Below are 576,716 nucleotides of genomic sequence, written 5' to 3'. Positions count from 1 at the left end.
AATTCTATTGCAAATCTACTTTTTTGAATGTGTTGGTGTCTGGAGCCAGGCTTTTATGAGGGGTTTATCTTCTTCTTTCCTCTGAAGGTCCTTTCTCCGAAGGACAGTTCTATGCTTTACTTTTATGGACCATTCCTTGCTTCAAGAACTTGAGTAATAGCAGTGTTCCTGTTACCTTAGTTTGTTAGATTATTCCCTCGCATGAGCTTCCTGTTACTGTAGTATTGCCAGGGGTCATGATATATGAGGTTCATAATGAAATTTAGAAATCCTTAAGAATGCTTTCTTTTCCATCCCAAAGTATGCTTTTTCCCTGAGAGCTCCTTCTTTGTTTGGAAGCAAGGCACCAAAAATGTAAAATGATTTGTCTTCACTTTGTCAGCAGCCTACAATAAAACTGCCTGTAAGATATTTACCATGCTGGCCACAGATTTTTAATGTGCATTGGAATAAGAACTGACTTTCATGGGACTGTGATGGAGTAAAGTCAACTGTAGCCCCTCAGATGCTATTCATAACACAACCTCAGTCCTTGTCTCGTGCAATATGTTACACAAATAAATGATCTTTGAGGTTTGAGAGCTTGGCAGGGGCTGATGGAGCGCCCTTGGACTGCAACAGTTCTGAAACTGGTGACTCCTTGATGTGTTTGGCAACTTGAGTTTGACTGTTTCCAGAGGTGACTTGTTTCCATCAGCTAGTCCATCTCCCCGCCCTGCTCTGTTCCATACATGAGGTTGCTAATGTTACGGAATCATAGAATCATAGAATACTTAGGGTTGGAAAGGACCTTAAGGTCATCAAGTTCCAACCCCCTGCCATGGGCAGGGACACCCCACACTAGATCATGTCACCCAAGACCCCATCCAGCCTGGCTTTGAACACTGCCAGCGATGGAGCATTCACAACTTCCTTGGGCAACCCATTCCAGTGCCTCACCACCCTTACAGGGAAGAACTTCCTCCTTAGATCCAACCTAAACTTCCCCTGTTTAAGTTTCAACCTGTTACCCTTGTCCTATCCCTACAGTCCCTAAAGAAGAATCCCTCCCCAGCATCCTTGTAGCCCCCTTCAGACACTGGAAGCTGCTCTGAGGTCTCTACGCAGCCTTCTCTTCTCCAGGCTGAACAGCCCCAACTTCCTCAGCCTGTCTTCATACGGGAGGTGCTCCAGTCCCCTGATCATTCTCGTGGCCTCCTGTGGACTTGTTCCAACAGTTCCATGTCCTTTTTATGTTGAGGACACCAGAACTATACACAGTACTCCAAGTGATCTTGGGCTTCAACTCTTAGTATCTCTGTCCTTGAAAGAGAAAAGAGACATGAACATCCTAATCATGCAGCAGTACCTTAAAAATATTGACTTAATGGAGCTGTGATACTGTGAGGCTGCAAAGACTGTGTGGCTTTACGTATGTGTAAACCCATCCCAGCTGGATTCCTTCTTTTCAGGGCTGCTGTTGAGTTACCAGTTCTGAACCCTCTCCTAAGAATCTGCTGTACGAGAAAGTAGCTACAAAGGGATAAGGAGTCTCAGTGCTGCAGCACATTGGTTGGTAGGAAGATAATTCCATTCAATATACCATTACCAGAAAGCGGTTTCTTGTGGGGACTGGATAGTCCTTGATAGATTTAGGTCCAGACCACATGGAATTCCATGATTGGGCAACTTTCATCTTCATGCTTTAAAATAGATGTTCTCTGTCTCTAAGACAAGGGGAAATAACTTGTTTGCAAGAGGAGAATTATGAGACATGGTGAAGAAATTACTTTCTTAACGTTCAGGCATAGCAGGTGACTGATTTCGATATGGTTGGGGTGAATCCCATCTTGTGCATTCTTCTGCCAGGTGGCACAAGTAAAAACCTTATTTTTAGCTTTACTATTTCTGGCTTCAGGTTTTGAGACAGTGCCAATGTACCTCTGTCATTTGAATATAAGGTTGTGTATGGGCGATTGCACAGATCAGCACTGTTCCAGGATAGGGCAATTTCATGTACACAGTTTGAGCCTTGTATTTGCAGGGCAGATGTGAAGAATTCTGTTGAATACAAATTGGTGTAAATTCCCCAGAAGGAAGAACCTCAAAATGTGTAGAACTAGTCACATTTGCAATAGGAGAACTGTAAAAATGGAGTTGCGGCTCTTTTTGTACCCGTCTCCTCCCTATCAATTTAATTCACCTCTTCAGCGAGGATTGTCAGTAACCTTGGCAACTCCGTGTTTGTTTTCTCTTTTCTCCCCTGCTCCTGTGACAACTGGAAATGCCCCTTTTTTCCTTATTTTTCTTGGTGGCGGTGTGAAGCTGGAGTCCAAACCATGTTGTGGTAAAGGAGCAAGAGGAAAAGGCTTTTCTAATGCATATTTTATATACCTGTACAGGAAAGCTTTGGAGTAGCTGAGACAGGTTAGGTTTGACTGTAATGTTTGAAACAGGTTTATTTTGTCGATGTTGATGCATGGGAAGTTTTTAATTCCATCTAAAATGGTATTGAAATAAATTCCTGTGCTAAAAGGCTGAATGAACGTTGAGGAATTCCTTATGTGCATATACATTTTCCAGGGTTTAGGTGTCCCACAGGGTGGCCAAGCGCGCCACGCTCAGTGTTTGATCTGGTTAGTCCAGATGCGTTATGAGCACCTAATCCTTGCCTTTTAAACTGGGATGCTGTACCTTGAAACTGAAAACCCTCTGGTGTGCTGCTCTACAGTTATGATATATTATGTAACATTAAAAGCTGTCCACTACTGAAGGACTCTGATGGAAGGTCAGGTTTGTTGATTACAAAAAAGTAATTGAAATTTGTTTTATTGGGGGCAGGGGAAGGAAAGGAAAATGATTTCTCTGAATCTGATAATAGAAAACATTATGGTCATTTATTTTAGTTTCTGTAATTGAATTTCAAAGCCTTCAAGTTCAGGTGTGTGCACTGCAGATACATCCAATTCAGAAACTTTCTGCAATTCCCTTGTCCACTCTTGATCAATTGTGGTGATTGGATAGATTTGTCTTTCCAAAAGTTGGTTCTCAGACTGTAAAGAGCGATCTCTAAACTAGTTACAGTATTGACAAAGACCTGACGTAGGTCATGCTTCTAATTGATGTTGACAGCGTCTGTAGAGCAGAACTGCTTTGAAAGGCAAATAGAACATCATTTCTTCCTTCCTGCATGTGCTGGGTACGGCAACAGGCATGCTCTTGGATTTGTAATTTATCGTTTTCTCTTTAACCTCTTCCTAATCTGGGTAGAGTTAATGAAGCTCAGGAAACTGAAACTGAAGCCACAGGACTGAATTTTAAACATGAAAGGTGTGTCAGCCAGAGTTATAATTGGATGCAATCTGCAGCGCTTCATTTTGTGCTTCATTTTTCATCAGCCTGGACATGTAATGTACAACTGCTTTTTGGGTGACATTGCAGGGATGTAATAAGGAAAGGAAAAGCAAACTTGAGTCCTGATCTTGCAAACACATCACTGTGTTTGTTTTATAAATTTGTCCATGACCCAGACAGAAGAAAGGTAATGGCAGGAACCACATTGATGAAGACATCTGCTGAGGACCTGAATCTGCTTGCACGTAAGTTCAGGGCACTGATTAGAACGCTTGTCCTTCAATCTGGCAGAGCTGCTTTTGCACTGATAACCTTTAAGCGGTTAGAAGTGTTGAGACTGGCAATGACTTGTTTTCCCTCTCCTAAAACAACAATTATCCAGCCATGACAAGAATAGAAACAGAAGGTGGTAATTTCTTGCACTCTTTAATTGCCTCCCAAAGAGAGTAAAGCAGTTACTTAAAAAGACCATGTCTTCATCTGCAGTGTTGAAATAAAGTCATTTGAGGATAACTTAAAAGGACAGATGAAGACTCTTGGTTTGTTAAGGAAAGCCAGATCTAAATTAGCTATTGGCTCAACAAACTTGCCTATCATTAGGCTTTCTCTGTGTTATATGAAATAGTGCAAATTGCATTGGGAATTAATGCATGGGTTCCATAAAAAGAAGAAACAGATTAAGGTAGCTGGTATTTCAGAAGCATTTGGAAGATTTTGTGATGGAAAAGAATGGTTCAGTAGTGAGGGAGCAGGTCTAAGGCATGGATTACTCTATAGATACCCTACAATCTTCCTGTGGGATATCAGGTCAAGTGTTTTGGATGTCCAGGGGTTCAGTTCTCAACTTTCTCCTTGTGAGTGTGTGTTGTTGTCAGGGACTTAACACTGGAGACTGAAATCTTTATGTAATCTCTGTAGTCAAGAATGTCTCCATGCATCTTTCCAGCAGGCAGCACATGACAGAGGTGTAACTTAACTACACTGGGTAAGTTCCTCCTATTCCACTGACATTAGAGGGGTCAAGGGGAGATGTTCCCATTTAGGGTTGTTCAGACTGAGTGTTGCCTCACTGATCTTCCCTGCGGGAAGCAGATAAGTGGCTGTCAAACTGCGTGTCATGTATGCTACAGTATTGCTCTCCACATGAAAAATAGTCCAGGTACAACTGTAAACAGAGATAAGCAAGTGATACTATAGATAATGTCACATCCAGTAGACTTGTAATGGGAGCACAGACACAAGCTGAAGACTGCTGCATTGTTGTGCCGGTGAGGAGCTTGGAGCTGAGTATCTCACATACCCACCCAGCCATGGGCTTAAGTTAAAGACGCTCCAGCTCCTGGTGTCCTTCCCCACAAGAGTTCAGTGCCTAAATGTGGCAATAGTGTTCTGTGGTTGTTATTTCCAAAAGCTGTCAGGAGCTGCGGTGGTGTTCCGGAAATACTTACGGTTTAATACAGTTTCTACATGCATCTGGAACTTAGAAACCTTAATTGTGCAGGTGGGATGTCTTAAAAATGTACAGCAGAAAAGTGTTATGCTGAAAGTTCTTATGTTGGCTCTAAACAATCACTGTAATTAATTTCCCAGTTGTGGCCCTGTTTTCCTCTGGCTGAAGGGATGAAGATACTATTTTTCTGTGAACAAGTCTTGATCTTCTGGGGGGCTGGCCTTTCTCTTGATTCCATCTTTGTTAATTCTCCTTCCTGCTCGTGTACTTTCTCCATTCTTTGTCACATCTGCCTTTACTCCTGTGGTACTGTGTGTGTTTGCTTTCTCTGGGTGTGTACCTTCAAAAATGGGATGCTCTGAAGGTTTTCAGAAATCTATTTCATATATTGGCCAGGTGTTTTAAAACTTAAAAATTCCTTTTAACCAAAATGAAAAACAAAGTTGAAGGCAGCTCTAATGAGAATCTGCAAAGAATAGTTCCTGGGGGCTGTTTCTTGCCTGATTATTTTAGTAATGCCTCCTTTTAATAATGAGTAACATACACCAGAAAAAATCCAGTGTTGGAAATGCTTCTGCTGCAGACGGAGCACACACACTAGAAGGGGAGTTCAGGGAAGCAGCATAAAGTAGACCAGTGAAAACATATTTTGCTGGTGTAATTGCATTCCTGCAAGGAATTTTTCCAGCATAGAAGCACCTAAAAAAAGCATTACCGCATTGAGCCAATATTACTCAAGGCAACCTGCTGCAGCTGCCAGTGATTCTGATTGCATTTCTCAATGAATAGGATGTGCATTTACCTAAGAGCTGTGTAGACCCCACAACTTCACTCATATAAATCACTCAGTGTAGGTAATTTGTGTTTCACATCAAGAAAATCCCTATGCTATTTCTTTACTATTAGATTTATCATATTTAGCACCTGATGTAGTAGGATTTATTCTATTTTCCATCATCTTCTGAGCAAGTCGCATGCAGTTTGTTTAAGAAGTAGGGTTAGCAGGGACCGCGAAGCCAGGCTGTTGGGTGACTTAACTGCAGGTTCTGTTTTCTTGCTGCTGGGGAGCATTTAGCAGAACCTTTGTGCTTTTATCTTTCTTTTCCTGGTGCACCTGATGGATACATCAGTGGTGAGGCAGCCAAATCAGGAGAATCATCCAGAAATGCAGAAACACAAAGAGCATTGTCTACCTTCAGCCTTTGTATGGGATCATTTTAGTGCCGAATTGTATTTATAAGTTGTGTTTGATCCGTGTGGGAAACAGAGGGAGCGTTTGCCTTTTTGTGACTCTTTGGGGTTTCTCTTTTGATTTTGTGTGTTTTGGTTAACTTCTCTGTTATGTGAAACAGGACTGAAAGTTTTCCTCAGCACTTGTCAAAACAAAGCATTTCCATTTCATTATTCTCTCTGGCAACAACTAGCACAGAGTGGTTTTGGGAATGCAGTAGTATAAAAAAGCTTGTTATTTATGACTTGTCAGGCATGTCATTGAAGAATCCACCCTTCCATTGCTGGATGGCCAGATAATGGCACCTGGTGGCACTGAGCATTGAGAAGGTCTGTGCACCTGCATAGAAATCACAGTCCTTTTAAAATAGTTCTGATCTCTGAGAATTGCTTTGCCCTTTTTCCTTGTATCTGGGTTCTTTATATTTGACCTCATCACTCTTTTCTACCTGCAGAAGCAGGTTGAATTCTGATAGTGGTGAGGTTGAATTGTTCCCCTCAAAAGCTTTCAGCCAAGATATGCTTGTTATAGATTGCTGCTGTAAGAGTACACATCTTGCAGTTAGTCTGTGTGATGAGTGCTCTGCAATTGTTCTTGACCCTATGGAAATGACTTCATTTACTGAAGTCAGGTGCCATGGAAAAGGTTTCAGTGTTGTAAGCCTCTTGTGCTGCTGTGAAGGTACTGATGCAGGCTGCTGAACTGAATTGAGAGCAAAGCCAGTGTTTTAGATCAGCATGGCCTAAGAGTGGTCGTTGATACGACCCAACCATCATACCTGGAGAATGGCAAACCCTGGTCTGTGCTGGTACATGCCAAACTGGCCCCAGCTCAGGTACTATTCAGTGCATCCAGTTCTTGGTACACAGGGATACCTTGTGAGTATTGATGTCCACTGCTGAGAGCCATGAGCAGGGAAAATCCTAAAAGTTTGCATGTATGGCTTGAACCTGCCAGAGGGGAGACTGAGATGAGCTCTTAGGCAGAAGCTCTTCCCTGTGAGGGTGCTGAGGCGCTGGCACAGGGTGCCCAGAGAAGCTGTGGCTGCCCCATCCCTGGCAGTGCTCAAGGCCAGGTTGGACACAGGGGCTTGGAGCAAGCTGCTCCAGTGGAAGGGGTCCCTGCCCGTGGCAGGAGCTTGGGACTGGATGAGCTTTAAAGGCCTTTCCAACCCATTCTGTGATTCCATGACTATGAATTTTCTTTTCATTAACCTTGAAATTCAGCTCCAGTTCGATCATCGTGCATAGCCTGTACTTGTATTACTACTGATGAAAAGACTGTGTAAATGTCAGCTTTGGGATGTCTTCATTTACAAGCTTCAATGGTCTGATCCTTGGAAAGGTGTATATGACATCTCCTTTCTACTTTAAATATGCCTGATCTGGGGAGGGGCTACAGAGTGCAGTTCATATCTCTGGCTCATTAAATCCTGTGAGGACTGTGCATTACTTTGAGAGCAGGTTTTGCATACAGAAAGTTGAACTGGGGTACTCTGCAGCAGCAAACTCAAGGGCAGGATGGGGATGGAAGGACCCAGGTGTTTGGAGTTTCATACGGGAGGCATGGTCTTGTGTAGCACTCACTGAAGTCACCCAAGAGGGACACAGGTGTAGGGACTGCAGGGCTCAGTGCTGGGAGGTTTGTGCTCCAAATCTGTTTACTGTGGACAACTGGAGGGACAATTCAGCTGAAAGCTGTGGGCTAGGAGGAGCCTTTTGTAACCTGAAGGATGAAAAGGGAGCAGAAGTTGGTGTTAAAGGAGGAAGAAACCACTGATACTTAGGGACTGGAAGAGTTTCTGAGGTACTCTGCAAGCAGCTTTTTAAGGAGCTAAACTGTGCCAGTAAATACTTACATTGTAATATGGGTAAGATACCCATATTACAAAAAGCTTGTGTTAGTTTCTTTTTTGTGGATCTACTCTTTAATTTATCTCTGTCTTCCCTCTAACCTGAGCATCAAGTGAAGCTCAGGGTATCTGTTCCGTTGGAGGCTGGTGGTTTGAAGTATCTCTCGGCCCAGATGATAGTGAATAATCAGAATTATTTGTAAAGTAGCAAAGGAAAAATGGAATTATGGCACTGAAACAGTTTCAGTAGCACTAAAGAACTTGAAAAGCCATTCATTGAACTGATGGAAAAGTTGATACGTTGAATGAAAAGGTTCCATTTTGCACCTGTTTTAGCATTTTATGGCAGATTGTGATGGAACAGGGGTTATTTTTTGTTGTTAAGTCCCTTACTTACTGAGACCCAATTCCACATGGTTCCTGTGAACCACACACTAAGATTCCCACATATTAGACCCTTCTCCTAGTGTAATTTTGATAGAAATAAGCATCATCAAACCCGCAGTTTCAAAACCTGAAGATATGTCTGATTTAGATCATCTTTAAAGAATATGCCTCAGTATCGAGTCAGCATCCTAAATTGTGTTTCATAAGGAAAGGTGAAACGGCTCAAGCACGTCTCTGTTTAAGGTACAATCAGCAGGGAGGATATATTTCACAGTACTCTTTTAGGGAGCTCTGAGCAGGATGGACAACAGCCTCTGCTTATAATCAAGTTGTTAGATATGAGAAATCCTGTTTCAATAAATTTGTCATATAATACAGAAAAAGTTCTTGTTAACAAGTTTTACCCAGGAGGAGAAAACCTGTAATGACAAGTTAGAAGTAACAAGCTCTGTTTAGCCAGCTAAGACAGTGACTTTCAAACAAAAAGAAGGTGGCAGTTGTCATAGCCCACCAGGAAAAGGATTATAAAATAAGTTTGCTGAGAGCTGCCATGCCACCAGCCCTTGAAATGCACCTGAATGAAAAAGCCACATGACCAAAGGGCTTCATCATTTCTGTCTTGGGTCCCCAATTCATCCAGTGGTCTTTAGTTTAAGCAAATTTGTAAGTTGTAGTTTGAACAGTTATTTTCTTTCTGACAAAGACAAATCTGTTTATTTAGGCAACTGCTTAATTGTAAAATTATTGCATTAGAAAGTTCATTCCCTTCTCAAGTGAGAAGCTAAGAACAACTGACTCGATTAACTGCAGAATAAATCTAAATGAACGGAATGAATGAATTTGTCATAAACAGCATGAGTCCACGATCATTTCCACTGTATATTACCCAAGTTTTATGTGATCTGCAGGTACTGCGCCGGTAGGAAGGTTATGCGAGATAATCTAATGGCCCTCTTTGGGAAGTTTCTATTTTGGGGAGATATTTTTAAATGAAGCAAGTCCAAGAAAGATCAGATGAGCAGCGTGAAATTCGATGCATTTATCATTATGGAGCTTGAGCCTCTTTTCTGACAGCTTGGTATAAAAAGCGTACATAAAATAGCTAAACATTCATAAAAGACTAACACCCATTTGCTAATCCCATTTCCCCCAAGTCAAGGTTCAAAGATGACTTTTCGACAACTGAGAATCAAAAATAAAGGGGGTGCACTTTGACTAGAGGCATAGATAGCCAACAGAGCTGTAAGCACACAAGAAGCAGAAAACACATAATGTGACACTCCATCACTAAACATCTTGCAACAGTTATGTAAGATATGAGCACAGAACAGTCTAAATGCCAGTTTCATTCCTCCATACACCCTAGTGAATGGGAAGCAGGCCGAGACACCCAAACCACTTCAGTTATTGACAGGAGCATGACCTGTTACTGGGACATCTGGTGGCATCTCAACTTTACATACAGCAAGTTCCAATCTGGTAACCATCTACTCAGTTCACCCCAACTGGGCTATTTTCTATATATTGACCTGGGCAGCTCAGGTAAAACATAGCAGCAACACTATTTTATATTAATAGAATGCTTTTCATTATGATTTCCATGCACTTAATTACAATTATACACTGCTTTTATATACTGCTGTCAGACTGGGGGTTTAGCGTATAAATGTTAGAGTAAGAAGCCCTTGCAGTGTTCAAGGCCAGGTTGGATGGGGCTTGGAGCAAGCTGCTCTAGTGGAAGGTGTCCCTGCCTGTGGCAGGGGGTTAGAACTGGATGAGCTTTAAGGTCCTTTCCAACCCAAACCAGTCTGGGATTCTAGGAACTCCACATGACTACACACATACCACACTTCTTTAATAAAGATGCTTGTGTGCCACCTCTGAATGATACTGCTTGTTCAGTAAAGAAAACTAAAATCCAGTTTAGCCAAGGCAGTAGCAGTCTCATCATCTCAGTAGTTAGGACTCTGCCAGAACACAGAGATGCTGTGCAGCTTAGGCCGAAACATTTGCCTAAAGAAAGTGTTATTATGGTAAAACACAGATGTTGCTTTGAGAAACTGTTAATTGTGAAGGACGGGGGGATTTTTGCTGCTGGGAAAAAGATGTGAAGTTAAAAGCTGTGATTTTGCATTAGTATGGTTAAATGCTGTTCCAGGAGATGCTGATGGGAGATTTGGGAAATGCAGGATTAGGTGTTTAGTTCTAGATCCAGTGGTCCTCTCCACAGCCTGCAGGTGTCTGTTTAATGATTGAGACCTGTTTCAGGATGGGGACAGAGGGCTGCACATCCTTCAGTTGAAGGTATCATCAACTCTGAGGATATCAAGCATGCAAGAAACTTTTCTGTTCTACTCTTCATGTATTTAACTAAGAAGCAGATGATTTCTGCATATATATATATATCTATATCCATCATGTCATATAGAAACATTTAACATTTGATTCATTTCATACCTGTTTGAAGTTTCCCTAGTGAAACTAATGTGATTTTGAGTAATGGTTTACTGCTGAAAAAGTGTACCCCAAGAAAGGAAACCTCTCCCATTAATCTTGGGAGCATAAGATGTATTATTACTATTAATTACAGTAATTAGGAGGAAAACATAACAAATGACTTTTAATAGGCCTTTCAGGCAGGATTTTCTTTTAATCTGCAGGCTCATTTATACCTATTGGTTGTTGTTTTTTCACCAAATGAAGTGAGATTCTCTGCACACTCTGAAATGACCTTTATTTGTTGGCTGACAGATACAATACACAGCCTAAAATCAAAGTGATTTTTAACAGAGAGAGCAAGATACAGGGTATCTTTATGTTTTCATTAAGTGGAAGGACTTCTGCTTTCTCCATCATTTTCTTCCCTAATTCTCTTAATGTGGGGGTACCCATGATAAAAGACAAAGATCTTTCTTTGGGGATCATATTCCCAGTAGTCCAGAAAAATGTGGTCTGTTTTCCTCTTGCCTTCAACCTAAGCAAAATGCTTCATATTCTCTCACTGGTTTCAGTATTTTGGCTTGCATGAGTTCATCTGTTTATTCAGGTGATAGAAAAACAAGGTCTGATTTTGTCAAGTCCTGTTTGGTAGGAAAATTGGGCAGACCTGTATTGTTTCAGTGTTTATGAGCTTTTCTAGGTTTCCAAGCTATGTGTTTTCATATGCAGTTGCACAAACCACAGTAGAAGATGCAATACTGCGGCAGGACTTTCTCTCGTAGTTGTTACCCTTTCTCTTCCCTATTGAAGTCAGTAGCTATTATGTCAGTGACTGCAGAGATATTTGTACTTTATTCACACAGTATACAGCCAAAACCAGTAACCAGGACTTGGAACACAGCTGTGTTTTTACTTCTGAAACATCATAATCCTTGAATTAAGGGACAGAGCAGTGGAATTGTTCCTTAAGCCTCTGAAGCACTGAAAATTTCAACAATAAGCTAACTCTCTGCAAGTTTACAGAACTATCAATCACATAAAATGAGCTTTTCTTCTTCCAATCTCATTTCATTCAAATAGATGAACCTTCATTTTTCTCCTGGTCAAACTTTTAAGCCATTTTCCAGTTTTTATACTTTTTAAGTTAACCTTCAGACTAATGTATTTGTGTAATAGATACACAATGGTTTTATTTTAGTCTTGCAAGGAACAAATCTGATGCAAATAAGGTTTGCATAATGCTTTGAACTAGCTTTTTTTACCACGTTAGTCAACCTCATGATTTGAATGATACCACTTTTTTAAAGCATTCTATTTATGTCATAGGCTATCCAGAAAAACAGCTTCAGACCTGAAGAATCTTGTATCTAATTTCTGGTGAGGCAGAAGCTGAGCAGTAAGCCTGTAATCTTCTACCAATTTATTCACATTCAACAAAATACTGCCTGAAGTGAGTAGCTGGTACAACTGCCAGTAATTTTAACTTTTAAGTCTGTTACTTCTCAGGCTACTTTCTCCTCATCATTAATGCAGAGCACAAAGTAAATTTTTCTTCAGCTTTCCTGTTCTCTGCTTCTCCTCTATTGGAATAGATGATAAGGTGAGGAATTTACTTTACTGGAAACCTGTTATTTTGGGGACCTGGATGTCTGTTCAAAAGGAACTGGGGGATGGGGTGTTTTTAGTTTCTGTTTTCAGGAGGTCACTCTTTACTAGTCCTGTTTAGTAACCTGGTCATCTCAACTCGGTGCTCTTTCGAAGCTGCTGCTCAAGTCTTTGAGGGATCTCCTCCTGTTTATTGTTCCAGAAGCATTTAGGATGATGGAGATTCCTGAAGCAGTCAGTTCAGACATTGTCTGAACACAAGTGAAGTACACGACTTGCTTAATTCTGTCTGGGACCTGTAGCTATTGCTAACCATGTAATCTGCCTCCCTAAGAGGATTTTCATGTATAAATCTTTGTTTATCGAAGCTGTGCTGGTATTTAATTTGGGTTTTGAGAGGGCGAGAGGGAAAACTTTGTAGAAGACCTTCAGAAGAGGAAAATGTGTTTTGAAGCACATTTTTCAGAGAGTGGAATTTCCACAAGCACTGTAGATTTGTTTCATGCCACTCAAGTTTACAATACAACTGTTGAGAATGGCTGTGATCTCCTCCATTGTTTCGGAGCTCTTTTAGCGGTTTCCATTTAGTCTTTAAGGCTTCAGAGTAGAAGCATAACAACCAGATGTTTCCTTCTTTGGATTTAGACACTGGTGTAAGTTGTCTGGAAGTCTTTTCTGGAAGTTAGTACAAGTGTACCCACAGCAGGGAAAAGGACCTAGATCTCCTGGTTTCCATTCGTGCTTTAATCAAAAACTACTTCTTTAACCCCTTTCCTCAAACTTAGTATTTATCAAGGTTTTTTTAGCATGCATAGCACAAAGGTTTCTTGCACTGGCCATGTTTGTCTTCATAACCTAGTATTAAACATAGCTGCTGCTGATCATTTAGATTTTCCATGGGTTAAACTCTTTTCCTTTTGGTAGGTTTTTTCTGTGGTTATTAGTATTAGGGCAAGATGTAACCGTGAGTTTTTGCTGTGCATTGTAGAAGAAAAGGGAACATTTTCATCCCAGTTCTACTAATCAGGTTGTTCAAGAGTTGTAAAAGCTAAACTTTGCCTTGAACTCCAGCACTGTGAGCTGGGTAGCCTGTTTCTGACAGACATGGATGTTGTCTCTCAGTGTCTTTGTGTTTTTCCCTGTGTTGTTCATTTATCAGGCAGAATTTAACATTATGTATTCTTCCACTTGCTTAGTCTCTTCATTTTCTTCCTTGAGTTCCACTAAAACTCTTCTAAACTAAGAGGAATCTCTGCAGCTGCCTCATTACTTCATTCCATATGGATTACCAGAACATCTCATATTCGTTTTCTCTCACTAGCATGTGAGAGGACTAGTTCTGCATTGTGGCTAGAGAACATCTGAGTGTTTAAAGAACATCTGAGGTGTTTAGAGTGGTGAGAAACTTGGAAAGAGTTAATCTGTGCCCACAGATGACAGAGCTACTGGCCATCTGTCTGAACCAGAATTGATAAGCATTGCTGCTTTTAATAAGTACTGTGTTAGAAGAGTAATTGGAAGTTGCATAAAACATGAATTTGGGGCTTTGGGTATAAATAACAGCATATAGTTGATAAGAGCTTTAAAATATTTCTATAAAAGGTTCCACTTTTGTGATTACAGCAGTACTAAAACATGTAATGTTTGTCATATAATCCCATCTGATGAGGAGGATTAGTAGAATAGGGTTATTTTCTAAACTGCCACGTCAAAGTTTCACCATTATTAAAAACTATATTAGAGATTTGTCCTGTAGATGTAGAGTTCAAATCCCTGTGAAATGCAGGCTACCTTGTATTTGTTTGCCTGTTGTCCACAGCTTTAGAAAGGATTGCCCTAATTCCATCAGTACAATAGAAAATGAATGGTCTGTGAAGAAAAAGGTGCAACCAGAGATGTAAATGAGGCCAGAGGTGTAACTGCTATACCTTAGCTTGGTTGAAATTAAACATGGTCACGAATATTTAAGTTAGCTGCTACTTATCCCTGTCAATATACTGAAACAGAACTATTTTACAGGAATGCTGCATAAAGCTTCTAAATGCAAATGTTTTGAGTTCAAGTTATGCTTATCAGTGCCACGGAAGCTCAGGTGTTAAGGTTATCGCTGGGGGCATGGGGAAAACTAGATTCATATTCCTGTTGTGCCTGGGTCAGATCAGGCTTGAACATTTGTTTCACCATCTATAATTCTTCTTTCTAATTGCATCCTAGTACTTCTCTGAGGCTCTTTTCATGCAAAGCATCTGCTACCTCTTTTATGTGCAAGGTGGAGGTGAAGAGTGCCACTGTTGTAACTGAGGAAAGCCTCTCCTGCACCATTCCCTCATGCAGATATAGGGCAGGTCACTCACCAGCTCTTTGTGCAATCCTGACAGAAGAAGTGTCTCCAGTGGTGAGAGGGGGATGTGAAGAACTATTATTCCAGTAAATTAATTTCCATGTAATTGCTCTTCTCACTTTTGAAGTGGCCCAACCATCCATCTTGAGCGTGATATATCAGCGCTACCTTAAACTGATGCAGTTTGTGTTCTCCCTTTGTATTCATCCTCAGTACATATTAAACCTTGTTACCATGTGTTTAATCATAGCTATTGTGATTTAAGCATACTTGGTTTTCCAGTAAAACGAGATATAAAACAAAAGGGAGGGGGAGGAAAAGGAAAGCTCAGTTTACAAAGGGAACTGATGCAACCTCCCCTCAGCTGTGTTAACTACTGAGAAACTCCAAGAGGGGGTTGACACAGCATTACTATTCCTTTACTACTCTGTTTTTTCTGTTAAACGCTATGAGAGAGTTAAATAAAAAGCATTTTTTACTATATGTGAGTTAATAGAAAAGTCTAATTCCCTATAAATTAATATCTCCTCTGGAAATCTGAGCTTGTGAAAATCACATTCTCTGATCAGGGGCCTGTGATAACCATGCTCACAGGCTCTCAAGCCCTTGGCTGTTAAAGGTGAATTGACAGTTCATGAAAGATAGCTTGTGGTAACTGCGAATATGCTTCTCTGTATTTAGAAGACTTCATACTGCAGCATGCAATACCCAGCATGTTTGATAGCATGTGATCATTTTGCACAAGTCTGCTGAGGTGGCTTCACAGGATGGTCTACAGCTGGTTTGCAAATATTGGTGTGCCCTTAAAAGGCAGCTGGCAGCAAAAGCTGAAAGAAAAAAATAGCAGAGAATAGAAAAGAATCCAGTCAGGTAACAGCTATAAATTGTCTTTATGAAAGTATTCTCTTTTTCCATTCTGCTGGCTGTAATTCAGAATACATTCAGTCAAACAGTTGCCTTTCGGGCATTGAAATATACATTCCCCTTTAAGCAAATCACTTAAAGACATGTTTAAGACTACTGTAATCTGTACTAGCATCCAGAGCTTTTGAGATCTCTAACATTAAATGCTTTCTTGGTCATGTTCCTTCATCAGTTATGAGAGGACATCGGCTCTCATTCTGCCCCTTGCAGTTTCTTAGCCATGGATGGAAGCTATGCTAGTGTATGTGGCCCTTAGACAACAGTGTTAGCACTACAGGAGAATAAGCTGGAGGTCTGATGCCATTTGGGATTAATATGCGGCACGGTCCTTTTAGGCTCCCTACTAAATAAAGCACTCTAATACCTTTTTTTTTCCAGGCAAACTCTCCCAGGGCAAAATACAGTAGAATTAGGGATAAATTGTGTTGTTACATTCAGCAGAAGTGGCAAGGAATGAAATGATCACATTTAGGACTTTTTGCCCTTCTTTTGTTCTAATAGTTTTTAATTAGATGGAGCAGCATTCACGTTGGCTTTTCTCCTTTGTGCACCATTATTTGGGGGTTGGAGAGATGGGTTTTGTTGTTTCAATTTTTGGCTTTTTAGGAGGAATGTGATACGTGCAGGAAGTGGATGGGTGCTTGAGTTTCAAGTGAAAAGTCCGTTTGTCATGGGGGTGAATTTATGTTACATAAACAAGGTTTTGTTCTGTTTATCTCTGAATGGCACTGCTGTGAGCTTCAGAGTAGCTCCACATCCAGGCAATACCTTTAATCACAGCATATTGTGCTGTGGGTTACTCGGTTTAGGATGCATCACAGTTGGTGTGTGTGGTACACTGCAGAGCTTTAAAGAAACCAGTTTCAAGTCTTTGCAAGTTCTTCATGCCTCATGATCAGAGGTTTCTACTTCTTAGTAACATGTCACAGTATTTATGGATAGGAATAGAGTGAACATACATAACCATGTTGTTAATTCCTTTTTAGCTGTTTAAGTGAACACACAGAGAAATTACCAGTCTGTGTTAATTGAGGTTGAAATTTGATCTAAGTAAATTTGCTTGGAATTTAAGATGAAATGAAATAAGTTTTGACAGAATCCTCTTTTGAAAGGCTTTCCCTTGTAAGCTCCCCACCAAAATAAATCACTTTCATTGAATTATTTACGAGACAATATCATAGGGAGAGCTTCAAAAACCCTGCAGGCAATAATAAAATGATCTTCACTGTTACAGTCACAATTTGTTCTGGATAATTGGCTGCCTTTTCCCATCGGGAACAGTGTGGTTTTACGTACTAGAGAGGTGCCTCTTCTTGCCAAGAGGACAAAGTGGTGCCAATCATATGGACTAAATCTGTATCTCAGTTTTTATTTAATAAAACAGTTGATATCACGTACTTGCCATTCAGATTCGCAGTGCATCAGGAACAAACGTTCCTGCTTTGTTTGCTTGTTTATTTTTAATTATTTTGCCTCCCAAATGGGTAACTTACTGATAAAGGAATAGCACTGGACCATTCTGTGCTGTCATGTAGGTGTTTAAATGTAGACTATGTTGGCAACTGGTTGTTTACAAGGCTTAGTGGAAAACAAGTTTCTTTCTGTGGAATTGGGGGAAGTTAAATATACATAATTCCATTGCAGTACCTCAGCTTGTGCTCGTCCTTTTCACGTTCAGTGGTCATCTATTGCAAGGCATTGAGGGAGACCCAACACTGAGTGAAGGGGAGACTGTTGGTTTCTATGCATTCTTAACTCTAAGGGTGGTGAGGCACAGGGTGCCCAGAGAAGTGGTAAATTTTCTACCCCTGGCAGCATTCTAGGCCAGGTTGGACAGAGCCTTGGGTGACCTGGTCTAGTGTGAATTGTCCCTGCCCATGGCAGGGGTTGGAACTGGAATATCTTAAGGTCCTTTCCAACCCAAACCATTCTGTGATTCATATTGGTGCTTTGATCATGTCTGCTCCCTCCTCCTTGTCCTCCTCTACTCTTGTGAGTAGAGCTTGGTTGGTGAGACTTGTGTGTTATTGTGGTGTGCCATAACAGTTGTGTTAACCTGCTGCAGTGAAGCAGACTGAAGAACACTTGCACCTTAGAGAAGGGAAAAAAGTTGAATGCACAGTCAAAATCTCTGGATTTTTAGCTTAAGTATTATGCCTTTAAACCCCCTAGTGAAAAATGAGGGATTTGTAGAGCAAGCAGACTTGTCCTGTCCAAAAGTCAACAGAAAGCTTGTAGAAAAGCATTTCTAGTTAACATACATAACTCTGTAAGAGATATGTCTAGCGGAGTTCAAAGTGTAACAGAAGGTCACATCCCTGTTCCACGTGTTATGTTCAGAACCATTCTGTGCATTACAAGAAATAAAGAATAATACAAAACTTCTTTTGTTTTGAAAGACACTTAAAAAATGAGTGTATTGCTAGAAAGCAGTGAGAGGGAGGATGGAAAATGAGCACGCAGTCATTCCGTTACTGTTGTATGGTGTGGCCAGTGCCATAATTCTGTCATCTTCTACTTCTGTAAGAACCCTTCTATTCTTTTCAGCCCTGCTTATGCTAATGCAGCAGTATTAACTTAGCCTTTCTTTCCTGACAGCCACAATGTTTCATCAAAGACCATAACGAAGGACAAAATGAATAAAATACCCTTTCTCTGATAGCTTATGAAAAATCCTCCAGGAGATGATGTCTTTAGCCTGGGATTTTCCAGATCCCTGAGTACTGGGTGCCCAATTCTCCTCAACTACTTGAGTGAATCCTCCCTTTCTTTCCATAATTCAACATAAACATTTGCTCAAAACTGCCGAAATCCTACATATGTCATATACATGTAAATATTAGAGCTAATATTTCCAATGATATTTTCCATTAACATGATTATACTCTTTGGCAATGCTTGTAACGGGTATGAGAATCCGTCTTCCATCCAGATTTCTCATTGTAATTTCTCATTATTTAATGAGATCTTAAAGTGTCCAAACTTATGTCACAGCCCCTCCAGTGCTCTGAATAGTTCATCGTTCCTGAATGAGCTGCATAGCAGTTGGAGCACACCCTTCAGACAGATTTCCCAATGGGGGGTTTTCTGCCAGTGTTCATTACCTGCTTTCTGCCTCTGAGCACTTGTGATAAAATTACAGAGAGGATTTTAGCGTTTCTTTCTATGCAGTGTCAGGATGGAAAACATAAGCCGTGTCTGCTTCTGAGCAGCACTTACAGAATCATAGCATCACAGACTGGTTTGAGTTGGAAGGGTCCTTAAGATCATCCAGTTCCAACCACTTGCCACAGGCAGGGATGCCTCACACTAGACCAGGTCACCCAAGGCTCTGTCCAACCTGACCTTGAACGCTGCCAGGGATGGAGCATTTACCACTTCTCTGGGCAGCCTGTGCCCGTGCCTCACCACCCTCACAGTAAAGGACATCATCAAGGACAGCTTTGAGTATTGAGGCTTGTTTGAGCAACAGTTCCCAGTCGTCGGATGTTATTAGTGGATGTGTTTATTTTCCTCTCAATGTTTAGTTGATATTTCTACTTTGCTGGGAGGTAGGGGTTTACATGGGAGACCAAAGATCACCTAGATGGTGCTTTCCCTATAACTTGGGGTGGATAATCTCTTCTGTTGTGTAAATATGAATGGTTCTGAAGGGGTTTCTGTTGTTACTGATTAATGCCTGATAGGAAGTTTGCCATTTATGATGCAGAGGGTAACAAAGCCATTTCTCAGAATGTGTAACATACTGAATCAGAGGTAGAATACAGTGACTTTGTGTCTGTTTCTGGTGGCAGCCAAAGCCATCGGCTTTCTGTGAGCTCTGAAGTCAAGAGGATGGCATTTTAGTATACTTCTGTGACTTTATGCATTGACATAGATAAAATGCTTGATTTAATTCTCAGGTTTAGGTGCATATTTGTGTGTGTGCATGTACATACTTCTGTGCAGAGGTCTGTATTCCTGGTGGATAAATACACTGGGAGCTGGCCTTGGCAGCTGAGATTCTACATGCTGCAAAGTTGAAGCCTGAAACTCCAAGCTCTGTAAGAAACATTTGCTACAGTTTCTAGCAAATTGGCCATTCTTTGTTCATTTTAACATCTAAGTTACCTTGAATAGATGTAATTTCTGTTCCTTGTGTTACTGGTTCTCAGAGGGCGTCTTGAAAATGCCTAAATGTATATGTTCATTTCCTAACACCCACTGGAATTCTAGGCTTGCATGGAGAAATGTGGAAATGATGTTCTGCGTATATTGACTCCTTTAGGAAAATACCCATGTTTTTCTTTAGTAACAGGAAAGTACATGGGAATAAGAAGAAAGTCTGAACAAAGAATGGAAGTTCTTCTGGATTTGTATCATTCTGAGTGAGTGGAGAATCAGGCCAGATGTGTCCTGGGAGAGCACTCAGCTTTGCTTTAAACAAGCTCCTCTGCCTCTGTTGAAGTGCTCAGGAGACAGCTCTGCAGCAGAAGAGAAAGCTTTGCATCAGATACACTAAAAATATCCCATGTAAGATGATGCAGGTTGAAAAGTAAGAGTTATATTGCTGTTTACAAAGATCTTTACAGTTAGCCAAAGAAGAAAAAGAATTCTGCAGAGCTTTGCTGTGTGTCAGCTGGTAACTTTTGCCATTTTTAAACCTGTAATATATTCATGGACATATATATTCATATACAGAAAGAGGATTGAAAAAACTATATTTTGAGCTGGAGCAAACAAAGTGTTTTGAAAGGAGGCAGTGGCGTTGAGAGGTATCCCAGCTAAATAATAGGTGTGAAATCTAGTTGCTCTGGGAAATTTATTACTTTTTTGGGAATCTATTATGTAATTCGGCGTATAATACTTTTTAACTAAGGATGGTTGAGTGTGGATTCTTCTCTCTTGTTATAAGCTGAAAGGTATTCTGAATTTCTGGGTGGGCTGAGATGGGGAAAGGCATAAGCAGAGACTCTTTGCTCTTCTGGGATCTCTTTCCTTCTGAGAAATTTGATGGAGACTGGTTATCAGTTGCTCCCTGTCTTGGAGAGAGATAAGATACAAGTGTGCACCCACAAATCATGATTACTTCAGCTTCTTTAGTCTAAAACCAATTTGAAAACTTCTTGTTGATAAGACTGAACAGAAGGGGAAGTGTAGCTGCTTTTTCAGCTTTGTTCAAGACAACTAGTTCCTACTGACATCAGCCAGCCTTGGAAGTGTCACTGTCTCTGCTTGGTTTGACGTTAGACTGTATCTGCTGAGAAGCAGCATCTTTCTGCCCATCCTGGACATCAGTCACACACCCTGGCCGTGTTCTAGAGGCATCAGCAGCCGCATGTTATCTTTCAGCCATTTAAAACTGTTTTCAAAGTACTGGTCAGCCCAGTATGTTACTGGCAAAGGATTGTTAATACCCTTAAAGCCAAGCTTGGTTCCATGCTTTGAACATATTTGTCTGATAGAATGGAAATAGTTTATAATAATAGCTCCATTTCCTTTTTCTTCTGTTTAAGACATAAATTGATAGCTTCTCATTCCCCTATTGTGACAAGATAGGTTCCAAATGCATTCATCTCGCCGTCAACAGGCCGGGAAAAATGCTCTGCTGGAATTGAATCTGAGAGTCCTGAATCTAAATGTAAACCCTCACCACTACAGTTTTAAAGATTCAGTTACAGTAGGGTAAAGGCATTAATACATTCCCACCCCTGGAGGGGAAAATGATGCTACGTGAGGCCAGGCTGTGTTACATCCTGTTCCACAGACATAATCCTTCAAAGCCGTTTCTCTTCTGCTGTGTGGCTTGAGCATCGCTGCATACGTGATTCTTCACTGCGTTGCTTGCTGTGCAGTTCACATCTGCTGGAGTGGCCTTAATTTACTGTGCACTGAAGGTATTCTTTCTCTGTCAGAAAAGAGGAAAAAATCCTCTTTTTCAGTCATTTGCTGCTGTCGAACCTTCTTAGGGTCTACTGGATGGGGAAAAAAATCAACCCTTTTGTTCCTAGTTTGCTGCTCTTGTGCTGTAATTGTAGCACAAGTCAGTTGTTCCCTCAGCTTTTAGTCTTTATAGTTAGATGCTGGTTCCAGTCAAATGTTTGGATTGTTACAACATAAGAAGCATCTTTACCTGTGAGGTTTCGGATGCTCCCCTGATACAAGCAATGACATAATATTTAAGAAATGAATGTTTCCAGAAATCCCTCTTCCCTCAGTGGAAAATGCTGTGTATGGCAGGGTGTTTTACTAAGGCTGCAATATGTTGATGTGGGAATATTTTTAGGGATGTAATTTGAGAGAGAGATTTTGCCCAATCTGAATAACAAACAGAAGGTACGCTTAGGGCAGGAGGCAGACATCTGAGACCTGGTTCATTCTCCATGCAAGTGTATTGAGTGATCGCTGATCAGGGGTTCTCTTACTCATCCAATACAGCTCATCCAGTAATGCTCCGTCACACTGGAGGATGTCACCTCTTAACATGGTGTTGCATGACAGCATTGGTCAAATGTTTTGTAACTTAATCCAATTAACATACAGCTAATTTAGCATGACATGATCTGTAGCACTTCAACTCTACTCCAGCTTTGTTCCTTAAACTCAGTGCTAAGTTGTCCTGACACCTAAAAGCCCTGTAATCAGTCACCGATTAATTAACATCAATACGTCTGATACTTCTCATTGACTAAAGTCTGTCTTGTTGCTTTTTGCTTTATTTTATGCACTTAGTGGAAGATAAAGTCATAAAAGCCATAGACAGATTTCAGAGGTCTTCTGCATAATTTGTTTGCAAAATTACTTGAGGCCCATCCTTGCGTGCTTTCTGCACCTCAGCTGATGTATCTCAGGCAGGAAGCATAAGCTTTTCTTCCAGAAAACATATTCTGTGTGTCGTTAGATTACCGTAAGTACAAGTTGCCTGTTAACTCTTGACTAACCTGACGTAACAGTTCAGTTAGCCAGCTTCAGAGGGAGGAACATGTTAGGAGAGTGTCCAAGTCCTGCTTGGCCCGTCTCTTGACAACTGCTTTTGAGACAGGGTTTTGCAGACATCCTTCTGTGTTTGTTGCTTTCATCTTCCTTCACTAACAGAGATGCTTGCTGTGACTGTGAAGCTGAACTGGAGACATACGCTATGTGTACAAGCATGGATAAAAGGTGTAAGGTGCAGTAGCTGCATGTGTGACAGATGGGGCAGCTGAACTCAGTACTCTGTATTATTTCTATAGTATCTAAGTGCACAGATACCTAAATTGCTGTATTTGTATGAAGGAATTTTCAAGAGACTTCTTTGCTTGAGTGTCAAGCCGTATAAGGTGATGAGATCTGTGTGGTTCTGCACTGACTGATGGTTATCTTGCGTCCAGTTATCAGAGGAGTCTTTGCATTGCCTTTGGCTGCTGGGAGCTAGTAGCTACATCAAATATAGGAGCTTGTGCCTTTTCTCCTGTACTGCTGTGCTCTGTTAGGTGTCTTTGTCTCTTCTGCATTCCTGTTAACCTCAAATGGTTTCACCAAGCATTGTTATCCAGGTCAGATGTCTCCAGCTGGCTCGTCACATCTGCAGTGAGAAGGGAAAACTATGGGAAGTTTGCTGAGCGCAGATGGGCTGGTGGCTGCCTCTGCTCATCACTCCACAGCACACACTGGGTCTGACTGTGGGCAGCGAGGAAGCCGCAGTGTTCGCCTGTTGTCATCCCCTCTGGTCACAGGCGCTGCCAGGGCTGTGCAGCTCAGTTCTGAGCACTGCTGGAATGCAGCAGATGTGTCACAGCAATGTGCCCAGCAGCATGGGCTGCAAGTGATCTCATTCTTATTTTAATACTTCAGGGGCCTCTCTCTGAAACAAACAGTGTGTGCATGTGTTGTGTTTCTTTTTGGCTGGCAACATGCTGTCAGCTTTAGTTTTAATCTCTGTTAGAAGAATTAGCATTTGGTTTGTTGGTTTAACTCATTTCAGAAATGACTTCTGTAGTTTTGCTCTAGTTCAAGCAGCATCCATCACTGAAGATGATTTTCTCCAACACTGAGATACAATAGAATCGTGCTCATTTCTATAACCATCCACAGGGATGCATGTTTTCAAGGTCCACTTATGCAAACCCTCGTGTTTCTTTTTCCTGAATTCCCCTCAAGAAAGATGGAGAATTGTCTGACAGAATCAGATGGACCCCTATTAAGAATATTAATACCACCTTATTTTCATTCACAGACCTCAAAAAACCTTTTCAGAAGTAGTTAGGAGCATTTTATATACAGCATGCATACAGTAAATAAATAAAACAGTGAGAGAGAAGGAAAAAATGACCTTCCCTGAGGCCATCCAATAAATAACTTTGCAGCCTGGGAGAAGAGCTCCTGTCACTGGAGCATCTTTGCCAGAGATAGAGGATTGGAAATGGCAGAATTTGGAATAAAAAGCTCAGTTTGTGCTTTATCCAGCAAGCAACATGGGTCTCATTTCCCAGAGTGGAATTAGAAACATGCTCTGAGAGATAATCTAAATATGAGCTCTCAGTTTTCCCAAACTCTGCATTAATGAGTGTGAAAAAGAGTCATTGAAAGCTGAGTTGAGGTGATGGACTCTCAGTGTGTGTTTGAAGCATCCTGCACTGCCTCACAGACGATTCCTTTAGAAATAAGGGTAAACAAATTCCCAGTTGACCAGGAAGTGAATCTGAAGAGGTAGTAGGTGTCAGGCAAGGCTGGAAAAAGGAGATGTCCCACCAGCCAAGGGAGGATATTGAACTGACCTTTTCTTACTCTGGGTTCCTTTGTTAATGAAGGCAAAGTCTCTTTAAAGGGCGCCAAGTCTGAACTTGTGTGGATGGAGTTTTCCAGTCTGGAAGTTTGTCTGTATCTTCTGTTACATGAGCCTCTCTATCCATTGCAATCTTTAAATATTAAATACCCTTCAGGTCATGATAGTTTAGAGGTGGTTGGTGCGTGCAGTGGGAGAATTTTTTGCATTTTAGGAGTGTAATTTCAATCCAAATTCTGAGTTTGTTTCCCTTGCTGAAGATGTCCATAAGATCACTGTAACAATCAGAACATGGACCAAGGCTCATAAAGCAAACTGTTATTAATGAAGTCACTTTCAAGGGTTTGATGCCACTGGTAAATCAGCATCACCATGTTCTTACTAACCTAGAGGAGAGACTCCTGGAACCAGGAGCTGTTGCTAGCTTTAGTTCTGCAAGGTGAATCACTGCAACTCTGGAAGCCACTTGAGCTGTGATTCAACAGGTGCTGCTTAGTGTTCTTGTGCTTAACAAAAAAGTTTAATGGCTCTCTTGGAAAGAATACCACTGTAGATTTGCTTTATTGAAAATCATTTAGGTAATGCTGCTTTTTCACAGCTTAAAGTGTGTGGGGAAATTTAGGGTTTCTGTGTATATAAAATAACTCAAACTGAAGGAGCACAAAAGTGATTGTGGTTTTTAACATGTCTTCTTCACTACAGTGTAAGTTCCAGGTTGTCGCACTGTGTTCACATCCTTCTTACCTGTGTGGCTGATGGAAATGCTGTATTTCAGGCTGGTAACAAAGCTTGGTGCCACCACTGTGTTACCACCGTTGTACTTACACGCTTGCTTTGGTGTTTTGCACTCTGCCATGTAGAGGGATCTAAAGTGTCTTCTGGGGCTGCTGAAGGGCTCAGGTTTTTGAAACTGATGACTTGAGGATGTTAGTGCAAGGGAAAGAGATCATTTGATACTTGCTCTGCGGCTAAGCAGGGATTAGAGGCATTTAACTGTGAATCTTGTGTCCTTCAGGTTTTATGAGCAGATCCTTTTATTCTTTTTAATCTTCACAGAATAAAAGGGTAGAGGGGAGGGAAGAGGAGAGGAAATGATCTTATTACAACTTTAGAAACTGTCTTTGTCACTGAGAATAAGAAACTCCCATGAAATGGGAATGAGGCAGTAAATTGTCTCCGCTTCCATGTTACCAACACCATTATTTTCATTAAACATTCACAGGCACAATTTCAGTTACTTAAATCAACAGGATGGCCTACTTTAAAAAAAATCAGTTGGAAGAAATTATACCTTTAATTATATTCAGTGATGGCTTTATAAACTTTACAGAGTGCATAAATGTATTAATGTGCATGTAAGGTTCCCACATCAGCAAAAAGGCCAGCAGAGCGGTGACGGGTGTTTGTTCTCTGTGTATCCCTTTTGTGTAGTTAGCTCAAAATACCTTTGCATTAAAGTTGCAGCTTAGGGAAAACAAGAGAAGTCCCTACATGAAGTGTACTTGGGCACACAATACACTCTGGGGAAATCATGTTGAAGCTGGTGTTACTATTCTTTTTAGTGGGGCAAAAACTTCATTGTTCTGACCCTTTGAGTCTCTCACTCCAAGAGAGACATTGAGGTGCTGGAGGAGGTCCAGAGAAGGGCAACGGAGCTGGTGCAGGGCCTGGAGCACAGGGGTGATGGGGAAGGGCTGAGGGACCTGGGGGGTTCAGTCTGGAGAAGAGAAGGCTCAGGGGGGACCTGATCGCTGCCTGCAACTGCCTGACAGGAGGATGGAGCCAGGAGGGGCTGGGCTCTGCTCCCAAGGAACAAGGGATGGGACAAGAGGAAACGGCCTCAAGCTGCACCAGGTTTAGGTGGAGCTGAGGAACAATTCCTTCCCCAGAGGGTGCTCAGGCATTGGAACAGGCTGCCCAGGGCAGGGCTGCAGTCACCGTCCATGCAAGTGTTCACACAGCCTGGAGACGAGGCCTCAGTGCAATGGGTTAGTGGTGGCCTTGGCAGTGCTGGGGAACGGTTGGCCTTGATGAGTTTAAAGGTCTTTTCCAACGTGGTTCATTCTGTGAAAATTCCAGATAAAAGTTCAGTACCTTCTCCAGTCATTGAGAATAATCCATGTAGTGTTTTTTCTTGCAAAAGACTGAGCAGTTTAGATCTAATCCAGAAAACAATCAGAACTTCAGCTGTGTGAGTACTGTAATTGATTCAGAGAATCCAAGTATTGCTTTATTGCATTCTTTCCCTGAGAATGTAGAATAGGAATGAGTGTCCTCAGTTCTCATTCCTGGTGATATTGAACCAGCTGCCTCGCTGAAGACAAGAAACGCAAGCAAACAACTAACCCCTAATCCAGGTCTGGTAATGAGTAAATTCAAGGCTCTAACACCTTGGACCTATGCTGGAGTTCAGAAACTCCAGCACAGGTACAAGTCTAGAGCACAATCTCACTTCCATTTCAGTTTACAGGCAGGCTGGTTGCATTATGACAACTGCTGCTCTATAGAAGTATTAATAATCTGTGTTTCCTGTGTGACAACATCAATTTTATCAGTCACAAACAAGCAGCATAAAACTAATTTGCATTAGTTTTTTCTTGGCAGCTGGATAATCCATACGGCAGGAATAAGACACTCTCTGGGGCTCCTTTTCATCACTGCTGTAGTGCATGAATGCAGAGCTTTTATTTTTAGTGTATCTTAGCATCGGGCAAAGATATTATTTGGCATTATCACAGTGCAAGTGCTCTGTGTGCAGGTCTGCTCCCATTCCTGGGAAATACTAAATCTCACCTTCCTAATGTGTGATCATACCCTGCTGTAATAACTGTTAAAAAGAAATGAAAAGAAAAATTAAAGTACCCCATAGCTGAACTCCAGAGATGTATCGCAGTAGCACTTTAACGTGCGCTCCAATCCTGCGCAAATAGCTTTCTGGTTTAGGTGCTTTGCATTTAGGGAGAGAACACCCCAAAGTTCCATTTATATTGCAGATGCAAGACTACCAATATGCAGGCAGATTAGCTACTGTCATCTCTTTTATCAAGGCCTGTTACCAATCCACGTCGGGTACAAATTAAGTTGCATGGAGGTATAGTTCTCAATAGAAATCAATTTTCAGTACAGAATGCCTTATTTGCAGTTTTATGGCTTAAAAGTACTTACATGAACTGATTTATTGTTTGCAGTTAGGAGGGAAGGCTATTGAGGGGATGACTGTCTGCTTTTGACTTAGTCTTTATTGGTGGTGTTTGCTTTCAGGTATTAAATGTAAAATATGACACCATTAAATATAAAATTAGTCTCATCCATTACAGTGGACTAATGTGTTGTCACATGGGAATTCACATGATAGGCAAGATTCTGCCCAGTGAATAATCTTCTATTATACAAGTTATATTTCAAGCTGCCAAAGAGTGCAAAGGTGAGGACCAGGGGTTGCTGAAGGTAATGCAGACTGAATCTGAATTACTGTGTTTATTTATCAATAATGATGGCAGGTGGTGCCATTGAAATAGAACAACAGGGTACTGGGATCATGGCATAGGCCATGTCCTCCATAGCCATAAACTTGTTTCAGTGCAGGGGTACCATTTGGCTTCAAGTTAAATTGTCTCCTGTGCCTGATACTCGGTTGTAATAGAACTGTGTTTGGAGCCTTAAGTAAGAATATGATAAGGGGAGACCTTAGAGCAGCTCCAGTGCCTAAAGGAGCTGCAGGAAACCTGGAGACGTGCTTTGGATAAGGACCTGTAGGGACAGGCCAAGGGGAATGGCTTTAACCTGCCCGAGGGGAGGCTGAGATGAGCTCTTAGGCAGAAGCTCTTCCCTGTGAGGGTGCTGAGGCGCTGGCACAGGGTGCCCAGAGAAGCTGTGGCTGCCCCATCCCTGGCAGTGTTCAAGGCCAGGTTGGACACAGGGGCTTGGAGCAAGCTGCTCCAGTGGGAAGTGTCTCTGCCGGTGGCAGGGGTTGGAGCTGGATGAGCTTTAAGGTCCCTTCCAACCCTCCATCCCAAACCAGTCTGGGATTCTGTGATTCTGTATATCTTAACAGAATGATGAAATGAAAATCCCATTTCTGCACTTTGCACTTGCATTTAACCTCTTCTTCATGTTACAGTTGGGGGTTTAATCTGAATTTGATTTGCAGAAACAGAAGTTCTCTCTCTTAGCGATCTGTTTCTTGTACACAAATAGAACATCAGCAACAGGGAGATAGGGCTTCACAGAGCTGGAATGCGGGTATAAGGTGCATTTTGCAGTGTTGGACATCCTCATTTGGAAAGGTTTAACGGCACTTCAGCTACAGCTTCTGAAATTTGACCTCGTGGTGATAATACTGGTGAGTCTGGGGCTACAGCCCAAGCTTTTGCATTTCGTGCTTGCCTCCTCTGCTCTGTGCTTGGGTTCAAATCAGAGGCAAAATCAGGATTTTCTGCCCTGACACAAAGCGTGTTAAACTCAAGCTTAATGTTACGTGTAGTAGTAGTGCATGTTGTAACAAGTGATGTTATGTAGGGAAAATTTAAGGCATTAAACACAAGGCAACTCAGTATAATAGACTGTTGTCAAGCTTGTGTGATTGTGATTGTTGCAGCCTGCATATCTCTGTGGGAGGGAAGGAAGCTTGAGGGGGGAGATGAGGATTTTAAGAGCATTTTAGGACAAGCATAGGAAGTTTCTTGCTGTCGGTGTGTGCACTATCTGCCTCTCCTGTGCTTTATGGTGGAGGCGTGTGAGTGCCTGTGTTGGGAGGAATGCCGAGCCCCGTGGTAGTACACAGAGCTGGCAGGCACTCAGCTTCCCCTTACACTTTAGTTAAGTTTGTCAGCCTGTGAGATTTGCTTTTTGTTGTTTACGGGCTCTGTTTTTCTCTCTTTCATTGCTTTTATTTTCTGCAGAAGAATGTGCCTCAGAGTCAAACACAAAAGGAGGCTGGTGATAGACAAGCTGCTTTTCCTCATCTTCAGGGAGTTACTGTCATTTGCTAAATATGTGACCTGCTCTATTTTGCTCTCTTTGCATCTCAGAGATGAATAGTGCAGCTGGGAATGAAAACCAAATTGCCTTGATGAAAACAAGCTGGTACAGGAGCTGCAAGCTCAGTGATTGCCCAGCTATTCCTCCTTCCACACAGCCGCAACTCGTGCCTTGGTGCTCATCAGGAATGTGTGGCATTTGTGCACTTGGTGTGCTGGATCCTCATTTAAAAGCATCTTGGAATATGCTGTGCTCTGCTGATCAGGTGGGAATCTGGCATCTGTGGTTTCTTTCTTCTCCATGTATTTTTCTCCCTGGAGTCAGGAAATATTTCTTGAAGGAAACTATGTGTTGTCTTAAAGCATGGATGATACAATGCACCTGCAGCTCTGCTCTGAGTTCCTGCAAAATGCAGGCTACTTGGATCCTCTTTCTCTCTTTATGGTATTTATTGCTGGCAAAACATTCATAAAGGTGTTGCTGAGGTTGGTACAGACCATGTCAACATACCCTGTAACACTGCAGGCAGAGAGCTGAACCAGCACAACCTGTGTAAGGCAGACTGAAGGTAGTCAGCGAGGGACAAGAGGTTTATTGAAATACTGAGTATCAAAGTACTGTGTATCCCCTGGTGTGATAGTCTGAATAGGAACCAGAAGGAAGCAGGTGGGTATAGACAGATGGAGTTAAAGGAAACTGTGGAACAAAAAGTAAAGTGTTAAAACAGAGTTTGAGGGAAATAGTAGGATAACTTCTAACAAGGGCTGAGGTACCGTGTCTCATTAAGGCTTTTCATTAAGGCTTTTTGTCTCAAGTACTTGATGCTTTCATGATTCTCTCCCGTATCCCTGGATGAACAGATGAGCTGAACTTCATGAGAAAGGAAACATGCCATTTGCCCTCCGCATACACAGAAGTGACTGGGGCATTGAATTTGCTGCAGTCTCTGTTGAGCCCAGTGCAAAGGGTAGAGGACACCAATAAGACATTGCTATTTTCTCCTCCAGACTTGTCCCTTTAAATCTATTTAATTTGATATGTCCTCAGATTGCTTCTGGGAATTATAGGAGGTGGAAGGAGGGTTTTAAATCATTTTATGCTCCAGGGTGAATTCTCTGGGACTTTGAAGCATAGAAAACCCCTCCAGAACCTGAAGGAACAAGTGAACCTGAGGTGTTGGATCTTGAGCTGGACTCCTTAATAATTAAATGCTGTGTGTGGGCTGATGGAGGGGATCATTTAAACCCTGCCTTTAAAATTCGGTTTTATTTTACTTTCAACATGCTGAACTTTGTTTCTTGTCGGTACACTGATGTTTCTTTCTGGCCATGAAGTTAAGTTTGATGATGGTGGAGTTCTTTCTGATGGTGATGTCCCTTATGCTTCTCAGCTTTCACTCACTAAGCAGGAAAGGCACCCAAACCTGCTTTCCCAGCCTCCCTCGATGAAGGAAGTGAGGTGGGTTTATTGTTGAAATTCATTCTCCTTTCACAGGTCAGGTGCTAAAATTACTGTGCTTCAGACCTCTTACCCTGATGATTAATTAACTTTATTCTCTTGCCTAAGTAGCAAACTGAATGTCATTTTTCTCAGCCTTATTTACAGTAAGCTCACTTTATTCACCACAGAGGCAGGAAGGGATTCTTAAAGTGGACATAGATCACATTTATGTTCACTTAATTCCCCTTTACACTGCCAGAATGATCTAAATCAACCTTAGAGTAGACCACAATCAGATACTCTCTATCAATGGTCTTGCAGTGGGAACCACAGGACAGCTAATTCATTTAGCCTGCCTTAACAGTGGCTCACTCATTATTTACACAGTTTACAAGTCTTTGCGGTTATGTTTCATAAGCATCACAGCTGGAAAGTTGATGCCAGGAGGAACATCTCCATCTATTTAGCTGTTCTCCAGCTTATTCAAGGCAATGGTTACAGTCTTCATTTTCAGTATCCATGCCTGCCATAGTTGAGCTGAATTCTGTGGGTAGGAGAGAACTTACGAAATTATTGGGGCATTCCAGTTGACCTTGGAAACAGCGTTGAGACATCTCTGTCAACTGTGCCTTTCCAGAGAATCTGCCTCGGTACCATCATGCATTCAGGTGTCATTTAATCCTTCTCAAGCAGTGCCATTGGTGTCCCCCATTTGGTCCCTATGGTCCCTCTTTGCTTTTTTTCTTTCTCCCTCCTGTGGAGTATGTGAAGGTGAAACTATCAAAAGCTGCCTGATACAGGGGGGATATGTAAGACACATGCCTGGCTACTGGGAAAGGATCTTTCCAACTAAACCAGACGTTCTGGCTGAGGTAGCTGAAAATTCCACAGGAAATTGGCTCTCCAGTGTATTTACTGTAGTACAGTGTATTTATGGTTTCACAATGTGAAAATTCACTGCAATCTATTCACAAATCTATTTACTGACCCACTGGCACAACCCTGTAGCATTAAGCAGCATGAGTACATAGTCTAGAAGGAACAGTTAAGAAGCATCACTGACAGGGACTTCTGATACTGCCTTCCTCTGCATTGTGTACAGCATGTCCCCTCTATCCCAGCTTCTCTGGCATCCTGTGAATCAAAGAGGATTATTTTCTTTCCTATTAGTTAATAACATTTCAAGCTCCTGAATAGCTCATCCAGGTGCAAATGATCTTACTGTCCAATTACAGAGCATGCAAGTGCTAAGGTAGGAGAACAGAAGAAGGGCAGGAGATAGAAGCTCTGAGCAGGATTGTGCAATGTGCCTTCTTCTGTATGTCAGTTCTGAAAGTAAGACATCATTAACTAGAGTTTTTGTCCCCCAAACCATGTACTGTTAGCAATTCTATTCATAATAAGTACTCTTAAGCAAACTACGCAATTACTAATCCATTAGCAATTCTATTGCATGAAACTTCATTACAGTGTCTGTTCAGAAGGTACATTCTTGACAGACCTTTTTGGGGGGTGGGCAGAGGGGGAGAGTATTGTTTAATTGTGATTTTAAAGCTTGGCTTCCTAAACTTAATGAAGAAGTAATGAGTTATTCCATAGTAGTGTAGCAAAATCTGCTCACAAATTAACTGTACCTCCTATTCTCTGCCTTGAAAGCTTCGTATGCGTGCTCAAGCTTCCTACCACTGCTCTCCTTTTCTGTTAGGAGTAAGAAGATTATGTAAGAAAATGGCAGCAATTATGATATTAACATAATGGGAACAATTAGTGCAGCAAAATCCAAGTTTTAATTGGATGCAGTGTCTTTTCAGAAGGTCGTTGTCATATCTTGATTTATCTGCTGGTTGTTATCTTGTTCCTTTCCATTAGCGGGGGTGAAAGCCAGGTGAAGACAAGACAGCAGACAAGATGAAGGGAAAGCTGTGGGAAAGCAGCCTTGGAGCTTTGATAGCTGCCAGGGGCTCAGTTACAGTGCTCATTGATAGATTCCCCTTGAATCCTTTTGGAACAAAGGATGGAGCCTGTATTTTGTCCTGGGAAGAAAGAAACCCTTAGAAACCCAAAAGCTTGATTGTTGAAACTTGGGTGTGTGGAAAGTGTCAGAGTCAAAAATAAACCCAGAGCTGTTTTCACACCAGCTCAGCCGAGAGAAACACAGATCATGTTCCCCTCTCTCTCCCAGTTTGCTTTTCCTATCTTCAGACAAGGCAATTTATGTCTTAGTAACACTGTTTTCCACACTGAAAGGGATTATAAATATTTCTGTACATCTTGGGGTGTTGTGAAGTGTAAACAGTGTGTGGTGCAGGAGGCTGGTAGTGGGATATAAGCTTTCTGTCCAACTTTATTAAAGCTTGTGTTTAATTTGGTTTGAGCAAATAGCTATGTTTGATTTGAAACCTTTCCTCAGGTGAAAAAGGAACTGGAGAATGTTTCTTTTTTTTTCCCCGTTTTTTTCTTTCTTTAATCTAGTTTTGCCCTTTCTCAGGTCTTTCCCAGAAAAGATCCATTTCTCGTAACTGATTATAATATTCTCCTTTTCAGTCACTTGGCTCTTCACACTGCATTTCCTACTCACTGCCATGCATACCTAATCCCAAGTGAGAATTGGAGGAGCCCCATCTGCAGCACTGAGCACTGTGTGACAGAATTGGAGGCACATGGCTGTCTGTCTGAAGCTGTCTGTTTATCCATATAAATCTTTCTTCCCTTGGGCACCTGAGTGAGGCCAGTGCTCCCTCCCTGCTCCATCCTTCTGTCTGTTATAGCACTAAATGTCATGAGCTCTGACAAACACCTGATTTATGATGGACACTATAAAACTCCCTAGGAAAGGCAGGAGCTGCTTTGAAGAAAAAGCGGAGTATTAACTTGAAGATGTTAAACTAACAGAGTCAAACAGTGTGTTTTGAAATTGTCCTAGTTAAAGGATGCTGAAAGGGATGGCTTTGGTCCAGACATGTTTAGTCTGCACTGAGGTAAACCAGTCATGACTGATTTGCCTTCTGTCCTACATTACAGATATTTAGGTTTCTTTACAGATAGAGCTAGGAGTACAGTTTTCAGAGGAGTAGCATTCCTATTTTTATACTTGCTTGAAGAACTTAGCATTCCGTGCAAGTTGGTAACACTTCTGGAGAATGAATATGACTTAGGTATGTACTTACTGTACTTGTTTGTTTTGGAAAACACGCATTTTCACCTGTGAATCCATGCCTTACGGAGCAGAGCAGTGTTTGGAAATCCATGGCAAGCTGCTTATAAGCCATCCCACAGGTTAGTTGCTCCTTCTTGCTTCTAGTTTTTCTACTGGATCATTCTGGGAGTCTTGGGGGTATTCTGCACCACAAGCATTGGCCTGACTTCAGTAGTGTTCAGTGTATGAAAAACACTGATACACACAGGTTAAGATGATCAGATGCATGTTCTACAATTACAGTTTACCTATAAGTTCTCAGAAAAACTGCAGGAGCAGGTGACAAGTATTTTCTCTGCAGCTCTAGATTTTTATTAACCAAGCAAGCAGGTTTGGCATTATTTCTTACACTTAAGAGTTAAGATTAATAGGTTGTTCTGCACTTAAATGACACCCTGACTCATTTAGGAGGTGAAGTGCTTTGTTTTGCTGTCTACAGTTTGGTTTTTTTTAAGAGTTATAATTATTTCCAAGGGATTTCATTTCCCAGGTTTCTTAGTCACACATAACTGGAATTAACACCCAGATCATCCTTACTGTGCAAAGGACAACTGCACTGAAGTATTTTCACCAGCTAAAAGAACATCCCAGTTTCCTTCTCTTGTCTTCTCAGTTGACCTTTCTTGCTAGGCAGATTAGCTCTTATTTTGCAGCTAAGCTGCTGCTGCTGTGGTTTATATGAAGCCAGAGGTTACCAGATACATATATCTGTGATTAAAACCCTGATGTGGTGGTCGCTGAGCAGACAGCGTGTGCTAAGCTGTTGATGGTTTTGCAGTAGAAGACTCCAAATGCCCCACAATAAAAAGCCCACGAAAAGAACAGTGGAAGAGAAGATTGTCCTATGCAAATTAACCCATCGTCTACGTGTGCAGCAAAGCGGAAAGAAGACAGTGACATGTTGAGGTATTTGTCACTGCTTATCCAGTGTAAAGGAATTAATCCTTTCATGTGGTTTCTCTCCCCACTGAATATTTAATTTGTCAAAGTGACTTTTCCTGTCTTTCCTTCCCTTCTTTTCCTGCAGCCTTTCTAATAGTGGCTTGGTATTCCCATGGGATTTCCTAAAGAAGAGTTGGAAGAAGAAACTCTATTTTCCTTATTTGTATGCTAAAATTTCTATATACCTTACACCATTCCTTTTATGCTTGTGTTACCTTATCTCAGAAAGTTAGACTAGCTTGGGCAGCGCCTATGGAATCTCTGTATTTTCTTTCCCTGAGAAGTTAATGGGAGGTAGCTGTGTACTTGCTGTTTGTGCCTACGAGATGTTTATGCAGGCATCATCTTTAACCATCTTGAACATGTCTAACCAGAAACTGAAGTCACTGAAATGCTGCAGTGTAGGTCTAGACAAGAATAATACCTCACTGGTGTACCGTATTCTGCTCCCAGGGAGGTTGGCACTGAACCACTGGGTCTGTTTTACATTGACATGATATGGTTTTAGCACCTTTCAGGTTGTTAGCCCTTTAGTGGAGGCTGCTCTCCCTGACCTCAGATGTTGTTGTAGACCCTTGTGTTCTGTAAGCTAATCATGCAATGCATCAAGTGCTAAAGGGAATGACTCCTCACTGGGAGAATCAGAGCCTGAAATTCAGCATCTCTAAGGTCTGTGGCTTTGCATGAGGACAAGAATTACCTGGTCACCTGCTCCCAGCAAGAGAGCTGCAGCACAAAACGAGATTGATGGTGAGAAGTTGCCATCACTGAGCAGACTGGCATCATTTTACTGCAGTGTGAAGCACAGTCTCCCACAGCCGATGTGACCCACAGTCCCAGTGGGACCTTGGAGAGCATGAGCTTTGCCATCAAGCCCCATAGGCTATATTGGATTCTCTCTGTTGTCTCACTGGCACTCAAGTGTGTGCTGTCATTGCAGATGGAGTTTCTTTGCCTAAAAAAAACCTCCTGAGGATGTGTGAAGCTGTTAAAAATGGCACCACAGCAAACTTCTGCTGCGGTTTCCTTTGATTAATGAATAGCTGAAGGAAAGTATTTTGCAGAAAATTTACAAATTGAAAAGTGTTTGTTTGGGAATATCAGCCACGTTTCAAAAATGCATTACAGTGTTGTCATGAATTGATGCGTTCCATTGATCATCCCCTTCTGGACAGAAAACGAAATAAAAAAGCCATTTCTTCAATCACAAGTAGGCATAATAATGAACGTGTTTCATTTTCAGGCTGTTTGGCTTCTCACATTGGGAGAGATAGAATGTCACGTACAGAACTCATGACTTGGAGCTGGTGTGGGTGTCGTGATTCAACAGCTGCTGACTCCAAATATTTAGTTAAAAGTCAAGGAGGAAAAGTAATAATTTATCATGATTATAAAAGAATTTGCCTTCTAGTTAGAGGCATTTGTGGGTCAAAGATCCCAACCTTGCTGAATAAAAAGGGGCTTGGTTTAGTGATCACTGATTCAACATCATTTAAATGTTCAGCTCAAACAAAAATATAATGGAATGTAATGGCACATAAATTCTCCAAGGAGAAAATCAAGTCTATATGTATGTCTGCATTTTATATATCCTGAATATATATATATATGCAGTTTGACAAGGACATGGATGAAGTTATCTTTTGCTGTTGGCAGTAGTGCATTGATGAAGAGCCCAGTAGCAATTAGGAATTGGCTGGTGCCAGCAAAATGTTCCAGCCCACTGGTCTCACGTGGATGCAGCACCTACATCTGTAACGAACTGGGTGGCTTCCAGAGAGGATGTTCTGCTCCTCGACCTACCTGCACATCCTGCTGTTGACTGCTTGCCAAAGGAGCGGCTCATTCAGGAGGGGGGTGTGGGGTGTGTGTGTTCTGCTTTTATGTTACGGATATATAGACTGAAAACATTTTCTTTCTTTAAAACGCCATTCAGTACTGTCATCTCAGTTTAATGAAGCAGTTGTTTGAGAGAACCGGGGAGGGATGGCTGGCAGGAGGAGGACTCTTGGCTGTTGGCACGGTCTTGCCAAGAATTTCTTACTGACTTTGCAAAGCTGTTGGTCCTATTTTAACCCAAGGTACATGCTGAAGAGTCTTCACCTCTTCTGTTTGAAATAAACTTAATTAGGCCTTAATTCTGTAGTGCCTACACTTAAACCTTTTCTCATGGTTTTGGGAGGTGGGGGTGATGGCGGCATGTTACACTAGAAAAATAACACCTTCTGCATTAATTGGAGCATCTCCAAAACTGGATCTGCTTTTAAAGAGAGTTTTCAGAATGGTTATTCCTCACTTGGAACTTTTGACCTTACCAATTTTGTTTTAAGATGAAATGAGTGCCCTTTGACTTGACTGTTCTGATGCTTTGAATGATTTAAAGTACTAATTTTCCTCTGAATTAATTTCTTGCATGCTTTCCATGAAAGAAAGTGTATTTGCTTTGGCTTTTATTGCTGCTCTGTAGAAGAAAGCTCTTCTGACAGAATACTGGCCAGCTCCATTGAGCACAGGGATACTACAGGCCAGAATCCTGCTTGATGTATTCATCCTGGAAGTGGTTGTGTGAAGGGAACCTCCACTGAGGTGTTCATGTTACAAAAGGTTTCTTCATCTTAAGGAATTACTTCCAGTCTTGCTCAGTTTTCTTCTGTTCCCTGATTCGGTTGCAAGAGCACAACTAAGGCAACAAATTGCACATTGCCACTGCTAAAAGGAATGATGGCAGTGCATAATGATGAGCAATCGGTCATCAGAGATACCTGTAATAAATCATGTTGAGCAGTTTTGAATCACAGAAAATGCTTAACAATGGAATCTTCACACGAAAAATGTATGAATAGAGAAAAACAGAATTGGGAAAATGGGGCTGGAATTTGAGGATGCCTGAATTGGTATTTAGACCTCACTGAAATTCAGGATCAACACCTTTTCCCTCCCCACCCTTTCCCTTTAAGAAGATCCAATTGCTTAGGTGTGTGCTATTTATGATTTGTCTGCCTGCTTTTAGTGCTGGTCCCATGTATAAATTGTTGGCTCCAAGAAATTACACTCCAAAATGCTTAAATTCTCAGAAACCATCAGTCATGCATTAAAACAGACACAGGGAGACAGTGGCACACTCAGAATTTACTGAATGAATTATGAAGCTTAACTTGGAACACTTTATCTTCAGCAAAAGTGCACACATGCAAAGCCAGAGCACTGTTTTTAATACCACACATCTCTCTCTTGTTTAAGAGTCACTTTACTGCTCTAGAAGTGCCCTCTGTCATTTAGAAACACTTTTTCTTGCAGTTACTGTAGTCATTTGATCTGCTGCTGTGGTCAGGAATTTTCTATTGATTCCTCTTACGGGTGAGGGATTTAGAGGCTAAACTGTAACACAACTTTGCGACTCTTCTGACAATCTTTCTTTACTGTAAATCTGGGAATTGTCTCTTGTGTGACCAGTGCAGAGAACTTTCCTTTGCTGGGGATTTTGCTGTTTGTTTAAAATGGTGCAGACTCAGGCCTGGGAGGAGGAGTTATCTCTAAAGTTAAGCACGTGCTTAAGTGCTTTGCTGGGTCACTGCCTTGATCTATTGATGTTCTCAGTCTAATCTGCAGGAGCTGTAATTGCCTCCCCACGTTTTCAGTGGCTGCACAGCATTAAATCTCTGTGCTCTGTCCTGGAGTTGGTGCCTCACCACCACCTCTCGGAAATGCTCCCTGATGCTTTGAAGGTTACTGCAGAATACGATGTTGTCTTTGAGTGAGGAATCGAATGCCTTGGAAATCTTTCTGTGGCTGCTAATATTTCAGGTGGCAAAGGTGGAAAGTTGAGTGGATCAGTCTTGCCATCCTTCTTGGGATGAATTAGCACAGCCTTTTCGTAGAGAAGCTGGAGAGAGTGCAGGTGAAGAAGGCGGCTCTCTTTAACTTGGACTCAACACTGGTTCTGCCCATTTAGCAGGTTGGACACAGGGACTTGGAGCAAGCTGCTCTAGTGGAAGGTGTCCCTGCCCATGGCAGGAGCTTGGAACTGGATGAGCTATAAGGTCCCTTCCAAGCTAAAATTCGGATTGCTCCAAGCCCTGTCCAGCCCGGCCTTGAACATTTCCAGGGGCAGCCACAGCTTCTCTGGGCAATCTGTGCCAGCTCCCCCACCCTCACAGGGAAGAAATAATGACAACATTAAAGCTTTAAATAATCTTACGCTTCATCCAGTGTGAATAGTGGCTGAAGCAATGACACTGGAGTCAGTTGAATCCATCTCCTGTAAAATACAGGGAGAAACAGTTTCTCTGTAACTTTGGTGTTTCTTTCAGTGCTGCAGTGTCGTCTTAGCATCTCCTTGTGAGGGGTGGTGCAATGCTGGGTAAATAACCCGGGTGCTATGTCCTGGTAGCAGATAAATAGCACGCTAACCAAACTTCTTGGCATTTTCTGAAGGAAACTTACTTAAAATATGACTGGTTGTAAGGCTATTGCAGGCAGCAGTGTGATAAATTAAACAGATGTTAGCCTCCTCTCTGCTGCTTCCTCCGTATTCTGAATAGGAACTGGCCTTTCAGAAGAGAAACTGCGCACTCCTTGGCAAAACAGAGGTATTAGAAGAATTTTCATTACCAAATGAAATTGTAATCAATCATCCTGGCAGGCTGATATTTTTCTTTAATATGTACCCAGAGTGAGAGCTCTGAGAGAATTGAGTATTTCTATCCAGCTTTAATCATTCTTCTCATTGCAGTGTTTGAATGCATTTAAATGCTGTATTAATTAGGATCACTGACAGCTCTGTTGTGCAGTTACTTGTCCCAGTGTTCAAGGCCACGTTGGATGGGTCTTGGAGCAACCTGCTCAACTGAAAGGTGTCCCTGCGCATGGCAGAGGCTGGAACTGGATGAGCTTTAAGGTCCCTTCCAACACAAACCATTCTAGGGTTCTGTGTACATAGCAAAGTGTTTTCTGTTCATGTTTTTGTCATTGCTTTGGGGTGTTTGTCTTTTACTGTCTTTGTCAAGCAAGGTCAAAAAAGCATACCTTTTATTTGGAGTAACAGATGCCGAGAGCATTGCAGTCCTCTTCCCGTGGGATTTTGTAAACAGAGTGTTTGGAATTCACTCCCAAATCAGCCCCAGTGAAGCGCTCCATGCTGTGCAGAGGAGCTGCAGGCTGCATTGGGACACCAGAGCAGGAAAAGCTACCTGCAGCTTGCAGTGAGAGATGTACAGACTGTAATGTACATGGGGATATTTTTCTTTGTACATTGAGATTTTCTTGCACTAAGGAAACCTATCAGAACTGTGAAGGAGGAAGGAAAGTAAAAGAATCTGTTGTTTATAGCAGTGCAATCTCTAACTACAGCAATCTAATAAATCGGGAGCCATTATTTTCTGTTTCATATAGACTGCTCTTAGGTTTAATTTCAGAATTCACTGTACTTTTTAAATACCAGGTGTGTTTCAGTATTGCATGTTAAAGACAGGTTTCAAAACCCCAACAAACCAAAGCACTCCTAAAGAAGTGGAGGAGGTGAAGTCAGGAGAAGAAATGGAGTGGGCTTGATGTTCCCTGTGGTGAAAAGGCAATGCAGCAGGAACTGGATGAAGCAATTTTAGCTTTGGATTTGAGATTAAGGAGCCTGTATGGGTGACCCATTACATTGACTGTGGCTGCTGTGTCAGCCAGTTCTCTGCTTGCTGTGCCTGAGTATAGGTTTCCCATTCACAGAAATATGCTTCCAGCTTTCCTTGTGATTTCTTGACATTAATAGCCAGCTTGGTGTGTGCAGCTGTGCTGCAGGTGATCCCTCCCCCTGCTGTCATTTATGTTTGCTTGAGTTTTTTGTTTTGAACGGAGAGAAGGAAGTCCTTAATTTTAGAAAGAGGAATTAATACTTATTTGTGGGTGGCAGCTTCCTTGGAAATGAATATTTATAACATACTTTAGGCATGGAAACTGGGAAGTTGGAGAATCTTATTTATGAAGCCTTCCCGATACCACTTGGTATAGAAAAGAGGAGTTGGACTGTTTTGACTTTTGGTGCTTGAACCCTAATTGGGAAGCATGGAAATTAATTGGCTATCACCTTGAATCCACCGTGTTTGCTGCGTGCAGAAGATGTTTTGCTCTGCGGCTGGAGTCCCAAATCAGGGAGGCAGGTGTTAGTGCTGGGCTGTGGGTTAGCAGTCAGGAGACTTAGATATATCCCTGCTTCTGTCAGCTGCTTTGTGTGACCATGGCCTCTTAATTCATCTCTGTTTCTGTGGCCTGTCTGTTAAAATATCAGTGTATATATTAGATCAGTAACAGCTGCTTGTGTTGGTGTGTAGGATGTTTGCTGAACCCGAGCTTGGATTTTGCATGGGACCTCTGGCCCCCATTGTTAGGAAATAGTGGTGCTGCAAGGGCTGGAGCAGCTCTGCTCTGGAGCCAGGCTGAAAGAGCTGGGCTGGGTCAGCCTGGAGAAGAGAAGGCTCCTGAAGGGGAGACCTGAGAGCAGCTCCAGTGCCTAAAGGGGCTGCAGGAAAGCTGGAGAGGGGCTTGGGACAAGTGCCTGTAGGGAGAAGACAAAGTAAAATAGGAAAAATTATAAAATAAGACCAAAAAAAAGAAAATAATTACAAGTCCTCTTTTCAGTCCCATCTAATGCACAGCAATAATGCCAGGAAATCCATTTCCCTTGCAGGCCTATTTGCAGAGGAGTTGTCTGTGTTGTGTCCCTTCAGCAGCCCCTCTGTGGCATCCCCTGCACTCAGCATGTACCTTGGCAGAGCTCTACCGATTCCAGTGCAGAAGGTGCCTGCCTTGGGAAGCCACTAGGCATATTTTACAGCCCATAAACTGAGGGGATTGTATGGCTCCAAGGACTGATAATAGGATGCAGCCCCATTCATTCTTCCATCACTGGCTGGAATTTAGCCCAGACATGGATTAGGTACAATACATTGGCAGGCGCAGCATGAGGAAGTTGGGACCGGTGATGCTCCTGCTGTACCTTCTTTGCAAATAAACAACACGTATATTTCCTGCTCTGCCAGCTCAACACCTTCAGCAGCTGCACACGGGAAATTGTCTGCATTTTATAGGCATTAGGCTTACAATAGGAGCAAAAGTTTTGGATAGAGCCCTGAGTTTGGAGCAAACCAGCTCATGGTTTGGGGAGAGGATGCTGCCTGTCTGCAAGGTCTTTATTTGTACATAGGGAAGAGCTGACTTAGTCACAAGTTTCCCTGTGACATACAAAATTGCACAGTTAAACTGATGCTTGTGAGAGGATTCTGCAGGAGGGGACTCATGGAAATTTCTTAGCAGAGGAAGGAAACGGGAGTGAGTGAGAGTACCTGTTAGGTTTATTCACACTGCTTTCTCTAGCTGCAGATGTGTTGGCTGAAGAGATTAAGGCCTCTTATCCAGGATCTCCTACCTGAGATGTTTGGTTGAGAGCTTGTTGTTTAACTGTTTGTTCTTTAAACCCATTCCAGTCTATACGAGCTGGATTAGATTTAAATACCAGCTACTTGACTGGAAAAGGTTTGTTAGTCCAGATACTTGACTGAAAAAGACTTCACGTGTTACACACATGCACCACATCCGAGTTGGATGCGGTAAGTGGGGAGGAAGGAATGGCTGGCTGGAGGAAGCCAGGATCAATAACCACAGAGTCATCGTTTCACCCCAAGCGAGGCAAAGGCTCAGGTGGTATCTAGATGGCCAACACGCTTCTGTGTCCACCTGAGAAGCAAGGTGGCAGTAGCAGCTAAATGTTCATTTGTTGGCAGATAAAGGTTGGAATGTTTTTCTCTCCTGTGCTTGCAGAACTTCCAACCAACCATAAAAGTTGAGGGGTGTCAGGGTAAAGATCTATGCTCTAATCAAGAGGGATGTCTCCTCAGAGCGCTGTTAGTTGCCGAGAAACTACTTTTGCAAAAGTGGAAATCTCTAACCACTCCTAAAATAATTGCCTGGCTGGACACAGTGTGACCTAGCTGTGAGCAGGAAGATTTCCTGGAACAGATGCGGAGATACCACACTAAGAAGCGTGCTGTAAATACACAGACATTGCCAACTAAATGGGCAGTCTAATTGGATTTAAATCCTTCTTGTATAGGAAAAGTAGCAGAGATTCCTGGCTAACTGAATAGCTGTTGAGGAGTGCGGGTCCAGCACTTGGGCTTTTCTGCCCTGGCTCTGGGCTGTAATATCAGCAATTAGCTCTCCTCGCTTTTCGAGAGGGGAATCTCGCACTGTATCGATCTTTTGTGCTTGGGCTATAAATCCTTCAGTGCCTGTCTTTTATTAGGCATTTACAAGGCAGAAGGGACCTATCTCACTTCAGGTTGTACAAATCACACTGACAGGTATCAGAACTGATCCTTGCTGTTTCAAGAAACTGTTGTTCACACTTTGCTTCCTTTCCTAAAAGCAGGTGGTTCACCTGCTCTCCTCCTATGTGCTCAGGTGTCTACAGTAGTTGGATTGATGGGTGGCACTTGAGTCTCACTTTCTGGGTGTACAAGAACTGTGTGTGCACATAATCAAAGGTTTAGTTCATGTTTTGCAAAATACCCTATGTGGAGATGCTATATAGAGCAGTTCTCAGTTGAACAGATGGTAAAAGAAAGTAGCACTAGTAGCAGTAGTATTTGGGTGTTTCTGTGTGAATTTATGTAGTATGGCAGAGCAGCTCAGGTCTTTCAAGCTCACTTGTTTGAAACTCCGTGGAATTACATCACTTTGTAGAATCCCATGCTGGTTTGGGTTGGAAGGGACCTTAAAGCTCATCCAGCTCCAGCCCCCCCTGTATTGTGTACAGTTCTGGTGTCCTCAACATAAGAAGGTCTTGAAGCTGTTGGAGCAAATCCAGAGGAGGCCATGCGGATGCTCAGGAGCTGGAGCACCTCCTGTATGGAGCCAGGCTGAGAATGCTGGGGCTGTTCAGCCTGGAGAAGAGAGGCTGTGAGGAGACCTCAAAGCAGCTTCCAGTGTCTGAAGGGGGCTACAAGGATGCTGGGGAGGGGCTCTTCATCAGGGACTGTAGCGATAACTAGCTCAGGAGATAACCTCCTAGTTAGGACAAGGGGTGACGGATTCAAACTGAAACAGGGGAAGTTCAGGTTAGATGTAAGGCAGAAGCTCTTCCCTGTGAGGGTGGTGAGGCACTGGCACAGGGTGCCCAGGGAAGTGGTGAATGCTGCATCCCTGGCAGTGTTCAAGGCCAGGTTGAATGGGGTCTTGGGTGACCTGGTCTAGTGTGTGGTGTCCTTGCCCGTGGCAGAGGGGCTGGAACTGGATGATCTTAAGGTCTTTTCCAACCAAAACCGTTGTATGATTCTATAGAGAATTTTCTCACAAATGCTGTTCTGGTAGAAGTTTTGATCTTAGTCTTGAGTAAAGTAATTGCACTTTCCAGGTAGCTGGCATTCAAAATGAGCGAAGGATTTGTTTGTTTCTGAATTATATAGCTGCACCTGAGAGAGTCTGGTAGTTCTGTGCTGAGTTTATAAACCTAGATCCTGAAAGCAGACACACCAGTGGTTAATACTTTTTGTCTTTTCACTGCGTAACTACTTTATTATTTGTATATACAAAAGCTTAAAATAGAACAGATCTCTATCAAAACAGGCTAACCATTGAAAATCCCTCCTGTCCTGTGTTTTTGGGGCATCTGGAGCTTGGAGAGTTAATAGTGTTGATGTGAGTGTCTCTACCCATCCCTCAGCTGCCGTTGCTGCTTTGCTGATCTCTTGCCCTCGACTTTGTGGTGTATGAGGCCCCATTTTTTAAAAAGCAAAAGCAATTTTACTGTAGTCTCCGTGATTTAAAGCTTTGTTCCATGCTAAAACACAAAAAAACTCGGGAAGATTTAGGTCTGTACCAGCTTTTACAACAAGGAGGATTTAGACTCGTACTTCCAGGAGACTTTTTGTGGTTCAGAAGTTGTGTGAGAAGTTTTCTTCAGTGGAAAACTTGCTTGGCTGGAGGTAGCCAGAGCTATGGAAGGACAAAGGGTCTACCCAGCCCCTGGAAGGTCTTGTCCAGCGTTGTGTGTACATAGCTGCTGAGCTGGGAACAGCACATAACATAATACAAAGCCTCAGTCAAGGTCTTTAGCATCTGGACAAGGCATCTGCTTAGAATCAAATCCACTTTTGTGATATGTTTTAGTGCCATAAAGCACTAAAGGCAGAGACAAAGCAGGAGAAAGCAGTCAGAAATCATCTAAACCTTGAGCAATCTAAATGTGAACACAGATAACCTGCCCCTGTACTACTGAAAGTTTTGCATGGTAGTAAAAATTAGGAGAATTACTAAGTAATTTCAAGTACCATAAAGTAGCTGTTGGGAATAAAGTGCAAAGCATCAGCCCAGTTTCTGCAAGAATGAGTTATTATCATTAATTATCACTCCATTTTATAGTTATTGCCTGTAATTTCAGACTTTAAATACTCCAAAGCATAAACAATACTAATTTAATTACGGTGTGTGAGTTGCTGCAATTTGCATGCAGAGGAAGAAACCATTAATAAGGTTTATTCAGAGAGAAACTTGAAATAATAATTAGCATTTTAGGCTTTTCTAGTGCATTGGAATGAGCCATCTTTCCTTAGCTTGGGCCCCAGTTACAGCAGATAGGCAGCACAAGCTGCTCGAACCATTTAAAGATAGGGAAGGCTGGAGAGAGCCACTTGCTGAGCAGCCCAAGCCCCAGTCCCCTGGTATCAGCTCCTTACATCAGGTTCACTCACCTGTGTGTGACAAGTGCAGTGGTGGAAGAACTGTTTGAGCTTTGGGGAATCCACATCTTGATCCCGTTGTTGAGAGTGTTTTCTCATAAATGTGAAACATCCCTCCAAGGCACAAGCAGGAAACTAAAATTGCATTTCCTTTGGTTTATTCTACTGCTTTTCTTAATTTCATACTCTTCGTCTGTCAGGAACCATTCCTGTACTCGTGTTCCATCTCATCAGTGTCATGGTCCTGTGTGTCTGTTGTATGTCATTAATAGAGAAGTTAACTCATACCGGACAGTGAGCAAATCACCCCCATATTCTGCTGGAATTGTACTGTAAGTTCTTTGCACAGCTCTGTTACAGTGTGAGGCCTGCTTATATACAAGCAAGTCTATTTAATGTTTGTCTTTCTGATTTCACATTACTCTGATTTCTGAAGTGGTCACCCAGTGCCAAATTTATTACCAATGTCTCTGTAGATTATACCAACATTTTGCAACTGTCTTCCATTCATATAATCCTGTAAAACCAGCAAATTGATTGATGAGGCCTTTACAGATATATAGTCCATAAGTGAATATGATTGATGTTTAGAATATTACGCTTTTGTAATCAAATCCCTTCTTAGCTATTTTAATAGCTATTGTCCAGACTGACAAGATCATCCCACTGAACCATTTTAAGATAATCCAGCCATACTATTTCTTTATTTTCTCTGTACTTCTTTGACTTCACTGGCTATGCTAAAAGCTGCTATTATGCATCTAGTAAGATTCTGGGCCACCTCTCAACTCTTACATGCCCATTATCTACGTCTCTTGGTCTTAAAATGATTAACAGCTTCCAAACAGCCGTGTCCCTGGAATGGAAGAGAGGAATGTGCTGCAACATTTTGATAACTCAGCTTGTGTGTAGGAGCTGGTTCCTTAGGTCATAAATTGTCTTACACATGTAGGTGTATCTCAGACAGTAAAGGGCTTATCATGAATACGACACAGGTAGAATCTCTGTAAGGTTAAACACAGAAGGGACAGGAACCATAGCAGTTTGGGGGAGCTCATAGGTTTTGTGTAGCTTTCACATCCTTATTTTTTTCTTTCACCTGGTTCTCCACATACATCATGGAACAATAATTACCCACAGGCAAGTACAACTGCCAGGATTAGAATCCCCAAATCTGAAATCTGCCCCTCTTTACATTAGCACCTCAATGTCTCTCTTGTAGTGAGGGGCCCAGAACTGAGCACAGGATTCGAGGTGTGGCCTCACCAGTGCCCAGTGCAGGGGCACAATCCCTGCCCTGGCCCTGCTGCTGCACTGGTGCTGTTCCAGGCCAGGATGCTGGGGCTGCCTGGGCACAAGCTGCTCGTGCTCAGCTCCATCAATCAGCACCTCAGTTCCTTTTCCATGAGCAGTTTCCAGCCACTCTTCCCCATGCCTGGAGAGTTGCAGGGGGTTGTTGTGGCCAAGGTCAGGACCAGGCACTTTGCCTTATTGTACCTCATCCCATTGGCCCCAGCCCATGGAACCAGCCTGTCCAGATCCATTTGTAGGATCCATCCTGCCCTTCAGCAAGCAGGTCAACACTCCCACCCAACTTGGTGGCATTTAAATTAATAATGTTTATATTTTTCATATACACGGTGTTTAGTAGGGCAATCCTTGGTACTTTTCATTTATTTTCATCTCCATAGCATGGAAAGGATCTCGTTACACAGCACTGTTTATCCAGAAAATGATACAGTTGGGCCATAGCTTGAATTACCTACTTACGAACAATGTATTGTCAGTCTTTTTCTTGTAGATATTTCCATGATGATTTTCACCTCTGCAACTAATTTTGTGTCAAAGCCTGTACATTCATATGATGCCTAATGGCTTTTGAATGGAAATGAACTTTAAGTGGCTATTAACAGAAATTGGCTTTAAATTTATAATCTGGAGATAAAAGACCTCTTGGGCTGTCTCGGTCTTACAAGCATACTTTCTTCTGAATACAGAGGTAGGCATTATAAACTTTCAAGTACAATTATTAGCCTTATTTTTCTTTCAATCTTGTTTGTACCTCCTGTTTCCAGGCTTATGTGGCTGATCTCACTTCATATCAAAGGGAGTTTGGTGGGAATGTATTCAGGAGACCTGTCTGACTACGGATGGTTAGTTTGATGCTTAGGTTTCTATTTGGGAACCGCACAGAGGTTTTCCATGAGGACTCCTACCTCGCTGGGAACAGCCAGTGTTGAAAACAATCATTTCTATGTTTTATCAGTGTCTGGTTGGGAAGGCATGGATTGCCTTTTTGTGTCTCTTACAAGAGCCTCTTCCCAGCCTTGTTCTGAGAAGGATCTGTTTGTGCCATGGGGCCTTGGCTGTAACTTCTACAGCATTTCAGCTGGAAGCTGCCTCTGGGCATGTTTCTGTTGTTCCCTTTCTGTCCAGTTTCACATGGGGTCAGCCAGAGCTTGGCACTGCATGTGCCATTGTGGCAGTTCAGGCTCAAGACTGCAAAGAGCACAGTGATTCAATTCAGCAAAGCAGATGTAAATGCTTAACTTGAAGATGCATTTATAGACTCATATAGAATGGTTTGTGTTGGAAGAGACCTTAAAGCTCACCCAGTTCCAACCCTCTGCTGCAGGCAGGGACCCCTTCCACTGGAGCAGCTTGCTCCAAGCCCCTGTGTCCAACCTGGCCTTGAGCACTGCCAGGGATGGGGCAGCCACAGCTTCTCTGGGCACCCTGTGCCAGCGCCTCAGCACCCTCACAGGGAAGAATCCTTAAATCTACATCAGGAAGTTTCTCTGGTTCAGGTTGCTTTTGTATTGCAAGACAGGGAGCCTGAGGATGTTATTCTGTTTATGCTGACAACAAACTTCCATTGATTTTTGTTGGTGCCCAGCTAGATTCTCACTGTGGAAATCACCCTTGTGCAGAACTGCTTTGCTTTAATCTGAGAGATGAATTGCTGCAGAGGCACTTATGTCCTGACCCCTCTGCCCAGGGTAGGAGTCACACGCCCTACCAGAACATTTATTCTTAGAAAAACATATTGAGTGTCTGTTTATTAATATGCTGCAGGGCTGAATTTGGAGACAAAAGGATGTCTGTGTACTCGTGAGCTTTTAGCTGCTATGGATCTGATGGGAAGCAGCATCACTGCATGGCTCAGCCTCACTGTGCCCGGGTGCGCTGGGGCAGGCAGTTGGGTCTGGTGCTGGATCCAGTGGTTGTCTGAGCAGGGCTTTCTGTTCTTCCCTCTGTGAAAATGCACATTCCTTAAACCCGCTTGGCTGGAGGGGACCTGGAGGTGGCTTTGTTATAAAATAATATTGATCTTTACTAATCACGTGTGGCTACATCATCTTTCTCAGCAGAGCACAGCGGCCTGTGCTGCTGACGTGCATTACTTGCAGACCTGAGAGCCTGCCAGATGAGGGAAGGTTACTGCTGTTTCTCACTGACAAGATCAAGTGGGGTTTTTTGATTCTATTTCTTTGGGGGAGGCAGGATAATTGTAAAGACGGAGCAAGCAGCCCGTGTTTATTAGTATTCGCTGCTGTAGTAAAAATCGGGCTGCCAAATTCAAGTGAGGGACAGAATTGCCTTGGAAATTAATACAGAATTGGGTTTTGGGTGTCAGGGCTGTCTGGTTTCCTGTCATACTTTTTCCATTATTCATATGGTGTTTCATGTTTAGTTAGTGTTTGGCAGGCAGGCAGTGTTATATATTAGTGTTCTGTATAATCTGTAGTCACAACAGCCATTAATGTGATGGACCAATATCTGTGTTTCAGTGTTCAGTTTAGTTTAAGAATAAATGCATACCTCCTGGTTTTGCTGCTGTGGTTTTATACCTGGCATCCTTTATTGATACTTCAGGTCCTCTCTTAATCTGGTTTTATTTCCCTTCCTTTTAACATAAGGAGAGCTACTGCCTTGTTTACAAGGTGATGGCTTCCCATCGTGATGTGTGCATTGCTGTTATCTACTGCTCCAATGGAGAGTATTCCAAACTCCTTGTGCCCTTTCAGGCTTTGCTGACATAACAGAAATGAGTTTTATTCAGTCCATTACTACCAGTAGTAGCCAGGTCAAGTAGTATTAGACTTGTCATGAGGAAAAGCATCTGCAGTTCGTGAATACTTTATCCTGAGGGGGGGAGAGGAGGTGTGTGTGGGTATGATCCTGTGTAATTTTCAGTACTACTTACTAGTAGTACTTACTTTGTTTATTCTTCCTGCTTTCTTTTAGTATGGTATTATAAGTGATTAGAAGTCAGGTTTTAGCATGTTCGCTTTTTGTTATGGTTAATAGGGGGTGTAGCCTCTTGGATGCACTTAAGAACAAACAAGATAGTAAATGGAATATAGCTGGTTTTAGGCCTTGTAATAGTCTATGGCCAAATCCAATATGGGATTTAGTTACCCTATAGTTCCTTTTAAGGAAAAATAAGCATTTCAGAAAGGAAAAGCTGTGTACAGCTATGGGAAAGAATGAAAACAAGGTATCTGTGCTTTTCAAGCACTTTGGAGCATGAGTTGAGACTGAAAGAGAGGTCTGTGTGTGTATGGGTTGTAGAGCCTGACAGGAAAGGGTAGGGAGAAAAGGAGAGAGAATGGGAACTTCTTAAGGTGACTTGGCTGATGAAGGCAACCCACTAGGTAATCCTATGGTAATTTGCACAAGGTTAACTAGCCAGGCTAAAATACACTGAGGGAACTGAACTTCTACCTTCGTTTCAACGTCTCAAGCAGGCTTTAAGCACAAAACGTTATTTTTAGTCTACTACAGTATGAAAAATCAAGCGAGTTCTTTTAATCACTGGGATGAATACACAGAAATTCTGTACTTAGGCATTAATCAAAAGTTACTATTGCTAGCAGAAAGTGAGCTTGACAGACAGGGACAGGTCTCTAGCTTATTCTGTCTGTCATCCATCATTTCACCGGGTCCTTCACACCCAATGCAATGTCAGTGTAACCATTACAATGTAAATGTGGCTATGCAAATTCCCAGGACCCTGATTATCAAACTCATTAGAGCTGTCCAGCCACTGTGTAAACGGTCCTCTTTGATCTTCAGATACTCTTAGATAATTGCATGAATTTTTCTACTTGGAAGTAGTGCAGAAATCCCCCCTTGTCCCCAGAATGTGGCAGGAGTTTATCTGCTTTATGCTTCATGCTGGCTTCCCCAAATTAAGGGGTTTTATCCTTACCAAAACCGAAAGAAAAATCAATGCAGGAGCACAACCACTGGCAATAAAAAAGAATGCACACGTTTTGGAGAGAGAAAACTGTCAATAAGAAAATTGATTTTTGTTTCACATTTGCAACAACCACAACAAATCACAAAATCATGAGGAGCCCCTCAGTTATCTTTTTTCTCCTTTATTTCTCACGACATCTTCTCTTGGCTCTGTCTCTTGCACTGATTGTGTGAAGTATGTCAAAGGAGCACTGAAACTGGTGGGTATCAAGTGTGATGCATTATTTCCCACCCTCTAAGCTGCTAGAAACAAGGTTTCCTAAGTAGTGGAACTAGTCAGTATAATTCAGCTTTTCCCTCCCATCTTTTTCTGATCCAGTGTTAACTCTGGGTTTGTGGTGTTGCAGCTGTGGGTGGTGAATCCCACTGATAGGAAACCTTGGGAGTGAATACTGTATGATGTGTCATTACGCAGACAGGAGAACTTCTGGAGATGGGTGTTGAAGAGATGTCCCAAGAGCTCACAGAGCTCTTTGGTCTGTGTGTGTCAAGGGGAGCTGAAGCAGTCTGGTTTATTCACATTTTACAGAATACTGCTGGTTAACTTTAATCCCAAATTGATTAAAGGCAATGAAAAAGGTGCTTTTCTTCTACAGGAAAAATCCCTTTCCCTGTAAAATTTTGGAATTGTTTCTTCAGAGCCTTCTTAATTATAGAAAAAACCCTTTGGTTTTGTTTTTTGAGTTTTTGATTTCACTTAAATCCCATAGAACCCATGCACCTAGGACAGAACACACTGTGATGGACACAGAGAGCTCTCACAGAACAGCTGCTGTCCTAACACTAATTCCCCTGATCAATAAGGACAATAAAAACAAGAAACAGAGAGTTAATATCCTCCATTGCCTTTTATTTTTTTTCCAATTGCAACGAGCCTGGATACTTGGAACATAAATACCTGCTCTTTGGTTTTAGGAGACACTTTAAGCCTGGGTAGCAAGTCATTGCACGTGCCCAAAAGCTGTGACAGTGGCAGGAAGTTCCCTCTCCAAAGCAGACTTTGGAGACTTTAATGTGGAGCAGCAAGGAAACAAAGCTCAGGATAATGCCACCTTCTAACACAGTGATGTACTTCCCTGCATCCACTCTCTTCCAGGAGAAATCATCCTTTTTTCAGTGCTGTTTTTATCCAAAAAGTGAAAAGTACTTGCTCAGAGCCATTTCCTCCTTGTATCCCTGTTGTATTCTTCCTGTACTTGCAGTTATGCAGAAAGGCTTATCATAGAATCATAGAACAGTTAGGGTTGGAAAGGACCTTAAGATCATCCAGTTCCAACCCCCCTGCCGTGGGCAGGGACACCTTACACTAAATCATATCACCCACGGCCTCGTCCAACCTGGCCTTGAACACTGCCAGGGATGGAGCATTCACAACCTCCCTGGGCAATCCATTCCAGTGCCTCAGCACCCTAACAGGAAAGAATTTCCTTCTTATCTCCAATCTAAACTTCCCCTGTTTAAGTTTTAACCTGTTACCCCTTGTCCTGTCACTTCAGTGCACATGCAGAGGGCAGATTAGACCCCTGCACAAAGTACCACCCCAAAAACCTACACAAAAAGTTGTAAAGTTAAATGCACTTGACATAAAGAATTATTCATGTCTGTGGCTACATCTGCATATTTAAGAGTTTATAAACACTTCCCATATGGAGCCAGGCTGAGAACACTGGGGCTGTTCAGTCTGGAGAAGAGAAGCTGCGTGGAGACCTCAGAGCAGCTTCCAGTGTCTGAAGGGGGCTACAAGGATGCTGGAGAGGGACTCTTCTTCAGGGACTGTAGGGATAGGACAAAGGGTGATGGGTTCAAACATATCTCAGGACAGATCTTTTCATGCCACTGAATCTATGCTCGCTCTGCTTCAGCTGCAGTTTTCTATGGATGCTCTCCACGGGATCTGTGCTCAAACTCGGATGCGCTTCCCGTCAGCCATGGCAAACTAACAGGACTTTCAGAAAGCCATGAGCTCTAAAATCCAGCTAATTGCCAGGAGCACTGGATCCCTTTGAGCTCCTTCTCCTCTACCTCCTTCCCTCTACATCCTGTTTTCTGTATAGGCTATAATAGATTATCAGAAACATATGCTGGAGGCATGGTTGAGCAGTCATGCACATAAAATGGATTACAGCAACAGAGAACTACAAGAGGTGTGAGCAGAGGTCAGGGGTACTCAGACGAGAATAGAAAGGCTTTCCCAAGGGGGTAGCTTCCCTGAAAGTGGCATTGCTTTGTTACTAATGTGGTTACTCAAGACTCTAACAAGGAAATAAGTAAGAATCATGATGGAATAAAAAAGTTCAAGGGAGGTTTTCTATTCTGTGGGACCATAGTAGCTTGTTTCCCCAGCCTCAGGAGCAGTTCTGACCTGCATGAGCTCACCAAAGTGTGTTTACACTATTCCTGAGACGAGGCCGCAGCTTGTTTTACAGGGGGAGAAAGGTATGCAAAAAGCATCTGAATGTTCTGAGCAGCTTTAATGTAGGCAGTTTTACACAGAATTAGGTATCTCATTAGTGGAGGAAGTGGCATACGCACTCAAATAAAGGAACAGACTATGACTTTGAATTAAATCCTGATTAACAGGGATCATGGATTCCAGCTAAGACAGAGTTTACTGGGGAAGCTGCCAACCATGGACCCTGTCAGGGTCCACAGCTCTCCTCCTCACCAGTGACCATGGAGGAAACCCCAACTGTCTCCATATTCTGCTTTGTTCCCAGAAAGGAAGGTTTAATCCTGGCTCTTTGTCATTTAAACATTGCTTCTTCCTCACATTAGCGAGCCCACACACTGTTGTCCTCTCAAGAAATGCCTCAGCTTGCTCAAGGATCAACAAGGGACACGTTTTAATGTGAGGCACTGGCACAAGTTCCCCAGAGAAGCTGTGGCTGCCCCATCATTTTAGTACCTGGTTATCCTTTCCCTACTGGAAGGTAAGCGAGATTTTAAGCAGAAGAACGTAGTGAACAGGAAGAATAAACAACGTAATGGATCAGAATAGTACAGAAAAACTACTACTGCAGCTGGCAAAATGTAGGGTACATCCAACTACTTGCTATTTTCCTTTATGAGTTTCCCAACAAGAATAGAAACGAAGAAGGAACAGACTGCTCTGGAAGGACAGGAAAAATGATGAAAACGGAGGGTTTGATTTATAAGGAGAGATTAAAGTGACAAAGTAGGAATGGCTTGACTAAACAATTTTTAAAATGGGACTATAAAAGTTACCCGAGAGCTGTTGAAAGGTACGTGCACCCCCAGGGAAGGGGTTTAGGGTCCTCTAAGGGAATATAACTTTCAGTAGGGGATAAAACAGCACAAAGAAAAATTGAAGAGGAATAATTCAGACCGAATGTGAGAGGTTAGACTGTGCTGTTGACACCCTGTCCCTTCCTTGGAGTGAAAGAGTTGTTAAGATCCTCCGGTATGGCTCTTGATGAGATATTGCGCCCTAAGTCTTGGCTTACAAGCTGCTGGTATGAGCTGCCTGCCTGCAGGAAACAAGCAGGTGGGGAATGGGGAACTCGAGCTGGTTTGTCTCGCTCTCTTACAGTTTAGTGTTGTCAATGGAAGCCATAAACTATTGCTTCTCTCCAGAACAAGGAGGGTTTTTCCTTTTGGGGAAAACAGTGTAGAAAATGTGGCGTGTAAAATCACGGGCCAAGAAAACAGGCTTAGCATGAAATATTCCCTGTGCTGGGCTTTGTAGATCTACTTTGAAGTTACAAGATACTGCTACATAGCTTGCTGCCTTTTAACACAGCACCTTCACCGCTTTGGTACCCACGAGCTTGGGGTCAGTAATGAAGCACAGCTGCAGACCAGGACAAGGGATGTGGTGGCATGAGAATCCACTGCATTGTGCAGTAATAGGAATTACAGTTGTTCCTTCCTCCCAGACAGCTGTGAATACAGGTAACAGAAGATGTGACCTGGGCAGTTACCACAGGGGCAGGTTTCTACCTCCTTTACACCCATTACACCTGAGTCTAGGGGTGATGCAGGCAGAGGACTAAGCCCACTTGCTGTAACCTTGAATCAAGAGAAGCTGAATGCTGATATAAGCAGCAGGTTTCTGCTTTGCAGCTGCACATTCTGTATCTAGCCTTTCTTAGCTCCATTCAATGCAAAAAGGTGGGTAATTATATTCAGACATACTCAGAATAATGTATAGGGGATAAATAAGCTATTTGTTGTACTCTACAATCCTGTAATTTATGTATGGAAAATTGTGTTGGATTTGCTGGATTTACCAGTGGTTGATCCTGATGCAGGTGGTTGGGAGAATCAAGCTCTAAAGTACATCAGTTTGCTGAACATTAGGTCTTTTGCTTTCACTCTAAGTAAACAAGCCCCCAAAGAATACATGAGAGAGACTTTCAGGTTGTTATCCCTTGGGATGCCTGCTTATTAGCTATTGTCCTTAGGAAAAAAAGCAAATTGGAAAGCAGTAATATAAAATAGCTTCCTGTGTAATGCAGCATGTTGAAGTCAGTGATTTAGAGATGTAGAAACTCTATGTACCGACCATCCACAGCATGAAGTGGGTCCTCGGGGATGTAAAATGTTAGAGGTCTGAAGACATTGAGGCAGCATCACTTTACACTGCAGATGGACTGGTTCTCAGTATCCTTTTTGTTGTTTATTTTTTCTTCCTTTATTTAAAGCAGTTCTGTTTGCTTTAGTCTCTCATGCTAAGACTGAGCTGACAGAACAGAAAAGCTCAAAGGCACCTTCCATATATTCATCCTTAAAAGGATCATCTTCATCTTTCCTTTTGCTTCAAGTTAATTCCTGGCTGTCTTTCAGACTAGGAGGAATACTGTTACCTGCAGCACAGGATTTGCAGCTCTGAAAACATAAATACCTCCTGGAGTTGTGCACGTCTCACTCTGCAGTAGGCGAAATGGGTTTGGCTTAAGGTTTGTGGTTTGGGTTGTATGGGTTGCGTTTGGGGTTGTTTTTTCTTCCCTTGGCTGAGAATCAAAAGTCTGTAATTCAGCCCAGTACATTTGTGTGAACTTATTCTTTTGGTTTGGTTAAGCAATGAGAAAGTGAGACCTTGGTGTGGAGCTGAGTGGGTGGTGTGAGGCTTACCCGAGGGAGAAAACCACAGTACCTGCTTGGAAAGCTCTGAGCTTGCAGGAGATCCTCCATCTGGTAACTACCTGAGGGTTGTTGCTTTTTCACAACAGCAGCTGTAAGTCCCTGTGGGAAAGCAGGGAGAAAGGCAGGAATGATGGAGGCTGAAAATCTGCGTGTTGCTTATTTAACATGCTATGGATTTAGCTTTTGTGGTTTGCACCTGAGAAAAGAGTTTCCTGAGGTTCTGTGTGCAAAATGAGTCAATTGGGCTGAATGGGACACCTGAAAACCAGCAGCATGCTTCTCCTGCAAGTATCTGCTGCTTCTTCAGGGCATGTTTTTCCACCATCAGTATAGACACACTGTCTTGTCCCATTGCTGTAGAGCGTAGTGCTTTGAGGTTGCCTGCTTTTCCAGTAAAGAAAAGCTCACTTATGTACCAGACTGCATTTTCCTCTTTGCAAAAGATTTTCACAGGCATGCATTGCAAACCCAGTTTTCCTGCCTATTTAATTCAGTTCTGCTGAAGTTCTCAGCCTGTGCGTGTCACTGTAAGAATATTTTGCAGTACTCATTAATCCACATCATTCATATGCCACTCTTTAACATTGTTAGAAGTCAGAAATAGAAGATACCTGGTGATGTGATTCAAAGTTTTGTGATCATTGTTTGTTTGTTCACTTTTGATGGAGTACAGCACAGCTCCAAGTAGTATGGAATTACCTTCCTGTCTATATGTCTTCAGTAAGACTGTTGGAAGCCAAGGATGCCTACAACAACTGGAAGCGTAGGAAAGCTGCTGCTGGAATTCAGGTCTTGGATGTTGATGTGTGTCCTGGGTTCAGCAGTAGCAGTCATTTTTCTCCTTCTTGGTAGCTCGTGCAGTGCTGTGTTTTGACTTTTGGCCTGGGAACAGAGCTGATAACAGTGATGTTTTGGTTTGGCCAAGGACTTTGTGAGCCTCATGCTCTGCCAGGGAGGAGGGGAAGCCGGGAGGAAGCAGAGACAGGACACCTGACCCAAACTGACCAAAGAGGTATTCTGTACCACAGCACGTCATGCCCAGGAGGTAATGGAGAGTTACCCAAAAGGGCTAGGGACTGCAGGGTTGAAGGAGGTATGGGTCAGTGCTTGGTTGGGCTGGGGGGGGGCGAGTGGTGAGGTGTTGTATTCTCTTCCCTTGTTATTTCCCTTATCATTATTATTATTGGTGGTAGCAGTAGTGATCTGTGTTATACCTTAGTTACTAACCTGTTCTTATCTCAACCCGTGGGAGTTGCATCCTCTTGATTCTCCTCTCCGTCCCTCTGGGAGTAGGGAGAGGGAAAGAAGGGGGGGGAAGTGAGTGAACGAGTTGCCTGGCTGTGTTTAAACCACCACAATGTGTTTCTTTAAACATCCTTTAAAAAAGTACAGTTTTTTCCTGTTTGGGAAGATGTCCCCAGAAACTGGCAGGGAGGAAGGGAATTCTCTTCTGTGTATTTACGGTCACTGAATGCTCTGTGGTGAAAGAACTACATGAAATGAAGAGGTTTGCTTTATGTAGAGTTGGGGCATGAGCCTGACAGCATTTTGTCATGGGAGTAAAACACGGGAATGTACTTGCAGCTGAGGGAAGTCTTAAAATATGTATTTTATTTGTTTCTCCCCTTGAAAACACCTTTCTAAAGCAAGGCACAATTTATACGACTGCTTTTGGGATGCTGGCTGAAAGCAGCTCGGCTCTATTTATGTCTGGACCTCAGGGGGCAAGGCACTTTGTTCAGTTAGAATAAATCACTTCATGCCAGCACCTGATCTCAGACCCGCAGATTGACTGTCCCCACGATGGGGCTGACACACAGCTACTGGGGGTCTCGACCTTTGTATTTCATCTGCTCACCCCTCGCTGTGTGCTTGGCCTCGCTCCGTTTATTCCTCTGTTTTCTTCTCCAGCTCATGGACCGGCAGCTTGAGGCGACTACGATTTGTGTTCCCGTGTCTTGGGGGCTTTTGGTGTCTTTCAAAGGTGCCAGTAACTCTTACTGTGTTCGGATAACAACATGAGCTCTTGTGGCATTGAAAGCATGAATGATAAATTCAGAGCTCTCGTGGCTGCTTTTCATGGACATCTTTGTATGACGCAGTTTACTTTGAGGTTTTGTCTGTAGTTTTTATATGTAGCCTTAATATTTAATAGGAACTGTGCTACACTGTACAATGACCTCTTTGATTTGTGTAATGTACACACTCATTTCACCTACTGATTGTACTTTCTTTTTAAAGCAAGCTGTCCAGTAAGTTGATGGAGGAAATCACTGTGAAGTAATGCATGAGACAGATACATGCTTTAGTTGGCTGAGTAGTTACTTCTCCAGGCAGAAAAGTCCTAAAGCAACAACTGTTAAAGGGTATCCTAGTCTTATAGAGCTTTTATTTCTGTCGATGGGCTCTTGTAGTATTTTCATGCCACTGTAATGCTTTCAGTTAACATGTTGTCCGCTGCAAGGGTCAGTTCTGTGAGGTCTCTGATTCCTTCTCTGCCTTATTTGTGTGTTGGTTCTTTAGGACTTACCTGTTCTGGGCAAAAAGCCTCATTTGCATTGCCTGGGTGGGATTTACAGCACTTGATAGCATTAGGGCATGATTTTATTACTGGTTTTGTATACCTTTGCTTGTAGTAGAGATGTATTCTGGCTGCTGAAGAAGGGACAGTACATGGAGGGAAATCAAGGAATGGGGCTTGAAAAACATCATGTTTCTGTGATAGTTACTAACCAGTGTTCCATCTGTGGTATGTAGAGGCAAATAACACACTTAAATTGTCTATTCACAGAAAGGACTGTTTAGCAGATCAGCAAAACTATTTATTAATTGTGTTGAGATAACATTTAAATTCAAAATGTTTGGGAGAAATCAAAATGTATCAGCTTAATTTCCTCAGAATCTAATCAGTGTTTGTATGGTACTGAGAAAGGAGAGGTGAAGTTGACACAGGCTATTTACTCAGCAAATAAATAGGTATTCATTGCTACAGTCTTCAATGACAGCCACTTCTGAACTTTGCCTCCACTACATTCCATGGCAGTGAGTTACACAGCGTTTGCCTGCTCTCATTTTCCTACGTCTGAAATTCATCAGCTCCCTCTTAGCCGTAGGACTGTGAGAAACGCTGAACAATCCCTCCACTATCCCTGACACCGGTTCCCGTGTTGGCCTGCAGGGGTCACATCCTTCCCACCCTGAAGAACGCTGGTCTGCATGATCAAACCTGTTATTTCAACTCTTTCAGTCTTCCCAGGCTGGGTAAAATGTGTTTGAGCAAGCAGATAGGTTTTATAGGGCTGTGAACTGGAGAACTCCTCTAATTACAAAGGAGAATCAAGCCAAGACTCCACTTAGGAGAGCGCTGTTTGTTCAGTGGCATCTAATGGGAAAATAAGGAGTGTAATGGGCTTTCCTTCCTATTAGCCACTCCAGCAGTGCCCCACTGGGGACCTTTGCCATTTATTGCCTTGTGTGAGAAACAAGTTTGAAACATGAAGAGGATAAAAAGTCACTAGGAGTTGGAGGGCAAATCTCGAGAGGACTTTATTTTAGAGACTAACACTTCCCTTTGCCCCCAAGAACAGAAATAATGGAAATAGAAGTACAGCTGAACTCAAATCAGTGAGCATCAAATAGAATGGTATTAATGGGAGGGAAAGCAACTTTTTCCAAGCCCTATGAACAATAAAAACATGGCGGAAGCTTTTGATCCAGTTATAATTCAGATGACTGTGATGCTTGTTTTCTGAATTAAGTGGTGGAAAAAAAACATGTCTGAAAAAAGAACAAACCTGCAATTTATGCATCAGAGCTGGTCAGGAACTGTTCTGTGGGAATCGGATATCTGAAAATGAAGTAAAGCGCTTGGGAAAATGTGATTGACAGTCAAAGGTTCATGTAAAATTAAAGCTTGTCTGGATTTCTGTTAGAATGAAATTAATCTCTGTCAATATGAGCTGGGTAGGCAAGTTTTAAGACTTACTCTTTGAGTGCTCTTATGGCTCCTTCCATACTAAGGCATAAAAGCAAATTCTAATCTCTTTTACAGTGGGTTGAATCAACCTGTGAGGTGCCTCTTGCTTTCTTTCCCCCTCTTATTAAAGTAATTCTATAGCCCAATAAGTAACCTGGATGAAATTCCTCCTTCTTTTATGTATATAGAGGGAAATTGGTATTTTGTATTTTCATCTTAATTTAGCAAGAAAATACTTTGTTTGTTGAATGTTCTGCAGTATGATAAAACAGGTTGTGGTTTGTTCCTATCCTGTGCTCCCCCCATTCAAATCCCCAAGTCCTGTAGATAGATACAGACAGTATGGCTTGGCACTGAGCTTTAAGCAATCATCACTTCACTGGTGGGGAACTGAAGCAACTTGTCCTAAACTGCACAGTGAATCCACATTCCAAGCTAAGATTGGATCTTCCCTAAAGATTGTTTATGGGATGCAGATCCTCAAATTGAAGATGCATTCATTGAATCCCAGCCTGGTTTGGGTTGGAAGGCACCTTAAAGCTCATCCAGTTCCAACTCCCTGCCACGGGCAGGGACCCCTTCCACTGGAGCAGCTTGCTCCAAGCCCCTGTGTCCAACCTGGCCTTGAGCGCTGCCAGGGATGGGTGCAGCCAAGCTGCTCTGGGCACCCTGTGCCAGCGCCTCAGCACCCTCACAGGGAAGAGCTTCTGCCTAAGAGCTCATCTCGGTCTCTCCTCGGGCAGGTTAACGCTATCCTAAGGACTGTTCCCCTCTCTGGTTCCTTACTATTCCACACCACAGAACCCAGCCAGCCGACCTAAATCAGCACCAGTAGTCTCAGCTTCAGGTCAGACGTTTCTTGGCACCTTCCGTGAGCACTACTGCAGAATAGAGGCGCAGGCAGCTGACCTGTGCTGGGAGAGCAGCGTTCCTGGATTCCTTTTTTCTCCCTTCTGCATCTCTGCCAAGATGCCGAGTCCTCTCGAGGGGTGCCCAGAACACAGGCACTGACCGGATCTGCGGCGGTTCCTGCAGTGTTGCTTCCCAGGGGCACCTGCATTCATCAATGCACTGTGTGAGCAACCTAGGGCAAATTAACCCTGTGTCTTCTGAGGTGTGGACAGCAATCCCAGCGGCACTTCACCTCCTGTGCTTTCTCTAAGGCAAAGATTTCTCAAGACTGGAAAGGGTGGGAAACAGAGAGAGAAGGGGAAAAGGGAAACGGGAGGGAGAAAACTGAAACCAGTGTGCTGTAACTGGAGGAAAATAGCAGAGTCTTCTCCCAAAAGCTGGTTCCTCTCTAGATTTGTATTAGGATATTCAAAAGAGACAAAAAGATGACGTTATCATGGTCTGTGTTTGCCTTTGGTGCTTCTTTTTATTTAAGTCACTTTTCCTTTCCCTTCTCAGATAACAGCTCATTAATAACTTCATTGCAGAAATCATGTTTAAATAAGGGTGGAAACACACACAATAAATTTCTAGATAAGTAACTTGCAAAGATACAATCAAAATCCTGGGTGGCAATAATGTTACCATATTAAATTTATGGCATCTGTTTAAACAAAGCTTTGCTTCCTCCACTGTGTTAAATGTTGCTTCAGGAGGTCTTTTTATAGACTATATTTTTTCTTTTATGGTGGGACTGGAAACAGGCAGTTCCACTAATACTTTGGTACGTTCAGCGTGCTGGGCTCCGTTCTACTGAGTCTTGAAATAAAAGCTTATTGCAAGTTCAAATGTCCTCTTATAGCCTGAAAACTGGAACTCCAGAAACTTCCCTTCTCTTACACTGAGGCTCAGTGTGCCATAAAGACAGGTCACAGTGCTTCCTATGGGATGTGTTAGCAGAATATAGGGAGAAAGAGGAAAAACTCATCACCTGTGGGAACACCCTGGTTTAGGGAGAGTGAAGCAGCAGCAAAGCCACCCTGCAGGGTAGGGCAGAAGGGTCTCCCGTTAGTCCATTTCCATTGCTAATTTGGCATACAAGAAGTTCAGTGTTGTACACAACACAAGGAGCATGCGTGGGGGCCATATAAGCAAACTGTTCTGTCACCTGAACTGTTTACTTCATATTCATGTCCCTTGTCCCAAGCCTCTCTCCAGGTTTCCTGCAGCCCCTTTAGGCACTGGAGCTGCTCTCAGGTCTCCCCTTCAGGAGCCTTCTCTTCTCCAGGCTGCCCCAGCCCAGCTCTCTCAGCCTGGCTCCAGAGCAGAGCTGCTCCAGCCCTCGCAGCATCTCCATGGCCTCCTCTGGCCTTGCTCCAACACCTCCATGTTCTTCTTAATTTGGAGACTAATGACACAACCCTAAAAGTGGTCAGCTAATGCAGCCTGAATAAACCTCTACAGAAAGCTTTCAGCTTTTTAAAGCCACTCTTTGCTTGAATTTATTTAGCTAAAGAAATTCAGATGATTTCTTAAGCAGGTGTTAGTTTGTCTACCATCCTCCTTTACCCTATGAAAAGAGATTTCAGTAGGAAGGTCTCTGTTCATGCAGTGGGTTTAGTTTTGTGCTTTCAGTAGAACTGGTGTTTTGTGAAGGCATTTGTCTTTTTTGAAATGCTGATTTATGTAGGAATATTTGCATGGATAAGAAGGCCTCAAGTGTTTCTTGCACACTTTCTGCAGTTTCCTCGAGGAAACAGTGACCACATACTCATTTGTACTTGAAGTAATCCATACTGGGTATGTGCATCCTCTGAAAACTTCAAACCCAGTATTATTGTAGAGGTTAATAGCATGTCTCGCTCTGTGTATGTATTTTAAAAGCCAGTTGATAAACCAGGTTCCATCATCTCCAAGTGACAGTAGATCTTGTTGGAGACAAATTTATAGCTACTACATTTTGTGCTGGTGTCAGCTAACCTTGGCAAAGAGAATCCTGCTTGCTGTCGGGATGAAACGTATAAATCTTTCCTTTTCCACTTTCTCTTCCTCCTGGTTTTGAAACCTTGTCTTGGACCTTGTCACCTCCTTTATTCATGGCAGCAAGAGGATCCTGTGGGCTGAAATTTCTTCAAGGATGGGGGGTAATATTTTATCCCTTTTTTAATCCTCTTTTTTAATAATTTATTTCTCTTTCTGTCACTCTGATGCATAAAGAAGTGTGGACACCTTTGGGATGCTGCCGAGATCGTTGTTGAAGATATTAGTACTCAAGAGCTTTCAGAAACTGAAAGTAATCTTGTAATGCTTTCCATTTAGGGTGAGGCATCCCTGCCCATGGCAGGGCGTTGGAACTGAATGATCTTAAGGTCCTTTCCAACCCAAGCCATTCTGTGATTCTATGATTAGAGTTTGATTAGGAAGAGTCCTTGCTTCATTTTGTTTTTTTTCCATAATCCCTTTGTTCAGCATCTCTGAGTAACGCAGTTTTGCTCAGTGGATTCCTTGCAATAACTACGTCGTCACAAGCTGAGGAATGTTCTGTGTCAGGACCCCTTTTGCTTGCTTCGCCCCATATCTCCAAACTGTAGAGCAGATGTTTTCAGACACCTGAAATTGTATTGCATTTATTGAATGATCTGTAATAAAGTGGCAGCTCATTGTGGAGCCGAGGGAAAGCTTCCTGCCGAACATCCCTTAGGGAAAGCTTCCTGTCCAAACATCTCTGAGCAAGGTATAAGGAAAAATAAATCAGAACTATTGAATGCGTTTTTTTTATTTTAATATTTCCTATTATTTCTTAAAAATAAAAATATGTCATTTTTGAAATAACAATTTCCATAAGATCAACTGAAGGAGTTACTGACTTTCATTTAGAAACAGGTCAAAGTTTCTCTGTTTAATGGACCTATAATATTCATGGCTTTGCTTTTGGAAAAGCAATGCCAGTTGCATTCCCAACCATGTGTTCTACAGCTCCACTTAATAACTGCAAACCAGCTGAGGCCTTTGGGGCATGCTGCAGCTTTGACAAGAATGACGTGCGGGAGGTGATTTTTTTATGTACTTATTCTTTAAAACAAGAGCTAACTTGTGTTTTAAATCATTTAATTTTAATTGCAATAGCACTGGAGTCCTCTGTCTTAACCATTAGGGATTTAGTGCTCTCAGCTCTGAAAAATACCACCTGCTCCAGCAGCCCCAGCCTCTACCTGCTCATCCCAAAATACCTGTGCTGTTGGGTCTCATTAATTCCCAAAGTTTTCCATGAGATCTGACCTGCTTAGACCACAACTCCTAAGAGTCATAGAGTCAAAAGGCAGATTTATACAAGCAGGCATCTGTTTGCATGCAGAGGTACGGCGGACGGAAGAAATATGCAGATGTCAGACACAACCATGCAGTTGGCAAATCGACTTCGGGTATTTACATATAATAATTACCAGTGTAGGGAATTTGAGCATAATCCTATTCAGAGAGGGCATGCAATGCATATGGAGCAGCCCAAACACAGGCTGTTAACTCTTTCTCTGGTAACAAGGCTGTGTTTCTCCCAATAATTTGGTGTTATTTGCTGTATTTCGCTGATAGGATTGCAGGACTTTTTACAGGATAGAGCTGTTTATCTCCCCCTGAGTTATTTTGGGTCCAAGAATGTAGAATTTGCATAAACTTCTTGAGTGCTGGAGAAGGAACTTATTGCAGCCAGTGGTAGCTATGAAATTACATTCTTAATAGCCAAAAAGAGCAGAAAACACAAAGATACGTGGATGCATCTGTATATATGGTATTCACATTATGGCAGAGGTTTTAGCTTGGATATTTAAATAACAAGTTCATAGAATCCCAGACTGGTTTGAGTTGGAAGGGACCTTAAATCTCACCCAGCTCCAAGCCCCATCCAGCCTTTCCCCCTTGTCCTGTCCTTACAAAAGTCTCTCTGTTGGCCCTTTTAGCTATTGGAAGCTGTTCTAAGGTGTTTCAGAACTGAGCTGTGCTCGTATCCACCCACCCAGACTGGGTCAGGCAGCTGGGACGTGCTGACGTTTTTAGCAATGAGCAGTTACAGTGTGTGAAATGGATGGGTCTGGAGGAAGCAGGTTCAGATCCCTGGGCTGACTTGGGAGATGAACACGTGCCAAAATCAGTGCGCGGAGCTGCGTGTCTTACGTCTGCTGCATTGCAGGAGGACACTCGACTTCTGCCATTCCTTGCTCACTCACAACCTAGCAGTGTTATCACCTTTTTTTACTGTGATCATATCACTTCTACTTATGGCATGAAACTTCTTCACTTGGCGCACATTTGTCTTAGAAGTGGTAAACGTGTTCTGTGTTTGAACTAAAGCTCTCAGAGTCACTGCTTTACATCCTAGGCTGGATGCTGTGACACAAGGAGACAAAGCTGCTCTGGTTCGTGACTGATCTGAAGTCTGCAGTTTATTGTCCTAAGTGGGGTGTTTTCACCCTAATATTTTCCTAGAAAATGAGCACATAAAGATCCCTTCTTTGACTCATTTCCCCATCTTAGACTATGAATGCTTTTTCAATGTACACCCCTAAAGACCATTTTGTTTCCTTCCTCTCATAACGCATTTCCATGGGCAGGGACACCTTCCACTAGAGCAGGTTGTTTTGTTCTAAAGGTTGTTTGGTTGTTTTTTTTTGTCTCAAATTTTGCTGACAACCAGCATTTGAAGTTGCTTTCAAGTTGAGTTGGAACAGTGCTGGACATCTCGATACAGAATATAGAACCCAATAAGCATAAAATCATTGCCAGAGGCTCTTATTAATGGGTAATGCAGGTCCAACAAACCTGCTGGGATAAAGATAGGTCTGTTCTTGAAGTAATTAGAAACTTTCTAAAGGTTCATAGTCTGTGTTAACCTCCCTTGGCTCAGACTCATGTATTTCTACTGAGGTCAGTGCAACTATATGCAGCCTACACTCACTTGAAGGTGTGGCCACCCTGAGTAGTCTGATCTACCTGCCTGTTTTATGCGCTCTGTTGCCATAGAAGAGAACTATTTAGAGATGTAAACACTCTTCCCTCCCTATCCCCCCAGTAAGAGTTGATGACTTTTCTCCTTGCCCAGCATGGGGCAGAAGGTTTGTACTGGAGCAGAATGTGGTTCTCAGAGTCTTGAGCTATCACGCCAACTGCTTGAGGCACTTAGTGCTGGCCTGAAACCCAGTGAAGAACATGGAACAAGTCTTAATTATCTCTCAGCTCAACATGGATTTATTCTTTGCCTGTTAATCTTTCCCCTTCAGGGCCCACAAATCTGTTTTCCATCACTATGTAAATTCACCTTAAAAAGCTACAGACGCACAGGGAGAACATGAGGCAGGTTCTTACGTGGCACTGCTTTTAGCCATCCAACCCGAAGCATGTTCATTGTGTTGCTCATGTAATGAACAAAGAGCACGGTGATGATTTGTGCAGATGAAAAACACATTAAAAGTTACTTGTTGTATTATCATTGCTGGAGAATTGTTTTTATCTTCTGGGAATTGAACACCAGGAAGCTGGGTTATCAAATAATCTCTCTATATGCTGAGGAAATCTCTAGGGGCTTTGTGGCAAGATAAGCACACAAATAGCAATTGCAGAGCAGGGATGAAAAATAAAATGTAGATACAATTTTTTTTTTGCTAGATTTAGGTTTTTTTTCCAACTTAGTTATGCAATATGCTGAAGTTAACGGTGCATTCAGTGACAGCAATAGTAACAGTTGTAAATCTGACCATTAAGTCCTTGGTTTTGTTCCATTCACTTGTGCTTAGAGAATATATATCTTCTAACAGAAGTGTACACTCATTCTTGACCCTCTGCCCACTACATGTATTTTAATTCTATTGTAAAATGTCAAACAGCCTTTGTTTTAGTGGAGATGTAATACTTACTTGGGTGAAAAATCATCACCTCCCAGGGAATTAAAATGCTTAGGATACAGCAGGTTTTTTTATTGAAACTCATTTTTGTATATGAGTTAGCTTAATTTTTATCACCAAATGCAGGCTGTGCAGAATTCCAACCAGACAAAGCCCAATTCTCTGTCATTTCTGCATGGGTGCAGGACTGGCTATTCTAATCATAGCAAGCATTTAGAAACATTAGGTAGTAAATTCCTGGATGAAAGAGAGAGTTTGGCTTGTTATTGTCAGCCCAAATTCCAGCCGTTCTGCTCAGCAGTTAATAATAAATCAAGGCCAAGGGGCATGTATCACATCATGGGTTTGATCCTGCAGTTGCTCCCTGGAGGTCTTTGCTTGTCTGAGGATGACAGGAGCAGAATCTTTGAATATAAAGTATTCAAAGTATCAGCAGGTTGAGAAGACAAGGCAGGATTGGGTATACATGTGCCTGATGCTTGATTCCATGTACAGATTCCATAGATCCCCCACTACTGGGATAACACCAGCCAAAAGGGGCTGGAGTGAAGACTGGATTCAAGTAAATACAGGAGCACATAAACATGGATACAAATACATAAACACGTGTGCAATGTGGCAACTTCTAAAGGGCCTAATGAATTCCTGAGACCGTCTGCACAGGCTTGAGAGGCAAGAGGAAACTGTTCTTCCCTTTAAGCTTCCATACATGCAGGAGGTGAAGAGTGGCAAAAGGAAGGACTGAGAAGCAGTAACGCTCTAGCACTGGTATTCATGCTGCTGCTTTTCCTTACATGCACCGTCCTGGTTTTAATCTCATTGCCTCCATTAGGTACGTGATTGAGCTTTCAGGGCAGGGACTGTTCCCCAACGGCTGTATGCAGAGCGCAGCACAACATACCCTCTTTGCTTTCAGAAGATGTCCTGAGGCCCCTTGTCTGATAAATTAAGATGCTTCTGCTGAATAAAACGCTATTCCAACCTGCTTAAATCCTGGAACACTGAATGGGGTAGCCTGCGTGTGATGAAGAATATACTGCTGCAGCACAGAGCTTGGTGCAGGATGTGGTGTGTCCTCAGACCCTGGGTACACTGGGTGATGAAGTGTTGGCAATCTAACAACACGTATTGCTGTCATTGCTCTAACTGCACTCACTGCAGTCACACCTTGGACTTAATTGTACACGCACCCAGACAAAGTGTTCCTAGAGTGGTTGTAATCTATAAATAAAATAGCTAAAAAATGGGAAAAGGGAAGTTTTTAGTGAGGATTTGGTTGTCTGAGTCTTCTGGTTGATAGAACTGAGGAAAATAGCAAGCCACACTTCCAGTTGTAATCATTTGGGGCATACATAGTCCATAAGCAGCATCACATCCCAGAACCACTGCACAGGCAGCTTTTTCACTCCCAGGTGATTAACACTGAGGAGACACTGTCTAACACATGCCTCTTCACCCAGAACAAAACCCCACAGATGATTATTTCATCACAAGAAAATATTAATGCTGCCCTGTTTTACAGCCTGGAGTGTAACAGAGCCTGACATCCTGCTCTTGTATCTCTGCTCAGTACACATCTAGTTACTGCTGGTCTGTCCCCAGTGCAACCTGCTGACAAGAGCAAGCACATTCACAGGGAACTGGGGTAGGAGTTGAGATGTGGCTTTTGGAGTGAGTCTGTTTAGATACATTGTGATGGTTTATCAGGCCTTTTACCCCAGATTGAGTTCTGGGGCTTTGAATTTTTAGCTTCTTTTGCCGTGTCAGAAAGGTGGGATGCAGACCAGATCTCACTGCAAAGTAATGCTCAAAAAAATCTCTCAGATCCCAACCTTCAGAAACCTTCAGATTTCTGGTAAGAAAATGGAGGTTTAATAAAGTATATTTTTAACTTTTTAAAGCTTCACTTCCATCTCTGTTTAGTGGACCTCCAGTGTAATTCAGTGTTTGCTGATTGATAATGGCTCTCCACAACCTCATACTTTAGTGGAGGCCCTTCTGCATGGGAGTGCATGGCCCAGGAGGAGTCCTTCTCCAGTGGCAGGATAATCTCATCTTTCACTACTGCTGCCATCACTGGGTTCCCCTTAGTATTGATCTTCCTGCAGCCTCTTCTGTGGTGACCTTTCCATGTTAGGGCTGATGCAATCTTATTCCTGGCAAGGACATGTGCAACAAAGAGAAAGGCTGTTGCAATGCCATGTTATGTTTAAGAAGCCATAAATGCTGAGATAGGATTTAGAGTTCTGCATGGTCGTGCAGTTGCATACACACGATGCCCAGTACTGCTTAGTTTTGCTTTTTAATCTGATCAAAACTGGCCAGAGACTGCTCAGAAACAGCAAAGCTGCTGATCTGAGCTGCAGAGTGAACAAGTGCATCTCCACAAACTGCAGCATGAGTGTATTTTTCATTTAAGTTTGTGATTATTGATGCAACTCTTCATTCCTTCTGCTGTCATGTTATCTTCACTCTGAATAACTTCCTATATAGCGTGTAATCTTTTAGGGCTCATAAAGAAAGCTGCTTTCTCTTCAGCAGCCGATGCTGTGTATTTTCTTCCTATCAGCATTTCCAAAGCGGACCTGGAGCCTTGGGCAGAGAAGGTCAGGCTTCCAGCCTGTGCTGAAGCTTCAGTCCCTCGGGGTACCTCCGCAGTGCCGGCTCCGGAGCAAAGCCAAGCCCTGGACTGGTTCAGCTGGTGCTCTTCAAGGCAGACATGCTGCAGGGGAAGGCTGGTGTGAGGAGGGAGGTGTGAGCCTGCCCTCGCCATGTGGCTCAAAGGCAGGGCTTGCTCCCTGGCTTGTTTTTAATGATCCAGCAGACTCTGAGCTCCTGAGGAACATTTGTAAAGTCTGCAAGCATTTGCTAGTGTATAACTCGTGAGTATTTCACTGTTTGTTTTGAGCTGTGTCTTCTGCATTCAGTGCAGAGCAGACTCTGAACCTGCCTTCTGCACTGCCTGAGAACACTGCTTCAAGTGCAGCAGCCTGTCTCTAGCCAGTACAGCTGAAAGATGTGTCAAAACATAGACTTCTCTCACATAGGTGAGATAAAACATCATCTTAGCGGATCGTGTAGGAAAAGAGTAACTGAAGAAAAGCTTCAAGTAACAGTTTGACTTATTTTAGACAAAGGTGCTGTTTTTGTGCATGCTCTAAGTGTTAAATACCAGCATTACCAGACAAGGGGGAATGGCTTTAACCTGCCAGAGGGGAGGCTGAGATGAGCTCTTAGGCAGAAGCTCTTCCCTGTGGAGGTGCTGAGGCGCTGGCACAGGGTGCCCAGAGAAGCTGTGGCTGCCCCATCCCTGGCAGTGTTCAAGGCCAGGTTGGACACAGGGGCTTGGAGCAAGCTGCTCTAGTGGAAGGTGTCCCTGCCCGTGGCAGGGGTTGGAACTGGATGAGCCTTAAGGTGCCTTCCAACCCAAACCAGTCTGGGATTCTGTTTCATTCTAACCTTAAATGAGTTAAAATGGATTTATGTGAATCAGGCCCCACTGTATTTGTTTAGAGAGAGTTGGTTGTTAAAAGTGAATCTGTCTTAGCTGATTCTTTGAACTAGTTAAGGAAGGAGGGGATAATGTAGTGAGTAGAAATGGGAAGTGGAAATGAATTTCAAAGTACCAGGGGCTGCTTTGTTTATACAGCACAGTCGTTATCACAGAGTAATAAATGATACCACACTGTCTGTATTCTCTCTGTGGAATGGACAAGGCTTTCTCATTTCATGCTTCATTCACAGCCAGCTACAATGATTTCACAGAGTCAGCACCTGCGTTCACAACAATATATTTATGGCCTGTAGGAGATGCATCACAAATACTCCATTTCCACTACACAGCAGAACGTAAGGAGCAGGATCACATTGTCTTGGAAGAGGAAAACAGTAGAGAGGAGCAGCTTTGTGGCTGTGCCCAAATGTTGAAAACCTTTACAGAAACACCAAGGTCAGGACATGCTTTGCCTTTTGCAGACTCAATGGAAGCGGCTCTAGTGGCTTCAGTAGGGGCTTTATGATTTTGGAGGAAAAGAAGATGATAATTTGGAGAAGGAAGCCAGTTCCTGCCCAAATGCAGGAGGCTGAGTAGTCTTGTGAAATGTTGTTGTGATGGACTAAGCATCCATCTTTTTGCCGCTAAGGAGGTGTTTTCTAAGTGAACCCATCTTAGTCCTCCTGTTTCCTTATTTTACAGCCTGAAATTATTTAGTATCTCCAGTTTGAGTTTCTTTTTACACAGCATCAATAATATTCAAAGAGTTTAATTAAATCTGAATATCTCAAAGATGAGGCATTTATATTTTTCTTATCATTGCAACCCATCCCACTGAATTAGGCAGCCAAATTCAAGCTGAAACCCCAGGTAACTTTTTCTTCCTTTATCAGAAGTGTTTTTCAGGGTAAGGTGCTTTCTTTTACAGGAAAGTGAATAGCTTTTGGTGGAATATGAACAATTATCTAGACAGATCTGTTAGTGAATTAACCGAGGAGAGGCAAAGGACTGAGTGTCTTCTGTCTCATACAAATAAATGAGCTACATCTGAAGATTTAAGCAATCAGATTTACATAATGAACACGTTTATGCCACATTAGAGTCACCTGGTTTACAAATTCAGGCAGCATTTTACCACTATTGTCTGCTGTCATAGGAGAAAAATGAAATATTTGGGTGAAAATAGTTGTAAAGCAACGTGACTGCATTTTACTGTGTGCTTGTAACAGCAGAGCTTCAAGGAGTTGTTCTTACTTGGAACTCCCATAGCCGTATGAGTGGGTGAAAATGTTGGATTAGCACATCCCACTTTTAATGTGTTCGTCAGGGGTGTTTGCTTGTCTGAATTCCCTTCCAGGTTACTTAAACTGGGCAACTGGCTGCCTTTCCCAGCTTCTAATATTCCCATTTCATTTTCTGTTTTCTGTCACAAGCTTTTCCACACAGTTAATACAGCAGCGTTGTCTAGTGCAGTAGTGGGTTGATTTCAGCACAGTCCTTTTGGCCTCATTTTGGGCAGATTTTTAAGAGCACAAAGAAGAGTTTATACACTTGCATATCTCAAAATCCTGCCAGTGCTGTTGGCTTTTTGGGCAACCTGTCCAATGTGGTGTTTTCATTAATTACTCTGTGGATGCTTTTCCCTTATAGGCCTATTTAATTTCTTTCTGACCTCTAAAAAATCAGTTCACAAAATGTGAGCTACAACTCTCAGCATCTTCCCATACTTTGTTCACTGACTGAGTGTGAGGTTTAGTGTTGCCTTTCCATCCATTTTGCTTGAATAATCCATAGGTTCTCACAAAGCTGTGTCCTCTTCACTCTGAGGTTTGTTCTGCAGTTTTTTATCCATTGTATTTATTTCTCCAGTTCATGTTTTTCCCTCTCTCAGCCTTCAAACTGGGATATCTGTAGAAACCAAGGGTATAACTGGCAAGGTAAAAGTGTTTTGGATGTTTGAATTTGCAAACAGTGCATTTGTTTTACTTGGGATTGGAGCACGAAAGTCAGATCCTTGCCCAGGAATGCTTTCACATTGCCTGGAGAGGAGTATTTCTGGATGATTTACTTAAGATGCCTCGCACTAGAGCAGGTTGCTCCAGGCCCTGTCCAACCTGGCCTTGAACACTGCCAGGGATGAGGCAGCCACAGCTTCTCTGGGCACCCTGTGCCAGCGCCTCAGCACCCTCACAGGGATGAGCTTCTGCCTAATGTCTGTTCTAGATCTCCTCCATCAGTTTAAAGCCATTGCCCCCCATTATGCTGTTCCTACAGGCCCCTGTAAAAAGTCCTTGTAAGAAGTCTGTCTCTATCTGTGCAGCAGACCTTGCTGTTTGGGCTGCCTTCCTTTTGTCTTCTACAAAATCCTGCATCGCAGGCACAACTTCTTATGTGAAACTGTCTTTGCTGATAGCACAGGTTGTGAGAACCTGCATGGCAGAAGTGCAGGAGAGCCCATTGACCTGCCCTGGGCCAGCCCTACTCTGCCCTTGCTTTAGCTTTGTTCTCAAAGTACCATGAAATGGGTTGTTTATAGTATTTCTTGTTTCCCTTTGTGAGCCAGGATTTAGCTTGCAATGAATGCAGTGAATTTGGTTTTAATTAAGGCAGCTGGATATGACATACAGTTACTCCTCCACAGCTTGAAGATTTTAAGCACAGCCTCTGTTGTTCACACTCCCTTAGAGCAGCAGTCTGGGAGATGGACCAAGCTGCGTGCTCAGAGGTGTTAGTGGTGCTGGGGAAGGAGCATGGTCTGGTAGCTATGTGGCAGGTGCAGCTGGGTAGAGGGGTTTGTGCTTACACAGAATATTTGGTGAAAGATTCAGAATGGATCTTGAAGAAACTCCTTGCACATTCAGGTCACGTTTATAAGTATTGGCTCCAGAATGTGTATTTCTCAACACAGAAAGAGGAGAATGTTACTCTCTTTATGCAGTAAGTGAAGGGCCTGTTACCTCCAAAGCATGAGGCTTAGGTTCAAGTCCATCCTCACTATGGGAGTTCTGAACACAGGAGCTCTTGAAGCAGGCTCCAGTTTCACACGTACCTCTGCCTGAAGATGTTCCATCATTGCTTTTAAAATACATGTTTTAACAGCATGGCTCAGCTATGTCCAGTTGCATCAGAGGACACAGTGCCAAGATGCTGTTTGTTATGCTGTTGCTGACCTCCAGCCTTGCAAACAGAGGTTATGTACTTACAAGAAGCGGTCTTAGGCAGGTATGGGATTCACCAGCCTAAACATTTCCCTGCTAAAGGTGTCTGGGTTTCAATTACAAGACTGCACACACACGTTTTTATGACCAGGTTCTCAACAAGGTCATGCATCTTTAATTAATTGGAACTTAATGAAGCTGGAGGAGCAACTGTGAGTAAATAGCCACTTCTGAGAGTTAATGCCTGAGATGAAAAGTGAAGTAACTTCACTTGTCCGGGTGTTGGAACCTCTTTGGTTTCCAGTATTTAACTTTTTATCCCTTTGGGTTTTTCTTAAAGAAACCCAAACACACAAACCAACCACCACCCCCTTCCCTCAAGAAGCAGAAAAAGGAGCCAACACCTCGAACAGGCCCTGCCATCACTTAGTTATATGCAGATGGTTGAATTTTCCCCTGTAGATATTTGCCTTTGCTTTCAGTCACATTTGAACCAGGTTTTGGTGAATATTTTTTCTTCCTCCTTAATGCTTTCTGCACCGTGCCTTTCAGAGGAGTTGCTAAAAATATTGTTCCATTCAAGTCCCTCAGGGTCAGGGCACTTTAGTTTTTCTCTTCCTTGTTGTTGCTCTGGCTGGAAGTAGAAATAGGAGTGACAAAGGCAGTCCTGCTGCCTTTTCCCAGCTCCTTGCCTAATTGTGCAGAATAATGAAGACTGCACAAAAAGCCTTATCCTGGAGGAATATCTGACTGTTAAGACTTGGTATCTAACGTGCAATCTGTAATACAGAATGCCTGTAGTGCAAGGGCCCAGAACTCTCTGATTTATTCCTCATCCATTAGGTTATAATTTTTAGGCTCTAACTGAAGGACTAATTTAGCTTCCAAATTCTTTAGTATCTAATGGACAATCTATAATAGAGAATGCCTGTGGTGGAAGGGACTGAAGTTGACTGATTTATTCTAAATTGATGTTATTTCCAGACTCTAAATAAAGGGCAAATTTAGCATCCACATTCTCTTTTGCTATCTCCTTTTTGGAGACTCCTGACAGCGTCAGGTTTTATGAAGTGCAGCACTCTTCCAGACTAGCATAAAGGTTCCTGGTTTTGTAGTGATTTATTTAGTGGGTTTATTTGCTTTCACTGAGCTCTGGATGTGTCTCCCCCTTTTATTCTTTTCTCCAGTTTTTACACTAATGATATATTTTCTTGTACAGTGTTTTATAGTATGATGTTGTTAAAAAGCATGGATATAACTAAGAGTAAGTAGTGTGCACGGAGGTGTTGGTATGATTTGGTTCTTATCCAGTGGCAAGGTAACAAACATCATGATGCAGATTGTAATTTATCAGAGTGACTTCCTGTGGTAGACAAGCCCTTGAATCAGAAAACAAAGAATCCTGCTTCTATAGAATAACTTTTCCAGGTCTTCAAGGATGATTCTGGCCCTGCTGAAGGGAAGGTGGAAGTTTACGCATTGGTTCATGGCCACCAGTATTGAGAAGGCATAATTTGTTAAAAAGTGCGTTCTCTATGTGAGGGAAGATGTCTTTCTGAATTCACACCCCTGCATCTACCAAGTGTGTACCCACTTTACAACATACGCTGTATGGATCATGGCTTGGTGTTCTGCTGGCTGGCTGGCGGCGGAAGGAAGGGTAAATCCATGAAACAGGCAACCCAGCAATAGCATTCCCCCTTTTCTACCCCCCTTCTAAAGCACAGATTTCCTGTCCTGGATTTGGACTGGCACCGATTCAGATGCAGAAAGGATTTTTAATTTAGATGTGTCCTTGAAGTGTCAGAGCGAGGCTTCTGCCATACGCTTCCGAATGAGCGTTGTCATCACGCCTGCTGCAGCCGCTCCTGCCTTAGAGCTCCATGTGGGATGTTCTTGGGAAGTGACTGTGCTTCCCTATGGTTGGAGAATGTCTGATGCTGGAGCCTGACCTGCGTTTGGGTGTGCATTCTGTTACTGATACTAAACAATATTGTAGCTATAGATGCCATAGAATCAGAATCCCAGGATGGTTTATGTTGGAAGGGACCTTAAAGCTCCTCCAGCTCCAACCCCTGCCACGGGCAGGGACCCCTTCCAACCTGGCCTTGAGCACTGCCAGGGATGGGGCAGCCACAGCTTCTCTGGGCACCCTGTGCCAGCGCCTCAGCACCCTCACAGGGAAGAGCTTCTGCCTAAGAGCTCAGCTCAGTCTCCCCTCGGGCAGGTTCAAGCCATTCCCCTTGGCCTGTCCCTACAGGCCCTTGTCCAAAACCCCTCTCCAGGTTTCTTGTAGCTGCTTTAGGTATTGGAAGACCACTGTGTCACATATTGTTTCCCAAATGTTGACCTTATCAGGCTTAAGAAGGTTTCTTGGACAACTTTTCACACCAGCTCTCCAAGCTCTTCATTTGTCCCACCCTTTTGACTCTCCAGGAATTGGATAGGTAGTTCCTTTTTGTGAAACTTTTGAGGTTAAACCCCTCAGTTGAACTCAGAGAAGCTTAGGCATGGCTAGCAGCCAGAAAGCTCTTGAAGGAAAGCATCCCAGGAGGATGATGTTTCCAGCCTTTCAAAGCTCCAGTGGCTCACTGCAGTTGTAATTACAGTCTCCCATCGGAACAACCTCCCATAGCAAGAAGTGAAAAAACCCACTAAAAGCACAGTTTCTCTCTATAAAGATAAGGCAAGTGATTGCAGCCTCTAAACTACTGATTATACCAGATTTGCTTGTTGGGTGTTCTGTTATCATAGGATGGAATTCAGGTTTTCAGGCATTATCATAGTCATCCAGTGTGACTGAACAAATGGGATGCTTTAAAAACATACAGTAAGTCACTGAGCCTCCGAGAGCTGCAACTGGAAGCATTTAATTCCATTGACAGTTCTGGGCAATTAAGTCTCTGCAATAATGATCACATCAGCCAGAATTACTGGATCTTTTATGTCCAGATAACCACAGTTCCTAATTGGAATATGGTTTCAATGAAATTTTTTCTCCCCATTACCAAAAGTTCTGTTAGGGATCGGAGGGATCGGTGGGTGATGAGCTCTGCTAGGGGTGAGGACAGCAATCAGAGTTAGTGCAGAGCAGTGAAAACGTCAGTGTAGTTTAAAGAGGAGAAAATATTGTTGCTCCTCTCCTGTTCCCTTCTGCTGTTCTCCTATTGTATTCGTGCTGTGTAGTGTGGATTTAATGAGACAGAGCCAAGCCAAAGCCACTGTCCTCCTCCTTTCAAAGGGAATCATGAGCCTGATGTTCCCCTGGTGTGGTGTACGGTTTCTGGTCAGGGAGAGATTCTCTCTTTGCAGCATAAACTGTGCTAATGCTATATTATGGAGAGAAACCTCCTGTTAGTATCTTCATGCTTCAGTGCATTTACATATAGATTCATATTTGTGCAAAGATATGACAATTAGATTATTATTCTTACTTCTTTAACCCATGTAAGGAAATCAGAGCAATATGGTACTCAAAATAAGGCATCTTTTACATGGCAGTACTTAACAGAAACTCCTACTTGACCCAGCCTTAGGTTCTACCTTTATTACCTTGTAGTAACAAGGATTTCTCAAGTGTTAGATAGAGAAAGGCCTTGTTGACAGTATTAGCTCAACCCACCAACCTGCCCACTCCTCCTCACAGTTAGTATGATTTGGAATGTCCAATAAGTCTTTCCATATTTCATCCATTAAAGTGTGGGATGGGAGGGACTGATCTTCTAAATCAGCTGCTGCAAGAAGCAGGACAACCCAGGAAAACAAGCTGGAATATTGCAGTGACGCTGTGAATTGTCAGGATGAGCTGAATGCAACCTCAGTGGGTCAGAGCACGGGCCTGAGGACTCATTCCCCAACCTGGAAGGACTGATACATACTCTTGTATTCTGGGATTACAGAAATGTTTCTTGGTATGGGCAGTGTTGTGGGTTTTCACCTTTATGCATCTTTCTTAGGTTTTTATTCTTTGAATTTGAATTTTAAGCTCTTTTTCTTTAGCATTCATCTCTCATTCTGTTTAAAGCGATACCAGCTAATTTAATCAGCACGTCTCTAAAGTAATAGGGAAGTGAGGCTAATTTTTGGAGATTAAATTTTATTTCTATTTTTGCTCATGAAATAATATGCTCTTACTTTGTGAGCAGCTTGCTCTCCTTTTTATGGAGTTGGAATTGTTTCTTTAATACATTACAAGCTCCACAGGAAAGTATCCTACTGAATGAATCCTGTGAGCAAAGGTCATCGATGCTGAGCCAGCGTTGGCATTGCAGCCTCTTGTGCCTTGCAGGAAGAGCCAGTGTGGGAATGTGCTGTAGTAGAAAGAGCTAAGGCAAGCTTAATATTGCCCCATCCCTGGCAGTGCTCAAGGCCAGGCTGGACACAAGGGCTTGGAACAAGCTGCTCTAGTGGAAGATGTCCCTGCCCGTGGCAGGGGTTGGAGCTGGAGGAGCTTTAAGGTCCCTTCCAGCACAAACCAGTCTGGGATTCTATGATTGATACCTGGATTCAGTGGAAGGAAATATTTCATGGCTGTTGAATATTGCTCATTATTTAAAGATCCCAAAGTTGTTGCTGGTAACACTACAGATGTTTTTATTGGTAGCCTATTGATAGCCTATTGAGCTTATTGATAGCCTGTTGAGCTTATTGATAGGCTGCAGCACCAGCCTGAAACCTGTGGGTCCCATGTTTGCTGTTGCTTTCTGAATGGTCTTTGTCCACTTCACTGCTTTTATCCCCAGCTATAAAATGAGGAAGATGAGACTGGTCTATGTTTAAGTGCTTTGAAATCATTTGTTACAAAAAGAAATAACACAAATCTATTGGTGTGGTACTGCTGCGATTTGCCAAGATCACAGCATTCCTCAGAGACTCGTGTATGCTTTTTTCCCCCCATGTAGGACTTCTCTTTGCATAAGGAGGTTTTCCTAGCGAGGTTTCAAACCCTAGCAAGGCACCAGTTGCAAAACAGTGCTCCATGGCATTTTCTGCAGTGCATACTGATTTTGTATGGTAAAAATGACTGTGTAAGGGCAAGTCCCTGGAGAATAGCACCTACCGACAGGACCTTACAATAACTTGCTGCTCTTTGGCCCTGCAGGCACTGTGGTTTTATCTTTATTTTGCTATACAACATTTAGACTACATCCCTAATTGCATCATGTAGAGCCACAGTCTCCTGTTGAGCAAGGGGGTGTCTGTGGTTCTCTGTTCTCTGTTATTTATTCTGTAACTGTAAGGAAAGAGCTTGTCACTGCGATGTTCATAGGCCTGTAGTAACACTTGTACCTTTTAATAACCAAACATTCACAGGAGTGCTCAGGAAGGCATCAAGTTAGATTTGTGTGATAAACAAAATGAAGAAGCCCTTAACACTTGCAGCAGAATTCGTTATAAAAGCCAAATGGTTTCTGTGCCTGGGGTGGAACACGGGGAGAAAATTACAAGAACAAGGACACCAATTTCTATGGTTTCCAAAGCACCTTTTTTCTGTGAACTGCTTTTTAGGTCTGTGGTAAGAATTGAAGATGAGACTGGCCCAGATTTGCTGAACAGATGCAAAGTTTGAGCACATGTTTGGAGTCAGAACTCAGACCTAAATGTGGGAGCATCCGGTGTGTGGAGCGCTGAGCTGGGGAATGGGACTATTGATCTGTGCATTATGTGTTCAAAGGCAGTTCTCTCCCAGTATCTCTTTTTCATCCCAGTTTGTTTGTCTGCAGGGAAATCCATAGGGATAGAAATCCTTTCATTGACCAAGTGTCTCTCCTTATGGTGTCAATGATCTGTAAGCAATATGACAGTGTAAACGACAGGTGTTAGTTCAAGTCCTGATTTCATTGCTGCAGATTTGCATTGCTCGTGGATACTTTTAAATAAGCACCTGTAACTGAGGAGCCCCATACACAGGAGATTGACCAACATCTGGGGCTGTTTTACCTGGCAGAGGCTGGAGACTAGTGAGAGAAAAAGGTACTATTTGTGGCCATCTAATCTGGTTTTAGACTAAAAATAGAACAGTTGCAAAATTGAAAGTACTGTGAAGTTTAGGACTCACTCGAATGCAAAGAGATCACTTTAAAGCCTTTTATAATGAGTAACCACATCAGCAACCACAAGTAGTTGAAATCAGGTGCCTCCCAGAGGGGCAGCTCACACTGCTGGTTGTATCTCTTGGCACTGTCACAGTGGTGTAAAAGGGCCCAGTGTAACTGGAAGTGATCTTCACGATATGATGAATTTTGGGCATTCCAAAGTGCCTCCTCTAGTAGTGAGTTTTCATTTGGGGCAAGCTAAACACTCAATCTATAAACCTGTCAAGATGCTTTGGGCCACTGACTTTCCTGTTTTCTTTCTGAGAGTAGCATTAACTAATTTTAAATGAAACACAGTAATTTCATGTCATGGGAAGGGGAGTTACTGATGGCAGTTTGTGGATGACTCTGACAACTTGAACTCCAGTTTTGCCTGGAACCATTTGCCAGTACAAATCCAGCTTCAAGTTCCTGTACGGCTCTTATAAAACTGACTTAGAGACCTCAGTATATCAGTGTTAAGCTAAGGTTTTTGGATATAATAAGTAGTCCCTTACCCTTATATATGTCTTACTGTTCTCAGTGGAAGGCTCATCTATTTTTCCATCCAGTTGCTCATGAATAAATAATATGACATGCTCTCACCTTAGCAGCTGCTTTTCTTCCCTTCCTTCTGCCAGCAATGCAGAAAGTCACCACACATTTGCATATGAAATACTAACTCCAAATCCCATTTGTGTGCCCTGGACCAGTGCACAGGAGAATAATGAACCCCCAAGCAGTGCTCTTAGATCTCCCTGAGCCGGTAACTTATCTCAGTGTGGCTCAGGTGGTGGCCTATGGAAACTGTTGTTCTCTTATTCAGACTTAGCATACCCCTGCCCTTTGGAACCATCCATCTGAGCAGTGATTTCCAGCTTGCCTGTCATCATGGAAGCAGTTTGGGTCTAAAGTTCTGCAAGATCATCACACTTAAAACTGAGCACATCTTGTGAATCGGAGGCATTGTACGGAGCAGTGAATGTGTATATTGTATTAGTCTGTGTTACAGAAAGAATGCCTTCCAAATATGGCTTTTCCAAATTCCTCTTCTTGTTGTTTCTTCAGGGCATAAAGGTCGTTGATGAAAGGAAGAAGAAAAAATAACAGCAAAATTATTTCTTTGTAATGGTAGGAAATAGTTACATAAAATATGGGGGTCTGAGAAATGTAATAAACCCCTCAAAACAGAGACTCAATTGTAATGATGATATAATTATTAATTATCTGTTAATATTAATAATGTTATCATCATCATCTTCAGCCTACCAGGGCATATGCACATCCTTATCCTTCTGAACTCTGACTGCTGTGTGTGTCTGGTGGTTGTGTCCTACACCATGGTGTCTCCAAAGCTGTGCTGTGTGTGCCGCATCCCTGTGTTCATTCTAGTGGCCATTCCTCCCCTTCCCTGTGTTGGGAATGCCAAAGCCTGCCAGCCACAAAGGCTCTGGATTTCTCTTCTGGACCTGGGAAGCAGGGAAAGGGCTTCTGTGTCTTGTGGGACCAAGCATGAATCCCATCTGCTGTGCAGTGAAGATATTGAGTAACTTATCTGGCAGTGCAGTTGTAATACACATAGTTGTGCAAGGTTGTTCATATTCTAAAACATTAGGGCTTTAAATACCAGAGATGTTCATAATGAATCAATCCATTAAAAACTGTAGGGAGGACTGTGGTAAGTTTAAGAAACAAGCAAAAAAAAGTAGTCCTTTGAGCAACTGTGGTACCAACAAGGCAGAACTATCGTTAAGTGGCAAGAACTCTTGCAAGAGCATTTAGTGTGTAAATATGCACCAAGTGGTGTGTATATTGAAGTGCTTATATGTAGTGGTTTTGATGTAGATACTAGAGTTTGGGGAGATTTCTTCCCATTATAAGTTTATGAGTCAGAAAAGTGAAATCTGAGCCTCCATTTATTTTTTCTTTTAGCAGCCCTTAAAAATATAAAGTCTTCTGCTTTAATAACCTCTTTTATAGTTAAAATGCTGCCTCTGTGTTTGCCTCTCGGTTCCTTCCTTTCTGCCACTCTCTTTTATTTTCTTCATCTTTCCCTATAGGGTTCCTTTTGCCTTGCTCATGTGGAATTTGGGATGAGACCCCGGTGCTTTCTGGAACTAATTTGGGCAACTTTATAAGCAAGTTGCTGTTGAATGATGCGATTTACGAGATCAGTTTCTATCCAGACAATAGCAGGCTATAAAGTGCATATTTTGCTTCAGTTGCTAATTCATCCTTTGCTAATTAAAGGCAGGACCAGATCAAATACTTCTTTTGCTTTCAAACTATGAAACACCTCTTGGTAAGAGCAATTAAACTTCTAATTCAATCAAATACACTCCGTTTTATTCATGCAGAGATTTGATTCTTACGTATTAGTGTGAGTCCATCCAGCTGAATGAAGCCCAACTGGTAAGGGGGTATCCAATTACTTTTGTCTCAGCCAACAAACATGCTTCTCTAATTAAAAGTCTGCATGGAATATTTATAACCAGGGAGAAGAAGAAGAACTCCCAACAGTGAGTCTGCCAACAATGAGTGCAGAGTGGAAATGCTCCGAGTAAGGGAATCATAAACTTTCTGTAATGTTTGTCTTGGTTTTCCCAGCCCTGAGGGACTGAATGACAGATTGGATAAAATATATATGTAGTGTTATGAGAACATAAATTATTGACTTCACTGCTGAAGTTACTGGATGAAGTTGTTCTCCTTGCGTTATGTAGAAGATCTGAATCATAGGATCCCAGACTGGTTTGGGTTGGAAGAGACGTTAAAGCTCATCCAGTTCCAACCCCTGCCACAGGCAGAGACACCTTCCACTAGAGCAGCTTGCTCCAAGCCCCTGTGTCCAACCTGGCCTTGAGCACTGCCAGGGATGGGGCAGCCACAGCTGCTCTGGGCACCCTGTGCCAGTGCCTCAGCACCCTCCCAGGGAAGAGCTTCTGCCTAAGAGCTCATCTCAGTCTCCCCTCGGGCAGGTTCAAGCCATTCCCCTTGGCCTGTCCCTACAGGCCCTTGTCCCAAGCCCCTCTCCAGGTTTCCTGCAGCCCCTTCAGGCACTGGAGCTGCTCTGAGGTCTCCCCTTCAGGAGCCTTCTCTTCTCCAGGCTGCCCCAGCCCAGCTCTCTCAGCCTGGCTCCAGAGAAGAGCTGCTCCAGCCCTTGCAGCATCTCCATGGCTTCCTCTGGCCTTGCTCCAGCAGCTCCATCTTCCTCTTGCGGTACTGTTCCCAGAGCTGGACTCCGTGTGTGTTTGTGTGGTGTCTCCGTGCTCTGGTGCAGCCCAGGACACACTTGGCTTTCTGAGATGAAAAGATGGTTGTAACGTTGCTTACTGGTCTTATAGGCATAGGCGTTAGTCCGTTCAGAGAGCCTAGTGGTGCCAGGGCTGACCACAGATGAGCAGCTGATCCCAGGCCTAGAGTAAAGCTTCCTTTTCCTCGCTAATCTCAAATTGCCTCTTGCAGTACTTTTCATCAGTGGGTTTTCATGGACTTGGCATCATTGCTCCCATGCTGCAGATTTGTGGGGACGTGGAAAAATGAACTGCCTTACATCAGGGTCACCTCCAGCAAGTGCTGGAGCCAGAAACAGGAGTCTCTGCATCACTGCTCTTCTCTTCCCTGCCCTGTGCTATGATTTCTATGTGGACTGTGCCTGCGGTGTGTTTTTTAGAGTAAAATTTTTCACTGATGCTGCTGTGAGTGCTCCATTTTCTGATGTTTCCAGCATCCCTCTTTGAGGTTCTTTCTCTCCTGTCAGAGACCTGCTGCAACAAAATGCAGAAATGCTTTTCCTTTTCACATAGACTTAAAGAAACCTCAACCACCCTCCTCCCCAAAAGGGCATGAGGGAAACAGTCTTACTCTTCGGTGTAATGATGGGTTTATTACTGAGGAGGATGGCTTGACAGAAGCAGAAGAAATCATTTCACACTGGCAAAAACTAAAGGAAAGCCTTTACGTTATTTTTTTCCATAGTAAGTTTAGGAGCCAACTTTTCTGAATTGGATACAGGAAGTCATTAAGCTGGAATTTGGATTTGCATCATGAAATGCCCATAATAGAATCTGTCCGTGTGACAGAACTTTCTCTATCGCTAATGGAAGTTCATTATGGATCTTTGCATATTCTCCTCAATAAGGCCAACTCGTTCTGCCCCTGTAGATCAATTAACTTTCTCTGCCATCTGTTCAGCCAGCCATTACTTCTGTCAACATTGCATCTTCCAATGGCTTTCACCATCAGGGCTTTAGGAAGCTGGAGAGGAGGCAGGAGTCGGTGTTGCTGCACACTGCAGGCTGAAAGACCTTGAAACGAGGCTCAAAAAGAGGACTTGCTGATGAGGAGCAGGGATACTGGTGAGAGCTTATTCTTCACTGAACTGAAGAAATGTTGGATTTGGTGCTCCTTATGGTTTCCAGAATCATGTAAGCCAATCTATCGCTTCATTTGTAGCCCTAGCAAAAAAAGCCTGGCTCTAGTTTTGTAAAGAGATGTAATCTCTTCCTGACATTGATCGAGGTTCAGATCAGGCCACAGGAGACCAAGGGGTATGGACTACCAAATCCTGGAGGGACTTTGAACAGCGTATGGTGCTATGTGCTCATGTAGCTATGAAGGTATGTCTCATCTCCTGATACTTCTGCAGAGCGGAGCATAGAGATGCAGCTACAAAGGGCTTACTGTAGATTATACATGCCAGCATTAAAAGATACTTGCAAATCCTTGGGTAGAAAAATGGAGTTTCAACAAATGGGATGGTTTTTGGTACAGCATCGCTGTAGAACATCACCTCTTTGGGGCTGTGCGAGGCATGAGGTTTCTTTTGCTTTTTGAAGAGTAGCAGTGTTGCTTTTTTACCACTGAAACACGTTCTTAGTGGCTATCCTGGATTTCAAATAGGATTGTTCAGTGCTCCTGGTCATCGGAGCAGTAACAAAGTGGCCTGAGCACAAAGAGGAGAATACAAAGAAACTTTAGGGAAGAAATCCATTTACTGTTTGAGAGGCTTCTGCCACACAGCAAAGCAAAGAGGTGAGTTTTATTTTTAAATCATGAAAAAACCTGGCAGGTGTCTCTTAACACATGAATCATGCTTGCCACAGTACCTGCCAGGCCAGGCTGTTGAGATTAACTGTAAGCACCCTGCAGGTGTTCCACCTTCTATCATTCCACCTGAAATACAAATACTAAAGCTATGGTTTGTAGCGTCTCTTCCTTATTTGCTGCATAAGTTGGAAGGCAGGTACAGGGGTGAAGCAGGGGATTACGCACAGGCAAAGTGCTGCCTTCTGATTCCAGTATCCAAAGGCCACGCTGGAAGAGGAGATGACCTGGTGCTGACACAGGGTTCCCACTCTGTCACTCAGTAATTCTGTGCTGAAGGAGCTGAGTGCTGAGCTGCTCAAGGCCCCTCTAGGCTTCTATCATAATGCCATTAATAAAGAATGAATAACAACAGAAAATCAAGAGCCTACAGCAGATACCTTCCTTGAAGAACAACTTGAACAAACAAAATGGCAAAATCTACGTTTTTAAGGTGCCTGTGTTACCTGACTTGTTAGGCTCAGTTGTAGCACAGTATTAGATACCTCTGGCTGGCAGAGGTTTTCTTTCATCTCTGCAGAAACGAATCAATCCTAACAACATTATGGTTTAAAATAGTAAGAATCTCTACAAGTCCCTTTGAGGTAGGTTGTTTTTCTACACAGATAAGTTACTGTGAGCCCTTCTCACTTGCCATTTCACTCTCCACACCTGGGTACTTCAGTAAATCCTTCAAGAGATCAGATTTTACCTTTCTTGTCAAGGTTGTAGCCAGCTGTTTGGGTGAATGGCTTGTTGATGCTTCCCTCCCAATTCTCCACTTTCTAAAACTTAGAAATTAGCTTTAAGAAAGGAAAAAGCAAACAAACCAACTCCCTTCCAGCTGAAAATCCACACTCCTCAGAAATGAAAATGTTTAAAGATCTGATAAGCTGTGTGATAAACTCTCAAGGGGAACTTTTTTAGTGGGTATCTTTAAATGTGGCTCAGAACAAGTCCTGCGTTATGTACTTCACAGAAGAACGCCCTCATTGGCAGCAAGATTGCTTTGAATTGGATTTATATAGTAACAGGAGCAAGACAACAAGAAATGGCTAGAAGTGAACAAGCATTTATTGTGAGTGCAAAGCAAGTGTTTGCTATGGTGAGGTGACAATGAATTAGTAATAATGGAATTGGGTGACCTAGGTAGAGCTTGTCACCTCTGTCTTCCAGGATGTAAAAGTTAAAGATAGCCATGTAAAAGGATAGAATAGAATATAATGTGTTTGAGGACAAGGACATAAGACGTACCTGTAACTTTGGGTTCTCTGTCAAGAAGAGGGATCCAGTGCCGTCATCCACTTACACAAGTGATTGTAAGCAAGTCACTCCTGTACTATGCTCCAGGAGCTCTTCCATGGCATCCTGTCCCATAGGGAATGATGTGCAGACCTCTTACAAAATAACTTGAGGTGTGTGGATGCAAAGAATTAGCTAGAGGCTTTTGATGTTGTGATAAATGTTTAATGGTTGGGTAAATGCCCATCTGATAAGGTAATTTAGTGAGTTTAAATTCTATTGTTGACATTAATCCTTGGAGGAGGATTAAACTGCAGTGAACAGAAGATACTTTGCTTCTGAATGGCAGTGCTCACGTTTGGTTTATGTTGGTTAACTTGACCATCTTAATTAATGAGTGTCCATCTCTGGCTGAGTGCAGGATCTCAGTGGAGGGGCTCTGGATGCTTCTCTGAATTGAGCCTTTGTTTTCCAGAGCTTTCTTCAGTGAATGTAAAGACAATGCACAACAGAAACCCAGGCTCTTGTAAAAGCAAAGTTAACACCAGAAAGATACTTCTGCTTCTCGTTCCCTCAGTTTGATCAGGGGAATGAATAGATTATTAAGACTCAATATCCTTATATCATCTCCTGCCATGGGTACAGGGAGGAAATAAGTACCCAAATCACTAAATTGCTTCAGAGCTGCTTGGCAACTGCAAATGACAGAATTGATCATCTGACTCATTTGTGATTTCTTTCAAGGAAGAGAAGCAGAAGAAGAAAACCAGCTCAGGATTATCACAGGGAGTAAATCCCCTTGCAGGCTCTTCTATAATAGCATCAGGGCTGCAGGAGAAAAATGACAAAATGCAAACCATACAATAGTGGTATGAATGAAGCCCAGCTGTACTGCCCTTTGACTTTGTCCTTTCCACTCCCTTTCATCCCCAGAGCAAGCTAAGTATGACTATAACTTGAACTTGGTTGGTTTTATCCATAAGAACTTCTACATGCAAACACATTGTGTTGGTTGTGCTTTTTTGGATCTGTTTTCTTCCTCCTCCTGTTTTTTGTAACCTGAAACTGCAGTAGAGGAGAACAAGGCACAAACAAGGGAGAGTTTATGTGGCATGCATATCAAACACTCAAGGATTGCAGCAGAGAACCTTCTGTGGATAATTAAAAGTAGCTTAAAAAAAATAACCTTTTCATTCTGTATCCATCAGATGTCTTATCCTGGGCAGAGATAATCTGGTAAGTTTTAACAAGCTCTTTTTCCACTGCTGTATTCTTATAGCAGGTTAGCAACAGCGAAGTGAGGCTGGTCTTTTCAAGCAGCAGTCAGAATAGGCATTACTGTGTCTGAGTAGTATAGAATACTATATATACTCAAAGTTCCCTATGGAGTGTGTGCTCTGCATACACACAGCCAGTACTGCTGTTGGGTAAGTCCGGGGACCTCTGCATGCAGTTATGTTTAGAGGGTTTAAGTGCTGAGGAGGGCTGAGGTTGTGCAGCTTCACATCTGGGAGGTGCAGTGTGCAGCTTCGAGTAGGAATTCTCTAGTAACTAAAGGACTGAACCTGGCAACTGTGCAACACTTGATCGGTATGTTCTTCATGTGTGGTTTTGGAAGTGGATTTGAAAGAGTTAAACACTGCAGTCTCTTTTCTAACAATCAGTTGGGTTTGTAGAAATGGGAATGCCATTGCATTCGCTGGTTTCCTGAAGAGGGATCCCAAGAAAATTTTGTCCCTATTTCAATATCTAGTAAATCTTAAAAGTAAGAGGGGAAAACAGAGAAAAAAAAAAGGCAATTTTGAGTCAGCTCAGGCTGGTAGTTTCATAGGACTGTCTTAGGCTGTATTTTTATTTGGCTAAAGGAGAAGTTGGTGCTGTGGCTTGTCTTGAGTAGCAGCACTGATAACAAATGGTGTTTGCAGTGGCTTTCTGTTGATAAATGATGTCTTGGCACACTCTTACTACCTTTCTTTGCTATGTTTTATTTTAGTTTTGCAAAAATATGTTTTCTTTTCAGTGATGTTCTTTCCCCCTCTTGTGCTGGAGGAAAAGGAGAAGGGAATTTTAAGGAACTTCTCTAACCCTGTTTCCATTGGGAGATGCTGGCTGATGGCTGGTGCAGGCTTCCTTTGGGTGCCTGTAGTTCCTCTGTGGTGCAGCCTTCTTCCCCCTGTGGAACAGATGAGATCAATTCCTTCTGGATTTATTGCCCAACCTGAGACTACACAGAAGACAGTAAGAAATCCCTTGAGTACACCTGCAGCAGGCTTTGTGTCAGGAGTTCCAGAGAGAACTTGTCTTCCCCTTGGAAAGCAAAGCAGTTTTCCATTGTCTGACCAACTTCTGTCATCACCTGCATTATTTCTGAATGTATTTGGTTTCCTGATCAGCTTGGTGTTTGAATCCCAGAGCTGTCTCTGTTTTGCTCCTTATCTATCTTGATGTCTGTGTCTCTTGCCTTTGAAGATGGTTTCCATTAAGCATTCTTTTCCTGTTAGTATTAGCTCTAATTTAACGTCTGTTTCATTTTAGTTCCTATCTTTTTTCTGCCTTGACTCTTAAAATCAAAGCAATGGTCCGTTGTTGGACTCCTGCTCCAGTGGAGAGACAGGATGAAGGTCTGTGCAGTGGTGTGGGTGACTCAGGCTGTGTGGAGGCAATTAGATGTGTGATGTCCCATAAAAGCTCCACAAGAATAGGCTTGTAGCTCCCAGCAAGTAAGTTGTGTCTTTGCTCCTTCTGAAGTTACTCCTCCATCTTTATAAGGGGATTGAGAGACTTCTGACATCAACACAGATAACTCAAAAGTGCATTTGGAAGTTCCTTAGATGAGAAACTAAACCAGGGTCAGAACAGAGATAGGTTTTTATAAGTGATTATCCTGCATTGTGTTGACAAATTCTGATGAAAGATTACAGTGCCCAAACTGCCAATATAACACAGTGCTACAGAGAATATTCTCAAGTGATTTATTATATTTGCAGTTACTGTTAGCAACAACAACTTTTTCTGTACATTTCTTATTGCTTGTATGGTAACACTGGATCATTCTGAATGGTTGTTGTTGTTGTGAATGTTAGAATGCTGAACTAAGATCAGCAAATAGTAGATTAGGTCCTAATCGACTACTTTGCTTAAGATTGTGCTTCAGTTTCCTGAATTAGATATGTGGAATTGCTTCTTGGTGCTCTCTATGGAAGAACTTTGTACATGGTTCCATGGGGATGCTGAGATTTAGGAGTGCCTCATATATGCCCTCTCTCTGCCGCAGACTTTGTGAGGATCCTTTGGTGAATCATTTATCCTCAGAGGATTCCCGTTCTCCAAAATCTCCTTGCAAGGATGGAAAAAGGAGGGAAAAGCTCAGGATGTGGCACTGTTTGTTTTCTACGGGAAGCCAAGTGGCACGTGGAGAGACTGGCTTTTTCTAGACAGCAGAAATGGGAGATGAGCTTCTGCTTCTCATTTCCTGTGAGCAGAAATGAGCTGCCCTGTCTAGAACGTACCAAATGTTTTATTCATTATGTAGGTGTCTCACGTCTTAGCGTGGTGCTACCTTCCCATTTGTAAGAGCTCTTCTTTGAGGTGTATGAGATTCCTCAGGGTATTTTGTCCTCTCCATTCAACACTGCAGCCCATGGGAGGAGCAGCCTCCTCACCTGCCTTGCTGCTGCTTGTCCCACATAACTCTTGCTCTGGTGAAGTCAGCGTTCTGCATGTATAGAGACCTGTCCTGATGCAGCAGGTAGGCACCATCTACAGGCTACTAATGGGTTTTCAAGCTTTCCTAGAGCTTGTTTCAGGTTGGGTTTTTTTAATCCCTGTTTTTCCCACTTTCTTCTTTATTGAGAAACGTTTTTGCTTCTTACTCATGAACAAGGGATAACGGAACCACCAGTGTTTTCTTCAAACAGTAAATAACAGAGCTCAGAGAGAGGAAATAGAAAGCTGTTGAGTGAAATAAATGAAAATGGAATTACTTTGATTTACAAGTTGCAGATATGCTGAAAGCTGTTTTAGGCATAGGTGGCAATACATTCTGTCATTTGTATTTAGGACTTGGGATGCGTTGATGATATTTGCTTTGTTTCGGTATATTAAGATCTCTGACTGTCTTGGATTGCACTGTCTCCTATGTTTCCTTAACATATCTGTACAATTCAAAGAGCTTTTTATCAGAGTTTTCAAAATAAGCTTTCACAGTGCTGAGAAGAGGCAGAATACGAAAAGGATGAGTCCAGAAGAAGGCAACAAAGATGCTGCGAGGGCTGGAGCAGCTCTGCTCTGGAGCCAGGCTGAGAGAGCTGGGCTGGGGCAGCCTGGAGAAGAGAAGGCTCCTGAAGGGGAGACCTGAGAGCAGCTCCAGTGCCTGAAGGGGCTGCAGGAAACCTGGAGAGGGGCTTGGGACAAGGGCCTGCAGGGACAGGCCAAGGGGAATGGCTTTAACCTGCCTGAGGGGAGACTGAGATGAGCTCTTAGGCAGAAGCTCTTCCCTGTGAGGGTGCTGAGGCGCTGGCACAGGGTGCCCAGAGAAGCTGTGGCTGCCCCATCCCTGGCAGTGTTCAAGGCCAGGTTGGACACAGGGGCTTGGAGCAAGCTGCTCCAGTGGAAGGGGTCCCTGCCCGTGGCAGGGGTTGGAGCTAGATGAGCTTTAAGGTCCCTTTCAACCCAAACCAATCTGGGATTCAATGAAAATGCATCCTCAGAACTGTATTAAGGAGCCCTGTGCTGCCTGACTTCAGGTGAGGAGTAGAATGTAAAGATTTTTCACAGCTTTATTTTAGGTGCTTATCTAGTCTCTTTCACTGGCAGTGAGTGATTCCTCCGTGTGGGCTTTGGTCATCCACAAACCACTCAGGGAAAAATGTGTCATTGCCCATTTTTCAGAGATGGAAAAATGAGGCACAAATCAATGATGGGGCTTGCTTGGAAATGCATTGGGAATGAGCAACAGAGGTAGTATCCTGAGTGTCCAAATAAAGATGTCTGTGCGACGTGCAGGTTAAGCGGTTGGTTGGTTTGTAGTGTAGAAGCATGAAACAATCACCTGGAAGACCTATTCCTTTCCCTCAGAACTTGCATTTTCTTGTTTGAAGACCCAAAGATCACCTCATGTCTTGGGAGAAGAAAATTGGCCTTCAGAGAAGTGTCAGCAGAAGAAAGCTCCTAAACCTTGGCTGTGCTTACCCGTCTGCTGTAGCTGCCAAGAGCACAGCAAAGAGCCAGAATTTGCCACTTCCTGAGAGGTTTAAGCAATAAGTGGCCAATTTTGGTCACAGCTCCTGTTTGTGTTTTCTCAGAAACAGCTCTGAGCAGAAACACTACGAGGGAAATGGAATTTGCTCTGGGCTTATCTTTTTATTGTGACTTTTAGGGACTCTGCCAGGTAAATGTTTGGGAACTCACAGCTCTCGATTGCTGCTATCAGCTTGATGACAAAAATATGGGACTTTTATTCCTGCCTTCTGGGAGCCACGAGCTTCAGCAAATGACTGCCACTTTTTTCTTCATTTCTCGGAGTGTCTTTTGAAGTGAGAAATACACTCAGTGTTTCAGACCTAGAAACACTGGTCAGAGGCTACCCCATCTCACCCCTCCACATCTAACAACTGGAGAATTGACAGCTGAGCCAAAGGGGAAGGAAGAAAAGCTCATGGAATGAGAGAAGGACACTTTTAGCTCCTCAATTTCAACCCATGCTGCAGGAATAGTTAGGGACTCAGTTGTCTGATACCCAGTTCTGCTCCTTGCCCACCAGATCACTGCATGGTCCTGAACCTCTTGGATGTGTTTGACCATAGTTCCCATTACACTGTAGAGGTTGAGAACCCACCCAGCTGTAGCAGCCCAGCTCTGAGTTAGTTACAAGGAGTCAAACTGCTTTCTGGTGGGTACATGTTTAATCGTTCACTGCTACTGAAGATGGTTCCAGTTTGGGCCCCATCTGGGTCATGCAGGAGAGCATCAGTCATGGCAAAAGTCACCACCTCTGTTGGTGCAAGTGCAGTATGGATTCCCCATCCTAAATACCTGCTAAATGTTGTATTTTTTGTCTTGTATGTGAATCTCAGATTGGTTCTTGGGGTTTTGAAGGTCACGTAATAACATTCCAGCATCCATACACTATTGTATATATCCAGCCTGACATTTCTTACTTGTGTTGGCTGTGTTTTTCATTTCTTAATCTTGCTTCAGAATAATTTACAAAATCAGTCGGGATAATCCTCCATGTATTATCAATACTTGTCACTAGTTGGCAGTGACAATTCACTTTGAGCTCCCAGTGATTGGGAGAAAGGACATGGTTCCGACACATAACAAATGATCATTGAAGGGGGAGAGAGGAATAAAAGAACCTTTCTTTTGCCTCTGTGTTGAAACTAAATGAACTACCAAGAGCACTTAAGGGACTTAAGGTCCAGAAGGAAGGAATGCAGTACCTTGGCAGTGGAGGGAGAAGGCTTCACTCTTTAGCAGATGTTTGCTGAACATCGTAGCATCACAGAACAGTTTGGATTGCAAAGAACCTTCAAAGGTCTCTAGTCCAACCCCCTACAATGAGCAGGGACATCTTCAACTAGATCAGTTTGCACAGAACCGCATCCAGCCTGGCCTTGGATATTTCCAGGGGTGCACATCCACCGCCTCTGGTCAACAAGATGTGCTCGTCCTCAGCACACAGTTAGAAAGAAGATGGCCTACTCCACATGGGTCATAGCACAGGTCATTTATTCAGCATTCTTCCCTTTTTCCCTTTTGGAACTGCAGACATTTCTTCACCAGAAATGAACACCTTAATTTACTTGTGCTTTTCTGTATGACAGAAGTAACAACCAGCAAGACACAATTCTGGGTACAGAGCTGAGAATGCAGCCAAGGGTCCAGGGGCCCTCAGAGGAGGAGCTCTAGTGAGATCTGTAGATGTTCCTTGCCTTGCAGTTGTCAGCATTGACAAAGCATTTAGCTGAGCAAGAAGGTATCATTGGTTTGTGTTCTACACACATCTGGAGCTAATGGCTGGGAGGGTCCAGGTGTCTTAACTGATGCCGGTAACAGCAGTAAGAACATGGGGACATTTAGTGTTCTTAGAGGATGTGTTTATGTACCTTACTGAAGACTTACATTGTCCTGTGAATTGCTGTCATGGAGTCTGATCATTTGGGAATTCTTAACTTTTTAAGATAGAGCAGTGAAAACTCACAGAACCGTGGAAGTGCACCCCAGCCTCTCAAATTGTTTAAAGTTTTGGATGCAAAAAAGACCCTAAAATGCTCATTTTAATGAAAGTGGTTTTGGCTTTGTTTTCTTTGGGCCTTTATGAGGTTGAAGTTTATCTTGGAGCTGGAGACAGAGGTGTCATGTAGTACAAAATGAACACTTGGGAAGAGGTAATTGCGGCTGTTAAGCAGCTGACCAGTGTTTGCACTTCTACTGGGAAGCTTCTGTCTTTGCAGTGTCTACCTGTCTCACTGTGAGTCGTTTAAGGGCTGAACCCAGCTCTCCCATTTGAAATCAGTGGAAGTACTGGAGCGTGGCTGTAAATATTTGATCCTCTGATAGCCTTTGATTTATGGAGCTGCTGCTGGTTTCAGTGAGCGTTCTGCAGCTGTAGAGCTTACAAGACAAGGCTCAAGCTGTGGCAGAAAGCTCGTGTGTCAATTCAGGGGTGTGTGGTTTGGGTTTAATCTATTTTCTTTAGTGAGGAGTTGGAGTGTTTCTGTGCTTGTATTAAAGGTAAGTAGTGGAGTTCAAACACAAAGCAAGACATTATCTTCAGAGCAACTTACCACTCCTGCTTGATCAGTTTTGCAGTATATTTGAAGAAACAGGTATTTCAATAGAATAACACATTGCAACAATGCAAGAAGCTTTAGATTCCCAGCTTGGGGCTTACAGACTGCTTCAGCTTCATGAACTGGGTATTCTGGTTGAGTCATGTCTGTAAGAATGGTAACAAGGGCTGTGTTCTTCACATGAACTAGCTTGGATAGGGCTTGGAGCAAGCTGCTCTAGTGGGAGGTGTCTCTGCCCACGGCAGGGGGTTGCAACTGGATGAGCTTTAAAGTTCCCTTCCAACATAAACCGGTCTGGGATTCTCTGATTCTGTGAATGTTATGAGAAATTTTGCCCTTGTTCTTCACAAATCCTCACTAGGAGAGCAGCAAACACCAGAACTTGGGCTGTTCAGAAAACACATAAACATTACATAGGGTCAGAAACAGGATTTTCAAATAGGTTAAATAGGAATTTCACTGGAGCCCTGTTTTCCAAGGCAGGTTCCTGTTGAATCATTGAAAACCAGTTTCATTGAGGGGTCTTATTTTTCAGCTAATGGTTTCAGAAATCTGTAGTGTTCACTGTTGCAGCTTTCCCAGACGTGGCCCACGTGTCTCTCGCATTCCAGACAGCAGAGATTTTTCCTGGAATATGGAAATATTAAAAAGTTCTTTGCAGTCATTCAGTGTTTCCTCCCGTAATGGGTTCTGTGGCACTTAGCATGCACTTACCTCAGGTTTTATCTCGCTGCCCATCGCTTTAGCGTCTGAGGTCTTCCCATCAAAAGTAAAATCTCTTTCCCTGAAATACTGAAGATGAGAATGAGCAGGTTGTTTGCTTTAGAAAAGCAATAGAAAGAAATCCAGAATGTCAAAGCTTAATGAAGAGAAGCAGTTGCATGTAAGACAATTAGTGCTCAGGTCAAGAAGATAGGGTTTGTATTTTAGATCTGAAAGAGATAAGGACTTCTTCATTCCCTCATTTTCCAGTGTCAGAGGGTTTAAAGGGGAGAGGCTGGTTTTCCATTGGTTTTCCAACATAAACCAGTCTGGGATTCTTTGATTCTGTGAACGTTATGAGAAATTTGCCCTTGTTCTTCACAAATCCTCACTAGGAGAGCAGCAAACACCAGAACTTGGGCTGTTCAGAAAACAAGCCCGTGAATATAAACATTACAGCTGGTAGGATTTCTTCCAGGCACACTGGTTGTGGTGATCTCTTTGAGGTTTTAAAGACCTCTGTTTTCATTGCCTTTGGATCATGTTCTCTCACACCTGAGGAACGCCTCTATGGTGTTTATGCTCACGGTTTAAAAGAGAGGTGCCAGATCCTGCTTTGAAGGCCCCTATCAATCTTTTTGCTTGTCCAATGTTTCCAGTATCTGTGTATTTCTCCTGATAATTTGTGAGCTTGTCCTTTCAGCAGGTCCTGGGAGCTAAACCTGCCCTAAAATCCATCCTTTTCAGTGGAAGACTGAGGCACAGAGGTAGCGCGTTCCTTCTCTGAGGAGAGCACCTGTGGTAACAGTGGCACTTGCACTCGTGTCTCCTGTTCCTCAGTCCTTTGATTCTAACCAGAGCTGCTGCTTTAAACCAAGCCCTGTCTGACCTTTCCAAGAGATCTCAAAAAGTTTACTTACCCCTGGGGGTGTTGTGAAGCTTAATTAATGTTTGTCAAGTGCCTCGAGTTCTTTGGATGAAAGCGCTCTGGATTATTAATATTAATAATAACAGATGAGCCCCTGCAACATTCTACTACAGTAGAATGAATTAGCAGGAAGCAAGCAATCAACAACAACAAATCAAACCAGGAATGCCGCCGTAGCCATGGGCAATGCATGCAGCTGGTGGTCTGATAGATGTGACAGATGAATCCGCTGATAGTCCCTTCCGTCATTTCCATTGTAAATTAAACTGTCTCCCATGTCCTCATAACAGCAGCGGTTTAGCAAGAAGTCACCTGCAGCATTAACTTGCTTTTTCCAGCTGAGGCTTTCTTTTTCCCTAAATCATCTTCTCCAGGTCCTATTCAGACATGAATGACATCAGCTGATACATAACTTTTTGGGATACCACCATGTGAGGGTGCTGAGGCGCTGGCACAGGATGCCCAGAGGAGCTGTGGCTGCCCCATCGCTGGCAGTGTTCAAGGCCAGGTTGGACACAGGGGCTTGGAGCAAGCTGCTCCAGTGGAAGGTGTCCCTGCCCGAGGCAGGGGCTGGAGCTGGATGACTTTGCAGTCCCTTCCAAGCCAAACCAGTCTGGGATTCTGTGTTTTTTTCAGGGGTAAATTTGGCACCATTCCCATAGTCACATTGGCCCATGTACACCAAGAGAGTCTTGCTGCAGTGCTTTCACCAGTTACCTGCGGCAAGGTAAAGTGGATGAAAAAATAGCAAGAGAAACTAAAGGCACAGAGACTGGATAACTCTGCCGATGCTTTTCAGTATATGAGAAGAAACATAAGCTATCGGGTCCCTGGTCCATGTGGAGTTTAGGCACTAAACTACAGTATTTCAGGTGTTGTGACCTCCTTTCCTTGCACAGGGGTGTAAAAGAGTCCAACCATAACTGCGAGTGCCATCCACAGTGCCCTTCTGATATGAGTAGGTATCACACAAGCAGAAAACAGCTGCTTCATACTTGCATAGCCTTCGTTTTCTTTCACTCCTCTCCTCCTCCTCTCATCAGAACGCAATGAGACAATTTCATTTCTTGTCTATAAATTACAACCAGAAAAGCTGCTGTAGCTGCAGCAGATCATCATAAAAATCTGTTAGATAGAAAAATAAACGAGGAAGCCTCAGGGCAAGTTCCCTCAGATAAAGTGTGGTAAGGAATATGTATCTTCTTGGCCTATTGGACAAATAGTTGGACTAGTGAGGAAAGTGTATTAATGATAAGGGTTTTGGGAGGGGGTCTGCTGCTGTGTGTTTTGCGTGGTTCCTGTATCAAAGGTCCTACTGTAACTGCTGTTGGCCATAATAGAGTGACCCATTCCATGGAAAATGCTGGAATTGCAGAAGACTTTGTTGTTGCAACAAATTTGAGGTTTATAATTGAATGTGAACACCAGAATGTTCTTACATTGGATTTGTATGGGTGTGTGAAAGAAAAGTGGGACAGGGAAGGGAGGGCAATGTAGGTATTCACTTTAACGAAGGTAATTTCAGTATTCTCCCTGAATACTTTATTTATGAGTGGGTGTGTTTATAGCTGTACTTTTCTTGTTGCTGAAGGATTGTTGCCCATCTTCCCTGCAGCCAGCCCCTCATTTCTTGGTGTGTGGAATGTAGCCCCCTCTCCTTCCCTGGCCATCACTCAAGTTGTCAGATACTCTGGAAGCCGGGATAGTGTCCTACAGCTGAACACCACCTATTCCTGTGCTTTGCAAATTCCTTGTTTCAGCTCCTCTGCACAGCTCTTAAGGGCAGGACTTCACACCACGAGGCATAAATCCTTCCTTAACAGCGTTTTCCATTGTGGAACAATCTCCTTGTTGACACGTTGGGTCATGAGGCAGGGCAAGGCCTCTGCTGATGCATTGCACTACAAACTGATAGGAAAGAAAGTCACTTAAAGTGGTGTGGCATGGTATTAAACCTCTAATGATGGCAGTGGCCAGCTTTTCACAGAAGGCACCACTGGCATCCTTCGCTCAGTATCATTTTCAGCTTTTTCTGTAGTCCAGCTTTGATATAATGCACTGTTGTGGATTCTCTGATCCCACAGATTGATTTCCTCTTATCTCTCAATTCACCACAATATGCATGGTGTTTGTTTTCTGTTTATTTGGCAGCAAGCAGCCCAGTTACTTGGTTATCTTCTTGTTTTCATTGGTTCTAATTCCTACTGATAACATTAAATCTGGAGATCTTGGATACCCCCCAAGTGAAAATTACACTATCTAGAGAATTCTTCTTTTCCTTCAGCTGTTCTGTTAGAAACCAGCCCCTATCTTTCTGCCTTTTAATTCCTAAAAAATAATAAATTTAATAAGGATATCAAAAGTTCGGATACTTTTAACTCATATTACAGATTTCTTTGCTGTTTGGTTGACTTTGGCATGTGTTTTTGAATTTTAATTTAGTCAAACATATGCCTGTTGATTAAATTGCAGATATGGAGCATGTCTTATTTGAAGATAGCAATGCCACTTTTTGCTTCTTTTTACAATACCCTTTTATGTCTGTTTTGATTAAAATATAAAGAGTGCAGCATGGAGAGACTAAATGGGCTCCTTGAAGTCAAATATCATGTCTAAAAGGGAAGATGAACAGAGAGAAGGCCTCAATCTGTAGGCACAAACACTGTGCTGCACAGAATCCCAGCCTGGTTTGTGTTGGAAGGGACCTTAAAGCTCATCCAGTCCCAATCCCTGCCACGGGCAGGGACCCCTTCCAATGGAGCAGCTTGCTCCAAGCCCCTGTGTCCACCCTGGCCTTGAACACTGCCAGGGATGGGGCAGCCACAGCTTCTCTGGGCACCCTGTGCCAGCGCCTCAGCACCCTCACAGGGAAGAGCTTCTGCCTAAGAGCTCAGCTCAGTCTCCCCTCTGGCAGGTTCAAGCCATTCCCCTTGGCCTGTCCGTACAGGCCCTTGTCCAAGGCCCCTCTCCCAATTTCTTGTTGGCCCCTTTAGGCTCTGGAAGACTGGTGTAGTGTCTCCCTTCAGCTGTATTTCATCCATTAGAGAATGTCCCCTGTCCCGCTCCTCCTCCTCTGACTTACCCTGCCTGTCTTTGAACAGCTTTCTGCTCTTCCCATTATCTCAACAGTCAAAGTGCCGCCAGTTCCTTATGCCTACAGTTCCCCTTCCATAGATGCAATCAAAACACTGCTCAGTTTGCTAGGAGTTTGCTCAGTCTTTTTTTTCTCTTACATTAGCTAACATTCTCTTACATTAGCTCATGTCAGCTATTGTTTTTTCATTGTATTTATAATGCTTGTGATTCAAGGGTCATTTTCCAAGTGAACCTAAGTTAATGTATATCAATGGTTAGTGTTCCTCTTTGCTGCTGCTGCTGTAGGAGTTGCTGGGTTAGAGCCACTGTGAGTCCCTATAGTGTGATTTTTATTCTGTCACAGTGTGCAAATCAGTTTCCTCCTTTGAGGTTCTGCCAGTCCGTCCTTTCTGGATTTCTTTCCTTAATATAAAGCAGTAAATAAATTGAGGACATGCTAGAACAAATGGTGGAAGTCATTCCAGGTATTAGCCAGCATATAATGAACTGAGGTATGCAAAGATGCTGAAGATACAGGTATCTTTTCTACTGATTTATAAGAGGTATTTAATATGTATTCATTGAGTTTCTAGCTGTGGAGTTGAATAAAAGCTGGTTCTTGAGTTCAGCGTTGTCTGAAGATGAAATCCAGCCATTTTTGGTCTTGAAGCAGTTCTGAAGTCACAATCTAAATAAACCCAGAACTCAGGTTCCTTTTAGACCTCCTCCCACAGCAGTCCTGACTTAGGGCACTCAACTATTTACTGGTTTAATAAATAATACTTGTGGTTTGGAAAGACGTTTCTGTGATTTGAAACAGGTCTGGCCAACACAGCTCAGCTTCTAGCAACATCATCTTCAGGATAATCAGGGTGTTGACATGAATAGCCAGTGGTTTCTAGTTGATTATTAAATAGCCTCAACTTCAGCAAAGGCTCTTCCATCACTTTATTGGTAAAGTGGTTCTTTTTCTTCATTTCTTACTGTTTGAAGTGCAGTAGAAAAGGGAAGTGGGTTTGGAAGTGTCTGAAGTCAGAAACTTATCCCTGTCCTTCAAGTCTGTGGCAAATAATTGGGCCCTGAAGGAATTGGCTGTTGGTTGTTCTCTCTCTGGCTGCAGTGTGTGTGTGTTGGCTCTGTTTTGCATAGCTGCCTCACAGCAATACATTTGGCAGGAGCCCTGAGGACTGACACCTCAAAGGAGCAGGGGAAGAGCGCTTGAAGTTGAGGACTCAGGTTGATACGATCCAAAGCCCCGTTCAGTGGAGATACCCTCAAGGGAAAAAAACTCCCCACACTGTAGTAAATTGGGTTTACTCTCAGAGGGTAAATTCACTGTCAGGTTTTTATTGTTCACCCTGTTCAGCCATGGCTTCATGTCACTTATTAGCCTTTAAACCTCTTAGAAAAGCTATTTTGGTCTACCAGCGTGTGTATAATAATGTGTTCATGTAAGCAGTATGCATATGGTTTGTTAGAGGTTTGTTCAGGTTTACTAAGGTGTCGCTGTTCCTTGTACTTAAACTGTGCTAACTCTTGAGCTCAGTTTCCCCATTTGTAAACTGGTAGTACTCATTTTAGTAGTGATTGATCATAGTAATTGTGCACCTCAGGTGTTGGTCCTGGTGGAGAGCCTGCGGATACTTGGTGCAAATGGATCCCAGTTTCTTGGAACCTTGGGCAAGTTCTGTTTTCTTCTCAAGTTGTGGTTTGAAACTGAAATGCGACTGCAGACAAACATCTGGAGTCAAAAGCAGAAAATCCTTCACCCGATAGAGGTATCTATTTTCTTCAGTGGGTCTTAGCCCAGCGTGAGGATCCACTAGACAGATTCCAACTGTTTAATGCTGAGCACTACAAGAAGAGGCGAATGTTATTATCCATTCAGGTACTTTCACAACCCTCTTTTTGTGCAGCTCTTTCACAGTTTCTGATAACAACACCCAGTTAAGCACTTGAATCAGTGCTGCCCTCAGCACTGATGTAATTAAGCAGGTGTTTAAATCCCTTGTTAAATTAATGTCTTATATTTTTCTTTCTTAATCTACCATTACTATTCCTGTCCAGAAAAATAATGGCAAAACAAATGAATCCTGAAACCCCCGCTTTGGGCTTGTAAGGCTCAGGCTGCATCAGCCATGCGGAGGAGATGTATGGAAACTAATCCAATTTTTAGTGAAACAAAGCAGGTTTAAATAAAAGCTGCTGGATAACAGCAGTGAATGGCAAAACATCACTTTTGCAGGAAGCAAAAAAGTTAAATGGAATAAAACTCTGCTTCCAAAAGGGCATTATGTGGCACTTTCCCCAACTAATGGCTTGACTGCTGTAATTCAGAATGCTCACAGAATGCACACATGCCCTGGCCATAAAGAGAATAGGGAAACAAAGAGGTTGCTAATTTAATTAGAAATGTGATAGATCAAGCTCTTTACTATTCATCCAAATGGAAATTTACACTAAATAACATTATCATGAATTGGCTCAGCAACTTAATGGACTAAGACTCTCGTATCTAACAGATTGCCTGGTCTCCTCCAGGTCTTGAAAACTGTCTCTCTTGTGGCTACCTTTAACCAAGCCTCAATATACTCTTGTTATGGAATAAACGAAATGAAGTCACATCATCGTTTTCATTATATTCACATAGTTAATAGATGCATTAAATAGTTTCTCTGTGAAGTTTGCTCCTATAATGCTTATGACCAGGGCAAGAGAGACAGGGTCTTTCAGAGAGCTGTAATTTTGGTAAGTCAAACATGCAGATTGGAGCCCAATCTTGATTTTGTTTTATATTTACTTTATATGGAAGAAGCTCTTCCCTGTGAGGGTGCTGAGGCGCTGGCACAGGGTGCCCAGAGAAGCTGTGGCTGCCCCATCCCTGGCAGTGTTCAAGGCCAGGTTGGACACAGGGGCTTGGAGCAAGCTGCTCTAGTGGAAGGTGTCCCTGCCCATGGCAGGGGTTGGAGCTGGAGGAGCTTTAAGGTCCCTTCCAACCCAAACCAGTCTGGGATTCTGTGATCCTGAAAGACAAGGAAAAGAAGTGTCCCAGAGTTTCAAATGGCTTTTGAAGTTGAGGGTCAAGCTCCTCAGTCAGTTACAATGCTGAGTTGGAGGAGTAAGGGGTGACGCTCTGAAAAGAGTAGTGTCCAAGTTCTGTGCACCCTCCACATAACTGTATAGTGCTGGTGCTTGATATGAAACACCTCCAAACGTTTCTAGTATGCTTTTAAATCTTTTAAATCAAAATTCTTTTCAGTTTTTTAAATCAAAATAATTCCCATTTATACAACTATTACTTAACACTTGAAATAACCCTAATTCTTGCTGTTGAATTTTGAATCCTCAATGAAGTGGCAAAATAACACATTTCTGCTTAGTTCCATGATTATTAAATACAGACTGTGCAATACTATTGATGAAGAGTTCATTGCTGAAAAGGTTACTTTCCTAAAAATAAAAAGGAATGAGCTCTGTTGCTGTGCCAAGGCTCATTCCTGCTGCTGCAAGGGACACTGAGCATCCATTGGAAAGGTCAGTGAATCTTTTGTATGCTAATACACAATTAGTGTGGCTGGGGAGGGGTGGTACATGTGGCGTCAGCATCCCTAGCATGTATTTCTGAGCAAATCAGCCATTCCTGACAAGTGGAGGATACCCAGCTACCATCTCCTGGATGCTTCCTTTCAGTCTCTTAAAATACTGCTGTTTAATCAGCTCCGGCTCACAGTTACTTTTCCCCTCGAGAAGCACCTTCTGGGACTTCAGTTCACCCCAATGTGATGATGATTATTATATTTTTATTGTAACATTTTATAGCTGATAAGGAAAAGGGATTTAGAAAGAGAAAATAACTGACTTTTCCTTCCAGGCAGTTATGCTGCTGTCTGCATATGAAATACATGCACGCGGAATCTGAATTTGATGTTTCTCCAGGCATTGTATTGCAGTGGTAGCTGTGGAGTTTAACACAATCTTGTCATTCCAGTCCTCTCCCCTCACACACAACTCCCTTCCCCTCTTGTTGCCACACAAAACTGACCATCTGGTCAACATTTAGAGAGCAAAATAACGGTGACTGTGAATGGAAGCACCTGACTTACTGAATGCCAAGCACCGCAGTTCAAATAGTAGTCACAATAGACTTGCTCTCCCCGTTCCTGCATTGCTCAGGAACATCTGCAGGCTAGCAATCAATTTCCTTTTTCCCCTAATCATTGGAAAACACATTTTAGAGTTTCTGGAATGACTTTCACCTGTCCTATTTTTTAACTTGGGTTTCATATTGCTTGTGCCTGCCCCTTTGTGGATGCCAAGGGATGTTCTCTTACTGAGTTTCCACATTACAGGAATATTGACTCACAGGTTTTTTTCCTTCAAATGGCAGAAAAGCTGCTGCTGCACAGAGAAGTGGAAGTATGGGGGCACTGGAGGAGCAGAGTCTGCAAGCATACGGGCTCCAAGTGGGCTTTGGCTTCCTGCCTGCAGTCAGGTTTCCCGTTAGAGTTATGTTGCGGTAGGGGGAGGTTTGAACCCCACTTAAGTGCACAACTCCTCCTGCTCCCAAGAGCATGTACCTGACGTTGTCCTTGCTTTGTCCTCAGCATGCAGCAAAGGCCAAAGCTTTCAGCTCCAGAGGGTTTTCCAGAGCATAACGGTTCTCCAGGGTTAGGAAACATGCAGTTCTGAATGTGGGGGGAACAGGATATGTAGGCAGTGCATTTTTCCACTACAGGCGAGGTAAGCCTTGTACATCCTCATCCCAAGCAGAGAAACAAGCTGTGCATGCACTAAAGCTGGACAGAGTGGGATAACTGCCACTCTGCCTGAGAAATCCCAAAGGGGGCTTACAAGAAACCTGGAGAGGGGCTTGGGACAAGGGCCTGTAGGGACAGGCCAAGGGGAATGGCTTTAAGCTGCCAGAGGGGAGACTGAGATGAGCTCTTAGGCAGAAGCTCTTCCCTGTGAGGGTGCTGAGGCGCTGGCACAGGGTGCCCAGAGAAGCTGTGGCTGCCCCATCCCTGGCAGTGCTCAAGGCCAGGTTGGACACAGGGGCTTGGAGCAAGCTGCTCCAGTGGAAAGGGTCCCTGCCCGTGGCAGGGGTCGGAGCTGGAGGAGCTTTAAGGTCCCTTCCAGCACAACCCAGTCTGTGGTTCTGTGATTCTAAGATAAACCTGCTTGGTGAAGCAATAGGGCAGGTAATGTGCACATACTCAGATGAATGTGCACAGAGGCATTTTCCAGTTGCATTGTGGTAGAAATAGAACGTCCTCAGCTAACAATAGCTTTGTTGAAAATACAGCAGTTGACTGGGGTCAAGGAGAGAACTACTGCCCGTCTAGCACATTATCTCTTGCAATTACTACAGCTACAAATACTGCAGAAGACAACCACTGGAAATTACGATCATTATCTTTTGACTAGTTTTGCATCTCCTTCTTTATGCAGCTGCCTTGCTCAACAGAAATATTTAGGCACTTAACTGAAGTATGCAGCACCTTTTGTTTGTGAGTGATGCTTGTATAGCATCAAAACAGCATCTAAAATCTCTCTAGCTGCTTGGGTTCCATCGAAGCTTTCAGTTTACAACTGTGTGTGGATGGTACACGGGTCTAACTCCTCTTGCTTTTCTGTGTTTATTTTTAATTAACTTTTTATTGTTTTCAGCACACAAGGCAATCAAATTATAGCAGTTAAAGAACATTAACGAAGAGATACACAATTCTCCATAAACAGTAAACAAGGGCACGCTTCTTAGCCAAGGTTTGCACAACTCGCTACCATACATGAAGGCATTACGTTGCACATAGGGCATGATTGTTGGCATATAACCCACCAAAAGAGAGAAGTGATTGAGGGAAGAGTGGAAGACTCCCTCATTAAGCAGCATTTTGTAAATGAATTTACTTTGTAAATGTGATGTGCAAGAGGAACAAAGAAATCGTTCTAAATGCCAAAAGAACTTTTCCAAATCCTTGTAATAAAATTTGAATTTAGGTGTCAGTTATAAACAGCGTTTAAAGGATTAATGCCAAAGTGAACAGGCTTTGGTTTTCCATCCCAGGGATGGTTTTGGGGTTTCTAAAACACGAAGAGAAAGCAGATTTTCACACTTCCTGTAAAGCTGGAGGGTGTGGGAGGACAGAGGCTTGACCCAGTTCCATCCCCTAAGCAATGGCAGTGGAAGGCTGATCTTCAGGGCTGGGTTTCTGCACTCCATCTAGCTACGCCTGCTTATCAACTACCTTAATAAATTGTTATTTATAGGTTTGATGACTAGAAGGAACCATTCAATCACTTTATCTGACCCCTTTACAAAGTGGGTCACAGAATTGCCATATTAATGTTAATTGACTGCTGTAATTACAAGATTGAATCAGTGAAAATGTTGCTTAGAACCATGTGTTATACTCATATGCAATAACTTGTCTAAATGGGCTACTACTGGTGCTGCCATTATGCTAATAACATCTGTATATCATTGATAAACTAGTCCTAGGGCCTCTTTTACATGAATAATAATTCTTCAAAGTAATTCAGATATGTTCAAAGGTGGCCTTTAGTTTTGAATCCTGTATGTGCAGCTTAACATAGTCAGGCCTTATTTCAAACATTATTAGTCCCAAATCTAACTCAAATCAGTAAGTGCTGATTACCTGCACAGGCTTTAAAGGCTGGGCACAAGGTGCTTTGGGCTGTACATAAAGAGTGAAATCTAGAAGCAGAGATGGAACAAGTCCAGATGAGGGCCACGAGGATGATCAGGGAACTGGAGCACCTCCCGTATGAAGACAGGCTGAGGAAGTTGGGGCTGTTCAGCCTGGAGAAGAGAAGCTGTGTGGAGACCTCAGAGCAGCTTCCAGTGTCTGAAGGGGGCCTGTAGGGATGCTGGGGAGGGACTCTTCATTAGGGACTGTAGAGATAGGAGAAGGGGTAACAGGTTCAACCTTAAACAGGGGAAGTTTAGATTGGATCTAAGGAAGAAGTTCTTTACTGTTAGGGTGGTGAGGCACTGGAATGGGTTGCCCAGGGAAGTTGTGAATGCTCCATCCCTGGCAGTGTTCAAGGCCAGTTTGGACGAGGCCTTGGGTGAGATGGTTTAGTGTGAGGTGTCCCTGCCCATGGCAGGGATGATCTTAAGGTCCTTTCCAACCCGAACTATTCTATGATTCTGTGATAAAATAGAAGGAATTTTCATCCTGATCTCGAAGTTTTATTTCTTCCTCAAACAGAAGAGCCAAGGAAGAAATGCGAGAATTTTCAGGGGCAGAATAGTTAGGGTCTTGATTTGTTCTTTCTTGTGTTTTTGAATGTAAGCTTGAAACATAGGGTGAGAGATTTGAATTAACCAAAAGCAAGGTGATTCTTGCACAGGTCTTCCTATTGCTAAGTCAGGATAAAAACCTCCTTCTGCTCTGGCGTGAAGCAGTGTGTGAAAATGAATTTACAATGGTTCTCTCATCTGTTTCTTCAGCATTTGTGATACTGGTGAGGGTCAAGTGTGAATGTGAATGCTGTGCTGGACAATGCATTTCAACCTTGGACATCTGAGGGAGAATTTTTGGTGTTGAGGTCAGTTCTAGCTTGGTGCTTGTTTTAATTCTGGGTGAGAATGACAAGAGTTCCCTAAATGCATGAGATGTTCTGGTGCTTTCTTTATATATCTCTGTGTGTGTATATATATATATATATGGACATTGCCCAAAAGTAATGTATTGGATAGAGTGTATCTAAGAGCTTTCTTCTCTCTGACTTTCTGCCTGACCCAGATTTGAACTGATGAGCTAGTATTTAAAATGTCGTAATAAGGCTCAGCCTCCACATTATCCAGGGATTGTAACTGGAAGACAGCTATTGTGGGTGCTTACTCACAAGCCTTTTGTAATGGGGTTTTGTCCCCTGATCATGTGTCTGTAGAAATAAGTTGAAAACCAAACGCTGTGGAAAATTTACATGACACCCCTGAGTTTTATTGAGCAGAGAGCACTTTTCAATTCGAGAGCGAGCTGCAAAGCGTAAACCAGGCAAAGAATTCATTATTTTAATGATAATAATTTACACTTGCATGGCAGCTTTCATCCAGGCAAATACCATGGTAGAATTTTGCATTCATAGTCTCTCTAAGGTAGGGTAATTTCACCTTGGTAAGTACGTGTATTATAGTTGCCTTTGCTATTTGGGAAGGAAAAACTGAAGATTGTTCTCCTTTGTACGGGTGAGTGTTTACTAGAGATATCTTTTGCATTTATATTGTAGTTCCTTTAAAATCTGAATGTGGTTTTGAAACACTCGCATGAACCTATCAATACCCCCCCATTATGTAAAATTAGCTCAGTGCTGCACACTTGGAAAATCTGAGGTAAGAATTTCCTGGGTCTCTTCTTTTCTTGGATGGGTTTTTTTATCTCTTTGAAGTAAATCAAAGCAGTAAGAGGTAAATCAGGCAGTAAAAGGGCCTGGAAATCAGGCCCTGAGATCAGATCTCCTTGTCCAGCTCAGCTGTGTCCTCACATGTATAATCTTTCCTCTTAAAAGGGATTTCAGATCTACTTAAAACAAAGCGTTTCCTTAAGCGATCTGTTGAATGCTGAGGGTGTGCCTTATGTTCTGTTGACCTGGAGGGCAAGGAACTGGGGATGTAGGGAGCTGTGCGGAGGATGAATGGATCTGTGCAGCTCTTGGGGCCTGATCCAACACACTCCACGGTGGAGATTTTCCCTGTTGTTTCAGTCAAGCTGTTAATATCTTCAAATACCCGCAACACAACCCATCTTTCTCTTCTCACACATAAATAAAGCCAGTTTTGCCTCTTTTGTTGTATATTAATTGCCTCATACAGGAGCTCTGTTTTCTTTCACCTGTTGTCTTTTGGAGCCTCAGCATAAATATACAAAAGCTTATTTCTGATTTGATCTGTTTTTTCCTTTTGCAGTTCTCCATGTGCTATTTACTTGTTTCAAACTGAAATTGCCTCCTTTTTCTCGTCTTTTCCCCAAAAGCTGTGGGGAGCCTTTCATTTAAACATGTGCAAGCAGCAGAAGGGAGACCAATAACACAAAGTCAAAGCCATTGCATAGAAAGTGTTTCAGAAATGCTAATTGATCGGAATGAGCTTAGAAAGCATTTTACAGAGAAAGTGCAGGGTGGGTTGCAAGATCCATTCCCATAGTAATATATTACTGCAGTGTTTCGTTGCTGGATTTATATGTCACTTTTTACTACAAGTCTTGATTATGTCATAAAGATTTCATAGATTATTATTGGGGTTTTTTTTTGCTCTGCCAGTAATCTACTTTATTAACTGGTGGTGGGAGTGACAAATTTAGATCAAAATGAAACTTGTAGTGTATTGCAGTTGGTGGATGGATGTGACATTTATTCAGTCTTTGTTCATCATTATCACAAGCATTCCACTGAATTAAAAAACCTCAGCACTTTGGTTCTGCAGAACTTAGAAAACACTCTAATGTCATCACTAACGACAAAGCTGTTAAAGCAATTCATCATTTCAGTGACATTGTACTTGGCAAAGAAAGAAATGATATGTTTTCATTTTTTATTTTTCCAGGCACATTGAGTAACTATAGTAAAATAAGACCCCCAAATGATAATTTTGGACCACCTCCAGGAATTCGGTACAATAATGTTTAATGGCTTGGCTTTAATTGCTACATCAGGATAAACTGGAGTAGGTTTTGCACATATTTTCATGAGTGACTGAGGTACAACGGTGAATAAAGGCAGTGTTGATGTATTTATTAAGGAAAGTGGTCACCATGCAGCAGTCTGTAGATGCAGGGAACAAGCGATGCCTTTGGATTGTCTAATGCAGTGGGATCCTGTTCCTTGACCAGAAGTACAGCTAGGCCACAGGTTGTCCAAAGGGATCCAAAATGCATTTCAGTTGGGAAATCCCAGTTCTGCTGGGGCAGAATTTGGAAGAGCCATTTTACATCTGCATATTGAAACCACTGTCGCAGGAAGATGGCTAGTTGCCACCTCTGGCTTTCCCTGCCAGCTACTTGGGAGGAGAGTCTGAACAGTTCAAGGGTTATATTGTATGTCTTTGTCAGCAAGCAGCATCTGATGGAGAATGCAGTCTGCTGAATTCCAGCAGATATCCCCAGCAATGTTAATCCAGAGACCAAGGTTCAAGAAGGACTTAACGCAAACATGGGAGGGTAACATTAACTAAAGCTCTTTGTTACGTACAGGAGTATTATTTATTTCTCCCTACCCCCACTTCTTTCCTTGCTTGCTTTCCACCGAGTGCCCTTATTAATGAACTGTGAAAGCTGACATTTCCAATAAGGAACAATTAAATCTGCAACTAAATTAAATGAAGTCATTCATTTACAAAATAATAGCTAACTAGCATGAGGATGGTGAAAAATTATTGCAAGTTATGGGGGGGGGGGGGAGAGTAAATTAAGTCTGACTGCATGAATGTTCTTTAAATACTTCTACTGCTCAGAAAATTAAATGGGAAGCATCTTATTAGTTATTTTGCATATGAGGCAGTACCGTGTACATTCAGCCTGACAAGTATTACAGGACAGAAATCCTTCATCGGTGTCACTGTAAGTAAGGACCTTAAATTAACTTTGAGCACGCTTTTCTTGCAAAGGTACTATAGCAGGTCTGGAGCAAGGAATGTGCATTTAACCTTAGAGTGCTAGTGAAAGGCAGTAACGATGATCCTTCCAGCCTTCAGGATGTTTCCATAAGGCTCTAAGGCTTTGTACTCCAGGCAGCAAAGTTGGGGCTGTTCAGCCTGGAGAAGAGAAGCTGCGTGGAGACCCCATAGCAGCTTCCAGTATCTGAAGGGGGCCTATAGGGATGCTGGGGAGGGACTCTTCATTAGGGACTGTAGTGACAGGACAAGGGGTAACGGGTTAAAACTGAAACAGGGGAAGTTTAGATTGGATCTAAGGAGGAAATTCTTTCCTGTTAAGGTGGTGAGGCACTGGAATGGGTTGCCCAGGGAGGCTGTGAATGCTCCATCCCTGGCGGTGTTCAAGGCCAGGTTGGACGAGGCCTTGGGTGAGATGGTTTAGTGTGAGGTGTCCCTGCCCATGGCAGGGGGGTTGGAACTTGATGATCTTAAGGTCCTTTCCAACCCTGACTATTCTATGATTCTATAATATACAATATCTTTAGATGTTCCAGTTTCAAATAGTTCACTGCATCCCAGTATTTTTTCAGCCCCAATGGTAGGAGTTCGCTGGGTCATTTTCTGTTTCAGCAGTGTGGAAAGTGCTCACAGAGTAAGGACAGAAGCAAGATCTCCTCTTAGAGGAGTTGATTCAGCAAATCTGCGAACAGTCCTCCAGACAATTTACCTTTTCAACCTTTTTTTTCTGCTCTAATCTATAAAGATAGAGTTCACTTGAACCATCAGTGATTCAAGGCTTAGGTGTGTCTGCCTCAATGCCAGTGCTCTGATGGCTTTACATGGGTGTAGATTTTTTTCCTGTGTGAGAAACTTCAGTCAGTGAGAGAGAGTTTGGAGAGCTCGTGATCCACAGCTGGAACTCAGGTATTCTACGTCAAACCCAGACTCTCACGCTTGCTCTTGTAGTTGGAGTTTTCAGGCTGTCCCCCCTTTAAGCCCAAACCCAAAACAGATAGGCAAACACTGCAGGAATATAACAGGAAAGGACACGCATTGCTTGATTTTAAGGGAATGCTGATTTGCTGTGATCAGTGCCAGCTTAAGGTTTACCATGCTCCTTAATGCGTTTTCATTTAAAAATGCACTTTAAGTTTATCCAGGAATCTCTGAGGGCTCAATTTAGTATTTTGGAATCAGTTATTCTCATGGGGATTTGTCAAATTCACGGCTCTTCCCCTAAGAATTTGAGTTTTATTTGAATTAATCTAAACCCATCTAACCTTCTTGCATGCACTCTCCAGAACCGTCACTGCTTTTTTTGCCCCCTCCCTAGGCTGAGGAATATTTGAAAAGGAGAATTGGAAAGAGATTTGGACCCAGGTTGAAGAAAAACATCGATTTCCTCAGTTGTACTTAAAGTCCTTTCCTTTTGTAAAACAAATAACCTGAATAAACGTGTCAGGGAAGATTAAAACCTCATTAAAAAGTGTAAACAGAGTGCAAAGAAGAAGGGGGGGGGGAGCTTGGCTGAATTGAATAATGGTAATAATAAAATCACTAAACAATATTGCTAGTTAAAAGTCCTGTTAAAGAGAATGTACTGCTGAGATGGGAAGCAGAGCTGCTGTTATCTAACACTCAGGATGGAGATTTCTTTGCAATAATTTGATAACGTTTTAATGAATAAATTAATAACATTATCCAGGAAATGGAGTTCATGGATAAAGTCAATTCCTCGCCGGTTCCCAAATCTAATCAGAGAAGTTCTGTTCGAGGACGGTCAGCAATGATGTATGTATTCAGCAGTATTTTTCCCTGCCCATCTAGAAGGAGGCACAAGTGCTGAGGCTGCCATTACAGCACTGCATGCATAACAGGTTGACTTCACAATCTTAATGCAAATTATGGTTTTAAGGCTGGTGATTATGCATTTTTATGTTACTGACGTGAGCAGGATTGTTGCATATCTGCTTTAAAAGCACTTGGGCAAACAACTCTATCTTCTTTTCAAGTGACGGACTTGTAGAGACAAATTCACTGAAAAGGAGAAATATTGCTCAGTGTGGAGGAAGAGCTGTAGCAGATTTTGAGACCAGGGTGAAGTTGTGTTAATGTATTGCCAATGCAAAAGATCTATTCACAAGGTTTTTACTTCAAATGGGTAAGGGAGGGGAAAAGAGTAAAGGGAAGAAGTTAATGAGGGACAGGGCAAAATGAGTGCAGAGAAGTAGCATTTCCATAGCAAATGACCAGATCAGGAGAAGGAATTACATGTTTGATGTTAAGGTAAAATCTAATACAAGAGGAGGACTGGAATCTGACTTAGCACAAATACCTTTTCATTATCCCCTTTGTTTCACTCTGAGAGAAGTCTGCAACAGTAAATACTGTAGTTTTCTGCCTGGTCTTTCAGTCAGGATCAAGCCCTGGAATTTTAATAACGAGACCTTTATTCAAGGCTCCAGAGGTACCTGAGAGAGTGATGGATGAGCTTGCATTCCTTCACAGCAGAGTTCTGTGTGTGCAAGGGTGTTCGCTCCAGTGCTGGGAAGAGTGTAGCTGTTAATAGTTCATTGAGCTAATTAGCCCTGGTTCCTTCATTTAGCTCATGAAGGCATTGTGTGATGCAGACAATCTCTCGATGCCCCAATACAATTTTTAACACACTACCCCAACAGCACTCATCATTTCAACAGCCCACCTGACATCTGGAGCAAACCCCTCTGGGTCCTTTCATAATAGCAGGATGTAATCCTTATCCTCTCCAAAATATCTGTCAGATAGCTGCTCCTTCTCTAGTATCATCCATGTGCTGTCATACTGCTTCCTATTTTTTCCCCTTCACCAGCTTTCCTAATAATACTTTGCAAACCAAACCCAGGCAGTGCATCCAACCATGTTAGTGAAGCAGCAGTACAGAAAAGACAAGTTTTGATGGACAAGGGCAGCAAGAAACCTGTTCCAGAGCAGGAGCAAACTGTCGCTGCAGATGCAGTCTTAAGTGACTGCAGCTCTTGCACTGACAGATATTACATGGTCTGCTCTTCACGAGTGCTTTTCCTCATGCGATTCTCTTAATTCCTTTACACACAGTTGTGATTCTGAAGCTGTAATGCTAAATATAGAACATTATTCAGTCAGTGTTGAAATTTGGTTAATATTCTGTCCTGATTGAGGCCAGTGTTTTCCACTTACTTTAGTGCCTGAGAAAGGTACCTGGAGCCTGCCCGTTTAAAACACCTCACAAGGATGGGGAGCTCCATTTCATATAGAGACCAATGAGCATTCCTGCAGAACTTGCCCAGGGTCACAAAGAAATCAAACCCATGTTTAGGCATTCATCTTCCAGAGCTTCATCTATTCAGTCATGTTTCCCAGACCTTTCACATAGGATGCCCACAATGCTCCTGATGAAGCAGTCCACTTAAAACCTGCAATAATCTGATATAAATAGCCCTTCACTATGAGTATTGTGGTCTTATTCCAGAGCTTAACACTTAGGTTTTTGCTCCTTCAGATGTATTTAGTGTAAAAGGATGTCGGAAGCCAGGAGAACTGTACTTGCCTGATCATACTGTCAAACACAGCAAGTTCCCTGCCTGGGGGTGAGGGTTCTGTATAGAAATAAAAGATACTTATTTTCCAGCCCCAGTTAAGTATATTAACATGAACGCTGCTGTTGTACTTGTGCCCTGTAGACATGACTAGTTCTCTAGGGAGAGCGAGAGAGAGAAAGGCACATGCAATAATTTGTTTTTCTCTAACGACAGCAATAGCTTCCCCTTCATCTGCTTAACGGTATTCATTTCCTGCTAATAAGTCACTATATTTAAGATCATTCCAGGAGTTTCTATAGATTGCAAGCTGCTCAGGTTTGATGAGTGAGATGTCTCACATGTGATCCTGCAAACGGCTCAGTTTGTATTTGAATGATTTTCAGCCCTCATCTAGGTTAAATATTGTTAAAATGCTTGCTCTGTGGGAAGGGCATTTCAGCAAGAGCTCGAGGTCTTGCCTGCACAGGAAGAGGTTTTGCAAAAGTCCTGATCCAGCTCTGGGGCAGCAGCACCAGAGGGACCTGGAGCTGCAGGAGTGAGTCCAGAGGAGGCCATGGAGATGCTGCGAGGGCTGGAGCAGCTCTGCTCTGGAGCCAGGCTGAGAGAGCTGGGCTGGGGCAGCCTGGAGAAGAGAAGGCTCCTGAAGGGGAGACCTGAGAGCAGCTCCAGTGCCTGAAGGGGCTGCAGGAAAGCTGGAGAGGGGCTTGGGACAAGGGCCTGAAGGGACAGGCCAAGGGGAATGGCTTTAACCTGCCTGAGGGGAGACTGAGATGAGCTCTTAGGCAGAAGCTCTTCCCTGTGAGGGTGCTGAGGCGCTGGCACAGGGTGCCCAGAGAAGCTGTGGCTGCCCCATCCCTGGCAGTGCTCAAGGCCAGGTTGGACACAGGGGCTTGGAGCCCTGCACATGGCAGGGGTTGAAACCGGGTGAGCTTTAAGGTGCCTTCACACACAAACCAGGCTGTGGTTCTTTGGTAACTGCTGGGGCCTGCCCTGACAGGGCCTGCATGGGCACTCGGGGGGCCTCTCCCTCCATTGCTCTCAGTCTGCACCTTCAGGCTGAAGAACTAAACTTGATTCTGCTGCTCTGCATTTGCAAGGTTGAACCTGGAGATATAAAATGAGGCCAGTTCAGTTCAGCGTGGGGTGGGGGGGCAGGATGTGTGGGGAAGGGGTTTCAGGGCGGTTGTGAAAGAGGAGCAGGAGCTGAGCTGCCATTCTGTGTGTGGGGCCAAGCAGAGCCCATCCTGAGGAGGAGGCCGTGGTTGGGAAGTGTCACCTCCTGATGGAGTTATCCGGGAGAGGAAGGAAAACTTCAGTGTGGTACTAAAACACTGCCACAGAGAGGGAGGAAAGCCCTTTCTGAGTGGAAAATCCTCGTCTCAGTGTGGAGACTTGGGCTCAGAAATGCTTTGAGTGGTAACCTTCTCCACGCAATAGAGGAAACGTGTGTTTGGGGAGCGCTGGGAAATGGCTGCTCGGAGAAGGGGCTGAAGGGTTCCTCGCTGCCCGGTTTGATCCCCCCGTTTTGGAGCTCAAAGGGTGAGGAGTTTTGTGTTCTCATTTCATGAGGGGTCAGCCTGCTTCATCGTGTTCCTGTCTGAGAGCAGTAAATAAAGCGCTGTGAAAGTTACGGAAAGGGGCTGCTTTCCTCGGAGGGCCTCTGCTGCAAACCAGCAGCAGCTCTTCTCTGTCCTGCTGCTATTTATTGCCTCCCTTGGACTTCCTTGTCTTTCTATTAAATGTCTGTGTAACGCTGGAAATCCTGGTCAGTGTTACTGGTTTCCTAGGGCTCTTGCCATCATATTGCATGCTTTTTATGTTGAAGATTTCTATAGTTGTGTGATCGTGAGGCAGTTTATTTTCGTTTTAAAATACGCCCTTAGTGCTGATGGCTGCCAAGGCCGGCGCAGATGCGTGGCTGAAATTGTTTCCTAGAACAAGGCAAAGCAATACCTAACCCTTCATGTGTAGAAATTAATACTTCAGAAAGTAGAAACGAGCCTGAAGCCTCTGGGAAGGTGCAGGATGTAGTGCTGGTGGATAGGATGCTGTGCTATCAGCATGATTTCGGAGGAAGTCATTCCGTGTCTTGCTGTCACTGTGTATGTACAGTGGCAGTGTAACACTGGGTGGGGAGACTCATCCCGCTTACCAAAACCTCATAAAATACTTGGAAGAAGAACAGAAACCTGCTCTAATCTTTCATAAGGAGATACCAGGGCTGATTAGGAAGGAAAGGGAATGGACAAATTAGAGACGGTTCACAAACTGAGTAATTTGTGTTACTGAAGTTATGTGATGTTCTGGTGTTTAGTGGGGATATGTGATGGGTAACAGTAAAAATCCTACAGAAAGAAGCAATTCACTGATTTTTTTGCTTCATTTTTTTTTCCAGTTCATCTTTGCAGTGAGGAGAATCAAGATGGGTTTGAGCCTGAGAGGACATAGGATCATGCTACTTGATAAGGTAGGATTCTGTTTCTGCAGAAGAAAACAAATGAGTTTATGCCTTCCAGAGCTTAGAAATTAGATGGCTTTTTTAAAGCTTTCATAAAATAGCCGTAGCCTGCAGTACCCAAGGAGGAATACTTTACTTGGTTTTAATTAAGAGAGCTTACTCTGTTTTGTGAAGGACTGAGATACCAGGTTTTGTGGTTGAGATTTGTTTCCGCACACCTGAAATAATGTTTGCGTGTTAATGCTGTTTCAAGGTGTTTGTGAACATGTCCTCAGCCAGAGAAGTGCTACCTAATGTCTGAAGAACAGATCTGCTCTTAATTATAGTGAAGTGCATCTGAAGTAGTTCAAACGTGAGAATGGTCTGCTGGAAAGGCTTTGTGTTTTCATGGATGTTGGCAAGATTTGGCTTTCAGACTTTGTTTGAATTGATAAGCATAGCAAGTCTTCCATGTCTCAAAAGAATAGCCTTACCTAATGTGTAAGCTGTGATAGAGAGTCCTTATGGGCTGGAAATTGAATCTGTGTTAGAAGTTGGGGGTTTTTGGAGTTTACAGTCTAGTAGCATGGCTTGCACTTTGAAAGGGAATCCTATTTACTGGCTGAGAAAACAGGTTGATAATGATGCACAAACGGCAGCAATGCAACATCCAAATGAAAATAATTAGTGTATTTGCTTTGCTACTTAAGTAATTTATTCCCTTGTCCGCTGCCATGGAACCTCCTTTTCCCATAGATGTATAAATTTACCCAAGGATTTCAGGTATTTATTAGTATTTTTAGCATTAGTATTGTTGATTACACTTGATGGGATTAATGAACTAGAAACTGAAAGTATGGCACGGAAAGATCACAGATGGGGAAAATACTGGGAAAAAATGCAATATAAAGGAATGTTGCTGGCGATTTGGATGCATTTTGAAACATGTGAATGTCAACCTTTTGTTTGCTTTGTTTTCTCTTGAAAAAAAAAATGTAGTGTTGCAATAATTAGTTATTAAAAGCTTCTTGTGTTTTTTTTTTAAAGTGCCTATTAACCTAAGGGCAATGAAAAACTCCTAACCAGAAGCCTGGAGTTAATCTTTCTGGCCTGTAGGAGTATAAAATAGTTTTGGTCAGGACTAGATACAAAATGCCAAGGAATCCACGTTTGGGAACAAATTTTAATGAGCAGCTGGTAGTGTTGTTGGGACATCTGTGGGTAGATGTGCTGACATGGGAATTGAGTTAGATGGGTCTGAGGTTTGGTCTTGTTAGTGTTAATTCTGACACACATTGGAAGGACAAACCCTTTGCTTCTCTACCTCTGTGGGAGTCTGAAAGCTTACATTTGATGTTTGTATTAATTTCTGTTTATTAACATCAGTCTCTATCACAAGCACTGATAATTCGTGACAAGACAAAAAATCAGCATTCTCTGCTAAGTATTTCAGAACAACTTTTATTAGTCACTTAAGGCTCCTTTAGTTCTTTCTTTTTTTTTGTTCTGAATAATTAAATCTATGTTCATTAAAAACCCAACCCCCTCAAAACCTGTGGAGGTTCTTAGTGCGTTCTGTCCTTTGCAGTTGCCTGTTCTCAGAGTTTCTCTTTGCCTTCTGGCCTCAAGAAAAAAATATCCCATACTGCTTCCCTGAAGTTTTTAGGCCTTGCAAGAACTGGTATCCCCCAGTGCTCCTTCTTCTGTAGGTATTTCACACTTCAAACCAGGGAGACAGGGATGCTATTATTTCGCCATTAGACTTTAGTCTCTGCATAGTGGAGTTTCTCTGATTCCAGACAAGCCCAGGGTTCCTGAATTAGGTTTAAGTGCTCATCCTCCAATGCATGCTTGGTTTGTATAATATGGGGGGGGGGGGGAAGCTTGTGTTTCTGTAATACAGAGAGTAACCTTGGTGTTGGTATAAATGGATAATAGCAGCTCAGTGTTTAGTTCAGTGACTCAGTTCTTCAGCAGATAAATCTCAATTTGATGCCTGGTAGCTATGAGAGATTCTGGCTGCAAAAACATCCATTTCCACTGTACTCTGAACAGGTCACGACACTAAACCAGCCTTTCAAATGTAATTAAGGATTTTCTCATTTTTATATGCATGTGATTGCTTGCAACTGTTTGACTCCATTTGTCCCTGTCTGTTTATACCACAGTGAGCTGCTAAACATTTTGTCATGTGTTCTGTAAACACAGATAATCCGTGGCTGTAGTTTTTAACATTCTTTGTATGAAATTACATCACGTGTTCAGTTATGGGGAATTTCCTTGTTTCTTTTCTGTTGTTGTTTGGGGAGCCAGAAGTTCTTCCACACATGCAAATACAATTTAATGCATGTCAACTACATAGCAAATACTGTGTTACTGAGTCCTAGTTCAGATGCCATCCAAGATTAGAAATACCCAGAGGTGGATCAACACTGTATAATGCCGTACTTCTGGGACAACAATAATTAAATTACTTCAGTTATTCTTATTTTATTATGAAAACAATATTACACAGCTTATTTTTTCAGCTGTGTTGGGTAGCTTGGACCCTCTTGACATAAAATTGTTTCCTACCGATTGAGGAAAGGATTTCACTTAAGCAATGTTTCTTTATGATGTGGATTCCCTTCCCCTTCTTCCCCTCCTACTTTAGCTCCTTTCTTGACTTCATTCTTGTGGCTGCGAGCTTGGAGTAAAATCTTGGTGCTGTTCAAGTCAATGAGAGTTTTGTCATGTGCTGAAGAGATAGATGGTCTAATCTCTATTAGAACATCAGAGTCAATTCCTGGTGAGAAAAATGCTTCTTGCCCCAGCTGGTTCCAGTGTCGGTGACCTTCCTTCCTGTCCTCAAAACCCCATCATCCACTAAAATAAGTAGATAAATACATTAGTTGAGGGAAGTTGGGAAATGAATGCATCCTCTAGTGGATCTCGAAGTATTTGTCTTCCCTTATCAGCCCTATAATGATAGTGCAGTGATGGCAGCTTAATGATAGCAGCCCCAATGATGCCATTCAGTGCCAGAGAGGTGAAGACTGCACATTTTATTTTGGAAAATAATTATGCAGCTAATTACAGCACTTGACTTTCGTCCTTCCCTTCCCTGTGTTCTTGGGGAGGCTGGTTTGCTCAGCCTGCAAAAGACTGCGTCAGTTATGCTAAAGGTCAAAAGACCCTTGTGTCACGATTTGGAATTGCTAGTAATAGTGAATAAAATAAATACAGAATCCTTTTGGAGCATTTAAGTTGTTGCTTAACTTCTGTGTTCCTACTTCTACTGTATGACTTAGTGCATACGCATACAAATGGTTGGAAGAGGAGAAATAAACCAGAAGCTGAGATCTGAACTCTTCTGAAATTCCTCTGCAACATTTGGAATATGAATTCCAGCTGCAGTGATAAGAAGAAGCAATGCAGAATGATCTGCCTCAGGAGGACCTTTTGCTCAGAAGGTATACAACTGCCTGCTGACGACAGGGAATTTTGGACAAAGCACCTGCAATGCCATTTCAAACATACTGAAACTGAAGAATCTTGGTAGATGTTTACTCTGTGTGGCTTTGAGATCTCAGCTGGCTTGCCAAGAATTAAGAGCATGATTGTATTAAAGTAAGCAAACAGTAATACACGTTTTGGACAGCTTTCCTCTTCCTTTTTTCTGCCCTTCATGCAGCTGCCTGCATGGCAGCTATGGAGATGGACCCCCCTTTCCTTCTCTTTATAATTTCCATCCTTTACTTTCTGGTCAACTATTCAATCTCAGGTTGTATAGTTGCTCTGGTTTCACAATGCAGCATGTTCCTCACGCTTCAGGTCAGCTCTAAGTCTTGATTCAGCCTGATTCATTTTGATTTGCATAATCTCCTCAGCCCTCTATATTTCATTTAGACACCAAAGATTTAGTTTAGTTACAGTCTCATGTCATTTATCATTTCCTTGTCTTCTTTCAGAGTTTGATTTAATCCCTTTGGTTTACTTTGAAAGACTGATCTCTTATCTGCACAGTGCTTTGTTCCATTGTGATTTTCAAGCCTTTGTATTTTCTATCTGGTTCTTTCTTAGTGTGATATTTATTTTACACCTAGAGATAAACCGCCTTCATCTGTGATCTTAAAGAAAGTAATGAATTTAACAAGCACCGTCTTGGCCAGGAAGCTCTACAGGGGCATTTGTGTACTGATGATGTTCATAAATAAAAGTCCATCTTTGTAAGCAGTCCCACTTTTGACAGCATTTAATACTTGATGCTAAGGAAAAATAAAATGAGACCAGGGCAAATACAGAACAACAAGCAATCCTTTTCCTGAAGCTTCTCCCCAGCCTCTTTGAGATAGCAGTTAGAAACTTCAGGAGGGGAAGGTGGCACCTAGACAATTGTGTTCTTATTATCTCGCAGTTGATGCACTGAGTGAATGTGTCCTTTAGGAATTGTTCCAATCTCTTTTTAAATACCATAATGTGTTCTATTTATTTTAAAATTGCTGTTTAGTAACTTCTCTGCATGGCTCAAATATTTGCAAGGCTGCATTAAAAATCATGGAAACTATCTGCTTTATGGTCTTCGGGGGTTTGTGATTCAAATCCTTGCTTTGCAGTGAGGAGGACTGAAAGTGTCCTCATACCTACCTCTTGTTCAAAGAACTCTGGAGCTTGGTCTTTAATAATATATTAAGTCACATGGCAATGGGATCACAAGAGATTCAGTGACACTGAAGAAGAAAAAAATGCTACCTTTATAGCTCTCCTGTATAAGTGTGTTGTAAATCACAGTGCCAAAAATGCCTTCCATATTCTCAAAATGGCTAGTAGAATGCTGCTCCGTGTGACGGCTCAATCTCATGCTCTCTCTCATGTATCCATGGTAAATATTTGTACTGTAAAGCAGAATTCTGTTGGAGGAGCAGCAGCCTGGCTGGCTTGGCATGGGGAATTGAGGGGAAGCTTATTGAAGTCTTCAAAAAAGTAGAAAGCTTCTGCAGCAAAGGAGGGAATACTCTGTTTTCCATGCCTGTGAGAAATCAGAGCAGCAGTATTGGATCTGAGCTGCCTCAAGCGGGGCTTGGCTCTGTATATGTGTATCTTTGCAGGTGCCAGGCTGAGCATGGTGGGGCTGCACAAACACACCCCATGTACATGTGCTTTTTTGCATATGATTTTTAGTAGAAAACACTCTGCAGGCCACAGAAGGGAGGAAGGGAAGGTATTGTCTCTTCCACATCAGTAGTCAAGCAGGCGAGTTTAAAACATTTTGTTACTAATAATTCAGCATTTCCTAGTGTAGGTAAGGCCTGGATGCTTTCCATTTTGAACTGTCAAAGGAACTTGTTTTTGCAGGATGTCTTAGGCTGGTGAGCATTTATACGTGTGGAGGTTTCAGAAGCAGACCTGTTTTTTGTCTTTGTCAGCAGACACAAATGCCCTGCAAGAAGCTGACATTGTAGTTAGAATTTCTCTGGGATAATTGCTATAGCACACTCAGCTTGTCAGATACCAGCCTGCTTTATCTTTGACAGTGTTTTTCAGTTTCTGCTGTCAACAAGTCAGTTGCATTCCTTGATATGGATGGATTGAGCAATTTAGTAGGCATAGAATGCTGAGGTCTCCAGTGCCTGTTGATACTGTGTCGTCTCTGTCTACCTCATATCATGGGGTTGGGATGCAGGTGGAAAGCTGTTGGTAATGATTGATCCATTTCAAATTGCCAATGTGTCTGTAGACAATGATGCTGGTGTGGGCATCACCAAAGGTAAATAGCTGGGGGAAGTGTTCTTAGTCATTGAGGTAATGGTGTCGTGTTCCTGACTTCTCTATGTGAGTTACTCATTAAAATCACTACGTTAGCAAGGTTTTACACATAGGAACAAAGGTGGTGATGCATACTACACTCTACAGCATCTACGCTACTGAAGAGTAGGATGCTGTTTGTGTTGCAGAGGCTACTCAAGAGACCTCTGTTCCTGTAACTGATGACAACTTCTCACAGTCCTAACCAGAGTAATGAGCTAAATCCTTGTGAAAATGAGAGGAAACTGAAATCCTCCCTGTTGTGGAGGAAGAGTACAAAGCCTGTTCAATTCCAAATACTCTGTTTTATCAAAAAACTAGTTTCTTCATCACCAGAGTAATGTTGTGCTGGTTGTTTGCTGAAGATGAATTTCAGAATGATTAACTGCAAAGCAAATGTGTGCATCAGAACACTCTGCAATTCAAACCTTTTTCATGATTATTTTGGACAGCCACACTGGGTATTTTTTTGAAGCCTGTTCTTTAGTTTATCTAATTCCAGTAGGAGGAAGATGAATGTTGGGTAGTGTTGGAAAGATCAGTTCGTACTTCCCAGTAAACTCAGGTTAAAGCACCTTGCTTAAGAGAATAAATGTGGTGTCATAACGTGAACCCACACAGAATGTGGGCAGAATGTTAATGGTCCACTTGTTTATCACTTGTTTGGTATGAACATAAAGTACTTCTTATCTTCAGTTTCCACTGGCTGTACCATAACAATGAAATCAAACACTGCAGTCTTACTCCCAGTGCTATAACCCTCTTACCTGGCCTGGTGTTCTTCCTGCCACCAAGGCAGAGATGCAGATGAAGGGGATAAACTCTTCCTTTTGCTGTGTGTCAGAGAGAGGTGTCGGAGCCCACTACTGCCCAGCACAGGTACGTGTTTCTCTGACCTGTGCCTGTAGAAGACAGGCTCTTAAATAATTTATAACACACGAGTGCCCTTTCTCACTTGGTCTGGCTAAAGCCAAAACTCTGCTCATCATTTAGAAACTTTTCTTTTTGTTACAAGTAAAGAAACTTAAGAGTTTAAATGGCAGTAGTTGTTATTCCTGAAACTCCTGCAAATAAAACAAAGTTGTCAGTATTGCTCAAATGCACCACGTTTAATGGGTTAAACCTGCTATTAACAGCTTCAGCCAGGCTCAAATTTTGTCCACCTCAAGCTTTGGTGTTTTATTGCATTTACAATCATCCAGTGAAAGTGTGCACTAGCATTCCAGCTAGACTCTATTTAATATGCACCAGAATTATTGTATTTGATATATATCAATTTTAAATCTGTTTCAACACAACCTTGAATGCCTTTCTGGCAGTATATCACTTCATCAGTCTAGCTTAACTAGAGCTGCTTTTTCATTTTTTACTGCCTCCATAAAACCTAGGAATGGAACACTTCGATTTTTCTAGCAGTAATTTTTATTACTTTTAGCCTTTTTTTTTTAAGTACTTGTCACTGAGATACAGTACTTTGTACAGAGTATATTTTTCAGCTATGCATTATATTTTTATTTCAATTTATTTTAGACAGAATGTATAGCATAGATCTAAATAATACCTACGGTAGTTCAAATGAGTGTATTATGAATGTAATTAGAATGGATATAAACTCAGTTCACCCACCAGGATTGTGTATTTCAATTGCCTGCCTCTAGTCATAGTCACTTCGAAGTAAAGGATAACTCATGTTGTAGGTTTAATGCTGCACATAAAATCATATTGCAACACAGGAGGGCAAAATGAATTTATTGCAATTTTTATGTTTTTGTTTTAATTTTTAGATTTTTCTGGATTTTTCCCTGGAGTGTGTTATTGCACTGCTTTTTATTTTTTCCCCTAAGAACATAGAAATTGCCATATTCGATCAGACTAGTGATCTGTCTAGCCAGATAGCTGTCTGAAGAGGAATGTGTGCCAAGCACATTAAAGCAGAATGTAAAGACCAGCAATAGGCCTCTCAAAACAGTTGTTGTAGAAAAATCTCCCTGATGGAAAAGTCTCTTCTAATCACTGTTAATTCAACATTAATTTGAGCTCCAAAGTATTAAAGTTCATCTCTTTTTGTCTCAAAAGTATGGGTTTGTTTGTTGCTCCCTTGGGCACTGTGTCTGGTTATAGTAGCTACAGGGGTTGGAGCTGGATGAGCTTAAAGTCCCTTCCAACCCAAACCAGGCTGGCGTTCTATGATATAGACTATCTTTCTGTAAGAAGATTTTGAGACTTATAAATGAAAAGTGCTTCAGAAGCTCTAGTAGTGCTGTTAGATTTAAGATACATTCTTAACCCAATTCAGACACTCCTCTCTTCATCTGTGTATTTGTGTTTCTATGAGGTTGTCTTTGCCTGATCGTGTCATGACATGTTCCACAGCCAACTGGAGTGTGCTTAGGGAAATTTTTTTCAGTGGTGGGAGTTCATGCTTCCTGAAAGTTTAGAAGGGAGAATTACAAAGGAAAGAAGAAAAGGATATTGCTCTTCAGTCAGCTGAAATTATATATGTAGCAGTTAAATGAACATTGCTTTTGTGCTGTTTCCATTAGTAATGACAAGCAAGAACCTATGTAACATGGGTTTAATGTTTCTGTAAGAAAAGGAAACTGTGACCAGGAATGTCTAAACAGCATTCCTCAACTATATAGTAAGTGTCCCCTTGTTATTCTCATTCTGCTTAATGAATATGAATAATACATTTTGAATAATACCTATAATAATAGAACGTGAGGGGAGAACAGGAGCACTTTTCTAATTAGGGCTTTGAATGACATTGGAAAAGGTTTCTGGGTTAAATCATCTTTCCTTGCTATGGGTTGAATTAGCATAGATTTAATGCCAGTGATAATTTTATGCAATTGTGAGATCAGTAGTTTAATGCATCTGGCAGCGAGACAGGGATTTTCTGTCTCTGACAGCACTGAATAAAGCCCTGTAATCCTTTTCCTTTAGGTCTCATGCCCATCTAGACTTCAACTTAATGGAAGGCCAAAGAAATCAGGAGTCTATTGAGCATCTATGACTCGAGCACAGGCAGGATGAGCAGAATGAGATGCTTATTAGAATCTTAGCATATTTTGTGGTTCAGAATCATTAAAAAGGCTAATGGCTGGGTTGGAGTGCTCAGGTTGCATTTCCCCCTCTGTACTGCGGAAGGCTGCCATCATAGTAGAGTGTCTGTATTGACTTAGTACTCCAACAGCCTACTACAGCAAAATTGAGAGTAAAACAAGATAATGTGGAATAGTTGTGATTTTGGTGGTTTACTTTAAATATATTCACACCACTACATTATAGTTGGGCCACAACCTCTAGACTCCAATGGAGATGATGTTTAATTTTAAGGAGAATGGGGTAGGATGAGTTGAACCAGTCTTTGAAGGGAAGCTGTTTACAGTGTAAGTGCCCAGGCTTTAGGGTTGTGCAAGGTCTAAGAGCTGTGCAATGTAATTTTTGGGTACAGCTTTACTGGAACAACATTTCTTAGCTCTCTCTATGCCTATAAAGGTAGATGTACCTATGTTGAGTGTCATAGAATCCATGTGTATCACGAAATCTGTATCAGCCAGTTTGTGTGAAGGTCCAGATGAAGTGTTACTGCTGGTTCAGGTCCTGATCTAATAGCAAGAGAGTAGAACCCATTATCTCTGGTCAAGTCTGAATTGGGCTTTGAACCTAATGAGTGTTGGCCTAGGTTCTAAATGAAGAGATGACCCAAAAGGATTTGCAGTCTCATGGAGTTCAGGCTTTGTTTTAAACCAGAGCGTGTTGGTTCTGCCGTTCCTACCAGCCCAAATGAGTTCAGCATTGTCTTCACTTTGCTAAGGTGAATGTGGACGTATGGTGACCTTTCCAGTTAGTTTTTCCTGCAGTAATTGGCAGGTAGGAGTGGATTTTTGCTTCTGTTCCTTCAGAACAGAAGGTGTCCCCTGGTGTTCTTCACCAGCCTGGTGCTTGGACTGTTGTAAAAAGTTTGGACTGTGTGTTCCCATTAGGGGACTCCTCAAGCCAAGCAGTGATACATACTCGTCTTTGATTTTAGACCCCTTTGAGGCAGATTTGCTCTGAAGGTCTGGTCTCAGCTGAGTTATTATTCTAATAAAAATTCTCTATAAGTGTCATTTTTACACGATTGTCCAATATTCCCCCCAAATTATTGTCATTGCTAATTGTATCAGTTTCTTTGCTAACCTTAAATTCTTGTCCTCGGCAGAGTCTCATGACAGCACATTTCACAGCTCGCTTCTGTTTGATGAAAACATGTTACTTTTTATCTGAGAAGTCTTAATAGAGATTTAATCTCATGCCTGTTGTCTTAGTGCCTAAACTGTTATCTTTTTTCCTCAAATTTAGCACCTGAATAACAGGAAAGCACTGCATGTGGTACGTGTATTAGGGCATGTGCAGTATGTGCGCTTTTGTAGTCTCAGTAGGAACTGTGCACGTGGTCCTACAGAAAAGTTTAGACCTTTAACATCTGTGATTTTACATTTCACTTTTGATATTTAGATTATCTTGGCCATTCAGACAAGTTAAATGCTACTGTCTTGATCTCTTAACAGTTAGTCAGTTAATGTGATTTCACTGTATTCCTGATAAGTTTTAACCTAATGATAGCGCTGACCAAAAGCAGGAAAAAATATGTCAGCAATGAGTCAGGTTTATAGACATTAATTATAGAACTGTTTGTTGTTAGTAAGTTTTGAATCTGAAGCAGAGTGAGTGGAGGGGGTAGTTTGAATGGGGATAGCTATGAAGGTTTGTATGCAGATGGGGTCAAATGGTTTATGTAGCGTTTGATAGAAAATGTGCTGTGGTGCATGGCAAGAACAAACAGCTGCTGCTGCAAGTTCACATAATGAAATCTAATGTTCAGCAGGCGTTAAGACTTGTAAAGCACAGTGAGCACGGAGCTAAGGCCAGGAGTACCAAAATTAGGTAGCGAAAGCTCAGCTTGAGGTGGTACGCTGTGAAGTAATAGTTAAACCACTGAGGCTTGATTCTAATTCTTTTCAGACTCATAGAATGGTTTGGGTTGGAAAGGACCTTTAGATCATCCAGTTCCAACCCCTGTCATGGGCTGGGACACCACACACTACACCATGTCACCTAAGGCTCCGTCCAGCCTGGCCTTGAACACTGCCAGGGACAGAACATTCACAACTTCCTTGGGCAACCTGTGCCAGTGCCTCACCACCATCACAGTAAAGAATTTCCTCCTTATCTCCAGTCTAAACTTCCCCTGTTTAAGTTTGAACCCGTTACCCCTTGTCCTGTCACTGCAGGCCCTAGTGAAGAGTCCCTCTCCAGCCTCCTTATACGCCCCATTCAGATACTGGAAAGCTGCTATGAGGTCTCCACAGAGTTTCTCTTCTCCAGGCTGAACAGCCCCAACTTTCTCAGCCTGTCTTTGCATGGGAGGTGCTTGAGCCCCCTTACCTTCGTGAACCTTTTCTGGACTTGCTCCAGCAGCTTCATGTCCTTATGTTGGGGACATCAGGACTACACACAATGCTCCAAGTGAGGTCTCATGAGAGCAGAGTAGAGGGGCAGGATCACGTCCTTCGCCCTGCTGATCACGCTCCTTTTGATGCAGCCCAGGACACGGTTGGTTTCTGGGCTGCGAGTGCACACTGAAGCCAGCTCGTGTTCAGTTTCTCATCAACCAGCACCACCAAGTCCTTCTCTGCAGGGCTGCTCTGAATCTGAATAAGAATGAGGTAGAGTAAGGGGAGCTCTCCAATACTCAGAGCAAAGTTGTGAATGCATTCCTTTGTGAAGAGGCGTAGACAGAGACTTCAGAGATGCAAAATAAAGCTTGGTCCCCCCAAGTTTAAATAAAATACTGTATTTTAATGAAGTATTGAAGAATGAAGGCCGTTTGGGAGGTGCATTGAAGCTGCTGTTAGCTCCCAGCTCAGAAGCAGCATAGAAGACATGCTTTGATTAATACATCAGACTTCAAATGTGTCTCATTGCTTGTTTAGCCTTATTCTTAAGCATCAAAAGAGTCTGTTCACACAAGGGTTTGTTTATTTACAAGGTTTACACTTGTTAACTGACAGTTTAAAAGGGATTAAATAGGCCTCCAGAATTGATAGTCCGGCATTAAAGAGTATTAAATGCTGACCTTGGATTCAGTTAAAGGCCGCCTTTTCCTTTCCCTCCTATCCACCAGTCTGGAGAAGGGATGGAAGTTGCCAGAGTTGAAATATGCCAGAGTTGATGAGCATTATGCATTAAGCTCTTGTACAAAAGTTGTTCGTGTGAATCTCTTCTGGCCTTTCTATTCAGCACCCAAAAGCGTTTATAAAAGCTCATCCATTCACCTAAAAAGAATTGGAATGAGGGAGAGCTTTAGCAGGAAGGGTCTTTAAAGTAGTTGTCATAGAAAAACTTTCATGTGAAAAGAAGGAAAAAAGAATATCATAGTGGATGTGATTGAGGTCACAGTATAACAAGAGGTACCCCTTGAGCAAGGCAAACTTGTGGAAGAGCATTGTACCCAGGGTTGTGAAGGGCAACAAAGACAGCTCCTGTGAGCTGAGTATCTCTGAGGATTTGGCCTTGACAAGAGCAGCACAGGTCACGGGGAAGCAGCTAAGATGGAAACCCCCTTGGTAAATACAAGAAACCAGTAAAAATTGTGCTGGCTCCTCTTATTCTCAGTATTTTCACTTTCTTTTTTTATGGAATAGATTTACAGGGCAAAAGCTTTTGATACTAAAGTACCTCAGAATATGTTAGTGTTACTTTTCAGTGCAGAAGTTATGGAAATTCAGACCCTTCTATTTCAAATATTGCATAGCGTACCAGATCTTAATATAATAGGATTTATCGGGATAAAGCAACTGGAATGTTTCCACAGGATTTCTTTCATGTGAGTCAAATACTCACATTTTTTTTCCAGCATTTTTTCAAGGTTAACATGTCATCCTGATGAAGATGAAAATACGCTTTGATGTGACTGTAAATGAAAATCATATTTGACCATTACTTGAAACTGTCTTCTCATAGTACCTTCTTACTGCAGGACAGCTGAATGAAAAGGTCACATTGGAACCGTCTTCGATGATGAAACAATATGTGAAGGAGAACTCCTCAGGGGAGCCAGAGACATTAACGGGGAATGTAAAATGCTGCATTAATATGCTGGAGTTTGGGGGTTGTGGGTGTTTTTTGTTTGTTTTTTTTAGGTATAAAGGACAGCAAACTAACCTGTAAATCATGTCCTTCAATAAATAGGTTTTTAGCCAACAAAAAACAGGGGAAAGGAAATGTTAGCTGAGGATTAATAAGATTTTTTCACAACTTTAGTTAATACCAAGCAAGACACATTTGTAAATCAGGGGGAGGACATTTGGAAATCTCAGCTTCTGGTCTGTGTTCATCTTGGCTACTGAGTATTCTCGCAGTTCCACTAAGTTTTCTGTTCAGACAGGCCCTGCTTGCACATGAGTCATATTTGAGGAAGATCTTTATGGAATTCCATGGTGTATTTTCAGATCTTAAGTTTACTTCCACGTAGCGAAAGGCTTCCCCCCAACCCTGCTGCCCAGTCTAAGACTTGCATTTTTCAAGAATAAGTGTTTATATTAAAAAGTAATGGGGTTCTGTTAGTAGAAGATATTAAGATGTAGTCAAGAAAAATTTGTATGAGGAGCATTGTGTTGCATCATCACTGTTGTCATCTCCTTACGTGACTGCTTTCTGTACTGCGTTAGATGCCTTGAAGTTCCAGTTAGGAAAGAAAAATGCGTTGTGCTTGGCACTGTACCTGTGTGGAGTCTGATGCAAGGGCAGTCCCCCTGGAAAGGATGCCTGCGTTTGCACAGGCGAACAAGAGAATGATCAGGCACTAACTGGGGGGCCTTGAGATGGCCCCAGTCTGGTAGTGACTGACTTGCCACTTGCCTGTTCTGGGTTTCACAGGGGTGTAACTCCATTGATACAGAAGAATGTATTTCCAACAATAGAATGACAGAACTGGATCAGCTCTCTTCCCTGCTAGTTCTTGTTTACTCTGTCCTGGAACCAGTCAAACTCTCATGGTATGTGTCTTTGAATTAGCAAGATAAACTCAGTGATTGCTCAGTGTCAGCCCTGGATTTCGACGCACATGCATGGGGTTCTCATCCCTGTGAGGAGTTATATGGGAGGACATATCATTAGTTGAAAATTTAGATGCATTACTGTCGTGGTTTAAACCCAGTCAGGTAACTCGTTCGCTCACTTCCCCCCCCCCCCCCCCTTGCCCTCCCCCTGCTCCTGGAGGGACAGAGAGGAGAATCGAAAAGAATGCAACTCCCACGGGTTGAGATAAGAACAGTTTAGTAACTAAGGTATAACACAGATCACTACTGCTACCACCAATGATAATAATGATAAAGGAAATAACAAGGGAAGAGAATACAACACCTCAGCACCAGCCGACCGATAACTTGTCCCCCCTCAGCCCGACCAAGCACCGACCGATACCTCCTCCAACCCTGCAGTCTCCCAGCCCTTCCGGCTAACTCCCAGTTACATCCTGGGCATGACGTGCTGTGGTACAGAATACCTCTTTGGTCAGTTTGGGTCAGGTGTCCTGTCTCTGCTTCCTCCTGGCTTCCCCTCCTCCCTGGCAGAGCATGAGGCTCACAAAGTCCTTGGCCAAACCAAAACATCCTTGTTATCAGCTCTGTTCCCGAGCTGAAAGTCAAAACACAGCACTGCACCAGCTACCAAGAAGGAGAAAAATGACTGCTACTGCTGAACCCAGGACAATTACTATTCCAGTTGTCTAGAAATGAAACCCAGTAGTATTTGCCAACCCTAGTATTTCCAGCATTTCTTCCTTTGTGTGCCTTTTCTCCTCCCCACATTTGCAGTGCTAGGCTCTGTGTGACCTTGGCAAGTCTGTAACTGTTCCTCCATGCTTGCAGCATTTCTGGGTAGAGAAGAAAGTAGTGTATATTGCAACAGCCTAAAAATTCAGAAACATTCTTAAAGGCTTTAAAAAAAGTAATAATTTCTCTTTTTTTACCTAAATTATGATGACATCTTTTCGAATTTTTATGTGGGCTTGGTGATGATATTTGGATGTGCAGTGCTTGCTTTTCTGTTCCTCGGTATTCCAATGGTATTAATGTTTATATGAGAAGGACCTCAATTGTATTCCTGGTTCAGCTGTTGTCCTGCTGTGTGGCAGCACTCAGAATAAGAGTCCTGTAAATGAGATGATCACAATGTTGGTTTAAAATTGCTCTATTGGTTTCCACTGCAGTATTGCTACAACTGCCTGCAGGGATTAGTGAACTCTGGAATAGGTGTGAGGTGGTGATACTGAATCCTGCATTTTAAGAGCAAGTAAGATGCTAAGAAAATGATACTGGACTCTCTTCCCACTGCTATACCTTGAACTCTGCCTCCTGTCTGTCAATCTTGGGCACATTGTCTATCAAATAGTCATAAGGCATTAATTAGGCGGCCAAGGCCCTTTTACCTGGGGAGGACCTCTCCTGGCATATACAGAAAGAAACCGCTAAGATTCTTACTCCTTCAGAAATGATGCATTCCTGAAGGAAGGCAAAAACCCCTCCCTTACCTTGCCTGCACGTGTGTGTATGTGTGTACATGCTTCTTTGGAGACCTTTAAGTGGAAGGATTCTATGAAGTAATATGCAATTCATATAGTACAACACCTAATTATTTATAAGTTGACAAGACTGACCTTTCTCACATTAAAAATGTCACTTTCTCAAGCCATAAAATAAGCCAGAACCAAACCCTGCACTTTAACTAACTCGTGAGCAGAAAAAAAAAATCCTTTTGTAATCCCTCCATTGTATTTCCTTGCATTTGGTAAAGCACAGACATGGAATACTACCACCATTTCAGAGCACCGTAATTGATATAGTGACCACGCAAGTATAAAACTGTTAAATTCCTTTCTTCCCCTGCTCCTATGTGCTATTCCAGGATCATTTTTGGTTTCCTCATGCAGTCTTGTGCAGAGGGAGACGTGCAAGTCTGACAGAGGAAGTGTGTTCCAGTTGTCAGGGTGTCAGCACAGGGCTGAGGAACCAGGATATAATGTTCAGCACTGTCAAATAACTCAGGGTAATCCTGTTTCTCTACAGATTTGTGATTGGTAATATTGCATATACAGCAATTTAATATAAGGGAATTAATAGATGAGCTACAAAATGCCTCATGTTCTCCGGCTTAGCAAAGCAGAATAAGGCAAATAACGCCTAAATATTTGTTCGCTGCTTTAAGGAACCTGGGAGACTGCAGTTACAGTACAGAGGTTCAAAATCCAGATGAAAGCTAATTCTGACCAGTTTGTTAATGCAGCTTCTTGTAGTTGGATCCATGGAAGATGTGACTCTGTTTTGGTTCCTACTCTTTATATTTAGCACCTCAGGTCAAGCTGCAGTTGTGTGCAGTTTAATCTGGCAAGAGATCTTAAATGGAGTCCCTCCTTATCACCAAACAGGCAAGTCTATTGCTGTGAACTCTTGTTGTTCCAGAGCATTTGATCCTGATTTATCAGAATATTGATGCACCAGTGGTAGGGAAAAGGAAGAAAGCTGGTACATTTGATTTAAATTCTCCTCCTGCTTTATCACACATTAAAACATTCCTTTTCAGTACTAAGGCTAAAGAACACATACTAGCATGAGCAGTCACCACATTTTCACTGCTTCTAGTGGTAGAAGGCTCCCAGAATGTACACATTAATGAGTTTTAACTGTGCCTACGTGAATGGGCTAGCTGGTGTTTACATGAAGATAACACTGCTGTCCAGGAAGAAAAGGCTCCCAGGCCTGGCGCTGTGCTGTTGCTTGCTGAGAAGTTCCCTGTCACTCAGTCATCTTTAATCTGTGTTGTCAAATTAATACATTACTCTATTGACTCCATCAGGTTAATGCTGAAACCATTATAACTAAATTTCCACAAAAGCTCTCCCTTCCCTAGCTCCTGCAGAAGCTGAAGTGCCAATTTCAGTAGAGCCTAGGCTTAGATGGTGAAAGTTTTCTTGGAGAGCTGTAGCTGCATGCAGATGCTTTTCTCTCTCTCTAAATTAGCATAATTAACCCTTAGCATCATATCACCTTATCCCTTGTGTTTCCCTAATGTGCTATTGCCCAAAGGATGTCAATGCATGCTCATGAACTGCTTTGCTGTTCTCACATGGTGAAGTTTCTGTTGCAGAGGGGCATGCTTTACTGCTTTGGGGTTGCTGCTACTTTAATAACAGTTTTAAAAGCTAATCTTTTTAACTAAGTTTCTTCAGGCCATTCCATTCTGGGTGTAATTGGTAGCAACATCCCTATTCAGAGCTTTTACAATACTCAGATACTGTGTGTTGTCAGGTATATCTGTATATTTACAATATATCCGTATATTTTACAATACTCAAGTATTGTCAGATCTAAAGCTATCGGGAGTATTGATGGATATTTTGCTGGAATTAGAATTCCCACTTATTTAAATGAGGGCTGTTGAGCTGATCTAGCGCAAGGATCCTTGCCTTTAGTAGGGAAAGAAAACTGCAAACACATAAATTGGACAGAATAGAGAAAGTTAATAGAAATAAAAATGCACTTTAGAGCTGGGTCTTTTATGAGCTGGTTCTTTTACACCGAGTCTTGTTGACTGGGACGTGTACCTTCTCCCACATTAGGGGCGTTGATTTTGGCATGGGCTTCTATCTGCTACCACAATAGGGAGCATGTATACAAGTAATGCTTTTATCTGTCAAGTGGAAACTTTGACCTTTAAATAACGAATTAGGAAGCATGGGGACATTTGCAGTCAGTGAAGCTTGTCTCTCAGCTGAGAAGAAGAAATGTGTATCAGGACTGATACAAAGCCCAGCAGAATAGGTATTTTCCTGTTGACTTCAGCAGTCCTTCTGTTAGGCCCATGGTTAATTCATTAAGCTGGCTTTCCAACAGCTTTCCAACAGCTAGACATCTCCAGGCACCCTATAAGTTACTCTAAGCTGTGAGTTGTCAGCCCAGAGATGGATGGGATAGTTTGAACACACAATCCTGTTGGCTCTGTAACAATACAGCTGCAAGGAGCTGGCTGACTGACCTGCTCGGGAGAGGACAGTTGTCCTGAGTGTGGTGTTTGTATAGCGTATTTCTGCCAAAGTGAATTTCTCATACAGGAACACCCAGAGCATTTGTATTTCCTTAACTGTGTTTAAAAGAGATATTTCATATTGTACACATGAACTGTGGCAGTCTCCCTCTCTAGAGGATGTTCTTTCTGGAGCCTTCAGATTTCACTTCCATGTAAAATTGTTCATTGCATTATGATGAGCAATTTAGGCTTTGGATATCCTTGAGGGCGAGAACCTCACCTGACACTAGTAGTGACTCTCTCTCCTATCTCTGCAGGCAAGAGCTGTAGGTCAGCATCTTTGATTTACAGAGCAAATTTTAATCTATGAACATTCAAGTCATGGGAATAAACCAAGAGAAATCTTCAATATTGCATAGTACCAAACCCATCTGTATTCATTTCTAGTCTAAACTGTCAAGGATGTTGATGTCTCTGTTGGAGAGGTGAACCCCCTTTGTTAGCAGGATGGTCTCTGAGAGATGTGCAACTTTTTGGAGGAGAGAAATCCAACTCCAGAAGCTAATTTCCACAGTAGTAAAGAAAGGGAGAGAAAATTTTACCTCCCAACTATCTTAACTTCTTTTTTTCACTCAGGCAGTGCTGTGTGGTACTCCCTGGCATGGAGAAAACATTTTGATGTAATCTAATTTCAAGTAATAAATTCCTTGAGTTTGCCCTCAAAGACAAATGAGAGGCAAGGTTTGTAGTGAGCCGTTGCCTTTTCTCACTTTCACCTCATCATCTCCCACCCTCATTTGTCTTTTTTATCAATTTGTTGCAACCCTTCTGGTGCCTGCACACAACTTGATCTTAATTGTAATTATTCCTCTAAAGCAACATGGAACCATTCCTGATGAGCCCTTCTAGCTCTGGCTCTAAATGCTCGCAGTGATCTTCCCTGTGACTTTGTCATTCTTGCTGTGTTATTGAATTGAACAGAGATCTTATTTTCTGGTCGTGGTATGATATAAAGGGTTTATCATTTCTACAGTGCTGCTTCTGTATGAAAATCTCATTATGTATTTCAGAAAGAATGCCAGCAGTATGATTTTCAGGAAGTGTAATTACATTTGGAGCTGAAGGGGAGCTGTCTTGCAACATTTGACCTTCCTAATAGGCTGGGCCGAACATGTAATGGATGCTTATGCTTTAATGGTCTTGGAGGACTGAGTAAAGGTGATCTTTAAATATGCATCCTTCTTAGTGATTGTACCAAGGATGCGTTTAGCATAGGCAGATTTACAATGGGGAGCCAGTGCCTCCCCCCATAGAAAGATTTGTGATGAAAAAGGAGTAACTGAATTACAGAGTGTGATACATGCTGGGTGCTGCTAGAGTGGCTTTATAGGGGAATGCAAGGCCATGAGAAGGAGCACCTGAAGTTTGAACCAACCTCCCAAAGAAATCAGAAGGCATTTAATTACTGAAAATAAAATTGGGGGCTGGATCAGGCCTCACCATGTCAAATCTTCAACTTTGCCTGTAGAAAGTCAGAGTTTGACCAAAGCCAATGTTTGTGTTCTTTATTCCAATAGTATCTTCAGAGCTGGTATCTGCATTTAAGATGTCGGTGTTAAGCACATAGTTATCATTATCTGTTCATTGCAAGAGAAATGCATCATACATTATAATGCATTTTAAAAAGAAAACATGAATATTTTATATCCTTTATGTCTCGTATTCTGGTTTCACAGTTTTATTCAGTCTAGTGAGGTTTGCTGTTAGAATTTTTAATGTTAGACATTTCATTCTCTAGAGAGCATATGAATGTACATGCATGTGCAGATACTAATATAGCAATTATCAAAGCCTCAACAGATTCATTAGGAGAATGAACTCACCCTTGATACCGGAGTCAGCAAGTCAAGATCTCAGTGAAGGACATCTCAGCTATCCCTAAAGGCAGGAATTTGGCTGTGTAAAGAGCATGGTACCAGCGGCACGATGGCAGTCCCTTAGTACCTTCTGATGGGTAACAGTCCTTTCTTTCTCCTGTCATTTCCAGCAAGTTGCTTAATGTCTGTAAGTGATAATTTTAATGGCTAATGTTTGTCACTGTGAGACTTGTCTTCCTGGGCTCCTTTTATATGCGGCGGGGAATGCTGATAACTGCACTTAGCTCTTCTAAGAGTGTAAAGAGAAACTAAGGAGATTATTTCAACAGGGTCAGTGTTAGTCTTTGTGCAACCCACTTGTATGCTTTTGATGTGCAGTGATATAGCACTGTTCTGCTTCATATGGATCTAGCGAGGGTTGTCACATCTCCATAGCATGAAACTGAAGGCCAAGAGTATCACAAATGTAAGTAAAAGCTCTGCATCTGGTAGTACGGTATATACTCCAACCATATAAACACCCGTAAGCTGAATGGGTTGGTGTTTGTTTTTGTTACCTTCACTGCTGAAGCAATGAACAATATCCAGTATTATTTATTTAAAACCTCTCTGGAACATTAGCAGCCAGCAAGACCTGAAGGCTTGAGCTTTACTAATACCAGGAAACTAATACCCTTCCACCTATGGGAGGTACAAGCGGTTGGAGATGTATTGTGTGCCCCATGATGGAGAGACCACTTGACATGTATTTTATTTTTAAAATGGCACTAGCTGGAAATTAATCAGACCTGTAATGCATGTTTGAATTCATTTCTATTGCTGTTGCAAGCAATATCTCAAGAGCCTTGGGCAGATGTGTGGATGCTGTAAGCAGGCAGTGTTCTCAGTGGATTAGAAAATGCTTCAAAACACCACCCCCTCCTCTTCTGATTCCTCTCTGCCTTTGCCTTCCTGACCTTCTGGTATAAACTGACAGTTTTAATATGAGGACAAAAAAAACCCCACCATACCAAACCTCATGCCTCGCTACCCTCCGGCCCTTCCCTCGCTTAGCAACCTGTGGAGCTTTTCCCCGTGAGTACTGCCAGTGACCTGTACATATCTGTGAGCCTGTATGACCTCTTGTTGCAGCTCTACCTTGGGTAGATGTGGAGTGTAATTGAGTTGTTTGCCTAGTGAAATCCTGAGGTAGTTCCATCAGCGAATAGCAAGTAATACCAGGAATTGCTCTTTGTTGAAGCCCTGGAGTTCATACTTGTCAGAACTCTTGGGCACAGCAGCTAAATTGGGCCTGACCACATCCAATACGTGATGGCAGCGCATCACTTGGTTGGGCGTGTTCCAGCGCTGTGGGGTCAGTCTGCACAGCACTTCCCTGTGCTTCTCAAAGGTGAAGCTCCCTTCCTGTGGGAACTGTGTTTTTTAAATCATCAAGGAGTCATATGTGTGTGCTTTAATTTGTAGCTGTGCTTAAATAATCCAGAGTCCTTCAAAAGGGAGGAAAAAAATCAATTTGCCTTTGGCAGCGGGCTCTACAATGCTGCCAGTCACCATAGTATCTTGGCTATTTTTAAGTCTCCTGAAATCGGTCTGCATTATGGCAATAGCTGTGCTTGGATTTAAGCCCAGGACTCTATCAATATAAAATGATTTGTTGCAAGTTTAAAGATGCTTCATCCCTATTCTCTCTCTTTTCGTTTACATTTTAAGCTTTCATCAAAACGTGGATCAACAGTACTAATAGAACCTTTTTTCCTCTATCCTACTTCATACTTTCTAGAAAGAATGAGACTGAAAGTCTGAGAATGGAAGTTATTAACCTCTGAAGTGAGATTGTTCTGTTCAAATAAGAAGGACCAGTTTCTTCAGTGAAGGAACCTGCTGTGACTCTTGTAACCTTGTACCATTGGAATGTTCTCCAGTAACGTTCCGAGGGACCTGAAGCTTGTGGATTGGAAGCAAAAAGGAGATGATCCCTCATGCAGAATAATCTTGTTTTCCCAGACTTAAGACCCAGGCTTTCAAGTGCTAATTGTGTTAGCCCAGCCTCCCTGGTCCTCCTTACAGACTGGCTGTGGATGCCTTCAAACACTTGCCTGTTGTATGCAGCTGGGGATGGTGTTTGTGCTTCAGTATTCTCCATGATCTGGTAGGAGTCATGCTCCCAGGGGGAGTAGTTGGGGCTTTCATTCCTTTTTTCCTCCAGTAGTTAGATTTTTCATTACTAATCTTGCCATTCTCTTCTGTCATTGCAAACCTGCGTGCAGGTTGTGTCAATCCACACAGGCTTTGTTGGTCAGAGAGTTTTCTTCTAGGGGAAAACTGGATACTACAAGCTATGCTGTGGGGATTAAGTACTCTAAATCAATTTGTTGAGGTTGAGTAGAAAAGTGGTGTTAGATTCAAGCTTGTTTTACTAATAATGTTCATTGCTTCAGCTTCTCTTCAGTAGAAGCATAATTTCCTTGCATGTTTCCTTCTCAGATTTCAAGAGGTGTCTGTGGCAGGCACCATCATGTAGAAGAAAGAAGGCATTTGTATTCTATGACATAAAGCCAATGATTCTGTCAATCTGAGTGGCATAATCTTTATATGCTATTAGAAAGTATTAATTCCCTCTTCTCCCAGCTCTCAAAGCAATGTTGTTATGAGAACTCTTAACAGAAAAGTGTATTCAATTAAATATGGACCATCCTTTTACAAATACATTTTAGTGTTTCCTTATTTTCATTACATGCTTGTTAATAGCAGCAATGTCATGGGATCCCAGACTGGTTTGGATTGGAAGGGATCTTAAAGCTCACCCAGCTCCAACCCCTGCCATGGCCAGGGACACCTCCCACTAGAGCAGCTTGCTCCAAGCCTTGTCCAGCCTGGCCTTGAATATCCCACATGAGTGTGGGTGATACAAAACAAACCTTTCTTCTTGACACCCCACTGAGCCCAGGTTTATAACACTCACCTCTCTGCCTGAACAGCCCCACTGCTCCTCTTCCTTGTGTTTTCATCCATGATCCAGGACTTGGTGAGTCCAGAGATTATCTAAGGCATGCAAATTGTTCCTTTCATAGTGTTTGTCATCAGTAGATCATAGAAGTTTCTAAACAAACTGCTGTTGGCATCCCTGTTGTATAGTCAGCTGCATAAAAGTGGAGTGACTTTCCTGAGGTCAGGAATCAGGCTGAGGTGTGCTGATTTCCAGCTGATAGCTCTGCTGACTCCCACCTAAGGTATATGTATGTGCCTTTCCTTTGGAAGAACTAAACATCTGGCTCTGGGCTAGTTAATAAAACAGTGAGCAAATTGGCATTAGAGACTGTTGGAGCTCTGGGAGAGTAAAGGAACCTTCTCAAACTGAAGCCTACGTTTGGCTTTTGTCCTGAACGTTTTTGAGACATGATTATATAAACAGTAAAACCTAAAGACAAGTAAAACTGTTAATTTGGGACAGAAAGATCCTTGAAAGCTGCAGCTTTGCTGGGAATACTTCTCAAAACCAGCATCATTTTATGAATCTGGTTGCTTCTATGTATATGGAATTTCAAGCAGAACTTTTCAGTGTTCTCTGTGGGTGAGGGAGTGTCTAAGCAAAATAATACAAGTCTTCTTGCCTGTCCCTGTCTCAGTATATGCACTAGATACTATATTAGTGAAAATTGCTGTTTGTTGTTTGCATTCAAAGTATGCTGCAGCCACAGGAATGCCCCTGGGGAAAAAACCAGTTAATTCTCATTCATTATTTAATTCTTCAAGGTTTCATAGTCTCTCAGGGTGCCTCATTTATAGAATTTGTGTACTTTTGCGTGAACACCTCTTCAGGCTGTATCACTATTTTCACTTGTGGCTTTGCATTTTGAGCTCTTCAGTTTATCAGCAGTATAAGGAAAATCTTCCTGGAGGCTTTCCATCAAACCCATTTGGTGATGAAGGAGGGAATATCTTGTCTAATGCTGTAAAATAGGAGCCATAAATGTGGAAATGAACTTCCAGTGCCCCTATTAATAGATCAGTAATTTTTTTAGCATCACCCTGACCCCAGTAGGTGAAGGGGGACATGGGAAGGTGAATGCTGTGAATGGGGAGATGGACATGATTTAGAGAGTGCTTTTGCTTTGCTCCTTGATGCTTTGTGTGTGGGTATGACAAAAAGACATTAAACCCCTGTGGTTTGGGTACAGCTGAGTGTTTTTCTGGCTTGTGAGAAGAGGAGGTTGCTAGCTCCTTGTCTATCACTTGCACGCAGAAGATGATGCAGGTGGTGCCTCTGTTACCCCGTGACCTCTTCCTTTGGTTCTAGAAGCACCGTGCTGCCCTAAACCTAGAATACAGACCTTAGAATCACAGATTGGTTTGTCTTGGAAGGGACCGTCAAGATCATCCAGTTCCAACCCCCTGCTGCGGCAGGGGCACCTTCTCCTAGACCATATCTTCCAAAAGCCTGAGGCTGGCTCCAAGCCTAAGATGTTTCTCTGGAATTTGGTATGTTATATGTAGAAGAATGTAATATTTTCTTTCAAGTAGTGCTTTAAAGGAGGGTGCCTGGTGTATTCTGTAGTAGCTGATACCTGGTAACTTCATAGAGGGCTAGAGTGCTGCTGTCATTCTATGAGGCTGTGTGATGAAGCTAGTTTAGAAACACTGAATTCTTCCCTCAGAGGAACTGTTTCACAGGGTGGTTAACACTGAAATAACCATTGCAAAATGTTTTGTAAAGAGAAGAAAAGATTGTGTTGTTCAAAGCTCCCTGAGAGCATCTGCTTTGAAAGCAGCTCTCTTCCATTCTTATTTGACTTTTTAAAATATAGCCTTGGATTAATGAGATGTCAGTAGAAAGGGGAGGAGAAACAGGTACCCACCAGTCATTGTCATAACATAACCAAGAGAATCAGTGTGATCGTAAAAGTGTCCAGGTAGGGTGTTGTGCTGCAGAACTAATGAAAAACATCAACAGAAAATAACCTTGAAGTGAAGTAAATACAGTCACGTCTCAGGCCTTGGAGGAGGAGAACAGAAGAAGAAAAGAAGAAAAGAAGAAAACAGTCACTAGGGCTGTGCTCCAGACAACTAAATGGTGAGCACTAATTACTAGGAATCCCCAGCTCTCCCAGTCCAGCTTTCCTCTAACCCCACGATGTTCCTGCTGACAACCAGCAAGTCTCCTTTCATGTAGCATCAAGTTATTTACTAGCAATATGGATTCTTACATGCATGGGCTGTCCTGTACATTGAAGAAATGTCTTCAAAGTTGTTTTCTCCAAACATGGGAAATTAACTCAAAGGGAAGAATGAGGATTTAAGCAGATAGTGCCCGAGTTTAATGTGCAGGTACTCTTGGAACAGAAATGCACATAGGTGAGCTTCTGAAATGCAGGCTGTTATGTTTTTATCACTCAACTGAATCTGAGATAAGGAAGTGAGTGAAGGAAAGGGGCCTAGGAGAGGCAAGAAGAGTTGGACTGAAACAGTGCAAATGAGAATAGATGGGAAGCAGTAGAGAACTTGCTGTATTGATTTTAGGATCATTTGAATTTCATACGTATAATGCAATAGACGATGTGAATGGGAAGGACAGCAAAAAGGGGTGTAGAAGATGAGAATATTCAAATGCAGAGCAATAACTTCTTAAGAAGGAATTGAATCTGACTATCTAATGTTGCTTTTTGTTTGAGAGCTGCGGTCTTTGCCTAAGCGAAGAGCAAATCTTACTGAAATTACAATCCTTGTAACCCATTTCTACTCCTATTAGGCTTTACTGGCACTGAGGAGGAAGATTATCAATTCCCCAGGACAGTGAGGAACTTAAATAAAATGCACAAAGAAGATTAAATTAAGTAAATTTGCAGATTTATAAGGCAGTGATTATTCTGTTCTGGCTGTAGCGATGAATTACACAAGTCAGTGACTGCAGGACACATGGGAAACTTTGAACCAACTCTTCTGAGTGCAGCCATGTAAACTGTAGTTGTTGTGTCCACATGTATTTTACTGACTGTATTTACTCTTACTTTCTTGGTGCTTTCGTATTTCATTGCTGAAGCTGTCTATTTTTCAGGTAAGATTCCACTTTTGGCTGACTAACATTCATAACAGTATGTGGAATCATAAGAAGGGTTTGGCTTGGAAGGCACTTTCAAAGGTCATATAGTCCAACCCCTGTGATGACTAGGGACATCTTCAAGTAGATCAGGTCGCCCAGAGCCACAGCCAGCCTGGCCTTGAATGTCTCCAGGGATGGGGCATCCACCACCTCTCTGGGCAACCTGTGCCATTGTTTTACCAACCTCATTGTAAAAAATTTCTTCCTCAACTATCACTTTATCCTCACAAACACAAGATCATCTGATATGAATGAACCAAACCCCATTACTGCAAGTGGCATACCACAATCACGTTAACCTGGACCAGATACCCAACTGAGTTGTGTGCATTTTCAGCATCACTAAAACACCTGTGTTTAAATGTATATTTATTCAGAGGTATATCATGTGCCAATGGACATAGGTTATGTTCTGGCAATCCTGTATTTTGATAGCCTTGAAGAATTACTGTGGAAATGGAGTTTTGCTGTATTGCCAGTTAAGCTGAAAATTCACCTGCCTCCTTGTGTGTTTTAGACTTGCAACTGGACAAGTAGAAAGGTGAAAAGTCCCATGTGGTGCTGCTCAAGGTGTGCCTGGGCTGGGCAGGCCTATAATCCTGCTGTAGCTTTGCCAGTTAGTTGTAGGTTAAACGTGTTGCTTATTATACATCCTTTTTGTCTTCATATATATTACAACATGATCATTACTTCAATTAAAGGCTGTTCTAGGCAAGAGCGGTGCTTTTATGTGAATTCACAGCGCTTCCTACTGCAGAGCTTTGCTTTTGATTTAAGCCTTGGGTCTCCTGTAATACAAACATTTAATAGCAGTGCTAAAAGGACAGTGCAGAGGTGAACAAAAGGATAGGTGCTTTGGAAAGTAGAAGGTCAGGGAGAAGATAAAACGATTTGAACTCTTAGTTAAATATATTCTGCATGTATTTTAAATGGAGGCGCTGATGCCTCTAATTAAACTGCTTGTGGCAGCCCAGGTTTTGATGAACTTCAAACTCAGCTTTTTCTTTCTCAGAGTTGTATATAAACCAAACTTAATCTGTACTGATACAGATGTGCTTCTTTCTATGTTTACAGTGGCATTAGCAGTTACTTTTCTCTTGGAGGTTACCAACAGCTTGCAGATGTACTTGGGTACCAGATGAAATGATGATCAGTTGGGATAACCTGTAGTGTGCTGCTCGCTCAGACAGGGGCTCCTCAGAGAAGCAAAGCACTGTCTGTGTGCTGTCAGTAAGTCACTGCTGTAAAACTGCTGGAATTTGGAAAGCTTTTTAAGCCGGTAAAACTTTCAGTCTATAAATCCTGTGTTACTTTCATTGTCTTTTGAGGCTTGTTTTTGTGCAGCTGCAGTTGGAGGGTTTTTTGTCTGTTAAATTATTCCCTAAAATCCAGTTTTGGAGGAATGTAGATGTTCATCAGCCTCATGCATGATCGCTAAAGAGTCTCAGACAAAACTGAATGGAACTGTACTGTTTTTTGATAGTTGGAATATACAATCATCACTTTTTAAAGCAGAAGGGAGTAGAATGAAGAGGGGGAGGGCTCTAGAAGTCAAACTGGAACTAAGGATAAAAATAGGAAAACCTTTTTCCTCACATCTCCCATTCTGAATTTTTATTTCAAACAAGAGATTTTGTTTGCAAAGAAGAATTTGCAGAATATTCTTTTCTTGGAAATTCCTCCTTTCTCAAAGATTGTTCTAGAATATTTCTGCTCCTTTTGTTGTATTGTAGTTCCTATGGCAGCTGACACTGGTGTTCTAAGTCCTTTCCTGTACAATCTGGTGTTCCTTTGCATCCGGTCCTGGTGGAGTTTGGGTTGTAGTTTAGACCATTTAGGTTCTCTGACAATACAAGCAGTATTTAAGCAACATATGTTAAAATAGCAAGTCCAGGATTATCAAACACAAGTTTTTCAGTCAGTGAAGTTCTGTGTTGGTGTGACAGGTAGATTTAAAAATGTCCACAGCTTTTAGCTTTTCAAACTCATTCCCTCTCAATTAGTATCAAAGCTCATCTATGAAACTCGGGCTCGGTGAGGTGTTGATAGTGCTTACTGATAGGGTAGATGTATAGTGTGAATTTGTTCAGTAGTGTAGCAGGCAGGGTTCTTGCTTTATGAAAGACCCCTGGAAAGCAGCATTGTTCAGGGCGTGCTTGTAGTAAAAGGTAGCGTCGTTCCTAGCATGCTGCTTGCTCGTTCTGCCAGCCTGATGCAAAGGAGGAGTGCGTGGCTTTCTGGGCTGGTCGAGGCCTTACGGTTGCACACCCCCGCATCTACAAGAAGACCAAAAAGCAGGAGGCTCGCAATTTCCTGATGAGCCCTTGAGTCTACTACAAAGGAAAACGTGATCCCTTCCATTTAATACGATGCTGTGATACTCTTCTGTTCTTTCCAATAGTCAAGTGTTACAAGGGGACACCATAACAGGTCCTCTAGCCATTTGTTGCATGTTCACAGCACTTCCTATGAGCACTGGAAGGGTGATAGTCTGAGCGCCCACTAGGGCAATGAATTGAGAGAATAGACAAGTTAAACATTACAGGTCTTTATTTTAGCTGCCCCAGAATTCACATTCACTTCCCAAGTTTGTACCAGAAACAAACTGGAAGTATATGTATTGCAAAACTCTGATTTTATTCCATTGATAGGTAAACAGTAGTAAAGATCCTCTTTAGTAGCTAAAACCAGTCCCCTTAAAGGGCTCACAGCAAGGCCAGAGGTACTTGCTGTGCTCCTGTTCTCATTCTGTCACTCTGGAACTGTCAGCCTCATTAGTATTTAAATGAGTGGAGAAGTATTTTGGCTTAAATAAGCTTTCTTCCTGATCAATGTAATGCCAGGACTTTATGTCTTTTTTAGAGTCTTTAGCTTAAAGTAGACGAGCTTATGATAAATACTGCAGATGTGCTGGAAGTTGATTAAATTAGCAGTAGAAATGACAGTAGGCAAACAGGAGGGAAATGCACAGAGGAGCAAGTGGTGGATTTTCCAGCTCTGTTCTCAATCTTTGTTAATGGATTCACTCTGCTGCTGAAAAAACCCAGAAATATTAAAAGACTTTTTAAACTGGGGATTAGCAGGGAAGGAATAACAGTTTTTTTCCTCCTCCTGTAAGAAGTGAGTGTTCTGTGAGCAATTTCCCAGTCTTCTAATAGAATATATTTTTGATGTTAATTAAACTCAAAATTCCTCCCATATTCCCCCAAAGAATACAAAATAAAATGCCCCCCCCAACCCTTAAAGACTTTAAGACCTTTTTCTTAATAAGATTACTTAAAAATGCACATGGCTTATTTTAGCAATGGGTGAGATGAAACTATGATTTAGAAACACATAAATTGCTTTGCTTTAAATACTCCAACTTTGTTCCAAATGGCTTTTTGAAGTTCAAAGTGAATTTGGTTGCCCATCTGCTGTCAAATCCCCATGTTTCTTGAGAGCACTGAGAGCAGAACATCCAAATACCTGTTTATAGCCAACCTCCTCTCAAAAATTAGAAGGTTTATTGTAAAATGTCTGATCTGTGGCCACGTTTCCAGCATCCTGTAGAGGAATGGTAGAGCTGTAGAAGGTCAACAGAGCAGAACTATGCACACTAGCAATGAATTAGAACTTAGAAGCTCCACTGAAAGCAATGTCACCTAGAGGAACAGGAGGTTATAATCAGAACAGATTTACAATAAGCAAGTGCCCAGCAGTTAAGTGTGATTGTGCATTATTCCACTATTCTGACTTTAAATAGCAAAGGAGAAGGATTTTGGGAAAGAGGACAGATGTTCTATCGTCATCTCAATTGGTTGTTCCTGAGATACTTTGGGACGAATTCTATTCTGTCAATATAAATCTAGAAAACTTCTTTAAATACAGCAGAGTCAATCAGTCTGCTCCCTTCTGATGGGAGAGGAGAATCTGAACCACTTTTGTCCTTGTTCTGTCGCTGTTGTAAATGGTTTCCCCAAAAAAGCCTTTTCCTTGATGAAAATTGGTCTGTCTTTCAATTATGCCTCTGGTGATGTGGGCTCCATAAGCAAGGCCATGTGCACACAGGCTCATTACCCTAAAATACTTGCATTTTAGCGTCACCTTCTCGCATTATCCAAGGAAAAGACAGGCTGTAGTAACTGAGATGGACCGGAGAAACTCACATCATCCTGCACATAAGCCTCAATTGAGCAGTGACTGGTGATCACAGAAGCAGTGGGCTCAGTTCTCTGTGGTGAAGGAATTTGGCATGGACCTAAGCTTTACAGACACTACTGGAGTAACTTAAGTTGGAGCTTAAGCCAGTCTTGAATCTTAATTTCAATTGAATTAGTCATGTTTATAATATGTAAGGATCTGTACAAAAGCTCCAGAAATAAACCAGCAGGAGATTCTACAGCCTTGAAAAGAGAACATTTTAGTAGATGTATATAAAACCATCCTAAGGAATTATTCTTCACAGTTGCTTGTGAACTACAGGTTGTGAAACGAAGCTGCTAAGTTGGCAGTTCAAAACAAACAGCGTTGCCATGTGATGCTATGGATGCCAAAATAAAGGGAAGGGAAGAGTATTTTGGGGAAAAAAATCCGTTAGATGCTCTTCAACACACAGATAATACCAGTCCAGAAAGTCCCTGAATTGCAAATCACTGCCAGGTTTATGAGTACATTACAGTGCTCTCGTTTTCTAGAAACACAGAAATCTAATATATATGTGTATGTGTATATATATATATATATATATATATATACCTTTCTAAATGTATTACACTCTTCCGTAGTGATTCTTAGTGAGAACTAAGTGGAGCTCTTGCGCCAAACTAGTTGTAAATCTGTTCTATCCAATGCAGCCACTTTCATATAGGATCTGAGCTGCTGAATACCTGTGTGAAGCTCTGCTCCTCCCTGTTCTTGCAGCAGCATAGCCCAAACCCTTTGGATTGAGTGGGCTACAGTGACATTCCCTGGCTGCAGCTCCAGGGCCTTGGTGTCTTTCAGGAATCTCAGAATGTGTGGAGAATTTTCAAAGAAATTCTTCATCTGTGTGGAGACTTAATATGAATTATTGAAATGTGCATATAGAATATAGATACTTTATATGCACATGTAGGATGCAGAAAATACTGTGCATGCAATGTAGTATAGAAAATATTCTTACACTTAGTGGGTTTTGTGGGCTTGATGAAAATCAGTTAATTGTGCTGGAAAAGGCTTTTTCTGTGTAATTCTCAGTATCTCCCTTCCCTGGTCCATGCTAAATGTAGGAGCAAGTATCTTTATTGGTGTTTGGTGAACAGTTCAAGGAGCTCATTTGGATGAGAAGTCTAAAACACTGGAGAAACACCTACCTGCACATGAAAATAGGTTCTGAAACTGTCTAAGGCAAAATATCACCAGTTTCAAGGCGCTGCATAAATAAATTTAATGGGCTGGATGAGGTAGGTGCTTAGAGCCTCCCAAGAGACCTTAAAAGTCCCTTAAATATCACAAGGGGGAAAGACGAGAGGAAAAAAGAGAAGGCAAAAAAGAGAGGAAAGGGGAACCCTTTGACATTGGGAACCATCCCACTCAGGACAGTGGAGGGGTTGTGGAGTTAGAGATTTGTGTAAAAGAATCAAGATGTCAGAATTATTTACATAGATCTTCCCGTAATGGAAATGAATTACCTGGATTTTTCTGTAGATGAAGTACATAAAACTCTTCATATATCAAACTCCACACTGAACAGTCTTGTAAAGTAAGAAAACATGTAAGTTATTACCCAAACAATAGGTTATATATTACTGACTCTATAACAGTAATAGAAGCCCATCAATCACTGGGCAGGCTCTCACACTTTCTCTTTATTTTGATGTATGCTAAGTGAAGCATACCCAGGAAAGCAGCTCTAAGTCAAGTAGTTGCTTGGCTAAATCTTTACCTTTGTCAGTAGGAGCAGGTCGTAAATGGGTTTATTCTGGTGTGATTCTATTTATCAATATTTTACTGATTCATGTATATCAAAAGTTCGTATATGAACAGGCCACAGGTCCTGCCAGGAGCCTGTTTCAGTATGGGCTTCCCACAGGGTCACAGCCTCCTTCAGGTATCCCATGCTCCAACACTGGGACCTCCATGTGCTGCAGGTGGATATCTGGTACAATGTGGACCTCCATGTGCTGCAGGTGGATATCTGGTACAATGTGGACCTCCATGTGCTGCAGGTGGATATCTGCTCCACTCTGGATCTCCATGTGCTGCAGGTGGATATCTGTTACAATGTGGACCTCCACGGGCTGTGGGGGCACAGATTGCCTTACCGTGGGCTGCCACCCCTGTAGCTTCAACAGAACCTTGCCAAACAAAGCCAACACACAGCTAATCAATACTAATGGTGTGCCTGGAGTCGCTGAGTACAATGACATTTTGGAAGCACTTCCAAATGTTCTTTCCTCAGTGCCACCAGTGGGATCCCAGGGTCAGGCTTCAGCTGCCTCAGCATTTGGGGTTATTCAGTGGCGTGGGTGCTGTCAGTGCAGCTTTAGAAGATGAGGCCATTTTAAATGTGGGACTTTCAGAAGTCTCTTGAGCATAGGGGCACCCACACCAGTAGCATTCAGGAGTTGAGTACTCTAAGGAAGGCAATTTTTTCCTTTTGGAAATAGATTGTAGGCAATCAAAGTTTGTAACAGGGAATCATAAAAGAGTGTTCTTTGATGGTCTGTATTGATGGAAAAACAGCTGAAAAAAGTTTGAGGTGTTTGCTCAGCAGTTAAAGGACATTTATAGCTTCTGCCTGTTTATGATAAAATTGCAGTAGGAGAAATAGGTTCTTAAATACAGATTGTTATGGAGGTTTTGTGAGGAACACGCAGATTGACGTGACTGAGAGTGTAGAAAGCATGTGCTAGACATGGGACCAGGCATGCAACAGACAGAAGCAAACTGAAAAATGAAGACAAGAATAAAAACAGTTTTAGCTGCTCTTTGTACAAAACTCATCCCCAGTGTAGCAGAATATTACAGTTCAATAGGGGGAAAGTGGCAATTCTTGCTGTCTTAAGCAACTTAGTTTTAGTTGAATTAGAAGCAGAAGCAAACCATTAAGTGCCTAGAGGAACAGAGGAGGGAAAGAAAGAAGAATGTATCAATGATTTTGAGCTTTCTTTAGGTTCTTTAATAACGTGGGGAGGTTTTTGTGCATGGGTTGATTTACATTAGAGAGAAAAGCATTTTAGCCTGGTTCTACAAACGTTCTGTTGAATAAGTGTGAGGGTTTTATCCATTGGAATGACTCAGCTGGTTGATAGGAGAGTCATCAGACATAACCAGTGCTTAGGAGATTGCTATACTTAATTACTTTATAAATCTGTCTCCAGTAGCTGCATATGAGGATTTAATATGCCAGCCTCCGAACGACATGGTGCTTTTTGCTTTGCTGTGAGACAATATGCCAGAATAAAGCAAAGATGGAAGCAATAAGGATTAAAACCCTTTAAAAACAGTACAGATGTCCCAGAGTTACTTTCACAGCTGTAACAAGAAAGGCACGATACTAATGATGACAACCAGGTTTTGGATACCTGCCTTGATGAACTTTTCACTAATCAATATTGACAGTTATTCCTCTCCTCAACCCCATCTCCTAATACTGTATCCAGGATAAAAATAGCAGTATAATTGCATATACTATTGTTTTTCTGCAAAATTCATCATCTTTGGTGTTTCCAGTAACAAAGACTTGGGGTGAAGATTCCGTTTTTCCTTTCTATTTTTGAGCTGTGTTTGCAGACTTAGGTTTACTTTATATTCCATGAATACCCCATGCCCCTCAGCTTCCTGGAGGCAGATGGCTGTACGGATTCTATTGCATTTGGACAGGTTTCCTCCTCAGTAATGCTTTTGGGTGTTTGTTCATAGACCTGAATGTGTAAATACAGTAAGTGCTGCTGCTCCTCACAGTGGGAGTTCACTCAGAGTCTGGGAAACCATCACAAGAGTAAGGGTAGAATAATATCCCATTCCTGCAGGTCTCATGCTCCACATCTTACAGGTGATAACACCTGAAACATTAATTCATCTAAGAGCACTATGTGATAGAAAAGGTACACGGAGTTAAGCAAGCCTTGGAGGCACCAGGATTGATCCTTAGTTGCTATACATTGGCTGAGCTTCATTGAATTTAAAGGAATCGCCCTTATTTACACCATGGGAGGATTAAGCCTCTGTATTTTAGGATGATTTCAATTTGAATATCTTAAATCAATGTGTAGAATTTCTTCATTCAAAGAGTGACATTAGTCATTCAGTGTGTGTTTTAAAGTGTAGATTTTAGTTTTAGAGGGATGCTAGTGGTCTGAAAAGTAGGTGGTGGTTGTTACAACCATTCTCTCTCGCATTTTTGACCAGAAACTGTCAGGTGTGAATAAACTTTGTGATGACTGTTTCTTGAAACGATGCATTCCTGTGAAAAGGTCAACAAATCAATGGGGTTTGACACAAGAAATGCGCTGGGAAATTCACAGTTAGCTCTGCTCTGGAGCGTGGCTCCTCGCTCGGGTATCTTTCTGCTGGGTTCTGTGTCTGCAGGCATGGTGAAGCACAGTGAATGGGGACTTGCTAAATGCTAAGGATGTATTTGTCAAGGTATTCAGATACAAAGTAGTTTTTGTTTGCCTCATGCCTCAAGCTTCTTGTATCCTGGTTTAGCTCTATTCATGTTCTCTGACTTGTGACCTGAGTGTTTGAGCCCAGACCTCCTTCAGTCTGGTGAATGGGGTTTGGTGTGTTCTACATGCATATGAATGCGTTATGTGCATATGTACTGACATGCATATAGCTGTATATCCTATATCTGTGTCAACTAGAGCATGTTTTACATTTGTTTCTTAAATCCTAGGATGTTTTATTTCCAAAGGTACTTTGTGTGAAACTAGTTTCTCATGTCCAAGTAATTCCTTTCAGTTTAAAGAAAATGTTTTTTTATGAGCAGGATAGACTAAGGGATTCAGACTATTGATTCCTTTCAAATAGCCTGGGATGTGAGCAGCTTTATCCTTTTTGTTCATTTTTTATGGGTAATGAAAAACAGTTTAATATCATTATGCTCATCAGATAAGGTTTAAAACCTCACTAAGGTTCAAAAGAAAGTCCTAAATAGATTGTGAGGCTTAACTCCATGGATGGTGCTGTCTCAGGAGAGCTGTCTATTTTCCAGAGTTCTAAATCCTGACACATAAAACCTTCCTCCCCAGTGATTATTTAATAGTGTCAGAGAATACTTCTAGGCCACTCTGTACTGTGTCAAGTTCCAGCCCCCTGCCATGGGCAGAGACACCTCACCCTAGACCATGAGGCCCAAGGTTCTGTCCAACCTGGGCTTTGAACACTGCCAGGGATGGAGCAGCCACAGCTTCTCTGGGCACCCTGTGCCAGCGCCTCAGCACCCTCACAGGGAAGAGCTTCTGCCTTGTATCTAACCTGAACTTCCCCTTTTTCAGTCTGAAACCATCACCCCTTGTCCTATCCCTACAGTCCCTGATGAAGAGCCCCTCTCCAGCATCCTTGTAGCCCCCTTCAGACACTGGAAGCTGCTCTGAGGTCTCCACGCAGCTTCTCTTCTCCAGGCTGAACAGCCCCAATGTTCTCAGCCTGGCTCCATACGGGAGCTGCTCCAGCCCCCGAGCATCCTCGTGGCCTCCTCTGGACTTGCTCCAACAGCTCCATGTCCTTATGTTGTTGAGGACGCATCCAAAAGATCCATTTGAGCAGGCCTTTAAGAGGCGTGTAAATCCTCACATTAATGCTCATGATGAACAGTCAACTTGACTTCATCACTAGTGGGGAGCAGTCTTTAAATGAAGAAAGTTTTCTTTGGAGGTAAATGCTCTTGATTGATACACGTCTCAAAAACCAGTGCACTGACACAAATTATGTGAAGAACTGCTAAGAACAGCTATTTATTGTCATGAGATTTCATGAATCATCCAGTAGTGCTAATTAAAACAGAGATTTAATAGTGCAGGTAAGTCTGGGAAACAGGAGCTCTTTCATGATAAAGTGAGACGAAGCATTTCTCTATATTTTGATGGTGCTGTGTAAAGATAGATCAAGTTCTGAATAGTAGTATGGGAGGAATTGAGATGGGAAATACCAGGGGGATCACAAAAGCCAAATATCAGAAATGGTTTATGTGTTTAAAACGGATGGGAGATTCACTTGCTTTGTGTGAAAATAAAGGATAATGCAGCATTAATAGTGATTTTGTTTGCTTGTGGCAGAAGTAATGGGCTCTGCTATAAAGATGATAATCAAAGTAGTTTGAATTGAGATCATCTTGAGAATGCAGGAGTTTTTCATTTGTCTTCTGATCAATGCCTGGAAACCTAAGGCTGTGTGGGTTCTGTGGTCAGTGTGAGCTGGTTCAGATCAGACCCATCCTGCAGATGCTCTTCCTGGTTGTTTAAGGCAGTGGTCTCATGCTCACCTGTGGCTCGGGAGGTCCCGGCACCAGTAATTAGCTGAAATCACTGGACTGTAGAAGAAAAAGTACATTCTGTGTGTGCCCTGTTCTCATATTCTCTTAATTACGTGGGTTTTCACTTGCTGTTAGAGCCAGGAGGTGGAACTGTTGGGGACAGGGAGCTGGAATGAGCTCTTCCTGGACCAGCTTTAATAATTCTCATTTTCAGTAGCTGGGCAAAAAAATTACTGAGAGGTCAGTCCTTTGGGATTATTATTCACAGAAAAACACACCTTTAGAGCTCAGTACAGAATTCCTATAACCTTGTGAATTATTACCTTTCTGTACCTGAATCTTCAATATTTTATTCAGATTAAGTGAATAAAATTGATTCAGACTGCTGACTCAGATATTGCTTCCCATGTTTATTCTAATGCTTCTATAAGAAGTCCAGCAATAAAGAACCAATTGTTACTTTCTTGGGGAAAACCAGAAGCTTGTGAGCAGCAGTGCAGCCACAGGCAAATCAGTTGGTACCTTGCTTCCTTCCCCAAACAGACCTTTTGGTTTAGATTTTCAAGTTCAGGTTTCATGTTATGGATCTGTAGACGTGTACCCACAGAACCTGATGCAGAGACCCTGCTCTCAGCTGCAGGTGCATTTAGGTCCTGCTAGAACAAAGGGAGTGCTTGCAGGGCAGTGTGAGTCTGCAGCTTTTGCAGTGTTAAGTGCTGGTCCTCTGTCAGAATTGGCATTTGTGATGCAGTTGATGATTTTGTTATCCTTTTCTTGGAAAAGAGGGGAAACCATGATGAACTGTTGTGATAAAAGGTACATCTCATGCTTGTTGCCACAGTCCTTCTGGAGCTCTTCAGGAGGGTGGGGGAGCTACTGCAGCCATCTCTGCCATAGCTATGAAGGGGTTAAAGGCACCAGGTTACTTTTGCTTCTTGTTTTGCCTTTTATTTCACCTTTTGTTAAGGACTATGGAAGTTGAGGACATCCCGACCATTGTTGGAAGGACTCATGGGCACAAGCAGGAGGGGGAGCTGTCACCAAAGGTACAATCAGGGACCAATCTCAAACTGGAAGGTTGGGTTTGCAGATTAGGTCTAGAAAATGGTAAATACAGATTATAAAGGGTTTTTCGTTTTTCTTTCCTGGTTCATTTGTATGTGTTGAGTGTTATCATTAATTTGTGGGACACAATGTCTGAGTTTTTACCTCCACAATGTATTCCAAACACCTTGCCAGCTCTTTTTCTCTGTATATAACACTCAGAAGAGGCAGGCTTTCTGCTGCTGTTATTATCCTTTCTGGCAATCGATGTTGCCCTCAGGAGGAGCATTTGTATGTTCCTGTGCATCTGTGTGTACTCGATGGTCCTTTTGAATCTTCAGCCAGTCCTAATATGAAAATCAATGGGTCCCAAGGCATGTTTGTCTTTAGCTATAGATCTGTTCCGTCTATAACCCCTGCACAAAACGTCTTGACATGTGAGCAATCTCATGGCATATGGAACAGCATTTGTAGCAGCAGTATATTGTTTGTTTCATTCTGCTTCTTTTAACCGTACATTTTCAGTCAATTTTATGTGGTTTTCTTTTTAAAATAGAAATTCTCAGTAGTAAACTTAAATATTAACAAAGGGACCATTGACAAAACCTTTCCTGTAGCTTATTGTTACTGAGTAGAGACAGTCTCCTGGCTTACCAATGCTTTCTCCAGGCAGCGAGAGGAAAGGAAATGATCCGAGTTGTTCTAGTAGCATGAATTAGGCTGAAGAACGTACAGTTTGTAGTTTCCTAGGAGAAGACAACTCCTGGATATTTGGGTGTCGTGGTTTAACCCTGGTAGGCAGTAGGAAGTTAACTCTCTCCCAGCTAAAACAACTACACTGGGGACTTGATAGATTTTTAACAGCCCGCAACTCTCCCATGTAGTTTGACAAGACACTTCTGAAACATGAAGCAGCAGCACTATGTAAGGTTGTTTATTCTATATTCAGGTCTTGTGTTGTACTGCAGCTTACCCTGCATCTTGTTTATGCTGGTGTTTTCCAGCTCTCAGTGGGATCTTAGATAACTAAGTTAAATTGAAACTTAACGGCAGCTGAGTGCCTGAGTCCCCTGGGCACCACTGAAACTGCCAGTTTGGATTCCTAATGATCTGTAATGACTCAGCCCCATGGACTGGGGGAACGAAGGCACTCAAGGACTCCACTGAGCTTTGGAAAAGGTCTTGAATTAGCAGTATCTTAAATTTGTACAGCAATGTGTGTTACCTATAGTATAACATAGACCAGAATTTGATGGTATTGAATACACATACGTTACTATGAAAGCCACTACAGCATACTAATGCTTAATGTAATTGTGCATAGTCTGTAACACAGAAGTGTCTTACCCTTGTACTTTGTGTAAATAAGTTTTATTTCACTTTCTGTGTGGGGTTAACTGTCTCTATATAATTATTTCACTGCAGACTAGCCACAGCTGTGTGGCTTTGACCCTCTGGAGAGGGGCTTTGGATAAGGGCCTGTAGGGACAGGCCTGTCAAGGGGAATGGCTTTAGCCTGACAAAGGGGAGACTGAGCTGAGCTCTTAGACACAAGTTCCTCTCTGTGAGGGTGCTGGCACAGGGTGCTCAGAGAAGCTGTGGCTGCCCCATCCCTGGCAGTGCTCAAGGCCAGGTTGCACACAGGGCTTGGAGCAAGCTGCTCTAGTGGAAGGTGTCCCTGCCCGTGGCAGGGGCTTGGGACTGGATGAGCTTTAAGGTCCTTTCCAACATAGACCATTCTGGGATTGTGTGATTCTATATGAGATGTGATAACTCTGCATCATGATGCTTGAAACCAGGGCTCTTCTTATCTGAAGTGCTACTGAGGCAATGTCTGCTGGAGGGATGGATATTCTGGATGCATCACGGAGGTGGATGAGGAACGTGGAGGCCTCCTCCCCTTGGAAGGGGAATTGGGGTGTCCTTCTGCTGAGGACACAACTGAATTGAGTGAGGTGTCTGTACACAAGCCGTGAGGGACAAGGCTGTGGCTTCCCTCAGAGGTAGAAGGAATTACAGGTTTAGGCTTTTTTGCTTTGATGGGTTATTTTTCTTTGCTTTTCTATCTATCTATCTATCTATCTATCTATCTATCTATCTATCTATCTATCTATCTATCTATCTATCTATCTATCTGTCTATCTATCCATCTATCTAACTATCTGTCTATCTTAGATGGTTAAGTTAGTTACATGACCAGCTCTATGTGGGAGCTGAGGTGCTGTATTTGCTATTTCAATGATGCTGTGATAGATCTTAGGAGCCATCTGGGATTTTTTTTGATTAAAGTGTAGTTAAGCAGAAAAGTTGATTGATGAAAATCAAGACGGGTGCAAATCAAAACTCATCGTCCCTTTTTCCTCCATCAAGATTGAAATTCATTTTGTATAGTTCAATGGAGATTAATATGCAAGTTAAATAGGCAAAAAAATGAGCTTTTCCTGAAATGAGCACACATGAGCAGAGTGAAATGAAAAGAGTTGCCTAAAGCTCAACACACAGATCTTTGCTAGACTTTACCATTCAGCACTGCAGTAATAGAGGTATTACAGGAGTGTGACTAGGAGTGATAGCTAGAAATGGGAAAAATAATGTTGATACTTAATATATCTATCTGCAACTGTTGGACAATAGTCTGCTATAGTCACATTTGGCATAATACTGGCATGAAATATCAAGTGTTCCTGCCTCAGGCAGCTGAGTCAGATTAATCCAAAAGTGAATGCTGAAGATGGTGAATTTCAGATAGATGCACTCATGAGGCAAATCCTTTCCCTCTATCAGACACTAAATTACACTTGTTTCTCTTATTGGCTTCTACTGCTCATCCCTATTTCTTAATCTCCAGTAAGAAATATTGTGTATCGAACCAGCAAGACTCGGTTAGACCATCTCTGGTTTTGGTTCTATTTTAGTGTCAAAGAGACTAAAAGTGCTTTGTAAAATATTCAAACTCGAGAAAGCAAACAGCAAAACCCATGAGTGCATGTTGTGGTGACTGTAAAAGAAACGATGTGTGGAATGGAGAGTAGGTGCTTTTGGTTTGCTTTAGCTGCTTCAGATTTGTTTCCATTATGAAATTGATATTTGCTCTCTTTATAAGCATGGATCTTTTGTTCTCTGTAATCAGCATTTATTCTGATCCTTCACCCTCTAATGCCTGCAAATCCTGACATGATCTGAAAGTGTCCAAAAATAAATGAGCCTGGAAAGATGGAAAAGGTCACATGCAATATGAGTTTGAATAGCGTGAGCCAATGTTACCTGAGGTATTGCTGCGTGGTCCTGCTTGTCTTAAAGTTTCAACACAGGAGGGCTTCATTCAGTAAAATGACATTGAGATGATCTTTGAAAAGTAAAAATTAGGCAAAAGTAGAAAAACATATTTACACATTGAATAGGAGAAGAAATAGCTCATGTGCATTAGAAGCTTTTATTTGAGACATCCTCGAGACAGCCTGAAAACCTGAACAATTCTCAGTTCTTTAGCACAAGAGCACTTTCATTATGTAACTGGGTCTTGGTTATTTAAAAATAGTTTAAGAAGGGTTTTGCTAAAACCTGTCAAATCTCATTTATCATGTTCACACACATGGACATGCAACGTCTTCCCTTTGTTTCAGTCAAGTGCATTTTTACACTCCGGCTGAGACATGTGCTTAATCTGGTTGCTGGATATCCAGGAGAGCATGGAGCATATGGATGTGTCAATGTGGGACTTTCAGCTTATTAATAACATAGTACTAAGTTCTGATTCCTTTGTTTTGTTGAGGAAACAGCAGATTTGCTGCTGCTTTAGAATGGAATGTTTTCCTATAAAGAGTTTAGAGTTTGGGATGGAATTTTCATAGAATCATAGAACCATGGAATGGTTTGGAAGGGACCTTAAAGCTCACCCAGCTCCAGCCCTTGCCCTGGCTGGGACCCCTTCCACTGGAGCAGCTTGCTCCAAGCCCCTGTGTCCAACCTGGCCTTGAGCACTGCCAGGGATGGGGCAGCCACAGCTTCTCTGGGCACCCTGTGCCAGCGCCTCAGCACCCTCACAGGGAAGAGCTTCTGCCTAAGAGCTCATCTCAGTCTCCCCTCTGGCAGGTTAAAGCCATTCCCCTTGGCCTGTCCCTACAGACCCTTGGCCAAAGCCCCTCTCCAGGTTTCTTGTAGCTGCTTTAGGCACTGGAGCTGCTCTAAGGTGTCTCTAGAGCCTTCTCTTCTTCAGCTGAACCAGCCTAGCTCTTTCATTCAGTCTTCATTCAGAAGCATTACACCACTTCTTCCACTCATCATTAAATGAAATCATTTTAAGAGCAAGAACCAGTTTGCAGTTTGGGACCACAGTGAGATCTGCACAGGAAGGCAGCTGGGTGAGCCATGTCAGCAATCCTTTTTTAATACTTTTCATAACTATGAACAAACAGAAGGGGAAGGAGAGGAAATACCTAAAGCAAGAAATAAAATAAAATTGCAAATATTAAGATCACTGACTTGAAATAAATAAAAGAAAACATCCATTAGCTATGTCATGTCCTTAAAATAAATGCTACAGCACTGTAATTGTGTAATTAAATTAGCAGGCTTTTCCATCTCCCTGATTCATTAATCTGGGAGCCTGTTGCTGAAAATATGGAATTAATAAGTAACTGCCTTATAAACCAGGGTTTTGTAATTTATTTGCCAGTTCATTAAATAGAAACAATAAAACAGAACTAAGAGCAGCAGCACAGGGAGCAGTGAGGGTGTTCTGTCTGTATAGGCTATTTTACACAAAGTGATGGATTAGTTTTTGTTTGTTGGCTTCTTTGCTATTAATACCGAGAATATGTATTAGAAAGAAAATTCTTACATTTGCATTGTCACAGAGACCAGCTCTGAATGTTGCATTAACTCTGTACCCACTTGTCGTGGTTTAAACCCAGCCAGGCAACTCGTTCACTCACTTCCCCCTTCTTTCCCTCCCCCTGCTCCCGGAGGGACAGAGAGGAGAATCAAGAGGATGCAACTCCCACGGGTTGAGATAAGAACAGTTTAGTAACTAAGGTATAACACAAATCACTACTGCTACCACCAATAATAATAATGATAAGGGAAATAACAAGGGAAGAGAATACAACACCTCAGCACCAGCCAACTGATAACTCGCCCCCCCCCAGCCCAACCAAGCACCGATCCATACCTCCTCCAACCCTGCAGTCCCTAGCCCTTTCAGGTAACTCTCCATTACCTCCTGGCCATGACGTGCTGTGGTATGGAATACCTCTTTGGTCAGTTTGGGTCAGGTGTCCTGTCTCTGCTTCCTCCTGGCTTCCCCTCCTCCCTGGCAGAGCATGAGGCTCAAAAAGTCCTTGGCCAAACCAAAACATCACTGTTATCAGCTCTGTTCCCAGGCCAAAAGTCAAAACACAGCACTGCACCAGCTACCAAGAAGGAGAAAAATGACTGCTACTGCTGAACCCAGGACACCACTCTCAGCACTTCACAGCACAGAAGGCAAAGCCATCTCTGCTAATCCAGAGTGCTGGAGCGCTGCTGGCTAGTCTCTTTGCCATGAGAGTTCTCGTTTTCTCTCCAGTGTCTCTAAAAACCCTTCCGGTTGTGTTTTCTCAACCCTGCTGCTTTCCCAGGTAGAAATAACACCGAAACCTAAACCCCTCATAGAACAGCCTTTGGTTGGTTGTGAAACAAGGCTCCTCAGTACAGGTCTGATTGCAGACCTTGCCCTGGTCCATGTCAGCACAGTTTGTGGAGCTCCTGGGTCACCCCTTTTTCTGCACAGGGACCCACAGCTTCTATCATAGCACAGTGTGAAGAGACAGTTCCTGCTTCAAGATGTTAAAGACTCCCCAAGTCCACAAAGGTAGCTGAATAAAAATACATGCTCCACATCCCCTCTTACACATGGTGAATTATGACAGGGAGTAACTGAGTTACGAAACCACCCAACAGCAATGGGATAACTACGTATTGGGTAAAAAGCCCTCTGGATTTGAGTTGTGGTACCACCTCCTCCTCACCTAACCCCAACCTGGGAACAGTGCGTTGACTCACAAGTAGCTCTGACAGTGGACTTGGGGATCGGGGAGCTCTGTCAGTGGAGCAGTAACAGGATGTAGCATTGCAGGAAGGCAGTGCAGGCAGTAACGTCTGCCACAAGCATGACTGTTCATGAAACACACACTGATCTACACCTGGAGTGAGAGCAGTGCCCTCAGAAGCCATTCCCTACTCAGACTCAGTATTTCTTTGTGAATCCCTATCCCCACTGTTATTCTTCTAGCCAGAATAATTCATCAACTTCACTATCCAGATCCACAGTGCTACCAGTGATGACAGCCCAGGCTAATGAACCATTAATTCTAATCAGAGGCACTCAATGTTTCCTCTCCATTAATTGTGTAAATAATAAAAAAATAACCCTTTGCCATATGCCAGAAACCTGTCTGTGTTATCAGGCAACCTCCAAATGCTTTCCTCTGATAAGATGTGCATCAGGATGGACTAACAGGCATGCCAGCGCCAGGGTACTCTCTTCCTCTTAAAAATCAGAGGTCTACTTTATGTGCCCTGTGGGTCCCACAGAGATAATTGGAGTGGCAGGGTGATTGCCTTCATTAAATCAAATGGCTGAGAGAAACACTGATGTTTAGGAGATGGGGGAATGCTTTGTTCCTGTCTGCAGCCTTCCTTGATTTTGCTCATTTGGGCAATGCTGCAGTTCAGACTGTGCTCTCTTTTCATCAGATTAGGAAGGGAGAAGTACCTGCTTCTGTGCTGCTGCATGAGCCCTCCAGGGTCCAGGCTCTTGCAGGGCAAACAGCACAACAAACATCCTATGTCTGTTCAGTACCTGAATATAAAGTAGCACAGGAAAGTGCTACGGTTCTGGTAGCTAGAAACTCTGCAACGGGGAGTAATCAGGGAGATAGGAGTTCAGGAGTGTTTTAGCACTGACATTTAGGCGTTGTTCAGGACTGGGTCAAAAACTGCCTTTGAGCATTAGACTACTGATAAATCCTGGACATAGTTCAGCCAACTGATTTCAGGGCTTTTGGAAACAGTGCATTGAGAAACTGTGAGTCTGCCCTGGCAGAATTCAGGTTTCAGATGTAATTCCTCCATGCAGATACACTTCACAGTTCATTTCACTGACCCCAGTACAATTGTCCAGATTCCAGCTGGAATAAATGGAAGTCATTTTCTGCCTTTCAGCTTTAGATACTTAAAAGGGTTAAGAAAATTCATCCCTCTGAGGGATTAACAGCATGATTCAAAATGTGTGTTATGTAAAGGTGTACATTAGGTAAACATCTACCTACAAATGTATGCAAGTAGGAATATTCCACAATGAAAACTTACTCAGAGCTGTCACAACAATCTTATTCACTTGTCATCGTGAATTCTGGTAGGAGTAATATAAATGGGACATTTCACAGCCAGGATTTGGACCTGAAGGGTCTTGCAGTGAGAGAATCAACTGCTTTGGAGTCACTAAAGCCAGAAGAAGTAAGATAAAGCCCAGCCCAAGAAGAAGTTTAATGTTAAAGTTCAGTATCACTTAAACCAGACAACTCTTACAGTAGTATCCTTCTGGTAAAACTGGCTGAACAGGGTAGTAACTGCCTTTGAGGCCCAGCTCACCATGTGGTTTTATGCAATGACTCATCTAGTTGCATGTACAACACTTTTTCAATGCTTCCGGAAGCCAATCAGAGTCAAAGTAAAAGACTTTGCCAAGTTCAACAGCTATTGAGTCAGGCTTTAAGGTAGCTGTCGCTGGTTTTCAAACACACTTAGTGTCAGCATTCTCTGCTCTTTTCATTAGAAATAAGAAATAGAAATGAGCATTAGAAAAGGCAGCTCTAGGAGTTTTGGCAAATATATTCTTGCTAGAGAATTCTCCTGCTCTAGAAGCAGTCTGCAGAAAAAGGCTGTTCACACATCGTTGTCTCATGCTTCTGTCCTGCCAGTGCCTGTGTCCTGGTCTTCTGAGGGCTCTAGTTTCATATCCCTACTCATGAATGCAAGCTAGAGAGGAATGTGCATGATACCAAGCACTGCCATGAATATTCATGCAAGCAGAGGCTGAGAGCTGGAATTATTTAGCCTTGAGATGGGGAAGAAGAAATATTATCAATGTGAATCAATGTCTGAGGGTGGGGACTATGGAAGACCAAGGCAGGCTCTTCTTTATGCAGTGACATATCAAGAGACAGCGGATGCAAACTGAAATACAGGAAATCTGATTTAAACAGAAGAGAAACTGCTTTTTATGCCATGAGGGTGTCACACGTAACGATATTGCCCAGAGAGAAGGTGGTATCTCCATCCCTGGAGATAGTCCAAACACAATTGGACACAGACCTGAGACCTGAGTGAGCTGTTCTGGTTGACCCTGCTTTGAGCAAGAGGGTGAGACTAAATCATCAACTACTCTGTGCTGTGAAGTTTCTTTTCTTCCTAGCAGAGTGTATATATGTGTGTGTGTGTGTGTGTGTGTGTGTGTGTGTATATATAGATAGATAGATATAGATATAAAACCATAGTTCGCCTGACAATAATTTGCATTTCTGTCCTGGAGATAAACCACTTTCTCAGAAGAGGACAAGATCTCACTTTTTTATCCCCATTCAACACTGACTCAGGGTAAAAACCACCCCAAACAACCAAAACCCAGCATCTGCCTTGAGGCAAACCAGAGCCTCTGGTCTCATACTGGACAAGGCTCATAGGGCAACATAACAAAAACCTGCTTTGTAACTCTAAATTAAACCTGTCTGGTAAGAGATTTCACTCAGTGAAGTTCTAACTAATAAAGATACTCCCACTCTGAAGAGATTTACAGTGACATAGCTGTAAAACAACAGGGCTAGATTCTCTAGCACTACACTCATTAAAAGTTGGTATAATTCCAGAGAAGTAGAAACAACCCTGGTGTTAGGCCAAAAGAAGGGTGTCAGGATTTTCCATTAACAAAAACATTGCTCTTTCCTCACAACAGATTTAAAAATAAACTGTTTATAGCTGCACATTAAAAAGAGAAGGCAGATTGCACCAGGAAAACCTTGTTCCCTGGATCCCCGCCACAGTGCACACTGCATTAGGAAATCATTTCAAATATGAATACAGCAGTTTATCCTGGACAGTCGTGCAGGCTCAGAGCTCAAGCCATCATCCTGGCTGCGTGTGCCAAGTCAACTCTGCCCTGGCTCTCGAGAGTCTTTGCTGAGCAGAACTGAGAAGGGAAAAAAGAAGGGCATAAAGAAAAAATGCTGCTTTGAAGGAAAGAGGGAGAAACAAAGGGTGGGAGAATGCACTAAAAGATTCAAAGGACGTTTTCTGTCTGCAACTGTCTTCAGAGCTAAAGGGGTCACAGGTTTTAACAAAGCCTCTGGCTTTCTAGGGGGCTTTCATCTGTGGCCACCTTCTTAGCCTTACCCGTCCCTCCCACTGTCCATAGGGGAAGAGGATTCTGCTCAGCAGTTCTGCACCCTAATCTTGTCCAGCAGGCAGGAGCCCCTTGGCCTTCATTTCTTTCTCTGGACTGACCAACAAACTGGAAGTTGCCACTTCCAGGGGCCACACACCCTTTCCAACACTACCGTTTCCATCTCTGGCTATAGGCTAACCAGCTTAAAAGATGATCTTCAGGTCACAGACTATTTATTTTCTGCCCAGAAAATGTAGCAAGCAGATTCAGTAAATGCTGCTATTACCTTCTTCACTGCTGCAGGGCTTTCTCTTACTACACTAGAGTGATTTCCTCCTGGGAGGACGATGCTCAGGTGTCACTAGAGGGAATTTTTTCACCTTTTCCTGGCTCTCTCTGTCAAATACATACAAATACACACACAGACTTTCACCACCCTAGCTAGAAGCTAGGGGTGGTCATCAGCAGTATGTTAAATACATGGACCAACTTAAATGAATTCAGCCTGCCATTGTAATAAAAAATATCCGTGAAGTATATACCAGTAACAAAATCAATTTTAAAAAAGACCCTGTGATATCATTGTGGTCCAATTTATTCACTCACATTAAGGATGTACCCCATCCCCTGCATTTGTAGAGCACCAGGAGTGTGCTGAATGAATTTAAGCTACCAAGGAATGTAAAACCCTCCCAGAATAATCACCTCTCAAGGCAAAGAAAAGCTATTTATGGTAAAGGTATTAGATGCCCTGTTTACAAAGGCCGGTAGGGACAGGCCAAGGGGAATGGCTTGAACCTGCCAGAGGGGAGACTGAGATGAGCTCTTAGGCAGAAGATCTTCCCTGTGAGGGTGCTGAGGCGCTGGCACAGGATGCCCAGAGAAGCTGTGGCTGCCCCATCCCTGGCAGTGCTCAAGGCCAGGTTGGACACAGGGGCTTGGAGCAAGCTGCTCTAGGGGAAGGTGTCCCCTGTGGCAGGGGTTGGAGCTGGAGGAGCTTTAAGGCCTTTTCCAGCCCAGACCATTCTGTGGCTTGATAACAAGTGTGATTCTGGTAGATTTTCTTCGGTGCAGTGATACCAACTTCCAGGACACTGGTTAGAATTCATCTTTTGCTGAAGTTATGCCACCTTCAGCTTCATCATGCTACACTGAGGAAAGGATCTATCAAAGTGTCTCAATTCGGGCAGCTCCTAAACTCGGGTCATCTGGCTCTGGAAATCCCAAGCTCCTGAGCTCTTGTTTTCATGTTCGGTTTTGTGAGTAGCTGTGCAAATCAAAGCTTCCCTTCCTTGATACAAGAGCAGAGAGGGGATACATTACTGCAGCCAAACTTGAAGTTATTCATCAATTGTTGTAAAACATTGTGAACCATCCCTTTGATACCCACTACTCAGTTTTGTTTTCTGAACTGTTCATGGCCTGAAACACTTTAATACTGTGAATTATGTATGAAGTTTGCAGTAGTAACAATAATTATCTGTAAGCAGTGTTTTACATCAGAGGGTGTGCCACAGGGATCTGCAGGAAGCTGCTTGGAATTTTCAAACATATTAGGCATGTAAATGTTAGTAATGCTTGGATCTTTAGATAATCTTTACACCTTTTCAGGGGCTACAGTAGTGGTTTGCATTATTTGTTCCTGTTTTCAGTGTATGTGGTGTTTGCTGATGCAGGCTTCCCTGTTGGCTTCTTTGTGTCTGCTCCTGGTTTGACACTCACAATCGCCCTGTCAATAGATTTAATCAGGATATTTAATTTATGGAAGCGAGCTCTGGACTGAATTCACTACATAAATTGCTGCTGGAAATCCTGGAGCTGATGTATTAGATTCTTTTGTGCTATCAGCAGAGGACACAAACCCTTCTTGTCCTTCGCTTTCGCTCTTTCTATATTCTGCCATAAAGTTCAGTGAATTTAGTGAATTTAGTTGAAATTCAGGCATTTGTTTTGTGTTCATGTCACACGTTGTTTCTGCCACAGTTGCTCTCCTTCCCCCCTCAGTGAGTAGCACACAAAATAAAAGGAGCTTGTGTGAGATTTGGCTCAGCAGACTGTGCCCTGTCTCTGAGCCCAGCGTCTTAAAGCTGCAGCACCAACTCAAGTGAGTTCTCAGCTTCGCCACTGCTTTGCTTCTCCCACAGCACTCAGACCTGTCAGTGATGCTGTGACAGGGTGAAATGAAGTGTTCAAGGACAGGCTGGACAGGGCTTGGAGCAGCCTGCTCTAGTAGAAGCTGTCCCTGCCCATGGCAGGGACTGGAACTGGATGAGCTTTAAGGTCACTTCCAGCACAAACCATTCCATGATTCTGGGCCTGGTGGATTCTCTTCCTGCTGGTGTCACTTCAGCAAACTACTCAGCTGTTCCGTGTCTCACCTTTTGCAACACGCCCTCACTCAGCAGCACATGAAGAAGTGCCTGAATCATAGAATGGTTTGGGTTGGAAAGGACCTTAAGATCATCCAGTTCCAACCCCCCCTGCCATGGGCAGGGACACCTCACACTAAACCATGGCACCCAAGGCTCTGTCCATCCTGGCCTTGAACACCACCAGGGATGGAGCATTCACAGCCTCCCTGGGCAACCCATTCCAGTGCCTCAGCACCCTTACAGTAATCGCTGTTAATATCTCTTGCTGCTGGAAGGAATTAACCTTTGCTGTTCAGAAATGTAAATAAATGGAAACAGGCTCATACTAAGATTTTTCAAGGTGTCAAAACCAGGTGTCTCCTTATCGGAAAGCAACCCAATTGCCAGCATCTGTGGAAAGCTCTTTCCAGGTAACATGGTAATTCCTCTTGTAATTCTCCTTAAAGGAGAGACCGTTTTCTTTCCCTTTCCTTTAATAACTGCACTTGGCTTTGCAAGGAGAGGGGCCATGTGGCAATGGAAAAAGATCCAGGAGGGCTGGCAGCAGCTTCTGGCTTTCCTACAGAATTTGTCGCCTTTGGCAAGCCAGTTGGTGCTTGGGCTTTTAAAAATATATAGAACAAATACAAAGAGCCTTCATCGTGCCTCTTAACCGGCTCTGGATATCCAGATCTGCCTGGTGAAGAGCAGGCCAGGCACAGAACCCTCCTCCCCCAGCATGAGAAGCAGTACATCACCAAAAATGAGGGGAAAAAAACCTTCTGAACTCTGTGTTGGAACACGAACCTGCGATATGGAGAGCACTTTGCCTTAAGCTTTGTGTAAGTAATGGCTGTGATGTTATCATCTGGGGTTGGAGATTAAATATTTTCATTATGTCTGCATTCTTTTCCACTCCTAAAAGCATTTCTGTATTACTGTTTACTAAGCACAATCACTTGGCTGTTGATGTTTATCAAAAAGCAAACCAAGCCTCTTCCTTTTCTATGTTGTTAACTCCCATTACCATTTTCCTCCTGCAATGACAATTGGGGAGAATTGCATTTAATTAAAATAATGCAAAGCAGAGGGAATTTTTGTGCTTTTGCTCAGTAAAGAAAAAAACCTCAGAAGGGAGTAGATGGTTGGGAGAATAAATAGCAGGGGAATAAAAAGCCTGATCTTCTTGCATATGCTTTGATATGCTGTAATGAAGTATTTGGTAATCGGCTTGTTGACAGCAGCCTTGCTGCTCGGTAAGGCTTTAAGGGGTACGACACTTCAAATTGATCCTTCTTGGATCCTGGTTGCATTAGTATACATCTATTAGTATTCCATAGCCACCTCGGCCGGGCAGCCTCAGCATGGCATGCTAATGAGTCCCTGCCCTCTTCTGCTCTTCCTTCCCCCCATCCCTTCCCTTCCCTTTTGCTTTCCACTTGGGCCATCCTACCAGTGATAGATGGTTTCTGTCTTCCTCACCATTATGCTGATGACCCAGGGCAGCGCCTGCCACTTTTGATAAACTGTCAGATTATTTTTGGAACGTCCACATATGCTTTTCGGGAGGTGCAATTTAGCGCTATGATAATCTACTAAATTGCTTTCTGTGCTATGCCAACTCTCCCTTGTGCTGCTGCTCTTAAGATTTACACTGCCAGAGAAAACGTGTGCCCAGCGAACTTGAGGGGATGCTGTGCCCCCAAAATGGGGTTAGTGTGTTCTCTGATTATGAAATGCAGCATCAAATAATGTTTCTGGGCTTTTATTCGTGATGTATATGCGGAATATAAAACTATTGGGGAAATGCATGCCTGCTTTTTGCCTTCAGCAGCCTGTATCATTTAGCTCCCTTTAATTAGTTTTGCAGCATAATGAATGGACAGCATTATGCCATCAGACAGACTACCTAGTATAACTTTTATGTGAATAATTAGTAAATCTAATAAAATAGTAAGGAAATGCTGTGGTTTAGAGTTAACTGCATATAGACAAGGACTATGTTTAAGATTGGAAAACATCCTTATAAAAGGGTATTGTAGAAGAGGTATGTTATACCCTCAATTTTTAGGACTCTATGCAATAGTATGCAAAAGGCAAAAGTTGAATGGGTGCTATGGGTGGATTGTACAGAAGGGAAGTAGGAAGATGTTGGTTGATTTATGACAGTTCATCATCCAGGGGCTTTGTTAGACAATTCACCCATTCATAGAGCCCACAAGCTGTTTAGATGCCAAAATAATACTGGTTTTATTGGGACTTAGTTCCTGCACAGACATTAGGTGCCCAGAACCATCTCTGGGCTTGAGTAGTAGCTCAGGTCAGTTATCTTGGCCTCACATGATTGAAAGAGTTGAAACTAAGTGCAAAACTGAGTCCCTGCGGATAAACCACTTCTAAAGGACTGACTGTTCTGGATTTAATGTGGAGTCAGGGTGGCTCCAGGAACAATATGCTCTCAGCCAAGAAAAACTTGCTTGGAACCTCTCACCCTCCTGGGTGATATTGATGGAATTGAGTTTTGATACCTGCTGAGGTGGGGAGGGAAAGGGTTCTTCACTCCTTGCAGTTCTTCTAGTGACTTTCAGGGGGAAGATCCATCTGATGAGCAGAGGTGTGAAGGGGAGCTCAAGCCGGGTTTATCAGAGAGTACAACAGTAAGTATAGGCTGACACTTCATAGACTCATGGAATCCCAGACTGCTTTAGGTTGGAAGGGACCTTAAAGCTCATCCAGTTCCAACCCCCTGCCATGGACAGGGACACCTTCCACTAGAGCAGCTTGCTCCAAACCCTGTCCAGCCTGGCCTTGAACACTGCCAGGGATGGGGCAACTTGTATTAATAGAGCTGATTTAGCTCAATGAGCTCATAGGACAGCCTGTGCCTGGTTTGTTTTTCAGTATTGGGATGGTTCTTATTGCAATGGGCTTCTCTGTATTTTCTTTTACTACTTTTTTTTTTTTTTTCTGGCAGAGCATGAAAATGACCTGAAAGACTTTTTATTTTTAATTATTATTTTAAAATAGCTCTGTGCATAAACTCTCATTTGGTTCATTTGGGGAAAAATATGGCTGACCTAAATAGAGATCCTATCTTTGATCTTGGAGAGATTGAACTGTTAGCAAACATTAATAACTGAAAATGAGCACGTGTGGCATCCCTCAAGAGAGTAAAATACAGCTTTGAATCAAAATCTCAATGCATAAGAAGCCAACTTCCCGCAAAGCTCATCCTTTGAAACAAATGATTGGAATTCCAACAAGGAATGTATAGGAGATGAATCACACAGTCACAGACTGGTTTGAGTTGGAAAGGACCATAAGATCATCCAGTTCCATGGGCAGGGACACCTTCCACTAGAGCAGCTTGCTCCAAGCCCCTGTGTCCAACCTGGTCTTGAGCACTGCCAGGGATGGGGCAGCCACAGCTTCTCTGGGCACCCTGTGCCAGCGCCTCAGCACCCTCACAGGGAAGATCTGCCTTGGATCTTACCTGAACTTGCCCTGTTTCAGTTTGAACCCATCACCCCTTGTTGTATCACTGCAGTTCCCTTCGCCACTATTTTTGTAACTCAGAGCTCTGCTGTGTGTTGAGCTGTTCCTCAGTTTGTGGGGGAGGTAAATTTGAAGTGGGTCATCCCTTACTCACAGGTTCCACCTGTGAAGAGTTTCTCACTATTAAAGGGCTGAAGTGGAGGCTTCTGCAAGCAGCAATGGAGATGAGGTTGAGAAGCTGTCACTCACAACACTATGTGACAGGCAGGCAGCTTTGCTTCTGACATGGCATTCAGGTGAAGAAAGGAAAATAGGAGCCTTCGTAGGAAGCCTGAAATACATGGCCTGATTTTTCAGACTGAAAGTGCTGGGCATTTATTGAACTTGGTGTTTGCTCAGTTCTTTTGAAAGTCTGACTTACTACAACCCTACAGGCTATGTTAGAAACTCAAATTCATATTCATTGTATTACAGTATTGTATCGTCAGAATCTCATCCTCTATCTCTGCCTGTCAGTTCTCCATTTAAATAGGGGCAATGGATTCTTTCATCTTCTGTCTCTGCTGTATTTAAATCTCAGGTTCTTCAGAGCGCTGTCATTTATTACTGCATGTACAGTCCTGGACTTGTCCAAACAGGTCCTCGATGCTGTTATTTAATGTAATTAGCAATGGTCAATCTGATTTAAGTAATAAAACATGTGTAATACTCTGCCCATGGAAGGCTTGATAAATTAGAATTCATGTAATGTATCACTAAGCTTGTTCAGTGAGGAGCATGCTGGAAATACCAAGTATTATTTATTACTTCTTTACTACAAATGCCCTAATAACTTGAGATTGTGGTTCCAATTTACAGGGTTTGTATGTGAACTCAAATTCCCTAAGAGATAACTTGATCTCAATTTGCATTTGTTGACAGCATGTCTGGCTGGCTCACCCTCCTAAGGCATTGTGGTGTAAAATGGGAGATTACAGTAAAGAAAGAATCAAAGTTACTGCTTCTTTCTGTACCCTCTACCTGGTTTATAATAAAACTGAAAGGGTGTTTTCTATTAGAATGTGGACTGTCCATGAGAAATACCTCTTCCAGCTCTGTGCTCCTTGCTTTCATTGTTGCTGTTAGTACACACATTGCACATTAAGATCAACTTTGATTTCTCTTACATTTATAACTGTAGTTTTTATTTGTAGTATAATCATAGAACCCCAGGATCTAAACCAGAGGGGATGCATTAGGACGTGATACAGCAACCATAAGCCTGACACTGCTGGGCTTTACCTCCTCATTTACTACATGTAAAGGTAATGATAGCATCACCTCTGCACTTCAGAATATATTTGAGAGAGCGAGATTCTTTACTAGTGAATGTGTCTGAGTGCTGCCATGTTTCATAATTAAAACCTGTGTGTCAGTTTTTTGCAGTCAAACAGCAGAGCCATGTTTAGCATGGCAGAAACATTGAATGACAATGAAATCAACGCTGAGCTCACCTGAGAAACCCAGTTTTTGGAAGGGGAAATCTGGGCAGTTCTCTTGGTTTGTGTGGCTGCAGTTGGCAAAAACGGAAATCTCTGAAAATGGTAATTTCTGTCTTTGTGGGTTTAGTTTCTTAGAAACGCATCAGTCAGGTCTACTGGTAGACAGTTCTCATTGAAGAGGACAGGAGAATTTCAGAGAGTGGCCTGCACCCAAGAGTGACACAGCGATTCTAATGCATTCTGTAATGGAAATGTCATTTCAAGGCAGGGTGTTTTTAAGCAGCCTGGAGATGGTCACCAGCCAAAGTATTATCATCTCCAAAACTACAGTCCAAAAATACCTTAAAAAGTACCTTCTTTTTTAAAAAAGCATCATTTCTTATGGAACACTTTAGCCTCCAGGTTCTGCCATTGTGTGTGACAATGGGTGCATCTGCTTTGTCCCTGCACTAGCATTCTGTCTGCTTAGAATGAGACTTAGAATGGCACAGGCGTGTTGCAGGTTTGATTGTGCTTGAGTTAACTTCAGGAGTTGATTTACCTTCTCTGTTACTGTTAGAATAACCACTGTGCGTAGATTTGTGTCTGGAAGGAATGCACCATGAATTCCTCTGCATCTGTTCTTGATGCTAATCCTATTAGCAGCAACGGGATTAGTTCATAAACAAAAGAGCTGTATTAGTCTGTTCTATATGCACTATGATGAAAATGGAGCAGTGCTTGCATGCAGTACAGCACTTCTCTGCTCTTACACTTAGCACCACGTCCAGAGCTTGCAACTGCTGAAATTCACTGTATTGACACAGAAATGTGTATGATTACTGAAAAAAAAACTGTATAAAAAAGTAGGAATTTTTCTGTCTTTTTAGGTTTTGAGGACTATACACTGCTAAATGTATTGCTAGAATGTATTAAAAAAATAGAAGTTGATTGTGACTAATTTAATTGCAGAATTACCATCAGGCCATGTCACCCTAATGTGAAATTATCCTCTTGTATGTAACCTGGGTTTTTAGTACCCAACTTCCACGGGGGGTTTTGCTAAAGCACATCACGTGGGCTGACTCAAACAGGGCAGAACTTGCCTTGGTTCCTTGGGGTTCTTTGCTATGATGGTGTGATATGAACTCTGGATTGCAGAAGTTTTCAATCAAGAGGGCATGTCCCACCTCACTAACTGATGCAGGAGCATTTCACAACCACCATTTCTCTCTTCCAGTCTTGGTCTTGAATCTTTAAATAGGCTTGGGGTGGGTGGGAAGCAAGCAGCCTTCCAGTATCTGAAGGGGCCTAAAAGGATACAGGAGGGGGACTCTTCATTAGGAGCTGTAGTGATAAGACAAGGGGTGATGGGTTCAGACTGAAACAGGGGAAGTTCAGGTTAGATATAAGGAAGAAGTTCTTCTCTTTGACTGCTCCATCCCTGGCAGTGTTCAAGGCCAAGTTGGACAGAGGCTTGGGTGACATGGTCTAGGGTGATGTGTTCCTGCCCATGGCAGGGGTTTGGAACTGGATGATCGTAAGATCCTTTCCAACCCAAACCGTTCTATGATTCTATGAATATCAGGGAATATTACTAACTGTGCCTTGGCTGTCACTGAAATGTAGGTGCTGTCCTCTGGCATGCTGCTTCCTCACTGTGTGGACAAGGAACCCTCTTTCCTTGTGCTTAGAGCTACGCATCTGTAAACAGCTGTAACAGTGCTGAAGTGTTGCTTGAGGTTGGGAAGTGCTGGAGATTATTTTATTGCTATGTAATTCCTGGGCATTGTTGCTAAATCTCATTTGCAGCCAGTAATCAGATAAGAACACTAAACTTCCTCTGGGTTCCCTTGCCTTGTTCCAGGATTGTGTTTGGAGGTAATAGAGAAAGGGGTAGGGATAAGGTGTGTGAGCTCTGCGATTCAGGAGCTGAAGGGGAGCAAAGACACAGCTTTGCTTTTGTAATTATTTCTGCAAAACTATGTTGGCAGCTCCTCCCTGTAGAACTACAGCATATGCCAGCAAAACTTTTTCTGTTGGCATTGCTACACGAGTTCCTCAGCTGATGTGAACTAAGTTGACAAAAGCCGTGTTTTGTCAGTGGTGCTACAGCTCTCGGGTTCAATATTTCAGGACCACACAGCTTACGTTTCCTCTTCTCCCCTCCCTTCCTTCCCTGCTGCTCTTCCTCTCTTTGCCTCATGTCTTTCCTCATCATTTTCTCCACTCAAGGAACAAAAGACAAACCAAACTCAAATCCTTCCCAAGGCAGCAGCACTCCCGGTATGAGCCACATCCTTAATTCCAACTGTGTATAGAGGGCACAGGAATCTTCTGTCACTTCATGGAGGTTGTCTGACCCATGCTGCTTCCACATATGATTCTTAAAACTGCTGACCTTTGCTTTCCAAGAGCGAGATCTACCTTACCAAAAGAGAGCAAATGCCTCTTGACCTTCTCAGCCCTTGGATTCTCAGTGTATGTGAGTTGGCCAGACAGGTCTGGGGAAGAAAGAACTTAACAGCAGATGGATTTATGAGAAGAGCTCAGTGACAGATGGTGCCCACAGACACTTACTGGCATGTCCTCGCTCTTAATGGGTGTGGGTGGCCCGTTTTAGCAGCACTGATAATACATTAGAATTTGTGTGTGTGCATCAGAAAGATATTCTGGCAGATAAGGGACTGCATTAGCAGCAGCAGCAGAAATTCAGGGGCTTCTAATATTTAGTTTGAGTACTTCAGAGTTCATCTTGTGGTTGAATCCGATGGCACCAACGTCAGGAATCTTTTCAGTCTCCTTTATGCAATTTGATCAGATCTGTAAATTCTTGAATCACCTTTTTTTCTGATTCATCTTCAATGCATGGAATTTACTGCTTCTGATAATAACCACTACTTCTGCATTCAGAATAAGCCCAGTGCCTTCTGGCCATACCTGTACAATTGAAAACAATTTTATAATCTTTAATGTGCATTCGTTATATCATTTGTTTAAAAGATAGGTTGTATAGACCTAACTAAACCCCAAAGCATTCTTAGCATTAAGCTTCTGAGCAGGCTTAGAGAGTCCAGTTTGCTTGCAGCTAAGCAGTGTATTAAGTGCACTGCTGGCTGCAGTCATTAACAGAAACTCAGTGTGCAGACACAGGATTTGCTGTGGAAAAACATGTGCGTTCCAAACTGCCATGGAAGCTGCCCTCTGGTACAGAAAGGCTGTCCTAAATCCATCTGGATTCACTTGATATTATGATCTCTTGCTGTCCTTTGAAATCTTTCCTTATATGTGTACTTTAGGATTCAGTCACTGAGAACTGGTGCTTAGAGAAACCAGGTCTTCAATCTGCTTACCCCTGTTAGGAACCTGTCTTCACTCTGCACAGACACAGTTGAATATCTGGTGCACTTCTTGGCCAGCAACCTCGGAGTGAGCGCCTATGAAAGAGGTGATATTGGCACCGAGAGAGAGATGGTCGGGTTGATTTGTTGTCTTTTAATTCATCCATCTCAGCAATTCCCGTGAGCAAGGTTTGCCCTACAAGTGGAACTGAAGCTGCCCTAACCCTCCCCCAAAGCTGAAAATCTGCTATCTGAAATCTTTTGTTCAGAGTGATTTATACTTCCCTGATTTAGCAGAAGCAGACCCAGTGACATGCTCAATCCCACACTAAATCCTTGCTTGGCCTAATCGTTCTTTACTGGGTTGCTTTCAATCTCTCCCCTCTCTACCTTTTGAATTTTTCATGGGCTGTAAAGGATTGTCTTTTGGAGTCAAAGAAGGAAGATGAATTAAAAATGAGGACCAAGCGTAGTTAGGTTAGAATAGGCCAAGTTACTGCTTTGGATGTTTTGTTTGTATAGAAATGTGGATTGCTCTGAAATGCAGCAAAGGCTCTTTGGTAGGGGACAGCCAGGAGAAACCCCTCTGAATGTCAAGGTCTGCAGATCTCAGCGGTGCACAGAGATGATGCCAACTCTGCCTATATGGAAGGTTTAGCTGAATTCCAGAGCAAATCAGGGAGGAATGTTGCTCAGGATAAAATTGTTATTCCCAGGCTAAAAAGAAGGTAAGATGTTAAAAACATGGTTTAGTAGTGGCCTTGGCAGCGCTGGGGTAAAGGTTGGACTTGATGATCTTGAAGGTCTTTTCCAACCTGGCTGATTCTGTGATTATATGTTGGTATTTTGCCTTTGGTCCATTGCACTAGTGACTGTGCATTTAAACAGTGTGATGCAGTGTTGCTTCTCCTGTTGCAAGATGATTTTTACCCTAATGTTAGTACAGTCGTGGTAATTGAGTTTTATTGGGAGGGCTGTGTCATTCTAAATCTCATGAAATTTAATGTCTTGTGATCTGCATTCCTTCGTTGGAAGTAAATTCCTTGCTTTGTGAAATCCATATACATGAAGGGATTGAAGATGCATATGGAGAATCAGACTTTCAGAGAAAGTGGTGTGAGACTGTAGAGGAGATGTGTGCTTTGTATTCCTCAAAAGCAGAGAGGGAACAGTTAACTTGGAGGGAAAAATGACATTGAGGAAAAAAGTACTAAGTGGTGTGGTTGCAACGTTACTGAAATCTGAATGGTATTAAATTGAAGCGTGCTTTGATCTACCACACCAGTGGACTTAGGAGTTGAGGCAACTGAAGTTGCAGGAAAAGTCTGCTTGATGAACACACAGCTCAGCTCTGTAGAGGGACTGAGGTCGGGGACTCAACAGACCTGAACTGACTGCTTCTACTGGCGTCCTGCTACGTTACTTGAGAAAGACATTTGCATCTCTTGAGTTTCAGATACTCAGCTGAAGGTAGGACACGTACTCTATAGCTCCCAGCCTCTGCCGAAGGAGGGAGTTTTGAGTTGCTGCTGGAGTAACCCATTGCTCCTTTCACTGCCTCTGCTCTCTTAGACTTGCTTCCTAATTTAGGCATCTTGTGACTCTGAAGTTGAGGCTTGTGACCACCCTTCTACTACTGCTTCAGTTTTTTATGTGGATACTGGGTATAATAATGCTGGACTTGTTTATGGAAAGAGCCAAGATTCACAATTTAGAATGCTTCTATATATGAACTAGATATAATTTAATTTCTTCCTGTCATTGCATGCAAAATTCTGTAACAGATGGACCAGTATCATTTGGCAAATAATTCATCTGCCGTTTCCCTCATCCATCATTAAACAATTGGGACATTTCTCTGTTGTGTAGTCAGAGCTAAACCCTGTTTGGTTTGATGTTTCACAGCATACTGATGGGATTGGTCTAGATCCATTGAAATCAATGAGAAGATGACTGCCTGGAATAGGCTTTGATTCAGGCCTTATATTTTTATGTGAAGTGATCTCAAAAGGTAGAAGCGTAACTGTTGAGTTGGGAGATCTGGATTCATTGTCTTAGCTGTGTCTTACTTGAGGTGTTTCTCAAGGTGTCCCTCTTCATAAAGCATTGGCACCAAGGAAACAGGGTCGTATTATACCACTGATTGTAGGACCCTGTGTTTGAGGGATGTTCCTGCACATAGTAGATGATCTGTTGAGGAGTACAGTACCATGCACTTAGTCCTAAAGTCCACCTAAACTTCCCATTCCTTTCCCTCTCCTTTGGTAGTTGAGTGCCAACAATTTCTGATGCAGAGAAGTTCCATGACATTCAGTAGTCTTAATGTCCAAAGCACTTCAGGTCCCCCAGCCCAAGATAGTGATTTTTTTCTTCATACCTGTAGGACAAGGGTTTGGAAAAGCTGAGCTTATTGGATCCTATGGGCTCATTGAGCAGCAGCAACCCAGAAATCTCTTCTTTAATAATCTCTTGAATATTTAAATGTGGGAGTTGGTAATACCCATACTGCAGGTGTGGAAATGGATGTTTCAAAACTGGGCCTGAACTTTAAGGAGAGTGATTTGGATAAATGATTTCACTTTTCTTCCCCCTTTTAATTAAAACCACTGTGGCATGGACCGTGTACTTCAACAGATTCCTTGTAATAAATTGCATTAGGTGCTATTAGCTCTCAGGGTATTAATCCAGGTTAACTCTCTCCTTTCTAGGATTTCCTCAACTCTTTGCCTTATCGCTCATAATTCAAATAGCCAGCTTGCTTTGCCTTCTTCCTCTCTCCTTATTGCATCAGTATGCATTGCAAAACCAGTGGCTTGTACGTCTTATGCTAAGATAATGAGACCAACCTAATTCCACTACAGCTGCTCCAGGCATGTAAATGAACCTTTCATCTGTCCAGCCAAGTAGCTCGAGGACGTGCTTAGAACACATGGGCAGAGCAGCAGGAGCAGTCAGGGACATGCCAGAGGTGAGGGTGGCAGAAGAGGCTATGCTGAAAATGCCCTGAATTAGTATTTCCTACACGAATCGATGCTGTTGTTAGCCACAGCATTAATTGTTGCAAGGCTATTTTTTCCTGTTTATCCCCACCAAATGGGATGTAGCGATCACTGTCCTGTTAGCACTAGAAAGGACACAACATGAACCCCCTAATACTGTGTTCTTAACGCGTTCTCTTCAGCCTCTCTGCCAGGGGCCCTGTCTCCCTGGTTGTGTCCACCCTGTGCCACGCAGGTCAGAGCAGGCTGGTTTGTCTGAAAGCAGGATAGTGGTAGTAGGGCAGTACGTGGGCTCTGCCTCTCAGCAGGGCTAATCTAGACAGTCTTGTGCTGATGTGCCTCTGTGGCTTTGAGTTATGGCAAGAATTACGTTGTGGCTGATGTGGCTCAAATGTCCCTGCTCTGGGTCAGCCGTGCCCCAGGAAAACAAATGCACAAGGAGTTGCATAGGATGGAAGGAAAATGCTGACCCTCAGCTATGTATTGTCTCTTGTATTGTTTTTATATCTTGCCAACGAACAGAGGCTTCTCACAGCTCTAGAAAGTAAATATTTTTATTTGTAAACCACATTTCCTCTATGTAATAGGGCAATAAGGAATTATCTGTGCTTGTAGCAACAAATGACTGAATACTCCTGCACTGTTGTAGAAAGCTAGACCCATTCAGCACATACCTGGTGTTTCTACTTCATGCTTACTCTTCAGTGCAGCACTTAGCATGTATGAATGGCTTCAATGGGGTTTAACCATATGTTAAAGGTAAGCATATTTGAAATGCTTTGCTGAATTGAGGCCTAAATGAAAGCCAAGAGCAGAACCTTTTGACAAACATCTGATTCCTCTGAACTCAAGTGGTCCATTATTGCAGGTTTGAAACCTGCAGCAGGCGGATGGGGGGTGTGGAGTAAATTACAGTGTGCTGTGATGACTGTAACAGGTTCACTTGGCTGTGAGGTGGCTCAGGGGTGCCTGTGCAGGATGTCACTTGCAGCCCAGTTTTGTGCTGGTGGCAGCAGCAAGGAGATGAAGGTAGGTATGTTTTTATCAGTATCTTCCCAAAGAAAAAGCACGGATATCCCTGTTTAATATAGCTCAGCCAGAAACAAGCAAGGGCTCAATTTGGCAAGAGCTTCTAATCTTTGACAGAGTTGGAATCCAGACACCCATTTTCTTCAGCTCTTTCCCTTGTAGCTATTAGGATGATATAGCTATTTGATGAGCTTTCCTTGTTATCAGTCCGTTAGGAAACAGTGTATTTTAATGGAAGAGTTCCATGGAGGGATGCCAGGCACATCCTTGGAGTTTTGGGGGATTGATCTGAGACTGAATTGGAAAGTTCAAAAGAGATTCTTCATCACTGCTGCTATGAAAGAGAAGAGCTGAAGCAAATTTTGCCAAAGCAGTTGTGGTAGAGATTAGAGATAATCTGGAGCACATCATGGAGGACGTTCCAAGTCTCCAAAGCTCCAAATGGGGAGGACTTTGGTCTCATCCATCCGGTTCTTCCTCAGTTGAACTTCCCTTTGTTCCTGGATCCTCAGTAATCCAAGATGTATCCTGTCATGTTGAGTGTTCAGACAGCACCTTATTTTGACGACTGGTTTATTTTCTTTACTGTTTTGCCTGCCGTGTAAGCACTGGGTTCTCAACCCCAGCCCTCAAGGGGAGGAAAAAGTGTGTCCATGGAACAATTTCTACTCGCTGTATAGGACAGACCAAAGCCCCTGCTGAGCTGTTTAATTCTGTTGCTCAGATGATAAGTAGAAGGACAAGGTTCTGTATTTGATTTCATTAGAAACCTGTAAAACCCAACACAGTTGTGATGGGCACTTCCAACCTCTCAGGTAAATAAATGTGTTAATAGAAGATATTTCTTTATGCAGTGCAGGTTTGGGGGCGTTTGTAATCTATGTTTAAACAATAGACTAAAGCAGCCTTTTCAGAAGTATTTCACTCTTGGTAAAGAGAAATGCTTATAAATGTGACAAAATGTTATTTACTGATTAGCTTTTGTTCACTGGGCAAGAGCTTTCCTCAACTCTGGTGTCATTCTGTGTTTAGCTCCCTGAGGAACATACACTTGGTAAGGAAGTGCTGCTGAGAAGAGTTGGGTTGGACATTTCCCAGCATGACACTGTTTGCTTTGCTTAAATTCAAGGACTTTCTCGACATGCTGGTGTTAACAGATGCCAGGCAAGATCATAGGTGTCTTTGTGCCACTTTCCTTTGAGCAGGGAACATCTCTTGAGGTTCTCTGGCCCCAGTCTGTGGTTTCCACTCATAGGCACCAGCGCAGCATAAGCCATAACTAACCAATAGGAAGAGAGAAACCTTGTCCCAGTAGGAGAATAGGTGAGAGCAGACAAGGGAGGGAACTTGTCAAAATGTAGCCAGAAATAGAAACCAAATTCCCAGGTTCACCCACGCTGTCTGCTGGATGATGGGTTTTTAATGTGTGTTTTCCTGTACCTTATTTCCTGGTTGGTGTAGGTCAGCATTGTTACACATAATCACAACTGAATGGTGACCCAAATAGTTACAGATCATGTCATTCCCTTCAGTGTTTTCTTGCTTTTTGTTTCCTCAAGGCACGTGTTGCTGAGCATAATCTTGAATCACTCTCATGCTGTGAGAGAACTTAACCCCCAGTGATGGGCTTCTAGAGGCTAACAAACAGCAGCAAGGATGGGAACTAGCATTAGAAGTGATATTGTCAGAGGTGTCTGGTAGATAAAGATACAAGGGCATTCCAACCAGATCAAAGTCCCTCCTTGGACAGAGATGGGAAGAAGCCAGCTACAGAGATAACCCCCCTACCCATAGCTGTAGATAGATCAGAAGGAGTTTTGCCAGCTGCCACATGATGAAGCAAGCTCCCCATCACTGAATGGCTTCCTTGGAATGGACTTAAGCATTGCTGCTTTGTGCATCAGGTCTTTGCCCTGCCTGATGAAGGGCACCAGGAACTTCCGCACTGCAGCAAGGTGGTGAGACAACCCAGCACGGGGTGCCCAGAGAAGCTGTGGCTGCCCCATCCCTGGCAGGGTTCAAGGCCAGGTTGGACACAGGGGTTTGGAGCAAGCTGCTCCAGTGGAAGGTTTCCCTGCCCATGGCAGGGGTTGGAACTGGGTGAGCTTTAAGGTCCCTTCCAGCCCAAACCAGTCTGGGATTCTATATTATGGAGTTCTGTAGATAAATTAGAAACTATATGAATTTATTAAGTTAGAATATGAATCAGTGCCAGAAAACTGGTGCTTCCTGACAATGCACATATTTTACAACAGTCTGACAAATTTCTTACATGTTCAAATGCTCTTGGGCATTTAGTGCAGACTATCTAAAGGACCTCAGTGAAGATAACCCCTCACAACTTGCCCATGTCTTATAAAGCAGAGACTAGGATTAAAAGGTGAATAGAGAATGAGTAATTGGCCTCTTGAGGATAATGGTTCTTTCTGTTTCTAAAGGACATTTGCTTGTGTTAAAATCAACCTTTTTCCTTAGCAAAAATTAGACATTTCTGTGGCATTAAAGAGGAAGTAATTGCCAAAGTTATTTGTGTCAAAATAACTTATTAATCTGAAAGGATGAAGGCACTGCCCAGAGGTCATATATGACCCAGTAATGGGACCATCAAGCATCACCATAAATAATTAAACCAAGACACATTACTGGAGAACTTTTTTCTTTTCCCCTTCCTCAGGCACCTTGAAGTTCCTTCATTATCTATGTAATTTGTATTAGGGGTGGATTGCCAACCCAAAAAGCTCAGAGAATCAGAGAAGAGCTGTGACTGAAAGGGGTCTCAAAGAGATCGGCCAGGCCGAGCCCCCTGCTCAGAGCAGGGTCAGCAATAGAGCAGGTTGCCCAGAACTGTGTCCTCTTGAGGAAACTCTTCCAGTGTTTCATCACCCTCGCAGTAACAACCTTCTCATGTTTAAATGGCATTTTCCATGTTTCAGTTTGTGCCCACTGTCCTGTCTCTGGGCAGCATGAGGGTCTGGCTCTGTCATCTTTCCTCCTTCCCATCAGGTACTTGGACATGTAGATGACATTCTCCTGAGCCTTCTCTTCCTGAAGCTACACATTCCCAGCTCTCCGCTTCTCCTGGCTTGCGTGCTTTGGATTTGATCTATATTTCTTTGTCACATTCCTAGTTCCAAGCAGAGATCATGGTACGTAACTGGAACATGACCATTGGTCATGCCTAAGAAGCAGCTCTTAGGAAGAAAATCAGTGAGATCTACAGGGCAGAACTGGAATTGTGAACCATGTGTATCCAGTTATGGAGGATATTTGGTATATATGGGGAGGGGAATGATTTGGGCTTTTTAGATCACTGATGAGAAGCAGTTGATTCCGTACCTCGTGTTTCAGTGCCTTGTGTTAGCCAAGACAAGAGTCGTCATGTTTACGTGAAAGGCAGAATTAATCTGAAGTTACTTGAGTAATTTTGCATTTAATCTGTTATAACACAGAATTCACTTGACTTCCTGAACTAATCAATTCCTCTCTCTCTCATAGTATTTTTCAGACGGGGTTTGGCCTTGGTTGCTGGGTTTTAGGTATTGTCCAAATCCGTTCATGTTTCATCTGCAGCAGATACATTCAGCTCTTCTGTAGAGAGGTGGGCACATTTCTGAAGCAGTTCCTGAGGGGTTTTGTCAGTTCATCCCTTATCACTGTTGGGATGTTGTAAAAGTCCAGCAAATATCTTTTCACCACCATTTAATGTGTCTGGTTCTTAAACAATTGCAATTGATTTTATTTGCTCTTGCAAACACAAATGATCCTGTAATCATTGCAGCCTTCCAGCCATGCTCGCATTGACTTGTTTGTGTGTTAAAGTGAGGAAATGCAGACATTGCCATGAAAATAACAAAGGTTAGAGGCAAATAAAAGGTGTTTTTTTTTTCCTGGTTGGCAGGATGTGCATCTACTTCAATTAATTGTCACCCTCACAGCTTATTTAATACACTGGGGGGAGTGAGGTACATTACAGAATGAAATAAATGACCTTTAGTTTTGCTTTTGCTGCTGGTTGCTGCTAAATGGATATTTCAGGGTTCATCAGTGACAGCCTCTTCAGCTGTGATTGCGCACTTTTACTCCAAACGAGTATGTGCAGCAGAATACTAAAGGGAGCTTTCCAGTTCAGTCCATTTCTGTCCAAGCCAGGCACTGTGGGTTAGCACAGCCTTAAGTCCTGGAGGATCAAATTGTGCAGACAGTTACCCACTGGATTTGAGTAGCAGCATTTCCTCTGAGCACATGTAGGTAACAGGGTTGAGCATTGCTGGTGCTTTGACTCCCTTTTCTAGTAAGTATATTTGATTTTTAAAATGGCTTTACCCCCATTTTTATGTACTTTTAAAAATTCTGTATGGTTTGGATTTCTTCTGTTTAGCAACTAAACAGTTATTTTTTAACTTGCACTCCTTTACTCTTGTATTCTACAGTGTGTAGCTCTGCATGCCCATTTAATAGACATTTCTTGCAAGAGTCAAATGAAATACATTAGCCTGAAACCAAATTGTCTTATCTGTAATTAGTTATCATGCAGGAAATACAAGGCTTGATGCTGAAGGGGGTTGAACCCTGCTGTGTAATGATAGAGCTCCCAGTAAGCAACAGGAGGGGGATCCAGGATCTGCCCTCCAGGAAGAGGCCCTTTGAATGTCCCTTCCAACCCAAACTGTTCTGTGATTTTATGATTCTAAGATGCTTCAGCATTCTGTCCCAGAGGATTTTGGTGGAGGTTTGGTTGTGTGTCTGTGGGGGCAGTGCTTATGGGGGCACAACCACAGCATTGAAACTCCAGGCGAGGGATAAGCAGCAGGAGCAGATGAGCTTCTTCATGCCGCTGCCCTTAGCAGTGGGAGTGAGAAATGCTGCAGAGCCTGTGCTGGAACAGGTAGAGCTGGTTCTAAACAGAGTTTTCTACTGCTCTTTTAAAGACTTGGGGCGGAGGGTTTGTTGTGAGCTGCTCTGGGTTTACTCCTAGGTAACTCATTTGGCCTGAGTTGTCTTCAAGTGCATTTCATACGTGATAGTAGCATTCAGAAATACTCATCAGTGGTTCTGTAAATTGGCTTTAGGTTTTATTGTAATTTCTGCTGTGAAAACAGGGGATTCACAGCAAGGCCCATGTTTTACTGTAGCATTCTGAATTATCTTTACATTGAAAAAACCTGTATGAAGTATCTCTCCTATATGGTGTGTTCAGTTGTTTATTTCAAGTGGAATCCACAATCGTAGAAGAGGCTTCTTTGATAACTACTCTGAGGAAGTAAGGCTTGATTTGGTGAGGTGCTGAGTGCCCTTGATGTCAATCGGTTTTAAGGATGCTTGGGCTCTGGACTCAGTTTTAACCTCACTTATAACAGCTCTAATAATGGTAAGTGCCAAGGCAAAATCCTCCTCTTGGTGTGCTTGGTATTTCATTCACATCTCATGCTTCCTGGGGGAAATTTCTCAGCTTATTTCCATGTTCCTGTTCATGAAGACTTACGTGTTCAACCAAAATCAGGTTTTTCATCAGGAAATTTGAGAGCAGCTTTGTCTCTTAGGACTTGGTCCTTAGGTGAAGCTTGTTTGTATTTAATTAGCTTAGGGTAGTCCTTTTGGATTAATATCAAAACTGATAGAAATTACCACCTCTGTAGCATAATGCTCTAGAAATTACCACCTCTGTAGCATAATGCTCCAGAATGATTCCAAATAGCATTTTCCCAATGACTACCACAAAAGGTGCAGTTGTGTCTGATGCTAGATGCCTGTTAGCTTGGATCAGTGAGGAAAACTGCCATCAGTGGGTACAGGGAGAGCAGGAAGTTTTCATACCACAAACCCTTCAGCTGTCATTCCACTGCGCTCTGCAAGAAGAGAAGTTAATGAGGCAGGAAAAAGGACCAGCAGCAGCAGCTGGAACCCAGTGGCTTCCTCTAATATTTGCAGGAAGGGAACAGCTACAGGCTGCCATTCTCAGCCTTTCCTGTGGAAATCAAGGAATGAAAAGGGAATTACCTTTGCATAGATTCTGAATGCTTAAAAGAGACAGATTTCATACTGCGACTGGTGCCTGGGAGTGCAGTTGTGGGGCACGTGAAGAGAGTCCTTTGTCGGCTTACAGTTGGACTCCGTGGTCTTCAAGGTCTTCCCCATCCTAAATGATTCTTTGCTTGGGGTCTGTACACCCATGCTAAGACTTGAACAGGGTCAGGCTGGTCGGAACAGGTCTTTCTTTTGCAAATCATCCTTAGTAGCCTGCCTTTCTGTCTTGTCTTTTAAGCACAGTTCCACAGGCTGCCCAGTGTGAATGCTGGTTCTTACAGAGTTTCAACATATAGTTAGATAGAGGCCAATAGTTTCCTACTCCTTTTCATCTTAGTGAGAGAACAACCTAATGGTAATGTCTGTGGAGTTGATAGTCAATCCACCTACTTACTGTAGGTGTCTGCCTTCTTGATCATCTGAGTCATGTATCTGCTAAGGTGATTGGACAATTCCTATGAACAGGGTTTGGGGAGCATCAGCAGCAGGGTGGAAAGGAGAAAGAAAATCAGAAAGCCTTTCTCAATTCCTGAGGAAATGAAAACCATAGCAAGGCTTAATGCTTCTGGGGTTCCAGTTTGTATATGTCAGGTGGAATAAACACTGATTAACACTTTTTTACTGTTGTGGTACTCCCTGTTTTGAATGGAGATCCATAGAGATCCAATTAAATGTCAAAATCAGTTGGAATCTTTCACTTAAATGAGAATGAACTGTTGCCAGTATCTGAAGAGTTCATTTGTTGTTCATTTACCCATCTGGTCATTCAGAGTTCTGAGCATTTTCCTATTCCATTTCAGGTTCCAGCTGTGAGTATTTCCCATCTGAAATCCTGTCCTTTCATCTGACAGTATCACATGAGGAACTCCAGTCCTGATTTACGGAGTTGTTTACTTGCTGATCATGCTGACTGGTGCCTGATAGAATCACACGCTGAGGTATGTGTCTAATTCACCCTAAAAGCTCCAAGTGCTTAGTTTCCTTTTATAGAGTAACTGATGCTGGAAGGGACTTGTGGACATCCTGTAGTCCTGCCCCTCCTGTTCAAAGCAGTTTAGCATGTCCAGTCAGGTTTGGATATTTCCAAGAGTAGAGATTCCACAACCTCTATGAGCAACCTGTTCTAGTATGTGACCATCCCATGACAAAGCATCCCTCCTTCCCTCTAGTTGCTGTTTCCTGTGCTGTGTCTTGTGTTTGTTACCTCTTGTCCTGTCCCTGTGCACCTCCTTTTTCTGTGGCTCATGGTTAGTAGGGCTTTTAACATACACATTTAATGTAGTCCAGGATTAGGGAACTTGAGCATTTCCTGCAGGGATTTTTTCGTTTGGTCACAACTGTAGAGCTCAGTTGGACTACAAGAAGGGTGGTCATGGATAAGCCATGGATGGAATGTGAAAAGGTGTTGGTTCAGTTCAAAGTATGGTACAGATATTTTGGCAGTGGTCATGAGCTGCTGACAAACACTTAGCACATGTGAAGAGTTGAAAATGAGAACTTAGATGTATACAATTCCATCAGTAATTCACAGGACGTTAGAGCCTCAGTGTCAGAAGTTGTACCTCTGCACAGAGTGACACGTATTAATGAAGTTCCTCCAGCCATTACACTCCAATTGCTGATTTATTTATAGGTTACTAGCAATGGGGGGAGAGGAGGAGAGGAAAACCCAAGGTCTGAGTTCAGTAGCCCTTGAAACAAAGGTGCACACCAGCTTTAGTTGCAGCATTTGATTTCTGAGTTGTGTATCTGTTTCTGCCTTGGTGAATGAGACTAGATTAAAAGGAAGCAAGTGAATACAGCCCAGATAAATTGACTCCAAGTAGGCCTTATCTCCAGATCATTCCACTGGAGCTGAATGTTAACAATGTTGGGCAGCCATGTGTTCAGGATGATATGGGGAAACATGTGCTCATTTCCCTAAAAACCCACCGTGAGTCTGTAATGTTTAATCCTGTGAATTGAACTGTTCCTGTTGGCTGGTTCCCCATCTCTCTTGTGAAGACTGTTATCCCAACAAAAATACTCACCATAAGTTTAAGTGTATTAATGAGATGAAGATATGCCAAAATACTGACCTGTTGCTGTAGCTGCTGTGTCAGCAGAGCAGCATGACGTGGTCATTTCTTGTGTGCCTTTGTTAACCAGTGTATTCCTGGAAATACCAATTGGGAAACACAGGCAAAGGACATGACTTTTTAATCCTAGTCCTCTTCCAGAGGATGGCTCTGGCATCAAAGAGGCTGGGTGCCATCTTTGCAGGACTGTGACACAGAAAAACCCAGAAGCTTTAGGAGCCTTTGTGGCTCAGAAAGTTCAGAAGCAGCTTTTGGATTGATTTGGCTCATGCTGTCACTCAGGTGCGAAAGCCAGGGTCTGGCTTCCCTTTTGTTCTGAACTTGACACTCATTTGTAGCTGCATTTTAAACCACAGTGTGTACACCTTCAAATCCCAAACCCCTGCCCCCCTAATTACTGTTTTGCTTGTGAATTGCACTGAAGGCAGTCCTGTGCTGAAAGGCCTGCCAATTAGGCAGATGTCTGCAGCACTGTGCAAAGTAGGTGTTAAACGGAATGTGATGTGCAAGCTACCTGATGAAATACAGACCCCCATTTACAGGCAGAAAGGCTCCTGCTTATCAGGGGATGGACATTACCAGCACCCATCAAATGTGGACACATCTGTTTCATTCAAAATGTGCCAGATTAGCTTGCAGAATTGAGACTCATTTTTAGCGTGTAGAATGTGCAAGTTCATTCAGAATGCAGGCACTTGAAGATCTTTACCTGACAGCTGAGCAAGCCGATTGGAGGTGTCAATACTTTCCATTGGAAATAATGCTAAGTGGTTGGAAAGAGTGAGTGATGGGGGTGTAGCTGAGGCCAAAGAGGGCAAACCATTGCAGGAAAAGAACAAGGTTTGGACTGGAAGGGACCTTAAAGCTCGTCCAGTTCCAACCCCCAGCCACAGGCAGGGACACCTTCCACTAGGGCAGCTTGCTCCAAGCCCCTGTGTCCAACCTGGCCTTGAACACTGATAGGGATCCATAATGGGCACCTCCCCACCATGAATCCCAGAACTGGGAAGAATTTTGTTTAAAGGTGCAGTTCCTAATAACATGGACATGACTTTGTACCTCTAACAGTCTCTAGTCAATCCTGTGTTGAATAATTATCCATCTGGAATGTTCTCTTCTTGTTATTTTAATTAAATAGCTCTGTGCTTCACTTGGGGATCACAGATGGGCTTCTACGTACTCCAGAAAATCAGCAGCAGCATTTTGTTTCTCACTTTACCCAGTGCACCACACACTCCATACATGGAGGGTGGTTGAGCTGTTGTGGTTGCAACCATCTTTTTGCTTCAGACTCCCAAAAGTTGACAGCAGTAAACATCTTAAGTGTCTTTTGGCTCTGTCCTGCTGCCAGCCAATTCTGATACATGATCCTGCAAACTGTTAGTTAGACTTGTAAACTAAGGGTTTGGCATTGGATAGAAAAGCAGGGCTTGCATTTGAGGAGGAGCTGTGCTCTCGTTAATCTTAGGATATGCAATGTCTGTATTGTTGGGCTGCCTGCTTATTTTTGGATTGAGTTGTCTAAGGCTATATTAGAGGCTTTAAAAGCAATGAAGCTGAGATTAGATATTTCTCACTAAGCAGATAATGTATAAATAAAAGTTACTACATGTCTGAGAAAGAATTAAGTAAAACCTTAATTCCATGAAGAAGAAATGAATCCTGGTGAGAATAATGGTTTGAAAAAAGCTGGAGAGCATCTAAACCCACTATTTGGGCTGGTGCAGTGTCCAGCTTGTCCTGGAGTGTTTTCTGCTGTCCTGGGTGAGATGCACTGACTGAAGCTGGGATTCACCACAGCCAAGACAACCTGAATTAATGCTTTGAGTTAGTTCAACCTTTGCAGATACACTGAAGAGCAAGAGGTCTCCTAGATGCTGTATGAGGGCCGTGTCTTTGGTTGCACAGTGGGAGCAAAGGCTTGTGTGTGACTGTTGTGACTGATGTAAGACTGACATTGGTTGGGGGGGAGAGACACTGATGTTGGGCTCATGCTGGACACAGATGCTTCCCAAGAGCTCTGATTCGTGTCACTTGGATTGTTACACACAGCAGCAGCTCGCCCAGGAACGGGGTGGCTCCTCCATCCTTTGTGGATTTCAGATAAAGGCCACTCATCTTTATGGAATGGATGTCATTGCAGAAATTATGGGTCTGCTGTGGAAATATTTTAGGGAGGATTCTTGTTTTACATCCTGCCTGGATGACTGCAGTTGTTCTTTGTGTGCCTGAAGCCTCTAAATCTAGCCAGGGAGTCTAAATGATTTTGTAAAGCCTTGAAAATACAACTGGAATACAATCTAATGGTTGAGTAGATCAAAGGGAAATATAAAGTGCTGTTTGCACCCTGAGTCCTGAGCTTTGTAAACCTGGATCTGGCAATACCTTGGGTAGGCCCAAGCACCTCTGAAGTTTGCTTATTTTCCTCATGTCTTTCTCACTAAGGAGCATTTTGAGTAGAGTGTGCAGGGCAGTACAAACCTGCGAGGTCTCCATGGGCAGGAAACCGGTCAAAGAGCATCAGCTCCCTTCCTTCCAGCAGTAGTTCTACTGCTGATGCTATTAGGAGAAGTTATTCAGGGCTGTAAATCTCCAGTTATCCCACCAGTTGGTACTAGAGGAATATGTGGATATGTCCTTCTCTTCCTTACGGGCAGTTTATGAGGGCTCTTGTTGTGTTCTGCAGTGCCAGCATACCATGTAACTGTTTCTATTGATCAACACCTTAATGAGACATGTGCAGTTCCATTGTCCTGGAAGAGAAACTATAGATCCCATGACACACAGCTTATTAGTATGGATAATGTACCCAAGGAACTCTTGGTCAGGTGGTGGGAAAATTTGCCAGTTGGATGAGGACCAGGTGAGTGTTTAGAACATTTCAGGTGTCTCGGGTAGGGGTCTTCTGCCTCTTGCTGCATGAAGGAAACAGAGCAAAACCACAAGTGGGCTTTTTCATCCTCCTTTTGTCCATGAGGTTTTTCTGTTTTAAAGTCACTGATTAAAACTTCCCCATTTCTTCCTCTTGGCAAATATTCAGGTAGTTTTATTTTCTATTTTAGTAGAAAACTTACAAAAGGGGGACGGCAAATGCACGTTCATGCTGCTGGGTTTAGGGCTGAAGTTTTCCAGTTGGGAATTTCTGACATTTTCCTGTACAGTATCACAGGGGTTTTATGAAAACAAAATTATTTAAAGCTTTGAGTAGGAACGTTGGGATGTTGAGGCTCGAAGAGCAGGTGGCAGTAGGACAGCTCATGACAGCGCTGCTTCAGCTTGTGAAGGATCAAAGGAGCCGGGAAAAGACTTCCCCTGGAAATGGGAAGAGCTTCTTTTGACATCACTCTTGGATCTGGCAGAATTTCAAATGGACTCTTCCTGGAGAATTATCAATGGCAGGTGTAATAACTGCATACTTTAGCTTTTACCTTTATTAGGGAATTATAGCATGAATAAATATGGGACTGACTGGAATGCAGAGGTAGTTAGTCGAGAGATGGAAAAAAGCGCTTTCAACATCATTTATGGTAATGAAATGCTGCATCTTGTTAAGAGAGGTGTGTGTATTGCAGGCCACTTCAGAGTGAAAATAGTGATTAATTATGGTATTTTTCTCACATAGATCAATCTCTGATCTATAGATAGCAACAGAGTCTCATTAGGGGACAAAGAAACCCATTTTATTTTAATCAGAAGCTTTAAGCTGTTGCAGTTGGATGCAGATTCAGGAGATGAAAAGTTGGCTTCTGTGGCTTGTTTTGTGGATTTTATTGTTTTATTAATGGAGTTGAACTACTTGGCCCATTCTGTGTCCCAGTCTTTTCACTCCAGTGGAGATCCCTGATCAAGATCAGGGTACTTAGCCTGGGCAGGGCTGACTGCAGTTGGGGTGGATTGCAGGGGCAGGCAATGGTCTGTTGATCTGAGCCAGGAACAAGGAATATATAAACCAAAAGAGGCCAAAATCTGACCTTGAGATTCACACAAGTTTCATTTTTGTTCTAGAATAGAATGAGAAGTAGTAGTACACAGAAACCTTAGGGGTATGGGCTGTAACATGCTGAGCATAGAATCATAGAATAGTTAGGGTTGGAAAGGACCTTAAGATCATCTAGTTCCAACCCCCCTGCCATGAGCAGGGACACCTCCCACTAAACCATGGCACCCAAGGCTCTGTCCAACCTGGTCTTGAACACTGCCAGGGATGGAGCATTCACAACCTCCCTGGGCAACCCATTCCAGTGCCTCACCACCCTAACAGGAAAGAACTTCTTCCTTAGATCCAATCTAAACTTCCCCTGTTTCTGTTTGAACCCATCACCCTATGTCCTATCCCTACAAGTCCCTGCTGAAGAGTCCCTCCCCAGCATCCCTATAGGCCCCCTTCAGATACTGGGAGGTTGCTGTGAGGTTTCCGTGCAGCCTTCTCTTCTCCAGGCTGAACAGCCCCAACTTGCTCAGCCTGTCTTCATACAGGAGATGCTCCAGTCCCTGATCATCCTCGTGGCCTCCTCTGGACTTGTTCCAACAGTTCCATGTCCTTTTTATGTTGAGGACACCAGAACTGCACACAGTACTCTAGGTGAGGTCTCACAACAGCATGGTGCTCTTGAGTCAGAGTGGGAAGTACTAAAATAACTAAGTCATCATGGTTAGCTCCTGACGCATTTCCTAAAAAGCACTGCCACCATTTTGGCATCTAAACTCAAGGTTTGGGTACGGAGTTGTTTTTGGCGCATCTGATGTCTGTGTGGCCCAGGGAAAGGAGGGAGCAGCTGGACAGACAGCACAGATAGATGAGCTCTAGGAAGGCAGGTTAGGAATGCTCTGCAGCAAGGTGGTGCTGCCCTTGGAGAAGCCCAGATTTGCTTTGAAACCCAAAATGGTCCCTTTGTGTCTGTGAAGCTTTGCTGAGGCTGGTAACCAGGACTAATCCGAACCAGCTCAGAGGAGCTCTGTGTGGTACCATGCTTACTCCAGATCCCCTTGACTTCTTCCCATTGAACTGGGTGAGCATTGATTCAAGCCTGAGTGATCCAACGAAATAGCAGGGGGTGAGAGGGTGTCAGTGTCATACCCTAGATCACACCGCTCAGGCTGTGGGTGAAGTCTGCTGAGGTCCAGGCCAGCATCGTGGCTGCAAGAAATCACTGTTTCTGAATGGGGGAGAGCTGGGGCTTAGAGAAAAAAGGTGTCACTAGTTCTGCAGCTTCAGTTCTGGGTTGTTTATCAGACTCAGACACTTAGACTGCTGTTTTCAGTATGTTTGCGCTGGGTTTGATGGGTGCAGTTCAGTGCCTTTGGAGTGATCAGTCTGTGCGCTTCAACCCTTTAACACTGCTTACACTTTTAATTCGTCTCCTGGCCTCACCCTGTGCATAGAGGAAAAGCAAAACAGTTCAGAATTAGCCTAAGAAAAACATACAGGTCAGGTGGGTTAGAAAAAGAGCAGGTTGCCAAATACCCAGGGAGCAGGAGTTTTGTTCAGTGTTTTCCACTCTCTGCCAGAAAATCCTCAATATAACCACATAATAATCTAGGGAGGGCAGAGGGGTACGGGAGGGGATAATGATGGGCAAGGCAATGCTGTGTCTTTAATTTTCTCTTCCAAAGGAAGAAAGTCTGCATAGCAATGACAGGATCACTTGTTCATGCCTTTAATGTGCGATCTGTTTTCTCCAGTGGAGGGCACTCAGTGTATCACAAACTAGAACATTAGCACCAACAAGCTCCAAAGCATCATCACTCTCTGGAAAGCCTTCTGAATTAGACAAGAGCTGCTTCTCAGCACAGCTACAAAACACTTTAAACCTGAGCAGCTAAATGGATAAACCTCTCCTGCGTAGCTTTTAAACGGGGGTCTTACCCAGCACGGGAGGCCTGCCTTGCTCGGGAGCTGGGGAGCCGGAGGATGGAATGCTGTGCCTGGGAATGGCTAAAGGCAGCAGAATGACAAATGCTAGGTACCGGGGAAGAGCTTTTCATTTCTCCCAGAGAAGTTGGTTTACCTTCATCGCCTGCTATAGCTTTGCCTTGCAGATTGCCACTTAATGCTGATGGTTCTCTGATGACTTACACAATGGCTCTCAGAGCTTAGAGTCCCTCCCTACCCCCCCCCCCCCACTCCCCCCTCTCCATCCTTCGTCCTGTCTTCCCCACCCCCAACCCCTTCCCTATCCTTTCCCTTCCTCATCCCCAAAAATTCTTGCTTGTCCTCTCTAGGGAACTTTGTGTGGGTTTCTGGCACGCACGCTGGATGGAGGTGATGTGAGTGGCAGCCGTGCCGTGACATGAAGATTCTGATGGTTTAAGGAAAAGAGACCAGTTTTCAAAAGAGAGAGGCAAAGGGGGGAGCAGAGAAGGGAAGAGAGAGAAGAAAACAGCTGGAGAAAGGCAAAGGAGGACGTTTGTGGATGACAGAAGGATGGGTAAGTGAACTTTTCTTGTTTGTTTGGTAGCAGAGCTGCAGCTGGATGGTTTATTTTTCAGCTGGATTATTAAGCTGTTCAGGAGGGTGAAACAGCCTAAGCAGCAGCAGCAGTGCATTCCTTTGCCAGGTGACTCACTGTACTTGCTATTGTATTTTTAGATCATGTATTCCCCCCTCACACACACACACCTTTCCTCCTGCAGTGGTTCTGTATGTAATTTGTCTGTACATGCATGCACCGAGTTGAGGGCTGGAGAGAGGACGTTTGCTGCCTGCACAAGCCACCTACACACCTGCACTCGTCTAGATAAGTACATGTATGCATGAGGCTCACACAGCATTTCTGCTGGGTTTAGATCCCTATTCAATGAGCTTCTGCTGGTATTATTATTCAGGCTGTCAGAAAGGACCGTTAACACTTTGCAGTATGTGGGAAGCAAAGGGGAAGGGGGGGGGGGGGGAATAGGTTTTCTTTATAGATGGTTTTGAAAAGGCTTGTTTGGGCTTTGAAAAGATCCCCCTAAGGTTGCTGTAGGTCTCCAGCAGGCATTTGCCAGTCTTATTTTTTCAAGTGTGACAGGTTTATTTCCTTCCTTCCTTCGTTCCCCCCCCCCCCCCCCAGCCCCCAAGTCTGGAGCAGCCAGAACAGATTTTGAGCTGACTGCTGCTGGCACATAGGCAGTAGCAAAGAGATGAGGATTTCAATTTAAAAGCTAGCCATTAAAGTGAAAGTCATATAAATAGACGTATCGTGTATGACTGTGGCATAGTCGGGGGCATTTTAGATTAAGAATTATCTTGCAGAATGCCCCTTGGCTTCAAATGGGATTAAATAACTGCAGCACAGGGGTGCTTTTGTGTGTGTGACAAATAATAAAGTAGTTATTGATTGATGAGATACCACCCTTAAAATATTTCTGTTAGAGGAATGCATTTCAGTCTTAGCGAGGCTGCAACTCTGGACAGAGGCACCAGTCCTAAAATCATCAGAGGCAAAGGCGAGCGTGCGAATGGATGTTGGGTGTTCTGACAACCCCTCCACCTCCTTTCCTCCTTATTCCAAGAATGGGGGAAATGTGCCTGTCCTCACGTACCAGCATTGCTCCTGTGTGATAAATGTGCCGTCTCAAATGCAAAGTCTTTCCATCAGTAGAGCTGGGGAAGAGAAAGGAGACTTGAAATAGGAATATACCCCTTTAAACTTTCTGTGCTTTGCTGCTCTGAAGCAGTGTTATTTGTATTTCATAGAGTATATAACAAATATACAAAATAATAAATGCTTAGGTATTCACAGCTACATGTAGACAACTTGAAATGAATATGTGTTAAAGCTATGATTTGTTTGATAGAAATATGTCTTCTACCATGCTCCTGATATTGGGGTCCCATAATAGCATTCCATGGTTTACTTCTGTGTATGGTAGAACTTCTGTTTCTGTGCATCTGTTTATGTATTTTAGGTACATAAAATGATGAGTAACCTCCTTAGAGCTACTCCTACAAACAAATGACCCAGTGCAAGAAGGAAAGCCTTTACTTAGGGTCTAATTTTACAATAAATATACATTGTAAAGATGGATCAAACTTCCTGATGAGTAGATTTCTCACTTTTTGCTGTAATTTTTGGAGGCATTGGACTGTAAGTTGCTTTTAAGAAGGAACACATTTAGCAGCATGTAAAGACCAGCATCTTTGGTTCATTTCCTTTCCAGCACTATGGAGCATTCAGCACAGTGACTTGACAAATATGTTTATTGTTAAAACCTCAGCATCTAGCGGTAAAGATATACCAGCTACATTGAGAGATGATGTACAGGAGGAAAATGAATAGAGAACAGGCTCTAAGGGTCCTTCTAAAGCATCATAAATCACACAGAAGTAATTGAATAGCAAGAGTAGTACTGGTGACGGTGAGATGGCAAGCCAGAAACTCAAAAAGGACAGGCATTTACGCAACAAAAGCTCAAGACAGGAGGCAAACAGGTTGTCTTCCACATCCACTGCCTCACTAATGCTTTATTAGAAACCCCACTGACGTCTGTAATCTGTTGGCAATTTCTTTTAATAGCTTTACAATGCACATTTGTTTTCTTTTTAATATTGTAGGTTTCCATTTAATTAAGCAGCTGAGAGGCATGAGTGTGGTGTTAGTGCTGCTTCCTACCGTGCTGCTTGTGATGCTCACAGGGGCTCAGCGAGCTTGCCCCAAGAACTGCAGATGTGATGGCAAGATCGTGTACTGCGAGTCCCATGCGTTCAGAGACATCCCTCAGAACATTTCCGGAGGGTCTCAAGGCTTATCCTTACGGTACAACAGCATCCAGAAGCTGAAATCAAATCAGTTTGCGGGCCTCAATCAGCTCATATGGCTTTATCTTGACCATAATTACATCAGCTCCGTGGATGAGGATGCGTTTCAGGGCATCCGCAGGCTGAAGGAATTAATTCTGAGCTCCAACAAAATCACCCATCTGCACAACAAAACCTTCCACCCCGTCCCCAACCTCCGCAACCTGGACCTGTCCTACAACAAGTTGCAGGTGCTGCAGTCTGAGCAGTTCAAGGGCCTCCGGAAACTCCTGATCCTGCATTTGCGGTCCAACTCGCTGAAAACCGTTCCCATCCGAGTGTTCCAGGACTGCCGGAACCTGGACTTCCTGGATTTGGGCTACAACCGCCTGCGGAGCTTATCCCGTAACGCTTTCGCTGGCCTTTTGAAGTTGACAGAGCTCCACTTGGAGCACAACCAGTTTTCTAAGATCAATTTTGCCCACTTCCCGCGCCTCTTCAACCTCCGCTCCATTTATTTGCAGTGGAATCGGATCCGCTCTATTAGCCAAGGGTTAACGTGGACTTGGAGTTCCTTGCACAACTTGGATTTATCAGGAAATGACATTACAGGGGTAGAGCCCGGGACCTTCCAGTGCCTCCCCAACCTGCAAAAGCTGAACCTGGATTCCAACAAACTCACCAACATCTCTCAGGAGACCATCAATACTTGGATCTCGCTCATCTCCATCACTCTGTCCGGAAATATGTGGGAATGTACTCGAAGCATTTGCCCTCTGTTTACTTGGCTTAAGAATTTCAAGGGAAATAAGGAAAGCACTATGATATGTGCAGGCCCTAAACACATCCAGGGCGAAAAAGTGAGCGATGCTGTGGAAACATATAATATCTGTGCTGAAATCCAGGTGGTGGTTACTGAAAGGTCATACCAGCCACCCAAAACCCCCCAGAGACCTTTCTTCATTCCCAAACCTACCATTTCCAAACTGGAAAGCAGCCAGCCAACATCTATTGTGCCAAGCCCTTCTGCAGAGCTCCCAACACCTGGAGTGGAACCGGAGTACGAGCACGTTTCCTTTCACAAGATCATTGCTGGGAGCGTAGCCCTCTTCCTTTCCGTGGCCATGATTTTGTTGGTTATCTACGTGTCCTGGAAGCGTTATCCAGCCAGCATGAAACAGCTCCAGCAGCACACGCTCATGAAGAGGCGCAGGAAAAAGGCCCGAGAGTCTGAAAGGCAAATGAACTCCCCTTTACAGGAATATTACGTGGACTACAAGCCAACAAACTCTGAGACCATGGATGTATCGGTTAATGGATCTGGGCCCTGCACGTATACCATCTCTGGCTCCAGGGAATGTGAGGTATGAACCATGATCCTCCTAAACCCATTTCAGCTGCTGGGAAGGAGAGGTAAATGTTTGAAGCTCTTGAGGTATCTCTAAACACTAGAAAGATTCATGAGATTTTGTGCTTTTGGGTTTGCTCGGTGTGAAAGGTTATCTCATTAAAGAGCAATGGCCAGGGAAGGGATGGGGATGATATTGACTAATTCAGACTTATCAATAGAGTAAGTTGAAGTAAACAACTATGACAGAGGAATTTGAAGTGTTATTTTCTCCTTCTTGCACCCATTTTATTAGCAAATGGGCCATAAAAGTCCCATTTTTAATGTGTTGGTAGAAACAGAGGAGTTTAAGAACCTCTTCTGTTTCAAAAATGAATCTGGAAACCTCTTTACTCAAAACCCCACCTCGAACCTTATGGCCTAGTTAAAGGCACACCAAAGATTTTCTACCTGTTCTGTCTCATTCAGGAGGAAACGTGGGGCCAGCAGGACTGCAGTGCAACCTTAGAGCCAGGCACTGGTTTCCTGGAGGAGCAGGAGCATACCTGCTGCCTTCCTCGCTCTGCTGAACTGGAGCTTGTCGAGGCCTCGAGGCAAACAGTACATTTGCAAATATCTGGGTCGGGAAAGGGGGATTCTTGTTATTTTTAGTTTCATTTTTGTGATGAGTGAAGGCTGAGCTTGGGAAGAGCTCTGCTGGAGTTAATAGCTTCACACGCTTAAGGCCATGTTATGATTTTGAGTCAGCAGCATGGGAAATCCAAATAGGAGAAGTTCTCAGTGCTTCTTTTGTCTCCTCTTGAGCTTTGACAAGAGAATACCGTGGGTTTTCATTGCTTTATTGTCAATGACTCTGTTAATGTGTATGCAAGAGATGTTTTTACTTGTGAATGCCATTGCTTGCTTATATAGCTGGTAAGGAAGATTTGCACAACTGCTTCTCAGTACTTGTTGCTTATTCCTGCATGTCATGAGGTATTAGGGGATTGTGGTTGATTTTGCCTCCGTGTTGTGGACATCCTACCTGAGAGTGCTTAATGATACGTATTCACATCCATTTATGCACACTGGGTTTGTCTCTGGTAGATTCTGACCCGTGTCTCTGACAGCCAGGTAGTGTGAAAGGTCTGTTAAAGATGAGCAGAGCTGGGCAGGCTGCAGTTCTGGATCCTGAGCTTTTAAAAGTGGATGGTTTTTCATTCTGACAATAAGATGCCAGAACCAGGACAGGCATCTTTAAGACGTTTCCTGTTTGGCACTGAAATCCCTAGCTAGTTGTGGTCCACGGAGCTAAAGGGTAGACAGAAATGCTGTGTTTTGGCATTACTTTCTGTTACCTTCAGAAAAGAAAATGACCTGTCAGACCCTTGTCATGTTTGCCAGTAGCATGTGAACGAAGGTGTGGGTTTTTTTCCTCTGTTAGCAGCAAAGTAAGTGATGCTATCTGGGTTAGTTTGCATTTTCACTGGCTGTCACAAGGAGCGTTAATTTGACCTGAAGGGCTGTCTCCTCTTCATGCTCAGGTTGAACACTGCTGAAGTTTCATTAGCTTGACTAAACTGCTGTTTAATTTACACCAAGGTGATGTGCAGACAGCTGAATTCGCACACAGAACTGAAAGTCCATTTCATGAAAACATCATCTGCAATGAAATTCAGATCGCGAGTGTTGCGCACAGAGACAGGGAATGTGTGATGTCGTTTGGGTGACTGAAACTGGGCTAATTTGGGCTACAGCAGATGGATGAAGAGCTGCAGAAGGTCTATAACAGAAGGTCAGTGTGGTATCGTTTCTTCATGTCGACTGTTAGACCCAGCATTAAACACAAGGGGACCCCAGTCTGCCTGCTTTCCAGAGCAGCTTTATTCCACTGCTCTGTTCAGGTGGCATTAAGCTCGACTCGAGCTGTTTACTGTGTTGTCTGTGGGATCCTTGGTTAGGTTGTAGATCAGGAAGGCTGTACTGCACATGATAGTGCTGTGACTGTGCGCTGTGACTGTGCAGTGGCTTGGTATGATTGTTGCAGAAGACTTCAGGCGACAGAACACAGCAGATCATTGAAGGCACATGTAGCAACCATAAGGCCCCCACTGAAAGACTATCTTCAGCATGGATGTAACATTCTTCGTCTCCATAGCTACAAGGTTCCACTTGTAAAAGGATAGATATGCACTGTACAGTACTTAAAAATGGTGAGAAGAAATAATCCTTGTAGTGGCTTCAGCAGTGGAGAGCTTTTATATTTAGGGGGAAAAAGAAGATGGAACATGTCATTATTTACTCATTTACACAGAAGTACATGCTTGTAGGAAATAGGAAAAGTGTTATTTTCTAAAGTGGGTCCTGGCTCAGGCCCATCCTCCTGTGGTCTGACTTGTCTGTCACTGGGCTCAGTGCGTTTCTCCCCCTAACAAAGACCATGAATAGGGGAGAAGAGGGTCTGGTTGCTAACATGAGGGCAGGCAGGAGGGCTTTCAGGACTCACTGGTTACGACTTTATTGATTTTCCTTTTCTCAGTGATGTTTTTCAAATGATTGCCTGCTTTCACATGTCTACCCCACACATTCTGAAAGCAGCCAAGGTGTCCAAAATGGTGTCTTTCAGAGGAGAGTTACTGGCTTAGCTCCATTTTAACCTGGGAAGGATGCCTGAGCATACTCTGTTGCTGGCAGTTGGGTGGTAATGAGTGGCTCCTGAGTGGGGCCTGAGAACGTGTGAGCATGCCTAGTGCATTCACAGGGGTGATCTGGGGGTTAGAGGTATCCAGCTAATCTCATTCATGAACAAAGATGCTGTGAGGACTGGAGCAGCTCTGCTCTGGAGCCAGGCTGAGAGAGCTGGGCTGGGGCAGCCTGGAGAAGAGAAGGCTCCTGAAGGGGAGACCTGAGAGCAGCTCCAGTGCCTGAAGGGGCTGCAAGAAAGCTGGAGAGGGGCTTTGGGATATAAGGGATATAGGGACAGGCCAAGGGGAATGGCTTGAACCTGCCCGAGGGGAGACTGAGATGAGCTCTTAGGCAGAAGCTCTTCCCTGGGAGGGTGCTGAGGCGCTGGCACAGGGTGCCCAGAGAAGCTGTGGCTGCCCCATCCCTGGCAGTGTTCAAGGCCAGGTTGGACACAGGGGCTTGGAGCAAGCTGCTCCAGTGGAAGGGGTCCCTGCCTGTGGCAGGGGTTGGAGCTGGAGGAGCTTTAAGGTCCCTTCAACCCAAACCAGGCTGGGATTCTAGGATAAATCACTTGTTTTCTGTGGCAGAACTGCCCTTGAAATGTCATGATCAGGTATTTATGCAGGTTCTTCTTTTCCCAGCACTCCACGTGGGAGCAGGGCTGGTGTTTGTGGTTGGTTTAAGCTCGGTGAGGTTTCTAGGGTATAACAAAGGAACACAGGCAGCTGAGAGCTGCCCTGTGCTGGGTCCTTCCACTGCAGCTAAGGGAGTTGCAGGTACACTTGGTGTGGCTGCTTTTGCAAGCTTATGCTTCATGAATTATTCCTTGTACTACAGAGACAGCGCCAAAGCCAGGCTTGCTGTAAATGGGAGCAACTCTCTTGGCATCAGTGGGATTATAATCACTGACACCTGGCCTATGGAATTCTATTTAGTCTATTGGCAAGGGTTTGTGAAATAACTGGATGCTGATGAGTTTGGCTCTCGCCATCCAGTTAGCAGACTGCTGCTATCTCATTTTGGTATTTGCTTTGCTTTGTGTATGTGCATCATATTCCCTCTCTCTTTCATATTTATTTGTACATTTGCTGAAGATCTGGGAGCCATAAAAAGCAGCTTCATAAACCAAGCTGTAATATTATGTATTTCATACATATCACACACAAAATAGCTGTATATAGCACACTGTGAAGGTACATGGGGAGAAGGAACATTGGTACAGAAATGTTTCCTTCTTTCTACTGGGAGGTCATTCATCTCCTGTTCCAGGCTAGTAGATACAAACCCAACAGCACCCACCAAACAAACGAACATCTTTTCCCTGTTAACTGAGCACAGTCACTATGAAACCCTTTGAGGGATGGTTGACACAGACCCTGTCAGGTTACTTCGTACACTTTTCCTTCTCTGTATCTCTCCACGTCAGCCCACCTCCTCACAAACAACCCATCTCTGTGCTGATGCTCTTGTGTTTTCCCGCAGTGAACAGCAGAGCAGTTGTCACTTGTATTCCAACATACTAAATCCATCACACAAAGTTATGTTCATTTTGAGCTCTGCTTCCTCCCCTCATGCCAGTGGGAAGACACAGATTGGGAAAGGAGTGCAACACATGCAGATGTGGTGGGCTGCTGTTGACCTCCTCCTTTTGAGCCTTATTTCGAAGGACATGTTGACATGCTGCTGCTGTTTGTTACTTAGTTATTAAACATCATGACTGTGGTGTTCTGAACAGATGCAGAAAGGCAAAACCAACACAGCCTCCATCTCCAGACAGTGTTTGGAAGGGGCTCATGGTTCTGTAACTCACCTTTGGAGGGGTGCCCAGGGGCTAAGCCTGAGCTCGGGGGATCCTGTGACTTTGTGTGGGACATCACCCAAGCAGTGATCCTGTTCCCTTTGGTCATCAGCCTGATGTTGTTACAACGAGTATCAGCAAGCACTCCAGAGAGAGGTGTGAGTTCGTTATAGCTTGGGGGAATGCAAAAGGAAAGTGATCCCATTACAGAGAGAATATGGGAGGTGAAGCATGAGGGGGCAGCAGGAATTGTCAGTTATTGTCATCACTACAGGCCATAGTGCTGTGGTTGTCTTTCCAGTGACTGCTTTGGAACACACTAGGATGGGCATTGTTAATTTGGCTTTCCTATCTCCCTCTGTGCCGTGGCTCCTTCCCTGCCTCGCTTTCACCACCTCCCTGGGACTATGGATGGACCTTGAATTCTTGCTTGAGTTGTCAACTGAAGGGTGAATCAATCTAATGAAACTCTCTGGTTGTGGCAGGAGAGTAAGCAGAGCCTGAGCTGATTCTGCTTTTCCTCCTGCAGTATGGCTGGAAGAAATACATCAGAAGTGGCTCAGAGGTGAAATCTTTCAGGCAGAAGGCCGGTGGGAGGGTTGAGGAGAAGGTAGATTTTAGAAATGTCTTCAGGATTAGGACCAAAGGTAGAAGTGGGGGTTTGCTCCCATTCAAAGCCTTCCTTAGCATTGCATACTGTCATTAGCACAGCCTGGTTTGGGTTGGAAGGGACCTTAAAGCTCATCCAGTTCCAGCCCCTGCCATGGGCAGGGGCACCTTCCACTAGAGCAGCTTGCTCCAAGCCCCTGTGTCCAACCTGGCCTTGAGCACTGCCAGGGATGGCGCAGCCACAGCGTCTCTGGGCACCCTGTGCCAGCGCCTCAGCACCCTCACAGGGAAGAGCTTTCTGCATTGCATACTGGTTCCTGCAAGTGTACTGTCAGTATGCAGGAAGTTGTGCTATAGAAGTACCAGTGATGCAGCAATAAACGCGGGGCTGAATTTCCCTGTGCTCAGCACTTGTAAAGTGTGAGACTTCACAAAGATATTCCCCAAATGAGTGGCCGTGTTTCCGGCAGAGCTCTGCCAGCTGTGCATCAGCAGCAATTGAGACACGGGCTGTCAATTGGAAAAGGAAACTGCAGAAGGATGCTGAGCGCTTCTGAAAGTCCTTCCTCAGGTGCCTGGGTGCGAATCAGCTTGTCTGAAATCTGCTCTTGCTCTACAGGTGCTGCTGTGACCTTGGAAGTGCTTTCCTCTGGGATAATGCAGCTAATTCCCTCCTTTTGCCACTTCCTAGAGACCTCATGGTTTTGAGTTACACACAGTGAGGACTGCTCAAATGGAGAGGATGTTGCATTGTAAAACCTTTGTGCAAGATACTTGTATTCCTATTGTATTCCTATTGTATTCATTGCTGAGGCCCTGTGAAGGATTCTTGCATTGCCAGTGTTGTGACGGGTGCAGTGTGCCCTTTCCATCCCTCTTTTCCTTTCTCTCACCTCTTCTGCTTTTGCTCAAACTCTCCGATGGGCTGACACTATTTTAAGGAGGAGAAAAAAATCATTTCTACTCCGTTATGTAGCTTGTGCCAGGAGGGAGAAGGCAAAAAGACATGGCAAAGAAATCTGCAGAACCTGTTCATTTGTGGGGTTTTTCCTTTAAAAGACGCACACCAAGAAAAATCCCAAATCAACCAAAATCCCCAGAACCCCACACCAAAGGGGCAAGCAGGCTTCTTAGTAAGTATCCCACTGCCTGAAACCCTGCACCAGAATGAGAGAGTTGACCTGATTCTTGATGTTGGACTGTTACCTGAACCCCACGGGCTGTTCCCAGCACAGAGCAATGTGAGCTGGGCTGGGTGCTGGGAATAACCAGAGCTGGGTATGAGTTTTCCTTGTTCACACGTGCTCCTCTTGGCAGACTCTCTGCTCCGCATAGAAGAGACCTTCACGTTCCTAAGCCTTTGAGGTCTCAGCTGTGCTGGTGCGTTACTTCCATTGCCATGGTACCTGTCGTGTCCAGCAGCTCCCGTGGTTTTCCAGCAGGAGCTGCTGCATGTACAGAAGTGTGCAGCTCTCTGCTGTCCATGTTGTAAATGTTGGGATGTGAAAAATCCCAAGGTGATTTGTGTTTCTAGCACCCCTAAAGTCCTGGTATTTGGTCATTTCAAGGCAGGTATTTTAGGGCTGAGCACAGATGGGCTGCAGCAGTAAACATTTGTGACACTGATCAGCTTTTATCACATCTGCCTCTTGTGCAGCCAGAGAAGCTTAGATTGCCTGTAGATCTCTCCATCTGCACATGAAGATGACTGGATCGGTTCTGAGGGATGTCCAGGGAGTTATCTCCATTTTTAGCTGCAACATTCCAGCTTTGTTAGAAGCCAGAGTGTGCAGTGAAGGGGTGGCCTGAGAGGGCATTAGGTGATGGGAATATTGCTTCTTGGCCTAGTGACTGTGTTTTGTCTTTGCCTTTTTAAGTCACAAGGAAATGGAAAGCTCTTCCTGGCAGATATATCCGTCGTGCTGTTGTCACAGGCACTGGAATGGGAATTGTTCCACCTGCAAGAGTGGGGAAGGCAGGAAAGGCCAGAACGTGCTGATCATCTATAATCTCTCACCATCTGGGTATATTCTGCTACAGCAGGATCTCCAGCTTTGTTTCTTAGCCCATGTATAGCTATATTTATGCGGTTCTTTGGATACATTTGAATGTAGTTGGCTGGAACATGAGAAGCTTGTGGATGCTGTCAAGGCAGAGCCTTTCCTGAAGGCTGAGTCTCTGTCAGTGGGCAGCTTCCACAGAACATGACAGGACTCTGAGGATGCTGGGATTCTCCTTGTTGTTTCCTATTCGCTTTTGTCCACAGCACTTAGCATCTGAAGTTCTCCAAACTCATCAGATAAGTAACGTTTCTCCTAATAGTTAGTTCCTGTGTCACATACATCACCATCTTAAGCAACAGCTTTTTGCTTTGAAGGCTCCGTTTATTCTCCTGTTCTTTTACCATCACTGTGTTATTCAGTTTCCTCTGACATACACAACGACAGAAAGAAAACCAATGTTTCTGGGTTTAGCCTATAGGGGAAAAACAGCGTGATCAGTTTATGATGGACCACTGATACTGTGTGTGCATCAGTGTGTGCTTTGTGTATGTGAAGACCTCAGTGGGAAAACTGACCTCAATCTTCATTTTGATACTGGATTTTGTGAGTTTTTTGTCATATAAAAATAATATTTTTCTGCCCAAGCATTTCAGCTGCACTGCAGAAGTGTTACATCAGGAAGAAAGTCAGATGGTTGTTAAGTCCCTTTGTGTTGTAGTCCCCAGCTTTGGGCTGAGAATGAAAGAACTATTTTTAAAGCAGGAGGTTCATTACGTTTTTTTTGTACCTAAACTCTGGTCAAGTTTGATTTCCATAGATGCAAAAGTAGGTTTTCCCTGTGTGTGATTCCTGTTAATCCAATTAAGAAGCAGGCAATACAAAGTGAAAGATGGTTTGACACTGTCCCGCACGGCATCCTTGTCTCTAAACTGAAGAGACATCAGTTTGATGGATGGAGCACTCAGTGGATAAAGAACTGGCTGGATGGCTGCACACAGAGGGTTGTGGTCAAGGGCTCAATGTCCAGCTGGAGACCAGTAACGAGTGGTGCCTCTCAGGGGTCAGTGTTGGGACTGATCCTGTTCAACATCTTTGTTCTTTGCTATGAAGGTGGTGAGGCAGTGGAACAGGCTGCTCAAGGAAGCTGTGAATGTTCCATCCCTTGCAGTGTTCAAGGCCAGGTTGGACAGAGCCTTGGGTGAGATGGTTTAGTGTGAGGTGTCCCTGCCCATGGCAGGGGTTTGGAACTGGATGATCTTAAGGTTCTTTCCAACCCAAACCATGCTATGATTCTATGGTGAGCTCAATGTAAGAGGAGTGTTGTTATTATGACTCCTTGTGTTTGGGTAGTAGCTGACAACTCCCAGGTTTAATCACCATATGAAAGCATTGAAGGAATCATTTGGGCTGGGGGAACAGGATGCAGCAGGTAATGTGGACAAGCAGGGAACGGAAAGAGGAGATGGAGACGTGATTTCCGTGCAGGAGGTGAGTTGACCAGTGAGCACTGCAATCTGGGTTTTAAGAGCCTGTTTCTTGGGTGACTCCAGCTCTGTACAGTGCAGTGAAAAGGCCATCCCATGTCCTTTGGTTGCACTGTGCGTAGGTTAGAGCTCACTCCTGGGCATCAAGCCAAGGAACGACTTCTTTGCCTTCAGGTTCTCCATGGGAAGGTCAGTCTCTGTGTCTTGCTTGCACTGTCCTGCAACCTCATTTGGCTTTGTCCCAGACTTTTCCAATGCATAGAGTTTCTTTGATGAATAGTCCTGAGTTGTGTGGGTTTGCTCATTTTCAAACTCAGTTCTCATTAACAATGAGCTGCTCCTCCTGTGTGATGGCCTCTGAGGCCCCAGATGATTCTTCACTGCTCTCATCTTTCACTAACACATCCATTTGTATTATCTTTGTGCCGTGATGGATGCTTTAAAAGGAACCAACAAGGCCATCAAATCCTTGCCCTGGTTCAGCTAGCATTTGTTAATGTTCTAAATCGTCTTGGGCCTGCAACGTGCTCCTTCTGAAATCCAGAACGCTGTGATTGCCCGAAGCCTCTCCATGTGTTAATTAAATCATGGTAATTTGCTTCCTTGAGACTGACAGGTTATAAATAGTGTTTCTCCCCCCTCCTGCAGTGATTTGGGATGAATGACAGGCGAACCAGCTATTGTTTAAACTGTGCATCTGACACTGTCCTGCCCCATCCAACTCCTTTATCTCTGCTGTTACTTGATTGTCCTGAAGTAATCGCCAGTGTCATTCTTAAAGGCTGGTTCATCACCATGCACTGCTCGCATTAAAGATGAGCACACTGATTTTTCTGGGCCATTATCATCCATTTAATTTAACAATGTGTATTAAGGAGCCCCGAAGGTCGGGGCAGATGTTCAGTGTCTGTATATACACACACAAACCTATGGCAGAGAACACAGAACTAATCCTGAGACTAAGACATTTTAGTAGCAATTTTATTGCCAACTATAATTTCTAGTAGTAATTTTATTGTCAACTCCCATCCAAGATCTTGTGGAAACAGAACCCTCTGTGTTCCTCACATCATGGCCCTCTGTTGCTCCCATGGGGTAGACCTTTGGTGTCAAGCACTGTGCTGCAGCTGGCAGAAGGCAGTTATTCATCCGATTATACCTTCTTTGGAAACCAGCTCTGATTGCAGTTCTCTTCATTCTTGGTGCCCAGAAGGAAAAAAGTTCTGCAAATACTGAAGTTGACCAAGAATATGTACAAAGCATTCTAGCAACTTTTGATCTGCCCTCGCTTCCGAGCAGCTCTGTCCCATGTGTGAGAGTGAGGTAGCAGTGATGTTAGTGGGAGCATCCTCAGGCCTGCATTATGCATAATCCCATCAGGGAGTTCTGCACTGCTCCCTTTAATGTAGGTCTGCACGCTGTTTACAGCTCTGATTTGTGGAAGAACCTAAGGCTAGATCTCAGCCTGCTGCTCTGGATCCTTCTTACTCTTCTAATTACAAAAAGAAACTGTAGCCCTTGAACTTGTGAGTACAGAGATGTGTCATGCTGGCTGGCATGCTTTAGAGTTAAGTAAGATTCAAAGATATATAGGGGAGAGCTTCTACCCAGTAAACTCAACCTTTGTTTCCAAGACTGCGGAACATCCTTCCTCCATGTGAATTTGGATAGCAAGGTGATCCACCAGTCAGCTATGGCTAGAGGCACCATACCTAAAGGTGGTTGACAAGAAAGCTTTAGAGGGGCTTTGGCCAAGGGCCTGCAGGGACAGGCCAAGGGGAATGGCTTTAACCTGCCAGAGGGGAGACTGAGATGAGCTCTTAGGCAGAAGCTCTTCCCTGTGAGGGTGCTGAGGCACTGGCACAGGGTGCCCAGAGAAGCTGTGGCTGCCCCATCCCTGGCAGTGCTCAAGGCCAGGTTGGACACAGGGGCTTGGAGCAAGCTGCTCCAGTGGAAGGGGTCCCTGCCCGTGGCAGGGGTTGGAGCTGGCTGAGCTTTAAGGTCCCTTCCAACACAAATGATTTTATGACTTAGGAACCATTCTAAACTCTGCTGTTACTTTCTTGTGTGATGTGGGAGAGATGGTTTCAGTGCAAAGTGTCACAGTGCCAAAGGAAAAAGGCAAGCAAGGGCACGGTGACTTTCAGTAGGATTTGAGCACTGAAACCAGTGCTTAAATCTTTGAAAATGTCTCTTGCCTCAGTCTTTTCCCTCCCATCTACTTACGGGAGGGTCAGCTGGAGGATTTCCTTTCACTCCCTTCCTGCATGGTGCTGAACAGAACAGGGCTGGGGTTGGAGCTACTACTTTAGCAGAAAGAAAGAAGAATTGTCTGGAACCTGAAGGGACTCCTACTGAGAATGTTTTGTTCCTGTCACAAAAGCCAGTCTGAAGTGGTCTGCTTTGTCTTGGTGTGATATTAGCACATGCCTATTTAGTCCTTTTAAAATGTCTATGCTATATTCACATGCAAGAGAGGGTGACTTACAGCTACTCAGGTGCTCCCTTGTCCTGGGAGCGGTGAAATGCCAGGATCTTAATGTAAATTTTGGATCCTTTCCTTTCCCCAACATCATCATTTTCTTTCCCAGAGCCCCTAGGCTTCTGGCTTGAAAAGCCCCATCCATGTCACGTGCAAAGTGAAATGGGGAAATGAAGGCTGCTGGTGTGCTCTGCGGCTGGAACACGAAGTGCTCAATGCAGAAACAACCAACTGGCAGGTTTGAATTATTAGAAAGTTTTAATTGAAAAGAAAATCTATGGCTATTTCCTTTGCTGCCTTTTCTTTGTTGAATATATCAAGAGTCCCAGTGGGCACGAAGCTTCCACAATGTGAGGAATTGATTAACCTTTTTCTATTTCTGATTAGCTCCCAAATGTTTATTATATTAGCTTTTGAGAGCGAGGTCTAGAATGCTTTGTTTTGCCACAACAGACAAGGGACTAGAATTAACATGGCTCAGTGAGTTTTCCACATAGGTTATGAGTAACAGGTAGGTGTTACGTTTTGTATCCCATTACCTCTTATGTCTAATGGAGGCTGGAGGGGGGATATCTTACCCTGGAACACATAAAAATCGAGTGGAGAAGAAGCACTTAACCATCTGCTTTCCCTTCTTGTCTCAAGGGCCACACAACTTCAAAAGTGGGACTGGTTTTAAACCCACTGGTTTACTTTGACTGCAAAGGGCCTCCAGAGAGTCACTGGAGGACTTGGAGAGGCACCTCCACTTCTCTGATGATTTGTTCCAAAGGTTAATAACCTTCACACTGAAAAGAACTTATCCAGCTGTTAAATAATGCCTTTCTCCACAATGATATTAAGCTTAATCCTAGAGGATGATGTATCTGGTGTTTAATGTATGGCTGAGGGTTGGTCTTAACTACATGGAGTTTGATTGTTTGGCTTTAGATCAACTGCCGTGATGGGGATATGATGGCTCATGGTTTGCTCAGTTAGCTATGTACCCATAGAAAACAGGCTCTCAAAGGAGAGGTATTGTTCTAGAGCTGGTATCTTCAAGATCTTCTGTAAATAGCAGATCTTGGTCATTGAGCTGAGGAATGAAGGTATTTGTCAAAGAGCCCAAGTCTGTCTTGTTCTACAGAATTAACAAATGTTCCCATTATAGGTGATTAATTAAAAATCATTGATGGTCCGGGAATCGCACCAGTTTTATTCCTCCCATTAATTTGCCATGATAAACTGCTGAAGGTGCATTCAGAGCTGACACCAGAGAGGGTAGTAATTTACCAAACACTTACTAGAGCTCAGCTCTCTGTTACTTCAGCAGTCAGGGATAACCAACAAGCCATGCTTGGATCATGCTCCATTTAGGACCATCTTGTAGTACTTCTGAGGTGCTTCTTTCTCCCTGTCTCAGTCCATCACACCATTCTCTTCTTAAAGCCTGTGTCTTTCCACCTACCACCTGGCTCTCAGCATTGTCTAAATTACCTGTTAAATACTGAGATATTTCTCAATAGCATCTTTCTGCATTGACCTGGAAAGTCAGATTTAGCACCCAGCTTCCTTGGGTGTCTCTTACCCTGGTTTATTGTCTGCAATTGCTGCCATCTTCACAGGCTTTCCTGTTCCTTTCTTCATTAACCATTCCTCTGCTTTTGAAGAGCTACAGATGAAGACTTTGTGTGATGTATCAGATCTTCCTAGATACTTATCCTGGGGACTTAATGCATTTGAGTGGATATATTGTAATTAGTGACTCCGTTTTTAGGCAGTTGTTTTGTCATTAATGCCCCATCCCTGGCCGTGTCCAAGGCTGGACATGGCTTGGAACAACCTGCTCTGCTGAAAGGTTTCCCTCCCCATGGCAGGGGTTTGGAACTGGATGAGTTTTAAGGTCCCTTCAACCCAAATGGTTCTGGGATTCTATGATCCTACAAACAGTATTGCAGGATTAGAAATAGACAGGTTTTGTAAAGATGTATTTTTTTTTCCTAGAAGCATCTTTGGGTTCCCAGAAACATCAAATCTTGGGGCTTTGGTATCCTCATGGAAACCTGAACCTGCCAAATGGAAAAAAAAAAAACCCAACTAGCTGTATCCCTAACCCAGGAATTGTCTTTTTCTTTCTTTTCTATTATCAGGAATGGATGTTTCCTATCGATGCTTTCTGAATAGAAAATGCTGTTTTCCCTTAAAAAACAATAGTGACATTTTAGTCAGGGCTGCTAAAGGCAGGAGCTGAAGATGCTGACTTCTTTCTACCTCTTTTCGTTGCAGCAGTAGTTAGAATTCCTGTTCATGGTCAAGGTCCTACTTTGTGATGAGGTATCTTATAGACACAGAACATTGCTATAAAATAAATCCTTACCTGAAAGGGCTTCCAGCCTGTCTTTTAGTGTTCGCCAGAACAGCGTGTTAGATCATCACTGAGCAGAAATACCAGGAAGGAAAACATATTATTCCCTTTGAAAATGTGTCAGGTGAAAAAATGGCAATGGTCTCTCTTCCTCCCAAGCAAGTGTTCCCTTCCTCCCTTCAGCAGGGCATTGGCAGAGCTGTTTTCATCTCACCTGCTACCTAAAAACAAAAAAAAGCCTTTGGATGATTTAACTATTTCATGTTCACTGTTTTAAGCAGTGATTAAATATTAATCAAAATGAGCAGCATGGGATCGAATTGAGCTCAAGGGAAATAGAGGCTTCTCTCTATATGCATGTATAAAATGGCAATAACTTCATTCCTAATCTGGAGTTGCACTACTTCCTGTTTATTTAATGGCTTCATTTTACTGTTAGCAGCAAGGTACATTTCGAGGTACATTAGATTCCTGTGCTCCTTTCTGTGTTGCAGCACCATTCTCAAGCAGGCAGAGGTCTTGTGTCTTCATCAGTAAAGGCACAGACCCAGGGTTTGGAAGCAGCACTGATAAATCCTAACCCTATGGTTAAAGCAGGGTGGGAACAGCAGGAGATACTTTATGCTGTGCATCCTGGGGTGTATGTGCATGTCGTAACAAACAGCAACAGCAAAGGAGAAAGGTGATGTGATCCTAAAATGCCCCTGGCTCACTGACACAGCTGCATTACCCCCTAATCCAAGAAATAACGTTGTGCAGGGACTCTGGCAGTGTTGGGACACAGCAAATGTGTTACTTGTGAGAGAGAAGCATAAGCACAGGAAGTAAAGGGGTAAAATCTGCACTTGGAGAACACGACCACACTGACCACAGGGTCACAGGGGCCATAGGGTCTCCACGTGAGGGTATTAACACTGGGAACAGCCATACAGAAATGAACGGACAACGTGGGAAGGGTGCAAGCAGGCATAAGTGGAGAGGACTGGAGGGACCTCCAGCAGCACACAGAGACCTGAGTAGGGTTTTGGGCCAGTTAGTTACTATATGGTAAAACTAGAGTCTTGGTTCTCTTCAAGTGGAGATGTTTACATCTGTTTGCTTAGTACGAAGCTGCTGTTGTCTCCCTTGGCCAGTACCGGTGAGTTTCCTCTTCTTTCCTGCTTCTTTCTCCAGCCTCTAAACCACATGTCAGAGCAGCATTAACAGAGGTAACATTCAAGTTTTGTTTTGTGCTTGTTATCAAGGAGATGAAGTGAAATTAGCACATGAATATGTGCTTTCACTGACACACTTGAAATTAAATGATGCTGCTGAAGTCATGTTGAGTTGCGTCAAGGCCCCTTTGCTAACAAAGGCTCTAAAACCAGAGTAATAAAACCAAAGGAAAACATGTTTCAATTGGGGAAAAAAAACCAACAAACCCAAACCCTGACCCCTTCCTTTAGATTTTCATTACTGTTTCTACAATTCACCTCTGCTGGTTGTTAGTTGGAACCTCCCCTGGGTGGGCAGCATATGGGTGAGCCACTTTTCAGACTTAATATAGCAATTACTGCTTTGCTCTGTGTACATTTTGGAAGTGGTTTAAGAAGCAGTAGTTAATCATTGATGAATTTTAAAACCGGGTAAGCTCATAAATAAGAGGTCACATGTGATTTCTGATCATTTCTTACAGTGCGTGTTAATTATTTATTAATTGCTGATAAGCTATTTGCAACCACATGCCAGATCTGAAACCTACTCAAATGAGCTGTAGTAGTAAAGCAAATAGAAACCTCCAAAAACTAACATCTGCTTTACAGAACCAGCAGTTCACTGGCTCAGGGAAATTCGGTTGAAACATTCAGTGAACAAAACATAGTTCATAATTATTCATATTTGATGCTGAGATTGAAAGTAGAGACTGTGGCACCCATCAGGCGGTTCCCAGTGTGGAAACAGTGATTTAAGGAGTCAGCTCCATTCTTGAGGTTCCATCTTGGGTAGTCTGCGTCATTCAGGACTTTTTAAAGAGGGGAGTTGTGTGGTTTGAATTGCCTTGTGGTAGTCGAGAGGCTCACTACCTCAGCCCTTCCATGGAAACAGCATGGAATAGATGCCTTACTATAGCTTTGTTAAGTTATGCTGCTTCGGGGCACCTTCATAACAAAAAGACTTTGCTTGCAGTGAAGGTCCCATTATCCATGGGGAGAAAGATGGGAGTGAGCACTTGGGGTGGCAAAAAACTCATCCTAATGCAAACCATCCTGCAGAACATGGAAGATGTAACTTCTGGAAATGCTTGCCTGCGCACACTGCATGTTGGACTTGCATCCAGCTGTGACTGAGATCCAGCCTGCTGCAGAAGTGAGAGCAAGACACATTTGTGTGGGAAATACAAGTCTTGCAAAGAGACTTGATTTCTCTACAGTTAGGAGAGCTCTGGCAGCGTTAGAACTCGTACCCACAGAGCCAGTGCACCTGCAAGATTCCTTCCCCATGCAGACTTCCAGAGCCCGATTGCCAGAGGGGAGACTGAGATGAGCTCTTAGGCAGAAGCTCTTCCCTGTGAGGGTGCTGAGGCGCTGGCACAGGGTGCCCAGGGAAGCTGTGGCTGCCCCATCCCTGGCAGTGCTCAAGGCCGGGTTGGACACAGGGGCTTGGAGCAAGCTGCTCCAGTGGAAGGGGTCCCTGCCCGTGGCGGGGGTTGGAGCTGGATGAGCTTTAAGGTCCCTTCAACTCAAACTGTTCCAGGGTTCTGTGAAATAGAAGAAACGCCACGTGGTGTTTTTTCCATGATAGAAAAGATTCAAGTGAATTTGTTATTGCCAAAACCTCTCCACTTATGAGTAGCTGTGTTTGGGGAAGAGCAGAGTGTGTGATGTTGTAGGTGTCAGTTATGTATGGGTACAGCACTCACGGATAACATGCACAATTTGTTCTTTGAGTTCCAGAGTCTTTACAGACCTTTCACAAACAGGAAAAGAAAAAAATCAGCTTTTCTCCGTGCTTATGTTCAGTGAATCAACATTTGGATAATGTGATCCCATTGAAAGCCCCTGTTTATGCCTGCTTTCCCCTGGGCAGCAGGCCGGGGCTTTGTTTCCAAGCTCTGCAATAGGCTTTTTCATTCAGGTAGGCACTTAAGTATTTTTCCTCTCTCCTTGTGCTGATTGCTAATTACACAACCATGCAAGGTTTGCTTTGTTTCCCTTCACAAGCATTTGCTTGGGACTATTTTCTCATCATCTTGGAGTCAGACAACAGCATGAACATCAGGCAGAGCCATTCTGAGCTTTGCTTGCAGCTGCCTCCATCCTAGGGTGGAAGCTCTGGGGTTTTTATACCTTATTTCAACTCCTCATCCGTTTGATGTTTGATCATCTGAAGGTTTTTTTCTCCCTTCTCTCCCTGTTTTTACCTACCTCTGAGCTTTATCTGATTTCTTCAAGTCAGGTCCTTGAACTTGGTACGCTTCTTTACCATAAGGATCCTTAGAAAAGGCTGCTGCTGCTCCGTTTTAGTTTGGTAGGTTTTTCTCTTCCTTTAAAGGCAGTTTGCAGTGGTATTTTCCTCATTGTATTTTAAAAAGCTGGATCATTATTTTCCTCCCATTTTTGCTTTTCATAGCATTGATTTATAGTTATGGTTGTGTATGATCATAGAGGCTCTGCCGACCTTGACCCCCTGTGCCAGATGCTGTATGCACTTTCAGGCTGTGCTGCATTGAACTCATGCCTAAATGCAAAACTGCTTACAAACTGTAATCGAATTGTCCCTCACTTCTGTTTAGTGCAGGTCTGCATGGGCAAAGAAAGGGAGGCAAAGCTGAGCTCAGTGTGTTCCAGGCATGGCACTGGGCTGTTCCGGACTGGTTACAGCCGTTGCAGGGTCAACGTGTTCTTTATCAGCTCAGAGCAGTGTGCCCTGGTCTCCCGGGGCGCAGCAAACAGGACTGCTCATTCCCACTGCTGGTTTTTCCTTCCCTCCGGTTAATATTGAAGTTCCTCCTTTGCTTATTCACCACATCCAGAGCATCAGTTTGGCAGTAGAAGGGTTTATCCTCCTGTTCCCAACTAGAGATGCAGTGAGATGTATTTGTCTCATGGCCAGAGAGGTCTGCAGAGTCTCTCTGTTTCATTTCTTAGTCTAGTGACCAGGCTGTAAGGTTTCTGTCTCTTCCTCTGACTTTTTCCTCTTGTGCTATTAAACAGACCTTTGGCCCATAAATTTGATTTTCATAATCTCCTTTCTAATGTGCAGAATCCTGTTGGAGCCAAAATACTGTGTAATGGCTTTAACCATGCAGCTGGACAACAGGATCAGGACTTACACATTTAAACTCAGTTTCCTCTTTAAGCCATGCAGGCGCTCAGTACCTCTGGTGTAATTCCCATTTTAGAACTCATATTATACAGAATTTACCAGAAAGTAGCTTTGCTCTCTGGAACAGAATCTGTTCCAGGACCTTCATAGAGCCTCACTGGGAGCTGTTGCTGTCCTTCTTGAGAAGCATGTGAGAAATTCAGATTGAGGCCAGCTCAGTAGTACACCATTCGTGTTCATGGATGTTCCTTTAATCGCGGGGATGGCCAAAGGCTCCAAACCACCCCTTTACTGAAGATGGACATATCCAGGGCTTCACTGGCCACTGTCTTTGGTGTGAAGCCAGGTCTGTCCATCCCAACCATCCCTTTCGGATATGGGTGCAATGGGTCTGCAGGAGAATCTTCTTCCCGAGACATCACAGCAGAAATGTGCCAGTGAAGGGATTCTCTGCATATTCCAAGGATGTGGGGAGTGAGCTGTTCAGGAGAGGCCCTTCATTTGAGTTGCTTTAGAACAGGCTTACCACAAAGTTGTAGCTTTATGTATATGTGCAGTATCAGAAATGGGGCACAAGAAGTATTTATGGAAACAAAACCTAGAAATGAAAATTGGGGTGAGCAGTTCCTCCAGTCCAAAATTACAGAAGGAACTTGAAAACTTCTTTATGGTGCTGGCTTCAGGGTGTGCTGACCCACTTTGGCCACTCTGGTGCGTGGTGCTGAGCACTGCATGATCAGTTCCTGAAACAGTCGTCACAGCACAGAGCAGTAGCTTAAAGGGAGCAAAGTTGGGTTTAAACTTAATCAGGGGAAGCAGATTAGGCATGAGGAAGAAGCTCTTCCCTGTGAGGGTGCTGAGGCGCTGGCACAGGGTGCCCAGGGAAGCTGTGGCTGCCCCATCCCTGGCAGTGTTCAAGGCCAGGTTGGACACAGGGGCTTGGAGCAAGCTGCTCCAGTGGAAGGGGTCCCTGCCCGTGGCAGGGGGCTGGAACTGGATGAGCCTTAAGCTCCCTTCCAGCCCAAACCAGGCTGGGGTTCTGTGGTTCTATGATAAAACTGTTTTATCACCAGGACTGTTTGGATGCTGGTTTGGGTGGTGTGGCAGCTCCAGGAAGGGGAGCCAGGAAGGGGAGGTGCTCTGGGTATGTCATTGGAAAGACAGGAGACTGCCAGCGGGCAATGAGTGTGCATCAGGTCTTAGCTCCAATTTGTAGTTTAAATCCAGCCACATGAACTACAGGTGGAAAGATCCAGGGTTCTGGCCTATGTGAAAGCACTTACTCATTCGCAGGTAGTTTCTTCAAGGATGAATGGAAAGGTTTTCCAGCATTGCACCCAGAAGGTTCCTGATCCATGGGTCTTCAGAAAGCAGTGATACCTGTAGAAGTGGTCTGGTGCACAAAACAGCTTTGACAGACTGGTTATTCCTTCCAGCCTGGGTCTGAAACACTCCATGGAGGGGATGACACAGCTGTTGCACCTGCCTGGTGGCTGCAGAGAGGACTTGTGCCTCTAGAGCTGGCAATCCGGAGTGCTGGATTCCCCCGCTCACGGAATCCATCTGCTGCCGTCATGCACATCCCAACCGTGTTTGCAGCTTAGTTCAGTCTCCTCTAAATTACATGCAGATGAATAAACAAAGTAATAGAGCCTGTCCCAAGCTGTTGGTATTCATTTCACTGTCTACAAAGAGCTGATGGAGCTTTCTCCCTGCTCCTGTCTGAACAGGTTTCTTCCTTGAAGTTCAGTCTTCCTTTTGCCTTTGCTTGGTATGTCCACTGAACTGCTGTGGGCTGGGGCTGGGCAGAACCTCCTGTTCCACGGGGGCCTCTGAGGGCTACAGCAATAAAAGTCATAATAAATGTGCCCTTTTCACATTAGTCTTTAGCTTTTGGTGTCATTTAGAAAAGGAGGCAGCACATAACCATACGAAAATGTCACTTGCAAACATTTACTTCTCCAGTGCTCTGTGCTTTCATGGGATGCGTTCAGGAATCGCACAGCTAAGAAACGGGAGGCGTTGGGTGCTCTGGTACATGGGGAGAGCCTCAACAGGCTTAGGGAAGGTACAAGGGAAACCAGATCAACAAGCTCTGGAGACAGACAAGGGGGCTGTCAGAGATGTTTAATAGAAAATTAAGAAGAGATTCTTAAAAAGACTTCCGTACAATATTCCTCTTTTTTCCCTGTCCTCCCATGACTTCTATGGGCCTGAGTTTGTCTTCTCATTTTTTAGTGGTTCTTTTTTCATTTGTGGTGGGTTTCGGCCTTTCTTCTTCAAAGGAACTGAACAAAACTCATTTTCCTTACTGCTTAAAGGAAAGATTTAAAGACAATCTAAAACTAAACCTGGTGTTTCTATGGATTTGAAACGATTACTGTGAGTGTTTAGAAGTTACAGTGCGTACCTAGTAGGAAGTTGAATGTGCTTTACAGAATGCTTTGGGTCTTGCTTGAAGCATTGGAGCTTCCAGGGCTCAGGACCTCGGTCTGGAATAGGTTGCTCCTGGTGCTTGAAAGTGCTGTTAGAGCCAGAAAGAGCAACAATTCAGTTTATGTTCTGCCAGTTGTTTTCTGAGTTCCCTGTGGGATTTGTGTACAGACTAAAGGTTGAAGGGCTGGACTTTCCAACCTGGTGTTCTGTGTTTCTATATAAATGTATTTCTCCCTGTTACACACTGAGTCAGCTGCAGTTGGCAGAGGCTGGACTGATCTGCCTTTTGTGCAAGGGAAACCAGAGTACTGAGATTTGTCGTCTCAGCTGTGTGTGGTCAGTGCTGGCCTTCACAGAGCTTTTATCGCTTTTTTATCCTTATTTTCATCCTTTTATCCTTCTCTCCTTCTGCTGCGCTCTGGGGAGAACCCCCCCTGCAGCCCTGATCCAGCCCTGGGGCAGCAGCACCAGAGGGATGTGGAGCTGTTGGAGCGAGGCCAGAGGAGGCCATGGAGCTGCTGCAAGGGCTGGAGCAGCTCTGCTCTGGAGCCAGGCTGAGAGAGCTGGGCTGGGGCAGCCTGGAGAAGAGAAGGCTCCTGAAGGGGAGACCTGAGAGCAGCTCCAGTGCCTGAAGGGGCTGCAGGAAAGCTGGAGAGGGGCTTGGGACAAGGGATGGAGGGACAGGCCAGGGGGAATGGCTTGAACCTGCCTAGGGGAGACTGAGATGAGCTCCTAGGCAGAAGCTCTTCCCTGGCACAGGGTGCCCATGCCCCAGCTCCCCACTACCTTGTTATGCTGATGTTAACTGTTGGGTCTGTTATTGCCATGGTAGGCAGCACAAGAGGAATTAAGCAAAGGGTATTTTTTGTCTCTCAGTATTTATTCTGTTTATTCTTTTTGTTATTATTTTTGTAAAATACTAAACTCAATTGCAGGTAGAAGAAGCCATCTGGTTCCTGTCACAGCGACTCTATATTACATACGTAGGGGGAAATTGCTTATTGATTTAGCCAAGTGTGAACAAGTGCTACTAGGAAACCACAAAAGTATTCATAATACTAATAGATACTATCAGAAGTGACATGCTGCACTTGGTTCCTGACTAGAGGGCGTCAACTTTTAAGCAAGGACTTAAAAAATATCTGTCATTTCTATATAGATGACTGCACTATTAAAGCTTTAATGAAAAATTGCTTGGAGAATGAAAGGCAATATGGTTAAAGAGAGTCGTGTGTATGTTTTATTGACTTCACTGTGCCTTATGTGCTAGATTTAGGCCTGGCTCCTGCAAAGGCTTTAAGTTTCTTAGGTCAGATGAATCATCAGAAGGGTGTCTGATGTGTTATTACAGCATCTGCAGACATACATGTAACCAGGTACTTGCATGACCTGGTGTTGTTTTCAGCCAGTCTGACAGATGAAATCGCTGCAAGGAAGCGATACAGGACAGCCTCAGAGTGGGTTCGTTCCTGCAGGGATGAAAGCTCCTGTTCTCACCTGAACTGCTATTGTAGGACAGACAGAGAAACATTGGAATGGAGTACCTGCACAGCTCCTGGGCTTGACTCGGATTTGCCACACGTACTTGGCAGTACGGTGGTTAACGGTTCTGGTGAAAGCTTCCATCCTGGAGACCAGCACGTTGTCTGGCTGGTCATTGCACTGCCTCTTTGCTTTGTGCCTTCTGCCCACCTCGGAACGTACTCTGGTTTGACTTAGAATCCCCGGCACAGCTTGCCCAAGGACACACATGGTTTCGTTTCTGTGACCACAGTGTCTGGTCTTCTGACCGAGGGGCTGAGGAAGACCCAGTGTTAGAGGTGGAAGAGGCTATTGAGTTGGAGATGCAAGAGTTGGCTGATGATTATGAGTAGGTAGTCACATTCCTGGTGAGAATGTGATGTTGCCTCAATCATTAAGATGATGGTTTATGCTTCAATGAGTTGTAGCTCAGCTAAGGTGCTGCACCACCAAATTAAGCATATAGTGGCTGTGTTGCTGTTGAATTAATAGAAGCTGCATCAGTGGCTATCACAGAGTGATGGAACATTGAGGAGGGAAATGAATGCAAACATCCGCAAGTGTAATTTTCCAGGTTCTTAATTTGGCCTGAAAATGTGCCAGCTCATCTCTTCCCTCCCTGGCCATTACTCACTGTTTGCATAGTTCAAACCGAGCACCTCCACACTGACAGTGCTAATGCATCCTTTAGCTGTCAGTTGGACCATGCTGCACGTGTTTGCATGTTGGTGTCTAAACTTGGATTCCCAAAGGGAGCTGGGAAGCATCTTGATCTGCCACCAGTTATGTTAGCGTCACATACACTTAATACAAATACACTGGGATAAGATTGTGGAGTCCAAAAGAGTGCGGATACAAGAGATGAATAGCAGTGACTCATCTGAACATAAAACACTTGATTTTCATTTTCGCACCGCACTTGATTTAGGAGGCATTCATTTTAGCATCTGTCAAGAGTAATGTATGTACACAAATAGACTGTCAGGAGCTGACCCGTGACTGCAAGTCCTGTCATGAATCTGCTCTCCAGCGTTAGAAGAGGAGGCTGAACCCCTTTATGAAGCAGTGCAAGGTAGTTGCAACAGACAAGCTAAGAGTAACAGCTTTGTTAGCCATTTCCTTGATCCATGAATAGTTACTCACATGTACCAAAGGCACCAGTGAGGTCAGACTCCCCAGTGCCAGAGATATTTAGCGTGGGATGCTTCTGGAGAAGTTCCAAAGGCAAAAGCTGAAGTGCTTGGCCTTTGGGCTGAAGAGTGGTGTGCATTTGCTGGGGATCTTGCATAAAATGGATGTGCACTCTATTCTCTTTCATGGATCATTTAGCCAGGGCCCAGAACAATTACAAAATGCGGATGTTGGAAGTTTTGAAAGAAAGCTTCAAGTAATGATTTTTGATGAAACTCCTCATGAAAAAGAATCCTCCTTTCTTTTAGGAGCAAAATGCCAGCGTGTTTGCTTGCGTTAGTGTCCTTTGGACTGAGTTTGACAGCTGGAAGTACCAATGGACTCTCTTCCAAACGATAGCAGGCTACTTCCACGCTGAAAATTTCCACTGGCTTTACTTCTTGTCTCTGTCACTAGGGGAAAATAAAAGCAGTGAACTGCCTGGCACGGCTGTTCGGAGTGTATTAACCTCTGATGTTTATGGCTGTTACATTTGTCTTGTGTATAATGGAGATTTTATGAAATTAAAAGCTCTTCTTCATGGTAATGCTGCACTTCCTCAGAGTTCTTTCTGAGCCTCAGAAGCAGGTATTAAAGCTTCTAATGTCAAATAGGTTTGGGGGCAGTTTTTCCTCCTTCCTGCAGTAGTTGAGCAGTAGGTTGATCAGGCTTGGGCAAGTACAGGTATATCTCATGGCTTTTAACCTTTCTAATCTAAGTAATAGCCATATGAGGCACCTGTGTAGATTGCTTTAAGAGCCTGATTATCGGTGGCACTGAGCATCTACTGTAGCGCTGTTGAAGCCCATGGAAGGTCCTGGCATCGTGTCATACCTGATGAGCTGGAGCTGGTGCGATCTCGTGCGTGTCAGGTACAGTCACACCTCGGTTTCAAAGAAGGCTCCTTGAAAATGGCAATAAATGAGCTCACTTTTAATCTGCTCAGCAACAAGGGAGCTGTTAAAACTTCCCCCTCGTACCTAATTTGTGCTGTGAGTTCTCCTCCATGACAAAGGCGCGGCAGGTACCATGTTCAACTGATCACAGCTCTTTGAAAGGGTGTGGGTGATACCGCTCTCAGTTATGGTAAAAATAATTTCAAACGCAGTGTTCCCCTTAATAATAATGCTTAAGCACATTACACCTTCAAGAAGCTGTACAAACATTAACTAATTAGTACCCCCAACTAATACATAATACGCCATCATGATATGTAATTATGTATTACTATTAGAGCTGGAAGAATTATTCCTTGTGAATAAATTATCCAGCAAATTTTGCTATTTTTCCCCTTACTGTTGTGAATTTGTTTGCAAAATATTCCCGGGTGTTGTGGTTGTAGTTGATCTCACCTTTGCCATAATGGTAGCAAAGGGTATCCTTTATGTTCTATGGAATCAGTTCCTTTAGTTACTGGATGCTGGTTTGTGACTGTTGCTTATTTAGCAGCAGCACTCTGGGCTCTGCTGAGTGTAGGACCTCCGGTGCGAGGTGCTGCACATGTGCCCCCATTGAATTGCAATGAAGAGGAGGAACAAGGTGGTGAGAAGGGAAATGGATACAGAGGGAAGGAATAAGCGATTGCCCCACGAGCACAGACCGTATCGAGTAAATCCATTCTGTGTGATTGTATGGGGATTAAATGCAGCTTGCTTGAAATCCATTCCCTTAGACGACGCCTTTGCTTTTAATTAGGTCATAACAATTCATTGCAGTGTCACAGTAGCTGCTTCAGGCCCCCCAAATCTCAGTTTTCTTATCTCTAAAGTAGGTCAGTGTTTACTGGCTTGACACGGGGTGTTCTGAGGCATAAAGGTGGTGCTGGAGGCACATGGCCTTTCGAACAGAGGCAGCTATTCAGACGGGGCCCCTGTGTTTTCCAGCCCCTGAGTTGCTGCTCTGTGCGAGATGCTTTGCCTCTGGTTTTACAAGCTGTTTGCAAAGAGCCGACGTGGCAGCGTGCCTGGGCGGCCCAAAGCAGCTCTGCTCTCCAGTGCTGAAGTGCTGCCTTGAGAAGCCTGCCACTGAGCAGTACCCAGTCGCACACACACATATACATATATATACACACACACACACACACACACCAGGAGTGAAGTACAATCTGTCAGTACCCTTTCAGATGTCTCTGTGTTCATATTTGCTGTTTAATTGTTGTTGCTTTCCCAGCGTTTTTTGGAGCACGAGTGAGATTGGAAGCATTTAATCTTAGAAAAGAGATGACTAAGATGAAGGATGATTAAAGTATTCTCAATAATGACTGATGTGGAGGATAGTTATTTGGAGCTTCACTTCTGTCTCATTACTCACAAATTAGAAGATAGTGAAGCCGAAAGATAGGGAACTAAAAAAAGAATCTATAAGAAAAAAATACATTTTTCCAGTGAAAGGCAGAAATCTCTGGCAGTCGTTGTGAGGAGAGGTCCAGAGGTTGAGATTTCCCTGCTTTCAGGGGAACAAGAGTAACTGAAGATGTCATGGGTAATGTTTTTAAACATGCACAGATATAAAATGTCATTCCTCCCATTTCAGCCCCTCTCAGATCACGAGGAACAAGATGATTCTCTTGCTTGGGAAATGACTTTTCCTCTTCTTGCTGTAGAGTTTCCTGTGACCTTGTGTGATCTGCCTGTGCCTGTATGGTGGAGCTGAAAGGCTCCTGGGAGTTCTGCTGTGTGGAAAGTGCTGCTCCCTCTGTAGTTCTCCTGGGCCCCCCTCTCCTGTCTGCCATATTCACACGTTTTGTTCGCAGTTGCTCTGATTTTGGTCTGCTGTTCAGAGCCACGCACTAAAAATTACCACTTCATCTTCTGTGCTGAATGCAGATGGAACAGAAGGTTGAGGGTAATAGAGCTGCAAAGGGAGTCTCTCATTCCTTCCTCTTGTCATTTTTTTCTCCTCTTATTTTAAAGCAGAGGAGGTGAAAACACAAATATGGCCCAAATGTTACTGCATGAAAGCTCTGGGGATTATCATGGTGGGCACAGCATCCTGAGGGTAACCACAGCAACTGGGTGGGTTTGTGTGCTCTCTGCAGTGAGTATCAGAAAATGCCACTTTCTTGTCAAATGCAGTGAATTTATAACTCTCTGCCTGGAACATACTTTCCAGAATTGTTCCTCATCGTTTGACACTGACTGATTTTAATGGTGTTCTATTAAAAAAAATAAGTATAAAAAGATTTTATAGAGAAAATAAAAGGAAGGGCAGCCAAGCCTCAGAAATAAACGTGTCTGCTCCGATGGCAGGATCCGCGTTCGCTCCATGCAGGTGTAATTCACTGTCTGAACTTCAAAGAGTTTCAGAGCAAAAGGCATTAATTAAACCTCAAAGTAGCTCTTGTGCATGGATCTTGTCGAGAAGTAAACTGCTCTGACAGGGGGTCAGCAGCCTCTGTGCTGAGGTGGTTTCTTTCTCAAGGTAAAGGAATCACAGCAGGGATCACAGAAGTGGAAGCCAGGGCATCTTCTGGCTGTCACCAATTCCTCTGAGGGTTGTGGGTGGGAAACTTGCTGTTCAGTGGCCAAAGAGGGACATTCCACTCCAAGGAGTGATCGCTGGGATAGAGGCATCAACCTGTGTGCATTGGGGAGCTGCTGCACTGGAAGCCTTGGCTGAAAAGAGTGAGTGTGGTTGTGAGGGATCGGGCTGTACAGAGGGAGGTCCTTGAACACCCTGTGTGGTGCTGGGCTCGGTGCTGCTCTGAGCGGTGTGAGTGAGGAAGAGGGCAGGGCAGGGCAGGGCAGGACAGATGCGATGCTTTGGCACGGCGTGTCTGAAGGGGTGTTCATAAGTGTCTGTTTCCCTGACAACCACGGCCTAACAGATGATTGGTCACCTGGTAAATATTTTTAGGGTTCAGCACAATTTATAGGCACATTCCCCAGGGAAGAGGATGCTCAGGAAGACCTGAGGCCTGCTCCGGGTTGCTGTACAGACTGTCTAGACTTGTCTAAACCTGACTTGGCTTTAGCTCGGTTCTGTTCTCCTTACAGGTTCTTGGGGCTCTCCGATCCCGTGTCTTTTGATTAGTAACAAAAAGAAACCATGGCAGGAGGTTGGAACGAAATGATCTTCAGGTCCTTTCCAACCCAAACCATTCCATGATTCTTAGGCACACAAGTATGCGTAGCCGTGCTTTGTTCCTTCCCCTCACAGTAGTCCCAGAATGATCATAGGAATATTACAAGGGGCTTATTTGACAAAGCTGCATTAAAAGCATAGATGCCTTTTAATTTCTCTGGCTATGGGATGGGAGGAATCGTGTTGATGTCCTTTTGTACACATGGAAATCTGCTGTTCCATGCATCTGACATGGGTACTAATGAGGGCTGATTAGAATCTTGTGCTTTTGATGGGAAGTTGTACTACACTGAAATTCATGGAAAAAGAGGCAAGGATATTCATATTTGTGCACTGTTTTCTAACCCGCCCTACTCAAATACTAAGTTAATATCTCTAAACTGGACTAAAATTAGGGATGCTGCAGTTCCCAGATTTAGGGGGGCCTTTGAGTCCAGTCCTCTTCTAATTGTTTAACTTTTACATTCAAAGATAAAGCTAGCAGTACCAAAGGCCAGACTGGTTTCCCCCTCCTGATTTCCTTTCCCTGCCTTGCTGTGATGCTGTGTCTTCTGTGTTGTCCTTCTTTTCTTCTGGTTTTAACTCATTGGCTTATTTGCGTGGCTCCGATCAACTAAAGTACAGGGAAATTAAGGGATAAATGTGGAGCAGTGTCTGTGTTCTGACTGGTTTCAGCTTGATGAGAGCCAAATGAAGGGGGTTAACTGCCCAAAGCTGCAGCAGTGCTGGGGTATAGCATTGAGCAGCAAGCTTTGAGCTCAGGGCTGGCTCCGAACGCATGGGCCATCCTTCTTTGAAAGGCCATAAAGCATGTAAAACCCCTCAGCACAGAGGAAGGGGAGGGAGAGGCAGCTGCGAGCAGGAAGCTCTGTAATTTTATGTGCTTTCTAACAGGAACATTGTTTTTTCTACCAGAATGCTTTGGCACCAGGAAGGATTATGTTCTTCATAAGAGCACAGTGCTCTTGATGTTCCTGTTGCATTTCATATATTAGGTCAAGCTGCTTTTACACCTGCCTCAAAATTGAGCCCAGTTGAGAGAATATGATCACCTTCTTTCCTTGCATGAGTCAACAAATAGATTGCATTAAGCAGGAGGAAGGAAGATACAAAAAATTCCTCCTGCGTGAGGCGAAGGAAGACATAATTTAAACGGTCTTCTGGGCTTTGAAGGGCATATTTGAACAAGTCTGTCTTCTTTCGGCGTTTCTACTTTCATTTGATGTGTTTTAGTTTCTTTAACCATCCGAAAGTCCTTAGCTGATCAGGAGCTCCCCGTGTTGGCCAAGTGGAAATGTAGCTGAGCAGCAGCACTGAAAGGTCATATTCATTAAGGATGGAGCTCAGCAAAGATATCTGCAATCGCTTCCTGCTAATAGAGTCATTCCCATAACAAATTAAAGCGCAGCTCTGGTTTTGGGTACCAAGCGGGCATTTGTGGAGGGTTCAGTGTTCACAGGGAGTTGTGAAAATAAGATTCCTTTATTTGCTTTGTTATCTCACTGCAGATGGTCACTGGGGGATTTCTTAAAGGCAGGTTTACAGCTCGTGTTGAGGGCTCACAAGGAAAGGAAATGGTGTTCTATATGCAAGGTGCCAAGCACGTGGAATTGGAGCTTCAAGACTGCAGATTTAATTGACTTTCATAACCTAATTTTGTAATAGATAGAAATTGAGTCACTGTTTTAATTTAATATTTTCTTTTCACATTGAAAAGTAAGACTAGTTAGGGAGAAATCTATACTGCCTTGTCTAGCTTCTTCCAATTAGTCTGTAACTTGCTGCCCCTGGTTATGCAGGGTTGTTTTTGCCCCCCTCAGGCTCTTTTACACCGTGGGATTGATGCAAGAGTTAGAGGGATACTTCGGTTCCCCCGAATCAGCTTGTGAAGCAGCTTTTATCACCAGATCACTAAATGGGAGTGTTGGAAGTTAGGAGCAGACCAGCGAGCACCAAAGGTGGCCACGGTAGGCAGGAGCATTGCCCTGCATGGCCGCCTTCTGTCATGACCTGGTGCAGCAAAGCTCACCAGGCTGTGTTCTCAGAGGGAGCTTATTCCCTTCAGCAACTAAAAGGGAAACACAAGCTTGAGTTTTCTTGTTAGGCTCATAAATATGTAAATGAAATGACACCTTTGGGCATAAAGAGTATTTATAAGGAAGCCTTAATTGGAGGAGTGTGCTCGTTTTTGGGATACTATCACCAGATCTTCAGAAGAGTTTATGGGACTTTGCAGTCCTTTTATTATAATCATCAAGAATTTTTAGCACTTTTTAATTTTGTTTATCTGCAGTTCACTGCCTGATAAGGCAGTCAGGAGCTAAGGATTAAACCAGATCCCCATGTACCTGTTAACTGTAACACGTGGTGGCCTTGCTGCTCTGGGTTAGAGCCGTGCCTGAATCTGGATCTGGGGTCCAGGTCTAGGTCAGTTGATGCAGATTCTCCTTCCATCCCATGAACAGCATTTTTAAAGCTGTTTTGTTCACTTCCCATCTCAAAGAGGTTTGGATAATGAAATGCAAGTGCATAATTGCATACAGTGACAAGCAGGAAAGAACAAGCAAGTGCAAGAAGATGGGCTGAGAAGAGCCTGCCTTAGAAGAGCAGCAAGCGCTGCAGCCTAGGGTGGGAGCCCAAATCCCCCTGCCACACTGAAATGAGAGGTTCTGAGGGCTATCAGGCACTGGAGCCTCATGATGCATAGACAAGAACAAGGGCTGGTGGAAAAAAGTTCAGATGAAACACATGAAAAACTATTTTCCAATAGATTTTTGTGGAATTTCTCATTCTATCGGATGCTTTGTTTCATTTTTTCTGATCAATAAGATGCAAACCCCTTGAATTCTCTACACAGCAAAAATTCCATTTTTCAATCAGGCATAATTACAATAGATTTTAATTTTAACCAGTGCTGCAGGGGATTGGGTTTGACGTTTTACTGATACAAGTTGAATACTGTGATGGGGAGAGACGGAAGCAGAGCAGGAGTTGCGTTCTGTTTGAAACCGTAGAGGATTAACACTTGCGCCTGGTGATTGATCCCTTGTGAATGTCAGAACATGAAAACTGTATTTTGTATTGATTTCAGAACCCGAACTGTATTTTGGTTTGAGTCTTGCCCTTCTGTCAGTGTTGTTAAAGGACTCTTCAATATGTTCAGTGTCCTCCTTTATATTGCTACAACCCCACAGTAACTCACATAGGTAGAGCAGTTTCATAGAGCTGGATTTACCGTATTGGAGCCATGACTGTCCCCCTAACAGTGAGCCTCACCTGGAGGCTTTGTGAGGCTCTGGCTGGTGCTGTGCTTATTCTCTGGCAGCTCTGCTCTTCTCTGCTGGCTTTGGCCACCAGCATTTCACCGAGTGAAGGCAGTGTGTGATCCTGCCTGTACACGGCCCATCATGATGGTGTTGTGCAGCACTGATAGGCTGGGATCAGAAATGATCACCTGGTTTCCAGTTAAGCTGCTGATTTGACCTCTGAAGTCTTGAATGGCTTGAAATTTGGCTGGGAGATGACCTCTCTCCCATGATTACAGTCAACAGAGAGCTCTGGCCTGAACCCTCCTGGTGTAAATAGGAGGGTGCTGCTGCTGGAGCACGTTAGACAATCGTTGTTAGAATCCATTCTGGTTTCATCTGAGGCAGCAGTTTATTAAGAATTGGAATTTGTTGCAAGATCAATTTATTTTGCTTGTGGAGAAATGAAATGTTTGTGTTGCTCAGACTGGTTTTGATGGTCTTCATTCCAGGTAATTACTTCCTGGAACACATCTTTTCCCTGTAGGCATGTGAGTGACCCAGCTTGAGCTGGCTCTTGGTGATCTCCAGATGACTCTTCCAGAGTCATCTGACTCTGGTGTCACATCTCTTTTAGATGATATGTTATTTGGGGAGTCTGTTGAATTAAACCTTGCTCATTCTGTTACCTTAGCACTCTGAGATGTGTGCATACACATGTGTTTGTGTTGGGCTGCTCATTCATTCCTGTACTTTCACCTTCGTGTTTGCGGACAGGAGACAACTGATTCTACCAGATGGATGACTGGGATAATCCCAGCCTTGTTAGGGAGAACTTAGCCCCTCATAGAGGTTAAGCTGCTGATGAGGCTGTGGTAATGAGTTCCTGGGTGGGTGCCCTCCCCTCCTGTCTCACATTAGGCTGGAGCTGAGGTTTTGCTTTCAGTGCACCCATTGCTTTTCAGCCATGGTTGTTTGCCTCTCATCGCACTTTCTTCCTCCTTTCATGTCAGGAATCTAAAGAGAAGCTGCTTTTCCTTTGACACTATTATCTGTGTGTGCTTCCTGGGTATGTAGCAGCCAAAGATGAAATGAAATCATGTGTCTGAGAAATTTTTGTGTTGGTTTTAACGGACCAAATATTCCATTTGAAGTGAGTAGAGGAACAATAATAGTCCAGTAGGGAATTCCGTGAAAGGAATTTATGTGGAAGGGAATCGATTACCTGCCTGTCCTCACTTCAGAGAGAGCACTTGCTCATTTTGAAGCTGGAGCTGCTACCTGTTGGGTGGTTTTGGTTTTATTCACCTCCTTTGATGAAGAGATGCAAAACTTTCCTTCACTTCCATGGTAGCTGCCCTTAGACTGGCATTGCAGTGCTACAGCAGCTCATCGTTGCTGAACAGAAATCAGCACTTGCATGTAGAAACCCAGAGATATGAATGAGAAAACTCTTATGCTGGTGAAATGATAAACAAGTTACCATTTCTGAAGCCAGAGAACCAACTGAAATACATTACAGCTATAATTCTCTGCTGCTGACAGCAGGGATTGGTCACACTGTCATTTTCACACCTACCTGTATCTCTTGTAGCTCATATTAACTTCATTGCATATTCCTTTTTGTTCTGTCATTCCATTATCAGGAGAGTAACACTGAAATGATGAAGTGTTACCAAATCAGAGCACAAAACAACACAAAAGCATCTGTTTTAAGTAGAAAGTAGGATAATCTGTATCAGAAGAAGAAAAAAAGTGATTTATCTTACTGAAACCTGGGCTGGGTATCAGTTATTGGTTGGGTGTGTGTTGGTCCTTAAAGGGATGCAGAGCTCTGCTCCTGAGCTGCTGCTGAAGCCAGGCAATGGAAGAGATCAGAGTGTTTCTCCTTTGCAGCAGGCTCATTATTTATGGATGTATCAGTCAGCTTTGAATTATAATTAAGACAAGCTTTTGACTCTGATTTCTCTTTAACCTGCATTGAAAACTGAACACAGTTCACAATGAGGTCTGAAGTGATTTATTAAGATTTAACAAGGATGTGGGGCTATGCCACACAGATTTGTTGGCAGGAAAGGCCTAGTTCCTGCTTTTTCACTTCTGCCTTTTGTTCCTGCTCATCAGGCAGAATTTGACATCCCTCTCACAGTGACTCCTGGGGCCTGTCATTGCTCTATCCATAAAGGCCACCTTATAGTCAAAGGCACTTAAACTCAGCTGGTAGAGGACAGGCTCTTTGTTTTCTCTTGCTCTTGATGTGAAGTCCTTTATGCAGGACAAAAACTAAAGTGTGAAATCTGTGTTCTGTCAGAAAGATAATGATTAACATCCTGTTGTCACAGCTCTAAACCACAGCTCAAACTCTGAGGGCAATGAATAACATGAATAAAAGAAAGAAAGAAAGATATTATCTCAACTGCTGCTGTTCTGTGGCTGAAGTGACTGCAGCCCATGCTTTATCTTAGAGTGAGGTGCAGAGGCCAGAATCCTTGAGTGTTTGGTGAGAGACTGTTGGATTTAGGACTCAGATATTTTAATTCTTTTAGTTGCTAATTAAAACCTTGTTCTGAGCATGTATTTGCTGATATCTGCAGATGTGATTGTTGAGGATCCCTTTAAGTCCTTTGTGGTCACATCTCTCTTCCATCTTGGGGTTCTGTCTTCGCTGGTTTGGTAACTGGCTTAATGTTGCAGGTAGTCTTAGTCTAAGCTGGACTTGCTTTGTACCTGCCACCTTTAAAATGCAAACAAAGCAAACAACCCAAACCTAAAACCAAGCTCAAAGCCCAGACCAAGCCCATCACTTCTGAGTAAGACAGGGAAAGAAACAGACCCAGTCAGCTGTGGTCGACTTTAATTCAGATCTCGTGGCTCCGGGATGCTCAGACAGACACTTTGTACCTCAGCGCTCTGGGTTTAAAACGGGATGCTCCAAAAATGGGTGCTGGGAATATCACAAGGCTCTTAATTGATGGAGGCTGTACAAGTAATGTCTTCACGAGCAGGCGAGTAGATGGGAATTAAATGAAGGGAAAGGCAAAGGGTGTTTGGAAGCCTGTGTGTGTGTAAATTCCAGCTCCTTTTGGATTTGGTTACTTTTCCCAGGCTGGGGGAGGATAGCTGTGAACAGAATATGAATTGTAAATTCCACTCAAGAACACTTCCAAGTCTTTTTCCCTTGAAGAAATAGGAACAGAAAGGTACTCTATAAATCTGATCTAATGGGCAAGATGCATTCCAGAACATGCAGATGTACTGCTTCGTGCCTGGGGGTGGCACTGGGAATGCTGGAATCGTTACCAGGCCTTCTACTTACTCTGCTGTTATAGCAGTGATAAGAGAAGAGACAACCCTCAGTCAGCTTTCTGAAGTAGTCTGTTAAGCACTATCTCCAGTGACAGGGACTGAGTTTTCCATCTGTTCCAGCTCGTGCAGGCTTTGGAAATGGGAAGAGACTGTTCGAGGGAATTCATCACAGTTAATCAGGAATATCAAACCTCATCACGAAACACTGGAAATTTGGGGTATTGCTTCTGAGCCTCCTTTATGTTCAATATAGCTTGGGGTTTTTGCAATAGACTGGCCTCTTCTGTGTCACTGGATGTGGATGCTTGTCCCTGGAGGCATTCAAGGCCAGGCTGGATGTGGCTGTGGGTCACCTGATCTAGTTGATGATGTCCCTGCTCATTGCAGTGGGGGGTGGACTAGATGAGCTTTGAAGGTCCCTTCCAACCCAAACCAGTCTGTGATTCTGTATTCGAAAGGAGGCATTGCTGCTATAAAAATGATTCATATGATGATATTTAACACTGCTAGGATTGCAAAGGAATCCTTTTTTCCAGAAGGTCTTTAGGTACTTCTGAAACATTAAGTGTATTAAATGAGCTTTCAGAGATACCTTTTCCTCTTCACCCCCAGAGAAATTAACCTGAATAGCAGAAAAGCAGGCTCTGTTCCAACACGGAGCTGACTCCTGTCCCACGGGAAGGGAAAGATCTGATGTTCAGATGTGTTCTCTAGAAAGATCTGCACAAGTGGAGGATCAAAGGAATTATCAACATCTATCAAAGTAGATGGAAGTCTTGACCATACAGTATAGATTCAGATTTTAAGCAATCCTTAATGAATGATGGAGATAAAACATGGGATGGGAGATGCAGTTAAGCAAGAGGAAGTAATGAAGCCCAAGCCGCAGACAAAAAGGTGTTGCTGTACCTTGAGCTCTGGTTGGCAGAGGATCGTTCTCTTTCTGGAGAGGCTGAAACACAAGTTAGCAGAGAGAACTGGGAATTTCAGGGAACATTCAAAGTGAGATGTGGTGACTCAGAGAGTGGCTTCCACTCAGGGACATGTGGTGGGTCAGCTTCTGCCCTCCCCACCCCTACAAGTCAGAAGTTCGGATGGTCAAGACTGAGTAGAGGAATTAGGGGGTGACAAGAGAGTGGCTGAAGTGTCACTGTTGGCCGCAAGAAAACCTCACATACGGAGAGTTTGAGGTTACAGGTAGAACGAGTGAAGAAGTTTCTGGTGTCTGAAGCAGTAGGTGATGCTGTTGGGCATCAGTCCTTTTCTGATCAATGCCATGGTTGCGTTTTATTTCTAACCCTGGAAGGGACGTGTGTGATGGAGCATCTACAGACCCCTGAGAGTCAGGCCTCAGGAAAACAGTAACCTGGGCTTTCCAGATACCAGTTGTTACCCCTGACCACATCTGCTCCTGTCTTACGAGCTCCTGTCTTTGTGAAGATTCCTTGCAGCAGAATTCCTAAGATCAGAGATCAGAATGTACGTTCTCTGGAAGCAGTTGGGGTGTTGCAGTAGGAGCATGGAAACAGATCTGCTGAACAATGGGTTCACTGATCCATCTTTCCTTGTCACTACTTTTCCACACTGAAGCCTATTTTATTTACACAAAAGGTGCAGTGGTTATGATTTTTATGTCTACCTTACACAGTGGTGCCTTTAAAAAGGAAGGTGATCAATTTGTTACCTTCAGAGTGCCTGGAGCACTGGGTGTCCAGCTCGACCGACTGACAGGCAGCGACCAAACCCACAGCTGTCAGTAAAGGACTGGCATGGGATGAGATCAGACTTGCTGGACCTCTCTCAGGAGCTATTTACTGAGGTGTTTATCATGAATTTTGCAGTCATGACCTGAAAGCCTGTAAGAATTAGAGGGCAATATGAGAAAATACTCTTCACAAATAAATGAGATTGCTCAGGTCGTTTGGTTTCACTGTGTGGAGAACAGGGACTGATGGTACGGGAAAGGGAGAAAGATGCTCTGTGCTGAGAGTGAAAATTGCAGCTGTTAAAGAGGGTGATGTGACCTGTTGGTCTGTACCAAATTTACCTGCTGAGAAGCTCCCAGAGGAGTTTCGTGTTCCCCACAAGCACATCTCCTGTAAATGTTCTGCACAGCCACCTTGGTGCCTGTGGGGGGAACATGTCTGTGATACATCCCACTTAATGGAACAGGGACCTTTGAGGGGAATGCAAGTCAACTAAGAGCAGACCTTGAGCAGCTCTTGCTGAGGGTAGGGAGGATCCTTGTTTCTTCCTCATCTCTGCAGCACCAATCTTGGCTTGGTGCTTTGGAACCTGATTTTAATGCTGCTTTTTCCTTTCAGCTTGGGCCAGAAATGAGGATGGCATGTGGGAGGGAAGCTGTAGAACAGGCTGGAGAGGGACATTCTACAACTGGATCCTGAGGGGGTTTTAAGGATTTGTAATGTTACAAAAGATTTCTTTCCAGAACAGGAGAATTCCTGGAGAGAAATAATTAAGCTTCTCATATAAGCCCTTAGATGCCTAATGCATTGGTATTACAAGAGACTTCATCAGGGAACTAAGTTCCTGTCTCTTTGCACCATGTTTGCTTTATACTAATCCCATCCTTTGAGGCTTTTGCTGGTTGCCTGCAGAGACCAGGAAGCAAATATGTTTCTGCCCTCCCCCTTCATTGCTGTGTGACAGCTTCTGCAGGGAGCTCCATTCCTTCCTCTGAAGTACTTGCAATTGGCAAGGGCCGCAAACTGAGTTTAGGATCAAATTTATGAGGTGCCTGTTGGGTACATGTTGTATCTGAGCTCAGGACTCAGCCAGGTTTGTATTCAGAGTCGAGGAGGAGTATTTCCTTGAGGGTCAGGTGCCAATGATATTCCGCCCTCCTTTGCAGTGTGGGGCAAGGCTGGAGCATTTCATTCCTCATCAGCAAACCTCCTGCTCCCACAAGCATCCTTCTGCCCCTTCTGCAATATTTTCTCTCACTTTAAAACATCAGTTTGGGGCTGGAGTCGTGTGTCACCTGTGGCACTTGTATGAGTAGAATGTTTGCGAGTTCTGTCTGATTTCTGTTTTGTTACTGGCCTCAGGGTTATCAGGACAAGAATTTGTCATCCCCCAGCCTCATATTGCTAGTGTGAGCATCCCTACTGTTGGAGACCTTTCGTATTCAGTAGTATCAGTAATACAGTGAGTCAGATAAACCCCCTGAACAAACCTGTGCAGGTATAACATGGGGCTTCCAGAACCAGAAAGCTCTCTTCTACCTGTGTGCATGGACATGGCTTCTGTGTTTTCAGCAGGGGAGCCCCTAGATGATGTTGTGGTCCTGCAGGACTTGCTGGAGCAGGTCAGCAGTGCCGGGTCGAGGGCTGCCTGCACACCAGGGTGTGGGGGGTATGGAGAGCCTGGCCCCTCAACACGTCGTTGCTTTGCATGTGATGGGAATAGCTGAAAACCAAAAGCAGAGAGTGCATGAGGTAAAGAAAAGTGATCCTAACTGTTTGGTTTAATTTGTTCTGTTTCATAACTGTGTTCATGTTCCCCATTTCAATAAAAACCATTTGCTAACAGCACAGGAAGGAGAGGGGAGGAGGGAAGAGGAGCGAGGGAGAAAGCAAAGTGGCTCCACAGAGTTGGAATTAGCATAATCAGGCAAAGCATAATAAAATGCTTTGCCATGGCAGCTCTTTTGCATAATGTCATCTCATGGAGGTGTCACTGAGGCTCTGTGCTGGGGAAGGGGAGGAGATGACCTGCTAACATGGGGGAGTTTGTCATTTCAACTGATTCTCAGCTCTGTTTTCAGGAGTGTTGGTGGCAGGAAACACTGGCAATGAGATGAAGCTTGACAGGAAGAGTCTCGGTACCTGGAGAAAGGATGGTCTTGGTTGTGGCAGTTTGTGTGTGTATGTGAGAAGGAAAGAAAAAGCTGGTTTGGAGGGTAATTGAAGGGATTAGGGCTTTTGCCTCGCTTGTTAATGGGAAGTTAATAAGTGCCATATCATAGAATCACACACTGGCTTAGGTTGGAAAGGACTGTACCATCCAATTCCAACCACGGGCAGGGACACCTTCCACTGGAGCAGCTTGCTCCAAGCCCCTGTGTCCAACCTGGCCTTGAACACTGCCAGGGATGGGGCAGCCACAGCTTCTCTGGGCACCCTGTGCCAGCGCCTCAGCACCCTCGCAGGGAAGAGCTTCTGCCTTGTCTGCAACCCTCTTGGCATCCAGATTAGCAGCACTGATCAGCAACATGGGCCTGGCTTTATTTTGGTTTGGTTTGGTTTAAGAAAGAGGCACTTTTTCAGTGGGAGCAGTTTGCTGATGGGATAAGTGACTTGCCATAAGCAGTGCTGGCTCCATGGTGTGTCTCACATGGCAGGTGCTGAGGCTGGAGGTGCAGGCACAGCTGGTACCACATGCCTGGTATCAGTGAGCTGTGACCTCGTAGATACAGAGCCCTGTAATGTCACAGTCTGCAAAATTCAGGACTTTGAGGTAGAAGAGGAACTGTTGAGATGACAGTTCATCAGTGCAACTCTGCGGTGCTCTTAGCAAACAGACAACCCAGAGACAAACCAGACATACAGACACTTGCAGGGCTGTATTTTCCAGCCTTGCTCATCCAGAAACACTGCCTTGGCTTCCCTCCTGCACTTGACCCCAGCAGGCCTAACACTCATTTGGCTTCTTGCAGTCAATACCTTATGCTTGCTGTTAGTCTCTAAGGGAATCCCTTTTGTGTAGCCTGGCTTCTGAGTAGTGTTTGCCATGCAGCCAGTGCTCTGGCTTCTGTATTTCAGCTCTCACATGACCAAAGAGTATTTAATCAATCCGTGATTTAATCAGCAGCTTCATTTACCAATAGATTTTAACCAGATTGGTTTCTTGCAGAACCAGAGCCTAGTCTGGGGATGTGCTGCTCACTCAATAAGCTGCTGCAGTCTGAACATCTCTTCCCATAGAAAGCACAGTGGCAGCCAGCAATGCCCTTGTGCATCCTTCACAACTTCCCTGCTTCCAGGCACAGCCATCAAAAGTGCGTCTCCATCTTCTGGGCCTCTCTTTCTGCCTGGGCCTGCGTAAGAGCTCGAAACTGCCCAGTGTTGCAGTGCCTCACTTTTGGGAAGTGTTCAAGGCCAGGCTGGATGAGACTTGGAGCAAGCTGCTCTAGTGGAAGGTGTCCCTGCCCATGGCAGGGAACTGGAACTGGGTGAGCTTTAAGGCCCCTTCCAACACAAACTATCCTGTGATTCTAGGATTTGAAAGTTACAGTGAAGCTGCCAAAAAGGGTTGAGAAAAAAGTAAAGGAACAATTTGGGTTTTGTCAGGAAAAAGATATTTCAGAAGCAAAGCTTTCTGTGACAAGTTGCTGTGTTTGACTTGGCCACCACAAACCAGGCAATCAAAAACCAGAAACAAAAATCCCATCTTTAATTTGGATTTAATAACATTTTTCCACTCAAAAGGATGTTTATTATTTTGATTAAACCAGAATGAGCTCAGCATTTGCAGCTGAAATTTCAGATTCATGAAATTTCGCAGTTTCTGTTCCCATAAACCAGATCCCATAAAGAGAAGAAATAATTCCCCAGAGAATTCTTCTTAGAATCAAGAAATTTAGGCTCAGTTTTATATCTAGACCTGTTTTGTTCTGGGATCCACACATTTGTCACGATACCCATTGCTTTGTGGGATTGGAGTTAGATTTGTTTGCATGTTAATAGTGTTTGGGACTATTAATGACAGTATTTAAGAGCTGGGCTGTTGTCTTAGTACCTTCTGATGACTGTTCCTAAGGATGTTAAGAGATAAAGAGTCCCAATTCTATAAAAATCCCTTGAGGAACAGCAGCATCAATTAACATGGAATTAACAGGTAAATTCTGCACTTACCAAACGTGTGAGGTGTCAGGCATGTTCAGTGCATCCTTTTCCTCTCCAGTCCTGCGCCCCGTGGGGAATGTCCCATTCGGATGACCCTGATGTGAACAAAACCAGTATGAAAAACCTCTGAGTGTTTGTAAGTGATCTGAGGTGGGGTCAAGCATTTGGATTGAAGGTCCACGTGTGAGTGGTGACATGAGAAGGAAGCACAGATACCTCATAACTGCCAGGTGGCCGCTAGCCAGGACATGTTCCTCTGCTCATTCCCACTGCTGTACGTGAGTAGCAGCACCAGGGTTTGTGAGGTTTGAATCAAGTCTCCTCCATGCACACAACCATCATGAGCTCAGATACAGCGCACAGGCAGAACACAGCTGGTCTGCAGGTTAATCAGGGGTGAAAGGAGGCTTTCTTGTGAAAAACATTGTGTGCTGCAGGTTTGAATAGCAGGGACCTCGACAGGTCCAAGCTCCAGTTCCCCGGTGTTCTTTCCAGGGCAGGGTCCCACTGGCATGACTTGGGGGCAGTGTGGACCGGTACACCTGAGCTGCTGGGATGCGGCTGCTCCTCCCAGCCCATCCCGCCCCCGCTTGTTTCTGGCTCTATCCCAGCAAATCCCACTTCAGGAAAGAGGACTCGGGTGTGATGTGGGGATACATCAGGCATTTAGTTTTTCATCTTGTGATGACACAGAACCATGTCAGCCACATTCGATATTGTGGCTAGAACATGTTCTGAGTAGAGTGTGACTGGAACTAACGGTGCTGGGCTCAGCTAAGACAAGCTTAGGCTGTGTCCCTAAGAGATGTTTTCAGTGCTTGTGAATTATACTTAACAAAGCCCAGTTGTTTTCAGAGGTTAAGCACCACTAAATATCAGTGGAAGTCGGGCTCCTAATCCGAGTAAATACCTGAATTCTTTTTCCCCAAAGTAAAAGTAATTTGTCTGTGGCCTACTCCTTTCTCAAAGTTAGTTTATTCACTGTGCAAATCTAGTATTAATTTAATTAGTACTAATTAGTATTCATTATCTTGGATGGGGCTTGCAGTAAGCTGCTCTAGTGGAAGGTGTCCCTGCCCATGGCAGGGGGTGGGAACTGGGTGAGCTTTAAAGTCCCTTCCAGCCCAAACCAGTCTGGGATTCTAGGATCATTTAACAGTAACAACCACCCCTGGATCCTATGAGAGCACCATGTTCTAGATAACTTCCTTGCACATTCATTCCATCTTTGAGATCTTGCTTAATAAAATCACTATATGTAACTGAATCAGTGACACAAGTTATCCATTAATTTACTATAGGGAGTATTTTGACTCGCATCTTTTGCAAACACTGATGTAACCTCTAAAGAACATGGTGTTTTAGATGAATGTTTTAAGTTACAATGAATAAGCACTGCTGAACGAAATGAATGGGAAATGCAGAAGCAGATCTGAAACCATCCCTGATCCAGAGACTGAACGTGGGAGTGCTGCAGCCAGTCTGAGCTGTGGGTGTGCGCATAGTGTGTGTAGTCCGTGTCACCTCGTGAAAGACTGAGGACAAGAGTGATTAATCCCCACATTGATAGCTCGTGTGTTTAAATGTATTCCATACAGTCCCAAAGCTGGTCTAAATTGACAGAGCTCAGAAGCGGGCAGTCCTGGAGCTGAAGTTGCCACCCTTTGTTTTCATGTTTTGAATGTTTGGAGCATTCTCCCTTCCCATTCCCATAATTTTCTCCATATCCTTAGAAGTCAGACCCAGAGCAGAGTATAAGATAGAGTAAGAGTCTGCTGTTTGGCTGGGTTCTTATGAAGCAGCAGTAACCGATTGCACAGACGTCCCTTATATGAGCAGATGAAATGTGGGCACAGATTCATCGTGTGTTCAGAACATGCAGATTCCAGGCTGAGCAAAAAAAAAAGCAGGCTGCAGTTCTCCTTCTCTCTGGAAGTGATCTTGCCACCATGACTTGTGAATTAGATTGGTTAAGCAGCAACGAGATGAATTTCAGTACATAGCAAGTGTAAACTTGATTTATGGGAGTCTTTTAAATGAATTTAAAAGCTTTGTTATAAACACTGTGGTTCCACAGATGTTAAGAGTTGAAAGCTGAGATTTATTGACCTCAAACTAATTAAACCCAAATTAATACAATTTACTTTTTATGTGGAAAAAGGAAAGAGAATTGAAGGAAAGATGGGGCTGATGTGAGTTGCAGAGGACAGTAAAATAGCACCAGGCTGTTTCCAGAAGCGGAATGGATACGGGCTCATGTGTGCTGGCAGGTCCTGCCCTTACATTGCACTGGGGCTCAGCTGGTGGCTTCATCAGCCACAGGTCATGTCTGTAAGGGCACTTCATGGCCTTCACTGGTGAACTGGATCAGGTGGATCAGTTCCAGCTCTGGCCATGAGCTGTCTGCACCGTCCATATCCCAGCAGGGTGAGCCCTACTCAGAAAGAACCATGAAACCCTCCAAAATAACAGCAAAACTGCAGATTTCACTGGAATTCAGTCAGTTCTGGGCTCAACCGCAGAGAAAAATAGGAAGAGAAAAATCTTTTGTCTTCCTATTTGAAATATAATGTATGTCTGAAAATACAATTTATAGAGACACAGATTTGAAATCGCTTTGCCTCACTTGCATTTATGAAAGTGCAGCAAGACATTCCTGTCCAAATTGGAATATTGCTGTTTGCTCCTTACTTGAATCTGGTATAATGTGAGTACTGCTGTGTAAAATGATGCTATGAGGAAGATGATTTCCCTGGCTGTGTTTGGGTTGGTATTTTTCAGTGTCAGCTGTTACAGCTTTTTAAGCGTGGGTTGCTTTTATTGGAGAGCAAAAGAGTTACTTATTATTTTTTTAGAAATAATGTTTTCAGCCATTCTCAGATCCTCCTGGTGAGCCCAGAATTCCCATTTGGTTCTTTTACAGTGGACTTTGATCAAGGGCCTGTAGGGACAGGCCAAGGGGAAATGGCTTTAACCTGCCCGAGGGGAGACTGAGATGAGCTCTTAGGCAGAAGCTCTTCCCTGTGAGGGTGCTGAGGCGCTGGCACAGGGTGCCCAGAGAAGCTGTGGCTGCCCCATCCCTGGCAGTGTTCAAGGCCAGGTTGGACACAGGGGCTTGGAGCAAGCTGCTCCAGTGGAAGGGGTCCCTGCCTGTGGCAGGGGTTGGAGCTGGATGAGCTTTAAGGTCCCTTCCAACACAAACCAGTCTGGGATTCTGTGATTCCATGAGAATGCACCGTGGCATTCCTGTGTTATCCCTGGCCTCACTTGCCTTAGTTTTCCTTGACGTCTGACTGCCTCTGAAATAGCAGGTTCCAGATGGAGGGTTGCATGTCTGACTCCGAAGACAGCTCTTGGTAGTCTTGTTCCATCAAGTTCATGTTAGGTGTTGAGAGTTGAAACTCAGAAGTTCGGAATTTAGCAGCTCTTCAAGTCAACCACACCAGACTGGAGAATCTTAGAGGAGGTTTCTGGGAAGGAATTCTGCTCTCACCTGCTTTTGACCCCAAACAGAAATAACTTTAGAGCCCTTCTTTGATATTTCAAATTCCAGCTGGAGTGATGAAGCCTTTGGCAAAACAACAATGTTAATGAAACCCCATAAAAACATTTCAGAGTTTGAAGGGAGGGAGAGGGAACCTAAACCAACATTAGAGTTTGCCTCTTAAAACGGAAGGAGGTTGAGGGTATTTCTTGTGATGGAAGCTTTGTTGCAGAGGATGGAATGCGCAGGATGGAATGCACAGTTATTTGCATTTTGCAGTTATATGCAGCATTATAGTAATGGTGGTGTTAGACAAGCTGGCTTTTTAAAATGCACATATCCATAGATTACACATACACCACTTTCTGTTGGAGAAACAGAAGTTGTTGGAGTGCATATGCAGGGACTTGCACCTAAGACAGATTTCCTTGTGTTTGGCAGGTGGTTGAACAAGATCTGAAATCTGAGGGGTCTTTCTGCTGCTTTGGTGTGGCACAGTGAGTCTGAGCTATCGAGGGATTGCTTGGAGTAGTGCTAGTTTGTCAGAGCAGCTAAAGAAGTGGAGGAGGTAATTCCCTGTAAATGATCAGGGAAAAACTCATCAAAGAGTTGGGTTTTTTCCCCATTAAATGCTTTAAATTAACTGCCTGTATCTTTCTGCTCAGTTCACTTCTTGGATGCATCATGCTTGAAGTTTAGTCTGGTTTAAAAGAGAGGGAGACTCTCCATTATGCCTGGGGTCAAATAACCTGATTATAGAGCTCCATTCTTTCTACTCCATTGCTCCAGCTGATTTTCAGCTCTGTCTTTGCTGAGTGGGTTGGATCCATTAGTCAGTTCAGGGGAGGCTGTAAATGATCTGTTACCATCTTTGTGGAGCTGCTGGGGTGGAAATCGTACACAAAACCCAAGGCGAGGAATAGAAAACGTCTGTAGGTGAAGCTCAGCCATTGCTTCTGGGAAAAGGTGGGGGTTTTTGTGTGTGACTGGAGTTCAGAGGTGTGTTTGGAATCACCTGATCTGATCGGTCGCAGTTCAGCACACAGATTCATTCCCATTCACCAATAAATAAAATGTGAGGCTTTGCTGTACCGTCGTCTGTCGCCGAGGCTCACTGCGCACGGAAGGATCCTGCTTCTTGGATCCTGGGTAATATTTCACCACCACCACCATATGTTAATAGGGATAAAAAATAAGTTAGGGTGTAGAATCTAAACAGGCTATACAAAGGTTTTGCCTGATCTAATTTGCTTTAAAAACTATAACATGCTAGATCTTAAATCAAAATGTCCATCAGCTCTTGTTCTGACACATAACTTGTGGTGCTCTGAATTAAGGGCAAGTGTGCTCATCAAGGAGGGCAGCTAAGGCATTGGATAGGACTTGAATTCCATTTAAAAGCCCAAAGAATAATTGAACCTTGTGAGCAGTTGACAAGAAGCATTTTAAACAAGAGCTTTGCAGTGTATTTTCTTCATGTAATGAAACATGAAGTCATTCTTTGGAACTCATGACTCTGAGATGGCTTTGAAACAGAGAGCAACAAGGTGTAAAAATAATGCAGTTTCAAAAGGCATGTGTGTGATTAATGAGGATATGCAGGTTTGAAAGTACTACTCTAAGACATGATTTTTGGTAGGGGTGCCAAGCCTAATGTTCAAGGACATAAACTAAGTCACAAGGGATCCAGTCTGGAAGGCCATGGTGGTTGATAACAGAATAATAGCCAATAAATCTTAACCCATACCAGTTCCCTCCCCTACTTCCTGTGGTTTATGCTAGATCCAGTTTGTCAGCTGCGTTTGGGATTGGATAGTCAGCAGCTCTGATCTGTTCATATTCCCATGGTGTCTTTGCTGGTGCTCCCTGTCTGCCTATCTGGAAGTTTCTCCCCACGTTGGCAAGGACACAGCATTTAAGAGTTTAGTTATAAGGAGGTGATCTGAGGGTTAACTGAGTTTAACCTGGTCAGACCACAAACTCATCTGACAGGTACGGCACAGCAAATGCCTGTGAGCAGGGCATCCACTCAACTCATTCCCATCAACTGCCTCTTGTGAGGTGTTTGAACAGCAGCTTGACACCTTTCATCCAGGGATTTGAAGATCATCACGGAACCCCAGACTGGTTTGTGTTGGAAGGGACCAACCCCCTGCCATGGCAGGGACGCCTTCTACAGCATAGTAGTAATGATAGGTTTTTAAAGCATTATAAAGAAGTAAGTACTTCCAGTGAGCTGGGAGACACTGTCCAAAGGGCAGCTCTCAAGAGCACCGCTTCCCACAACACAGCTTCTCCTCCACTCGTGTTTTGTAGTATTTGTGATTCTGAGCGTGTCTTGTTCCTCCTCTTGGCGTGAGGCAGATGATCTGCCTCTGTTCTCCTTGCATGGCCTCCACTTCTTTGCTTGATTAACTCTTGATCTCCTGGCTCCTCTGTGAGCTGGAGAAGCAGCTTTTTTACACAGTAGAAGCAGAAGTAAACGCTAAGGAGCAATGACTGCAAATTGCATTCTAACCTGCTCCCAGATGAAGACAAGAAGTAGGTGTAAAAGAACACTCATGTAAATGCATGAGCTCCAGACAGCAAGGTCACCAGAATGAGCCATTCAAACAGTCTTCTCAACCATGACACAGGTTTCCCTTCATTCTTATCCTCCCATCAACACTTTGTGGCTGCTTTCTTGTGATCTGGTAATTCAAGTGAAGCAAGCTTCCATCAATGCTGACTTTGCTCCTGGAAGAGAATAGGCTGAAATGTTTCCCACCCCCTTGGAAGCTGCAGTAGCATTAAACTTTCTAGAACAAATTGTGCCAAAGGGTAGGTGGGCAAGCCAGATACTAAAAAAACCCCACATTTGGCTGGGACTGAGCACAATCTTACTCTTCTCTGCCAGTAAATCAAAGAGCTTTTGACAATAATTGTGCAGTATTGTGTGTGGAATAAAATAAGTACATTTTTGCAGCTTTAGTTGTTTATGACAATGCTGTTTTAAAGAAGAGGCTTAATTTGGATACCACAGTAGATAAAAACTGCTAGAAGTGAACACGTCTTTAATTTAGGTTGTAGAACAAGGCTGAGTAGTAACATGGCTCTACTCGTATCGGAATAGTATCCAACTAAGAACATGTGAATAGGATTCAGGGAGTAGAGGACAGATCCTCTGCCTCAGCACTTAAAACCAACAGTGGCAAGACAGAAAAGTCCATTATTATGCCCATTTTATAGGTTAACTGAGGAACATAAATGAAGCGTTGTACAGATTGATCTGTGGCAAGCCCGCTGCATTTCACCAGGCCCCAAATCATCCTTTTCTTCTCCTCCTATACTAAAGCACATGGTGTGTCCTATGGGACCTACTCACAGACTGAACTGGATGAGCTTTGAGCTCCTTTCCATCACAGACCAGCCTGGGATTCTGTGACTTTGAACTCCCAGAGTTACTGCTTGCCTCTCCCCCCGTTTCCCTGCTCCTCCTACAGCACAGTCCTACAACACACTCAGCCTGCCTTGGCTTCCCTCTGTTCTTTCCTTCACTTTGCTCACTGCTGCAGCAGTAGATGAGGTCCAGTGTGGGTTGCTGCATGTAGCCAGCCCCTCTCCAGTAAGACCTGTGCCACTTTATGTGTAATTTAATGTCTGAAGGATAAGTGGTGCATGCTGTTCTTGCAGCAGGTATCTTTATTTAAGCTCTGCTGTGAACTGATGAAGACACTGGCATTACAATTCCACTGAATCCTAAGGGCTGCCAAAACTGTGTCACACAGTGCCTCTCTCTGTACTGTATATTCATATTAATTTGCACTGAGACTAATTGGCTACGACAATGATCCTCACAAAGCACTGAGGACTCTTCTCTTGATTCTAAAAATGCTGCTGTAGAAAGTTCATCCGAACCAAGGCAAATGTGTTCCGAGGGCCAGTTCCTCCCTGTTCTACATGAATTCCTCTGGGGGGATGAGTAACCCTCACAAATCTGGCCATTCTCCTGTCAAGACAGCATTCTTTGATAGATTTTCTTTTCTTTCCTTTCTTTTTTCCCTCCTCACATGCACTGTGGTAGGTGTTTTACACGTACAGAGGAGCTGCCTCACAGAATTTGCTTTCAAAATACATTACCAAGGCAATAGATTCTAATGAGAATGTAAGTCAGAGCACTTTTGTTGCTGGTATTAGAAGGAGGCAGAGCTCCCCATTTGGACTAATGTTAAAATAGTTTAATATCTGCTATAAGAAATTCAGATATTATTATGATGAGAAATACAAGAACCTGTATGAACCATAAGCACTTAAACTGTTGAGGCTACTCACCAATGCTGTGCCTGATTTGAGAAGGTTTACATAGGAAATACAATAACAGTGAGCATATTGCTTTGAAACAGACCATAAAGAGAAAAGCAAGTTTTCTTTCTTCCTAATAAACTGTGACTCTGAAAGCAGCTACTGCAAAATGTACAGTTTTCCTTGAGGTACTTGGCTGTAGGAACAGCCTGCGTTTCACTGTGACACTGAAGAGGCAGAAGGGAACAGATGCCTGCCCTCACCTGAGAAGTCATGAAGGTGATGGGAAGAGAAATGAATTTAGAAAGCTCACCAGAATTAGGTTGCATATTCATCATTGGTTTCACACGTGGCAAAGCAGGATGCTTCCAGAATGATTAAGTGCCTAAATACATATCATACACTGCAATGAAAACGTTTTCTGTCACAGTTGGCTACGCCATCTCTTTTGGGGAGGGCTTGAATTGAGGGTGAAGTAAAAGACATTCCTAGGTCTGCATAAAACCAAACCCATCCTTCCTTATGTAGTGGGAACAAGTGATGCTGCTTGCCCCTGCTTTAGCTGCAGGTTTCAGAGCACTTGATCAGAATAGTTATTAGTGTTGGTTGGTATCAGAGCCCTTGGTGGAAAAGAATGAGAGGTATTTATTGTTCTGTGAAGAAGAGTCCAAGTCACGGAAAGGTTACGGCCCTCTTACAACTACAAACACAACCAGGATATTCACAGAGTTGGCTTCTGCTCATTGCATTTAAGGAAACGACTGGATATGTTAAGTGGGGGGTGTGTGTGCTTTTTGGACCTGCTTTCAACATCTACCTGTATTCTGCAGTTATTTCAATAGGGACCGATGGCCAGTTTTGCACGCTGAATATACGGAAATACACTTCTTCATCTTGCCAAGAAGCTGTCCCAGGTAATTTCAAAGCTAATCAAACCAGAACTTCTGAAAATCAGATTATCACTGGTCCAAGTTAGACCAAACAGATCTGGTCAAACACCGGTGTTACCAGTGTACAGAACAGCCGCTTCAGTATCCTGTAAAGTGCTGAAGTTTATGTATGTGGGGTTTGGCTGTTAAGACCAATCCCACCCTTGAATAAGTGTGTGAAGATGAAGGATGAGTGCAACAAAAATCAACCCATGGGGCATTCCGTGCTTATACCATGGCTAAGTTTGTCTCTTTAGATTTTGTACATCTATGGCATGAGGGACGATTGCTAACGTGATTCCAGAGGCTACTGGAAAATGACTGTATTTTGAAACCTTAATGGAAAATCTGTTGGGAATTTATTGGAAAGTCAGTGAGGAGGCAAAAGTGAACAGATCTACTGATGGGAAATCTTAGTGCTTTTGCTAACACCCTTGTTAATACCCATCTTGTGTGATTCTTACGTGTAATGCGTCAGTGTTCCTGTGTTCTTACATTGTTGTATTCAGTGCTCATTGTCTGAGAGCTTTAAGTCAGTCCTCTCTTGTTTTTATTCACTCCAGGCAATGCTTGGCACTTTAGTGAGGCATTTTCATATCACTTCTGCAGATATGCTCGATCATCAGAAGAGATACCCACACATCATCCAGTGGAAATAGAGGTTTTTAGCAATGCCTGAGCTGTTCGCTGCAGATAGTCTGGAGTAACACATGTTTGATGCTCGTGCCTTGAGCCCTTCAGACACTCTCAGCGTGAAGCTGGAGTCATATCCAGACTTAAGTTCTCTCAACCATATTGATCAGTTTGCAGGGGCTCAAGGTCAAGGCTGTTTGATATATGTGGTAATACAACAGCCATTTGTACTCCTCGTAATTCTGGTAATAGAAATAGAGTTATTAAAATACCTAAACCAAAACAAAGTTCTCGAGACACAAGTGAATAACCAACTGCAATGCTGGTTGCATAAAATCCACTGACAGAAATAACAGGCAAATGTACGATGAAGCTGAGCAGTAAGCTGCTCACTTATTATAGCACCATTAGTCATTTCATCACACCTCCAACCTTTCTTTTTTGTTCTTTTAATTTCTTCTGCATAGACTTATTTTTAGAGGAACTTGCTGCACTTGGATTCATGCACAGCAACGCAGCCGAAAATATTAGCCTTTGAATTAATTCTACATCAAAACAACTAAAATTATACTGCATGGCATATCCCCAGCATTGCTTCTACCCACCCTCTGCTTTTTATGTATGAAAAATGTATGCAGTCAATGTGCAGTGGCTTGACTGAGCTAATTCTAGTTAATGGTGTTGAAAAAGACTTTGTAGCTCTCATTTATACCATGCTCTCAAGTTTTAGAATAATTCCTCTGATGAACTGCTGAAGACGTGAGAAGGATCCGAAGTGGCTGAGTTCTCTGGGAAGAACCTTCAGCGAAAGACTGGTGGGATCTGGTGGTGGCTCCAGCAGGTGGACTTGGCAGAGCCTTTGCACACCGACATCCATGGGGTTTCGGAGACATAGGAGTATTCTTTGCTTATGTAGTTCTTTGGAAACTGTCTTGAGTTCCTTGAAGTTGAAATATGTTATTAGATGTGATGTGAAATCAGTTGTTAGTCATGCAAATGATGGTTAAATCCTCACCTATGAGACTTGAAGAACACAAGCAATAGGACAAGATTTGCAGCATAAGCTTTTCAGTAGCTGAAATAATTGATATAGCTCTTAATATTAATTTAGATGACAGTAGTGTCAAGTGTCCAACTGATGTGACTTCAGTCTCTTGAATGCTGTGCAAAGATGAAGGGACGGTGTCATTTTTCTATGAGCTAATTTGTATGCTGAAAACACTTTATGCTCCCAACCTGGTAACAGCAAAACAAAGCACTTAACCTTGAACACTTCTGAGAGAGTATCTTGAGAAGAGATGCTATTTGTCCTGGGAGCATTCTTCTGTATCCTCTCACTTTTGCACTTACATAGAAAACTGTAACAAATCTTTTGTCCAGTGTTTTTCTAGCAACATAAACCATGTACTTTGAGGCAGTCAAGTGCACCTTGTAGCAACAGCAGGATTGTCTGTTGTTGAAAAGCATCCAGAGAGTCCCCAAGTGGGATTACTGGCTATCCATCACCTTTGACATCACCTGATTCCTGCACTCTGTAGTATGTCTCTGTTTATATGTGATAATAGGATAAAACTTGTTTCCTGCTCAGATAGCACCTCTCTTTTAGAAGTTGTCCAAGTAAATTTATGGCCTGATCTCAGGAAATTCTCTTTGTTGCCTCCTCACATGCACCTTCCTCTTTCCTCTCCCCAGTTCTATTCAGGATTATTTCTTCTTTATCATACTCTATCATGCCATATTAGAGTCATTACCCTGTGACTGGTTTTGCAGGTTCAGTGACACCCCACTATCCAGCATTCCTTTGTCTCCCAGTTTAATCATTGAGCATTTAATACCATGCTTGGTTACCTGTCATTATCCTGGTTTTCCATCCTTCACCTGTGATTGATTTGATTGACCTTGATCCGCTGCACATGTTTGAGGTAGATGATGACAGCAGGGCAAGAGGCAGTGAGAACATTTACATGTAAAGATTTGTTGGGCACTCAGATGTGTCTGAGAGCAGTTGGGCACTCCAAGGTTTGATCTTATGAATCATAGAATGGTTTGGGTTGGAAAGGACCTTAAGATCATCCAGTTCCAACCCCCTGCCATGGGCAGGGACACCTCACACTAAACCGTCTCACCCAAGGCTCTGTCCAACCTGGCCTTGAACACTGCCAGGGATGGAGCATTCACAACCTCTCTGGGCAACCCATTCCAGTGCCTCACCACCCTCACAGGAAAGAATTTCCTCCTTAGATCCAATCTAAACTTCCCCTGTTTCAGTTTGAACCCGTTACCCCTTGTCCTGTCACTACAGTCCCTAAGGAAGAGTCCCTCCCCAGCAAGGGATCTGCTGATCACAAGCTCAGGTCTGTAAGCAGTCATCTCTTGGTTTTCATGTTAAGAAGTATCCAGGTCTCCAGCTGCCCACAAGGCAGCTCTGAAAAGCCACCATCTCCTTTACCTCTCCTGCTTCTCTTGGATGCTCAGTTGGTAGTTGACAAACTTGCTTCTGGCATTCCCTTCCCGTGTCATATGTACCATCCCCATGTATTTAAATTGAGTATTTTATGTCCCTGTGTGCATCCACTCTCAAGTGATTAATTCCTGCTGAAAGAATTACTTAGGTATCCATCTAAGTGGTAATTGTGGCTCTTCTCAAGAGCACATCCTTGACAGCGTGCAGTGTACTCCTGCCCCAGTTTCTACCTGTGGGTTATTCCTAGTGGCTACTCACCAAGAGTTTAGTATAGGGTTTTAACACTGAGCACACTGAGGTGATGGAGATGGATCTTCCAATAGCGAAGGCCTTTCCTTTGGTGGCATGGTCTACTGCTTCCACCAATGCTCTGGGGCAGGACTCGTGTCCCCCACTTCCTTCCACCCTTGTGTTTTCCCCTTACAGTGCAAGGAGTGAATTCTCCGTGTCTATGTGTTTGGATGTCTATGGTGGTTTTCTCATGGAGTTGCCCTGGGATTATGGCATGTCTGTCACTGCATGTGCTCACTCAAGAGAAGTCAATTTACATCCTTTGTGTATCTACTTATCTTCATTTTCCATCATCATGGAAATGACATCATAATGTCAGCAGGCGCTGTGAAGTGAAAATAGGAGACACCCAAAGGGGAGATGCTGTGAAGGGGCTGGGAGTTGTTGCTTTTCGTTTCCTACTGAGATGCTTGATGCTGTAAGATGCTGTATGAACATGGAATGCTCTGCAAGACTGCTCCCAGTGTGTAATGTTAAAGTTGGTCATTCTCATAGAAGCCAAAGCCTAATTTTAAAAGGTTTTGGGTGTTGAAGCAACATGCTCACCACAGTATGTGCAGAAGTGGTGAAGTAGGGTATTTGCCTATCTGCTGCTGTGATCTCCCTGTGCTGCTGCAGGCCCTGACTTGAGGCTCTGTGAGTTACAGCTGAAGCCAAACACAGGCAAGTGATAAAAACCTGAGCCTTCAAGTAAAGCCAGTTTGCTAACGTTCAGTATCAAAATAAGTCAGGCCCAATTTGCTGCCGCCGGTAGCTGAATCTCACATACAGAACTTACTTAGTGAATTACATGACTGCTGGTTAGTGGAGCATGACCATACTTTTCACACTGATCAGCTCTCCAGTGACAAGTCCCGTTACCTGCTATCAGAAGTGGCCAGGAAAGCCCCATTAATCACCAAGTGTTCTAACAGGCTGTGTGTGCCCACTGCTAACTGGAGCAGGAGTCCTCTGTTCCGCTGCGTGCGTTCCTTGTCAGCGGGAGATGCAGGCTGCGAATCAGGCCACTGTCTTCTGGCCTGTGGGGAGAGGCAGCTTTGCTAAACCTTGTTAGTGGGGTCTTAGACTCTTGTCTCTGGAGTTCAGTCATGGGTGGATTTTCCCTTCCTTCCATGTCTTGAATGTTTCCTATGTGCTCGTTATTCCAGTTGGGAAATAAATGTGAATCAGCGTTAAACACAGCACAGGACCTGCAGCATCTTCACAAAGGCTGTGGGGTTTTTTACTTATACATCTGTGGGCTTGCAGCTGGCTCAGGGAAGACCTTAGAGCTGTCTTTCAGTACCTAAAGGGAGCCTACAGGAAACCTGGATAGGGGCTTTGGACAAGGGCCTGTAGGGACAGGCGAACGGGAATGGCTTTAACCTGCCAGAGTGAGCTCTTAGGCAGAAGCTCTTCCCTGTGAGGGTGCTGAGGCGCTGGCACAGGGTGCCCAGAGAAGCTGTGGCTGCCCTATCCCTGGCAGTGCTCAAGGCCAGGTTGGACACAGGGGCTTGGAGCAAGTTGCTCTAGGGGAAGGTGTCCCTGCCCATGGCAGGGGTTGGAGCTGGATGAACTTTGAAGTCCCTTCCAGTCTAAACCAGGCTGGGATTCTGGGATTCTGTGAGAATGCACCACAGCTCGTCAGCCTGTTTAACCCTGTCTATAGGCAAAGGGCAACTGTGAATACCTGTCCTCTGTGCTGATGGATAATGTGAAGAGTAGGAAGAGCCATCGTCTGCCTGTGCTCTTTCTCTGGCAGAACTGAGGCCTGAACCAGACAGTTCCTGGGCTCCATTTCCATCCTGTTTGCCAGCATTAGACTGGAAAGCAAGTTACTTCTCGTATAAGCTAACAAAGAAGAATGACATGAAGTTGTCAGTAAGAGAAAGTGCTTCTGAATTTCTCTGTTGTTTCTGACATAAGGCGTCTTGCACGTATTACCTTTTATTTTCCTCTCTGCTCTGACTCCCAGGGGCCTGGCTCTCCAAGGAAGCAGGGTAGAGCTTTATTGACAGTTGTGACAGGTGCAGTGTGTCCTGGAATCAAGGGTAAATCCAATCAGTAGTGACTTGAGGATGTGTGCTGTGTATCATACTTTTGTTGATGTTGCATCATCAGGAAGTCCTGAAGCACATACGCCTGGAGTTCCAGAATCCCAGGTTTCATCTCTGTCCCTGCTCCTGGTCCACTGACCTTGAGCAAGTAATTGCATTTCTTCAGGTATTTCTTTCCTCACTTGTAAAGCCAGGATATAATAATGATTTTCACCATGAAGTGCTTGGAACTTGCTAATGCAGCCAGTATCTGACAGTGATGTGTTGTCCTTATGGAGCCTGCAAAAATCCACCACCCCCCCCAGCTCATCAAGGGCAGTGTGTGGGTTACTTTGCAGCAGGCAGAGCACAGGCTTAGTGGCAGCTGAACTTTAGGAAGAGACATTCCATTGCCCCACGTGTCAGATGGTGGCAGATGTAGGTGGGCAATTAGCTGGATGTGCCATGGATTGGGACATCAGACACATGGGAGGACACAATGAGATACAGTTGTGGTGCAGAGGAGAAAGAGCACACAATTAGAAGTGGATTCTCAAATTCAAGCACAGCATGTGACGTGAAATCCTGTTCATACTCTAGGAGAATATCATATGCCAGTGGGCTACAGCATGTGCTCCTTTCTTCCTCTTTTTTCCTCTCCTTCCTAAACCCTGCTGCTTGGTAACGGCAGTATTTTTGGGACTGATTCTTTTGCTAATTGCTAACCAGAAATAGCACCTAAGTTTGGCAGAGCTTTCAGGAGAAGAAGAATGAAGGCTTTTGGGGGGAGAAAATTCAGATATGCATAAAACTTGCATAAAAACCTGTTTTAATTTGTCTCTCTGAAAATTCATCACTCAGGCATATGCAGAGTGAATGTGATTATGACAAGTGGGAGAAGGTCCAGAAAAGCTGGACTGCTTGAAAGAGGTTAAAGTTCCAGCTGTTCAGCCCTAAAACCAAACTGTACCTGGTGCCAGAGCCTCTACAGGAGCTTATGGCCATGCTACAGCTGATGTGTCTCATACCTATGTTGCTTGTGAGCTCACAAGGCTGAGTTTGCTCTCCTGCTGGGGAACACAAAGCTGTTGAGTGATAAAAATGAAATGAGGGAGCAAAAGAGGATGGAAATCTTGGAATCTCTCCCCTTCTTAAAGAGTGCTCTGAACTTGTGATGAATTCAACTGAAGGCTGCTTGGCCCGTAAAAGTGTGCTCGTGTTATCCAGCTAGAACGGATGACTCAGAACACAGAACCCTGTCATTGATTTCCATCATTCCATAGTGGAATCTGCGATGCTTCTAGCCTCCAAGCCTTGACTTTCTTCATGTCATGTTTTGTGATGAAAGCTGGAGAGTGGTGGCCCCTTTATAAATTGCTGCCCTGCATCTGTTTCTTTCTGTTTGTGTGTGAAAAACAAAAGCAATAACTATTTAGGGACGAAATTAGAGATGTTTTTCTGCTACTGGTGAGCATTTACCCATGTGAGTGGCCTCATTGACTTCGCTTAAATGAGCTGCATCATTAAGCTGTTGTTGCTCATGTCCCTCTCTGATGACACGGAGCAGCAGTACCCTTTCTTCCAGGCCCTGAGGAGGCACAGCAGTGTGAGTGCTCAGCTACTGGAAGTGCTGAAGTTGGACATAGCAGTACCTATTGTTTGAAAGCTAATAGAAATATATGTGATTAAATATACAGGCTGTGAGGTTTTTATCTGAGCCCATCACTCAGTAGGGAATGCTATAATTACTTTGTACTGTAGGGTGATATAATATATATCCATTTATATTTTTTCTGACTCAAATATTTTTTATGGTAACTGCAGAAAAAGAATCCAGATAATGTATATAAAGGAAAAGCTGGAAATCGTAGACTCTTAGAATGGCTTGAGTTGGAAGGGACCTTAAAGCTCATCCAGCTCCAACCCCTGCCACGGGCAGGGACACCTTCCACTGGAGCAGCTTGCTCCAAGCCCCTGTGTCCAACCTGGCCTTGAACACTGCCAGGGATGGGGCAGCCACAGCTTCTCTGGGCACCCTGTGCCAGCGCCTCAGCACCCTCACAGGGAAGATCTTCTGCCTAAGAGCTCATCTCAGTCTCCCCTCTGGCAGGTTAAAGCCATTCCCGTTCGCCTGTCCCTACAGGCCCTTGTCCAAAGCCCCTCTCCAGGTTTCTTGTAGCCTCCCCTTTGTGTATTGGAAGTGAAATGAACCAGCTCTGAGCTGTAGCACCTGAAGATGCACATTTAAAGTAAAAGAAGAAGTAAGGAGGAAGAATGATAAATGGAGGTACTGTTGTGTAACATTATGCCTGAGAACCAATCAAAAGACCCCAGAACTTCCTGCTCCAGGGTGTCCCAGTTCAGAGCAGATCAGGTGGCACAACTGATTTCTGCAGACTCATTACATTTCTTTTTCTTCCAGTACTGTTTTCAGTCTGGCTGGATTACTGTAAGGGAACTGGGATTATACTGAGTAGGTCTCTTAGTTTTACTTCCCTCTTGGCAGCCATTACAATGGTGCTAATCCACCTCAAGAGATGCAGTATTATTTCAGGCTGCTTTGAGTGTTACATTTTCTCATTCATCTGTTGTTGTTATTAGTTGAGCGCTTGAAGTCTCCAGAGAATGAGAGCTCCTGGAGTAGATCCCGTACACAAGTGGAGTCCCTGTTTGGGAAGATTGGGAATTGCAGCCGTCAGGATATGCTTTTTGTTTTCTTTCACTAAGAATAATTAGGATCAAACCAGGAGATTTTTCTGATGTCTAAACCCCTTTTTTTTCCTTCCCTGCATTTACATTCCTAATCCCCAATGTGTTTCTGGTGCAAAGCAAAGGTATTTATGCTGTATTTTTTATGAACTCCTTTCACCACCACCGAATCCTGACGGATCTTGGTGAAAATTGTGTGGGATTATTTTTGTGGGGTTGGGGTTTGTTTTTAAGCTAAAGCTGGTTGGAGAAACCAAAGAGCCAAGTTTCAGTTGTGATGGGCGATGGTAATTTAGTAGGAGAAATGTGTTTCTGAGCTCCAGCCTCATGTGGCCTGTTTTCCTAAAGCCTTGTCTGTGCCGTGACAGGTTCAGAGCTGCCAGGGAGCAGAGATGGCCCATTCAGTCCTGATGTAGTACTCTACACTGGTCCCTCGCTAGAAGGTCTGATGGGGAGGCAGTGGTGAGGTGCATTTGGAGCACATGGTCTGCGTTGAGGCAACATACCTGGACTGTTTTCTGGCTTATGGCCATGTCTCATATCCCTTGACCGTGAAGCAAACCTAACTGCATGTTCAAATGACAGCCCCTGTGTGCCCCAGGAGGTTCCCTGCATGGAGTCCTAGGAGATGGGCTGAACACAATGTTTGTAAGAGTTGCGAGCTATGGGAATAGAGCATAACCAAGTGTCACTAAGAGTATGGCCAGAAAACATCCACAAATGCCTGAGGAGATGATATCCACAGAGCTGGTTTTTAAAAGACAATAGTCTAGAGATGGGAGAGAGGGAGGTCATCAGGTCCTCACTCCAGAGGGCCAACAGCTTCATTCTTCACCACTCAGACAAATGCTGCATGTTAATTCTACAACTGGTAATTGTAACACTGTCTTCTACACATATTTTCTGTGCTGAGCTGACTGTTACTAGTTTGATTTAAAATGTTATACTGTAGATTAGCCTTTGAAACTATGGCTTTTCAGCAGATCAAGGTTCCCTCCAGTCATCTGGTTTGTAATGTTCTCATTATATGCTCATTGTCCAGCAAATGAGTTATTTGCAAATATGTGTGTAACTGGAATGAAAAATCTTTGAGCTCAATTCTTGCTTTTAGAAAAGCCTTTTTCTATTACTGTGGTTTGTTAAAGGGCCATCATGTGGATAGAGCATTAATATACTTGTCCATCTTTTAATAATCTGTGTAAACCTGACCCTTAAGTCTAATTTTTCTTTAAAGATTGAAAATAATTGAAAGCCCTGTTTTATTCATATACAATAAATCAGTTTCTCCCAAAAGGCTGCTGCCTCTCCAAGTCGTGTTAGTACTCTGATAATCTTCATTCAGCATGGTTGCATTGACATGCAGACTCCTTCTGTTAAGGGCATACAGCAGAGAAAAGGACTTTTTGTTGGGTCAATGCAGGGACTCAATGCAGGGGACTTCAGTGCCTAAGACTTACCTTAAAAATGTATTTGAAGTCCAGTTGCTCAATGTGCTGAATGTGCTAAACTATTCAGATCCCTTGCCTTGTGGAACTTCTAAAAGTACCTGAGTATTCCAAGTGTATATTGCAGAAAGGTTCATATATGTCAGAACAGCTCATAGAATCATAGAATGGTTTGGGTTGAAGGGACCTCAAAGCTCATCCAGTTCCAACCCCTGCCACAGGCAGGGACCCCTTCCACTAGAGCAGCTTGCTCCAAGCCCCTGTGTCCAACCTGGCCTTGAGCACTGCCAGGGATGGGGCAGCCACAGCTTCTCTGGGCACCCTGTGCCAGCTCCTCAGCACCCTCACAGGGAAGAACTTCTGCCTTGTATCTCACCTGAACTTCCCCTGTTTCAGTTTAAACTGTACGGGAGGATGTGGTACCTACACCAAACAAAGGATAAACAGAATCCACTGTATTTGAACCTCCTTCCCTGAAGCTTTGGCTGCACTAGGGCAAGAGCTGCCCACATAGATCTTTAGTTAAAACTCCACAGCATTCAGTGTTACTGCCTACTGGCAAGCAGGGGGTAAATGTTATATGTTACATTCAGCTGCTGCTGAGGTCTGTGCATGAGGGATGCAATTGTTTATGGTAAATTTGCCCCTTTTAATGAGGACACACTCTTAATGAGAGAGTGTTTTGGAGGAGCATTTGTTAGTCATTTGCTATTCTGGTCACAGCTCAGAGTTGAGCTGCAATGCCTGGCTTGGCATAAATGCACACTATTGTGCCTCAGCGTTAGCATGTCTTGGGATACGTTGTGACACAGGGCAGATAGGTGTATAGGCTGGGAAGAGAAAATGAAAACTGATTTCACAGTGCTGTGGGTATTTCTGCACAGCAAATTAACACAGGACTGAGATGCAGGTAGTACTGCATCTTTCACCTAGGTAGTTCTAGATTGCAGTTTTAGGAGGGGATTGGCCTGTGCTGGACTTGGATGAGCTTGCTGAGTCTCTGGGTATTGACAGACCTCAGAGCAAATGGCGAAAATCTCTACGCAGTAGCCATCTGCACACTGGTTTCAGTGTAGTCAGCATGGAGGGCAATAGCAGTGAAGCAAAGTGACAGGTTTGGAGGGTGAACCAGTAATCTGAGTATCTGCCCCCAAAATGATTGTGTTTCCACCCCCAAAATGATTGTTTCCATATTTTGCAGTTGTGTGGTGAGGATAAGTACAGTGAAGGCTGTGACGTGCTCAGTTGCCATGGTAATGGAGGCTATGTAAGTAAATTAGAAAGGTCCACTGGAGATTGAAAACATGGAAGAAATCGGCTGTTGCTGATGGAAAACACTGTCTTTGTACAGCAAATTCCTGGCTTCTTGTTTGGAGAGGCACAGGTGTACTGTTCATTTGTTCTTAGTGTTATGGTGGCACTCAAAGGGAGCATCTGATCATAACCCTGCTGGGGTAGAAGTTGTGCAGAGATGGACAGGGTGGCCCTCTCCCAAAAAGCTCATCATGGACCTACATTCTGTATCCCTGCACAAGTAACTGCCATAACTGCCTGAGACAAATGATTCCATTTGGTTACAGAACTCATCCAATACAAGAATCAACAGGCACCTTCACACAGGAGCAAGCTAAGGATAAACCAGTGGCTACCTCAGATAAACTTGGAAACAAGTCATGGCGAATTTTGTCAGTGCTTTACTAAGCAGGTCCCACAAAGGAGAGGGAGGAGGTGTTAGGGTCAGGGGAGCCCAGTGTTCTCAGTGTGCCCGTGTTCTGAGGCAGGTAGTGCAGTGAAGGATGACAGCCATAACAGATTTTTACCCAAATAGAGGGTGATAGACTTGAAATGAGAAGAATTATTAACTCCTCTCCTCACATCCAATTCATTAACATACTATTTAAACAATTTTAAGGTGCCCTGCTCAGTAATGAGCTAAGCACCCCCCCCCCCCCAAGTTGCCCTGGTGGGGGAAATGCAACAGATCTTACCATAGTTCCCACTAAAGAATATAAATTGCTATGGACTAATCTATACATATCTTTCTGTATAGATAGCAGCTTCACTGGGCTTTCAATGTTTGAGAGTCATGTCTTCATTCATTTGGAAACTGTCAGGGCAGGGGAAGCATTCCAGAAAATCTTGCCCTTTGCTTCACTGGATTTTATTACAAACAAAACCCAGTGCCCTCTAGATGCTTGTCTGTGGACGTAATGTGGTGTTATAAATCACCAACTCCCACTGAAAAGCAGAGTACCACGGAGCGTCTTCAGAAAGCCTGAACATTTTATATGCATCCTGCAGTGTTCATGACTTTCATAACAACTTCATAATTTTCATAGCCCTTTGTTAATTTGCCTCTTTTAAAGTGCAGATTTCAGTTTTGGTGTTACTTTGAAAGATACCTTGATACTTCATAATGAAAATACTTTTTCATCTTGAAAGTGTTTTAATGAAAGAACGTATGATTTAGTGTTTTGCTAAAAGCAATACTGTGTTCACTGAGGTTGCAACAGAATAGCAGCCTCCACAGTCATGAAATGGGTTTCTATTAAGATACCTGCATTATATAGATGAGTGAAATAAGAAGGCTCAGCTAGCAAAGAGCTGATTGGAGATGGAAAATCAGAAGCTATTTTCTGGCTCACAGTTTGTATCAGTCCAACTGCTGTTGTCCCACATGGGACAGCTGAAAGATTACCATGTGAATAGGGTCGTGCCCATGTTCATGCACATGTAAGGAACAATGTTTTCTCTACCTCCAGTATAAAGGCGTTTCTGCGTAGATCCGTGTTCCTCTTGGCTTCGTTTTTGCATGTCTCATAGAAGTAGAAATTGTCCTGGAAGAGAAAAAAATGGCACCAGTTGAGAGTTGTAGGAGGACACTGATGATTCTGGCTGAAAACCACTGAATCAGCAACCTGAGAGTAAAGTAGATGAAGAATTCACTGGAAATGTTTCCTTAACAAAGGAATGACCTTTGAGTGTTTAATGAATAGGTTATATGTTTTTTCTGTTGCTTTGAGATGTTTTGTATGTCATAGAATCCCAGGAGGTTGGAAGGGACCTCAAAGCTCCTCCAGCTCCAACCCCTGCCACGGGCAGGGACACCTTCCACTGGAGCAGCTTGCTCCAAGCCCCTGTGTCCAACCTGGCCTTGAACACTGCCAGGGATGGGGCAGCCACAGCTTCTCTGGGCACCCTGTGCCAGCGCCTCAGCACCCTCACAGGGAAGAGCTTCTGCCTAAGAGCTCATCTCAATCTACCATGGTTTAAACCCCTGTTGATGATATGTGATAAAAAAATCTAACACACGCATGTGGCCTTATATGCAAGTTGCTTTCCTGTTCTTTCTCTCTCTAATATTGTTGCAGTCATGATACCGGTATTGACAGAAGCTTCCCCAAAAGTCTGGTTTACATGTGGTACGTGCTGGTGACCAGGAACATAGGGCTGAAAGGAGCACTGGTACATGCTGGTGTGGTACATGTGGTACATGCTGGTGACCAGGAACATAGGGCTGAAAGGAGCAGTGATGTCTTAACAACCCTGTCCCCCCTAGTCCTAAATGAGCGTAGAGCAGAATGATTCACAGGACCATCTGCTCCTTCCCTAGAGCCTGAACCACAGGTATAGGTCTTATTAAACCAGTTTATTGTTTTAATAAGATTCCAAGTTTGATAAATGCAGTAACATCAATAATGTCAGTGTGGTGTAATATGATTATGAGCTTTGGCTGCGATGTCAGCCTTGGAAGGAGCAGCTGTTTGGGGCAAGGAGAACAGAAGTTGTCCTGACCTCACTCATCCAAGTCACTTGGGTGGACGTTCTAACTTACAGCCTGTGCTCTGTGCCTACCATATCTTGTTATATCTCTGTTAGATGTGAACACCTGGAGCTGCCAGTGCTTTGGAATCACTGCCCTCTGCCAAATAATTTAACACAACAGCGCACATTGTAAATAAGGTGGGCCATGCAGAAAACTAATTGCATTTCCAGGGGTTTTACGAAGTGTTGTAGGGGTGACAGGAATCACAGAGTAATTGCCAGGGTGATCTCTCTCCTCTATGTTAGGTCATTGAGGGAAATCTTAAATTTACTTTTCATTGCAGTCAAATATTGGAATCTCTCTGGCATCCCTCAGCCATCTGGTGTGCTATAAATCCAGCCAACAACGTGGTTCTCCATCATGAAACTCTAATTATTATTCAAACCTCTCTGATGAGGCCTAAACAAATAGCTTCAAGCAGTACAAATCTCAAGGGAAGGTTAAGTACAGTATTGACGCCAGGCCCAATCCTTGGAAAGAGAACCAGAACAAAGATCTTTTATGCAGCAGTCATTTAAAACTTCCTTGAGTGCTGATTGATTTGATGGTCATCATTATAAATATGACACATTCACAGCACCTTACCCACTCATCAGTCATTTTAATTTGCACTCTCTTATATTTCAAATATGTTCTCAAGGTGACTCCATGGAACGCGTTTCTTTTCCTCCTCCCAAGTTGGAACTCAGGATGGGAGGACTGAAATCAGCAAGTGCTAAACAGATTGGGATTTCTTTTTTTCTTTCCTAAGCCATAGTAGAGAAATGCATCAGTGTAATAAGGAAATGCTTCAAGTTTGCAGTTTCTGCTGGCAAGAAAGCTTCTTGGGGAGTGAAGGTTCTTAGTGAAGTATTAGTGTCATATAATCAGCTTCTCCAAGGAGATCTGAATATAGTAATACTCACAGGATCTTTCTTCCAGGGAATTCAAAGGTCTTTTCACCAGAAAGTTATGTGACGTCTCAGGAAATACAGGGACTTCGTTTGGCAATCCTGGGCTTGTGTCAGCAAAGGGAAATATCCTCTTAAAAACTTGTCAAGGTGATGCTAAATTTTAGGCATGTACTGAAGGCCAGTAGAAGTCAATGGGCTTTTTGCCGATGTGCCTGAGTGATGACACTCAAACAAACAGGCCTTTCATGGACAGTGTCTTAGTGGTGCAGGTTGAACCAGTTCTGGGGACTAACAGAAAGCAGCAGTTCTCTGAAGCCATGCTTCTGGTTGTGGTTATAGACAGGGCTGTAACATGGAGGGGTCAGTACATAGTGCTAAAAACATAGCAAGGTTTTTGCATCTTGTAGGACATCCATAACTTGTAGCATGCAGCCTCTTCAGGCAACTCATATTAACTCCCAACTGGAATACTGTGGCTCGGAGAAACTGGAAGGTCATTTTCATTATTTCCTGAGTGATGTTTCTGTGCTAGATAGATCCATTTTTAGCGCATTTGATACAGTTGTGGGAAATTGCAGCCAGACAGGATTGGTGTGAAATGGAAGTATCTCCATAACTTCTAAAATTGTAGTGTTTGAGAACCTTATAGGTGATAGGAAAATAATAAAACGTCTTACAGAAAAAGTAACCTGATTTGCTGGGAGGACATGTGTCTGGCTGAGCTAGGAACTGAACACAGCTGACCTACACTAAGACTGGAGAAACTTGGTTTCTGTCTTCAGCTCATCAATAAGATGAGTGAACGTGATCTACTTACTGCAGTGATTCCATCTGCCTGCTTGTAAATGGTGATAATGTCAGAGAGTTCCTTTGTGCAGCACTTGGAGATGGACAGACTGACTGAAATGCAAAAATGTCATTATTGCTGCTTATTTTCTGAGGTACAAGCTAGAGCTTCCATCCCTGCCTGCTCCCTGCTTCCTGGAAAGACTATGGAAGGAAGTTCTAATCCTAATTCTAACAAAATTCCTGATGTAAATATCATAGGGTCTTCAGGATTTGGTTCTACTTACTAAGAGCAAGGTAAATGCAAATAAGAAAGCTTCGACATTGAAAAAGAAACCTTTTCTTTACTTTTTTCATACATGTAACATACTCATTATGCTGGAATTATTTTGGGGCTGTTCAGCCTGGAGAAGAGAAGCTGTGTGGAGAGCTCAGAGCAGCTTCCAGTGTCTGAAGGGGGCTACAAGGATGCTGGAGAGGGACTCTTCATCAGGGACTGAAGTGATAGGACAAGGGGTGATGGGTTCAAACTGAAACAGGGCAAGTTCAGGTTGAAGATAAGGCAGAAGCTCTTCCCTGTGAGGGTGCTGAGGCGCTGGCACAGGGTGCCCAGAGAAGCTGTGGCTGCCTCATCCCTGGCAGTGTTCAAGGCCAGGTTGGACACAGGGCTTGGAGCAAGCTGCTCCAGTGGAAGGTGTCCCTGCCCGTGGCTGGGGGTTGGAGCTGGATGAGCTTTGAGGTCCCTTCAACCCAAAGCAGGCTGGGATTCGATGATTCTATGAAAGAGGTAATTTACTCTTGAAAGCCAGTGTCTGACCTAGCATAAAGCCTGTAATACTGGTATGGTTAAAGCATCAGGTTTTTTGTAATGGAATTATACTCACAAGAGTGAATTCCTACCAAATAATTGCTTTGCATCATGTGGCCACCATGGTTTCCATCTGCCTGTAGAAGGCCTAAAGCTAGATTTGCAGTATCACTGACCTGTGTCCTCAAAGTGAGCCCTTTTTCTGTCTCTACCAAACCACAGATAATCTCTTTCAGACTATTTCTGCTGCCTGAGAGAAAACAGATGAGATTTTAGCTGGGAGCAAGAGAGGAAGAACATGTTTGAGCCACAGAAGTTTCAGAATGGTAAAAACAATCCAAAAATAGAATCACTGAGATTAGAACTTCAGCATTGCAGCCATTATGAACTTCTTATAGACTGCCTCTCTTTTGTTCATTCGGATTGACAGTGACTGCAGCCTCCTAAAAGATCATTCACAGTCAAATCAGCACTTGTCATAACAAAAGTATGGATTTAAAATCATGTTCATTAGTCCAACCTTATAAATATAGATTCAATTCACTTGTTATTTGTATGGCAGGAACATGCAGTGATTCTAAACAGATTTTGGAAGCCTGTTGTGGTTTATGTTGGTGAAACAAAATATGCATGTTTTGAGGACTTAAAAGATAAACCCAAGCACTAAGGAAATGCAGTGGATAGTATAAGAAAAGTGAGAGCTTTGTACCCAGCTCTGCTGCTGATCTGTCTTATGTGCCTGGAAAAAGCCTTCCCAAATGTGTTCATCTGATTCATTTAAGATTACAAACTCTCTGGAGAAAAAACATCCTCCTTTACTAGAAATTTGCACAGTAGCTGTCATGATCCATGGGCTTTTTCTTCTCAGATATTAGTATTATTTATAAATAATAAATAAAAATGCTATTTTCTACAGTTTGCATTTGTTTAGATGAATGTTCCTTTTCTTCCTTGTATTACAAGAACAAGTAAATAGTAATATCTGATTTATATGGCTTCCTGTGATGATACATCTGACAGCTCTCTCCAGCAGTTGTAGGCAGAGCCTTGGTTTCCATGCACTGTAAATGAATAATGCCATTCTTTATTAATTACTCCTTAAAATGCAGATGATTTCCAAGATGCCTCATTGGCTTCTGGTATTATATTCCTGTGCTGATTTTTCCTTTGCAGTTTTAACAGTGGTCATCATTCTGGGGGTATCTGACAGCCTTGTGAAGCAGGGAAGCAGTGAAGAGGTGTGCTGATGGAGCTTTGAAAGCTCGCACAAAAGTGGTGTGAAAGCCAAGGTGTTGACTGGTACAAGTGGGTAGATCAGGTTTTTAGGTTTTGACTTGGGCCCTGGCTCCTTGTGTGCCCTTGAATAAAGAACTTGGTGTGTTCATGTCTCAGGAGTTGCGTGTTGAGAAGTGTAAACACAAGTCAGAAAGGGAGTGACAGTTTAATTACTGCCAGTAAAATGCAGGGTGCTATTGCAGAGAAAGGTGCTGAGGAAACACAAAGTACTCAGTATGTTGTATCAGTCAAAGTGAGAGGCTGGAAGTAGTTCTGGAGTGTCCTCCAAGGTGGCTGAGGTGAGACAGTGACTGAGGCCTGTCATGACTGGTGTGATTCATCAGTAGGTGACTCTTGCAGTGGCCCAAGTGTGTGGTTCGTGTGGTCTCTGTCCTAAGCTGAACCCAGTAAAGCAGTGGAAGCTTTCAGGGACTATCCAAATGGCTCACAAAGCAGTACAAGAAAACTCAGAGTTTTGAGACTCTTCCTCCACTCTGATTCCACAGCACACTCCAGTTTTTAGCCCAAATCCCTATGAGGTCACTGCCAAAAAACAATCATTAGGAGCAAAGTAATGAACAGGGGGACTTAAAGTGTGTTTTTACAATCACCAGAGAAGGGCTGCTCTGAGTAATAGTAATCTATTAAATGAATTATTCCTGGAAAACCCCTGTATTGAGGTAGTCTCACCACCACAAAACACTTTTCCCTCTTTGAGCTGTACCCTATATTTCTCTTTTTTCCTTAATTTTCACCCTCTGAATGCTCTAGAACATGAATGCATTTTGTGGCTAAGTAATATCTGGAAAATAAGCATAGCAAGACAATAATTGCCATGCTGAAAAGGCAGTAGGAAAGCTGAGCGGTGAATAACAAGCAAAGTGTTCAACACTGAATTTAGATGTTCTGCTTCAAAATGTGAAGTTAGGTAAGACGTTGGTTCTACAGCTGATGTGTTCTGTTATCAGCGGTGGTATAAAGGCATCTGTGTCCTTGGATGCTTGTCTCTGTAGTTTGGGGTTTGAACAGGAGTTTATATTGTGGGCATGTCTTCTGGTGGAGAAATAGCTATGAGGATAATCTCAGTCTTAGAATTTACTCTTCTAATGTTGTCAGAAGGCATGGTGTGGATATGGAATTTACAACTTAAGTTTTCCCTTGATGATTTACAAGCTCCATACAAGCCATTTTACCACTGAGAGTAGCTCACAGGAGCCTGGGGACACACTGAAGAAAATCTGAAGTGAGGGAACAAGAATTAAATCATGTTCTGCCATCATTTATGAATTGCTGGCAAGATGGACATTGATATGTCTGAGTTTACTGCTCACTCATAGCCAGTAGATGGAGCTTTTAGTAATAGAGTTTCTAGGTGTTCTTCAATTATGAAGACTTCTTGAAGCCCATTTTAAATAGACAAAAGCATATTAAGGATCTATATAGAGAAAAGGATATTGTTTGTACGGCAGCATCTTTATTTGTTTATGCTGAGTTCATCCTATTTTGAGAAGAAACCCAGGCCCTTCCATGCAGATGTGCTGGTAGAAATATTCAGGAGCATTTATGACTAATATGTAGCAAATACACACAGGGAGTTTGTCAGAGCTGAGATTTTCCATGAGCTGCCAAGCCAGAGATGGTCACAGTGGTCAGATTTTCAGAGAGCATGTAGATACTTTGACAGTCTCCCTTCTAAATAAGAATGTAAAAGTACTCAGCATTCAACTACTTGTAGATAAACCAAACACTGGTTACTGTAGATAAACCAAATACCTTTTATAATTCCTTTTAGATAACAGGAACTGATTACTTTTAAAACTGCACCTATAGTTCTGTATTTGGAAGTCTCTAATCTGAAGTAGCACATGGAAAGAAAAGTTTCCACTGAGCTAAATATTTTACCAGTGTAATTTTGTCAGTGTCATTAGGCTGGTAAACCTGATACCAACAAACCGTGATAAACCACTGCTTCTATGTAGATGAAGTGAATTTTTAGACCCATTGTATGATCTGGTGTGGAAGACAGAATTTACTGCAGTAGTTCAGTTTCAGTACAGCATCGGATCTCCAAACAATTCTGGCAGTGACCATATTCTGCTTTGCTATGTTTTTTATGACTTAGGACTTCATGCATTGCTTCCTGATAGTGAACCATTCTTGTGATGACCCTGTCATCTTCTATGTAAGGAAATGCCAAAGACAAGTACATGCTTCAGTGGAAAGGGTTTTAAGACCAACCTTGGTATTAGTCTTTACTAATTCCACGGAGTATTTTCTCTAGGCTAAATCTAACAAATCCATGTGTTTTCTGGCTTCTGGGCAGTGGTGAGATTCTGCAGGCTTCCTGTTTAAAAGTAACCAAATAATCCCATATAACAAAACCAGCTTTAGACTCAGTGACCTTGAAATGTTAAGTTCTGAACTCCTTTTCTCCTGGTTTGATCTGTTTTCCATCCTGTTGATGCTGTGAAGATGCTTCCCCATTGCTCTGCTTATAGAATTGCTTCTTGCTTGAATGAACAGTGAATTCTGCTGTTTGGAATGCTTTATAGATAGGAATTACATGATCCAGTGCATATAATTTTTCAGGGTTAAAATGTATCAGCTTGTTTTCTCGTAAGCAGTTTGACAAATGTGGTTCCTGTGACTAGCTAAATACAGAAGGAACCACCATTTCTTCTGTGCGTCTTTTTGGAGGGGGCTAACTGATTACAAGTAAATGATAATGATGTACCTCTTGATTTTGTGATAATCCTTTTTTTGGCTAGCTGATAGTTCAGATCATTCAGTTCAAATCAGGGCAGGACTTCCCAATGGGAACTCGTGTGTCTTGTTTCCATTTCGGCCAAAGGAAGTGGCAGTTTTGGCACTGATTCAGGTTGGTATTTGGCTCCTGTGGCTTGGATCTGTGCTATAGGGATCAAAGTGGTGTTGCCTTCACAACCAACTCGAAGAACTGGTAGTTCATTTTAAAGAGTAACGAGTAGATCTGGGATTTACCGGCTCCTATTTATGAATACAAAAGTCCATGTATGTTCTGGTGTAGGGAGCTGAAAGTGTCAGGGGAGAACGGTATAAAATAGATGCAATTCTGTGGAGTCTTGAAAGGGAGCAGGCAGCAGGATAGAAAGACCTGAGTGTTAAAGAGCCAAACAGCAGAAAGGGAGGATAATTTTTAGTCATTATGTACCAGAATTTCCAAAGAACAAAGTATCTTGTGAATAAAGACTACTGAAGGCAAATGGGACTTGAGTATTTTGAATCATGTAATTCCACTTTGGATTTTCAGCAGAGTTTAGTATGTGGGATGTTGATTAGAGCCTATCAGAAATGAAAGGAGGTGGGAAAAAGGAAATTATTTTCCTCTGCTAAAAGTTGTGATGAAAATGAAAAACATCATCTTTCAGATTTGATTTGCTTAAATTTAGGAAACACAGGAAGGAACAGGAATTATGATGTACAAGCAATCTAAAAAGCACCAGACGTTAGGAAAAGCAGAGCAAGTCAATCAGATGGAGGACATTTCCCCCTGCCCCGGGTGATCAGGTAACAAGACAGTGCAACTGTTTGACCTTGGAGCACTGTAGCCATGCAGCAGCACTTGTGGCACAAGGATGTTTTCCAACAGTGCTCTTCATTTAGAAAAATGCTGCAATGTGTTAACACCTGGAATTTCTAGGCCTAGGATCAACGTTTCACATCCTCTGTTTCCAGTCTGTGTTGTACTCTTTCTTCAGGAGTCAGGATGAATAATGTGAGAGCCAAGCTTCAAACCAGCATTAACATAGCATTTAATTTCTGCGTCATCTCAGAGCCTGTCTGCCAGCAGCTGATGACAAGGGATGGGTGACTCTGGGCTGTAGTATAGAACTTCCACAGGCTGCACGATTTATAGATCTGCAGAGATTTATAGTACCATTGGCTCAAATCCTCTCTCTGAGGAACATTTTCCAGAGGTAGGTAATTACCTGAGTTCTGAAAGCAATGTGCCATCATCAAAGACATTGTGATATTCTCCTTCCCCTTATTCTTTTTACTGTAACAGTCTCTAGTTTGAAAGCCAGCTTCCTTTTTCTGAGCCTAGAATAGCGTCCCTGCAGTGTTTGTCTTGGGTTGTCAAAGGAGTCCAAATGCCAGCAAAGAGCATTGCTAACAAGAATTTACCTGCGTGATACAATAAGCAGAACCCTCCTGCAGCAGTATGATTGTGTAATTACTGCTGTCATATGTAACCAAACACGGGCATGGACATCAAGTGTTCATTCCTGACTGGAATTTCTTGACCTATGTAAGCAGCTCTAAGGGCAGCTGAATCGATGGGCTTGGGGCTTGCAGTGTAGTCTTGTGTGCTTGGCAGGCAGAAAAAGCCAATTGTTGCCAATTGGTTTGGTGGAGTTCTTTCATTCTTTGCAGTCATGTTCACGTTGTTCAGTGTTGTGGAGTCTTAAGGTTTCTCAGGTTAGTCTTTGTACATGCTTCTATACCCAAGGACATACTCAGGACTCTGATATACCCCGTTTTGCTGTGTAGATAAATGACCACATGTGATAAAGCAGAACAAGACCTGGCACAGTTAGAATTCAAAGGCGTAAAGGCATATTGTCTGCAAGCTAAAAAAGCAGATTATTAAAAGCATCTATTAACACACTGGCAAGGTATGTAATGTACTTAATATCAATGTCTTTTGTTGTATATGTTGCTCCTGGAACATCAAGAAAGAGGATGGAGGTGATATTTTTCATAGTCCTTTCCATCTTTTTAAGCTTCTGAAGTAAGCATTTAGTGTTTAGGCTAGGAAGATTGTGAGATTGTTTAATTGAAGTTCCCCCCATGTATGTTCATGGAGAAATTTTACCAAGTGAAATGTCTCAAAATTGAATTTGGATTATAAGTTCCATTTGCCAAAAGGACTTGCATGCAGAGGACCCAGATTTGCCAGTCTTTATGCTTGTAACCTGCAAATGAACTCAATGGGAAATGAGGAGTCTCTGCTGAATCTGCCCCAGAGGAGCCAGAGACTTGCCAGGAGTTCCCTGGATACATAGCTATTAGAAGAAAAGAATGCCATCTGTGTATGTGCAAGAATTCCCCAAATGGGAAAATCTTTGCCATCCATTTGTAGTCTCTCTGAGCCACCCAGGTGACCTTGGATATACTAGTCTGGCCCTTGGGTCTCTGTTCCTGTCCTTAATGCTACTGTAAGCTAATAGAAATCCAACTTGTCCTTTTTGCCCTCTGTTTAGCATCATGCCTCCAGCACAAGAGTCATTGAGCATAATGTTCATCCAGTAAATCCAAGTGAAAAGGATACTATTCATTTGCAGTTCTATTAGTGGAAGCTACGGTTAAAAATTCAAATCTAGGGAGCAAGATAATTGCAGGAGCTGATTGCCAACCATCCTCCTGTGTTGACTCACAGGGCAAAACGAGTGAGAGTGAGAAAGAGAAGCTAAAATTATAGTACAACTCTCTGAGGAATATTAATGTAATAGTTTTAACGTGATCCCGCTCACATTTTATCAAGTAATGGTAATAAAAAGGATAGCTCTGGTAATTTTCACAACATTACATTTCCCTTGGAATAATTGTGGATCGACACTCGCTTTGCAAGCTAATGCAAACTGACTTGACTATACACCTCTGTATGAGAACTGGCTAAAGGAATGCTGTAGATGTGGTCTCAATCTGCTGTAATGGTTTGTTTTTCTGAGCATTTGGGAGACACAGGGAATGCAGAAAACAGTTCTCAATGTTTTTATCATTTTTGTTGTTTAGGGGAAGATTGTACCTTTGGGCTGAAGAAGTGCATTCTGGAATTCTAATCTTGTTTGCTACATTATTTACATGCAGTCCTCTAGTGATCCTGTATGGTGAAGGATCTTTGTGGGAACAGGTTGCTCTGAAATCTCTGGGATTGCTTTGGGAAGCTCATTAGCTATGTAAAGTAGGTGCATTTTGGGTTAATGCAAACGTGAAATTTCCTTATAGCCCCAGTCAAGAGTCTGGGCCCCAGTGTGCCTGGCATTGGCCTTGCTTGGTAACAAACACACAGCCACTTCCCTAGAGAACTAACTGTCTGCTCACGAGATGGATGGCTGCAGGCAGCTGAAACGCATGACGAGGTAACAAGAGAACCAGTGGAGCTTGGCTAAAAAGCAAAATTAACAGTTCACTGCCTGTAGGGCCAGTTGTTGAATGGTTTGTAGACCCTGAACAGGAGAGAACTCTTAGCTTACTTTTAGACACAATCTGCATGCCCTGTGCAGTGTTAATATTCAGGGTGTTCTATGGCAGGAGCAGAACAAAGATGCAGATGCTGTGCGCTTCAGCAGAAAAGTGACTGATTTAGGGACCCGGGCCACCTTCTCAGCTGCCTTAGAGGTAGGTCCCATAGTACCTCTGTGAGCTCCTACAAGAGTCCTAAAGAAGTAAGAGCCATCTGTAAGTCTGATCGGAGAACAAGCAAATGAATAACAAGGACAATGTTCCAGCTATGTCCAACTTGATGGATTACTCGTAGTCTGGCTGTGCTCAGCCCACACTCTGTAGCCTCTCCAGTTCCTCTGTTGCAGTATCTTATGTTCTGTGTGGTTTATTTCTTCAGCTGGAGGGCCTGCTTGTAGGTATAATGTTGCTGGCCAGGCATCTGGCACTTAAGCTAAAGAAGCAGTGCACAGCTAATAAGAAGTTACTGTTCTCTCAGCTGACTTACCTACAAACATACACCCCGTGTGGCTAAGACAGACATTAACCCTTTCCTAGAGTGGGGCAAAATGGGCTTTTTTATGCTGTCAATACTAAATCAGAGTATACTTTTCTCAATTCCCAGTGCATTTCTAGGTAAGCTCATTTATAGCTCTCCTGCTTTACTCCTTCTCTTAAGCCCTGCTGCTGCTATTTACTACACAGCCAATGTGTTTTGTATACAAAGCACACAAAGCAGAACTAAAAATTTCTGTTAGGTTTACTTTTCTCTCCTATGCCAGGCAGCTTAATGAGGCCAGTCCGGGATAAAAAATATTAGCATCTGCTGTATGGAGCAGCACAGAAAGCTAATGTAAAGCATTCAGGTAGGTCTGATGTATTCCGTCAAAAGAAAGTGCCTCCTGGGTGTTCATTCCTGCAAATGAGATATAAAATAGTTTCACATTTCCCTGGGGTTGTTGGTGCTGTTCACTCCATCACGCTGCAGTGGACAGAGATCCATTAAAAGTTTTAAAACTAATCATCTGCTGGGTTATGATAGCCTCACCCTGCTTGGCAAGGTGTTGTCAGCTTTCCATCACTCTTGTCAACACTGCTGGCTTGCAGTGCTTAGAAGTGGAAGGGGTTTTTTTGCAGCTATTAACACTCTGACTCTTCCAGTCTTGGTTTCTACCTGCCACCTTCTGAACACGTTTGCTTCAGATTTGTAACATGTACAGTATGCAGAGGAAAAAGGTCAAGAAAGGATATTTTCTTTTCCAACATGTATCTTCAGCAGATGTATATACAGATGTAGAGAGATACCAAGCTAACTTTCATTAACCAGTGTGGCTGCAAGCGGTGCCTGATGAAAAGCTGATGTGGTGGTATCTTCTGTGTGGTGAATTATACACGGCTTACTAGACTGCCACCTAAAAGGATCTGAATTCCTTTGCAGGGTACTGAATGCCTTCCAACTCTCACTGAAGTAAATGGAAATAATATCTTGTAGGATCTATGTTACTGTTATTTACTGTGTCTGTTGCTCACCCTTCTGCAAGATGCTGCATGACACAGAACAAGTCTGAGTGGAGAGAAGTCAGATGATGACTGATGAAAAGATTGTAAGATAGGCACGAAAAGTACAGTATTTTGAAGATTATAACGTTTTGGGGTATACCTTTTTGCTTAGCCACATGATCTAGAATGTATGGGGTTTTATATAGAAAGGCTTAAATTCTCATTTAGTAGCATGACTCTCGGTGTTTTCCTATTCTCATTTTTGCTCTTACTTGACTGACTTTGAAAGCTGACTTATACTTTTAAACAGCCTCCATGCAGGAGCAGGTAAATGCCCTTTGGTACCTTTAAGGTGTGCAAGATACTCTGCATCTTACTTCCTCTGCACTTTACTTACTCTGATATGCCTCATCCCTGGCAGTGTTCAAGGCCAGGTTGGACACAGGGGCTTGGAGCAAGCTGCTCTAGTGGAAGGGGTCCCTGCCCGTGGCAGGGGTTGGAGCTGGAGGAGCTTTAAGGTCCCTTCCAACACAAACCATTCCATGACTCTATGATTGTTTTCTCTTCTCTTAAGCTTAGCTTTAATAGTCTCCACTAAAAGCTGTACAGAAGACATGTGACAACACTATCCCTAGGGATCTCCCAATGAGATTTTTTTGAAGAAAGGAGAGAGATTCTCGTTTAAAGCAAAGGAAAGATGATGCCTCATGTATTTCAGATGTTGCTTTCCACATTGGCAGTCTTTGAAGGGAATATGCTGATTCCAATCAGGACAGCAAAACATCTTTTAAGAAGCAGTTTGTTCAGCAGTTACGGAAGGGATGTTTCTAGTTTGTAAGAAAATTATTGTTTTCTCAGCATGTGTACGTGCATGCACAGGGAAGGGAGGGTAGGAAACCTTATTATCTTGATTCCCAGTAAAAGTAATCTTCCTGGTTGGAATCCAGTAACATAATCCAAGGTACTGTTCGGACAGAGTCATTGCAGAGAATGCAGTTTTTGGCTGTGTGGGAGACAGGCACATTCTAAACATGCACATACTGTATATACGTGTATGTCTATATGAGCATTTGTATCCCGGGCATATAAAATCTCTTTGGAATGCAGTTTTAAAGCATCCTCTACCAAATGTATTGCAGAGTCAAGATACTCTGAGAATTACAGAAGGAAACTGTTATTGTAATAGCTAGCAGTAGTTCTTACCACAATATAGAAATAATATATAGGATATAATCCCAGAGAAGGACTCTTCATCAAGGACTGTAGCAATGGGACAAGGGGTGACGGGTTCAAACTGAAAGAGGGGAAGTTCAGGTTAAATAAAGGGCAGAAGTTCTTCCCTGTGAGGGTGGTGAGGCGCTGGCACAGGGTGCCCAGGGAAATGATAAATGCTCCATCCCTGGCAGTGTTCAAGGCCAGGCTGGACAGAGCCTTGGGTGACACGTCTAGTGGAAGTTGTCCCTGCCCATGCAGGGGGCTGGAACTGGATGATCTTAAGGTCCTTTCCAACCCAAACCATGCTATGATTCTGTGATTAATGCAGCCCAGGCAGTCTTGATTGGAATGCTCCAAAAGACAGAGATGCCTCCACTTCTCTTGGCAGGTTGTTCCAGTGGCTAACAGTCTTTGCTGTGTATGTAACTGCATAAATCCTGGCTTCTAGTTTGTATGAGTCTGGCATTTCACTGCTGGCTGCTGTTTCTTTTGATATCTTTCTACACTTGATTTTTAAAGAGCTTTCTGGTACTTTCTATTTGCTTTCTCAAAAGGAATGTATACATGATAAGCTAGTCACTCTTCTTTTTTAACAGGGTAAATAGATTGAGGTCTTAAGGTCTCTTGCGGAAGAACATTTTCTCAAGCCTACCAGGCATTTTTGCGTGTCTTACCGTACTTTTCCAATTTTCCAAAATCCTTTGCAAATTGCAGTACAAAACTGCAAATCACAGCCACGTAATTCCCCTCCATTTCTTACATGCTTTTCCTCCATATGCCAGGATCCTACTGATCCCTTGTGTGAGGACCGAGCATTCAAGCACAGGGTAAAAGCAATGAATAAGGAAGAGCCTGTGTAACTTCGTGTTATACAGAGCAGTCTGCTCGCCAGTCAGTGGGAGACGAGTTAATTTGCCAGAACACGAGGCAAGTTGTGAGGATCTGAGACTGGAGTTGTGTGTGGCTGGTTTTGGCCTATATTGTGTGGGTCTCCAAGCAGGTGTAAAGAGAGAGGGGGAACTTGAGGTGCATATAACTTTCTTGTCAGATAAGCCCACTTATTGTTTCACAGAATCATCACAGAATCACAGACTCATCATAGAATCACAGACAAGAGGAAATAATCATAGAGTCATGGAATGGTTTGTGTTGGAAGGGACCTTAAAGCTCCTCCAGCTCCAACCCCTGCCACGGGCAGGGACCCCTTCCACTAGAGCAGCTTGCTCCAAGCCCCTGTGTCCAACCTGGCCTTGAGCACTGCCAGGGATGGGGCAGCCACAGCTTCTCTGGGCACCCTGTGCCAGCGCCTCAGCACCCTCACAGGGAAGAGCTTCTGCCTAAGAGCTCATCTCAGTCTCCCCTCTGGCAGGTTAAAGTCATTCCCCTTGGCCTGTCCCTACAGGTCCTTGTCCAAAGCCCCTCTCCACATTTCTTTTAGGCTCTCTTTATGTATTGGAAGACTGCTCCCGAGACTTCTCTTCTCCAGGCTAACCTCCTCCAGGCTTTCTGCTCATGCTGTTTCACATCCTCTCTGCTTTTCCAGAAAGCTGGTGTGTCTGCATTGCTGCTGAAATAGCCTACTGCTGCCCTTTCTTGATCAGCACTTTGACTGGCATTTGCAAGGGAAGGTCCCTCTGCAGGACCTTACAGGGTCTCGGGCACCAGTGTTACTTATGGAGCCAATTAGTCTCTAATAAGAGTTTTGCCTTTCGGTTTAGCGAGGACCCCAGATGAGCCCAAAAATCTGGATATTTGCAGCAGTGAGTCAAGAAGGACATTGATTTCAAATATGCTCTTAACATCCAAGAGTGTTAATTTCTGTAAGAGGATGAGTCAATACAGTCATCTGATGTGCAGTAATATTAAGAAGGGAAAAGAAAAAGGAATAGGCCAAATGTCTGAATGGATAATGGACTTTCTGCTTGAGTGGTAATGATTTTAAGCCAGCCCTGACCCAAGTGGATTTACTCTCAGCAGCAGCCAGCAAAAAGACTGGTTTTTAAGGAAGCTAAACAATATTCATTCCAAACCTTAGCAGTTTTCTGTCAGCACCGTGTAAGTCTGGATTTGGGCTCTAATCTAAACCTCTCCCATGAGGCCTGCAGACCTGACAGATCCTCTTAACCTCCATTGCTTTGTTCCTTGCCCACTCTGTGGTGAAATTCGGTCGTCCAACTGTAGCTTTATAGATTTAATTTGTTTGGAATGGAGAATTACACTGTGGTAAGAGCGATGGTCACTAAATAAGTTACTTAGCATGCAGAAATAGCCCCAAAGGTTCAGCTTAGAGTAAGGTATATGCTTAAATACCTTGCCAAACGAGGCGGAGACCAAGCATATGATGGAAACAGGCAACTTTTTTAATTCTTTGTATTCATTCAGGCCAAAAGAAACATCTGGCAGGGCAAGTGGCTACTACAGCAAAGCCCTGAGGGTCCTGTTAAGGTTCACAAGGTTTAGTCATGTTGTTTCCCAAATCAAAAATTACTTTTACCTTTAATTGCTCTAATCTACAGGGTTTTGGCCTTAGAAATGAAAATGAAGGTTAGATAGAATCAGTAAAGATGGACGGGGTGATCTGCTTTCATTAGGGACAGGCATCAAAGAAGATAGTTAGGATGCAGTGACAGAGGACAGGGTTAGTTTCTGGGTGTTCAGTGTTTGCCCACCTTCTCATCAGCTGTTAACAGTTAAGCAAAGGACTTGTTCTTGCCTGATCCCTAATTGATGATTTCTTCTCTCTCCATCTTGTCATGAGAACAGTGAAATGGGGCATTTGGTAACTTTCAGGCATGTTGCAGTATTTTTATGTTTGTGAAGTGACATGTTTTTAAAACCTAAAGTCCCTATGGCATAAGAACATAATTTTTTATCCAGAACTTTCCATAAACCAAGATAGACCAAAATTTTCACAGGTCATCTCAGAGTTTTAGAATCTGGTTTTCAGCTCAAACTGCTTTTGTCTTGACATGCAGGTGGAATGAGTGCTTGGAGCTGGTTGGGGTTGAGTTGGCACGTGGGGTGCTTTGCATTTAAGAGAGTGAATCTGCACCAATGGTGGACACCCCAGAAACTCAGAGAAGTGGTAATTTTGCAAAGAATTTCAATGATTATGGTAATTTGGTTCAAGGAATGCCAAATCCAGCCTGAAACTCAGAAAAAACACAGGTGTCCAGCAGTTGAGCATCTCTTTGTTTTGATGTGCTTCCAACTCTGAGGACTGTGTAGCAGGGAAAAGGAACCTAATGAAGAATAACACCTACCTCTGTTTATAAAGACTGAGAATAAAGGGGAAAAAGGGGGTTATGGGAGAGAAGTCTGCAGAAGTTACTTTGAAAATAACCAATTCACTTGCAGGAAAAAATAAAGCATATGGGGAAGGGGGTGGAACCCCCCTACAATGCAAGACGCTTTATGCATACAGATGTAAGAAACAGTCTTCAAGAGCTTAGGCTAAAAAGAGCTTAATCAAAGTCAATGGACAATTATAACGTTGGAACAAATGATGATAAAATACTGGATCTTGAAATTGGTCCAAGGGAAGACATAGGAGCCTAATGTTTTCCATAATTGATTTCAAGGCTCAGATGGGGAATACTGTGTATTATAGAAACATCAATTGTTCCGTTTTCTTAATAATTCAGACAGGCTGTTTCTTTGATAATGATGTTTTCTGCAGCTGTGAAAATAACATTCTGGGTAAACACAGGGTAAAGGCAAACGTAGGTACTTGACATCGGAAACAGGTTGCACTTTCTGCATCAGTATTAGGAGTCAATAAAAGAAAACACAACATTTGGAAGCTGTTATTTGGTAATCTGTATGCGGACGGTTTCTCAATTACTTTATGACTGCCTGGGACTGCAGGAAACACACTTAGGGATTTCATGTTCCAACTGGATATTGCCAGTAATACTCTATAACTGTTTTTTATAGATCTCAAGGTATTTTACAAAGGAAACCAGCACTGTAATCCTTATTGAACAAGGGGAAATTGAGGTACAGAGGCATATATTGATTTGTTGACTGACTTTTGCCTATGAGCATAGAATGTCACTCCCTTGGTCACATAACTATACCCTAATGATTTGTGGAGGTTGCTTTAATTTTTCTCTTGAAAGTAGGACAAGAATGACTGTTTTCCCCTGTAAAGTGATAAAGTCAGATGACAGCATCCTAAGAATGTGTAAGCAGGTGATATGAAGGATGTTTTTAACTGAGACATTGGTGGCAGAAGTTGAATCTTTCAACTACAAAAGCAGACATATTTTAGAGCTCTACTTATTAAAGACACAGGCTTAAGGCCTAGATCTATATCCCCACCTTAGCTGTAGTTCAGAACAGCTGCATCCATTTCACTAAGGTGTCAAAACAATGTAATGGTTAACAGATATCCCCAGAGTTCAGAAGGATTATGAAGTCAGGTGTCCCCTTTCTGGAAGAGCTGAGACCTTTAGGGCCAATTGTGAAATCACAGACTTTCACTCAAGTTCAGAATTTGAAGTTTGGGATGTGTCAGTTGGGGCTTTTTTAAATTTGTTTTGATTTTTAAGTAAAAAAAAACAGCTCTGAGAAAATAAAGCTTCCGTTTTTACTGGCCAACACTGCAGAGCATGAAACCCATCCATATTGCGTAAATCCATGTCCACCAGTCTAATTGCCCTGGATGTTCCAATAAATTATTTCAGAAGTTAACAAACAAGTCCTTTGTATATTACACTATGCAACCCTGCTCAATATTGGGTTGCTTGTTGCCATAGCTGCAGCTCAGGAAAATGCATTTTTCTCCAAGATTTATAAACAGAGATTGTAATGTTTTAGCTCTGTGTAGCAACACACAATATCCAGTGTCCCCAAGTTGCATATAAATTTAAACTCTAGGGAGTCATTCAGATCACATTTGAGCCTCGGTGTACAGGTAGCACAAGAATAGCATCTCACTAGTTATCCATTAATGTATCTTGTGCTGTCCACTCAGAAGATGCATTTCACCAAGGTAGAGTCTGGGAACAGGGGAAGCAGTTTCATCATCTGAAACCCTGGGGATTGTGCTATATGGATGGGGAGGAGCCAGAACACACAAACCTGACTTTCTTTTTTTTCCCCCTGCTCGACAGCTCTGGACTTCTTGTGTTAGCTTCAATTTTAGAAGTAGTGAAGATCATTGTTAGGGAGGCTCTATTCACTAATGCCACTAACACGCTTTGAGGTCCAGGGTGATGCAGTTTCATAAGACAAAGCACATTATTTCAGTTGTTGGTATAAATAGAGCATTTTCTGGTACTTCTCTGAAGTGTATGTGAACAAACATCTTCACTTGTTTGGCTTGATAATGTAACAAGCACTAGTGACTCACCAAGGTCAGCCCCGCGTTCTCCTAAGAGGCTGAATCTTCAGCCTCCTTCGGTCAGGAGTTAGGAGCTCTGGTGTCTGGTAGAGGGGCTGTACCTGTAGGACACAGGAAGAACTACAGTTATTCTCACACTTCCACTCGGAAGTGCACCCAGTCACGCCAACTTCTTTTGAAATTCTGGCCGTTCAGGCTGCAATTTCCACAACTCTGCTGTTGTATCAGCTTCGTTCCTCTGAAGTAGATGGGTAGAATGCTGTTTAGTTAATGGAAGTGGACTTAAATGATTAAAATCTTAAAGATCTTTCTAAAGTGTTTAGTTCTGGAGTTACCCCGGGAGAGACAGGTATTGGAACAGCACCCTGAAGGCACTGACCTCGGTAGAAGCGGGTACAAGTTGGGAGTGCATCGTTCTCACTTTTGCCAATGCAGGTTTCTTTCCTTTCTCATATCTGGTTTTTAATCCTGTTAGCCCTTTGTTTCAACGCTAAATTCTCTTAGAAAGACGCTTCTTTTTAGAAAGATTTCAGCTTAGACAAATCACAGCTTTTTGCTTGTGTCTTGTTTTCTGAGTCTGAAACCATGAGATAGGAACCATTGTTTGCTGTAATAGACACATCAGACCCCACTAATACATCTTAAGTGTTTTCTCCATTTCTTTCCCCCCCTTTTAAAAATTTAATGAGCCACAAGGAAAAGGCTGATAATGAGATGTCTATCGTCAGGATCATGGGTTGTGCCTATAGTCTGCTGCGGTGTTGTTACAGAGAAACATTTCTGTTCTGGAGTATGAAATGTTGAGTTTGAGCAACACCTTTTGTGTGGTCAGGGATGGATTTTTCAACAGGCTATACACCTAGACCTTTGTGTGTATCTTCTTAACAGTTTGATTTATGCGGCATTAAATGTGGTACATTTCCAGTCTTGTCTTTTGCTATATTTTGGGGAAAGCTAAGGAGAAATGGTATGTATTTTTTCCAGGAGCTGGGGATTTTTCATTTAACTCTTCACTGGCTTCTCATTTCACTTATTGAGGATTTGTTTCTGTGTACAATAAATATGTCATCAGATTAAGTGGGTGAAACAGTTACTAATGGCATTAAGTGCTAGGAATCGGAGTATGGGGGAGAATAACCTCAATGACGCACAGAAGGACAAATTAAGAACCAGTATTATCAAACGTAATTCTTAATGTATGCATGGCAGCTCTTACTAAAATTCTGATGTGATTCTCAGGTCAGAATCCAATATCATGTTATTTATGTAAGGAAACAGCTTGCTTTCATCTGGCTACAGTTGCACAGAAAGGTTAGAATCCTTTACATTTCTCTGTGCCCAGCTCATGCTGATGTTCCTGCTTGCAGTGGGACCACTCATGTAAGCTTCTGCATTTTGCAGCTGTCCACTTCTTACATGCCTGCATTTCACTTCCTTGGCATCAGATTTTTACCACCATTATCTATCAATCCCTCAGTTGACAGAAAAAGGAATTGACAAAAGCCATGAAAGTTCTAAAATAAAGGGTTTTTCTTATGTAAATATTGCAAAATATAAATAACAGAATATTTCAAGTTGGGAGTACTCCATGACATGCCCATATGTGAGGCTTTTGTCCAGAGAATGAAGGGGGTTTGAACATATCCTCAGTTCAACAGCAATTTTCCAAAAGCATACTTGAAGAAAATAATAGAATGCCTTCCAATATAATAGTGTAATGCCAGACCTTGTCATTTCTCCTCCTTTGCCTGTTAAGTGAAGGCTGTTCGTATTATCTGGTGGATACTACAATGGCTATGGAGAGGAAGGCTAAAGCAACAATCTTTAATATCCATTCTAGTGCCTCAGTATTAACTATAACCCTACACTAAATACAGGAATTGCACAGAAAGGAGCTACTTTCATTAGTCGATCATATTTTCAAGAACTAAGTGTTGCTGATTCATAAGTATAATCATATTGTTCTTTTTGTCTTCTGTATGTAAGGGAGAGAAGAGAGAGCAGATCTGCTCCTAGAAAATGCCTGAAATAACCTCCATGGTGGCTTTGTGCTTCAAGGGCTGCCCAGGGCTTGCTCTAAATTTGTCTGCCTGTCCCCTGAAGACAAACTAGCACCTCTGGATGGTCACGGAGCACAGCATGTGCTGGCTCCATACCATCTGACCCACAGGATAAATGTTTCTTCCCTACAGCATGAATCTCAGCTCTCTTTTATTCCAGAAGGAGCAAAGCATGGTCTGGTTTGTATCGGTAGCAGATTGTTGTCTTTTCCAAGTAAGTGTAGACAAGGTCACTCAGCACCAACGAAACAGGCGCCAACAAGTACAAATCTTGCATACACTTTTCATTATGGCATCTTTACTCTCAGTCTGCAAATTATCTAGAGCTGTATTTACAGTGTTGTGACTGATTAGAGTGAGTTTTGCAAGTTGTTGCCTGCTCTCCTCTGTGGTTGTATCAGCGCAGGGGTACAGATGACTCACAGACTGCTAGGTGGTTATAAGTAGAAAAGAGGGAAAAGAGAAACGTGTGTCTTTTTTTAAAGGACATACCTGATAGAGGAGGGGGAATAGCACGCCAAGACCACATACTCTTGACTCCCTGACACAGAGCCTTCTGGATTCACCTTAGAATGAGCAGCTTTCCTTCTTCAAATTCCACGTGAAATGGCGGTTGGACTGGTCTGCTGAAACAGCATATAGGGCTTGAGTTGAGATAAGAGCTGTTAAGAGATGTGATAAAAGTTCTTTGTTATGTTCCCTCTAGTCGATGGAGACAGTAACTGATCATGTATTTAGTCATCTCTGTGTATGTATGTGAGAGGGGCAGTGATGCTGAGGAGCTGAGCATCAGCTCCTGGCTTTGCCACCTCTAACTGCCGTGTGTCGCTGGGTATGTCAGTTCCTCCTCTGCATATAACACTGAATCTGATGTAAAGCTTTTGATTTCTATGCATGTGTGCAGTGACAGAGGTGATAATCACAACTAAGTGGACCTCTTGTTAGCCAGATAGGATTGCAGTATGTTTAACTCACTTTGGTGGCATTCTGGGAGAAAATCAAATATTAATCATAAAGACACAGGGTCTTTGGGAAGTGAACAAGTGTTTTCCATCAGGTATTTGTATTCTGGTGACAATCAGAGAGTTGCAGCAAAGTGGTACAAATGTTGCAGTGCAAATGACCATTATGGCTCCTACTAAATACATGCAGCAGGCTGTTTGCATTTGGCAGGGAAAGCCAAAATCTCTGCCCTGGGTGCAGACTGTAGCTACAGAACTCAGCTTGCTGATAGTCTCACTTAGGGAAGAAAGTCTCACTTAGCCTCTTCATATATCACAAGAATAAGGTGTCTTTTTGGAAGCACAAACCTAAAGTTAGAAAAGAGGTTGTGGAATAGAACCCCAAATGGTGGAAGCTTCTTGAATCCAGTAGCTACTTGGGAGTCTAAAGAATGCTTAAAAGTATAGTTAGAAAGAAGCTAACAACAAACCATTGCTTTGACCCATTCTTGCTGCTGAGCAGGTGTAAGAGAAAGAGCTCTATGACTATCACAGTGAATCAATCCTACTTTCCAATACACTGCTCCACGGATTTTCTGGTTGATTGTACAGTCTCCAAAGAAACCCAAAAGGCAAACCCCCAAAAAACCCAACCCTCAAACTCTTTTGATATTTCTAAGATGAAACTTTTTTGTTGAACACGTCAGCATGGAATGCTTTTATCCTTCAAAAAAAAATTATGTCCATTCTTGCTGGTGAAACTTGAGTTCAACATGGCTTCAAAGCAGCTTCAGAGCTTTAAAACTTCATTCCTCCCCAGTTCCTTTAGAAATCTTCATTAACTCTACAGTATTTGAAGCTGTATCAGCACTTAGGAGTAGGACATTTGCCTGTTGGCTTTGCGTACTCAGTAATTTTTGTATAACCACAGTTACAGAGTCCTATCTGGTGACAGAGGCAGAAGTGCAGGCACTGTTCATTCCTTCTGAGGACTTCAGATGGCTTTAGGTGGCTACCAAAGATAAGTATTTACTCAGTGTGTTTAGAATAAGACAGACAAAAGGGTAGCATTGATATAACTAAAACTGAACTGTCATGACCTGGCAGTCAACATGATAATAACTTAAAATGGTGCATCATGACAAAGGTGACATTAATGGAAAACCTTGTAAGAGTCTGTAAACATAATAGGATCTTATAGATTGCTTTGTCAGCTGCATTCTGATTAAGGGATTCATGATTCAAGACACTTAGTAGATATCTGTGATTAAGATTTGCAAGACAGTCCTAAGGAATAATCCCTATCTCATATTTAACTTTAGTGGGACTTGGCCAAGAAAATCCTTTAAATTCTCTGAAAAATGTGCCTAGAATAATATCCTGTATAATTGTCTGTATAATTCAGGGCATGTTCACAAGAGAGAAGTTGGCTTAAAATGCATGCAGCCCTTTCTCCATGCTAGCTATGATGATCTTGTCATGCGTGTGTGCATACACATCTCTCTGCCACTGTAAATCTCCAGCCTTCACTTTAAGATATGTATAAGTGTGTATTTATATAAACAGAAACTGAACCCTACAAAAATACATCTTATTATCTATAAGACCTCAATTTAATTCCATATATAAGCCCTCATACGTTTTCCTATTTTTCCTGACTGTGCATTCTACATCTTACTAATTATTCTCTTAGAGGTGGGATGAACTTCTCCACTACTTCCCATGATAGCTATTATTTTACCTTTTATCCTTAACTGCTTTAGTGGGACATCCTCATTTCCCCCCCCTTTTTCGCATTAAGCTGCTAAAAGGTTTCACTTCAGCTTGTCTGAAATTAATGTTCCATTGAAAATAAATCGTCCTGTTCTTGGGTTGATTAAGGTGACAGATCCTGTGGTGTAATTGCCACTGATCTGCAGCTGATCTGAGCAAGAATAACCCAACATTTAGCAGCTGCAGACATGGAAGCTTGCAAATTCAGTGGCAAATTCTAGTATCTAAAAGGGGCTGCGGGAAACCTAGAGAGGGGCTTTGGACAAGGGCCTGTAGGGACAGGCCAAGGGGAATGGCTTTAACCTGCCAGAGGGGAGACTGAGATGAGCTCTTAGGCAGAAGCTCTTCCCTGTGAGGGTGCTGAGGCGCTGGCACAGGGTGCCCAGAGAAGCTGTGGCTGCCCCATCCCTGGCAGAGTTCAAGGCCAGGTTGGACACAGGGGCTTGGAGCAAGCTGCTCCAGTGGAAGGGGTCCCTGGAGCTGGATGAGCTTTCAGGTCCCTTCCAGCCCAAACCGTTCTGGGGTGCTGTGATTCTGGCAGTGCCCCATAACCCCTGACTATTAGAGGTCAGGCACAACAGTTTTCTCCACAGAGATGGAGAAGCTTTAACATACCCAGGAGCCAGTGTCAAGTTCGAGCTATGTTTTTGGTGCGTGGATGCTGGAGGGTCTGCCTCCTCAGAGGGAAGGGATCCCTCTCCCATTTACCTCACACATGGCCCCTCTCTCTCTGACGCATCACCTTTGGGTTATCCATGACCGAGGCAGGATTCTTGCCCTCGGGGGGCCCCTCACGGGGTGTTACCGGTTAACCCAGGGTGCAGGGACCGGGGGCTGCTCCCCCCAGAGCCCTTCCCCTCACGGCGGGGCAGGTCCTTCCTGCCCGGACCCTCCCGCCCCTTCCTGGCCGGGCGCGTGCAGCCGGCGGGGGCCGCGCGTGGGCTCTCTGAAGCCTGTGGTAGCCGGCCCCGCCTGTCGCGATAGACCGAGGAAGGGCCCTTGGGGGTCGCGACAGCGCGGGGACGGCTCGACCTGGTGTATGTGGAGCCAGGGAGTGAGAAGAGCGGCGAGTCCCGTGCTGGCGGGAGGGTGAGCGAGCGAGCGTTGGAGGTGTGCGCTGGGAACATGTCGCGACATTGAGGGGTGAGCGTGAGGGGCTTGTGGTGCAGGAGCTCTTAGGCAGTGCTGGTGGATCATGGCCTCTGCCTGGGAAGTCTTCTGTTTCCCCACGCTTCGCTCCTGCCCACCTCCTCTCTCCCTGTGTTTCAGTGTTAAAAGAGCAGATTGCCGCGGGTGTTGTGGTAGCTGATCCCCGGGTGGAAGGTGGTGTGTGTGATGGCAGTGGTGCTGCTGATCCCCCTGTGGAAGGTGGTGTGTGTGATGGCAGTGGTGTGTGTGATGGCAATGGTGCTGCTGATCCCCCTGTGGAAGGTGGTGTGTGTGATGGCAGTGGTGTGTGTGATGGCAATGGTGCTGCTGATCCCCCTGTGGAAGGTGGTGTGTGTGATGGCAGTGGTGCTGCTGATCCCCGGGTGGAAGGTGGTGTGTGTGATGGCAGTGGTGTGTGTGATGGCAATGGTGCTGCTGATCCCCGGGTGGAAGGTGGTGTGTGTGATGGCAGTGGTGTGTGTGATGGCAATGGTGCTGCTGATCCCCGGGTGGAAGGTGGTGTGTGTGATGGCAGTGGTGCTGCTGATCCCCGGGTGGAAGGTGGTGTGTGTGATGGCAGTGGTGCTGCTGATCCCCGGGTGGAAGGTGGTGTGTGTGATGGCAGTGGTGCTGCTGATCCCCGGGTGGAAGGTGGTGTGTGTGATGGCAGTGGTGCTTTGGGAGCTCATCGCCTTCTCGTTCACTGCACGCTCCCTCTCAGGATGAGCAGTAGTAGTTTGAAGGAGTCACAGCAATATCCAAGATGGTTTAAATTGAAATGTCAATGTATTTTAATGATACACTAAGAAACAGTAATATGAAATGATGTGTTTTATATAATGTGGGTAATCACTTTTCTGTCACAACCTATTGACACACCTTAATTTTGACTTATTAGCGTCACATGGAAATACCTGATTAACTTTATAAATCCCGGGCTTTGAACCTCCTTGAGAGCAATTTGTAAGTCAGAACAAGTCGTTCAGCATCAAACTTGAGGCTCTGAGCTCGTTTGGAAGTGTTTGCTTGCAGTCACCAGTGATGTTGTTAAGTGTGCAGGCACACAGAATGGTGGCTGCGTCCCAGTCGACTGTCACCTTGTTGAAAGAAAAAGAAACCGTGTTCACTGTTATCTTCCGTTTGTGTTTGGGTACTGATTGCAGTTTCTAGGTGTTGTACAGAGCAGCTTTGTGAAGCGATTCCCAGCATTTACTTCCTTCAGGACCATTCCCAGTCGGAGCCATTTTGAGTGGAGTGTGGCGGCCATTTTGTGGTGGTACTGACAGCTGCTTGGGTTGAAGGCTGAGTTTGAAATCAAATTATAATAGCTCACAAGTGCAGCTGTGAGTCCAACAGGTCTTTGCCTTAAAGCACTTGCTACGACTTTAAACTGCTTGGTTTTTAGCCTAGTGCAGATGGGTCCACAAAGAAAGATTGCCAGGTGTGGAAGGGCATTCTTAGCACTGAGGTTCCCCTGTTAGTCATTAGAAGATGAGGCAAAATATAATGCTTTGCCTTCCCTAAAGTCTTTACTGCAGAATAACAGGTAGAGATTACTTAAATTGAGCTCAGGGGGTGGGGGCACAGGAATTGTGCAGTCTTAATGATAACACAAATTCGGAAACAGAAAACCTTCTTTTTAACTTGTTGCCCAGTTTAACTTTCTCCCAGAGTGAATGGGAAGAGGCTTGTTGAGACCTGTCTGCTAGGGCTTGCTACTGGTAAGAACATAATCTTTTAACAGTGCCTTAAAAATAGGCCTTTTTCTCCCTTTCTCCTCTGCCTGTTGAGTTAACTTACAGAAAGATGCCTACAGGTGCTACACACTTGTTGTTGTAGCGTTGCAAGGGTTCCTGTGTAGTAAGGCTGGGATGTGTGGCTCATCCTGACTGAGCACAGCAGTGACAGCTCTGGATCAGAAAGTCACGTTGCCGCAAGAAGATAGCTTATGCTTACCGTGTTCTTATGCTCCTTGATAGCATGTAGTTCTTCTAACAGAGACAGGATATTGACTGAGTCGGCTTTTGGCTTGATTCAGTAGGTCTGTTCTTGTTCTGTTCCTCAGGCAGGAAGTTTTCATTCTGGCAGGGTAGCAACGCAGGGAGAAAAGCTGCATTTATGACTCTGTGTTCCCTTCCTTACAGAGTAATAACAGTTTTGCAGGTCAGATATAGCATACTCCACTCTTCCATGTATCCTTGCATAAGTAGGGAGATGATTTGTAAATTTTGATCACTTCTGTGCTGGAAACTTGAGAAAAACTGAGACCTGGTGCTACTTCCTGAATTGTAGCCTCAGATTTTCCCACTCATGCTTCTCTAGATTAAATTACCAGCACAGACCTGTAGCAAAGATATTCAGCATTTAATGTTGGTAATGTGAAAGCTGCATGGGATGAAAATGAAGCTTCTGAATTCTAAAGCAAACAATTATGTTATTGTTCCAAGGTTTTCATTTTTAACATGAAAGAGGACAAGATGTTCTTATGCATGAGATCAGAAAATGAGCTTCCAGAAGAAACAGAACATATCTAGGCTCTGACAACATTTGCTAGGGATGGTCGAATGGTTTTCTCTGACAAAGGCTTCCAATCAGAGTGATCCTTTATATCGCTATTTTGTATTCTCTCTGGTTTTATTTCCTTTCAGAAAAGTGACAAAGTTGTTTAGTGGCACCTTCACCTCACTGCTACTTATGTGATACAGAAGATCCTGAGCTGCTGTGGTGATGGCCACCAATAACCAATCTGTAGGTTAGAGAGAACTATCCAAAACACTTAGCAACATCTGGTAGAACATAATTGCATTGACAAGAAATAGACGTTATGACTAATGAGGCTCTCCTGAAATCCTGTTTTCTAAGGGGCTGTGGAAATGAATAACACTGCAGAATGTGAAGTATTAAAGGGCAGCACTGCTGGCTTGTCACTCTTCGAGCCTGCTTTTACCAAAGATGCTTGACAGCTTAACAAAATGTGCCATAATCTGCACTGAAAGCTGAAAGTGTGCCTTCTGCTTACTCTGAGCCAAATTGCCTGCTATGTATGCTACAAAGCTCTATTAATTTCAAGAGGATTGCAAGGGATGTAAATACAGGCAGCCTATGATTTTCAGTCTCCAGTGTACTAAATTTTAAGTGTAGCTGAAATCTGGAATGGAGGTCATTGGCATTACATGCCTTCATTAGCAGTAAATGTGTGTGCCAAAGACCAGGGCATAAGGCATTCATTTTAAATGCTGGGTCTTAACATTAGCAATCACATAAATAATTCAAGTGTTGTGATGTCTGGATCGAAGTTTAATGTTTGAAACTACAGCTCAGTCCTGGAACTGGGTGTCTCTTTAACATGTAGGCCATAACTTCTCTATGTTCCTGTCAAACTTTGAGGTGATATCCAAAACTGGAGTCCTGGCATATTTAGGCACATACTGCATAGGCAACATTTGATTCCAAAGCTCTGAACAGCTAAATAGATCAGATGCTTATGTCAGATTTTCTTCCCTCTTCCTGCTTTGCCATTCCAGCTCAACTGGTGGTAACGGGGGCCTGGTGAATGTAAGAATTGGGTCATTCAGTACACAGGGGTGTGTCTGTAGTAAGCAAAGCAATGCAGTGCGAAGGCTTGTGCTGCAGTCTTTGAGACTCCAGGTTAGTCTGTGTGTTGCTGTGCATTTCTTAAAGCTAGGTCAGCTAAGGAGTGTTGCTGAATTGAAGATGTCCATCCTTTTAGCAGATACCCGCATACTGGGGTTACCTTTCTGGGGCTGCCTTGTCTGTTAAAGTATTGATTCTGCACATTGAACGTGGTCTTATTTTCTGTTACTTAAGCCTTGGAGGTAAGGGAGAGAAAATCCAAACAACTGCTTGCTTCTGCAGTGCCTTTTCGAAGCACAAGTAGATGTGGCTGCTTAGTAGCTTTTTAACTTCCTGTACCAACAAATTACAGTGCTTTCCCCCCAAGTTTTCACAGAACAATGGTTCCTATTCTTCAGCGTCTTTCAGCTTCAACTGCTGTTTTTTCAGTGAAGACAAAAACCAATACAACTGTTGGAAAATGTCATTTCTTGTTGTTGCTGCTCCGTATGTGAGTAACTTGGTATGATAAATGCATCTTTGCCCATATGAATTTACTAACAGTGAAGGCTGGCTTGCACTGGGAGTGCTGTAGTGGTTTGCAGCTGATCCTGCTGAGGCTTATCCACTACAGGGTGACACAGCTGCTTCTAAACCAGCCTGACTGGAGTTTGTGGGGATTCAGCAACTGCTGCATGTGCAGTTTGAGCTGTCCTTGCCACAGGAGTGGAACAGATACTCAGGGAAAGGGATGGGTTGGAAACTCCTGTATCCATGCTACTCAGGAGTCTGAGCTTCAAGTATTAGTGTTCAAATTCATAGGCAGCTCTTTTAAAACCCTTTCATGAAGGGTTGCCTGGATTTTCCTAAGACTTTGTTCTTCAGAGCCTGTTTATACAAATAAACATAATACTCCTGACATTCTACAAAAGCAAATTAGATTTACATGAAAGAGTTCAATGAACAGCATTTTGAATGGGATCCAGAATGGACTTTTTAATTAAATGAATATAGTAATTTCATAGAGGCAGTTCTCATTAGTGTGCCAATATTGAGATGACCATTTCCTTCTAATCACATTCTGTATTTATATATAAGGGGCTCTGGTTTAGGTTTGATTTGAATAGATTGATATGTGATTGTGTCTTGACACCTAGTGCACATAGAAAAGGTAAAATGGCTCTGCTTTCTAAATGAAGCTGCTAAATATTCAGTAAAACAAATGGCATTTGTTTACTGTAGCCTTTCTTTTTTTGGTGCATGTACACATCACGGTGAGTACCTGTTGCAGTGTATGTATAACCAGCTATTTAAAAGTCCTTTGCTCAATAGAGTGAATTTTATTGAATTCAATAGGAGATGAGACACGTTTTCTGTTGCATGTGAGAGACTTGAAGGGACTGTAAATTTCCACCAGAGTTCAAGGAAAAAAAGAAAAAAGGTTTTCCTCCCAACCTTTTTTCCCCTCTGCTTTTCCATGCATAATACATGGCAGTTACATCTTTTCCTTCGCTGTTTTAACAGGATCATAATTCTGCCTTCAGAACATTCAGTTTCCTTCTTTTCCAGTGTATATGTCTTTCTCTTCTGCTTTTTAATACTCAATTATTGGGGAAGTACTGGCTCTCTTTGGATCAAAGCCATAAAGGAGCGACTTGTACAAGAGGGGAGACCGTTGGGAGACCAGGAATGCGTGAGGAATTCTATCCGCAGTACCCCAAAGTCAAAGTTAAATATAGTTCTGAGTTTCATGCTGCAGCAGCCATGCACAGTTTCTGCCGACGTCCGCAAAAAGCTCCACTGCAGGTTCATAAACTTAGGTCAAAGAGTGAAAGTCTCGGGTGGTACTTGGGAGCTCATGCGTCAGCAAGAAGAAAGTGTGCTTGGTTGTACATTTCTGCTTGTCCCGTGGGACTGTTCCCATAGCTCCTGCCTGCAACAGTCTGTGCATTGCACTGGTATTACTGGAAGCAGGGAGGAGAACAAGAGTGGATTGCAGGCCCTTTCACAAGAAAGGAAACATTTAGGTCCTTCCTGTCCCTTCCATCTTTTTTGGTCCTTCCGCTTTAAGTGGGAAGCTTACTTTGGCAGTTCAATGGGAGCAGAAAGTTCTTAGAGAGGCTTGGATTCCTTTTTCTTTTCACCAGAAGATAGGTATATTACCAGTTCACCAAGGTCAGGCTAACTGTTCTCAGGTGCTGAGAGACAATATTTGAACAAAACTCTTTTGCCAACGTTAATACCATGTTTTCTGTGTGTTTCAGAAGGAAGAGTCCCAATACTGGACACTGAATTACCTCAATAGCTCGTAGCAAGTTCTTTAAATGCTGATGTACATTGCTAATGTCCAGAAAGCTACATGTGGATTCAAAGTGGTTTTCTGTTGCCAGAAGTCTAAACACAATCAGGCTCCAGTGGGTGAGTGGCTCAAACAGTTGAAGCTGTGAAGCTTCTCTGTTCTAATGACACAGCTGCACAAGTGCTTTCATAGGAAGAGCTAAAAATGGCATAGCAGAATTTAAAAATGTTAATTAAGTTTCAATCTTTGTGGACAACATTGTTAATCACAGTAATGGAGGAAAACAGCACCCTTGGGTGCTCTGTGTCACATCTTATTAAACAACAATTCATTCCCACTCTCAAATATCACTTCAACTCACTCTATTCAATCTTTCCATGAAAAAAAAAATCATTTGATACTGGTTCTTTGGTCAGAAACTTTTGTCAAGCATCCAACATTAGTTGGTATGTTTAATTTTTCCTTTTTCTTTTCCAAGTTTTAATTACTACTGTTGCTTGGATAATGTCCCAAAGGCTCTGTGCTTTTCAAGCATGAAGGTTCAATGTTTTAACTAATAAGCTAGTCTGGAAGAGGTGTCACACTCCAGAAGAGGTCTGGCACTGTCTGATGCATACATGACGTGCTGCTTGGATGTTGGGAAAAGCTGAAACGCTAGTTCCGTTTTGGGGTGTGCATAAACTGATTTCACTCTGATTTGCTTCCCACTGTAGAGTTGTTGTAGTTGGGCTGAGCAATAGGAACTAATTAGACATCCTTCAATTTTGAGCAGTTCTGTACTTCATTCATCTGATACCAGCCTTTGTGCCTTGGTAATACACAACCTGTATGCATGATGAATTGTGGAGGGAAATACAGGGGAGTGCAATCTTACTCCCTCTTGCATCACCTAAACCAGACCAGATGTGCTTTATTATAGCTGAAATAGCTATAGGTATAAAAGCCTAGAAGCGCTGGGCTGATGGGTAGGAGATCCACAAAATGAAGACTTGAAAATCACATCTCTTATCCGTGGCTTCTTCATAATTATGAAGAAGTGGTTGTTCAGATGGTTATTTCTCCATTTCCTTCACTTAGGTACTGCCAGTTTAGAGGTGACCACTCTGTAGGACACTAGTAACAGCAGCAGACTCTCACTGTGTACTGAGCCTGAGTGGCTAGGGCCTGAATGCCTGTCTACCTCACTTTGTGTGTATACAGGGGGATATGTTCAGCTGTTCCCTGTCTTCAGGAGAAGGAGTGTGATTTCACACCGCCTTCCTCCACATGTTTATCAGTAGTTTGGTTTGGGAATGCTGTCTCTTTGTCTCTAATATCCTCCTTGGGAGAGGAGGGGGGATGAGTAGAGGGGTAGAGGAGAACGTTCTGTTAACCTTTTCCCTTTTATTTCACTCTTCTAATCCTCTTAACTTCCCTTTTGGTGTCATTCAGTGTGTCTTGGCATCTCCTCAGACGGAATGTGGTAGCACAAGCTGTGTTGCTCCTTTGGCCCTTCCTGTGACCTCACAGGTACGCCTGACCTTAGTGGCTGATACACCAGTTGCTTTCAGCATCAATCACGTTATGTAGGTTTGTGTTTTTCAGGCTGGCGGCCTTGACAGTAATGCTTAATGTAGTGCAGACCTTTACAGCATGCTAACGACTCTGAAATTACTTCACATGTATTTCACTTTGCTCATTCTATCACCTCCCTGAGCTCTGAGCTAGGCCTGGATGAGTTTTTTGACATACACAGTAGCTTTCTGACACATCCACTCAGTTTACTTACAGCAGTGTTGCTTTCTCATGTTTTCCCTTTAATTATTTCCATTACTCTCAGCCAACGTACATGTTCCTCTCAGCTGTCAAGCCCTTGCAGAGTGTTTTATCCCACTAACTGTAATAACATTTCTCTTTTTTTTCTTTTTATTGAAGTTGCAGCTTAAAATCATACTTGCTTTCTTCTCACCAAAAAGAGGAGGATGCTAACAAGGTTTCTAGTGTGTGCATTTGTATCCTAAATACATTTTACGTGTGTGCTTTTAAGCTGTGTTAAAAAATAAGCAGAAACAATTTGGGGGAACACTACACTTGTTTAAAAACAAGAAAACCCAAACCCCCCAGAACAAAACACAATAAACCCCCTACACCTCACATTGTCCTTTAGTATATCTCAGGCTTTGATGCATTTTTGTGTTAAAAGGTAAGTGTGGAGCATGGCATTTGTGTTAGGAATTGTCAGCCCTCAGGAGGGCAGGAATTGCCTTTGCACAGAAGTGTCTGCCTCGCCAAACTCAAGTGTATGAAGGATTTAGGTACAGGGAGGCATTAAGACCAAAGCTCTAGTGCACAAGAGCCTGCTGCTTCTCTGTGCTGCCTAGGGCTCTCAGACAGGAGTTTGTTGGCAGGAATGGAGAGTGGAGGAGTGTGTGTGCCTATGTGTATGACTAAATAATAGCTAAGCCATGTATTCTATCCTTCTGATTTAGGAGTTGCACAGGAGCCACGGGCTTTCTGCAGCTTCAGCAGATCTAAGCTCTGCCTATCTTATCTAGCTTCTTTCTGAATATTTGTTTGCTTTCTATGGTACTTGTCACGGTGACAGACCGTAAAAGTGCTTCAGCAGATAGTTTGCAAAACCTTGTACACCTGCACAAATTTATTCAACACTGCAAATTAACTGCTTTTGTCACGCCATGGCACAGAGTATGAACTGTGGTATTTTTCTTGCTGGTAAACGCTGTTAGACAAGCATTTTCTAGTCCATTTCTTTGAGTGAAATACAAAAGGACGGATGTTTACCAAGAATTCAAAGTACTGTTTTACAAATGTCCTCATAGTGCCTAGAAGCAGAAATACTTCTGGATCCACACTTAGTGTGGGCAGCACCTGAATCTCTCACACAGAATTATATCATGAAGAATTAAATGTAGTCATTCAGTAATGCTGGTATGATAATCCATCTCACTGTTTTCCTTTCATTTAATAAAATGGAGATTATTGCTCCTGAGGTTATTTTTCTCTTCTGTTCTTTCGGTTTTTTTCCTCCCCTCTGTGCCAGAAAGTGTTTCCCAGAGCTAGGGACTGACCTTGAAACTAGCTATAGCGAGTGTTTGACTTCAGCTTTGTCATCCTGTCTTGCAACTTAAACAAACACCATAAGCCTCTGTTTGAGAAAGGTTCGATCTCTGGAAATATTGACGCGTTTGAAGTTTGATACTTAAATAGAGCCATTTCAAATCAATGTATGACTTTGAAACTTTGCTTCTGGTATCAGTGCCTCCATATAACCTTTCTTGACATGCATATAAAAGCCTTCATGCTTCAGAGGAAACACAAATGCTAACAAACAGTTGCCAGGCCTTTGGTGCCTCATTGCTACCCAATGACTTCAGTGGGATTTCAGTACTCAGATGCTGCAGGGTGAATATTCTCAAAAGAACAGTAGTGGAGGAAAGATGATATGTTAAATATCGTGTGTAGTTTTAGAGGATGAAGTTGTATCACTTAGAATCTGTCTTCCGCTTGGATATTCAGGTCTTGTTTCTGTATTTCTTCCTGTATTGAGCCACACAACCACATGCTATTCCAGAGTGGAATTGGAGTGCTGCAGCTGAATGGAAACCTCTATTTCCCTGTGTCTGTAAATGGCCTGTGAACCTGGGGTTTTGTTAGGTATTTCTGTGTCCTATTGTAAAACCAGAACTGTTGTAAAACTAGAATGCTTCCAGCATCATATGTGACTTTCATGTGTGCCTTTTTGATAGCCTTTGCACTCAACTGTGTGAGATGATCATAGGTCTGTCACTGTACTAGAGACCTCATCAAGAATGCAGTCACAGGTCTTTCAAGGTTAGTTGCAGTTAATGTGCTTAGTGAGCTAAGGGAAAACGTATAGTCTTTGTTAGAGGGAGTTAAAATCTCTCACTGTATTTGTCCCCTCCTCAGGAGACTGCCTGCTTCCTCCCCTGTGTCACCTATACAAGTTACACCAAATGAAGGGGGCAAAGAGGGGGTTATTAAGCTTTGTTACTTCCCACAGCTCTGCCAGCGTAGAACTCACCTTTCCAGCGCACTGCACTGTTCTTGACCACCATAATTAAACTCAGACCAGACTACTCGCTATGAAAGATAGTTCTATTGAAAATGTATCTGTTGTTTCACCACTGCATTCAAAACTTCCCCCTTGTTAATTTGTTCAGTGTTTTTGGGTTGTCCATAGATTCTTTACAAAGTGTTTATCTCTACTGATAAGTAAGTCATGATGTAAGACGTAATGATGTAAGAAATTAATAGTAAATTGTATTTCAGGAAAACAATGGGAAAAGCTAGTACAGGCGTTGACTGGTAAAGTTTGTTACAAGGAAATCTCTTCTGCAGCTTTTGTGTTTGTTGCTCTCTTCTGGGGACACATTTTGAAAGCTCTGTGTATAGATGGCCTTTAATTAACAGGTTCTGCATTGATCTGCTGCCTTTCACAACTGGGACCTCTTGAGTTGTATCAGCTTTAATTAAATGTTCTCAACACCTCCATAAGATGGCAAGACATGATAGTGAATATATTGAATATGGGATTTCCAAAATCCCACTTTGTTGATCTATCTCTCCTTGGACTCACGTTGACAATTACCACTCTCAGTGACTTGAATTAGAACAGATGGAAGTTGGAATGTTTTTTACAGATCTTGCTCCAGATGAACTCTTCAGTTCATGTAATATGCAGGTAATGATCAGGCACGGAACTCCCTGATTGTAATTGTTTAATTGTAAATTGTTCAGTTTAAACTAAAACAGGGGAAGTTCAGGTTGGATGTAAGGAAGTTCTTTACTCTGAGGTTGCTGAGGTGCTGGCACAAGAGTGCCCAGAGAAGCTGTGGCTGCCTCATCTCTGGTGGTGTTTAAGGCCAGGCTAGACAGAGCCTTGGATGATATGCTCTAGGGTGAGGCATCCCTGCCCATGACAGGGGGTTGGAACTGGGTGATCTTATGGTCCCTTCAAAGCCAGACCATTCTATGATTCTATAATTCTGTGAACTCAAGAGTCCAGGTTCTGGTCCTTCTGTTCTTACCTGCTTTCTTCTCTTTATGCCACCATTTCTCAGTGGAATTGGAAGAAAAAGAGCACACAGACCCAGTGACAGCAAACAGGGGATTCCTTCCCTCTTCTGTAAGTACAGAATTAAGAAAATTCTAAAATACAGTGCTGAGGAATTCTGAGCTAGAAACCAAAAGGTTCACACAGGTGCTGCAACAAAGCTAAATGGTTTCTTTGGATGGAACAACACAGAACTCGGGTTTGTAGTGTGTTTAGTTACTAGTGAGGGGTGGGAGAGGCCTGCCCTCAAGCCATGTCCTTTCCTGTCTCTGTCTAAAGATCCTTGTGCAGTAAATCAGGTGATTTTTGGCCTAAGGAGGAGTTTTAATTACCGTAAGTGCTTAGGAGAGTTGGATTTCATCCATTTTGGAAAACGGAGCGTTTCAGGATCATATGAGGCATGTTGAAGACCAGGAAGTTGTAGTCTTGCACCGACCTGTACATGGCAATGAATCTTACCTGTAAGATTGACTTCAGTAGGAAAGATCTGCTGTGGAATTTTTCTGGGAGGCAGCTTGTCAGGTATATTTCTCCACACTGCAGTTTTCTGTGTCCATTCATTGTTACCCTTGTGCACACAGCAAAACATCCGGCAAGAAACTGTGCTCAGGTGCTGGAGTCATTGAACAGAGTTTCCTGTCTCTTATCCAGATACAATATAAGTCAAAAGCTTTTTGAGAGAGAAGTTGGAACCTGGCACATGGCTGTACATTTGCTACTAATTCACTTATCACAACTTTATTGATTTTAAAAAAGGTAATCTGTTTCCTTGATGTATTCCACTCATTTTAAGGACTCTAAACTTACGTTTCCACACCATAGTTGTTAGTGCCATGTTTACTGTACTGTAAATAACCTGTGGCAACAACAGTTACGGTTTTGAACAAAGAAAATTAAGAAATTCATCTTTAATAGCTTTTCAGCTCCTATCGGGTGGTTTCTGGTACTGACTCACGGGCTGATCTAGGTGTTTCCAGGAGATTGTTGGATGTGGGGCTGTTGTTATGTGAAGGGAAATGGGGTCCACATTAGCTGGTTGGCTGATCATAAAGTGAATTTGTTCATTGCTTGCAATACAGAAAGTCTGAATTCTAAAATGCTGTAGCTATAGCATCTGTGATGTTTTTAATCTTCTTTTGCAGCTGACAGCAAACAGTCCTGTAAGCATTCAGTGGTAAATAGTTTTGCACTACTCAGCATCCATGGTTTTCAGAGAGGTGCCAAAATTGACTTAAAAGCTGATAAAATAAGCTTGGACTGGTAGGAAACTGAGGGGGAAAACCAGATAAATTACCGTCCTCAGTCCACTCTTACAGTCTGTCAGATTTTAAGTGTGGATCACTACATTTTGGTCCTGTGATCTGACTGGTAGGATGTGAAACTTCTGTTAAGATTCTGAGCCAGCTATGCTTGTGCTGGAGCTTTTAGCGCTTGTCACTTCTCTGTATCAGGCGCTGGGTGTCACATGAAAAGAAGACTGTTTTTTCCTTCTGACTGGCTAGAAATCTAACTGATGCTGAAGACTCTTCTAAAATTGCATCTCAATGAAGTTGTTTGCTATGAAATATTGAAATGATGGAGAATGAAATGCTAAATATTTTTGTTATGGTGCTTAAAAGCGCCATAAAGGAAATGATACCAAAATAAAATGAAGAGATGAAGCATCAAATCCACACTGGAGTAGGTAATGTACTCCAGTGTAATGAGTGTAGACTGCGCCAGGAGGCTGTATTTGGAACCTGATGATCTCAATGAACCTGTTGTAGGATGTTACAGAACAGGAAAAGCAGTACTGAGGGCAAGCTGATCTTAAGTCAGATACACTTACAGAGCTGTAGTAGAGGAGCCAAATCTGAGTTTAGGGGAAATGAAAAGGCCTTGTGAATGGAAAGGTGTGATGCTTATCACTAGTCTTCCACATTTCTTCACTTAAGGTGTGTATCCTTTTACCTATGTTGTCTTGTTAATGGAGCACCAGAAGGGACTTAGATGCTCTGTGGAGATCAGGTCTACTCTTGTTAGTAGATGAGTGCAAGAGAACTTGAAGCCAAGGGCAGCGATCTCTTACGATCTGCTCTAAAAGACAGTTAACAGTGTAGAGGGCAAAAGAAGGAGAATTGTTTTGTAAAACCTTGTATTATTTCCTTTTAGTTTTCTCAGCAGAGAGGCTTTCCGCTTCCATCAGTTTTTCAGTCATCTCAGGTACTGGCATGTGTATAGAGGGGTTTTTATTTGGTTTTCCAGCCCTGAATTGCTTGTTCTGAAGTATGATGATGCTGTAAAACGATTAGTAGCCATAATGCTTCCTTGAAAGATCCTGTAAGCCTGGCTTTATTGAGAATGCATCCATCATGGATGATATTAGCATTCTCCAGCTCTGTCTGCAATACAGAAGAATCTGTTGTGCAATGGCTCAGTATCATGGACAAAATACAAGTGTCACCCTTTTTTTGTATTCGCAGAGCTTCCCAAATTGTCATTTGTAGGTCACTGATAGTTCATGGAGAGCTTGTTCCTGTAAGATCAGCTCCTCCTCCTTATTTTCAGCAACAATACCATGTACATAGAACTGTATTTATTTTACTCTTAACATCACTAGACAAGCAACTGCTGTATGTGTAGCACTGCCATCTGATCCTCTGCAAGAGGAGTACCTGAAGGACTGTGAAAGAAGAAAAGGAACATCATTGTTCTAATGAGACAACAGCTAGGTCCAGAAGGGGTAAGTGTACTGTGCTTACAAACAATAACTAAACCCTTATTCTAATCCTGGTCAAATATCAATCTCTTAATCTTTTTGGACAGAGGGAAGCAACTAATGATCTGAAAAAAATTAATGACTGTACCACTGGTTAGAGTAAGAACTGGGGTAATGTAGGGGGGGTTTGTTTGTTTTGGCTGTTCTTGATAAAGAAGAGCAGCCCCTTCTCCTTTTTCTTAATTCATCATTTCTTCCTGTAGAACTAGAAGTGAAAGGAGATCTAGCAAAAGGTTGTTCTTTTTTTTATTGCAAGTGAAACAGCTGGAAAACTGTTGGGGAGGTAAAAATCATGCAAGGCTTTTTGATCATCTGGATCTTTGAGATTTTATTTTAGGGCAGTTTTTCCATCATGGGTGTGGCTTGAAGCAACCTGCTCTAGTGGAAGGTGTCCCTACCCGTTGCAGGGGGATGGAACTGGATGAGCTTTAAGGTCCTTTCCAGCCCAAACCAGTCCGTGATTCTTTGTCCAATAGGAGTCTGAAACCTTAGGCTACTGGACTGTGATCTGGTAGAGGCTCCTTCCACATCTGGAGAAAGAGCTTCCTGACTCTGTTTTTTAATCTGTTCCATAGGAGATGATGAATTTTTGAATTGTTGTGATCTTTTTCTTCCCTTTCCTTAACAGAGTTGCATTTGATCAGGGCTATCACATAGAGATGCTTTGGGTAAAAAACCTCTTGCCATGTTCCACTGAAGCTTGGTTGCATCACAGGGCATGGTGTCACTGATGTAGTTGTTGAGAGAGCTTAAATGCCTTTGGGTGCTGATGACTTTATGAAGAAACAGCTAAGACAGTCTATACAACACCGTTATCTTGGCTCAGGCATGCTGAACACAACTTCTGTTTGCAGCAGGGTCACAGCCTTTGAGTTTCATTAAGGCAGCTGGTTAATGGCAGAAGCTTTATTTTCTACTTTGGTGTTTAGGGATTGTTTGGTGGGCCTTGTTGCCTCATGTAGCAAAGGCATGTTTGTATACATGAGCTTGTGCCAAGTTTAAATATAGCCATCAAGTAACTATTAAGGAGGCACATTTTGAAGAGCTGAAGAGGAGGCATGATTTGCTTGCTAAAAATTATGTTGCAGATTAAGCACAACTTTATAAGCATCAGTCAAAAGTGGCTCTGGGAGCCACATAAAATCTCACCAGCATCATCATTACCTGTTTAATGTTAATGGGACTATTAGGTACTGAGAGGAACTGGTTTTAGTGTTTGGTGAGAAAGTAAAGGAAGCAGTGGAGCATTCTGAGCTGGCTGTGCTGGAAAGTGTGCTGTGGGGCTGGCTGATACTCTCACTAAATTATGGTCCTCTTCAGTGTTAGCTATAGGGAGAAACAAAACTGAAATTCAAGCCTGCTCTGAAAGTTTTCTGAACTCAGCATCATTTTTAGAAGATTTACGAGAGTTCTAGTTCAGAAGGAGAAAGTGCTGTATTCTTAAGGGAATGGTTAAAAGCTTGTAACAAATCTCTCTACAGAGTGAGTGCTCCTTTGACCTCGGCAGTAGAAGAAGGCTGCAGACCACTTTAGGGTATTCATTAACCGTTTTTCTTTCAAAGACTGGGTGATACGTTTCTTCTGGGGTTGAATCCGTATAACTGAGCCTATCTACAGTTGCAGCAGTCGAGTTTAAAATATGGCTGTATGAGGGAGAGTTGAAAATGAAACCACGTAAGTCTGTAAATGTTCCACCTCTCCTTACCCCAAGAACTGAAGCATTGATTAGCCTCTCAGTATGGAATTTATGCTTTTATAAAGGCTGAAATCCTATTTCCAAATAGGTAAATGAGTCTGTTGAGACATGGATAATGGAGCATGGAAATAGCAGGAGCACAGGTGAGCAGAGATGCTCTGAACATGCAATTACATGCCAGAAAGATTTGTTTCTTAAGAGAGCAGAAAGATGATGACTACGTTTACTGAGAGAGATTGTATCACTTCATAGTTAATTTAATGTTTCTCATAGCTCATCTACAAGTATCACTGTGTCTGTTGTAATTGAGAATAGATGGTGCAAGTTGTAATGGGTTTAGATAGTGCTTTATTCAGGCTGGTGTATAGTAATGCTATTATTTTATCTTATTCCAGACTGACTTAATGTATTTCAGTTTAAATGATCCCCAGTTTTCAAAAAAACACATCCCCCTTGGTTTAAGTACATCTTTTTTCACTGTTAGGAGCCAGCAGTCCATTAACAGCACATGGCAAACACTCTGTATCTATTACAACACTTTTTCACATTTGAAATGTCCTAGCAAACTTCAGGCTTAGAGTACTGCTGTTCCTCCCAGTAAGAACAGGAAGTAGTTGTTTCACCTAGTCCAGAAGGATGCTGCAGATTGTAGATGGTGGAGAGTAAGTTCTTCACTTTTTTGCTACTACATGTCATCCTATATACCTGCACAGTTTGTTGAAAGAGCAGGTGGACAATCTTGCACAGAGCATAAGTGCTGCCCATTGCAGTGCTGGGAGGTCATGGATTGCTGTTCTTTTTTTTTCATTTTCCTTCAAGCAAGTAGAATGATGAAACTGCAGTTTATTTCTTTCTGTCCACCTCCAAAATGGATTGACCTCAAAATGTGTTTTGCAGAGGTAGATCTCTAGCTCTGTTGTTGTAGTGCAGAGAAGAAACTACAAAATCTATATGGTAAATCCCCTTTATAATATGAAATAGTGAAAACAGATTTCAAAAAAACCAAAATCAGATAACCATCTAATAGAGCTTTTAAAGTAACTTTAAAGGACGTATCAAGTAACTTCAGATCTCCCACTGAAAGCACCAGGGGTAGGACAATTTAAATTGCACAGTGGCCTTGCAAAATGATGTAAAGATGTGTGATTACAGACAGCAAAATGTCTTTGTATACTTGGCTGTAGGTGTCTCAAACTGTCACTGATGTGGTTTAATTTCATGGTATTCTTTTCTTGCCAAAGTAAACACCTTCCCAAGTTTTTGGAAGGAAACTAGAGAAGAGCTGGAGTTGAGTATTTCTAAGGTGTCTTCATGATTTTACTACGTCTTCCCTTAGATACTTGGAACCTTTTTCTTTTTTCCACTACTGAGGCCCTTTTTACAGTTACTGTCAGCATTCCCAGTTGAACTGAATAATTTACCCTTTTAAACTGACAGCAGCTGTCATTATGAAAATTGCAGGGCCAAGTTTGACAGTATTCACACAATGGGGGAACTTAAACTTTTAACAGGCTTCGAGAAAGCCCAGACTTTTCAGCACATCTTGTCAGTCAGTACATGAGCTCATCTCTTCCTTGTGAAAAGTTGGCAGATTAGAAGATTATATCTGACAGATCTGAAACAGCACTGATGACATCCTCCAACAATAATACCTCTGTGAGGGGTGGGGGGGGAGGTGAGAGGAAAATGGTTTAATGAAGAAAAATGTTATTAAAAAGTGGGTGAGCACTTTACAAACTGAAGGATGCGCAGGGTTTGTGGCTGTCTGTTTATAACTCATTTCTCTTCTGCAGCCTTAATATTGCCAGCTCTTAGTCATCAGAGGTGTACTACTCTCTTTCTGCAAAAGAATGTTCCTCGAGTTTTAAGGCTTCTTGTAGTTGAAGAAGTTGTGTCCTTTCATATTCATTAGTAGCTAGTATTTTGACGTTAAGGATTAATGGTGGCACATATCTTAAGGCAAGTGTAATGCAGTAGTAGGTATGTATGGCATTCATGGAGTGTCTGACGCTGTAAGCAGTTGCTTAGCAAGTGAAGCCTCTGCACTAAGGGAGGGTGTGTGACTGCAGTGTCTGCCCATCCCAGGGGTGGTGCTTCTAGGTTTTATCCCTCTTATTAGTGAGGTTAATGTCACAAATACTACCTCCTGCTGTGGTTTATTGTATTGGCTTACTGAAGATAATGGAGTTCTGTCTGTCATGAGGGTGGGGTGGGGAGGAGGATGAAAACCCATAGAAGGCTTCTACTCTCTGTTGTTCTTGTGCTTTGCAGTCTGAAGTACAAAACATGGCCTGAATTGAGGCATACAGTGTGAGTGGAAGTAAGAGACACAAATTGCTTTAGGATTCTTGTCAGCATCTTTAAAGTTTATCCTTTACTGTGTCATCTTGTTTCTTTTAGTCTATCTTTAGCCTTGCTCCCCTTTCTGAGCTAGCAGAAAGTATTTTTTTGTTATCACTGGTTACGGTTTAAGAACACATTAGGCAGAAAACTCACTTTTTCTGACCACTTTCATGTTGGGGAATGAAGAGAAATGTGGAAAGTATTTGTACCTTGTCTTGCCATATTCCTTTAATAGTGCCCTTTCTAAGAAATCCACTACTACCTCTCATTGTTTCACTGCCATGCCCAGTGTCATCCTTCTTGAGAAGGATGGTACTGTTCATAATTCATTCCTCTTTTGTGGCCTAAATTTTCACAGCTTTTAATTATCCAGAGAGATTCACTGTTCTCTTTCTGCAAAAGAATGTTTCTCAGGTTTTAAGGCCTGTAGTTGAAAAAGCTGTGTCAGTTGGCAGCGATACCAGAAAACATGAAGGGACATGAATGTAAAGGATATTCCATGTTGGACTCCCTTTTTGTTACTGCAGAGCTTAAATAAAACTTGGATTGTGTGGGCTCCAAGTTGTGGCAGCCATAGTTGAAAGCACAGAGCACTACTGTGCAACCAGTGTCTGCTGGGCCCTCACTATGAAGTGTGGGCTCATTTTGAGATCCCCAAATGTGGTACAGTACAAGGCACCTTATTGAAAATCCATCGCTCCATGTTCTGGTTTGACATCCATCAGTCACCAGGCAGCAGTATAGACATCATCTGAAAACTCCAAATGCCATTGCAACTTAGCTGCTCCCACATACCAGCAGCAGGCTAAAATAACTACCCATAGTGCTTTAACTGCAGTATTAGTTTAGATGATGGAGTCAAAGCTTTCTCTACTGCCAAGATGGAGTGAGATTGAGATGTTGACTGTGCTTTGTCGTGTTTGTGCAAGTCACTGTTAATTCTCTGTTTTGTTCTGTACATGGCATGCCACAGACTGACCTCAGTCCACTTCTCCATCCCTTGGAAACTCTGCACATGCAGTCCAATAGCTTGCAATCACTGCAGGCTGTGAGTGTTGGTTGCAAGGACAGATTAGAATTAGATGTTTTCTTGTCTCTTCAGCTGAGCATAAACAAAATATGTTCCGTTTTTATGGAGTAAACTTTCAAAGTGTAAAACCCAAACTGCCACCTTCAGTTTAGCAGTTCCGAATAAAAGCAATGTTGTTTCAATAATAAAGAGAAAGAAGAAAGTTTCTGAGTCTGCCCAAGATCTGTGTTGGGCAGTAATGAAGCCAGTTATGCTGATGATTTTGCTGACTATCTCCATAGTTACCTTCTTCCCAGGAGACAGAAGAAACTGCCTGATCATAGCATGGCTGCATCCCATAACCATCAGCCTTCATCTCACTGGGGTGCGTGGAAAAAGAAGGTTTCTTATCCTCCAAAATGTTACTAATGTATCCATTATTCTTCCCATTTTTTTTCAAAATAGGGGAAAAAAGGAAAGAAGAATCCACACTCAGTGCCCAGTATTAAAAAATGCAAAACTCGTCAATTATTCAGGTTATTTGTGCACATTTTACAGTCAGACATTATGTGCGTTTACTTTAAGAGAAATTTAGGAGAATGAAGCTGAGTAGAACATCCTGCTGAGCAGGTAACAGATGTCAATAACGGGGGGAGATTTGTTCCAGCAAGCAAAGCTGTAAGAGGACTGAAACCCATGGGGTGTAGATAGTCTCACTGCATTTGATTGACCCAGTGGGCAGAGCACAAAACCGGGGCACTGCAGAGACCAGTTGTATTCCCAGCTCAGGTTGGATTTTGCTTCTCCTATTTCTGTCTTTGTAAACTGGTAGTATGGCTTTCCTGTTGTAAAGGTGTTAACAGAGTAATGAATGTTGTTATCAAGTGCTTGGCTACACTATTGCTGAGGGCAACCAGTTCACTCTTCTGATAGGCTTCACTTTTCAGTGATGTGTCCGGACAACTGCATTGTGCAGACCATCAACCCTTGCGTGTGCCAGTGGAGTAAATCTGTATTTCATCCATTCAGGTGAGAAGCATCGTGTGACAGATCCTGTTTTCAGGTCTGTAAAAGCACCCCCCTAAGGAGAGTAGTTGAAAGAGTGATTTCAATGTCCTGAAGATTGTTGAGGAAGAGTTTGTAATGAGAACAATGGATTTGGTGTTCATATCTCCTTGGGATGTACTGCACCCAGAAAAGATGGCTATCGTGGTAGGTTTTGACCAGACCAGTAAGCAGAATAGCTGGAGTCTGGCTGGGGCCAGGCTGAGTAAGCATGCTTCCACTAAATCAGTTACTGTGGACAGATTTGGGAGCAGGTAACTATTACCTACTACCAACATTGTAAATTGGCAGCTTTTAGGAACAATTCATGTTGCTATCATGGAGTGATGAGGGTGCTCAGCACATTGCAGGAGGTATTCATTATCCTACTGCACTGGACTTGAAGTGATTAAGATCGTGTTATGTATTATAGAAGTATTGTAGCAATTCAAATGGCTCTGTCTTGGATAATTGTGTTTGTTTCTTTATGTTAAATTTACGAGCACTTTTATGCCTTCTCCCCATGTGCTTGCAGATTTTCCATGGTAATTTGCAAAATAACCCTGTGATTGCTCTTTCAAAACTCCTTCAACACGCTGTCTGCAAAAGTCTAAAATGGCATTTGGGCAATGCTCTAAGCTGACAGTTCATCATGCACACTGCTGCTGCTTTACCACTCTTCCTGTGTTTCTGTCTTCTTCAGTCCAATTAGTAACTTGAAAACATCTCTTTATTGGAACATTCATTTGTGTTGGTGCTTTACCAAAAAGTATCTTGATCATCTTGTAACTGCTGCTGCAATACATGTGGTCTTTTGCTAAATGCTATGAAATTATTCATAATCATTTGTAAATAATTCAAGAAATATCAAAGGATCATAGAACAGAATCTGGTTCGGGTTGGAAAGGACATTGAAGTTCTTCCAGTTCCAAGCCCCTGCCATGGGCAGGGACACCTTCACTAGGGCAGCTTTCTCCAAGCTCTGTCCATCCTGGCTTTTAACACTGCCAGGGATGGGGCAGCCACAGCTTCTCTGGGCACCCTGTGCCAGTGCCTCAGCACCCTCACAGGGAAGAGCTTCTGCCTAAGAGCTCATCTCAGTCTCCCCTCTGGCAGGTTAAAGCCATGCCTCCTTGTCTTGTCCAAATCCCCTTTCAGGCTTTTTTGTAGGCTTATAAATATCTGTCTGATTTCTTTCAGGTTTAGTCAGGTGATGACTACACACTCTCTTGTTGCTGTGGCCATTGCATTCCAGTCTCCCTGTCCATCCCCAGTTACAAAGAGAAAATACTCTCTTTAGAACGCTGCTGGTATATTGTACAGTACGACAGTCCCTTTGGCCCTTGGAATGATGAATGACTCTACTTAGACTGTATTGTATTTGGTTTAATTTCAGTGGGCACACATGATTCGTTCTGTTTTGTGCTGCAGAGACTGCAGCACATGAGGTATCCAGGAGTTTCATTTTGGCAGGTTGGTAATTGCCTGGCCTCAGTATGGTGATTGTAGGATTGGTCTGTGTCAGTCTGGGGGGAAGGGAAAGGGAGGGAGGAAATCATGAGCATGACTGAAATGAAAAAGTAGGATGCAAATAAAATAATCATGTGACCAGACTTTCAAAATGGGACCAATAATAATGAGACCAGAAAGGAGCTCCAGAAACCAGCAGTCTCCCAACACTGCCAGTCTAGTGCTGAGGGCTGGAGCTAAAAAATGAACCTACAACTCTTGCATCTCCTTTGCTGGAGAAATTTTATTTGGATGTGTAGGAATTTCTCCTGGGTTTTGTGATTTGTGTATGTCTTTTGGGGCTTTTTGTTGTTTTTAAGACAGGTCACGTTTGGTGACCCAGAAATAGTACTTCCTCTGCCACCCTTCTTCTGTCCCTCCTCTCTCCTGTCACAACCCCCGGTTTGTTTTATTTTCTTCCCTCAAGGCTGACTCCAGATGCTTATATTCCCACTTCTGCTTGGCTGACAGAGTAAACCCAAATACGTGCTATTTTACATGTGTAAAGCTAATATGGTGACAAGAAATCAATCTCGGTAGTAAAATTAGCCGAGTCTTCCGCTTACTCTTTTGCACAACTGCAGACTGTATCATCTGCATTAAGGCACTTTTACAGCCTGATTCTTTGATGGAGTTAAACTAGCATTAATCATGTGGGGAGGGGAGAAGATATCAAGCCTAAATCCCCTAATCTTCCAATGGTTTTGTGTATATCTAACCACATAGAGACTGTGAAACACTGTGCTTGTCAGTCAGCTCAAAGAACAAGTGCTGATACTCTCCTTGCATGAGTCAGTAAAAATGTCATGAAGGACAAGAGGTAAATATATGAAGGTCTCCTGGCTCAGCACTCCTGTAAGAGCATTCATATTGTTATGTGACATCTTGGGGCGCATCTTCTAATCATACCTCCTGTAAGACAGTGCGGGGTGATTTTTTTTTTGTTGGTTTTAATATAATGTGCCTTGCTTGTGTGTCAAAATAAAGTCATCACTCAATGACTTTTACAGTATGAAGGGCTTGAGACGAATCAGAGCAGGGAATCTGATGCTGAGTTGGATGCAGTGTAAGAAACCTCTCCTGTACAGGAAGTCAGCCTCATGCAGATAAGGCAGAAGGAATGGGGATGGTTGGCTTGTTAGATGAGGAGTTTAAAAGGTCTGGAAAGAAAAAGGGTATTAGAGGGCTGCTTTTCCTTGATGATATTGGCAACCCTTCTCTTGACTGGGCATAAAGTTGGATGGGTTTATTCATCCTGCTATGATTTATGGGATACAGTAAGCTGTGTGATGGCCTCACTTCACTACTGACTCATCTGCTGACATTGAGAAATCCTTTTGTGCTCTTAAAAGCTGTTAATTCTTACCTGCTGCATCAGGTACTGCTGAGGCTTCAATCAGTTTTGGCTGGACAGTGCTGCTGAGGAGTTGGTTCATATGTAGAAGGTAGAAAAAGATGTCCTTATGAGTTTGTCAGCATTTCTGATCTCAAATGGACAAGGCTTTTGCAGTGTTTGAAAATAACTGTTGTTATTATGTGCTTTTCATCTCTTTGTTTGCCAGATTACATTTCTTACATCTTTTCTATATGTACTTCACAGTTTCTTCGCTTTTGCAATTGCTGTCACTTGTGTGGGGGTTGATGGTTGAACAACAGAATTCTTTTTATTCTACTTTGCACGTACGTGGAAAATTCCGTGTGTGGTTTGTATTTGTTTTCTCTCTCTGAGTACACGTGACTGCAGGTTTTCTTAGGTTAACTCTCCCTTCTGAAGGGAAGGAAAAAATTCCAAAATAGACTGTGACCCATTTTTTCTCATTAGAAAGCCCTGTTTAATTTCAGGGGCTCTGTTTCATCTCATGTTTGCACACTCTCTTTCTGCTTGTTCAGTGTCTCGCCTTAGACATTATTACTCTCTGGGCTCCCTTTTCATGATGAACTTTAATAGACACAGGTGAATGGAAGGAAGCAAGCCTTGATTTTCTTCTTTGTTAGTGTTTAGCTACCAGTTAAGACAGCTTCCTTTTGAGGCAGGGCATGATGTGCAGGTGTTCTGGGGCCCATTAAACAGTTTTGGTCTCTTATGGGGAGGTTACATTTAATTTTTGAAGTGTCCTGTTATCACAGAAAACTTGAGGTTAAAAATCACTCCTCTGAGGACGTAAAATGATGAATCGTGGAACTTCTTGACAAATCTGATGGTGCCAGTATAGGGTTTACTGTTAGGGAAATTCTGATAGAAGTCAAAACAGCACACCAAAGGGGTAAAGAATGGGGTGCCTGAGGGATCTCTGTTTTGAATATACTACGCTTTGGCTATGTTATGAATTGGATGTCACTTGTCAACCACTATAAGCTTTTAATAGTTAAATGCTGCCTTTGTCTGTGGGGACAAAAATGAACTCCTTGAATCAAGAGGGTAATTAATTTTCCTGACAAGCTTTCAAAATGCTCGATTGAGATTTTAGCCCTCATCTATATGACTTGACAGTTTGCATTTGCCTTCTCCCACCCCCTCGTGAAAACTGTGTGCAGTGCTGAATCATACTGTTAGCATGTACAAATCCCCATAGCACCAAGAACCAAGACTGGTTTACTGTGTAAGAAAAACTTTGGAAACTACTCCTTCAAGTGCTTGAAAATGCATGTCTGTATATCTGCTTTACACATGAAGTTTCAAAATCTTACTGGAAAAGGTCCTTTATTCTAAAACTTGTCCTTAAGCTCTGATGTCAGGGAAACAGCATAATGCTTTTGATGGGATGGTAACAGTGTTTGCAGTTGAAAGCAGTGGGAGAAACGAAGGCCCTGAACAGTGACTGCAGCGGGGTTTACTATCTGCTTACTGTGTGACTTTATAGCTTGATGTCTCTCCTGTTTCCTGTAATCATGGACTCATAAAATCCCAGCCTGGTTTGTGTTGGAAGGGACCTTAAAGCTCATCCAGTTCCAACCCCCTGACACAGGCAGGGACACCTTCCACTGGAGCAGCTTGCTCCAAGCCCCTGTGTCCAACCTGGCCTTGAACACTGCCAGGGATGGGGCAGCCACAGCTGCTCTGGGCTAACAAGAGCAACTCCTAGAATGCAACTTCAGTGGTGGATCCTGTGCATTGCTACTCTTGGGCAGCTGCCTGTCTGTGTAGGCCTATGCTTCTCAAGTGTACCTGAGGGTTAACTGGGAAGCCAGCGAAACTGAGCTGTTGTGTATATGCAGAAAACCTGAGGGTGTTTTGGCTGAACACTTCTGTTTGGTTATGTACAGTTCACTGAGTAATAAATTTATGTGGAAATTGAGACTTGGAAATCTAAAAGTTTAGTTTCCAGTTCTGTGTTAACTTCTGGGATATGACTGACCTTCTGTGTGCAAAATCTACCCATTTAGAAAAGGTCAGAAGTAGGTGGTATGGGGATCACACTCTTAGTTTCCCCATTGCTCTGTTAAAAGATCTGGTATTGTCTTACTGGTTGAGTATTAATGTTGATTTTCATTCTTGTACTCTATTATATAAAGCTGTCTTCAGGTGCCAGGACTATAATGTCATAATAAGGCTGAATACAATAAAGATGGTACCTTTGGTTTATAATTGGGTTCAGAATAGTTGGGAGCCAAGTTCTGTTAGTTATAGTGTAAAATAGCCTAATAAAAATGACTTATTTAAAGAGAGCAGGGAGTAATTAGGTTGTTTAATTTAGGGAGGGAAATCTCACTGCAAAATGAATTGATATTTTTATGTTTCATTATTCATTAAACATATGACAACAGTTTTTCATGAAGATAAAATAAGTATGTCAAAATATGCTCTGCAGGAGTATGAGGAAGAAGTGATCAGAATGTTACGGTAACATAGGGTCTTGTTTGGATTAGAAACTTTGAGTCCTATAGAAAATGGCAGGAGGAAGAGAACTGGTTTCTAGAGTTCCAGTGCTGCCTTCCCCAGTGCTCACAGTAACTTCTGCTTTAATTTTAGGAAAGTAGCATTTGAGTTCTGGATGCGACTGGCCAGTGTCTTACTTACAGACACGAAGTGTGACACGGAGACATCGGCTTTAGACATGGCTCATGCTCTGCTGTGGTGCATAATGTAGTGTTGTGCCTGCCTCAGTACAGAGGTTCATGGAAGGGGATAAGGGCACGCAGTGGGTCACTGAAGTGGACAATGAATGACAGGTATTTTACAGCATCAGAATAGAGACAGGACTTTGTGTTGGACTAGGCTGGTACCCTCTGATTTTCTGTTGTATTGGAGGATTGACTGAGCTTTATACCAAGTGGCTTCAGGCAGGTGCCATCCTGTTTGTTAGCCTGTAGGGGTGTCCGGAACAGCTCTTGCTTTAGTTGTAACTGCCACAAGAGCCAATATTCTGTCACCTGTGCCAACCACTAAGGTTCACATCCTGCTGTTTGTACAAATTGCATCACTCTACACGTGGGCCTTTGTCAAGGCTCCTTTGATCGGAGAGCGCTGCTGAGGAGCTGAAGCAGTCCAGTGACTAGAATTGTAAAGCAACCAGGGCTTTGATCACTGACTTGCAGTGTAATTGTGTCACTTACCTCCCTAGTGCTGCAGGTGCCTGCCCGGAAACCCAGGAATTGGTATTCACAGTGTCAGGCAGAACTGTAAACCTAAACAAAGCTAAAAGTCACTAGAATATAGCTGCACATTACAAATGCAGTCGAGTGCTGCAAGGAGCAGCCAGGATGATTTATCTCGAGTCTCAAATGAAGACCTTGTATCCAAAGAGCACTTAGCATAGCAGTGGTTTGAATGCTAAAACTGCATTGTCTTGTGCAGCAAACCTCCAGCCCCTGGCTTAGCACAGTGTCCGAATGGCACTGTGCGGCACAGAAAAAATACACAGCTACTAACTGGGGAACTTACTTTATTTTTCTTCTCCTGTTTCAGCATCCTGGGAAGTAACCAAAGTTACATTTCCAATATTTAAGTTTGGCAAAAGGGGAACCAAGGACTTTAATGCAGCCTGGACTTCACAGAGCCAGGGTGGATTCTGTAGACTACCAAGGTTTAGTGATGTTATCTTGTCTTTCCCAACAGCAGCAGGAGCTTACACAGTTGGTGGGGGTGAAATCACCTGGTGAGGTGATTATTCTGTCAATTAACGAGTAGATCCATGAGTTAAGTTACTTCCTGATTTGTGATGGGGCATCCACATGGCTGGAAATGAAGCTGATATTATGTTATGGCTGGACCAGGTAAAACCTCAGCAACGTTTTCTTCGTGACTCCTTGAAAGTACTGTTCCGAGGGAGGACTTGATGGGCTGGCACGAGGCAAATGAGGTTGAAATTAATTATCACCAAGTGGTGGTGGTGTTTGTTTTACATCTGTGCATATCTGCACAAAGGCCACTTGGGGGTCGTGCTTGGAATGGCTTCTTGTAATCCAGCGGGTGAGGTTTAATGGTTTATTCAGGGCAGTAAATGGCAGTAACATAGATCAAAACCATGATTATAGTAGAGTAACTATGGAAGGGGAATGTGTGACTTCTCCCCTGCAGCTCCGCTAGCTAATCCCTCAGAATTATCTATGCCTTTATTGTCATTTTCATTACCTTTCCTCCCTCCCCCATACACTGATAACTAATCCTGTAGTCATAACAAAATGTCTCAGGTTAATTCTGTATTAATATTACCATTGTACTGCCTGGGACACTTTACATATGTAGACTACACACCTTGCTTTTGTTTCTTCCTCTTCTGGCCGTTTTCATTCTAAACCTGTGGCTGTTTAATCTCAGATTTTTCAGGAGATAAATTGCATGTGACAGACCACGTTTACTGCATTTGATAGCAAAGAGCTGCGTTTTCAGTGAGGGACTGCAGAATTTATTGTTAAACTAAATGGATAAAACAAGATTATTTTGAAAAAGTAGTTGTGCCTTGATGCTCATTGCCAAGAATGTCTTTGGAGTGGGCAGAATGACTCAGTCCTAAAGGTATGGTATTTTTAGGGGTCATGTGCCTTCTTAGTAATCGGGGAGTTGTCACAGTCAAGCTGATTTGGATCATACATGTCTAATTAAAGGAAACTTAACACCTAGAACCTGATGGTTTTAAAGACTGTGAGCACTGTGACTGTCTTTTTTACTCTGGAATTTGTCTGCTGTTGCTGCTGTGAATGTTGCTTATAACAGTAATAAGACGGAATGGCTTTAAACTGCCAGAGGGGAGACTGGGATGAGCTCTTACGCAGAAGCTCTTCCCTGTGAGGGTGCTGAGGCGCTGGCACAGGATGCCCAGAGAAGCTGTGGCTGCCCCATCCCTGGCAGTGTTCAAGGCCAGGTTGGACACTGGGGCTTGGAGCAAGCTGCTCCAGTGGAAGGTTGGAACTGGATGAGCCTTAGGACCCTTCCAACCCAAACGAGTTTGTGGTTCTGCGATAATGCCATAGTCCAGTTGTTTGAAGGGTTGCTGGAACGCCACCAGAAGGAGATTCAGTTGATGAGGGTTAAGCTTCAGTGATACTAATTGGTAAATTCCCCATAGCAGTGAGGCTGTGGTACCTTCTCACATTGGTGGCTGGAGGTTTTATTTCAGTCACACAGGACTGAACAGACAGTGCTCAAACCTGAGCCTGTCTAGGAGCTAACCTAGAAGGCAGAAGGGGGTTAGAAGCATGCAGTGTCAGTTCTCAAGTTCTTGTGTCAAAACACTAGTGAAAGCAGTGCTGTGTTCCCAAGAGGCATTTCTGCCTGGAATCTCAAATCTGAGGCTTCTCAGAGTTCCCTATGCTTCTCATTTCCATTTGTCTCACTGAATGGCCTTTGACTTTCATGTAAGGAGTTGGATTGGGGTTTTTTGACACAGGTAGCACGTTTCTTTAGGTGTAATATATTGTCAAAATACCCTTGTGGTTCCTCTCTCAGATCACTCTGAAAAGAACATGAAGAGCTAAGGTTGCTTCTTTGAATACCAGTGAATGATAAGGAGCAAAGTCTTCTTTTCCTGTCCTGGTGATGAATTCTTACCATGTACTGCAAAGCAAATGAAACATGAGGTATTTTTTGATGAATTTCAGATGTATCCTTACCTGCGTCGTAGTTCTGACACTTCCCATTTTGCAGGGGGGAAGAGACATGATTTATAATTAGCCACACAGCATGGATCTCTGCTGGAATATAAAGGCCTTGAGTTTTGTTCACAGGCTGCAGATGAATCAGTATAAATTGCATAGATTTACACGTGAGTTGCAAATATTGGGGTGTTATGTATAAAAAACTGAAATGTGTGGTGGTGTTCTTAGGTTTTATGTTACTCGTTCTTAGCAACACCGAAAGCCTTTTGTCTGCAAGGGCTGAAACAAGTGCAACTCTTTGTTGCTGAATGTAGCAGGTGTTTTCTTGTTCCTCTGTTAGAGGAAAATTAAATTTGAACAGCACAATTTCCCTGGGAGGGAAATTCCATCTTCTGGGGGCAGCTCTCACAGAGGCTCCTAAGTGTTTTCCTATATTCTCTGGTCTGTGTGTTTATCTCTTGACTCATGTCTGGTATCTTGAATATAGATACTCTGGGTCAGGGAGTCAGCTTTCTGATCTGTCCATATAATATCTATAGATCCTGATGTGTAAATGGAGGCTGAGGCACCGATGAAGTGTAACTGCTAGATAAGCACTGCAGGTGTTAGGATGTAAGTGCTGAGTTAGACTCACATGACATGACTGAATGTAGTAAACAAATCTGACTGGCTTCTAACCGAAGGAAGACTTCACTTTAAATTTCTGGTTATTCAAAGGGGTCTCTTACATAGTGAGCCAAACAGCAGACAAGAAATACTAAGCTTGTAGACATAAATCTTTGCCGATGTAACCCACCTCAGTTCCTCTTACAAAGTAGACTTGAAGCTTTACAGTACAAATGGATTGAGTTTGATGAAAGGTCAGTGGTCAGGATTTTGTATTGTTCTAAGTGAGCAGTTATTGTATCACTTAGGTTTTCTGTGTGCTAATGATTTACATGTTAATGTTGTTGGTAAAGGAAAAATGGTCCAACTGTGAAGAGAGGCAACTGGGGGGGCTGGAGAGAAGCAGTAAGAAAGAAGTAATGAATTTGGTAGAACAAGAAAGGATTAGGGAAGAAATTTGGGGATTTGAATTAGATGATCTTTAATGTCCCTTCCAACCCAAACCCATGATAGAAGAGATTGATGATGGTATAAAGCTAAAGAAGTTGTTGCATCAGGTTAAATTCCGTTCCATTCTGGAAGCCAAAGGAAAATCTAGGAGTGTAAGTAGTGTGAGTGAGGCTTTTCCCTTCTGTCCTGTTCTGTGCCTTCAGTTCAGCCTCCATGGCCTTACCCCCCTCTTCAGTGCCAGGTCTGAAGCTTTGACAAGAGGTGTCTGAGCAGCTTCATTTCCCAACTTAATCTCGCTGATTGAGCAGAGATCATGACTTCCCTGGAGCATCTACAGCCAGCAGGCTTTAAGGGGGCAGCACTGCCAAAGGGATTGTTGCTTCCATGCCCCTTGAAAAAAAAACTCTTATTTTTGTATGCAGGGGCAGACCTAGACTATGGTGTGCAAATCTTTTCTAACCAGTTCTCTCAAGTGTGCATTTAGCAAATCACGGCATGGATAAGCCCTGCTGTTCTCACATATTCTATTCCCTAGCCACCTCTAATGTTTTCCTCAGCATACAATAGCAGCAGTACCATCTTTCCTACCGATATCTTCATTTCTTCTTGATAAGTATCCTTCAGAAATATTCCCTCTTCTGTGGATTGTTACTATTCCCTAGGGGCAGCTCCCTCTGCACAGTTTTTAATGTAAAGGAGCAGACGATTAAGTATTTGACAAGTGCATTTCAGCACTGAAATACCAATAAATTGCATCATCTCTTGGGGTGGAGGGTTATTTTTTGTCATTTTAACAGCAGAATAGAACAATGATGCTTTTGGAAGGGCACAGTTTTGCTGCATGGAAATGTGATCCAGTCCTTCTTTCTTGTCGGTAAGGCTTTAATGTAATTCATAACTGCTGTTTACTTGTGATACTTAACCCCCAAAAAAAACCCAGTGGTGGAAAAATGGAGTGTGTGTATATTAGGCTTGTGCTTTTAAAATTCAGATTATCACCTGAATTCCACATTCATTATGGCAAGAAAAGTCATTCTTTACATTGCAATTAAAGGAGTCTGGTCCTTCTCTCTAGTTTCTGATAGAAATTAATTTCTTTTGAAATTCAAAGGATTAAATCTACTTTCTCCACTTCCATTCTGACAATGAGACAACAATGTATTCATTGTCCTGGTGTGTTTTTTTCTGCTGCTCCCATCACTGTGGTTATCTGGATGCCTCATGCATGCTGCAGAAGAGAATTGGCTCTCTCTTCCTTAACTGATGCAGCCCGGCAGAACTAAGAGTGCGATGTAGGCAGGATTCAAGGAGAAGGCATAAATGCTCTGATAATGAAGCAGCTGTGCTTCCATGGAGTTACTCTGAGGCAACTGGATTAGCTGTTGTCCCATAGCTGTGTCCCTGTTCTACTAGTGCAAAGTGAAATTAAAATGTAATGGTTTGGCTTCGAAGCCTCAGTGCGTGCTCGCAGTGCTGTGAGTGAGTCAAAGTGCAAATTAATGGTCAATCTGTCATTAAGGTGTCAGTCAGTCAGGCTCTGTTCGAAATTGCTGTCGACTCCTTCTCTGACCTTGAGAAATTCATTTAGTTTCTCAGGTTTTTACATTTGCAAATCAGATTCCAAGTTAGCTACTCTGCATGAGCCTGAGAGCTTTGTCTTGGCTGAATCGCAGAAGTGGTCTGTCTCCATGTTCTATCACACAAAACTACATTAAAGCTTTAGAGCTCTGAACTGCACTATCCCTTTGTGAGGTCAGACTAAGAATAAGGTGAAGAGTCAGGCTAAATATAGCAACAAAAGAGTGCCAGAAATGAATATGCATTATTGATGGGCTGGTGTTCCTGTCATTGTGGCAGGTATGATAACACTAAGCTGGCCTGTTCAGTTGCAGCTCTGAGCATTAATCATAGAATCCCAGGCTGGTTTGGGTTGAATGGAACCTTAAAGCTTATCCAGTTCCACCCCCCTTCCACAGGCAGGGACACCTTCCACTAGACCTGGTTGCTCCAGAACCCCTCTAACCTGACCTTGATGTATCAGATATAATCAAGAGTTGTGTCCTTAAGGCTGACAACCATCCCCTACCTCTGAAGAACCTGAGCCCATTCCAGAGGTAGCAGCCAGCAGGCTTCCTGATGTGGGATGTGTTTGGTGCACAGATGCCTGGAAACAGTCCAGCTTAACTTGCTTCTGAGATCCAGCAGGGGAAAAAAAACGGATTCCTTCTGACAGGGATTCCTTCCTTCCTGGTTCTCTAACCTTATGGAGAGCTGGGAAGAAATGGTCATCTGTCTAGTGTTTCATGGCTGCAGAGTGGCACAGAGAGAGATCAAAATGACTTAGTGGGGCAGTGTTTCTAAAGTTCGGGGAAAAATGAGTAGATTTTTCTAGTATTCCTGGGGATGAACAATTTTGCTTCATTTTAGATGAAACTGGGCTCAATATTTCTTAACATCTCTGTTAGAACTTCCAAGTGAATTGCTGGAGAGCTGTGAGACGGCAGTGTCATGAGGCTCTTCTGGTTTCAATGGCAGTGCATATCCTCATCCACTTTCTGCAGGTTCGTGCACTGCAAAAAGCATCAAATGCTTTTCTGTCAGGCTTTGGGGCTCGAGGTGAGCCCGTTACTCCCTGGTTTTTGAGCAAAACAAAGAATGAATGAGAGGCCTGATATGGAAATCACTATTCTCCATGCGGCACTTGAAGTGAAACACAGACCATATTCTTGATGAAGGAAATAGCTACTCATTGCTCACCCCAAGCATTTTAAAGTGAGAGTGACAACTCTTCACTGGTTTAGGACCCTTGTAGATCAGATTTGAATGACTTTGAAATATCAGTTTATGTCTACAGCTCGAGTTTTCTGTCTGTCCCTATCAAATGCATATTACAGCTTTTGTCTTGGGCAAACTTGGAGGTGTTTTTCTTTCTGGTGACTGAAGAGTGAATTTGAGCTTCAAGGTGCAGTTTCCTTTCTCTTTTTGGAGCAGATTATTTGATTTCAAGTGAGCAAGAAGCATTGCAGCTTGGAATTTGGACTTGTTATGCCTTATCGTGACTCATAGGGCGAGTAACATTCAAAGCAGCAGGAAATGTTGGGATGATTTAGGAACTTGGTGCCTCCTGCAAGCTCCTCTGCTGCATGTATTTCATGTTGGTAATCAGTTTGGTATGGGGAGGTAGTATTTAAACTAGCAGAAAATCATTAGAGGATTTACAGAACAGTGCAAAGACCCGATGAGGCCGTGAGGCTTCCTCTGGACTAGAAAATGATTTAATTGTTCTTTGCTGTTCAAAACATTTGTCTTGGTAAAAATTAAAATGATTGTGTCAGGCAGAAAATTGTATCCCTTGTTAATATTTGCTGTAAATGAACAAATGGCAGAGTGTGGGTTGGTTCCTGTGCTGGACTGAGAAATTAAATACGTTCTGTGGTCTTTTAATACAAAGGAGTTTTTCCAGGCTAATAAGGAAGTTCTATAAGCTACCTGTGCCTTGTATTTTCATTGAAGGAAGGCTATGCCTAATGGAGTTATTCTCTTTCCTTTCTCCCTTAGTGCTAGAAGTTTTGCTTTTAAGTATTTGCATCTATGTCAAATCGGTGTTGCCACAGTCTTAACGTAGCAGGCAGATGACCCTGCATCCTGTCATCTGTTTCTGTGGAGACCTAGGGACTTAAGTGGTTTTCCTCTATGTTGTCCTGTGTGTTCTTGTGCTCGGTGTGACTGCCTGCTGCTGTATAGCAGGTTGGCACATGCATGCTCCTTTATTGGTTCACCAGCATTTTGTACTCATTCCACATAGCACAGGAACAACGGATGGCAGGGATAAATCTATAGCTTCCTAAAAACTTGAAGAACTAGATGAAGACTTTCCCTCAGGCCAAGGGGAATGGCTTTAACCTGCCAGAGGGAAGACTGAGATGAGCTCTTAGGCAGAAGCTCTTCCCTGGGAGGGTGCTGAGGCGCTGGCACAGGGTGCCCAGAGAAGCTGTGGCTGCCCCATCCCTGGCAGTGCTCAAGGCCAGGTTGGACACAGGGGCTTGGAGCAAGCTGCTCCGGTGGAAGGGGTCCCTGCCCGTGGCAGGGGTTGGAGCTGGAGGAGCTTTAAGGTCCCTTCCAATGAGAACCATTCTGGGATTCTGTGATTTCATGATACGCATAAAGGTGTGGTATTTTCCTACGGAAATCAGCTAAAATTCAGTAGGATCCGATCATGTCAGTGATAGAAATGAAAGAGACTGCACCAGGCTGGCCACACAGTGGATTCTGCTCTTACCTGAACCTATGGCACATAATTTTGCTGCCACGCAGTTGCCCATGGGTTAGAAAGCAAGCAGGAGTGCATACATAGCATACCTCAGGGCAGCATTTGTCTGGCAGTGGTAAAAACAATTAGAAACCTTTTGCATCCTGTTGTATTTCCATTTCTTGCTTTCCTAAGCTGATGATTTGCAGTTCTTCCTTCAGTAGCCCCATGTTTATGCCTAGGACGCTGAGCAGATAATCAGCTGCCTCTCACAGCTTTCTAGATGTATTTTTTTAAAGCCAGAAGCAACCTTTAGAAAATCCACTTTCGTCTCCTCTCTAACTGAAAGATTTCACTTGTTAACCCTAGATGGAGCCCAGAGATCTTTTTCAAGCCAATTCTGTCTTCATGCACGAGTCACTTATCTCCTTTTGAAGATACAAGAACTAAGGCTAAAGGTTAAATACAGACAAATTATACTCCCCTCCCCTAAAAACCAGAAGCCTGCTTATGTGTAAGAATATATCTGTGCACATCTTCCCTCCTCCCACAGTGGACAGAAGCAGGGGGAGAGGGGGATGAGGTTTCCAGCTGCTTGCACTGCTCTAATCTCACCATTTGGGGTAATCCATGGGAACATGGAGAGCAGGGCTACATCCTGCACCTTGTCTGACCTCAGCTGAGTCCTTGCTGAACATGACAGATCAAGTGCATCCAGTGAGCAGGCGGGGAGGGAGTGAGCAGGGCATGGAAGGCAAACTAGATTAATGCTGGTGTGGGCCCATATGGCTTCCAGACCTTGATTCTGAATCCCCTTAAGGTGATCAAACCACTCCAGCATAAAAGAGATGGAGATTAAAATGGCTTCTGCTCATTCTGACCTTGTTACTTCTTAATATTTATATTCTAATATTTATATCTCTATTCAAGTATAAATAATACTAGAATAAAGTGCTGCAGTGAAGTCTGTTAAACTCCAGTTTTCAGGCTCAATCTGATGATGCTTGAAGGAGAAGATGGATACAAACTTGTTTGCTGGTGAACAGAAGGAAATGTTAACCTTTCCGTGTGTCAAAGCATCCTGTTTTAAACTAGAAGTCTGAATTGCAACACTTGATAGATGAATATTCTTTTGGGGAAAGCGAGGCTCAGTTACAGACTGGAATCACAAAACGGATTGGATTGGAAGGAACCTTAAGATCATCCAGTTCCAACGCCCTACCGTGAGCAGGGATGCCTCACACTGTGCTCAGAGTTGATGTAGAGATACAGAACTACCTGACAATGTTGTTGTCGACTATAGTTATCTTTGTTTCAAAGCTTTAGTTACGGTAACTTCTTTTAATCAGGGAGAGTAGTTGCTTAATTACAGATCTGATCTATTAGGCAGCCAGGAATAATGACATTAATTAAATGTAGCCAAGACAGCAAATTAACTGCTCCTCACTGTTCATTTAACTGTACACTGGACAGGCAAGTGTCTGCTTTTACTCACTCTCTCAGCTTTTAAATCCCTCTTTCTTGGCATAGCCTCCAGTTTAGGCTTTGCCATGCAAAGAGGGCTCTAACTCTGCTTGAATGAGGAGGAAGAAAGGATTGGGGGGTTTTGCCTCTGAACTTTGTTTTCCCCACTTTCATATAACCATATAGCTTGTCCTGTGGGGTATCTTTTGAGCCTAGCATGACCTAGGGACACTGCTGTAATGTTACTTTGGTGCTGTTACTAGCAGTTAGTTAACAGCTAGGAAAATGGAGAGTCCTCAAGTACTCAAATGTGTGATACAGAATCATAGAATCCCAGACTGGTTTGTGTTGGAAGGCACCTTAAGGCTCATCCAGTCCCAACCCCTGCCACGGGCAGGGACCCCTTCCACTAGAGCAGCTTGCTCCAAGCCCCTGTGTCCAACCTGGCCTTGAGCACTGCCAGGGATGGGGCAGCCACAGCTTCTCTGGGCACCCTGTGCCAGCGCCTCAGCACCCTCACATAAATCACTTCTGCCTTATCTCCAACCTGAACTTGCCCTGTTTCAGTCTGAACCCATCACCCCTTGTCCTATCCCTACAGGCCCTGATGAAAAATCCCTCTCCAGCATCCTTGCAGGCCCCCTATGAGCAGCTACATATTTGCTTGCTATCCTTTCACTTTAGATTTTCATTGTAATGTACATACACACATATAATGGGTTTTATGTATGTATGTATACAAGACAAAGTACTAAGGAGTGTATTATATTTTAAGTCACAAGTTTCATAGTAACTGGGAGACGCTGATTATGTTGAGGCCTCATAAATCAGGGAGGCCAACCCTGGTTTGAAGCATTAAGCCTTTAGCCTGTGCTCAATCACAAAACCATAGATTCCTGATGATTGTGTAATCTGAATCCATTACTGTTCTGCAGAGACAATATCCCCTCAGCAGATTTGTTTAAAACTGGTAATACATTAAAAGCTTTTATATAATGAGAAGGAGGATAGCACAAAGCTTTTCCCTATATTCTTTACCAAGTGTTTTATTTGTCGTACAAGTTCTAGAAACAGTGCTGTGTTTGCAGTGGAAGATGAGAGTTTTGCTGAGGTCTCTTCCAGTAGGCAGCACCATAAAATTACAGCTACTGATCTCCCATGATAGAGCTCACTTGTGAATCACTGCAGTGATCAATAAAATTGCTAAGAGAAAGGATGGTTTCTGTAATAAAGATTTTTATTATAATATATGAAAATTAAATGCAATCTGTTGGCAGATTGGTGGTATTTTCCTCCATCCTTCCATAAGGCTAATTTTCTGATCATTTCCTAACCACAGGAATTGTGTGTTCTTTCCACTTCAAAAACACCCCTGGCTGCAACCTGCTTTAGGCAAGGGGAGAGAAAATGAGTCAACAGTAACAAGCAACTGCTGTGATGCTGTTATTCTAGAGCCAGGTAGATATTTACAACACATAATGATGTACATAAAGAGGAGTGGATTTCCTTTCCCATTTAAAAACAAAAAATGGGGAGCCATACCTGTCCTGGGGCTTAAACAGCACAGAACACGCAGGTGTTTCTGTTGCTAAATGTGGGACCAGACAACTTCTGTGGTTCACTCACCATTAACTTGTCCCTAAGAGCTTGTTCTATAACCAGAGAAGTACTTTTTAGATGCCCCTGAGTAACAGCATCTCAATTACAATGGGAAATATGTGCCCAACTTCTTTTAATTTCTCTGTGAATCACGGCAGCATCTGTTTGCTGTTGCCATTCCCTTCCTTGAGAATATCTACTTATTTCCAAATTTGCAAAGCTTTAAAACCAGAGATGTGCCTTTCTTCTGGTGTTGCTGACAATGACAATGAAATCCCTGCCCAGGCTTGTTTGTGCTGCCTGCACATTGGTCACTGGTTCAAATTTTTAGTTATATTCTTATAAACTCCTAGGAATGAATACACGTTTAGTTTAATCCTTGCCTAGATTGGGAATGTGTTTTCCCCTGTTGATTTTAAGCTCAGCAGTAAATATGTTCTTGGTGAGAGCCACAAAGTTTGAATCCAGATAGGTATGATCCCACATGCATTCAGCCCAAAGTGGGTGGTTTTTTTTCCCACCTAGGAATATTAAACTGGTAACATCAGAGTTTGTAATGGAACAATTCTGTGTTAGCTGTGGCAACACTGCTTATCCACGTTACAAATGTGTAATGTTTGCCACTCATCTGATTAATTCCACAAACTCACTTCAGAGAGCATTCTGTGAGATTTTGTAAAGGAAACATATGGATTTTGCTCCTCACTCCCATCTGTCTGCGTATCCTGCGTTTGAAAGGCAGGGTACAATAGTGAGAGAATGAATTTAGGTTAGCTTCTCTGTTTCCTCAGTGTTTCTTCATTCTATCAGGTTTTGTTTCCTTACACTGTAAACAACGTAGCGCCCAAACTGCAGTCCACACATCCCAGGTATATCCACATGCTTGTAGAGAATCCGTCAAAGTCAGGTATCTGAGGAACTCCTGTTGTATTAAAGTTAAATTGCATTAGCAGTCTCCTACCCTCTGCATTTACAAATGACTGCTGTGCACTGCCCCCCAGTTATTTCTGTTCTGATTTCCCATACCAGTAATTCCCCATTTCCTAGGGTACCATGTGGAGTTGCTTCTGCAATTGCTTGCCCATAGGATGCGCAAGCCTGTGGAGACAGCATTACATTATTGGGACCTGCTAAGTGGAAGAGAGATAATGGAGAGTTTGCTGTGCTGTCAAAACAAGTACAATAGCAGGTTCTATCTGTACTGCAGAAACACAGTGAACACATACAACAACAACAACAGACCTGGAGAAGTGAAATTTCATCCTGAAACCTTCACAGCAAGTCCCTGTGCTCTGAAGTTTCCTTCACCTCTCTGGTCAACAGAGTGACCCCTTTCTAGCTGGGGTCTGTTGACTCTCAGGCTGACCTTGTAAAGACTTAAGGCAATAACTAACTATAAGGAACAGATCTTCCTGCAGATTTTTGTTGGATAACAGCCTAAGCTGTCCACTGAGCAGGCAAAGAGTATTTGTCTGAGATGCTCTCAGGTGGAGTGCTTCCATGCCACAGTCTAACCTCACATAGGGAGTGCCTACAGCAGGAGAGAACTAACTGGGTCTAGGCTGTGTGTGAAGGGCCTGGGGCACGTGCAGAGCCCTGCAGTGACTCAGTCATGACTGCAGGAAGGAATTCTGACCGTGTTTGTGTTTTTCTATTTCTGGAGAGAAAATGTTATTTGTTGGGCTGAAGACTTAAGGCATGTGTAAGTTGTAGCCTTTCTAGTGCAGTGAAGTTTAGGCTGGCACTTAGCTGATGCCCTCCTTCAGGAGCTTGGGAATCAGGAAGCTGAAATACATCAGATATGGTGTATTTGTGACTGAAGATGGGAAGTCTCTTGACGCTGCAGAATTAACAGTGTGTTTGACTCAAAAGAGGTGCTGTTTCCAAACGAGTTTGTCTGCTTAAGATTTTTATTCTGTGGAGTTTTCTGTTTCTGTGGAGAACATCATAGCTCACTAAGCCTGGCTGCTTTGGAAGTGTGCCTGTATACTCAAACCATGGGAATTCCAGCTGCCTTGACCTGCAGCTGGAGTGTTCTGTACCCTGTCATTCAAACCAGATGCGTATGTGCAGGCAGCCAAGACTGGGGGAGAAAATTCAAATCTGAATTATTAGAACTGATATAAGGCAGAAGCTCTTCCCTGTGAGGGTGCTGAGGCGCTGGCACAGGGTGCCCAGAGAAGTGGTAAATGCCCCCTCCCTGGCAGTGCTCAAGGCCAGGTTGGACACAGGGGCTTGGAGCAAGCTGCTCTAGTGGAAGGGGTCCCTGCCCATGGCAGGGGTTTGGGACTGGATGAGCTTTAAGGTCCCTTCAGCCCAAACCACTCTGTGATTCTATGGCTTTCCCATCCTCCAGCTCATCATAAGCTTGGGACAGCGGTTCCGTGTAGCTCATCTGACCTTTCATTGCTCATGGTACGAGCTGGTGAGTGGGTAGCCATCAGCTGTGTATGTATTCAGTGTGCCTATGTCCTTTTCAAAGTTACTGGGTTGTTTATTTTGTTTCCTTGTCAGAACGATCACAGATAGTGCATCTGTTTGGTTATAACAGTGACGGTCAGGACTGATAACAGACTATTTTAAGCTACTCTTAACAACAGTCTGTGAAACTGCAAGGTTGTGTGAAAGATAGTGATGGAGGTTTATGGAACTGTGGAGTGAATTATTAGCTGATGCTTCGAGCCCAACATGACAAATAAAATTCTGTTGCAAAAAGATCCTCAGTTGTGTCAAGCATTGATTTTTGAAGATGTCTAACAAATGGCTTCTGGGTAAGCTCACTATCCTTCTTAATTTGTCTGTCTGATCAGTGGGGTTGAATGGAGAGTGAGCCAGCAAATCAAATTGGTGCATTTCTTTCAGTCATTATCCTTGCTTTCTTACTAAAAAACTTGGAAGCCCCACTGATTGCAATCTGTAATACACACATATGCACATTTCAGGTATATTTATTTCAGTTTCCTGGTAAAATCACTGAGGGACCATGAATCAACTCTAGATGCAGCAAAACAGATATTCATCTTGATAGTGGTGGGGTTTGGTCAGGGTTTGTTTTGCTTTGGTTTTTAATTGAGATGCATCTCTTTGGCACTCTGTTGCTGGTGACCATGTTGTTGTCTCTGGCAAACAGCATCTGCTTTGTCCACTCACAGTTATTAGCGAGGATGATATGAAAAAAAGGGAGGGGAGAGGAGAAGAACTGGAAACTACAATAGCTGAGGTTCTCTTTTGCAAGGCTTGATCCCTGACTGGGGATCAAAATCAAGAGGAGGAGGTACCAAGTCAGCCACAGAGCAGTGCTGCTCTGTGAGGTACATCATGGCTCCCAAGAGTCCAGCCTGCCTCCAGGAGCGTCCTCTTGCAGATGGGGAAGGTGAGTGCTACATGTTTACTGCCAGTGCTGTGGGGCAGATCAGCTCCTGGGGTCCTTTGATTTTCATTTCTAATGCTGCTTCTGGGAAGGTGCAAGAGCTCTCTCAGATGCTTCTTCCCAAGTCACGTTTTCCTGGGTGTGATCCGTGCCTCAGTTTGCAGCATGAAACTGAAACCCTGTGTGGGGTATCAGCTTTCCCAGCTGAAATGCTGCTGGATCAGCTGAACAAGATCCGAAGCTCTTCCTTGTGAGAGTGCTGAGGCGCTGGCACAGGATGCCCAGAGAAGCTGTGGCTGCCCCATCCCTGGCAGTGTTCAAGGCCAGGTTGGACACAGGGGCTTGGAACTGGATGAGCCTTAAGGTGCCTTCCAACACAAACCAGTCTGTGATTCTATGATACTTACAGTATTTATATCAAGTAAGTACATGTTCTTCAGCTGGCACATGGGAAGGGGAGGCCTTGCTGCTTTGGGCTATTTCTAACCCTCTCTTGTGTGGCTACAAGACCACAAAACACAAGGGTATAACCCCAGTTATCTGCAAACACAGATCTGTCATCTGTATTGTGTCTGATGGTATAGATGCAGGCTGTCAGGGATGGAGGAGTGCTTTTATCAGGCAGAGGGATTTATTTCACAAAGGAAATTATTAGAAGCTTTGAATTTGGAGGCATCTTATCCTACAGAGGTACAAGGCATCTCATCACTAATGCTCAATGTGCAGATAACTCAGGAGTAATATCTTTACTACAGAAACAGGAGGCACAAGAATTTTTCAGCATAGTTTGGTAGACGAGAGACTGAGAGAAGGAAGAAGATTAATTACTTTCCAGATAGCATTGTAGTACTTGCAGTGTGCAATGCTATATGCAGAAAGACGCCTCGGTTAAAATTCAGATGTAGAGGCTGGTTTTCCATCATAGTCACATCTCATTGTTCATTCTTACTGCTGTGCTCAGAGTAGGAGAGAGAACGTAATTCACTGTTCTGAAGCACCTGTATTGTTTGTAACTAGTGGCATGAATTAAAAATGGAGTATGTCTTACTTGGCTTTTCATGTTCAAAGAGGGTTCTGTCACAAAGTTCTTAATCATGGTGACTTGAAATCTGGTTTAAACTTGATTCCCCTCTGTGTTTGAGTGTCAGGCTGATACTGCACAAGTGTTTGATACTGGGTTAGCGTTGACATTTACACTGTTGGTTTCCATTGGACTGAAAGGGATTTTGGAGGGGGAGGAAAGATAACATTTTCAGTTGTGACTCTACAGCCAGATTTGTAAGCATTTAAGTATCTAGTGCTGAACAAGATGGGTACAGAATTCATTTCTGGTGTAGCTTAGCTGCTTACAGACCTGTTCTGTTTTCCTGTCACTGTTATTGTTCAGTGCAGCTCAGTATGATAATGCAGTCTGAGCTGTATGTGGAACAGCTGCCCAGCATAACACTGTACCCTGAGTGAAGGGACCTGCTGCAGGGATCAGGATGACCACAGGGGTACAGCCCTACACCAGAGGGCCTCAGGCTCCATGAGATTCTGACCTGGCTGTAGCTGTAAGTGCCTTTAACCCCTGACTTGAACCCAGTTGAGATGCTCTGGGCTCAAATCTGCAGTAGCAGCAGTCATTCCCTGCAATCAGGCTGCCCTCTTATCTTCCCTGTGGAAGAAGTACCTGAATGGCAGCTTGTCAGCTATCGGCTTGCTGTGTGGCATGTTAACATGTCTGGAAATCACTGTGGTACCTGGTTTAGCTCACGAGGGTTGGTGCTTGACACTGTGGACTGGTGGCTTTCTGCTGGAGGCAGGAATCTGTTGCCACAGCATGGTGCCAAGGCTCTGTCAACTTGCAGGTATGACTCAGTGATCACAGGAGCCATAAATTGAGGAGACATGGGCTCCAGAATGCCTAAAACGTTTTTACAGTGGCTTTGAGGAGCTAAAGCCAGGGAAGGCTTTCAGCAACTTCATCTGATTTAACGAGATTATGAGCCGAGGCCATCAGTCAAGAAAGTGCTTATGCACATGCTGCTCAGAGAAGCACGTTACTGTATTTTGCTTCATCTGCTTCACTGCTTTTCCCCTGTCCTGTTTTATACCTTGCTCTGGAGTGGCCAATGTTTGAGATCCTTTGTCACAGAAAAAAGTCTGTGTATTGAGAATAGTCGTGTGAACTCCACATGCTAAGAAATATTATTATGGAAGCTACAAAGTTCATGGACTTCGCAATACAAGATTTAGAGAGGAACAAAGAAGTATTGTGGACAATTTCACTGCACGTTTTCTTATATGCATCATAGGCATGCACTTGTGTCCCCTGTTCACGTGGTCTGGTTGTAGTGCTAATCATTCCTTTCCCTTAAAGCAAACATTTGCCCCATCCCTGGCAGTGTTCAAGGCCAGGCTGAACGGGGCTTGAGGCAAACCTGCTCTAGTGGAAGGTGTCCCTGCCCATGGCAGGGGGTTGGAACTGGATGAGCCTTAAGGTCCCTTCCAACCCAAACCATTCTATGTGTGATTTGTCAGATACAGTCAGTCACTGGTTGGTGTTTGAAGTTTTGAGGGTGATGGAAGGGTCTGTCAGTTGTGGCAGCCTTTTTAGGGAAGCTTTTCTTAAAGGAAAGTTGCAAAGCACTGTAGTAGATCAACAGAAATATGGGCAACATGAGAGTTTACCTTTTCAGTCTTTAGAATGATTCAGAAAGCTGAGGTGAAACCTGGGAACTCCCAAGTATTGCAGAGCCAAGCTGCCTACAGTTTCTGACTGCTTTCACTTACATTTCCTTTGCAAGCTACTAATCAGGTCCAGCAGCAGCTATGGGGAAAGGTATCAAAGCTGTAAATTAAACCTCTGGGAACTGCCATCAAAAGAGCACTGGCAGCCCTGGGCACCTCGCATGAGGACAGCAATTGAATGGGTTTAGTTCTCCTGCATGTAAACACTGTCTCTGTTTGAGCTGGTTCATTAGAACTGGAAACCAGCTAATCTCTGCAAAGCTCTTCCGTGCAGTCAAGGTTCTGTGTGATTCCGGTTGGAATTCCTGTCATCTTCAGTTTGTGCTGCCATGAAAAAGAGAAACTGTGATGATGGAGGGAAGAGAATTGAAAAGTGTGTGCACACACCGCAAAAAGAAAGAAGAAGAGGAATTATTGTTTTTAAAAAGCATGAAAACTGTTAAAAGCCTGAAACTCACTCAAATAACTTCCCTTTTCCTCCCTGAGCAAACAGACCAGGTCTCAGTTTGTCAGTAAGGCCAGAAATGAGCAATCTCGGTCCACATGGTCAAGCGAAGTCCTGGCTGTGACACTGCTGCCCCTGTTCTGTAGGAAGCTGTTGTTGCTGCGCCAGCCCCTCTTGAAATCCTGGCCCCAAATCTAAATAGATCAGTTCAAGATGTTGTAGTTCTTACACAAATGGTGAATGCCTACTAAAGACATCTAAACATTGTTGCTTCCAAAAGCTTACAGCTTGTCTTGAATGTTAACAGCTGATACATTCCTTGGTATTTATATTCATCTCTATTCTTGGTTGACTTTACATAATCACATGAAGCCTTTTTATTTTCCTGTAAAAGGAGATTACTATGGTTAGCAACAACTGACGCCAGCAGAGACAGAATGGCTTAAAATAGTTGACAGAAAGGACGAGAAAGACAGTAGCTTGTGGATAACATGAAGAAAGTTTCTCTGCTCTTACAACTGATTTTTAGCACTGGATAATTCTCCCCCGCAATGTTTTGGCTGAAGACCCTGTGATTTGGGATTCTTTTTGTGCATTTCCTGTTGGTTTTGAACACTAAGGGCCCTTCCACTTGAATGTGATACAGTCTCTTCCTGTGTGAGAGAATTTCATGTGGAAATAAGAACAAGAAAGGAAGTTTAAGAGCAGAACTGTTAAATGAACAGATTAATTGTGATGGTTTCTTACTACCTTTCTGAAGCAGCTTGAAGACAGTGGTACCCTCAACAGGATAGTCATTTCAGTGGTCCATTGCCAAGACAAGAATGTGAATTGTTCGTTCACTTCCTTGGTGATACCAGCCTATTTGCCTTCAGAACTGTACATACCAGTTTCTCATGCATGCCTGTTAAATCAGTGCAGGAAATTACATGCTCTGTCTGTATTCTGAGCATATACCTGCCTGAAGCTCCCTGTGGAAGCATGTGTTCTGAGGGCTTTTCAAGATCAAGCAGTGCAATGGTTGGGCAGTCCTGCAGGACTAGTATTGCCCATCCATATTATCCACTGCAGGCTTTAGCTTCACTAAAATGAATGGAATTCTCCATTATTATATTAGCATCGCTGGGAAAATGGACACAACCATTTGATGGGATTAAAGCAGGTATCTGTCAAACTGAAATGACTCCAACTCTTCAGGCTTCCCAATGAAGCATGCTGCCCACTATATCACGTGAAGTGTTTCTTGAGTCAGGGCTTGTTTGACAGGTAAATTCTTGGCTGTAAGAGAACAGATATGCTCTTAGGTTTGTATTTCATAGTACTCTCCAGGATTTTTAGGTGAAAGCTCCTGGATGCTTTCTCTGCTGTTGCATCCATATGAGGGACACAGTACAAGGGGTGTTGGGTTTAAACTTAAACAGGGAAGTTGTTAGATGCAAGAAAGAAGCTCTTCCCTGTGAGGGTGCTGAGGCGCTGGCACAGGGTGCCCAGAGAAGCTGTGGCTGCCCCATCCCTGGCAGTGTTCAAGGTCAGGTTGGACACAGGGGCTTGGAGCAAGCTGCTCTAGTGGAAGGGGTCCCTGCCCGTGACAGGTGGTTGGGACTGGATGAGCTTTAAGATCCCTTCCAATCAAACCACTCCTGATTCTGTGGTTGTCCTCTACTTGTTTTTTGTTGCAGTGGGGCTTACTTAATAAATTGGAGTAATACCAGAAGGTCCTTTTGTCGTGACAAGGGATAGTAGTCCTGGAGGAAGTATTTATGTCATAAAATGTAAAGCATTCATCATTTTGCAGTGATGTTTTTTCTCTGTGTGCCACCCTACCTGCTGCAATGCATTAATGTGTGTCCCACTGCAGTAGTTTACAGTGTAGTAGTTGTCACTGCAACACAATGCTGGGTTTAAGTTGTTATTCAGGACAGGCTCATATGTCATACAAAATTGATATGCTGCATTATGTATGCTACCTTCACATTAACTTGGGATAATATTTGTCTTGTTACAAACCAGCGATTCTGTTGGTGTCATGAACAAATGTGTCTCTTCAATTTTCCTTATTCAGAAGAGAGAAAACACCACACGGCACCTCCCAGTAGCTGAGAACAAAATACCTGGACTTGAATTTTTATATTTATTCATCCAGGACAATGCAGAGCAGGTCCTAATAATGAAGAGAGAATGAACTTAAAGTTAGTAAAAGGAAATATGGAAGGGCATATAGTAGGCTTTTTTCCATGCAGTTAATACAGCTACTTTGACTAATCTGAAAGAAGAGAATAATTAGCTTAGCCAGGTAGCTTTTGGAGGAGGGAAGGGCTGTGGATGTTGTGTACTGGGACTTTGCTAAAGCCTTTGACACCATTTCCTGCAGTGTTCTCCTGGAGAAACTGGCTGCTCATGGCTTGGATGGGTGTGCTGTTCACTGGGTAGGCAACTAGCTGGCTGGAGGCCGAGGCGGTGGTGCATGGAGTTAAATCCCGTGCTGGCCACGTGTAAGTGGTTTCCCCAGAGCTCAGTGCTGGGGCCAGTTCTCTTTAGTATCTTTATCAGTGATTGGGATGAGGGGATCCGGAGCACACTCAGTGAGTTTGCAGGTGCAGCCAAGTTGGGTGGGAGTGTTGATCTGCTCGATGATAGGAGGCTCTATGGAGGGAAGGGATTGTTCCCCTGGGCTCAGCTCTGGTGAGGCTGCACCTCGCATCCTGTGTTCAGCTCTGGGCCCCTCACTACAAGAGAGACATTGAGGTGCTGGAGCAGATCCAGCGAAAGGCAAAGGAGCTGGAGCAGACTGCCCAGCACAGTGGTGAGTCCCTATCCCTGCAGGGGTTTAAAAGACGTGTAGATGTGGTGCCTGGGGACATGATTTAGTGCTGGCAGTGCTGGGTGGGTAACAGTTGGACTTGATGACCTTAAAGATCTTTTCCAGCCTAAACAATCCCATGTTTTGCCAAGCTTTTTGTGGTGGTTTGTGTGCTTTGTTGCAGTCTGTGTGCGGCTTCCTTGTAGCCTTGCTCCATTGTGTAAACAGGTTGAAGTGAGCTTAGTGGAATTGATGATGATTTATTGTTGAGTCATCTACTGTTTCATTATATTCTCTTTGTGTCTGCAGTTTTAATGAATATTCAGTTATGAGGAAGCCTAGATCTCAAATGCACACTGTTTTGGTGTAGGAGGCTGAGCCAAACCCTGAAATCAGACTTTATGTGCTGGTGCCAGTCAGCTTTGTGTCAGGCCAGGCTGCAGTGAGAATTGAGCTCATTGAACCCTGTGAACTTCACTCATTTATAGTGAGACTTTTATGTCTGTCTTCTTGGTGGTAATACTGAAAATGATGAAGTAGAAGAGAGCCTTGTGTTTAGTCAGGAGAGGAGCTCATTCTAACACACTAAGAGATTTAAGGCTAAGAAAGATGGGTGAAGTAAGAGTTCTGCTTGCTCTCACTTAAAGAAAATGACAACAGCTACAAAGCAAATCCCAGTGAGAACTACAGGCTGTGCACACTGCAAAGACATGTCCCTGGGCAGCAGGTCCTAACCAGGGTCCCGTCAGCATGCAGACACTGTGAGGCGGGTACCACTTTTTATGTCAAGCCATTACAAAACCGTTGACTGGATGCGTTGTACAAACAGTTGTGTCCAGTTACTTTGCTTGCTGCAAGGCCCACATCTTACATTTGCTAAATGAACTCCAGAGTCAAAGGAGTGGGTGTTGGGGGGCTTTTTGGGTTGGTTTGGGGGGGGGTTATTTTCAGGTTTGCCATGTCCTTGTAGCAGAGGGTCAGATCCTGCTTGGCTCTTTTACCAGATCTAATTATACATAAGCAATGAAGAAGATCCTTTCCTGGGTAGGTTTGCTTCTTTGGCACCTTTTATGTTTTAGTTCAGTGGCAGTGTTTGCATCAGAAAGGGTGGGGGGAGGTTGGGCCTTGCTGTGATATGATGAATTCCCACTGGATGAGGAAGTTCTGCGGGATTGTTCTAGTGGTATAAGGTAAAGACACCACCTGTGACTGTGGTATGGAAGACTGAACACATCAAGGCTTGGAGTAACAAAGGAGTCCTCTGAAACATGCTTCCGTAACACATGGGGCTGGGATGGCACGAGATGAGCTGTTGATTTCAGTACAGAATATACTTCCTGCAAGGAAAGATCTACTAGTTATGAATCACCTGCAACCTCAGATCATTTTAGTGATCAAATCTAGTATCAAATAGGTGACTTGATTTCCTTTTCTGTCTAGTAACTCTTCCTCATTTATTCAGATGTCTAGAAAACATGGAACCATGATATTCACTGAAGCAGTGAACCCAGAGTTTGATAGTACCAAAAATTCCAGATTGCAGGTTATAATTATATATAATTATATTGTTTAGAGAGGTGTATGTTAAAGAGTTCTTAAAATGATCAAAGATGATGACATGTAATGTAAAAAGTCGATTTAATCTCAAATCTATGAGACATTTTAATAACATAATTGTATTATCTTTTCTGTTTCCATATAATGTTACTCACCTGCAGTACTGGGTGTGTTCTAGTGATAGTCAAACCTTTCTGATATTAAAGGCACCTGGTAGCTACTGCAGCTGTTAAAAGCATCAGTTACTCAAAGCAACAGCCATCTGTGTCATGAGTAGGGTTGAATTCTTCCTGGTGGGGTTCAGCATCATTTCATGCAGGGCAGAATCTGGTTTAGCGTTTATAGAGTAGAGGAACCTGTTTCTGTTGCAGGGGCTGCCAGGCTGTGGTGAGATTTTATACGAAGGCTTTGAACTCTCTGCTCCAGCTTTTCTTCATCCATCCAAGGTGAGTGGTCATCTCAAATTCAGCAAATTCCTAATGAATGTGCCAATTGTTTAAGCTTATTTCTATAGGTACAGGATGGAGTTGTTCTTCTGCAGCTTTGTTGTCTTGGGAAAGTTTGGAAGCTCGCAGCAAAGTTTGGTACCTCTAAGGAGATTTTCCTTCCTTAGCTGAGTTGTTACATCATCCTGACTGGTTCTTTTGGAGCTGATGCAAATAATGTCTTTAGTTAGTACAAAGCTTAAGCTTTCAGAATGGAGTTTTGACACAACATGTACTTGCTGAAAGTTTTGATGGCTAAAAACTCGGTAAGGGAAGATGTGACATTTAAATGCAGGCCCTGCAGTTTTCTTTGTGCTGAGCTGATGTATTCCTTTATTTACAGCACATACAGTATTCAACAATGGAATATAAGAAATGAAACAAAACTGTAACAGTGATTAAATCACTTTTGTCTTTAAACCCTGCAATCAAAAACCAGTTTCGGATCTGTTGTATATTCACTGTATATGCACTGTTCTCTATCTGTTGTACAGAACCGTAGCAGAACCCTTTCATCTTTCAAATTTTGGGATACTAAAGGAAGGCCTATGTAAGCATGCTGTTGAGCAGGGCCACCGTAGTTAATCTCCTCTACATGAGAAAGGATGCTCTGGGCATGCTAACTGTTTAGTAAGATGAAAACTTGAGTGTTTCTGGACAAGAATCCACTGTTGTGTTCCCTGCTGCAGTACCAGAGTGCTCTGAATGGCTTCAGCTTCTAAGGCTCCTTTTTCATTTCATGGCATGGAAAGCAAATTGCCTTCAGCAAGAATTTTAAGTGTTGGCAATTTGAAAGTCTATATTTGAGTGTGTGTATATATATATTCCTTAAAATTGGATAGTTAGGCATGGAAAAACTTCTACTGCTAAACTTCCTGAGACTTTTTCCTTCTGATTTACCAGAATACAGCCCTGAATATGTAGCTCTTGGTGGCAAATGAATTTGGCTCAGTGCCTCAGTGTACAGAAAGCTGCTTGTTACCGTTTTGGGCATTCTTTGGGAGTTGCTTGTTGTTTTGATGTGTAGAATTCAGGCCAATTGTTTGTTATCTCCAGGTGGTGTTGTATTTTAAACCACATAGAAATTAAAGCTTTTCCATACAGCACCTTTCAGCTGTGAGCTGGGTGCGAGATGAATGTCCTTATTCTGGAGTAATGTATTGAGAAACGACATGGAGCGACTTGACTGATTGTCATTAAGTCACTGTAAGAGCATGGGATAAAAAATCTTGGAAGACCATTGCAATGAAGATGTTGGATTATTTTCCATCTTCACTGCTGAAGTAGAAGCCAAACCTGTCCTGCTTATTTAAGAGCACTGGGAAGAGGGCACTGATGATGGTTCTCATATCCACTGTGTACCACTGAAGGAGAAAGCAGTTTAATTAATTCAGAAGTCTACCAAATTGAAAAGCACAAACATGCTTGCAAGTCTTTTTGGGAATGCAGTGTTATTCATTGCTGTGTGCTGGCTTAGGGTTAAAGCTGCACAGCCCTTGACTGTGTTAGAGGGGAAGAAGTGAGACACTGAGCAAGTGCTGGGATAACCTGGAGTGCAGCAGGGTTGGAGCTGAGCAAGCTGTGAGGCTGTTGCTTTACACAATGACTTTCATGGGGTCTTTTTCCTCCCATGCAGCCAGGTTATGGCAGCATTCAGCAATCTAAAAGGAGCTGCTTGTTTGATGCTCCCTGGGATGGATCCCAAGGCTTAGAAACCTTTGAAACCTCTCAGTGAAAGGAAGCATATGTTAATGGTTCATTAGTGGTTGTATAATCTACACAGACTTTACCAGTATGACCCAGAGTAAGCAGCATTCCTTATGCTCATGGTCAGTCTGTTGTGGTCAGAAGAGGTGCTGAAGTTTGAGGTTTGAGCAGTACAATCAGCCTTTTTGGTGGCTGTTTTCTGATGCAGATGTTTTGCTTTGGAGTACTCATCTCAGGGAGCAGGCAGACATTTGGTGCAAGCTATTCCCATGCCTGTAAAGAGCTTTCAGCTCCTCAGTGTTAGTATTGTTCTCCTGTTTTGCTAATTCATCTTTGGGTTTATGCTTAGCAGCAGCAGTGCTTATTTTAATAGATTATGAATTGCTCTGTGGAGAAGTTCTCAGCAGTGTGGATCTCAAAAGGAGGCAGGAAGGAAGAAAGAGAGAGCAGGGAAAAAATAGAATAGAAATTTTCCTCTGTCCTTTTCCAGCTGACTGGGAACGGGTTGAAAGTAGTCCCAAGGCATGACATAGCATCTATTAATTCTGGGAGCAACGCTTTACACATGGCTAATGATCCCTGGATGGATTCATTTCCTTTGGTTTCAACAGCTTAGTTCTGAGCATTAGAATGATGGATTTGTCTTGATGCTGAAGGCTTCCATTTGAAAGTCAAAGCTTCTCGTGGATGAATGCTTAACCCTGGTAGCTCCTGCAGTGAGCTGCTGCCTCCCCAAAGACAGGCTGAAGGAGAGGATCCTGCCCCTCTGTTCTGCTCTTGCGAGACCCCACTTGGAACAGTGTGTGCACTTCTGGTGTCCTCAACATAAGGACATGGAACTGTTAGAGCAAGTCCAGAGGAGGCCGTGAGGATGATCAGGGGCTACAGCAGCTCCTGTATGGAGCCAGGCTGAGAACATTGGGGCTGTTCAGCCTGGAGAAGAGAAGCTGCGTGGAGACCTCAGAGCAGCTTCCAGTGTCTGAAGGGGGCTACAAGGATGCTGGAGAGGGGCTCTTCATCAGGGACTGTAGGGATAGGACAAGGGGTGATGGGTTCAAACTGAAATGGGAAGTTCAGGCTAGATCAAAGGGAGCAATTCTTCTCCCCTGTGAGGGTGCTGAGGCGCTGGCACAGGGTGCCCAGAGAAGCTGTGGCTGCCCCATCCCTGGCAGTGTTCAAGGCCAGGTTGGACACAGGGGCTTGGAGCAAGCTGCTTCAGTGGAAAGGGGTCCCTGCCAGTGCAGGCAGTTAGAACTAGGTGATTTTAAGGTCGCTTCCAGCCATGTCAGTGAAACCATAGCATGATTCTATAAGAGGATGAGAAATTCCATGGGTTGTCTTAGTGTCTGCATTCAAGCTTCCGCTTGGCTCTGTTCTGAACTAACACAGGGAACTGGTTAATGGCAGAGTATTAAAATAAAGGCCATACAGTCATACTCAGTAGTATAAATTAACTTTGGTGATGCTAGCATAGCAGCCCAAGCTTTAAATTAAATATTGCATTAAGTTAGTGCTGTCTGCTGCTCTGTTTGAAATAAATATATGTAGTAGTGTCTTATTTGTTCTTCTTCACCAAGTCTCTTGCTGATGCATGTACCCAGAGTTGACACTTGCAGTGTTTAAATATGAAATATCTGCTACTTTTCTTTTGCAAATTATGGACGTGCAGCGCTGTACCATGTTTATTGAGTGTCCTAGGATATTTTAGAGGTTCAGGGTGATGGTTCTCATTATCCATTGTGTTCCAGTGAAGGGGAAAGGAGGTTTATTAACTCAGAATTCTACCAAATTGAAAAGCACAAACAGTATCATAGAAAAGCCCAGAGAATGTTAATGCTGTGAACTTGCCAGGACCATGAGTTGGGTATGTGGGCAAGTAAGCAAGACCCTACCCACAAGGTAACCAAGGTGTATATTTAGTACAGGTCATCTGTATTGTCCATGCTATCATCCTGGTCTGTAATAAGCACTGTGTTACCTTCCTCACCAAGAAAGATGCCATTAGAACTTACCATAGGATAAATGCCTACACACACATGGGTAGTTCCCGTTATGCAAAGTAAGTTTCAGACTTCATTTGTCATCAGGTTTCATGAAGTACATGTTACTTTGCAAATTACTTTTCCAAGTAACTATGGGAAATCCGGGTATGATTTATCTGTGAGGTGTTCAGGGATGAGTTTGTGTTTATTTCACCACTTTCTCTCAGTGTAGTGGTGCTAACGTAGTGTGGTTTTATGTTCCTTTGATGGAGGAAAACACATTAAGGAACCTTCTCACACTCTAAAAGCCTTGTTCTGAGAAGTGCTGTCCTGACCTGTACTGGGATCCTTAGAGCAGTTCATTTATTTAGCCCAAATCTTGCTCTGGCTGTGTGTGCCTCTGCTCTTCTGTGAAATGAGCAGTCAGATGTGTACAGAGTGAGGCCTTGGAGCACCCACAGCTAAACCATTCAGTTCAGTGAGTGCTGTATCCAGCTCAGTGCCTGGCTCAGTGCTGGAAACCAGCACACTGATAGCAGCATAGGCAGCGCATTTAGGGGAGCTGAAGCTGTACTTATGGTTTTGTTTCCTCATTGCCTGGTTACAGGTAACATTTCTCTTAATATTTTTCTCTTAATGGGAAAATCAGGCTGTGAATGACTGACTTGTTCTAGCAGAGTTAAATTGAATGTTATTGCAAACAGTGGGCAGGCACTGACCTAGCAGGAGAGCCTTCCATAGCTAAGCTTATCCCTCTATCCACAGCAGCTGAGGGGATCTGCTTTGGGGGTTAGATCCACGTAGAAAGCTTGAACAGATGTCCTGGTACTTAAGGTTGAAGATCTGGAAATTAAAATCTTACCAAAAGAAGCTGGATCTTCAGCTTGCCATGAATATGAGCTTCCTGCATATCCATGTTTCTAGCCCGATGTACCGCATGGTGGCTGCTCTGTGGAGGGTGGGGGTTTATTTCTTATTTTTTCTTCTCTTTTTTTTTCCTCTTTTTCCCTTTTTTTTTTTTGTGACTGAAGCAGCTGCTGTCTAGCTGGGAGGAAAATTGATAACTCCACACTGTAGGCAACAGGGTGCTTGCATTGGAGTCATTGATTTCCTTCCCTGCCAGGCACTGCCTGCTCCAGTCTCTGCAGAAGGCAGACTGCATCCTTTATGGACTTCATTATCAGTGCAGTCGTGCAGAGACTCCACCAATAGAACATAATGGCACTATTATGGAAAGGGTAGTGTTTGATAAAGGCACTTGGTTTAGAGACCCTGAAGACCACTTCTGTTGTTCCCTTGGAATGCCAGCGTTGGCCTGGAAGCTGTTCGCTGTTGTCAAGGTTTCGGCCACTTTCAGGATCCAGAGTTTTGATGCTTTTCTCTCCGTAATTTTTCTTGCTTACTCAGGACAAAGCCAAGAAGCTGTTTACAGCTTTGATTCTAGGAGCTGCGCTGCAAATCTTAGACAAGCTCTTTTAAAGATGTGCTGTTTGTTTTGGACATAAAGGACCAGACTCTAATGCATCTTGACCCAGAGAATTACAGTAGCCCTCACTATGGCTCTTGATCTGCAATACAGGATTTGCATTAAAAACATGAAGTTCTTCAATTTCAAATCTGTATTTTCTTGGTTTTTAAATCAAAGCCTGCAGCTTTTTCCATAAACCAGAAGTAATCACTAAATGCTGCCAGTTTAACTTAATCTGACCTCAGCAGAACCAAGCTCTTTGAAATTCTCATGCCATTATTTGATGTTACGTGTTCCTATAGGTACTCTCAGTCAAAGCAGCTTCTTCTGGTACACAGAAGCAGGTTGTGTAGGAATATTTTCCACGAGCCAGTGGAAGGTGCTGAGGTTTAGTCTGGGTCATTCGATGTGTAAATATTGCCTGCAGACCTCTTTCTGAATGCCTGAACCTAACCAAGCATTGCAGTCCGCAGACAGGCAGGGAAAATGGGCTGTGGATAAAAAATTTGGCAAGCTCCTTTAAAAAAGGTGTGCAGATGGGATCCAGAGCAACAGACCCTTGGAGTGTTAGAACAAAATGCATTCTTTTTCAAGGGAATGGTTTTTCTCAAATGCAGAAGGGAATCCAGTGCCTGATTCGAGTCTCCTTTTAGTTGTAAATCGAACCGTTTGCAGCTCTGTTTACTTCTTAAGAATAAAAATGAATTAAGTGTTTGAATCCCAGATAGGGGCATAAAGCATAAAAATCCCAGACTGGTTTGTGTTGGAAGGGACCGTAAAGCTCATCCAGTTCCAACCCCTGCCACGGGCAGGGACCCCTTCCACTAGAGCAGCTTGCTCCAAGCCCCTGTGTCCAACCTGGCCTTGAGCACTGCCAGGGATGGGGCAGCCACAGCTTCTCTGGGCACCCTGTGCCAGCGCCTCAGCACCCTCCCAGGGAAGAGCTTCTGCCTAAGAGCTCATCTCAGTCTCCCCTCGGGCAGGTTAAAGCCATTCCCCTTGGCCTGTCCCTACAGGCCCTTGGCCAAAGCCGCTCTCCAGGTTTCTTGCAGGCTATTCTGTAAAGAGTATATTCTAATACTATTCATTAGAAAATTCAGTATTAGTTGAATATAATAATTGTCCTGCTTTGAAAATTGGAATTTCTGTTCCAGGTCATTGATTTTTCTTTTGTGGCTTTGGTTTGGTTTGGTTTTTTTGAATAGCCACCTTGAATCAGTTAAAATTAACATCACTATTAAGCTCTTGCTATTAGAGCTGATGGTAATGCTTGTTTTTTATATTCCTTGAAAATACTTCAGGCATAGTTGCTGTCTAGACACTATCATTTTCTGTTCAATCCCAAATTGTTCCCAGTGTGGTTTCTGGTTGTAACATCAGGGTGGGAAGAAATACTGTGAAATGAACCAGAAAACTATTTGTAGTCATAGGAGGAAGAACTGAGGAATGGGTAGATTGCTTCTACCTGCTTCCGAATTTAGATGGACTCCTGTCTAAATCTGTGTAGTCAGGGCAGGGGAGCATAGGTTCAAACTGAAACGGGGAAGTTCAGGTTGGAGATAAGGCAGAAGCTCTTCCCTGTGAGGGTGCTGAGGCGCTGGCACAGGGTGCCCAGAGAAGCTGTGGCTGCCCCATCCCTGGCAGTGTTCAAGGCCAGGTTGGACAGAGGGGCTTGGAGCAAGCTGCTCCAGTGGAAGGGGTCCCTGCCCGTGGCAGGGGTTGGAACTGAGTGATCTGAAGGTGTTTTGCAACCCAAACCAGTCTGGGATTCTATGTGCATTGAGAGGCTAATTAAGGCTTTAATTGGGCTTCCTTATTCTCTGTATCTGTTTGTGTGCCTTTTCCAGTTTAGCCCTCATCCCAGCTAATGGCAAAGTTGGTGGTGGCAAAGCATAATTTAAGACACATGGCTTCAGATTTTAAGTCAGTGCAATAACAGTTATACTGTGCTCCCTGTCTGGGGTGTACCACAGACATTGAGACAGCCTTGACAGTTTGGAGGGACAAGGAGGACCCAGTGTCTGCTGGCTCTTGACATAGAAGTTGGTCTTACAACACTGTAAAAAGACACAACTAAACTTCTCTGATTTATTTAAACTCTGAACAGGTCCAAATTTAAGCCTCTCTTTAAACATGAAAGCAAGCAGAGCCCAGTGTCAGGTAGATTTAACATGCGTTAAATGTGGACAGTGAATTTTGGATAGCCAGTCCTACCCTGCCAGCTCCTGGGAGATATCAGTCTATTAGGTAAGATTCCAGTGCTGAATTTTTAATGCACTTTTAGTGATTAAAGTGCTCTTTCCCTCCACTGCTTGAAAGGGATCACAGTGGCTTTAAAGCACGGTTTAAAGTCACAACAACAATGGGGGATTAATAATTGTAGTTGACCGTATGTCTCTGTGGGAGAGAAAGGCTGAGCCTCTTTGCATACAAGTGTTGTGTTGGAGACAAATGAAAACCACTCATTTTGTGGGAAGAGGATTTTCTCATTTTGTGGGTAGTAAAGAAGAGGATTTTCAAGCATGAACTTCTTTCTCCATCTGCTTCAGTTCAATAGTAAGGATAAAAAACCCAGGACCTGAGAAGTATCTGTTTGAAAAGGATTCTGTGATAGCAAGTGACTGGACATAACTGGGGGCCTCTGGTGAAGGAAACTGAGGCTTGAAGAACAGAGCAGAGCAAAGCTGACCCCCACACAATAACCAACACAGAAAGGTGGAGAGTAATTCAAAGCAGGTGCTACAAGAAAGCTGGAGAGAGGTTTGGGACAAGGGCCTGTAGGGAATGGCTTTAACCTGCCTTTTCTGTTGGCTTTTGCTCCTATTCTCCCTATGTGGAGGCAGCTTCCACCAGAGCTGGGATGAGGAGCTCATCTGCACGCTCAGAGCTCAACAGTGGTGGCACATTTAGCTGCAGTTTATAAAGCTGCTTTGGCCATTTAGTGCTTTAAAATAGTCGAGTACAAAGCATGAAGCACTGAAGTTAGTGCATCTTTTTCTAACTCATTCAGTATTAGTAGGAAAACTCCAGCTAGCTGGTAATGTGAAAGCCACCAAGAGGTACTTGACCTGTGCTAGCACCTCCCCACCCTCACAGGGAGGAACTTCTGTCTTACCTCCAACCTGAACTTCCCCTATTTCAGTTTGAACCCATCACCCCTTGTCCTATCACTGCAGTCCCTGTTGAATGGTGAATGCTGATGAACGTCATCAGTATTTCCATGATACGTCACACTCTCCTACGTTAAAGATGCAGAACATCATTTGCAACATTCCTCTTCACAGAGTGCCCACGTTAGAGGGTGATGTACCTCCAGCAGCCATAGGGTCAAGTGATTTGCTTGTGGCAGAGCAGAGAATGAAGTGTTTGTTTTCCCACATCCCTGTGTTTTGGAGCAGTTGCCAAATCTTGAAAAACACAAGTAAAGCCATTATTTGTAGATGTTGCTCATTACAGGGTTTCTTATCGATTGGAGTCTAACACATTTCTGTGAAACGCATTGAAATTACTCTTGTAAGGGTGGGTATGAGCTTGCAGTCATGCTTTGGAGTGTTAGCTGAGCACACCACTTGAGTTGAGCTCTTTACAAATGCCCAGTTCATTTTACTCCCTGTTTGAAAGGCACTTTCATCCTCCTGCCTCGCAGCTCTTTTCTTGACAGCACAGAAGTAAGCAATGAAGGTTTTGCAAGATGTTAACCGTTAACTTTCTTGGTTTAGTTTTACCTTTATGTCTGTAAAATTTTGAGGGTTTTGGAGAGTGCTATTTCTTGGAGTATTTCCTGTCTCTGTTCTGCCTGGGGATGATGAGAATGCAAGACAAAATCCCACAGCATTCTGTAATCTCTCTGCAGGTTGTTTTAAACCAGGATTGAGGGATACCTGGTGTACAGGCCAGTCGTACACACAGCCTGTGTTTAGTCTGGGAGCAAGTGAGCAGGAATCCAGAGCTCTTTTGTAGTATTACCCGGTATTTATCCCCAAAAGCCCCCATACTAACCCCAGGCTCCTGTTTCTCTGTCATTAGGCTCAGCATAAATGGGATACCAGTGCTGAGGTTTAAGAGGAACAGGAGAAAATCCTGTATCCTAAATGGAAGTCTGTGGTAACCTAGTGTTCCATAAACATGCTGTAAGACACCAGAGGAAGCAGCCTGAATTCCTGCATCATCCTAGCCAGGCTGGGACAGCTGAAATTCCTAAGAATGAGATCTTTAACATGAGCACTGAACTTAAACAAATATTCCATGGCCTGCAGCAGCAGTGGTTTAAATGGAGCACATTATCTTCAGGATTTTCAGGTGGAAGTCTGGTGTCTGTGCCTGTTCCTTTGTGCTTTATGTTGTCTTACTTAAGCTGACTCATGCTGATGCCAATGGAAATTAGAGCAGTTTCTCATTTCCTGGTATGGCCTATGCAGAGCTGAGTAAATACGTGCAGAACACAAACTGTGTTCTTCCTGCATGCAGAACCCTGGGATATAAACTCCAGGGTGTACATTCATCATGTCAATCGGTGCCTCCTTGTGCCAAGGCCCATGTAACACTGGCATTCCTAAGAAGCAGAACTGCCTCCAGCAAGAGGAGCTGCGTGCAGAGGTGGGAAGTTAGTACAGCAGAAGGCAGGCAGCCCAGATGGCGTGGTTAGGAATGGAGCTGGATACCTCCCATGGTGTCAGGAGAGCTGCTGTATTTTGCTTACTCCACCCTGACGCTTGAAAAACAGGGGAATTGTCAGCTCTTCCTGGGAGCCAGGAGTTTGGGAATGCTGTTGGTATGATTTTCTCTCGCAGCCTGACTGCTGTAACTGGTACAGTCTGAGTAGCACTTCTGGCTTGCTTGAGAACCACAGAATTGGGCTTTTTTGTTTCCTCTATTATCCCTTTTCCTGTTCATTTGTCCATCCATACAATATTGTCCTCGCTTGCCCTTCAGCAGTCAAAAGCTCAGTGTGATTTCAGCAGGCTTTATGGGAAATGAGAAGGAAAAGCATGTAAGAAGGAGCTATTTTTCCTGCCTAGACCACAGAACACCTTTCCCTGCCTGTGTTTTGTTCTCTTTCCTGTGAATTTCAGCTATTAAAGCAACTGATACGTATGGATGAGTAGATGTAGTATGTGTATAGCTCTCTTTGTCTGTATTTTCTGCTGATCCTGTTCCTACCACGGGGTATTTTATATGGCAAGATGATTTGTGTTAATTCTTAGCTCAGCTTCCAGGTACACTTTTCCAGAACAAAGTAACAGGATAGGTGAAAACTGATTTTTAGAAGCACTTTGGCACATAACATACGCTTTCATTGACGTTTCTCTTGGACTGGCAACTGGGAAGCCTCTCTAAAAAAGGAAACTTCAGCTCTCCACTTAGATGAATACTCTGGAAATATTACTCTTGCCTGGGGCTGGTTAATGTTTCATTCATTTTCTTCATTACAGAGGGATTTCCAGTCAGAAAATCGCCAAGTCTCTTGTCTTTTTGATCTTATTTTTCTCTTCCTCATCCCTTCTATTTCCCCAGCTGGCAGGTTGGGAATTTCTGTTTCTGCCCTCTTGTCTCCAGCCCTTCACTGTCTTATTCCATATGTTGATTATCTCCTCCCATCACCAAGCTGTGAATAATTCTGTGTGGGAAATGATGCAGCTGCCTGGAAATCAGCTGTTTGGCACAAGCACTGCGCTGCCTCGTGAGAGAAGTCCCTGGGTTAAGAGAGAATCACTACTAAAGTGTTCTGGTCCTTTAGCACCAGTGCCTATCTCAAGCTTGTAATAAGGATGAATTGTTGTTATCGCATTGACTGGAAAACCCAGTGTTCTGTGCATTTATTTGCTTTCTGTTTCTCTTAGAGTTCCAGAGCACTTTTAAACTTCACTAGAATCCCAGACTGGTTTGGGTTGGAAGGGACCTTAAAGCTCATCCAGTTCCAACCCCCTGCCACAGGCAGGGACACCTTTCACTAGTCCAAGTTGGATGGGGGCTAAACATTAAATATCTAATGAAACCCTGGCTTTTGGTTCAATAGAAGGTTTCAAATGAGGAGTGTCGCCTCCTTACTCCTCAGAGATTTTCAGTGAGTAGATCAGATTTGTGTTGAGCGTGCCTTAGTTAACCTCCTGAACCTGGGACTTAGGTGCAACAAATCCAGTTCCTACCCCTGTCAGTAGTCATGCTGATACTCCATTTGAGAGGCAGTGGATGTCTGAAGGCTATGAAGATGTTCCTGGTGTGCATCCAGAGCTTCTTGTTTCTCTGAAGGCACTACCTGTCTGCAGGTAGGCCTTGTTGGGGCATATTTCGGTCTTTAGTAACTCTTGGCAATTTTATATGTATTTATATAATAATGATCATAATGATAGTTATGGTAATAGATACGTATTTAATCAGAATTTCCCTCCTTGCAGCTTGTGGCCATTGCCTCTTGGTCTTCTCATAGTCTATCTCTGAAACTAGTGTGGCTGCATCTTCTCTAGACCTTTGCTGTAGATAGTGACCCTGTGAGCAGCTTGCTAACAGATCTCCTTAGCAGAGGTGATCCAGGATGGCTATTTGGAGTCTTGTGTCATACACAGATGAGTGAATTTTCTCCCTATCTTTCATACTGTTACAGGTCCAGCAGAAAAGCTTTCTTGCTATGAACGGGATGCTGTACCTCTGGCTAAAGCTATTCTCCAACTCAGACAGCAGCAAAAGCTGCAGCTTCATTACTCTCAGTCAGCCAGTCTTTAGTATTATGCTGTGTATCACTCTGTAGTATTACAGCAGCATAAGAGGAGGTTGTAGGAGAGGATTTTGAAGTGGTTTTCCACTTGTTTCTGTTTTTAATAGTCCCCTCCATTAATCCCCACTGGAGGAACCCCACACTTGTTATAATGACTTTGAAGAGCAATACAACCTCTTCTGCTTTCTTTCCAGTTTTATGCACTTACGCAATTCCACATTACTCCAGCTCGCATCAGATTTGAATGATAAAGTAGTTCAGATAGACCTATTAAAGCCCAAGAAGCTGAGAACTGTGTTATTTGCTGGAAGACTACAATTTGTATAAGAAGCTCTAGATAACCTATTCACCTTCCCCCACAGAGCTGTAATCCATGGCTCTGACCATATGGAACCTGCTATTCACACAGAGTGAATGTAAATAAAGCTTTTCAGCGCCTTTGATATCAAAGCTATTTATGCCTCTCTCAGCAAGTATTTCCATTCTCTCCCAGCCACAGTTAGCATAAAAGAGCAACCTACTGTTTCGAATGCATTTAGACTGGAAAAAAAACCCGAACCAAACAAACACAAAACCTTCCCAAACCCTCAAACTTTAATTTCTTGTTCCCTGACTTCAGAAGAAGGTTTCATCCTGCACTTGTTACTTACTGGGCAGAGGATTTAGCAAACAGTGGGAAGATTTAGGCAGCCAAAGCCCACAGTGTCACTAAGAAAAGCCTGATTTGGTCTTTCAGCCTGATACTGGTGAACATTTACAACAGCTGATTTTAGACACCGAGATAAGCATACAGACATGTGCATCCACATACGTACCTGTGCTATAAACCTGGATAAGGTTAATCCTACCCTTGGAATTAAGTATACATAGTCAGAACTTTGCACACACTGTGGTTTGCGAAGGGGAAATTCTTCAAGTGTTCTTTCATGTAAAAAGGGTTTGAACAAATTACCCTTTTTTAAACCAGAACCCTATCTCTGCCATCCCCCTTGAGTGGAGTGAGCTGTTGTAAGACAGGATGCTAAAACCTTGGATCATTCCCACAGCATGTTGAGAACCCTCTGCAATGTCTTCCATGTTACACAGTTTCCATGTATATTAGATAGTACTTTATATATAGATACAAATACATTCCTTAAGGATGATTTTTTGCCAAAAAGAATTATCAATCCACATTTTCTCAGAACATATGAACATAAAAACAAATGCATAAAAAGAAAACAAAATGCATGCAGCGAACTCCAACAAGATACCCAAGTGTAGCAATGCAGCACGCTGATGTGCTGTGAAGCGATTTGGAAACTCTTGTTTCCTCCCTAAACCTCCACAGGAATGAATCCTGCAAAGAAGTACATTGAGGTGCTGGAGCTTGGCCAGAGAAGGGCAATGGAGCTGGTGCAGGGCCTGGAGCACAAGTGTGATGGGGAATGGATCTGGGGGGTTTAGCCTGGAGAAGGAGGTGGCTCGGGGGGACCTGATCACTCCCTACAACTGCCTGACAGGAGGATGGAGCCAGGAGGGGCTGGGCTTTGCTCCCTGGGAACAAGGGATGCGACAAAAGGAAATGGCCTCAAGCTGCCCCAGAGGAGGTTTAGATGGAGATGAGGAACAATGAAGTGTAGAGGAGGCCCTCAGTGCCATGGGTTAGTGGTGGCCTTGGCAGTGCTGGGGAATGGTTGTACTCGATGCTCTTAAAGGTCTTTTCCAACCTGTTTGGTTCCATGATTCTGTGATTCTGTCTGATGACTGCTGGACAAATTTCCTTGGATGCTGAGCCCTGCAGTGACAGGTACACTGCAAGTGCTATGGGGAATTGGAAAGAAATGGGCTACGCACTTCCTAAACTAATTCAGTTTAGCACAACCATAGAGCAGACCTGAAGTTTCCACAAGCCATGGCTCCTGCTTTGTTTCACAAGCTTTAAAAAGAAGCATGAGTTAGCAATGAGAAGCAATATCACATCTCATTGTGCTGGGGGTAGGAAATACACCAAATGAGCCTGTATTCACATGGCATAGCTTTAAAATCCAGTAAGTGTGATTTGCGTTGGACTTGTACCTCTGGCAGATAGAAGTTTCTGCAGATACATCAAAGATAAATGTGAAAAGCTAAAGCTTGATGAAGGGTGCGAGAAACTGCTGCTAAATGAGACCTTGAGCTTTCCTTCTGAATCCTTATTTTGTTCCACTTGCCTCTTTTGTCATTCCTTTTTTTTCACCTCAACAGGAAGCTCTATTGCAGTGACTGTAACCTGTGAATGCTCATAAGCAATGAAGCTTCTGATATGTCTCATGAGGGTAAATACCACCCCTGACATCTTTGTCAAGGAAAATGCAGATCCTTAAGCCAGGATCATCCCAAGTGTGGTGGGGTCTCAGGAAGTTGTATCTCTTGCATGCTTCGGGCCTGATGAATGCTACCTGTGTAATGTGTATTTACAAGGGTAATATGTATTAAAAAGGGACAAGACCTTAGTGGGTGTCCTATGGATATATCCGAGGCAGACAGTTACAATGAGATGGGTGGAAAATCAAATCATCTGAAGCAACTTGCAATGCTCCACTTAATGCTGGGCTGTGATTCAGAAACAAGTGTTATGAACCTCAGTCAGTGCGAAAGGATCAGAAAGCTTCAAAGGGATCAGATTCCCCTCCAGAGTAGCTCAAAGGAATCTCTGCACTCTTAGAGCAGCAGGTTGACTGCCTGGGTTATGTAAAATGTGTTTATCTGATCTTTTCACTCTATCCACAGATAGAATTCAGCCTGTTATTCATTAAATTAGAGGAAGGCTGAGGTGTCCTGGGATTAGTGCTCTGTTGTGCTTAGCAGTGTCCAGGTGCTGAAGGAGAATGCAGTCTCTACTAGGAAAAGAGGGGAATGTCATGGACCTGTGAAGTGACACATCCCACAAGGAGAAAGTGGCAGAGCCAGGTTTACCATCTCTGTTAGAAGCCCAGAAGCCACAGCTTTTCTGAGCACCCTGGGCCAGCACCTCAGCACCCTCACAGGGAAGAGCTTCTGCCTAAGAGCTCATCTCAGTCTCCCCTCTGGCAGGTTAAAGCCATTCCCCTTGGCCTGTCCCTGCAGGCCCTTGTCCAAAGCCCCTCTCCAGCTTTCCTGCAGCCCCTTTAGGCACTGGAGCTGCTCTCAGGTCTCCCCTTCAGGAGCCTTCTCTTCTCCAGGCTCACCCAGCCCAAGCTCTCTTCGCCTGGCTCCAGAGCAGAGCTGCTCCAGGTCTCTGGTGTCTTTGTGGTCCTCATGCAGGGCTGTGCTTCTCTCCCTCGCTGCTCTTGAGCTGGTCCCTTTGGTCATTGCACAGTGAGTCCATTGCAGCTGTTCTTTACAACCATGAAGGTCAGCAAAAGCCAAAGCCGAGGCGAGTGTTCCTGTATCCAGTTCACTGCTTGGGCAGAGTTTCCAACAGCTGTGGTTGCAGGCAGGAATGTTCTTTAATCAAAAGCATTCAGCACCAAGCATCAAACCCCAGAAGGCTTCTGTAGGAACTGTGGAGTTCAGAGTGGATTTGGAAAGCTGACTGCCCCTGTGGGTGCCTGGAGGAGATGGTGATCAGGCATTGAGCTCCTCTCAGATCTGGACTGTAATGAGCATGATTCACGTTCCCCATTGGTTACCAAAGCAGCTGCTCCCTTCATTTCTGCTAACTGGAAAGGAAGATATTCTTCTTGATGGAGCATTCCATAGCAGTGTGTGCTGCTATTATTTCTAGAGCTGTCTGAGTGGGAGGTTTTAGGATAGCAGAGAGGGAGGGCAACACTACAAGCAATATCTTTTATCTTTGCTAATAGTAATCTAATGGACAGAAGAGCGGGCCTATAATTGGATTTTGCTTCAGGTCATGATTAGGAAGATTGCTTTGTGAAGTGTACAGAAACTGCCTGCAAGAGTCACACACATCTTCCTGTGATACGGAGCAAGAGGGATAGAACAAACCGGAGCTACCATTGTCGCATGGATCTGAATCTGAGTAGTGAAGGGTAAAGGCAATGGAGAGGCTTCAGCTCTTCCAAAGTACAAGCACAGAGAGACAGATGGAGGCCTTACAGTAAGAAATTTATGTAAGCGGTAAATTCCAGCTTGGTTTATGCCCTGGTCTGTGCTCTGTAGTCACCACTCTGCACACAACAGCAGTATTTACTGGAGACAAGGTGCAAACACAATATAATCCTCATTAAAACTCTGTTTCAAGTGACAGTGACACCCCCTTTGACATTCAGGAAGGGGATATGTGGGGTAGTACCCACCTTTTCTATCTTTTGGAAACTTCCTCATGTAGTGTGCTTATCTTGAAAGTACCTTGCAGAATCAGAGTCGCTGAGGCTGGAAGGGTCCTCTGGAGATCATCTACTTGTTCAGGGCAATGTCATCTAGGACTGGGTTTTGAACATCTCCAAGAATGGAGACTGAAGCTTCTGTGGCCATCCTGCCCCAGTGCTTGAGCACCCTCACTGTACAAAGCTCTTTCTGATGTTCCCGTGCAATTTTGTCTGTTTCAGTTGATGCTCACTGCCTCTTGTCATTCCATTGTTGCATATCAGAGTGTCTGGATGCAGATTCTGTCTTCACCCCCTCCTTTTCCACCACCTCTCAGATAAGTGTACGTACTGGTAAGCTCCCTCCTCCAGGCTGAGCAATCCCAGCCCTGTCAGCCTCTCACATGATGGATTCTTCAGCCCCTCATCACCTTTGTGACTGTACTCCAGTGTGGGTATGTCTGTCCTGGGGAGCCCAAAACTGGACATGGGACTGTTTCATACAGCTCCACGTGGTTTGGCCAGGGCCAAGTAGAGGGGCAACACTGCCAAATGCAGCCCTGAATGCTGATGGCCTTCTGCACTGCAGGGCCATGTTGTTGCTTGCATTACCTGGATGTTAGGGCTTCCAAGAGAGGACACCAGTCATCTCCCCACTCCTATGAGGTGCTGGGATATAGGCAGGGGTCAGCCACAGCCATAAGGTGTATGTCAGATCTCTCAAGCTTTGGGCCTGTTGTTCAGCACTTCCCTGTAAAACTTCTTAGCACAGTCTTGGAAGGTCACCTGAAATAAATCGGTTGTGATTCCCTGCAGGTTTGATTCCTTATGGCTCAAGGTCACACGGATGAATTCCACCTCGTGTCTGATTGTTTCCACAGGTAACGTGTGACTGTTGAAAAAGCAACCCTGTGTGTAAACTGGGTTGAGTTTGTTTGGGCAGGTTGCGTAACTAATAAATCACTGTAGGAAGAGTGGAAATTCAGGAAGTGCAGGGGATCTTCTTCCAAAACGCAGGGAAAAGTGGGATAAATTCGGATGTTTTGTCTTTCACTGCCACAAGTCTGGAGGAGTCCTGGTTTTAAACACTGGTAATTCTCCCCTCTTGGGAGAGGGGAAATGAGATGAACAGAGTTAAACTTGTACTGAAGCTGTGGAAGATACCGCTTTGTCGAGCTAACAGCAGAGTGTTGTGGTTGAGTTGTTAGAATAATAGAATGCTTTGTGTTGGAAAGGGATCTTAAAATCATCCAGTTCCAGCCCACACCGTGGGGTTGGGAGGAACTCAGTGACATAGATTGGGAAGTGTTGAGTTTGGCACAATATGTGGAGACCTAATTGTTTAGGCCTGAAGTAGGTGAAGGTGAGAAGAACCTGCCTGGTGTTTGTTGTAGGTAAAGCTGAAGGGGATCTTTGTGGTCACCACCACTGGCAGTAGTTCATGCAGTGTTTTACAGGTCTTTTTGTCAAGGTTTGTGCCAAGGTTAAGACCTGCTGCATAGAAAAAAGATGTGTGCTATCAAAAGCTATAGGATTTTCATGGGGCTCTGTTGCTCTGGCTTATCAAAGGATGTAAGATAAGCTACCTACAACCTGTTCCCTAGCTGTAAAGTATATTAAATGGTCATCTTTTTTTTTTCTCATGACGTTTTGATAGCTGTCTACAACTGCTAAGGAATTTAAAGTGCTCATTCTGCTTGCACCTCTATCTCAAAGTGTAGTGTCATTGCCTTTCTGACTCATGTATTTGCTACCTGTTGCACCCTGTCACTTCACTGACTCTGTACAATGAAATCTGTATCAGCCCTCTCATGACATAAATATGTTGTATTTTCCTCTAATCAGCCACTAAAGAAAATCCATTTGCTAATCCCATTCAAATAAGGGAAGAGTTTTTTGGCTGTGGAAGGTCTTGGCATCATCTGAAGAACAGATAAGACAGACCGTTTGGTGCAGTGGGGCAACTTATTCAACAGGAACATGTCCCTGGAGCTCTTGGCCAGACCCAGAGCTGAAGTGGACCAGGATGTTGAAATCCCATTCTGGTATGAGATCAGTTCACTGATTCAGCTGAGGTATTTGGGACTGAATTAGAAGAGAGAAAAAAGCAAGAATCCATGAATTAGGGACTTGCTTATACAGAACTGTATGCATTTGGATCCTGTTCACATTAATGGCAGTGGCACAGTATCAATGAATCGAAGGTTAGGTCTTTGTGTATAGTGCCCCGATTCCTTCCCACCCTGAATTGTTAATACTAAAGGCTTTACTTTAAACCTGTGATTTTCCAAGGAGCCTGACAGTTGTCAGTCTCAGCTAGATTAAAATTATCCCAACACCTCATGATTTCCAGCATGCACATCCTTCATTATCCTGATGAATTTAGGACTCTAACATGAATTTTAAAGATGACAAAAGTAACGTATGGAGAGCAGGAAAGTTCCAGGCTCAGATGTTTGAAGGATTATGGTTATGTGAGTCTTGACACTTCTACAAGGGAGTAACATGGAAATCCCTGTGAACATAAGGGCCTCCATGAGCCGTCTACATCCCCAGTTCTGGACAGACACTGAAACCAACCTTGGTCTCTTTGGTGGGTGAAGGAATGACTGAGCTGCTTGTCTCATTGGAATGCCATTTTAACGCCATTGAAATGCATTTGAAAGTGCCAGCATAAATTTATCCCTTTAAAACTGCAAAGGGAGAAATGTGTGCGTGTATGTATGGGAAGAAACTTATGTTAACATTAGAAATTGGGAAAGCTATTAATAGATCTAGTCGGTGATGCTGAACACAGTGATAAACGTGTTGTGAATTCAAGCTTGGGCTTTTAAGTGGAAAAAAAGTAAGTATGGAAAATAAATCCTAGATTTCCACTGGGGCCCTGTTCGGATTAGCCTTAATCTTTCAAAACCAGAAAGGGGGGTGGGTAGGAAATCCATTTTTTATGTTAAGGTAAAGGCGTGAGCAAAGTCCTGCTGCCTCCAGCACGGCTGCAAAAAGCCTGTCCTCAGGAATGAATAGTGCTGTGAAGGGGAAAAACCCTCATGTGAAGGGGAAAAACTCTCTTGTGAGGGGAAAAAACCCTCTTGTGAAGGCAAAACTCCTCCTGCAGTGTAGGATTGAAGTGCTGACCTGAGGATGAGTCTGTGTGCATGTGGATGCACTGGGCCGGTGCTGCGGAGGCTTTGCCGTGCAGTGGGTGCTCTTCCCAATTGCACACAAGTTTGATGAACTGTGCTGCATAATTTATGCTCGTACTTGTTTAATCACTCAGGAGCCGTGGTGTTCGCTGGCACTTGTGGGATTGCTTTATTAAATTTAGGCTGTGTTGAAGGAAATTCATGTTTGTGTATTCCTCCTTCATCAGTTCCCCCCTCCCCAGCGTTGTCACATAAATTACTGCGTTATCGATGAACCTGCATGCAGAGCCTCACTAGTTGGTTCTGATGCCAGAATCCTCTAAATCACCTGTGGCATGTGTATTATATCTTACTTCATGCCAGCCTTCTCAGTGATGGATTTACTTTGCTTTGCTTTCTTCTGTTTTCTATCAAAGGCATGCAAATTTGAAAGCAACGGAGGAGAGAACCATCAAATCTAGATTTTGTCTCTTTGCTCACAAACCCGTAAGACCTTGATGTGAGAAAGGTCTGATAATTAACAAAATAACATCAAATACAGGTATCTTTAGTTTTGCTTTCCTTTCCCAGAGGAGTGTTAGAATCAGGGAAGAAGAAAGATGCATTTTGTGTGTGTATTGGGTAGGGGGTTTAGTTGAGGAGCAAGTTAAACATAAGTTGTTTTCTAGAGGGAGGAGGAAAAACTAATAGTCGAAGTGTTAATAAAGCCCTTGGAAGATACAGATTCCTTTCTTTCTTTTGCATTTATAGAATCATGGAATGGTTTGAGTTGGAAAGGATCTTAGATCTCATCCAGTTCCAACCCCCTGAAGCAGACAGCGACACCTTCCACTAGAGCAGGTTGCTCCAAGCCCCCTCCAACCTGGGGGATGGATGTGGACTTGGATTTCTTCTCCCACTGGTTGGTTGCCTGAATATACAGGGTTCCTCAATGCATGCGTATATTTGTGTAGGTATTTTTAAGCTGGTTGAAAACCCATGGAGCTGTTTTTAACAGGAAGTAGTTTTCCCATTACTCATCTCAGTGGTAAAATTCAGTTTCCAGCAGTAGTCTTTTTCAAGCAGCCATCAACAGCAACTTGATTCTGCTTTTCTCTGCCAGTTTTACATTCTTCCTTAGTAAAGGAGCACAGTGGTGCCCTGCCACGTAATATAGTGTGGTGCAGGCTCTGGTTAAATTCCTCATTGATGTTTTCCACCTTTCTTCATAGGAGTTGACTCTAAAAGTTTTATTCTTCCAGCGCATTGTGTTTGAGAAGGGGTTGAAGTGCTGAACCTCTTCTGTTCTCTCTGCCCTGGCGTGTCAGCAGAGCCTCCTCAGTGCCTGTCACCAGCCCAGACTGCAGGAGGTGCCAGGATTAGGGCTTCCCTGGAAAGAAAGTGCTGAGAGCTCTGTAATTTCCTTTGTGCCTTAGTGGCTCCAAAAGCAAACTGGGATGTCCACGGTGATTCCTGCTGGAAATGCACACACCTTGTGTGTGGGTGATGGTCTCACACATTCCTCACCTACACCCTCCCCTCCAGGCTGACTTCTTAAATTTGAAACTTGAATCCCAGCTGTTCTCCAAACACTCCTGACAGAATCTGCTTCCAGATTACAGCAGCAGTGCGATGGAAATTTCATTTCTGAATTGCACCAGTTCAGAGAGGAATGGAAAGTATCCAATCCCATCCCATTTCTGCAGCACTGGTCTGTGCTCACGGAACAGCCAGCGTGACAGTTACACTCTGACACTTAATGCTGCATTATAAATCACTGTCACTGCTCCCAGTTGCAGCACGCTCTTGATGTAACAGGTTTCTCTGTTGCCCTGTTCTCTCTTCCTTTCCTTCCTGGCTTTACCTTGCTCGTACAGGTTTATATGCAGGGAGCTGGAACTAAGCACGATATGGTGGGTGTAATGTTTCCGCAGCACAATAAAGAAAGGTGGGGGGAGACTTTCTAGCAGGGCCTGTTGTGACAGGATGAGGTGTGATGGTTTTAAACTGGAAGAGGGAGATTCAGACTGGATGTGAGAAAGAAATTCTTTCCAGTGAGGGTGGTAAAACACTGGCACAGGTTGCCCAGAGAGACAGTGGATGCCCCATCCCTGGAGATAGTCCAGGACAGGCTGCATTTGGTTCTGAGCCACCTGATCTAGTTGAAGATGTCCTTGCTCATTTGCAGGGGGGTTGAACTAGGTGAGCTTTGAAGGTCCCTTCCACCCCACACTATTCTGATCCTATGATTTCCCCTGTGCACCAAGCAAGTGTTGTTCACTAACACAAATATATTAGAGTGGCTTAATTTTCTAACAAAGAGTGAGTAGTAATTTGGGAAATGCCATCTCATTCACACTTGCCTGGTGATGGAGTGCTCTCCATTTCACCGTGCATCTTGCAGGGCCAGTGGCTGCACAGTTATGCAGGAAAATATCCCTGTCTGGAGCTAAGGCACTTCTCTTCTCCCACAGGCAGGAGCACAGTGTCTGTAATGCGCTGCTACTTTGCTCTGCCTGGCTGGGTCTGCTGGTACATGGCATTCCAAGAGCTGCCTATCCTCAGGATCCCAATGAAATGTCATCCACTGCAGCCATGATATTAAATCAGAGTGCTGTCACATACACACTGTTTGCTTGCACACCCAGCCTAACATCTCTATTGGCAATGCATTAACAGGCACGCACAGGATGGTAGAGCCAATGAGATAATAAGATCCAGTGGGAAGCACTGCACTAGTGTTCACATGTGGATTGCTTCCCTCTTTAATGCCTTTGTTTCTCTATGGAAAATACAATGAAGCAGTAGTGTTTGCAAAACCCCCCAGGTTTGGCAGTTGCAGCCTCTGTTGGGCTGAGGTTGTCTCAAGGTGCTTTCTAATGCCAAAATAAATGTTCTTGAACAGTTGCAGTCGGAAGAGTGCTGAAAGTGGTTTTCTTTTAACAGCCCAAGATGGAATGAAGGTCTTTTTTGCCTAGAAACTGTGCTTTCTTAACTGAGACTAGAATCCAGATCTCTGGCATTAATTACTATTAATTCATTATTTATCTAATATAAATCATGTAATTAGGATGTGCAGTTTCCGTTTCAAACTTGGGTTCATTTATCACTGTATGTCCCTGTAAACTGTGCTCGAATGCAGCATCTCATTTTTATCTCCATGCAGCTTTTGTCCATTAGTTTTTCTCTAGCATAACTTTAGAATTGTTTTTCACCTATATGCCTATAGTCATGCTTTTAGATACAGCATGTGGTACCAAACTGTGACCCTGGGGGCTGTTAAGCCATGGATTACTGTCTTGTTCCTCCAAAGGAACTGGGAGCAGTTAAGTCAGTGCAGATTTGGGTTGCTTTAGACAAAGGGAAGAAGCTCTTTACTGTGAGGGTGGTGAGGCACTGACACAGGTTGCCCAGAGAAGTGGTAAATGCTCTCTCTCTGGCAGTGTTCAGGGCCAGGTTGGACAGAGCCTTGGCTGACCGGGTCTGGTGTGAGGTGTCCCTGCCTGTGACAGGGGGTTGGAACTGAATGAGCTTAAGGTCCTTTCCAACCCAAACCCTTCTGTGATCTCTGCATTAAGCACTAACAACATGAATGTGTGTGATGCAGACACAGTTTGTACTGCAGCTGCTTAAGAAGCTTTATTCTTGGGACCAGGTCTGGTTTTGAATGCAGAGCTGCATGTCCTGCTGATACCTGAGCTTTATGGAAGCCTCATGTGCAGTATGGTACCTGGTAATAGTTTGGGCCACTTCTCCATGCTCTTTTCCTTCACATAATAGGTGTTTTGAGGTGTTTTGAAATGAAACTGAAGTGAACTGATAAAGGTGTTTTCATAGAATCATGGAATGCTTTGTGTTGGAAGGGACCTTAAAGCTCCTCCAGCTCCAACCCCTGCCATGGGCAGGGACCCCTTCCACTGGAGCAGCTTGCTCCAAGCCCCTGTGTCCAACCTGGTCTTGAACACTGTCAGGGATGGGGCAGCCACAGCTTCTCTGGGCACCCTGTGCCAGCGCCTCAGCACCCATGAAACAGCTTTATGATAATGTTTTTCATGTGGCAGAATCCCAGGGAAAGGGCTCGCTCTTAGTGTCATGGGCTCGGAGATGCTGAGGCTGGCAGTACCATGTAGCCTCATCCACAGGGTACAGCATTCTGTGAGTCTGAATGTGCCAGGACTGAGCTCAGGAACCAGACAATTCCCTGACAGAGTTCTTTAGCAGCGCTGAAATTCTCTTTCTCAAGTTTTAATTGAGTTTGTTGTTGATGTTACAGCTGCTCTGAGCTGGTTCCTGAGCAGCTGGGGGTTTTCTCAGCTTCTTTCTTCCCCAGCCTCCGCTCCAAACGCTCCTTCTCTCCCATTCATTCATACAGCAGTGAGGTGCAGTCCCTGTGAATTGTGATGGATGGCACGGGACAACTTGAGTTTGATTTCTGTGAAAATACGAGCAGCTGATAATTTATTTCATTCCAAACTCACATTTTCAATTAGCACTCTATTAAGAGCGATATATCATTATACCATACATCACGAGTAGACAGGCAAAGCTGTATTTTTAGTTCTTACACTCTAGTTTTCCCCCTAGATGCTCATCCTCTTTATTTCCTAATGTAAGAATATTAATTAATGAGAGCCTGTCATTCACACAGTGGCACTGGCTGTCAGTAACTAAGGAATAAACCCAAATAACCCAACTGTGAGCACACAGCAGAGGTGGGAGTGTGATAAGGGAGATGAGAGAAGTTAATTGCTGGACTTTAAAATGCCTTGGGAAGGAAGGTGTTGAAAAAGTTTACAGGGAAAATTAATGATGTATAGCAAATTAATCAGGCTAAAGGCAGAAATGAAATCCTGATTGTAATAGAAGCAGTGACATGGGCTGGAGTCGGAGGGAATGATTCCTGGATGCTGATGTTAGCAGGACAGCACCAGCCTGTTTGGGGACCCTGTTTGCAAGACAGGCTGGGAAAGTCAGGGCTGTTCATGCAGCTGGAGACCTCAGGGCAGCTTCCAGTGTCTGAAGGGGGCTACAAGGATGCTGGAGAGGGACTCTTCATTAGGGACTGTAGGGATAGGACAAGGGGTGATGGGTTCAGACTGAAACAGGGGAAGTTCAGATTGGAGATAAGGAAGAAGTGATTTATGTGAGGGTGCTGAGGCGCTGGCACAGGGTGCCCAGAGATGCTGTGGCTGCCCCATCCCTGGCAGTGTTCAAGGCCAAGTTGGACACAGGGGCTTGGAGCAAGCTGCTGTAGTGGAAGGGGTCCCTGCCCATGGCAGGAGATTGGAACTGGATGAGCTTTAATGTTCCTTCCAGCCCAAACCATTCCATGATTCTCTGTGGAGCCTGGGAAGGATTCTGTTGGTGTTCTACTTCCCCAGAGCACGAGAGCTGCAATGCAGCACCGTGAGCAGAGGTCAAAGCATTAACTCAGCCCTGCTGAGATGAAGGGAGTAGTTTGGCTGTCAGAGCTGATGGTGTTGCCAGGGTGAGTTGTGTTTGGGTGTCCCAGGCGACAGAAGGGCATGGGTGTCATCTGCCTGTCAGATGGTGCAGATCTGCCTGCTTGTCTCTCTAGTTCTGCCTGCAGTCTCCTCTCCCTGGGGTGCTGTAGCAGGGGGAGGGAGGCAGTGGGCATGTTAGAGAGAAAATGCGGACGGAGGACATAAAATGGTGATGTTACGCAGCCTGCCATGGAGATCAAGCATTGAGGTAGGGCTAAGGAAATAACTATATTGTCCTTAAAATCTACTCTTCTGGGTCTGCTGGAAGTAGTTGGGGTTTCTTTTTTCTGTTGTGTGCAGTCTGACCCCTCTAAATGGTGGTGTTGTGCCTCTCTTGAGGAGGTCATCCTGGGATAGCCTCACTTGAGACAGTCCCTCCTTCTGCACCAGCCTTTTGACTTAGTTCAGTTGCAGCAGCAGCTGAACACACACGTTTCCTGTCACAGGGTTATCTGTCCTTGAAAAAAGGAGATCTGAGGAGGAAAATGTGTTCTTCATCTCTGAGCATGATAACGTTCTCCATCAGCCTCCCCTTCAACCCTCCTGGTACCAAAGAGAATCAAAACATGCCCCTTGATTTCCTCAGCGAGCTCTGGATCAGGCCTGTGATTCTTACAGTGTTTTGGATGTAAGGAGAGCAAAATAATAACAGAGAACTGTGAGACTTGGACCACAGTCCCCAGGGTCTTTCTTAAATAGGTTTCTGGGCCACATGCTCTAGTAACAGGTCAGCTATTAACAGGATGTGAAAAATGAGTTGGGGATCATTAGATGTTTTCAGTAAGTCATTTGTTTGAGGGAGATGTGTTCAACAGGTCAGGGGCTGGTTCTGTTTTAATGCTTCATTGCCTGTGCATACAGCTTTTTGTCAATTCATGGTAGAGATCCCTTCTTAACACACTCAACAAATACATGTCCCTTAAAAGTTCTTGCTAAGCACCTTCTAATGATGTTTAGATGTTTCACAGATACCGACTGTTCTCCTGTGATGAGTATTCTAATGTAGTTTAGTAATCTTTTAAACAGGTACTTTTAACATCACTGGCACCTGATTTTCTATTCCACTACACTTCAGTTCATCCTTTCAGCATCCTCATTCAGCATCCCCTATGAAAAGACTTTGGGAAGTTTACTTTAGATTTGACATTCTGAATTTCCTATATTACATTGTCTGCTTCTCTCCCTCCATGTGACCTTTGCAGATGGTTTCAGAACTGAGCCTGTCGTTCTCAGAGTATCTGTCTGAACACAGATCTCTGCTTACTAAAAAACAGTGTTTTCCTTTGAAGAAATAAGCAGTAAGGGGCATCCACCATTCATTTCCAGCATTCCTCTTAAGGGGACGGGAGCAGCTCCCATATGGAGCCAGGCTGAGAACACTGGGGCTGTTCAGCCTGGAGAAGAGAAGCTGTGTGGAGACCTCAGAGCAGCTTCCAGTGTCTGAAGGGGGCTACAAGGATGCTGGAGAGGGGCTTTTCATCAGGGACTGTAGGGATGGGACAAGGGTGATGGGTTCAGACTGAAACGGGAGGGATTTAGGTTGGAGATAAGGAAGAAGTGATTTATGTGAGGGTGCTGAGGCGCTGGCACAGGGTGCCCAGAGAAGCTGTGGCTGCCCCATCCCTGGCAGTGCTCAAGGCCAGGTTGGACACAGGGGCTTGGAGCAAGCTGCTCTAGTGGAAGGTGTCCCTGCCTGTGGCAGGGGTTGGAGCTGGAGGAGCTTAAGGTCATTTCCAACCCAGACCAGTCTGAGATTCTGTTATTGTTACTGCATTGCAATGTAAGTACAATGAGGTCAGAAACTGCTTGTGCTGCAGTATAATAAGCTACAAGTGTACATGTAGATTCTTTCTTCAGTGTCACTTCCCAAGCCCCAGGCCATCCCAGAGTGCTTTACCAAGTCAAATTACCTATTTATGGACTTGTGCAAAAGAAGTCTGATGTACAGTCCTGCCTGTGTGATTTTCATCACTGTAATTGTCTTAGTGTATGCTAAGTGGTTACAAATATTATCTCTCATTCGTTACTTTCAGCTTGTTCAGCATTTTGGGCTCTAGGATTTGATTTACTATATTGCTGCCATAGGATCTTTCCCTGGGTGTTTCCACCAAGGTTCCAACTGCAGCACCTCGTGTTCTTAGTGAGGTGGGGTTGGTCTCTTTTCAAAAGCAGCAAGTGATAGGACAATAGCCTCAAGCTGCACCAGGGCAGGTTTAGATGGAGCTGAGGAACAATTCCTTCCCTAAGGGGTGCTCAGGCATTGGAACAGGCTGCCCAGGGCAGGGCTGCAGTCACCGTCCCTGCAAGTGTTCACACACCATGGAGATGAGGCCTCAGTGCCATAGGTTAGTGGTGGTCTTGGCAGTGGTGGGAAAGGGTTGGGCTTGATGCTGTTAAAGGTCTTTTCCAACCTGGTTGATTCTGTGATTCTCTCATTCTCCCTCCTGATCACAACAGTGAGGGGAGGAGCAGGGCACTGCAGCATCCGCAGGGCTGAAAGAGCAGAGCCCCAGCAAAGCTGGCCTAGGAGCTGCTGTGGACAAGAGTGAAAATTCCCCCTCCCTGATACTTGCTTTATATTTGCCCCTGCATTTTCTCTACTCACTTCTATGAGGCTTAAAGCAGCTGTCAGAGCTTGGCTGCAATCCCCAGGTAGTTGGAGGATGACAGAGAGCTTGTGTCGTGTGTCAGTATAGATTAAATCAGGATGTTAACTTGCTTTTCTAATCAAATCTTTTCCGTTTGTGTACCAACTAACTGATGGAATAGATCACTGTCTTAGCTTAGCCCTTGCTCTTTTTGATGCCCTGGCTTACCGGTAAAAGCTCACTGGACTGAAGCATCCATCTCACTCCGAGGGATGAAGTTCTCCAGGTCCCTCTGGACTGCTCCAGCATGCAAATGGTCTGGACTGTGGCTGTTTACAGACCGTGTTTGTGCACACGTACAAGCATGAAGGATTTGAACACTGAGAACCTGGGCTTCAGATGGTCCCCAGGCACATCACTGCTTCCCTGGCCAGCAATGGGGCTGAGTGCTCGGGTGATGGGAACTGCCAGAGCTCCTGCCTTCATGGAAGTAGAGGCAGCTCACCCATGAAAGCTGAACAGCTGGACTTAGGGCTTTGTTTTGGGAGATGGTCATCAGTTGGGAGCCAAAATCCCAACATGGATAAGGTCTAAAAGCAATTATTATCTTGGCACACACTCCCAGAGTCGATTTGGAGGTGAAAATCAAGCTCAGTGTGTCGATCTGGACTGCCTTATTAAAGGAGCTGGTTTTCTCCTAAATGATGTTTCAGAGATTTTATTAAAACTAAAAAAACTCATGCCCCACTGTTGTTCATCTTCAAAGCTGATGTTCCTGCAGTTTCATTATTCAACCCATCAGGCAGCAACGGTTTCATAAGTGAATATGGTTGCGTGCCAGGGTCGGAGCATTACTGAATAAACTGGATTTGCATCCAACCATGACCATTTGGATTGTAACATTTAGAATCCATCGCTCCGGTAAGTTCTCTTAAGCAAAGATCAGAGCACAACTTGAGCTCTTAAAACCACAGGAGGGGCAGAGAAAAAGTTTTCAGGGTGCTCAAGTTGCATGTTCTGATGCAGGGAAAGCCGAGTGGGAGAGGTTAATGGAGGCCTTTGTGAGCAATGACTGTGAGAACAGGAAAACAATCCTTCATGTTTCCTAGATCCAGCATTTATCCCAGGGCTGCTGGTACAGGATTTCTTGTCAGTGCTGCTACCACCTGAACCCAGGGAGGTCCAGAATTCACCAGTGTGTGGGTGCTTGATGTCCAAACAAAAGGTTTGAACTTAGGTTGTTCCAGAGATTGGTATCATTGCGATGGACATCATGACTCTAGACCAGAAACTCATCTAATCAAACACTGTGACATCCACAGTCCTCCTGTTCCTGTGGTGGCTTTCAGGATGGTTGAAGGAACCTTAGAAGATTCTCCATGCAAAAACCCCTTTTTCCCCTTCTTTTTGCTACAGGTAGCGATGCCCTTTCTGGAAGCATAAATAACTTTTGTCTCTTTTCTTGTGTCTCTTCTTTGTCTCAGCTCTGATGGGAGTTTGAATGGAGAGTGTTTAGTTACTTGCCAGTTCTCTGACAGAAACCTGGATAATTTAGGCAATTTACTGAACCATTTTGTGCATTAGTTCCCTATTTTTAAACAAAGATAATGAGAGTTCTGTTCTACCTGTCTGCTTGTGATATCTCCTAACACACGGTCCTGACCTTGCCTGGGGCCCCTACTCATGCAACACTTAGATTGCAGTATAAACAATTATGTTCATACCATAGTTCTCTTTACCCATCAGGCTTATGGGGATATTTCTGTTCATTACCCTTTTCCCTGTGTTTGTTCAGACAGGAATTACGAGTGCTGTGGCATGCAGGTGAGTTTTGTTCTGCTCTTTATCAGCCTGAAAGAAAAGGAGAGATAGAAGTGCCAAAGCATTGCTACAGCTGCCTTTCACCTTGAAGCCATAGGTGAAAGCCATCAATTTTAAATATTGGATTTAAGGTTTTGAAGATTCTTGATAGAAATACTACCAATGGAGAGGCACCCGTGGGATTTACACCATGCTTGGATTTAATTATTCTTAGAGAAGCATTATGTGCTGTCGTGGCATTTGTCCTTTGCTGTCAAGGCAGCAAGCACCAATTTCACTTTGCCAAAGAGGACCTGTGATAGAAGATAAGAAGGACAAGAAATTGTGGATAGTATTATTATAGTTTTTTGGTGTGATTAAATGATAATCCTTTGCAGTGTGCTCCAAACAATAGATCCATCTATAATTGCACGTATTCAGACTTCCAGTGCAGGATTCTATTTGCCTTTGTGCCAGTATCAGCAGGAAGAAAGCGATACTGTTGGTGAAATCACCTTTGCAGGAAAGTGATAGAGAGGTGACATAGGTATGAAGAGGGCAGTTGTTTTCTTACCATTCAGAGGAAACAGCAGTTGCTGTCCTGAAATACAAGGTAGTGGTACACGTGCTTGTTCAGGTATGCCAGAAGGGTGGAACAGCTCTGCTCTGGAGCCAGGCTGAGAGAGCTGGGCTGGGTCAGCCTGGAGAAGAGAAGGCTCCTGAAGGGGAGACCTGAGAGCAGCTCCAGTGCCTGAAGGAGCTGCAGGAAAGCTGGAGAGGGGCTTGGGACAAGGGATGTAGGGACAGGCCAAGGGGAATGGCTTTAACCTGCCCAAGGGGAGACTGAGATGAGCTCTTAGGCAGAAGCTCTTCCCTGTGAGGGTGCTGAGGCGCTGGCACAGGGTGCCCAGAGAAGCTGTGGCTGCCCCATCCCTGGCAGTGCTCAAGGCCAGGTTTGACACAGGGGCTTGGAGCAAGCTGCTCTAGTGGAAGGGGTCCCTGCCCGTGGCAGGGGTTGGAGCTGGAGGACCTTTAAGGTCCCTTCAACCCAAACCAGGCTGGGATTCTGTGATCCTTTGAGTTCAGGAGAAGGAGCAATGAGTTGCAGGTGACGACTCGGGCCACTGTTTTTAGTGCAGACTAAGTATAAATGCTTATTCCTAAGGCCACCCTCTGCCATGCAGTGCTGCCAGTTGATCTCCCAGTCAAGGGCTACACAAGTGCTGAGCTCCTGACCCTTCTGGAGCCCTTGTACATCACTCAAAGACTTTTGTGAGCTGATACATTAACTTCTGATGTTGTGGCAATTCCAGCTGGGTGCAAAGTTGGAGTAAGAGGAGGTGAAGGCAGCCAGCCCCCTCCTTCACTGCACAAGCACTGCCCTGTGCAGCAGGCTTATTGCTGCTGGAGGTTGAAGTTGGAGCTGTCTGTCCTCTTCAAGCACCCACCTCACCTCCCCTGGCCTTCCTGGGCATAATGGTTGGCTGTGTTGACACATTAATGTCGTAGCATCCAAAGGCAGATGGGACCATTAGATCATCTCCTCTGAACTTGTGTATCACAAACCATTAACCTTCCCCCAGTTACCTCTGGGTATTCTTCACTTCCAGTCTTCAAACTTTCATGTAGTGTTCCTGTGCCGTGTTTCATCACAGAGGTAGCTACATCTCAGTGAAATATGTTCCATGTAGCAATGCTTGTAAAGTGCATTAGGAGCCTTCAGAATGAGTAGAACTTGTATATACTGTGTCTGAGGTTTTCAGAGATGCTCAGGGAATTGGGAGGCTCAGTTCCCATTAATTGTTATGGGACTTTACCATCTAAATGCCCCAGGTAGGTCTGAAAAATCTTCTCTTTTAGTAGGAGACATAAAAATCCCCATTAAAATCAGTTGAATTGTTTGTGGAGTTCGTTAGTGTTAGATACTTCAGCAGGAGATGATAAAAACGTCCTGTTACAGATAATTATAATGACCTGCGCTGGAGGTGAGAGTTTCTTCCTCACTCGAAGCACTTCATTGCTGGCTTGAAGCTGGGGTGTTTGTACTCCTTTGTAACTCCTCATCCCACTTAATGTAACTCAGGGAGTTCTTAGTAACCATAAAAACGTCTAATGGTGGTTTAAGTTCTACTACTTTATCAATATTGGTATTTATGAAGTAGGACAAAGCTCCTAATTGTTTCCCTGTGCACTGACATGTGAACTACAGCTCTCATTAGCAGCAGCTTTCACGGGTAGGGGAACGTGCTTAACAGAGGAATGAATTTTCTCCACGGTGGTAGCTTATTCTGGGTGTTTCTTGCTGTTAGTGGCTGTTCTTTGACTGGTGTTCTTGTAAGCAGTATCAGGTGCCTAAATTTCAGGAGGCATCACTGGTGGTGGATGTGTGCGTGACTTTGTGTTCAGTGTCAGAAAGGTTTGCAAAAACTTTACTTTCTTCAAAAATAACCTGTAAGTCACAGTGACATTTTAGAAATCACACAATCCCAGCCTGGTTTGGGCTGGAAGGGACCTTAAAGCTCACCCAGCTCCAACCCCTGCCACGGGCAGGGACCCCTTCCACTAGAGCAGCTTGCTCCAACCCCTGTGTCCAACCTGGCCTTGAACACTGCCAGGGATGGGGCAGCCACAGCTTCTCTGGGCACCCTGTGCCAGGGCCTCAGCACCCTCACAGGGAAGAGCTTCTGCCTAAGAGCTCATCTCAGTCTCCCCTCGGGCAGGTTAAAGCCATTCCCCTTGGCCTGTCCCTGGAGGCCCTTGGCCAAAGCCCCTCTCCCGGTTTCTTGTAGCCCCTTTAGGCACTGGAGCTGCTCTAAGGTCACCCTTAGAATATCCTCTATATAGTACGATCTGCATGTATCGTAATAGCTCTTCTTGTAGAACATTCTCCACTTCCAGGGGCCCTAATTGCATTAGAAAAACACCATGCATTGGACAATTCCCTATTACAGTTCAGGAACCTACTCCATAAGCTCCCATGTAGTTGTCTCCCTTGGGTTAGTTACCCTGCTCTTCTCCACTGGAAGCACATTAAGGTCTCATAGTCTTTGGCAGGGAGATTTGCCCCACTTGCTCATTCCCAGTTCCTCCCAGTCACTTCACATTGCTCTTAATCATACCCACCATAAATAATTTTTCTCCGACCTCTATTCCATACCCTTTGGGTATTTGCAAGCAGTTACATTCTGCCTCCATGATCACTTAACCAAGGATGGGCTAATGTAAGACAACAGCTAGTAAGGAACATTGTAGTATGTATCGGGTACACCTGCCTCCCTAATTACTACATGCCAGGTTTAATTGTATGACTGCAAGCATTGGATCAGACTGCTTCCCGTGACATGTTGTGACTAAAGCAGCCCACATTTACTCTGAAGGTACATGTTGCCCAAAATTGAAATATTTGTCTTCTTTGACACAAATGATAATTATCCTAAAGAACCTGTAGGTTCTTCCCCCTCCCTTCCCCCTTCTTTGTCTTCCTAATGATCACAGCAGCTCCCCATGAGAACTGGTGCTATCACTGCTCATTAGCCAAAGCATTTCTTCAGCAATTACCAGAAATGGAGGCAGCCAAGTCGGGAAGGATCCTGTGGTGCAAAGCAGAGCTTATTCCTTGAGATTTCCCTGGTGTAGATCAGGTTCTCTTTTGGTGTAAGCGCAAGAAGCTGCACTGAAAGAAACGTAGCTTGAAGGAGAGACGAATTTAGCTTTTCTATTTAAAACCAAGAGACCAAATTTTATTGATTGTTCTTGAAACTATAAATTGAGCCTGACTTCAGCAGGTAGAAGTCCACACACCACCAAGTGCTTTCATGGAGAGACAAGATTTACACTGGCGGAGGATCTCGATTGAAATCCTGTGACCTTTCATTATGTTGTGGTGCAGTGATTGAAGGGCAGCGCTGACAGCCCTGGACGTTCAAACCCTATTCTCCAACCCCAATCAAAAGACCATAGCAAAGTTTCTTTCTTTGAAGCTTTTGAGGGTCTGCTTCAGGGTCATGTTTTAAGTGAAAGGTCTTAAAATCTTTGTTTTCAGTAAAACTTGTCATCTCTTAATTTCATGGTACCAGAACCTGCAGTATTGAGAACATAAATGGGTATTAGGAGACAGAGTTTTCAGCACCGTACACAGACTGAGACTTGACACATGTTAGATGTTGTTGCTCACAGAAATAACCAACTAGCAATTGTTCATCCTGGAGAAGAGAAGGCTCCTTAGGGTAGACCTTAGAGCAGCTCCAGTGCCTAAAGGGGCTCCAGGAAAGCTGGAGAGGGGCTTTGGCCAAGGACCTGTAGGGACAGGCCAAGGGGAATGGCTTTAACCTGCCCGAGGGGAGACTGAGATGAGCTCTTAGGCAGGAGCTCTTCCCTGGGAGGGTGCTGAGGCGCTGGCACAGGGTGCCCAGAGAAGCTGTGGCTGCCCCATCCCTGGCAGAGTTCAAGGCCAGGTTGGACACAGGGGCTTGGAGCAAGCTGCTCTAGTGGAAGGTGTCCCTGGCCGTGGCAGGGGTTGGAGCTGGGTGAGCTTTAAAGGTCTCTATAACCCAAACCAGTCTGTGGTTCTGTGACTACATGTTTTTAGTGAGATTTAAGTCAACCTCTTCACATCTCAGCCAGCCCAGGGTGCTGCTGGTTAGGGGTTAGCTGGTTAGGACAGCAACACAGCGTCTGGGCACCCAAGGGTGTAAAGTTTCTTCACGCATGAGTAAGGATTGAACGAAAATAGTGGGTTTGGTTCCATTCAGGTGAGTGAAAATCCTTGTGACCAAGTATCTCAGTTTGCTGCTGTGCTCTCGGCAGGAGTTTTCCAGTTTCACAGCTGTATAGAAGTGGTAATGCCAGGCCAGCACTTGCTGTAATTACCACCCTGGAAAGGAAGAGGGAAGGCAGACCCTGGAAAACAAGGGCAAAGGATGTCTTTGGAGTTCAGTTCATGATCTGAGACGTTGGCTTAGTTCCCAGCTCTGTCACAGTTTGTCTGGGTGACCTTGGCCAAGTCACGTAATCTTTCTTTACCTGAGTGCTGTGTGAGGGAGTAATGATGTCTTCCTGAGCAAAAAGACAGCTTTCCTGCTGCATTTTGATGCTGGATTGTCTGGGATCACAGGTGTTTCTCTAAATTCAGGACATTACTATATAGATTGTTCTATCTTACTTGTGTGTGTGTGGAGCACACGATAGGCACATAGCTATATAAATACAGATATAATCACACAAAATCCAGCTCGATGCCTTTCTTCACACTGCAATCCTGACAGATGTGTTCTCAGCAAGATTCCACCATATTCCACAGCTGAGTGGAGCCCATATGCTATTGAAACAAAAGAAGAAGATTAATTAGGCTGTCACTGTGTGAAATTGGCTTTGGGGATGGCAGGCACACTCAGAATGGCCAGTTTTATCATTACAGAAGAGGGAGAGGAAGGGAGAAACCTGGCAGGGTGTTAGCCCAGTGGCTGCGCTTGGTTCAGCAGTGGTGACAGGATGGGAATGCTATGGATGCAAGGGAAGGATGCGCTGTGCTGCCCTGCTACCTGCAGTACACGCTGCAGAGAGTGGGTAGGTGAAGCATGCTGGAGTTCAACAAATGAATGTCATCTCTGGATGCTTCTGTAATGAATTCCCTCATTTCTGGAAGTCACTGGTCCGTTAAAGCCTACAATTCCTTGCGTGGCAAATCAGGCCAGTGCCGTGCTCTCTGCAGTCCCCATAGGGAGGGTTTGACTTCTCTCGCCGTCACTTGGAAGCCTGTTTGCCAGCAAAAGCAGATGCAGCACAAGGAAATGTGCCCCAAGGGAAGGGCAGATGGTGTCTGCGGGACCTCAGAGCTTTGGGGTAGGTACTGCAGTGTCAGGAGCAGCCCAGAGCTCGGGGCTGCTGCAGGGATGCACACCAGGCTTTCCAGGTCCCATCCTAGAGCATCTTCCATGGGCAGTTCCATAGGTACCAGATTTGACTTACACTGAACAGCAGCTTTCTTTCCCAGCCTGAACTTGGGCTTATTTATCTGAGGGCTGAATTGTGCTTGCAGGCAAATGGATTTGGGTATCAATTCATTACAATTAGTCAGTGTCTGGGGGTCAGACTGGCACACAGCTCCCTTGTCTAAACAGCAGCCACCTGCAGTAAGGGAAATATCTGTACAGCCCGAGACCTGTTGTATCCTTCTGAAGGTCCAGGAGATGAACATGAGATTCACAACCTTTCTAATAGAGTTCTGCTCCATTATATGCGTCCCCGAAATGAGCACCTGGTTTGTCCTTTCCTTCCTTTAAAGAGAAGGGAGGGAATTGCTTTGGGGCACATTCCAGCCCAGGTAATAACACTCCCAACTTCCTCTCCTCTGCTTGCAGCTTCGATTGGAAAAGAAAATCTTACCGTGTACCTTGAGTTGCTACAAGCAGAGTTCAGGTGTTTTCTGGCAGAGGTGAGTGCTCCGTGGTGGAACAGCTCTGTGTGTAGGGGCTGTCTCCCCTTCTCTGCAAAGTACAACCAGCTTCCAGGCTGGGTGGGAGCCAAACTGAGAGCAGATCTAGCCCTGTCCATGCAGGTGAGAGGGGGGGCAGCAGAGCAGAAGCACCACCTCAGACACGAGTTGCAGAGCTTGCAAGCATAGTAGATCTTTGCTATCTGCCGTACCATGGCATGACCTCCTACCACTGCAGCCCATCATCAGCCCTTGCCCAGGTGCAGTGCACTAGCTTCAGGATTTGCACTGGGGCTGTGTCAGGGCACTTACCAGAACAGCTTATGTCTCTCTGTCCCTGCAGAATGTGCTGCTTGTTGGAGCTGCTGCCCTGGAAGGAGGGAAACAAGCGATAAATCTGGCTGTCTTAGTCCGGTATTATAATACATATGAGTGACAGGATTTGGAATGCTTTTTCGTGCTCTCTGATGTTCATTGCCAGGCTTCACTGCTTCCTTCTGCGGTTGTGCTGCTGCTCTGGGATTATCCCAAGGACAGCTTGTCCCTTGGGGCTGTGCTGCAATCCCAGAGGGTTCCAGGTATTCAAATCCTCGAAGAAAGACCCTGTGAAACCTATAATCCAAACGGTGAGGAATCCCAGACTGGTTTGTGTTGGAAAGAACCTTAAAGCTCACCCAGCTCCAACCCCTGCCACAGGCAGGGACCCCTTCCACCAGAGCAGCTTGCTCCAAGCCCCTGTGTCCAACCTGGCCTTGAGCACTGCCAGGGATGGGGCAGCCACAGCTTCTCTGGGCACCCTGTGCCAGCGCCTCAGCACACTCACAGGGAAGAGCTTTTGCCTTATCTCCAACCTGAACTTCCCCTGTTTCAGTTTGAACCCATCAGCCCTTGTCCTGTCAGTGTGTAGTGTCCTGTCACTACAGCCCCTCACACAGAACATTGTGTGAGTTGCCAGGGTCCCACAGTTGGAATCAAGGGAGTTTGGGAAGTTCTACTTAGCTGTGTGTGAGGCTGCGGGTCATTACAAAGTGTGCTGGGGCGTTTTGGGTTCCTGGGGGCAAGTTTGAGCTCCTTGTACTTGGATAATGTAGAGCAATGCTACAACTAACTGCATCTACGCTCTGTTACAAGGCACAAAACGATCCTTTGCTTACTGTTAGTTAACATTTGCAGAGTGATGAGCACCATAGCTACAAGTATGTATTATGTGACCTTTTTAAAAGCATGGAGGAACAGGGCTGTCAAAGATCTTGATTCTAATGCTTGGTGCTGGAGCAGCAGTTTGCCTGAGCCCAGCACAGGTTTTCCAACCCACAAGCTGGGATTTCTTACCTGTCCTATAGCTTCTCCAGACTGGCGGAAGCTCTCTTCATCTGGAGGGGTTATAGCTCAGATAATACTTTTGCTTGTCACATGGAAGAAATATATTCTTTATTATCCCTATGAATTGATTCTCATGAATACTTCAGGAGACATTCATAAATAGAGCCTTCATTATTTAAACCCATTTTCTCCCTTCCTTACTTCAGGATGTTGCCTTTCATCCGCCCAAGCTGCATTTGTTGCAATGAATAATAATTTTAATTTCAATTAAGTTTTGTATGTACACATCTCTGAATCTTGTATCCATCTGTTTGCCATCTGCTGATTGGTTTGCTGTTTCTATAAAGCTTCTATTTTCTTCCTTGTAGATGGTCATATATTCATTACCAGCTTCATCATTCAACTCATCTTGGAGACAACACATCACTGTATTAGTCTGTGTGTGTAATTAGGTTGCCAAGACAGCTAAAATCATTAGAGTATCTTAATTCAGCTACTTCTCTGAGCATGCATTGAGCTGAAGGTGATGTATGGGTTAAAAGGGACCGATTGTAGAGGACTAGAGGCAGTGAGTTAGTTGGCAATTCACTCCTGGTCAGTTTTAATTCTGGTTGTGCAGGGCTTGTTCCAAGGGGTCGGTCACAGCTCATTTTGAGAGGCACTGCTCATACGCTCTCAGCTGTCTTGGATAATATCACAGGTTCGGGAGATAACCAGCACTTCCCAGTGGGAGGATGTAGCTTACTGGAGGTGTGAGCTGTGCTGCCCGAGAGCTCCCCTGGCTGGACAGAGCCTGAAATCATCTGGGGCAGAATTCCTCCACTTCACTACTTGGTGCAAGGCTTTTAGCGCAGAAAGAATCTGGCTGCATTTGGTAGCTCTGAGGATGGAGGTGTAAATCCAGTCATAGAATCCCAGCCTGGTTTGGGTTGGAAGGGACCTTAAAGCTCATCCAGTTCCACCCCCCTGCCACAGGCAGGGACACCTTCCACTAGAGCAGCTTGCTCCAAGCCCCTGTGTCCAACCTGGCCTTGAACACTGCCAGGGATGGGGCAGCCACAGCTTCTCTGGGCACCCTGTGCCAGGGCCTCAGCACCCTCACAGGGAAGAGCTCCTGCCTAAGAGCTCATGTATCCAGTCTCCTGTACACGTACATTATTTCTGTTAGTGTTCTGTTTTGTAGGTCTCAGCTCCAGGTGAGAAGGTATCCACCACACTATGTGTGTAGAAGCTCAGGCCTTTTCCCTCTTGGTGGCTTTGGCAGGGATTTACATCTTTGTCTGGATGAAGTTAGGTGTATGAAGGTGAGGCTGGGGGGGGGGGGGGAGGGGTTGAAGTGCTTTTCACAAACACCCAAACAAAACAAACCAGAGGGCTCCAGGCACACTCAGTTTATATTAAACCTGATTATGTCTTCTCCATAGTAACCAGCTCACTGCTTCTCTTTCTCACCGTTCGTTGCTCACACACGGTCCTGCCTGGGAACATTCCCTGCAGCTGGGAATAGAGTTTAACGCTGACCTGGCAGTCCTTTATGTAGCACCAATGGCCCCTGGCTCCTGCTCCATTGAATGAACAGTTCAGAAAGGAAATAAAGATAAAACCCAGCCCAAATCAGCTACTGTTCCGGAGCCAGGAAGAACTAATTGACTCATGGGAGGTGCTGCTGCAGTTTTGCAACTGGTTGTCGTCCAGCAGTCTGCTGCCTGACATGGAACCTGGGAGGGCTGGGAGGAAAGAAGCCTCCGCTGGAAGCAGCATGAGCCTCTAGTAGTGGAAGCTCTTGCCATGACTCAGTGTTAGCTGCCTGTTGTTACCATTCTCTTCACTTCTGAGATCCAAACTGGCATTCAGCCAGAGGCAGCTGCCGCCCTGATGGTTAGAGGATGGGACACGGAGGAAGCAAGTCTGAGGAGGCTGCCCCTCATCTGCTGCCGTTCCGAGGGGGTCACACAACCGTTTAGTCCTCACCATCAGACCCAGAGACCCCACTTAGCACCAGGGTTCATCGTGCCAGGTGCTAGAGAAACACCTAAAGGGAAGTCATTAACCTGAAGAGTAATGCAGGCAGCATTTGAATGTCCTACGTTCCTCCCCTGGAATATTCCAACCTTCCTATTTTAGCAGAGTCAGAGCTGCTGTCACAAAAAAGCTCTTGAGCCTTTAGAAATTCTGTTCCAGTTTAAGTTTTCCAAGTGTTCAGGAATATAAAAGTTCCTTTTCAGATGCAGTACAGGCAGTGAGTATAACCTCTCTGGGAAAAAAACACGTCTAAACCCCCAAACCCTAAAACTCAGCTGCTTTAGTGCACCTTATGCAGCTCAGGCTGAACTTTGGAGTGCTTAGGTCAGGCCTAACAACCAGATTCACATTTTAAGCCATAGAGACACTTCTTGAATGTATCCCAAGTTTGATTCTTACCAAATAAGTTTTAAAGATGGAATCTTAAAATCTTGAGGCCTTTCAGAGGCTCCCTCTGATATTTTAGGTCTGATTTTGTAGGTTTTTTTTCCTCTCCCCAGCCCTAAAGCCAAATTATACCAAGGTATATTCCATGTAATTCCCTTTCTGGCTCTGTCTTATCTCTAGCTCTTAGCTTATGTGATTGAAAAACTGCCATTCTGTGACATAAATCCAAATAGTCCTAAAGGCTTTCACTGTTCTTCCAGGAGAAGGTGAAGTCACTTAAATGATGCTCTCTCTCTATATATGTACATATATATATACATATATAAAATATATATCTATTTAATTATTTATTTGTCTGATTCTTCTTGTGAAGAGAAGACTCAGGGTGCACCTTCTAACGCTGTGCTGAAACAGCAGGCTGGGAATTGGGCTGTGGCGAGGAGGAGAGAAAAGCTTTTGGTTACAGCAGTTGGATGCATTTGGATATGGACCTGTTCCTTTGCAGCTACCCAAGATCCTGCAGTTGACCTGTTCGTTTATCCCTGTTTTCAGGGTTTATTTTATACATACAGCCCAAGGTAACTGGGTCTTGTGTGTGCAGCAAAGCAGCACTACATGAAGATTGGAGACATTGAGGATGGAAGGGACTAGTGGAATGAATCTGTAGAGGAACATACCAGGTATTAAAGTGATCATGATTTATTTAATACACCTGAGATTATAACTCTCTGAAACCATGTATTTCAAACTGCTTTCTCTCCTACAGTGACCTGGAGAGTTCAAGATACATAGCTTAAGTTGCTCATACAGATTCTCTCTCTGATGCTGAAGTGCTCATTGAGAGCTACTGAGGACGTCAGATGGAATTCTCCTCTCTAGAATGGTGCTGTCAGTATGTTAAACCCTGGATCCAGCCCCATGCTGAGGAGCTTGTAGGTTTAACAGAGAGACAAACCCTCCCCAGCTTATTTAATAAGAATATTTCTGATGGACAATTTACTTGGACTGAGTTAGACACAATTAGCCTGGCATGACAACGTCAGGCAGAGGTGGCATGCTGTGGGCAGGATTTAGTGCTTCATCTCTTTGTATTCACCTCACTCAGTAAGGCAGGAAATCTATTTCCTATCCAGTCACTTAACTGTCTTTCTGGTGCATTGTTTCTGCAGTGGAAATAGCGATACATCTATATATCTGTTTTCAAATGAATGACTTTCAATACCAAGGAGAAGGATGAGAAACCCTGTTTGTTCATGTATTGGCACAGGAATGAATTTCTTCACCAAGCTGAATCTCACACATAGATTTGATTATTTTTCTTATGGAAGTTTTCTGTTGTGCCTGTGAAATTTCCATTGTTGAGCCTAGAAGAGGCAATTAAAGTGAATTATATATTCTGTATCCCTTTCTTTAGCATGAAAACAGCACAGGGCCATTCTCTGTGGCATTAATAGCTCAAATGTAACTGTCACCTAAGGGGAAAGATTGTTCCCATTTGCAAGATCCAAGGTTCCTAAAAGGAATGCTGTTTTTTCCCTGCCTGCATGGGAAATGCCCCGTCCCTGTCAGTGTTCAGGGCCAGGTTGGAAGGCTGGATCAACCTTCTCTAGTGGATGGTGTCTGCCCATGGCAGGGTTTGGAATTGGATCAGCTTTAAGGTCTTTTCCAACTCAAACCAGTCTGGGGTTCTCTGATCCTGTGGAAGGAGGGGAGTAGGTCTGGAATTAGTTTATCCATGTGCCTCATATGTCCAGCCCATTCCAGTCCCTGTTTGAAGCCCACAGTGAGGCAGGGAAGGGATGACTTTGCATAAGCAGGGGAAAAGTTTAGACTGGGTGAGGGTTATAGTGAGGTTCAGTGAAAAATCACAGTTTTGGTATGTGAGGAACTTCCTCTGGGATTGCTGAAATCTGTTCATGTGGATAATATTTTTCTGGGGTTTGATATATGTATATCAAGAAAGCCAATGCAAGGATGTTTTTCTTTATATCTACTGTAAAACAAAGTAATTGGAATAAAATTCCAAGTTTAATTGACTAAGAATTTAATCAGGACCTAGGAGAGCCTTTGATTTTTGCAGTAGTGTTGTTCAATAGAAAGCAAAGTGTTTCAGTTCTCTCTCTTCTCTATTTTGCCCATTTTCTTTCTCCTGGGGTGCTCAAGGCTATCAGCCAAGCAAGAGAAATGGATGGTCTGAATAGAAACTTGCAGCTACTAAGACAGCCTTTCTGAATGATTCATGGACTCATATAGGTAGTAAAGTTCCCAAACATGCTGTAAGTATTGCACGATGGTGCATCAGGGTCCAAAGAGTTAGGAAAGCAGTGTTTAGGAATACAGCATGTGTCTCCAGTGAGTGTTAGCTGTGATGGTCCACTCCCCTTAGCTAGCAAGGCAACATAATCCTGTTCCATAAAAGCATAATTAGCATTACATTTTATTTTATGAAGCATCTTTTCAACTCATTATCCTCAGAAGTGAATGCAGTTAATTTTGTCTGCTTTATTCCATTTGACTGTACTTTAGAGGGGATGTATCAGTACCCAGCTGGGTGATTTTCCAGTCCTGTTCTCCCAGCTTCACTCTAACTGTAACCAGCTTGCCCACTGAAGCAATGCGCTCCCGCGCATCGTGTTAGAGTTGCAGAGGGTTTCACAACTGCAGCAGTGCAGTGCCCTGAGGAAGAGCATCCTGGGGCTGAACTGAGAGCATACAATTCCATAAAGAATGTAAGGAACTGTCAGAGCTCCATGGCTGGAAGGAAACGTGCCATCATCCCTACTCCTACAGGCACCCGAGAAATCCTGGTGTCACTCATAAGGCAGAAATAACAGACAAGCCACATCTTCTGCTTTCACAGCACAGTCAGCAGGGAGACTTTGGATCCATACCAACAGAAGTGAGATTATCCTCTTTCATCAAATTCCTGTCTCATTGCTGTGTTTTACATCTCATTTCATATAGGGATCACTTTTTCTTACAGTAATCACAGACATCTGTTTATACACACAATGTATTTGTACATCGTATGTATTTGAGATTACATTTTCTGTATCATATGCACTATGTATTTTGTATGTAGTACATTGTGTGGATACTTCTTTATGCAAAGCAGAGCACTTCATCTGTGGCTGTGCTGTTCATTATGGCTGGATTATATGCCCATGAGGGACTAGGTAATCATCTACTTGCTTGGATTGTTTGCAATGCAGCAGCATTCCTGGTTCAGCTGGAGAAGAAGCAAGGAGAAGGAAAGCTGGTTCTTTTAGCTTTTATTAGTTAATACATGACTACATGCAAAAAGGCTTGTAATTTGCTGCTGTTAGAAGTGAGGAGGATGTAAGAGAATCTACTAACTGTTCACTTCCAGGTTGATCCCAGAGGTTTAAGTCCTCAGCAGGTCGGAATGTTATATTGTTAGACCAAATTTCATCTTCATAAATGCCTTATGATACTAGTACAGGGTAAAAAAGTTAGTTGGAGCAGTGCTTTCATGCACAACTGTGTGGGTTTTCTCCCAAACAATTCCTTCCCAAATACAATCGAGATCCACAACAGCCAGGTTTTTCTTCCCCCTTATTGGATATTCACTTGTTTTCTGTGCTTAATGAAAGTCCCAGGAAAAATTAGTGGCCAAAAAGGGTTATTTTGTGAGAAAACTGCAGAAGTTCTTCCCTGTGAGGGTGCTGAGGCACTGGCACAGGGTGCCCAGAGAAGCTGTGGCTGCCCCATCCCTGGCAGTGCTCAAGGCCAGGTTGGACACAGGGGCTTGGAGCAAGCTGCTCTAGGGGAAGGTGGCCCTGCTCGTGGCAGGGGATGGAACTGGATGAGCTTTAAGGTCCCTTCCAACCCAAACCATGCCATGATTTTTAACAACCAAGACAGACCTGGGGCTGGATCTCCAGTTTCCTGAAGCAGAGCAGTCCCATGGTCTCTGATGGAGCTCTGCAAGATTCTGCTGTCAGAGAGCATGTTGGTATTTTTAATTTTATTTCATTAGCACTTCCAGCATCCCCTATCAGTCTGTATCGATTGCAGATGTGATGCCAGATGAGTTTAATTCCTAATTGCACTAATTACCCCATGCTGCTGTGTTTAATCCTGCACCGTGGTGAAGGCAACTGCATAGCTTCAGGGATTATTAAAGCCATAAAAGCGTTATGAGTTTTTCACTGATGAAGAAGATAATGACTTCATACTTTCTAGCTATCAGGTACCCAACCTATGTGGAATCGTGTGTACATCGTCATCCCTTGGTAAGCTATAGCTTGAACAGAATAGCAGCTCCTCTTTCTGCTCTGTTGAAGCCCCTATTCCCCAGGAAGTTTGAGAGACTTTTTCCTTTGCTTACCAAAAATAAAGGCAAAATTAATTGGAAATGACAAGAGGAAAATGATCCAGCTGAATGCTTTGATAAGCAATCAAGGCTTAATAGATTAGAAAATATAATTAATTACCTAATTATCCTCAAAGTGGTTGTTGTTGGTAGATTGTTCATTGAAAAGCCATTGTTGTGTAGGAGGATGTGCCCGTTGCATGAATATCAGTCTCCAGGAAGCCCTCGCCTGCTAAGCTGGGCCTCTGAAGGAGCAGAGCAGTTGTTCTACTACACGTACCACTGCACACTTCCACTGCACATCTGCCAAAGGCTTTACAAGCCTTTATTGGTTCTTTGCCCTCGTGGTTAGCTAGAATGTGATGCCAGTAAGTAAAGTATTCATAGAGTTACTAGCATGCAGCTAGACATTGAAACTGAGATCCTAGAATCGTAGAATCAGAGGCTGGTTTGGGTTGGAAAGGACCTGAAGATCATCCATGCCAGCTGCCATGGAGAGGGACACCTCACACTAGACCATGTCACCCAAGGCTCTGTCCAACCTGACCTTGAACACTGCCAGGGAGGGAGCATTCACAACTTCTATGGACAGATAGTTGCTGCTCTTCTACAACCAGAAATCACAGAACCCTCGACACGATATTAAGCTCTTTTCACTGGGGTATCTCAAAGCACTCGGTGAAAACTGTGCTGGTTTGAAACCCTCAAAACCCAAGAAGCAATGAAAGAACTGGTCTGTCCAGAGACACCTACCACAGCTGAGACACAGGCAGGTCTCCTGAGGCCCAGTCATCATTTCTAGCTACTGGTGCCATTAGAAACCATTTCTTCAAAGCAGAAAAATTTAAATCAAAACCTTAAGATGTACTTCTTATTTAAGGAATTCCATGTTTGCAGAGGGTGTCTTTGAAATAAGAACCTCTAAGAGCAGTGTTCCTTTTGAAACTGCTACTTTAATTCTAGGAGTTATTTTCTTCCCCATTCTATGCGGTCTGTGATGTGTAAGTCACTGGAAAGCTGCTTCTCATCAATAGATAAGAAGTTGGTGGGTTAAATTTTCCTTAATGACTGGAGAATCGGGGTCTTTAGCAACCAGCTGTGTGGTAAGTCAGCAGTTTTGGTAGAGGATATTGGGCTTTACTGGTCTTCAGTTTTCTCTACCCTTCTTCTAAGTTTGTGAGAGCCCTTGGAGATAAAAACAAGGGAGCAGATGAACCTAAGAGGGTGCACTTAATGATGTAAGAGCTGCGCATTCACTCTTCTAAGTGCCATTTATTTGGAAGCAGCAGCAGCAAGCAGTGATGGGCTGACACAGATGGAGCTCAGATCCCCTGGGAAAGGCCCTGTTGCTTCCACATGGTGCAGCACTACCAAGAGAAGAGCTCGGAGCCGAGCGCACCGCGCTGGTGTAGCAGCCTGCTACGGCAAGAGCTAACTTGTCCCGATGGTCCCTGTTGGCCTTCATTAGCTCCTGCAGTGCAGGGAGCCGAATGGATTGATCCCTCCCTGGAGCATCCCACGTTCCCAGGAGGACTGCACGCTCGACGTCGTTTGCCTTCTTGTGAACAGAATGGAATTAGCTGGCTAACAGATCGGCCTCTCGCCGCGCCGAGTGTGTCTGTGGGCTGCTGCTGCTTCACTTAGTGGCACCCTCCTGAAGTTGAGGGCTCCTGCTGGCTTCTGTAATTGTACTTGGGGTTTGTTCTTCGAGTACATCTCTTTGCTGCCTCTCTGTATGTGTGCTCTCTGCTCCTATTGGCGTAAACCTAAATGTAGGAAGAGCTTCCCCCGGAGAGGAGCGTTGTGACATTTGTTGCCCTTGTAACATCACTGATGTGACAGTTGTTAAACGGGCATCACAAGGCTGATGACTCTGTAGTAGGAATGTAGTCCTTTGAGTCAACTGAAAAAATCAAAGATGCAGTTCTCGTCTTTATCAAACTGTTTATGCCCCACAGAATATCCCTAGCAAAGTATAAAGGAAACTCTTCACATCGCTCTGCTTTCAAGAGTACAGTCACAAACCACTTAATCCCAGCAAGAAAGTCTTTAGGGAGGGGTTTGAGCACCCACATGTAGGAAGGCCTGTGAAGGAAACAATCCTCAGCTGGAGACAGGAGCTTATCATCCTTGTTAATATACCCTAGAGAACACTTCCTCATTGATAGGAGAATGTTGTGATTTCTTATCTTTGATTTTGGGTTCTGTGATGTGGTCCTGACATCTGTAAGACAATTGTGGTAATCTCTTTGTGCTTGGTACATAGAGCAGCTCATTGTGCTGCTCTCAGCACAGGCCTCGACTGTCAGACAGCTCCAAAGTTAGGCAAGAATTCCTAATTGAGCACAAATTCCAGTTTAAAACGCCATGGAATTTTCATGGAATTCCATGAGAAATTTCAGCATGTTGACTTGAACTGGAGCTCTGAAAAAACAGCTCTGAAGTGCCAAGGCCAGGTTGGACACAGAGGCTTGGAGCAAGCTGCTCTAGTGGAAGGGGTCCCTGCCCGTGGCAGGGGTTGGAGCTGGATGAGCTTTGAGGTCCCTTCCAATGCAAACCATCCCAGGATTAATTCTATGATCTCTGAATTCTGAAATTCCAAGGTTTTCTGTATTGAATCCACATTTTCATATCTACATTGAAGAAGAGCCTGTGAGTTAGTAACGGTAGCAGTAACTTTTCCATTGATTGTAATAGGGGACTAGTTTGCTTTTATGTCCTGAACAACATAAATATATTTCCCATCTCCATATAAATATTTCCTATCTATATATTAACATGAACTAAAGATATACATAAGGAACTGCTTCCTTTCCAGCTTTAGCTACAGAAGAGGAGAAATTACTTGGAAATGTACAGTAAAACTCCAGCAGCACTAAATTGGTCGTGTTTTGCCTCATTTACACAATGTATTTTCCAGCCAAAGTTGTTTTTGTGGAGAGACTTTTCCTTGCCTAGCCAAGGAAGCCAGCACTAGGTTAAACCTCCATCAAACTGAGTGAGAGGTGCAGCCTATGGAGTTGCTTTCCCCCTTCCCATTGCTTGATAGGAAATAGAGGGCTGCCTTTTCTCTGAGTGGTGTTGAAGCTGAGAGCCAGTGTTACCATATAGATGAGACAGCAGAAACCTCGGTGACAGAAAGACAAGGAAATACGGTACATGGGAGGTTGTGGTGAGTTGAAATGGATCCCTGAGAGACACATCCATCCCAAGCAGCAGACACATCTTCTAGTGGTGTCAGCAAGGAGGGTTTTGCAGCGTAAGCATCTACTCACTTCCAGTCACTCAGAAGCCAGTTTGCTTTTCCCTGTGCTCTGCTGGGGCTATTGCTGTGTGTGACGTGTTGAAAAGTGCTGTATCCATAAATATCAGACTTTGGAAAGCCTTCAAGTTAATTCTCTTCCACTTGCATTAAATGCTGCCCATCTACATTAGTGTCTCAAACCTAAAAGCTCTTTCCAGGGTTGTTTACAGGACTGGAATTAACTTTGCTCATTTTGTTTTGTTCTTGAGTTTGGATCAAGCCCTGGCTAAGGACTGGAAAGAGCTTAGAAATAAAAACCTTACTCCCAAGTTCTGGGTACAAGGATTTCCCAAGGGCAGCTGTGGGACCAAGAAGAGTGCAGATGTGGGGATAAAGTGTGGGAAGGGGATGCAAGAAGGCCCCGGGGACAAAGAAGTTAAAGATGAGTAGGGACAGCTGAGTACTGTGAGTTCAGGATGTGATGTGATAACATCAAAAGAACACAAATTAATGGGAAGCAGCTTTTTGTAGGAGGCAAACAGTTGATGGAAATGAGTTGAACTCGGTAGGGTCAGACTTGCTTTTGAAGATAATAGCTCAGCGCTGTGTAACTCTGCTCCAAATCCTCTGTGAAACATGAGTTTGCTGTTAGAGGCGGTGATGCACAGCCCAGTTAAAAACAGTTTAAGGTACAAAATCACCGATTCTGTACTCAGATGCATGATCCTGGTTGCAGAAACTTGGCTGTGGTGGTAATAGTGCTACTGCACACCAATCCCTTTATTCCTCAAACAGCCTACTATTTTCACATAGTTTAGCAGGAAATGCATGGAGTGTTCTGATGTGAAGGACTGCTTTTTAGGATGAGCAACCTTTCAACAGGTTTTTGCATTTATTAAACAATGTTAAAAACCAGCTCTGTGAAAGCAATCCCACGTTACCATGGCAAAGAACAAAGAAATGCAATGAGGCTGGTTGTGGTTAGTACAAAGAGGTTACAGAGCAGTGGGGGACGTTCTGGACCTCTTTTTACTGCTCACACCCTATCTTACCAGTCCTGGAGTTTCAGAGACATCAGATTTCCGTGATGGAAATGGAATGCTGTTTGCAGTTTTCCCAGTGCACATCAAAACATGCATCATGATCCTCTTGGTTGTTATACCAGTATAAATCAGGAGTAAATCTACAGCATCAACACAGCGTAAGGAGTATGAGCCCCCTATCCTTACTTCTGCTTGTGTGTATAGAGAATATAAGCATACATTTTACATAATGATATGGAAACAGGCTCAGCTTCTAGTTTCAGATTCAGTAAAGATAGAATCAAAGCATCCCAGACTGGTTTGTGTTGGAAGAGACCTTAAAGCTCATCCAGTTCCAATTCCCTGCCATAGGCGGGGATACCTTCCTCTAGACCACCTTGCTCCAGTGTGGCCTTGAACACTGCCAGGGATGGGACAGCCACATGATACTTGATGGAAATGAGCAGCCAAAACACAACTCCCTGAAGCATCTGGAAAACTTTGTGTTGTAGCGGGGGTTTTACAACACAGCAATATCCTAGAGCTAGATGTATTCACTCCAGGCTTCTAGGAACTCTTGTAGTATAGAATTACCGAGCCAACAACTGTGGGTGTCTACTGCTTGTATCAGTCATAGAATAATAAAAGGAGCAAGTATAATATCTTCTTTCTGTTCAGTAGGGCTCTTACAAGCTACACAGAAGTTGCCACTCAGGGAGGTGTTGGGATCCCTGTGCACAGTTCTCTGAAGGCAGCTCAGTGGTGGTTGACTGAACTGGTAGAAATGGTTAGAAAAGAAGTTGAGAATAAACCCGAAAACATCATTATTTTTACTCACTTATTGTGAGGCTTTCCTGAAGTCCTGGGCCACCCACCTCAAAGGACATCTAGGAGAACTGGAAAACAGAGAGAAAGGCAGTAGGAAGATGAGAGTTATGAACAGGCTTACATAGAAGTAGATAGTAAATGAACAGCATCTCTCAGCTTGAGGAGAGATGACTGAGGGGAGATGAGAGGAAAACTGTAACCTTACAAGATGCTATTACATTTTATAAGGATTACACAGTTTCACTGGAAGGAGGAACACTATTTTAACCGGATCAATTAAAAAGGCTTGTAAAATCTAAACCAGACTGAGCAGAAACCTCTGCAAAGGAATTTTAGCCAGTTCCAGTTCTCTAAAAGGAAGTTCTCACTCTCACAATGGCTCTGTTCAGTGGTCCCTCAAAATGGTACTGTCCCTCTTCTGCCCATCAGCTCCTCAGGGACAGAAGTGTGTTTCCTGGGGGGTTTGAGAAGATGGAGTCATCATCCTCTACATACTGCTTACACTGAGCTAGAGATTTACTTAGTGAGAATAACCCAGCGTAGGCTCCAATTGCCATGGAGCTCATTTGCCAGAGAACAGAATAATGAACAAACTGTATAAATAGAATAAACAGAATGAACTGTACTAATTGCATTAACAGGTCTGTGCTCACAGACTTTGGTACACAAAGATCTACAGGGAAAGGCAGGGACGGGGTGGGGGGGTTGAGGTAGTTTGTTTTCACAGTGGATGTTGAATGAAATGAGGTTTGGCCTCAGTGTGTTTTGTGGCTGTTATTTTTATACAGAATGTATTCGTAATACAACATTAAGGTTGGTTATCAAATGACTATTCATATTCAGGAAAGCATGAAGGTTGCAGAATGAGGACCTTGCCTTGCATCTTAGCTGGGTAAAGTACAACTGTAGGAACAGAAGCGATGCTGTGGCTCGATGATCGTGTTTGCCACCACTTGAAAGGTCTGATTTCCATAGAAAGGAAAGGAGAAAGTAATTTGTTGTCCTTTTTATGCCTGAGAGGGCATTCTGCAGCCAGCAGCATCAACTGCAAAGCTCCTTATTACTCTTCCAGAGGACCAGAATGAATTGTGTTGTGTTACCCAAGCTCCTCAAGGTCTCACACTAGGACCAGAGATCCCATGTGGCAGCCTCTGTGCTCTGGGCACAGATCATCATAGAATCATGGAATCAACCAGGCTGGAAAAGCTCTTTACGATCATCAAGTCCAACCATTACCCCAGGACTGCCAAGACCACCACTAACCCATGGCACTGAGGGCCTCGTCAACTGAGCTTGGTCAAACAGTGTTTTACACCAAAGCAACTCCAACAAGCCTAAGGAATTCCGTGGCTATCAGTAAGTCAGCAGTGGTTAGTGGTTAACTGTCCCTTCCCTCCCTTGCCAAAACCAGAAGCAAACATGCTTTGCCATATATTGTCTTTATGTAGTTTCTACCAAATGTATATTAGAAGGTTTCTGCTATAGAATGCTTGGAATTGAATGCTGGGAATGCCTGAAGACCATTCAAGTGTTTTGTATATGCAGGTCATTCGGTTCTCTTCTCTCCTATATTTGTGTCAACTTCTTTTGCTGGAGACTTTTTTCTCCCCAAAATTCAGAGAGTTACAGCAACAGCATGTATCACAAAGGGAACATGAATTACTCATATTTCATGCTGCATTTAAAAAGTAGGTTTGGGTTGTGTTATGTTTCAAGTGGGGATCCACTGCCTAAAGGGGCTATAAGAAACCTGTGGAGGAGCTTTGGCCAAGGGCGTGTAGGGACAGGACAAGGGGAATGGCTTTAATTTGCCAGCAGGGAGACTGAGATGAGCTCTTAGGCAGAAGCTCTTCCCTGTGAGGGTGCTGAGGCGCTGGCACAGGGTGCCCAGAGAAGCTGTGGCTGCCCCATCCCTGGCAGTGCTCAAGGCCAGGTTGGACACAGGGGCTTGGAGCAAGCTGCTCCAGTGGAAGGGGTCCCTGCCCGTGGCAGGGGTTGGAGCTGGATGAGCTTTAAGGTCCCTTCGAACCCAAACCAGGCTGGGATTCTGTGAACGTTCTTCATTGACCATTCCTCTATGAATGATTCTGTGTCCTTCAGCACAGGCTGAGCACAGGCACTGCCCTTGTGCCGTTAATGTCACATCCACAGTGCATCAGGTGTGCTGTGAGAACTGTCACTAATGTCAACAAGTGGCAGCAGAGCCCTCCATGAAAGGACATTTCACGAGGCTATATTTACTTCATTGTTATGCTGCCCAGGCCCCACTTGCAAAAGAGGGGGAAATTCCCCTCCAAACCAGTTAGTCCCTGATCTGTCAGCCAAAACCCATATGGTGGAGGCTCCAATTGAGCCATGGTTGATCACACTCCCCTCTAATGTGCAGCTGCTTGCTTTCAGCTAGATAAATGTGTTTAAATAATGCATCCTACCTAAGGCTGTCAATTTGCTTTTAATGTTTCCTTTGACAACTGAGTGTTTCCATTATGCCCAATAAACATCTCAGAGACTGACCTGGTCCAGCTTTAAATGCACATTAAGGTGCATTTCCTTCAGTTCACCTTCCAAAGGAAACAGTGCCGCTGTTCATTATTTGCAGCACTTACTACAAGAGACTCATTTTGAGGAGATAATTTTTTTTCCCCTTAGAACTTCATAAAAAATGTTTTAGTTCCCAAGCACAAAGGCGCAGTGAATAACCATTGCAGCAGAGTGCTGTGAGCTTTGATGTCGGAGCGCTTCTGCTTCAGAAGGGCACAGAAGTCTGTCAATGGCACATTCTTCTCCTCCGTGGTAATAGGAAGAGTCTGCGTGGCATTGTGTTCTATTGTAGGAAGGTTTTGAAGCTGAACTTACTACATACCTGGAGCACAAAAAGGAAAAGGGTAACCATGTCAACCATTGTCCAGCTGGGAACCAGTACTTTGCATTACTATCATTCACCATACCTCATCTTTCTGCGTAGCTTGTTTATATCACGGAGATGAAGGCTCTGAGGCTCTTCCTCAGAGCAGTGAGCACTGTGTCGAGGCAGTTATAATCACTGTATATACTGGTCTTTCTGCTTTTGTGTTTTGATGCAAGCCCATGTACTTTATTCCAGGGTAAAGAATAAGGAAGGGAACAGTTACTGGGAAACTAATGGATACTTAAATAACCTTCCCCTGGTTTTGTTTATGTGAGTGGGAAAACACACAGGGCAAAGAAAAAGGCTGTGTATTCTGTATTTAAAGTGAGGTGGCAAGCAGAGGACTCTGTTTTTCCCAAGGCCCCCATTGTTTGTGTCCCTTCTGTTAAGTGTTGGGATTATTAGTGGATTATAGCAGATGCTGTAAGTGTTGCTGTGATCGCTGCCCTGCTCTGCTGGGCACTGTGTGTGGTCGTACTTAGGGAAGAGCTGATCACCAGAACACTTAGAGCACCTCATAGGGAAGTCCTTTTGGCTGGATAAAGGAGAAACCAGTCGAATTGGATGGAGGTGAAATGAAAGGGGCTATAGACACAGTATCAGAGTTTCACTTTCCTGAATTGGAAGATCATGTCTAATTCATAGAATCATTGAGTGGTTTGGGGTTTAAGGAACCTTAATGTGCTTCAGTTAACATCTGAGAGCAGTCTTAGAGAACAGAGACTGACTCCTTTTGAGATGAAGCTAAACTGGAGTTTATAGGATCAGACCGGAGCTGGTTTGATGTAAATCATAGAATGGTTTGAGCTGGAGAGGACCTTAAATCCCCTCAAATGTGTTTGTTGTGAATACTGTGTACTCAACACCAGCTCTTGCTCTCAGCGGGTTTGCTCATACTGGGCTGTACAGCTTACAGATAGATACACAGTCACAGTGGCCGCATGATGAGGGAAGTCATTTAGGGATAAAAGATCTGTATTCATGTATTTAGCTTGTGGGAAAATCTGTCCCTCAATCTGTGCATCACTTTCGAGATCTCTTTCTTGTTTGCTGTTTGCTTTTCTCCCACCCTTCATCTGTCATGCCTGTCTGGAGTACAAGCTCTTGAGGGCCAGGGCTCTTACCCAGTGCCTGAGCGTTGGTTGCCACACTGTGGTTGCAGGTCTTGTTGAGGCCTCCAGGCGCTGCAAACAAGGAGCAGATTTAGGATGATGAGAGGCTTGGTTATCTATTCATATTTCTTCTCCTGAACTCTTTCACTATTGTATAGTCGGGGATGAGGTCATGATACCACCTGCATCTTGCCTTGGGTACTTGTTCTAGGTGTTTGCAACTGGTATAGATACATCAAAGGGGAAGAGCCCATGCTGAAGGTTGTTAATGGTTGCAGCCCCATGTTCCACCACACCAGCAATGCACCAGAGTGGTACTACACTCCAAAAAAGTTGAATTCTTTGTCCCTTTGGACCCACTGGCATTCCCTTTCCCAACAGAACAAGTTTAAATATCCAAGTAGCTGGAAAGGATTTGGCTTACGCTTGGCTGGTCGAGTGCTGAAGCACGCTCCCTTGATGTAAGCTGCAGGTATTTCTAGCAGCCAGTCCTCTGCTTCCAGAATCCAGGGCACAGGGCAGATCTTAGTTTGCAGCAGGATTCTTTGAACCTGGTTCTTTTCATTTACACTCCATCGCGACTGCTGTGCACAGAAACGGTCCGAGTGGGCAGCAACTACTTCTGCTCATTAATGTTCATTGCATTAGAATAGGGACGAGACTGCTCTGGCTTGTGTAAACGCCAGTCTGTATTAGGCAGCAGGCTCCGAAGTCCATGTCCTCTGCAGCCCTCTCCTGGCCAGATTCAATAGTGCTCGGCTGCACAGGGAAGGAGCTTGATTTCTCTTTGCTTCTTGCTTCCCAGAGCCGGTCTCAGGCTGCCGCTCACATTTACACATCCCAATCTGTTTGCCGGTAATTACAGCTCTGGCTCTTCCAGCTGACAGCTGTTTCCAAGGGGACAGGGGTGATCTTGACACTGAGCAGTCCCAGAGCTCTTCCATCCTGGACCCGGGGCTGGAGCAGCTCTGTTGGTGCTTAGAAATGGGACAGAGTGAGGAAGACGTGCTGATGCCCATCTCCGCAGAGCAAAGGCAGCTTGGAGCATCTGGCCTTTCTACTTCTGAGCCATTTGACCGTGTAGTTTCTGTGCCAGTTCTCAGCAGGTTGACCACTAAACCCTGTTTTCTGGTGTTTCAGTGGTTTTCCTGGGTAGTTGCTGCACTCTCCTTACACATTTGACAGAGGCTGCTTTGAGGATTTAGCGTGTGGTTTGAGGGGGGGGTGTTGGCTGGTTTTCTGCTGTCATGCAGGCATTCCTGTCTGCTTTAAAAGCAATGACTTTTGCTCAATAATTATTCCCATTGTTTTTGCTTTCATGAAGTAATTGAATTGATCTGCTGGGCTTTGTGGCAGCAAAGATTGCTAAGGCAAGATTTTCTAACTCATCTTTCTTCCAGTTTTCTCGAGGATTTTGAGTACGTCTTTGCTGATTATTTCCCTGCCTATTATAAAACTTGCCCAGAGGAATGAAAAAGTCATTTGTTTTCCGTATAGCATTAAAAAATAATGTCATCATTGTGCAGTGCCCTTGCCTGCAATGCTGGACAGTCTTGCATTAATTCTCTGCTTGCTTCCCTCTGCTATACAGCGATTCCGTAGGTGACTGAAGCATGACCCCACGTTTGGTGTTTATTCTCTAACACTGTTCTCTATGAGTCCCTGACCTGCTTTCTCCCCTTTGCCATGCCAGGAGCCCGTTCAGACGATGCTGCTGTTGCATCCCTCCTTTGCATGTCATAGGTGAGCAGTGGCAGCGTGTGCTTGCCCTGTCATGGAAAGGAGAGGCTTTAGGAATACAGTGAGTTGTTGTAATTCACAGCCAAGGGTCTCGAGGCTTTCTCTGAGTTTAATTAAAGTGCCTGTATTGCTCTGCAGCATCTTGTTTTGACACAGGTAGGTGGGAGGGAGCTCTGTAGCCATACCTACTAGTAATACATTTATAGCTAGGTAGGCTGGGAGCCTCTGAGGGTCAGGTAGAGAGATTTTCCTCAGAGCTGATGGGCTGAACGTGCTCTCCCATCACAGTCTGTGGTTTCAGTGACAACAGAGCTGGGAAAAGAGCTGAGTGTTTGTTCCCCATCACGCCTAAGCCACGCTGTGTCCCATTCCAGCCACTCCACCCTGTCTTCTGACTTCAAGCTGCTGCCTTCAAGGAACCCTGGCACCAGCCTTGGTACCCGGCAGCGTGTCACCCACAGCTGGGCACATTCCTGCTTATTTCATCATCCTCATCCCTGGATTATTTTCTCTCCCACAGCCTAAAATAGACGTTTCCCTCGAGCTCAGCCCTATGCTACCTTAACTTATGGTGCTGCAAGAGGCAGAGACCGATGCTCACCCTTTCAGGGAAGATGGTGCTTATGTAAATCCTCACCCCAACATGAGTCATCTCTCAGCACCTTTTGGAAACAGGGGGGGTTGCAGCTTCCTCTTGGTGTAGGCGCGCGGCTCCCGTCAGCGTTAATGGGAGTGACATCCGCACATCAGGAGCCGTCCCTTCTGCTCCTGGATTAATGCTCTCACCACTCCGTTTGTGCCACCTGTATGTCAGCGCACACTGATTCCTCTGCTAGGAGACAGGGGAGGCAATTAGAATCTTGTGATTTCTCATGAACAGAACCCTGCTGAGACATTCAGTACAATAGGAGCTCCCTCCCGTGTCCAGGAGGGTCTGTGGTGCCAGCAGTTTCTTTCATCTCTCCCATGGGAGTGAATTTATCTCACTGTTTTCTCAGGTGAAATGAGTAATTCCCAAAACTTGTGCTCAGTTTACAGTTGTGATGCTCTGCTGGCTCCTCTTCTTTCGGTGTATGTCGTTCCATATCAACAGCTCTGGGTGTCGATGGCCTGATGTAACCATCTGATCCCCAGATCAGGTGAAACAGTAGTGTGAGCATCTGATTTCTTCATGTTTTCTTCTCTTTGGCACCCAGTTTCCGTAAAGAAGGACCCCTTCAAATTGCCTTGAGCTGACTGAAACATAAATCAAATTATCTGCTCTCTTAAGCCAATGCCATAATGCTGAGCATTGAATTTTTAATGATGACAGAGGAGGAGGACTCTGTCATGTTACAGCTTGTTGGGGATGCAGGGGCTGGATACTACCTGCATATTTGATATTGCCATGTTAAAGGGAATTAGTGCCGATTATGAATGTGGCTCTAAGCATTTTGTTACTCAAACAGTGGGTTGAGACTGGCCTCTGACTCCAGACAGAACCTTCTGGGTTTAGTTTAACTGGATGACAGAGAAGCAAAAGCTTCCATTTCTTTTATCAGCCTGATGAGACACCCTAGATCCCTTTCTCCTAGCACTGGTGTGGGTTTTAAGCATAAGCCATCACGTTGCCTTGTTTATCCCTACTCATGTCTTAAGGACAGCGCATTGTGCAATTTGAGTCACATTTCTCCAGCTTTAGGCAGTACATTTTTGGTCTCTTGATGTACAGAATCCATGCACAACTTTAAATAGTATTCAAAAACCTTTAAAGAAGCCCTTGAGTTCTTTTGCTATAAACTTTAGGCAGATCGAATGAAAAGGCAGTGTTTTAATATGAGACAAAGACTTACTTCACTCATTCACCATTGCCTTCATTTGTCACTGTGGCAGCAACGTTATCAGATGATCATATTAAATATGTACTTATTTATTGTAATGGCTGGAGCAGGTTGTCATCGTCATGATTACAGCTCTGCCTTTTCTCTTATTGTCATCCTTCCTTTTCCCAAGTACTGCACTGGACCTGGAGGCTGGGAGGATGCTTCAGACTCTTAAATACATCACAGGTCCAGCTCTGTAGCGCTTGGGGCCTGAAATGCCAGCAATTCAGAAAGCTAACTGAAGCTGGGAGTGTTGGAGGTCAGGAGAATGCCCTGTGGGAGTTATTACTGGATTGCTGATCTATGCTCAACTCTTTCTTCTTGATCCCTTGGAGACTTGGCTAGGTGGACCTTTGCCTTGTCCTGAGAGGTTAAGTACAACCGATCCTCCCTTTGCAGCTCTTGGTGCAATTCACAGGGAGCAGAAATTCCTGGGGGGAATAGAGCTTTTTAAAGTGGCTAAATGCAAGCCGACTTGCCTTAAAATAGACTCTATGTTTTGAAGGTACATCTGTTTAGGCACCCAAAAGGATTCTTTTGCATCTAGGTAGGTAACTACTACAACGTACTGCATCACTTTTGAAGAACTAATCTGTCTCTATGCAATGTAAAAACATTTTTGAACCACCAGGCTTCTCTCCCTATTGAATTCTATAGGAAATTATCCTAATAGCACTGGAAGCAATATTAATGGCTTTCCAATTAGATATCTGGATAGTTTGTTTATTTTATTGGCCTTCCAAGGCGGAAAATCGAAGGTTACCGTGGATCTCACTTGAAGTTTTCCATCAGTGGGGCCTTTTTGTCAGGAGCCAGATACTCCGTAACAACCACATAAAGCAATTTAGAGGAAATATTTTGCCCAAGGAACAATAACAAGCCTTACAAGGCTTTTCTTCTTTCTCAGGGTTTCCTTTAGGGAAACCTTTTCATTTCCTGATTGAAAGATCAAATCGGCCCATAGAGGGAGCAGAGGAGTGTGCATGATACTTCTCCTGATCTCTGGAAAAACACTCTTGGTTAAACAGCCCATGGAGAGGTTCCTCTTTAAAGGGAAAGGTATTTGTGTGATGGGGTAGAAGGATTAGGAAGTTATCTGTAGGGATGGACAGGAAAGCTTAAAATCCACTTCATAGTGTCAGTGGAAGTGACAGGGTGATGTTGTATCGGGGTTTAAACCATGAAATACTCTCTGCAAGGATGAATAAATCATCAATTCCTGTCTTTATAGGATAGCCTCTGTTGCTTATGGACGGTTTAAAAAAGTTGGGGAATATTTTAGTGCCACATCAGAAATTAATAGATACGCTCTAATTATCTTTGTTTTATATGAAATCAATCAATTTTGCAGAGTATTATGTAGCCCCATCTATCCAAAAGTTGCCTATTAACATGACATAATTTATTGGGTTAATATGCTTATAATCATATCTGACACGATGATGTTTGTTTAATTTCTCTAGTTATTAATTATCAGTTAACTTTTTATGAGCTATAAATAGACCTCTAATAGGACGCGCAGGAGGAGCTGATGGCTGCGCTGCCGTCTGCCCTCTGTCTCCTCTCTGCTGCTTCTCCTCATCTGTCAGCCTAACACCCCTGCTCTGACAGTCCGTGTCAGTTTTGGGATCCCATTTCTCCAGCTAGAAGCACAAGAATTGAGGGAGGTTAATGACCCATCTGTCAGTCATTTGTAGTAGTTCGGCTCCAGATTTCCACTGATACCCTTTTTTTTTACCAGGACAAGGTGTGAGATCTGCCAACCACAACCTTTTATCTCCAGCTTAATGTTTGGTAAAGAATCATAGTCATCATCTTGCTACGAATGGTGTCTTTGCTGTCAGTAACAGGAAGAAAAGGCTTCCATTCCATGCATTGAAGAAGCTGTCCTGTGCCCAACCCTGACATCCTTCTGAAGACTTCAGGCTTGGTTCTAAAGACCTTGATTTAGTGCTCAGATCTGGTCAGGAGAGCAGTCTTTACCCTGGCCTCTCACTGCTTGGTTTGGGTAGGAAACTGCAGGGTGCTAAATGCACTCTCTGGTTTGGTCAAAAACAGATTCAGCAGTGTCTGCAGGACTCTGCATTAGCCACAGTTCCAACTGGACTGGTAGGATCCAAGTCTAAGTGAATGTAGGGTGCTCGTAAGACCAGTTTGTAGCACTGTTGTGGTGGATGTAAGCATAAGATAATGTAAAAGGCTTCAGAGAAGTGAATCAGCAGAGGTAATGTGCTTTAACTAGAAGACAAGCTTACTTTGTACAGCACTGTCACTTTAGAGCATACATGCACCTTTGCATGTGTGTACAAGAGTGCAAGAGATTAGGAGCTATCCCTGTAGGACACCAACCCTCTGTGGACGCTTAGAAGTATGTCCTCAATTTCTTGGAGAAGGGAAGGCTCCTGTATGTAAAGGGGACGGCTTGGAGCAAGCTGCTCTGGTGGTGTCCCTGCCCATGGCAGGGGGTTGGAGCTGGATGAGCTTTAAGGTCCCATCCAACCCAGACCAGTCTGTGATAAGAAGCTGGGGGTTCCTGTCGTGTCACTAAGGATTCTGGGGCTGTGGGCTCAGTACCGTGCAATGTGGGACCTTCACCTAGAGACTAAAGATTCCTTCTCATTTCTCTCCTCACCATGGGGGAGTGCTTAGACCATTAATCTGAGTGGGTAGGAAGTAGCTGGAGGAGGCAAAGAAGTGGTTCCTGTCTGGAGTGGGAAGGAAATTGAACGTGAAATTGCAGGAGCTTGACTGTGGGAATTGCACCTACAGTTCAAGCTACCAAAAGACTCTTGCTCCGTGCCTCATGCCTTATGTAGGCACACCAACCTCAGGCAGATCCCAGCGGATCTGTAGCTCTTAGAGAACCTGAGCTGATTAAAGATTGTGAAGACCTTCACATGAGAAACAAGCATGAGATGTCGCACAGACAGCCTCAGTAACCGCCTCACCCCACCTCGGAACTGAGCCCTCTGAACTACAATAGATGAGATTTGGATTCTTTTGTCAGTATGGGAATTACCTTAGGAAGTGAGTTTAGGGCTGTTTTAAAAACCAGCCAGTCCCTTTTGTGTTTGCTCCCATTGGAAACAGAAGCAAACCGGTACCCATTCATATTCCAGAGCTACCTTCAATGTCCTTTCTAGTGGGTCTAATAGGAAGTGTATGGCTGGGCCTTCTCCTGAACGGGAATGTTTTTGTGAGCTGACTCCAAAGGGATGTTCCAGAGTTGTGAACCGTGATTTTTCAGCAGTGTGCAATCCGCTGGCATAGTTTAAGCCAGCTCTATCTGCTAATGTGCTTGAACCATCCACCTCGAATGTGAAGCTGTGCTTCGCTAATCGTAAAGCTGGGGTAGTTTATCTTGCTAATTTTTACTCTAAATTATGGTAGGCTTTAAAATGAACTCTGATTTATCAACAGCTATGATGCTAATTCAGCAATGAGGCCGTGGTGTTCTGAGACTAAATATTAGCACTAATGAGAAAAGATAACTTCTATGTTTTGTAACTCTTGAGTTTTCACTATGTATGGACAACTTCTAAAGTTGTAATTTCATCATTTAATCATTAACTAGGCAGATACTTACACATAAATCAGTTTACCTGGGTTATAAAGTGCCAACAAATGTGGAAGCAGATCATGTTCAACTGCCTGAGTTTATTCGTGCTTCAGTTTTGGTTTTCGGAAGGGAAAGGTGTCTCCTGCAGGACAGGGGTGGTTGTCAGATTGCATTTTCCACCCGGATGAATGGAGCATGTCTTCAGGTTTAAAAACAGAGGGCTCTTTCTCTTTGAAAACGGGATCGACAGAATGGAAGACCTATGAAGTGCAGTGTTTAAACAGTGACTGTATGAAGCCAAAGTGCCCAGACTGAGAGAACAGAGAAAGTCTGGTTCTGGGAACATCCATCACTTCTATTGCCAGGCTCTAGGCTTTAGGTTCTTGCCAAAGCAGTCACTTGTTTAAGGATCCTGTGACAGTTTATGCCCTAAAACCATTCTCCTTTCAGGGAAGAAGATAAAGCACACTCCATCCCACCACATCCATCCCCCCAGCAACCGTGCTGGGATTGTCAGTCCTGCCTTATGTTATATTCCTGTCCCCTTGCTGATGGTTCTGGTAGTGAGTCACTGAGACCATTCATGTTTCTCAAGACAGCTTCCTTCTCTGCAGGGTGATGAATGGTGAGAGATCCTTCTTCAAAATGGAGCATAAAGAAAAAAGCAGTAATATTTCCAGCGTGAAACAGATCTGTTTGGAAAACCTGTGTTTCCAAAAGGTGGTGTAGCAGTTTACCAGGAAATTATTCCAACTGGGACTGCTGGTGATCAGATCTCGCAACAGATTGAGGGAGGCAGAAAGTTCCTCTCTGATCCTCACCTGATCTTCACTACACCGAGTCTGTTGTGAACACAGAAGAAAGTACTGAAGCAGGAGTTGCAGTGGGAAGAGCTTGGCATTCTGGTAAAGGCTCTTGGCATTACTTGATAGAGAACTGCCTTACCTTAGAGTTCATATCGGGGCTGAATTTCAGGTTGGCTGAAGCATCCTGTTAGGAATCAGGGAAGGAATTATGGGTGTATGAGGGTGTTTAACATCCTGTGAGAGGTGGTAGAGAATGGTATTTTAAATAAGGTCACCTGATGCTCACTTAGGCCCCAGTCCAAATAGTCTCTAAGAGCTCACTGCATTCACTGGCTATAAGGTGAGGTTACATCTTTACTGATGTGTATTCCAAGAATGCTGATTTTTGTAGCTGTTTTGATAAAACTCCAGGCTTTATTGCTGCAGCAGGAGTCCAGGATGAATCCTGAGCACTGACATCTTATAGAGAACTTTCTCTTCTATCAGAAATTGATAGAATAAGTCAGTAAATTCACCTGCCAAGGCAGGGCTTGGAGCAGCCTGCTCAGGGGGTTGGAACTGGATGAGCTTTACGGTCCCTTCCAACCCAAACCAGTCTGGGATAGGAAAGAAAGAGTTTTATATCTGTGCTGTTTCCATGTAAGCAACTCTTTATCTTCATTTACAATTGAACTTAGTCCAGAACTAAACTTAAAAGAGAGCTGTAGCACAAGTGGCTGTGGTGAGTGGCAGCGTGGAGGAGGCTGGAGGATCCCTGTTCTGCTCCTGGCTCTGCCTTTCATTTGCTGGCAGGTAATTTTCAGCCTTACTTCCATTTTCCAGCTAGTGAAAAACATGCCTTCCATGGCAAAGGCCCTGAGATAGAGGTGACACAATCCCAGAGGCTGTATTTGTTTGCTGAGGTATTTAGGGACCTGCCTGGATTTTCTTCACTCTCCTCCTCTGCTTTGTCGTCTCTTGGAGACCGTAGGAGCTGAAAGATCCTGGCTTAGGTTACAGTTGTGTTGGTTTAGTCCCTGCACAAACAGCCCTTGCCTCAACCAGCTCTACTCTCTAAGGGCAAGTAGGGACAGGACTTAATCTTCTCATTTTCCAGCTCATAAAATGGCTTCTCCAAGGTCACATCTCAGTATCTCAGGTATTAGTTCCATAGCTATAATGAAACTAGAAGCTGCTTCAGATCCTGGAGTAAAAAGACATATAAAATTAACTTTCAGTATCTTAGGTAGTCTTAAATATGTTTTGTTGATCTCTGAATCAGAAGAAATCCGATTAGTACCAGCTTTGTTTAATGAGCAGAGGCATCAGTACTTGCCATCCTTCTGACTTGTGCCAGTCTGGTGGCACAAATGTGCCCCCATCTGCAGTAGTCTGCATCTACAGTCGAGGCTGTGTCCTGAAAGAGCTTTTGTGGGCTTAGGTTTGAGGTGGGGTCCCTTCACTGTACATGAAAATGATCCCTCGTGTCTTTCTGAAACCCATAGACTGGTTTTGGTTGGAAGGGACCTTAAAGCTCATCCAGTTCCAGTCTTGTGTCAGGGAAGGTATTTCAGGGAAGGAAAGGACCCTTCATTCTGTGGGACTGTCCTCTGGGAGCCTTTCACTGCCATCAGGAAGGTTCTGTTTTGTTGCATGTTTTCTGTGGTTGTTACCTTGACTCTGGAGCCAATGCAAGAGCTAACCTGGGGGGTGCTGGTGGCGTTTCTTAACCCAGTTTTACTGGAGGTACCTTAAGGATTATGGCTCTTACAGTCATTTGACATGATTAGGGTGACGTGGTCTAGTGTGAGGTGTCCCTGCCCATGGCAGGAGTTTGGAACAGGATGCTCCTAAGGTCCTTTCCAACCCAAACCAGTCTGTGATTCTGTGATTGTTGTTTTACTTCCCTTGGTGGGATCTAGCACTGAAAAGAGTCATACAAGGGCCAGGCCTGAAAATGGGGAGCAGCAAACCCATTGCTGGCCTTCATTACCCTAGAAATGCTTTCTACACATTAACCTGCAACTTTTTCATTCCCTCGTTGCCCAGTACACCTGTGTTGTGTTTTACACCTTTCTCTCCACCCACAGGGCACAGAGACCCTTCCTAATGTGATTGAGGCATACACAAACCTGATTTTGAAGTGAAAGCAAGCTATATAAAACCACAGAGAAACAGCTGGAAAGGAAGCGTATTCATCCCCTGTTATAGGGATGCTGTTGAGATCCTGATCCTTCTGACTCCTGTATGGAGAAAGGGAGAAAACAAGCAAACAGTGCTGCACCCAGGTTAATGTCCTGTGGATTATTGCTGTAAAGCTGGGACCTCAGTCTCTCAGCTCTCCAGAACACAAATGGTCCTTGGCTTTTATAGAAGCATAAAGAGCTGCCTTAAAGGCTGAGGACATATCCAGGCCCTGATAGGCATTGGCGTAGATATCCCTGTATCCAGAGGGAGTCACAGTTTCTTACTGTGGCTGAATTTGATCCACAAGTGAACACAGTTGTCCCATCAAATTCTGGCCAGCAGCTTGTCTTCTGCATCCTTGCCTTTCAGCTGTCACGTAAAACAACATTTGCAGCTGAATTCCTTCCAGTGGAACAGGTTTGGAGTCTCTCCAGTATTCTGCAGAGAAGCAGAGGGAGGAATTGAGCTGCTGAGAGGATCCAAATGCAGGAGGAACTCTAACCCTGCAAAGCTTACAGTTAGTCTTAATGCCCTTGCTTTTTTGTACCTGTTTGAGCCAAGCGTGCCTGCACTCTGTCCTGCTCTTGTGAAACCCCCCTGCAGCACTGTGTGCAGTTCTGGTGTCCTCAACATCATAAGGACGTGGAGCTGTTGGAGCAAGTCCAGGGGAGGCCACGAGGATGCTCAGGGGCTGGAGCAGCTCCTGTATGGAGCCAGGCTGAGAACACTGGGGCTGTTCAGCCTGGAGAAAAGAAGCTGTGTGGAGACCTCAGAGCAGCTTCCAGTGTCTGAAGGGGGCTACAAGGATGCTGGAGAGGGGCTCTTCATCAGGGACTGGAGGGATAGGACAAGGGGTGATGGGTTCAGACTGAAACTGGGGATGTTCAGGTTGGAGATAAGGCAGAAGCTCTTCCCTGTGAGGGTGCTGAGGCGCTGGCACAGGGTGCCCAGAGAAGCTGTGGCTGCCCCATCCCTGGCAGTGTTCAAGGCCAGGTTGGAAAGAACCTTTGGTGACCTGGTCTGGTGTGAGGCCCCCCTGCCCATGGCAGCAGGTTGGAACTGGATGATCTTAAGGTCCTTTTCAACCCAAACCAGTCTGTGATTCCATGCCCTGCAATGGAAGCTTGTGATAAATTAGCTCTGTAGTCTTCTCTTAAAGTTGGGCATGGAAAATAAAAAGGCATTTGTTAGAAGATTGAATTATGTGTAGGATATCTGCAGCTCTAATGAGCTTAGGCTTTCTGTGTTACAATAAACTCTTGCCTGTATCTCCTGCAGTGTGTTTTTATCCCTAAGAGCATATTTCTTGCTATTTGATCAGCTCCTCTCTTGCAGATGATAAAATTATCTGCAAAGATTTGTAGCTGATGCTGGGCCATAAATAATATTTAGCTGCAGGATTAACATTTGCAGGCATAGATCATTTATGGGAAAGGGAGAAGGCTGGGGGGGAGGCTGGCAGTTTCTGAGTTATTTCCATGAAGCAGAGAGATGGGATTCAGGATAGAGCTCAGCTACGTGACCATTTCACAAGGTGTGCATCTGCTCAGCGCTGTTGAGCTGCTTTGATAGTGTTTATCTGGGGGAGGTTGTAAGAGAAAGACCTGAGGAGATGGTGACCTGGGGCAGGCAGCTTGGTCATAGAGAGACAAACACGTGTTCAGCTGGGCTGGAAGCTCCATGTGCTGGCAGCTGGGTTCCCCAGTGCTCTGACATGCTCAGGCTGGGCTGGGATCTCTGGAAATGCTCAGCCCCTTTCAGGGCACTGGAGGAAGGGCCAGTTTTTAACAGGTTTGTATTGCAAGGACAAGGGGTACGGGAGTGATGGGGTTAAACCTGAACAGGGGAAGTTTGGGTTAGATAGAAGGAAGAAGCTCTTCCGTGTGAAGGTGCTGAGGTGCTGGCACAGGGTGCCCAGAGAAGCTGTGGCTGCCCCATCCCTGGCAGTGTTCAAGGCCAGGCTGGATGAAGCCTTGGGCAGCATGGTCTATGGTGAGGTGTCCCTGCCCATAGCAGGGCATTGGAACTGGATCATCTTACGGTCCTTTCAACCTAAACCATTCTATGGCTCTACCAGCAGCTTCCAGTTCACCTTTCAGAGCCGGATTGTCCAAAACAGGCCAGAATTCAGCACTCAGGACTGCTTTGAGAGTCTGTCCACAAGCACAGTTGCTGAAATGGATAGAGCAGTCCCCTCTAACCTGACTTCAGACAGCAAATCACAGAATCACAGACTGGTTTGTAAGGGCCCTTAAAGCTTATCTAGTTCCAACCCCTGCCACAGGCAGGGACACCTTCCACTAGAGCAGCTTGCTCCAAGCCCCTGTGTCCAACCTGGCCTTGAACACTGCCAGGGATGGGGCAGCCACAGCTTCTGTAGGCAGAAGGGACAGAAGGAGGCTGTGGTCACTGCAGGCTTGCAGCAGATACTAGGTCCATCCTCAAGTGGGGATCCACTGGCTAACACAGATGTAGGCAGTCCTGTTCAAGAGGGATGTGCGTGGGCCTCAGCCAACCTAGAAGCCTCAAAGGTTTATCTCGGTGTGATGAGTGTGGATGTGCTGAGCACCCAGGTGGTTTGAGGCCGTGCTGTGATAGATGCTGTACAAATGCATGCCTGAGCACCTCATTTACAGCTTTCTCTTTCTTGATCTCTGTTTCTCTGGTGCAGGTTCCTCACCACATGAAGACTTTACCCTACTACAGTTACGACCAGCCGGTGATCGGATACTGCCAAGCTCATAAGCCTCTCCATGTAAATAAGGGCTACGATGCCATGTCCCGGGAGCAGGCTGAGACAACCAACCTGGAACTCAGTCGAGACCACAGCTTCATAGCTACAATCGCGCGTTCGGCTGCTCCAGCCATTTACATTGAGAGAATACCAAACTAACAGTGGAGACAAGCTCTTCAGGGGCAGAGTGGGAGTTCTTTTGAGGGGACTTTTCGTCTCGGAAGAGACCAGGGCAAGACACTCAAATCTACCATTCCAGTTACAAATGTTCCAACAGAGACAAAGGGAAGGGGCTAAAGCAACCTCCGCAGACTGTGCAAGCGCGACCTTGCAGGACCCACTGAGAACTTCAGGATTTTCTTTGCTTTAAACTTTCAAACAGATTCCTCAATGTAAATATTAAAGAGAGATTGTCAAGTTCTTATTAAAACAAAACAGAGAAAAAAAAAATAGATTTCACTCTAGCTACATAAAGGGATGGATTTAAGAGTTTTGTTTGTATATTTGATTTTTCTACATTGCACGGTTCCAGGGAAGGAGAACCACAGGTAAAAACAAAAGGGGAGGGCGAGGGCTTGGGTAGGGTGGGTCAACCATGGTCCCTTCTTCAGTGGTTATTACTCGACAAAGATCTGTCTCATATTTTTTGTTCTTTTTAAAGCAACAACAGATAAATCTCTATTTTCTGGTTTTTCTTTTGGGGCTTTGGTTTCTTTTTGGTTGGTTCGGGGGTGTTTTTTTTTAGTGGTCAAGCACTAATACTTCAACCTTCAGACATGGGCATTAAGGCTTATGTTGAACCAAAAGGACATTGGCAATTGATGCAGCAGAAACAAAGAAACTTGGGTGCATGTACATTTAAGACACAGGCTGTACACTATGGAGGGTGCTTTTGATTTTGCCTATCTTCATTGTGCTTCATTGTTGACACTATAATTCCTTTTCGGGCTCTAAAAAAATAAGAGGGGAAAACATGGAACGGAATAACGACTCCTATTTCCAGTCCAGCGGTGCTTGTGGAGCAAAATTAATGGACATTGGGGAACCAAAATGGAAGTGCTGTGCTTGGAATGGATCAGAAGGAAAAATCTTTCAAAGCAAAAAGAGTATTTGGTGCAACTCACTGGCTGACGCCATTTCTAAACCACAGGAGAATGTGTAACATTGGGTTTTGGTTTTTTTAATTAATTATTATGATCAGTTAGTTTTTGTGTAGTTTTTATCAATAAAATGACAACAACAAACAACAAAAGTGGTGGAAAAAAAAAAACAAAAAATAAACATATGATTTTGTGGTTGGGACACCACAGCCAAGCTACTGTTTGAATGGTTTCTCTGCTTGTGTGACCCGGTGGCTCTGTGGCCAAGGGGTGCAGTGCTTTGTCCTGCTTCAGCTCCAGCCTGGCTCTTAGGAGGAGCTCTGAGGTGTAAGAAGCTCAATTTATTTGATTTACTTAGGAAATATAAGGTGTGGTTTCATCAGAACAGAGGGCTGGAGCAGCTCTGCTCTGGAGCCAGGCTGAGAGAGCTGGGCTGGGGCAGCCTGGAGAAGAGAAGGCTCCTGAAGGGGAGACCTGAGAGCAGCTCCAGTGCCTGAAGGGGCTGCAGGAAACCTGGAGAGGGGCTTGGGACAAGGGATGTAGGGACAGGCCAAGGGGAATGGCTTTAACCTGCCCGAGGGGAGACTGAGATGAGCTCTTAGGCAGAAGCTCTTCCCTGTGAGGGTGCTGAGGCGCTGGCACAGGGTGCCCAGAGAAGCTGTGGCTGCCCCATCCCTGGCAGTGCTCAAGGCCAGGTTGGACACAGGGGCTTGGAGCAAGCTGCTCCAGTGGAAGGGGTCCCTGCCTGTGTCAGGGGTTGGAGCTGGAGGAGCCTTAAGCTCCCTTCCAACATAAACCACTCTGTGACTGTATGATACGGGCTTGTGGAAGGGGAAGAGAGAGAAGAAACCTTCTTTATTATCGAAGTTTGTTGTTTCTTCCCTCAGAAGTCAGGCTTTTCAGATGCAAACCCCATGCTGAAGCTAAAGCAGTTCAGATTACAACATAAACTGTAAGTTTTGAACTGGAGGTTGAGTAATACAACTGCAGGGTTTAGGATATAATGAATTTTGTGATAGTTTCAGGTATTTATAGTGGGTGTTTTTATGAGAAATACACTTGGCCACAAGGTAAGGGCTTAATGAATTTCTGGAAGTGCTGAGTCTTGTTTCACATCTGTGATATGATATTGTTTTCTGTGTTTCCTTGCCTGAAAAACTTACCTCTTTTTCTCTGAAAGGAAGGATATGTCTGGATGTACCCATTCTGTGTGCTAGGCAGCTTGCAGGGAAACCGGGACGTGCAAAGTCAACTTGATGCATCAAAGGTAACATATTTAGAGCTCAGTGTTAGACAGGAAATGAAAAGAAAATGGAATGAAGGGCTCGGTGATGAGTTTACTGCCGGCTCTGTTAGACATGAGGGTATCTGTCAGCTTTAGCTGTGCTACAGATGGAGGGAGAAAGCTGCTTGAAGCACTGGTTTCCTTCAAATTGAGTTTAAAACATTGACCCGCAGCCTATTGAGCTGAAACTGGAAGAACTCCCATCGATTCCTGTTCGCTCCGTATCAGCAGCAAGCCACATTTCCATGAGCATCACAAGCATAATGGCATTCCCATGCTCCTAAAAGATGTGGATGGTGGCATTTTATTGCAAGGGTCATTAAAGACAGTTGTCTGATTCTGGTTTTACGAGGGCAGTTATGTATCTGCCAACCTGATACCAGTAAAATCAGAGAAGGAATTGCAAGCAGGAATATTTATTGTCTTTTAATATGTATTTTCCTTAAACCCTCAGCTGCTGAGGTCATGTGAATAGTGGAGAATATCTGTGTGATTGCTAATTCCAGTTGTAATCTGCATGAATGCAGCTTTCCCCCAGGCTTGTGAAAAACGAACTTTGCAGCTCCTCAAAGGGAAGGTAAAATGAACCAAACTCCATTTTCTCATTTCCTGGGTTCAGAATAACGTTAGCCTTGGTTTGGGGGATGTTTGGAACTGGCACTAGACTCAGATCACAGACTTTCTTTGCCATTAGTGGGAATTGTGCTGCCCAAGGAGAACAAATACATGACTGGGTGCAAAGTCTCCTGGGTCAGTTCATGCTCCTGCCTGAAACATTGCTGGGTTTCTGCTCTTTATACATTGATGCCAGTTTGGGCAAGAACCCCATTACTTTTGTGTTCTTGACAATTAAGGAGGTAATGTTCCAAGAATGGTTTGAAGGCATGAAGTTATACCTTGCTTAAGTGCTAAATGTCATGAAGAGCAAAATACTTACGTATGGATTGCTTTAGATCAAAGCAGAAGTCACTGCAGCATGAGCTGAGCTACCTGACCTAATGTGGGTTGTGAACAAGCTCAAAGGGCTCTATAGGAGCCCATCTGGGACTCTGGATCTTACACAAATTGAAATCTAAGCTACAATAGCTGCAATTAAAGCCAAGGCAATTTGATTAAGAACTTGCTCTTCAGCTGTGATACAAAAGCCCAAGACTGTCAAGTGTTGCTCTCCAGTCTGTTCTTACGAGTTTCATACTTGGTTTTTGTTTTGAAGTGTCAGTTCCTGGAATCCTGTGATTGTATTACAACTTCAGCTTGAAAATATGTCCCAGCTCTTCATAGGGAAGGTCTTTCTACTCCTCTTCATTGGGAAGTGGCTGCTGTGAAAGAGAGGATGGAGCAACCCACCGCATGTCCAGGTAAGACCCAAGAAATACCATTTTGCAATGTCCCTATTGATTCCTCTCCTTGCAAACAGCAGCCAGGGCTCATTGCTGAGTGTTTGCTTGTGGTGGCATCTTCGTGGTCATGGCACAGTGAGCACCAAGCGCCCCGAGCACTGCTGTGAGAGCTCACACTTGTGCTGTATCCAGACAAGCAACAGACTGAGCCTGACCTTCAAACCAAAGCTGATGAACTTTGCGTTGTGTAAAAGACAACTGATGGGACCAAATAACAGGTTCTGGAAGCCTCTGGGGGAGGAAAATTGCCTGCTGCCTGGCTCTCCAGCTAATAATTACATTCCAAATATCAGTGGGGCACTGGAATCACAGTGTCCTGGTAATGCTGGGGGTATGATCTGCAACCATGGCAGAGAAGCCTGTAAAAGCAATCTGCCACTTGGAGAGCTGGCAATATTTTGCTCTGAGATTCAGAAATCTTTTGGAATAAGCTGTCCTTTCCCATAATGAATTGAAAGGGTTCTGAAGATTGATAAACACAGTTTCAGCTTGACTCCCCACCGGAAAAACAGTCCCTGAAGGAATTTGGCACGTTGTACAGGGGAAATCTAGTGCTTTTATAGGTATTATTAAGCTGCATGAAGATTTAAGAGCCTAATGTACTGTGTTATTAATTTTTAGGGGTGTTTTTTGCAGTTTGGGCTCCTTTAAATGTCACTAGTCACTTTTTTAAACCTATATCAAGGAAAGGGGGTGGGGGGGGGTGAGAAGGCTGTAAGTCCATCAAGCTGGAACCTTGCCTTAAATTAAGAGAAAGAAGTGACCTGTCTGATGTGATTACCCATGCACAAGCATCGGAATGGCCTTCTCCAGAATGTGAAGAGCAGTAAAAAAAGATGTGACAGACTTTGAGTTTGGGCTGGTTAAAGGCAAGAATTAAAACCTCTCCTTGCTTGCCAAAAAACGGGGAAAACCAGATTTTAGGGAAACGTAAAGTGCTCCCCAGTGCCCTGAAGATGTTCTTTGCTGATCGCCATAGGGTCCTGCTCATCACTGGAAAGATGAGCTTTGATTAGCATTATTTCAGCAAGGTCAGTATCAATGGCAACGACGAATAAACCAGCCCTTTCCTTAAAATTGCAGCCAGGCTAACTGCATCCTGGTAAGAGTTAAACAGAAAGGGTGAAGTGGATAGGTTAAATGCAAGAAGGAAACCAAAAACCACAGCAGTTTTGGGTCCTAAATGGAGCAGCAGTACTAAATAATCCTTCCTTTGCTTCTCAGGCACACGTTTCACTAGTACTAATGCCCATTATTTGCTCTGATGCCCTGGTGGCTGGCACTTTACTAATATGTAGGCAGGTTAAAGTAAATTAGTCTACAGAAGAGAATTATATCAGTCATTACTGGAGTCAAGGGACACATTACACCTTTGTCATTGCTATGCCGAGACATATTCTACCATGGCAAAAATAAAACCCTGTTTGAGGCAGGCAGATCGCAGGGTTCTCTCCCACAGATCTGCTGCCAAGCAGCCCTCCAGTGCTGGCTCAGCACTTCTGAGGTATTCAGGGGACCATAGAGATGGATGTGGACATTATCTGCCAGCTTCCAAGACACGGTGAGCTTCAGTGGCTTTGAGATACATCACCCTAGGCAATGAGGGACTTCTGACAAGGGCATGCAGTGACAGGACAAGGGGGAGTGGCTTTAAGATGAAAGAGAGATTCAATGAGCTCTTAGGCAGAAGCTCTTCCCTGTGAGGGTGCTGAGGCGCTGGCACAGGGTGCCCAGAGAAGCTGTGGCTGCCCCATCCCTGGCAGTGTTCAAGGCCAGGTTGGACACAGGGGCTTGGAGCAAGCTGCTCCAGTGGAAGGGGTCCCTGCCCGTGGCAGGGGTTGGAGCTGGTTGAGCTTTAAGGTCCCTTCCAACCCAAACCAGGCTGGGATTCTTTGATTACTTGAGTGACTTAAAATCAAGTGAGCAATATATATATGATTTTGTGTTTATTTCTGTTGCATGATTGAAGTACAGGTAAGACAAGTTTTCTGAATAGCTACAAATAAGCTGCTAAATGTATTCTTGCTTCTTTTAGTAACTTTTGTATTTTTTTTCCTCTAGGAAGTATCCAGAATCAGGCAGAAAAGGAAGAGAATCATCCCAAACTCAGAGGCAGCTGAACCATCATGCATCTGCAAAGCAGCCTTGAGTAACTCAGGAGTTACTGCCTCTCATGGGGGCAAGATGCACATGATCAGCTGCCACCTGGCCAGGTAGTAGACCTTATTCCTGTTGCATTCCTGTGAACACTATGGAGAATGTGACTGGCCTCGACCTTGGTGAAGCACTGGCCTTTCAGACAGCTCATTGCATTAGTTCCTGCGCATTCAGTGGTGTGGGGTTTAGGTGTTTCTCACTGCTTCTGCTTTATGACCTGGGGAATACCTCTTCTTTAATTCCTTCCTAGCTGTTAGCCTGCCTCACTTCAGTTGTGAGCTTTTTGGGACAGAGCCTGCATCTTCTGTCCAGCCCTGGTCTCAGTGATGGCTTTTGGTGCAGGCAAAACAGAAATAAAGTCAAACAAGCCCTCTGTGTCTTCCCCCTCACCCCCCTGTGATATTTTGTATATTAAAAAGGCAAGCAAAATCAACGTGATAATGCAGCAACTATGGTAGCTCGTGACGACTAATCAGTGCTTTGGGCTCCCCAGTGATCTGAAGCACTCTTGTTTGCTCAGAGTGTGTTCTCAGAACAGCAGGAGTGAAGGGATCTTGATAGGATGATAAGGAATAAGAAAGCATTTTCCTCCAAAGTCATCCTGGGACTTAGAGTTGAAAAAGAGAGCAGTCTGTGAGGTTAGTGCTCTGCTGAGCAAGGGATGCACGTCCCAACGTCAGTCTTAAATCACCATCTTGTGACTTGCTTGTTTGGTCAGGCTGAATTTTCAGGGGAGGACTGAACTTCTCTGCATGTCAAATGGAATCATAGGCTAGTAGGAAAGCATGGGTTGGGAAGTCCTCTGGGGGTCTTCCTGGTGAGCACAGGGTTAACTGCACACACAGTGAAGTCAGCTTGCTCACAACCTGCTTTGCCTCCCCAGAAGTTCCTGTGGTTTCTGTGACCTGGACAGGCTGGAGAGTTGGGCAGGGAATAACTTGATGAAATATAACAAGGGAAAGTGTAGAGTCCTGCATCTGGGCAGGAACAACCCCAGGTTCCAGTATAGGTTGGGGAACGACCTGTTAGAGAGCAGTGTAGGGGAGAGGGACCTGGGGGTCCTAGTGGACGACAGGATGACCATGAGCCAACACTGTGCCCTTGTGGCCAAGAAGGCCAATGGCATCCTGGGGTGTATTAGAAGGGCGGTGGTTAGTAGGTCGAGAGAGGTCCTCCTTCCCCTCTACTCTGCCCTGGTGAGACCCCATCTGGAATATTGTGTCCAGTTCTGGGCCCCTCAGTTCAAGAAGGACAGGGAGCTGCTGGAGAGAGTCCAGCGCAGGGCAACGAAGATGATTAAGGGAGTGGAGCATCTCCCTTATGAGGAAAGACTGAGGGAGCTGGGTCTCTGTAGTTTGGAGGAGACTGAGGGGTGACCTTATCAGTGTCTATAAATATATAAAGGGGGAGTGTCACGAGGATGGAGCCAGGCTCTACTCGGTGGCAAACAATGACAGGACAAGGGGTAATGGGTACAAACTGGAACACAAGAGGTTCCACTTAAACTTGAGAAGAAACTTCTTCTCAGTGAGGGTGACGGAACACTGGAACAGGCTGCCCAGGGAGGTTGTGGAGTCTCCTTCCCTGGAGACATTCAAAACCCGCCTGGACACATCCCTGTGTGACATTATCTAGGTGTTCCTGCTCCGGCAGGGGGATTGGACTAGATGATCCTTTGAGGTCCCTTCCAATCTCTAGCATACTGTGATACTGTGACCAGAGGATCGCAGGCTGGGTGAGCTTGGCTGTGCTCATGCTCAGCACAGCAGCACTTTGTGCTCTTCAAACCCTGGGATCTGTGCTTTCCTCTCTCTATATATATGTGTATTTATAGGGCATGTTTGAAGTTATGGCAGACAAAGTTTAACTGATTTAGGCATGTTTCTCATGTGTTCTCTGAAGCTGGAGCGCTGGGCACTGGAGAGATGTAATAAGAAAATGAATCAGACCTTGTTTGAGTTCATATTGGTGTTTACCCCACATCTGACCACAGTCCTGGATCCATGGTCCCAACTGCTATGGAGAATGTAAGGAAAAGGCAACCTTTGCCTAAAGAACATCTTATCTGAAGATCATTCAAGGGCAAACAGATGGATGCAGACATACAAAAGAGCTTGGGAACAGAGCGCTGGCTGTAAGGAGTGTTGGCAAAGAGGAGCAGTTTGTAGTTAGTAGAATTCTAAGCAATGTCAAGGAGCTTTTTTGCTCTTAAACTCAGGTGAAGGAGCCTGTAGGTAGTGGGAACTCCTCCAGAGCTTCAGGAAAGGCACAAACTGACATAGTCAGAGGCAGGGCTTGCCTTTCATATGGCTACACACCAAACGTGGGGCCAGATTCCCTTTAAATTCCTTGTACTGGGCAGAGGAAGGACTAAACTGCAGTTGGTGGTACTCAGGTTGTAATTTACAAGCAGCATACTCAAACAGTGCAGTATTTGCATGTATTTATCTCATATTATGTAAGATAAATGGTTGGCAAACATTCATAAAGTATTTATTGGGCACGTCAGTATTTGTTCAATGATTTATAAATCAGTGCTGGAAACTGTGACAGTTTCAGATAAATTTGTTGGGAGATATCTGCTGGGCATCAATAAGTCTGATATTAATTAGTTTGCAGATGATCTGCAAGTGCTTTGGGGGTGATTTACAGCTCATTTTCTCACTAGCTCAGGCAGCAAAAGGCTTGCAGCTTAGCTGAGGTGATGGGCCAGACCCCCTCCTTGTCCACGTTTGTAGCTCAGGCTGGAACTGAATCTCTCCCAGGTTTTCTTCATTGCAAACTCATTGTCTCAGCACTTGGGAACCAACAGCAAATTGAATTATCTGTAGATGCTGTGGAAGACAGCATAACCCTGAGTGCCTTCATCAGCAGTTCAGTGTTCAGTCACGATTCCAGTCTCTTCTCTGAGCTTCTTCTCTGCTTTCAGCCACATTCTCCACCTTCAAATTGAAGACAGTGTTCTTTCTCTTCTTATCATCCCTTGCTTGTCAGTCTGTTCTGATCCCATATAGACTTCTTAGAAGCTTTGTTGAAGGGATTCTTTGGCAAGTGTTTGGGACCTTAAAGATTTAGAAGTTTTCTGGCAGTGTTCACTCAGGCAAAGAAACCAACAGAAATTGTAACAGGAGCTGAGAATCTCACTTTACAAGATCCTGAAGCCAAGACGATTCCTCTGTCTTCTCCTCTGTTCTTCCTGCAAAGCATTAAATGACTCTTCTGAGTTGGAAACACATAGGGAAAAACCCTTCAAGGTTAACATAGAGGTGTTAATAAACCTTCTGCAAAACACAGGAGGGTTTTTAAGCTTGACCTTTGCTTTGTAGAGCACTGAAGAGGTCTTAGAAGATGTTCTGTAGAAACTGGGTTGTTAATACACGTTTCAAAGTCTACAGCTATTTGTTGCCTTAGCAAAGGGTTTTTACGTGGATTACAAAGCAAGAGCCCCCATTTGCAGCAGCTGGAAGGTAAGGCACAGCTGAGGGGAGGACTGGGTTGGTCTGAATGGTTCAATCCCTTCACCTGAAGCTCATCATGTGAATGGGGGTCTGTGGTTACCATGCTCTCATTCAGTTGCTTTGTGGGGTTTTGTAGCAGCAGATCTTCAGGGATGGACTTCTCACCCTTCAAAGTACCTCAAGTAAGTAACTTGTAAAATGCACCAAAATAAGGAGGTGTTAAAGACCTGGAATTGTACCTGTTGAGATGCAAATGCTGCTGGTTTCTGTTTATCTGTGCAGTTGAGTTTTGGAGTAGTGCTTGAAGTTCCTTCTGGAGTCGTTTTCTTGCTTAAACTCATTGAGGTTGAAAATGTAGATGGTTTTGGAACTGTAGAAATGAAAATAGCTTGTACTAACAGAGTGTTTGTAAAGTGTGCATCCCTGTCTACCTATGTGCTTGTGTACATAGATAAAACAGCTTTTTTTCAGGTATAAGAAGTTACTCTTTAAGTGTGGAGTTAGCTTTTTTTGGTGGATGACCTTTCTGACACGGTAGGAACATAGAGATGGGGGTTAATGTCCTAGTGAGGATAAACAAACAGGGTAAAACATGCTAACTGTTGTCAACAAGAGGACACTATAGTACATAGCTATATACCCAGATGCTCTTATTTGGTGTCTTTTGGTTGCTGGCTATTAGTTTAATATGGTTTATTCACATTTAGTAAAGGTTTAGGTGAATACTTGTGGCACAACCAACTGGCTCTGAGTAAAGGTGTCCTAACTGCACTCTCTTGGGAAATTTCAGCTAAGATTTGTGTAGTTCTGTTTTGCTCTGACTTTCCCTTTGGAAATAGACTTCTGGAGGACAGCTCTGTAGAGGTAAAACTGTGTTAGAGCTAAATGGGGCTATCTGAATTCATTACAGTTTCCTGTGCTCGCACTTCCTTAGCTGCAAGAACATCCTTTAGGTGACTGAATGAATCTGGGACAGCACCAGGCAGACTCTGGTGATTGCTGGGTGTTAGCAGGCTCCTGCTGACAGTAACCATCACAAGAAAATGCTGAGTGATAGCCCTGGATGATCCACCTAGGAAATGGTGTATGTACAAGGAAAATGAGCTTAAAACCTGGTTGCAGTACCAGCTAAAGCTTCAGTGCAAAGCACCACAAGAACCATCTCTTCCTTGTGAGCATCCTTGACCTCTCCTCAGGTCTTAGATCATTAGTATTGTACATTTAGGCTTATATATTGATTTTGTCTTGTTCAGTCCCTTCTGACAGCCGTTTTGTGACACCCGTGGCTTTCCTCTCATGTTGTGTCATCTATCTTTTAGATGATCACAGAATCAGCTCGGTTGGAAAAGCTCTTGAAGATCATCAAGTCCAGCCGTTACCCCAGGACTGCCAAGTCCACCACTAAGCCATGTCACTGAGGGAGAAACCTAGATGATAGGCTTGTGTGGGCAAGGCCTGGCTGGTTTAGCATGTGGTTCTGGTGCAGGACTGTGTGTGCCGTCAGACTTTGGTGAATAATGGAGGTGACAGTGAAGACAGGTCAGTAGAGATGTAGATGAGCTCAAGTCTGCTGTGGTGATCAGAGTTAACTGATGCACATGATGGAAGGGGATGCAGATATCTCTTACTGGCTCATGTTGAGAGGACCTTCACACAGGTTGTGGTTGGGGAGTAAAATCAAAGCAGGGATGCGAGATTCTCCCCAGCAGGAGCCTTGGATAGAGCTTCTGCTCCTCTTTTATGTACAAGGCTGGTTTGGGGCAGCAGGCAAGGCAGAGCTTGCTGTGCTGGGCAGGAGCAGGCCTGGGGGTGTCTGTTTAAATGCAGAATCCTATTTTCAGCAGTTGGTTTAGTGCCAGGTGAGTAAAATCCTGCTACAGAGATCACCAGGTGCTTTGTATTGGCCTTCCACAGGTGTGTGTGATTGCACAGGTAAAAAGGCAGTGAACAAGTGAGCCTTGAGACATAATCGTATCAGTCTTTACAAGTGGCTAAAATACATATTCTTGATGCTATCTGTGATGGATTATGTAATGTGAAAAGGTAGAAATGCTTTTAGGTGCTCTTAGGTAAACTGTTGAATCTTATCCTTCCCATCTCTCTGCTATAGACTGAATCTATTAAGTTTGTAAAAGTGCTTTTTCCTCCAAGTTCTGCCTTTGGGGCTGCTTCTTCACACTCTCTGCTGCAGTTTCTCTTAGGCAGCTTCCTACCTGAATGAAGCAGACATGATAAACACCGACAGCTGTTTGTATTAACAGAGCACACTGAATTTTAGCAGATTCTCAGCAGCAGTCTCAGTCTCAAACTGTGCCAGAAAAGCCTTTAAGAAATGCTGATTGTATTACCAGGGGGTGGAGGTTGTCTCGAAACTCAAACGCTTTCTATTTTAACATCAGGGACCTGCTGTTCAGAGGCTCCAGAGTCTGGTGGAGCTTGTGAGAGGTTTGCACAAGGCCAAGTGCACATGGGTCAGGACAGTTCAAGCACAGAGACTGGATGGAGCAGCCTGAAGAGAAGGACTTGGGGGTGTTGGTCAATGAGAAGCTTCTCATGATGCAGCTTGAGCCCAGAACCCCCCCAGTGCTGGGCTGCACCCCCAGAGTGTGAGCAGCAGCTCAGGGAGGGGATCCTGCCCCTCTGCTGCACTCTGGGGAGACCCCCACCTCCTGCAGTCCTCATCCAGCTCTGGGGCAGCAACAGGCAAAGAGCCCCCTGGTCATTAAGGAACACTTAGGTTTTGCTTTTGTACAGCTTCAGCTGCAGTATTTCAGGCTTCACACATGGAACTGGGGGTTTCAGTAGAGGTTTCAACTTTCTGAAAGGCATCAATATTGCAGAAGCACAAGAAAGTTGGTTTACGTAGTGTTCAGATGTGTTAAATAATGTATATATAGTTGTGAAAAACACAAAATCAATAGCTGTTACAAGTCGAGCTGGGAAAGAATCCGAAGGAAGTGTCAGCAGTTCTTTTCTGTGCTGTTCCTATTGTCCCTATCAAGTGGTTTGGGCTCTCTTTTGAAAGGATTTTTCAACATTGGCTTCTACTTTGTGGTAAGCTTTATGCTGAGCATTGGAGGAGCCAAAATTCATGTGTTTTATCCTCAGTAGTGAGTTACAGAGACCTTTAAATGTTGCTCTGAAAAGTGGCAGCGAAGTGATGGGCACTGAAAGGTATCACCCTCTTCATGCAACAGGGAGCAAAAATCCCATCTGGTCCCTTCTGTTGTCCTTATTTGTTCTAGGGATGCTGGTTGCCTATAAATGTGCTCAGAGCTGGTCCCATGTGGTCCCCTGATGCTTAGGAAGACGTTAGGGATGGGTGTGCTCATAGAGTTTTTCCTCTGCTTGGGTTCTTATTTCTATTGCAGAACAAGTGCTCCTCTCTCGTTTGTCTTCTGAAGTGGAATACAGGTGGGAGCAAAGAACTTAGCAGGCACTAACGCAGGACTGCTTCGTGTGCATGTGCAGCACAGTGGTGTGTATAGCTTGTGATTCTTGAACTTCATGCCAGACTGATCAAAGGTGGCCAAAAGCTGAAGTAATGGATGTAAATCTATTACTGTTTAAAAACTCATCTTTGTACAAACCTAGGTCGCTTTGATTAGACAACTAGTAAGATTTTAGGGTGCAGTGTGGTGTAGTGCATGGTGCAATGACTGTTTCTGCCTCTTGATACCAAACTGAAATGCTTATAGATGCTTTTGCATCTAAAAAATAGAGATTGTTTCAGAATGTATGGCTAACATTGAGTATATAATTCAATATACTGAGTATATTCAATATTCAGTATATATTCTTATAACAGTAACACTGTTAAAGATCCTCTGACCTTTTGGGTTTTAAGAGCACCTGTAACATTTCGCACTGATTCCTAACAGGTGCTTTTCTAAAGGTGGAATCAGTGTATAAATGAACAAGGGTTACCTGCTGTGCCTGTAATTTACATTGAAGTGTATCTATATGCTTAGAAGCTTTACGTGAAGCTCTCACATTCTAGATTGCAGTGCTGATACTGGTGCTGACTAGCGCGAGTGCTCTTGGTGCAGTGAGGTGGAGTGTGTGAAAAGTCAAGCACTACTTGTGGTGAGCAAGGGCATCCTCATCTTCCTCCAGGATGGAATAGATGTGATATCCCTAAAAGTAACATTTCAACGGGCTCTTTTGCAACATCATTGGTACTTTAAATTGCTTCCTTCTGGCATCTGCATATGAATGATACAGACCCACAAGTTTCAAAAGCCATATCTTGCTTTAGATGAGCAGTTGAAGTATATGGGTTAATAAAGGCAGGACACGTAGGGGCTTGTGTGTTTGGGCATGGCATGGCAACTTCTTGGTGGCAGTTTTCATTTCAGTAGCCTCTTGCTTCTCAGTTTACTGCCTCAAGATACCTGCTTCCGTGGAGGGTTGATGAATCCAGCTAGATACTGGATCAGATGGCAACATGGTCAGGAATGGGATAGACAAGAGGAGCAGCATAACCAGCATCGTTAGCATCGCAGCTAATCTTCAGCTTCACCCTTACTGTTGAAAACCACCCTCCTACCTTGGGAATTGGAACAAGGAATGACTAAATATCACGGTAGGAAAAATGAAGTTGACATAAACTGGTGGTTTCCAAATGATTTGTCATTAGTATGTGGTCTAATGACTGAGTTAGAGCTTTGTAAATATTTGCAAACAGGGCTGAGGAATTAGCTGGTGTAATGCATGCAAGTGATGTGATTTCCAATTTACTTGTCAGGGTAAACATTCATTTAAACCTGATGCTAACACAGAACTTTACTTTCTGGGCGAGCAGGGAGACGGAGCATTTGCATGCATCTTCTGAGAGAGGTCTGAGCGCGGGTACCCAGATGGGAGTCTGAGGCTTGAGACGGGCCATCTCTCATGGGATCCTGGGTATGGGATTAGTGCATCTCCTGCTTTGCAGGTGTAGTGCTTTACAGGACTCACCGCAGCAGTTCTTAAGCATTACTGTCATCCAAATACCATTAACCACTTACTTCTAATGCTATGTTTTGCGATGCAGAACTCCCTTCTTTCAGAAATGCTAAATCAGATTCTTGCTTCCCAGTGGAAAAAGACTTCAACACATTATTCCATGTATTTTTTTCCCTTGCACAGTGCTTTTTCTCCGGGAACAGAAAGAAATCCTTCACAGAGCAAATCTTTTTGTCGCTTTCTGTTTCTCTCCATTATTGTTTAGCAGATCACAATCTTATACATAATGTATATGTGACTGAAATATTCAGGGTAGTTAACATTTACCATTGTTGCCAAGGGAAAGTAATTCTCTTGCAAAGATACAACTTTAATATAGAAGAGTAATAGCTGATATTACAGTGTTCAGATACAAAAACTGATAATGGAGCCCTGTTGATATTTAATATCAGCTGGATTCAATGAATCTAGCATTACGATGCTTTTTGAAGGTTGGATTTGTGGTTCTGTGATGAATAGCTGGAATAATTACATCCACATAAGATATAGCACCCGAGAACTGTGTGTGTCGTGAAAATACCCCTCTGATGGACTGCTTTTCCATTTTAATAAAAGCAAAGAAATATGAGTTAAATTTAACTTAACCTGGCAGAGAATTTCGGTTTATCCAGAAGTTATTGATGCAGAACAGAAGGGGTTTTTTTGGATTGCTGCTTAAATCAACATTCCTTCTTTGTGTCTCTGTTAATATCCTCCCGAGGAAGAGAAAAAATTGCTCCCATCAAAGTATCTTATTGTTGGGTACCACAGTTTGAAACCTTTCTGATTGGGGCTGGCAGGGAGAGGTGAGTTATCTCATGTCTTGCTATGCACCATAGGCACCACCAGACCATTTCTCTTCTCATTCCTTGCTAAGTTCCCCGTAGCTTTTGTTTTATGGAAATAACTGGCACACTGGTGTTATACTGAATCTCAGCCCTGATTCAGTTTTACTCCATGTGAGTGCATCCAAATCTGCCAGAAGCATTCTCCCTGCCATGGGTGGACTTCATGGTGTTCACACAGCAGCCGGGTACAAGATGAAGGCTTTGTTGGGCCAGGCACAGACTCGGGCTAAAGGAAGAATAGAGGTGGAGAAGGGAGGAAAATGACTTTGTGGAAGGCTTTTGCAGTTCATCGGAGAGGTGGAGGGCTTCAGCATTCCCACGTGCGAAGGCAGGAGAGCAGCAAGCATCCTTCTGCTGGTAACAGAAGGGAGAGCTGGGGGGGAAACAGCTTGTCTCAGGGGACCAGCTGCTGCAATAAGGCACTTGAGAGCATAAGCAGGCATCGAGTTAAACATCTGTGCAGCCCATAAACCAAGGTGGGGAGGGGGAAAGGAGCTGGCACTGAATCAAGACTGAGGCACCGCTCTGGGATAAACAACTGTTCCTTTTTGTGCCCCCTTTTAGGCCCACTTCATCCTACAAGCGCACGAAGCGGCGGGGACAGCAGTGAGGAAGGGGTGGGAGCTGCTGAGCATCAGGTGGGAGAACTTGCTGGCGAAAGCTGCTTCTGAGAGCAGCAGGAGGTTGCTCGCAGGCTGGCAGCCAGTGTGGTAGCAAAGGCTGGAGCTCTTGCCACAGGCTTTGCAGCAGGTTTCTGACAACATTCTAGCAGCGTGCTCTGCACCGCGCTTTTCTGCTTGTCTCATCTAAGAAATCTGTTTCTTTTCATGACCATATATTTCCCCCACCTTCAAAACAACCAAGGATGTTTCCCCTTCGCTGTTTCATCAAAGCTGGCAGGGGTCATTTGTCCCCATCTTCAGATGTGAGACCGTTCCTTGATCTTCAGATCCTTTCCCTCAAGTTGATGCTTATAAAGGTGTGTGAGAGAGGTTCTCAGCGTGATTTTAGGAGCAGAGCAGTGGATTGCTCCCTCTTGCTGTTTGATCAGCAAGTCTCCATCTATTTCCTTGCAGTACTGGGGCAACAAGTAGTTGAGTCTTTGTAGTTTGAAGAGCACCTCGTGTCCAGGGACAGTGAGCTTACTCTGAGCTTTGAAGTGCCTCTTCACAGGACCATAGTCCGGCTCCATAGTTAACCACTGAGATGAAACCAAGAAGGGCTTAGCACCCTCTAAGGCTGCCAGTGCTGAGACCTTCAGGTATGATGTCCTTTAGTGCACAGTTCTCTGCATAAACGCAGTGCTGTGAGGCTTCACTGCTCAGATTATTTCATACATCCAGGATGGATTAAATAAACCACCTTTGTTTGGAGCAGGGATGAATGCGTCGCTTGCTCGAGTGGCATCGCCACTGTTGGAAAGGCTGCATGTGCCTCTCCCCAACCCAGTTCTTACCATGCACTGATCTTGTCACAAGGTGATTAACACGTCCAAGTTCTTACTTGTTCTGGCATATGGGCCTTGGAGCAATCTGCTCTAGTGGAAGGTGTCCTGGCCTGTGGCAGGAGGTTGGAAGTGGATGAGCTTTAAGGTCGTTTTCAACCCAAACCAGGGTATTTTGTTTTCTTTCCTTCCAGGTTTGGTTTTCATATGGAAGGGCTGGGTTTATCCTTTGTTGTGTTTGACCAACAGGAAGGAAAACCTTTTCTGTCCCTCCCCTCTCCCCTGTTCTCACTCTTCTCCAGATGAGGTGGTTGGTGTGTTGAAACAGATGCTGTAGCAAAACCACTGTGGAGTGGAGCTGGGTGCTGTTTCTGGAGGAGGGAAACTGCTCACCACAGGTCACTGGAATGGCACTTGGATTCCTCCTGGGGGGTCGCAGTGACTCCCTTCATTTCCTGGCTGAGTCAAACAGACATGGGAATGGCAGAGTTGTAGAGCATCCCCTGGCTCGCTGCATCAGCTGCTCTGTGTTTAGTTGGTGCCTTCCCTTTCCCTCCCAGAGCACAAGTGACTTTTGGATTCGCATTCCATAAATTCCTGTGCTGAGAGGAATCCCATGGAAAAGTCAACCAGGCTCTTGTGACAGTGTTATCTTAGGGAAGAAGAGAGCCACAGATGCCGGAGCTCACTTCACAACTGAAAGTGGCTTCTAGGGCTCAGTGGTGGGATTGGGAAGAATTGTTCCTTGTTCCTATTTTTATTTCCCCTATGGAAGTCTGTGATGGTGTCTGCAGGGGCAGATGGTCGTTTACCAGGAGGCAAAGGGTCATGTGCTTTGTCCAGCTGGTGCTCACCGCAAGATGTGCGCTGAGGTTGTGGGATGTGGTGGCAGGTACCCAATGTGTGCACTTCCCAGCAGGAAGGAACCCGATGAATCAGCCATCTGTGAGAAGAGCAGAGGATGAGCACATACATCACATTCCATCAGTTTTCTGGCTGGGAAAACCAGCTATCATTTCTGCCTTTCCTTTAGCCCCTTTTTGCCTGTGGTTTTGGGGAGCCCCTGTAAAGGGGGGGGGCTGCTCTTTTCTGTCTCCTGTAGAAGCTCTGAAGATTGTTCAGCTCTTCTTAAGAGAGAAAACTTTGACGTTTCCTCCCGTTGCTAATTGCATGGGCAAGAGGGGAATAAGAAATCAGCTCTTTCAGCTTTGTCAGGTTTAAAATGCTATTACGCTGCTCCAGTTTAATTTTGGTTAAGAGCTGTTTCATTATTAATGCAGGGAGGAAGTCGTCTCTGACGACCCTTGGGACATGCCAAAGTGCTTTAAGATCAGTTTGGGTACTCAGAGATGTGTGAGTAATAAAACGTCTGCTCCATGCAGTGCCTTTGCCCACCCTTGGCAAGGGGAAGCTGGCAAATGGGCACTTGCTGACTGCTCCCAACCTGGTGCCTCCTTGAACAGCCCCCTCCACCTTTTCCTTTTAATCCCTCCTATTGCTCCTCTGATTGTTTCCTGCCTTTCCCAGCACAGGAAGCTCAGAAGTTGAGGCACCACGAGGTGCAATATGACATAATCAATACAGTAACTTTTCAAGCTTGCCAAGACTTTGGGGTTTGTTTTTAAGCGTCTTGCTATCTGTCAGCATGTGCTCATTGAGCCTACACACCCATATGGCATCTGCTCTCTGGAGAGAAGTGTTTCAATAGTCCTGTAGAGTACAGCAAATAGTGGTGGATGTGTGGGGAAGCATTTGCCTGTGACTCTTGTATTCCTGTAAAACAAACTTGGATTCACATCCACAAAGCGTACACCTGAGTTCGAAGCCAGAGCTTGAGTCTTTGGTGTCGTGGCTGTGTTACAGAGGAGTTTTAGGGCTCTGATTTTGGGTGGATTGCATTTGGTATCACACAGACTTGGTGATACTGAAGATCTTGGTTCCGAGGAGGAGGTGACAGGGGGTGATTTCTAATGAGCACAAACGTGCACTCGTGGAGATGAGGCAGCAGCTCTGATAAACGCGAGGAAGGGTGGTAGCGCTTCAGCCACTGCCCCCGAGCGATGGGAACGCTGCTCTTGCCTCCATAACAGATGCATCTGCTTCAGTTGACTTGAGAAGTAGACTGGGATTCACATTTGTAACCTCTCCATGTGCTGCTGCATGTGCACTCCTTGAGCATCACTGACATCCTGGGAACGGGACAGGCTTTGTGGGTCCTGTGCTGGCTGGCTGCGAGGGGGTGGGTTTCACCCTCGGGAGGAATCCAACATCTGTCACTGTGGGGAAGGTAGGTGCTGTCTCACATTCACAGATGGATAAACAGAAGGAGAATGGGATGCCTGAAGCCACACGCTGAGAGGAAGAAAAGAAAATAGCTAGTCATGTCTTTTGCTTTCCTAAGGGAACAAGACCCACGGGATCACATTGTGTGTGTCTGTTTAACCGAGTGCTTCTGAACCCCGTCACCAGTCTCAGTCAGATACAGGATGTAAAATCCCCACAGGTTTGTGGAGCTGGGTGATGAGCAGAAGGGGCAAACAAAGGTTTGGGGTCACTGGAGTTGACATTCCATGTGTCCTGAGTAGCCTGGGTGAGCGCTTGCTCCCTGTCCAGCACCAGGAATGCAAGTGCAGCATCTCAGGATTGGAACCTGGGCTTCAACTGTAGGCAAATGGCTGGAAATTGGGATTGAATTGCTGTGCCACTTACCATCTGTGGTGTTGCCTAAACCATACCATAGCTCCAGGGCTTTTGCTGTGCTGGTCTTGCTTTGCAACCCTGATTTACTTACTTGAAATCAATAAGGCTGGGAGGTGAGGGAGAGGAGTTTCTCCTGCTGGCCTAAGGACTCAGTTTGGGTCTGAGTAAAGGTGCTGGAAGCCATCCCCTTGCTCTGTGTCCACACAGATATGTCAAGAGGGAATAGTGTGTTTGGTACTTGAAAAAGCAATAGCATGCTGTATCCACTGAGAAATGCTGGAGGGAAGGGATGGCAGCTGCTCCCTCTTGTCCCGTTATGTTAATGGCTATCTCAGTATTTAACAGATCATAGCCCAGCATCCAGATACCTGTGAAGCTGGGAGCTGGGTTTTGTGGGTTTGGGTTTTTTACTTCCTGCCAAGCCTGTTATTGACTTGTTTTTACTGGATGCTGTATTAGAGAACTGTGTGTGTGTAGGGCATCTATTTGTGTGTCCAGGGTCTCCAAACTGACCTTAGAGGAGTAGTGATGACATAACCATATAGATTTGACTCTTAAAATCAATGGGTTACTGTAAAAAGGAGAGATCAGACTGGACCTAGGTCTTTACTTACTTACACTGTGCTGGGTATTGGTGCTTATTGAGTGATACACAGAAATTACAGAGATGTACCAAAAGCCTCCTCTTTGTGTAAGAGTCATGGTACCTTCAGTGAATCCAGCTGTGCCTTCAGTCCCTAAGGTCTGTTTTGCTGAAGAAACGTCACTTACTCAAGTTTGTGTAAGGATGTGCTTGGGTTTGATGCTGTGACTTGAAAGGGTCATTGTTGGTTTGTGTTACCTGAAGAGCTCAGGCTTCTTGTTGGCCAAGCACAATGGAGAGCTGTGTGTGAACAGCAGCGTGTGTTGGCTGAGACCCAGCACCCTCTGATCTTTCATGATGACCAGGGCCAGCATACAAACCTGCAACGGGTAGGAGAAAGGAAGGAATCCATCCCACACAGCAGAGCCTTCTGTGAACACCCGGAGAACAGCTTAACCCCTGCAGGCTGGGGCTTGATAATGTTGGTTTATGGTAGCTTCAGATCTACTTTAAACCCATTTGTTTTTCCCGTGTCCCATTGTATTTTTTGCCTTGCATTTTCACCTTCTGTAAGCTGAGGTCTGCACTGACAGGTATTGTTCAAGATGAATGTACATTCCTGTTAGTTTTCAGTGTCTCCCAACTGTTACTGAGTGGACTGCTGTGGTTTTTAGATGAGGTCCCTACAGAAGTTGTGGGTTTGCTGTAATTCAGCATCTGTGAAGTAATTGTACCACTGGCTGCGAAAACTGAGACAAAAAACCCCGAAGAGCTGATGAAAAGTGCCAGCATAGATGTGTATAAAATACAGGTTAATAAAATGTACCCATTACTCTGTTTAATAGATTGTCATCTGAAAATCTTTCAATCTCATGTTGGAGTAGTGAAGTGTTTGACGCTCCCATGATTTAAACACTGATTTCCCTCAGTCCCTTTGAGGGAAGGGTGGAAGTAGTCTGTGCAAATGCCTTACATATAATCTCCAAAGCTCCTCCAGCTCCAACCCCTGCCACGGGCAGGGACCCCTTCCACTGGAGCAGCTTGCTCCAAGCCCCTGTGTCCAACCTGGCCTTGAACACTGCCAGGGATGGGGCAGCCACAGCTTCTCTGGGCACCCTGTGCCAGCGCCTCAGCACCCTCCCAGGGAAGAGCTTCTGCCTAAGAGCTCATCTCAGTCTCCCCTCAGGCAGGTTCAAGCCATTCCCCTTGGCCTGTCCCTACATCCCTTGTCCCAAGCCCCTCTCCAGGTTTCCTGCAGCCCCTTCAGGCACTGGAGCTGCTCTCAGGTCTCCCCTTCAGGAGCCTTCTCTTCTCCAGGCTGCCCCAGCCCAGCTCTCTCAGCCTGGCTCCAGAGCAGAGCTGCTCCAGCCCTCGCAGCATCTCTGTGGCCTCCTCTGGACTCACTCCAACAGCTCCACGTCCCTCTTGTGCTGCTGCCCCAGAGCTGGGTGCGTTTCTGTGGTCACATTTGCATGGTTAGGAACATGGATTTATATGAAGAGTCTTCGTTTCCCTTCAGGCTTGGTCCTTCTAAAAGGCACTTGACACTTGTGCTTGCTGAGGTGGGGTGGGTTTGGTGGCACATTGTCCTTCACCAGGAGTAGTGGTGCCCAGAGGTGCGAGGTCCTCGGTTCAGTCCATGCTCAGACTCATGGGACCAGATACTTGTTGCTGTGATGTGGTGTGCTGTGGGGATGGAAGCTACTGATGCGCTTCCCTCCTGCTCTTGCCACATCCTGCAATGCATGACACGCTGCAGTTAGGTCTTTGATTTACTTGGGTGAGCTACAGCAGGGATGGGACCCAGCTCTGGGGCCCTGCAAAAAAGAGGTTTTTGTGTAACAGAGCAGATCTGTTCATGAAGTTTCTTTCATGATGATGATTCACATGAGCACCAGGAGCAGTCGCTGCTCGCTTCTGCAGAAGTTGCCTCTTCAGCCCCCCCGAGCACTGCAGCTTTTCTCTCCCCCTCCCCTGTGTGTATAGCAGAGTTTGCCAAAGCCCTGCCAGCGATGCCTTCCCCACCCCGTGTTCTCACACAACCTCTCCTCCACCTGTCTTGGGTGCCCTTCAGGCTGTTTTATCTCTATAAATTCCCCATAAAGTCCACCTGATTGGAGCAGCATTTCCCGGCTCCTTGCCTGAGCCCTCCTGCGTCCTCCGCAGTAAGCAAAGCCTCACCTAGCCCAGACACAGCTGTCAGGTTAATTGAGTTAGCAGGGCCCTGTGTTTTGTCTGCAGGGGATGAAACGTGCTGCATGATTGTTCTCCAATTGTGCAATAAGCTTGCTTAAAGGTGTCAATGAAACTCGTTCTGTGGAGCAAGCTTGGACAGACTGGGCTGCAGGAGCACAGCTGAGCGTCTTCCCCTGGAAAGGAATTACCTGAGACACGATGCTGATTTGAAGGGATGCTGCCTGGCGTTGGTGACTCTGCTTGAAACTGAGCTCGGGTTCCTCTGAGCAATAGGGTGGGTTTAAGCAGTGCAGAGCGTTCCCCAGTTCATGCAGCAGCATTGCTGTGCTCAGGTGCTGCGGGGTTTAACTGGAGTGAATCTCCAAGGGAGGAGGGAGGCTGTGATGCGTCGAGGTGAGATGTGGATTATGAGACTAATAAGAGCCAGACTGAGCATTTAACTACCAAGGTTTCCTTTGTGTTTGGAGGCAGGGGAAGCTCTGATCCTGTAAGGGCTGTGCACAGGCAAACTGCCATTGGAGTCATAGTGATGATTGATTTGAGTTGACATTTACTGCCATAGGCTTGTGCGCATCCCTCAGTGCAAAACAGAGGGGGTGAACGCTGCTTCTCTCTTCTGTAGCATTTGCTACACCTGACAGAGCATATCCAGATGTGGAACAGACACACTTAATGGGATATGGGCAGCTGAAGTGGGGAGATGAGAGAAGAAATAAAGAAATAAGCTCAAGCCCTAGGAACTTTGCTTTGCTCCCTGGAGTTTATTTTGGAAGGGAAAGGGATTGTGACCAGATGTGTGTGGGTGCAGGGAGGAGATGCTGTAGGTTTGCAGAGCTGATGGCAATTAAAGAGTGGGCCTAATGAGATTAGAGTAACTTGGATGCCTCTGTGCAGAAGTGGGTGTTTGCTTGCAGAGGGAGCTTTGGATTGGAGCATCCAAACTGCCCTCAGTGTGTTGCAGGAAGTTCAGCGGTGTCTGCTCCAAGTCTGATGTGCTTCAGCTGGGGCACATCTTCCGCATGCAACAGGCTGAAATAACACTTGAATTGTAGCACTGGATGTTTCCCTGCTGCTCCATGTGGGTGTAATGTGGTAGACAGTGATCCTCAGCTGGGGAAGGGGAAACAGGCACCTGGGGTAGAGCAAATGTGTTAAACTTGGGTACCAGTGTGGAACCACGGCCTCAGCCTGGCTATAAATTACCACCTTGCAAAGCAATTTCAGATTCTACTGTGTTCTCACTTGTGATATATTTGCTAGGATCTGTAGGTGTTTTGCCTATGATTCCTTGTGCTGCTCTTTGAGTCTTTTCCAGAGTTTGGAGAGGGTATTTGCCTTCTGCGCACATGTACAGTGCACATCTCACACTTGGAGACCAAAGGAGGTGGTTTCCTTAGGAAAACCAGCTGGTTGCAGGGTATTTGTCTTTCAGAAACAAAGCTGCAGGACAGCCACTGGTATTGGTGTATTCCCCTGGACTAGGGAGGAGCTGAGCACCCAGATCCTGCTCTGCTCACTTCCCGTATCCCAGAGAAGCAATTTAAGCACCAAACTGTCCATCAGACACTGAGTTACTCTGACTAAGCTTGTTCTGCATAGGTTTACAAAGGCAGATCCCATGCTTTAGCTACAGAACATTCCCTTGCCATAGCAGAGGTTCAGCTTCGCCTTCTTCCCTCACATCAGCTAGAAGTGAATTTGAACTTAAATCTCCTATCAAGCCCTGTCAGGTGGCTTCTCTAACCCCCGAGGAGCTGCATCCTGTGGGTTGGGTGGTTGGTTTTTGAAACCCCTTTGGTAAGGTCTGGTTTTGCTGTGCTGTGCCACGGAGACAAGTTGCAAAGCATGGCTTTTTCATGAAAGGCTGCAACAGAACTTGGGTTTTCCCAGCCAGCCCACTGGGAAGACATTGAGCACCCCGAGGGCTGAGTGATGTCCTTACTGCCAGAAAGGCAGGCTCTCGGTTCAAGCGACAGCTTTGGTTTGCATTTTAGCATCCCTCCAAGGATGACTGACTGTCAGTGTCACCCGATTTGAAGCCTCCCTGTGTGTGGACACAGATAGGTGAAAGATGATAGCTGAGCTAGTGATGTAGAAATACCCTTTGCAGGAAAATACTTGTTCTGGTCTGTGATGGACATGCTGTTTTGCTTTGCTGGTGAGTCAGGTTAATTCAACTGTCTAAATAGTAAAGCACTTTGGTTTTGAAGGGTCTTTCTTGCTATTTATTTCCTTCTGCATTTGCAGTTGGACTGGAAGATCTTGGAAGGGGAATAGTAACAATATTAAGTCATGGACAGGCCAGAAGAAGCAGCTCTTTCATGCTCCTTTTGTAATGCAGTTGTTACTGAGTTGATGCATCCCATTGCAGCTTTAGAGCAGTCTCATCTAATCCTTCCAGTCATATCCCATCGCTAATGGCCCTGAGGAACTTCCATGTTGAGTAACAAGAGCACAAAAACCAGCTTAGATGTTCGCTGTTGGGTTTACCATTGCACATGTGTCCCTCAGCTGATTTGGGACTGACGTATTCCAGTGTATTGTGGAGGTGTTGCAGCCCCCATCAGCACCCTGTGATTAACCCAGCTGATATAACATGCTGGGCTGCAAGGTGCCTGTTTAGGAGCTGATTCAGGAGGAGATGAGCTGCCCCTGCTCTCAGGGCTGAAGACTTCAATCCAGTGCCACATGGGGAGGGCAGCAACATGGTTTTAAGCCAGTAAACTATAGCATCAGCTGGGGTGGATGTTCTTCTGCCTGTTGATGTTGTATCTTGGCAGTTTGGTGAATCCAAAGGAGTAGAGTGAGGCTCAGCTCCTTGTTTCTTTCTCTGATGTCTGGTGGGTGACATGAGGTGCAAGGAATGGAGAGCTGGGCATACAGTAGGATCACTGTCTGGTCATGGCCTGTTCCCATGGAACCAGCAGCAGTGATGAGCTGATGCAGCAATAACCCTTGCTGCAACAGCTCCTTAAAGCACTTAACTCCACAGAAAACCCTTAAAAAATCAACTTTGATACCAGGAATGTGTCCCAGTTGCCACTACCTGGAGGTTTTCTTGCTGAGCAATAGAAATTGGGTTAGGATCCAAGTACGATTTAGGAACTTCACATTTAGAGGTAGAACAGAGGGAGCTGTGGAACCAGAGGTTTTAAAGCACATCAGCACATAAGTGCAAGCATTAATAACATTCCATGGTTTGAATATCTGTTTGTTCCTGAAAGTCACTGGGTTTGAAAGCAGCATGTTAAGATATGAGAGGATCTGTGTTGGTGCTGTTAGCTTGGATCCCCAGCTGGACTAACAGGGCATGGAGACACTGGAGCCTGGCAAAGAGGAGCCAGCCAGGTGCATGTGAACATCTGAATGTGTTCAACACACTGGGCAAAGCACACACCTTTATTCACTGCAAATCTTGCAGAGAGAGGTACCAGGAAAGAGTTTTAATCATCAGAATGGCAGCGTTTTGGTGGCATCAGAATAGCAGTGTTTTGGTGGCATCAGAATGGCAGCGTTTTGGTGGCATCAGAATGGCAGCGTTTTGGTGGCATCAGAATGGCAGCGTTTTGGTGGCATCAGAATGGCAGCGTTTTGGTGGCATCAGAATGGCAGCGTTTTGGTGGCATCAGAATGGCAGCGTTTTGGTGGCATCAGAATGGCAGCGTTTTGGTGGCATCAGAATGGCAGCGTTTTGGTGGCATCAGAATGGCAGCGTTTTGGTGGCATCAGAATGGCAGCGTTTTGGTGGCATCAGAATGGCAGCGTTTTGGTGGCAGTAGCCAAAAAAGAAGGGGGGATTTGTCATTTTGACCTGAAGTGCACAAAAGGTGAGAGCCCCATTCTGCAAGAAGAGGTAATCTCTTGACTCCCCTCACTCCCATCACTCCTGATGCCAGCAGAAGGAGATGGTTTTGTGCTTAACTGTGGTTCCCATTGAGCACTTGTTGCCATGACTGAGGCTAAGATTAGGGTGGGCTCCAGGATTTGGCTCTTACAAATCAAGGAGGAACTGGAAGCAAACAGCTTCCCTTTCATTCTTGGGTTCACATCACCATCTCCATCTCCCTCTGTGCTTTCCAGCTGCCCTGACAAGTTGATTTGACAGCAAATACCCTTCAAATCCCAAAGCACATCAAAGCAACTTGCGAGGCAGCAGCAGATGCAGAGATGTTCATAGCATCTGCTGCAGGCAGGGCAGGGAGGAGGAGTTGGGTAGAGCATGTGTGATGTGGGTGCTGCCCAGATTAGCATACCCTGCTGAGCATATGGAGAACTTGAATAGCTTCTCCTTAGCGTTTAGTGAGTGGAGTTCGGCTTTCACCAAGTAATTGTGATGTTTCTCCATGCCGAGACAGAAATCCTTTGGTTTGGCTTGGTTGTTGGGCTTTGTTGCACCAGGCTGACAGGTCATGATGAACAGGGAGCAGATTCGAACTTGGCTTTCAATGGTAGGAAGAAAAAGATGTAACTTGAAGGCTTGGCTGCTTGGTTTTGTGTTTCCTGGGGGAAGGTTGGAATCTGGTTTGAAACTACATGGGAAGTTCCAAAGTAAAGATGCCAGCTTTGGAAAATATTGTGATTTCTAGGATTCATTTGAGAGCAAGGAGTTCATAAACGCAGCGGTTGGCGCCCAGTTCTCCTTTGAGCTTCCTCTGGAACCTCTGCTTAAGGAGTGGCAAATGCTTGCTCAGTGCATTTTGGGAGGAAACTCAAGAAATGTGTATTCAATATATTTGACACAATTTGCCTGTCTGTGCATCTGGCATTAGAAGATCCTCTAAATAATCCAAGCAATGTAGATGAAAGGTTCTGCAATAGAGGCTGTGCCCGAGTTGATTAGATTGGTCCCCAGCATCCTGTCTGAAGGCAGTAAGATATTCATCAGCACTAGAAGTGTATGAGGGGAAGGATAAACCCACGCTTTGCTTTGCCAGTAGTTTCAGCAGAGGCACACAGCTGCTTGGATTCAAGAAGTCGAGTTTATTTTCACAGAGATCAAAATATGTGTAAATATCTTAATGGTCTTTTTTACATTCCAGAAGGAAACCGTATTTGAGTGATTAAAATTGAAACGTGTGATTTTGAAACATGAAAGTCAAATATTTTAGTTACGTTTCTCAACCCATTACAGAAATCAAATTAGGATCGTAGATTGGGTTGAAAGGGACCTAAAAGCTCAGCTAGTTCCAACCCCCAAATTACTGAAATCAGTGCCACCTTCACTGCTACCTGCTCTCAGTCCCCATTTGGCTCTCCTTTCCCTGTGCCTTCTGTACCCAAAAGGTAACTTTTGCTGGAGTACTTCAACATGGATAACAGGATCCTTTTTTATATATATATATAAATAAATCATTTTATATATATAAAAAAGGATTGAAAAGTATATATAGATATACTTTTATATATAGTATATATATATAAAAAATCCTTTTATAACTATATATAAGGACTTTAAAGTGTATATATATACACATATAAAAGTGTGTATATGTATATATATATATAAAAAAGTGTGTGTGTGTAGGAGACCTACACACAGTTCCCATCTCACTGGAGCTGTCACTGCAGCCTTGTGCTGGTGCTCAGGGGAGAGCTCGCCTTTGTGCATGCTGCTAACATCTGCGGGCTGACCTGCACCAGGCTCTGAATCACCCCTCAAAGTCACCTCCTGCTCATCCTCCCTCTTGGGAGCATCCTGGAGAGCAAGGAAGTGAGTGTATTGCAGGGACGTGCCCGTGGGATCGGTACCTGCAGAATGGGTCCTTGGGAGGAGCTGCTGCATCCCCTGCTGTGCCTCTTTGGTGAATACAGAGGATTTGTGGCTTCGTGCTGGCTGCACTAATGCAAATAGCACTCACTGAAAGCCGGTGCTCTGGAATAGCACCAGCTAAAAGTCAATTTTAGTTTTCCACTGGAACTAACAAACAGGGGCCTTGACTTCCCAAAAATGCCCTGAGTGTTAGCTGGAAACCTTCCCTGCTTTGCCTCTGCTTCCCTGCCCTGACTTAAAAGGTTGAAAACACTAGAGAACATTTTGTTACCTTCGTTGTGTTCTCCTCTTATTTTGTTATGTGGAGAGGAGGATTGTGCATGACTGTACAGTTACTCCCAGTGATGATCCCAGGGATGCTGGGGAGGGACTCTTCATTAGGGACTGTAGTGACAGGACAAGGGGTAACGGGTTCTAACTGAAACAGGGGAAGTTTAGATTGGATCTAAGGAGGAAATTCTTTCCTGTTAGGGTGCTGAGGCACTGGAATGGGTTGCCCAGGGAGGTTGTGAATGCTCCATCCCTGGCAGTGTTCAAGGCCAGGCTGGACAAAGCCTCGGGTGGTATGGTTTAGTGTGAGGTGTCCCTGCCCCTCTCAAGGGGTTGGAACTGGATGATCTTAAGGTCCTTTCCAACCCAAACTATTCTATGATTCTGTGATCTGCAGCGTGTGTCACCCAAGGTCTGTATTGATGTATTTCAGCTGTAGCCTGATAATTTGCAGAGTAGGGGGTCTGAACCACCTGAAAAGCTGCCCACTGGGAGGCACTGGCTGAAGTTCTCCCTGCCGACAGCAGGGCCTCTTCCCAGGATCCTGGGAGTTCCACAAGCTCCCGTGAAGCCACTACCAGCAAGGGAGTGTGAGCCCTTTCTGTCTGTGTTAGGATTTGTGACCCTGTATCCTGGCAGTATAGGATGGGGATGATGTTTCCACATCATAATGGCAACTAGACCTGGGGTTTGAAATGTCTTCCTAAGCTGACACACCTGCACTGCTGTGACCAGTTTGTTGTCTTGATCTGTCACACAGAGCTTCCCAAATTAACACAGATCTCTGGACACAGTACTGATAAATAATGGTTTTGTGATGGATTAGTTTTACACTGACAGAGGGAAGGGCTTCTGCTGAAGCAGGGATGTGATGAAGGCAATGCAGTGCCTGTTTCAAGGCCAGGTTGGACAGGGCTTGGAGCAAGCTGCTCTAATGGAAGGTGTCCCTGCCCATGGCTGGGGCTTGGAACTGCATGAGCTTTAAGTGCCCTTCCAACCCAAACCATTCTGTGGTTCCAGGATTCCCTTCTTTCCTTAAACCCTTGGGACACTGTTTGCCTTCAAGCTTGTGTCATTCTTGTTTCTCTCCCATTAACACCCTCTTGGCTGCTTCCCGCTGTGCTCTCAGGGTACCGTGTGCCCACGAAGAGCAGCGTCTGTGCTCAACCAACACTGGTACCGTTGTCAAGTTCACTTCTGTCATCTAGCTGCCTCCACCTCCAGGAATGCTTCAGTGAGCAGGCAGAAGCTGTCTATTAATACACAGTGTGGAAAATTGGTGCCTGTTAACGTATCATCCAGATTTAACTCTGAAAACCGTGTTCATCTGGGTGGGTAAGTTGGTTGATGTCAGCGCTCTCCTATAGATTAGCAATCGGTTCCTCTGGTTTCAGGCCCATTTTAGGTTTATACAAATTCAGTCCGTTTGGGTATCTGCATGTGTAATGGCTTAAATTAAGTAACAGGTAATGTGCTCTTTTTGTTGTCCTGGGAGTTGTCTGCTCCTATAAATAGCAGTGAGAGGGGGCTGTCATGGTTTGTGTTGGGATGAACTGCTGAGGCCTTTTGTGTTTGGAGGCTGTGTGCTCTGTAGTTACTGACTAAAGCTGAGTGTCTGCAAATGTCTTTGGTTTGAGAATGAATCCCTACTCTGCTTCTTTCTTCTGTTTTGAATTGAAATTCTCTTGCAGACCACTCTTGAGTTCAGCAGAATCACGTTTTCCAGCACCAAATACAGTTCCCTGAACATCGTTGACTGCCTTTTGGTGTCTTCTATCTTTGTCCATGAAGTGTAAAGACCTCAGAGCTTTGTCAAGGCATCAGGCAAGCAGACACGAGATGTTGCTCAAATTTCAGCTTCCGTATGGTCACTCATCTTTACTTTTTGCACAGGACTAAAACACACATCCTCAGTACACATTATGCTCATCTCCTGTGTGTATCTACATCATCAATACTTGTAAATGCTGCAGTCACTGGGCTCTGTGTGTTCCTAACTGGGGGTCAGTACAGCTCTAAAGCCACGTTCTCCTTTCAGCCTTAAGGGCTTTTTGATTTGCCAGATTGCTCAGCATGTTGCTTGCTTGCACTTTGCATTTTGTCCACGAACGATGTTGTCAGAAGCATTTGGTGTCAGTGTGCTGAGCTCTGCTGAAATCTGGACTTCTCTCTGTTCTTACATTGCTTGTGGTTACACATCTTTGGCAACAGCTATCAGAGAAAATATGGTCCCCATATTCCAGCAGCCTTAAACTCCTGGGGGGACACATTCTCATTTCCTAGGAGCTTGGTGAAGCATTTAAAACCACCTCAAAACTCAGCTTTAGTAATTGTGTTGTAGATGGGGGTTGTAGATTGGAGGTTTACCTTTAGGTTGGGTTCATATAAAGACTGTGGCTTTTGTGCAAGATCCTTTGACAAAGTGGAGTCTTTACCTGTCCCTTCATTTCATAAATGCAGAGTGCAATATATTGCAGGGTAACACTGCCAATACCATCTCCAAGCTTCTTAAATGTTAATGTTGTATTGAAGGGGAATTCAGGCAGTTTCGAATACTTGAACCGTGTATTCCTCATTTGTATGGTGTGTATTTGCATCTGTATAGTGAGAAGTCATCTTCTGAGGTGGGAGCTACCTAAATCATAGCTGCAGGGTGCCCAGGGCACTTACAGGTCCAGCTGAAGTAATTCTCTTCAGGAACTGTGATACAAAATCCTGCTCTGCCCAGTGTTGAATCCCATCTTGTGCTTAAGCATCCTTGGACCAAGCAGTTGTGCAAATATGGCCAAACATCACATAAGTGACTGTAGTTAAACATGAGTAAATTGAGTTCTGTGATTCTTTGACCTTCTTGAATGCTGACCATGTCACCTACTCTGCTGCCTCTGTGGCTGCTGTTGTTCACCCACATTATACAGTGATTTGGGGTTTGGGCATAATCCTTTCACACTGCAGCTGGAAATGTCACACTTAGCTGATGCCCATGGACAGGTAGTAGAAGCTGGTTCATCCTCAATCCCTACTCATCTGAGAATCCTTATAAAGTAAGTCAACCTAATAAGGTTTATCTAGTTTAGGTAGTGAAGAATCTACTAATATGTACATCTGAATGTACATAGACGTGCATCTATATGTACTAATATGTATATCTATATTCCATTTCATGCCTTTGCATCCTTTACTAAACCCTTGGTGTTCTTCAGGCTTCTCACTGATAGTACAGCATACGTATCCTGTTCTGGTGTGGTCGAGCCCCCCTGACAACCCCTGAACTGAGGACTTGTAACACAAGGAGCAGTTAAAAATAAAGCTGTGGTATGGCTACTGCTGCAGATGGTTTCACTCTTGGACAGTGCTAGAAGTGAACGGGTTTTTATTCCCTCCTGTGCTAGTCATGGGGAGAACTTCTGTTAAAGCATGGATAGCAAAGGTAGCAGCAGATGGATTGACTGCAGCTCCTATTTGTGAATGAGCCCTTCTCCTGCCTCCCTGCGTTCCACTATCACTGACCATGGGGAGAGGAGCAAATGCCTCACTGTAGCAAGATGAAAGTTAAAAGGATCTTCTTGACAAAACCCGTATTTGTATCCTGGTAAAGAATTATTTTTCCTCCCCTGTTGCCTCCTTATTCCCCTCCTGGACTTGTATGTAACATTATAAAATCCATCTCGATCAGGCATCTGATCTCAGTATTGTCTTGCAAATACAAGCAGTTTTCCAGGCTAGACATCAGTGCCTCAGGCTGTAATCCCTGCTGTCAGCCTGGCTTCCCGGTCACTTCCAGAATAGCAGCTCTTGATCCTTCTCATTCAGAAGCACATGTCTGTGAGTATTAACATTCAACAGGGATGCTGCACTGACAGGAAGAGTAAAACAACCTCTTGCCTTCAGCAGAACCCTGAAAAGAGGAGATGCTTTCAGAGGCGATAAAACCAGTCCCAGCATGGGGGGGGCTGAAAAAAGCTCTGGCTTGCTGGAGGAGATGAATTCATCTTGATGCTGGAGCCCTTGAACAGTGGTCCTCTCGCTGGGTAACCCGCTCTGAATTTGCAGCCCTTACAAGTTTGACCTGATTTCCATAACTGCTGCCCATTTGCAATGCAGCCGGGGTTTAAGAGAAGCATGGGACAGCCCATGCCTCCGAGGCCGTGTTCTGGCAGTGTAAATCCTCCCTGACCTTTTCCAAGTGACAAGGCCTCGGGCTTTGGCAAAGCCTTAAAGAAATCACCAAGCAGAGCTGCCTTGCATGGACTGATAGGAAATACGTTTCTGCAGTTGGCTTTTAGTGGGGTTTTAGGTGCCTGAGTTAATAGCGTGGAAGCAGAGAAAGAGGGAAGGTGAAGAATAAGGAGATAGGGGCAATGTTCATTCAGTTACTTCTATGGACTACAAATCTGATGGGGCACTGTGGACAATGAGCATGATTTTTGCTATGTCCCAGTATGCAGCATCTTTGGATTCGTTTACCGGGTTTTCTTATCCATGTTTTTGTATGCAAAGCTCTATTGTTGGAGGTCATGTTTATGGGTTGTGTCAACCTTTAGCCCTTCCTTTGACAAGGTTTTGCTTTTTCTTCTGCCTGTGGAGTGCTAATTCAATTGCAGATAGTTTCAATGGGCCTTGGACTAACAGAAGGCTCAGCAGCCCCTGGAATAAGTGTAGCCAGGTTTCCCTATACTTTGTCTTGCCCCCATGCATCTTTGTGAGCAATAATTTCTATCTCAGGGAGGTTTGGTGTTTTTTCTTGATCCTCCTTTTTAACCTCCTGACCTGCCTCTCAGAACTGGGTGCTCTGCAGCTCTTGAAGCCACAAGAAATGAAACGGAGCGGAGGTCCAGAACAGCTGAGCTTTCCCTTCCCTTACAGCAGTGTGTTCAAAGCTACCCAAGCAAGAAGACGTGACCGGCTGACTTGCATGAAAAGGCTTGGCAAGGGGCATTGAAGAGGCCACTACAGAGAGAACCTAAAAGTCACCGCTATGAAAGGCAGCCACAGCTCAGAAGTCAGCGCTTCAGAGAGCAAGGGTGTGATACACCCATCAGTAGAGCTTGTGTGGCTTTGTGCTCATCCTCAGATCCACTGTGGAGAGCCACAACAAGGAGAACCTGGCTGACCTTGGGAGCCTTGGAGGGCGGAAGAGGCACGTGGTGGATGCAATAATGAGACTTGCCCTATTGTCACATCCTTCTTGTCCACAGCAGGTGACGTGTGCTCTCGGGGCCATGGGCTAAGGATCGTGTAGTGACAGAGCAAAGGTTGGGGAGGCTGTTGTAACTTTGTAGGACTTCTTCCTTTTCTTCAGCCAAGGTTGCCCAGTGAGCTCAAAGCTTTGTGATACCATGGAGACTGCTTGATCCGATGCAGTGGAAGCAGCTCGCTGTCGAGCTAGTTGTAACACTTGGACAACTTGTCTTTTCCAACAGAATACAGACTTCAGATAAACCAGCATCTGACTGGAGTTTCAGATCAAAAGCGAGACCAGAAGTATCCTCCAGCCTAATTAATGTCGGATTAGTAAGTGACAGGTCAGTAATGTTAAGGCAGAGCTTACTTATCTTGTAGTTATTCCTTGCTATTCTTCACTGCAACCAGAAAGAGACCGTAGTCACGTATTAATGAGAGTGAAAAGCAGCAAGCTATGTTTGTCTCATAGGGCAGGTTCACCTTGGCTTGATTTTACTTTGTGGCTTTAGGTGGAAACAGCTGCTGGGCATTAATTTCCTCTTTAGTGTTTGTGCACTCCATTTGTCTGTGCAGCCAGTTGTGACTTAGCTCAGGTTCTTCTTGCTGATGTGTTCCTTGAAGCTCAAGACTGACCTTTAGAGGTTTTATGAGGTTGTCACGTCACTACAGCAACAACTGGAGGAGGAATGGGCCTTTGGAGGAAACGCTGAGATCGGTCCCAAGCACTTGACCAAGGCACTGAGAAAAGACAGTGTCAGCGGAAGGTGATGCTTTATGAGAATACTTCTTATGACCTCTGTAATGGTCATTAGGTTTTGTGGCAGAATGGCCACTAAAACAAATTCTGAAGTCTGAGAGCCAGCATACCTCCCCAGTGATGTCTTTGGGATATAAATACACTCAGTGAACCCTTAAATGAATAAGGCTGAAGAGCCCCATAGGTGCTTTGCTCTCCTGGATGTAAGGTACTCAGGGGCATGGATTCACACTTGGTTTCTCTTGATTTACAGGAGTGAGGAAGTCTCACTTTTCTAGGTCCGTTTTTATCTTAACAGTTGATACCGTGCCCTTTGCAAGACTGCAGAGGAATGACCACAGAGCAGCAGTGGACTGAAGTGCAGGGCAGCATCTCTTGTGGGAATTAATGATGCTCAAAATCTCATGAACTCTAGCCTGAAAACTTGATTCATGGGAGCAGGTCTGGAAGGTAGATTTTTCCTTGGATGTCTTCTAGAAATAATGGATTAGGAGTCAATAAGGTAAAAGGCAACGAAAAAGAATTTGACAGTGTTCAGTTCCTTTAGAATTCGTCTGTATTTTCAGTGGTCTGGAAGTGGCCATCAGCAGTAAACCTGTGAGGAGATATTTAACAGGCTACTTTGAGTTTACCTAGGCCATTACTCTAATGTTCTTTCCACTGTAAACTTTTGAGAGGTGTCTGTATTTCAGTGGTTGATTACATCGAGCGGAGCTGTGGATATATAATCTGGTCCATAAAGCAGTGGATGCTCTTTGTTACCTAAAACACTGAGGGGATTTGGAAGGAGAAAACCAGCGCGTTGCTAGGGAAAAGCCTGCTTTTAGTAAAACCAGGGCTTGGTTAAATTTATGTTTGAGCAAAGTAGATGAAATTGCTCTGGATTTACATTGATGTAATAGTGCAGAGTGGTCCATTATCAGCTCTTCCTTATGGACAATGTACTTAGGGAAGAATTACATAGGTGCGGTTTCGTGATAGCGCTGGTGGAAGCAAGGTCTGAACTCAGAAGAGCAGCTCTAATTCCACCTCCAGGTGGGAATGATGGTTTGCCACTTCTCTTTCAAACTGGAAAGCATCTGCAGGGCATCCTGCAGCAGTCTTTTAAAACTCATCAGCAGGATTAAAAATAATAAGCAAAAAGGCAGGTTTGGGGTTTTTCCCCCCTGCAGCATGTTCCAGTGGGGGAACTCTTTGCCACAGGAGCAGATTTCAGCTGAGTTCAGAGGGAAAATAAGGTACCCTTGGAAAAGAGCAGCCTCTAGGGAGCAATAAACAAAGATGACACCCTAAGTTCTTTGGGCTTGGAAACTATAAACTGCTGTTTGCGTGGAAAATGGAAGAGTAAATGGGAAGAAGGGATCATTAGTTGTCTGTGTTTCCTACCTGCCTTTACTGAGATCGCGGAAGGGATCTTGGGATCTCTAGGCCTTCTGCCTGGCCTATTTTGCTTTTACTTTGCTGCCTTGAGCAAGGGTTATTGAAATGTGTAATGAAAAATAGAAGATAACAGTGAATGTTCTGGGGAGAAGGGGAAATAACTCTTTTCCTCCACAACGTGGAGTCAGACCTTTTGTGTTGTATGTCCTTGAGCTCTCAGTGAGCCAGGATGGGGATAGGAGGCTGTGGGAGGGGGTTTGTTCTTTGCCATCTTTTTTCCCCTTCTCTTTGGAGGTGGCACATTGACTGATACCTTTCCAAATGACAGGCCTCCCTCAGTCTTGATACGGTAGCAGGACCAGAGGATGGGCATAAATAGCCCAGCTTCATAAAAGCAGGAGCTGAAAGGGAGATTTAACTTATTTATCCTTGTGAGAATCACAAGACTGATCTCTTAAGATCCAAGGCTCCTGGTGTTATTCCCTTGTACAGCCATCACCTTGTTACTGTTGCTGAACAAACTTACTTATATACTTGGCAATACTGATGATAGCAGAGAATCCATGTCCTTGGAAGGTAAGGAGTGAACAGCAAATGTTGCTGTGTTCCTTTTCCTGGTGGTATTGGTGTGCTCCCCTCTTTGCCCCTGCAGCTGAATTGTCTTTTAAGCTGACGAGTAGGTTCTGGAAGTATGGAGTGGTTCCTTTCATAATAGTTTTAATGGGTCCTCATTAGAAATGGAAGTGATACACCTGTGTTACAGTGACTTTTTGTGGAAAGGTTTGCATTAAAAATTAAGGTATTTCATTGTGACAATTTCTTGCTCTTTCCGTCCCCAGTATACCCTGAACAGGGAGATTAAAGCTTCGAGATCATCAGAATTGTCTCCATTTATGCAGCTTCTATGAGGACTGATTCAACTTAATAACTCCCATGTAGCCAACTTGGATAATGTGATAAATATCTGCTTTGCTGAACTACTGTTATTTCACACCATTTATTTTCATTAACCCATCACTCATTTTTATGTTTCACCTCCTACCGGTGTTGCCCTGGAAATGGATTCCCATTTTTTAGGTTGCCTGCTTCTATTGAAATCATCAGCAAATCTGCTGTTACACCGCAGAGTCCAGGATGGGCTCCTCTTGGCACCCTTTAGCTTTCCATTATTGCCTCCCTCTTTCCATTACTGCATCTCTACGCAGTGCTTTGGTTCACCTGTAAACAGTGGAAATGGAAAAGACTGGATTGCAGAGTACCCCCAGCTCCCAGTGAAGCTTCTCAGCACGATGTAGGATGGGACCAAGTCTTATTTCAGGCACTGATGTGATACTGATGTCTGTAGTTTGAGCAATCCCCCAAAATATCACAAGTAACTAAGGAAGCGCTGCTAGTGTTGCCATCCTCCTAATCTTTATCTCTGTTTACTCTGGTCCCTCCTCTATTGATGTTATGCATAACAAAAGAAGGCAACACTTCTCAATTTCTGTGGTCTAGTCCAGTCTCGCTATCACCAGTATTCATTTCCGCATCAATTTTCTGCTGCTGAAATCCATTGGGATGGAGGCAGTCAGGATTCCTTGCCACTGGGGACTCAAAAGTAGAGGAATGCATAAAAACCCACTTCATTATCATTCTGGCAGTCTTGTGATCTTAAAAACGAGAGAAGAAAGTGAGTTAAATACAGTGTTTGCACTGTATGTTCTGAAAAGGACTACTGTTTGTACCAGGACTGACAGCTTTCCCGGAACAATTCCATGAAATGACATTTTTCCAGGGCAGAGATGCTTTCAGAAGTATCCTGATGCACTCCAAGGAGGAGTAATCTCTAAGTGCTCCTCATACGTTAACCCATTAGTTCTGCATCGCATTTGTACCCTCAGATGCCATCATCTGTGGCGCGGCGAGTCTCTGCAGGTTGTATTCAGTTCGTAAACCCTCTGCAGCGAAACAGAGACTTTAAACAGCAAGATGACAGGGATAAATGCTGATTTTATAGTCTTTTGTGAGCTGGGGTGATGGAAGGAGGGGTTACTTGGGAATTCCTTTATATATTTTATCCTCATTAAGAAATAAGCTGATATAAATACGCTGTGGCTTTGATTTCAGTAGTGACTCCATTTCCTTCTACCCGAGATGTGGTCAAGCTCGCTGCTCTGCCTGGAACTTGTACCAGGTTATTCATTGTCATCGCTGAACAAGCGATCCTGTCTAAATGTAAGAGTTGCTGTCTGTTTGAGGAGCAAGTGAATTCTTCAGCAGGTGGAGTCAGATGGGAAGCAGATCCCTGGCAATGGGGCTCAACTGAGTCGTGTGGATGAAACATTCATTGCATGGGGTAGAACCAGCTTGTGAGGTTTGAACATCCTTCTGAGCATTCTGTTTCCTGGTTCAGTGCAGCAATCTGTTCCAAACAAGCTAATTTTAGTCCTCCCAGGGTGGAAGCAAGCCATTTTGTTCATCTTGATTTGAAATCGCGCTTCTGTGGAAGTTTGGGCTTGACCTGTCAGAGATTTCACAGTGTGGAAAACACACAAATTGGTGGGATGCTTTTGGGGTTGTCAGCTTGGCCTTTGCTTCATGGTAAAGGGGTGGACCTGCACAGCACTATGTTTGAGTTTGGCTTCAGACACAGCGGGCCAGAAAGTTTGGGATTGGCTTTGAAGTCCAGAACCGTTCGCACTGCCCGTGCTGCGGCAGCAATGGGGATAACTGGGTGACCTGATAGCAGTGGCAGTATCATTCTTGAAAGGATGCTTTTTCTCTCAGTGGCTGTAGGTGCAATGAGTATATTAGCCTCGAAGAAACCACACACATACCTTTTTATACATGACCTCCCCTGCCCACACGCACACATTTGCATTCCTACTGCTGCACAAACTGACAAGCGTCTCAGTTGCCATGGAGGGGTCACCAAGTCCAAGCACATTTTGCATCTGTTGCCTTCTCGGTTCGGTGGCATCAGGCTGGAAATACAAAATATAAAGAAGGGGGAAACGGTGTGATTTGTATCAAATGGGTGCAGTTTGCACTGCTTTGAAATTCCACTGATACATAATGCAACCCTTTTGTGCGACAGTCAGAGCTCTCTTCTGACATGTTGATGGGAGAAACTATGAATAGTAAACCAAAACTGTTTGAATTTGTTGAAATTTTGAGCACTGTTTTTTCTGAGCATATGTCTTTTCCATCTATTTCTGTGTTGCAGTTTTCCCTCTTACGGCTTCACTAGTGAATTTTGCAGGAAATTGAAGCATGACCCAAGCTATATAGATTGTTTTGAAGCCATGGGGTCCTTCTAAATTCTTCTAGAATCATGGGGACAGGAAGATGCTTCGTGCTTGTGAAAGGTAGGGGATTGTGCTGAAACCTGGTTGAAGATCTCTTCTTCAGTGTGGTGACTAATCAGGTTCCCTGAAGATGACTTCAAGTGGCAGGCGACCCAGTAAAGGAGAAATCAATTGAGTAAGGAATAAAGAGGCTGCTAAACTCCTTAAGAAGGTGTATGGCTCATCCTAAGATCAAACTTATTACCCTGAAGGCAATTGAAAAACTTGGAAATAAATTGAGAATAGAGAAATCAACAGTGGCAAAATAAAAGAAAGCTTTTAATCCATTGGAGGAGTTCTGTAGGAAGGTTATTTATTCATCAGTCAGTGGAAGTGTGTGTGATACTGAAGGTGTATGAAATGTTGTATTCCAGGCTGGTGTAAGTTGGATGGAGGAATGGCTGAATGCCATTCATTGATGTGTTAACTTCATCCTTCTTTCTGGAGTAAACCAAATAATGTTCATTGTTTAGAATCATAGAATGAACCAGGTTGGAAAAGGCTTTTAAGATCAAGTCCAACCCTTACCCCAGCACTGCCAAGGCCACCACTAACCCATGGCACTGAGGGCCTTGTCTCCACGGTATGTGAACACTTGCAGTGACTCCAGCACTGCCCTGGGCAGCCTGTTCAGGGTCAGATAGCCTTTAAGATAACAACAGGTTGTGCATAAAGAAACATTCCATGAATGATCACCTGAAACACTGTTACACCTCTTCAGAAAAGTTCACCTGAAACTGGAAAGTTAAATGAACTTTCAGGTGAACACCTAATGAAGGAGCTGTTTCTGCTTATGTTCTGTTTTGGCATGTTGAGCGTTAACCTGTGCAGAGTCTGCATCCACATTACTGATGAAGTCTTCTGGAAAAGTCTTCTTTTAGGTGTGTGGGCTGGGATTCAGTAACTTTTCCAGTCCTTAGGCAAAGATGAGTCTTCCTTTGCATATTTTATACCGTGTTCATTCGTTGCTTGTCAGGATTCTTGGGGAAGTTGGCTCCTCCACTGAAGCATCACTGGTTAGTTTGAAGCATGACTTTTCAGCTGTATTATGCTTCAGGGGAAAAAAGCAGAATGGATGCAGACAGGTTAGGTTGCTTTGGGTCTCCAAGAGGTGCTGCTGGGTGTGATGGTCAGCATCTGGGTATGGTGGTCAGCATCTGGGTGTGATGGTCAGCATCTGGGTATGGTGGTCAGCATCCATCTGTGATGGTCGGCATCCATCTGTGGTGGTCAGCATCTGTCTGTGATGGACAGCATCTGGGTGTGATGGTCAGCATCTGGGTATGGTGGTCAGCATCCATCTGTGATGGTCGGCATCCATCTGTGATGGTCGGCATCCATCTGTGATGGTCAGCATCTGTCTGTGATGGACAGCATCTGGGTGTGATGGTCAGCATCTGGGTATGGTGGTCAGCATCTGGGTGTGATGGTCGGCATCCATCTGTGATGGTTAGCATCTCTCTGTGATGGTCAGCATCTGATGGTCGGCATCTGGGTGTGGTGGTCGGCATCTGGGTGTGATGGTCAACATCTGGGTATGGTGGTCAGCATCCATCTGTGATGGTTGGCATCCATCTGTGATGGTCAGCATCTGTCTGATGGTCAGCATCTGGGTGTGATGGTCAGCATCTGGGTGTGATGGTCAGCATCTGTCTGTGATGGTCAGCATCTGTCTGTGATGGTCAGCATCTGTCTGTGATGGTCGGCATCTGGGTGTGGTGGTCGGCATCTGGGTGTGATGGTCGGCATCTGGGTGTGATGGTCGGCATCTGGGTGTGGTGGTCGGCATCTGGGTGTGGTGGTCGGCATCTGGGTATGGTGGTCAGCATCTGGGTGTGATGGTCAGCATCTGGGTATGGTGGTCAGCATCCGTCTGTGATGGTCGGCATCCGTCTGTGATGGTCGGCATCCGTCTGTGATGGTCGGCATCCGTCTGTGATGGTCAGCATCCGTCTGTGATGGTCAGCATCTGGGTGTGATGGTCAGCTAGGTGCCTTTTCTGAAGTGCCTTTGTTAATGAGAACACCTTGCTACCAGACTTGGAATCAGTTATTTTCACTGCTGAGGCCTAACCCTACAAGGGGGGTTTGTCTTGCAGGTCCCACAGACACATCAGGGGTTGTTGTGACTTTGTCCTTGCCTGTTTCAAAGTGGAGGGGTGACGTGTGGGAGCCTTGGTGAAGTCTTTCAGCATTTATCAGTTGTAGCTAGTATGAAGCAGTATGTAGCTATACATGCTATATACTACATAATATATACACATGCTATACTACACGCTAAATACACATACTATGTACTACATACTATGTACACATACTATACTACATACTATATACACATGCTATACTACACGCTATATACACGTACTATGTACTACATACTATGTACACATACTATACTACATACTATATACACATGCTATACTACACGCTATATACACATACTATGTACTACATACTATGTACACATACTATACTACATACTATGTACACATGCTATACTACACGCTATATACACATACTATGTACTACATACTATGTACACATACTATACTACATACTATATACACATGCTATACTACACGCTATGTACTACATACTATATACACATGCTATACTACACGCTATATACACATACTATGTACTACATACTATGTACACATACTATACTGCATACTATGTACACATGCTATACTAGACAATATATACACATACTATGTACTACATACTATGTACACATACTATATACTACATACTATGTACACATACTGTACTACATACTATGTACACATACTATACTACATACTATGTAGCTAGAACGTAGTAGTATGAATCCAGGCTCAAAGACTGCTGAGAACCACTGGTTTGGGGGTTAAATGTGATGGATGGCGAAGCTTGTCTTTGGGTTAACCTGCCACCTCTCTGGGCCAGCAGCAGAACGTGATCTAACGTGATCATTTCCTGAGCCTGTCCTCAAGCCCTCTGCAAAAGCTGTTGGGCTGGCACGGTCCAGAGAATTTCCAGGAATTCCTGGGACCTGCAGTGCTGAAGTCTCTTCAGGATCTGATGCTTGTTTTGCATCACCCTTTGTTCCGTGGAGATGAATGAAGCTTCTCCAGCTCTCCTGCATTTCCAGCCGTGTTTGCTTTCTCTTCCTTTCTTTCCTCACCCTGCTTTTATTGCTGTATGGTGCTTCTCATGAGCTGCATTCTGCACCTTCATTGCAAGCTGGGTCTGAGCAGTGTCAAGAACACTGAGACCAAAGGGGGAGAGTGCAGGAAGGAGGAGCTGGGAATCCTCTGGGAACTTAGAGGAAAAGCTGGAATCTGTCCTGGTGATTTACATGGAACTGTTTTTATTTCCCAGCACATTGGAGAGACCCTTTTGTTCTCAAGCTCTCTGTAAAAACAGCAGTGAGGGAATCCCGCTGATCCCACCCAAAGCTCTGTTACCCATTTGTGCGGTTGGGATGTGATGCTGTTCCTAAGAGTGCCTGAACCCAGAAGAAGAGAGAGCATTTCAGCTTTGATAGAAGCAGCCACATTCTCTGCGGTTCTTTCCCCCCCTCTCTGACACTTGTTAAACTACGTTAGATCAAAATCTCTCTTACATGGTTGCTGCAGTGGTGAAGCCGTTTCCCTTTCATCCCAGCTGAGGCTTTTGTTATTCTGGGCACTGTCTCCGTCTGCTCCTGCCCTTAGGAACCTGATTTAATCTTCTCTTTTTGTCTTAAGGATGCAAATAGTGTTAAAACTAAAGCAGGGACAGGCAAAATTTGTCACTTTAGTCCCAGTAGCCATGGGATGCGGTCCTTGAAGCACAATGACAGGAGAGAGAAGAACTGTGGAGGAGAGAGGTCATGTCAAGGTCTTCTCCTCCGGGGATTTATCAAAGCAGGTTTTAAATGTGGAGCTTGATTTCGGTCAGTGCTGTTTTCTGGGCAGGCATCTCCTAAATGGGTCATATTCTCTCAGGAAAACACACTGATGTCGTCGTCCAAATGATTCCCAATCAATATTCTCTTTTCTGGGGGGTGGGGGATAACAACAGCGATAACATTGGCTGAATGTCTGGAGTCAGAGTGTTTCTCGGTGCTTATCTACACTTTGTTTTCTCCCATCCTGAACGAAATTCATTCGCTCTTTACTCGGGTACCAAATGGATCCATAAACATTTCACTGCCAGTAAAACAGGTTGCTGCTTCCATCCCGTGTCTTATTTCGATGATGTTAATTGCACCCAGGGCTGAGCGTGGGGACGGCAGATAATGAAACCAAAGCTGCCCTTAACAGACACAAGTTGGCAGCTCCGTTTTCTTCCTCCTTTTTTAAGTGGGTTTTTTCTGCGTATCACAGCAATCTGCTGTGTCACAGCCCAGGTCAGCCATAGGAGAGGGAGTGCTTCCATGCAGAGCAGCTTTGCTTTATGGATTTCCCTCTGGCAGACAAGGAGAAGGAGCTTTGATCTCCCACCCCTTAGGCATGTGCCCTTACTACAAAGGCTTGTATAATGAGGAGCAGTCACTACTTCTGCCCTATCTTCAAAAGGAAATTAGATCCACTGTGGCATTGTAAGGAGGGAGCATGTTCCTATAGATGGTGATGGGCTCCTGTGGGAATGCCCAGGCAGAGAAATGGTTCCTTGTGAAACTTGAGCATCCCTCCCACTGCAGCTCAGAGGGTCTGCAAAGGTGGAAACCCATCCCAACAGCGTTAGCTGTTCGGTGGAGGAGCAGAGCTCCTGGCTGTGATTTCGAGAGCCTTCTTGGTTCTAAATGTGCTGGAGTCATGCAATGAATGTGCCACGTTAGCGTAGGAAGGAAGATGGTTGGATAATGGATTGGATCTAAGGAGGAAATTCTTTCCTGTTAGGGTGCTGAGGCACTGGAATGGGCTGCCCAGGGAGGTTGTGAATGCTCCATCCCTGGCAGTGTTCAAGACCAGGTTGGACAAGGCCTTGGGTGCCATGGTTTAGTGTGAGGTGTCCCTGCCCATGACAGGAGGTTGGAACTGGATGACCTTAAGGTCCTTTCCAACCCTGACTATTCTATGATTCTATGAATGGTTGGATAATGCTGAGCCTGCCCTTGGCTTCACTCCTTTTAGGTGCAGCGCTCAGAATTAGTCTACATGGATGGGTTTGAACTCTGCTATGGGGAAAGGTGGTGGGTATTAAGCAGCTAACTTGCTTGTAGACATTCCCATGAGGACCTGGTGTAGCAGAGGGTGTGAATGAGCTTGGCTGTGGTGTGGGGGCAGCAGGGCTGTGATGTGGTTCCTGAGGAGCTGGCTCTCTAATGGCTTTGTAGATGAGAACCAGGGCTCCACACTGAAGGAGAGCAGCTAGGGAGCTGTGAAAGCACTGGAGCCTTGAGAGGTGAATGAGTAACTACCTTAGAAATAGGCTTTATTTTACATAGGGGAAGAGGGTGGGTGTTGCATTCAACTTGAGTAAATGGTGATAAATTACCCTGGAAGTAACTACTGTATAAGGCATGACGTTATTAGTAAGCATATGTTTGGATTGGCAAGTCCTCCCTTCTGTTCAAGAGGTAAAGGACAATGTGCATCCTTTTTAGCCACATTTTCTGTATGCTCATCATTAATGTCAACTGTAGGTGTTTGGTATTGTCTACATAAGAAATAGCAATTTGCTTTATGGAACAGCTGTGTCTGTTTTGATTAAGAACAGCACAGCCCTTAATACACTGAATTACTGAATTGATGCAAGAAGATGGGGCTTTTCTCCTTAGATGTTCCATCTCTGAGCTTGGGCTGATTGCTTGTAGCTGCATGCATGTGTCTTCTGTCCGCTTCACTGTTAGACTTAACAGTTAAGATTCTGCTTTGATATTAACCCCTCTCACTTTAAAGCAATGCAGTTGATGACAAGGAGTATTTCACCAGTCTTGTGCAGTGTTACTGTAATCCGGAGCCCAGCCAGGGTTGTGATTGAGGCACTAAACTTCCCCTTGGTTAGCTGCATGTCAGCTCACGAGTTCTTTAAGAAGTCAGAGATGCTCTAGAGATGGGCTTATATTGCAGTAATGTGTGGACGAGTGGTTGCAGGTAGCGATGTGAGCAGAGACACTGTGGTTTGTAGCCAATAGGTGGAATTGGAATTGCTCAGAGGTTTTTTCCTCAGTTAATTGAACATCCAGACCAACTTTCCAAAGTGACTGCATCAGAATTAGGGCCAGAACCTGGTTTGGGGACTTGTTGGATACACTTGAATAATGAGTCTCTTAAAGATTCTGTGTTGGGGCCTTTTATTTAAAGCAAGAACATAGGCGTAATTATTGGCTGCTTCTGAAGATCTCACTCCTACCTTCTCCTGCATAGTTGAACCTCAGACACCCATAGTTTAGAGTAGCTGATATTTCTGGCTGGTGATGTGGGTTAAATAGAGTCTATATTTGTCCTGGTGGTCACACTCCATCACTGCTCCTAGGAGTAATGGAGTTATCCCACTAGTGACTGAGCATCTTTGTGCTAGTTACTGCAAATAGGAGCCTCCTTTGCCCTAAAGAGTTAACACGTATGCAAGACAACATGAAAAATAGTGATGGTGGCCAGTGTTAGAGATCCTAAGGAGCTAAAGAAAGGAAAGCTGGAGAGGAGGAACTTGAGAGTAGCACTAAGTGCTTCTTCACATGCTGCTGTTCTTCCCGGGGAAGACTTAAGTGGTACCTGGTGGTGACTGCTGTGCTGCCATGCTGAGCCATGCAGTGTGGGAAGAGATGACACCTACCTCTTACCCCTTGGCTGCTGTTTGATTGAAAAGCTTCAGCGGTTTGTATTGAGAAAGATGGCTTTGAAAATCACAGCCTGGAGTAGGGATGAAAGTGTCATTTAGTGAGGAACTTGGGCTCAGGGAGCAGGAAATTCAGGGGGATTTCTACCTTTGAGCCTGCCCTTCCCTAAAGATGCGCAGGCAAGGTTCCCTCTTCAGAAGAGTGTACCAGCAGCTGGGACTTTCAGCACGAAAAGCTCATTCTGTGCTTGGGGAACACTCGGGTTTGGTGCCTGAGGCAGGGGGATGAACCTGTCGTGCTCGGGATTAGTGAGTGTCCCCACGTTACAGCAATAACTGAGGGGTGTTTTTCCATACTAACCCTTTCATCCTAATCTTGCTGGGGGGGCAAATGCAGGTTCTGTCTTAAGCAGATGAGTCTTGACTCCATCCAAATCCAGCTAAGAGTGCTAATTTGACACGTAAGGAGGTGAGTCAAGTGCTAACAGTCTCTTTCAGAGCAAGCTGTAGATGTGTTGTGATTCCAATTTATTTCTTCATAACTCTCCTAATAGAATAAAATGCACAAGAGGCTATAAATACTTGGGTGACTAGCAAGAAGGCATTGGGATATAGTTTAAAGTGAAGCCTGCATCCCCAAAGGTGACTGACAGTTGAAGTTAAGGAAGTTGATTAGATGGGTGTTCTCACCTGATGGAAAGTGGTCTCTAGGGGACTGTGCTGAAGGGAATCAAGAGCAGTGCTCAGGCTCTGAGCTAGCCTCAGGTTTTGATTCTCTCCCCGTTTCTGCCTCCAATTCTTGTGTGTGCTTTTGGGAATGTTAATTACTTCCTCCTTCTGCCCCCAAGTGCAGTGAGCTCTGTTCGTGTGGACCCTAAGAATTCCCTCCCCACTTCGTGTCTTGGGAGAATCTTCATGGGCAGAAACCTCGGGGCAGCTTCTTGAGGACAGAGGATGAAGCAAAAACCTCTCTGGACAATGCTATTCCATAATGAAGTGAGCAAGTGGACGTGTAAGGATTTGCCTTGACACCAAGCAGGAGGATGTGACAGGTTGGGCACAAGCACTGCCTTTTGCCATGATGAAGGGTCTGACAGAGCTTTGGGATTAAGGGAAGTGTGTAAAATAATGGATCACTTAAGTACCACTTTTAGAGGTGATGACAAAACATTGCTAACCCCCAGAACAGTTCTTTGGGTAAAATAGATCCTTGTTCCTTTGTGGATGGGTGGATTAGGAAATCAGTCTGCTGAAGCATTTTCAGTGTCAAACCCAGAGCTTGATATTTTGCCTATAAAAAACCCTTTTCAAGAGGCTGATTTCTTGGCCAGCTGCTGTTTCTTACGGATTCTTTATGGTCTCTCAAAGTTGTCTGTGCAAAACCCTGTCTGGTGTCACGGTGAAGGGATGAAATATTTCCTATTTCTCCTTCTTTAACAAGGTATCTCTCTGGTTTTTGGCTTAAAGGTAAGAGGAAGATGAAAAATTGAAACACTCCAAGCCTTTGTATGAAGAGCTGTCTAATGAGGCAGCTTTATGGGCAGCATTAGGAAGATTGGTCTGTGAATATAGGTTGAAAACACCTAAAATGTGTCATTATTGCTAATCTGATTTGATCTAGCCAAGAAGCTTAATCTTCAGCTACCTTACAGGGGCTGAGGCCAATGGATGCATCAGTTTGCCTAGCCTGAGCTTTGGCTGTTATACTGCGATGGTGCTGAGATTGGAGCTGGTACCTTCAATTAACGTCTTGAAGGTGCGTTCCTCAAATCCAGCAGAAAATGGTTTTAAGCTCCTATGGATTTTGTGCTCATCTGAAAGGAGTGCCTCAGATTATACTGAAACTAAGGAAGGCTCTAAGGATCTTTGTCATATCTTAAATCCATTTTCTTGCCAGTGGGGAATCCCATGACTGAGACTTTACAGACTTTCTCTTATCATTATCTTGACGTGGTTTTAATTGCATTTTGTAATACATTGTCTGCAGGCGTGGGTGGAGGAAAGGTGCACATGAGGGATTTGGCAGCTATCAGTGAGATTTATGCAGAGGGCGTGATTGTGATTTGGAGTCCTCTGTTTAAAGAATAAAGGGGAAGATGAGAAGGACGCAAACAGGAGCATCTGTTCCGAAACACATCCCAGTTCATTTAAGCATCCTTAAGGTATCATTGAGTTTGCAGAGGGTGAGTTGTGCCCGTATAGGTGAAGGAGCCCTATTCATACCCATGCAGCAAGCACCAGCTACAGTACTTCCTTTCATTGGCACAGCCACGTAGGTTCTGATGACATTTGCTCCCTGCTGCAGTGTTCTTTCCAGGGCTGGGACACACGAAGGTCTTTCCTCCTCTGCCCTACAGACATACTTAGCTTGAAAATGAAAAGAAATGGTCATAGGAACAGTGTGAACAAGCAAGTCCAGTAGCTATTGAGGTGGGAGGATTTAGGTGAAGTCAACTGAAGTTAAATCAGGCCTTAGTATCAGGGGTTATGATTTATATCTAGTTGTATGCTCAGAGAACTTCAGTGTGAAAGAAACTTCCTTGGCTTTTCATTACTATTTCTGTGTCTGGCTTTTAATACTCTCAATAGAAATAGTGGGGGGGGGGGGGGGGGGGGGAATGTGTTCTTTGTAGGATCTAAAAATACAGGGAAACTGCCTTGTTTGGGGTTGACAAGAAGCAAATCTCTTATTTTGGGATGCTTCTATAGTTCTCCTCACAGACTTGTTTGGCAAAGGTAGGGGCTGTCAGAGTTGTCTTCAATAGTTTAAAGTAGTTGCATCTTAGCCCCTCTCTGTTTGCTCCCCATGTATGAGGTATTGGCTCCATACTAGAGGAAATGCCTGTTCCCTAGAGCAAGGCACTGTGCAAACTCATCAGCTTTGCTATTTAGGTTATTGCCTTCTCACTCGAATTCTTCATAAGAAGCTTGTGTATTATCAGAAGCTCATGTTGTGGTAGTTAGCTCTGTCAAAGGAGAGTGGATGGGCATAATTACCAAGGAGTTCTGGACTGGTGAAGTGGATAATGAAAAGTGCTACTGACATAGTCTTTGCATGCCATTAAAAAGCATTAGGATAATGATTCAACAGCCAGAGTTTCACCTGTACTGTTGGTGGCAGCTCTTTGTTCTGCAGTCTTCCTGCACGCGTGCGGTGCTGCTGCACATCGGATGCTGTTCCAGCATCCTCTTAGACAGCAATCAGTGCTACCAAAAATACCCTCTGTTGTGCAGTCACAGAAGAACATCCCCTCGAGGGGAGATTCCAGCCTGGCCTCACTCAATTAGAGGCCTGCTCATTCCTTGCATTAAGAAGGGGATTTATGATTTCTGAAGTTTTGGGGTTTATATGTGACAATTCCGGGTGGGTTTTTAGCCCTACAACTCCTTCTGTGACTTTGACTAAACTCTTATCCTGAAATGACATCCTCAAGCAGTGGTTATTTGCTGTCATTTACTGTCATATGCCAGCGCCCAGGGTATTTTAAAGCAGATCCCATTCATCTGAGGGGAAAAGGCTATTTCTCAGCCACTTCATAAAGTTTTAACAGTCTGGGCCCGCTGCACTTCCCGGGGAAGGAATGACACACTTGATACCTGCTTTCAGTTTTGCCTGTTAACTGCAAATGAAAGAGTTGATTGCAGAAGCAAGCTCCTCACTGCTTTATGTAGGGAAGCCATTTAATTTTTAATGATGCTAAGAATTTCCAGCTTATGGAGTAGCCGGTGGATAATTCCCACTCCTGGACCATTAAAGACTGAGCGAGTGTTTGGAAGTTCTTTGGTCAGGAGTTAATGCCACCTTTGCTGTTGGCTTCTGTGGAAGGAGATGCCATAAAGAAACCACACCACCCAGTAAGAAATCAAGGGTTTCCTTAGCATTGCCTTAAGCCAGGATGAGATTTGCTCTCATGGTGATCAACTTAATTTATACCAAAAACTTCATTTATAGACTTAGGTGAGACTTTTTTTTCCCCCCTCTGCCTTCAGAAACACCACAGAATTCTTCCTACCAGCAGGTTGCAAACACTTAAAAATGCATGATGAATTTCTCTGCTGTTCTGTAGGGCTTTGCCTGAATTGTTCATCCTTGACTGGGTTGTCCTGGGAGACTTGTGACAGAATTACTCAGAACATTTCCTATTCGGGGAGGTTTGCTGCTGCATATCTTCTTGCTATGAACCGTCGCTCAGAGGATGGTGATAAGGAGGGGAAAATTGTACAGGGAAGGGTTACACTGCAAACATCTTTTCACTGCTAATGGGATTAAATGCATTTTCTAATTAACAGCTGATGAAGATCCATTGCAGTCTACCACACTGGGGAAGCAGCAAGTATATGGATTAATATGACCAACAAATTGAAATCCATAATATTGCCTTGTAAAACATCCTCTGTTTTAACTATGACGGCTTAGCTGTCATCACTGATGATCTTAAAGGGCTTTTCCAACCTGGTCGATTCTGTGAGATGCAGATATGTGAGGATCTGGACTGATCCTTCTTCCCCTGAAATAAGTGTTGGATTCATGGCTAATTGCACTGATGATCCCTTTAGCTTGGTGAGCAGGTATTTGCCTAGTAATTCCTTTAGTTGCTGTGTGTGGTAGTTGCTGGTGCTGGTAATAAATGCAAGTGCCAGGGAGGTTGCTGCTGTGGTTCCATGTGGGCACAACAACGGGCTCAGATGAGGAAATGCTGCCTCGTTCCCATTGCTTTGCTGTGTTTGAGAGGTTTGCTCCTTATGGATTCCCTCGCCATGGCGTCAGGTAATCACAGAAGAACTTGCAGCCTTTCCTTGTTCACGTGTTCAAAGCTGTGGTTAACTAGGACCAAAAAGCCCCTACCTTTAAACACCCCCAGTATGCACGTACTTGAAGTCCGCTTTATAAACTGATATATAAAACATGAAAGAATGTGTTTGGGATGTGCTAATGAGCTGATATTTAACAAAATAGCTTGTTTTACTTGGGGCACTTCTGAAGATCTCCTCCGTGCTTTCTTCATAGTGTTTAGCCCTGAGTCTCCTGGATAAGAGGACGGGGGTGATGGTGAGTACATCTCCCAGCAGAGGAGGGACATAAATGAGTCATTCCAGTGGGCACTGCAAGCAAGGCATGTCAGCCAGTCTTCCTCTTTCTAATGAGAAAGCAATATATAGTCTTATGCATAATGACAAGGGCCAGATAAGTATCTGCAGTCAAGTCTAATGAGATTAAAGTCTGCAGCGAGAAAGAGCTGTTGTATATGGAGTTCACGTCCATAGCCAGGTACCACAGCATCTATAAAAGATGCTTGGTTCATGCAAAACAGTTTGATGCTCTGATATTGAGTGTTCATCTGGAAGACCCTTCAGTCAGGTTTGAATTCTCCAAGGAGGTTTGAAGCTCGGAGTTATGATGGGCAGCAGTTGGAACAGAAAAGCCTGCAGAAGGAGAAGCAGCACCGCTTCCACCTTGCCTCTTGTCTGGCCTTTTGCTGCTTGCTCAGTCACATCTATCATGGGTTTAGTAAACACCTCCAGGTCTTTATCAGCAGGGAGAGATTTATTGGCCCCCTGTGTAACTCTTACTGCATATTCTCTCTTAACATCTGGAGCTGGAATGCCATACTCTGTTCAAAGCAGCTGATTTACTTCTTGCTGGAGAATTATATATGCGTTGTACTGTGTTGCAGGACAAGCAAGTTTTATCTTCCAGATCAGAATCAGATCAGAATGTGATGCTGTTATCGGGGGGGAAAGTTCTCACGTAAACCTTTTTCTCAGTAAGTACAGGGTGTAAAATGTATAAGGAAGCTGGTGGCATTTTTCCTGTAGGTTGAAGTCTTGGACTAAACCTGGACCGTATCTGGAGCGAGGGCTGAACTGCAGCGTGAAGGACTTGGCCAGTTTTATTCAAGGCCCAGCCTGCTCGCACTGATTCTGTGTGTGTTAAGGAGAGGAACGGGGACAGAAATAGGTTAGGGAGTACATTAGACTGCCACGATGGAGCCGCTGAGCTTCCTTGATGTATTCATTGCAGATGTTTAAAGTATGTTCTCTGTGTAAAACACAGCACAAGACGACAGTTGCCAAGTTGAGAGCAAGACGACTGTGTCCTACTCTGACATCTGCTTGAAACCATGATGTCAAAGCACTACACAGTGGTTTGAGCCTCCTGAAGTGAAATGTTCCTGTTAGGGTATGGTGATTCTGAGCAGCACTCGCAGGGAGACAGGGATGGTACAAGCCTCCAGGCTCCTCCTCAGTGTGCATGCAATTATTTGTCAGCGTGTTTATTAGGTTCTGCTGTGTTCTTTGACAGCTTCAACATCTGCACTAATTTGCTTGTATGGCTCAGATCAAATGTTTTAGAGAAAGACAGGTTTCTTAAAGAGAAGGCATCTTCATTCCAGCAGGGTCACAGCTTTAAAGATCCTTGCTGTTCTTTTTGTTATATAGGTTTTGGGGCAGATTCTGCAATCTAATAAAGGCCACTGGCTCCTGTGCTTCATGTGAACTTTGCATGCTTCAGATCCTCCAAACTTCATCCATTTTCTGGGTTTTATTGGATTTTTCCCTTTCTTGCATACCAAGGCTTTATGAAAGGTTGTTTTGGTTGCTGTAAATGACATCCTGGCTTGGTTTGGACCACTTGGGCCAAAGAGTTTATAACTGGTGTATAAGCATCTCGGTGTGGATGCTCAAATCTCCTTTAGGCAGACCCTCATCTCGTGGATCTTTCCAAAGGGCTTGAAGATCTTCATGTTTCTGTGGAGTCATTAGGGGCTGCTGCAGGTACTTGGTATCTCTGAACACCAGCCTGCTCCCACTGAGATTTCTAGCTGCAAGCTCAGGTGCCAGGGCTTTTCTGAATGTGCTGTCCTTTGTTAGGAGCTCCTTGGCTCTATCCCTGAGCCCCTGCTCCTCTTCTGATAAGTCGTATTTGTCTGCTTTGCTCCAGTGGAGCAAACAGCTCTGCGGATGCTAGTGGAGTGTCTTCCCAAAGTGCCGTAGCTCAGAGGGATGTCACTTGAATGGCTCTTAAAATTAGGTCTGTCTGAGAGAGAATCATTTAAATTCCACAGTTAAAACTCCTTGTGATTGAGAACCAATGAAACTGCTCTGAAGGCTTCAGAAACTTGCTAATGGCAAGAAAGAAGAGGGTCAGGGTCTTGTTGGGAATCGTTTCAAATCCTTCCCTCCCCATCATTTTGCTCTTTAAATGACATCTCGACGGCTGCACGAGGGTAGTTAAATGTGCACTGTTAATACTACAAGCTTTCAACGGGTAGTGCTTTTTCTTTTGCTCCAAAATACAACTGATTTATTTGTGTGCTGATTGCCAGCAGTTGTCCAGGCCATTAAGTATTCTTAATGACACAGGAATGGATTCACAGACTAGAGCCAGGGTGGTTCGCCGGAAGGTGGGAGATGTATTGTTGGTGCGTCATGCAGCAGGCACTTGGAAATGATGGGCCTGAAATCACCCCTTGTCTCCTTGCTCCCTGACTTCACTGGTAAGCACTGTGTGGCTCCATGGTCTGGCTCATTCCACAGTCTCTTAATGCTCGCTTACAGGAGCAGTTCTGCACCCAGTGCCCCTGCCTGTGGGAAGGGGGTTGGAACTGGATGAGCTTTAAGGTCCCTTCCAGCCCAAAGCAGTCTGGGGTTCTGTGATCTTTTTGTGAGCTTTTTGTTGTCTGAGTCCATCAAAAAGCTATGCCAAGGCTGAGATTATTCTAGAAAGCAGAAGTAAGCCTGGTTGTGCTGTGTTGTCTTACTGCCCCAGCTTTCCACCCATGATATAACTCAGTGGCAGACCCTGCATCAATACGTGCTGTCTTCTTAAAGCTTGATCTTCACGTACCCTGTGCATATGTCAGAACCTCAGCCTGCTATTGTAGATCTAAGTCTGTAGCTCCAGGGAGTAACCACAAAGTATATTGTGTTAATAAGTAGAAAACAAACCAAAATCACTCAAAACTTACTGTTTTCCTTAGAGAAGTTGTAATGTACAAGGTTGTTCTTTTAAATGTACAAAGTTAACAGGTACTCTCTGGCATGTCGGATGCCATCATCTCTAATCAGGGATGGGGCTTGGGGCAAGCTGCTCCAGTGGAAGGTGTCCCTGCCCATGGCTGGGGGTTGGAACTGGATGAGCTTTAAGCTCCCTTCCAACCCAAACCAGTCTGGGATTCTATGATACAATTCTATGTTTGGAATCATGTATCTGGATCCTACATAAGAGCACATGTTTCAGGGATGCTGAGCTGGCTGCAGGGGTGTTCTTACAGCTGCGTGGTGCAGGGCAGCCCCTTGCAGGCACATCTGCTTGGGTACCCACCCCAGTGTCACATCAGCACGGGATGTGCAGAGCCCCCTTTCTCACCTGGAAGGCAGTGCCTTGTTCCTTCAGGTACACGAGAGGCTTTTTGCTCCAGGGCAGGGATGAGGAGTGTTGCCTTGAGTGTTTTTATGGCCCATGCCAGACATGAGCTGTGTTCCCTGGTGTGAGTAAATAGAAAGGGGAGGAGGAGGAGATTAGTTCAGGATAAACTGTTGTCTCAGTGATTCCTTGCAAGCTGTGAGTGCTGACGTCAGTGGAGCAATACCAGTTCCCATCTGCCAAGGATGCAGCCCATGAGGAGTGCCGCAAGCCCAATTCTCTGGGTAAAAATAAATCCCTACGGAGAAGCCAGAATCCTCTGCAAAAGTGTGTGGATAAAGCTTGGGGAATTCTCACACAAAAGCAGGATAGTAACACCTTCAAACAAGCGTGTGCTGCCTTAGATCCCTCAAGACCATGTGCAGCAGGCTGTGGGCCTTGGGAGCGTCCTCCTTTTCCTCCTCTCTCCTCTTAAACTGCATTGAGCTCGTGTTTTCCTGGATGCTGTAGGCTCTCCCATCATTTGTTGCACAGCTTTGATCCAGTAATTAGAGACACCCTGGGTGCTTTAGACTAATCCTCAAGAAACCTGGGGTGAAGGGGATTGGGAGGACATAGGATTACACATAATCATCAGCTCTGTTCTTCTTTCCCATTTGGAGGCCCAAGCAGCATTTAAAGCACTACAAAGGGTGCAGTTTGGAAACATAATTCATGGCAGGGCAGCTGCTTTCAGTGGGAGCTCCTAACCTCAGCTATTGTCCTGTGCCCCCCGGGGCAAGGGGCAGCCCGGGCTTATGGTCCCCTTGTATAAATCCAGAAGGTGACATTAAAGGAGACTCATCATTTCCTAAGGTACCCGTTGCCACTGAAGCTGTGTGTACACACAGGCATGTTTCAGTGCTGGATGTGAAGTTTGCCTCAGAGCCTGGCAGCTGGAGGCCAATGGTGGGAAAACCCATGAAGATGCTCTGGAGCCAGGCTGAGAGAGCTGGGCTGGGGCAGCCTGGAGAAGAGAAGGCTCCTGAAGGGGAGACCTGAGAGCAGCTCCAGTGCCTGAAGGGGCTGCAGGAAACCTGGAGAGGGGCTTGGGACAAGGGCCTGTAGGGCCAGGCCAAGGAGAATGGCTTTAACCTGCCAGAGGGGAGACTGAGATGAGCTCTTAGGCAGAAGCTCTTCCCTGTGAGGGTGCTGAGACGCTGGCACAGGGTGCCCAGGGAAGCTGTCTGTGATTCTGTGATGCTGATTAGAATCGCCTGCATCCAGAACTCAAGCCACGGGCTTTCAGATGTCAAGGTAAGGTTTATTTCTACCTGTAGTTACACGGTAGCCCAGGAAGTGAGTAGAAGTAGGTGCAAACATGCTTGTTGTTAGAATTCTTAAAAGCCATCACACTTCCAACTGCACTCTTCAATGGTCGACACCTCGCATCGCATCACCCCACTGAAATCGTGTCGCTTCACACTGTGCCCGGTTAAAACCTGACGTGTTGTGTTACACGACGCGCTTTAAGAGAACAGCACGTTAGTTCCTGTTTAATCCAGTCTCCATTCGCTATGGATGCTGACGATCTCTGAGATTTACAAAAACAAGCGTGCTAAATCGCCTGACAAACAAGATTAAGCTCCATGAAGTTCACCATTGTTCCTACTCGCTCCCAGGCATTAGAAGTGCGATGTCACATTAAGCGAAATTCCTTTTTATTCTCCTAACGCCTCCAATGTTCAGTCTATGTTGTTCCAAGTGTTCTCAAATAAGAATATTATTCCATATATGCGTTGTGCAGTCCTTCAAACCATTCTCAAGGGATGGAGGTGTCTCCCCAAGGTGACAGCCCGGTGTCTGCTCTGCATGTTTACTGCATTAGAAGCAAGCAGTAGGTCTGCGACCACGAACAAAGAAAAGCCTCAAGAACCCACAAACAGCTCCTCTCAACCGTGAGGGGGAAGAGAACTAAAAATCAAGCCTGTTCCTGCTGTCTAATTGTTTTAAACTGAGCATTCAGAGCCCTGTTTTCGCAGTTGTCTGACGGCTCGACACGAATCCCTGTTCTGATGCACGCTGTGTGCCGTTGTTTCAGAGTAGGTGCTTGAATCCGAATGCCCGAGGCAGCACGCAACGCCAAGTGTCAGACTTCCTGGCCCACTTCACATAAATGCCAATGCTTCCAGCAGGGCTTTATCTAAACAGACCTCACGGATCTGCCAACTGGACAGGAAAGCTTTACGAGCACAGGTTCCTCCAGAGCTGCCAGCAGCCTCTCTGCTTTCCATCATGCTGGAAACACTGCAGAAACGCTGCTGCTCCTGATACTGCCTTAAAGCTAGTGCTGCTCCACATGGGGAATAGCCAGAAATCACCCCAGTGAGCTGATGAGGATGATTATCATTATTATAGTAACAGCTCCGAGTTATTTCCCAATTATTTACTGATTAGAAGAAGATACTATAAAAAGATTTTTAGGCAAAGTGTTAATTTAAAAAGAAGAGAGTAGTATTATGCTGTTGACATAGGATAAAAGGAAAAAGTAGGGCATTCATTAGCCTTGTAAATAAACTAATAGCTCAGGGAATTTGGGGACTAAGTGAGAGATCAGCTAAGGAGCCAAACTCTGTTAGTGTCCTGGATAAATTTATAACCCTCTCTACAAAAATATGTATGATTTTCATGCAAAATAGATCTAAGAATAAACAAAGATAAAAATACTGCTCAAGATGCCACGTTCAGCATCCAGTGCCAGATTCAAATACAGTACACATGCATATTTATAGTTAACACAACACATGAATGGGATTTGTCAGATCCAAAACCCATTCCTGACCCCCCCAAGCTATAGAAAGAAACTGGACATGCACAGATAAACCAGAAACATGCTCTCAGGGTGTCCTGTTCTAACACAAGTATGCAGGCTAAAGCCTCCATGTCCCAGTTAGACTATGTGAAGCAGGTCTTACAAGCAGCTTTATCACTTTAAACAGACTTCTCCTGAAAGCAGTTTGCAGAATGAACTTTCCCATCCATAGACCTCAATTTTAATCTTGATTTTGATCCAGCCCAGAAACCCTGAAAACCAAGAAGCTGTTCTTTGTGATTGGGTCCTCACCTGTACGTAGGAATTTAAATGGCAATCAAATCAGTCATCGCTGCCAAGAGTGAACATGAGTCATTAGGAACTAAAGTTAAGCCGCATAATCAGGGTGTTCTTTTTCACCTGACACTTTGGGACTAGTCTGTTGCAATCTAAACAAAGGGAAATGTGTCGTGCCATCAGCTATCTAACAGAGAGATGCAAGTCAGAGGAGATCAAGACATTGTGTTACAAAATGCACCATGATTAAAAGCTGTCTAAAAATGATTGTGAGTTTGAGATACACACAAGCGGTGCTTTCTCCTTAGCTGAGCCTGTGCCCTTCCCATGGGATTCAGGTACAGGTGACAAAGGCTCAGTGTCAGACACCATTACTGATTAATACTCATCTTACAGACCCACAGTGGCTCCATCCAGCCCCACTGAGCTCATCCTTCTAACGGTTGTTCAAACAGGAGAATTGTAGCTTTTGGTGTCAGGCTCTTCTATACCCTTTGGCCAGAGCACACCTCTTAAGGCATGGTTGCACTCTCAGGAAGCCCAAATATCTTAATCTAAACGGGACATGATGTGTACAGCTACTGAGGTCACTTCTGATCTGTCATGCCATGGTTTTCTCCTTCTAAAAGCCACGGGCAGGGACACCTTCCACTAGACCAGGTTGTTTCAAGTCCTGTCCAGCCTGGCCTTGAACACTGCCAAGGATGGGAAAAGGGAAAGGGGGGCATTAATCACTGCTCTTGATGACTTGTTAATACCAGTCATGCTCTGGTTCTGTTCTGAAGCCATGCTCTGTTCTGAAGCCACCCAAAGACTCTTACCTCACTGCTTACCAGCTGTCACTTGAAGTCATAAAGGCTCATTGCCCTGGTAACGTGGGGCTTGGAACCTGAGCAACAAGGAACCTGGACCCCAAAGCAAACAGTGTTCTGCAGGGAACACAGTTGGGTTTACACGCAGAGCTAAGACCCAGCTAGAACATTTAGCTGTGGTAGGATAATCTTCAACAACAGAGGAGTTCTGGATCATCAAACAGGTATTTGGGGTAAGGGCTTCGGAAGAGTTGCCACTTGGTGCCTCTGTGGTTCCATGTTGAACTGGTGGCACTGAACTGCTTCAGGTGGGCTCTAGGAATGGGGCTGAGTGCCTGGGCTGAGTGCAGACACTCCTGCCTAAGGTAAAACAGGCAGGAATTCATTTTGAATCAGTACATTAAGTATTTGCTTCCTTAAGTCAGGACTGGCTATTGGATGTGGTGGGAAGCACTCCTGCTAGGCTGAAGCATGGAGATCCATCTCTATTAGCGTGTTTTCTGCTTTTCAGCTCAGGGTGCCTTTGGCTTCTGCATCAGCTGTATTTTATCACTTTAAACCGCTGTGTAATGCTGCATCGATAAATTCTGTATTAGTGCAATCTGCAAAGAAGCAACAGCCTTATCTTAATTAAGCAAAATATATGACTCCTGCCACAGCCCATACCAGGAGCCAGCCAGCCTTGGAACAATCACTTTTTTCTTTTCCTTGATACTCTTTTAGGGTTTGGGGTGGTTTTTTACTCTAGAAATTGGATTTAGGGACAAAACCATGCATCACAGAAGTATGACAAGTGGCAGTGACAGAAGTGAAATAAGCTGTATTGCTAGATCGAGTAGAATCCTCAAGATCTAACCCTGGTACCTTGCGTCTGCTTCCCATACACCAGGGCTGACGTCGTGAGCTAAAAGAGAACCTCTCCTGGGTTTGACTGCTGAATTTTCCAAGGGATCTTTAAGTGCCTTGGATCACGTGGATCTCTTTTCCTGCAGTTCTTTTTGTTTGGCATTCAGCTTTGTTTTCTTGACCCAGAAGCTGCCTGATACTGGCTGGAGCTGAAGTGGGTACCTCGCAAATGAAGGATGTAAAACCGCTTTCTGCTCTCATCCTTCTGTATCCACTGGGGTGCCTTGTCTGCTTCTCGAAGTAGTGAGCGTGCTCCCTTAGCTCAGTGGTTGCCAAGCTGATGTTACTCTGCCTCTCCAAAGCATGGAGAGAGATGTTTGCCTTGGTTTCCCCTTTCAGAACCCCTTGGCTTGCTTTGCAGAGAGCTGCTGCCGCATTCCGCATGCATCCCTGGCTGGTTGTATTTGGAGATGACTGACCTCTATCTGTACACAACCAGGAAAGCACTTTCTGGTTTTACCAAATGCCAGGCACTGTATAAGCTCAAGCTATTACTCAGCATGCCGATCTGGGATCATAACTCTCACTACATAGGCAGTGGTTTTGTGTGGCTGAGGAGCTCTGTGCTCTGCCTGGGTTCCTTCACTCAATCACTTGATTTACGGTAGCCACTTTGCCTGTACCTATTTCTGTTTAACTTCTTGATTTATAGAGGAAGGTTAAATGATGCTGGGTTTAGGCAGGGAGGTGAACATGCCTCTAAATCAGCTGCACTGCTTGATTTCAGCCCTGACCATTTAAAGTCCAGTTAGGTCTCTTTGATTGCTTCCTCGCTTAAAAGGCAAAGGGAAGGTGGCAGCTGCCTCTTGTTCCATGCAGTGAATTTAACTCTTGTAGGTGAATTCCCTGCATCCTTCCCAGGCAGCTGTTCGTGCATCCCCTAAACACACTGTAGATCCACTGAATAGGGGTCTTAAACTCAGCCAGACTTGCTGGGAGGCTCCTGCTGAGTAAGGCACTGATGGTGGTTTTAGCTTGGGATAGGAAGGAGCCTCCTCTCCTTTCCTGCTGCAAGGAGTGTGCCTTACCCCAGTGCTGGCTGGAAAGACAATCTGCTTCCAGCTTTTCCTTTTGATCCTTTTGCACAGCTGTGAGCAGTGTGCGGGTGCATGTGGCGAGCTCCCAAAGGCATGGGAGGCATCACCACATGGCTTTGCCTATTGTTTTCTGTGCAGGCTCTGCTCCAGGTTCTCTGGATTGGGATTGATGCTGTTTAGTGACAAAAGGAGAGAAGCAACAGGGAGTAGGAATGGTTTATTAGCTGGCTGAAAGAGAACTCTGGAGCTAGATAGTTATCACTGAAGATAAGGTTCTTGAACAAAAAGCTGGTATCAATGGTAGTGGTGTTAGCTGTGTGCGTAAGAGGAGGACCAAAAGGGAATGGGAATGGAATGGAATGGAATGGAATGGAATGGAATGGAATGGAATGGAATGGAATGGATGCAAGAGATGTTTTACTCCCAAGCTTTAGTTGAGGGGTTTGATCCTATGTTACTAGCAGAACTAGGAGTATTTCTTGTGATGCCTGTAGCAATGAATTGTAGAGGCTCTGCAAGACCTGAAGCCTGACGCAGAGTAAGGGAACAGGGTCTGTTCTCAATGAAAACATAGAACTCTTAACAGTATCAAGCTCCTTCTGCGGAGCTCCTTGAGCATCCACAGCAACTTCATTCTCAGGAGAGCTTATACTGGGAGTCACTTTACACCAGCATGCAAGTAGGATCAGAACAAGGCTCCTTGATCTTTATAACACAATGAGTTTAGTGGTGGAAGAGTGTTCAGTCCTCCTCCTCCCAACTCCTACAGACAATCAGATGCTATTACTCACTGCTGCTTGCTGAAATCAGGAAAGTACAGATGGTACCAGACTGTTTGGAGGCTACCACAGATGAAAAGTCTTTGTTACTGGTGATTTCTAGCTCAGTTCTTGTACTTTTAAATATGTTTATTCAGGGAAGGAGAAAGAAACCATGGGGCTTTTTCATTTTAATTTAGAAACCTCAGTGGCTCTCTGCTGTTGCCATTTAAAGGGTAGTTATGGTCAGAAAAATGATGCTATGAAAAATAAATGACCTGGGGAGTGCCATAAATTCCGCTTGCTCTCTCCACGACTCCCAGATCAAATTTTCTCTGCTTACAGATACAAAAGATGTCTGTGCACGTTGCCAGCGCTGCAGAATAGGTGGAATTGTGTTGGAAACTGTTCTTCAGCTTTGCTTTGGGTCTGTGCTGTGCCCAGGTTTCTGCAGGCAGGACCAGCCAGGTTGCTATGGCGGTCAGACCTGAACACTGATGGGTCATGGTCCCGCATCCTGTTTCCAATAGCAGCAAGCATCAGGTACTTTTGGAAAGGGGTACAGGAAGCCTCTCAAAAAGGAGCTGTCTCGTACCTTTAGAGGTAGGTGTTCATGTACAGCTGGAAGAGTGTTTTGGGTCTGTAACTTTTCCATCTTCACCGCACTTTGGAAACAGCTGCACCCGCTGTTAATTGTGCAAGAAAGAGGTGAACTGAACTTTGCCCATGGTCCCCTCCCATAGGTTTTGCGGTCCTGAGAACGGAAACCACTACAGCATCACTCACTTGCACGTCCTGTAAATCGCCCTAGTTTAGAGAGAGATGCTGAAGTGCTTTGGTGAAATGGGGACAGCTGAAAGCCTTGTGTTATCTGGGTTAAACGGAACTGGAGATGTGTGTTCCTTGTGCTGCTCTCCTGCACAGACCTCACACACCAGCTCTGCAGGGACCGTGTCCGTGTAATTCCTTTTCCTGCTGCTATTTGACATCGGCGTAGAGTTTTCAGCAGGAAACCCTAAGGGCAGTACCCCACTGACCTTACAGCAGCAACTGGAGAGTGCCTGCCACCTTCATGGCCAGCATGGTTCTTTTTAATTATATTATAAAGAGAAAGGTATCCTTGCAATGGCTTTGTTCTCTTTGTGTGGATTTTGCCTTTTTTATTACTCCAGCTTGACTTTATTGCTGCCAGAGATAATCATAGAGTCCTAGAACAGTTTGGGTTGAAGGGACCTTAAAGCTCCTCCAGCTCCAACCCCTGCCACAGGCAGGGACCCCTTCCACTGGAGCAGCTTGCTCCAAGCCCCTGTGTCCAACCTGGCCTTGAACACTGCCAGGGATGGGGCAGCCACAGCTTCTCCATTCAACCCATCCCAGTGTCCCATCACCCTCCCAGGGAAGAGCTTCTGCCTAAGAGCTCATCTCAGTCTCCCCTCTGACAGGTTCAAGCCATTCCCCTTGGCCTGTCCGTGCATGCACTTGTCAAAGGTCCCTAAAAGAATAGAGATTATTAAAGTGAAGAAGCAGGTTTAATGAAGTGGATTTAATGAAAAGCTGTAGGGATGGTGTAGCTGGGTTGCTCACTGTGACTTTAGTCCACATAAATAGTCTAATACATTGTGCCCAGTTAAGAAGGGTATGGCTGTAAGTGAGGAGGGGATGTGCAGGAGAGCTGCAATCACTGGCTGGTTGCACAGGCACATACAGGGGACTACAATTCACCAAAGTGACACGAGAAGCTGAGTTGTTCCTCCAGCTTTGCCACCAGAGGCCAGGAGCTCAGCGGGAGGAAGCTGGAATGGCTTCACTTGTTAAGTGTAATTGTTGCACATGGTGACAGCCTGGTGCCCGGATTGCACCGCCTGCCTCTTGGTCCTCCCCCTTCACACAGCCAGCAATCAGGTCACAACTCCTCCAGTGCTTGGGTGAAGTTTTGTGGTTCCTTTCCTGAGCCTGTCTCCTTGCATTATGCAGCAGAACATGAACATCCTTGTTCTCTTCATGCGTTAAGAATGGATCGCTCCATTTATGTTACCAAATAACGGAGGAAAGGGAAGCAGCTGTGACGACTTAAGCATTGAAGAGCCATAAATCATCTTCCCCTGCCCTGGTCCCCCAGAAAGCATGAAAAATAGATGTGGAACCCTTTAGGAGATAGTTGTACGCTTTTCATTCTTCAGAGCTGGGAGGCTTAAAAATGTGGGGCTTTGGACATCAGCACATGACTTCCGAATTGGGGATTTTAATAGATGGTAAGTGCAATTAAAAGGGCAAGAGATAACACTGAAGAAGCTGTAGAAATAAAACAGGGTCTCTGTCCTATTGCTGCATAGATAAGCACAAATGATGGTGAGCATCGCCTCAGTTTGTGATGGAAGTGATAATGTCAGCTTCAGCTGATAAACAGGCTTTATTTGTTTAATACTGGGCAGGCAAAACTACCTTGATTTTGTGTCACTGACTCTGTTCTTTGGGTTCTGAGGTAATTGCTATTGGAGCCACATTACCTGAAAGCTCTGATCTGTCAGATCTTTCTGCCTGTTTTCTTTCATCCCATAAACCACACTACAACCGTAAAGGAGAATCCTGTCTTAATCTGATTTCACTGCTTGCAAATGTGAGGGCTCCCGTGTCAGCATCTCCTCAAAGCTCAGCTTTCCTTACTGACCAGTGGTTGCTGCTGCTTTGCCAGTTACTTTTGCTTTGCTATTTGTTTTCCTTTGGCAATACCCACGTGTGTCTTGTACCAAGAAATCCCCCCTGAGTCTTTCCTGGTGCTTCTGGCACGTCAACCTGAGGGTATTTGGCTCAGTGAACACCTTGTCAGCCCTGCTGCAGTGTTTCAGCCTTTCCCCTGCCCAGCTGATGGTTGCAAAAGAGCAACCTGGTTGGCTTAGCTTATGCACAAATGAACTAATCCAGAGGAAGGCATGGTCTGAATTAGAGGTGGAATGATGCTGGTTTGTTTAATCTGTAGACCCCAGTGTTGCACTGTGAGGTGGTAAGCAACAAATGGTAACTCTTCGTATTTGAGCTTTTTATGGAACCTGGGGCCTCTTTGCACTCAGGTCTTCACTTCATCCAAACCATGCAAGTTAACTGTCTTAGAATCAGAGAATAGTTAGGGTTGGAAAGGACCTTAAGGTCATCCAGTTCCAACCCCCCTGCCATGGCCAGGGACACCTCACACTAAACCATCTCACCCGAGGCTTTGTCCAACCTGGCCTTGAACACTGCCAGGGATGGAGCATTCACAACCTCCCTGGGCAACCCATTCCAGTGCCTCACCACCCTAACAGCAAAGATTTCCCTCCTTAGATCCAATCTAAACTTCCCCTGTTTCAGTTTTAACCCATTACCCCTTGTCCTGTCACTCCAGTCCCGAATGAAGAGTCCCTTCCCAGCATCCCTATAGGCCCCCTTCAGATCTTCTCATCTCCTCCATCTTCTCATTTCAGTATCAGTACAGAATGCAAGAAAAATAGCTTGTGTACTGCAGTTTGAAGAGATTTTTAACCTTTTTTCTTTAAGGTTCATTGGGCCCATTAGCAAAAGGTAATTAGAGTAATGAGGTTAGTTAGCATATTCTCCTTAGCCTTTGCTAAAACAGAGAATTTAAGGACCGTAGGAAATACACTGAGATTAATGAGCATATACGCCTCTTGTTTATTCCCTTCTCCTCTGGAGAGGTGAGCAGTGCCCCGTAAGTTCTCTGAATCGCTGTCTCAGATGACTTTATCATGAATATTGTAATTAGCCATAGAGTGTTCTTTGCTGACTTACTTAATGCATTAAACTTTTATCCTTTTCATTACACGCTCTCTTTGAGAACTGGTGCCCTCAAGAATACGGTGGTGAAAAGAGAAGTACTTTTCCCTCCCCGGGGGGAATTACGTTGTGCTCAGTCCAAGGAAGAGGTTTAGAGATCTTCTGAGCCATTGCTTCTGTTTAGTCTTACAGCTTGTCTTTAGCTGTTCCAACATCCGCTTTTGGAGCTGTTATGTTCTGGCTGCTAGCTATTTTCTCATATACCCATACTTCAGCTCCTGACATCACTGGACAGGCAGACTGGATACGCTTCAGCTCCGATCTTGTCTCCCATGAGGGAATGTGTGCTGGAAAAACACATTTTTCTCTTCTGCTTTTTCCTGTAGACAGTGCAGATCTGATTCTCTACCTGCTGGTTCCGGAGCCAGTACAGTGGAGGGACAGGAAATGTTCCCATTCTTACCAAACTTCCATAGCAAGGCCAGGTTGGATGGGGCTTGGAGCAATCTGCTCTAGTGGAAGGTGTCCTGGTGACAGGGGGTTGGGACTGGATGAGCTTTAAGGTCCCTTCCAACCCGAACCAGTTTGGGATTCTGATGATTCTGTGATTCTCTCTAAAGGCTTTTTCCTTAGGAATATCTTGAAGCTTCTCCCATCTCACGTCCTCATTAACTCCTTGTGTCTCCTTTGCACTGCTGCTTGGTGTGACCCCCAGAGCTTGTTCTGCTGATGAGAAAGCTGCTGCCCTACCTGCCAGTATCTATCTGGTGACCACAGTCTGGGTTTCCATGGGCTTTGTCAGGATACTGACAGATCACCCTTTCCATGTGAGTTGTAGTCACAGCTCATCGGGGGCTCTTTAACCACCACCCTGTCTGCAAGTGCATCTCCTGTCCCCCCTTAATAGATGTATTTGGGCTGATGTTTTCCCTGGTTTTGGCATAGTCTGCCTGTGGATAACCAATGAAGTACTATGGGGTTGTTTTGTTTGATTTTCCTGTGTTTTGCCTTACTCCAGGCAGAGTCAGTGCCAAACACTGCAGCTGGTGCCCTCAGATGGTCCCTCTTTCATTCCTTACTAAAAAGCTCTATTGCTTCTAGCACCTGAGCACATCATTTCTTCCCTTCTTGCCCCATCCTGGAGGGTGTTACTTTGGGGTGAAAGGTAATTTCAAAACTGCAGCTACTTCTTCTACTTTAAAAAGGGGAAAATCACCTCTGGTTGAAGCTCCAGAGATTCATGATGTGGGAGGCCAGGGTTACTTGAAGGCAATTGGAAAAAGGTGCAAAGCTGCAGCTGATACCACTTGCTGATGTGCAGCTCATGCATACCAAAATATGCCCTTAGCTACTTCCCATGGCATTGCTTCACTGCCCCCAGGTTCGTGGCAGCAGGCAACTGAAACCTGGTGATTTGGATTTGCATTGCAGGGCGTAGGAGAGGGGGGTCTGTGCCTTCCTGGAAGAGCTTCGGAGTCTAAACAGAAAACCTAGACAAAGCACTGCTTTGGGAGAGCGATTTGGTGTCCTAGATGGGTTAAAGCACAGGCAGGCTGCAAAGATCTTTCCAAGGCTTAAAGCTGGGAGCTTGCCAGCCAGTTTTCTAAGTGTCCTCGAGCAGCTTTACCCCTTACCAGTCAGGGAGTCTGTGGCTTGGATAGAAATGGCATGGATTTCTCCTGGTGTCTGCATATTTGAGCTTCTGGATGGGTGTCTCCCACTTTCTCCCTGGTTTTTCCTTACTTGGGTGAGAAATAATCCCTTTGGTGTGCTGCAGAAAGACTGATGATAAATTCACTAGGGACTGTAGTGACAGGACAAGGGGTAACGGGTTCAAACTGAAACAGGGGAAGTTTAGATTGGATTTAAGGAAGAAATTCTTTGCTGTTAGGGTGGTGAGGCACTGGAATGGGTTGCCCAGGGAGATTGTGAATGCTCCATCCCTGGCAGTGTTCAAGGCCAGGTGGGACAGAGCCTTGGGTGAGATGGTTTAGTGTGAGGTGTCCCTGCCCATGGCAGGGGGGTTGGAACTGGATGATCTTAAGGTCCTTTCCAACCCAAACTATTCTATGATTCTAGTGCACGTGTTTAAAGATGTTGTCAGATTTTTTGACCTTAGGTGGCATCTCTCTGCTTCTCCGTGCTTTGCTGTGCTGGCAAATGGACCTGCCTTCCGTCAAGCCTGGCTCCACTGCTTTGAGAAATCAGGTCTGGGAGGAAGAGGCAGATACGGCAGCAGCCTTTAAATGGAAGCCTCTTTGCTTCCTAATGGGCAGCATTGGAGGGGTATCAAGGAAATGGTGTTAAGAGGAAAGCCTGGAGACTGAGCTGAGCTCTTAGGCAGAAGCTCTTCCCTGTGAGGGTGCTGAGGCGCTGGCACAGGGTGCCCAGAGAAGCTGTGGCTGCCCCATCCCTGGCAGTGTTCAAGGCCAGGTTGGACACAGGGGCTTGGAGCAAGCTGCTCTAGTGGAAGGTGTCCCTGCCCGTGGCAGGGGTTGGAGCTGGATGAGCTTTAAGGTCCCTTCCAACCCGAACAAGGCTGGGATTCTGTGATTCTGCCCTACTAGGATATTTGTTACTGGCTTTTAACAGCAGCTTTGCCCTTTTTCTCTGATCCACTGTGTGGATCTCTGATCTCCTGATGGTTACTGAGTGGGAGACATAGTAGTAACAAGAGGTGGCACAAGGATAGTAAGCGTAGGGTCAGCAGTTAGTGGATGAAGACGTGTGTTGTGTGTGCTTGTGCTTCGTTTCTGTTGAGACCTGATATGAAACACCTTTGGAATAGTCTGGTTGAGCCCTGCTTTGTGTGCGAATCGGGCATTAGGAAGCTGACTGCTGGTGGGAAATGCACAGTGACAGGTCTTTGAGTCCCACAAACCCTTTCCTTCTCTAATCCACTTGTTAAAGACACTCTTTTATGCAACTCTCTACTCTCATTTCTCATTAATCCCTGTGTTAGAACCTCTGCTGACTGATACCATAGACAGGCTGCCCTATTTATTGTTTCCATCACAGAAGCACATAAAGACCTTTATTCTGGGAAGATTCTGTGTCAGGTAATGTAGAAACAACATAACAAAACCCTAGTCAGAGTTTTTCCTCAGGCACCAATGCCAGCCCTGAAATGATCCAGCCTAGACCTTGGGAATGTCATTGCAAAGGCTCTCAGGGATGAAATTGGATGGCTTGTGCTACAGAGGAGTTCAGAGAAGATGTTCCTCCCTGGTCTTTAAATTCCAAAACTTCCTGCGGGTTTTCCCTTCACTCTGACTTGAGTTACTAAAAAGACAGTGTTAATAATAAGAATTCTCTTTATTTCTTTATATGAAACAGTGTGGAGAGCTCACAGTGCTTTACAATGCAAAGCAAGTGGTATTCCTGCTTTGAACTGCAGGATAGCAGGAGGGATAGCAGACCTGATCGTGTGCAACATGGAGAGCGAAATCCAAGGGTTTGAGTCTGGGTTTGACTCTTCCATTGAACACTATTGAGAAAAGTCAGCTTGATAAAGGGTGTAGAGCTGAGGGCATCCCATCAGGAGCCTCTGAAACTTCCCCCCAAACTATACATATGTTCAGTGAAGGCAGGAGGAATAAGAATGGAGTCAAGGATAAAGGGACAAAGTTAGTAAATCGTTACTCAGGGATAATATTTCTTACTGTCCAAAGAGAATATTAAACTAGTGCCTAGGAAAAAAAAATCACTAAGCAGAAAAAAGTTATTAAGAGAAGATAATGGAGGGAAGGGAATATTATGCTGATTCTCTGAACAGTTCTGAATGAATATTGATAAAGTGTGTGATAAAGGAATGTGATACAGCATTGGAAAAAACCAGTCATTGCCGAACGCTGATCTGTCTTTCAAACAGTGAGTACCAAAATAACCCACCTTTTCAGGCTGGCTGCTGATAACTCCTAATCAGCATCGTTGAGTCATGAAAACATGAAGAGATTTCAATCCCCCCATGGAAGAGCAATAAATCAAAGAGATGGGACAAAGGCACTTCAGGAGAAAGCCCTGAATCGGTCGTTCGGCACTTCAGAAAAGGGCAAGAGAAAAACCTGTCTTGTGTGTAGTGTTTATGACAGATCAAATGTTTGTATTTCCTAACAGTAATCAGCCAAATTGTGGAAGCAGCTCCTTTGCAGAAAACTCTGGAATTAGAAAATCAAATGGTCTCTTAGCACTGCAGTCTGTTTGTGGCGAGGCAATTGCCTGCATTAGCGGGATGAATAACAACCCTTCAAAACTATCAGTTCTCCTTTTGAAGTTCAGCCTCCCCTGCATTCCCCTTGAAGCTCAGGCACGTAGCGTTTCGCATCCAGGTGACTGGTGTGCTTGCAATGGGTGAGAGCTGGGCTACAGCCCCTGGAACCAAGTATAACCCTTTTATGGTGGCAGCTACTAGAAAATGAGCCAACAGTGAGAGCAGTGCAGTCATCAGCTGCCCGTTTGTATTTGGGTTCTTCCTGTGGGTCCCACAGGGGTTGATGTCCAACAAAGCAGCCAGAGAGACACAAAGAGTTGATAACATCAGAAGTTCAGAAGAGGAAATAGGGCTGTAAAGGACAGCAGTGATTTGGGAAGGGTCACAAGAAAGTCAAAAGGAAGAGGCTTCAAATGTGACAGATCCTCTGATCTGTGGCCTGCATCACACTGCCATCCTCAGAATGCTTCCTGGTGCAAAATAAGGATGAAGTTGGTCCTCCTGGACAGGCCACGGAGCTCCTGGCTTCTTCCCAGCAAGGCACAGCCTCTATTTGTGTGAAGGATGTGTGCATGGATGGGAGAAACATCATCATGTCATTAGGAGGGTCTTAGCTTCCAGTGGAAGGTGGCAAGACCATTGCACAACTGCTGCTGAGGTTTGCTAGAACAAGGGATAATTTGAGTCTCTTCAGTGCATCTTTGTGATGAGGGGAGATTGTTTGCTGGCCTTTGTGTTCACATGGAAGGAAGGGATCTTTTAATACCCCCCCTCAGTTATTACCCCCCTCAATTTGAGATTTGATTGAAAACTAAAAGCTTTTTTGGTGTTTGTCACCTATTTCTAGCAGATGAGCATTTTTGGAAGGCTTGAAAATAGCTGATGGATGCAGAACTCTTGAGAAGTCGGTGTCTGTGGGTTAAGTATGTGGCTTGTGCAGATACAATGTGTTAGTAAATGTGTTTGCTGCACACATACAGCTCCATCACCATTAGGAAGCTTGTGTGCATAGCTGCTATATCAAACTCTTCCAAAATAGCACTGTATTTTAGATGGGATCTGTTCCACTGTCACTCTGACATCTGGCTGAGATCAACCGCTTCTTAATTTCAGTTTAGGATTAAACCTAGGCTATTTCTTACACCAGTGAGTGATAGGAATAAGTTATGCCTTTGCCCTAGGGCAGCACTGTAATGACTTAGACATGTGGAGGAACAGCAGCCTGCTCATCTGTTCAGCCCTGAGGGAATTCAGTGCCACTAAGAAGAAGGCAAAGATGTGTCTGTAATCTCTTCTCCTGACCCTCTTGGACCAGCTGGGCAGCTAATTAGATGGTTCATAGGGTACAACCCTCAGCAGGGTGCAGGAACTGATATGAAGCTCTCTCCATCTGCCTGTACTCTCTGTTACCACTTTCTTTTCTCTTGTTTTACTCAGGCTATGTAAAAACTAGTAATGTCCTGTGGATGAAAACCTAACATAAGAGTCACCTTTTTTATTCATTAGTATGAGTCCATTGTAAAGCTCATGTTTTGGTCTTTTGAAATTCATTCTTTCCTTTTGGCCTATGCTTCTTTACTGCTTAATTCTGCAAAAAAAGCAGGGATCTCTTTCCAAGATCCCAGCTCAAATGATGGCGTTCCCACCGCTTCCCATTAAATGGGGTTGCACAGATTGCTTCCTCCCAGAGCATTGGCAAATCTTAGGCTTCGAGGCCACATGCCTTGTGTCCTGACTGATGGAAATGGGAGCGCACAGGGAAGGATTAACTGGGACCTGTTTGGCTCTTAGCCTGCTGGAAGGGTTGGAATGATTTATGGGAGATGTGCAGTTTTAACCTGGCACAACCCTCCCAGCCTGGTGTGTCAGCTAATCTCCAGTCTCTCAGCAATCCAGTCCTTGAGGCCAGGTTTCCTCAGCTTCCAAATGGCACTGCTGTGGCCCAGCACAGCCTCTTCCCTTATCCATTCTCCTTGATTTGTGTTGGCACGACAGCAAAACCCATTCCGAGCGGCAGCAGTTTTGTATGTAAAACGTCCGGCTTCTGACTTAAGTAGACGTGTCGTAGGCAGGATGGATTCCTTTCTTGCACAGCTTGACTGACGTGGTTTCCACTGCTACCACATCCACAGCTCTCCTTCAGCAGAGCTATACCAGTAACTTGCAGTGACGTGCTGACAGGACTGGGACATGGTTACCTAGCGCAGTTTCCTCTCAAGCTATTTTTACCTGCACTCCTTTCTGCCTTTCTAAAAGCTCAAGCCACATTAGTTTCCATGTAACAGAAAGTTGGTGGTTAAAGAAACAAGCAGGTCTTCGTTGCAGTAAGAAGGAGGGGAGCTTGGTAGCTTAGGCTGGGTTTGATTTAACTGCTGGTTTTGCTTTAAATGAACATGTGCTGGGGATGGAGACGCAGGGAAAGGATCAAATGATGGTATTTAAGAGGAATTGGCTTCAGTTTTATCTAGACCCCAGTGTTGCCTGTTTGACACTATCTGTAGTAACTTGTGTTTCGAATGCCTCAAGGCTCAGAGGCAAAGCATGGTGAGGTTTGTGTCAGACATCCTACAACGTAGGAGTATCTTACAGCTCAACTCTCTCTCCACATATTGATTAACTGCTGTTGGGCTTGGTGTTTAATTAACGCCGTGCAAGCCGAAAGACACCTTGAAGCTCCGTTGACTTCCACGTGGCAGGAATTTGATGCTCAGGTTAGTAATGACCTTTTCCAGTATGCTGCACCTAAAGAAGTATTAAAACATAATAAAGCAGATGCTTGGCTGTATAAACAGGGTCTAACTTAGCGTTAGTTGAGCATCTGGCACATTTCCTCCCTGCAACCTGTTGAGAAGCAAACTTTAGGGAGCAATTTATGCTAATCCCTTCTGCCGTTTGCCATAGGCTTTTCTGGCCATTCTGTTGGCAAATAAGATGTGCAGGGCAGTGAGAGGTAAAGCAGGGATCTTGGCTTCATCAGCTGGGATCAGAGTGATCAGAGATGACACTGATGTATGCTGGAAACCAAGCACTGGGCCGCGATGTTCTTGGACCAGTGCGCAGCCAAATAACTCCAGGGCAGACCAGGGCTCTGAGCTCTCCATTCTCATATCAGCTAAATAGTGATGACTGTCAGTGACCTCGGGTTTCCCCCAGCCCTCTTTTGGGGCATCGTTTGTGACCATCATCCCTCTTGCTTTCTGGATTTGTTGGTAAAGAAGCTTTGGACAGGATGGCATTGCAACCAAACCCAGCACACTCAGGGATGTATCTTGATACTAAGTGTGTAAATGGCCATTTCATTCCACTGGTTATCTGGCCAATGCAGAGGGTTGTTATTGCTTTCAGGAATGAAGTAATCCTAAAGGTTAAGCCTGCGGGGTGTTCTCTACCCTGCAAGAATTAATAGGGTGACATTTAACTGCTATTAAAAAATAAATCATTTTCTTCCTTCCTTCCCCCCCCTTGCTTTTCCTTGAAAACCTATGTGAGTGCTTTGCTTTGCACGCTGGGCCCATAGTGGCTATTTGAACTAAAGCAGCAGATCACACAGCTGTCATTTTGGAGGCTAATGCAGGGCCCGATTATGGTTATCTCTGCTCCCACAGCGTGGCAAGAGTTGGCCCGTGCTGACTTTTTAATGGCCCCCATATTAACTCTTCTAAGTAAGGTCCTTCCCCTCCAATACAGCAAGGTGGGATCCTCAGCAGATTCCCGCTGGCAAAGCTCCGCTGTGGATGGAGCCCCTTTCCCTTGTTTGGGATTTTCAGGAGCTCACATCCCTTGCCAGGGAAGTCTCTGATCCCTTCCTCAAACAAAACTGGACCCTGCTGTCAGCTTGGTGTATAAAAAGCCCAGATGTGGTTTCACCGATTTATTGTGTTTCATAATGTACAAAAGGGAGGGGAAGAAAGGAATAGAATCAGTGGCTATTGTAGGGGAGGATCCATCCACAGGCATCATTTTCCTTTTCAAATCACTTCATTCAAGTGGGATTTAAAGAAGTTCCCTGCCTTTTCTACAATCCAGCTACTAATTCCATGCAAGAACAGTGACGCTGCGGCTTGGTCCATAGCCTTTTCCTGTTGGCTCTCCTGGGCTTTAGATCACAACTTTGCTCCTTTTCCTCCTCCTTTTTCCACCCCTTTTTCTTTGCCTTTCCTCCAGAACAATTAAGTAGTGTTAATATTAATGCTCTGTATAGTTGCTATAAAAATAAGGCCATTCACTGGAATAAATAACCCCTCTCTAAAATGATGATAACAAAAAATAGCTGAGTTAACACACATTTTTCCTACCATGTAAGTGGGTGACTGGTGTAGGACAGCATTAAACCAGATTAATAGGCTTTGTTTGCCATGGTTTTCTTCAGAACTCCAAAAGATTAATCTTTTTAATTAAATATTGGGATCATACAGCCATTTTGAACCCAAGTTATGAGCTACTCATGCAGTTTTCTAGCGCTAATAATTTTCCATGATATTAAAAAAGGGTCCTTCTATCATTTGAATGAATTGAAAGCCGTTTCAGTCGTATCCAGTCATATGTAAAATACCAAAGCTCTACAATACTTAAGGTAGAAATTTGGTGACGTGATGCTGTTGCCCTATTTTATGGACCTCCATGCAAAACCATGCAGTTGACCTCTCTGGAAAGACCCAGTCCAACAAAGTGCCTTGAACATCTGCCTGTATCTAAGCAGCCTTCTGGTCTCTGAAGGGGGGCTATAGGGATGCTGGGGAGGGACTCTTCATTAGGGGCTGCAGTGATAGGACAAGGGATAAGGGGTTAAAACTGAAACAGGGGAAGTTTAGATTGGATCTAAGGAGGAAGGTTTTTTACTGTGAGGATGCTGAGGCACTGGAATGGGTTGCCCAAGGAGGTTGTGAATGCTCCATCCCTGGTGGTGTTCAAGGCCGGGTTGGACAGAGCCTTGGGTGAGATGGTTTAGTGTGAGGTGTCCCTGCCCATGCAGAGGGATTTTAACTGGATGATCTTAAGGTCCTTTCCAACCCAAACCATTCTATGATTCTAACTAATACTACCACTGTTCTCAGTTGGCCCACCAGCTATGCAAGGAGAATTAAGGTTTGAGAGGGATCACTATTGACAGTGGGGTACCAGAGGGAAAGTATTAGCACTGGCTTTGGCAGCCCCTTTTGTTGACTGTCGTGCTTTTGTACAGGGGTGGTTTAAAATTGCTATAGCTTATTTCATCTTATTATCTAAAGCAAGTCTTATCCCAGCTTTGATCCATTATGTTGTTTACTCTTGTTTCACAAACCATTAGGGATGCTCCAGGATGTAAACGAAGATATCCATCAGGCTAAATCTTAGCAGCCGTTTCCTGCAGATGTATTCCTGTCCTGATGACAGTGGCAGGGTTTCAGTGTCCTCATAAAGTCTTGTCTTGGGCTGATAGAGCTCCACTGCTGGGTATGGGTACCACCAGTGGCTGCTTCCATTACTGGGGATGCTGTGCTCTGTGGTGTCTTGTCTAAACTCCACACTTCAGCTTCTCAGTTGCAGTTCCAGAGATGTTTGATTTCTGAAGCCCATGGAGAGAGCTGGATGTTGACCTTGTGTAGCTACCAGGAGTGGGAATGTGCCCGTTGTCCTCCGGAAGGCAGCCTTTTGCTCTGAACTGTTCTGCATCCCTTATGACTTCCAATGGCACCCGCTGGATCATCTTTGAGAGCCCAATCTGCCTTTGGTGCCCAAAAGCAGCAGCTTCTTTAACAAAGCAATGGCCACAAAGCATTATCCAAATGGTGTGAATGACTAGATATAAACTGGGCTTCTCCGGGTTGCTTTTGGACAGATCCATCAGCCACAAAAAATGCCAATAATGACTTGTGGCTGCAACGTAAGCTGGATGGAAATACTTGACTTAGTTTGTAATAGCAATAGCTGCTGAATGTGTGTCTCTTTAAGCGGCTTTTTGACCAGAAGCTTTGCTTTATCCCACAAATGAGCAGACAATAAGGCAGCAATGTGTCCCATCCGATTGCACACACGCTGTTATTTACTCTTGTTTAGCAAGCATTGAGCCAGGTTAAGAAATATGCAGGAATAAGTTTGTTAATCTTCAGACTTGGTGCATTTAAGTGGGTTCACTCTTCAGTTACCTTGGAAAAGTGAAGGATTAGGGGCTGAAGGAGCTGCATCCTTTTGGATCCGTGGAAGTCAAAGAGGAGCTGAAGTGCTCATCCTTGGCATAGGCAAAGAGGACTAGGAAGGCATTTTCTCTGCCAGGTCAAGAAGCCTTCAGACCCTGGCTCAGTGATCTCTTGCCCACATCATTCCTGGCCTCATGATGTGTAATGTCTCTTTGCTTTGCTTTACTCTGCTCTCCTCTCTCAGAGCCCTACATGAGCGCACTCTTCCACCACAGCAGCGGAACCTAAGCAGTGGAACCTAAGTCCTGTGCCATTCCTTTGAGCTTGGCCAAAGCTCTCCTTCAGGCTCTGGGGCTTGGTTCCCCGCTGCTATGAAATCAGACAGTCCCTCTGATGTCCTGGGGTAGGTCCAAACTTGAGTTCTTATGTGCAAGCTTATTCAAAATACACTAACAAATGGAAACTGCAGCAATTACACATTTATGGGAGGGAGCATTATCTCAAGTGTAAGCCCCAAACCAGTGTGTTTGGAGCAAGAGAAGGCCACAGGCTTTAGCTCCTGTGAGAATTCATAGAGAGCTCATTAAGCTCCCAAAGTCCTAAGCCAGCTCTTCCCCAGAACATTTGCAACCAAGCTGCTCCCTGCAGCACTTGTGGATTCAGTGCCATAAATTGTTAGAAGTGCTATAATATAATTTGTAAATGATGTTGATTTACTCATTCCAAAGCCTTTTGAAGTAAAGAGATGGTGTTAATTTTCTCCAGCTAGCTGTACATTCAGAGTAACCACTGAAACACTCCATTTAAACATATATGCAATTAAACTAATGTTGGTTTAGAGCATCCTAAACAACAACGCATCCCAAGGACAGCTGTCCGTAGCCATCATTTAGGTTTGCATTCCACACTGCTACCCAGTTTGCTGCTTCATTTTTCTTCTCAGTATTAATGTAAATGATGGACTTTGTCTGTCCCCAGCTCAAGACAGGCAATTCAAGGAGGAGGAGAAGATATTCAGGTGTAAGATTTTGATGTAAAGCTTAATGCTATGGAGATGGTGTAGAGAGGCTCAGGGTAAGGAGAACTGGGGCTTGTAATATTCAGTGTAATTATATTATCAAAAAGGCTTTTAACTGGGGGTGCTGAACAACATTATAGCAATGCCAGGTCATTAATCTCGGTGGAAGTCTCAGCACTTATTATGGGTTAAGAAGAAGAAACATGCCTCTAACTTTGCTGGAAGCATTTGCAGATCATAAACCTGTTTCCTGCCTAGGAAAGGACCTTCCCTACAGTTGCACGAGTTTCCTTTCTCTGCTCTGAAACCCTGTTGTAATGAGTTTCTCAGTAAATAAACCTCCAAGTAAAACTGAACTTCCAAGGTAATGATTCCCTGGTGTGAGCCCACAGTGAACTCCACATCCCATCCGGAAACTCCACGCACCGTTGTCACCGTTTGATTTTAGTAATTGCTCCCTGTGTTTGCCACTAAACCTTGTGAGGTTCTTCCAGTCGGTGTAGAAGTGCACTAATGTGCAGCTGATTAGGCTAGGAGACCCCTCATTAACTCAGAGTATTAAATGAAACAGCTGAGTTAGTAACCAGATCGACAAAGCAGCAGCTGACTCTGTGAGCAGGGACTTTGTCATCTCGTTCATGGATTAATTATATGGTCCATTATACTGAGATGTGGGTTTGATATCGAGACTAGTTTAGTCCTGGAGTTTCTGGACTCGCAGCTGCTTTAATGTTCGTTATCTCTCTGGGAGTAAGCTCCAAATTACACATTCCTCAACTTGAAGGCTGAGTTTGGAACCTGATTTTGAGCGTGTGTTCTTTAAAAGGAGTTCAAGGGTAAATGTAGGGAGAACGATGCTCATGGGGGTGAGGGTGGTGCAGCTCTGCTCTGCTGTGATACGTCCCTGCAAGCAAGCAAACGAGCACGCAGGGAAATTGGGTTTAATGCTGCAGACACTTCCTAGGAACTGATGTTCTGGGAGGAAAAGCTCTGGAGATAAAGCAGTGATGAACTCTTTTGTAAGTGTTCGGGAAGTTAACCTGGGTATTGATCCCAGTCCCTGGGCATCCAAGTGGTTTATATCTGTAAGGAATTGGATTGTAATTCTGAACATTTATTTCAATGTATTTCACAGAATATTAAGACTTAATTTCAAACAAATATCTTTACATTGGCATGATAGAAACGGGGTGAGAAACGGCCCCTTGGCACAGGAGCTCTATAATCAAAATGCATCGAAGAACCTGTTTTACAGAGGGAAGGGATCCAGAATGTGGGATTAAATGTCTTGGGAGATGAAACCAGAAGTTGCCAGCAGCTCGTGGTTGTAAAGGAGCAGGGAAGTGGAGCCCTGAGAGGTGAATTTCATCCCAAGAGCATGGATTGCAGATGGGAATGCCTGCTAGTGTGGATTGCAGCTCCCGACACGACAGCAGTTTTGGAGAGCAGAATTAGGGGTGGCAGAGCTGAAAAATAAAAGGCCAGTAAATATTTTGACACCAAAAGGGAAATAGCAGGAAATTAGTGGTTTCAAAGGCCCTGTTTTTACTAACAATTGATTTGGACTACAGGGAATGGGCAGCCCTGTAGAGGATGGAGAATGAGGAAACCACTTGGAGTCTTTTTGTGTTCATCTCATTGTCTCTGTGCCTGTTAGCATCTAAGCAGCACTTTCTGGAGAGGGTAGAAGAGTCCGCAGAGGGGAAAAAAAGTAAAATTCAATAGATTCAGAAAGGCTGCAGGAAAAGGAATTCATTGTGTAGCAGCAAGAGGGGTGGTTGAAGGCTTTTCTTCGTGCAGGTAGCAGCCAGCAGAGCTCTGGGCTGCAAGCCTCATCCGGCTTTGAATCCATGGCAGAACTCTTTGGCTCGAGGTTAAGAGAACAGAGTTCTGTAAGGGAAAATGCTAGAGATGGGATTGCTTGATCAGACAGACTAAGCCATGCAGCAGCTACTTTCCTCCATGCTTTATAAACCATGTTTTAAAGACCTTCCAGGTATGAGCCCCTGGGATGTGTTAGGGAAATAAAAGACCCAAATAGAGGGAGTGTTTTATTCTCTTCTTAACTAGAATGGAATGTTCCTACATCACTCTATTGGCAGATAGAGGTCTGTGGACCCTCATAGCTGCGTGTTTTCCTGTTGTGTTGCTCTTGATCTGACTTAAAGGCTGTATTGGCAGATAGGTTGTGGCAGCAGGAGCAGATCAGTAGGTTGGATTAGCTGGTGCTGAAGCTCCATAAGTGCGTTATATGTGATCCAAGGGAAGGTCACCTCAGGTAGCATCTAGTCTGGTCTCTCGAGCCAAGCTTTTCACATCCAACAGGACTTGAGGTTTGCTGCGAGTGAGGGTATTGCTGGACGGTGGAAGCACTGCCTGTGAGCTGACTTGGAAGGTCACAGCTCCACTAAATCCCTGCGGAGTCTTTGGAGCAGAGTTTCCAGAGCTAAACTGGACCAAGATGATTCTGCTCCTGCCAGAACTGCTCAGTGGACTGACCCAACGTGTTGCAAACGAAAACAGTTGGGAACTGCTTCCAACTCCATCCTGCTGCTCCAAACCAAACTGCTGATGTTGATAGGGTCCAAAGCGTTGCCCACCTTCAGGAAAGCAAAGCTTGGTTGGTTTGTCTGTTGTGTAGGGGAGAAGAAAGCTGTAGCAGGTCCAGACCTGGAGGTGGGATCATGCCAGGATTACGTGTGTGGTTGGGTTTCCCCTCTCCGGAGTGCCACAGCAGGACTTGACAGTGTATCAGGCACAAACTGAGGGCTGAACACTGGGCTGTGGTTCCTGCCTGGTGGCAGGAAATGAATAGGAGCAGCCCTCGGTTTGAGAGAGGAGATTTTCAGGCTGGCATAACACTGATGTGTAAGTACCTTGATGAACTCAGCTGTATGCACACGCAGGTTGTGGTGAGGGTTGTGCCACTTCAAAGGCACAAGCACTTGAAAGTGAGCTATGTGTTTGTCTCCAGCAGCTGCCTAACTAAGGGAATGGGGAAATCAGATTTGTCCCATCATTATCTTTTGTGCAAACAGGCAGCGTCCCTCCAGCCAGGCAGCTTCTAAAGAGCCTGTAATTATTGCATATAATAACTACCAGCATTAATCTTAGCTGTTGCTTGCACAAGAATTATAAATTACTGCACCAAATCCTATTACTGCAAACAGTCAAAGTTACTGTACGTTTGTGTGAACCTTGGTGGGTTTTTTTCTTCCTTGTAACTTTGTGTTCATTTTCTCCATATTTCAAAACTCCCTCAATTGCTGCAATAGAAGTTTGAGGGATTAAAAATTCATTGCTCTGGGATTGGACTAATGCAAGGAAAGGAAAGGTCTTGAAGCCAAGGAGGATTGTGAATATTACACGGGTTTGGGCAGTTCTTGCATGGATGATGCTTCCCAATAGTTGTTAAGTCTTGCTGCTGTGAGTCGAGTACCTGTAGTATACAGCACTTACAGTAGTGTACGTGAGCCCATAGAGCATCCCCATCTTTCCTTTCACTACCGTACTGATTGCTCTTAAGCATGTGAAGCTGAGGGTAAATGCACTTCAGAGCTGTGCTGGAGGTATACTGGAGCACTGAATACTGGTGGGACTGGAGAGGAGACAGAATTATGCTTACTGTTATTATTTGGTCTTACATAGATGCCGTTTGCAAGGCTTCTGTTCAAATCAGTGTGCTGGATCGAGGCTTAAATGGGCGTTTCTCACTGATCCTGAGGTGCTAGTGAAGACTTGAACTTACTATGTGGGAGGCCTCAGTTACTTCGTGGGGACCTCACAAAACCATCTTTTGCTTGCTTGCAAATTGAAGCCGGCAGGATAGGTAACAGAGGCAGGATAGGTAACAGTTGAACCAAGAATATACACACTGAAGCTCATATTCAGCTGTTGTGCTGACAACCAGGACAGAAGTTGGAGTATCCAATCATTTCAGTCATTAAGTATTTAAAGTGTAAGACAATGCTCTATTTTAGAGTGTGCTGGAATAGAAAAGGGTATTTTTGAGCTTTTTCTCTAAGGTATTTGTAGTATTCTCTCTGTTCTCCCTAAATAATCTCCTCCTACCTTTCTTCTTTCCACTTCTCGTGGTTTGAAGGCCTTTTTGGGTGGGGTTTTGATTATTTTTTCATTATTAAGTTCAAGTTTTACCTCTTTGGATGTCTCTGATACATCACACTCAACGCAATGAGCCAGCCATCTCCATCACTCACAGCGGGGCACGGATGGCCAATGATTTAAAGTACTTGATGGACACACAGATGCACAAGGCACTTAAATGACAGGGAAGTGACAACAAAATGACCAGTTTGTGTGGGTCTAAAAGTCAACTGTGCAGCAGCATCTTTTAAAATGGATTATCTTTGTACAGAGAGGATGTACCCTTTTGTGCATCTATATCTCTATTTACTGTGGTGGTACAAAACCAGAAGCTAAATCATATAACATCACTGTGAAGGGAATGGAAAGTGGTGGTATTGTCAGTTCTATCCATACAGGTGTTTTCCTCATTCTCAAGGCTTTATATTGCTTTGTACTATTGTCTCCAAGCATCTCCTCTGCATAAGCAATCAGAACAGCAAAATGACCTATGCAGAGCTTCTGGTGCCTTTCTGGTTTAGGGTGGAAGCTGTTTTGGTTCATGTTCTGGGTAAGTGGCATTCATGTGCCAGCGCTTCTGAGACAAGGAGGTGGACTTCTCAATGAAGCTCAGCTCTGTGGTTTTGTACAGGTAATGCCACTGTTTCTTGCATTTTCAGTGCATGTATATTAGGGGAACATGGATTCTCTACTGTTTGTATGCCTTGTTATGGGGGAAGAAGGCAGGATGTGATGCACTCAAGTAGCTGAGTTAGGATTATGTGGCAGCGCTTGGGGACACCACTGTTGAGCCCTGACTCTTCTGGGACATGGGTTGTGTACCCCACAACAAGAATGCTCTTCTTTAAAGGTTGGACTTGACAATCCTAAAGGTCCTTTCCAGTTTCCAGTGGATTCTATGATTCTGTAGCCTTCCTCCCACTTGCATTAGCTGCCGGCTGTTTTTGCAGCAGCTTTTTATAGCATTCAATCCAGTTTTGCCAATAGGGAGAGCATCAGGAGGGAATGTGTGCGTGTCTAAAGGCATTGCCAGGCGTGGAAGTGCCTGCCTGTGCGGCAGACTCGGGGACAGGCTGCTGACAGTTGCCTTGTCTGCTGCTTTGGCTTCAGGGAGGCTTTTTCTCCCCGAAACCATGTTGTGAGAATAAAAGATTCCGAAATCTCTCCGAGCCAGTGGAAAGCCTGATTTTAGATCAGGAAGTGATGTTATTCCAGACAGCCCTATTCAGAACGCAGCAACGGCATCTTTCTGTTCTCTGCAGCAACTTCTGGGTCCACCCTGGTTTTCCTTTTAGAAAGAATGATGATGGTTCAATATGGAGATAGTTCCCTGTATCATCAATCATGAGTTTATCACTCCATCAAGGCGGAAGGGATTTCTGTTGGAGCTGAATCCCTCCTATAACCATGTCACATCTGAGCTGTTATGGCTAATTCTGTTCTTAAAATGGAATCATTCAGACTGCTTTAAAGGCACCAAATATCTTCCTGTATTTCATAATCATCATCTGCTTAAGGCAGACGTCTTTTGCCATTCCGCTTGGGTTTAAAGATGCTCTGTCCCACGCAGCACCAGATTCTGACCTTGCACAGCTCCACGGTTGATGGAGCTGCTTATTTCAGTGTAGTTAGCCCAGATTAGCTGCAACCACAGCTATCTGGCTAGTTGTTTCTGTAGCCCACAGTTCAGTGTAATTGCAGGCAGGATTCCCTGCCTGCCTCTGAAGAGCTACAGAAATAGCCACTGAACCAGTTAATGTGTGTGTGGAAGCAGTTATTTTGACAGGACAAGGGGGTGTTTCATGTCCCTAAAAAGCAGATACCCAAACCTCTCTTGGAAAGATGTTGTCTGCTCACTTCTACATGCTTTGTTTTGTTGCATCACGGTTTTCTGTGCTCTTGGTTCAACCCAAAGAAATCAAGAGTCAGATTCCCTTTATTGCATTCTTTGCTTTACGTAGGACAATGATACTCCAGGGTGTCTCAGCCCCATGGCAGAATGGCATCTCTTGCTTCCCTGGAGTAACATTCATCCATTAGAACAAAAAGCCACGGTGCTGACTTGGTAGCATTTAGCACTCTTTGTGCCTTACCGTAAATTACTCTGTAAAGTGCAGCAAAGAATGAGGGTCATAACCTTACACTTTATTCAGAGCTGTAACTCTTCTCCTGCAGTCCTCTATAACTTTACTAGTAAAGATAGGCCCCTGTGCTGGACGGAGGAGCTGTATCCATGTGCATGGTTCATGTTGGGCTTTGCAGCTGCTTTCCAGAATGTCTCACAAAACCCCCTGTCTTTAACACACCCTCACCCAGAATATCCCGGTGAGGATAAATTCCTTTCATTTCATGCGTGCATTTTTGAGCAACATTAGGAGACAGAGAACTCTGGGCTTGATTTGCTTCAGGGCAGCAAAACCTAATGACTTGGGTTGACTAGGATCTCATTCATGTTTTATGGGCTCGGTTTGTCAGGCCACAGAAAGGGAAAGGTTGCAGTGTCCCATGAGATGTTGGAGGGGTTCTTCTTATTGTACTGCTGTAGCATCCTTTGGAAGGATGGGGTCTCACCCTCCCACATAAGCTCTTTCTCTTAAGTGATACAAACCATGCGCATCTTTCAAACTCAATGATCTGGGGGAAGAAACCCAACTGTTACTTGTTACTGGATGAAGACCTGCACCTATTGCTAAGGAAACGTGTTCTAATACTCATCATGATTCATTCTCATTCTTGGGTAGTGTTTTGCCCATAGCTCCCTGCCTCCAAGTGTTCGAAGGGGGCGGATGGGAAGCTGGGAATAGTTGTGCCATCTACGTACACAGCAGTCTTCTTCAGCCCAAACTGAATCCTCCCTGAGTCAGACAGAACCGTGTTGCCTTCCCTGTGGTTGCTTGCTTTTCCTCCTGCATCTCCAGCGTAGTCATTTAAGCCCCGTGCAAAGCCAGTGCACAGTGAATGCAAAATGCTGCCAAATCACAGTAATAGCTCTTCAGCCACTTAGCTGTTCCTTTGCACATACTTTTACTATGTGTGGCTATAAGTAGGGGAAAATTGGGCCCATTAGGGTTAGTAAGTTATATTTCAAACTCTGGGAAGTTTAACAAACGTCAGTCTTGAGGACTTGCAGGTGTAGTCCATATCCAGTTGTATATAGGGGTATTTTGGCTGCCCGAAAGGCAAGCTGAGCTCTTCTTTCAGGTGTGATATGCACTGAAATCATTCAGGATGTAACTTGGGCTGGGTTTGAAGCACACTTTTTGTGGGCATGTTGGCCAGAAATAGGTCTGTATCTCACCTGCCGTCTTTAAAAGTGCCATTTGATAGTGAGGAGCATTCATTTTACCCTTTGTGGAACTATCCCAGACCCTGTAGCTCTCACTCCTGAAGGTCATTTTGTTGCGCTCTGCTTCTTCCTGCATTCAGCATGCGTTTTGAAAGCAGAGAAGGAAGTTACTCTCGTTGCAAATACAATGAGCCAGGCCCATAACAAATTGGAAGGGTACAGCTCTTGAAATGGGGCGAGTTCAGGTCAGCCATTGATCCATACACAGGGTTGGATGAATAAAGGATGGGTGTTATTAGGTAGGGTGGTGGGGGTTATTGTACTAATATTTGCATTTCTGCAAAGCCTCAGGTAACTTTTATATGGGAAATGTGTTCAGATGGATTTAGAAAGGGGTGTGGTATGAACCAAGGCTGGCTGCAATACGGTAAGTAACATCTTACCTGATCTCTAGCAAAGATTTGGAGGAGAAATCGCTGTTTCCAAGGAGGCTGAATGGTACGGCCTTAACGCGAGGCCCTGCACTGAGGGTTTTGTTGTCACCTTGGATCTATCTTGGAGCAGAATGCCAGCAAAAGATCTATAGATAGTTCTTATCCTGCAGCCAAGCAGAGGAGCTGTTTATTTTGTTAATGGCATCGATTACACAGTGCAAGTATCATTTGGAACTCTGCGCCAGCGCTTGGACCAAGGCACCTACAATGGACCAAGGCATCTACAATGGACCAAGGCATCTACAATGGACCAAGGCATCTACAATGGACCAAGGCATCTACAATGGACCAAGGCACCTACAATGGACCAAGGCACCTACAGCTGTGTGGCCATGGTAGACTGGAAGTGTGTTCCTGGAGTTTTAGGTACCAGCTGAAAAGACACGGCTTGTTTTTCATCTTCAGGTGGTATCATCCAGTCCCTTCATTTCAGTCGGGTTGATGCCTCTCTGACACTTGTGGAGGGTGATGGATTGGACCAGTATTTCTCAGGTTTAGCTGCAGAGGTTGAAGGTAATTGTGAAGGAGCAGGACAGCCCAATGTGGATCTGCAGGAGAATGGAAATGTTCCTGTTTGGAGGACTGGAGAAACTTTCTTCCTGGGCACATATAAGTGTTTATAGTTAGATACTGTCAAAACCACCCCTACTCCAAGGAGGGAGGGGGTGTGCAGCCTCTGCACTTACATGATGTGATTCCCAGTCTGATTCCCCTTAACCAGGAAGTGGCCACTGATTTTAAAACGATGATGATGATGATGATAATAATCTGTACTTAAAGCTTCTCCTGTTGTTCCTGACATCCATGGACTGCTTCATCGTCATCCCAGCTTTCGTGGCCTGGTTTGATTCTGAGCTGACTGGTTGCAGTCCATCATAAATAGTCTTTCTGCTCCATAAACTCAATTGCTTGTCTAAATTCTCTTCCTGGAGCCCCAGTATCTGGTTAAAGACATTAATGTCTTTTAGGAGGCCTTCCAGTGGTTCTGTATTGAAACCACAAAGTGGCTGTTCCCATCTTACTTACTCAGCTGCATCTGTCCTACATTGATCTGCGATGTCTATATGCTGTCAGGGCTATTACTTCACTTTCTACCCTCCTGGCCACTGGAGCATTGCGAGTGCATTAGGCAATGTGATTAACCTTTGCTAGCCATGGCCTTTTCCTCCCCAGTTGCTCTCCCCAGAGACTCTGTGCAGTGCATTGGGGTTGTGTGTGTTGTTTAATTAAGTCATATAGAGACGGCTGATGTGGCAGTTTCTACCTTTGGTTGCCTAATAAAACCATCTGGTGAATACTTTCTCAATTAGTTAAAGTAAGGTCAGGATTAAAGTCTCCCCTTAATGTTATTTCAATCCCAACATTAGTACTATTTAGGTGCAGGGGCATCTTTTTAGTGTCTTTTAAAGCAGTATTTGTTTCAGTCTTTTAATTATCTGATGGAATTGCAGTGTCATCTCCAAGGCCAAATATTACATCGTAAAGGATCCTGCATAATATATCCAAATGCCTTCTTCAGTGCTGCCGAGTCTGTTCTCATCTTAACTTCATTGACTTTGGGATAATGGTGCTCTTATTCCTGGTTTATGCAAGTGTGAATGAGGTCCTTGTTCTCCTCTGTCAGCTTCTCTGTCGCTTGGTAATGAGTGATGTTGATGGTACCTGAGTGCTGGCTTAGAGTGTAGTTGTAACTGCTTAATAGTATGCTAGATGTCCTACATCTTTTCGCCCTGTACTGTCAGCTGAGGGGCTTTAATGGACCTTCTGTTGTTGCAGCATAGTCCCAAAGGTGCTCTCAGATCTGTGCCCTCAGATGTTCCCTGCCTGTTGCCAACTTCCTACTTCTCCAAAGATGCGGTGGCTGGAGTAGATGCAAAACTATCTCACATGCTTCATGCCCCAGAGCGGGGGCCTGGCTCATGCCCCAGCCCTTTTACACCTCCTCCTCATCCTCCTACTTGTGGGAAACGAATCGGTCCATCACGGGAGCATGGTGCTGGCTGGTCCAACAATTGATGTGAGGCTTTTGATCTGAGCCTGCCTGCTTTTATCCCTGGAGCCATGTAGAAAAGCGTTTTTCTTAGCTGGATGTGGCAGAACTGAGATACCTTGAAGGAAAAGTGAGTTATGCACGTGGCATGCTTCCAGTACAGGGGACAGGGCTATTAAAGGACTGTACCCTTTGGGAGATTAGCTCCTCATCTGAGTTAATATCAGCTTGTTTTACACTGCAGGACGGCACACAGATTAATAGTTATAACAGGTATGTAGATACTGTTAATATCCTCTTGGTTTGTTAATCCACTTAATGCTAGGAGTAAATAATGAAGCAGCTTGGAGTATGCTGTGCTCTTAATGCAGAACTGAGCCCGGGGCATTTGTTATTGCAAAGGAAGGGAGGAATACCCAAAGCACAGGGATTTTCATCCAGTCCTTTTGCAGGAGCAGGCATGAGATGCTCTGGAGTGGTCTCAATTGCAGGGTTGAACCAGAAGAGGAGGATCCCTGGAAAGCAGAGGAGGAGGCACCATTGCTGTGAATGGTTTGGGGTTGGGATTGGTTTTTGGATGGCAGTTCCATGTCTATTGTAACGAGCTCAGCTCTGGCTCCAAACCCAAGCCAAGCAGCCTCCTGGTTGCAGGTGCAAGCGACAGCTGAGCAGCACTGGGTTATAAATGATAAAGCACTGATAAACGCCAACACCTTCCATGTGCTGACCTTGCTCTGAGTCTGTAATGTGCAGCTGCGTGTTGGTGCTCACAGATGACAATGAAGATAGCCGATGCTGTTCCTCTCTCTAGCTGGATGGCACATTTTTCCTCCTGGATCTGTCAGCTAATAAACACACTCATAATTTTGTTGAGGCTGCTGCAGGACCTGATAAAGAGGGAAATGCTTCGATACTGGGTTGTGTTGCTGCCATTGTTTGGTACATTTCCAGTTCTGTTACTGACCTGAGGCTGGTCGCTTGGCCAGTAATGTTCTTAGAGCCTTCAGCACCTGCATTTTGGGTTCTCTTCCTAATTCAGGGTGTGAAGGGAAGCACTGGGATACTGTTGGCTTCATGCACTTTTCCTAGGTTTCCAGTTAAAGTGGCTTGAACACTTTCCCAACGTTAGGAATCGTTTTCAGATGCTTCCTGGTTTTCAGATTGTCAGAATATGTTTGAGACCATCCAAAGAAAATCTGCTGAGCTTGTCAGGAATATTTTATTTCCATTGTTCATTTGGCAATTCACCCTCAGAATCTCCAGTTAAAACATATTTAGGGCTTTGTCCAAGGAAAATCAATGTTACATTCCAGCTCTTGACAGGATCTGGAGCTTCTGTTATTCAGCAACGTGAAGGACTGGCCCTTGACTAAAGAAATTTAGTGCAAGCACTTATTTTATTGCTAAGTAATAACTATCCACTGAGGATGTTCCATTTAAGCAAACAGAAGGGACCTGGTTTTATGTATCTTCATCCAGATGCCTACTGAAAAATTAGCAGTACTTTGAGATGAGAAGGATCATATATTTGGTTTTGCATCGATGCCCAGAGGTGTTAAATCTATTGACAATGTACCTCCTGGAAACAAATTGCTATTGAGAGTTAGTCACTTTAATTTACTACTGAGATACTCCAGCAGTTGTCTACCTGTGGTTTGCAGGCAGTTTAGCACTAAGCATTACATGGGACCGCTCTACAGAAGAGGAAGGACACAGGCAGGGCAGGCTCTCAGCTCTAATACATCATGCAGGCGTTCTGAGCTTAGCAATGCCATCCAGGAGAGCAGTGGAGGTTCCCAAAGCGTGATTTAATGCCCTTCAAGCTCCTCCAAACAACAGACAGGTTTTATGCTGTTAGATTTAAGCCAACATAACCAAATACCAGGTTTTGTGCTCTTTGCATTCGCTTTCAGCTCTGTCCAACACAGCTGCCTCCGGTGCTGAGACTCCATTTACATCACTGAGACAGGAGATCATGGCCAATGAATCTGCCTAGGACTACACTGGGTAGTAGAAGTGTGTGGTTAAGACAATGACTTGGGAGGCTTGGGTTTAATCCTCTGCACTGCCAGTGTGTTTCCTCTATGGCTACAGGTACAGAGCTTCCACAGATTCACCACATCTCATTTTAGGCACAAAAATAGCCCCCGTGGTGCGTCTGCAGCAGTTCCTGAGGCTGGTTCATTGCACTGGAGTGGAACGATCCTCTGGGAATGCCTCTCCACCGGTTATCCAGCCAGAATGTGGGCCAACCACGTTTCTAAGCAGGATGCCTCAGGCTGGCTGAGTTTCCCATTGGTGTCTCTGTTCTTGACTTCAGTGTCTTGCAAGTCAAGGAAAGAGCTATTCCTTATCTTACTGCAGGCACTTGGGAAGAGATCTGTGATGATTATTCATTTGGCAGTGCACTTTCTGAATTGCTTCACTTGTTTAAAGGAAAACAAGGAAACAGAGAGCCCATTAAATAGTTGGAAAGCTAAAAATTTGCAGCCAAACCTGACATTTAACAAGTACATGATGAGTGTTACAGGAGGACTCCATCTTTTATATAGTATCCGGGTTTGAGGGATAATGCAGGAGTAGCATTCAATTAGAAGTTGCATTCCCTTCTTGCTTCTGCAGTGTGCTGCTCTGTTTTCTCTAATAAAGGTATTCTCCACTAAGAGTGCCCTCCCTTTCACAGAGGCTGAAATGGTTTCCCCATCCCAAGGGAAAGGATGTAATTAAGCGTTTTGGTTGTGTTTGACTTCATATCAGGGCTGTACTTTCACAAGGAAATAATAAACAGATTAGGAACCTTGCCAAGAAGAGACTTAAAAGCAGCATCTCTGATGGAGCTTCTCAACAACAGTGGAGAGAGGGCAAAGCTATAGAAAAGCACAGTGAGGGAAAAATGACGCAGTTTGGTTCAGCTTCTTCTATCACAGAGAGAGAGGTCTGCATGGAGACCTCAGAGCAGCTTCCAGTGTCTGAAGGGGGCTACAAGGATGCTGCAGAGGGGCTCTTCATAGGGACTGTAGGGATAGGACAAGGGGTGATGGGTTCAGACTGAAACGGGGGGAGTTCAGGTTGGAGATAAGGCAGAAGTGATTTATGTGAGGGTGCTGAGGCACTGGCACAGGGTGCCCAGAGAAGCTGTGGCTGCCCCATCCCTGGCAGTGCTCAAGGCCAGGTTGGACACAGGGGCTTGGAGCAAGCTGCTCTAGTGGAAGGTGTCCCTACCTGTGACAGGGGCTGGAGCTGGATGAGCTTTAAGGTCCCTTCCAAGCCAAACCTTTCCATGATTCTATGACTGTTAAAGGCAGTGTTGCAGAAGAGGCCAAGGGCTGAGGGTTAGCCCTTCTGGGGTTTATCCCTTGCTTTGCTACTGGGCTGTGTAAAGTCCCAATTCTTCTGTCTCCTATCTGAAAGTTTGGCAAATAACAGGTGATGATCTTGGTGGTTGTTCTCACAGCATCTCCTGTAAGAGTCTTGGATACCCTCTCTAGGCAATACTGTGATACTGATACATCTGCTAGACCTTGCTGGGTCCTGCAGAGTGAGCTCAAGACTCTCACTTGTTCTTGCTGACTTTGCACCAGTTGTGCTTGCAGCCCTTCAGCATTCACGTTCATCCCAAAGCAGAGGTTGCGTGCTCAGTGATGCTTTCAGTAGAACTACGGCTGCGGTGTGGTTTGGTCCCTCTCTTGCACAAAACCACTGTAAAACAAAGCAAAGCAGGTTCTGTCTCATGGGTTTGTGTTGTTCTGCTTCAGCTGCCCTTCCTGGGAGGGTTTTTCCCAGCAGTATAGGCTGTGTTACCTCCAGGCAGGATTACTGCAGTAAGCTCCCCTCCAGGCTCTCTTTAAAGATGACTTGGATGCTTTGGCTGGTGCTGCTGGATGCTTCCTGGCTGCCTCTGGGTTTCCCCCTTCTTGTGTGTCCTTGCTTGGTGTCATAGGAAAGCCTGTCTGATACCTAGGTACAGCTTTTGTTGAGACTCCTTCCCTTCCATTCCAGGGGCAGAAGATGCTCTAGAGAGTATTAACCTGTCTCATTGCCAAATAGTAGCAGAGATCCAGCTTCATGACACCTGTACAAGCACAGGACTTGCAGAACGATCACAGGGAAGAAGCTGGGCCCATACCAGGATGGTTTAGGTCTTTATGGAAATCTGACCTGTCATCACGTTTTACTTATAGACTTCTATCAGTTACATCCCATTACGTGTGGAATTCTTCCACTCCTGCTTTGGGAGGTGCAACTTTACCTGCAGGTATTGTTTTGATTGGTTTGCCTAGTAGCAAATCTCAGTCCAGTTCCCAGCATTAAAGCAAGCCCAACAATGGGTTCTTTGATGCTATTATTACTGGAAGAAAAAGAAAAAGAAGCCCTGAGAGAAATACTCTGGCCTCTTTCTCCCCTAGATCCCTGCCCTCTCATCTCAAAAGGAACTTCTTGCTGCTTCTCTCCAGCACGGTTACAAACTTAGCTGAAAGGGAAGGGGAGAAGAGCTTTCTTTTTGCCTTCTTTTGTCTGCTCCCCTGTGTACTTCTGTTTTCAGTCATTCAGCCCACTCTCTATTCAGCAGGGCCTCTTGGATGCTGACTGCAGAGAAGGGAAAGAAACACTCTAAGTTACTTGCTGACTTGCTTTCCATTGCCTCAGAAAGTGTCCTAATGGTGTTCAAGGTGCGTACGTGCAGCTCTGTTCCTCTGGGCTTGAGATCGTGTTTGAAATCACACAGACTTGTCCCCCCAGCCCTGCTGTAGTACTTCTGAACCGTTTACTTCCAAAGGTGACTTCCCTCAAGGAAGGCAGCAGCACCAGGCTTGGGCTGGAGGCTGGCTGTGACAGGCCCTTAAGTCTTTCTTGAGGATGTAGGAAGCAGCATTAGAGGTCATTGGGCTGTATTGTTGTATACAGAGCTTGTGGCTACACCGGGGTTGTGTATGGGGCTGGAGTGGTAATCATAGATGAAACCTATTCCTTCCCCAAGGATATCCCCTTGATATGGGCCTGGTATTGCCTGGGAAATAGCAGGGAAGAATCAAGTCAATCATGTTGGTTTCTCAAGAGAATATACGTTGTTGTGATCTTTTTTTCCCCTCCCATCTCCATTTCTTCCTCCAGGTCTCCTCACTTCCAGAGCACTTTCACACTGTCTTCCTCAGTCTCTTCTCTTCCCATTCTACAAAGCAGCAGGGATGGCACAGCCGGGATCAAAATGTCAGGCACGGTGCTTTGACTGGGTTTAAAATCAAACAGAAAGCTATTTCTGACATCTCAGCCCTCTCCAAAGGCACACATTAGGTGTCAGTGCCTTAAAGAGTATAAACTAATGAACCTCTGTGGCCTACATCCGTTTATTCCAGCTGAGAATCTAACCCTGAGATTGTACATTCCCAACCTTTAGGATTCATGACATCCTGGCAGATTCAAGGTTTGATATTCCAGGGTGGATACGGGCAGAAGCGAAGATCAGGTCAGTGCGATGCTCTGACCTGTTGGGGTGTTTGATGTGTTGCATGCTTTAATGGAAGGAAGAAGCGTGTGTATCTATGAATAACAAAATAGCTTTGGAACAGTTGAGATCACCTCAGCAGAGAGTAACTTCGAGACTAGATGAGCTAATAACCCAACATACACTGCTGCTCCTGTGACTGTGTAATTGAAGATACACAGTCTGCTTTTCTGTGTGCCTGCGGTTTGTTCTTCTAGGCAAGTCTGTAAGCCAGACCTTAAGGAAATGCAGGCGTTGTCTGTGTACTTCCCAGCAGCCTGGCCCTGTAACACTGATTATCCTCAGCTCCACTTGTCCTACCTCAGATTTGGCCCGTTCCAGGCCAGGTGTCTGAAAAAGCAGAGTTTTTCCCTGGCTTCCTGACAGATGCTGAGGTAAGGAGGGAGAAGTGAGCAATGACCTAATGCAGCAGCGTCACCGTCCTTATGTCTTTAGAATCTTAAGTCACGAGCTCATGGAAAGAGTCAGATTAGACCTTTGCACATCAGTTCAACCAGCTTCCTCCTCACCTTAGAGCTAGGCTGGCTTGTCAAAGGCCTCCTCTTGTTCTGAATATCTCCTTGAAGGAGGCAGATGCAGTAACTCCAGTGCAGAACCAACTCAAATGGTAAAGATACCTTCACGATTCAGACTGCATTACCTGCGTCACCCTGTATGTGGGTGAATGTTATACCCAGTTTCACAAGACCATGCCCTGAGAAGCAGTAATAAAATCCATGGCTTTCCCATTTGCTTTTGGCTTGCACTGGTGTCGCTGGGGCAGCAATCTGTCCCACTGTTACAGGGGATCGGATGATGGGAAATGTTCTTTTCGTTCCTCTCTTTACTTGCTTGCTGATGTTGCCATCTGGCTTCTGTCTTGCTGGGGATATTCTGGTCTGAACCCCCTGTTTCTGTTGCTGGTTTGGGGTCAGAAGGTGGTCTGAAGGAATGATGAACTCCAAAGGTGCAGAGGCAGATAAACCCTCATAAAAACCACTTGTAAGAACGAAGCCAAGAATATATATTTAGAAATCCATTTAGGTCTCTCCACCTTGCTTAAAATGGAATTGGATGATAATACCTGGCTGGGCAATCCAGTTAATGAAAAGCACGGAATGTAAAAGTGAACAAATGTAAAAGTTGAATATTTTTATGTGAGCTTTGCTTTTCCAGGAAGCTTTTAAAGCCCTATTCTCATTTTAAGCAATCTACTGATACATTTAACAAATGTCAAGATGAAATGCTTCAGCAGAGATCAAAAAGACCGAAGGTTTTATTGTACTACTCTTACAGCACTGATAGCCTGTATTGAACTTTCATGCTAGGGATCAATAGCTGTAGTTGATCAAATCTGGTGAACTATCAAAGACATCGGGCTCTGCCTAAAGGACACTTGAGATTGAGCTGTCTCCCTTGAGAGCACTCGGACCCTTGAATCTGTGCTTTGATATTTGCTTGTCTCCCTGCTTATGTTGGATTAGTTTTCAATTTCTCCTTTTCCAAGCTCTTTGTATTGCTGGGTGTTCAGGAGCAGCCTCCATGCCCTGCCATGCGGAGATCAAAAGCTGCTGCTTGTGTCGGTGAGGCCAGTACTGGTCCTCACAAAGGGTTTGGGTTTCTCTCCGCGGTGTATTTTGAGCTGATCTCTTGAAACCGGAGCTCAGCGGTGGTTGTTGGCCTCCCCATGAACGTTGAAGAGCTCTCAGCTGGTGAACTTGGAGTAAACCCTTGGGTTTGTCAGCAGAGCTGCTGGAAGAGGAAAGTGGTGGGAGCGGGATGGAGGTGGCTGCGGGAGAGGAGGAGAGCAACGAGGACTGGGAGGATGCAGGGAAGGAGAACTAAAGAACAGAGTTCAGCTTTCGGCCGTGCTTGAGACCAGCTTGGCTACAGCAGCATGTCAGTCTGAATGGAAGGAATGGCAAGAGGGATGCTGGGGAGGGACTCTTCATTAGGGACTGTAGTGACAGGACAAGGGGTAACGGGTTCAAACTGAAACAGGGGAAGTTTAGATTGGATCTAAGGAGGAAATTCTTTCCTGTGAGGGTGCTGAGGCACTGGAATGGGTTGCCCAGGGAGGTTGTGAATGCTCCATCCCTGGCAGTGTTCAAGGCCAGGTTGGACAGAGCCTTGGGTGAGATGGTTTAGTGTGAGGTGTCCCTGCCCATGGCAGGGGGGTTGGAACTGGATGATCTTAAGGTCCTTTCCAACCCAAACTATTCTCTGATTCTATGAACATACAAGATTGAAGTGGGGTTTTGCTCCAAGGGGGGAACTACAGCTGAGAGAGAAGTGTAACATCCCTAAGAGTGATGCTGCAGTGAGGAATGTGGCTTCTCTCCTTCCTCTTGGCCCTTCTTTGCTGCTTTTCTGATTGATTTCAGTGTAATGCTGTCAGGCAGGAGGTTGGGAGCATCATTGGCTGGACCAGAAGACTCTCCATCGTGGTAATAGTCTTGGGGGTCCAAAAGGGTGAAGATTTGAGGGAGTATTTCAGTATTGCATAAGCTACTCTTTGAAGATCCCACTTTTCTTTCACCCATAGCAGCAGAGTGTGTTCATTCCTGAACCAAACAGAAGCTGGCAACCAAATCAGTGCCAGCCAGACCTCATCAAAGTGAAACCCTCTTGAAGTAGATGCTGTATAATGCAAGAAATGCAGCTGTGGAGCAGAGGGTTTGTCCAGCGTTCCCAAACACCATCTCTCTACAGGCACTATGAAGCGACTGCTGTTCCAAATACCATTTCTAAGCCATTCCTGCAGTGCTGTGAATGAGATGTTAATGTGCTTTTACAAACACGTGCAGAGCTAAATATTTCTGAGCTGTGGGTTCCAGCTGTGCTGTGCTCTTAGATCTGAGGAAGCTTGGGGCGCAGAGGTTAACCTCTTCATCTGAGCCACAGACCAGCTTCTTCCTCCTGGTTAGGTGATGCAGAGAACAAGGCAGAAGCCTGAAGCATGGAACCATCTTAAATCTTTTGTTTGTGAGGTTGATTTCTGCCTTGGCTGGTTTCCTGCTGCAGTTTTGCACTGAAATACAGAAGGGGGGAATGCACCTGCGCTGATAGTTCTTAATTTGGGCAAGGATCAGTCTGCAGGTCTGTGAATGTCCTCTTAGTGGTCCTGTTACCAGAAAGTAGAAAGAGGAAAAGGGTTTTTCCTGCTTTCAGTGGAGGAAAATGCATTGCCAAGTCTGTTGTTGAGGATGTGACTGTTGAAATCAGAAGAGAACTTGAGCCTCCTGTTTCTCCCTCCCATTTTTACAACACAGCTGAGCATGGAAGTCGGGTGGTTGGTCTGCAGTTCAAATGCCGAGGGGCCAATATGCTGTCAAATGCTCACTGTATAATGTAGTATGTAATAGTCTCTTCACTTTGCTCTCGTATCTGTAAGATCTCACTTTATTCTGCAAGGTACTCGTCTTGTTGCCTGAAGTGCAGTAAAGAACATGAGGATGCTGCTAGAGCCTCTGGGACAAAGTCATCTTCAAGGTGATGAGGGTACCGATTCCTGAGGACACTGGACAAGGAGGATGCTGTTTGTTACTGTTTCGTACCCGTGGGCCTCCAAGTTGGAAGTTAAAAACGCTCTAACCTGAATTCCTGGTTAGGATAGAGAGGTCATAAGAAATGGATGGAAAAGCACTTCCTGGTTATAGCTCAGTGAAGCATTAGATTGCAGAAGGGAGTCTCTTATACACACATGAATAAACTCCATGTTTATGAACAGATACAGTAAATTATAGAAAATCCTGTGAAGGGAGATGATTTCATAGGAAGGAAAGCTATTTAGTACTGGAATCTTCAAGTCCACCACTAAACCATGTCCTTGGGGACCTCATCTACGCCTTTTTCTGAAGGCTAGGAGGAATAGTATAATTAAAGGGCTTGCTGTAAGGGTCTGAAATGTGACCTCTGCCACACGCTCCCTTCTAATTCTAGGCAAGCTGTTCAGGCTTTCAGTCACTTAAGGACCTCATCACTCTCTGCCTGCCTTGGTTAAGTGTATGCAATCCTGACTGGAGCTTATACCTGCTTTGTGCGTGTGTGGGGTCTTGCACAACAGGTCTGGCTTTTGGGGGATGTCACTGTGAGTGCAGAAATGACTGGATGCTGGAAATAGCCCTTCTGATGACTTGGTAGTCTGTGTGTCTTTGGTCTCATATGCTGAATCCTTATTGGATTGTGGAAGATAGAAAAGCACTTGTAGCACTTTTAAGTGCACTGTAATCTGTATACCTGCCTTTGCAGATGCAAATTGGTCTTACCAGGTTATATCCACTTGGAGGGCAAACAATTCAGTAGGTTACTGTTTAAATACACACTCAAAATAGCAGCTGTTTAAGAGCGTTTTGTATTGAGAGGCAACAGGAAACATGGCAATGTTGAATGGCAAATAGCATAATAGAGCACACAAGATGAAATCCACTGTCTGAAGCGTCATCCCATGGCCTGGGTACCATTTAGAGCCTCAAAATGGGATCTAAATTGCTTATAGGAGCTTGTCTTGTATCTCTTTATAGGGAAAAACTTCATCTCACAGTAATGCCCGTACTGATTGAAATATATTGCTTTGGGGAGTTGGTGTGCCTGGAAGCAAGCGTGCTGGTTGGGGGGTAACTAATATTGCAGAAGATTTCTCTCCTGCTGTCTGTAGTTTCCTTCACACGCTCACACCTATTACAGTAAAAACATCAGTAGTTTGCATATTCAATCACAAAGTGCTGAGCACTCAGAACTGTGCTTGAAAGTGATGGAAACCCCTGAGCTGAGCATGTGTTCCTGTCTACATCAGCTTCTAGGGCACTGGAAGTTAAACACCTGAAGTTAGTGGTCTCCCTTGACCATGAAGGCGTTCTTTCTCTCAGTTTGCTGTTTGTCATGTGGACATGATGTCTTTTATCTCTTAGAGATGCTAGGAAAAAGAAATTGTTTCTGAAAACCTCAAAAATAGAGTGCTGAAAGCAATAAAAAACCCAGTGAGGAGCTTAATTGTATCTTCAGGGAAGGTTTAGAGTAATATGCTGTAAATAAGGTATAGGACCTCTCACTGAACAATAAAAGACATGACAAAGTATACTGAATAGCTGTTGGTTAAGTGAGGAGAACCTGCTTTGTACATTATGGACCCTGTGTCTGGTGAGAGTACAAAAGAGATGAAAGAAGGGTATGACCATGAGAGATGGAACCGGTCCACATTAGAGCAATGCGGCTAACTTTGGGATGTATTGGGCAACAGTAAAGCTAATATTTCCCAGCTTTCAATCCTTTGTCTTCAAAGTCGACTTTTTAAGGGTGTACTCTGTCACAACAACTGTACCTGACCTGACTGCATCTGTTCCTTAGGCAAAGATGAGGGTTTTGCTATGGAAGTTCTGAATTCTGCCCCTTTCAAAGCATTGGATGTAAAGGGAATTCAGTGGTTAGCAGCAGTAGCAGGTCGTTATCCAGTAAGTCGAGCAGGCACTAGAGGGAGATACAGTACTCCTGAAGTATGGGTTGACGTGGACTGTGATAACCTCTCATTGGAACAGGGTGCCCAGAGAAGCTGTGGCTGCCCCATCCCTGGCAGTGTTCAAGGCCAGGTTGGACACAGGGGCTTGGAGCAAGCTGCTCCAGTGGAAGGGGTCCCTGCCTGTGGCAGGGGTTGGAGCTGGAGGAGCTTTAAGGTCCCTTCAGCCCAAAGCAGTCAAGGGTTCTGTGATCAAGCTTGCCATCAGCTGACAAAGCTGCTCAATGTAGTCTGGTGCATATCAGTCAGAGTGCAATCTATCAGGCAATAAGAGGTAATGACATAAACTACACTGTGTGGGTAGCTGGGTGTCGTGTGTTGCAAATGGAAGATGATGGCTTTTCTTTGAGAAGTGTTTCAAAGAGGAGAAGTAGTGCTGGAAGGTCCAAATATTGCCTCTGCCTTAAAACAACTTTATTGAGGCACTTTCTGACCAAAGGCTTTCTGCTCTGCAGCTCAATGTGTCAAAGTCGTGCTCGAAGATGACAAATAGGTTTTGACCAGTGAAGACACTTTACTGCCTTTCCTGGCTGATGGTGTCAGCCCCTTGTAAATAAGTGGGAAGGTTTTAATGGGCTGCCAGTTGCAGCAGCATACTGAGTTTCATCTTGGGTCTCTCTTTGTCAGGAGCTGTGCAGCAAGGTCAGCAAAGTGATTCTGATGTTTGTAGTTTCTCAAGTCCCAGGAAGATGCAGTGCTGCTAAGTCAAGGCTGCTTCACACCATGGTATGGACTTCTCTTACTCAAGCATAATTGCCTCTATCTTGCTAACAGAAGAGGAGATCACAGTAGGAATTTCTGCCCAGTTCAGTGTTGTCACTCTCTTTTCAACCAAGCCTATGAAAAGGATCTGTCTTCCTGACTGATCTCTCACATCTTCATGCTTCTGGCCAGTTCTGTTCAGCTATGGAATGTAGAAGCCCTCAGTAGCCATGGAGATGTGTTGACTGTTGTGGTACCTGCTCTGTTCCTAGGCAGTACCTTGACAACCAGCTCTTGAAGAAGCAGCCAGAGATGCACAAAGGCCAGCTTGCAGATTTCCCTTCCCAGCAGATAAGCCTGATGGTTAGTTGGAAAATGTCCTTTCCCTGTTTGTGAGGGGAAGCAGCCTCTATTGCACCAAACTGGAGCCCACAGGCATTATTTTCATTGAAGAGGACCAGAATCAGTCTTCTGTCACCAGGTCAATCCAGTTGCCTTCAAAAAGCTCCTCACGCTTCGAAGGTGCTGAAGGCAACAGGAGCATCATTGCCTCAGCTAGAAGAGAAGCTGCAGAACTCCTGCAGAGACACCGTGAGGCTACAAGGAGCAAGGACCTTGGTGGCTATAACTAGCATTGCCTCTCCATCAGACTTCCAGCCGTTGTCTGTAATCTCCAGTCCATGTCCTGAATGATTCCAAGCAAGCTGAGCTTACAAAGGAGTGCAACTCCTGGCAGTAAGTGTATGGCTTTACATTTATTTGTGACTTTTGAGTTGGTTTTTTCCTATGTGAAATGATGCCAGCATGGATGTGTCTCTTAAAGAGAGTAAGAAAGCGCTTAGTTAATGTTTCATGAATGAATGTCAGCAGACCCTTTGAAGACTTAAAGGGTGATGGAAGTGCTCAGTGTTATGTTTAGAGTCCCATATGTCTTCAGGTGAAGAAAGTCCCATAATGATCTTGGTGCTATTTAAATCCCAAAGTTTGCCGTGACTTAGCACGTTTAAAGAGGCGTTTAATGTGGACTGTTGAGTGTATGGAAACATCATTTTCATGTCCAGTGCTTACTAAGATGAAATAGTAAAATTTGGTGGAAAATGGATGGAAATAGCTGCTTGTCTGATCTTATCCAGTTTTCACCCTAACTGAATATTGCATATAGAATCATTGAACTGTTGAGGTTGGAAGGGACCTGTGGAGGTTACTTAGCTTAAGCAGGGCCAGCTAAAGCAGTGTGCATAGGAATATGTCCAGTCAATGTGTCCATGGATGGAGATTCCACAACAGCTCTGGGCAGCCTACTCCAATATTGGACCACCCCTCCGTGATGTTTTCTTATTTCAGATGCATTCAATCATGCTTTGAGAGTGCAGAAGAGCCTTCAGGTTCTGTGTAGAGCTGAGACCAAAAATTGGCTTTGAACTTCTTCACTAGCTTAGACTGTGTTTGGGAACATTTAGCCAGGTAATTGGGGGTAGATTTCATCATCCATCTTTAGCCACGTCTCTCCTGTAGTGAGGTCCTGATACAAACATTTAATTCTGTGTAGGTACTCGAGCTGGTTTTCAGCATAGCTGCTGAAGACATTAGATGATAATGGATCAGCATTGTAGCCATGTAGAGTAATTCTGTCCTCCTGGTAGGAATGACAGCGTGAGGTGCAGAACAAAAGGAAGTTAAACAGGTTTATAGTATATGGTTCAAGGCCAGGTTGGACGAAGCCTTGGGTGAGATGGTTTAGTGTGAGGTGTCCCTGCCCATGGCAGAGTGGTTGGAACTGGATGATCTTAAGGTTCTTTCCAATCCTGACTATTCTATGATTCTATAGCTCTGATAAACCACTGGTCTGGCAGAGTAAAGTTTCCTTGAATAACAGGCATTTTCTGTGACTTTGGAGTGTTACAACCGGGGTAGGTTTGCTTTGGTTTTCCATGTTTTACCAAAGCCAAATACACTCCTAGCTTTGGAGATTGACTGGATCAAGGAAACTGGTCCATTGAGACTTCCCACTCATTGCTGGGAGTCTCAGTGTGTGTGATAACATTCCTTCTGCTGTTTGAAGGCTCAGTGCTGGCTGTTGGGAGGTTTGTTGATGTATTCTCATTTACCAGTGCTCATCAGTCAGACTTTCAGCAAGGGGCATGGTGGTTGCATCCTGCTAATGGTAAGAGCTGAAGAGAATGCTATCATGTATAGGGGATGGAGGATGTGCTAATGCAAAACCAAAGAGCAAAGACAGGGTTGTTATAACCCCACATTGGGTGCACATGTGTTGGTTGGTTGTGCTTTAAGGGAGCGTAAATGACAACGTTCTGTGCCTTTATAGCTACTTTGTTGAATGAAGAGCACAAAGGAGTCATGTCCAAAATGTCATCTAGCTCCTGTTTATGAGCAATTGGATATCCTAAAGCTTCCTCCCTTGCTTTAATCCCTGGAACTGTGGTAGATGTCCTGGTAATATTTTTCTCCCACTCAACTGAGCAGGAGGGGGCTGATTCCAGGATGTTTAGTAAAGAGAAAATGGCATTTCAGTCTTTGAGAATGTAACCCTGCATCAAGTTCCCGTTTAGCTGTTAACTGCAACCAGCCTGGTATAAACCACCCAGAACAGAGGCACTGCCAGTGGAAAATTCTTCTTGCCTCAGCCCACTTCCTTTTGTTGCATCAGCAAGAGAAGTATTTATATAGAAGAAACAGTTCTCCCGGTGAGTGACAGATTACCAGCTTTGCCCATGCACGTGGCTCTTAATATATCTTCAGTTATATTCTATTGAGTATGTGGGTGTCAAAATAAGGCAAAATAATACATAGTTCTTCCAAGCAGCTCCACTTTCAGAAAGCTTATTGGTGTTGTCAGTTGTTACATGATGAGATGCACAAACTGCAGAGTGTGTATCCACTCTTCTTGGAGCTAAAAGGGAACTGATATTCAATATTCAAAGTGAGTTACAGTCATGATTGTCAGATCAAAGTAACATCCTGTCAGTTCTAATTTGCTGCTATTTTCCTCAAATCTTAAAGGGCTGAATCCTTCCAGATTCCCATTCAGGTGGCAGGCTTGCATCATGATCAATTCAGCATGTTACCTTTTGACATCCTGATAAATGTGGCCCAAAACTGAGCATTATTAAATGTTATGGAACATACCTAATATATACCAGTAAAACTGGCAAATGATCATAACTCCTAAACTACTGAGCTGGTTTCTGTTCTTTTTTGGCTTCATTTTTGTGTTTGTCAGAGAAATAAGAAGCCAGGCTGGAGGTTGACAGTCTCAGGTCCTTTTATTGAGGTTTAAACCCTGCACGATTGAAGTCAATAGTTGGAAGTTGTCTTCATGTCTATGGTAGACCATCACGAATCTGATTACTGGAAGACAAGCTTACTAAATACAGGCCAAGTGGTTGGTTGCTGTGACTTAGGTCTCTACTGAAGTGAATGGAGTTGGTCTGTAGACACTGGAAGAGATTCTTCCATTCTGAGTATTTGTATGTGTGGGTATCTTTTTGCATGCATTGGTCCAAGCAGTTTGGAAGCTGACATGCTAGATACCAGAAGAAGATAATAGAAGTTCCAAAAAGATGGCAAGAAATTGAGGTAGCATTAAGTTTGCCATTCTTGCATGTGTTTAATATGAAAAATGAAATGCAAATAAGTTAAACTCTAGAAAGTGAGCTGAAAACATTAATGTGATGGTCCAGTGAGAGATTGTTTTGATTTTCCTGGTCTCCACTATCAAGTCCTTATCCTGCCCATCCATCCTGAAAAGTGACTCCTGCAGCTCCCCGTGTAATGGGTGCTCTCAACCACCCAGAAGTTGCCTCCTGGTTGCCCATCTTAGGCCTCTCCTTGATCTCTGATTGGAAGTTTCTCAAGGATGCTGCTTTCAAGGGGACACACATAGCCATTGGCAGCGGTCGGTGTCTCCTAGTAACAGTACCAGTTGTGGGGCTTGGTTCTCAGAACTGCAAAGCATCCTACAGTGGCCCCACTGAAAGCAAGGGAGGTTCCATGCTTACCCACCTAGTTCTGTGTGGAAATCCCAGAGTGTCAAAGGCTGTGGGAAGTGGTTGTGGTGACAGCGGTTGTGGCAGTTGGAGATGTCCCAGCATCCTGAGGCTTGCAAAGACCCCCTGATAGCTCCAACAGCAGGAGCTGCGTGAGGGGCTGTTGGCTGGTGTTAGGCAACTTAAATAGAGGTTTTTACCCATGAGTTAAGCAAAGTTAACTGGTTTCTTACCACGCTATGTAAGTAGCACTGTCAGGACACTGCTGCTGTCACGGTGCTCAATGGCAATCAGCAGCAGGGGACAATAAGAGTGTGAGCTACTCCGAGTGTATTTTCAAGATGATCTCTAGAAACAATCTTGACTTAGGCACCAAAGTGCTGTGGTGTTGCTTCTGAAGAGGCCTGGATTAACACGGGCATGGTTTTGCTTTCATTCCCTCCCGTTTATTTCCTTGCGAGTTGCGAAACTACAGAACAAATGTTTCAGATGGAATACTGAGATCTGAGCGGAATGACAACAGAAGCAGAAGGCGCTCACTGATGCCAGTAAATTCTTCATAGCTGGAACTTATTCATAAACATGAGGAGATAAGTATTCAAGGGGAAGAAAGGACTAATTTTTAAGTGATTGATGCCGTATTCATGCGAAGTATCTTACACAGCGCTAGGCAGATCTAGTGAGAAAGGTAAAGTGTTGCTCAAGAGAGGAGTTGACACAACTCTAATGGAAATAGATCCCGAGGATGCATTTAGCAAAAGGCATTTAGTTTGATCTGTGCATCATTTCCCAGGGTTAATAAAGGTCTCAGTGGCTCTTGGGCCTTCCTTCAGCTCTCAGCCATATCTGTGTTTGTGTATGGGACCAGAATACAGCTCCAGAAAGCAGGTTAAAGGTTGATCCCCCCCCTTCCACCCCAGCATGTCAAAAGTAAGGTGAAAGAAGCCATGAGAAAGCAGAAGGGATGCTGATGGGTAGCAGATGTGGGCATGGATTTGAGATTATAACTGATGGGATTCATGCAAGTGTGAGACCTGATGCTGCTTTAGAGCTGAATCCCTGTAACTGGGCAGTGTGGTTGTATTAGGTTGATCTCAGCTCATTAAACTTGTATCAGAAGCATCCATTCTTTCTACTTCCTGTTCTGAAGATGACATTGAAGGGTGAGATTTGCAGCAGTACCTTGAAGAGCCAGAGGGACATGACCTGTTAAAGCCTGTTTAATGTGGTGATTTATGTACTTAATGTCTGAGGCAGAGCAAATACATGTCGGTGTCTTTGCTTAAGAAGGGGTTTGCCATGGGGAGTAGCTGCTGCATCAAAGCCCTTGCCTCTGCAGTGCCCCAACAGAGGCAGAAGGAAGCATCACTGCCTCCTGGTCTTATGGATGGGCAATATGGATTCAGAGGGATCAAATCCATGAGTGTCTGATGTCTTTGGCAGAGCTGTGAATTAGGAAATATGCTTTCAAGTCCCACTCCAGCGTGTGAAACGAGACTGTTCTTCCTCACTCCTAATCAGATAGCAATTAGAAGAGGAGAGCAGGAAAAGGCAAATGGGAGCAGGTCACCAAACCTATGCATAGATTTGTTAGCGATTTCCTTTCTTATTTAACTGCATAAATAATCAAATGTGAGTATTGGAAAAGCTGAACTATTCCCTTGGGATCTAGACCTGCCTTACATGTTTAATGTATGTATATATTTGAGCTGCTAATTCTTCCAAGTCTATCAAGGCTGGAACAGCTATAGGATCTGCAGATGAAAGATGGAACTTGAAAAGGAAAAGAAAGCCATGTGTTAGGCCCATTTAATTTAAATGTGCTGTATTAAATCTAAGGCGCTGTCTCCACTGTGTCCATGCAGTTTAGCTCCTTATTAGTATTACTAAGAAAGAAAAAGAGATTTTAAAGCAGGCATGGTTTGAGATTAAGGTAATTTAAGTTAGCACAGTGGCTTAGAATACCAAGGCCCTTTTATACTCGTCTCATTGTACTCTAAGGGGAGAAAAGAGGCTGGATATGTGACAGCGGTGCTTTGAAGCGATGGCTTAGCTGGTGTGATTCCCATATCTCCTGAGAATACAGGAAAAGGTGTTACAGGGGGTGCAGGGAGCGAAGAACAGCGAAGGGCAACACAGAGGGCTTGCCCTGAGACTGTGATAAGAAGGTCAGTGAAGCACAGCCCTGCTCCTGGTCGTTGTTCCATGGGTTTTAATGGAGCATCACTGAGCTACGCAAGGAGGGAACTTGGTTCTTGCCTATAGGAGAACTGCTGTGAGCCATCAAAGCAGCCAGGGGCTTGCCAACATTGCAAAGCAGCTCTGACAAACTCATCAGAGAAAGAGAATCTCTTATTTGTTGCTGTGGAGCTGGCAGGTAACAGGGGGAGATGCGATTGTGCCGTGGGTTTTGAAGTCCCCTCCTTTTGGGACCAAACAGCACCACTGTCTTAATCCTGGGGACAGAGGGTCCTTCCTAAAGGCCCCTGGCCTTTGTGAAAGGCTAGGATTTAAAATGAAAATGAGATTGCCTCCGGTTTTATCTCTTTGGGAGGCTTTATTTTTATGCTTGTGTAAGGCCTTTCATTATGAGGAACGGGCCTGTGATTGGGATTTCTATATGGGAGTTTAATAAAAGCAACAAGAGCTCACTTTGTGCTTTAATAAAATCTCAGAGCCTTGGTATTACGGAGGTGACGGTACAGAATAATCCATTGAGCTACTTATGATTGGGAAGGCGTTGCTGCTCCACTTCCACCACCCCGCCAGGGTCTGACAGTGACTCCTGTGCTTCAGGTTTTCCTTAGGAACAAGAAAGAGTGTTTGATAGATGGATAGAATGGGATCTCTTTGGCTTTGATTACTGAGGGAAAACCAAGCAGATCTGGGTAACGCCGTGCTCCCACCCTGGAATCTTTGCTGTTCGTACAGATGCTCGTTCTGTTCGGTTTCTGTTCTCATTTAAGATGTTATCAGGCCAACCCAATGAGGAGTTGCACTAGAGCTGAGTAAGGATCTTGCTGGTCTTGAGCCAGGCCTTGCTGTACGAGCAGTGGCACAGGAAGAACCGTGTTTGCAGTAGTATTTCTATTTGGATTCTCGAATGGATGCTGAACAAGCAGGAGCATTTGTTCCCCCTCTGTTTGCAAGCCCTGTAGGAAACCCCAGGGAGCTCAGCAGCTTTTTCTCTGCTGCTTGTCTTGAACCTAGAAAGAGGCTATGGAGGAGAGGAATATAATCAGTGAAGCATCCAGAGGCACATATTAGCACCACCACCATTCTCAATCAGTTATTACTCCTCTTGGGTGAAAATATACCCAGCATTAGGTAGTGCTCTTTCAGTAATTGTCTATTACAGAGGTGTTTTGAGCTAATGAAGAACTAGTTTGGGTTAGTTTTCAGCAGGGTTTGGTTCTCCTTCTCTGGTAGCTTCCGAGTGCTGCCCATAAAGTGCATCTACAGAGCACTTAATGGCAAGAAAATTGGCTGATGGAACCATCCCATGTAATGAGAGATTCCAGCGATTTATTCCTTGCAATCTGTTAGCACCAAAAATTAGACCTTTGGGCAGGCTCGTGGGCAGGTGGGAAAACCTGGTAGACAGAACCTGTTTACCACCTTAAGGATAGGCTTTTGTGCCTGTGTGAGACGAAAGCAAAGTGATGCACATCCAGAAAAGGTCATTCAAGTCTAAGTTAGTCGAGAAGATAAATTAAAATTTGCCATTACCCTGCTTGACACGAGCTAAAACCTGGCATTTGAGGTCTAGGAAGTTGGTTTAATGCAGAGGAGAAATGGGGTTTGAGGTCAGGTATCCTTTGGATTCCATTCTTATTTATTACAGTCTATAGATGAACTCCTGTTGCCCTCCATACATCAGGAATCGAGCAGCAGAGAAGGGTTTCTCTGCTCACTTCTCCAGGCCTTTCTTTATGCTTCCATTTACCCCAAACCATCTTCTCCTGATGTTCCCCCAGAGGGCAGCCTCTGTGAGTGACCTAAAATGAATTCCATTGCAGGCATACCCCTGATAGACTCATTGGGATTGTGTCTCATGGTGTTTTAACTGCCTAAAACAGAAGATAGGGCTTGGTGTCACCTCATTTGAATGGAAGAGAGCCCTGAAGCCTTTCCAGTCAGTGGAGCTTTTATTACATTCCAGCCCAATAAAGGTACATCCCTCCCTATTGAAAAAAAGAATATGGCAACTCTGTATTTCTGCTGTGCTCCTTGTGCTCAAGTCATAATGCTTTACTCAGATTTATCCGTTGTTATAATTTGTCTATTCATAGAATCATGGAATGGTTTGGGTTAGAAGGGACCTTAAAGCTCATCTAGGTCCAACCCCTCCCACTAGAGCAGCTTGCTCCAAGCCCCTGTGTCCAACCTGGCCATGAACACTGCCAGGGATGGGGCATTCTATTCTTACCTTTTTTCCCCCTCAGGTCATCTTTCTCACCTCATCCACCATGAAAAGCAGAAACTAAACAACAAGTCTGTGCCTCTTGTTCTGGGTTCACATGAATCCAGCAGCTGGAAAATAAAGGCAGGACATCCCACTGAACGACTTGGAGCTGGTGGCACTGATTGCAGCTGCCTTTGCTCCTTGCCTGGTTCACTCACGGTGGGAGGACAAGGTAAAATCACAGAATCATAGAACAGAATAGTTTGGGCTGGAAAGGACCTTAAGGTCATCCAGTTCCAGCCCCCCTGCCATGGGCAGGGACACCTCACACTAAACCATCTCACCCAAGGCTTCATCCAACCTGGCCTTGAACACCACCAGGGATGGAGCATTCACAACCTCCCTGGGCAACCCATTCCAGTGCCTCAGCACCCTAACAGGAAAGAATTTCCTCCTTAGATCCAATCTAAACTTCCCCTGTTTCAGTTTGAACCCGTTACCCCAATCAAACACAGGACGTATCCAGGAACTAACAGTGCTACTGGGCTGCCTTGAAGGATGTCTGACCCCTGTCCCTGAGAGAAGCTGGGAAGGGAATATTCTGGTACCTGGTTAATCTGCCTTGATGCCAAGCAAGAACAGTTGTGCCTGTTCTGTAGGGAAGGCGGGTTGAAGGGGGACCAGGGTGGGCATGAAGTTCTGAAGGACATCACACTTCAAGTTTCTTTCTGCTGCTTAGACAAAAGAGGCTGTAATTTGACATCAGGCAGGCTCCCATCCTAAAGAAACCAAGGGGGAGTTTCTTTATATGTCAGGTTAGCGACAGTGGCTCCTATAGCTATAAACCTACTCGAGTGTTTCCAAGACCTGGTTGGCGTGTGAGCTTGCTGGGAGCTTTGTGTATCCACAGCTAGAGGCCTGTCACTTGAATGGAACATCCATTTGCTGTTATTATTCCATTGTTAATGTGGGGTTTGGTCTTATTATCACCCCAGCCTTGTTTAGCGATAAGTACTCCCCTCCCACAGCTCTGCTGCTTTTGCTGCGTGCGTTTGGAGCTCGCTCGTGCTGCATAGCAATGGGAGTTAGGATGAAAGGAGAGAAGTGCTGGGATTTTTGTAAGCCAATCCCATCATCTGTCTTTTTGTGAGCTTGGAACGTTGTCAGTCAGCGCAGAGGAATGATTGGCAGGGCTGGCTGTTCCCTTGGAGCTGAAGGGGTTTCTGGAAGCACAGCTGAAGTCACGCAGTGAATCCTTAAACAAGTCGGGAAGTGGTGCAGTCAAGGGGAGGCAGGGGTTGGAACTGGCTGAGCTTGAAGGTCCCTTCCAACCCAAACCAGGCTGAGATTCCATGAAGTTGATACCTTCCAGAAAAATAGGGCATATTTTACCAGGAAAATCAGGTACTCAGCGTGCAGCTGAATGGGCAGATCTGATGCTGGCAATAAGTGGCGGTGCTCAGAACGCACGTTAACGTGGAGACTGAAATCCCTCTTGTTGGACACTAAGGAAAGCGAGCTGGGAAGCTCAGAGTCATTGCACACAGCCCAGCGAGTGCAGCAGTGGGAGGTTTTGAGTTCATCTTTCACTTCTTGAGTGTCGGAGAGTGTCAAAGCTGGTTCGGAGTCCTCAAAGGCTTCTTTTTGTCATCGTTTCTGCTGCTTTTGAGGTGGTTCGGGCAACCCGAAATCTGGGCCAGCCCATTCCAGCAACTTCAGTATTGTCCCTTTATTCTGTCATAGCAGCGTTTCAAGCCTTTGCTAAAGTCAAAGGCCTGTGTTGAATGAGCCATTGCCAGCTCTTACCATTATATTGTCTGTTTCAAAGTCTCATCTGCTGAGAAGCTTTACACAAGGACCGCTCCCTGATTTCACATACGCTGTGCTTTTACCTGCAGTGGCTAGACCTGAGAGAGAAAAAATCCTCAAAAGCATAAATGGTAGAAGGCAGATTCACTGTACATATATATATATGTCTTCTAATGTTGGTTTGTGTTTTAACTTCATCCCTTGAAACCTTTTTCTGTGACTTAGGGCTGGTAATAGCATAGGAGGCCATCTGGAAGGTCTTGCAAATACTGAGAGTATAGAAGCTGGGTCGGAGTTGGGATTCTCCATCCCCACTGTGTCAGTGTTAAAATCTTTCAGGTTGTGGAGATCTTTGTTGGTTGAAGGCTCTTCCTCAGAGCAGCTTCCAGTGTCTGAAGAGGGCTACAAGGATGCTGTATAACCTTGCTATGTATTTGGCCTGACACCTTGCAGTGATGATAGTAGGAGCTTGGGGAGCAGATCTTCCCTCTCTCTCTTGTCTTGATAAGTTTTCTCTTTCTGCCAGTCCTATTGTATAGCAAGCATTTAGAGAGCAGTATGTGGGCAGTGGCATTATTGCTTGAGCTATTGCCATGCAGTTTTGATGTTAAAAGGTTTGCCTTGCATCCTAAAGACAAGCGGAAAAGAGATTAGGTAATGTATGTTAGATTAGGTAATGTATGTAACTCTGCTAATGTCAAAGAGGTCCGTTGGAAGGGACACAGTGTGTCTGTAGAGGCAATACATCAGATATGTGTGAAAACACATTTTACAGGATCTTTTCCTTCAGTTTCCACAACGGATCATCATCGTTTTTTTCCTGCTGCTAATGTATAATACAGGCCAAAACCCCAACCGATGTTAAATGGTGCAGCTCCCATAAATGCAGTGGAGCAACAGACCTCTTTGACTCAGTTATTGTGGAGGATAAAGCAGTGGGATTAATTGAAAAACAAGAAAAGGAGAGAATGAGAGGAAGGAGAGGGCTTTTCCTGGAATCTTTAAAGTAGATTCAGTGGCAGCAGAGAAATTCAGACCATTGAACCAGTTCCTCTAAACGGCTTCTGTCCTGCTTACAGGATGGTGTGCCAATGATGGCATATTTAAGTGATATCAGCTGGGATGGTCAGTATCAAGTATTGTCCACATAAAGAAGGAATAAAATAAATAAGAAGTAGCTTTGCACCATGCTACAATGTTTGAGGCTTTGATTTCAGCAGTAACTGCTTCTACTGAGTGCCCATCCAAATGAGTGCGGTGTTAGCGACGTTGATGCCAATGTTAGGCTGATGTGACATGTCTTATTAGGTACCAGAACTGCTTGTCCTGCCCATCTTGTTGACCTCAGTTCCATGGTTGTGTTTGGTATCTGGCAAATGTTTTGGCACAATCAGCTTGACATGTTGCAGCGATTGCTGCTATCGACTCCTTCCCTGATAACTATCTGTTGCAACAGGAACCAAAGCAATCCAATCCCACTCTTAACCTATTCCTGATCTTACTGTAATAACAGTTTTCTTCCCATACAGTGTTTGCCATGGAAAACTGTTAACTTTCCAATTCCAGAGCTCCAGGATTTCTCAGCGATTTGAATTCCAGCCTAGTGTCCATCCTCATTTACAATGAACCAGAGAGGTGATTAATGAATTGCAAATATTGAATACTCTATGTTCTCTGGGACTCATTAAAACATGGGACCCGGGTCCTGTTGCTATTTACCTCGTCTCCCCAGTTGACAGTGCTTTCAATCCAATCTGATGACAGCATCGCCAGCAGTGTTGAGCGTTCTGTCATCCCAAATGAATAGGAACTGCAACTGTTCTGTTATTTTCCATCTAGCAAAAATCAGGTCCGTGTCCTAAACGAAAGTTCATGCTCGATGCACCTTTCTTTTTCTGCCTGTTGCATATTAACATTGCCAAGACACAGGGAGTAGTTAGAGCAGTTTGCAATCAGTCCACGGTTTTCCAAGCCTTGTCAGCCTTTTGGCTCATCAGTATTCCTGTAGGTGTAGTGGTACCTGCAACATTTGAATTACCATGTTGATAAGCCTGTAACAGAAATGGACTCTGACTGAATCAGGTACAAAATTGATAAGCCCTTGCAGGGAAGAATTGGATAAAAGGGAGACACCTGCTAATACACACTTGTTTTGAACTGGGCAGATACAAAACGTGGCTCCTTGACATCCTCATTCCTGAGGCATCGTTCAGAGGCTGCTTACATCCAGGAATGGAACCTTTGGGTGTCTAGTTATGGGCTCGGTGGTTGAGGCAGCACCCTCATGAGGTTTGGGCTCTGCCAAGAGACTTCTTGTAATTTAGGGGCCTCTGAGTGGAGGCAGAGACATCACTGGTTATATGTGAAGATAGCTTGGATTTCCCTTTAGGAAACAGGGCTAGGTTTTCCTATTTAAACTCCCAGTTTAAGTAAATGGAGAGTCTCAGCAGTCCTAAGCAATGTGATAAACTAAGTATGAGTTCATTAAAGCACATGGAAATGCAGAGCCTTTCCTTCAGATGCATACTACTAGGTCTTAAGAGTTATAATGGCATCAGTTAAAACCCTTGTGACCCAGGCAAGTTGTTTAATGGCATAAAATACGTGTAACTTAGAGCTAAACTGTTAGCTGTTTGCAGCAGGGATTCTTTCATTGTTGTGAATGGTTAAAACTAAGAAAACCTGAAGATCAGGAGTAATTATAGAAAAGGTTTAATATGTAATGCCCTAGTGTCTTCCAGGTCACAATGACGGTACAAGCAGTGTTTTCCTATTGCATCCTGTATATAATGAATGGGCTATGCACAAAGAACCTGCAGGTATACTTATTATTGCTAATTATGTACTTTGCATGTAATAAAAGGGTCCTGTCTCCTGTCAGAGGGTTTAATGACATGTTAATTTTTGCTGCTAATCCACTTGAAACCTAATAGCAGCAGCTCACTAGCAAATCTTTTGTGTTCACCCTTTGCTGGGCTGGAAGGTTTCCAGGTTCTTCCTAGGACAATTCATCTCTCCTGCAGACTGCAGGGAAGTAGCAGCTCAGCAGAGCACATATAAATCCATCACATTCCAAACAGTGTGCAACCAATTAAATACTTACCCACGTTGTATTTTAGCCTTAGAAATGCATTTTATCAGGGCAGGTTTTCTTCTGAGCAGCCCTGCAAAGGTTACTCTGGAATTTTCTCCTGATAAATAAAGATGATGGAATGCTCTGTCAAATGTAATAACTCACCTACCTAAATCCTGCCTCTCAAGCCGTCTTTCTGAACTCTGCTTAATGCTTGGAGTTCTTGTGAGCCCCAAAATCTTCTGAGAGCTTTGAAAACCCTGCTGTGAAGTGTGTGTATTTCAGCAAGCTGCAGTGCCTCTTCAAGCCTGAATAAAAAACCCTCATGATGTAGTGAACAAAAAGTGTTTGCTTCGGAGTAGAATGGCTCTGTTCATGCATTTCAGTCTAATTCAGGCCCATTGCCTTTGAGTTATGTCTTGTTTTAAGGATCCATTGACAGAGTCAATGTTAGATAGAAGGTTAGATACATGGAAGAAGTTGTTCCCTGTGAGGGTGGTGAGGCCCTGGAAGAAGCTGCCCAGAGAAGTGGTAAATGCTCTATCCCTGGCAGTGTTCAAGGCCAGGTTGGACAGAGCCTTGGGTGACCTGGTCTGGTTTGAGGTGTCCCTGCCCATGGCAGAAGGTTGGAACCGGATGATCTTAAGGTCCTTTCCAGCCCTGACTATTCTATGATTCTATCTGGGGGAGGAAAGGTTGGGAAGGAAAAGAATTGTTGGGTTCTTTTGCTTCCTTTCCTCCCCAACTTTGGATGTTGCATTTCTTCACATTGCTGAAGCAGCTTAGGCGTGTTTTTCTTGACCAAATATCTTGTAAGAATATGTAATTGAGGGGTTTCTGCATGTTTGTGTATCAAACTCGAAGCATCAGCGCACTGATCCTTCATCTTTCACAAGCTGTGCTTCAGGGTTTCCTAAGGACCTTGTATTCTGTGATACTGTGCAGAGCTCAAACTGGTTTAGGATCTCCACAGCCCCTTAGTGTAGGTGCAAGAGAAGGCAGGCTTCACCTCTACATTGGTTTTACACCAAAACAGTGCAAACCACCCCGCTATCAGATTAGTACTTACTACTCAGTGGAGCTGCACATTGCTTTTGCACCATATGCAAGAAGAGTTCCCTGCTCAAGGAACTCGTAGGCTGACAAGAGGTGTGACATAGGAGTTTACCAATGACAGATATGCAATAGCAAGCAGCTAGGCTGAGAATCCTGTGTTACCAGGCAAAAACCAGAGCATGTTCTGAGGTACATGATGTGAAACAGTTGTTGATTGGGAGAGAAAGCCAGGTGTGTGTTGGAAATACAGATGCATCAAAAGCCTGTGCGTATCAATGGTGTACGGGCTGATCATCTCAGCGCTAAATAGCGGTGTCTTGCCGTTGGTGTTACCAGCCCCTCATTCCTTATTCCAACAATGTGTTGCTTTTAACACATTTTTCATGGATGATCTTACTGCCTTTTCAAATCTGAATGGCTAAATGGAGTTTTCATGTTGCTCTGTATTGCCTGAAATTGCAACCCAGCTCTGATGACTGGCTAAAATTAAAACCTTGCCCGTGCAGCTCTTTATAATGGAAGGAGCACACAGGATGCTCAGATGTTCAAAGGTTATCTTTCTGAATAAGGTGACCATTCCTGTAATGGTGAGTTGCAATCTCTTTGCAGTGTTTTGCTCAGTAGCTTCCTTTCTGGATTTCTTGCTCTGGTTTAGGTGGGTTTTGGCTTGTTTGAGGGAATGCTGAGATTTGCATCCTTCCGGCAGCTTGAAAATACAGGCCCTTGTATCATAAGAGCTCAGAGTGAGCTCTTAGCAACTGCTTCATGGCTGAAGTCTTTGAGTTTGTCTTCCAGGGGCTTTGAAGAGTTGCCCATGTAGTTTCAAGGAGTCTTGTTTTGAAGTGCTTTGAAGCTTGTGAGAGCTGAGCTTGACCGAGTCCTGCATTTGAAGCATGGTGCAATTGAAGGCGTTATTTAAACCTGTGGTGTGTTCTCTTCTCCCTTTCCCCACACGTCAGGTTTTTGAATCAGGTATTTGTTTATTTTCAAACCTGTTATGATTTTAGTGTCCTTCTGGTTTTTCCTGGACCTTTAATAAGTCATTTCACTGAAACAGGATGGCCAGAAGCACAGGTGAGATTTACTGACTCCAGTCTCGCGCGTGTGCGTTATCTCTGCCAACCAAGCACGCAGAGGTAAACTAAAATCAGGAAGGTGACAATTGAATATATTGAATAGTTGAAGTAGGTGAATTTAAGGCAAGGAGTGAGGAAGGGGGGCTGAAAACTCAGCCTTTAAAATGGCAGAGTCTTGAATGGAAAATTGAAGCCCTAGAGATAATGATTGAGTGACCTGACATTATTTAACAAGGAGTACCAGGAACTGCAAGAAGTGGAGAAATTGAATTGATGACCTGGAAAATAAACTCAGATTAAATCTCCTGATGATGAGGCTGCTGCAAGCCTGTAGATGAGTGAAGCTGAGGTGATTCTTGCTTTTTTAACCTGTCCTTTTTGCTGTTAATGCACTATGAGACGGGCTCCAGGTTGGATAATTCTGAACTCTCTGATCGTAGAATCGCAGGCTGATTTGGGTTGGAAGGGACCTCAAAGCTCATCCAGTTCCAGCCCCCTGCCATGGCCAGGGACACCTTCCACTAGAGCAGCTTGCTCCAAGCCCCTGTGTCCAACCTGACCCTGAACACTGCCAGGGATGGATCAGGCTGCCTTTTGTCTCTGTAGGAGGACATGGAATGCTAAAGGAACATCACCATGAGTGCTGCTGGTGGCGTGTGCGGTTGCAAACAAAAATGGCTTTGTTTTGGGGTTGTGTTTCCTAATTAGCATGTAAATATAAATCTGTTGTCTATGGGGAAAATAGGATTGTGCTATAGAAACCAGGCTGTACCTCAGTGTCAGGAAATGATGTTTATTCAGGCAAAGCTGAAAAATATACACCAGGCATCTGCTCCATAATGGGTTTCCTGCTGGGAGGCTGATGTCTGAGCTGCCATCATATTTGGCCTGCTCTTCAGCTAGTATTCTAACACTTGTTTGGAAAGAGGGGAGTAGGAAGCAAACAGTTTTGAGACATCTTTGTGCTTCCCATCATTCAGGGCCATAGAATCTCTTTATGATCTCGGGAAGCCAATGGATGCCCATAGCATCCTTTGTAATGACTCTCTTAACATGTCCTTGGTTTGCTCCTCACTTCACCTTGGAAGTGGGACTGGTACCAAGAGGCAAGTCCTTACTTTAGCTGCCGAGGTAACAGTCTCTGCAAAACAGAAGTTATTGGGGCCTATTTTTCTGTCATTTGAAGGCTGTTACAGGGAGATCTTCCTGTAAATGAAAAACAACCCCATTATCCGTAATCATCCGCATCCTTCTCACTCTGCGTCCCCATCTCATTTTCCCTGGGTTCAAATAATTGGCCAAACAAGAATTTGCCCTCTCGGTGTGAGCTCAGAGCTTTTGTCTTGTCTTCACTTTGCTCTCTCTGGCTGCTTCAGTCGTTTCATTTCTCAGGCTTGGAGTGTTTGCAGGGGAAGATTGAGGCTCGGCTCTTCGGTTCTCTGTCGTTTCTTCTGGACCTCGCATCGATTCACTGGGTGGCTCTGGGCATGTCACAAAGGCTGGTTTCCGTAACGCTCCTGGGACCATTAAAACCAGAGCAATCATCCTGCCCCAGAAAGCAATCTAAGATGTAATTAATACTTGAGGGCCTCACTGCTTTGGTGCAATGAATAGTAAGGTCTGGTAATTTCTGTACCTAAGTGTCCTACAGTTGCTACCCATTCAAACACTGATTTGATAGTCAGAAAGCAAGCAAGAACAGAAGGAAGACAAAGTGAAGCTGATGACTCGACAGCCTTCCATATTCCTCGGGTCTCTTTTATAGGCGTAGCGTTGGATGCAGATTGGGAGAGCCTCAGAAATAGAAAAGGGTAGTGAGAAACTGGGTGTATTTTGTTCCCTCAGAATACATGTGGGTGGGGAGGGTTTTCTGTGGAATGATTCAAGGTAATAAGGAAAAGCAGGGAAAACAATCTGGGAAGGAAAGGGCTGTCTGGATGTGTGTGTGGCCTCTTTGTGGAAGCAGTACTTATTGCCCATTTCTTGCTTTTAAGCTGATTTGATTTTTAGAGCTCATTTCCAAGCCAGACCTGGCTGTTTTCCCCTGACCTGCTGCTTTTGTTCACAGCTCTTATGATCCTGTTAGATGGGTTTCACAGGGGCCTCATTGGCTTCTATGAAAGGTTTTTAGCTCTTTGGAAATCACACCCTCACCCATCTCCTTACCCCCCAAGGGCAGATGGACAGTGTTCCACAAGGGCTGTGCTCATCACAGGGACCACTAAGGTTTTAAAAGGGTTTGATTACAAACTTAGAGCAGTAATGGACTTTGCAAACCAGTCCCACTGGGATATCTCTGCCCACGCTTTCAGATTGCTCCGTTTTGGGGTTGGTTGTTTCATTTTTATTTGTGTTTTAATTCCACCCTTTCAATGCTGAGCAGGGAATTGATGTGCTGTAATGGCCTCGTTTCTCCTGAATAACGTGCTTACCTTGTTCTGGCCCGATTTCCTCGTTGCTATATGAAACCAAGGGTTGAAGGATCAGGAGAAGAAACGTTGCTACCTTTTCCCTTCGGCACTCAGGGCTGTCTCTGCACAGCATTTCCTCATTGGCCATAAATCAGGATGTGAACGTCCTATAAAGATTACTTTGAAAACAATCTGAACTATGACACATTTATGGGATCATGACCATATTACTGTGATAGGAGAAGGAGTTAGTTCCCTTCATTTTTTTCCCTTGCTAAATGAGAGTGGGTTCTCCCTTCGGTGAAGTACGCTGCGTGATGTATGGAATAAAGCCGGCCAGTAATTTAGTTAGGATGAGTTATATGAGCCATACCTATAGCTATTTTTCCTCTTGCTCTTATGGTGTGGTGCCAGGGAGGCTGTAAACAAATCATTGACCTTTCTGTGAGTGTGTAACCATTGACCGGAGGGCTCCTCGCCATCGATCCTGTATTTCCTGGCAGTGCGGAGACTGCTTTGAGAGGAGGGCAAATGCTTTTGTGCCTGAGCCCTCCCTGCGTTTGTGGGGGCTGTTGACATCGTGTTATCCTATTGCAGCCCCCCATCCTCCATGTACGAGGCCGGTGTGTCCTTTTCAAGTGGGTTGCTTGAGGTTTAATAAGGGCAAATCAACGTCCAATTCAGAGAGGAGAGGTTTATTGCCTGAAGGAGGTGGTTACTGCCTCGTTAATTATACTTTTCATTCCTGAGGTGGCCTTGAAGCACTTTACAAAGTAATGTGAATGTCATAATTGCCACATTACGTCAAGTGACTGGTCTGTGGTGACCCAGCATAGCAGATCACAGAACAGACCCAGTGTGCTGCCTGCAAAATCAGGGACTCCATCGTTCTGTCCGTGGCAGGTCAGCCCCATCCAGCAATGCAGGGGCTTGCATGCACTGGAGCCCATCAGTGAATGAGAATCTGTTCTGAGAGTGACCTTAAAATGAGAGGTGGAGCGGTAACAAACACTGAGCCTCTGTTTGCAGAGGGACTCGATGCACAGCCTGAACTTAGTGGGGATTTCGGGTGCTCTGGGATCATGAACATAAGCCCTGCTGTGTCTCAGAGATGCCACAAACACATCTGAGCACAGTATTGGAAGGCATCGATGGGAAGCAGTGCTTTTCTCCCTCTTTCTTCACATTTGCCATCTCCTTAATTAAATCACCCATAAGCCAACCAGATTCACTCAGCCACAGGGAGTTAAACAGACTATAGCTGGGAAGAGATGTCTGCATTTGCATCATTCTCTTACAGTATTGCCTTTTCACTCCTCGGGCCCCAAAACTGGGCCATGTACCACCATAGAGTCATGAACATCGTCCTGAATGTAGTGGAAAATCAAGGATTTTTCATCTTTCAGTTATTTTATGCTTATCCTGCTGCTAAGAAAGGGCATTGAGAGAGCTGTAGGGAGCAAAGAGTCTTCTAACAACATACTGTGGGCTCCATGCAGCCTATCCGTATAGTGTCCACAGCAAAGGTGCCCTGTCGCTCTGTTCTCCCTGTGACAGCACCGTGGCTATTCCGAAGGAAGAAAACGTAATCCATGATGGCGTGTTCAAGGCCAGCTTGGGCAGAGCCTTGGGTGAATGTGAGGCATCCCTGCCCATGGCAGAGGGTTGGAACTGAATGAGCTTAAGATCCTTTCCAGCCCAAACCATTCGATGGTTCGATGGTCACAAGCAGTTGCTGGTTGTTACGAGGGGTTACAGAGGGAGACCAAGTAGTTTAGAAAGGAAGAACAGATGCTTCAGTGTTTGCTGCACCCAGAAGGTTGTTGCAGGCATCCCTCTGTTGTCTGTGATGAATGAATCCCCTCTATGAAACAAGTGCTTTTTCTCTTGGCTTGAACCTTCATGTATTGTTCTTTTCCTCCAGCTCCCTGCATTCCCCTTAGCGTGTGTGTGTTGCCCAATCCTGCTGCTGATGCACAAGGTCTAGATCACAGCGAGCTTATATTTAGCTTGGATTGATTAGCAAAACTCTGTTGAACAATCAAGCCATTTATATAGTTCACCATCTTAAATTGAATAGCGTTATCTACCCCGTGTGATCCAGCTAGCTTGTGAAAGCTGTATGTATTTACCTTTATTCTCCAAGTCAAAAGCCTTTCAAATGCCATGGGGGTTGTAGACATCACCAGCTCATTGCAAAGGCTTCATTGTAGCTTTGCACATAATTACGTGCACATAATTTAATACCTATATATTTTCTCTAGAATGAAAGCATGTAACATGAGTTATCTACTTTCAGCAATTATTTCTCTCGTTTATTCATAGCCGTTCACAGAAGTCTTCCTCCTAGCCTAGTTTCTCCTTCAGTCTTAAAGCTTAACGTCAATTATGAGTTTGTTCCATCCCACCATATCAGAAAATGAATTATAAAACATAAATTCTCTCCCTAATAGTCCCTAACTTCTCGGGTTTATGGGATAAATTTCCTCCTACCTTCTTTGTTGGAAGTAATCTCTGTTTAGGGGTCAGGATGAGGAGTAGGGAGGGTAAAGAGACTTGTGAACAGCCACATTCTACTTCTTTGAGAGGAGCAAAAGGCTGCAAGCCCCAGGGCTGACACTTCTGTGGCGTTTGGCTGCTTCTCAGAACCAAATGGGATGCAGGGAGCTTGTAGGAACCAGCTCAGGCTTTCTGTACCTCTGAGAATAGTTCACTTCTGAGAGATGGGTCAGTACTGTTGGGCAGGATCAATCCAGCAAGATCATGAGCCCTTTTCTATTAATTGATCAGTCTAAACAAATTAACTATTCAAGACACTGATTGACTATCCCATTGGCAAGATAGGCTGGGCAATCTGGGACCCACAGAACTCAAGTGGGTTTTCGAAGGCATGTGCAATTCTGTCCTATTGTGAGAGTCTTTGCCTTTTGCTCCATAGTGATTCCTCACACAGCAGCGAAGCTCAACATGTGAACGTGTGTCCTTGATGCTGCAAGCTAACTTGTTGCTTGGCTTTTAATTACAGTGCTTGCTGGATGGTGATGGGTTTTTTTTCCCTAGGAGACTGGTTCTGTTGCTTGCCTTGCATCAGGAAGCATGCATTAGAAAGAGCAACGAGGGCAAATGCATTGCTGAAATCAGAAAGGCCAAGGTACTGAAGACATCCCTGCATTGAAACCAGTGGAAGTAAATGTAGTCCTGTCAAGATAATTAGTATGATGAGGAAAAGTGACTTTCATGGCAGGGAACATAATTGCATTGTCATGGCCCATTATTTGACCTTCTGTGAACCATCCTTCAATACTGCTAATGAGTAGTTCTGCATATGCATGTTGACAGCCCTTGTTGGGAAATAAGCAGCACCTTAGAAACCCAGCAAAATATTAAGCATCCGGGATGCTTATTATTTATTAAAGACCCCTATTAGTGTACTTCCTCCATGGTGTAGTAATTGGTGAGAGCTTCGCAGGACTTGCTCCCCCTGTGTCACTTGTGGAAACTCAGGGTTCTTCTTTGTAACATCCTATAGCCAGTTATTTTAGTATGTAGCCCTTAGCTTATATGTTTTCCAGCATAGAGTTAATGAAATTATAATTAAAGGATAATGAACAGGAATTCAGTGCTAGCTGCACACTGCTGCCTGAAGGATTGGCATTGTCATCCCATTTCTCCTAACGTGCCAGCTGATGCTTTGCTCGTGGACCTCAAGACCTGCATTTTGATGCCACCATTCTCAGATTTATAAAAGAAGATTTTTAATTCTGCAGCTTCTCATTCAGAGGTGCTGCTTTATTCACGCCAGAAGGAATCATTCCCATAATCAGCTTCTGCATCCCATGAAACCTTCCCTCCCAATCGTCTGTCTTGCACACACTTGATGTCTCTGAGAGCTCTCAAATGTGTTTTAGAAAGAAAGCCTTGGTTTAAGACTCCAAGTGAGAGTTTCCCATTTTCCTCAATCCACTGTGGAAGTTGTTGAGTGCTTTCAGAAAGGGTCTGGAAGCCATCTTTTTAGGAGCAGCATTTTTTGCTGTTTCTATAAATACATAGAATATTTCTCTGTATAATTGTGTGTATGCGTTTGAAGGCTGGCTCGCTCCATCCCTTTGAGCGCAGCTGCATTCCAACGTCTCCATAGGAATCAGAGTTTCAGTACCCTTGATGATTCGTGTGGCTTTAGTCTGAATCTAATCAGTCAGCCACCAGCTTTTGCCAGCTGGTGCCAAGAGATAAATACCCAGCTCCCAAATCTTAGGAAAGCTGAGAGAATAAGACCTTACAAATGATGATCAAGTCACCACTTGGACCCTTGGACAAAGAGATTGAGCTTCTGTTCATAGGGAAATGGCCTCGTGATCAATCCCAGCTCTCCATAGGCACAGCTGGTGGTGGCTGCATTGCTGTCCAGACTTTGAACACTGAACGTTGGTGTCCAAAGTGTGGGATTAGAAACATCCCTCTCCATCTCCCATTTTAGGTGGCTTATGTTTCATTATGAACTAAGAAGCAAAATAATACTGCCAGCAAAAGCACTTGCCAAATATTGCAGTTACCCCGTAAAGCATTAAAATGTAATGGGTGTTAGATCTGTGTTGCCAGTGCAGTTATGGCAGTTGTAGGTACCAGCCTTCTGTTCTAAAACCCTGCTATGTCCTATTATTGTCAGCAGTTGTCTTCTGTCTTCACTGTGCCACAAGCATCACTGTTTGTGTGGTCACTTGAAGGGACAGAGAGGAGGCAATCGGGGGGGTACTTAGAGTGTGTTGAGCAGAGGCTGCTGAAATCCCTACCCATCCGTTGTGAGGTTGTCTTGGGTTTATCCAGGCTGTTTTGTAGCTGACTCTTCTGGTTTAATTCATGTGTTTCAGAATCAATTGATGACCGTGCTGTTGCTGAACAGATCTGCGTAGGCTTTGTGAGTACAGTTGCAGCCACTGCTTACTGTCATTGTAGAGGTTTACAAGACAAAAACACATGTATAAGAGGCATTCAGGAGATGGGACTTTGGTCCCTGACTCCATTGCAAGGGCCATGAATTCCTTTGTGCTTTATACATCCCCTGGAAGCTCCAGGGAAAGGGTCCTCTCACCTGCTGCTTGCCTGTCTTCTCTAGCATCACTAGCAGACTCCACTCGGTTTAGGTCTTTTCACCTACAAGAAACATCTTTATTCTGCTTCTAGTTATCCACCTCTTGATGACTGTAGATAATATAATGAGACATGGCTAGTGGGAAGTGTGGAGATAAATCTGTCACTTTGGCTTTGAATTTGTTTCCATGAACTGGGTTTGTGCCTGTCTTCGTTGAGAGAACCTCTTGTCCAGCACACTCTTAGTGCAACCATCTCTGTCATCGCTCTGATAAACTGGGAATGTGCCTAATCTGTTGCTCTCTGGGTGCAGCGAGACTGGTTTGCATGTACAGCATGACCTGAGGGTGCCTGCTGGAGCTTTCATCATCCGATACATTTGAAGCCTTGTGATGGTTCTGGTGCTAAGCATTTTTGCAGAGCTTAGAAGGCTGTTTCTGAGGAGGCAGCTGAAGGATGCTGGAATAACCAGCTTTCATTGAGGTCAATGAGACTTGGGATTCCTAAAAGCATCATGGATCTCGGGTTAGGTGATTTGCACAGTGGAGGACTAAAGGACTGCTCAATATTAACAACCTATTTCCTGCATTTCTTCTGTTTCTTGCATTATAAACTCCTTATTGACTCCTTTTTAGAGGCTTTGCATACCAGGCTGATTATATCCTGCTTGTTGAATCTCCCTGCTTCTGTAGTGTCTATCAGTGCTCAATCCTGAATGGAATGCCTCGGTAAGACCACAGTCTGAATGCTTAGAGCTAATACTAACCGTGAAGTTGCGTGTTCCTGGTGTTACTCATTAACAGCAAGCCTATTCCACCTGGGAAAAGACAGTAACAGGGATGTTGAAAACCTGTCTCTGTTCAATTTAGCATCAGGTGGCCTGGAGAAGTCATTAATTTTGTAGTGGTACCTGGGATTGTGTGGCTGCTGTATTGGGAATTTCCGTTTCCTTCCCTTGCATTGCAAGTGAAAGCTGGCATTTGAAATTGAATCCTGACAGATTCAATGGTTTTCCCTGTGCAATCAAAGGGATTAATTATTGAGCCTATTTTCAGAAGAGTGGCTTTTAATGGCAAGTTATAAGGATGGGAAATGGGTTTGATTTCCTATCTGGAGAGGATGCCAAAAGATAGGTTGCTTCAGGCTTGACTGTTCGGTCTAATGAGGTCCTAGGGGATCAATAGCAACAGCCTGAGCACCCTTGCTTGGAACTAGCAAACACACAGGACATGCCTGTTGAGAAAGAGGCCAGTTCTGATGCGTGTGAAGTGGTGTGGCTACTCTGGTGACGGAGCAGGAGCCACTGTCTGCACTGATCGCATGGAAGTTACTGAGAGACAGGCAGGAGAACTCATTCCTCACACTCGGGGAACTTCAGCTCTGCTTCAGTGGTGGCTTTCTCGCATCCAGGCTCCTGCCAGTCCCGGTATTGATGCTATTTGACTGACAAAGTTCCTGCCAAACGTGCTGTGGCTCTGACAGAGGGGTAGGGAGTAGATCCTCTGCCATCACCAAAGGAGTTAAAGTATATCCAGCACTTACAGTGGTATTTCCATACTTAAGATAGAAACTAACATGAATGCACAGTGGTTTATTTGGGGGGCTCTCTGGTTGGGTTTGGTTTTCTATTAGGCAATTAATACTTTCCAAGGCGAAGAATTAGGACAGGAAAATCAATGTGCATCCCTTTGCAAGGAGCAAGCCAGCACGTGTGTCTAGAGGAGAATAACGTGGGCTGGCAGCAACATTTGAACTGGGGTCCTTGGAGAAAAGGCTCCCCTGTGCAGGAGGATGCTCAGCCTGGAGCCTGAATTGACGATTCCTGCTCTGTATCACAGGATGAAGTGTTATTGAGGAGGTATAAACCAGATGGTTTCTCTGAACCCCTGACATTAGCAGCCTGCAACTAGATAAATAGTTTAAATTGCCTGGTGAAAGAAAGTCTGGAATCTTCCCACAGTTGGCATTAACCTTGAGGGAGGAGAGGCTGGATTCTGGCACCAGTTACTAGCTTGGGAATTGCTGAAAATGAAATCCCCTTCGACTGAAACAAGGAGTCTGTCTTGGGTTTAGATCTCTTAGCCCAGCAGACCCCATAGGAGACTATTAACGCAATAATCACGTTACTGACTCCTCCTTTAGCTTGATATCTTTCTAGTGCCATAAAATTCCTACCATGGTTTGCTTTCCTTTTCATTTTCTATGTCTTTTCTTTTCGGATTACATATCCCCTCCATCTCTTGGCTATCCCGATGAGCCTGCATTGCTGAAGTGAGTTGTGAATCCCATAAGAACACAACTCAGTGCTGTCTGAGTGGTTCACGAGGCAGCTAAAGGAAATAAAATGTTAAACCCAAGAAGGAAACAAATAATATCTCAAATGTCAAGAGGAACTTACTCATCCAAACAGAGGGAGGTAACAGAGAGGAAAAACTGAGGACTAGTCTAGGCAGAATTAGAAGTCTCTCCGATTCCAGTTATCATTAGCATGGAGCAAACTTGAATGTTAGGGTTTCTAATGAGTCTGATCCTTCCAGTTGTAGTGATAGCAGGAGAGATTCCTGCTGAGACTGTGCAGTATTGGATCCCCTGAATTAGTAGCTCTGGGATTAACTGCAGCTCCGGATGAAAATCAAACCCAAACCAACCTTGGCGCGGTCTCTTGGCTGCATCCCGTTAGTAAGATGATTTAGGAGCCAGGATGACACTGGAAGCCCAGGAGATGCAGGTTTGTTGACACACGGGTAACACATCCCCAGCAAACTTTGCTTTTGAGCTCTGGGAGGGAAAACATTTTGCATCAGCACTTGGCACCTCCTTCACACCACAGGCTTTTATACCCAGCCCAAGACTTGCTGTCGTTACTGGTACTGGAGGCATTTGAGGGTCGTGTGACAACCCGGGGAGCTGACTTTATGGCATCCTGAAGGCAGTGTGCTGTACAAGAGAATTCCCCTGCTAACAGCATTCTTGTTTGGCTGTTTCTTGATGGAGCGGCTCGGGTTTGAAATGGTCTTTTCCTACTGGGAGCTGCAGGTTTTGTGTTTCTTTCTCCAGCCAGACTGTGCAACACTCATAGCAACAGGTTTTCCTTTGTCCTTAGACTTCCGTGATTGAAAGCAAACCAGGCTTTTATTCTTCAGGGATGCCATTATTTCTGAAGATGAGGTTGGGAGAAAAGGGCTGCAAATACCCTTTGCAACAGAAGTATTAAGGAGTTCAATTTATTAAGTTAATCAAAATACTGCTAAAGGAAAGTTGATCACAGCCTATCCCCACCGGGAGACGTTATGTGATTATAAAGGGCTGCTTATTCTGAGAGATAATGAAATAACAATTTCTGGTAGCTGGAAGTTGTGTGGGAAGAAATCCCATCCCATGCCAGAAACCATGTGCAAACTCTTACAAATGAGTATTTGGGGAAATTGCTGCAGTTGTGGTTTATCCATCACTTGAAAGATGCAGCAACAACCCACACCGAGGCTGCAGGCAGCTTGTGTGAAACAGCTTCATGTGGTAACCAGAGCAGAACAGCGCCAAGATCTGGGTGCTGTTTCTGCCTCTGCACTCACCTCCTAAGTGACATTCTGCTTTCACATCATTCCCCTGCCTCAGTTTCCCTTTTTAAACTGACAGGAGAGGGACTTGCCTCTGTTTGTTACGTTCTGTTGATGTAAAGCCATACGTGCAAGGCTGCTGTCGTTGTCTCTCTAGGATCATCGACTTGTGTGCTTCCTTTCAAGCTCTGTTTATGAGTTTTCACAAGTTCTGCCACCACGTTTCCTCCTGGACTTATCAAGGATGCCTCATTAACACAGGCCTGAACTCTCCCTGCTGCCGAGTTTCTCTCTGTACATTGCCACCGTGACCCACTTTGCTTTCTCAGATAAAAGCTTGCCCACAAAGCATCATCATCTTCATTCTCTCCACTCCCACATATTCTTCTTTCCAAGCACTTTATTCCTCTCAGTGAATTCTTGTTATTGCTGCCGTAAGTTACTGATCTGCTTAAAGAAAACCCACGTTTAAAAAGCCTTCGATTGAGATTTCAGAAGAACGAATGTAATGAGAAAGAAGACGCTCTAAAACACAAGTTAATGGATGGAGACACAACCACAGGTCTCTGCAGGTTCTGAAACATTAACTAATACAGAGATAGAGGTGTGCTGCTGCTGTTTGCTTCGTTAGAGCTGCTCTTCTGCTTGGTTTCACTTGGGAACCAGCCATGAACAGAAGCCCAGACTGCTGGGCACCAGAGCAAAGGGCATTTCTGAAACCCAGGAGCTCTGCAGAGCTGAAGAGCCTGCTTGAACCTTAGTGCCTGTCTCCCTTCTTCACACATTCACCTTGCAGATGCCCTGGTGAGAGGAGGGAGGAATGGAATCGCTGGCTTCCACCTTCTCCTCCTTGTTCAGCAGACAGCCTGGCGTGTCCCAGGAGCAACATCATTATGGTCCTTTGCCTGGGATAATGATCTTCTTATCATGGGGATGAGGCTGGTTGCCACATGGTGCTGCCTCAGCGATGCCGATGCTCAGTGCAGGGCTAACATGTCTGTGCTGCATAAGCACAGCACAGGGGAAAGCCCAGCTCCTGTGGGGTGTTTGAGGGCTCGTGTTGGAGCAGGCTGCTGAGCTAGGTCACCACGAGGAGATTCCATCTGCAGGACTCCTGCATGGAAACAGCTTGTCCAAGTCTGTTGTCCTGTTTCGGTTGGCCCTAAGATCGGGATAATCTGGACTCACTTATTGGTACTGACTTAGTTTGTGTGTTTGTAACGTTAATTGTAGGTTAGTCTTGTGGCTCAGTCAACTGAATGAGGACATCAGGGTCCATTTCTGATGCCTACCACAGATCTTGTAGCGTTAATAAATATATCAGAATCTCTTTATCGTAGAATCACAGAATGGCTTGGGCTGGAAGGGACCTTACAGTTCATCCTGTTCCAACCCCTGCCACGGGCAGGGACCCCTTCCACTAGAGCAGCTTGCTCCGAGCCCCTGTGTCCAACCTGGCCTTGAGCACTGCCAGGGATGGGGCAACCAAATCTCAGTCTCTGTTTCACTGATTTCGGAAGATAAAAGCTCTTCTCTTCCCTAGCTCTCTGCCTTGCTTGTATTTCTTTTTAATACCCTGTTGGAGACTGGGATTTCCCTGGTATCCCTTCATTTTATTTCCCTGAGAATGGTCCAGAGCCTGCAGAATTTTGCAGTTAGGGTTTTACTTGGCTTCCTGTCAAGAGCCATACACTGATTTTACATGCAAAGATCCTAGTTAGGCAGCAGGTGATAAAGCAAATTGGAGCTTGGCAAGGATTCTGGGGCTGCTAAATGCCATCGGATCTCTTAATGATCCCAAGTGCGCGGTCGGGTAGTTTTGCACCCCATCCAAAAGGAAGTGGCAGGAGGGTTGTGTGTGCAGATTGGAGGACATCTGCTACAAACCATGGGGACGTGGTTTCTCAGGAGGCAATGAAAATCTCCCTGCTACCTAACCGCACAAACACAGACGTTCCAGTCCCAAGCCCTCTGCACATGTGGATGGCTCTCGCTCTTGCTAAGTAGTTCTTTCAAGCTTGCAGTTTGCAGCCCGTGTCTAGTTAACTATTGAGCTGTTTGGGAGGCAGATGAGGAGCTGGTACCTGTTAACCTGGTCCCTTGCACAGTCACAAGCCCCATTTCCTTACTGGTTTACAACTTGCTCATAGTTAGAAATCACAGAGTCATGGAATGGTTTGGGTTGGAAAGGACCTTAAGATCATCCAGTTCCAACCCCCCTGCCATGGGCAGGGACACCTCACACTAAACCATCTCACCCAAGGCCTCGTCCAACCTGGCCTTGAACACTGCCAGGGATGGAGCATTCACAACCTCCCTGGGCAACCCATTCCAGGGCCTCACCACCCTCACAGGAAAGAATTTCCTTCTTATATCCAACGTAAACTTCCCTGTTTAAGTTTTAACCCATTACCCCTTGTCCTGTCACTACAGTCCCTAATGCAGAGTCCCTCCCCAGCATCCCTATAGGCCCCCTTCAGATACTGGAAGGCTGCTGTGAGGTCTCCACGCAGCCTTCAGAACTCATGTTCTGCATACTTGACCTGGTTCTCCATCTGCCATTAATAAGAACTTGGAGTTCCCAGCTTTTGGCTGCAGATGTTGGACAATGACAAGGAGTGAATCACGACTAGGGGAAGCTGACAGCTGGCACAGTCAGCTTGGTAAGGGAGCATTCTCTCAATGGTTCATTTAGATTTCACCTCTGCACCCCACTCCCAGGTTTGATTCTCAGCTGGTGGAAGTGAATTCGGTTCTGCTCATCTGAGGGACCTCTCAGTGCTTAGTTCTGGTGAGCATCCAGCCCTCAGTTAGTCTGTCCATTGAAACACAGTCAGCATCCCAGCTAGATTCTTCTATCAGTCAGTTGCATCCTGATGGCTTTTTTAGTAGGAAGAGCTCTGTTGGACTTCACAGAGTGCCACCAAAGGGGGAAGAATAAGATTGTTAAATGAATCGGGCCTCCCAACCCACTGTGAATTTAAGTTGACCTAGTTTAAGTTGTATTGGAATCCTGTGTAGACCCCTTAATTCATAATTAAGTAGTCTTAATTTGCTTCTGTAATTCATAGAATCCCAGAATGGTTTGGGTTGGAAGGGACCTTAAAGATCACCTAGATCCAACCCCGTGCTGAGAGCAGGGACCCCTTCCACTAGACCAGCTCATTCGTCTTGACTTCCAAATGCTTTCATAGTGGTTGTAGTTGCAGTACTCCCTGTCCTTGCCCAAACACACCCCTACTCTTAAGCCTCAACCCCCAGCTCCATCAGAGGTGAGGGCTTATTTGTATTCCCAGATTTACAGAGCATTTAAACAAGCTTCTTCCTTCTTCTGCCTGCCTGAATCTTGTGACGAGGAGGAAACTGGGACAGGAGGCTCCCCCTTCATAACAGCTCTCCCATCGGAGTGACGGAGTGATATTAGCTACAAACCACCAGCTTGATTCCCCACCACTTTGCTAAGGTTGTGCACTCCTTTTGCACGAGTACAGAACGTCTGCACCTGGGGTGGAAAGCAGGGAAATCAGATATGTGGCACACTTGAAAGCTCGCTGCTCCTTAATCCTCTAACCCAGTTTGCTGCTGCTTTTAATGTAACCTCTGCGTTGGCAGCCATGGGAGAAAGACTGAATAATAAAGGGGAAAAACCTCAGTTCTGGGTGTAATGCTTTTCTAGCATTGAAAACTCAATAGGAAAGCAAAGGGTGAAGAAGATTTCTTTAATGTAGGAGAGGCTTTCCAACAGAATGATAAATAGGTCTCACTTCTCCCATTCCCTGCTACAAATCAGAGCAGACTTCCCCGGAGCTTGTGATGTACTAGCAATATACCAGTATGAAAGGGGGATCTTGGCACTTGGTTTTTGCTGTTCTTTAATTCATGCAAATGTTTTAGCCTCTGGCAGGTTTTAACCCGCTCAGTTCAACTGGATTTGAGGTGTGTTTGAAACCTGTTCATGAGAGAACTCCCTGGCATCACAGACCTCCCTTTGAAATGCCGATGGCAAAGTCTCGAACTGGTGTTAAAAGGGTCTTTTGGTTTGGATGGGCACTGATTTTCACCAGTTTCACCTCAGAGCTGGCAGTGGCAAACTGGGGGCTCTGTTTCTCTTCTGAAAAAGCACCTTTCTGTTCCTTTGGCCAAATAGAGAGCTCTTTAGAATCACAGAATCATAGAATGGTTTGGGTTGGAAAGGACCTTAAGATCATCCAGTTCCAACCCCCCTGCCATGGGCAGGGACACCTCACACTAAACCATCTCACCCAAGGCTCTGTCCAACCTGGCCTTGAACACCACCAGGGATGGAGCATTCACAACCTCCCTGGGCAGCCCATTCCAGTGCCTCAGCACCCTAACAGGAAAGAATTTCCTCCTTAGATCCAATCTAAACTTCCCCTGTTTCAGTCTGAACCCATCACCCCTTGTCCTATCCCTGCAGTCGCTATGAAGAGCCCCTCTCCAGCATCCTTGCAGCCCCCTTCAGACACTGGAAGCTGCTCTGAGGTCTCCACGCAGCTTCTCTTCTCCAGGCTGAACAGCCCCAATGTTCTCAGCTTGGCTCCATATGGGAGCTGATCCAGTCCCTGAGCATCCTCGTGGCCTCCTCTGGACTTGTTCCAACAATTCCATGTCCTTTTTATGTTGAGGACCTGTCATTCATCTCCAGTCAGAGCCTGCTGCCAAGTACCTTTGTGGAAAGGCTCAGAAACCTGGGCTCTTCTATAGTTTTCACTCCCCAGACAACTGTCTCCTCAGTTCTTACCCTAAGGAGAGGCAAGAGAGGAGCCTTAGGCTGTTGCTGACATTGGTTGCTGGCATCTGGTTTAAGAGGAAGCACAAGAAATTAGTGGGGGTTTAGGATGCATGAAGCCACAATAGGTTATAGGTACACAATAGGTTATAGGTTATAGGCCATGGTTTAGTGTGAGGGGTCCCTGCCCATGGCAGTGGGTTGGAACTGGATGAGCTCTAAGGTCCCTTCCAACCCAAACCATTCCATGATTCTATGATAGATTTCCTTACCCAATAGATGAGATACAGGCTATTCTTTGACATGGGGCCATTTCTACCCCTTTGAAAGACCCCCAGTGTTAATTCTTGTAACCCTCCTCCTGTAACTCCAGATGTTCTTTATTCTGACTCCTTATTCTGACCTCTTGTTTTCCATGGTACCCGAATATGATGTTGAAAGAAACTGTATTTATCCTAATACTTTATCAAGGGATGTACATTCTGTTTTCCCTAGGGATTATTTTCTCATACTTTCCCTCTGTTATTAGGTGTTTTCCTCCTTTCTAAGATAAACACTAGTGATTTTTTCAGTATCTGTAGCATGGGTGTTAAGAAAAAAAGGCTTTAAATCATCCTATTAAACGTAATAGGAAATGTTGGCTGTGCTATATAATTCTACTGGGGAGCTTCTAAAGCCCTACAGAAAGGTTATCATTTTCTCTAACAAATAAGGACTTTTAATGCACTTCCTCCAAAATCCTATTGGGCTTCATTCCTATTAAACTCTATAGGACTGAAGATGCCCCTAAGGCTGTGATAACAGCAAGAGCCCTTTTTGCTGGGTAATGTATCTGTTTTCAAGCTTGCTTTTTTTTTGCAATTATCTGGTACAACTTTATCACCTTCCTTTAATTTCTCAGCTGTCTTTGCCATGCTGAAAAATGCTGATGAGATCTCTCCTGCTGCATTTCACATGATAAGGCTGTCAGAAGTGTAAATATTTCATAGGTGATGATTTGGCTTTCCTGATAAATTAGCACTTCTTGAAGGCCCCCCCCAGAACTTTTTTTGGGCCAGGTTGATAAAATGTTGGCAGTTATTGTACCAGCACCTTGCTTCTGCCTTCCTGCTGCAGAAACATGCATGGAATCTAATGGCTGTGTGCTTTATGTTGTGTCTTTGAGTGGTGGCCACACTCATGCAGCGAGGGCTGAAGCAGCTCTGCTCTGGAGCCAGGCTGAGAGAGCTGGGCTGGGGCAGCCTGGAGAAGAGAAGGCTCCTGAAGGGGAGACCTGAGAGCAGCTCCAGTGCCTGAAGGGGCTGCAGGAAACCTGGAGAGGGGCTTGGGACAAGGGCCTGTAGGGACAGGCCAAGGGGAATGGCTTTAACCTGCCAGAGGGGAGACTGAGCTGAGCTCTTAGGCAGAAGCTCTTCCCTGTGAGGGTGCTGAGGCGCTGGCCCAGGGTGCCCAGAGAAGCTGTGGCTGCCCCATCCCTGGCAGTGCTCAAGGCCAGGTTGGACACAGGGGCTTGGAGCAAGCTGCTCCAGTGGAAGGGGTCCCTGCCCGTGGCAGGGGTTGGAGCTGGATGAGCTTTAAGGTCCCTTTATCCCAAACCATTCCATGATTCTGTGATCCCTTTCGGGAGGAGTTTTAGTAGGTGATGAAGGAAATGCTATGTGTTGACATTGGCTTTTTCTCCCTGTTGCTTCTCTGCCATGATACCCATGCTGGTTCGTCCCTTATCCTTTGGTAGCAAAAGTCTTGGGGTAAACTTCTTCTCAGGCTCCAAATTGCCCCAAGCTGTGGAAACAGTTCAAGTTCCATTCAGACTACTTTATATCCATCTTAAATGTTCTCATTCCTGTATCACCGTCACCTTCTTCCCCTCGAAAGGGAGCTTTGCTCAAATCCACTGAGTTTCACCTAAATTAGATCCTTGAAGCATCCATGGTGTGAAAGCCTTCTCCAGGGATCACAGCGGCAGTTCTGCCTAGGCTTGTGCTGCACGACATCTCTCCAAATGAACTGAACATCAGGACATAATGGGCCTCGCTGGCAGTCCTCTGTGTGCCATATGTTGAGTGCAGCTGGTACGTGGCACCGTCGCTGAAGCAGGTCATTTACTGCAGGAAGAAGAAACAGACTGTGCATGCCAATTTATCAAGGTTAGAAACAGTGGCAAGGAAGGCACCATGGAAAGGGGATGGTGGAGGAAGTTCTGGACCATTTTATCTGAGAGGAAGTAATTCTCTAGCAGTTCTTTGCATCGTTCTGCAAAGCCCTGATTAATTCCCCCAAGGGGAAGGTGAGGACTGCGCTAGGCAAGGATTCCAGTACATTTATTGGAGATGGGAACTCCATCTGATGCTCCAAACCTTGGCATCATCCCCAGTTGGGTTTCTTTTGCAGGGACCTGTGCATTAAAGTGATGAGCTATATCTATACGTGTGAACTTGAAAGGGAGAAGGCAGATTCGGATCACAGTCTTACCTTGGGGGGGAAAAGTGTGATGCGCTGATAAGTTGTGGCTCTGTAAGACTGGGAAGAGTTGTGCTCCTTCTGTAATGGTGATGTTAATGTTCCTTTCATTTACTCAGCTGATTTAGCTTGGTTAATCCAAGTGGGGACTGACTTTCCATGTGGGTGTGTTTGGCCTAGGGGGGCCCCAGTCTTTGCTATAATGGCTATACTCCATTGAAGACCAGATTTATTACAGTTGCATGAAATAATGGATTTCATTCAGCATCCAGTTTCCTGAGGTTGCTCTTTATTCTCTTTGTCGTTCCCACAGCACTGAATCCGACTTTGTAATGCCCATGTTGCCTTGTGGAAGTAGAAAATAAGCAGTCGATCTGGATGTAAAGTATTCCCTGAATGATCATGCCTAGCCCCTTCCAAAAGGTAAGCGTGTGCTGCACATGCTTACCTTTTATTCCCTGGTTAGGCTGAAATATACCTGAACGCCTCGTGTTGTTATTAAAGCGCTAGCAATGATGTTGAGCAACATGATATAATTAGAATAAATCTGAGTGGAGTGTCTTAGGAGGGAAGAATCATCATTTCTCAGAAATATCGTTAGAAGAAATCTGATTTCATGCAATGCTCTCAGCCAAAGTACCATGCTAGCTCATTTTGGCACGTTGGAAATGAATCATTGCCTCTGATTGTCTAGTCTAGGAATTCCCATTTATCACCAGCCTTCTAAGAAACGGCAAGAAAGACAAGAAAGCAAATTAACTTTCAGGCACCCTTATTCAATCCTCTGTACCTAACTTAGATGAGATTAGGGATTTAGCTTCCCTGGCTGGACCCCAGGACTTTTTCCTATGATTAAAGATAACCAGACAACATCTTCACGCAATATATGTCAGGATCTTTTAGAAAGCCTGATTTTATCTTGCAAGATAATCGTGCTACTTCATTAGGAGCTGTGTGGCTATTCTGGGCCGATGCCCAAAGGATGAACATCCAGCACTGGAAACAATAAACCTGCATGGACTGAAGCAGCAAATGTGGAAGTTACTTGGTTTATCGGCTTACCTACTTTGATATCAACAAATATCTCCCTTCTTTCATATCTAAAGCGCAGAGTCCAAGAGTTAATATCCTGAATTGATGTAAAATTGATTCCATAACCTTTAGGGGGAAAAAACACAACTACTTTCACATGGATAAGAGGAAGCAACTTCATAAAGCCAGGTAGACAATACCATGCATTTAGGGGTTGGAACTGGATGATCTTAAGGTCCTTTCCAACCCAAACCATTCTATGATTCTATGCGTTTCTTGCCCAGATACAGCTACTGGATTCTGTGGTTTCAATTTAACGTGATTAACTTCATCTAGAAGGATGTGCATCCTTTGACATCTGAGATGCAAGGCCTTGTAGTGACTCTTCTAATCTAAAAACAAAGCTGGAGCTCTAAGTTCAGGCCTGTGGCAGAGATTAGCTAGCAAAGGCATCAGGACAGAGCCTGCAGCAAGTTGTGTTATTCCCACCCACACACTCATCATCTTTATCCAAATGGTTCAAGCTTGCTCCTAAAGCAGCAGTTTTGTTCCTTCCTTCAAGACACTTTGGGTCCTTTTATTTCCCCTTTTCTCCCCTGCTAACTAAATCACATTGGACATTTCACACTGAACACACCGATAGTCTCTAAAATATCAAATGCTTTATCCCTGGGAGCTGCTTTTCTTAATGGATTAACTATGACAGGGACTGCACTCCCACAGTTTTTGGACTATGCAATAAGTATATTACATACTTTTAAAGCTATAAATAAGATTTATACACAACCCATGGGGATTTTCCATTAAAACTTCATAAATCGCATCATGCATTATCCTTTTTAATCCTCAGCCTTGCAGTGTTAGTCACCAAAAAAATGCATTTAACCCTGTGTAAAATTCAGGAGCATGTGTAAAGAAGGGTAACGAGAGCTTTTATATGCTCTGGGTTTTCTTCTCCTAATGCATTTCCTTTTCCTGGCAGTTATTTGTAATAGGGGTGGTTCTTTCTCAGCCCTGCTTTAGCTGCAAACCCGGGTGCTCTGCCTAAATAGCTCCAGTACAGACCAGCAGAATAAGCTTTTCCTGTGTTATCCTCCCTTTAGCTAAAGGCATCCCTGTTATTTGGTGCTAGGAGAAGGCAGCTCTTGGATTCCACACCTCATTCACTCTCACTGGTCAAGCTCTTCCTTTCCAGTGAACAGCATAAGAAGAGGAGCAGTGATCTAATTGCATCATATTGAACTGCCTTCAGCTATTTGACCTGCTTGATATGTCTCAGGATTCAGAGTAACGGAGACTGCCATTGTCTCTGCCCCCTTGGCAGTGGTGTTCCATAGGAGCTATGTGATTCTCTTTCATACCCTCTTAATTTTTTGGGGAACAGAACAAAAATGAGGCCCTATGTGGTAGGATCTTGGTTCCAGACAAAGGAAGGTTTTCATGCATAGGAAAGGGTGTTAGCTCCTCTTTCCATGCATTTAGGCTGTAAGCTCTTTAAAACCAGGGCCATCTCTTCCCACTTGGAAGAGCAGAAGGGAAGGATGCATTCAAAGTAGACACGCCACCCAGTCACAGTCTTCCAGTGAACCCTCATCACCTGCAACGCGATGCACGAGCAGACGCGTTGCTTCGGTGCGTTTCATGGCGTTCAGGATGTTACCCAGAAAGTAATGACAACGTTCTTGAGCACCAGGATGCTTTTAAGCCACTGGAACATGCAGTGCAGCTGCCTCCCCACCAGGAGCCACTGGCAATGGGACTTTATTTAGCAGCTCCCTTCCCATCTTCCAGCGGGGATGTTGTTTTGTGGAAGAGCATCGTCCTCGGTGCTAGGAAGAGCACTGCAGAGACAAGCGGCAATCTGGATCTTGCTTTAGAGGCTTTTAGAAACAAGCAGCTCTGATTAGCTTAGTGCTGGCCCAGCCAAAATAATAACTCATGGGGCTTGGAAAGCTCCATTCGAGAGGAAGACAGGAGGAGCTGCTTGGTTTACAGGTGTCTTGGACAGGCAGGAATTTCATAGCAGAGTAGGGCAGCCTAGATGCCGTGGTGATGGATGGGGTAGATCCTGTCCTGATTTACATGGCAGGACTTGCATGATAATCCTCAGCTGAATGGTAGCTCCTGTTTTGAGATGTTCCGTCAGGAAAGCCTCCATTTGATCATGGACGTGAGGTTTTTCTCACCAAATGCAAACAATTACTACGACAAAAGAAAGTTCAGTAAGAACTAAAGAGCAGAACTGTGCTAGGAGGAACTGAGCCGATGCCTGCCCAAGTCAGCCTGCAGCCTAAAGATGAGCTGCAGTCTAGAGACAGAAGAAGCAGCACAGTTGTGGAGTGATGGGGTTTTTTTTACTTGGAGGAGAGGAACAAAGGCAAATACAGAACCTGTTTGTCTGTGTTTAAATAAGAACTGTTATCTACTGATCTACAGTGCTTGTTTAATCAACGGGGCCGTACTCTGGGAATGTGTACCCAGTCTTACAGCATGAGAAGTTCCTTGCTGAGTGTCCGGTTGTGCTTCCATCATAGAACAGTTTGGGTTGGAAAAGACCTTAAAGTCATCCACTTCCAACTCCCCTGCCATGGGCAGGGATGCCTCACACTAGACCATGTCATCACAGGTGAGGGATGAGATTCCAGTGTGATGTGTGAGACAGCAGAGGAAATGAGAAGGTGACACTGGGAGACATTGGTCAACGGTGTCCATTGACCCAGATGACATGTTCTTATTGCAGAAAACAATGGCATATCACCCTTAGCTTTAGAGCTGCATGTCAGCTCCTGCTCGAAGGTGAGAAGGTTGCAGGGAAGCATCCTTGGCAGCTGGCAGCGGGATGGGAAGGGAGCCAGTTGATATCACACTGGGTGAACCACTTGAGAAGTGCTGGCATTTGTGCAATGGCATCTGCTTACACAGCCCATCGGAAGGCGCCAGATGCTGTCTGTGCAGTTAAGAGCTCCTCTGCTTTGGCATTTGTGTCCTACAGTTTACAGCTCTGCTTCATCAGGGTTGGGAGGGGACGAGCCCATGCAGCTGAGCAGAAATCCAGCTTCTGTGTGGAAGTGCTTTGTCTGATCCCACGTAAACCCCCTCCCCATCCACAGAGCAACTTGAGATCCTGGTACTCCTTTTATGTCTTCACCTCAGTGCATTGGACCAATTTATTTCACCTATAGGTTTGGGAGGTATTACCTTTTGTTCTGTAGATCTTACACATGGGAAAGTGGATTGAGGTACAGGACAGCTTGTGCAGCACCCTTGTCATCTACATTTGCCTCCATAGTGGCAAATGTGAGGAGAGCATCTAACATGAAAGAGGGACAAACGTTGCAAGGTTACGTGATGGGGTTTGGTTGCCTTTGTGGAGGGGGAGTCACTGATTTCCCTGCTCTTTTCTTCCCCACAGCCCAAGAGAGGCTGACAAATCTGAATATGCATAAGATGCAAAAGAACAGATAGAGGTCAGAATGTTTCATTAAGCAAGATCAGGATCTTTCACCCATTTTAAAGGTCAGGACAGAGGTGCACCCCTTAGGATAAAATAGGATTTTCTTCATGGATTTCTTGTTAGGTTTTCCCTATGGAGAAGGTATTTGCCGTAAAATGTGTGGGTATTCTTTCCACGTAGAGTGCAGGGCAAAACCATTTGGGTTTATACCCTGACATTCCAAGTGTCAGGAAATGGAGGAGTGGATGTAATGTCTGAATGTACTGGTCAGATATTTGTGACTCCTGGTGCAACAGTAATGTTTTCCCTTTGGGATCCAGTGCAGGAAACAAATGTGGCTAATGAAGGACTTGGAGGGCTAACAAGCCCTAAATCAGGTTTCCCAGCTTTTTAATTATGCTGTATAATTATTGGAGAGTTGCCATCATCTCTTTAATCTGATTGACTAACAGGTAGCTTGGCCGATCCACACAGCAACCTATTTATACTTCCCTGCTGATGGACTATCAGTTGAAGAGCTACAGAGGCATTGCCTAAGCAGGAAAAAATGTATTGGTCTCTTGTTTGTATGGAGCACGTTTAGCATGTGTGGAAAACCTCAGCAGAGGATTGGTTTCTTGCTTTTAACAGGTCCGGAAGGGGTCTGTTTGTCAGCCAAAGGAAGCCTAAGACAACCAAAGTACTTCCAGAAGGGGCGCAATGTTAGAGAAAGAGGCAGTAGTTGTCCTGGACAAGAGAAACAGGGCTGCATTTGTGAGTGAAGCCCAAAGGTGGATGAACACTGGTTGGGATGGGATGAGAGGAAGAAGAAGAGGAATAGGCCTGCCTTGGTACGTGACTGCTGCTCTGCCGCTGGATGTGTTGGTACCAAGGGAGGAACCACTGGTCCTTTAGCTGTCTTTGTTCTGCCATTCTTCTCCCCACCCTTAAATCTATGTCTGCTACTGAACCATCTGCAGGTCAGCCTTTTGCAGAGCTGGGGTTTGGCTGGCTTTTAGGCAGGGTGTTTAGGGAGTGTGTGAGCTCCTCCATGCTGCTGGGGTGGGTAAACCAGCTTTCTGTACATAGAATCATAGAACGGTTTGGGTTGGAAAGGACCTTAAGATCATCCACTTCCAACCCCCTGCCATGGGCAGGGACACCTCACACTAAACCATGGCACCCAAGGCTCTGTCCAACCTGGCCTTGAAACCTGGTCCAACATGCACCTCTGCAGAGCATCATTGTCTGTGGATAGGTGTCTAGAGGGTCCCAGTGGAGCCCTTTGCAGCTCTTAGCCCACAGCATATGCATGACTTAAAAATGAACTGGAAATCATTTTTTACCTCTTCCCATGAACAGTTTTTCCTATTTATGTCCTATTTATTTTTTACACAAATTTATTTATTCTTTTTACACAAATGTTCAATAATTCAGAGCAGGAATTGCACAAACCTGCTTTCTTCTGATTCTGAGTGGTACAAGGAGGGAATGCTCTTGTTTTTATATAGGGGTTGAAATGAATTGTGAGATGGAAAGCCCATTTAAAACATGTATCTTCCAGCAGTAGAACTCCCCACCACTTAATGCCTGATCCTTGCCTAATACATGCTTTGGTGCTTCTGAATCCCTTTGAGCTAGGCTGCTCTGAGCAGATTTGACCCGTCTCTTTTAATGGTACACCTGATTTCTTATTTGTATATATATTGAATTCCACTTTGGAATCACATGTGTTTTAAATTGTTATGTATGCTGTTTAGGGCTCGAGAGACACTGAGCACATTGTGATTGCAGAGATTAGGATCTGAATACCTCCTCCACCTGCATCCCTCTTGGAGCAAAGTGTGCCAGGGTAATTACAGCTTGGAAGATCTTCTTGTGCTGAATAATCCAGCCAAAGCAGGACGTATTCTCTGAGCTCCTTGCACTGCCTGGATCCTGGTGGAGCTGGAGGAACGCTTTAGGCCTTGGGTTTTTGCCCTTTGCATAGGAATGGGATTCAGCCTCGTTTCCTGAGCACATTCCATTTGTCTCCAGTGGCTCTGTCATTCCCTCAGTGACAAGCCTGGTAAACCACTCAGCAGTGTTTTTGACTACTGAGGGTGCAGCCTGTTCTGGAGCAGAAAGTTCAGCACGGGTATGTTTTACAACATTGCCTCCATGCATATGCACAGATGCCATTGGCAAAGTCCCCTCCCCGAGGCATTCTTGGCAGTGCAGTGTTTGTAGGAAGCAAACACAAGATGTGGGCATGCAGGCAGGACTGAAGTGTATCTGGTTAACCATGGCAATGTGACGAGTTGCTTGTGCGGTTCTCTTTCGAGCTGGCCATTGCTAAGCTCTGACCTTCTGTGTCATGGTTTCACCTACAGCTGAACATCAGAAGTGTTTAAATGTCTCAGAGCAAGGCTTATGAAGTGGTAATTCCCCATTCAGAGGTAGTTTCCTTCTACTGGAAGGTGTCCCTGCCCATGGCAGGGGTTTGAAGCTGGATGAGCTTTAAGGTCGCTTCCAACCCAAACCATTGCATGATTCAATTACTTATATACATCCCCTATATATTATAGATGTAAACAGGTCTTCATCTTTTATCAGCAATAAGAGCAGGTTCTTTGCATAGAGCATGGACATGGTTTGGGATGTTTTCAGGGCTTTTTGTTTGCATCTCATCTTCTGCCATTTGTAGGGTGCAGATCCTCTCGTAACTGTGTCTGGTTAATGCCACGTAGTTCAGCTTATGATGCTGGTAAAGCTAAACCCTTAGTTACGTGATAGAGGCAGAGCATCAGGCAAGGTGTTTTTCCCTTTCTCAGGGGTGGTTTAGAGCTGTGGTTCTGGTTCCTGGCTCAATCCCTAGTTTTAACAGCGCTTTGGATAACAGGTAGGACTGTTATCTATTCAAATGGACACTCTCTGTTCAAATGGAACCAAAATTCCAACTAAATATAATTGGTTTCCATAATGAAAATGCCTGTCAAATGTCAGCCAGGAATGATTTTATATCTATTTTATAAACCTCAGATATAAGAGGCTGTAGCACAACTGCTGACAGGCTCTTAACTGTAGTAGCACAAGAACAACAGTATAATACAGCGGTGACAGGTTTTTCCATGTAGAGGATATGTGTGTTGGTAGAATAGGTTGGACCAAAATTACCCCACAAAATTGATTAGATCATCATGTAATGAGAATCATCATTTTAGCCGTGGCTTTTTGACATCCTCTTGACAACATAATTAACCTGGGGGATGTTGAGGCAATGAAAATCAAAAAGAAACCGCTGTAATTACGGGCCGTAAAATATAACCAAAAATGTTACAGAATAATAAAAAGCTTAATCTTTTGCCTTCCAAGCATATTATCATAATTGCACCTTTTAGACCATTGCCCCACATCCTGATGCTGTCCTAAATGTAAAGGCTTTTTGGTGAAGAAGCCTCTTCTCTCCATTGCATGTTCAGAGTTGCAGGCAGGCTCATCAGTGGATTTTTACCACGCCTAGTTAAATTACACAGCTGTTTGGAGAATTAAGTAATGCCTATTATTAAGGGAAAGGTGAAATTGGGTAAGCAGTGCTCAGTGAAGAGGAAATTATATTACTCATAACTGGTGGATCTTAATGGCAATGTGTCCGTAAAAGTTGCAGCATGCCTTTTGGCAGCTGAAATATGTGGCTTTTAATTACCTCGATTTAAGGCAGATAATGGAGTATAGTTATATTATTGTTATTTATCTCGGCCCAACATTTAATTTTATAGGTATCTTCATAAACCTGCCTTCTGGCTGGATAAATACCTGTTAATGCTCTCCAGACATACTCTACGTAGGGCATTTGTTGTACAGTAAGTTGAACATATAACTATCCTACATGTCTGTTTTCACCTTCCTTCCCTCCCTGTGTGTGTTTTCTCCTCTGAGTCAGCTTTTAGCACTAAAGGGGCTCAAGAGGGAGGGAGAGGTGTTACTTGTAGCTCTCTTAGCCCCGCAATCTCTGCAGTCATTAACACTAACATGACGAAGGGAACTTGCAGTGTTCTGCATCCCTGATGGAAAAGACTATAGGAGATACAGAGCAGTAGGACAGGGTTGTTGTGTGGTCCATGCAAGCTTCTTGATTTGGAGTCAAAGCGTTTTAGCATCAGGTTTGCAAAGGCTTTCCCAAGATGCCCAACAACTTCAGTACTTCCAGCTCTCAAATGTGGAGTAAACTCTAAGACCTCTGTTAAAGACAGTGTTGAGAACTACCACAACCTATCCATGGACAAGCCCCATCTCTTTAATCTATAGAAAGGATGAATTGAATCTCAGTCCTACCAATTCCTCCCTTTGTAGGGGACAGACCACATCGTGCCATGCTGATTCATCCTTAAAATCACAGCCCCTGTTCTATGTAGAAACCTAACTGTGGACACAAAGCTGTGCTTCCCGGTGCCATTGTAAGGACAATGAAACCTCTTCCTTAGGAGGAGCTGCAAAAATACGAGTCCAGATTGGGGAGGTAGGTTCATGGTGGATCTCCTGATCTATTCCCATATATGATACAGATGGAAGAGGATCTTCCTCCTTTCTGTCCCACCCCAGCTACCTGGTGTTCTCAATGGCCTTTGGGGAAGAGGGGAGGCATTCTAATGCAGTTCTGGCTGTGATGTGACAGAAGGTGTAATGTTGAACCTGTAAGAACAGCGAGCTGTCAGCAGACCTCACTGTACATGAAGTTGTAATGCAAACCTAATCAGCTTGAAAAGAGCTGCTAGCACAATGTACACCACCTCTTCAGCCTATAAATAATTGCAAACGACTAGGCTAGCTATTTTTTAATCATGAGCAGAGGGTGAAGTTAACCCCTGCGTGGAGGAGCCATTGCAAAATAGGGTTTCCTGGCTTGTTTTTTGCTCTGGTCCTTTGCACGGTGTCGAGATGCTCTAACCACCCTTTTTTTGAATATCTCTCTGCCTTTTGTCTCATGATCCCAAAGCACTCTGCAGTAGAAATCATTTCATTAGAGAATCCCAGCCTGGTTTGGGTTGGAAGGGGCCTTAAAGCTCAAGTAAGGCTCACAGCATCCCCAGGAGGCGGATAAAGGGGATCAGATGAGCTGCCAATGAGTGGGAAGACCACAGGTACCCCGAACAAGCATGTAGGAGCAGTTAGAAGGGATTCCAGCTTTGTCCGGAGACCAGGGATGCTGCTTCAGGAATGTTTTTGCTAACAAACTGCTCTGTGCAGTTGGTCTCAGTTGTGGCAATGAAGCAGGAGGATGCAATGACAAGCGTGAATGGAGGTGTGAGGATGTGGATTTATGTGGTTGAATTGGTGCAGGTCATGACGAGCCCTCGGGCGATGCCGCCTTATGTCCCCTGTCCAGTAGCATGAAGTGCAATGGAGTTCAAGCTGAAAATAGCTGAGTGGGTGGGGAAAACCTGGGATTAGTGCCTATGGCTGACTGAAATAGTGTGTATATGTACTTTCTGCATGGCTTTAATCATCCCATTGCTTCCCACACCTCCCTACTTGCAAAAGGGGGTGTATAGATTGAGCCTGTTTGGTGACAAAGGCTGCACATGGCGAGAGCTTTTGAGAGCATCTCACATAATAGGACCCAACTTCTACTACCATTGGGCTTACTTAATAAAACCCAGTGGGTGATGAGGCACTGTGTGATGCCATTAGCAGGTGATGTGCTTTGGAGATGAAATAGCAGGAATTGTTGGCTTTTGAAGAAATGAGATTGGGAAAAGAAAACGAAGCTGTCACGGAACGAGCATCCTTCTGTTTTCCTGCGAATGATTCGGCCTTCCTCCTGTTCTCCCAGTGGTCATGGGATGAGTCCAGAAGGAAAAGCAGGTCTTTTCCGTTCCGTTTTAAGGGAAGCAGTGCCCCCATGGTTGGGTTTAATCTCTTTCTAGCCCAGCAGCCAGAGGGAAGCTAGGTGGGGACAGAGGACCACAGGAGCAATCCCACACCCTCACCAAAGGGATGGATGAAGGATGCAATTACTTGGCCTGGTTTTACTCCAGTCTTTCCACCTTTGACAGCAGCAGCAGGAGGAAAAGGCACCCAGGGAGCTGGAAATGGAGCTTAAAGCTGAATTTGATACGGGCTAGCAGGGGTGATGAGGTGAGGGGGTGGCAGGGAGGAATTGCAGAGCCTCTCATTATATATTGACATGGTACCTGATCTTGCCATCAAAAATGTAGTTAGGGAGAGAAGGATTTAATAGAAATATGTGAGATACATACACATTTATGCGTTTACCCATTTGTATGAATATGTGCATATCTTTTGGGTGGGTGAGCTGCATATATTATTATTAGGGGGAGTGATCTGGAAATACATTTTGTAGTCTCTCTGCATGCACTTCGCAATCCCTAAATCAGCTTTCCTGTGATGTGCAATGCAGCTGAATATTCCAGGTAAATGCAGTGATTGCTAAGTCAAAACAAAGCATTTAAAATTCCCTGGCAGCTTTTATAACTCAGTGACCCAAGATGTAAAACCCCAAGCACTGGGATGTGTGTGGCTTTAATTTCACCTTGTAAATCACAGTGGTAGGAAGCGGGAGAGGAAGGTGGTGTTTCCTGAATGTGTATTTGTAGAGGTGGGATTAGCGCAGCATTTTAGATGTAGAGCTCGCATGCCTGTGTGCCACAGAAGGTCTGAAGGCTCAAAAACTGGTCAGGACCATCAAGTTTAGCTCTCATCCCAAAGATAAATGGCCAGGCTGGCATCCTGCACGGGTGTTTCCCTGGCAGAGCTGCCCTCATCCCCCCAGTGTAGGTGGAAGCAGGATTAGGTGCTTTTCAAACGCACTGCAGCTTCTGCAGACAGCATTGGAAGTTAACGTGTAGCGGTTTAAACAGATGAGCTGCACAAAGGAAAGATAACTCAGTGCCACTGTGATGAAGCAAAGAGGTGCCATGATCAGCACTGGAAGAACCCGAGCCAACATTCTTCTTATGGAACCAATATTTAGCCATAGGCTATGGAAACTCGAGCTGAAGTTGAATCCTTGCACGGCTCTGTTATAAAATAGTTGCTATATATTTCAGTCTGACTCGATGTGTACTGAGATTGGCAGCTGCTTTCCTTGCATATGCTGGGGAAAAAAAACCAAAAGGTTTGGAGGTTCATTTCAGGTATTCCAGTTTGTCCTCGGCTTATTTGAAGCATGAGAACCCTTGAGGTGTATAAAACAGAGCTGTAAATGTAGTGGAGGACAGATTCTGTCAGAAGATGCTGCGGTTTCCATCTCTTCCCTTGCTTGGAACTCATTGCCATAAAGAGATAACCAAAGAGGAGAGGAAGAACCGCAAGCACAAAGGGAATGGGCAAAGGCCATTTCAGTTGTGGTTTGACTTCTGAGCCTGGGGATGGATTTGGCCTTGCTACTGAGCAGCATGTCACACGAGGGGAGCCAGTCACTGCTTTTTGTCCTAAACTCTATTGATTTACATGAGCCAGAGTCCAGCTGACTTTGGGGCATGGGCTTGTGTCTGGAATAGATTGGACTCAGTTATCCTTGAGTAAGAAGAGTGGAGATGGGACCTTACCAGCCTTTTACCCCACACTGGCCTCTAACTTTGGGTGATGTCCCTGTTTTCACAGGGCTGTCTCCATAGAGAAGCAGCTGGTGGGTTTTCCTGGTTTCTGGTTGCCTCCTGGAAAACAAGCAGAATTGGGAAAGCAAATGCTCTGTTATGTGTGGGGTCTTTAAAAGGGCTTCAAAGGGACTGCTGATGAGGTGGGATATAATAAGATAAGGCAGTGCCATCCTTGCAAGCCCAGTTGTTGGTGGCTATAAGGGTGTACTCTTTGCTTCCTGTTTGGCTTCTTGTGCCTCTCTCCTGATGTGCCAGGCTCATACAGGGCCTTTGGACCCGATAAAGCCATTTTAATAGCTCACTAAGTGCTAACATTAAAGCAACTGTGGCTGCCCTGAAGGAGGGCAGTAACATCACCACTTCAGCATTGCCGATCCTAATTCTGAGTGAATCCACCCTGTGGTGCTATCCAGATGGTGTCTTTTACACCTCCTCTTCACCAGCTTGGGTGTATCTTAGCACATTCTCCCTTGTCATCCTCCCTGGCTTTGACAAGACTCAAAACCCTGGTTTTTCCTGTGTTTAAGGTCTTGCCAGTGCAGATGGGTGAGATGTGCTTTGAAAGGCCAAAAGGTGGCAATTGGTGCTGTTTAAAATGAATGGCCCAAAGGAGGCAACAGGAGAGGGGGAGAGTACCTGCTTCAGAAATACTGAGGTTGAGGTTTAACCATCTCTGAGAAAGGTGGAAAATGAGGGGTCTTGTGCATTGTGATTCTGGGAGTTGGTTGTCCATAGCCATTAGCGACTACTAAAGGAAAATAAGGCATTGAAATTTGCTGGTTATAGGTCCTGGCTTTGCTGTGAAGAGCAATGAACCTGAGGGTATGAAATCCTAATGGTTGTGTTCCCTGGTAAGCAGTGAGCTCTGTTCCTGTATTAGGGCCGTGATACCCTAAGCAAGAACAAGCACCCCTTTGCTGGAGGCAACACTGGTGCGCTGAGGATGGAGAACTACATGCACTAGTGAGCATACAGCACCTAGGAAGATTGTGTGATGTCTTTGAAGTCCTGTGGATGGAATGGGGGCTCCATTTCTGTTTCCTGAGCTTTTCTTAAGCTCTTTCTTTTAGCTAAGACCATTCTGTCATCGGAAAGATCCCTGCTGAGAGCTTTCTAGCCTCCCTTGTTTCAGGGTTAATTCAAATCAGGCTGAATTAGAGAAGGAGGAACTGCAAACAACAGTCAGCTCGAGCTCCCGGAGAGGGATGTGTTCAATGAATGTCTGTCTCTTGTACCCTTTTGTAAGGGGAGCTGCTAGCTGGCTCTGCAGAGCACACAACAGTGTGGTTTGTAACACATATGCTAGAGAAGGAGGTGTAAATAAAGAGTTTGTGAGGCCAGAGGAATGTCCTGCAGGCAGATGCACGGTCAGGGCACATTAAATTGACAGAAGGCAGAGCCAGAGATGTATAAATTCTCTGTGACTGCATTCACATTAGTGCCAACTGACACGGACCGGGGGAAAACACAGCACAAGCAGCTCCAGAAGCTGGGGTCCTGTGGTTAACAGGTCCCCGTGGCTCTGCAGGTGCTGCACAGCAGGCTGGCTCTGGAGCTGCTCCCTGCAGCAGCACGAGCAGAGCATCGGTGCCTGCAGATGCTGCGATCAATCTGGGCGGTGCTTTGGCTCCTTGTTTGCTCTGGGCTGTTGTGTGGATGGCCTTTGGCTCCTGCCGGGCTCCCGCAGGTGCAGATGTGACCAGCTGTTATAAAGGAAGGAAGCAGGAATGTGTCAGCCCCATTGCCCTGAGCTGAAAGGAATCCAGCGGTGTTATCCGCTCTGACGGCTGGCAAACCCGGAGTCAGGTGCGCTAAGCCAGGAGGGAGCAGGGGGAGCGAGATGTCAGGTTTGCCTTGGGTTTTGAGGCTTGAGGTGCACTTCAGTTACGTGTTCAGCCTTGTCTCTGAAGGCTCAGGGGTTATCATTTATTAACAAAGAGAAAGAGGGGGTGGGAGCCTCAAGGATGCTTTCTCAGGCACCAAAGCACGGCTGTATCGAATTGGCAGCTACTGAATTTTACAGGAAGCAACCAAGAATAGCATGGTGGCCTTTGCCCCTGGGTAGTTCAGGGCCTCTTCAGAATGGCTGCAGGCAGGGCTGAGATTGTACAGGCTTCTCTCAGGGGTCCAGTTCTGATCTGTTTGCTTGTCCTTTGTCCTTTTCTATAACCACACCATTGAAGTTTCCTCTCTCCAACCAGGAAATGTATTAGGAAGAATGGTTTACAAAAGCAGTTAATCAAGCTGAGAGTCAACTGAGAGGGTCAGGCACCCTTTCTGCTTATAGCAGGAGAGCCTGACTCTTAAGTGCTGGCTTGGATTCCAGCTGATGGAGAGCTGGCAAACGCCACACTTAGTGCATCTGAAGCAGGCAAAAGCCACAGTGCTCTGTAGAGAAGGGACAGCATCCCTGTGCTCAGCAGCAGTGGTGACACTGGCGTGGTGTGGAGCAGCCCTTTCTCATTGTCAGAGACCTAAGTGAAGACTGAGCTGCTCGGGGGGGAGATGCCAGGCAGGGCTTGGGCTGCAGGCAGTGCCTGATGTCCCCCATGGAGCCTGGGACAGGGCAGAGATGGGCACCATGGAGGAGCGTCTCTTTTGGCATGGAGGGGAGCTGCAGGAGGAGATCAGGAGGCTGTGCTGCCTCCGGGGTGATGGCAGAGGGAGACCTTGCCCAAAGCCCTGGCTGTACCAAAGGCAGTGCCAGCAGCATCTGTGCTTGGCCAGTTGGGAAGTGGAGACTCACCTCATGATGACAGCTGGATGCTGGTGACTTGTTTCTACAGGAGCTTTGTTCTTAATGTGCAGGTGGTCAAATTCAGGAACAGCTTTGCCCAGAGAGGGTTTGTGGAGTCTCCATCCTTGGAGATATTCAGAGCTCAATCAGACAAGACCACGAGTGCTTGCTTTGAGTGGGGTGTCGGGTTAGACCATCTCCAGTGGGACCCTTCCAACCTCTGTGTGGTTCTGGGTGTGAAATGTGAAGCTGTCCACCTTTTCACTGCAGGGTTGGCCATTATTAACCAGCTAAAGGTGGCTCGGACCTCTTTTGTGCATACTGGATGACTACACGTTCAGAGTCGGGTGGCCTTGCTATGCTAGAAGAGCACAGGCATTGAGGGAAAGGGGTTTCTTTTTATCTGTTTAATTTCTGTAATGATTTTCCTGGGATTTATCCCTCGCTGTTAGCACGGGGGTTTGGTTTGAAATAGAGGTTGACTTGGAATGGGAAGTAATGCCAGGCTTTTGTGCGTTTTGTTTTCCGTACAGATTACAAAGAAGGAAGGAAGAAAGAAATGCATCTGGGCTTAGATCCAATTGGATTACTGTCAACCCCATCCAGCTGAGAAGGGAAAAGACAGATGTATTGATGGGCACTGAAATGAGATGGAACAAAAGACGACAACCTGAGCAGGGAAGAAAAGGTACTCTTTTAAAAGGGTTGTATTTTGATGGTGCATTATCCAGGTCTTTCAGAGCTTCCTGCATATCCCTGTGTGCCAAGTAATTCCCCCTCCTTTTTTCCCCCCCTATTTGCCTCAAGGACTTTCATTATTATTATGATTTTTTGAACTCGGAATTGAGCTGTTCTCCTTTCTTCTCCCTGTCCTTCATCACAAGCAAAGTGGCACATTTTTAGACCTTTATAACCTGCATGAATCTGCTGCTCTCCCCTTCTTTATGATCCAGAAGATGCAAAGCCCTGGAGCCTAGGGCTGAAGAAAAGGCCTCTTGGTTCCTTCCATTTGTCCGTTGTGTTGCGTTTTCTGTGTGTACTTTTCCTGAGCTCACAGATTAGAGTGAAAACGTCGGTTTTCTTCCCCACAGGGTGTTCAATGAGTCACCAGCCACACACAGTTTTGGCTCTTAGCTGACTTAGCTGCATAGATGCAGGCGGAGATAAGTCCAGCTGGCAACGTGGTGCCTGAGGGACCTCATGCGGTCCAAGCCTCCCTGTATACCATTAGGTTAGATCATTGTGGTCCAGACAATCACAAGTATTTTGGTACCTGACGTCTATCATGATGGCAGGAACCAGTTGGTTGGACACCATTAGGATCTGTCAGAACTCCTTCCTTGTTTTGCTGTAGACATCCTCCAATATAGCTTGCTTTCTGGAATGTGATAGTCTTGATTGTTCCATCCATCAGTTGGGTTTCCCTCTGTCTATTGGTGAAGGAACAGCCCATCTCCAGAACACACAAACTCCAACCACATAGGTATAGGCTTAATTGTAGCCTGATGTCCCTTTGATTTTGGTAGATCATGAGCACACATCCAAGTATTTCCAGTCAGTAAGGGTCTGCACCGAAATTTGTCTGCCGTGGTTTGAACTGTTGGCTGGTTATTAGTCTTTGCCTTGATTTACCTGGTTTTGTGTAATGGAGAAGTTGATGCCTTCCTTTCTGATTAAAGCTTTGTATGTTGATATATGGGAGTCTCTCCACTGAAGGGTGCTGTGCTGAAGTGTGAACTATTATTATTATTCCTCTAAAGCATGTTGTCCATAACTCACAGCAAATGCAGTTCATGAAACATGTTAGCTATGCAGTTTTCATTTTTCATCCTTATTTATTAATGCCTTTTCAGAGCACTTTAGATAAGTATTTGGAAACCTGGTTAGAGGAAAGTCATCTTCTGCACGCTTCCCTTTAACTGGGTAGAATATTGTTTTCTGATTTTAATCATAAAAATGAAATGCTCCTAATAGAGCGGAGAAACCCAATTTCCTCAAGAAGCATTTGCAGGCTGATCTGGCTCAGATATTCCTGCCAGCACAGGAGAGTAATATCTTGGGCATGAGAAAACGTTCTGCAGTATACCTGGAACAAATATAGCTGTACTGGACAATTATGTGTTTAGCATCACTGACTTCCAACTCGATGGCTAAGATACTCTTTACTGTCCACTGTCAATTATTAACCTTCACAGCTACAGCGCTGCTTAATTCTGGGTATAGGGGATGCTTCAGATGGAGGCAGCTGGAAAACATCCCATCTAGAGCACTGTAGCACGTACAAGATTTCATGAGGGCTCTGCTGCATTGGCTCAGTGTTTGCACCTTGCTCCTTGCCTCCTCTTCCTCCTCCTAAATATTCCCCACACGAGCAGTTTAGTTAGCACTCGGTAGGTGCTTTTAAGAGTCAGAGCTTAGTGATGAACTTAGGCCATAGCAGCGTGACGAAGTCCCACCAGTTCAGTCCTTGGCTAGGACCATTCCTACTTATAAACTCAACCCTGCTGGGTGCAGTGGAGCTATCAGCCTGGATTTACAGTACAGCAGGGCTGCTGAGACCTGAATTTATTCTCCATCACTTTGGACCGATCAGGTGGTGGAGGCAAGCAGGGCTCATAATGAAGAATACTGATTTCTCATTTTCTCCTGGATTGAATTCTTTTGTTCTCCTTAGTATTTGTCATTCCTGGCTTCTCACGATGGTGTTTGTGCCAGACCCTCAGTTGGTGTCATCCCACACAAGTCAGTGCAGCTACACTGATTTACACTAGCAATCATCTGCACCCTGTATATATAAAAACACCCAGTGAGTAGAAGGATGCTGCAGCGTAGAAGGGTCAGGCACAGCAGCGTCAGCTTCTTGTCTTACGGGTTTAGACTGAAATTCAGTGATGCCATTTCTTTGACCTATTCTCTGCCCTTTTTGCTTGTATCTGGAGTCAACTTGCTGCTGCATTAACTCAAATTTAAGCTTGTTTTACTGTGCGTTGCTTTGCGAACTGTAAATAGGGACAAAGCGTAGAGAAAGAACAAGAGCCCCTGCAGTGTGAAGCAGCAGGTTGCTTAGTTTAGGCATTGTAGGCGATTGAGATTTCCCCCTTTCTCTGCCCCCTCCCCTCCTTCCCACATCTGGGCTAACATCACTTGATTTTTTCACTATATATGCAAACAAATCACAGCGAGCGATTTCATGGTCAGTGCTAACAGAGCGCGTTGGGAGAGCAGGGGGCTCAAACATCCAATTACGTTGGCAACTCGTAGCTGTGACTGCGAGAGGGTTCGGAAGCTTACTTGGGACTGGCAGTTGCATTATGGGATGAGAAGGCACCAGAAAGCACTTCAAGCAATGCTTTCGAAACTGCCTAAGTAACCTCAGGGGCCTTTGGCTCTCAATTAGAGCTACGGAGGGTTCTCCACCTGGGATGTTTTCTGGCAAGGAAGATGGGTTTGCAGGCACTGAGGTACCTCTTGAATTGAGCTCAGCTTGACTCAGTTGCTCTGGTTTGCTTGTTTTGAGGTGGATGTTTTATCTGGAAAACTATTGAATTCCTTGGGAAAGCGTCTCACTGATGTCCTTTGCCTGGAGTCATTCTTTCTTCTGTTTCCTTTTCTCGTCTTGGGCAAGTCCAGCTTGTCCATGTGCGTTCTGAGCATCCCTGTACTGAGGTTTATTAGAGATACATTTGGTATCATTTTAGATGCCTCAGTGTTCTCTTGGTAGACTTGATGATATTAAGCATACGAAGTCATGTCTCTTCCCAAGTGTTCAGCCTTGAGAGCAGGAGCGTTTTGTCGGTTGACAGTGTCGTGGGGTTTTATTCCTTTATTCCAAGCCTGCAGAGAGACTTCTGGATACTGGGCAGGGTCCAAGTATCTCCAGTTTGGGACTTGTGGTTTTTTTCCTGATTTTTAGGTTCTGCTTTTGCCCCTGTCACTGACGTTTTCATACTGGTCACAAGCTCTTTAAGATGGGAATCGGCTGCCACTGCTGCTTGCTTTGTATGCTGCCTACCATGAGGGTTCCTTATTGAAAGCCAGCTGCAGGTTGGGTGGAGGAGTGAGTCAGAGCAGCCCGAGGAGAAGGGCTTGGGGGTGTTGGGGGAGGAGACGCTCCCCATGACCCGGTTTCAGTGTGCACTTGAGCCCAGAACCCCCCTGTGTGCTGGGCAGCAGCTCAGGGAGGGGATCCTGCCCCTCTGCTGCGCTCTGGGGAGACCCCCACACAGCCTGGTGGGGTCCCCAGCATAAGGACTTGGAGCAGGTCCAGAGGAGGCCATGAGGATGCTCAGGGGCTGGAGCAGCTCCCATATGGAGCCAGGCTGAGAACATTGGGGCTGGAGAAGAGAAGCTGTGTGGAGAGCTCAGAGCAGCTTCCAGTGTCTGAAGGGGGCTACAAGGATGCTGGAGAGGGGCTCTTCATCAGGGACTGTAGGGATGGGACAAGGGGTGATGGGTTCAAACTGAAGCAGGGGAAGATCAGGTTGGAGATAAGGCAGAAGCTCTTCCCTGTGAGGGTGCTGAGGCGCTGGCACAGGGTGCCCAGAGAAGCTGTGGCTGCCCCATCCCTGGCAGTGTTCAAGGCCAGGTTGGACACAGGGGCTCAGAGCACCCTGCTGTAGTGGAAGGGGACCCTGCCCGTGGCAGGGGTTGGAGCTGGATGAGCTTTAAGGTCCCTTCCAACCCAGACCATTCTGGGGTGCTGTGATCAGTCTTAACACATTCTTCCAGCGAAATTCTCACTACCAGTTAGGATGATTAGGTCTGGATGTGCCTGGGTATCCAAAAACTCGGATTGTTCGAATCTATCATAAAGGACTCTGAGATTCAAATAAAGCAGTGATTTGTCACTGCAGGGTATTAGGATTTCCATCTACATTGGCATACGTCTTCTGCAGTGTTCACAGCAATTTCATGCAGTCTCTCTCCCAAGTGAGTGTAAGTGCTAATGAAGCAAGCATATGTTCAAATACGGGATGGGAGCTTGCTGGAGTACCGTACTGAGGAGATGAGATTTGGCTAAAAGCAGCACACAGCATAGTCATTTGGTGCGTGTTCAGGGCAGTCAATATTTATCCTGTTTTTAAAGGACCAAAAGCCCAAAGCAGAGGAAGATGCACATCGTGGGCATGTGCTGGAGCGGGATTTTGATGCTTGGTTTTGTTCCACTATGTGCTGCTCCCTCCTGCCCTTTGTAGCCTCACTTTGCTTACAAAATACCCATTTTCTGTGACTTTAGTTATTGAATTCAGTGTCGATGCTGCTATCTCAGTGCCAGTATTCTTCCCTCAAACCTTCCCAATCACACTTAAATTGCAGCCTGTGTTTGCATTGTATGTGAGTTCCAGTCCTGTGCTGTCCCACTGGTTTTCATTTTTCTCTCTGAAATAAGAGAGGAAGTGATAGCTCAGCTTTAAAATGCTTGCAGGGTACTTTTCTTACCGGCTATGAGGAAAATAAGGCACCATAACTGAATGCTTGAATCTGCTAAGACCCCAGCTCTTTATAAACTCAAGTTACAGGGGGAGTTCACAGCAAGCCAGCTTGAAATCTGTGTGCTTAGGGTGCAGCTTCCATCACTAGGTAAAGTTAGGAGATTGATTTAAACCAGTTAATAGCTCCTTCCTCTGAGGGCTGTGCTTTTCTGGCACTCCCTGTCATAGGAGGTTGTAAAGGCAAAGAGTTTTGCTGCTCTCAAACAGTGATCACACAAAACCACAGGCAGTAGGTGCATAAGTGGGTGCCAGAAGAGCTGTTTGATGCAACAGTTCTGGACGCTGTGGAAATGTGAGGGGAGCAGAGCAGAGAAATGGCTTGAATTGGATGTTCTGCCTAAATAGCATCTCATATTGCCACTCAGAGGCCGAACTGGTCACTTTCACAGTGATGGGGAATCAGAGCCTGTAAGGTGTTGGGTAAGCTTTTATGTCTGGGGTATAGCTCGGTGTAAATAATTCAGTACATCCCTGCAGTGGTGTTTGAAGAGGGAAGTGCACATATGAAAATGTCATGGCAAACTCATCATCGAAGCAAATAATCAGTTGAATAAAATGGTATTGTTTTATTTGGGAGGGGGTGATTGGGTTCTGAAGTGAAAATGATGAAGCCATATCTCCCCAAAGCAGCCATTTAAGGTATATGTTATGATAGCTATTAAGCTTTGTAAAGTCATTAAGATGATGACTTTCAGACTGTAAAAATGTTCATTGTAGTATATAGCATCAGGCAGTGAAGATGACTGTGTAAGGCAGAATGCACAGCACACGGGGATGGGTTCCATTGAAATAGATAGGGAAGGGCAGCACTGGGAGCCTTGGAAAAGACACATTTGAAACAGCTGTTCAGGGAGAAGAGAGTGGGATAGTGATCCTGCCCTGTTCTAGCCTGGGATTTACTGAAAATACTGGGTTTGGTTCAATCATCAGCCTGGAAAGACCCAAAATCGAGTTCTGCATCACTGAGCAGTGGCTTCCTGGGACTTGGATGACATGGTCTTAGTGTGTGGTGTCCCTACCTATGGCAGTGGCGTTGGAACTGGATGATCTTTAGGTTCTTTCCAACCCAAACCAGTCTGGGATTCTAGGATTCTATGACAGGGGAGTAGGAGGAACAGGGAGTAGCTTGTGCTATGACCAAGAGCATCCTGCTTGGGAGCGACCATCCCTCTTGTGGCATAGTCTTCACATTATTCCTGCTTTCTGTCTCTTGACAGCTTACACAAAAGGCTGAGTCATGCTTCCTCTTGCAGCTTATTTTTCCCCTGACAGGATATAAAAGCCACCAAACACATCACCATAAACTATTAGTAAGAACCAGTATGGTGATTCTTACGTCTCCAGTGCTGAGTAACACATACTTTCTAGCTGACCATCACTCAGTGCTAGTGCATGTGAGATGGAGGATGCTAATTGGACACAGTCATTACTTTCTTAAGATCTCATAGGCATTTAATGTGCAAGTTGGATTGTTTCTGTCTTTGCCAGTGCTCAAAGGATAGTGAAATGGGGTAAGTTGTAGTTTTCTCACAGAAGGAATTATTTACTACACCATGGTGACATGCATTAAATGCTAACAGACAATATCTTGCAAGATTTACTGTAGGAACCTCAGAGCTTCTCCATTTTGAGCTGTGGAGCAAACCTGAGAATTATTGCTAGGTATGATGAACAGCAACAGTAGCTTGTGATAAGTTGGGCCATAACTCAACATTTACAGCAGGTCACCACTGCAATGATAATGCAGAGGGAATTAATCTCTGGCCCTGGTTAAATGAATGCAAGCATGAAAAGCCTAGCACCGAGGTGGCTAGCACTCACATGAGACTCTGGCATTAATAAATGTCTATAGAAAGAGATTCTATAGTCAATAAATGCTGTGTGCATCATCTTTAGCTCAGATATGAGGTGAAGGGGGAAAACTGAATTCCTGCCTATAGACCCCAAAATGGTGACAGAGAGGATGGAGAAAACTCCAAGATCACATCAAGTCTTGGCTCAGTATGAAGTAAAGCTGTGGAAATCTGTGCTAAATCCTTGCACCAAGAAACTGTCACCTTAGACAATGAAGTCAGCGTGGTGGAAGAAGAGGTTACTGCACTCATTAAGAGATGGGGAGTTACTCTCAGACAGTGAGTTAGTCTCCTGCTACAAAGGACATCTCTGTTTTATGTGTGTAAAGGATATATATCTGCGCTGGGTGGCTGTTTGGTGGGCTATGTTAGGCTTTTAAGCTCAGGTGGTGTGTCTGAGTGTGATATGTCTGAGCCCAATAACTTCAGACCCTCCTTCTCTTCTGATGTGTTACCTTCAGGCAGAATCAAGGAGATCCACTCACCTAAACACATATGACCAAGGCTTCTCTAGCGCTGGTGGGTTGAGTTTGGAACACTTTGCTGCAACATCCTGGCCCCATTCCAGGTTTTGCAGCACAGCCCATTGAAATAAAGCCTATCCCATTCCAGCCCAAATTCCTTTTCTCTCTATTCATGCCCACAGATCGGATGCAGAACGAGCTCTCATCTCCTCTATGTTCGCTGTCCATTTATTTGCTTCATTCTTCTGTGTTTAGAATGATTGTGAATGAGCAGGAAAATCAACCAGGGCATCATTTAATCTGTTCCTTTTATTCTGAAACACAAATCAGCTTCTCTGTAGCTCCCAGGCAACGTTTCCACCACTTGAAGCAGTTCTGGGGATCATGTAGAATAAGGTTCACAAAGACACCTGACTTCAACAAACCATGTTACTGTGACTGGCATTTAATCACTTATCAGCTACGCCGGTTTTATCAGCAACGTGTGCCTGAGATGGCTCCTCAGGTGGAAATGTTCTTGTTCAACTGAGACAGATCTCATGGACCATGAAGAATTTAGGTCAGATTTAACAGGAGAGGCTGATGGAGGGAAAGGGAGAGAAGCCATCGGTAATTCTTCCCATCGTCTTTTTGTGTAGCACCAACCACCAGCTGGGGAACGGCAAAACGAGAACGTGGCCATCTCACGGACTGTTGCTTGGATGGATTTTCCTGGCCCTCCATTGGGGATCAGAAGTTGTCTCATTTCAGGCTTGGCCACTGAGGAAAATCAGGGCTGGGAGTGAATCTTGGTCTCTTTTGGCCTCGCGGCTTCATCAACTCAGTGCAAATCACGACCGGTTTATGGGTGTATAATTAACCAGTGTGTTGTGTGGAACAAGAGCTACCTCTTCCGTCACCAATCACTAGGGTTAGTAAGCCAGGGGGAGTCCTGATCCTGCTTGGAATGGGTAAACTTTGAGGAGAAGTGCTTTAAGCATCATTGTGAAGCACCGCTTGTTTTGAAGGCAGAGCGTATGTTGAATACATTAGAGAATCGCCATCATACTTTCTTTCCCCCCCTTGCTAAATATCATAAATAGAAATAGTTAATGAAGGCCAAAAGTAATCTCAGCTATCTAAGGAATGGTCGTGATTCTCTCTGGAACCTGCCTTATTTAAAGTTCCTGTTAAATTTAGCCAGGAAGAAGTGTGCCTCAAATTGATGTTCTGATTTCCCCCCCCCCTTTACATCAAGAAGCACAAATATAACTGTAGCTGCTTATAGGCAATCAAATGTAGTAATAATTAGCAGGTAAATGCTATTTTACATTTATAGACAGTCATTATGGAGGTCTCTTCCTGAAGGTGGGAAAAGGAGCGTTTGAGGGAGCTCAGCTGATGACAACCTGATGGATTTCAGAGGAGTTCCACAGGTTTACACTGAAATGGGCCCCACTGAAGTAAGTGCACGTTGCCATGCAAATGGAACACTGGATGCAGTCCTCTGGGGTTTCTCTCAGGTAACTCTGTTGGTTTTGCTGTACCAGTTTTACAAGGACCCCTTCCCATTGTAGGGGTTTTCAGGTGATGTAATGACCTAGACCAGTGGGGATTTGAGCTCTACCCTTGGCTCTCTCCCACGACTCATTGTGACTTCACCTGAGCCTTTCAGTCCTGTCAAGTGAGGAGGATCATAGAATTGTATCGTAGAACCCCAGCCTGCTTTGGGTTGGAAGGGACCTTAAAGTTCATCCAGCTCCAACCCCTGCCATGGGCAGGGACCCCTTCCACTAGAGCAGCTTGCTCCAAGCCCCTGTGTCCAACCTGGCCTTGAGCACTGCCAGGGATGGGGCAGCCACAGCTTCTCTGGGCACCCTGTGCCAGCGCCTCAGCACCCTCACAGGGAAGAGCTTCTGCCTAAGAGCTCATCTCAGTCTCCCCTCTGGCAGGTTCAAGCCATTCCCCTTGGCCTGTCCCTACAGGCCCTTGTCCCAAGCCCCTCTCCAGCTTTCCTGCAGCCCCTTCAGGCCCTGGAGCTGCTCTCAGGTCTCCCCTTCAGGAGCCTTCTCTTCTCCAGGCTGAACAATCCTTTTTCACTCTCTTATTTAGATGTCTCATTTTTCCAGCTTTTTTTGGAATTGGGACCATCTCTGAGTTGATGTGCTTGAGATTTCTAACTCCAGTAATGCACTGACTGACAGGAAAAGCAGCCTGGAGCTTCCAAGTACTCAAAATGAAGCTATAAAAGCCATAAGATCCCACAGTAAATGACAGCACAGTGGGTGACTGAGACCATTGTTGTAGTACAGAATCTCAGCACTCAAACAATTGGGGTGAGCAGTGCATTGGAGTGCAGGGACAGTGACAGCTTGTCTGCCCAAGAGCAGAGAGCAAAGGGGGTCAGTGTAGGAGCAAGCCCGGTGGGGCTGATATTCCAGCATTACAGCCAGCACAGCTTTCCTTGTAAAGGGCAAGCTGAAGTCAGCAGGGTTACACTGCACTTGGAACACATTGCTAGCCAGTAAAAGGCTCTGACATGGAAAGCTGGATCCAGGCGTGTTAGTAAAGACAGACACTCCTGTTGTCTTTAATGGGCTTCTCCGGCTCCCCACCTCGTAAAAATAACCTGCAAAACATCTTCCCTAGCTGATTCCTTTACTTTGTGCCAGTGGTACTCATTTTCCTGGCACTAAGTCTTTCCTGAGAGTTATTATCTGAATTACTGTGTATTGCAGCTATAAACCAGTTGCCTGTCGGGATGCTCTCGCTGTAAAAGGCACCCGATCCTGCAAACGAGACCTCTGTCCTGCTGCTTCCTCATAGGAAAGCTCTCACAGCTGCACACTCATAGAATCATAGAATAGTTTGGGTTGGAAAGGACCTTAAGATCATCCAGTTCCAACCCCCCTGCCATGGGCAGGGACACCTCACACTAAACCATCTCACCCAAGGCTTTGTCCAACCTGGTCTTGAACACTGCCAGGGATGGAGCATTCACAACCTCCCTGGGCAACCCATTCCAGTGCCTCACCACCCTCACAGGAAAGAATTTCCTCCTTAGATCCAATCTAAACTTCCCCTGTTTCAGTTTTAACCCGTTACCCCTTGTCCTATCACTACAGTCCCTGATGAAGAGTCCCTCCCCAGCATCCCTATAGGCCCCCTTCAGACACTGGAAGCTGCTATGAGGTCTCCACACAGCTTCTCTTCTCCAGGCTGAACAGCCCCAACTTCCTCAGCCTGGCTCCATACAGGAGGTGCTCTTGGCCCGAGCATCCTCGTGACCTCCTCTGGACTTGTTCCAACAGTTCCATGTCCTTCTTATGTTGAGGACCCCAGAACTGCACACAATGCTCCAGGTGAGGTCTCACCAGAGCAGAGCAGAGGGGCAGGATCACCTCCTTCGCCCTGCTGGTCACGCTCCTTTGGATGCAGCCCAGGACACGGTTGGTTTCTGGGCTGTGAGCGCACACTGAAGCCGGCTCATGTTCATTTTCTCATCAACCAACACCCCCAAGTCCTTCTCCTTGGGCTGCTCTGAATCTCTTCTCTGCCCAACCCGTAGCTGTGCCTGGGATTGCTCCCACCCAGGTGTAGGACCTTGCCCTTGGCATGGTTAAACTCCATGAGGTTGGCATCAGCCCACCTCCCAAGCGTGTCGAGGTCCCTCTGGATGGCATTCCTTCCCTCCAGGGTATCAACCGAACCACACAGCTTGGTGTCATTGGTGAGCTCACTGAGGGCGCGCTCAATCCCACTGTCCATGGCAGCGATGAAGATGTTGAACAAGAGCGGTCCCAAACCCGATCCCTGAGGGACACCACTCGTAGTAATGAGCTGAGAGCAAAGACAGCTGAGCACATAAAGAAGGAAAAGGGGAGTCAGGGTGGTTTTGGGGCTGTTAATGCAGGAGCATCTCACTGAGAGGAGATGTGTGGGTCAGTGAGCTCCTGTTGAAAACTCACTGGTGTCCAAGTGCATCAAAATAGTGAGGACAAAAGAGGTTTTAGCTACTGCAGAGGTACCCTGAGGCAGTCCAAAAGGGAGAAGTTACAGAAAGTTTCTTAGTTTGTTTCCTTTCTATTTGTTTTCTTCATTCATGTTACAAAGCATCTGAGGGACTATCCTAAATCTGAGATGCTGTTCCAGCAGCTTTCTTCTGTGATGCTGGGTAAGTCACCGAGTTCTTTTCCTGCAAGCCCTAAAAGAGGGACAAAATCCTTTTCACAGGAGGATTTGGGTCCCGTGGTTGTGATGACCAGGGGAGTATCTTAATTTCCCTATTGGGAGCAGGTATAACTGGTGCAGATTTGCTGCTGGCAGCTGTAATGATACCGTGTCCCTCAACCCCTCCTCAGTTTGAGGGGACTATATGTAATGAATGCACCTAAAACCTGAGGAACTGCTAATGCACTTGAAACAAAGTGGGTGGCCTCAAGTAACATGTATGTAAAGGCAGGCTGGAAGACGCTTTGCAGGGCTGTATGAATAGTTGAAGAGCTCTTCAGAGCATAGTCAGTGTGACAGGGCTTTCTGGAGACCTTTTCTTCAGAGGCATTTGTCATGAACCTCAGAATAATGCATGATGCGCTTGAGGAACAAAGGGACTTACCCACTGCCTTTCAAAGGGGAGGCTTTTACAATTACAGCTGCTCCTAGGGCAGCCTATAGGCAGATCATAGTTGAGTGAATGCTGACTGACTGTTCTTTCACAGCTTTCTTGTTCAAGGGCCTGTTGAGGGTAGAAGAATTGCATGTACACCTATGCTGAGCATCTAACAAGAGCTGAGATTAGCCCCCCCCCCTTTGTGGAGCATGCTCTCCCAGTTTACAGAACTGCTTGCTTTTGCTGTCTGGAATGAAAGTTTCAGCAGCCTTGGGCAAGGAGGAGCAGCAGGGTATAAATATTGCAACTAATAACACCTTTGTACCAGTTTAAAAAGGAAATTGAGAGACTTGTGCTTGAATCTGTAAGAGCTCGTGTCTCATGTTCATAGGCAGCTTGTGCTCAGGTGCAGGTAGGTACTGGTGGTTCTTACAACCCTGGAAACCCCTTTTCCACCCATTTCACCATCTGCAGGTGAAGCTGGAGCACATATTTCATGGTTCCCGGTTGGATGCTTGGTGCACTCTGCCATTCATTCGGTGCAGAGTTTGTGTAGGGCAACCACAACCCAGTAAGGAAAGCAAGAAAGCAACAGAACACTTGCGCCCCAAACACGGCTCTGGAGCATCACCTAGGAGAGCATGGCAGAGGCACCGTGGACCACGGTCCTCGTCCTTGGAAGCCTTGTTGCAATCAGTGCAGCTCAGGGCAATGAAAACCTGGCCAGTCTTCATGGAGAGCCAGCAGGCAGGCTGTGCCTGGGAAGCACTTGCACTGTTTTCTATGGGTTTGGAAGAGTGCTTAAAGGGGAAATGTGTGGAAAACAGATGAGGATCTTGGGGAATATGCACTGCAGAGGGGGGTTTATTATGGTTTTGTTTGATTTTACTAAGGAAAATATTGAACTGATTTTTCCTGCAGATTTTTTTTTCCGGTCATGTTTGTTTTGTATGTACAAAGATAAACCCAACTGGCTACCAAAGATGCTCTATTTCTCATCCAAGCAATAAGCCTAGCTATTATCACCCTGACTTTCCCCATTTGGCACCAATACAAACCATGTAATTATCTCAACACCTCTCCTCTCCCTTTTCCTGGCTGCTCTGTTTGTACTTTGTGAAGGACTTTCTTCTTCATGCTGGTAGCTTTGCAGGTCAGCCTTCAAGCTGTGCTCAAGAAGAAGTGGCTCTGCTTGCACTGGAGAAAAATAACCTCAGCAAAGCCATTCATCCAGGCACAAAAAGTGGTGAATCTGGGAAGCCATCTAGTCTCTCCTGTAGTGTTTTCCTTGGAGCACAGGGGGAGTCTGAATTTGCTTGACACCATTATCTTTGTGCTGGCTGACTTGTTGTTTTATCTGAAATAAGGGGTTAAATGGTGCATGAATTTAAGTTCAGACCCTAGGGAGAGGCAGAGGAGGTATTTCCAGAGGAATCCATTGTCAAAGGGGCTGGGAGGCAAGGCTTTATCACAGGGAGAAGAGGCTGGTTTGAAGTCAGTGGCAGAGATTCCCTCATTGCCCATCAGCATCCTGCTTCCTGCACTGCTTGTACTCCACTATTAGCAACTCACGGCTCGGTTCTACCCTGCCCTAGACCAGTGATGGGAATCACAGCCTCATTTGTCGAGCAACCTTGCCTAGGTCTGCATAAAACCTCACAATGTGAAATAAAGCAAACCAAGGCCCTTGATAGCCCCGGGAAGGCTATTTATTAACATCGCCCTATGTGTGCAATCCATGTGTAGCATACCCACTGTATGTAATTAAAAGTCTTAGAGCTGCAGCACTCCATGATTAATGCCTTAGGTAGACACTTTGGCTCCTAATACTAATAGGAAGTGACTTGCTCTAAACTGCAAGTGGTGCTCGGGTACCTCAGGAGTAATAAAGGTTGCTCGAGGCATATTGCCTGATTCCTTGACTCATTAATTATAGCTGCTCAAAGTGGAAAGTTTATAATTAAACATATAGTTTACCCTTCTACTTTTGGATGGAGAGTAAATGAAGGTAATTAGATTTCTTCTCCATTAAGCATATGGAGCCACTTAACCAAGCATATAGGTGCGTGGAACAAGGAGGTTACTGTGTAAGGGGGCTTTGTCTTGAGCTCATCTGAGATCCAGCATGGAATGATGTTGTGTTTATAATCAAACTAATTCGGTTTAATTACCTTTATAGGTGGGGTTTGACTCTTAGAAAGGAGAGGGATGGAGTGAATAGGCAGCTCCACTTATTTGGCAGGAACTTTTATTGGGATGGAGCCAACCCCGTTTGCTTTACTGCTAAATTGAGTGAGAGGTTTTGATTTGCAAACACCAGAACCCATCAAATAAAGAACTGCTTGTGTTCCAATGCAGGCCTGTGTAGTTAAAAGCACAAGGGTTATTAGTAGGATCTGTTAAGCACATTGCGTGTGTACCTGTTCATAGCCACTGCCACAACACTTGAATGGGAATCCGCAGCAAACAGGGCTGACAGCTTGGCTTGGTGGGGTTGTTTTGGAATGGATGTTGTAAAGTGAACAAGCACTTAGTGTAATTTTCCATTATCAACATCATGGCCCCCTTTTATATGTGCATTTAATTCAGCACAGGCTTACATAGAGATACACATAATTTGGGGCTTTTATACACACGCACACGTAGGTAGGTGAGTGCAAGCAAGGAGTGTGGTGGTTCAGCCTGCTGTGAAGTGCAGAATGAAAGCAGGAGAGAGCTATTTACACAGGGTCACACAGCAAGCTGCTGAGAGCCAGAAATAAATGATGGGGCCCTTGGTAGCTCCGGTCTCGTCATGGGTCTGGTCCTCAATTCCATTGCCAAGAGCTTTGATTCGTGCATTGGCTGGAACTTTGAGGCTGGAGCTGTGGTGTTTCTGCTCTGGGTGCAGCTGAGTCCATGCAAGTCAGACTCATTAATCCTGGCCTGCGGCAAGTCTTTGTGGCTGAGAACAGTACAAAATGTCTCCTAATGACTCAAACAGGGAGAGGATGGAAATCAGGGAGTCTGAGTACTTAGACTTCCTGAAGGTGTGCGTGGTTTGTTGTGTGTTATCCCCCCCCGCATTGGTTTTTGCTCCCTGTTGTGGCTAGATATGAGGTGTGTATTGATTACCTGGAGAGCACGAATGGCATTTGTTTCTTTGCAGAATTGACATATACATAATAATGACTTCACAGGGCTCTGCCTTTAATGAGCTTTCCCAGGCCCTGTTTGCAACCCTGCGAGGGTCTTTTCTGCTGCTTATTGATATGGAAACCAAACATGAGTGTATTAGGATGGGAAAAAGATCTTAGGCACAAGTTGTTCCCTGTGAGGGTGCTGAGGCGCTGGCACAGGGTGCCCAGAGAAGCTGTGGCTGCCCCATCCCTGGCAGTGCTCAAGGCCAGGTTGGACACAGGGGCTTGGAGCAAGCTGCTCTAGTGGAAGGGGTCCCTGCCCGTGGCAGGGGTTGGGACTGGATGAGCTTTAAGGTCCCTTCCAACCCAAACCATTCCAGGATTCAAAGGGGAGGTCTTTGTCCCTGCAATAGTGCAGCACAGCCATGCTGTTGCTCGACAAAGGAGCAGCACTGATGTGGGCTGGAGCAGCCATCAAAAGCTTTGTCCTCATGGGGTGGTCCCTCAGAGGGATCTGAAGCATGGATTTCTGTTGTCCAGTGCAGCAGTGTCACTCTGGCTTTGTGCATGAACCTTATCTCCGTTTCCCTGCTGAGCAATAAAAACCCAGCTCCCTATCTTTGATTTCCTCGAGCAGGGATGGGGAGCAGTTTTGTTGCAGTTGGCTTGTCTCAGAGCACTGGAGCTGGACAAGGAATCCCTGATGCTGTTTTGCCCGGTATTGCTAGCACTGAGGCTGTCCGCCTCATCGTGCTATCCCCTGTTGTGTGCTCCTCCTCACCACACCAGCTCCCAGTGCTCCCCAGTACCTGCCAGCACACGTTTCTCTTGCAAAGGGGGTTCCCTTCATCCAAGAGCTGGCATCTGTTTATTCCTTAACACCAGTACCTGGGAATGGTGAATTTGAGGCTATTCTCAACTTCCTGACCTCTAGGCCAGGTTATTTCATTGGAAACACTCAGAAACTGGCTTCAAGATCTGGTTCAGCACTCACTGCGTCTGCAGAAGGAGTCCTATTGATTCCAATACCGTCTCTTTGCATGGTTATAACCAACATTATCCCTCCGTGAGTTTCTGGTTTGCTTCCTGATGCAGTTCAAGGCACTGCCTTTCAGCTGTGAACTTGTGTGTGCTGAGTCTCGTACGTTTGCTCCGCTCCATCCTGACTATGGTGAAGCTCGGAGGGATGTCTGCTGGACTGGGCTTTCAATCCAACGTGTGTGATGAGCTTGGTTGGGCTTGGTTCGTGTTGAAAGGTGCCGAGCAGGCAATGGGAGCGTTTTCATACCAGTGTATTAGGGCAGGCAAGGCAAACACCTCGTGAGCTTGTCCAGTATTTAAATGGGTCATAGAATTGAAAGGAGCAGCAGGGAAAGGTCCAAGCTTTGTGCTGGGGGAAGAGAGAAGCAGGTTTTCAGATCACTTACGGGAAGAGAATGGAAAAATCCCCTTGGAGCTGCCTAAGCACAGACCTCTGCTGCCTGCAAACCGAGGTCCCAGCCTGCTGTGAGCCCCACAGCAAACCCTTTGTGTGGCTGTCGGATGAGTGAAGTGATGGCACTTCCTCCTGCTACAGCAGAGAGGTTGTTAAAGAGGGGGGTTTTAGTCTGGCTTCTCCAAGAGGCATTGTTCAGCTCTCGGCTGGGTCAGGCTGTTCCATGACCTGTGGCTTTTGAAGGCATTTGCACAAGAGCTGCCATCCACCCTGCGCATATGGAGGGGCATTGGGGTTCCAGAGCTATGGCCTGTGCGGAAGGCGATGGTCAAACAGTCAATTACTGCCTAAGTCTGAAATGCTTTTGGGTTTACCCCATGCAGCTTCTCTAACATCAGGAAGTTGTGCAGAACAAGCTGAAGTTTGCATGTCAGTGGCACAGCGTATTGCAATACGTACTGTGGCTCTGCCCATGGCAGGGGGATGGAACTGGATGATCTTAAGGTCCTTTCCAACCCAAATCAGTCTGGGAGTCTGTGGTTCAATGAAAACTGAGGTACCAAATCATAGCAAGGATGCTTTCTTGTCTAGGAAAAGAGGGACTGTAGTTGGCTGTTTGCATTAGTAATTCCTACCAGGCTCCGCATCTTCTAAAGCACCGAGTAGCATCTTTATTTAAAGGATGCCTGGAAATGAAACTGAAGTAGAACAGGATGAAAACTTTCCAGGCTATGAATGGAAGGTCATCACGTGGAAAGCTTAAATGTCACATTTGTTGCTCAACTTCGTGGTATTACGTCGGGAGCAAAATGTAGCCCTTCAGCTCTGCCACTGCAAATAAGCTGGAGTCAAACAGAAGTCCTTGAGTGCAAACACACAGATCAGAGTTAAGTTTCCTTCTAACTCCTGGGTAATAGAGTTCTGTCAGAGGCAGGAGTCAATTAAGTGGATAAATACGCGCATAGTTCACTAACGCTTAGCATTGCAGGGGTGTTTTGCTGAAGTAAGCACTTAATGTGATTATTGTGTTTCAGCCTGATTTAAGATGACAAGTTTTGCATTTCCTAAATATTAATTAGCCCTGAATTGCTATTGATTTCAACTGGGAGGCAGCAAGTGAGCAGTTGTGTGATTTACCCCCATCTCCTGGCACTTATCTCATCTGGGCCATTTGAAATGCGATTCTAAACAATTAGCCTTCATGCTTGTCAGCATCAAGAATGAAGAATAGAGCTTGGTGGGGTTGTTTGGGGGAATGATCATCCTCCCACTTACATCAGTGCAGAGATCTGCTCCTTTTGGAGCTGGCTGCAGGATGAGGGGTTGGGGTGTGGAATCAGGGAAGGGCAATGGAGGTTTAAATGGGTTTTCCTTTGTTTGGTTCCTCCAGAACTAGGCTGTTCCCTTAGGGCTGGCTTTTAGGGACGCAGCGCTGCATTGCTTGTGTTGTGCTACTGGTGGGGAGTGCTCAGGAGTCTGCCCAGCAGTAAATACCTGAGCTGAGTATGTTAACGTGGGAGGGTTTTGAATAGTGTTACAGGAATGGGAATGGGAGAGAGGGATCTGCATCTGGGATGAGAGTGCTGCCTGGCACAGGTGGCTTATGGAAGAAACCAGTTTCCACAACAGTCCTCACTATAGAGACAGAGCGCTTTCCACATCAGACCCCTTCAGAGCATCTTGGGGTTGTCTGCATCCCTTTGACATCTCTGAACTGACATCTCTGAAAGCTTCACCCTGGGATAGCTAAGAACTCAGGGGCCAACTGTGTCATTCAACTCACCGGTGGCAGGGATGAAAGATGGGTATTTAAAGCTTCAAATGGGCCGAGATGAAAAGACTCCGGGCACCCAAAGCTCCTTTTGAATCTAATGGGAATTTGTGTACTCAGCTGCAAAAATAGAGGTGTTTTTTATAGCCTGAAGCATTGCAAATCTCCCCCCAGGACTTCTGCTCCATTTCTCCAGTCCAATTATGGCCCTCGTTGCACTCTTTTTGCTATTACTCTATACGTAATGAGGTGATGGTTGAAGTATTTCAGCTGTAATGGACAAATGGCCACTAACTTGCCTTGGAACATGTCTGTCCCTTTTAAATACTTCCTCTCTTTTGGACACTGAGATGCTGAAAGCCTTCTATTTCCATAGGAGAAGTTGTTTGCAGTCATAGCAGGAGTATGTCACCAAGTGGTCATCTGTCTTGCTGCCGTGTATTAAATACTTTAGGTCATCTTCTGGTTTGGAGGCTTATTTTTGGCTCTGTACTTTCTGCATGTGTTATTGGCCACCAGGCAGAGAGCAGCAGGGTTAATACAGCTCTTGGTGGAGCTCGCCCATCTGTTCCAGTTTCCATCCAACCATGGAGTTTTACGAGAGCTCTCTAGGAGGGTTTTGAGTTATCCAATTTGTAGTATTCTCTAATGCAGTCGGCTTGGTAGTGCTTGAGAAGCTCTCTGTGCCCAACAGGAGGGTGTGAAACCTGCTCCGAGACAAAGGAGCTTGGAAATCTGGGATGGTTTTTAGATTTTCAGGAGTTACATTTATTTCAATTCATATTGAAATGAGAGGTTGGAACAGATGGGGGATTGTACAGTAAGATGAGATTAGCTTTGACACTGTAGTGAGGAACTAGAAGGCAGACACTGCTGACTGGGTTTTTCTGTGGGGTCTATTTATGGTTTATTTATGTCAACAGTAACACATCCATAAACAGTCTGACCCAGTCTTATGGACGAGATGGATCATCAAGACTTGCTCAGTTGGGCATGTGCCATCTCCTGACGTTCACGGGCAAAATGCACTGGTTTATGGAGCTGTGGTGGTAGAACACAGATACTTGAGGGGATTTTGGGAGGTGGTGTCTGAAGTCAAGACTGAGGGGATGCCACAAGCTTTTGGTTGACCTTTTCCTCAGTCTGCAGTCTCGGTTGTCTTCACTGATCCATGCATCAGGAGATTCCTTTCTTCAGGGTTGTGTTCTTAATGGTGGGCTCCATCCGGCAGCCTGGTCTCCAGTACAGATGTTTGCTCTGATTAGATCTGAACACAGATTTTGCACGTGGACCTGGCTGCAATGAGAGGAAGCACTGATTGCTCTATGGATGTCATACGCCTTCTGTGGGCAAAGAGTTTCTAGTTTAATTTCTGATGTCTTTTCTCCGTTTCCATTGGCATGAAAGTCGCGGAATTCAAGGAAATAGAGTAATTGAGATCCTTCCATGCTAATACATCGAGGCAGCCATTTGAGATGTTATTACAGAAGCCTAATTAAATCATTGTTCACCACTTGCCCCCGGCCCCCGGCTATGAAATAACCATGAAGTGGGTGACTTTCCTCCAAGCAGCCACCATGAAATCAGCACAAATTCTCCATCAAAAATGGACAACCGTGAAGATTAAACCAAAGAGCGCCGGAGGCATTGGGACTGTGCTGTGTAATTGAGTCCATTTTTCTTGTGGAGCAGGAGGGCTTTTTTCCCCCCTTTGTTAACTAGAATAGGGCCCAGACCTTAGACAACCAATGGAGGAAAACACCCAAAGAACTAGAAAGAAAAGCTTGATCCTCTCAATGGACTTGTGTAGGCAGTTGCAGCCATTGAAGATCTCCAACTTGGAGCAAGCTGCTCTAGTGGAAGGTGTCCTTGCCCATGGCAGGGGGTTGGAACTGCATGGGCTTTAAGGTCCCTTCCAACACAAACCAGGCTGGGATTCTATGAGTGACTGGGTTTAGGCTTCTGAGGTTTGAGACAATTGTACTTTGTCCCTAGTGGGTTTCAGTGAGTGAAACCCTACTTAGTGAAGAGGCTTGATGGAACCCGAGTTTTAAATACAAACTCCATCTCAGCTAATGCTGAGGTTCCTATTGTCTGCTCTCAAAATTAAAATGCTCTTTAACCAACAGTATAAATGGGAATCACGGGCATGGAGAAGTTAAGCAACTTATCCAAGCTTGTAGAAGGTGGATTTCCCTGGTCAGAGGAGAAACCTCTTCGGTTCTCTTGTCTTCGTTTCTCTGTAGTGTGTGTTCATTGCTGGATGCAGATATGCACTAATAGACTCCTCTGTGTCCTGGCAAACGTTGCTGAAGTGCTAGGGATGTCCTGGTTTGCCCTTCTTCCTCCTTTCTTTCACTTCCTTGATGGGAAGGGCTCTCAGAATCGCTTATTGGAGGGAAAGAACCATCCTGGCATAATTAAAGGGAACGGGAAAGGGTGATTTTGTGTTTCTTTTCTTTCTAACTTCCTGACAACTGTGGCAGTCAGGGCTGGTGGTTGAATCGCCTCTCCGAGACTCCAGCTTTAAATTGCATTTCATTATTTTCCATTAATGGGGTCCAAGACAGAGGAGGAGGCTTCCAAAGCTTTGCAAATGGAGGAAGACACCTGGGAGCCCAGTGATTTTCAGTGGGAAATGAGCATTTAAATGGTCCTTTGTGCCTTTGAAAACCTTCTCTGTTAAAGTTAGCTTCACCATGGAAGAAGCCCTGGTGTGATTTAGTCCCTGTTACCTTCATTAGAAGAAGAAAATCCTTCTAAAGGTAACTTGGCCATGGTTTATCAGTGCCCACGTGGGGAGGATGTTTCTGATCATAGCGGAGTATTTAAACTGTCTGACAAAAGCATAGCAAGACCCAAGAGTGGGAGCCTGAAAGCAGCCAAATTCATGCTAGGCATGGAATGTGTATTTTAAACAGCCCGAGTTGTTAACCCTGGAAGGAACCTGACAGATTTCTCCCATCTCTAAGCTATATTGGTAGTGTCTGATGCAAGCTGCACAGGGAGACCAGATCCAGCGCTGCAGACACCATCACACTGATCCTTCCAAACTGATGCTGGAGCATTGTAGCTACTGGGCTTCTGGGACATGGGTATGTGCTGGTCTTTTGGACATAGCAGGTTTTCAGAGCTGATGAGGCTGTGTTCAAGGCAGCACGTTATTGCTCTGCGCAGCTGGTTAAAGTTGAGGTCGAGCTGCACATCAGAACTGAGTTGCAGGCAGGATTTGAGTTCCTTGCTGTGGTTCTGTGCTTGCTATAACATAAACGCCATCAAAAGGGGGGCATTATGACCAGATGATTTTCATATGTTTTTAAGTGCCTTTTGCTTTTAAGTGCTTTTTTGATGCCTTAAAAAGGTCTCCAAGTAGCAGTTCAAATCCAGCAGTGGTTAGTACTCTGTTTAGAGTGTAATGCCATCCTAAGTTCTTCCCACTGCCTGTGGTCTTTGTTCTGGGACATCTGTTCTTGCTACGTATAGTACTCAAAGCTTGCAACCACTATGGCCACGTCGGTAGCATGGCATTTTCTCAAGGACAAAGGGGAGGCTGAAGCTGGCTCTTTGCTGGGATTTCACTGACATCCTTGTTCTTCAATAGGAACTTATCACTGTGTGACTGAGGTTTTAATTGAATTGGTGTCAGAGTGATAACAGTGGCTGCCTCCACCTGTCCCAGCATTGCCACCAAGGTTTTGTGTGTTTATTTCTCTTTTCACAGCTCCCAGAGCCTTAAAGACTTCTTATCTGATGTTACTTCAATGGGGAAGATGATGGGGACTTTTGAAAGAGAAACTGAAGTCAGGTACCAGCAAGGAAACTCTTGCTACCGACACCTGCTCATTGCCAGCCTCAGCACAAAGCTGGGGACTTGGTAAGCAGAGTTCAGATAAAGCACATGTAGGGCTTGATTCTCTGTTCTTGATTTCCTTCTCCTTTTCAATAGTGCTGGCATCACTGATGGTTCCAGAGTTGTGCCACCTTGGTACCGATGCTACAAGAGGAGCAGCTGAGAGGTGCTAGAGGGGTGGGAATAGGTGTCAATGGTGATAATGAAAGAAAGAGGGGGAAAGGGACTATGAAAGCAAGCTCCTGACCTGTTCTGTGGTGTCAGGAAAACTCTCAGCACATTGAGGAATGTAAAGTAGGAGGGTTGACTGTTGAAAGTGCCAAGCGGTCATATCCAAACCGGATCTACCTACTTCCTCTGCCTTCATTTATCACTGTGATGCTGGCAAGAGATCGTGGACCGTCTCTTCATCCCTGAGAGCACAGTTCATGCCAGGAGTTGGCTCCTCACCACTGACATCCCTCAGGCCGTTATTACTCTCCTTGAGGCCCTGAAGTACTTGAGGACACATTTTGGTTTAACCACATGAATACTCCTGTTGAAATGACCAAGAACCGTGTGCTCCAAGGTAAGGGCAGGAAGTCAGTGCTGCTGCAGATGAGTTTTTCTTAATGTTCCTTGTTTTCTCAAATAGCCACCAAATTCAGCAACTTCTCTTTCTTAAGGTGCAATGCTATGGGGCATCCATAAAAAGAAATGGCATTTGGTCCTTTTTCCAGTTTTCTTCAAGTATTATTTGCTTTAAATGTTTTTCTCCCCCTGTTTTTTTGGTGTAGCCCCATGAAATTGTCAGTGTCTATGAATACATTTTGCATGGCTGGCCTCAGGCCAGCAAATGTACAGGGACAAGGTTCTGGTCCTGCTCAGGTTCAATATCTTTCCATTTGCATGGAGGAACACATCCTCCAAGGAGTCCACACAAGGTCCTTGGATGCAGCAGATTGCCTTGGGCTGTTTACTGTAGCAAATACATTTGTAGAAGCACATTCTGGCAGCTGGTTCTCTATGGACACTGCAGCAGCAAAAGATGAAGAGACTGTTTACAAGTCCTCAAATACACCCTGCTCAAGCACCTGAGTCTGTTTTGAAAGCCAAAGGTGCTTGATAGGTCATTGAGCTGCTGCAAGTGAATAGAAGGCAGTTTTTCACTCGACCAAGGCTGTCTTTCAAGCCTCCACCATCAGGACAGTCTGGTCAGAAGATGGATCTTGGTAGCCCTAATGCTTTGTGGCTGTTGGCAGGATGAGGGCCACCACTTTGCTGTTTGTTGGGTAGCATTGAAAAGGATGCAGAAGGAATTGCCTAAGGAGTGAGAAGCCCCATGATCCCGAGCCACGGAATGCTCGAGTGTGGCTTATCTTCATGTGGCTGAGCAGCTTGGTCTGGAAACCCAGATCAAGACTGCCTAAGGGAAATGAAGATAGGGGGTCTGTGGACTCAGTGCAGGGTGTGAAGATGTGACACCTTTGTGGTGCTACAGGTGTGTCCTTCCTCCTTTCCCAGCTCTGCTTGATCATCTAAACCCCTTCCTCCTTCCAGCTCTGGGAGACCTTGTGGGTTGAGCAAGAAGCTCCCGAAACCCATGTGAAACTGGGTGGGATGCCAAGGCAGGAAGCAAGCCGCATCACCGGTTGTGTTTGCTTGATAGAAGGTTCTCGGTGGGCTTTTGTTAGTAATAATACTTTGTACCACTGATATCTTTCATCCAAGGATATGCAAATATTAACTGATTGAGAAATTCCCTGCACTCAGCTTGATGGCATTTCTGAGTTTGCTTTTGTATAATGCAATAACTTCTGAATGTCAGATCTCATCAGAGCAAAACTGGAGGGGGGAGAATGTTCATCAATAAGCAGGGATTTACAGGTTTGAAGAGCGCAACACCAGTCTGGAAATGCCAAAATGGAGGGGAAGGAAGAGGGAAGGGAACGGAGCACCGGGAGTAACAGAGGTGAAGGAGTGGTAACAAGGATAGAGAGCAGCCAGGGGAAGCTGTTATAGTGAGGAAGATGAAGGAATAGACAGATCCTAGAATCATAGAATAGTTCGGGTTGGAAAGGACCTTAAGATCATCCAGTTCCAACCCCCTGTCATGGGCAGGGACACCTCACACTAAACCATGCCACTCAAGGCTCTGTCCAGCCTGGCCTTGAACACTGCCAGGGATGGAGCATTCACAACCTCCCTGGGCAACCCATTCCAGTGCCTCAGCACCCTAACAGGAAAGAATTTCCTCCTTAGATCCAATCTAAACTTCCCCTGTTTCAGTTTGAACCCGTTACCCCTTGTCCTGTCACTACAGTCCCTAATGAAGAGTCCCTCCCCACCATCCCTATAGGCCCCTTTCAGCTACTGGAAGCTGCTCTGAGGTCTCCCTGCAGCTTCTCTTCTCCAGGCTGAACAGCCCCAACTTTCTCAGCCTGTCTTCATACAGGAGGTGCTCCAGTCCCTGAGCATCCTCGTGGCATCCTTTGGTATGTGTTGAGAACCGTGCTGGCAAAAGCAACACAAGCAGGTAGACTGATAGCAAAACCTGTGAGGATGGCATGGAAGTCAGTGGCAGCACTGGGAGCAGAGCCAGGGCATCCTCATCTTGGATACCTGTCTTTGAAGCACAAACCCAACCTTTTAGGGCCAGGCTCACAGGTGGTAGGAGCTGGCATTGTACATGAAGCAGTGTCAGTTTATGCTAGCTGCAGATCTAGCCTGGGATATCTTGATTGGAATCTATGGCTGTAATTATTCACGCTCTCCATTTCTATTTTGGGACTAATTAACTATTCTAGGTTCCTATAAAGAATATTGTCAACTATTTAATGGCTCATTGGGTTTAGCAGGATTTCCAGCTTCTCTTACAGTTTCAGCAGAATACTTACTGTGATTTGTGACTTGGGCTAAGAGCTAGTGAGCTGTGAGCAGACCGTATTATGATGTTGGTTCTACCCTTTGACAAATAGGTTTTAATTGGCTTTACATGGCTTCTCCTTGATAATACAAGGCATTTGAAGATGGGAGATACTAGAGAAGAGGCTTTCTTTAAACATACAAGCAGTGCCTTTGCGCTGACGTGTGTTCCGTGGGTGCTTCTCAACTTCAGACAATGAGGATGGCTATTTCCAATGAAGTCCCATGGTGGCTTTGCATCTGTCTTTATGAAGACATTCAAGCCAAGGCCTTCAGCCTAATTTTGCGCTGCCAAAAGGACTTCAGATTCCTGACTAGCTCAGTGCTTCGGTTGTTGAACACGCCTGGAAATGTCTATTAGTCCAGTGAAGAGTGTACTGTTCGGAAGATGTAGCCCTCTTTTTTGTTGCCAGTGTGTTAAAAGCATGGCCTGGAGTGCTCCTGAAATGGTTAATTGCTCAAATAAGTCTTGCTAACTCATCTCTCTTCATTTTCATAAGGAAATGCATTTGTTGTGATCTCAGAACTGCGCTGCTCAAGATAACAGGTCCCCATGCTTATAGCATCCTGTCTGCAATTGCTCTACATGAGGATCTGAGGCTGTCTGCCAAAGAGAGACTCCCAAAGTATTTAACAGCCCCCTCTGTTTCAGTAGATGGGGAAGGCAGCTTGATCGCAGCCTTACTGGGGCTTTCTGCATTGAGCTGTGCCCTTGTTCCTCAGAAAGGAGCTGAGAGCAGGCAAGTGCAGTGCCTTGATCTGATTGTGTCCTTGCCCTTACTCATGCTTCCATGTGTTTAAGGGGTGTGAATCACAAGATCCGCATAGCTGAGGCTCACCAGGACAATAGAAAGAAAGAAGGAGTGACTGGTTGAAATCCAGCCTATTTACAGAAGGTTTTAGGCTTTTTGCCATGCAAATACAGTGGCAAAAATACGCATATACACATGTATATAGTTAAGAAGACAAATGTTGACATCTTGCCCAAGGTGTAGCCCCATCCTCACAGCTTCTTCATTACCCCTGTTTCTTTGCCAGTTTTGCTCAATCTTATGCTTATTTCCACGAAGGAATGGGGGCAATAGAACAATTCCTATTTACTTTTTGCATGGACATTGTTGTCATGTGTTTTATCTGCCCAAAGAATGAGTTGGGAGGATCCAAGTGTTCCTAGAACCTTTAGTTCAACTTTAATGTAGTACTCGAGGAGCAGTGAACGCAGATTGCAGGCTCCTTTCGGGTGCTGCAGGCAAGGGGCAGTGACCATCTGAGGTTGTTGTCAGGCTGAAGGGAATGAAGCCCACTTACCCATGGGCAAAGTTCTGTCTCAGAATCATCCATTCACCTGAATAAGGGGAGAAAATCGAGCCCTTTTGCTTTGTAGAGAGCCACATAAGGTGTTGTTCTTGCAAAGGAAGTAAACACCCAAACACAGGCGGACTTGAGCAGGAGTAATATTGACAGTGTTAGCAGGGCACAGAAGAGCTGGGAATCTTGTGTGTGAGAGGCAGAGAAGGGTGGCCAGAAGGGATTTATGCTAATTCCCTAAGACGTGCTTCCCATAATATTTCCTAGTGCCTGTCTCATCGCCGTGTAGCGTGTACAAAGCAGCTGCACCCAGCTGAAGTAAACGTTTCCTTCTGCCCTGCAAGACTGCATCCGAGATAGGTGTGTGGCATGAAATAATTCCCTGTCATCAGTGTCTGTGATGTGTGGTGGCAGCATTCAAATGAGCCTTCATGGAAGACACTCAGATCAACCCACCCCAAACAATCTCCTGAAGTAGTTCTTTGGCAATAGGGCTGCTCAGTCTTTTAACAGCCTTCTCTCAAGAGCGAAGCCAGTTTGCAGGTTCCTAAGTGAAGGATGGCATGTGCAGGCTTGGAGGCCACAGCGGTGCGACCCAGCTCGGAGGCACTTTTCCTTGTTGCACAATCTGCACTTGGCACCTATGAGAGAACAGAGAAATCCCAGGGGGAAAAACACCCCGGTGGAAGTGTATTTATTGAGCTCTCAGCTCCGGAAGGAGAGGATCAGTGCATGTGGAGGTGGGCAGTTGATTTGATAGAGGAGGCAGGAGGGATGCTCTTGGTAACGTTTTGCTGCTTGCTGGTCTGCGCAGGGGTTGGAGCCAGGCTTGTGCAGTGCTGAAACTGTAGAACCAAGGCCCTGAATGAGGATTTACTTTTGGCTGGATGCTCTCTCATACACTCCTAATAATGCCCTCGTTGTGTTTCACTGATGCCCTTAAGCACCAGAGGACTTAAAATAATCCAACAAGCACAAACGCTTAGAAACAGGAGATAGAACTGATTATTCTGATAAACAGTCAGTGTTTCTTTTCCATATCTCCCCCCAAAAATGCCCAAACCCTGAAGCAGAAACGTGACTTCTGCAGTCTGTATTGCAGATCTCTTACCTAGGCTGCAGATCGACTGAGGGTCTTAAACCAGTGCCCGTGTCTGTTACACGTAAAGACCTCCTGGGTGCAATCTCCCCCTGTTTTCAGTCTCTGCCAGGAATAGGCAGGTTTCAGGTTTGGTTTTATTTATTTTTCTTTCGTTGTTCTCTATTTTTTTTCCCTTCTTTCTTAATTTCACCCTCCTCTGCAGCCTTTTGTTGTGAAAATACCAAGGCAGATGCAAGTTGCTGCAGAGGCATCGGCTTTGATAGGAGCTGCACTGACAGAGACCACTTGCTTTATGCTGTGGCTGTAGAAGGATAATAAAGTCTCCTTTCCCCACAATGTGGAACAACCTTTTCACCCCAAAGGCATAGAGCCCTGTGGTGGGGACCTTTCTGCATTAGATGGATGGCCAGAACTAACCTTTAATGTCTTTTCTTGTCTTGTTTTCATCTGATGCCATTTGCTTTGCTTTCAGGCACTGAGTCAGCACGTACGAGTGCCAGTCCCAAACTGACTCACAAGAAAGAACCCCACAAAAACAGTGATTTGGGTTGCGTAACAGCTTTGTAGATGAAGTCAGCTATCCAGTTTTGGCTTCATTTATATGTGTCAGTGCATATATGCTTTAAAAGTTCCCCTATATATTAACCACTGTTATTAATCGCAGCTCTTGTACATGGAGGCCGTATCCATCCCCTGCCCCTTGCCCCAGGTGTGCAGTTTGACTTTAATAATGCAGGAATCATGAGGTTTTTAAGCACTGTAATTTTTTTTTTCCTGGTTGAATTCGATGGACATCACGGAGCTGAGAGCAGAAAATGCAATCCATCTTCTGTGAAATGAACTCAGTCATCCTCCTGTTTATTGAGCTGAGAGGGAATGCAGCACAAATCCACAGATGTCAAAAGCGGTCCACAAGGGATCATTCCATTGCTTTTTCCATTTGTTTCCTTGATTAAAATGATTTTTAACTGATTCCTCTCTTAATTTTATGTGGCCAGCTATTATTCACTCGAATAACCCCCATGCCAAAGTTTGTGCTTGGCCAGATTTGCTGGAAATAGGGTGGTGATGGGGAGGGACTTTGCTGATTCATGCTTGTGCGTGTTGATCTCCTTACTGTAACTGGGTTATGTGATGAGAAATATCCTATCTGGCCTCATGGTGGGTTCCTACTGGTTGGAGTGGGCTGGCAAAATACCCCAGTAGTGATCAACTGATCTCTTGTGGCCTGAAAGAGGAGGTCCTTCAGCTATGTTTTCCTGCTGATGAGCTTATTCTGCTGGCTCAGCAGCCCCCCACCAGCACCATTCTGTGTTCCCTGCCTGCGGCAGGAGCTCTTTGCTATCCATGGGGTCCTTCTGAAGCTCCCAGTCCTGTACTCACTGTGTAAATGAGGTTGGTTGAACTTCAACACAGGCTTCGTTTTGCCATGAGTCAGAGCAGCTACATGAGGATGCAGAGCACAGGACCAGCTCATTGGGCTCACTCTGGCTGTAGGAACAGGGAAGTGTGTGCAGCTCCCGGTCACAAACCTTTCCAGTTAGATCATACAGCGTCTTTTCTGTTTCCTGGTTGAATACCTACTGTTGTGTAGGAGGTAGAAGTATTTCCCACATTCCATGTGGATTATGAATGAATCCCCTTAGCAATCACTTGGGGCTAGAAACAGTTACTACACCCTCACAAGAAACCCATAAAATGGCTCATCCAGCATCACCCAAGGCAGAAACAGGATTACAGTCCAGATTACCCAACCCAGTCTTGTGCCTTATGACACAATGCAATTTATGCCTCATCCACAGCAAGGTCCTAATTCCCTAAAAGCTCCTAAATAAGAGGATAGCCAAGGTCTTTCTGTATTCCCAAGTAGCTGTGGCTATTCTTTGAACTGTAATGCATAATAGCAATGAGTAATGGAATCATACAATGAAAATGAAGGTTGTGAAGAGCTCTCTTTCTGTAGCAGTACAAGATTATTTAGGAAAGACGTTTCTTCCTCTACTAAGGCCATTGTTGTTTTATCGAATCTGATATCCTGAAATGAAAAGAAAGCCTTAAAAAGTTGAAATAGAGCCGTAATGAATGAAGAGCCACCAGACATTGTTAGTTTAACATTGCTTTGTAAAGAGCTGCATTTAAACGAGGGATAATTTAACTAAGGCACCATTAGTAGTTTTTCTGCATTATTTTTAGAGCCAGATCTGAAACGAGAGTAAGCTTGTGCTAGTGGAGGATCTGAGTATTTCCAATAGGATATGGAGCTGGATTAGCAGCCCTGGAGGCTCTGCTCTCCCTCTGCCTGAACAACCAGCCCTGGTAACGGAAATGTCCTTTTCCCTTTGCCCAGCCACCACCAGGACCTGGGACTGGGGATGATGCCATGGAATCCATGGTCAATTCCATGCAATCCCCAAAGCCAACACAGGAGGGTAAATTAATGCTTAATTAAAAGCTGACATAGGAATGGAAATTAAATTAATGTCCTAATTAATGCTTCAGGTTTAGCCCAAGTAAGAAACAATGATTCTCCTTTCCCTTTTACAGCACTCCGCTTACCTCTGAGCACTGATGAATTTGGCTCATTTGGCCCCAGTCCTGGAAAGCATCCTCATTAAAAGATGTATTGAAGCCCACACTTTATTGCTGGCCTGGGTAAGCATGGAGTTGAGTGTTTGATTAAATAAGGTGGAGCTATTGGGAAAATTTTGCATCATGGCCCCCGGTTTGCTGAGCTGATTCGACTCTTAAAGCCCTTTGCTTCACATCCTCTGTTAGAATGAATAGCATCAGTCGGTGTCACAGGGTTTCTGTTCTTATGGTAGCTTTAGTGGAGTTGGTATTTCTTTAAGCATCACTTCTTTATGAGCAGGAAGAATCAAAAGTCTACGAGAGCAGCAGGATTTCTGTGGGGGGAAATGAGGACAGAAGTGTTTGAAGGATGGAGACAGCACATTCAACCCTATCAAGGCTCATTTCCTTTAGCAAGTCATGGTTTATTCGTGACAAAGGCTTCCATTTGACAGCATGCAAAGTACAACAAAGTGGCAAACTAAAAATGCTTAGATAGTTAGGTTGTTCCACTGGCTGGAAAATGGGCTTCATGGAATGCCTTTTGGACCATAGGGTCTGCCCGAGCGCTGTGCTGTGCTGCTTTGGAAAGGATGGTGTATGTTGTAGGGCGAGATGTCTGAAGGAAGAGGAGGATGCTGATAATGCACGTAGGTGTATTTTTGGTCTCAAGGGCTGTGGTTTTCTTTATCAAAGGGTTGATAAAGCAAAGGATCAAATGCTCCAGCCTATGCATTGCTGGAGCCTATGCTCCAGCTTGCATGTGAAGACCTTTAATATCACCTTGTGACCTTACATTTGGTGAATTGATGGATCCAGCGCAAGAGGCATTGGCATCAGCATTGTAACACACCCTTTATCATTCATGTGAGTCAGTCCTGCAGAGAAGCAAGTGAAATTGTGTCCCTGGCTTCCATCTCTTAAAGCTTTTGGCGGTGGTGGTTTTCTTCTCTCCTAGATCAAGAAAGGTGCAGGTTGAATTGTTTGGAGCCCCTTCCAGGACTTAGGTGCAACACTTAAGCCACTTAAGTGCATTATGAGCTCAGTGAGTTGTTAGTAGGTATGAAACATCCCCAGCACTGTCAGGTCAAACCAGAGGCTAAATGGCTGTACCTGTATAGAAGTGTTTGCAAAAGCACCAGCCTTTGCCTTCCCTTCCAACTGCTTATTTCTGCCCAGCAAAGCTGTTTGAGCTGCTGCCCATTGAACTGTGCTAGCTGAAAACTAACCAGGTCCAAACAAACCCCACATAAAAGGCCAAAGGAGATGCTTAAGTGCTCATCAAACTGCGATCCCTAGGACGTGTGAAACCAGTTTCCCTCTGCTCTTTTTATGATGGGAGGTGCCACATGAGTCACACTGCTGGTAGAAGAGGAGGAATGCTGTATTCCCAGCGTGGAGTCACCACACCTACTTGTTTAATCTCTCTGCATTCATACTGCATGCATCATGGCAGGATTCTAAGCTGGGCAGAAGCCCTCATGAGGTCATGGGAGGAAGAAGAAGATGTGTGCAGCCAAAGAAAGAGCCAGCTATTACAGTTAGCCTCCTGGGTTGAGCCCTATGCAGTTTTCTTCAGCATCCTCCGAGTTTCTCTCTGCAGCCACACGCGCTGGAAGGCAAACGTGCATCAGAAGGTGAGATGCTCACCTCATCTCATGGGGCCTGCAGCCTGGCTTTAAAAGTAAATTAAAGATGCTTTAATAATTATTAAGAAAAAATGCTGTGAGCCTGAGAAATCATCACAGTAGGTGGCACTGAGCCTCTTTGGATAAGATTGCTATTGAAATCAATGAGAGTTTTGCGAGTGGTGCTGTTCAGGGAGTATTGATTAGTGACTGATAGATGATCCTTGGGTTTCTCAGCAGCAGCAGTATGTCCCTTTCTGTATGTGCAGTTTTCTGTCTCCAGCCACTTTCTCATCCTTTTAGCATTGAAAGAAAGCTGCTTCTGGGAAGTTTAAAGATATGGACTCATTTTGTAAGAGTCACTCTGGTGCAAGGTCTGTGCATCTCATCAGTCTTGTTCAAATCCCACTTTGAATGCTGAGAGAGGATAGAAACAGTGTGGCTATGTGCTTTAGGGGGAAAGGGTGAATCTCCCTCTCCAGAAACCCTCCCTGTCTTCTCCAGCACTCAGATACTAACAGAAAGTTCCTATAAACTGGTTGAGGTTGTGCATCACATGGAATGCATCTGTGAATCCAGAGGGCTGCGTTCCCAGGGCAAAAGTACTTCAAAGCCAGGTTGGATGGGCCTGGGGCAGCATGGTCTAGTGGAAGGCATCCCTGCCCGTGGCAGGGGGTTGGAACTGAATGATCTTAAGGTCCCTTCCAACCCAAACCAGTCTGGGAATCTAAGAAACCAGCTCAGCATCGTGCATGAACTCAGCATCGTGGCAGGGGGGAAAGCCACCGGATTCTGAATCCAGCTCACGGTGCCCGGGCGTCTGCGATGGAGGAGCATTTCTCATCCAGATACTCTGGCTCTCCATGTTAAATGGTTTTTTTATTAGCAGCTTTTCTATTGTGTGCACTGAAAGATGAGTCACTGCCCTTCAGAGCAAAGCTGGGAATCAATAGACCTCTGTGAATCAGATAATGTGCTGAAATATGGATATCTACAAAGGCATGGGAACTGTGATGGTGACTGATGGGTTAATGGAACTATATACAGGGAAAACAGTCCAAGCAGGCAGTCATCTTTCTGGAACCTTCTTGGAGACCCAGTCCACTTGTGATGGTTCAGCTTCTCATGCACGTGGCAGATGAGAGGGTGTGAAACTGAGCTCTGAGGTGCAGAAAAGGAACCTTCTGCATAGACCTTGCCCTTAATGGCACAAAACTGCCCCAGGATTGTTTGCTGGGGAAGCCAGCTGCAGACACCTCACCCTGCAGCCTGATGAGAGAGGCATGGGTGATGATAGATGATTATTCCCCTTTCCTCAGCACTGGTGGGGCTCACCCCGAGCAGTGCGTTCAGCCCGGAGCTCCCCAGTATGAGACAGGCATGGATATACCCGAGCAAATGCAGAGTAAGGCCATAGAGGTGATGAAGGGATGGGAGCAGTTGACCTGCTTTGACACAGGGAGTTGGACTGAGGCCATCTCCAGAGCGTCCTGTCCAGCTCTTCTGTGGGATTCAGTGAAATCCACCTCAGTAACCCTCACCCAGCGCTCAGTAAAATGGGGAAATCTCTTAAACCAGGGTCAGTTCAACCTTTGCATGAGCTATCCAGGACCAGGCTCATGCTTGTCCGAGGTGTTCTTTCCCATCTCCACATGCTGCCTGACCACTCTCCAAATCTGGATTCCAGCTGTCCAGTTTACCTAATGAACCTTGCTAGCTCCTGATGACAATTAGTCAATGAGCTCCCTAAAACCCTCTTAGCTGCCAAGTAATGTGAGCTCCCAGAACACGCTGGTATACACCAGTTAAGTTTGCATTGGGGATGTTTATTGCTGTTTCTCTAAACAGAGAGTTTAGCCTCAGGCAGAGCTGGAAATTGCATCTCTTGCCAGTCGGGGGAAGTGAAAGTCAGAAGCAGTCATCAACAGGATAAATTTTCCCTCTTGGCTCCTGATGCTCTGGACTTCCCAATGCCAGGTGCTGACTCCCTTTGCCTCCCACTCTGGAGTGGGAAGGGAAACAGGAGTCATAAAATATAACTAAGGCATGTTTGGAGATAAAAGGCTGTATTGAATACCCCGTATAGCTCTACGGCACAGAGGATAGCAGAGATTTATGGCGGTTGGTTGCACACTGGTATAATCCAGTGTACCAGGATTCAAATCACTGAGCAGAAAGAAATAGAACAACTGATCCAGGTATTTATGGAGCCAGGATGTGACTCCAGACACATTGCTTCAGTGGGCTTTTCCTCCCCAGACCATCTGATCTAAGCAGAAGTTTTAATCCTCATGCTAGGGATGAGAAAGGCTCCACCGAAGGCAAATGGCTGTTATAGAGGTGTTGTTGGAAGGCTTCTGCAGATTGACAGGGCAAGTTCTTGGCCTGGCAGTAACCAAACCTGAACTCTTTCAAGTCCCAGGCTCGCCTGTTAATCGTCAGGACATAGTTCTGAGACATTTTGTGGGTAATAATGGCATAAATATGTAAAACCACCTGATCCAGCGTATCGAAAGGACACTGAACCTTATTGTGGCGCTGGGGGAGTGACAACCACACCGTTATGGTAGCAACTCCAGAGTTTTTATTTTGCCAGTGTTTTGATAGGGCATCTGCTTTGGGGTTTGTTTCTTCTTCAAAGAGGTAAGGATTTGTCTGGATAAAGGGGAGATCTTAGGGAGCAAGGCACTACTTTTAACATCCTCCCTCTCTGGCAGGCCTTCAAAGCTGGGTGCGATTCAAAGAGGATGAAGTTAATTTAGCATTCCTTTCACCAGCAAGGAAAGGACGGGAGATGCGAGAGCAGGAGCAGCTGGGAGGTGAGTGACAGATCAGAAGGGAAGGATGCTTTATGGATTTGTGACAGTCCCGCTTGTCTCTTGCGGTCGATTGCGTTCGGTGGAGCTGCTCGTGGCAGTGTGAATAAACTCGACTGTGCAGAGAAGAAAAGGAAAGGAAGGAATTTTGCTTCCTTAACGAAGTGGCTATGGCAGTGCTGAGGGGAAATCAGTCACTTGGTTATCCTTGTTGTAAAAGGCCAGAAAACTGCAGTAATTAATTACATGTTACTTACCCACCAGTTGCCTTGGGGGAATAAGAGGTAATTACCACGCGGGCTGTGATGTATGTCTGGATATGTCTCGCTGACAGGTAGACTTAATGTGGAGGTCTTTGACCCACAGCCAGCTGGTATTGATTTGGGTTTTCTGTAGATCAGGTCCTCTTCCTGGCAAACCTGCAGATTAAATAACCGCTTGGAAAGAAATCACTCGGCGTTTACACAAGTGTAAATGTGAGGGAAGAATTCAGCCCCCAAAGACCTCCCTTGTAGCAGAGAGGAGAAAGCTCAGGATTTCTCTATCATTTGCCTTAAAATGAAGCAAAAACCCTGCTGTATTTTTTCTTGCCGCTGTTGCTGGGATCAGTAGCATCTCATGCAGCTTGTTTCATGGAAACAGGCTCTGTAGTGAGATGCTTCCCCCGCCCTGTGCCTTGTCTTCTAAGCAGGAATTCCTAGGGAGATGCTCGTTTTCGTGTGACACGTGAGCAGCAGTTTGAGCTGGTGAGTACCAAGTGAGCGGCTTGGCTGATCCCTCAGTACACGGAGAGACCTTGAGGTGAGGCTTTGTCCTAGGAATGCTCGATTCCTCCATTCATCATCGAGGAGGAGGGTGACTGAATCCAGCTAAAGCCAGAGCAACTGCACCGAAGTCTCTGGAGGCTTACAGGAGCTGACGTGGGAGTAGAATGTGGCCCAGAAGAGTTATTTTTGCTTAGACAAAACCAGGCTCTGCTGGAGAGGAAGCTCGATATAAATGTCACTTTTCCTCTGTAACAGCAACTTCGTGTTACTTGGGAGGGGGAAGAAGAAGGAGGGATGTAAGTTCTGCTTTTAGCTGGTTTGGTGTAAACGGGGAGTAACTCATTGACTTCCAAATCCATGCTCATTTGGAAACAGCCTCAACCCCTCAACCTTATTGCTGCCCGTTAACCGCAAGCTATTCTTCCCTCCGCTGAAATGCAAATCCAGACTAAGAGAGGGATTTTGGCAGGGCCCTGGGGAAGTTGGGAACCCCAATCCCACTGCCACCCAATGGGATGCGGGCAGGGAAACTGTCTCCTGTGGAAATCCCAATCTCTGGTTTAAAAAAGGGAGCAATCAAGAAAGAGTGCTGGCAGGGCCTTTAACCGCCTGAACGCCGCTGAGAGATTGAGTGCTGAGGAGCTGTCAGAAACCTTTTCATTTAGCTGCATCCCCAGATAGAGAGCAAGAGGAGATTGCAATAACAGAGAGGAGCGAGAAAGAGAGGATTTGCTGTTCTGCCTCCAAACGTTTCTCCCCAGGTCCCATGCCCTACCTGTCGGAATTATCCAGGGGGAGAAGGATGCCCTCCTGTAATGATCTGGGTAATTATGCTTGTGTCTACAGCGCCCTTAAGTGTTCCACTGGTTGCTGTGCCTTTGAGTCAGCTGAAAGGCTCAAGTGCTTTTGGATCTGAGAGTTGTTTGTAGGGAGGAACGGAGACCTGGTGCTACAGGGGAGGAATATAATGGAATCCCAGCCTGGTTTGGGTTGGAAGGGACCTTAAAGCTCACCCAGTTTTAACCCCCTGCCAGGGGCAGGGACCCCTTCCACCGGAGCAGCTTGCTCCAAGCCCCTGTGTCCAACCTGGCCTTGAACACTGCCAGGGATGGGGCAGCCACAGCTTCTCTGGGCACCCTGGGCCAGCACCTCAGCACCCTCACAGGGAAGAGCTTCTGCCTAAGAGCTCATCTCAGTCTCCCCTTGGGCAGGTTAAAGCCATTCCCCTTGGCCTGTCCCTACAGGCCCTTGTCCCAAGCCCCTCTCCAGGTTTCCTGCAGCCCCTTTAGGCACTGGAGCTGCTCTAAGCTCTCCCCTTCAGGAGCCTTCTCTTCTCCAGGCTGAATCCAACCACACCACACAAGGCAAGGTTCACGTTGCAGACTTCAGCTGGTAGAAAGCTAATCGCCAACTCACTCAGCTCAGGTGAGACGAAGGGATCCCAGCCTTGGAGCTTCATTCTCAGAGCTCATAACCCTCTGCCTGCCTTCAAGAGCAGTAAAGTGTGAAAGGATGCGCTGTTTGCAAAGGGCAGGGTTGGCCTTTTCATGGGCACAGCGTTGTCTAGCAAATCTCAACACATCCCAAGAAACAGCAGCCTCCAGCCTGCAACGCGCTAAGTGTTAACACTGCGGCTGTCTGTGTTGAGGCTCACATGGGCTGGTGAAGTTACTCGTGCTCTAATGTGTTAGAAATACCCAACTAAAGGGATGCGATGCTTGGGTGCGACTGCGAGGGCCTGATGCTGCTTAGTGTCAAATGTTACTCGC

At 44.3% G+C, this 576,716-nt stretch overlaps 1 protein-coding gene across 4 annotated transcripts; it reads left to right on the top strand.

The window, feature by feature from the left end:
- Positions 1-114,834: 114,834 nt before the first annotated feature.
- LRRTM4 (leucine rich repeat transmembrane neuronal 4) lies at positions 114,835-394,851 on the top strand. 4 transcript variants are annotated; one of them, XM_057402570.1, is made up of 6 exons: positions 114,835-114,908; positions 183,114-183,251; positions 190,614-190,819; positions 192,928-194,474; positions 327,788-327,862; positions 393,475-394,851. In XM_057402570.1, exons 3-6 carry the CDS (start codon positions 190,816-190,818, stop codon positions 393,694-393,696), a joined length of 1,848 nt encoding a protein of 615 aa, XP_057258553.1. In that variant the 5' UTR covers positions 114,835-114,908; positions 183,114-183,251; positions 190,614-190,815; the 3' UTR covers positions 393,697-394,851. The 4 variants fall into 4 exon arrangements, with proteins under 4 accessions (XP_057258553.1, XP_057258555.1, XP_057258552.1 ...); XM_057402569.1 differs by lacking the exons at positions 114,835-114,908; positions 183,114-183,251 and adding an exon at positions 190,091-190,354; XM_057402572.1 differs by lacking the exons at positions 114,835-114,908; positions 183,114-183,251; positions 327,788-327,862 and adding an exon at positions 190,089-190,354 and having other exon boundaries at positions 192,928-194,523; positions 393,475-393,609.
- Positions 394,852-576,716: the final 181,865 nt, after the last annotated feature.

Source organism: Pezoporus wallicus, unplaced genomic scaffold, assembly GCF_028554395.1.
Source record: "Pezoporus wallicus isolate ANWC-B61680 ecotype Strahan unplaced genomic scaffold, APGP_CSIRO_Pwel_v1 contig_2348, whole genome shotgun sequence".
Taxonomy (NCBI): domain Eukaryota; kingdom Metazoa; phylum Chordata; class Aves; order Psittaciformes; family Psittacidae; genus Pezoporus; species Pezoporus wallicus.
The sequence above is the reverse complement of the archived record's forward strand: the minus strand, read 5'-3'. Positions and strand labels throughout refer to the sequence as shown.

Coding starts and splice junctions, on each gene's coding strand:
- LRRTM4 (XM_057402570.1), top strand. Junction 194,475..327,787: donor CTGGCTCCAGGGAATGTGAG/GTATGAACCATG, acceptor TTTCTGTTGCAG/GGGCTGCCAGGCTGTGGTGA. Junction 327,863..393,474: donor CTTTTCTTCATCCATCCAAG/GTGAGTGGTCAT, acceptor TCTCTGGTGCAG/GTTCCTCACCACATGAAGAC.